The 487,587-nt window shown below is 47.3% G+C and overlaps 30 protein-coding genes, 4 long non-coding RNA genes and 2 gene segments (V, D, J or C); 12 read left to right on the forward strand and 24 right to left on the reverse strand.

Annotated features, from left to right (window-relative positions):
* LOC121079877 (T-box-containing protein TBX6L) overlaps positions 1-5,151 on the reverse strand; it is a 14,667-nt gene extending 9,516 nt beyond the window's left edge. The window contains exons 1-2 of the mRNA XM_040577709.1: positions 5,012-5,151; positions 427-571 (exon numbers count right to left, since the gene is read on the reverse strand). Coding sequence (XP_040433643.1) covers positions 427-571; positions 5,012-5,027 — 161 coding nt within the window. The 5' untranslated portion in view covers positions 5,028-5,151. The remainder of the gene's footprint in view (positions 1-426; positions 572-5,011) is intronic.
* Positions 5,152-28,239: 23,088 nt separating this feature from the next.
* CABIN1 (calcineurin binding protein 1) lies at positions 28,240-138,380 on the reverse strand. Of its 6 annotated transcripts, none has more exons than XM_040577705.1 (39): positions 138,230-138,380; positions 137,030-137,163; positions 136,004-136,069; positions 135,463-135,527; positions 134,945-135,037; positions 134,465-134,578; positions 134,158-134,292; positions 133,724-133,904; positions 132,404-132,533; positions 131,344-131,493; positions 129,974-130,257; positions 128,789-128,957; positions 128,193-128,329; positions 127,586-127,803; positions 126,301-126,379; positions 125,877-126,064; positions 125,095-125,241; positions 124,171-124,365; positions 122,895-123,131; positions 122,048-122,201; positions 121,695-121,810; positions 117,804-117,965; positions 116,263-116,469; positions 115,751-115,896; positions 113,785-114,046; positions 111,999-112,259; positions 111,210-111,361; positions 110,594-110,685; positions 101,070-101,252; positions 98,321-98,658; positions 91,587-91,700; positions 60,885-61,048; positions 58,767-58,863; positions 56,975-57,613; positions 56,430-56,504; positions 43,485-43,779; positions 32,398-32,562; positions 30,265-30,491; positions 28,240-29,621 (listed from the first exon to the last, which is right to left on the reverse strand). In XM_040577705.1, exons 4-39 carry the CDS (start codon positions 135,463-135,465, stop codon positions 29,478-29,480), a joined length of 6,453 nt encoding a protein of 2,150 aa, XP_040433639.1. In that variant the 5' UTR covers positions 135,466-135,527; positions 136,004-136,069; positions 137,030-137,163; positions 138,230-138,380; the 3' UTR covers positions 28,240-29,477. The 6 variants fall into 6 exon arrangements, with proteins under 6 accessions (XP_040433639.1, XP_040433637.1, XP_040433638.1 ...); XM_040577703.1 differs by having other exon boundaries at positions 110,507-110,685; XM_040577704.1 differs by having other exon boundaries at positions 129,965-130,257.
* On the forward strand, positions 32,577-48,220 carry LOC121079881. The gene is made up of 3 exons (XR_005825202.1): positions 32,577-34,723; positions 37,645-37,739; positions 47,691-48,220. It is a non-coding gene; the product is annotated as an uncharacterized LOC121079881 (long non-coding RNA).
* Positions 138,381-142,256: 3,876 nt separating the features above from the next.
* DDT (D-dopachrome tautomerase) lies at positions 142,257-144,763 on the reverse strand. Of its 7 annotated transcripts, none has more exons than XM_040577711.1 (5): positions 144,531-144,763; positions 143,668-143,789; positions 142,946-143,042; positions 142,635-142,674; positions 142,257-142,524 (listed from the first exon to the last, which is right to left on the reverse strand). In XM_040577711.1, exons 1-5 carry the CDS (start codon positions 144,636-144,638, stop codon positions 142,463-142,465), a joined length of 429 nt encoding a protein of 142 aa, XP_040433645.1. In that variant the 5' UTR covers positions 144,639-144,763; the 3' UTR covers positions 142,257-142,462. The 7 variants fall into 7 exon arrangements, 5 of the variants coding, with proteins under 5 accessions (XP_040433645.1, XP_040433649.1, XP_040433647.1 ...); XR_005825199.1 differs by lacking the exon at positions 142,635-142,674 and adding an exon at positions 144,248-144,423 and having other exon boundaries at positions 142,480-142,524; positions 144,531-144,734; XR_005825200.1 differs by lacking the exon at positions 142,946-143,042 and adding an exon at positions 144,248-144,423 and having other exon boundaries at positions 142,509-142,524; positions 144,531-144,734.
* A 53-nt stretch (positions 144,764-144,816) lies between these two features.
* Positions 144,817-148,018, forward strand: LOC121079880. Its single transcript, XR_005825201.1, has 2 exons — positions 144,817-144,901; positions 145,053-148,018. It is a non-coding gene; the product is annotated as an uncharacterized LOC121079880 (long non-coding RNA).
* On the reverse strand, positions 145,924-158,249 carry LOC121079878 (glutathione S-transferase theta-1). The gene is made up of 6 exons (XM_040577710.1): positions 158,049-158,249; positions 157,879-157,935; positions 153,559-153,646; positions 151,822-151,972; positions 149,271-149,447; positions 145,924-148,263 (listed from the first exon to the last, which is right to left on the reverse strand). Exons 1-6 carry the CDS (start codon positions 158,158-158,160, stop codon positions 148,063-148,065), a joined length of 786 nt encoding a protein of 261 aa, XP_040433644.1. The 5' UTR covers positions 158,161-158,249; the 3' UTR covers positions 145,924-148,062.
* Positions 158,250-158,342: 93 nt separating this feature from the next.
* LOC121079883 lies at positions 158,343-160,420 on the forward strand. The gene is made up of 2 exons (XR_005825203.1): positions 158,343-158,884; positions 159,033-160,420. It is a non-coding gene; the product is annotated as an uncharacterized LOC121079883 (long non-coding RNA).
* Positions 160,421-162,211: 1,791 nt separating this feature from the next.
* Positions 162,212-168,291, reverse strand: GSTT2B (glutathione S-transferase theta 2B). The gene is made up of 5 exons (XM_040577717.1): positions 168,075-168,291; positions 165,819-165,906; positions 165,048-165,198; positions 164,263-164,439; positions 162,212-163,389 (listed from the first exon to the last, which is right to left on the reverse strand). The coding sequence occupies exons 1-5, from the start codon at positions 168,184-168,186 to the stop codon at positions 163,189-163,191; spliced, it is 729 nt and encodes a 242-aa protein (XP_040433651.1). The 5' UTR covers positions 168,187-168,291; the 3' UTR covers positions 162,212-163,188.
* Positions 168,292-169,185: 894 nt separating this feature from the next.
* On the reverse strand, positions 169,186-178,884 carry DDX51 (DEAD-box helicase 51). Its single transcript, XM_040577173.1, has 16 exons — positions 178,795-178,884; positions 178,392-178,711; positions 177,803-178,041; positions 177,522-177,672; positions 176,486-176,631; positions 176,066-176,137; positions 175,771-175,877; positions 175,128-175,236; positions 174,362-174,507; positions 173,491-173,689; positions 172,687-172,802; positions 172,470-172,586; positions 171,449-171,550; positions 170,848-170,911; positions 170,458-170,592; positions 169,186-169,715 (listed from the first exon to the last, which is right to left on the reverse strand). Exons 1-16 carry the CDS (start codon positions 178,815-178,817, stop codon positions 169,689-169,691), a joined length of 2,073 nt encoding a protein of 690 aa, XP_040433107.1. The 5' UTR covers positions 178,818-178,884; the 3' UTR covers positions 169,186-169,688.
* Positions 178,885-179,202: 318 nt separating this feature from the next.
* Positions 179,203-181,198, reverse strand: LOC121079633 (macrophage migration inhibitory factor). Its single transcript, XM_040577174.1, has 3 exons — positions 180,968-181,198; positions 180,180-180,352; positions 179,203-179,458 (listed from the first exon to the last, which is right to left on the reverse strand). Exons 1-3 carry the CDS (start codon positions 181,073-181,075, stop codon positions 179,392-179,394), a joined length of 348 nt encoding a protein of 115 aa, XP_040433108.1. The 5' UTR covers positions 181,076-181,198; the 3' UTR covers positions 179,203-179,391.
* A 3,033-nt stretch (positions 181,199-184,231) lies between these two features.
* LOC121079846 (macrophage migration inhibitory factor-like) lies at positions 184,232-187,835 on the reverse strand. The gene is made up of 3 exons (XM_040577593.1): positions 187,664-187,835; positions 184,988-185,160; positions 184,232-184,298 (listed from the first exon to the last, which is right to left on the reverse strand). Exons 1-3 carry the CDS (start codon positions 187,769-187,771, stop codon positions 184,232-184,234), a joined length of 348 nt encoding a protein of 115 aa, XP_040433527.1. The 5' UTR covers positions 187,772-187,835.
* A 1,865-nt stretch (positions 187,836-189,700) lies between these two features.
* Positions 189,701-198,026, reverse strand: LOC121079736 (solute carrier family 2, facilitated glucose transporter member 11-like). The gene is made up of 12 exons (XM_040577365.1): positions 198,003-198,026; positions 196,339-196,437; positions 195,368-195,528; positions 193,660-193,784; positions 193,295-193,424; positions 192,579-192,727; positions 191,839-192,026; positions 191,561-191,671; positions 190,880-190,981; positions 190,641-190,716; positions 190,220-190,347; positions 189,701-189,907 (listed from the first exon to the last, which is right to left on the reverse strand). The coding sequence occupies exons 1-12, from the start codon at positions 198,024-198,026 to the stop codon at positions 189,701-189,703; spliced, it is 1,500 nt and encodes a 499-aa protein (XP_040433299.1).
* A 4,661-nt stretch (positions 198,027-202,687) lies between these two features.
* Positions 202,688-213,068, reverse strand: LOC121079735 (solute carrier family 2, facilitated glucose transporter member 11-like). The gene is made up of 12 exons (XM_040577364.1): positions 213,045-213,068; positions 211,701-211,799; positions 210,674-210,834; positions 209,676-209,800; positions 208,046-208,175; positions 207,749-207,897; positions 206,946-207,133; positions 205,743-205,853; positions 205,565-205,666; positions 204,341-204,416; positions 203,289-203,416; positions 202,688-202,981 (listed from the first exon to the last, which is right to left on the reverse strand). Exons 1-12 carry the CDS (start codon positions 213,066-213,068, stop codon positions 202,775-202,777), a joined length of 1,500 nt encoding a protein of 499 aa, XP_040433298.1. The 3' UTR covers positions 202,688-202,774.
* A 5,081-nt stretch (positions 213,069-218,149) lies between these two features.
* On the reverse strand, positions 218,150-226,672 carry LOC121079822 (solute carrier family 2, facilitated glucose transporter member 11-like). Its single transcript, XM_040577573.1, has 12 exons — positions 226,649-226,672; positions 225,601-225,699; positions 225,115-225,275; positions 224,128-224,252; positions 223,562-223,691; positions 222,769-222,917; positions 222,212-222,399; positions 221,605-221,715; positions 220,954-221,055; positions 219,959-220,034; positions 218,819-218,946; positions 218,150-218,518 (listed from the first exon to the last, which is right to left on the reverse strand). The coding sequence occupies exons 1-12, from the start codon at positions 226,670-226,672 to the stop codon at positions 218,312-218,314; spliced, it is 1,500 nt and encodes a 499-aa protein (XP_040433507.1). The 3' UTR covers positions 218,150-218,311.
* A 2,568-nt stretch (positions 226,673-229,240) lies between these two features.
* LOC121079823 (solute carrier family 2, facilitated glucose transporter member 11-like) lies at positions 229,241-241,275 on the reverse strand. Its single transcript, XM_040577574.1, has 12 exons — positions 241,112-241,275; positions 238,250-238,526; positions 237,101-237,261; positions 236,473-236,597; positions 235,450-235,579; positions 234,389-234,537; positions 233,422-233,609; positions 232,489-232,599; positions 231,979-232,080; positions 231,554-231,629; positions 231,093-231,220; positions 229,241-230,352 (listed from the first exon to the last, which is right to left on the reverse strand). Exons 1-12 carry the CDS (start codon positions 241,273-241,275, stop codon positions 230,146-230,148), a joined length of 1,818 nt encoding a protein of 605 aa, XP_040433508.1. The 3' UTR covers positions 229,241-230,145.
* A 1,589-nt stretch (positions 241,276-242,864) lies between these two features.
* On the reverse strand, positions 242,865-254,223 carry LOC121079705 (solute carrier family 2, facilitated glucose transporter member 11-like). The gene is made up of 12 exons (XM_040577304.1): positions 254,010-254,223; positions 251,486-251,584; positions 250,879-251,039; positions 249,721-249,845; positions 248,997-249,126; positions 248,669-248,817; positions 247,364-247,551; positions 246,499-246,609; positions 245,377-245,478; positions 245,171-245,246; positions 244,397-244,524; positions 242,865-243,760 (listed from the first exon to the last, which is right to left on the reverse strand). Exons 1-12 carry the CDS (start codon positions 254,028-254,030, stop codon positions 243,560-243,562), a joined length of 1,491 nt encoding a protein of 496 aa, XP_040433238.1. The 5' UTR covers positions 254,031-254,223; the 3' UTR covers positions 242,865-243,559.
* An 8,286-nt stretch (positions 254,224-262,509) lies between these two features.
* LOC121079553 (derlin-2-like) lies at positions 262,510-266,643 on the forward strand. Of its 5 annotated transcripts, none has more exons than XM_040576999.1 (8): positions 262,510-262,707; positions 262,814-262,879; positions 263,069-263,142; positions 263,459-263,467; positions 263,629-263,722; positions 264,691-264,886; positions 265,305-265,395; positions 265,995-266,643. In XM_040576999.1, the coding sequence occupies exons 1-8, from the start codon at positions 262,615-262,617 to the stop codon at positions 266,104-266,106; spliced, it is 735 nt and encodes a 244-aa protein (XP_040432933.1). In that variant the 5' UTR covers positions 262,510-262,614; the 3' UTR covers positions 266,107-266,643. The 5 variants fall into 5 exon arrangements, with proteins under 5 accessions (XP_040432933.1, XP_040432934.1, XP_040432936.1 ...); XM_040577000.1 differs by having other exon boundaries at positions 263,462-263,467; XM_040577001.1 differs by having other exon boundaries at positions 262,511-262,707; positions 262,817-262,879.
* A 2,538-nt stretch (positions 266,644-269,181) lies between these two features.
* Positions 269,182-280,868, reverse strand: SMARCB1 (SWI/SNF related, matrix associated, actin dependent regulator of chromatin, subfamily b, member 1). The gene is made up of 10 exons (XM_040576998.1): positions 280,641-280,868; positions 279,305-279,416; positions 278,613-278,642; positions 277,454-277,583; positions 276,736-276,873; positions 275,986-276,113; positions 275,255-275,421; positions 274,619-274,809; positions 270,478-270,609; positions 269,182-269,552 (listed from the first exon to the last, which is right to left on the reverse strand). The coding sequence occupies exons 1-10, from the start codon at positions 280,731-280,733 to the stop codon at positions 269,513-269,515; spliced, it is 1,161 nt and encodes a 386-aa protein (XP_040432932.1). The 5' UTR covers positions 280,734-280,868; the 3' UTR covers positions 269,182-269,512.
* Positions 280,869-281,068: 200 nt separating this feature from the next.
* Positions 281,069-301,773, reverse strand: MMP11 (matrix metallopeptidase 11). The gene is made up of 9 exons (XM_040577575.1): positions 301,708-301,773; positions 299,422-299,607; positions 290,635-290,885; positions 289,282-289,425; positions 288,154-288,287; positions 285,287-285,534; positions 284,916-285,129; positions 282,909-283,166; positions 281,069-281,993 (listed from the first exon to the last, which is right to left on the reverse strand). Exons 1-9 carry the CDS (start codon positions 301,771-301,773, stop codon positions 281,860-281,862), a joined length of 1,635 nt encoding a protein of 544 aa, XP_040433509.1. The 3' UTR covers positions 281,069-281,859.
* Positions 301,774-311,404: 9,631 nt separating this feature from the next.
* On the forward strand, positions 311,405-312,725 carry CHCHD10 (coiled-coil-helix-coiled-coil-helix domain containing 10). The gene is made up of 4 exons (XM_040576878.1): positions 311,405-311,479; positions 311,571-311,748; positions 311,874-312,027; positions 312,467-312,725. The coding sequence occupies exons 1-4, from the start codon at positions 311,424-311,426 to the stop codon at positions 312,484-312,486; spliced, it is 408 nt and encodes a 135-aa protein (XP_040432812.1). The 5' UTR covers positions 311,405-311,423; the 3' UTR covers positions 312,487-312,725.
* Positions 312,726-312,860: 135 nt separating this feature from the next.
* On the reverse strand, positions 312,861-319,884 carry C17H22orf15 (chromosome 17 C22orf15 homolog). 4 transcript variants are annotated; one of them, XR_005825046.1, is made up of 7 exons: positions 319,524-319,884; positions 318,778-319,401; positions 316,568-316,784; positions 315,378-315,464; positions 315,004-315,129; positions 314,573-314,647; positions 312,861-314,088 (listed from the first exon to the last, which is right to left on the reverse strand). XR_005825046.1 is itself a non-coding variant. In XM_040576875.1 (5 exons), the coding sequence occupies exons 1-5, from the start codon at positions 316,590-316,592 to the stop codon at positions 313,973-313,975; spliced, it is 429 nt and encodes a 142-aa protein (XP_040432809.1). In that variant the 5' UTR covers positions 316,593-316,650; the 3' UTR covers positions 312,861-313,972. The 4 variants fall into 4 exon arrangements, 2 of the variants coding, with proteins under 2 accessions (XP_040432809.1, XP_040432810.1); XR_005825045.1 differs by lacking the exon at positions 319,524-319,884 and having other exon boundaries at positions 318,778-318,961; positions 319,090-319,241; XM_040576875.1 differs by lacking the exons at positions 318,778-319,401; positions 319,524-319,884 and having other exon boundaries at positions 316,568-316,650.
* LOC121079497 lies at positions 316,728-322,344 on the forward strand. Of its 3 annotated transcripts, XM_040576874.1 has the most exons (6): positions 316,728-318,373; positions 319,183-319,536; positions 319,878-320,234; positions 321,269-321,343; positions 321,852-321,994; positions 322,127-322,344. In XM_040576874.1, exons 1-6 carry the CDS (start codon positions 318,328-318,330, stop codon positions 322,178-322,180), a joined length of 1,029 nt encoding a protein of 342 aa, XP_040432808.1. In that variant the 5' UTR covers positions 316,728-318,327; the 3' UTR covers positions 322,181-322,344. The 3 variants fall into 3 exon arrangements, with proteins under 3 accessions (XP_040432808.1, XP_040432806.1, XP_040432807.1); XM_040576872.1 differs by having other exon boundaries at positions 321,852-322,344; XM_040576873.1 differs by lacking the exon at positions 321,269-321,343 and having other exon boundaries at positions 321,852-322,344.
* Positions 322,345-323,075: 731 nt separating this feature from the next.
* VPREB3 (V-set pre-B cell surrogate light chain 3) lies at positions 323,076-324,677 on the forward strand. Its single transcript, XM_040576879.1, has 2 exons — positions 323,076-323,745; positions 323,969-324,677. The coding sequence occupies exons 1-2, from the start codon at positions 323,697-323,699 to the stop codon at positions 324,295-324,297; spliced, it is 378 nt and encodes a 125-aa protein (XP_040432813.1). The 5' UTR covers positions 323,076-323,696; the 3' UTR covers positions 324,298-324,677.
* A 360-nt stretch (positions 324,678-325,037) lies between these two features.
* Positions 325,038-327,503, forward strand: LOC121079506 (vacuolar protein sorting-associated protein 29-like). The gene is made up of 4 exons (XM_040576889.1): positions 325,038-325,146; positions 325,502-325,690; positions 326,260-326,495; positions 327,062-327,503. The coding sequence occupies exons 1-4, from the start codon at positions 325,144-325,146 to the stop codon at positions 327,177-327,179; spliced, it is 546 nt and encodes a 181-aa protein (XP_040432823.1). The 5' UTR covers positions 325,038-325,143; the 3' UTR covers positions 327,180-327,503.
* Positions 327,504-329,100: 1,597 nt separating this feature from the next.
* Positions 329,101-349,811, reverse strand: LOC121079507. The segment is given in 3 exon segments: positions 329,101-329,498; positions 339,905-339,911; positions 349,570-349,811. Coding segments are annotated over 3 exon segments (420 nt in total).
* Positions 341,534-371,591, forward strand: LOC121079502. The segment is given in 5 exon segments: positions 341,534-341,632; positions 345,587-345,877; positions 349,683-349,685; positions 369,322-369,357; positions 371,076-371,591. Coding segments are annotated over 5 exon segments (699 nt in total).
* Positions 371,592-375,544: 3,953 nt separating this feature from the next.
* Positions 375,545-383,185, reverse strand: LOC121079505 (carbonic anhydrase 15-like). 3 transcript variants are annotated; one of them, XR_005825047.1, is made up of 9 exons: positions 383,004-383,185; positions 381,614-381,649; positions 380,815-380,985; positions 380,538-380,698; positions 380,105-380,197; positions 379,767-379,833; positions 379,444-379,610; positions 378,704-379,170; positions 375,545-375,822 (listed from the first exon to the last, which is right to left on the reverse strand). XR_005825047.1 is itself a non-coding variant. In XM_040576887.1 (8 exons), the coding sequence occupies exons 1-8, from the start codon at positions 383,068-383,070 to the stop codon at positions 378,964-378,966; spliced, it is 969 nt and encodes a 322-aa protein (XP_040432821.1). In that variant the 5' UTR covers positions 383,071-383,185; the 3' UTR covers positions 377,073-378,963. The 3 variants fall into 3 exon arrangements, 2 of the variants coding, with proteins under 2 accessions (XP_040432821.1, XP_040432822.1); XM_040576887.1 differs by lacking the exon at positions 375,545-375,822 and having other exon boundaries at positions 377,073-379,170; XM_040576888.1 differs by lacking the exons at positions 375,545-375,822; positions 381,614-381,649; positions 383,004-383,185 and adding an exon at positions 381,184-381,604 and having other exon boundaries at positions 377,073-379,170.
* A 3,528-nt stretch (positions 383,186-386,713) lies between these two features.
* Positions 386,714-435,875, reverse strand: DGCR2 (DiGeorge syndrome critical region gene 2). Of its 2 annotated transcripts, none has more exons than XM_040576880.1 (10): positions 435,625-435,875; positions 415,980-416,102; positions 406,129-406,254; positions 403,667-403,886; positions 402,606-402,682; positions 399,813-399,989; positions 397,671-397,874; positions 393,546-393,698; positions 392,648-392,884; positions 386,714-391,880 (listed from the first exon to the last, which is right to left on the reverse strand). In XM_040576880.1, the coding sequence occupies exons 1-10, from the start codon at positions 435,701-435,703 to the stop codon at positions 391,639-391,641; spliced, it is 1,638 nt and encodes a 545-aa protein (XP_040432814.1). In that variant the 5' UTR covers positions 435,704-435,875; the 3' UTR covers positions 386,714-391,638. The 2 variants fall into 2 exon arrangements, with proteins under 2 accessions (XP_040432814.1, XP_040432815.1); XM_040576881.1 differs by having other exon boundaries at positions 403,667-403,877; positions 435,625-435,874.
* A 1,402-nt stretch (positions 435,876-437,277) lies between these two features.
* On the forward strand, positions 437,278-441,708 carry TSSK2 (testis specific serine kinase 2). Its single transcript, XM_040576895.1, has 2 exons — positions 437,278-441,554; positions 441,645-441,708. The coding sequence occupies exon 1, from the start codon at positions 440,301-440,303 to the stop codon at positions 441,267-441,269; it is 969 nt and encodes a 322-aa protein (XP_040432829.1). The 5' UTR covers positions 437,278-440,300; the 3' UTR covers positions 441,270-441,554; positions 441,645-441,708.
* Positions 441,709-441,795: 87 nt separating this feature from the next.
* Positions 441,796-451,008, reverse strand: ESS2 (ess-2 splicing factor homolog). 2 transcript variants are annotated; one of them, XM_040576893.1, is made up of 10 exons: positions 450,849-451,008; positions 450,528-450,696; positions 449,326-449,421; positions 448,569-448,735; positions 446,565-446,682; positions 445,812-445,945; positions 445,559-445,661; positions 444,109-444,218; positions 443,062-443,177; positions 441,796-442,508 (listed from the first exon to the last, which is right to left on the reverse strand). In XM_040576893.1, exons 1-10 carry the CDS (start codon positions 450,966-450,968, stop codon positions 442,223-442,225), a joined length of 1,419 nt encoding a protein of 472 aa, XP_040432827.1. In that variant the 5' UTR covers positions 450,969-451,008; the 3' UTR covers positions 441,796-442,222. The 2 variants fall into 2 exon arrangements, with proteins under 2 accessions (XP_040432827.1, XP_040432828.1); XM_040576894.1 differs by lacking the exon at positions 450,849-451,008 and having other exon boundaries at positions 448,569-448,757; positions 450,528-450,597.
* A 74-nt stretch (positions 451,009-451,082) lies between these two features.
* Positions 451,083-453,081, reverse strand: GSC2 (goosecoid homeobox 2). Its single transcript, XM_040577576.1, has 3 exons — positions 452,856-453,081; positions 451,715-451,962; positions 451,083-451,277 (listed from the first exon to the last, which is right to left on the reverse strand). Exons 1-3 carry the CDS (start codon positions 453,079-453,081, stop codon positions 451,083-451,085), a joined length of 669 nt encoding a protein of 222 aa, XP_040433510.1.
* A 2,643-nt stretch (positions 453,082-455,724) lies between these two features.
* Positions 455,725-457,314, reverse strand: LOC121079511. The gene is made up of 2 exons (XR_005825049.1): positions 457,266-457,314; positions 455,725-457,044 (listed from the first exon to the last, which is right to left on the reverse strand). It is a non-coding gene; the product is annotated as an uncharacterized LOC121079511 (long non-coding RNA).
* LOC121079508 (thyroid adenoma-associated protein homolog) lies at positions 457,311-469,146 on the forward strand. 3 transcript variants are annotated; one of them, XM_040576890.1, is made up of 31 exons: positions 457,312-457,469; positions 457,818-457,995; positions 458,129-458,215; positions 458,552-458,579; positions 458,674-458,822; positions 458,940-459,062; positions 459,272-459,392; positions 459,653-459,804; positions 460,046-460,169; positions 460,375-460,511; positions 460,890-461,087; positions 461,199-461,880; positions 461,963-462,115; positions 462,208-462,317; positions 462,395-462,555; positions 462,756-462,922; positions 463,066-463,242; positions 463,434-463,576; positions 464,123-464,266; positions 464,405-464,509; positions 464,666-464,866; positions 465,143-465,293; positions 465,533-465,758; positions 465,859-466,095; positions 466,178-466,403; positions 466,551-466,757; positions 466,996-467,234; positions 467,420-467,602; positions 467,722-467,988; positions 468,128-468,333; positions 468,460-469,146. In XM_040576890.1, the coding sequence occupies exons 1-31, from the start codon at positions 457,357-457,359 to the stop codon at positions 468,729-468,731; spliced, it is 5,667 nt and encodes a 1,888-aa protein (XP_040432824.1). In that variant the 5' UTR covers positions 457,312-457,356; the 3' UTR covers positions 468,732-469,146. The 3 variants fall into 3 exon arrangements, 2 of the variants coding, with proteins under 2 accessions (XP_040432824.1, XP_040432825.1); XM_040576891.1 differs by having other exon boundaries at positions 460,085-460,169; XR_005825048.1 differs by lacking the exons at positions 467,722-467,988; positions 468,128-468,333; positions 468,460-469,146 and having other exon boundaries at positions 457,311-457,469; positions 467,079-467,234; positions 467,420-467,560.
* Positions 469,147-469,520: 374 nt separating this feature from the next.
* Positions 469,521-471,610, forward strand: LOC121079594 (vegetative cell wall protein gp1-like). The gene is made up of 2 exons (XM_040577094.1): positions 469,521-470,487; positions 471,122-471,610. Exons 1-2 carry the CDS (start codon positions 469,668-469,670, stop codon positions 471,328-471,330), a joined length of 1,029 nt encoding a protein of 342 aa, XP_040433028.1. The 5' UTR covers positions 469,521-469,667; the 3' UTR covers positions 471,331-471,610.
* A 136-nt stretch (positions 471,611-471,746) lies between these two features.
* On the reverse strand, positions 471,747-474,939 carry LOC121079596 (somatomedin-B and thrombospondin type-1 domain-containing protein-like). Of its 2 annotated transcripts, XM_040577096.1 has the most exons (5): positions 474,103-474,939; positions 473,169-473,351; positions 472,986-473,076; positions 472,449-472,622; positions 471,747-472,331 (listed from the first exon to the last, which is right to left on the reverse strand). In XM_040577096.1, the coding sequence occupies exons 1-5, from the start codon at positions 474,299-474,301 to the stop codon at positions 472,226-472,228; spliced, it is 753 nt and encodes a 250-aa protein (XP_040433030.1). In that variant the 5' UTR covers positions 474,302-474,939; the 3' UTR covers positions 471,747-472,225. The 2 variants fall into 2 exon arrangements, 1 of the variants encoding a protein (XP_040433030.1); XR_005825104.1 differs by lacking the exon at positions 474,103-474,939 and having other exon boundaries at positions 471,990-472,579; positions 473,169-473,185.
* A 137-nt stretch (positions 474,940-475,076) lies between these two features.
* SLC25A1 (solute carrier family 25 member 1) lies at positions 475,077-486,562 on the reverse strand. Its single transcript, XM_040577095.1, has 9 exons — positions 486,408-486,562; positions 478,085-478,192; positions 477,869-477,968; positions 477,577-477,715; positions 477,397-477,481; positions 477,089-477,193; positions 476,762-476,877; positions 476,544-476,617; positions 475,077-476,362 (listed from the first exon to the last, which is right to left on the reverse strand). Exons 1-9 carry the CDS (start codon positions 486,496-486,498, stop codon positions 476,248-476,250), a joined length of 933 nt encoding a protein of 310 aa, XP_040433029.1. The 5' UTR covers positions 486,499-486,562; the 3' UTR covers positions 475,077-476,247.
* Positions 486,563-487,587: the final 1,025 nt, after the last annotated feature.

A 487,587-nucleotide genomic window follows, 5' to 3' on the forward strand; every position in this document is an offset into this window, starting at 1 on the left:
CGACTCAAATTTGAATTTTAGAGTAGCCTGCCTGCACAGATCATTACCATTCTATGCCACGTTCTCATCTGCACTTGCAGAATCAAACCCAGGTATTTACTGCTCATCTGCTCCTGCCCGCAATGGAGGCGAAGGAAGTTCAGGGCACTTTCCAGAGCAACCTCCCAGCAACAGGAAGAACATCAGTGTTAAGTACTGAGATAAGAGCAGAGAAGATTTCACAACACATCAGTCCCACAGTGACCTTTTGCACTTTGCAGCTTGGCCCTCTAGGACATCCTGAAAACACAAGCCTTCTGCCAGAGGCAGGGAGATGTGCATAACTGGCTAACAGTTTAAGAGCCACCATGACAAAAAAAAGAGTGCTCAGAGTTTTGCAAACAGATTGGAAGGGTGTGGTGCAGGCAGCTGTCCTGCTCCCCTCACCTGCCAGATTTGGTGATGATCATCTCAGTTCCTATCTGATGAAACTTCATCCAGAGCCCCATGTCCTCCAGGGTGACCACAATGGAGCTCTGCGGGTAGGGCTCCAGGCTGGGGGAAGGAAGTGCGTCACATGGCGCTTTCACGTCTAGGAGGGAGAGAAAACAGTAACTTCAGACAGGCAGGAGGGGAGCTGGCACAAAGCAGCCTCTCCTGCTCCGAGGCAGGACTCCTGAGAAGCAGCACCCAAGTCAGCCTCCCAGTACCTGTACTCACAGCTACCAAATTTCACATGCTGTTGTAACAGATGGGCTCTACATCTGGCCATTCACTCCTCCTGCCTAGCCCAAAAACTTCTCAGCCCCAAATCAGTGCACAGTGCACAGCCCTGGTTTAGCTCAGGTAGCTGAATGTTGTGATTTTATCCAGGAAAGGTCCAGGTGCTGCCAAGAGCTAGGTAGTCTGTGCCACAATAAACCTCTTAAAGAAAATCCATTATCTTCCTTCCAAGGTTTTTTTTTTTGTTGTTGTTGTTACTTAGTAGACTCAGAAGGCATAAAGGCTTATTCAACAGGTTTGATTTTAGCTGATAAGTCCTTTTGTAAAGATCTGTGTGTTGAACAAATTGAACTTGATATCCTTTATTCCACAACTCTGACTGCTAGGTAGCCACAATCTACTTTTATTCCTGTTCTGGACAAAACACTTTACCAAGAGAATAAAAAAGGATTGGAAATATTTTAACTGTAGCAGTGGGAGAAAACAACGGATATTCGGTAGTAGAGGTGAAAAATGACTCCAGAGGACTACAAAGGGATAGACAGGAGACCGACATGTAAGTGGAGACAAGAAAGGGAGGAGACGGAGCTGGACCAGGGAATATTCCCAAAAAAAGGATGGCTGGTCTGAACTGGACATGGAGATGGAGACCACTGAGATGCCTGTGACGGCAGCAGAAGGTGCTCTCTTCAGTAGCATACCCTGGCATGTCAGGAGAGCTGTTGGCAACAAGACTGCACTTTCTTTTACAGGCAGAGGACTAATCATGCTCCTGGGGAAGGGAAAACTACCCCAGAGAAACTTCAGTGCTGCCGTACCTACCTCCTCTGCAATGCTGTTTGGATTAAAAACCTTCCATAGGAGCTCTTAACATAAAGCTAATGTAACACACACAAGATCACTGCTGCCATGCTGAAAAGCTTGGGCAGAAAAAGATTTAGTTTGTGTGGCCTGGTGTAGCTGCTGGTGGACTGATTTCAAAGCCAGCAAGGCTTTGCTAACACTGCTCTGTGTACGAAGAACGTATCAGTAAGTCTGCTTGACTCAGAGGGTGCTCACAGCCGCAGCACTGTCCTCGGTTTAACGAGGGCAGGCCACCCTTTCTGGGTGTTGTGTTACCAGCCGTGGCTATTTGTTTAGAAGGGAGATTTTTCTGCCTCTTAACCTCGATTAGATTTTATTCAGAGCATATCAGAAATAAGGGATTTTATCACCTTGTTACAGTTTTCCTGGGTAATATCTTTAAAAGAATAAGCATGAAAATTAGGCAACTACCTCCAGAAAAAACAGCTTCTTTCACAAAGTGACATATTTCCACAAAAACAACCCGATGCAAGCCTAAGGGCTTCTTCCCACTATATTAGGAATTAAGAAACGTTTAAACATAATTCTGCCAGTTTGTAAAGGTCTTTAGACATTAAAAAAAAAAAAAACATAAAAACTTTACCCTTTTTTCTGCTTTGATCCAACATTAATGAACTGGCTAAGAAGTGACACCTAGTTTGCTCACTAAGATTAGCCTGTTAACATCTTCCTACTAAAGCTTCCCTCATATCCTCTTGCAGAGACATGAAAGCTGCCATGAGACTATGCATTCGGTAGCTCAGTGCAGCACATGTATCAAAAGGAGTTACAATAAAATTGGGCTGATTTCCCACAGGAGTCATCCAGTCACAAATACATGCAAACAGATTTTGATTAGCTCGACAGATGCTCACTCCTTCCCCCAAATGAATTTTACAATTAACATTTTTGTAAGCAAATTCCAATGCCATTAAATGAGACTACAACAAGGGAGATCTCAGGAGTCCTTACTGAGAGACTTCCAACACTGAAATCAAAAAGAATGAAAGTAAAAGGAGTTCAGTACTGAATTAAAAATCAAAGACAGATGTTATAATCTGTTTTTACCAAAATGATTCCACAACACACCTGTATGAGTGACAGGGAGAAAGAGCTGCACATACAATAAACATTGCAGCAAAGACTTTAAAATGTCATTAATGTCCTTCTTGTCACAGCTTTTGTGTGCCCAGTCAGAGGCTGAGAAACAGGATATTTACAGCTTCAATGTGGATCTGGACCACGGCAATAATTGAGCCTTCTAATAGACCCTCACTGCTGACAACAAAGTCATGTACAATCAGCTTCACAGGGATTCTGCAGTGGTGGATCCATTTGTAGGATCTATTTCAGATGTGTTTTGCAGAGCCAAAGGCTGGCTTGCAAATTCACTCCTAGTTTGTGCCCATCCAACTAGTGTCAAGACTCACGCTCACGTCTTCCCCACAAAGATGCCTGTGTGTTGGAACTACACCACAAGGAGCTTTGTGGCAGGGCATCCAAGCACTGCACTGGATTTGTTAGGTCTGTACTTCTGACGTTTCCTCTTCTGCATAAGTTAGGTTTTAAGGATTACTTGAAAGAGACTTAAACATCTTCCAAGAATTTTAGTTCCAAGCTACTTTAAAACTATTCATTACTATTACCGTATTATTACCACACAGTGCTTTTTGAAACATATGCCAATATGAAGGTGTAGAGCTGCTATGATAAAGGCCAGCACTGAAAATTAAGAGATCTTCATTCTATTCCATGCTTGATTTTAAAGCCCTTATACAAACAAGACCAGTTTGTGCTTTGGTTTGTGTCTAGATTAGGCCGTACGTATCTTTTTCCTATCTTGGAGATGGAAAGGAGAGAAAGGGAAATGAGAGTAAATTCTGTAATGCTTGGAGGGAAAGGAACAAAGATCTTTGAATAGAAGATGCTGGAGATTAATCCACTCACTGAAAGCAGCCCCTTAATTAATTGTCAATTACTGAGACAATTATATGATTTCAGAAAATCTGTTGCAGACTTCCCATAAATACAGGCTAGGGTTTGCAATAGTGGGAAACTCCAACAAGGCAAAAGGTGCGTTTCTTATCTTTATCAAAAGTGGTTATTATTACATTTGTTTCTGTTTTATTCTCAGCAAAGTCTCATGCTAACAGCTATCTAGCGTTCACAGGGAAGAGACACACATCAGTATAAAAAGCTATCTGATAAATTAATTTTGCCAATAACCCATGAAACCCATGTTTTCTGACCTTATATATGCCAGTAGGAACACCTGGAAGAAACCTCACTTCTTGGAGCCACAAAGCTTTTTTGGCACTAACGAAAGGACTGTGTTTCTACAAGTGCAATGGCTTCACCTCTCAAATGCATGCAGTCATATTTCTGCTGTGTAGGGTCATACATCATAAACAATGCAATAAGAAAATAAGATGACTTCTGAAAGAGTTGAAATCCTTAACATAATAAAATACTGAAATGGGTGATTTTCATTTTCGCGCTTTTGCATAAGCCAAAGTTCTCTTGATGTGGCAGAAATCAGTATGAATCAGATCAGCACCCTATGGATGGCTTTATAAAAACCCCAAAACAATGGTGAAGTTGGAAGTCATCATAAATGTATTTTCCTTATGAAACAACACATTACAGCGGTAGAGAAAAGAAGGTGAGAATACCCAGCCACCTCTAACGGGTAGGTGAACTGCATACCTAAACTAGGTAAAGAGTCATTTCCTACCAATGCAGAGGAAAACATGGGACTAAAGCTGGGTTTCAGTTATACTGACACATGCAGTGCCCCTGGACTGGTCGTTAGTTTCCCAATGCATTATCTGCCATTGTGTCCAACTGATCACGCCCCACACAGAGGTTAATAAAGAGGTTAATAACTTGCTGTAAGAAGGACTGATGAAGAAAACCATAAATAAAACCCTATGGAAATGAAAAAAAAAAAAACACCGCTGTGTTTGGGCATAAAACGCTGGTAGAAGTTGGGGGGTATGTCTGCTTGGAGTTTATATTTTCAAAGGGCAGAAAAAAGACAGGGGCAGGCAAAACAGACAGTTTGCATCTGAACTATCAGCAATATATGAAATATTTCCAAACCTTCTATGGCCTTCAAACCCAAAGGAACTCATCATGCTACTTTTCAGACAACATGCAAATAACACCTTCAGTGAATGATCACATTGCACAAGGTGATCCAGATAAGGGAGTTTGGGGCAAAACCAGGAGTGAAGCTCTGCTACCTTTGCAAAAGATCTTCCACAGCTCACAGAGAACACTCAAAACTGCAATTGCTCATCTGTTCCTACAACAAAATTTAGAAATTATCTCTAGCCACACACATACTATAAACACTGGTATCCCTTCAGGTTGGCTTGTTCTCTTTCTAAAATTATTGTGCATTCTTGGCATATCTCTAGGATCTTTCTGCGCAATAGGGAATAGGAGGGAGTCCTTTACCTACCTGATAAAACTTGCATTTTTCCATGTACTGTGGAGTCTATGAAGTTGCTCAGCCACCAGAGTCCTTAAAAAGGGAGCCCAAATAGTCCAGTTCAAAAGCAGGTCTGATTTCCTGCAGCACGCAAAAGCCCTTCCATCTGAGATCCAGTGTCAAGAGTGACTGAGATGAAGATGGGACTCCAAGCACAGCTAGCCAAGGTGAGTTCCTGTTTTATGGAGGCTAATGAGCAGGGAGGAGCTTCTCGCCAGGGCTGTCCCCTTGCAATCCTTTGATGTCCAAAGGGACAAAGAGAGGAAGGATCTGCAGCAATGGCTGGGGCTAAGGGAAGAAAATCAAAGAGAATTAACATGGCTTTGACATACAGGAAACCCTACAGGGGAAATGCACCTTGATTTACTGCTAACGCACTTTTAAACAAATAGAGACAAAACCAAAAATATTAGTTAAAGACTTACCTACAAAATAAAACCTTAAATATTTTAAGGCTATTCCAATGATTTGATATAATTTTCCTGGCCATTCCAAGGATTTGATATAATTTTCATCTCCAAGCACAGAATCACTTTACTGTTGATTTCTGGTATCAGAATCAGGACTGTATTGAGCTGTTTATTCCCCAAGCGAGTGATTAACAGTCCGTGGAAAACTTGAGTTTTGAGAGTTTTATCCCAGCTCAAATCTGGGATACTGCGATAACGTATACGTTTACCAAAAGATATCTTCTCCACTCACAGAAATGCAGTTGATGGTACAGTGTTACCTACCTAACCAACCTCTCCATTCACAGACTTTAACTGCACAGTTCATTTTCCTGTTGTATTGTGGTTTTTTTTGGCATGGTCCTCACCGCTGCATCAGACGTTCTCAGGTTCATAGCTGAGGCTGCTCTGCACATGATACCTTTACAGCTGAGCTTCGTGACTGAAAGCTGCAGTTGCTTTAATGACACAGCTATGCTAGCACATCGTTTTCCTGGCAGCAAACTCCTTCAGCTGGCACCTTCCAGCACTAGTGGAAGTGATCTAAAAGTCTCAGGCGTGGAACAGGCACTGGTTTTATTTAGGCCTGCTCGTACTGAAGGAAAGGCTGTGCACAAGCTGAAGGACTTCAGTGTTTTCCCTTAATTAGTTTATTCTGCAAGTGTGACCATTAGCTTTTGTACTTACAAGTGCTTACAAGTGCTAAGAGACAGCAATCAAGCCTCATGCTTCAGGTCACAAACCAGTAGCTACACCTCAGTGAAGAAGGGAATTCTATGCATTCATGTACAGAAACAGCTATACTAACATTTACAGGTCAGAGATGGTGTTCAAAAAGAGGAGGTCAAAAGCAGGACATCAGTCTAGATGGGCCAGAGGTGGATCCTGCACAACAAATTTAGGAGTTCTTCATTTCAAAGAGCATTGCTGGAAGGCTGCAGCTGATTCATGGTCTAGTTTTGCTCCCAATAAAACAAACACTTTTTATTTTGTCAATGACATTATCGGGATATGGATTTTTAGTCTGACAGGCAAAACATTCTGAATTTATTTACAGTCAGTTCCTATAGAAGAACATGCCTTTAGTTCTGCTTTTACTGCCTTTTGGAGCAGGCAATGCAACACCATGCAAAGAGGACAAAGGAATTTAATCAGAGGAGGGACCGGCTCTTTTTCACTATTACTTTGAATTTTAGGCATTCTGGTACTGCGGGGGATGGGGGCAAGAAAGGCCAGTGTTTATTGTGGCAAGGAAGAACATCTAAAAGAAAGGGGTTAGAGAGTTTGATAAGTCCTGAGGAGGATTTTATAGCAGGAGATGATCCACTGGCTCCTGGCAACTTTGAAGGACACATCCAGCCTTCCTGACAACCCTTTAAAACTACTGGATAACACAGCAGACCACCCTCAGCTAACTCGGGGGCATCCAGAACTAGGGGCTCAGTACCACTGAGGAAGAGGCTATCATGTAGTGGGGTAACATCAACTTGTAGTTCAGCTGGAGATTATTTATTACACGTGTGGAAAAATATATTGGAAGGAAAAAGATCAGCTGTAAACGGTATCAAGGTCAAATCTCCTCTGCTTGTACTTGCAGAGCCACTACCAGACACAAATGGACCAGGATGCAGAAATGCTTTTCTGCTCTGCTACAAAAGGGAAGCCAGCATCAAATCTGCTCCGTGTCCTGCTTTTGTAATGCTAGTAGTTTAACTGCAAAAAGCAAAAAAAGACGACCATAATGAGAATCTGAAAAAGGAAAATGGAACAAAAATTGGGTCATATTCAAGCTAGCAGTGAGATGGATCAACATCCCACACAGTTAGAATCTGCACAACAGCAGCAGCAGCACTGGGAATTTCAGACTCTTCACCTGACAATAGCGTGGGATGTGTATCATGACTTACTGCTTCTTCCACGAAAGGGGATCAGATGGTCTCCTGCTGCCACTTCATTTGCACACTGCGAATCAGCATGTCTAGAGAACACACATTTGCTACAAGTACTCAGATCCTTTTGGCTTTTCCCAGCTGATTGATGGGGAAGGTGGAGTCATTAATTACGCATGACTAGTTAACAACTAGCTTTCTCCCAGCCATTCCAGTTGCACTGGAGAGGTTTTAAAAGTGAAAAAAAATAAAGTGAATTTGTTACTATTCCTGGCAAGCGTGGCTAACAGGAGCAATCCTCATGAAATTCATCACTAGAAAAGGGGGATGTAGCAGATTACCCTCCTGTCTGTCTGCCCACAGAGCCCCCTGGGCAGTTCGCTGGGAAATCAGAGGTGAACGTGCTGGTGTCTAACAATTCACTGGCAAATCAGAGGATAGGGGGAGGAAAGGGACGGGAGAGAGAGTGGATCTGATATGTGTAAGTCAGTGACATACACAGCTCTGCTCCAAGCTCATTTACAAGCAGCAGGTAAAAATCCTGCTTTGCCTAGCTCTAACAGTAGGCTCTCCTGCTACGCTGAAGGGGATGAGCTAGGGCAGCACAGAAGGGAGGGGTCGTATGATGACAAAAGCAGAAGTCAAGAGCTTTTTGCTTTGCAACTCTTTGAGGAGGTGATTAGAAAGAAACATTCCCCTCTGTGTTTTGTAGTAAGGCAAATGTTTTCTGGCACTTCTCCCGCACGTGAAGCTTTAACCCTTCACACTCAACAGGCCCCGCAGGGAACTGGCCAGCACACACACCCTCCCCCACTCCTACCTTCTGAACTGAGAGCTCTTTGAGACAGGGTGATCACTTTGCCATCTCTGGCTGATGATGAGGGCTCTCAGACCACAGAAGAGCAGATAACGTGTGTCAGCTGGAGGCTTTGGCTATCAGGATCTGAGTCTGCAAGTGGCTGCACAGGATGCACCACCTCCATCCAAGCAACATTTCCAGACACCATTCTGCCCTAAGAACAAGCTCAAGCACAAGGCATGGAAGTTACTCTCAGGGAGAAGACTGCTGAAATGCAACAGAAACCAGATTAGTAATAACGATCTTTTGAATGAGCCAGCCTTGGATCATTTGCTGATCTGTATGAGCACCCCGGTATGGCAGACAGCAATGCAGCCACCTCAGGCTTCCCTCTGTGCACATTGTTGTGAGAAAGCATTATCACAACAGCTTTAATAAAGGTGGGCTTAAGTGAAACAGTGGTGTCTGCCTGAGTTTGTAAAGCCAGATAAAGTAACATGAAGACGTGTAAACTGCATTTAAGAAATACTCCCCTCTAAAACATGAAGATTGCCTTTCTGCCATTTAAATGCAACTCACTTAGGAGATTCCTGCTAGGTGCATGTAGGCCACGGTCTCAGAGCATCTTGGCAACTCTTTACGAAGGGTACTCTGCCATCTGCATAGGATGAGTACTGAAAATATGGGAAGATAGTGTGTCATTAACAGGACTCAAAATCAAAAAAAATAGTCAGCTACATATTTTCATACTTAATTAAAAACATGAAGCAGCCTCAGACTCTCCAGTCAACTTTAAAGCCCACCAATCTGTCCCTTAACTACAGGCTCAGCCTGCTGCAGATCAAATGGGGCCTGACCACGCACACCCAGGGCAGTAGGGAAAAGAAATGTTCTTCCAGACTGAAAAAAAAAAAAAAAAAAAAAAAAACTATTACTCCTACAGCTGTGTTAGCCTTGAAGCATGCTTCTCCCTGTCCTTGTTAGTGACCAATATCCCATACAGAAAATAAGGAAATAAGAGTGCAACTTCAGCCAGACACTGAGCTGACTAAGTGAACTGAGCAGGGTCCGTCAGGATAGAGAGGTCTGGCTCTGACAGCATGGGCAGTCTGAAGTCAGGCAGGTTTATAAGCCAGTCTCTGTATGGGGAGGCTACAGGAACAGTAAAAGCCTGCAAAGTGTTTTAAGATCCTCTGGTAAAGTATTAATTAAAATTTCCTGTTGTGGTAGGCATAAGGAACAGTGTCTTCCTGGTTCCTTACAGCAGTTCCGATAGCACAGTATTTTCTTCTTATGGTGTGAAATGGTACTTTTTTTTTTTCTTTAAGCAGCTGGGTTGGATGGCTTTTTCCTGGTAAAAGCTGTCTGCTGTCTTCAAGGCATGTTACACGTGCATTTGCATTCAGCCATTCCTACACTGGAACCCATGCAAAGGCCCCAGCGAAGGCAGCCCTTTGTAGGGCTGAAAGCCCCGTGCTGAGTCCCAAATTGTGTTACCCTCAAAATTTTCCTGGCACTCTCAGCAAGCAAAATCACATTTGGTAAAACAAAACAGTTGGTTGGAGAGGGCCTGTTGGTAACAGCTCGATGCTAAATTCACAACAGGGTCTCTGGACTGAGGTGCAGTGTGCTGGGGAGGTTGGCCACATATCTGCGCCCACCCTGAGAAAGGCTGCATTTAGCAGGGACAGGGACCTTTTGGGGAAGGGAACATGTGAAAGTTGCCCATGCAAATGAAAAGCAGTACATTAGAAGTTTAACAGAGGCTTTTCCTCTCGCAGGTTTCTGGATTGAGGTATCTGACCACAAAGCTGTGGCTCCTGAACTAAAAAGCACACGGTCTTCTGTCTCCCCTTTATCACATCCGCCCTCCCCAGCTCTCCTGGAATATGCACCCACTTCTCCCAGCAGTTAGTTAGCATTGAGACAAGAAGGGAAATACTTAACAGCCACTTAACACTGAAGGCTGATTTTGGCCTCAAAGGCTACAGTCCAGAGTCAAATGCAAAATATTTCTGTCTAGAGCTCTTTCAAGTTTTCACAGACTCCTGATGTTAGGTGCACTGTTTTCCTGTCAACCCATTGTGTCTCCCAGACGCGGCTCAGCACTCTGTCCCACTCTAATCCACAAAAGTTACCTTTTTTGAAGGACTTTACAGCTCAGAGGCAACAAGAACAGCTTTGCCACACAGCAGAGGAAAGTGTCAAAAGCACAACGCGGCATAGTGCTGTCTGTCCTCCCCTGCACTGGGGAAGGCTCTCTGCCCCTGCACACCTGGGTCCCTGCAAGGAAGCATAAAGGACCAGCCTTAGAAAACAGGCAGCAAACAGCTCTGGGTTAACACCCATGCAGAAATATTTTTGTACAGATACACACGCACACACAGGAAAACACAAAGAGAAGCATTAGGCAAAGCTTAAAAATTGCTGGCGGTTCAATTTAACCATGAACTGAGATCAGGAAAAAATCCTGAGCAGAATGGATTGTGCTGAATGGAAGGCCAGCTGACAATGCTTCAGCAGTCTGCTAAAAAGCTGATCTTTACAGGAAAAAGCGGCAGGCCAAGCCCAGAAGCTTGTATCTGAACTTTTTCGACTTCTGAGATTGCAGATACACTGTAATACTGCTTTGGCTTCTGCAAACGATTCTTTCTGTTGGTGTGCAACTGTTCATCAAGGGAAGAAACTAACAGATAAAAAGCCAGACTTGAATGATTCAAGTCAGTTTGCAAACCATTTTGGTTTGCCAACACAAATTTGTTCTATCAGATTCCTAAGAAAGTTTTCATACACTTTTTATCATAGCAAGGTTCTAATCAAAACATGAAGTCAGTAAACAGAGTATAATTCCCTATCAAAGGGACTGTCTTCAAAGAGCTTATGAAAATGAAGATTTAAAGGTTTTAGAATTTAAAAATAAAGACTTGTGAGCTCTACAGAGCTGAGTAGAGAACTTTGAGAAAGATAATGAACAGCACCTGAAAGCATTAGAGAACAGAACAATTAAACTGTATGTAGAAGATTTTGATTCACAGCATTTTACAACAAACCACGTTTCACTTTACTAAGGTATTTTATGAATGCATTTTTTATTTTTTCCCTTTTATATTATTATTTATCTATTCTTAAAAAATAACAACAATTTATATGGCCACAGGTTACACACTACTCTGCCCACACTTCACAGGAAGAAGGGGACTGAGCCCACAGGATGTCTAACCAACCTGTAGAGCCTGAGCTGAGCTATTTATAGGATCTCCCATAAAAACAAAGTGAATGCCAAGACAGATTCACACAGTACATCCCGCAAAACTGTTTTTGAAAGCTGATATAGAGCATTATGATGGAACACATATAACCTGTAGGAAAGTCTGAAGCCAGCAACAAAAAGCTGGAAATATCTACTCATTTTAAGCAGAAAGTCCTTGGATAAAATCCGAACCATACTTTTTCTCACTTAACTTGTTCATCCCCTGGTAGCAAAATGATACTGGTGTCCACAATAGCAAGATTCAGGTAAGAAACCTTCTACATCACCAATAACAGAAAAAAGCACCTGTCAGATTTCACGGATTCCTCAAGTCTGCAAGGGGATGAGGCTGTCATAAACGTACATTAAGTTACATGATCAAACACAGCTTCCGCTTAGCCATTTTTCTGCAGTCCCTAACTCGTCTAGAATTTTCCTCCGTTCTTTTAGTATTAACAAATTCCTCATACTCAGTCTTCGTTGCTGCCAAGGGCCAGGGTACAAACTCCAGGCAGGATCACAGACCCCCAGTTCCCTCCCCCTCCCCAGCAGATTGTGAAACATTTATGACCTGGCTCTTATGGCTCTAGAGGTGCCGAACGGCCTCCCCCCCCCAAGTCTCAGCTCCTGATGGACAGCTACAGACCAACTTTTAGCCGGTTTGGTCCGTAGTTGTGGATTTTATTGCCCAGTTTGTCTCTTCAACTCACATTTGCAAGCTCCAGAGTAGATTTTTCCCTGGGTAACACTCTGTAGCTCAAAGAAACCTTCTTGTTTTTATTACATCCTTAGTGATTAAAGGGATATTTAAACCTCACAATGCTCCCTGCTGTGAATATAAAAGCCTGGCATCATTTTGGATAGATGTGTTTAAAAAAAATAAATTAAAAATTAGCCCTCCTATAGCGGACAAATGCTTTTAAGTTGTTAAGAACATCAGGCACTTGAATGATTTAAATACATTGTTTGCAGTTCCTTGAGAGACCAAGGGACAACCCATGGCTTTGAGCTATCTGAACAATTAGACAGAGAGTTCCACTTGGAGTGAGGACAATGGAGGTGTGTAATGGTTATATTATACTGAAAATACTCCATTTCATCTACTGATGAACAAATGACTTAGAATTATTTTCCTCTCTAACCTGGCAATCACTAATGCACACATAACAGGTTCCATTCCTAAAAACACAATCCTTGCTTTTGTGATGAAAAACTGTTTTTAAATGACTGGCATTTTACAAGCTAATCTGTGCCTGTCAACCAAACATAGATACAAACAACAGTATAATGTAAACTCTATAGAAATATCAAAGTTCTGCTAAAAAGAGTGCTGGGGAATATGCAGGAGGAAATGAAGTCATATTTGAGAGCAAGCATTCCTTCAGAGCACAGATTAGATGGTTATCAATAATGGCCTTACTGGTTTTGCCACCTCCTAATACTGTAGTTGCTAGTTTAAGCTTCTCCAGGGAGCTACTGCTGGAGTTAGATTTGGTGAGAGTTAAACATGCCTGCAATGCAGGTTTGCACTCACCGCTAAGGAGCTCAGAGAATTCCTCCTCACTGCTAGCTTGCTTTACTGGTTGGTGCTGCTCAGTTTCTTCCTCCTAATACAAAGTTTAAAAAAAAAAAAAAAAGAAAGAGAGAGAGAGAGAGAGAGAGAGATTATCACAAGGTGCAAGGAATATTCACACTTGTGCATGCACGAGCGTGCACCTTGTGGCCCATCTTGAGCTTTTACTGATACTTTTCTCATGACCAAGGTATTTAAAAAGGAGCTTTCCTGTTTGGATTCTCTGCTGTCTATGATGTTAACTCACATTGCAGCCATTCCTTCAGACACAGCATCTTCAAGAAACCTGTAGGACTTAACTCATCTGTGTAACTGCTACACTCCTGTCAAGTTGGGCTGCAACCTGGTTAAAAAAAAGTTATTATGGGGGAAAAAAGGCAGTAAGACCACACAAGTCTAACTTCTGCAGAAGGTAAGGCCATTGAGGGGGCAGAGAAATACTCTTCAAAAGATTAATCTGGTCACTGTTTCATGAGATTAAGTCCACACTGTTTTGCCTAGCTACAATGAATAATTGGTATATTCATAAAGATGGTTCTAACCTCAGTCTTCAGCAGTTTGAATGGCAGTTCCAACAAGCCTGCCTAATAAAATTAGGCCTGACTCATTTATATACAACTCCTTAGATATGTTTCACATATACCTGTTAAAGGCTAATTAAGACAGGACTAATCAGTATCTAATTTTTCTGCCACTCCATGATGCTCCTGTCACATGAATTCTGGGCCATGAAAAGCTAATCCTAAGAAATCTCAGAAGAAAGTGTTAAGAATACTCCTGCACTTCTGGGGAATATCCTGTTGTTTCACCACTCCTGGTGACCTACTGGTATTTCATTGGTTTACTAATTAGTCAGTTTTAGCAATAAAAGAAATCCAAACACAAAAAAGGAACCATCATTCTTATCATGCTGTAACTCAAATCTGCCCTACGGATTTCTTGCTGACTATGGTCTTAAAACACTCTTGACTGCCTCTGTCTCCCATCCCTAACAGTGCTCCTACCACCACTGATGGAACTGTTGCTGGGAAAGTAAAATGGCGGGTGGTTTCCAGTGAAGTGAGAAGCAGAAGGAGCCCAGATGTTTGATATAACTGGAACTTGTAGTTAAAAAACTACTTACTGATACCTTCTTGCAGCTGCATCTGTTTTCCTGGAAGCCTTTTTACATCTGCATTGTTGTTGATCTTCAGTTGGGTAACCTGTGATAGCAAAAATAAAAAAACACAAGGACAAAAAGAAAGAAAAAACGGTTAGATCTGTAGAGTCAGAGAAATGAATGATGAAAAGGAAAGGTGAAAAATGTAAATAAAAGAAACAATATAGGGGAAGAGAGAGCATAAGGGTAAGGACCATATTTAATCATGCTAATGTTCTCTGATCTTTCAGAAATGGATGGTATTAGGCAGCGCATAGAAACTGCTGTTGACAATGTAAAAAGATCAACTGCTGAAATCAAGGAACATTACTGCCCAAACACTGATAGATAAGGTAACCTCTTTATCAAATCCATCATTTTAAACAAATACACCGGCTTATGAGATAATAAAAAATTATATTTACCCTTATGAACCTTACTGGCTTTCTTATTTTTGTAACTATGCTTTACCATGGAATAAAACAGAGCATCTTTTAAGAGATGTAATTACAGCATGCAGCATATATTTTAGTCTTACTTTCAGAAGGAATCTCCACATTTCATAAAAAGGAATGGATGACAGCACATGCTAGAAACACCTGTAAAGTCACCATGTGTTATACAATTTTCCCAGCACTATTTCATCAGTATGCCCGCAGATACTGTGGGGTGACACGTCTGGTTCCTATATGCTGTGCAGAGAGCGAGGATAAAAATTACTGCCAAGCCTGGTGATAATCGGATGGGATTCTGCCTGCCCTATTCTTTACCCAGCTCACCTAATTCCAGCCTATACCACTTTGAAAGGAGGTACACATTAACAGCACCTCATATTCTCCTGAGCTTTGTCAGTAATGCAGAGTTTTAATCCCCTGATGATTTCAACACGTTATTCTAACTCAAGCTACTGGGCTCCCTGGAAGGCAATTTAGTGGTGTGTGATTAGCAGAAGGCCAGACTGGATGCTCTGGTGCTTCTCCCCTTGCAGCCGTTGCTGTTAAAGCCAGCTACTGAGTTCTGAGGTTTCAAAGGCTTCCACCGGGCAAAGCCATGGCATAATTCTACTGTAGGATTTTAGTTTTTTTTTTTTTTTTATTATTATATCTGAAGTAGGAAAAATTATCAATTTTATTAATGAACAAAAGCAAACTCGGAGTCCAAACTTCTGTCCATCTCTCTCCTCCTACATACACATGCTCTGCATTGAGAGATGTTCCTTTGTCTCATGCAATGTTAAAGACAGATGGATCGAAAAGGAGATGAAAACAGTCACCTTGGAACTGTGCTCGGCTGTCATGGCCACAGAGATCATTTCAGGGAATACAAAGGCAGTTATTGCACTTCAGGGTAGGGTGCAGGCATGCATGCTGGCCAGCACCACATGAACCTGAGCTGATATTTCTGTACCAAATGCAAAATGATCTGAAGCCAAAGACAACATAAGCAATCAGGATAATGGACAATGTCATCAAACCTGCTTGCATTCCTGCAGCCCACTGTGGTTTTATAGAAGCTGCTAGTATCCTGCTTCATTTTTAAATAACAGCTCATGGGCCAGAGGGAGCCTATAAAATTTATAGAGCAGTTGTGCTCTAAGGGACAGGGTAGAGGGTTATGGTTAGCAGCTTGGAAGGACTGGTTTAGAAACCTGGAGGCAAAAATTTGATATCAAAACCCATCTATGGTCACAACTTACTTCCACTATGGCTTTCTGACCTCTTTGCCTTGTATATCCTCTCCAGGATGGAAATACACCTTCTCCTCCCTTCAAATCATGTTGTCGAGGAGTTGTTCAAGGGAGGAATTGCTGACTTGAATTACTCTCTCTCTCCTGACTTTCCCCTAAGAGTTGTTTAATATCACTTAAACTTTTCTTTTGAACACCATGGTGTTCAGCCACCTCTACCTATAAAAACTTGTTAATATTAAGGAGGCTACCATATAGAGATAATTTATATAGTTTTCTGCAGTAAATGCAATGCTTTTGTTTCCTTGTTGGATGCATAACCACGTGTGTGAAAAGAGCATAGAGCTGAGCAGGGAAGTGGCAGGGCTTCTTTCTGATAGTCTGCTGTAAAGTAAACTGGTAAAACCCCATTTAATTCTTATCGCCTCACTATCAAAGCTACAGCTGAACTGGAGGGAGAATGGATGGACTGAACATGGCAGAAGCTTTGAACAGTTAAACACAGCTTCATTGACTGATAGCTCTGTGGTACAACATTCATTGGCATCAAGGAGACCCAATAAGGGTCCAGGCCTGAAGCTAGTAGCTGCCAGGAGGGAAATGATGTCTGTATGGAGGGAGAGAGCAGAACTGAGTGCTGTCACTGAAGGGTTGACACTAGATTACCTAGTGCTCTAGTAGAAGCAAAAGAAGTGCAGCTGCCAACAGAACATGCCAGACAGCTGACACAACACACAAAGCCTTCCTCTTTACCTACTCCCTTCATCTTCATCTTGGGACCACAGCTCTGCCTCTCCTTTGACATTTGTTCACTCTGTACATTGATATATTTCAAATCTGCCCAAGTTATTTAAGAGGGCCTGTGAGATGAAACATTGATCATCCAGAAGGGAATCAGTGCAAACTGAGTGAAATGCAAAAAGCAGGGATCTTCCACACTCAAGTTTGAATCTCAACAACAACCCTCAATAGGGCTGTCTTTGTCTCAGGCCTGTCTTTTGTTCAGAAACTTAACAACAGGGACCTTGTGTCAATTAACAGGAAATAAACTATAGCAATAATGCTGAATTTTCCCTTATCTGCTACATGTTTAGGTCTCACAGTATATATAAAACTACATTGCTGCTATCTAAGGTGACAAAAATCATGAGTGTATTGGGCGACTCAGATGACTGACCACTTTCTCCTACCTGGCATTGGCACCAGTGTTCTTTGCCATTGGCCAAAGCTGCAGTTATCGCAAGGCTGGTGCCTGCTTTGACACTGGTGCTGTGAGCCATCTGTGGACAGGTTTCCTGAAGACCCCTAGAGAGGAAGGGAAGAAGGGCTCCATAACTCCTGTTCTCCAGAAGAGCTGTCTTTTCACTTCTTCAGGAGATCCTGTGTTTGCAGAAAAAAAAAAAAAGAAGACTGGGGGTAGGTGGGGGAAAAACATATGGAAAAGTAAAAGTAGAAAGAAAAAAAGAAGGGGAAAAACAAAAGGCAAGATGCCGAGGAGATATCCTCTTGCTGGGCTCAGGGGTCCTGCCATCAGCTTTTGTACCTACATGAGAATTTACAAAAATAAAAACCTGCATTTCCACACATCATGTTTCATAAACCATCAGCCATTTTCTCCCAAGAGAGGTGTGACTGCAATCTGAATGTTGCTGAGCCTGGTAGAGCAGTCCATTTCCCTGCTTGTAGACCTATGCTAGAGTGATTGGAAAGGTGACAATATTGAGCCTCTGGGTTTCATTTCCCAAGAAGTGCCTTTTGGTGACAGTGGAGATACACTAAAGCCATCAGCCATTGTGTCAGGGCTGACAAAAGATTGATCCATGGATGAAAGCAGTTTCACTGTAATTACAAAGCACGAAGTTTACTAGCTGCTTTCCTCTCTGCTTTTAGAGAGCTTCAAACAGCCCTCAAGGGAGAAAAGAGTTTTCAGTTTACACAAATCATGTCCACTTAATATATTTAACTCATGCACAGTATTCATGACTCACTAAGTCATTTTCCATGTCTTGACAAATTCCTGCAATGGGCAACTCTTCCCTGCTTCCACCACAATTTTCTTTCTATCCCTTGTTACCCAAGAGCAGTCTAGAAGCAGAACATCAGCTGTGCCAAAAAGTCTTGTCCTTTGAGTAGCACAACCCAGGGCTGTTCTTATGACAAACAGCTGAGACTGACAACACCTCCCTGTCTTCTGTTTCAGTCCTCATCTTCACAGAAGCACCAGATTCAGTTTTGGCAACTGCAGTCCTTTTTTCCAGGACTGATTTTACTCTGGCAGAGGGAGGGATTGTGTCACATCAGTGCTGGAAAGGGATGTGTTTCTCTTTGCCTAGTAAACGGGGGTGATTTGAGATGGACTTCCCGTGTTCCAATACCTGAGTTATGGGCTCTGAGTAGCAGACATGCAGCACACCTGGTGACTCATTGATTGAAGGTGACTACAGAGAAGTAAAACTCACATAATAAAGGGTTTTTCAGAAGGGAACGTGTTAGGTTAAAGGTTCTGGCTTAGCACTTTCTGACTGAATTTTTTTCTTACCCGAAGACAAATGAGAATAGACTTGCAGAAATACAAGTTTTTATTATTTGTAAGCAGCTGTTTATAAAAGCACTTTCTGTGTAACATCAACTTTTAGTTATTTCTTTCTTGCATTAGGTGAGATGGTTACAGTGAGCCTACAGCAGGATTATCACAGTTAAAAATTTATCTGACTAGCTTGGTCTCACGATTTGTTTGCCATCCTCAAAGTTAAAACTGAAACTTACATCTTGCCAACATTTTACCCAGCAACATACCAAAGGTATTTAAGCCTCAATCCATTTCTGTTCACAGAGATGAAAGTTGTGCTAATCGATGAAGCTACTAGCAATTATTCTCTAGCAAACTCTCCAGCAAACTCTCCCCATGCTGAAGAACCCTAGGTTTCCTGGAGGCAGATCTGCTCCAGCTTTTTTCAGGTCTATTTCAGAAATGGAATTAGTCCCTTAAGAGAGCTGTCAGTTAAATATATTTGCCAATAAAAGGTCATCTTAAATAAACCTCAAAATACTTGTGTTTTCACAGATAAATCCATTCCATGTCTAGCCAATGTAAATTCTTCAGCAAATAAACTTGTTAGCAAAAATTAAGTAAAATAAGCAAAATGAACTCTTTTTGCAGATTTTTTTTAACATCATCCTCCACCACACAAGATATTAAACCTACGTTGACATTTAGGCGTTAAGAAATATTCCCAAAACAGGATCACAACACTAATGTCTTCTGATTTGGAAATGCGTTACCTTGATGTCTGTACAGCCGCAGGAGGCCATTCAACAATAGCAATGCACTAATTCCATTGAGATGATCTCTCAAATTCAGTCATAGGGACTAGAGGATTCTATTTTATTTTTTTAACATGTCTTTCATCTAAAAGAGAATAAGGCAGGATATAATGGATGGTTAGTAACACAGTTAAATAGTTACAGAAGACACAGGAAATTTCAACCGGGGAGCAGAGAACAGAAAAATCCAAGTAAGTCCTGATTTAGAAAAAGACTTGTAATTGCTGCACTGAAGTATCCCAAAATCTCAGCAATCAGAGCTAAGGGCTCTCCAAAAAAAAAAGAGCACGTTCTACTTAGAGGAGTGGATACTTGTTATTCTTCTCCAGAATTCTACTTACGGAATTCTGTGTTCTCTAGTATGACAAAGCTCAGGTGGGTTTTTTGTATTCCTCTTGTTTAAGTCAACTGTGGGAACAGCTCCTAGGCAAATTTATATTCACTCAAAATAAAAATAAAAAAAACCACCACCACATAGTTTTAACTATATTTTATTAGAAAATAAAATTGTAAACTACTTAAGACATGTAAAAATGTCCTAGTCTCACATTCAGTGGCTTTTTTTGTTGTTTTGACAAATAGTTTCCATTTTATGGAATTGGAAAATGGATGATAAAAGGGTTTGTTGAAAAATTCGCCAGCTGGTGGAAAAACTCTGATACCTGATTCAGTTTTTTTTTGACCCTGAAGATTTAGCCAATGAATCAATGGTGTTGTTAATGAATTAGGTGTGGAAAGTGAGTATCGACAGAGCCCAGCTACAGAACACACCAAGAATGAGCCAGCTTCTAGTCTGTCGTATTCAGTAAATATCATCAGTTCTGCTGGCTGCTGCTTGGAAAGCCACCAGGATTTCCTTGCAGGAACAGTATCAACCACTGAGAATGGGGGAGACAGCTGTCAAAGAAAATGATATTCCCAATAAACACCGCCTCAGGGATCACACAAAGACAGGTATTGCTAAATGGAGCTTTATTTTATGATTTCCCTTTCTGGAACTTACGTAGATGATGCCACTATCTCCAAAGTTAATCTATATGCTGTAGCCATGAAAATTTCAGGGAAAATTAATTGAGGCATTTTAAGTTTCTTAATACTTCTCTCAATTAATGCAGAACAATTTTAAAATTATAGTTTGTTCCTGTTTACTCTGTTTGTTATCAAAACCTCAGATTACATCAACATTTTTATTTATACACCTTACCACACCCAGACCTATTCTTTGTAATCACTCACTTGCCCACAAATTTTATACTTGAATTTCTTATTAGCAAATGAATTTCCATTTTTGTTTGGCCTTTTGCATTTTTCAGTGGTTAACTGTAAACTTTTGAGCTTGCAAATACTAAGGAAGCTAAGTATTTATCCTAAAGCATCTGTTTTCAATGGAAATTTTAGTTGTAGAAATACTTCTGTTGAGCTTTAGAGCTTACAACGTAAGCCTATGACCAAATAGAAGCTGATGATGCTATTGTCATTGAAAGCAACAGCAATAATATACTTAAGTATTTTGTTGAATCAGACACACATTGTTGGAGAAATATTGTCTTCCTCCTCTCCTCCTTTTCCCCAGCAGGCTCTTTGAACTCAGAAACAACTCTTCCATGTTTTCATATTCTTTACACCTACTTTTCTATTTGTCTTCATGGTTCCAGATAACATGACAGTTACCTCTCTGCGCTGTCTTTGTCTCCACATTATTACTGAAACATGCATGCACTCAAACTGGGCATTTTAATAATATTGTAAGTATTATTGAGTTCCATTGAAATTGCAGGTTCTTTTTATTACAAGTGTAAATGCAGGGTGTTATAGGAGTGCATATTAGCACATAATATTTACTCTCTCATTTCAGTTCAATTATCATTGTCTGAAAGTGAACTCATTAATTTAGACAGTAACATTTCCAGAGCAGTCATCTGAATTATGTGCAGTTGTTAAAGGACCTTGTGTATGCCTCTTAACAGCTGCCAATACACATGTCCATGGAGCTCAGCCTCAGGAACTGCTCTGTGTCCTGCAGAGGGAGAGCTCCAGTGCTCAGACGAAGCTAAGCACCTGTTATCCCAGCTGAATAGGAACATATTTGTAGCCATGGGGGAGACAGTGAAAGACATCGAGGGATTAAAACAAGGTTGTAGTCTTTCAAGCAACTCCGCGCTGCTTGTTTTTTTTGCTTGCATTGAGAAAACCCGCTATATTAATTTCCAAAGAAATGTACAGGCCTGATAAAACTTGACATTTTAAGAGAATCTTTGCTCAGTTTATTTAGAAGATTGATTTCAGAGCCAATGAATCCACCATCCTGGTGGATCCAAGAGTATACTAGTAAAGGCACTTGGCTTATTTGGCTTCTATAGAAAGCAAGTCTGTTTCTTCTCCCATTTAAAATGAGAACAGTCCAACAGCACTACCTAAATGCCCATGGCTAGTTCTAATTGCATTGGTAAAATTTTAAATTAAATGGCTTCTTTTTGCTAGCAAAGCAAAGGCAATTGCACCCACATTATCAAAGAGAAACTCTTGAACATATTTTTCAAACAATACTTTAACATGTGCACTCCCAAGCTGTTATTATGCTCACAAAAGCCGAAGTGAAAAATCATCTTGTAGCACAGCTACTTGCTGTGAGACAAATGTGTCAGACGCTTTGTTATGGTCCCAGGAAAGCCCATTTACTTATTAAGTATAGGAAGTGTTTCCAGCAGTGCTGTCTATTGGGAAAGTCATAGCAGCACTGTTATTTGTTTGAACTTGCGTTGACTACTTGAGGGCATAGCATTGTAAATTGATGTTGCGAGCTCAATAACTTCCACTGTGAATTTCTAAACCTTAATATTTTTTCTAACCCACTCTAACTTAAAGTAAATCTAATGTACAGTCTAGACAATCCTAAGAGACAAATTTCCATATTTAAACTACTGCTTTTTGACATTCATATGGCATAGTGTTTTTACATGTTGGTTCAATTAACAAGTTACCTGTTCTTTGAGAATTCATCTAGTGCCATATCTAAAGGGAAAAAGAAAATGATCACTGCAATCTTATTGAAGGAGTTACATTTGATATATATGCACACATTTAAAATAGAAAATATGACTGTTCATACATTTGGGTGTGCAACTTAAGGAAATTATATCTCCAGTGTGACTTACATTAGAAGTGTTCTCTGATTCTCTGGCAAAGTATGAAGCTTTTCTGCTCGTGTATCACCCTTTCTAATTATTGCTTGAACAGTATGTGTTCACTGCTGTATTAGATAATGCTCCATGCAATGTCTATTTGCAAATAAAATTCACTTGCCAATTGTTTCTTGTGAACAGCCCTCCATATGTGGCAAACACCTTTAAGAAGTAAAAAGAAAAAAAGGTGAACGCATAGACAGGTTCCTAAGCTAACTGGAGCTATACATTAGAAGAATAACAATTAAGCATTCACACATGAAGCACTATGTCTAAAATACTGATCCTTGGCCTTTCAATTGTAGCCAGGATAATATCACTAACTAAAATAAAATTAATCCCAATCTGATTCTCGTATGCTTTTACCATATACGAACTTTGTTTATATTCCACTTATACTGGAATTTGCTGTTGTTTGAAAGGTCTTTGAAAAGGAAAGGAGAGAAATAATAGGCTGAGAAAAACTGAAAGGGGGATATATCACTGTCTGATCTCATAGCAAAAACTACTTTTTAACACATATGTTGACTTAGTTTAGACAGGCAGTTTCCTTTAATATGACAACGTACTTAGACATTGTGAAGTGTTCCTCCCACTGGGATTATATAATTGAACGCTTTTGTACTAAGCTATATACACAATCATTTAATTGCATAGATAAATCCTAAATGCAGGCAGAAGTGCGATTTTACTTTTTCCCTTGGTAGAAGAGACTTTGGTTTTCTGATTTTGCAATCAGTTCACAGCCTCAGCTACATCTCACTACCCCATTTGATGTGCATTTCTGCAAGATAACTACAGTACTTGATCTTAGTTCCTGGCTACTTTAGATAACACAGAGAATATACCAGATTTTTTTTCGGGCTTGAAAGCTACATATTTCTTTCCTCATTCTCACACACATTTTTCATCCCTAATTAAAATTTGTCTTAATGAAACTAACTCAAAACAGTTTACAGACCCACGAGTTACACATTTATCACTTACCCTGGACTCAGGTTACACTGACACAAACCCCACGCCACTGCAATGAACCAGATGGAATTAATCAGGATTTACACTGATGAAGCTGAAAACACTATTTGAGCCCTTTGACACAAGACTGTCAAAAGATATTATTTCCCTCACCCATTATAATATGCTGCATATCAAGATAATGAAAAACACCCAGTAGGCTTTTTACAGCGGGGAGCGGGAAGGAAAAAAATAGCTGTAAGAAAAGGAAGCATAGAATATGTCTGGTTTTATGCTAGAGCTGTCAGATTAATAATGGAGTAAGCGCGTATCTTTGTGCGTTTGTTGCTGCTGTATTATTGTTTTGTGGGTTGTTTTGTTTGTTTTGCTATGTGGGAGTTAGTAAACTGACTATGAGAATTCTCTCCTCATTCCCTTTGCTTTGATTCAGACTATAAATGACTACAGAAATATGAAAAGGTCATACAGTACAGTAAGAATGCAGAAGCCCCTTAGAAGTGAGATTAAAAGCAGCAGTGTAGTTCAGTCTTTCAGAAATTTAAAGATAGAGCCTGGTCATCCATTTTATTTTTTTCCTGTCCTAGGGCACCCTCTAGCGCTAATACAGCAGCTAGTGTAACTTCCAAACAGCATGGGATGAATGAACTCTGAGCATTGCTATATAGAGGTACTCTCACAAACTTGAGACAGCCTTCCAGCCAGGCCTGCCATTTGCCTTGTTCCTAGTTCTACATAACATTTTATTACGGATAAATCCATCCATAGGATAGAAAACATTTTGGAGCTAACATACAGCAAAGCTCCTTGAGGAGCTCCTGCTTACTGTGCTGTGAGGCTGCATCTGAACCTCTGCAGACACTGAACTCCTTTAAGACACGGCAAACAGCTCATGTGCTTGACATATAGAAGGCTTGTGGGCAGTACAGAAGAAAAATCAAGCAAGCACGAGTGTTCCATATATATATAGGTTTATATATATATATATATATATACACACACACACACACACACACATATATTCTCTAAGACTGACCCTTTTTATGGGTCAGTTGTGGCCAAATGTAATCCAGAGCAGCAAGATTCCCACATTGCAGTAACAAAGCAGCACAGATGTTGGTGACAACATGCTGCTCTAAGACTGGAATAGGGGTTCTGGAACTGGCTAACAAACATTTGCTGATAAGGTGACCCCATACATGCATTAAATAATCAGCAGCAGGTGCAAAAATGTCTATCCAAGGAGAGATGTGTCTTTAAATCTCTGGTGAGATTTGCCTGGAGTCTCTAAGTATTAACATTAAAGAGCCATTCAAATGAAGATGAATGGTCATCCACCAGAAGCCAACAAACCCCCAGGTGCTGGCCTGTTACCCTTCTCAGTGCTACCTGTTGTACTGTATCCTGCAACAGCAGCTGAGAGTCACACAGGGCAGACCTCACAAACTTGGGCTCATACAGCTTGTGGTACATTACCCCAAGGTTACTCCCAAAATACTAACAGACCAATGGTTGGACTTGATGATCTTAAGGGTCTTTCACAACCTAAATGATTCTATGATTTTTAGACAGACTTTGAAGCTTAGCATTAGTGGCTTCCTAGTCATCAGCTAGAAGAGAGGAAAAGAAGGGAAAGGTGTCAATTAGCACTCAACATCTACACTAACATTCTTACCATCATCTTCAGAGGCAAGAGCAAAGCTCCTTCATTCCAGCTTTATATAACTAAGAAATCATAGTAATTATGCCTGTTGCTTTTTCTTCTGAGAACTCGAACTTTTTTACTCTGCCACCTTTTTCCTTAAAGTATACGACAGGTACCTGAATGAGCTATGTGCTGTGTGTACAACTGCATGCAAGCTACATACACCACAGGTTTTTCCACCTTCCCCAGGAACGTTATCGCCACTACCCAAACTAGAACACTGAATTTAACAACAGTGTGATCCCACCCTGGATGATAAGACTTAGTCTATTCTCACCTGGCCCCTCTGCTGCCAGTCAGTCCATTTTGTCTCCTAATCAGCTTCAGCTGCCATTCCTTCCTCATCTTTTCCTGGTCCCTTTCTCCCTGACCATATGGTGTTTATTTGGGCTGCAAAAGACATTAATTTCATTATTTATGAGGAAGTCTCATTCTAATAGAGAGTGAGGAGAGAGAGTGAGAAGAGAACGAGAAGGGAGAGAGAGAAGAGAGAAAGAACAAGTACTGAACCCTAGTATTTGATAAAATTAAGGAAGATACTTGCTGTCTTCCTTGATTTGGTAATGTTTCATTCCATAACCAAAATATTAGCTTTTGAAGAACAGTATTTCTGAGGCAGTGGGGAGAAGTCACTAACAACAGCTGTTGTTACAATAAAATTAACTCTTCACAACACACTAGCCCCTACCTCAGACACAAATTCTCGATAGTGTCAATCCTATGGATTATACAATCTTTATGCCAGACAATGAAACTTCATTAAACACAGACAAATCCAGTACTACATACCTGAACAATGGTGATCAGTGGAAGATACCTTACAATGTGTAAAACCAATGCCCAATAAGAGAAGAGCTATACACATGTTATTCCCAACATCTGAGTCAAAGTAATTTCTTTTTCCATTTGCCTGGATGTCTCAACTGTTTGGGTTTTCAGTAGCCAAAAATATTTTTAATAAAATCCAGTTTTCTAGCTCTAAGTATTCTGGATAAAAATGACATTTGAGTTGGACAATGTACTTTAGTTGGCAAATTGTTTTCTATTTTCAAAGCTCTTCCTACGTTAGAGCAGTAAGGATGGCACAAAATACCGTCTTTCAATACATTTTTGTCTGCACATGATAAAGATAGCTTCTTAATCCACAAGCTGACTAAACACAGACCTTACCTTTAAGTTTACTTTAGGTACCAGACATTCTTCTCCCTATAGCCTCACAGGGAAAAACAACAACAACAGCGTATATACAGGAGCAGTATACTTCAGCAGCAGCCATTTATTCTACTGGCACAACATTACAGAGATATCTGGGAACAGAGATTGCAAAACCAATGGTTATCCAGTATATCCTGAAGACAGATGCCATGTTTACATTTGATATTCAACTCTGAAAGGAGGGAGTTGGTAAGTTTGACCTTGCCTATACTTGGATGTCAAGCTAGTACAACTGGAATTAGACTGAAATCAAAGAAATTATTCAAAGTAAACTCATCGCTAAGTGCAGTTTTACCATAAGGCTTTTTTTTTTCTCCTTGAAAAATCCCACAAAACTACACTGTTAGGCTTCGGAAGATGCCGTATTAAGTGAATGCTTCTGTTTGTACAGGATTTGAAGTTCTTGCTCCAAAATACCTTTAGGCAGGATGCTTCAGACAAACATTCTTGGCACCTTCTTCAGTTCAAGGAACCGTATTCTGGACGGGACTATATAAACTGTACTTACAGAGAGAGGACTTCACACATACAGAATGGCTCCATTAGCCTAAGTCAGCAGCAATGCCCGTTATGGAAGATGGCCCACAGTCAAACAGCGCACCATTTAGCCATTAGCAGAACAGGATTTGAAGGAGGTGGCCTACATTAATCTCAGCAACTTCTTGAGATTGACAAAAAGCCCTTGAGCTACCCAACAACATAACGGGAATGTAAGATTATAGATTTAAAAAAAAAGAAACAAGGGGAAAAGAGATAAGAGTTTTGAATATAGGACTAAAAAAATTATGCAGTTCTGTAGTTTGAAGATTAAAACAAGCTTAGTGTAGATCAGCAATGTTCAGCTCTCTTTGCTGACAGAAACAGTTGTGCTTACTGTTCTTACTTTCCTTCACCAGCAAAAAAGGTCTAGAAATCAAAGAAAGTTCAAGATCAGGTATTTTAACAAGCTCTGGAAGTTGGAAAGAAAGCCCAATTACAAAGAATTCTTAAGAAGAATAAAGAAAAACATTTTCAATGGCCAAATTCAATTAAGATAATCAAATGCTCAGTCATCATACCTCAAACTCAAGCTAGAAGTCATTCAACCTATGAACTTAAATGTGGTCATAAAGTTAGCCATACATTGAAAACATACATCAGCCAAAAAGCTTATGAAATCTATTCGAGTGAAAGACCACTATTTAGAACTAGCTACTCTGAGCTGTCTTCCATTTCTCATAAAATTTTTTTTTTACCATGCTATTTTTTGCAAAAACAAAGCTTTCTAAAGCTACCTTAGCCAGTCAATGACGAGAAAGTATACTATACATTGTATTTACAAGAACTTACACCAAGTTAAAGAACAAATGAACACTGAAAATGTATTATTACTATTGAAAATATCCACATACTTTTACTAGTCAGTTACCCTGATCTTTTTCACATCATTTGCATCCAGCTCACCTATCACTTGTAGAAAGTGAACTAGTTACATGAACAATTGCTAATATGTCCAAGACGGACATCCTCACTTCCTTACAAATTACATTTTGTTCAAAACAAAGAACCCAGAGTATGGGAATAAACTTGCAATACTAAGTTCGATGCTGCTTCTTTTTATTCAGGGTCCATTCATTATTTTTATACTGAATGAATGACCACTGTACCAGCAGATTAACTGTTACTTTGTTCAGCCAAATATTCTTTCCATGTGGTCATGTTTACTACATGTTGTCTCCTCCTTTATGTTGTTCATCAGTATTTAAAGACACTCAGGTGAAAAAACTCAGATCATGTCTCAGTGGGGGAAGTGAAACCACTGCGTGCAATCTTGGTAATGCTGACTGACCTGGCTCTGGGTCACACAAGACCAAATCCATCCTAAGAGATCTGACATTCTTCAGAAAAAGAAGAGGCTTCCTCCCACCCCCTTCCTTCACTACCTCCTTATCCAAGAAATAAAAGAAAGGGAGGAGTACTACTTCTTCTAGGACCATGGCACCTTGTCCTCTCAGAAGAACAGAGGCAACAATAGGTACATTTCAGCTTTATTAGAAAAAAAAAACAACAAAAGTTTATACAAAGCTCTGCATTTTACAGAAAATCACCTCCCTCAAACACAAAGAAATCCAACATGGCAAGCTGTATGCATTTTTTCATATACATACATATATATGTACATACACATATATATGTGTGAACGCACGCGTATATATATAGTGTGACTTTTTTTTTGCATGGTTTGCATTCATTATTTTACAAAGTTAACATTCAGTAGAAAAAAAAGGTCTTTGTTACCATTATTTTCTCATATAAATAACTGTGAGCAGTCCCTCTGCAGATAGATAAAAAACACCTTTTCGTGTCATTCTGTAAAAAACAGACATTACTGAAATGGCATTGAAATCTCAAGTGTTTTTTTTTTTTTCAATACCACCATAAAAATATCATCTAGCCCCCAATTCAAAATGCTTGTCCAAGGCATTAGAAGAGAAAGGACTGTAAGACAATTCTGGAAAGATCAGTTCGTTAAGCCAACATTCAGGTAGGTAATTTTTGCTGGACCTCATACATTGGTGTGAAATGAGTACAAACAGGAGGCCAACCTCTCCGTCTGCCTAGAAAAGCTGTTTCTTTGCCTATTGTCACTGAGTCAAATTCCAACAAAGCATGCAGCTGTGCCAAGTAGCTCACACTCTCCGCTCACCCTTCTCACCACGCAACAAAGCCGTAGACTTTCTTGATGCAATTAAAACCTCTACCAGCTCAGCAAACTTTTCCTAATCCATTCACCTTAATAGGAGCTGGACTAACATGGCATGACTAGACAGAGATTAGGTTGCTGAATTATTGGGAGAAAAACTTAACCAATGGCAAAAATACAAAGACAATTAAAAAGAAGAAAACACTATAGAAAAGAGCTATCAGACTGAATCCCAAGGCTCTGGTTTGAAGAAGCAGAAACAGTAGAGAGATGCAAGTTGCAGCTCAAAACATCCTTTTGTTTACTGAAGTTAAAGGTGACGTCGTGGTCCAAATGAATTAACTGCCTGGTAAACAATCATGTTTTCCATCAAGCACCATGATGGAGAGAATGGCAAAGATTTTGAAGGCAATACAAGTGGTAGTGGTGATAACAAAGGTAATGAAAGTGAAGAACACAATGATGCAGATTAAATGGTGAGTAATGCCAACGAAGATGTTTGGACTGCCAGAGATGCTGGCAACAAGAAGAATGGTTATATGGTTGGTGTTGATGATGGCCAGAATTCATTCATATGTCCATGTAGTCATCATCTTCATCAGTATCACTTTCCAGTGAGGACTCCTGGCTTGAGGTCTCTAAGATTTCCAAAGCTGGCTGACAAAGGCTCTCCTTCTTTACATTCGCTGCAGACTGAGCAGACAAAATAGCAGACTGATCCCAAAAAGAGAGAGAGAGAATATATTGCTAAATAGTCAGGATAAACCCATGATCACAGGGATAAAAGCCAACTGGTTGCTATTTCTTCACCTTCAAAAGCCCTCTTACTTTTATAAAAGATATGGCATCCTAATGTGAAACAACATAACATTAACCAGTAGGCTTCCCCACAGTTAATATTCTAGTAGCTTCCACTAATGTAAGAATTGCAATTGCTGCACTAACTCTCTCACCCATTTCTGTAATTCCTTCTAATTCCCTCAAAAAAAAAAAAAGGACAAGGACTAGAATAGCTGTGATGTCACCCATGGCCAATATTTCACCAGTTCTTAAAAACTGACTCCTGCCGACAGCAGCTCGTATCTTAGAACAGAATAGAATAGTTCAGTTGGAAGGGACCTACAAGGATCATCAAGTCCAATTGCCTGACCACTTCTGGGCCGATGAAAATTTAAAGCATATTAAGGGCATTATTCAAATGCCTCTTGAACACTGACAGGCATGGGTCTTCCACTATTTATGCTACCTCTGGTTATGAACTGGAGACAGGAACTATTGTTCCTTATGCACAAGTATTTGATTGAGGGGACAATTAAGATGAAAACAATCTAAATAATTACTTTTTCCCTTTTATTACCTTTAATTTTTGCTTGGTCTCTTCTGAAATGCTGCCCTTTGGAGAAAGGAGGGTGGGAGTGGGTGGAGTGACAGTGATCTCAGGTGGAAATTTGGTGACAGATGAAGGTATGAAAAGCTTTGGCATGTTGGGCAGAACACGAGTTTTTACTCGGGTGCCATCTGTCTTGTTCTGCTGACTTCCCAGAGTCTGTGAACTGGAGCTGAGTTCAGGCTTGGAACCGGAGGCTAAACAGAAAATAATAAGAAAAAACATGTTAGGAAGTTATCAAGGTTTTCACATGTCAAAGAAGAGGGAACAGAAGACTGTTAGACATATGGCTGGCTCAAAAGGCCTTTCTTCAAGCCTTAATTAGGGTTCAGAAACAGAAGAAGAAAGTGCCTCAAGATTCTAAAATGGCAACTAGGAATAATTAAAAAAAATATTTCTAGACAGTAGAAACTCAGCCTGTCTGCACCAATCATGACAGTAGCAGCATTGCACTGGCCCATTGACATCTAGTTAGAAGGCTACCACAAACATCTTCCTACTTGTTTCAGAAAAAATCACCTAACGTTTGCATTCTCTAACTGGATCTCCCTTCCATAATGCAGCAAAAAGATACTTAATCTTACTTATGAGTCTTTTTTAAACTTCCTCCACTATAGTGCTGTCCCTTTAGTAACTGAAGCATCAGCTCCTACTTCCTGTCAATTCATACTGTCGAGATCTACCATCCACTTGCTACATTTTCAAACAGGAATTTTGTAATTTCCACTAAATTGTCCTCACGAGTTAAGAAAAGTACATAGTAATACCTGTCATCACTTCCTCATTACTCCCTTCAAATCCTTCCATTAAAAAAAAAAAAATTATTTCGGTGTAATGTCCAAAAAAGCAACAAGATCCTTGGTATGCTCATGCTATTGTCTGCCACACGGGCTAGCACCATCACATCATGTCCACATACCCCCCAAGTATACTTTTAGCCTGTACAATGCAAACTTGCTCATACATGGCTCATCTCATGAAGTAAAGAGGGATCTGGCCCTTCCTTACGCTCTATCACAGTACAAAACAATATATATGCAACAATAGTCAGTAGAAGACAATGCTTTCACATTCAAAACTGAGAACAGAGATTTCTTGATATCTTACTAATAATGATGCTTCACGTGGAATCAAATTTAAAAAAAAAGTTATACAAGCAAAACCACCAGAGTATCTCAGATGCATAATAATGACAGATGTCTTTATATACGCTTTTGTTCATATTTAGTCTTAGTCAAATCCATCTCTTGCAGGTGTCTGGAACCGACAGGGCTACTTTAACACAGCAAAACAAAATGCCAGCTCCCTGATGCTATCCTGAAAAACAAACAACAGCAGACTGACTACTAAGGGATGTAAAATTGAATTGTATGTTCTCAGCAGTATACAAGAATGTAAGAACTGCCACAACAGATGAGGCTTTCCATCATGGTCAGTGACCCATCTCCGTTTGCACGCAATCAGTTCAGAGTTGAGTACCAGAAATGTTGCAGTAATCAGACATGGGATAATGTGACTCATAAATAAGGGAAAAAAAGATACCTTCAACATGAATATCTACATTATGCCTGCCTGAAAAAACAAGTTTTACATTTTTCCAGTTAAAACACCTTCTCTTGGGAAGAGGGCAGAGGAGGGATAGACAACATTAACTGTTGTAATGCTGGGTTTTATGTTAACTTCACTCAGTCTGGATATTGTAAAAAATCGTTTCCTTCTGCTAAATATTCCAGTAGTGTAATCCAAAGTGTAGTCATATTGCCCTGTGTAAGATTACAATTAAAAGAAAAATTCTGCTTCCAAAGAAACACAGACTATATAGCATGATAACCTAGTACTAGAATGTTTTTTTATTTGGCTTTGCTGCCATAGTATTTTGTATGTGAGTCATGCACCAAAAAGAATAACCATTAAGGGACTACAAGGCACTTCTCCAGGAAGCTGTGACATTGCCAAGAATGCCTCTAAACTCTGGAATACTCTACTGGAAGGCAAGCAGCAGAGAAGCCGGGGAATACGTATTGCAACTATCCAGTAAATCAATCTCTACAGATTGATACTCAGATAACCACTTACTTCCACTGAAGCACAAAAAGCTCCTACCTTGGGTACAAACATGTCCCGAATTTGTGCTTGTCACTGATTCCACTTGCCAGCAAACAGGCTCTGGTGATGGTGCAACAGTAGCCATTTTCATCTGCTGACAAAGCCGTGACTCCTGCTGCTGAAATCCAAGCCCCTCCAAAGGCACTTCAAGCTCTTCTTCCTCTTTATTAATGAAACATAATTCACAGATTAACAGACATCCTGCTCTCTTTCCTAAGCCTCAGTCCTTCTGCTGTCTACCCAACTGGTAGAAGCTTTTTAAAAAAAAAATATTTTATTTTAATATTTCTTCTATTTCTAAATCATAACATGACTGTGTAAAATGAAACACTGGCAAGCTAAGATGGCAATCACAACTTTTTCATACTTGGTGCCATCAATTCAAACTCATAAAAAATTGCTCTTTAAAAAAATTGAAGAAAAATATCAGGTGTGTGGCATTTTGTCATCTCTGCATATCTACAAGAAACAAATACATGCAACTGACCATTACCCTTTGGAGATGTGAGGGGTAAATCACCTGCCATATATGCAAAGCAAAATCCATCACCCTTAATGATGAGCCAGCTGTGATCGATGAGTCCCTCTCTGATCCGCAACCACAGGTACAAGCTACATTGAACTGCAACTTACTGGTAAGTAAGATTAATTACTGTGAACATCCAGCAACAAGGAATTTTTTTTTTTTTAATGTAATCAATATGAAGCTATGCTAAATGCCCAGTTTTCAGTGATATGCCTACTGAACCTTTATAAATGCATCAGTCTAGTATCCCCAACTTCTGCTATTCCAGAATTTGGGATGTTTGAAACTCAGAATCCTACCATGTGTGAGCACAATCTCTTAATTACAAATCAGCGGTATCTGATTTTAAATTAATGCAGTGTTAAACCAGTTTTCTTGCACACTGGACTGCATATTGTACTTAACAGGAGTAATTTTCACTGAACTACTGAGAACTATTAATGACAACCCTTTCTGGGAAGGACAGACTGAAACAGCAGCTAGCATTTCAATGCTACAGGCACACAAACAAGGTCTTATTTTCTGATGAAGTTGAAGATATCTTTCAAAAACAAAGGGCTGTTGAGGCAAATTTGAATTATCTTCTACTTACAAAGGGTAAGGTGTGCACAGGCAGCTATTGCAGACAAGCAGATGCAATGTATATTTACAGCTTAACTTGCTCTAAAATTCTTTCTATGTCCATGCTCTAAATCAATGTAGGATTTTGACAGCATAGTGTCTTAAGAAGGAATACATTTTTCAACTTTTCCTTATTGGAAAAGCACTCTTTCCATCCCCCGCCTCACTGTATGTTGAAAACACTTCTCCATCTTCATCATTGTTGATAAGAACTTGAAATTTGCCATAGTAATATTTTCCTGTCCAACAGCTCCCCTTGCAGAAAATGCCTGAGACAATGCCTCAGCTTAACAGCTGGGTAAAATCCACATCGATGCAGTTTGAAAGACGCAACTTTTTAAATGAATTAGATTCCTAGGGTCCTTGAATAATTTTGTATAGAAAAAGCTTACCAAAGCAGGCTATAAGTTCCTTCATCCGCTGATTTTCCTTGGTAAAATAAAATAACCCATTATCTAAACCGGTAGTTGATAGCCAACACAAGCCTCAGGATAAATGAGTCTGCTTGCAGAGAATTCTCCAAGCTACCAAAAAGGAAAGGTCGCACACTACAGCACAAATCACAGGCAGCTTCTGTTCTGTGATGTTCCACTCACTATCAAGCACAAAATGGGAAGGTCTAACGCAGAAGAATAGTTCTCTTCCTCAGCGCTTTCTTGCACGTTTTTGTATGGATACTTCAAAAACTAGCATTGGAAGTAGGAAAAAAAAATAGTTGCATCTGACCAAATCAGCTTAAAAACAACACAGAAGGAAGTGGTTATACAACAGGAATCTGAACTAGGAAAATCACAATTCATTGTTTCCCTGTTTGAGAAACAGAAGATAGCTGAAAGATCGTTTTGTGTATTTGCCTGCTCTTTACATCAGATACGTGTATGATTTAACCGCATGCTGACAAGTACAAGGGACCATACGAAGAAGGATCAGCCCTAATGTGGCCTGAAGCCAATACACACACATCCCATTACACTGCAAGCATCTGACAATAAACTGTACTCTAAACCCAGAAGACTCCCATGCTGAAATGTCTACAAGGATCAAAGATAGAAAGAAATATTACATCAACATTTGAAGAAAAGCAAGATGAAAATTACGATTTCCAATTACCCTGCAAGGCAACAACTCCCTTTAGCTTACTCCAACGCGCCAGACCCCGAGTCTTAAACATCCAGGGTAAGTACTAACAGAACCTTATTTATCCACTTATTAACCAAGGATACAAAACACTAATTAATTTAGCAGATACAATACTACATAAACTGGAAATCCTATAGCTCTAACTATGCTGCTAGCTGAGAACAGTTTTGTATGTACTTAACTGCTAAATTACATTGGGGACTTAATAGTTCACCATTCAGAACAAAAGCTCTGATTTGCATTATTGCTTAATGACTAAACCCTACCTCTTTTGTTGGTTATAATCTTTGCTTAATTATAAGATATATCATTGCTTAAGCTGATTTGCTGTGCTTTGCTTTAACTAAATTATGCCCCACTGACAAAGCTCTTTTGAGCAGCATATTTCTAGCCAGATGCTACAAGACAGATGTAAGTCTGCATTCTTTCATGAGGAATCAGCTTACTCGCATGCATTTCCATCTTCCACATCACATTTGTTTTTCTTACTTTTGAAGATGCAGATTTGTAGCGTAGTAAAATTAGATTTAATTTTAATAAAATTGTGTGTCAGCCCTTTTTCAAAGAAGTGACTGTAAACGCAATGGCAGGAGCTTGGCACAGTAAGTGTGTATTTCTATTACTACACTTCTGGAAACAACACCTGTTAATATTCAATCAGGCTGCTTCTTTCACTATGTGACATCAAGAGCCCCTGTCCATTAATCAATCCTTTGCCGTCAGGTGTTAAACACACAGTGACTGAATTTTATTCCCTGATTGGGTCACACACTTTATTCTTTTATGACTAAGCAATATTTTTTTTGGTGATAGTCACCCGAGTGATATTATTTCTAAGTTAAAAATTAAGTTAATGAGCAAAATATTTTTATTTCTTGATAAAGAACTGGTTATTTCAGGTGTATATATCATAATTTGTATTATCAATACTTTAATACAGTGCACAGATATATCTGTTTTCATTACAGACAGAAAGGGCAAAAGACAGAAGGATAATCATGAAGATTATAATAATAATAATCAGAAGGATTATCAGAAGATAATCAGAAGATTATCAGAAGATAATCAGAAGGAATCAATTCAACACAGTTGAATTGCTATTATTTGTCTAAAACACATTTCTGAAGAGAGTATCTCAATATTAGTCTTGTGGACGATGCTGTTATAGCCCTGAACATAATGTCCTAGTTTTTCTAATAAAAACTTTCCCCAGGGAGGTAAAGACTCCACTAACTCATGAGCCACAATATTCTGCACAAGTGCAAGAGCACAAGAATACAACTAACAGCACATCCTGAAGGTGTTCAGGAAGCGCAGATTTAATCTCAGTTAACAAATCGTTTGGTAATATGCAGTACTTGTACGGTTCTTGCAGGCTTTCAAACATTAGCTGTACAAACCCAGTTTAAAATAAAATCAGTCTGTGAAGACGTAATATGCAACAGTCGCTTGTCTCCAGGCTGAAGATGGGACGGCTACTGTACTCTGGAGATCTGTTTAGCACTCTCACCTCACAACATAGCACAAAAAAAATAAGCATATAGAAAAAGCACAGATTTGCAATGCATCTTATTAATATTGGTATCGAAAAGTTCCTCTCCGATTGAGCTGAATTCTAAGTATCCTTTTCAGCCTTCCCTCTCCCAACTACTGGCTAAATATATATAAAATAGCAGACACAGAGAAAGAGGGACATCATACCTTTCAACATCTCCCTGCTTTAGTGAGGAAGAAACAAGCTGAAAACAATTCAATGCAACAACCTACTCCAGCTTTCCTCTCCAACCTCTTTCCACTTGTTGCCAGGGAAACCAGTGTTTGCAGATGCCTATAGCGGGCGCCGGGGTTCATGACTTCATCACAGCTAATATTCTCCCTCACCGTCTCCCTTTATACAAGGAAAACACTATATACACATATCCACACACCAGAAACAGATTATACAACTCCTGCACCCATTTTTACACCGGTAAGACAGTTATTTGCTATTCTGATGCGGCTACGTCAAAAATATTCCCTTGGCAATTTGCAGATGTGGAGAAAGTTTCAAAGCAGTAGCAGTGTAACAGTGAGCAGCTGCTCCGGTCCCTGTGCAGTGCACCGTGTGCTTATCACCGAGTTTCTTTGTGCTGTCAGGTAGAAGGAGACATCAACATTAGAGTTCTAAGACATTTTAGCTGGAATTTCAAAAGAATCCTTTAGTCATGCACTAAACCTATTACGTTACGTGGCGAGTGAAAGACAAGCCCAGAAAATGTGACTGGCACCTGGAAAAAATGTTTTCCACTTGCTGAGGGAGGTGGTTTGAAGTATTAAAGCACAGATATGCTAAAGGCTACAAGCAACTTGCAGTGCAAGCACAAAACATCATTTCATTAGAGGAAAAATGAAGAAACTGAGCTTTGAACTCCAGAACAGATGCTAACATGATTTCAAAAGTGTATGCTTAGAGAAATGAACAGATAACAGCTACAAGTGCTTCACTGAAGCAGTTGCACCGCTTGCCTTCATCCGTCTGCAAAGCACCTTCCCCAGCAGTTCTGTGTCAGACAAAAAGCCTGAAAATACATTACTGTGATTTGGCAAATCTGCACCACCAAGCCTTCCAAACACTTCAAAAGAGTAAGGGCTACATCCTGTGTGCCTGAGGACACTAGGAAATACCTATGTTATTTGTTCCAGCAACAACTGGTTTACTTTGTATTTTAATGGCCACACAGAGTACATACAAGTTTTCACAGCATTGTTACTTATTTACCATACAAGGTAGATACTATTCTTTTTTTCCCCATGTTGATGGAAATGGGTCTGATCCATTGCTCCCTGACACAATGGAGTAAATATCTTGCTGCATTTCCAAAGAATAGTGGCTAATGTGTAAACAAATAATTTTCTGTATTCCATCTGCCTCACCCTCTGGCGTGCTGGGAATTAATACAGCTTTTTTTCCCATACAGCAGCTGCAAAGGCCATGGAAAGCTTGAATTTGAAGGAGCTCAGAGTTTCCTCATACACTGCTACAAGTCAACGGAAAGACTGGGCTGGAACACAGGTTGGTTCAGCTGAACACAGGCTGGTTAAGGATGCTGACCCACAGAAATAACAGCAGCATCCAGCCCCAAACTGTATGCTCTGTTTGCCATGAGGTACTTACACCACAGCAGGCAGCGAGACCAGGTGTATTTAGTTCATCAAGGGATGCAGGAGGTGTCCTTGGTACCCTTTCCTTACACATTTTCTTTCTCTACATTCATTCCATTCTAGCATGGAATTTATTTCTAAAAGTAAAACAACAAAAAAACACTACCAAAGTCATAGCTCTAGAAATACGGATTTGCCTTGAAATGCCAAATTCAGGAAATTACATTCAAAGCTGACACAAAGCCATGTGTTAAAAATTAAGCGTCAGTAATTTTGGAGGCGAAAAGCTGCAGAACACAAGTTCTGCGGCCCCCTGAAATGAAGAAATTCAAGCAGTCTGCTGAACAGAAGTTCGCACTGTAGTAACGTGGCATAGTGCTATATTTATCGCTAGAGTCCCGAACAGAGTCTTCTGTACAATTACGTGAGACATACCCCGAACTCTTTCCTAATGCTGAGGTCAGCTGTCACAGAACCACATTCATGCTAGGAAAGCTTAAAACAGGTGGCTGCTCGGAAAAGCGCTTCCTGGAAATAGTCCCTGGCCCATCCTAATTCCCAAACTCCTGGGTCCCTGAAGGAACCAGTCTGCAGCCCAGCCAGCAGAGCTCCTGGGTCCCACACCACCTCCTGCCCCTGCCAGGTTTTCTAGAGATGCTTTCTAGAGATGCAGCCAGCTCACAGGTACCTTGGTAAAGAAAAACCCTGAAGCACAATACTAACTTTCTCTCTTTTAAAACAAACAAACAAAAAAAACCAACCAGCCAAATGAAAACAAAAATAAAAAAACAAACACAAACTGAAAACCCACGCCCTTCAATAAGAAATTTATGGGCCTAGATCAAAAAAGCCCAACAAACTTTCAAATGGCATTATAAAAATTCATCTAATTAGTAGTTGTTTTTTAGTATTCAATTTAGCAAGAGCACACCATTTGAAGAACATCACCTAGTAATAACCGTAGATAGCAAATCTCTCATTTGCAGTCTACTCCCTGTGAATTTTATATACTAGTTACCTAATGAAAGCCATGAGACCCTTCCTTACCCATCAGTATCTCATCCTTCTTTGACCTGACAGCCAATTAAGCCCAAAACAAATTAGCAAAAGCAGCTAAGGGTAACATTGTATTCTTTAAAGAGATTTTTCCAAGAACTTTGGAAACAATGCAATACCTGTGCAGTAGGCTTACAACAAGATCTCTCTTCAGTCTGCATTTGTGCAGCAGTATATAAAATATTCTGCTGGCAGCAAGCTAAGGCCAGTGAAACAAACATACTGAAACAATATAGCATCATTATCATGCTCTTCTACAGATCTCTGTGGTCTCTGGAAGATGTGTTGTTAATGCAAGATATCCATAGGGCAATGCTTACCTGGGATTTTCAGGGGTATCTAGAGAGCCTCTTTGGCCCCACAGCCTGCCCAGCCCACGCTATGCCCCTGGCTCTTACCACCACCACCTCACAGGGCACAGTTTGGAAGCTGCTGTTCCTGTCCTATTTGTTCTTACTGATTGAGCTTGAGCACATATAAACAACAGCTTGAATTTCAAAGGATTTTCCGCACAGTGTTGGATTGAATAAATAAAACTTAAAAAAAAAAAAAAAAGTAAAGATTAGAAATAGATATTAAGTGTACTGAAAAACTTTTCTGGAATGAGTTTGTTGCAATAGAAACTAAATCAGTGTACTTCCAAAGGGAAGAGGAAAAGACACAGCTGACTGGTACTGCCTGAGCATCAGGCAAAAGGGAATTAAGAAGTCATTCACAAACAGGAAACCCCCTGCTGGCAGTCAGCAGTGAAGTTGTTTTCAGAGTGCACCCATTGTGAAAAATAAAAAGCTTCATGAAAAGGAAGGATCAGACAGGTGGAAGTGAGAATACCAATGCCAACACAGGAGGCAGATGCAGAAAGAGATTAGAGCGAACAAACGGGGAGTTAGTCGAAGGCTGCCTGGTTGATTTCTATCAGCAACTTCGCAGCCACTAACAAGTGGAAAGGAGCTTCCACCCCAGGGTGGTACAAAAAGCATGGGGTTACAGGTATTTAAACAGAGCTTTTAAAGCCTTGGAGGAATTCAGCCTTGGGAACTGAGGAAGAAAGCTGTCAAAAACCAGGATAAGTCATATCGTGCATATAGGAAAGAAACCTCACAGCGGGTAACTGCTGGAGGAACAACCCGATACAAACACTCACATGAGGCCACAGGTCCATGGCCAGGCTAAACTTCTGCGTTTCAGATTTTTTGAGCCATCTGTCGAGACCAACTCTGAACACTACAGCACAATTTTGAATTCAGCAAGAAACCACGAGATGAGACTGATAATTGTTAGGAGGGCTGAACTGCTACTTCGGGTCCTTTAAAAAGGAAACTGAACATTTGAACTGAATTCCACAGTTAAAATAAGGTTAAATAAAGTTAAAACAATTTAGCCTCATTACTCACTCTAACCGTGCTACTGTTTACCTTTCCATGCAACCTTCTTCACTGGTATTTATTTCTTCTGCTTCTCGAAGTCTGAAAGTTCTAGAGGTTGAAGTACACTTACACCTCTACCTGCCCTGTTGTGCCTAGATAACAAACGTCTGAAATCATAGCAGGATTATTTATTTATGGCTCATAGTCTGCAATTTCCCTGCACACTAGAGAAAGACCTGATTGACTTCCTCATCTCTGAATTTCTAAGTTTGGACAGCTGTATCACGACCTTCTTGTTTTTGTATTGAAATGCACAGGGCTTGAATGGATGTAAATTTCATGGAGGGGGGGGGAAATACTTATTCTTCCACCTTTAAGTTATATTCCAATTAACTGAATAGCTGATTTTAAGCAAAACACATAATATTAAATAATTCCAACTGTACAAGCCTTGGTATGAAAAAGTCAGATGTCAGATGTGAATGTTTTCCTGTCCATTCCTTATAAGAATCATTATTTGGATAAGGACACTGAAGTTAAAGAAAACGTCAAGATTTTTCAGCAATTTAGAACAGTATAAAAACAGAGCAGTGGGACACATTGCAGAGGGTTTATCTTAATTGTCCTATTTTAGTTTCCCCACAGAAAATTATAGGTTGAGCCAAAAAGGCTAATAGTTCCATATACATTCATGCCTACATGTAGGAAGCTCTCATGTTGAAACTACCACTACCATTACTTTGCTGCTGGATTTCATCATGTTGTATTCTATACTAGTTAGTCATATTAGACAAAATCTCTTGAAAACATTCACACAAGAAATGAGTGGCAACTTTGCTTTTAAAGCCATTCTTTTTTCTGAGTGAAGCCACAGAAAACAATAGCAGCTAATCCTCTGTGACACTGAATACTCTCATATGAACAAACAGATATAGGAGGAGGTTACAAAACATGATGAGAGATGAGAAAGATGAAAACAGATTACTCTGAAAATAGGAGGACTGATTTTATTATTTATTTATTTTTTAAACAGAAACAGAGCTAATGAGAGGCAGATGAAAAAAGTGGTAAACCAGATTATAAATAATACTTTTTGAAGGAGGTGGGTGCAAAGATAGGAGAATCAAAAAGAATAGAAAAGGAAAGGAAAGGACACAGCAGTAATTGGTGTCTCTCTCAGCTAGAAAAATGATCTGTCAGGTACGTCTGAGAGCCAGAAAGCCAGATACAACACACACACACTCAGCACTGAAACGAGAGCTTTGCAGAGCAAGCCTCTTGATCTTCACACACACGGATCCAGGGTTATAATTTTGGCAGCTAGCCCTTCCATCTCCCTCAACCAAGATGAGGTATAGAAAGCATAAAAGACCAATGAACAATAAGAAACTTCACCACCCTAACAAAGCCTAGGAAGTCAAAAGATTAAAATAAATGTTCTAATCACTGCAAGGCAGCCCAGGAAATCGTTGAGAGGAAAGCATGTCAGAAATGCTCGTGAGTTTGTTTGAAAACTGAAAGAATCCGGGACCTCTTATCTGCATTGTCATTCCTGCCAGTCTCCTTAGTAAATGCACAGCAACTGCATAAACTAGAGGATTTTTTCCCATGTTGTCTAGGCACAAACCTGAATTACTCCCTGTTGAATAAGCCTGCCAAGATATCTTATGACACTGTGCAACTCCATTCTTTAGCTTCATAAGGACAATAACAACTGTGGTTTACACATTGACTCAGCCATTCCCTTCCTTATCATTCCCCTTCCCCTCCTTCCCTTCCCAAGACAATCGTTCCCTACTTCTGTGAAAAAGGAAAATGATATGATTATAACGCAACTCCTAACACTGGATGTTGAATCTCAATTTTGTCCTGTACTCAGAGATTAGCAAATTGGGAAAACTGATTTCTCCCCAGAGTTGTCAATGAATTCAGAAGACTGTGTGTGTTTAGATGCCAAGGCTGATTACATAAGGCAGTATACGGACAGAAGTCACAGTATGAGCTTACTTTAACAAAACATCTAGATGATACATAATATTCATTAATGAGTAGGCTATCATTAGTCTCACAAATCTAGGCACTATTTCCACTGTACCCTCATCTGTCACTTTCCCCCAAAGCTGTATGTTTGTGGTTCATTCATAACTTTATCTGGGTTCCTATTAATTCGGCTATAGCATTTTATGAGTAGCTCTAAAGTTCAAGTTTGTGAGCAGATGGAGCGAGTGCAAGCAGCAACAGAAGCTTCTTCAGACAGTGTTCCTGCTAAGGTTGCAAGAAAGTACACGCCATAACAGGTGCTCTACCACTGTAACATGCATAGCGTCCCACAAATAAGCACATCCATGTCTTTGGGCACCCAAGTCTGAAACTGGGTCTAATCCTACTTCATTCCCAAAGTGGACCAGTGATTTTTTTTTACTACTGCTAACAGCACCAGCCTGCCAGGACAGCAGGAAAGCAAAAGACAGCACTCTCATTTAACTCTTTCCTCATCTAGGCAATCTGTACAGGATCAAGTATGTAACATGGTCCTAAACAAATTACACGCTCTTGCTACAGAATAAGTAACATTTGTTTTGCCTCTTCAACCCTTTTCTGTACTCCAACTTTGCACATAACCATACTAGGACTATAAATATATTTCCAACATTCCAGTCCTGCCAGATGCTTCTTTTCTCAAATGTGAAGCATAATGGTGATGATACACTAACTTTATAAGCCATGCAGAAGCTTGGAATTTTCACAGTATCATGTATCTCCACACACATATACATGGCTGTGATATCTATGCATCTAATTATGTTAATCAGGCACTTACAAGTCAGATGTAGGCTATCCATCAGTTTATTGCAATTTCAATCACTTCCAACTTTTTAAAAGCATTTGAGGTATTTTAAAGAACTGTATCTTTACTTTCTTGAAGAAAAACAAATGCCACTTCAGACTTAAATGATCTATTTAAAACGTTATGTTATTTTTAGGCTGCTATTCCATGATTTCACATGCAAGTTACATGCAGTGCATACTAGAAGCTCTTTACTCTATCCTAGCAATTAAAATATGTATAATTTTGTACATGTCCCAAAACAAAACCTCTGTTTGTGTAACCTTTTGAGTATGGTCTAGTGATCAGAAAGAGGGACAGAATCAGAACTCAGGCACTGACTCACCATGTGGCCTTGGCAAACTGATTAGAGAGGGCCATGATGTTCTATCTCCCTGAGACTTACCACGTACAAGATCACTCATGCTGGGAGCAGTCTCTGCATTCTGACTCCGGAGATGCTCAGTGTCCCTGTGTGACTCCTGGGAGGGAGGCACTGAAGAAGATGCTGAGGAGGAAGAGGATGAATAGGAAGAGGCTGGTTTTGATTTGGAATGAAGATCATTCAGTCTCAGGAGATTTTCAGGAGTCACAGTGTCTGGATTCACTGGGGCAGGATGCAGCGTGGCTGGTGTTACTGGGAAGAAGCTCTCTCTGTTGTCCTTCGTATGCTTTGGGGTTGTGGGCGTTTCTGCTGTGGACTGCATAAAACACAAAAGTGAAGGCAGAGACAGTGAAAAATACATGCCAGTAATTCTGCATCTGCTACCTGCTTCAGTTACAACTGCAGGCAGTACAACTTCTTGTAGACAGAAAACACTAATACGAATACCAAATCAAACATTATTATAAAGAAATCTTTCTCCTTTACAAATTATTTTCCTGTTCCTTACAATCTACTTATCAAACTAGCACTTGAACACTTTTTCATATTCACATTTACAATGCTTTATTTAACAAGCCCCTCACAACATAACATACTTTCCTGAACTCAGTCATTAAGCCTGAGTTACAAACTCTTATGAACAGAAATGAATTTATTTCATTCAAAAGTATGTTGACAAACTTCGCCTAAATGAACAGATCCACAGTGCTTTAAGAGAATTTGCAAATTATTAAAATAAATGATTTTTAGTGGATGATATGAGAAGAAATAGAGAAAACAGAAACACGTCTTTGCTTGCAAAATAAATCATCAGCCTAGCCCCAGATCATAAATCCCCAGTAACTGCAGAACTGAATAACATTGGTGTCCAATTTGGAACAACACTCTGGGAATTCATTGCCTTTGCAGAAGTCAAAAATGGCACCAAGAACAACACTTTTCTCCAAAGCCAGAGCTAAGAATTTAATGCAGTGCTGTTACTTATGTAGATAGAAGAGCGACAAAAATTCACCAAAGAAGGGGATAAAAGCACCCATAAAATGAGCATCTTCGCTATAATTTTTATCAGTAATTAAATAAAATATTCTTGCCTGTGAGGCCACAGGATGTTTTTATTTCATGTTCTTTACAGTCTTCATTTAATGGAGACTTACTGTACCATAAAAGACACGGTTGAGTGGAATCTCAGTTGTTTAATTGCCTGTCTCATTCCTCTACCTCTCATACCTCTGCCAGGAATGAAGAAAAAGTCATTTTAACCATGGTGATTGAGTATGAGTGTTTGGAATAGAAATAAAGAATTCTGCTGTCAGATGTAAAATCAAATTGGTCCCTAATGTCCTAAATGACCAAAGATTTATTATGACGCCTTAAGACTCGGCAGAATTTCACTGAGAGAATAAAGTAAGCTTCAGCTGGAGAAATTACATCTTTAAAATTCAAAGGTGGAAAGCATACAAACACATTTCTGAAAATAAATGGTGGAATGTATTTTAAAGTTCCTGAACTTGTTTAATCAATTGCTAAAACATGATTAAAATCTGCAAGATTTTATGTGCACACAAGAAAAAAAACATAGCAGCTGTATTCAAAACAATTGCCCTGTTGGATCAGATGAGGTCTACTCTACCTCTGAAAACAGCAAGTTTCTGATGTGCAAAGCATCAGTTCCAAAACTAAAGGTCTCAGGATGCACAAATAGGATCATATAAACCTGAGGGAAATTAAGCTGCAGAAGAAAGCCTCATGCCAGAAGTGAGATCACTAGAGGAAATGTCCTCAGCTGTGATTTAGTGGGAAAACCCTTCACACCCATGCACTTCATTAACTCACATAACACATTATGTAGAACCTGAAATTTCTGTGCTTATATTGTATCTATTTTTTTCTGCAGAAATATATGAGGATACTACTAGTTAGTTACTCATTTGTTAAAAATACATCTGCATCTCAAACGGCATTTCTATAAAAACGCACAGCTATTACCAGAGACAGAAAGAGGACATCTGGAAAGTAACTCAGCAAGATTGGGATGGCACTCTGAAGAAAAATGATTACTGAGAGAAGGAACACAGCATCATGGAGTAATTCCTGCTGGAAGGGATCTCTGGTCCAACTCTCTGCTCAAAGCAAAGCTGACTTCAAAGTTAGATCAGGTTACTCAGGGCCAGTGTCCAACCCAGTTCCACGTACCTCCAAGGATGGAGGTTCCATAACCTCTCTGGGCCCTGTTCCAGTGCTCTGCCACCTTCACACTGAACGCTTCTTTTCCTATCACTTCAGCCAACTTTCTCTTGCTCCAACTTGTAACTGGTGCTTCTCATCCAGCTCTTTCTTCTCTACTGAAGATAGCAATTCAATACTCCCCAACCCTCCAGTAGTCTTCTCCTCTCCAAGATGAAGCAACCCATCTCTCTCTCACCTCATTGCTGTAAGGGCACATCGGTGACCCGAGATCAACTTCTTGTCCACCAGGACCCTGAGACTGTTTTGGGAAAGCCGTTCCCCGCCAGATACTTCGCACCGGGGCCATTCTGCTCCAGGTGCAGGACTTTGCATTTCTCTTTGCTGAGCCTTCAGGTAGTTCTTGTCGATGTTATCCTTCAGCCTACTGAAGGTCCTCTGAACAGTAATTTCCATTCTCCATCTTCTTGACCATGCCCTCCAAGTTGGTGGTATTCATGAACTCCCTAAGGTTTCACTCCATCCCATCATCCGGGGCCTTAGAGAGGATGCTGCCCCAAAACAAGCCCCTGAGGAACGCCACCAGGAACTGGCTGCCAGGTGGAAGCCCAGTGGTTGGCTACCACACAGGAACACAGCAAACGGTGAAGAGAACGAGGCCTTCTTGCAAGTTGTGGATGACCAGGCACACAAGGAAGAAAGCTTGAGACTGAAATAACCCTTATTGGTGTACATAGATGGAACAAATTCATATTTAATTTCTCTCAAAATAAGGATGTTCTATTAGTGGAAAATAATTTTTTTTTAATTTGTTCCTCCAGGTGAAGCTGCAGTTTGAACAAGTTTGTTTTTCTTTTTTCCCCCCGTATAAAATTAACCTGCCTTATCCAAATCTTAACTACACAAAAGAGTAAAGTCAAAACTAATATGTTTCTGTCTCAGTAAAACCATGACTAAGATTCCTAATGCACAGTCAAAAACTACAGCCTCATACCAAAGCCTGGCAACCAAACATTTTTATATTTATGGCTTTAAAGGGAACGTCCCAGATGTGACCTGGTAAAGAGCTGTGGAAGGATTCTGGAATTATGTTCTTTTCAACCCAGTGAAACAGACAGACCTTGACAGGAGGAAAAAAAAAACAACAACAACTCTCAATGACTTTCTTTTCTCAAAACGGTGTGTGGGGGTGGGAGAAAAAGGAGGAAAAAGCTATCTTTAAATAAAAGATGAAGCATTAAAAAAAACAAAAAACCAAAGCTACTGTGTATTCTGTCATTCACATGGCCCTAACAAAAGGGATTTAAGCCTGGCTTGTAGGTTTTACTGGCCCCAGAATCTGGAGAAAATCCAAAAGCTGTGAGCAGAAAGCTAGGAGGACTTCTTCTGTAAGACATTTGTTTTTTAATTTAAGGGCAAGAATTCCAGCACCTCTGATCAGTAAGTGTTGCCACTCCCAAACTCCAGGTTAGTGCAGTATCACTAACTATGCTGTTCATCAACAGTTATGGGGCCACGTTATCATCATCTTGCAGGTGACTGCCTCGAGAAGAACACCTTGTAACACTACATTTGAAAAATAAACCCAGAAAAACTCATTACAGGAAGTCTTGCATTTGCCAAAACCACTTGATGTTCATCTATTTCTACTGCTCTATCAGCAGTAAGGCACAATAAAGATTATCCTCCACGAATGTGAAGTAGGAAACAGAGTAGCAGTGATAATCCTTTAACAGTGTTTTATGTTTCCTCATTGAGACTGTTCTCATAGAGTGGAGATTCTTCTTAATGTCTGCTTTGCTGTGGCACTTTAAAATTACAAAAATTCTCCTTCCCTCACCCCTCCAACCCATCTCACCCTGCTGAGCTTCTCTATTATCACTGCTGCTTTTGATCTACAGTAGCTTTATCATAAAGTGGCTTTAGTTACTGAGGGGAATCTTCTGTTTTCCAGGCATGATGCTCACAGAACAAGTGCATATAACTGAAATAAGATGAAAACTTATTTATCTGCCTTCCTTATATCTTCTGTTGAAATTACAGGTTCATCCAGTCAAGATTGGATTTTCTTCTGGATTTTTACTGAAGAGCATGTAGTTCTACTTTTGTCTTGACTACTATACTATCAAAGTGGATGGAAGAAACATTTAAGACATTAATATCCAAACAATGTGTCACAGACTGAGAAAAATAGTTCATTACTTCCATAAATATCTACTATCTTATCTCCTGTTCTTTAAAACATCTAGTAAAAATGTTCTTTGTTATGAAGTTTGTATAAAGCCAAAATTCAAATGAGTAATTAGCGTGCATGTCTGTATGGATTATGACTATTTCTAACTTAAACACATGAAGGGGTCCAAATCATCTCCTTATTTGCTCAAACCTTGACTATTTCAACATGTTTCTCTGAGAGATGATTCAGCTTCAGGGAGGCCATGGACAAACGCGCCTCATGTTGAAAAATGATGTAAACAAAGTAAATAAAATGCAGGAAAACAGGCACAGGAGCAGCCTTCCACTAGGAAAAGCAGTAGTGAAAAATAAAGAACTTTTTCAGAGATGTTACTGGAAAAAATAGCTCCCTATTATTTCCCAGTGAAGCAGTTCAGTAATGAAACAACAGCACACAAAAAAATAAAATTGGGCATTAAGATTAAGTTATGAGAAAATTGTACTTTATAGACTATCTGCAAAGTCATGAGCTGACAACCTCAGCAAGGTTATATTTCTGCCTTGTTGTTTTCAACACATGTTCTGAAAAACAAATAAATCCTACAGGAACCTTACTATATTGCCTCTGGAACAGTTCACTGCTTTGTGGCTGTGGGAAAAAATAACATTAAAATGTTCCATAAAATGGGAAGGCAAGAGGCTTCCCAACAGGAGTTTCCTAATGAAAGATGCTGGCACTGCAACTGTTACATAACGTTTGGTGGTGGTGGTGGTTTTTAAATTAGTCTCATGTCGGAGTGTGGCATCCTGGCGGGACTGAAGTCAGAATCCCCCAAAGAACAGGTACGCCTTTTCAGAAGGACATCTGCCTGGAAGCCATAACATGAACTGGCTGACTGATATGCCAGCCATGTTCTACAGCATTACCACTCCAGCTTCTCTTCAACACTCTTTTAATTATACCATGTCTTTTCATATTTTTTTCCTCCTAATTTCGCTATGGCAATATTTTGAAACAAATCTCCTTTGGAAGTTTTCTCCAAAGTGTATTAGAACAGCGATATCCATTATCCATAACCTAGATTCTGAGGAACCTTCTATTTCCTAAGATTACTGTTTTATATACGGAGCACAATGAACTTTATATATGTTGAACTGAACTGCATTCCAGCCTAACAAAATCTCCAATTTACACAAATGCATCTGGGACTTAATGTCCTGTTTTACCCAGGCAGCAATATTCTGGCAATACTTTCATACACAAAAAGCAACGTTATTATGCACCAAGAAAGATAAGGTAGTAGGATGAAAAACATGAATAGACAAACTAAAAGATAAAAAGTGACTTTTCTTTCCTTCATGTTCACTTAATGATTGCTTTCTGCAGCAGACAGAAGGAGGAGAGCTGTTAATTATATCAAGAATACACCTCCAGGATAGAGTGAGAGGGGGATGCCATGGCAACTGGCAAATGCAACAGTGAACAAAATGGTCACCCTTTGGTAGGAGTGAGACCATGAAAAAGCTCGTCCTCTCGTCCCCTCGATCCTCACCTCCGCCTTCCTCCTCCTTTGTCATCTTTGCTGCATTAATAAAGCATGCAGACAACTCAGGAAAAACAACTTTCTCTGTAAGCAGTCTCTGACGTCTTGATGTGCAGGAAGAAAAGATGAAAATTAGCAGCATGTGGGTGGAACAAAAGGGGGGAAACACATGAGGTAGAACTAGAGATTATTATTTCCTAATTATTTAATATTTGACTTATCTCCACCCATCCCCAGCAAAGCACCTTTATAGAAGGCTTTTAGCTCTGTTTCTTGAAGAGAACAGCTTGCTATGGCTTTTTTTTTTTTTTTTTTAAGTGAGAATTCGAGAAGAAAATGCTCTAGACATTCAAGGCAGTTCAAACAAGTCACTCGCAAGTTTTCTCCCTGAAGAAAAACGCCTAAAAGACTGTAGCTGCAATGCTGGCTGCATTCCACAGCAGAAGGGGAAAAATCCACTGAAGTGCCCTCTACCTTCATGCACAGAAGACAATCTTTATTCTGTTCCAAACAAAACGTCACACTCACTGTAAGGTCTAACGCAGAGACTGGAACTTCACTAGGCTGGTGCTCAGGAGTCAATCTAAGCACTTTGCTGCTGAGGTTGTGTGCGGTTCCAGCTACAGGCTCCATACACCAAGCTCATTCCCTGCATTTCCCTAAAATCCTTCACTGAGAGGGAGCAGTTGAAAACTAGCCATTGCCAGCACCAGGGAGGGTCACACAGGTGAAAGAAGAAACCAAGACCTCTGATACCTGTTTTGGAACTAGAGAAGGGTGGAAGCAGCAGCACTAAATCGCTGCCTTTCTTCCACAAATACTGCTTTTCTATTACAGAGGTGGCAAAATTTTGTAAAAGCAAAGATCACACTGGCAGCCTGCCAGGAGCCTGAAGACATGGCTGATTTGCATAACCCGATTGTGCCTTTGTGTTTATAATAAATTTACTTGTTTTGATTCTAGTGGCAGCTTCTTCATGAAGCGTCATGTTTAATTAGATCTGATATTAAAAATTGCTGAAGAGTTTTGACTGCAGGTTTAGAAAGGGGAGGCAAGGAGAGTGCTCAGAGGTTGGCACCAAGAAGAGGGAGAAGGTGGTCACAGATGTGGTACTTAGGAAGAGGAGAGCAGAGCTATGGGCAAAAAGCAAGATTTTATCTGTAAGAACAGTGCAGGGAGAGCTCGAGGTTTTGCAGCTGGAGCAGGAAAGGGGGGGCTGAAAATTTCTTTTCTCTCTTGCTCTTCAGGGATTGAGTTGGTCCCAGAACAAGGATTTTTTGGCTAAGACAGCAGTGAGTCTTAAATAACTCAGCAACATTGAAACAGTCCCTTCTCATGACATTTAGATGATATACTATATGGTGAGGAGCCAATAGAAACGCTCAGCTGCTACAACGCTATCTTTTCCTAGGACTTTCTACATTCAGTTCCATATTCTCAAGGGTCACAGCACAGGACTAGAGACTTAGTGGCATTTTGGAACTTTGCCTTTGAACACTACTGTATTTTTAGATGTTAAAAACATGTGCAATGTTGATGTCTGCAATGTTTTAAAGCTGTTCCACATAAATTCAGTTCTCAGGACTGATGATGCACAGTATACCCTAATGCATGACCACAGAAGTTTCACTTGTTTCACTCTTCTCTTCAAACTACCTGTCATGACAGTTTCAACACCGAGGAAAGCTGTAATTTTTGTATTAAAGCACTCAATATTAAGCTTGCAGTAATAGAAATACTTTGTCAAATTGCAAGACAAGAAAAAAAAGGTATTCTTACACTGAAGTATCTCCACTTGCACTAGTGGAATATGTTGTGTATTATGAATCTTCATCCTAGCTTGTGCTGCAATAACTTTCCCACGCAGACTTGTCTTCAATGGCATCGGACATCATCATTATACATAAAACGAAGAATTTAATATGACCGACTTCAGGCAGTCAGTGAAAAGGCTTATTAGAAATTCCCTAATTATCTGGAAGCTTCAAAACTGTTTTCTGCTGGCCCTCCTCAGTCCTCAGGACAACACATTTAAGCATAATGCTACATCAAGGTCAACCTAGTCTGCCTCAATCTTTCATTCTCCCTCACCAAGGCCTCCTAGGTATTCAGTTTCCAGGGACCATTAATTTCATATGAAAATCATAGTTGGCAAGACTAAAAATATATCTCATAACTCAGAGCAATAGCTGACTGCTTTCAGGATCTCTGCAAATCTTTTTAATAACTTTCTCAGACCGAGAAAATAATAAAAAAAAGAACAAGCATCCTTCAAAATGCTGTTTGACCGTGAACTGGTCAAATAATTTCTCAGGTAACTTCAGTAAGTTAAATACTAATGACACAGTGACCGCTACTGGGCAGCAGTTTCAATCCATTTGATACTCATCTGTCAAAGATCTTGCTCTCAATAAGAACTTAAAAGAAAATGCACGAAGAGAAGAAAGACTTTCAGTCACACCTGCTCTCCAGCCCAGCGTGCTGCACAGCCTCACAGAGGCCTGTGCCAGCACAGAGGAACACGTATATACACACCATGGCACAGGAAGCAGCAGCCACCGAGGAATCAGGCTTACTTCTAGCAGCAGTTCTTGTTTAGAAGTGCTGATTTAACTATGCTGTGTTCTTACAATGTGATTCACTGCCATGTCTCCTGGAGGTATTATTTTAAACAACAACAAATCCAGAAAACCCCAACATCACCACAACCTGTAAGTTCAGCCAGAACTACTACTCTTCTTCCCTCAGATAAAAACAGCCCAGCAGGCAAGACTAGAAAAAAAATTTCAGCAAGTGGACAAAACCCATTTCCCCTCTAACAAAATGAAATTCTGGCCACCCCCTGTCAACCAAAGAAACTTTTGAAACTGCAAAATGAAATTGGCTCAGTAACTGTTCACAGTCTATACAATATGCAAAGTAAAACAAAAACGTGGAATGGAGCATTTCATGTTTTCTCTATTCTTCCTCTCATTCAACTCCTACTCAAGGATGCAGTTGCACATCACTATGGCATCCCTGCTGCTGCTCCTCTTTCACATCAAGATCTGCACAGTGCACAGCTTCAAAAGAACAGCTAGGCACTGTACAAACACAGCCTATGCTACCACAGTCCAAACGTTCCCAGTTGCATGACTGCTCCCTCCATGACTTTACTAGCATAAAAAATTAAATGTCTTTGGGATTACAATTCACTCCTGACAGGTTGCTATTTAGGGTTGTACACCCTCTGCTGGAAGTTGCCACAGTCTGAACTAAATTTAAGCAGTCTCTGGAACTTTACTTTCTTATTTTTAAAAATAGTGCAGTAGGCTAGAGTACTAGGTCAACACTACAAAATGGGATTGTTTGAGAATACATTTGGTTAAATCCTCAGCATACATTCGTTTAGTCACACAAAGTCTCAGTGACTTCAAGAAGAGCAGTTAAATACACAACAAGCAGCAAAACTGAATTCTCTGAAGGGCTGAAATGGAGTCTTCTGTCCCTGACGTGAGAAGGGTACGCTGCCACACCATGCATGATCTCATGACAGAATATCTAAATTCTCTGTTGAAATGTCAAGTTTCAATAGAGAATACTTCCATTCTAACATGTCTCCAGGAGCATATGAACTTATCGTGGCAAGCTTTGTACTACCTTCCTTTTCTGCCTTCTTCAAAGCTGGGAGCCAACCTTTATAAGCCACTTCCCTATGTATTAGGTTGACTCTGTAGAAGAGGATGCTTGAGTCCCATTGGCCTAAAACATGTTAACATTACCTCAGTCACGAAGACCACAGAGGATTTCTGAAATGAATTGAAAGTGTCACAGTATTGTCAAGCTATTAAAAGGATTAGATCTCACCACAGGATTATAATAACCCACTTCATCAAATTCCGTTTACTGATTGCCGTATTGTTTCCTGCTTGTGCCTGAAGAGGCATATAAAAAGATATCAAAAGAGTTGTTAAATATTTAGGTTAAAAACTTTTACTGGTCTGGAAGAGAGCTAAAATGCCGTAATTCAAATATCTCCTAATTTAGTAGGAAATGAAAACTTTCATAAAGAAACCATATACTGTCTGGAACTGTAAAATACAACAACTAGCAGAGGAAGACATATATCAAGATGGGTTTTGTGCTCGCTTTTTGTTTTTTTGGCCGGCAATTCCATGGGATAAGAGACTGAAGAACCACAGGCCCTGTAAACCTATTCAAACCATCCAATAACAAAGCACTTTTCTGGCCTGCGGCAGCTTTATGCATGACATCATTTATTTACAGGAGGCGAATACTTGCCAATTTTAAATAAAACAGGATCCAGTCTGTTGAAAACAGACAGATGTCTGCAAGAGCAGCTATTCCTGTGTCTCCACACTGATTCAGTGTGTTATACTAGCAACAGTAGGACAGCCTCACACCGCTAACAAGATCTGCTAGAAATAGACGAAAATGAGACTGCAGAACGTGATAATCTCATTAGTTGGGACTGCTTCCTAAAAGGGACTGCTTACAGGCTTCAAAGTGCATCACATTAAGAAGTATGTTTTATTTCTAGTGATTTAACAGGAAATTTCATTGCCTCCAGCACAGCTAAATACTAGCTCACCTACTGCATCTATTTCCAGATTAATTTGTGCGCAGGTTTTTCACCATTCTAACATTTTGCTACATGCCTGAGGAACCGTGGACTTTGCTGGAAGAGCTGGCACAGCAATCACATACCCAGAACCTTCACAAAGGCCCAGCAAAGAACTTGGCTGATACACGCAGCTTTGCACAGTTTTTGAAAAGGTGAATACATCCAAAAAGCAAATAGTAACGTTACTTCTTAAACAAGCTTATTGGCAAATTCCTTTTTAAAATCATAAATCACAGTGCAATGTCTCCTATTTTTCCGCAAGATAAATTATTAAGACTAAAAAACATCTTAACATTCTGAGTCAATATTTATTTGTTAGCAAACCACTGTTAAATACCAGAAGACAAGCAAAGAAAGATTTTCACTACAATACCTCTTCTGACATTTCTGTTCATTTCTACAGTTCGATGGAAAAATGTTACTGGTTTCCTGAGGGGCAAAAACTGGAGAAAAATGTTACCTCCATGAAAATCTTTTCTTCATCCTCTTATGTTATTCTGCTAGGAGATGCACTGTCTGAATGCACATTTTAATTAGATGCACTCTAAGGTAATTTTTACTTCAGTATTAAAAACTGGAGACCTTTATGGATACTCAAGACCTAGACTTTCTACAGAGTACAGAGAAAAACACAGGTTGGCACATCTCCTAACAAATAAAATTGACACCATTTCAGGAAGAAATTTAGTATGCGGGTAATCTTGTACAGAACAAATGCTGTATAATAGAGTCTGCTCTGAGAGCCTGAACCTTCTGTACCCTCCTCGATAAGGCAATAATAACCAGTAAAACAATATTCATCAGAATGAGATGAGGAGAACAAGTACCTAGAGGTTCAAGAGAATGGTGCATGAAAATACAAGGTTCAAGCTCCAGTAGAAGGCAAATATTAAATGGAGACAAACAACAACAACAACAGATTCTGAAGGGTTTCAGATATTTCACAGAAGACATAGAAATATCTGATTTTCCCAGAGTTGCAGAATAGACAAGTCTAAACCTTGCTGCTGCAGGAGCTGACCTACAGCCTCAATTTCCTGCAGCTCTAATAGGTAGAAAAACCTAAAAGGAAGGCTTTAACTCTATATAGCATAGGAGGTTCACCTTGCAAGTTTTGCCTCCTATTAACTAGCCATTAACTAATTAACTATTAACTAATTAACTATTAACTAATTAACTATTAACTAATTAACTATTAACTAATTAACTATTAACTAATTAACTATTAACTAATGCCATTGTGCTTTAGCTGGTGTATATGACAAATGCATCTCCAGAACACACCAAAGGAAGGACCAAATGGCATACATTATCTGAGGCTAGGTTGAATAGATTTAAAGAACAGAGGCAGTGTCTGGTGATGGATATCAGATTTACTTCATAAAGTAGAAGAATTATCTGAAAGTTTAAGAAAAGTATTTGTTTTGAAAGACAGGTGAATTAGGTATTGAAATCCATGTCACATTAAGACAATATTTAAATTGCTAGCGTGAGATGTGCCTCCTCAAAAGGTTATGTTTTAGCAAAGCAGAGACAGCTGTATTTTACAGAAGAAAGGCCTCAGTCAAATTTCAAAAATTGAGAGAAATTCTCAAAGACACTTGTTGTGCTTCAATTGTTATGAAAATTAGCACATAGGCAAGTGATGGGGAAGCAGGCAGTTCTCCCCTCTCTGCAACCATAATACTTTTTTTGGTAGCTGACAATCTGCAATGCATTACGTTGCTATCTCTAGAGCAGTTAGAGCCATGTACTTCTCATACACTTCTACTGCATAAAACACACAATGTGAAGAGGAAGTTACGGGAGATGATGGCAAAATGAAATATTAGACAAAACGAGCCACTAAACACACTATTGATCCATTTCAGTTTTCTTCTTGGCTTAATTTCCCATTAAAGACTGATAATCATCATCCCTTTAAAGCTCTATAGTTGTTTGCTGGAGAAACCCAGACGCTACAAGCTAATACAAATTGAGTAATGTAAAAGAGTTAAAATCAGAGCTATTGATGCAAGCTGAAAGAAAAGATATTTGGTACCTCTGCAGCAGGGTGCAATGTCAGCAAGGGAAGAGCTGATGAGGTTGTTAGCCCTTACGGGATCAGAGAGAAGTAATTACCATCCATGAAATGCTGAGGAATGATGTGGACATTCAGAAGATTGTAGTGTGCCATAAGTATTTCAATTTGAAGATTATTTCATGCTTTCAAAAAAAAGCTTCTGGACATATATATTCACCTTCAAGCAAGACAAACTGTAGTAATGACCCTAACAAAAGGGATGAGCTTCCTCCAGTAATGTGGCCCCACTTATCCTTAGACAACAGTACAAGAAAAGTAGGTATTTCTAATTTCTGCAAGCACTCAGCCACAGACTTGACTTTACAGACAATATAATAAAAGCATGTTACAAGTAACAAGGACTTCACAGAGCTTACCTGTTTCTGTGCTGATGCTCCCATATGCACCTGGCAAAACTTGACTGCCTGTTCAAGTGCTGCTTCTTCATCCACCTGAACAGAGAATCACAATTAATGAAGTCATAATTACTTAGATCATTTACAAATCCAATTACGTTCAGATGAAATGGGGATGTGGAACATGGTAAGTGGGAGAAGCAGCACTCCTACGGCAGAAAAGTGATCTTTAAATGTATAATCCTGAGTAACTAAAGATATACAACTCTTTCTAAACTCAAACTAACATTTCGTATGAACAAACTCTACGGAACTGGTAGTAGGGCTCTTAACTGATTTCAGCAATTCAGAACTGGGTTTTTGAGTTCCAAAACACAGAGGGGCTTACTCCCCCCTTCCCAGCAGCGCTCTTGTCAAGAGAGTGGTTCTGTGGGAGACACTTATCTCTTCAACTTTTGAACAGATACAGGGCCAACCTTATACTGCTTGGTTTGGTGATTACTGTTACTCTCTAATAATCTCTAAGGTCACCAACAGAAATTACGATGAACAACAGAATGCTTTACCTGTTTAATCAGCATGTATGTTTCAGACATGATCTTCTCAATTTTACCCAGGTCATAGGCCATAACTTTCTGACCTTGCTGCCATACCCGGTAAGCATCAAGTAGAAGTGTTTTCCCAGAATCTACATCCTCAAGTAATTTCCTCTTCCTGCTGGATCTCTGGACAGGTTCTTCTGTAGGTAGTGCTTGAACCGTTCCTTTAGTTGCCTGCTGCTGCTTTGAGCTGATGCTTAGCTCTTCCAAAGAAAGTTCTGCAGTCCGGCTCTCTTGAGCTCTCTCTTTTGAGTTCCTGCCAGACTGAAGACGGTCTGGCTCACCGCGTTTACATGAAGAATCAATTTTTTCAGGGTCATTAGAATATCCATCGAAATCCATAGGCTCAACCGAACCAGGCCTAGGGAGCTCTTTAATTTCCTTGTCATTCTTGTCATCATGTTCCAATATGTCCATAGCATTAGGAATTTGTCCCTGGGTCACTTCTTTTACTCCATTTTCAGTACTATGTACTACTCCATCCGATAAAGCTTGCTTTTTGGGAAGGACATCTTTGCCCTCTTCAGCACTGGTTTTATTAGAAACGTCTGTTGTCATCCTTCCTGAAGCAAGGTTGGAAGACTTGGAACTCTGATCTTCTGAAACCTTAATAAAAGAAGTCATTCTTCTCTGTTATTATTGAAATCAAAAAGCATTTCAGCACAGCTATACTACCTTGAATACTGACATGAAGAACCTTCACATTACTGCCTCTGCTGAAGAAAATACATTATTCCATATTAATTCTTGTTTGTTCCTGAGAATTAATTAATCCAAGCCACAAGTCTTATAATTAAAGTATTTTAATCAGTTAAACACCACAGAGGAATCAACAGCACAGGCTGAACCAAATCTGCAATGATTTTTTTTTTTAAACTGAAGTCTACACTATGGAATCCCATTAAATGAAATGCAAGGTTTTAGTAGCACAAATTTTATTTTTAATGTATTAAAATCAAAACTGCATCTGTTCCTTTGGCAGCTGCAGATCAACCTCAAATATCAGAATCTTTCCTTTGGTTGCTCTTGCATAACTTTCTTATTGTTACTAGATGAAGTATGCTAAACTCTGCTATAGTATTTCAGTTTTATACCTTTACTTTTGTAATGGACCAAAGATAGAAAACCTCAGTACCTCATCCCTTTGTTCAAATATTGCTAATGATACAATTATTCCACCCTGATTTATGAACTAACTGTATTTCATACAGACTTCCCCTTTTCTTACAGACATTTTCATTAAGTTCCTTAAGACGCTGCTAACTTCGAAAACCCATAGGAACAAGTTCTTCCTTGAATGTATTTACAAAAAAAAACCTTCCAAGTTCCAGTTATCTTACTCTGTAAACTGATTAGTTTCTAAATGACATTTAGAAATTGTCAGGCATGCAAAATCCAGTTGTCTAGTTTTGTTTTGTAAGAGGAATTGTAGATCATTTTAAATGAAAGTTGCAATAGACTCCACCTGAAAACGCAGTAGTTCTTATATCCCATGTAATTACTATTATTCAAAATTTAAGGTAGAGTCAAATCAAACTTACTGCAATCCATTCTCAACCATTATATTTATTACTGAATTTCAAAATCAAAAAAGAACAATGCTGGAAGAAAGTTTTCTGTGTAACTGCATATAAACAAAAGGTATTAAAAGTGATAGTAATGTAGCCCTTCAGCCTCAGTAGATATTAGGAACAAGTAAACTGAATCTAGGAAAACCTAATTATTAAATCAATGAGCATCACACACGCTGCTGCCTTACTTGCGTCAGATCGTTGAGCGTGTCCTCCAACACTTTCACTGTAAGCACGAAGGCTTGCTGGGCCAGAACCTGGCGATCTGCATCACGCAAGTACTTCCTGCATCACAGTAAAAGAGCACAAATGAAGCTAACTGCCAAAAGTTTATGTGACGTTAAAAGCAAGTACCGGGATTTAAACCAAAAATTATTTTAAATATGCTAGTAGAAAGCAAAGAAAACATATTATATATGAAAATTGTGTACAGAAATGTGTACATGTAAACTCATGAAACATAACATTTTAACCATGTTTCCCCTCACCTCTCCTCTCCCCATAATAATCAAAGAAGACTGCATGAAGTAAAAGGTGGATAGCACTATCTACAAGTGTAGGTGAGGGAAGGGGAGAAATGCAAAAACTGCAGAGTGAAAGAGACAACCAGGATTACAGTTTTCTTTTATCAAGCCATTTGTGCTCCTCAAATACTAACTTTCTATTCAAAACTTTCATAAAAAGAGAATTAGTCACACAATGCTATCTCGAACCGTCAGGCGATTTTCATGTTCTAGATAAACTGGGCATGTGATATTAAGGATATTAGCAAATCCCTCTTCTTGCTGGTCATATTGGTTACTTTCAAATCTAGGTTTTTAGAGCTAAAACACTGATGTGCTAATACCTTTTTTCTATTTAGTACTGTAAAAACCTGACATTCTGTCTGTAGAACTTACTCACTCTACGGCTTCATTTAATTTACTAGAACATGGCAACTTCACAGCATTATGATGCTTTAGACCACTTTCAAGGAAAATATTTCCAGCAATCAATGCTACCCAATTGAGTGTGATAGAAAAATGGTTTTCTATTTCAGAATGAGATAGTTTTAATGAGAGGGCTAAAATCAAGTAAATAATTTTGAAGGATACTCTTTAGTCAGCAAGATGACATTTTTAATACACATTTTCTCTCTACAGTATTACATTAAGTTAGAAATTTTTCTTTCTCTTTCAGACAAAAGATAGAAAAACTTGACTCATCATTAGTTCTGATTTTTGTTGTTGTTGTTTAGGTAGGCTTGCTAAAGGCGCATACCAGGCACACCCAGAACATTTGTAAGTTCCTGTAATGACTGCAGTTCACCATGGCTGGCATTGGCTGATCCAAAACATCAAATTACTTGTTTGTTAAATTCAGTCTAGACTTATAAATAACATAATATTTTTAGTACAACTGTGGGCTTGCTTAGAGCAGAATTTAAGCCTTCTATGGTCCAGTTCTTCTGATATGTTAAAAGTCAAATATTTTTGGCTTCGAGTTTGCTGAACATGTGGCGACATATTCCCAGATATACTATGATCTATGCAAATTCACATGCACTCGCACGAGAAAAATACATCAAGAAACCTTCAATGCCTCCAACTTATTGCCATCAATCATTCAGGTCAATTTCTCAAGCATTTGCCAGAGACTAATTTCAACATTTCCCGCTCAGCGAACAACTAGAATTTTACCTCGATTGCTTCAGTATTTTCTGTAGATGTTTATTTTTGTCTTCCTATTGATATAAATCTGTATACAGTTCATGTTAAATGGCTTTTTTTTTTCTTAATTAGGGTTAATACAATTAAAATTAGATCACCCCTGAATAGGATAAGCTTTTTAAATAGCATCAGCTGCCCGTAGCCACATAACCATCGTTCAGTCAGTCAGGGATTACAGGAAGGCAGGATGCCTGGGCCGTGACCTCTCACTGGACAAGGCTCTTGTGCAAGAGGCCATCACAGGGGTGCAGAAGTCACGATGCTCTGTTCCACCAGAGAATCCCTTCACAGTACAGAAAGCATCTGGAAGTCTGGTTAAGGCAGATGCATTTCTCTTGAAACTCAGAGCAGACATGCAGAGAAACTCCAGGCTCTATTCTGGAATCATAACCCTGAAAAAATTTAACCATCATTCCACTATATTCCCATGGAAGTCTGTCTATAGACTGTTTCCTAAAGTAAGAATGTCTTTAAATAAAATAGGATATCCTGAGTTGGAAGGGACCCACAAGGACCATCAACTCCAAAATACTTACACAAAGAACAAAATATAGGCAAAACTTTACAGAGTAACAGATTAAAAGAAATATCTCATACTTTCCCTGATCAGGGGTCCTCTGTAGCATAGATGAGACTTTCAGCAAGGTGTTGTAATCCTTCAGCTGTGACAGCACGTTTAGCAGTAAGACTATAGAGCGGTTCATATGAGACGCAAAACTGCCCGGGCGGTCAATTTCATCCACGGGTATGCGCCAGATTCCCTGCAAAGAGAGGAAAAGAGGAAAACCCTAAAGAAGGATCCAGATGAAAAGGACAAAAAGCTTAAAATATGCACCTGGTTTCTCAGCATACAGATTTTCAGAGGGTCAGGGGAATAAAGGACAAGCTCTGCAGTCTTTCAAATAGGGAGATATGGACTTAGTCAACTAATCAGTCAACTGATTAATTCCTGTCAGTAGCAAAAGAGGGAGTCTTGTAGAAGCCTCAACACACCTTTTAAATATGACTCTGAACTATTCCCAGAAAAAAAAAAAGCAAGCAAAGCCTAAATTATATTGTTTTTTTGTTGAGTGTCTGTGAACATACAACCTAAGCTAAAACTCAGCTACCGTTAAAAAAAAAAAAGTAACTTAAGGCAAATTTTCCATGCCTGAAACCTGCAACTCTTGCCCAGCCAAAAATCTGTAACTAAATGTGTTAGGAGCTTGGTTACTGCCTTGATACCATCAGTGTTCACCTTGCCATTAACCAGCCTGATAGGAAGAATCAGACTCCTTGGCTGTATCCAGTTTCCAGTGGGAGATTCAAATACTTGTGCATACATCCCGAGCCTCCTAATTACATTTCTGGGACAAGGGAATCTTTGGGGAGCAAGGCTGGAGATGGATAGAAAACACAATTTAATTATGGTCAGTCAGCTCAGGTTTTGCAATGTCTAATAGGTTTAAGGAGTTTTTTTTTTTCCAGGCGTTTAATAAGAATGCTGCCAACAGCTAGTCAACCATATTTGAAGAATACAATTTAAGTAATATTATATTTGCATTTTGGCATGTACTTCGTATTTTGTATTATGGCCATGCACAAAAAAACTGCTGTTATATCAGTGCTCACTTTGCTCAGTTCTGAAACTTTTCCTGTAGCAGCTCTTTAAGATGAAAATCCTCTGGTCATATATATACCACTTTGCGACACTGCAGGAAAGAATCGCCTCCTTGATAAGAGTATTGGACTGAAAATGAGTTCTGCTTTCCAAGCCTGGTCAGAGAGCAGGATATACAAATATTTACTCTTTTATCCTTGTTTAAAGGTCTTGCTTTGGTATTTTTAGCTTTACTTTGTGTGAGCAGAACTCTTCAGAACTTAATACAATGTGGAAACAAAGAAAACGAATACTGCAATCACAAGTGACATTCGACCACAAAAGAAGCAGGTACATAAATGGCCTGCCTGCAAACCCCCCTCTGTCTTCAGAGAATCTGTAGTTCTGCTCCATAGCCTGTATAGGAATGTGGGGAGGTGGGACACCACAAAAAAAAAAAAAAAAAAAGTACAAATATCAGGAAAAACAGGAAACAATAGGAAACAATTACTTCAACTCAATATAACACAGACTGTTCTGCCAACTTTTTTTTACTCTTGCTTTTCCTCCTGCTCTCGACTCTTACTCCCTAGTGATCAGAGACACCCATTTTTCCTCTTTGTTCCCTGGAGCTCTCTTTACAATTTAGTTGCAGCTTTCTTTTTCCATGAAGTTCCTAAAACCTTGAAGTGGTTGACCCCTGAGGCACAACTTTCACTTCCCATCCCCAACTGCTAACACCCACAAGTACCTTCCATGGCTTGCTGTCAAAGATTTTATCTGCTCAAGCAGCTTATTGGCTCTCACCTAGGTACAGACCTCGGAGGAAACAGCTCTGTAAAACAGCACAAACTTTAGAGAGCCTTTTTCTCCCCCAAAACTACACGATGATTTTACTTTTAGGCTACAGATGAACACTCACATTCTAGAGCAGATTTTTTTTTGCTTGTCTGCACATATGTAAACTGGGTTTCCGCCAAATCCTAAAACAACCGAATGCTTCATAATGGCACCATATGCAACAACTTACTTAGCCAATTTGACTATACTAAACAATTTACGGTCGACTTAGATGCATACTGAAGGAATGGAAAACAGCCAGCGTGTAGGTTCCTGGTCTTTCTCAGCATTATCTCATCCTTTATTTGAATTAGGCAGATCATTTGGAGTGAGTTTCAGGATATCGTTTCTGGAATCAGTTGAAAATAATTCTGCAGATCCCACTTACACGTTCCATGTATACATTTTAGTAACTCACCACATACCAAAGATTATTGATTTAGAAGTCTCCATGCACCACTTTTCTTTGTTTAAATTGAAAATATGAGGGAGAAAATGAAGAGAAACTGCTCTGAAATAACAGATTTAGTCCAACCAAAAACTTTCAGAAAGGACTAACCCCATGTGAAAAAGATGAACCTCCTCACACTTCAAGCCTTCAGGCTCTTCATGTAAACTTAGCACAATTCACATTATTTAATTTGCACCAACAATATTAGCTATGATTATAGCAATCACAAAAAACCCTTCCCTTTAACTCAAAGGTGTATTTTGTGTGTGTTCATGAGGCGATTTTGGTAGACCTGGATATACATTGTTACATGAGAAATTCTCAAACAGTAGGACATATCCCACCTCTGCTACCACAGAAACTGTAACAATGCAAGAACACCATTTGCAATGATGGAATATACAAATTGCAGCCAGAAAGCCCAGCAAGTGACCAAGTTCATCTGCTACAGAGAAAGCAAGTTGCTTATTTTGGGGACCACTGCTCTTCCATCCTTCTACAACGCCAGGCGCACTGGAAAAGTTTTAAATAAAACTCACATTTTAAATTTACTTTAACATTGTCGTACAACAGACAGTCTGATTTTAAAAGGAGAGTCACTAACTTGTCACGTATTGACTTGCAGTTTTACAAATGCAAAACAGCAATACATAAGATTTCTGTCCTATGTTACATATCTGCCCATTTCATGTGCAGCCTCAAGCCAAAAGCAGAAAGAAACCTGCCATTAGGAGCTGGAACAACATTCATTCCACCCACTGTGATTTTATTAAACAATATGCAAAACAATTATGGCGAAGTGAGTTTTTCAGAATCTACTTCATAAGCGATATTGAATTCTTTTCAAGAATTCAGTTTGAGCCAGAGGCTAAAGAAACATTCTCATCTAAACCTTTGCCAAAGAGAGGTTTAGCTAATCCCACCAGGCATATATTCTTCCTTACCAAGTATCAAAAGCCTTCACGAAGAATATTTTTGAATTAAGATGAAATTCTGCAACTTTTTATTTTGTAATGGCTTAGGCCATTTAAAAACATTCAGCTTTTAAAACAGAACTTCAGAAATAGATGCAAATGCAAAGCTTGAAATGAAATAACTGGGGAGGAGCCTGGAAAAAGTTGTTCAGCTTGACTGAAGTTTTCATATCATCGTTTGAAAATTCAGATTTGCTAGCAAAGTATCTCCCTTGAAAGTACAAAAGGCACAGGAGTGCAGATCCTTGTGACAAACATTTGCAGTTCCTTAGGGAGCTTTTATTACTGATTGTTACCACTCAGGCCTCTTGACAAAACATCTTCAACCCTAGCCACCAAATGGATTTTACGTCCAACGCAGCGCAGCTCCTGTTTGCTGGCCGCCATTCCTGCAGCTGAAAGGTTCTCCTCCCTTCTGCAACAGCCAGCAAGGCTGTTTACATGAAACTAGAGGAAGGAGTGAGAGAGACGCTTCCAACAACTCCAAATGCCTCTCAAGATCCAAAACGTCAAACTGCTTTCCATGCCTCCCTGGCTAAGCAAACATTCTGTAAGAGCTGGGGGGCGGGGAAGCAAGCCTGATGCGCGCTGCGAGAAAAAATACATCTGGGAGTAAGAGAAAATACTGCAGATGACTTCACATTGAACTTTACATTAAATCCGAAGCTGAACAATGAATGACCCTGTACAGGATATTCCTCATGACATTTGTTTCAGTTTTTACAGCTTGAAACTTACTGCACAACTTCCACTTGCAGAATTCCAGACCTGGGGAGGAGGGTAACAAGAGGACCATGCTGCACAGAGTCTTGTGAGCATGAACCATGGCAATAGTGGATACTTTCTAGTTCAGTCACTGAAAATAGAAAGGAAGGAAGTTCTTATTATTCCTCTACACTGCTAACTTCAGAACTTTAAGGGAGGGGATTCCCTAGGGTTTAGGAATGCCTCTCCGAAGAGGAAAAGCTGACAGCTCTTAGGAAAACCCAAACTTCTCTGGAGAGGGCTGCCGCTGCCACTGCAGAGTTTTCGAGTAAGCCATTTTCTAAGCAGAGAGAAACTTTCTCAACATTGCACGATTTCTCTCAATGAAATGGAGCAATGCTAGTCATAACTCAGATGATCCAATTCCCATGTAACAGGCAAACACATGAAACAACTACTGCCGCAAATAAAGACCTCCCATTACTTAGGACTCAACTCCGAATTTATTAAAAGGCTCCCAGAAGTGCAAGTTGCACTGGTTACACCAAACAATTCCACTGCTGCCTTCTTTAAGTGACCAAAGCAAATTCAAACACTTCTTTGACCCAGTATTTGTCAGTCTGAGTAACGTCCTAATGTACCAGTTAATAACGCAATAACCTACACGATATTTTAAAATCAGAAGTTGAATTAAGCACAGTTGTATAATCCCTCGAAAGCTCACTTTCCTAAACATAAATATTTTTAAAAATCTGTTTTAACAGAGGGTTAAACACAACATACTGGAGCACTACAAGCCTTCCATCTAGGTCAATATAAGATCTTGCCCTGGGGACCTGAAAGGGGAAGGAACATGGCTCAAGATGAACAGTTTTAACACACAGGAGTCTAAACCTGGCTCTTTCCAGCCAAGAAAGCAGAGCACAGACCCTCAATTAAGAAAATCCCCACTCCCCTCTGTAAGCACTGCTTTATTTAGTGCTCAGCTTGGTACAAGTGTGTTTGCTTGACAGCCCATGACTTCCTGCTAGTGCTGAGTGCTACCATTGAAAGCTCCTCCCCACCCCCCTGTTTAGCAAGTTACTAAACCACCTTTTCTCATCCAACCTTAGCATGCTCCATCTCTCTTATTATTTTACTTTGTCACCTGATCTGGGCTTTTCTTCTTTTCCACAGACAATTCTATTATTTGTCTTCTTCAATTCTCCTCTTCAATACTATTCAGAATGTAGTGGAACAATTCCACTTCTGTGAGCAGGAATGCAGGTGGATACAAAAAACTAAGAAATTAAAGCAGTTGTATTCACAATATTAAAATTATTATTAGCTGCAGGGACTTGTATTATCAAGGAAAAAGAGAAGCCTTCTGTGAGTAACTTACAGAGCCAATGTCAGAAAACCTTACAAACCTTCACAGCATTTAAGGAGCATTCTTCTTGTCTGCTGTTAGTCCTGTCCACATTGCACAGTAACAAGCTAACAAAAATAATATAACGATAAATAAATGACATTTTATCAGCCTGAAAAGGTAAGAGAAACAAAGCAAAATTGCAGCAACTTCCTTTTAAGAAGCAGAACAAGATTACAATTCCTAGGCTACATGGTGTGTATATATATATATATATATATCTGTTTTTAAAAACCACACACACAAAGAAGTGAATAAGGTGTATATATATATATATATCTGTATTTAAAAACCACACACACAAAGAAGTGAATAAACAAGATGTATGCTTTCTGGCAGAACTGTGGAACTCTGCAGCATGATTTTAGCAAGACAGCAGCATGAAAAATGGTGACATGAAAATGCTCCGCACGCTCCAATTATCATATGCTGATAAAGAAATGCAATAGACAATTTTCGCCCCTCATTTCTCTCTACAAACTATAACATTTTCACAGCCTCAAATTTAAGGCTTTTCAATTTCTAGAACAATCATTCTACAATTGACATGACATTGAATTGGTTTTAACCCTATGAAAAGAACACCTGAGTTGTACCTACTTTGAGAGACTATTATGGGTGAACATGAGTCAGGGACGCGCACAGATGAGGTAGGGAAAGGGATTCATTTCCTCGCTGAATAAGCAGTCATCTAAAACCAGAAGTGCCTTGTTAAGATGATAAGTTACAAGTTCAGGCAGAATCAGTGAAACAGAAACCGAGGTCTACAGATAGCCTCTGCAAAACATTGGGTTTGGCCGTTTGCCAGGCAGCATCTAGAGGTTTTCGTTCGTTTGTTCAAGAGGCTTGAGGAGTTTTTTACTCACATTTCCCATGTACCACCTGACTGCACAATGATGGCAACAGAAAGACAGACAGACACAGAGACACAAAAAGAAATAAAGCATCCATTCCACTCCCTGGCTACAACAGAAGGAAATACAGAGAAGAAAGTGAGAAGGAGCAACAGGCCACTGTCTTCACAACCCCTGCTTTGAAGGTGCAATCCTGTTCAAGAAGCTACACAGCTGTGATGCCTCAGGAGCTCTGCAAAGCGTGCCTCAGGCAGACATCACCCACCTGAAAATCCAGGGAACACAGGAGGAGTGCGCATCGTGCATCACCATCTAGATAATAAAGCCTGCTCCCCCCGCTACTTCTCCACGTTAATGTCGACAGTGCTAGTGGAGCATGTTTCCCCAGAGTACTTCAAGAGACAATCCTTCGATTCTTTGGTTTAGCACTTCTCTACTTCGCAAATCTGGGGTTGCTAAAGCAAAGGTGGATTTCAAGATACAGCTGCAGAACAATTTTTTTTTTCTGGTACCTACATTAAAAAAGGTTCCCTTTAGTATAGCAGGGCAACTCCTCAAGCTGAAACATCAGTTATTGATAAAAGACTTTTGGACAAATGAGCTATGTACATTTATCACCTTTTCTTCAGCTTTGCTCCAGAAATTGCTTCCTTTTTACCAGGTGTATTTTAGGAATGAGGGAAAGAAGGGCTGGTTAGGAAAGGACTGAAATCAGCAGCAGTAAGGATCATCCACTGGGTCCTGCAGCCAATCCAGGGTTTTCAAAGGAGAGAAAGAGGTTTGTTAAAGGGATGCAGACGAGCAGAAGTCATCCGAAGATGTAGTCAGGCATTTCCATCCTAAAGAAGACACCAATGAAGGAGTCTGGTCACCTGCTTTGGAATTTCTGATTCTGCCTCTGTTAATTCAGTATCTTTTTTGGGGTACATTTTGGTTTATTTCCTGTCCCTGTTTAAAGGAGTCCGGAATTTTTTTTCTTTGGGAGGACATAGAGCATTGAAACCCAAAATAAATGTTTCTAGGTCTTCTAATAAGCAAATAGCTTGATGCAGAAACCTAATGAGAAGATATGAAACCCTTGATAAGAAAGCTCCTTACCAGGATTTTGCATTTCTTTAGGCATTCTCAGGGGCCAGACGCAGGAGGATTTCTTTACCACCAAAATAAACAGTTAGCAGAGTGCATCTCAAGAGTGACAGGGGTTCTGGTTCTGCCTAACAGACAATCTGTCATTTTAAGAGGATTTTTCTGCTTAGATCTTTCCTGCATATCTGCTACAACGAGACTGCCTGGCATCAGATGCAAATGGTACTCTAATGAACAAAGCTTGGTACAGTCTGTCCATCTCCCTGGAAGGGGGCAGGCTCCTGCATTAGTCCCCTGCAGACATTATCAAACTCTAATTTTTCAACAGCACATGGGATTAAATTAATCTAACTTCAGATGTTTATGATATTGTCAAATGTACATGACTATATCGCCTTGAAACCTTTTACAGAGACAAAAAGGCATTTGGGGGTGTGTGGCTCACCTGAGCTGTTATAGGCTCTAGCTTAGGATGAGACGAGCTACGCTCTAGGAACAACCGTCTTCACTGTTTGTAAAGGATGTCTGGAGGAACAAGTCATAAAAGACAAATATTAGGGAAGACAAACCCCAACTGACAAGTCTACAGGAGGTTCTGGTCTCTATCAGTAGCATGGTGAGGTCAAGTCCCCATTCATTCTTTTTCCTAAAGGAGCTTCTGCAGAACCAGAAGAAAACTGGGGCTGACACAAGGCTGAGAGAAGCTGGCAGTTCCCCAGTTCCAAACAGGGAGATGGGAAGTTTCAAGACTGTGAGGTTATCACCTAGACCTGTACACTTCTGTCACTAGAGTGACCGTCCCCATCTCCCCAGAGGTTACAAAGTAAATAGCTATTAGTGGACACGCACTTTAACTGGCATTAGATTCTAACTGGGGAAAGGAGAGTTACCTCAAACTAATTTTAAGAGCCCTTATCTGTACCTCAAAAATGGCTTCAGACCACAGAATGACCAACTTTGCTACCTCTGGTAACACCCTGAGTCTGTGAATCTGGTGCATTATATTGCATTGTTCTGACAACATTCGGCCTTAAATGAATGCAAGAGTAGCACAGTGTAACCAAGTCTAGGAATGAAGAGAGATTAGAAATACCCAGCAATATAATCCAGGGACAGAAGAGTAAAAGTCTGGAGCTAAGTCTCAAATGCCTCTCCAAAAGGTAGCCTCTCCACTCCCCTGAGAATAACAACAGGATAATGCTTACATGCAAAAGAAAGTTAAACATTGGACAGATGTTCAAAAGGATGTGAAGAATGATGCAATCTGTGGAATCGACCAAGAGCAAGGCAGCTGCTACAGGCAAAAGACAACAGATTTTTCATAAGAACATCAGCTGATTTTCAAGGTGAGTGGATGTGTACAGCAAAGGAAAAATGCTAAATCTCACCCACTAGCGTTACACGTAGGTACCTAACGGTGTCTTTCTCTCAGCAGCCTGGACTGATTCACTTGCATCGTCTAGTGAGCTACACATGATACTACAAGCAAAAGAGGACACAAACTTCGTAACATTGAGTGGTACGCTCATCACTGAGACTCAGCACATTGTTAATGTAGAATTATGAGTTCCTCAGAGATTCTTAATGCTGAAGCACTGCAGTGAGGGTCTCCTTGTACAGGATGATGCCTTTAGTATTTCACGAGGCTTGAAGGATTTCACAGGATTTGAAGAAACACATATTCACCTACTCACTCACTTAAACATCCAAGTTCTAGACATGACTGTTACTGGTTACCCAGGACACAAAACATAAGTGACAATTCTTTTAATAGTCTAGTGAGTCTTTAATACAAGACTCAATGGATACTGAGAGTTTTAAACTATGTTGTCAGAGTGCTAAAAAGTTCACCTACCAGGACATTCATATTTTTATGCCAACAAAAATTGCTCTTCCTTCCCACATCCCTTCCTTGCGAGCAAACAAAATGCCTAACTCCCGCCCCACAGCTGACATCCAGAATCTCTGCACTGACAGCACAATGTCTCTCAGCTTTTAGACTCTCTTCTGTGTAATGACACACACTGAAATATCAAGATGAGAAGCTACAAAATTCCAGTGTATGAAAAATACTTCAGCATATTCATACAATGCTTAGAAAAAGTAGCAACATCCATCTGTACGTTTTACAAATATATTGACAAGTTAGACTCAAAAACCTCAAGTAATACCAAAAACTAGAGCGTATCAGGTTAGCTCAGTACCACAGAGGAAAACACAAGCACTTCAGAAAACAGTACTGGTCAGGCACCTGACCTGCTCCTCCTTGTCAGCACCAAACCATGGGAATACATGGCGTTACGGGATCCCGCTGAAAGAGATCTTTGAGTCTGAAGGAACATAAATCGAAAGGTCCAGAGGAAACTTGCTACTAGTTTCCATCACAGTTTTTGAAAAGAGAAAACCCTCTAAAGCAGTACTATGTGGCAGCCCACAGAATACAGATCAAGTCATAATTACTTACCTACTACAGAATAGCCTTCAGCTTAATTTCACTTTCACTAACATTAAATTACCTAGAAACGTTCTCCTTATTCGTACCTTTCGACTAAGATGCATTGTTTCAGACACAAGTATCTCTTATCTCAGACCACATCAGCCAAGTCATCTAACTATGGGGGGACATTTCTCCTCCGTAATCTGTTAGGCATAGCTTTTCACAACTGACCTGGTGAGTATGAAAAAGGTGGTTACTCCACCTCTCAAGAACATTTTGAGGTGATGCAACACAAACCCAGGCAGATCTGGTGTATGGTACATCCCGCAACCTGGTCAAGCAAGAGCCGTGCCGTCATTAAGAGGTGGCATAACAAAATATAGTAATGACTGCCCGTGGTTTGGTACTGGTGATGTTATATCAAATTTTTGTTATAGAGTAGTTATGACCAGACTTGTGTAGTAGCTTACAAGCTACAGCCTTCAAAATATACATAGGTGGGAGTTTTGTAGCTTATTTAGGAACAAGTTGAGATTACAGAAAATGTTAGTAAGTTTCACTGAACAGGCTGTGAAATAATTTACAAGAGATAGAGAACTGCATATTGGAATGTAATGAACTGTCAATATTTTTTTAATACTGTGAATATAAATAAGTGCTATCAACCAGAAGAAAATACCAAATGCCAAACATATCTGTAATTGTATTAATAAAATTATACTCAACTGTTTACTATTAGCTTTTAAACTCTAAAAGGCTTGCTGGAAAACAACAAGAATGGCATGTTCCATCACCAGGTGGCATTTTGGTATATCCACACAATCTGGAAGCACAGAGAAATACTCGCACCTTTCATCTATGTTAAAAAAAAAAAAGAGCTGAACAAAAATTTAAACACTTCAAATGTTCTCACAGAGGTAAAATGACATTAGTAACTAGTGAAAAAGCCTTTAAATCTCAAATAAAAATCCCCTAAGATCTGACTAGAGTTCCGTACCCCTTTTCCTTAAATGCCAGTTTTATAAAGATATGTATTTGCAAATACTTGGCTTGGTTCATATTTGAATGTCACAGTTCTGCCTAAGGTTTCATACTGGCACTGGAGTGACAGAAGTACACATCCTGGATTTCAGACTGTGAGCTGAAGTTGAGGACAGGAAGCAGCTTATTTAAACCAGGTAACAGAAAACAAACACCCTGTGTGAGTGATTAGGAACTGGAAAGAGACATAGGCAGTGGTAAAAGGGTGTCAGCTCTTGGGGAATGCATACTCCTCTCAAACAATGTAAGCTCTACGGGAGCTTGCACATTTCATCCTCACCAATTAAGAGCTTCAAATGAAGTTATTAGGAGCTGACAGATAACTCACATTTCACCATCTCTTCTCCCCCCACTACAGCAGCGTCCCTAGAACACTTCCCTTCTCTGTCCAGCAAGTGGAGGCTCTGAACAAGTCCTGACTGCTATAAAAGGCAAAAAATTCTCTTACTGTTAAGCACCCCAGAGCTAACCTCAGAATATCTTTTCTCCTCCTCTGTATGAGGAATTCATACAGCAAAAGAGAATTTCATTAACTCTGTTATCAGGTTTTTACCTTTTTTTTTTTTTTTTTTTTTAAGGTTAACATATAATGTTGTTGTGCTTTCAAAGACTCCCAGGGCTCCCTTGGCCTTTTATTTTTTTTTTTTTTAAGAAAAGTAAACAAGTTCCTTATCCAATTGCAAGAGTTGGTGGAAATGTCTAATTCAAGTAAACATTTAGGCAGCCATCTGCCTAGCACCCCAACTAAAGTTGACTGATCCCTGATAACACCAGAGGAACATGACATCGCAGAGAGGCAGTAATTCAATTACCCTATTTACAATAATGCAAATCACAGTATACACGAGGGATCCTCAATATTCAACCAGCAGCATTATTACAACAGCTTAGTCCAGCACAAGGCATAGCAGTGACTCAGTTAGCTAGGCAGAAGAGAGGGTAGAGTCCACTGGGGTTTGATTTCAGGGATATTGTGAGATAGGAATTATTTGTTTGAGAACAACCTGATTAATTACTCAGGAAGAGGAGAGAGGACTCAATATTTATTTAGAGTATTTCAGGCTCTGATACAGATACTAAAAACACACAAAAGTCATGTTACTGAAACCAACTATGTTTCTGGGGATTCAAGATGTCAACCTGAATATGCTCCAATACAAAAGACATATCCTGCAGCTTCCAGGGAAATAAAAACCTCCACAGCATATGCTTTAATTCCTAGATCTGCTTCATGCAAATTACCCATGGCACACACAAAAATCTGCCATTGCACAAATAAACACATACTGCAGTAAATTGAAAAAACAAAACAAAAAAAAAAAACACACAGAAACATGAAGCTGCCACAGCCAATGCCGCAAACAGCGCGTGGCACTGGCTTATGCACATCAGAATTTACTGCAATTAAGACATACGTTCTCAAATTATAAACATGTGACTAGACAAAGCTGACTGGTTTTAACAAACTGCTAATTAAATTGGAACCCTCTTATCCCCTCCGTTTAGCTGAATGAAGCAGCGAGTGCTACAGCATAGTAGCTCATGCAAAATAGATCCTGAACAACAGGCTCTCGTTAGGTCACCGGTAAGAAGGGGAATCTCCAGCGTGAGCCTGGCTGGCGGAGGCTGCCCAGCAGAGTGCACAGCACGGATCACAGCTGGCTCGCTCTGTGCCAGACACGATTCCTACTGACCTACCACCTCTTTAGTCTTCCAGACGCGAAAGCGTCCCTTTCCGAGCTGAGGGCTGCACCGAAAGTGAGGATGCGAAATAATTCACCCCAGTAAGGGGGGTAGAAGGGAGACCGCGAAACCCCAAGAAGGCAAGCAGACCACACCAGGAATCCCTCAGCCATTCACGCCCCGGCCAAACTTCTCTCGGTTCCCCGTTTCCCATTTCTCCGGCGTTTTTCCCCCCGGCCCCTCCTGCAGCACGGCAGCCCCGGGGCGGCGAGGGATTCCCCTCCTCTCGCTGCCGGCCACGGCTCGCCGCCCTCGGGGGAGCGAAGGCGAGCGACGCCCCGCGGCTTGGAGAAAGCAGCGAGCCTTCGGGCGGCGGGGAGAAAGCGAACTTACTGCGGCTGCCGGGCCGAGGCGGGGGAGAGGGCCGCGGTCCCACCGCCTGCCCGCCGGCCCCCGGGGCATCACCGGGGCCGGCCCCGCCGCGGTCCCCGGCTGCCCGGGGAGGAGGAGGAGGAGGAAGCCGCCCCCGCACTCACCATTCCCGAGGCTGCGGGCTGGCTCCGCCGAACTTCCCCGGCCCGGCCCCCCCCGGCCGCGCCGCCCCCGCGCCCCCACCTGACTGCGCGGCCCCCGCCCCGCGCGTCCTCTCGCACCGGAGCGAGGCCAGCCTCTGGAAACCGCCGACCTCAGATTTCCTGCTGCCGCCTCTTTTTTTTCTTTTCTTTTTTTTTTCCTCCCCTTTCTCTGCAGCCCGCCTTGCGGCCGGGGCGGGGGGGGGGCACGAACAGCTGCTGCCGGCGCTTGGAGGGCGAAGCCACCGCCCCTCGCCCACCTGCACGGCCCTGCTGGGGCCGCCTCGGCCCCCCCCTCAGCCCCTGGTGGGCCCCTTTTTACCCCCCCCTCCATAGCCCCTTTCCCCTCGCTCCGCCCGCAGGAGCCGGGCCCAGGCGCAGGCCGCGGCCCCTCGCACCGTCCCGGCGGCCCCTTCCCTCCCCAGCCCTTTCCCCCCCGGTTCAGCTCCCTCTGCTCTCGCAGGCCGCCCCCCAGGGCACGCCGAGGGCTGCCCCCCCGGCCCCACTTTTCCCTCAGGCTCCCCCTCAGACTCCCGCCGCCAGCCCGGCCCCGCGCCCCCTCCTCAGCCCCGGCCGCTTCCCTCAGCCGCGGCTCCTCAGCTCCAGCCTGGGCTGCGCGGCCCGGCCAGGCTCTGCTCCCCCCTGCCTTCATCGCAAAAGCCGAAACGGGGCATCTTTATCCTCCCCTCGCTTCTGGGACACCTGCTTTGACTTCCTCATCACCTTGCTAAACTCGGTCCTGTTTACTAACAGCCCAGGTCTAATAACCTGCTCCACGACTGCAAAAGTCCGGGCATGCTATGCAGCAGGCAATTGCTAAGATCATCCCTTTCTTATCATTTCAGCCACTTTTTAGTGAATTTCTTGTGTTTTTCTTTTCTCATGGCATCAATTCTAAGCTTCTCACACTGAAAACCCCATATACCTTGCCCCTTCTCATTTATATAATACACATTTATGCTTAACAGAATCCTTAAGGAAGGTAAAGAGTCATTTACTTATCTAATTTATCTTTCATAAATTCCATTAATGAACTACACCCTCTCTCTCCACTTAAACGGTAAGAGCCAGCGTTTTTGTTTTGATGCTAAAATTCCACTGTGGACAATACCACACTTTACGAATAACCCATGTCTTCACTACCTCTTACATCTTGCCACCACAGGCAATAACCCATTCCGTACTTACTAACAATGCAGTTTTGGCACTACCACTTCAAAAATCCATTAACCTTTCATCTTTTGACTGCATAATGTTTTAAATACAGAATTTACAGAATTGAAATGAATACTTACTTTCTATGTATTAATGCAAAGAGGCTTTTTTTTGACCTGCATTTTTTAATCTGCTCAGTTAGTCAGTGTTAGCAACAGAGCTCCTATCTCCTCTATTGCACTGGAGTTTTTTTCCTATGTATTTATGTAGATTAAGTAGTTATTGTACCTGGAATTAAATGCATCTTAAAGTGTTTAAAGTTAATAGCTCAAGGACTGGGTGTTCACTAGGTTGGAAATTATGTCATATAACAACCCTGAACAGCTAAATGCCTTTAAGCCATAAGCACAGCAGTGTAAGAATTTTGTTTTCTAATTAGTACTGTAGCTGTTCAAATGAACAGTCATGGTACCATAAAAAGCAGCAAGAACACAAACATCTTTAAGTGATGATAAAAGGTAAACATGAATACTTAACTCCTAGATTTCAAACTGCTTTACAAACTAGCAAAACTTTTAAAAAATCATTAAGTGGAATATTCATTATATGTCTGATTTATTGTTGCTTTTGTATAGAAAAATTATTTGGTAAAGGTCTACCCCCAACTTCAATTAAAGAAACAAGTTTGCCTCTCAGAAGTTTAGAAAGATACATTTTTCACCACAGATTATCTTAAATTCTGTCCAATTCCCAAAGTTTCCTATCTGCTTCCCCCTCAATCAGCATTTTTATCAATCACCATGAAATCTAGGTTTGCCTTGTGCACTCCCACATCACACATCCAGCTGTCTGAACCATCACAAGCAGAATAAATTTTGCACTATTTGCACACATAGGTGTCTGTAACTTACGGAGCTATTAAGAAAGAGCATTCAAATTCAGTTACCTAACATTAAAAATTAGAGGCTCAGTGAAGCATAAGTGGCAGTATTGGTCCCTTGTACAAATGGGAACCAGCAACATACAGTGGGACTTCCACCCTCTAGATCTCAGGGATACATTACAGAGATGCTATAAATCCAGTAGTCATGTGGCAAAAAGTGGATGAAATGATTTACTTGGCGTTCACCAAAAGGGAGCTAATGTTGGGCGCTCAGGCCAGCAATAACCTGGAGTCATTCAGGTCTACCTGTGAGCACACCTCTTAGCTCCATCTCTTGCTTACACAGCTCTACTCCCACCGCAGCCTGCTCTGGGCTCGCTGGTGAAATGGCTGCTGCAGAAGATGGCTGGCACCATTACGCCCACATTCCTGGTTCAGACTTCGAACTATGTAATATCAAAGGCCTTTTCATTAATTATTTTTACACAGCACAGTATTTGGGACATGCTATTCAAGACTTCTGGCTGATTAGGGGTGAAAGATGATATGGTATTTTCTTAATTTATGACTTTTCTTAATTAATGACTTGGGAGACACTGCAAATGAGGGCTGCATGAACAGCTGACAGTTCCTGCTTTTTATGCTTAATTTGGGTGATGGAGGAACAAAACAGCATGGCTTTATGCATTTTGGCAAGAAAGATGGATGGGGAAAAAGAATGACAGAGCAATTACAGGGAACTTGAAACATGCCCAGAGTCAACAAGATGACTTAACATTTGTCCTTTTAAAAATAAATGCTCATAATGAATACTTTCAGTTCAGCAAACAGTCTACAAGAAAGAACAATCGTTCTAGGTGCAATTGTTAATCCTCAGCGACCATGTCTTAAACTCATTTTAGTTATTTACAAGGAGAAAGGAAAAGAGCAGAGAACTATTCCAGACCATTACAAGTGACCAAGTTATATTTAAATATATTTCCTTCTTTAAGAGTCTCATTTCATCAAATGTTTTTTGTTTGTTTTAAAATCTTCTATATCTTTAAATCAGTAACAATCAAAGCAAGTTTGAGAAACATCTCAGCCTGAATCACCTACTGGGATATGAACGCTAGCATGTGCTTTCCAGTGCCACAATACTACAAGCTAGAGCAAAGTGATTTTCAACTTTTAAGCATTTTTAACTCTTGTACACTGGTATTTCTTGATGAAGTGTTCTGGGGTGAATAATAAATGTCCAGAAACATTGCAGACCTCTCTGCACTGTAGAGACAAAGATGCTAGCTTTCCATGCAAACACAGTATACAGGTTTTTTAAGGTGTGTGTATATTTGAAATTCTGTTCTACTTTTAAGTGTTTTTCTTCAGAGGATATGCATTGCATATCCTTGCATGAACTCTATTTCCACTTAGGAAGACTACATTTCATCTTTTGTTTTAAAGGAAATAGGATATTGTTTTGACTCAGAAATGGCATTTTTTTTTCTTGCAGAGAGAAAGGTAATCTCCAGCTTTCAGGGCAACAAGTCCTGCAGGAACTATAAAACATTCTTCCTTCAGCAGCAGTATTTGCTTCCTTTAAACAGATTTTTTTAACCTTCTTGCAAACAGTCGGGTAACAATAGCTACCAGATCAGAATATTTGCCTAAAAACCAGTCTAATCCAAAGCAGTGACTGTTAAGGTATTATATAATTATTTTCTAGGCCAATTTCTCTTTAACAACAGTGCTGGAACTACTATAGAGAGGCCACTACTGCAGAGCAACAGAACTGGCTGCTGTCACTGAAAACAACAATACACCTGCACTGAAATTAAACCTGCACAGTGATCAGCAGGTAGCAGAAAGGCAGAGGTGAAGGGAGGGAAGAAAAATGTATTTCACTTTTCCTTGAAAATACACCAACTTTGTTATCCAAAGATTATCTCCTGTTTGTACACAGGTTTATATTTCTTCGTTAAGAACTCATTTTACTTCCCTTTGAATCTAAGAGAAACTTAGACCAGCAAGTGCCAAACCTGGGCCTTCAGAGGACTTGTATCTTTCCAAAAGCTGTGCCTTTTTGATATTCAATGAGTAAGGGTGATTTGATCCTTTTTTTGACAATTACTACTGCTACTTGAAAATGAGAGCTTTGTAAAAGAATATTTTAACCAATTCTATATCATTTTATACCTCATCTGACAAACTTAAAAAGCCCCTAGAATCTCCTCTAACAAATAGGAACTTCTATCGATGAAGGTTTAATTTGGGGAATTTCACATGGACCACATGTTGTTTTGCCCAGAGACAAAGAAAACAGTAAAAAAACACTCAGCTACCTGATTATTTGTCCACACGCTACATTTAAACTGCTGTTAAAAGGGCAAATATAAGAAAGAAAAAATGCAAATGGAAAAATAAGAGAGGAATATGTCAAAAGGTAGCAACAGGAATAAGAGAAACTGAAAGGAGTTTTATAACAGAAATCTGTGGCGCGTCATCTTGCTGTCTTCACCTTGCTGTCCGCATGCTTCAAAGACTTCAGATTCAGACTCATCTCCTGGTGGGCCTTTCATTTTGTTAGCTCCAGGCTGCCATTGGAGACAGCTCTCAGATGGAAGTGTGCAGGAAGAAAGACACTTTGCTTTGCTTTACCGTATTGATCTGAGAACATACAGAGGCAGGAAATTTTATTCTGGCTCAATTATTCACAAAAAGCAAGCAGAGACTTGTCAGATTTTGAAGGAAGAAGAGTGACATATTGAAAAGACAGTGACAAAATAACCCAGAAAATAGGCCTACATGTGAATGGTTTACCTACCCACATTGTCACAGTAATGCTGTGCCCAGAATATACTAATTTCTAGCAAAGATTTTAGGCAAGCAATACTCACTGATTCCTAATTTACAAAGAAGAATCCCTCCCTCCTTTTTAAAATGATTCTCCCCTTTCCTCCCACAGTTTCTCGGCAGTGTCATATCAACTGTGACTGCCCAAATCCTAGGCTGAGAACTCTCTGGACATGATGCATATAAGGCAGTTAAGTCCTTTCTGTCTGGTCTTCTCCTTTCTTCCCTAATTCAAACCTGTTTGCTTCCCAAGTGCCTGGGTGTCAGGTGGCGCAAGCTGAAATCATGGCTTTTTATGATAACGTTGCTAATTCTGAATTTCAGCATGGGAATGGACTTTCCAAAATTATTCAGCCAGATACCGATGATCTCAAAAGCAGTCAAGACTCTTTTGGAAATTTCTTGACATGAAATTCTGTATCCCAGCCCTACCAATGCTGAAAATCCAAACACATTTTCTAATCAAGAGCCATTAGACTCCTCCACGTCAAACACACTCACTGTGCAGCCCCTCATCAGTGGAGAAGTATAGCAAATGAGTCTTGAAGCTATTTCCACTCCTTTCTCTGTGATCGGAAATAGCTGTAACTGGACTTCAGAAGTATTATTTCATTCTCCTTAGCTTTGATACTTCTATAAGACATTTGAATAAACTAACAGTACACTTAAAGTACATTATAATCTCATTATGTTACTATCTTCCCACTAAAATCTTAGTTTTGAAATTCAGTCAGTCACAGGAGTAGGATTAAGTCCTTTAGACAGCTAACTATTACTCAAGATAACACTTCTTTCCTATTAAGATTAGCTTTACTGCCTAGTATCTTTCAGAATAGTTTTTCTTTCTTCCTTTAGAAAGTCTATTTGTTCTTCCACATTATAGCTGTTCTTTCCCCTAAAATACAGGTAAACATGCATACACATGCAGAGTAAAATTCAAGAAGTCTTTTTACAGTTGTTCCTGTTTAATCCCTGCAAGACAAGAATTCACTGCCTGCAGAAACCCTGTTTGATGTTGATGACAAAGCATTTTTCTGGTTTGGGGTTTTTTCCCCCAGTGGAGAAAGATATATTTCCTTTCTGGGATACAAATAGGGATCCACTGTGCTCAAGGACTGCAGAGCAGTTATGAAAAGGTGAAACACTTCTTGATTCTTTCTATACGATTATTTTAGGTTAATATTGTTAAAAGGTTAAGATGTAAGGAAATCTTCATACAACAATGACCACAAGAACTATGAGGGCAAAGTCTAGAGAGTAACTCTTGTATGTGGCACTAACTGATGAATATTCATTTACTTCAAATGAAGAAAAAAAGCAAAGCTGCAAGAACATCTCATTACAGAAGATACGACAGAGATGCAGTATGTTTACTTCAAGATTTGTGCGAAGAAAGAATGAACATGGAATGAATGTGCCAAACAAACATTTAATGCTTCTAAAATTAATTTGACATCGATTTTCGATAGTGAAGCTAATCATTGAAAGCTTCAGAGTTTAAGTGCAAGTGCTTCCTGGGGGAACCCCAAACTGAAATTAGAAGGTAATCGATCACAGGAAGTGTTGAACACTAATATACATCTCAAGTTAGATGTGCATACACACACAAAAGAATCAAAAAGAAAACCCTCTTTCGAAAATCCTGGTTTTAAACACTGTTCCTTGGTTTATCTTTAGAAATAAGATGGCTGTTACTGCAGCCATGACTTAGGAGCAGGCTACCTTAAAGGTATGCTTGGGAATCAATCCACCTGGTTTAAAAGGAACATGTCCTTACCTGAGTTACACGCAATATAATATTAGAACTGCAACTGTTTCTAAATCTCTCTTTTTTTTTTGAGCCAGAATTGCTTAGTTTTCCACTCCTATCAACTCTGATACAAAAAAAGAAAGTTACTATTGTTAATTTCAATTTTCATCAGTTTCTAAAACTTTTATACCTTAATGTTTTCTTTACACTCCTATTATGAGTACTTTCTCTTACATGACAAAGAAAGTGCTTTTGAAATCACTGCACTGCATTCACATGGAAAGCCCCATCTTTGTTATACCAGAAGAATAGCCTTAAAGTGTCACAGAGTTTGGGAGAGCTACACACTTCTCCATAGATGAGCTAAACAGACACTAAAGGTGACAGCACACTGGCCTATCTTCAAATTTGACCAAATATTTTCCATTGGAAATAATTAGTTACTTAAGAATCAGTATCACTAGAATAAGTGGAGCTCAGTGACCCTGAAATATTGTATTAGATAGTTATACAGTGAATGCAAAAACAAACAAGAAAAACCACCACATCCTCTTAAACCGTTTGAGCAGTCTGACAGGAGGAACAAACTAGGTATGCGTAAAGAGAAATCATTTTAGCTGTTATAACAAGCTCATAATTTAATCTCAAACATCTGAATACTTAAGAAAATGCCATTAATTTAATGACTCACACTAGTTCCAGTCTACTAAGCAGTACATCATGGTGTAAGTGCTGGTATACTTTGAATATACACACAGGGAGTGGCTACAAAGCGATAAAGATTTAAATTGAAAATGACCTGGTACGAGTTTTCAATTTTTTATTTTTATTCTCTGTCAAACCAAATAGACAGCAAATTCTGTAATTCATTCTGAATAGCTTTTAGGAAGTGCTTCAACTGAAAGGTTCATGTTTTTTTTTGAGTTTGCTTCCTTTAAGCTAAAAAAAAAAGAATGAACACCAAAACCAAACAACTTCATAAAAGCCAAATTTGTGAAACTGTTTCTTGACAGGAGGCGAGTAATCAAATGTGTGGAGGTGAAGTCAACTGAAATGAACAAAGGTCACAAAGCTCCTGGAAATAAGTTATTTTTCACTCAAGCTCTTACAGGAGCTTGTTGGATCACAGCCATACCTTTGGGTGCTCAGAGGAGCAAGCTAAAACACTCGCCACCATGGACATCGTTACTTTCAGTCACCCATCCAATCACATTTTCTTTTAACGCCTTTAGGAGAGTGAGACACAACTCGTTTAAGTGCTCAACCCTTGCAGTTTTACATATTAGCTATCGTGCAAACACCAAAAAGTGTTCACGTTATGCCAGGAAATCCCACCTCCTCCACAGGAGCCAAAGAGTCTGGAATAATAATACACTACACAATATTCAACATTTTTACTCCTCTAACTTCAGGAATTTTGCCAAAGACAGAATACTGTTACTCAGATAACTCCTGCTTCAAACTCTTCATCTCAGCTCTGCACAGTGGTACTGCAGTCAGCTCGCGAACAGTTCATCATGCACCAGCTACCACAGAATGACAAAACATATCCTTACCTATCATAATCTGCCATCTTACTTCTTCGCCTCCATCTTAACCTTTTTCATTTGGCCAGTTTTATCCTGCTGTATCCATTAAATTTAAAATATTTATCTATAAATACTTTCCACTTGCAGAGATGTACACACAGACTTGTATCACTGCTGTCATCCCACACTCTCCTGTTTTCATTTTTACACTGAGGCAATGTGTAGCCATGAAAACCACTCAGATCCTTCTGCCGAGAGCTTTAATTCCAGGAATATTTCTCATGACATATGCTGCTTTAATAAAAAAAAATTACTTTCACTATTAGTGTGTAATGAAAGTTGTAATAAATCACCGTAAGTTTTAGAACGGTAGTGAGCTGTACATCTCGTTGTGGCTGGTTTTGCATTCACTTACTGCCATTTGGCTCCTTTCACCTTCAGAGTAAGGTTGGTCTTTTTATACAGGTAAGATATAGGAATGAAAAAACCTCACTGCAATATCTGGAATATGGAACAGGCAAGTGCTGTACTGAGCAAGATCAGATACAGAGCTGACATCTACCGCAACAGCAGCCCCAGGAACATCTTCAAAATGAAAGATACAGAAGTAGTAGAGAAAATTGCATTGATTAATGCCACAGAATTCTCTTAACGTACAACTGGCAGAAAGAGCTCATCAAAAACATACAGTGGAAAAACACACTTCATCTTGGATATGTCATACAGAGCTTCACCTAAGAAAGCAGTGTTTTAGAAAATTGCTCTGTTTGAGAAGGTTTTGATTCTGGCAATACATTTAATGTATCTATCTGTTTTAGTACAAAAGGAAAGAGTTTTTAAAAAACTGAGGTGTGACTTCAGACACATACACACTACTTTCAGCACTGTTGTGTGAACTTTACGCTTTGATAGTAACAGGACTTACAAGAAAGCTTTCAATAACAGGCTATAAGAATTTGGGAAAAGTGAAACACCAATGCCAGCTAACTAAAATTAAAATTCTGTGTCTTAGGTTTGCTTCTAAAATTCCAAATTTACTGTTTTCTGTTTTTGTTTGCTTTGTTTTGTTTATGCAGCGGTCTACACTGGAATAACAGTTCTTGCCATTTATTTCTATGATAAAAATAGGATAAATAACTGATAGTAAGAAGCCACAAGAACTAGTCTAATAAGCAGGTAGTAGACATATAAAACCATGTATTTTAAAGACCTTTCATGGTTCATCACCTTAAAACTCTTTTTTACATGTCCTACTGTATTTAAAAATCATAAATAGATTTTTTAATACATACATGTATATATTTCCTTTAAGGGAAAGAATCTAGCACTACTTTAAAACAAACCCTGTTAAGCGTCTAAAGGTCACTCTCCCATCCATATCTGATACAAAGCTGACAGATGGCAAAATCAAATTATGGATTTATTCGTTGCACATATGTAAAAGGACACTCATCACACATTATTCAAGCAAACCAGCACCCACCCTTCAAATGCTGTTTAGACAGGGTAAAATGGTTGCTGTTAAACTTTTAAGACTCAGCTTTAAAACTAACTGCTTTATGTCCTGTAACACACTACAACCTCCACGACAACTGCTCTGCTATAAAGCCATATCTTCACTTTTCCAGGGTTGTTTGTTCCCCAGCTCACCTTCATCTAAAAATTCATCTATTCAATAAAAGAAGAAACTTTTCCTAGGGAAACAAAATAGGAAAAAAAACAAAAAGAAACCCACCCTGTTTAATATCCACTGGCACAAACGACAGTTTAAAACCCCGTGCCTGTATCTCCAGGGATTAGATTTATTGGCATCTTTACTAGTGAGGTCTTGGAAGCCTGCAAAGCTAGCCAGAAAGAACAGTGTGTATATATTGAGACAGAAAACCTTGTGAACGACGGACATTTTTCACTGATGAGTTCTGTTTTTCCAAGAGGATGGAGTGAAGAACTGTAAATAACATGTTGGGCAGAGGTTGAAAATGTTATCTAGCTTTTTATAGGCAACTTTAAGACTTCTTTGCTTACTGGCTTTCTGGTCTTAATCCAATCACTACGAAAGTTTCACTTGCACAGTTAACTCCTTGCTTACCTCTGTTTGCAGCGTTGGTATTAAGATTGCACAAGAGAGCATGCAGAAGAGCAAGCAAGAGAGAACAAGAGAAAATACTCCTTCGCACCCACTAAAAGCATTCTTCTGATTAAAACGTTAGAAAATCTGGGCAGGAGGCGTATGAGTAGAATTACATTAACTTTCCAACTGAAAAAAAAACATGGGGGAAAGAAGGAAAATGGCTAGCTACTGGCAGAAGAGCAACTGTCAGAAAAGAAATTGTGAAATCTTAACTCTTGTTATGGGGGCAACTAGTATCAGTTTTCCACTCTCCCCTTCCCCAGTAGAACCCATCTGTCATGCTAGACAAAAAAAAAAAAAAAAGGAAATTAATATGCTTATTTGACTAAAACGTGGATTTTCTAAAAGGTACCTTTTTTACATAGAAAAGGTCTGCCCACTTCAGATATAGACAATAATAACAGTAAGTTTAACAAAGAGTCAGAGAAAACTGATTTTCTTCCACACAGCCACTTTATAAAGTTGACTTTCAGTCCTAGTTTCAGAGAAGGGTAGGCTGTCACCTCATTATGCATTTTAATTAACTAAATTATATGAAATCTAAGCTTTCATTAAAAAAAGTTTATAGACTTGATGCAAAAATAACCTCACAAATATGAATTATATTTAACTGATGCAAACATGCCTTCCTGCACCTGCACACTGATTTGTTAGCACAAGTTCCTCTACCTTGTGATTCAGTGGACATTCAAACAACTGGTGCTCAGAACTGAGCGTCCACATCTGTGCCACAGTACTGCTCCTCATAGGGTGCATTGAAGGAAAACTGAGGAAACTAACAAAGACCAAAAAGGAAGAAAATCAAGGAACAAAGGATGGGAAAACACCGATTTGGTTTCACTCTTCAATCTTTCACACTTCAGCTTCTACCATAATGACAAAACAACTGCCATTTATATAGCTGATTTCATTTTAGTCATAGGATTATGGAATCGTTTGCTTCAGAAGGGACTCCTGGAGGGTTTATTTATTTACTCCATGGAAGCTTTCTATACAAATATCTCTTCACCCACACCAGAAATGGTTTTCTCACGCAGCTGAAGAACAATAGCTTTGTAATGACATTAGGCAGGAATGCAGGCAAAGCAATGAAGTACTTGTTAAAATTTCAGAGGAAGCAAGCTGGGCAGGCAGCATGGTGGCTCATCCGCATCCCCAGTGTGGTACAGCAAGGCCACCAGTTGTCTCGCCTTAGGGAGGGGTGCTGGCTGAGCCCAGCAGCCCTGGCTCACACGAGCACCTTCGCAGCAAAGCTTCCCTGCAGCACTGTGTCTGCTAACAGCACTCCAGGGCACTGCTGACAGTCCTCATTTCTAACTTGTCAACCATTTCATCAAGTAGCTGGCTCTCCTAGCAGAGGAAGAAAATGTGTGTCTTCTACTGAACTTAACATCTGAATACTTCATAATCAGCAGAAAGCTGGCATTAAGAAATTGCATTTACTGAATGGCACTTGTACAGAGTAGAAAAACTCTCCCTTAGGGTGTGTTAGGGACTGCAGAGTGAAAACAGATATCTCACAGATAGAATATGGCCATCTCCTGGAAAGATTAAAAACAGTTCTGTCTTTTAAAGTACGTAGGGACTTAGCCATCCTCTAAGCAGATATCTCTATCTGCCCACCCCGTTAAGAAGAATAAATATATTGAACTATTAATATCTGTTGTTGTTACGCTATCATTATTTTGTTTTATCCAGCTGTATAGAAGGTCAGTGTTAATGGTGAAGGTCATCTTTTCTAGACACTTTTCCTGTATAGCACCTATTAAATGCTACTAACTCTAATTAGAGTGCTAGCTAGCTGCTGGAATCAAAAGTTTTTTAAAATTAAACCTAAGAATATCTTGATTCCTTTATGATTTCTGTTTCCTTGTGGTTGCATAAAAATGACATCCAAAACACTAAAAATGGCATCTAAAACACTCAGAAGCAAGACATGCAAAATCAAGTTAACTAAGACCTTGTGATTTCTGGGATGTCACTTGTGACTTTTAAAAAAAATGAACTAGCATCCTCTCATACTCACATAAAGTGTTAGAAGTGCTAAAAAGACCAACATTTTTTTCAAAAAAATTGCAAGCAATCACGAATAAGCTCAAATATAACGATGAATTCTCCTAGAGCCCCCATACATAACTGGACACAAAATCCCACCAGGCTGAGGCACAATCTCAACTCACATGGATACACAGTACATTTCTTAAAGTTCTTTCCCTTTCCTCCCAATCTAATTCAAATGGTACTAGTTCTCTTAAGGAGACCCATTTTTCACATAGCAGATGTCTAGGAGCTGGAAGCACACTTGCCAACTGAAAAGACACACACAACTGATGAGCAGGAAAAGAGTAACCCAGATCTATCACCAGCCAAGGACAGGAAGGAAAGCAGAGCAGCTATAGTTCTAGGGCAGTGATTTTAGTCAGCTGTTGCCTCCAGTTTCAGGCTTTTCCAGTGCACAGTAAGAAACAAGCAACCTGAGGCTTCAGTCAAGCTGCCACAATCAGCCTTGAAGAGCTGCCCTTGGCCCTTTGGTGTCCTTCAGGTCAACACCAGAAGCAAACTCAGGCTGGATAGAACAATGCCTGGGAGACCTAACAGATTTCATTTCGTAATGGAGACCACCCTAACAGATTTCATTCTTCCCTTGGTTGATATACACCCAGTTATCTCTATCACATCACACGGCCAACAGACATTAAATTCTGTAGCAAATGTTGCATTTTAATTCAAGTCATGGGAATATAAATTAATGCTGAGGTCATACTTCAGGAGCTAGGTGGAAAAACAAATGAAGGTCTGTATCAGATCAAAAGAAAAGCCCATATTGCCTTCCCCCCCCCACACTCCAATAATCCTGATCAACTTTTCCTCCATGATTTTATATTAGAGACCTCATAATAGCCTTCATTTCCTAAGTCTCAAAATCACCCATATGGCTCGAGTTGTACAGAATCCCAAAGCAGAGTCAGTCCTTGCAGGTTGCTCAACTTTGCAGAATCAATTTTCTTCTGGAAAGACAGAGATGTTACTCTCAGAATCTGAAACACAGCCTGGGAAAGAACCTGCTATAAGGAGTTAACAAAGTGCCCACTGGTTATTGCCCTGCCCCTAGAAACTTGCAGTACCAAACTTTAAGACTTCATTCTTCAGCTGCTTAGCATCCAGATCTTGCAGCTCTGTACAGCACAAGTCTACTGCAGTGCCTGCTCACACGTAGTATGACAATGGCAATTAAAGTGAAACCACTGCTCTCTCTCAGCTTCTGGCTCCCAGTGGATGCTACCTGACTTTGACCCTGCTCACTCAGACCACAGAACAAAGAGCTTTGGGGATACAGCAGCGAATAAAAACACTGTATTTCTTTTGGAATTAAAAATAGAGCAATTAGCCTTAACAATTTGCAGCCTTGCAAGACTTAACACACATGAATGTTGCATTATAGTAAAATTGTGCACATGCACGGTTTACATATATCTTCTTACGTGGGGACCAGTTACCGAAGATGGACATCAAGACCTTTATAACAGGAAAACGTGCCAGGAAAATACAAATACTGTACATTAAGCCATATGGAGAAGTTACTGATATACCGAGCTCAACCATCAAAACGCTTCTTCCACAATCAGCACCCACCCACAGACTGATGAATACCCATCATCAGTGCACAAAGTTTAACTTTGTTTTATTAATAGTGGTATGAAATCTGAATAAATAAAGAAGTACCCTACTATATAAAGCAATGTTATGTTTGTTTTTTTCCCCGGTGAATTAATTTCTAATTTAGTTACTATAGAAACCATTCTGGAGCCCTCTAAATTAAAAAAAGAAGAGTCCCTCTATATATTTACACACATACACATACATAAAAGAGGTAAGCTGGAGCAAACCTTTATACACAAGTTCCAGAGAAAAGTACAACTGGCCAAAGAAAAAAATACTTGGACATTCACATATAGAAACACTGCTAATACTCTTGCCAGTCTAACTGCAATAATCACTGCACCGACCCTAGAACATCAGGGCTGTTCTCTTCTGTTTGGGAAGCAACGAAGTACAATAATGCAGTGAGCATGCTTTACCTAAAACATAGAAAGGCAAGTTCTCTGCATCCTGATATTCTCCTAATATGCCAAACGAGGAAATCAGGGCTAAGCAAACGTGCCTTTTTTGCTCATTCTGAAGACAGCAAAAAATAAATTCAAAGAGATTTCAGACACAGCTGAATGACAGTTAACAAATTAGCCAACAGACTGTGACACACAGATTCAGACCTGCAATCCCACAGTAAAATTTAACGGGAGACAACTTTACCCAGGTTTCTTTCTTTTCATACAGTGCTCTCATAAACATTTCATAAATAATTCTACTAGGAGTATGCATGATTTATAAAATGTCTGGGAGGAGCCGGCTGGCACAGTCCCTACTTGTCTTTGAGCTGCTCAGCTTTCTCCCTTGCACGCTGTTGTTTGTACTTGTAAAACTGAGTCAGCTATAATTTCAACAACCCTGAATCTTCTGTACAAAAGATTAAAAACTCTATCGCTACTTGCTCCAAAGGAAAAAGGTATTTCAGTAGTAAAATATATACAGAAAGCCACTCAGACATTAATTCTTTTATACCATAGGCTAAAGAGTTCTCAAAAATAAAACCAAATATGTTACATGGAAGCAAACAAACACCCTAAGCAAAGCGTTTTTGTTGAAAATACCCCAGAGGGCATTAATAAGCTTAGGAAATCTTAAGGCTGGCCATTTAATTTCTAAGATTACATGTAGTTGCTTACTTGCATAGAGCTCCATAGAGTTCTGCTTTATCACCTGACTCTCTGTGAAGACACTAGCTGGGACAGTGGGCTGCAACACCATCTGTACGCAACGGATGACACACAAGTCTGTATTCTGAGCGCTGACCCAGATGGTGCAGCCTATGTGCTTACCCGCTGCCTGGCTAGGAGCTCTGCATGAGAACAAGCTAGTTAGCTGAGGTTTAACCCAGACAAAAATCAATGCAGTGGCAGAGAGGTTTTTTCCAAGCTGTTCACAGATTTAGGTTTGTCCAATTCTGGAACGTTAGAGGCACTAACAGTTTTTTTTTTTTCATGGGTACTTGTAGCCATTTCTCTCTTGGATCTGGATTTTCTCACCATGCTATGTTTGTGTCATCTGTACTGGATCACTGCCACACGTTCTACACAGAGTGCTACTTGAAGAGAGTTTTGAAAATATAGCTGGTAGAAAATTACATCATCAAATATTTAATCATGCTTAGCTTATAATGTATATTGTACCTGTTAGCAGCGAGACTAACCTACATGCCCGCAGGAATGTCAGGATGTTAGCACTGATTCACAAAGGCCTCCACAAGTAGTTTGGGCCATCTGAGGCACTCCATGGTTACACTGTCATCACAGCTGAGATGTACTGGAACGTTCGAGACCCAAACTGAAATGTGTCCAGCCTGGAGGCAGTGTTCTACCTGGACAACTGCAGACTAACATTGTCCTCCTCTGTTGGCAAACCTAAATCCAAGCTGAGGTCACTATTTTCACACATGTGCTCACTGTTCTAATAGTATCGCTGGGATATTACAAGCATATACTTTTCATTGAAGATTACCTTTTATTTCAAAGTGTTTAATTTCTTATTAAATAAAATTAATAACATGGAATTATGCAAATTAAGTTTTTGTTGATTTACAGAACAGAACTATTACACAGCTATCTAGTATCTATACAAGCACTTTCCATCCTTCAGCGTACAAAAGGATCAATACGCAGAGTAAGGAATGATTGTTGTATAAAATAACACTGGAGAACATGCACCTAGGGATACAATGGAATCTATCTTTCAGTTAAATTATCTGGCATTAGCATTCAAAAACTAGACATGATTTAGGTCAACCAGTGATCTCTCTTAATGTGGTAATTCACATTTTCAAGTAAAAACATTCCCTTATCCATGCTGCTCAGTTGCCCACTGCTCATCTCCATACATGAAAACACAGGATACTCTTGACGCTTAACCCTGCGATGATGAACAAGTCGGCTTTGATCATGCAAAGTGCACACTTGACTTTGAGCATGCTGAATAATTTCATTAACATCTATGAGAATACTTGGTTAGCTGGACCACAGCCAAGGTATTCACCAGCTTGAAGAGTTAATCACACTGCAGGATTCTTAAGGGAGAAAGCAGACAAATATTGAAGGGAAATAACCAGAACAAAGCCATGTAATCTATCAACCAGGTCACAAGTTTTTGGCCTACACCCTGTCAGGCTGGTGGTATTTGTTAATCAAAACTTCTTTCCAGAAAGATGGAAAAACATCACTCTTTTTGCAAACAGATCCATGACACAATTTTGAACCAGTCAGTATTCCTTAGCTGTTCAGCCCAGCTGAGGGATTATAATCGGAGGAAAGCACTTACCATATACTTACCGAGAAGTATGCACAGAGGTGCTAATTAACACAACATACAACAAAGATGAAGACAGACATTAACAGATATAAAGTTAAAAAAAATCAGAAGAATTATGATATTAAAACAGAGCTAGGACATAGTACTGGATGGGGAAGCAGAGACGTAAAATTATGTCACAGTAGTCACAGGCAACCATATCACATATACATCATCCAGAAATAAACAAAACTTCTCTAGGTCCTTCTCACATCATAAGCCACAAAACTGCTACAGAATCCTTTCATGAAAGAGAAGGCACAAAAAACTAGAACATATCACAGAGAAGCCAGATATACTGAAGACAACAGCAATGCACTTAAGTCTCAATTACAGCAGGGAATTTAGTAACTGCTCATCTAAGGATCAAAAGTATTGTGTCCCATGTTACTGAGAGGGGCACAGACAATCCTGTGGACTAAAAGATATCACAAAGTCTATAAGACAGTGTTGCTACTACTGTGTGACTTGGAAATACTCTTTCTGCTGAACCATACTACAAAAGCTGAATACAAGGAAGCTCCTTCCAAATCCTGAGATTTCTTAGAGCAACTAGTTTGTTAAGAGAACTACTAGTCCAGCTGAGAAAGACTGAAGAGGAACATAATTTAGATGAACAGAATTATAATTTTTATAGAGGTCTCAACCACCAATTATATGGTAAATGATGTGTAACTGGGAAGCATTGATGCCTCCCCATGTTTTCAAGCTCATTAGAGGGTTTATTTCTGATGTGTTTCCCTCCAAGAGGAGAAAACCCAAGCAAGTATCTCCATAATACAATTCTAGTTTTCCTTTTGCTAATTGTGTGGCTCATTTAATGTGCCTTTGCTGAATTTTACAGCCTTTTGCAAGCCTTTCAAATGAGAAACAGGTGTTAAAACAATGGCTGAGAAAGTAAGGATGTGTTTATCAACGGTATAAACTTACATTGAAGAAATTCGTCTTGTTCCTCTCACAGAAGAGGCCCTGTGCAGGCATGTGCTTCAGCTGCTGCCAGGGGACACTGCTGCCCAGCAGCACGTCGCGGGCCCACTGCAGGTTCTGTGGAAGAAACGGGACAGACAACGTCCTTATGGGTATAAGTACAAAAAGTGCTCACTTGCTTTTATTGAATACCCTGTATTGTGATTTCTCATTTCCCAGAGAGCTGCTGTTCCAGCAGTATTTGTAGAGACATGGGCTTTGGGGATGACAACCCTTGGGAGAGAGAAGCCAGTTTGCTTCTCAGAGCAAGCACTGAGGACTGATCAGCCCCAGCAGAGGATTAGTCAGTTCCCTACAGCTGCTGAATCCAGCTTCATACCAACAAGTTTTGTTTTCCTTTTTTTTTTTTTTTTTTAAAACTGTCTTCATTTATTGAGATCCACTTGCTATCTCCTGTCACCTATAGAAACCTGCACTATAAGCATATTTAAAACACCTACAATTTTGTTAAAAGATGAATTAAAGCACAATATTAAATAATTTATACATAAAATACAGTTTCTCACCAAACTGTGGACCTCAGTGTCCTGGGTACCCCACAGCCTTCCTCCAGCCCCCTTTGTGCCCACCCCACCACCCCTGCCATTCTTCTCTGGCCCTCAGACCCTCCAGTTTGCCCAACTTCATTGCCCCACCACACTCTCAAAGTCATCTCCCTCAGCCCTTCCCCAGGGCTAGCCACCAGCGAAGAGTACACGCCAGCTCTACAGCCAAACAGAAGAGGTAACCAGTAAGCCCAAACTTGCAGCCTTCTTTTACTGAGGTGGTTAATTCAGGCCTTTTATCTCTCTACTCAGCCATTGCCCTCCGTGTAATTTTAATCTCTCTGAAAAATTCCATGCCTGTTATCAAATTTAGTTAATAGTGCTCAAGGAGTTCACAAAGAAAGCATTGGTAGGAGAATAAATGATAGACGACAATCAAAAATTCATAAAAGCACTACCCCTCTACAAGTTCAATGCATGAACATCTCTTGTGTAGTGGAAAACTAGGGAACAGCTGTTGGCTCCAGGCAAAACATGGTATTTAGAATTACTAACAGAAGAGAATTATTTATCGTAAGGTTTTACTGACAGAGGTTTGTTTTACTTCATTTTATTTCTTTCAGTATCAGAAAGTAGCATTAGGCTGTTTTTTTGGTGGTGATTTTTTTTCCTGGAGACTTACAACTTAACAGAGCAAACAAACGAAAGAGGAAGCCATTGGTTCTACAGAGGCAAGTTACAATGCTGAATTCTGATTTGTTTTTGGTGGGCTGGAGATATGTTTCTGTGAATCATAAATTTGATTTAGTCATGTCTATCCAACAAGTATATTCCACTTGTAATATCACCTCAATACTTTCTTGTTGTTGTTAACAAAAATCTTAGCTTGTTTTCCAGATGATTTTCTTTGTAAGATTCTGGCGAAAGAGTAAAAGCTGTGCCTAATCATAAGCACTTCGTCCTAATGACAGTAGTCATGCAGAAACCTCCAACGTCTTACAGAACTGGAGCATCCCTTTTAGCAAAATGCTAAAGGGATTGTTATGGATTCATGTGCAAGAGAGCTGAACACTGGAAATATTAACCAGATATTTACGGATGTCAAAAATACTTCATTCAGAGAATGGATACAGAGTACTTATACAGGACCTTCATAATTACAACGTACAACAGTCAAGGGTTTGTGTAGCTTTCCCTCTGGTAAGGGACAAATACACATTCACTCACAAATATCACAAGGTACTTCCTGGCTAGTCAGGGTGACCACTGAATTTAATAATTATCAAAGAGTGTCAAATTTAAGATTGAAGAAGGAGAAGTATATAAACTTAACCTTTTTTTTTTTTAACCACACTGCTTTTGTACTATGTCTTTCTGTAATTCTATTAACCTATGCCCGTAAAATACTCCGAGATACATACAGAAGAAAATACAACACAAAAAAGAACCTACAAAAGCCTGGTCTTCCATGAAAGCCAACCTGTTTTGAGTAAAATCAAAATCCAGCAAAAATAATAAGCCTAGCACAACTCTCACAAGCCAGGCATATAAATGCTTTATTTTATGTCAATCATAGTCATCATAAACATAAGGATATTCAAATTGTGAAAACAAAGGAAAACATTGCCTAATATATAGCCATGTGAATCTTACCGTTAAAACCATTGCATAAAAATATAAAGGAAAACAAAACCCAAATCCCAGTCTGAACACATTTTAGCTATAGATGTATTCCTGAATCTTAGTTTTATACTGAAAATGGAAAGAGATCATTAAGTGTAGTGTCATGCCCTGGTGATCTGCTCTGCACATTATACTGACCATTCACAGGCATGTATATGGGACATATAATTCACAGGCTTTTATTGAATATGATGACAGTAACCTAGCAAGGAGCAAAAAAGATCATTCAGACAAATGGTGCAATTATATGGTAACTTCACACAATCAAAACTAATGGGAATAAAAGATGTAGTTACAGACTTTCCACTACCCTTCTTCTTAAATCAGCATGATCAGTGATTCCCAGCAAATATGCCTGAACAGGTCTTAACTCATTAGATTTCACAGAGTCTGCTCTGCTTTGTTTTTGGCTGATGAAGTTATTAGGAGTGGGTGAAGGGATTCAGGACGTAGCAAAAGAGATTTATTCCTCCTGGCACACTGCTTGCCAGTCTGAAATACTGGATTTAGCTTTCTGACTCAGGGCAATTACAAAGCACTCTTTCCGGTTCAGCTGTTGCCCCCCACATCTTCAACACCTCAAGATTCAAAGCCAAGATGACTGACGGGGTACAAGAACTTGCAGAAAAGTTTACTGCATTGTTCAAGAGGGAAAGAAAAATCTGTTACGGTCAACCAACTGGAAATCTGAGTCGCTTCAGAGATAGATACCCTTTAGCTCAAGGGTGTCAAAAGCCACTAATACCTAATTTGGAAACTCCATGAAGTGCTGCTGAGAGGTGTACAGAACATCCTACTACACTTTAATCCTTCCCTCTGTTTAAGAAAAAAACAAACCACCACCACACACAAACACACACCATAGTGTTACTGCATCAAATAGAAGAAAAATAAAAAGACTATTGACCTTGCAGGGTAGCATTTTAAACAAACTATTACCAAACTGTTGCTACTTGAAAGGCTTAGATATATTAAAAACTTACAGATTATGCCTGTCTGTATGTTAAACCTACATATAATCTTGTAATTTTTACATGCATGTATTCTGCCTGTTTTGACTATCATATTGGTAACATATGACAATATCTGACATTAATTTCTTCAATTGACATCTAAATCACAAAGACACTCAAACGATTCTAATTATTAGCACATCCACTGTTACCTTCCCAAAAACGACATAAAACACAACTCATCAGTACATTCAGGCAGACCATGTTGTCTCTGTTGTGAAATGGATCATGGTTATTGGATCTCAGCATGGACTCAGTATTACTAGCCTTAGAGTACAGAAATTACTATGTCTCTACCCAGCTGATGGATGAGTAATATTATAAAATCTATGGGACAGAACAATATGACAGTGAATTCATAGTCTTCCTGAACAAAAATTCATAACCTCATCCTGAAAATGTAGCGGAGGACATTTCACTAGAAATAATCTAAGCCAGCTGTAAATGCATACCATGACACTGGAGCCATGCTAATATTTTTAAAAAAAAGTATCTTTCACAAAACAAGTTGACTTTCACACTTACTCAGTGAATATACGGAGGACCAGGTACTGAACTGCAACAGTTTGTCAAGTATCCCAGCCTTAAATTACTAATACTTTTATATATGGTGTCCATCATGATGGTAGCAAACGTTTGTTAAAAAACATTACAAGGTCTGTTAATAAGGGACATAATAGAAGATAAAAAATCTAAATTATACAAACAATATCTATGAGCAGACCGAGGATTTTTTATTGCAGTATAAAAAAGCATGTAAGTATTTTTATTTCCTGACAATCTACCAGTTGAAGAATACCACTTCTACATACTGAACCCTGACACCATAAGGCAACTACTCACTATCCACAAAGTGTTTTAGTTATAGCGATGAACGATCTCTTGCCAAGTTCTGTCTTCCTGCCCTTCCAAACTGTGCCAACAGCCATGTTGGAGGTAAAATCCTAACATCACAAAGGATGAAAACTTCACTTCAAGAGAGAGACAATGCAAATGGGAAACTAAACTATTGCCCAAACTGGAAATAAAGTAACTTTTGAAAATTCACCCTTACTTTCCTGTCTATTTGTTCCAATAAAAAACAGCTATGTAAAAATTTGCTGTGATAACATAATAAAATATATAGCCTCCAAAGAGTAAACAGGATTTTGCAGAGGAAAAAAAATAGACTATGTAGCCAAACAATGTTGAAAGATTTTGAAAAGGATGTTAAAAAAAAAAGCACTCAACTATTTTTACTAATCTCGCAACAGCAAAGCCGGTAATACTGTAAAATGGGAGAAAACAGATTGCATACGGAAAATTTGTTTTTCTGTGCACTATGGAGACCTGCCAATCTGCTCCCTTCCTGGCCAAACATGAATTTTGGCCATCAGTCTAAATTTTCATACATATTTCTGGCACTGGCACACAAATGCTGAATTTTCCAAGATGGTTATATACTTAAAATTAACCTCAGGTTTCTAAAATCTACCAGTAACCTAGTCTGCCCCCACAACAACTCAACCTGATCTAATTTACCTATTTTTTTTTTAAATCAGGCTCGTCACCAGGATATCTAAGCATACTTCTTACTCCAATTGCTGCTGCAAATGCGTAGATGCATTTTGTGTTTTACATTTGTTCAGGAGTAAAACTTCCACTAGAAATGCAGTAGTGTACCATTAAAACACAGATATTTGACATTGTTCTACAGAAGAATTCACACGAGGTGTCTAAGAAAAAATTACAATCTCATGAAAGTATGTAGACTAAATATACTAGTAGGAAGATTTTTTCTTCCAGTGTTGAGTAGTTGTTTGTTAAAAAAATAATAAATACAGATAGTAAAACCCAACAATACTAGCTGAAACCAATCTGATACCTACTAGGCTCAAACAGGCAAGATTCAATTTTTCTGAGTTCCAAGACAAGATAAATTTAGACAACAATGTGCATTTCATACAGAAAAACATCAAAAATCACTGAGCTGTTATTTTATATAGAGAGAGATACAAAGAGCAAAAGAGGAGGCATCATCACTGGGAAAAAAAAAGATATTTTGGCAAGTAGCTCCTCAGGCAAGGACATGCTACTAGAACCAATGAATTGAAAACAGACAGCCTTTCTCTGTTGAATGTTGATATAAAATCCTTTGTCAGCAACAGTAATGACAGATTGCATGAATCTGCAGCTCCTCTTAATGATTAACTCCATAAAAAAATTAACAACTGTCACATACAAACAGCATAAGAATGTTTTCAAAACATATTATCTTTAAAAAACGGTCATATTTTTCTGGATAATCACTCTACAGCCAAATGAAATATTCATCACCTTTCAATAGACTGCTAATACATGCTACTGCTCAATTTGCAGTAGTACTGTAAATGGGTGTTCTGCTATGAAGAAAGCGGTATTAGTTGTTTCCATTACCTTCCTGCCCCTATTAGAGGACACACTGGAAATTCAATTCACAAAAGCTTCAGTGGTGGGAAAGATAATTTGGGAAGTGATACACTGCAGCATATGCACAAGTTTTCCAAATACAAAATTTGTGAGTTCAAACCTTCATTATGACAATTAGTGAAACAGCTCTCATGATTTCTGCTTACTTTTCATGCATGTTTTACTAGCATACTTCAGAAAGACAAAGGATTATAATAACAAAAGTATGTAATAACAGAAACATGCAGAAGAAAGATAATAAAATTTTAAATCAAAATAATGGTGACTTGTAGCTCAAGGCTTTCGAAATTAATTTTATTATGAAGAACATGCAAGGATAATATTGGAAGGAAGTTATTTTACCCTCACTTCAAGCTGAAACTGGTAATACTACAGTGACCAAGACATTGTTATGCCTGTTTAATCCAAAATCATCAGCTAATGATCAGTAGGATCTCCAGCTGAATTTCATTCAATGATTTCTAAACAGCAAATAATTTTGTTGTACTAAACGGGATGTAAATATGAAGTACAGGAGCTGGAGAAAAAAAAATATACATATGCTGTTTAGAACATGGACCCAAACTGCTAGTGATCTCCATGCTCTGACACTGGGAAAACTTTCATTCTACAAAGACCTAAGATACCCAGAAAGTTTATCTTTGTCACGTGATGTGTTTACACCAATACTGATGAATTTCTGCTTCCAAGTAACTTTTCAGTCCAGTTACTCAGTAAAAGCAGCAAGTATCTTCAATTTTAAAAGAACACCTTCATTTATGTGACATATCTAAAAGGTAATTTTCTGGTGAACGACAAAAAGTAACTTAGTTCATCAATGAAAAAGGCATTTTGTACTCATATGGCCTCACACACATGAATAAGACAATCTAGGAATCAAAGACTTCCAGAAGTATAGTTCCAGTCCAAACTGAACTAAACTTACCTGCTACATTAAAATGTACGCTGACTTCTGAATCAGTACAAACAGCAACACAGATTATTTACAGTATTTACAAATTTTACAACAAACACAGCTAGTCAGCTATTCTATCAGTGGTCTGCTCACCTTGTGTGTTTTGCTGTATGTGTACAGATAAGCCAATCTGTAGAGGCTCTTGTAGTGCTGAGGAAAGCGGCTGAGGCACAAACAGAAGGAGGCGATGCACTGCTCTGTCAGGAACTTCCGCTGCTCCTCAAGGTCTGCTGGAAGACCCTGAGGAAATTCAGATGAATCTCCACAAGGTTCAGCTTTCTTCTTGCAGTCCCACTGTGAGGGTAGGAGGACTGCAGCTTTGGTGGGATTGCCAGAAGCAGGCTGAGGATCCAACAGAATTTTCTGGCCAGTAGGCTCAGCAGGATGGTAAGATTCTGAGCTTTCCAGCAGCTCTTCTGACTTTCCTGCCACTGAAATATTAAAAGAAGAAAAAATGACAATGAAAATAATAAAATGGCAAATGACATATGCAAAATGACAAAAATGAATTACAACAAATGACAATCCTTTTCTTCATTACAGCATAGACAGAATTAACAAGTGAAAAAAGAAGATGTCTATTCTTGATGTTTAATAAGTCATCTTCAGCTTGTTAACAGAGCTACACACTGATCTCTCAATAGTCTTTAGCTGGGCCTTCTACCTGCGCAGTAGTAAGAATTCAGCATACCTTACACAGTGCAGTGTATACCGTGTTGGAAGGTAACTGGGGAGGGAGGGGTGGTGGCAAAGGAAGGCAATAAGACTAAATTCGATGAAATTCTATTGCAAAGAAAGGAACAGAAAATTAAAGCCACCCTGCCAAGTGAAACATATTATTCTTAACAAACTATCTAGAAGAACACAATTCCAAAACACAAAAAGAATGATCAGCAGCAGCTAACCTGGCCTTTTGGATAACGCAGGACCTACAGTTCTATCCAAATATTTTTGCAGTCAACTTGATAACTCATAGTTCAATTGGTCCATCTTTTCATGAAGGATATCAAATCGTACTTCAGAAAAGATCTGTGACAGCAGGAGCTTGCACATTTCCTGTTAGCTAGTCAGTATTGCTGAAAATACCCATGCTACATGCAGTTCAAGTTTTTTTCAGCTTTGATTTTGTCATGGAATTTTACTGTCTTACCTTTCCTAAGATAAAGAGCCTCTTGCATTAGATTTCATCTCCAGTCTAGAGATATACTAAAGTATACTTCGTACTCAAGTATGAAGCTGCTCCTTAACATTTTCTACAATAGAGCTAAACTTCAAGTCAAGTCTGTTTTCCAGAACAGAAATTTTTCAAAATTTATTTGGATAACATATGTATCCATCATGATTTTCACTTAAAGACAGCTTTATGGTACAATTTTTCGAGCATTTCTTAGCAGTGTTTTTTTTCAAATACCTTTTACATGGCAAGTCTATGGATCTTTCACTTAAAAAGAGCTTGCTTTGGTTTTGTATTTTGTTTAATTAAGCTGATGACGATTCAAATGACTGGAAAAATCTTAGCTCATACAGCAGAGGGAATGAAAACATGTGAAACTGTTTTCCATCTAGTACAAGTAAAACACACATTAGGAATAAAAACCATAGAAGTATCATTTAAGTTTAGAAAGCCTTAATAAACCTTGACACTGAATAGGACTTGGGAGTAAGTCAGGAAGCTACTTTACAGTTACAATATTTGTTCTAATAAATGTCAGTAATGCAAGAATTGATTCATGCAAGAATTGATTCAATACAGTTATCCTGAAAGACAACTGATGACAATAACACAACTAACTCACTGCAAGCCTGAAGAAGAGTCATGGTTTTAGTCCGACACCCAAAAGGTTACTGGATTTAGTGATTGCGTAAGCGTTATTTTACAAAATCAGGAACTGACATCTACTTTATATTCATGCAAGCATCACCACAGACTTCCCTAGCTCAAGCAAGACTGAAGTAAAATATTATTAAAAACAAGGAAGCAAGATATCAAAGTTTGTGAACATAAAGATGGCTTGAGGGCACCTGTTCCTAGTGAGATCAGTGAAGCAAATTAGGGATATCCACATCCCACGCTTTGTGGTTCTATGAAACTGGAAGAGAGTACAGCACGGTCTGAACTGGCAGACTTCACACACAAAGGGCCTACAACCCGGAAAGGTGGGCAAAATTAATACATCCGTTTTGTTTCTCTTTCCCTAGTGAAGTCCAGCCTCTCTACTGCCATATCCAACTGTGCAAAACAACAGAGAAGGAAATTCCAGCTTCTGGATAAAGTCTAAAAAAAATTCTGAAACAGTTTTTCCAGTGGAATACAAAAGACTTAGTTCTATTTTATATGGAAAAGCGTGGTAGAAAGCAATTCCACTCTCCACCAAAATAAAGTGTCCAATGGATTAAAACATCTAATTCCACTACTTGTGTCCTTTTAAGTACTGAATATCAAGCTGTTACTGGGCCAGAATAAAAAGGGCATCTACATCTGGGGAAAAGAGAAAATACTGTGATCGAGGTTATCTTAAAATAACTCACAACTACCTAGTCTTTCTTCAGTGTTTCATATCTCTAAGTAATAACCTAAAAGAAGGCAAGCCAGTCACAGGGCCACCACAGATAGCAGTTTATCATGATTCTCTGATTTATGAAGTTTAACAGGCATTACGAATTGGGATGATGGCCACATGAGCAAAGCACAATTCTAATTTTAAACTACACACGTATATGCAGCAATAATGCCTAGTTAACATTCTCAGCCCAATGCAGCATATTTCAGTGCTTCTGCATGCCAGAAGAAACATTTTAATGAGAATGTACCAGCTGACATTATCTATTAAAATGAGCATACTCTTTTCCTCTGTAGATCCCAGGGTCTCTTTGCTGGGCATCAGTGCATCAGCACAGGCAGTAGAAATCCTCTTCTCTGTGTAAGTCTTCCTCAGGCTGTCTTGAGAACTGGCAGGCTCATTAAACATATCCTGTGTGGAACTGGAATCAGACAGCACTGCTGCAGTGCTATCCTGACTCCTCTCTGCAAAACAGATAAAGAAGGAATTTAGTATTTCATACCCATCAAGCTGCTACTTGCATGTTAGTAACAGTAACATAAAACTGCAGCCACTCTGCAAACCTCTTTCAAATGCAACACAGAATCCTTAACAACCATCAATTCTGTTGTCTAGAAGGTATTTATTTTCTTTTAACTTGTCTACTTCAACTTATCATTTTCATCTCACCTCTTTGTGCAAAGAAATGAAAACCCCAGCGTTCTTTCACTAGGTATTATTAAACACTAATGTAATAGAGAGCTCCCTGCCCCACCAAATTTCTTCCTAGAATATAACCCTGGAATTTGGTTCAAAAGAAATTATGCTTAATTGTGACAAGCAGTTAGTTTGAACAAAAGATTTAAATTGCTGTATGGTCCCACAAAATCTTACAGTTTTACTGTGCTATGTACCTTGAGAAGCACCCAGTAGGATTTAGTCTGACACAACCAAACCCAGTTGATAAAAGAAAACTATGAACAACAATAACGATAAAAATCACTTGTGAAGGACAAAAATTCAGTACACCATCAGAGTGGGCAAAGACTTACAGGAATGATCAGTGGTGCCATCTATCCTGCAGGTGTTAGATGCTGTTCACCAAACGCTCTGAAAGGTGATTTGATATGGCACATAAACAACCCATCAAAGAGCTAGGTCTCAGACAGGAAAACGCTTAGACTTCAAGGCAGCAGACAAACTTCTTCAAGAAGTTTCTTCAAGACTTCAAGAACAGAAGCGACTTTGCCTTGACAGATTACACCTGAGTGGAGTAGTGTATGGTGACTACTGACTACATTAGAGTCAGAATTAAGTTGTTAATCTGCTTATAGCTGTTACAGCACAAGACAAGTTATAAAACATCGCAACTGTGGGGGATAAAATTCACACCTCAGAACGAGCAGGCAAGAGAAAACCTTCCACCCATGTCTGAAACCAGCCTGATACAATCCAAGTTCTTGTACATCAGGGGTTATCAGAGACGACCCTGCGTGACTGAAAAAAGGCAACTTACTATCTCTGGCAGAAAGACAGAAAGATGCATACATGTTTCTACTGAGATGGGAAACTGGCATTTTTCTGTAAAATTGTGTCCCACGCAAAATTCTGATACAGGCGATTCTCTTTAAATCTATAGCCCAAAAGATTAATTTCCTGCCTAAGATAAAGGGATAGCTTAACCAAGAGGCAAGTTATATACATTATCTAGGTAGTTCCACTGCATTCTTATTCATTAAGTTTCTTGATATAATCAAGAAAGAAAAAAAAAAAGGCCCTTGAGATGAGCTGATTATTTAATTAAATTTCTTCTGTTCCATCCAACTTGCACGTGTTCAGGAGAGAGCGAAGGGCCTCCTATGAATATACTTTATCAACATAAATCCCTCTGCAGACCTTTAGCTTGTAGATCAGGTTCTGCTTATTAGGATTCCAACAAATTTAAACCATATTTGATGCAATCCTCAGTCTTTTCACTAAAACACAAAGAAACCCTTCCCTTTCAATTAAGGGATATTAATAAAACTGTATCTTGAAAAAGAATGGGGGAAGTGTATTTGCTTCTTAATTGGAAGCTTTATGGTTGGTTGATGATGACAAGTTTTATACAGAAAAGATATAATTAGGAAGAATAGGAAAAGAATGATTCTGAGGAGAGGTCACTCAAGCCTTCAATGACTCATTTATAAAGCTTTAATAACATTCTGTGGCACTATTGAACTCCCAGCTGGTATCAGACAAACATTTACAGTAGATAATGTTGATTTCTTTTTTTTTTTTTTTTTTAAAAAAGGAAGTTTCTGCATCTATGGCAAAGAGGCTTAATTACTCATTAGGGAAGGAAAAAATAATTGCAATTTCCAAATACTGCCATAAGCATGTAGGTCAGTTCTAATGTGCGGATTGTGACAAATGAAGCATCAGAATGTAAACCAAGAACTGCTAGACGAATACTCAAGAGCGGTATCAGATCGCTAGGAGATTATGCTAACTTTTCAGCATGCAAAGATGGACTATGATTTTGATTTAGCACGGTATATTTCTAACGTATGCACGACAGGGAAATTTTTCTCTGTGTGAAGAGAATTGGGGGAGAATTTTCAAATACATAAAATTAGCCAAAATCAAAATAATTGCTCTTCCTATTCACTGAGTACAGAGAAAAAGGCAATAGGTAACAAGAAAGTTATATTTTTCCCTAATCTCAAACTTAACTGTTACATACAGTTAAAAAATAGCATAGGGAACCTACAGAATTGCTAGAGGTTTTCAAGGACAGGTGGACAAAGAGCCAGGTTACCCAAGATGCACCTTCTTATAATATGAAAAAAAAAGCTCTGACGATAACCTAAACTTTACAGTTTATAATGCAGAACTCACAGCAATTGCACCAAGTAGCAACTGCCTTAAAAAAAAAACTAACAAAAAACCCACTATTTTTCATACATCAGTGCTTCTAAGATAACTCAAAACTCTCATATATGCTGCATGTCTGTCTAGCATATATAGTTTTAAAACCATTGCGTTATAAACCTTTTCCTTCATCTTGTAAAAGTTGACTGTAGTTGAGAGAGATTCACTAGTGTTATTCAACCTACAAGCCAAAAGCCATTACAGTCATAGATTCATTTAGGTTGAAAAAGACCCTTGAGATCATCAAGTCCAACCATCAGTCTTTGAGACATGACAAGTAATTGCTAATTCCCAACTGCTGCTATCTGTCCATTTGAAAGATGCACATTCAAGAAGAGCATTATTACTTTTTAATAATTATTGCTATAATTAAAGACAACTTAATGAAACACTGAGTTGCATTAAAATATGTCCTGATACCAGATTCTCTCTTTGGTATTAATATATTTTGTTTTATTACTTTGTTTGAAATCTTTCTAAAACTTACGTGTGATCCAACAATCTGACCAACTGAATTACCTATTTCATGTAACCTTAAGTATTGTATGCTTATTTCTAAAGACTAAGAATATATTGTTCTCAGGAGCTCAACTTGTGACATTTCAGTGATTTCTATCTCAGACTACAGCACCCAATGTGTCAACAGGTAAAAGAGAGCAGTACTGGACAGAAGATGTGAAAAGGTCAAAAGGAAGAGAAGGGACTTTCTGGTAACTTTCCAAGAGATTACTGTATGTTTAAATTAGGAAGATGTTACTGGGAAAAAAGAGTTTGTATTTTCACCTGCACTGTCAAGAACTTCATTGTATCACAGTGAAATCCTTTTAGTCACTTGGCTAACCAAGTAGTTATAACTACTGAAACACAGCCAAGGTATTTGAATGAAAAAATATTTTTCTCTCATTTGACTTAGTTCTGTTCTTAAGAGCATTTTAAGGCTAATCTTATCCTGCACGAAACAGGGTTACCAGGTTGACTTCAAAGTCCCTATTCCATGCCATTCCTCCATACCAGAAAAAAATGTTCATCACTTTGCACCATTAACATTCAGGCACAGCATCTGCATGCCTACCAAACAACAATAGAAAGTTGTGTTAAACTTTGGGGAATCCCAAGGGGTTGCAGCCTATTGGTGGTGGTGGTTTTTTGTTGTTTTTGTCAACTGTTTTGGTTTTAAATTAAAAATACAATAGGAAAAAGGCTCAGTACTTTGCTAGCCATTACCCTGTGCCAGCATTCTCCCACATGTATCATTAGCCCAACGGATTACACACCACACACCTTGTTACCTGTGTCCACTCACATGACGGAGAGAATGAAAAGAGGCAGCAATGTGTTAAAGTGCGTGACCTGAACTGGTAGACATACAGTCCTAATGACACAGCTCTTCTAAGTATGCTAACCAGATAAAATCTGCTCATGGTACAAACTTACATAATTTATTCTCAGGAGCTGAAGCTTTATTGTGCAAATATAAATAAGGTATTCCACCTTTGCTGATTAATTACTATGCAGCTCTGTACTTGTGTTGCCTGTCCTCCATCCCTTGAAACTTCTCTGAAATTAAAAGCAGCAGGGAGAGGACCTCTGAAGCACCTGTATGTGGGGGAAGGTAACAGGCTTAGAAAGCCAAGAGGGTATAACTCACTTTTTCTGAATAACATTGTCTGAAATATCTGAAGGAATAAGTATGCCCACTTATTATAAAAAGGTATGCAAAATGTCAGCTGCAAGTCAAAAATCAGAAACAAGTGGCAGAGAATTTTTTTAAAAAGCTACATATATATATATAACCTAACTCAGTTTACAGTAAAGAAAAATACTGCAGCAGAATTCATAGTGTATAGATAATTGACTATATATTAAAAACATATCTATTTTCTCATGAAAAAAAAAAAAGGTGGGTTCTTCAAAGGCTGTGGCTCTACATACTTTCCTTATCCTGCCTGCCTATGGATATCCTGACACCATATCTCCCATGCTCCCTTCACTTGTATGCATGAACATTTTTCCTTATCAGTCTGTGGTCAGAAACGTGATGTATCATATACCATTTTCATTCTTGACACAGTTTCCACGCATATGGAAGACAACACTGAGCTCTGTAGCAAAGGCATTTGCACATTACTAAAAACAAAAGACTTGCAAAGATTTGCATGACAGCAGGTAAATTTCTTGAGGACAGCAAGTCCTCTGAATTTTTAAAGGGAGTTCTCTTATAAAATGAGTCAAAGATGAGAGTATGTTCTTTTCATCCATCTACACTGATCACTGAATGTGTTGCAGTAACTTGCATTCTATATTGCTGTTTCCTCTTCAAGTGCAGAGCAAAACATCAATGTCCCATTCCTTCGGTCAAATTCTCTTTACACAGTCTCACACAATGCCAGTGCCCTACTTGTACTCATCAGAGAGAGGTCACATTGGAGAAAAGTAAAAATGGAGCATACTGCAATAAACTGGATCTGATTCATTATTCATGTAGTCCAGTATGCAGTGTCCATGAACATTCAGTACCATGTGCCAGAATAGGGTACGTGCTGCCGACCTGAAGATTTCATTTTGAGTTGTAGGAGAAACTGAATTAAGGGTTAGATTTTAATTTTCCAAAATGTAACATTATGTACGTTCTTTTTTGCACAGAAATAACCACTCCATCTTTGAAGGTCATTTTACTTTGACATGAGTGACAACCTGGTGCAAAATGTTTCTCAGATCACCTTTGTCTCATCAGGATGTTGAGAAGCCCCGTTTACAAAAAACTGCATCTTCATAACATTCGCAGAATTAAAGGACCAACGAACTATGAAGGGAGACTTCTCCCACAGCATGAAGCAAGTAGCCTTTCCCAGTGAGTTTATCATGCAGGATTTGCCAATTATTAAAAGCAAGCCGTGACAGGTAAAAGCAGGAAGAGAATGCCTGGGGAACAGAGATTTGTATAAAGGTTAGAGGCAGCACGGGCAATATTGGTTGCAAAAGCAATCAGGCAAAGACAAACACAAAAAAGGATGATTACATCTAACTACACAAAACATACTACGTGGCATGGATGAAGACTTAAACAATAAGACATTTTAACACTGCAGTAGCAATGGGTACTGAATACATCATCTGCATAGCACCACAATTATTTGTAACTTAATATCAACACCATAACGGCATATTACAGCAAGACAGACCACACGATCTCTAGTGCACATTTTGGAACCTGAGTTTTTTTTTTTTATTGTTTTCATAACTAACTTATGTTTAACACAAAATCTAGCTAAACTGTTTCAAGTCTGTACTGTGACAGGTCTTTAATGACTGCACACATCCAGCCCACATAAATGAGGACAATGAGCATGTCTGTTTTGGTATATAACACTGGCCTTTTAGCTCTGTAAACACACTGATCCTAGGCCCTTGCTGAGTTCCTGATTCTTCTTGCTTCCTAGTTTGCTCTTGGATAATTAAAAGAAGTCTAAATCTCAGGCTTCTACTATCCAATGTAAGTTTTCATTCTGGAGAGTTATAAAACAGCAACAGGCAGGGGTGACAACAGAAAAGACAGGATTAACAGATGGAAGGAAAAGATGCTCCTGAATGGAGCAAGAAAAGAGAGACAAGAAAGGAGAAAGGAAGCTGCCTGCTTTACACACATGACAGCAGCTAGTCAGCCAGCAAATAAAAGCTGCAACTGAAAAATACTTGTCTCTGAAGATCTGTGCTAGCAGCTGCCATGAGGAAAAAAGTTCAGTTACTTCACAAGCTGTACTTACTGGTTCCTTTCTCCCATTTCTATTAAATCTACCTTTAAGCCATTATCACCAACATTCATCGGATGTAAAGCACTTCAATGCACTCAACTGTAACAGCGATTTCTGCATATCCTGATCATCTTTTTCCACCATCACATTGTGCTGGAGAGCTTCAGAAGTATACTGACACATTTAAATATCATGCATCTAAAACAAGCCTGCCCTCACAACTTCACCTATCTACAGATAAATGCTTGGAGATCTGAGTCCCAACATTTTCAAGAAAGGATGTCTGGCTGTACAGTAATTCTGCCATGCTTGTAATGAGAATTTGCTGCACTAGAAGGCATGTTGTTGGATCTATCATTTAAGAAAAAAACAAACCCACAAACAAAATTCATAGAAAAATACGGCTTGGAAGGAACCTCAAGAATTCAGCTAGTCCATTCCTTTTTCCCTCAGGATAAATTGAGCCATCATTCCTGGCAGATGGCTCTATCACCACTTTTTCAAGATGTCCAGTGTTGAAGTGCTGCAATGTTACATGATCCCCAGGAACATATAGCGTTTCAATTTTATTTGCTAAATAGTATTTCCAAATATTATTTTAACTCTTTTTTTTAAGTATCCAGATTCATTTTTTCTTAAAACAGTTTAAGTCTAATACTTTCTGTTCTGTTTCCCATGGACAGGGAGAAAAACTGGTGTGGTATCATTTTGTTGGTAGTGTGTTTTTTTTTCCTTCCCCTCTTTGCACAGCCTTGAACACTATTTAGTTAACGCTACTATTTAGTCTTCTCATCCCAAGACTAACCGTCCCAATTCTTCCTCTTTCCTCACGGCTCATGTGTAGCACCCAAAAATGGTAAAGGGAGGTCTCACAGGATCTCTGTCATCGCTGAACCAAGAAGTATGTTTGCTCGTAACGTATGAAGAGAACTTTGTAGGTAAGAATCCCCATAACGCTCCCACTGTTTGTCAAATATGATCAACAATACCAATAGAGGAATAAAAGTAAACAAGATTATTGTGAAGCCTCAGAAAGAACAAATATCTGGGCTGAGTTTAGGCCAAATTATCCAATGTGTGAACAATAATAAAGACAGTTTCATTTGCTGTCAGAACAGGCAAAAAAATTCTATAAGTAGTCAAATGATGGATATTTTCTTGCTATTTTTAGGAATAGTACAATGGAAATGCTGGCACCAGTTTTCTTCAGTGATGTGATTACGTGTAAGCTGTCAAGAGCATTTTACTTCATAAGTATGTATTTTAATATAAGTAAAATGCAAATGCATGCAGAGGAGCACAGCACATGTAATAATATAAGAGTAGAAGACTTCCAAGCACTGCTCAGTCTGTTAGCTCTCCTTCCATCTGCAACAGCCCCAAGGCAAATATTTCAGTTTCCTGGGACTCTTCAACATGCTGTATCCAGAGTTTAGTTTTGTCAGCAACTTACAAAACAGTATGAATGATGCCATACTTCCCAATTCTACTTGTCATAAATGTACACCGCCTTCCTAAAGATCACCCTAACTCTGCTTCTTTCAGAAGATAACATTATGAATTTTTGTGACAGCAGCAAAGCTAAGTCCTAGCTAGGTTAAGCTGGCAGACCCTAGAAGTGCTGCTTCAGCCCTGACAGGTGCAGCCATTCCTTAGTTTGCACTTCCAGGCTTTGCTAAGCAGCCAGCTTTGCCCCTATTGGGCAATTAGCCTGCCAAAGTTCATAATATCTTACTCTGAGTGAACGTACTAATGACATGTACTGGAAGATTCATTTAACTTGTCTGTCTTCTGGGAACATTTCAACAGCCTGCAGAAACTAGTCTTAGGCAGAACTGCTGCTCACAGGGAATACTGTTAGGAAATATTTGCACCCTTCTGTTATTACCGTTTCAAAAAGACATCAAATGCTAGTTGACCAGTATACTAACACATTACATATGAGATCAAAACAGTCAAACGAATTACTTCACATTTAAATGTAAGCTTGGATAAAATTATCATTTCTATATTCAATTTAGCGGAAGAAATGAAGGAACTTTTGTCAGTTTCACCAAGAATTATTCTGTGGGAAAAGAAAGAAATTCACCTTGCAGAGTTTCCAGGCAGGTGAACATTTGTTTCAAAATTGTGTCAAAGATATTTACAAATTACTGTTCTTCAGAAATTGACAACAGGAAGCAGCCCACTCTCCACAAACAAATTCATATCAAGCAGAGCACTTCTATGGGGCCCTGCCACATTCTACCAACACTAAGCTATACATTGAGGTTATTTTACACCTTTTTGAGAGCTACGGATAAACAAATGGCCAGAAGAGTAGAATAAGAATAAAATTTCTAGTCCAATAATAGTGTCAAGTTACCTGAACAGTAATTCCATTTCTATTACATTCTACACATTTCAAAATCTTCAGGTATGCCGTGATACCACCCTACCTTCTACTGTTATAAGCCAATTATTTATATCACTCTAGAGCCTATAAAGATGAGCTCATAGTCAGTCATTGTAAATGATAAAGAAAAATCAAAAGATGAAGTCTACTGGACTGTCATGCAAATCACTTCGTGCTGATACACAATATATTCAAAATAGTTGCCACCTGCCTCCTTCTAAAATGAATAACACTTTTGTTTTGCCTTTTTAACAATTCGTTTTGTTTCAGCCACAGTTCAAATTTTCACCTGGTCAGTTCACACAGGCACTGAAACAGTGTCCGGTGTTCTGAAGTCTGAATCCACATCTTTCCTAATAAGCTCAGACATTTAGCTTTGAAGAAAATAAAAAAGCTCTCTGAAAGTCCAATTAGCTGCATATTTTTTCCCCTCAATATCCCCATTTTGATTAAGTGACAGGTGCCAACGGTGGCAGGTGACAACTCTGAATTTTGTATTTAAAGCACCAACTGTACATTGAATCTATTTAAAGCACTGAAATTTATAAAGCATCAATATTGCCCGTGTTACCACAGACCCATCACCCTCCTTGAAATGAGCAGTTTGATCATTCCTGGTCAAACCCCCCATGATTAGAGCACCTCCCTGTGCTGCCAGTATTGAGAACAGGGACTGTACCATCCGGCGTTGCCTGCTGACGGGGTTTTTTACATTTGACGTAATCGTGGTCAACTGGAGTGGCTGTGTAAGGTGGGGATGTCAGACCTGGACCGGAGGAGGAGGGGAGGGAAGTCCCAGGGCCTGGCACTGTTCCAGCTGAAGAGTGAGAGTCTTCATCAATCATGCAAGCTTTTTCTCTGGGAGGGGAGAAGAAAAAGTCATGTTAATATGCTAGTAACATATAGAAAGAATGAAAAGAAATTACATGTTCTTATGATTTCCAATACAGTAATCAAATCTTACTAACAAATTCTAAATGATGGACTTTGAGCACATGACCACCACCACTGTTCTGGAGTAAAACATTCTTCATCTTACAGTTGTTAAGAAGACAAATTATGAGGACTAAAGTCTCTTAACCTTCCAAATAAAAGCATTTACTTTTGCGTTTCTGATAGTTGATAAAAACAACAACTTTATTAATAAAGTAAAATAGCTGTTTCAAAATAGATCATAAGAACAAAATTGTTCCATTTTTCCCTTCCCATCCATATTGTGCCAATTATTGAGCTTTAACTGTACGTAGTAGCTGAAAATTGCAAACACTAGAATTAATTTTAGCCACTTTGGTTTATATTTCATTCAAACCCATTTTAACAGGTTATTATTCAGTAGTTTGGAAGTTTGCTTTCAGATGGTATTCCTGGAAATCAGCACTCACTTTTCTGCAGCTTTTGGGGTGTTCTTCTCCTCACCCCTGGCAAATGGTCCCTCAGAAGCTTCTTTCATGAAACTAACTAGTATCTCTGCATCTACTCCAGAGTCTGGTTTCCCCACAAGTTTCAAAATAGAAGCATGAAGTCGAAAGTACACCTAAGAAACACCGAAGTCCATTTAGTCAACAGAGAACACATAGCTCTGCAAATAATTACAAATAGACCATTCTCTGTAGAAACTGCATGAGTTAGTATAAACAGGCATCTGGTACCTAAACTTACCTCAACAGGACTTTTCTTGCCTTTTTAAGTTGTTTGCAAATGACAGAATCTGAAAACTAAAAAATTTATAACTGCAACCTATGGAATACAACAGTGAAAGCAGACATGGACTAGTCAACACTGGGTGTGATCCAGATAAACTTTTTTTTTTTTAAACCAGACAACGCAGTAAAAACTAAGGTGTTATGACTACTGATCTAATTCTCATACATAAACTTAAACTTGTGAAACCTATCCACACTCGATTTCGGTAAAAACTGACTAAGGAGCTGTATGCAGGAAAATCCAGAAGTGGAAATTCTGTCCAATATATACATAAGCTGTCTTGAAAACAGAAACAACCCGAGTAACAGACATCACTTAATTCTCCAAGTTGGTCTTGTAAATGTTGCCAAATGCAGAGCACCATATATGCTCTGCATGCTTCATGATATAAATTAATAATAACTGGTATTCCACTATCTGTAGAGAACAATGCTTTCAAGTCTAGGTATTTCACTTTCTTCTTTTACCTCCAATGCTTCCATGGCAAGTTCTGGTGGATTATGGTAGTGAATCTTCTTTGGATATCGGGCAGCCTCCTCATGAAGGTAATGACCTGCCTGTTTGTAATGAAGCAGGTAGACAACAGGAGGCTGTTTCTGTTTCTCCGCAATCTTTCCCAGCATATAGTGAATAAGCCACTCTTCTTCATCGCCATCGCCCTCACAGCGAGATGCTGACGTAAAGCACAGTTTGGCTGTCTCCAGCATACTGTCTCGACGTTCTTCCATCTGTGATGGAATGAAGTGTTGAGAATACATGAGTTCACTGTGGCTGAGAGAAAAATGCTAAAAATACATTCCTGCACATAAAAGCACAGAAATGAGGTACATCATTTAAAATGTTTTCAGTCTTTTGTGCATGAGGAACACATTCCCAAATAGATATTTTCCCAGGAGGAAGATTATATTGTTCAAATTTATCTTTTAATATAACAGAGCTTTTGTTAACAAATTATGCCTTTTTAATATATTCACTTGATAAAAGCAGATTCAAGAAGTCCTAAATAACAATTCTGATTTAATCCACAACTTAAGATGAAGCCTGTATTGTACTTTTTATCTGACAATGTGAAATAACTTCAGCATTATCCCTGGAATTCTTCAGCAAGTCCCCCATAGCCAAGAGGCAACAAGACAGTAAGACCAAACTTTGGATAGAATGAAGACAAAATGTAGTAACCTCATTTTCTCAGTAATTAGTTTTTGAGTTCTTGGGATGTTATTAGCAAATAACCCTTAAAGAAAATGGTATCTTAGTTATCATTTCACACATACTATTAACAACAAAAAAAAAGTTTTTTCCCCTTTAATACACATGCTTACATCACCTTTTTGTTTAGGGAATCAAATGCCATGTAAGCATCTACCCAGAGTGCAATGTTAATACAGTTACATAGGCAGCTCAGATGCAAGACCCATCACCCTGCTGTAAATACACTCTCCTAAAAACAAAAGATGCTCCCATTACCATTGTCTACAGTTTGAACACTTGTAAGTTTTATAAATCACAAGTCACTCACTAGCAGTACTTTTTTTTTTTTTCATTCTGCTTCCAGTTCTGCACTACATAACTATTCTGACTCGGAAATATTGTCAGAACTTGAGTTTACTGGTCAAAAAAGACAAATGAAACATTTCTCCCAGCAACTCTAAGGTCAGAGAAAATATCAGGAATTGCTCGTTTTGGCTCAGCAATAAATTTCATAATATTTTTTAAAAAAAGTGATAGCTATTATGTATAAAAGACCAAATTTATAACAACTTTTGTCTAAAGTGTATTAAGCTTCTTATTTTGATATTTTGTTTAAGTAAGTAGCCAAAAAACATAGAAAACAGATACCTTTAGAAACAAGAAATGACTGATGAACACACATACCAGAGTAATTCTTAATCTTTTCACTACTTAAACATGTATACATTTCACCTTTTCCCGGAAACACTGTATGACATTTACAGAAAGGTAAGGTAAAAAATAGTTCCCCTTTCCAAAAGGTTATCATCATTTTGTATAATCTTTCAAAGATTATTCAAAGATCAGGCTCAAATTAATTTTACGCAGAAAAACAAATCCCTTTAAACAGTGTTTGATGCCAGACGCTTATATGAATGAAAATTAGAATTTCCAATATTACTAAGTAGCTATACAGTCTAATAGGTGGTGTACAGCATTTAAATATTTAATTTTAAGAAGTTATGTTAGGAAAGGCCATTTAAAACATTTTAAAAGTTCACACTGCTCTAAGTTATTTCCCACCTGCTGCACAACTTCAGGGGGGAGTTCTGTTTTCCACTGCTTAAGCTGTCGGGATGCAAAAGAATGCAAGGCATAGGAAATGGTGCCATATTCTATCCACAAGGAGAGATTAGAGCTGTCAATCTCTAGGGCTCGCTTAAAGCAATTCAAGACAGGAGTGGAGTGCTTCCAGATGGGTCCATCACTTTTCAGTTCATTAGAGTTCAATTTGTCCTGAATACGACTTGCTCGAGCCAGAGCCATGCCAGCCCATGAATCAAACCTATGCAAGCAAGAAAATAACACATCAGTGATCTCCCCCCCACACATTACACTGAACGGCCAAGACAAGATCCACTTTGTTATATTCACAACTTTTTCTTCCTTTCGTCATGTGCTCTCTCAAAACAGATTTCTGCATCTCCTCCTCTCATAGCCAAAAAGACACAGTATAAGCCTAAATCATACCAATTCAATCAAAAATGGTTTCCTCATAAAAACACCACCCCCAATAATTCTCTCACTTGAAAAAATGGGAAATATCTGGATTTATTTGCTATGCAAAAGTACAATATCTAATGGCAGCATTTGCACTGATTTCTCTTCTCAATAGCCATCACATCCTGTCCAAACACTGTCACCCTTGACTTCTGTAGACCAGCAGCTATTGTGCCATTTTGTATTATTGAGCTGAACTGTGAATGGTCTTTATCGTCACTATTATTTTCCAACATAAAAATAACAAAAAACAAAGTACATTCATATAAGAAAATTCTGATAAACAAAAAAAGACTGCTTTCTGAGGGAAATGTTCAGCATCCAGTTAGATCATTGACAATACAGTCTGAAGAGCGGCTTCCCTATTTCATAATTTCATACTAACATCTGAAGTCAATGGTTCTGGATTTTTTTTTAAACCACGATTATAACTCCAAAGGAATAATAATGTCCTCACAGTTTCGCTTGTTAATTTCTTGCTAATTTCAACTGAAACCTCATTTCTGGGTCAAGTGAAATAGAAAGATTCCCTAAGGGAACCATAATACAGACATTTGAAGAAATAATATCTAAGATGACTAGGCTAAAAATACTATGCTACCACACAAAGTATATTCTTCAGAACAACAGAACTTCACATAATAAATTCAAAACGCACTATCATTTATGATATCTATAAAACTCTAGAGAATTTTTATTTTATTTTTTGTAATTTATCAAGCTCCAAACTAAAGTTCTAGCAATCTGCTAATCAGTTCCCAGGCTAGAAGATTCAATAACATGAAAATATGTCTATTTCCTCTGTAGATTTCACATGCTAAATTGCTCTGTGCCTTCACCTTCCATTTTGTCTGTTATGTGACTTGATTTAGAAATAGCTTTCTCTCTCAAGACATTTAAACTAGGGTTTTTGTCATTGACATTGGTCTATCAACTTCAGTGAGAATTGAAATGATTGCTAACATCCAATATGCAAGCCCTAAATTTAATCCATAAGCTTAAAGATTGCTTCAGTTCATTTTAGAAAAGTTATTCAAAACATACTTAGAATCATAGAATCATAGAATATCCCAAGTTGGAAGGGACCCATAAGGATCATCAAGTCCAACTCCTGGCGCCGCACAGGTCTGCCCAAAAGTTTAGACCATGCGACTAAGTGCACAGTCCAATCTCTTCTTAAATTCAGACAGGCTTGGTGCAGTGACTACTTCACTGGGCTATTTAAGTAAGATAAACAATTTCCGGAAGAGGTCAGCCTAAACAGCTAATCCAGTAGAGACTGCTATTTGTATCCCTTACACTTCTGAACAGTGAGGTCTTTTATTCTTTGACATGTATGAACACACCAAAAACAAAGAACAAAAGGTGCAAAAGAGCACTAATGATTCAGTCCCCACCTCTCCTAGTCAATCTTGATTTTAACTTCGCTTTCCACTCTCCTCACCTCGCTCTTTCATTTTTTGGTTTTAGTTTCAAAACAATCACTGACCTGTTTGGGCAAATACAAATGTCATGCATGTAAAATTTGATGGCCTTGGACTGTTCTTTGTTCTTGAAATGATAATCTGCCAAAAGGTAATACAACTCAGTCACCACTGGTGGAGAATAGTCTGCCCCATCTGGGAGAGACGGTGCCTGGAAATAAATAAAATGTACGTATTAAATGAGATGAATATTTGCTTCTTCCTTGTAGTGAAAGTAGTCTTTTTTATCACAGAATATGAAGGATTGAATATGAAGATAGTGAAAGTATTTCACAGATTTACAGAGCACTGAGAAACACTAATGAACATCTCACACTGACTGTATGTTAATCAATATCACAACTTGCCATTTCAATACCAGAAGCTTTGGTGGTATCATTCTTATTTCATTTAAATGCAATTATCTGAGGAAATCTAGTATTATTGAATAAATCATTCCCTTAACTATCTGAAAGTCAACAAAAAACACAGTAATTTTTTATCCTTTTTTTTTTTTTTTTAAAGCAACTACTTATACCTTGCTGCATGTTCCTTCAATATAGGCAGAAACAGTATCTAGGCTCAGCATAGGCTTGTCCGTTCGAGGAACAATTGTAGCAGTCTTCTTTAAAAGGTTGGCCAAGTCAGCAGAAACAGTACTGGTTTTGTAACTATCAAATTCTGGAAGAGTTTTAGGCTTAAAATACTCAAACATGAACAAAGCATCTTCCCACGTTAGATCCACCTGAAGAGGGAGGCAGACGAAAGGGGAAAAAATTAGCTCAAATTCCAAAACTAAAGTACCTACTAGAAGTGAGTTTCTATGACCTTTATATACTGCCCTAGCAGGAAACAGATTAAACCTCTCAAGAAAAAGAGCAATTAAAGGCACCATTAGTATATGGTGTTCCCAAATGCAGCATACTGCTCAGTGATTAAAAGACTACCATACAGGGCTGTAACTTTGTGCATGTTACTGAGAAGTGAAGTCATTCTACCTACTTAGACTATTTATTTATTTATTTTACTTTTCCCCATTTTCTTCTTGTTAGACCAAGTTTTTCTTTTCTTTTATTGTTCAACTTATTCCTACAGTAAATTTTGCTTCTCTACTGTAAACAGGTAAGTTGCATTACTAAAAAAGACAATTTTAAAAATAATTTCAGTAAGAACTTTTTCATCCTGAATTGCACAAATGTAACGTGGTTTTGGGAAAGGGTACTCTCCTTACCCTTTTTTTCCTTTTTCTTAATTATTCCCATCTTCTCATTACCTCAATTTTCTAACGGGTACATTTGAGAGAGAACATTCACAAATAATAACTAACAAAATAACAGTATTTGCGTATTTTAAAAGGTCTTTTCAAAGCAGCAAGACAACTTTTTGCTTGTATGAAACTTTTTCATTTATGATTTAATATCACTTGCATTTGGTAAATGCAAATTCATCTGAGGTTTGTAAACAAAAATCAGTCTTTCAGGTGGAGGATTGCTGACCTGACTTTTCTGTCCCTTAATACTACAGCCCTCTTTCCCATGGCAGTTAGTAGTTTTTCTCCTCCCAAACTCAACTGAATCTCACACATTTCTAATAAACAGCTACTATTCATTGTGAATTTAACAAAATAAGCTATAGTGTAATTTACTTGCATCATTTTTAACAGTGCCTCTTTTCATATTCATAAACTGCAAAACTGGCAGCTAAATCTTTTCTTCTTACAAGCTGACATTCTCCTCTCTATTGTTCTCACCCTCGACATACTCCTCCTCTGTTAAAAACAGGAAAGTCATGGCTCAATAAAAAACAATTTGTAGATAGTTTCAAAGTGACAGACTACTATGCATAAGACTATACTAACACTTCATTTCAAACATTTGACTCTCTATATTCATAAAAAAGGGGAAACCTTATACTTTTTTTTTTTTTTTTTTTACAATATGTAAAATACGTAAAATTTACAGGGAAAACGAAACAAAACAACCTTCCTCATAAATATCTTAAGGTCCATTAAAACCAGACAAGGGTACATCGTTCATCACCTCAGAATATTTTACTAACAATAAACAATACAGATCTTACCTGTTGTACTGAATGTTCTTCTAGGTACCTCGCTTTGCTTTTTTTGCTAGGAAAACCATACAAACAATAAAAACATTGTTCCAAGGCTGTTTCCAGCTCTTCTTTGTATGGATGAGTATCTTCAGAAGTGGATGCTGCAAGTTCTTTTTCTAGAACCTGAACCTACACCACCACAAATATAAAAAAAAAAAAAGTAATCTGAGAGTTGAAGCTTGTATGAAGTTAACCTAGTTGTCTGGAGTTCATATGATGAAAACAGCATACAGTACTACACATTTTTCCCAAATTATAACCAGATTTTCCCCATATTTCTGTAAACTGGTCTTACAAGTCATTTAAGTAGCCCTAACTGCAATAAAGTGTTTTTATTTTTTCGTCATTAACTCATGAACTCTTGTTAATCAACTTCAAGTTTCAGACTTAAGACTGATCAAAGTTTCCAACTACACACCAAGTTAATTCTGTAAATATAATCGTTACAGTTTGTCAGTCCTTTGAATAAGCCACTACCACAAGGAGAATGCATGGAAGAACATCTGCACTAATCCACAAAAATCAGTTTTCTCTGTATGGAAAAAGGTGGAATGGTGAGGCCTTTACAGAAAAAGAAGTATCAGCTAATGAAGATCAGCCTACAAGGGACACCATTGCAGAGTATGAACAATATACAGATGGCTAAACCTAAACAAGAGTGGCTGAATTAATTGCAAATGACTAAACACAGTAACAAGTTGCTACTTTAACTTCAACATTACAAGAAAAAGTACCCATCAGTGGCACGCTTTGTTAGATGCTGTTACTCTAAGACATTCATTAAAAAAAATTACCATTGAACTTCAAAAGACAAAAGTTAATTACTGAATTTTTTTCACAAAGCTTCCTTAAAAAGCAAAACAAAAAGGAAGACATTCCAAAAGAATCTTGATATTTCAACGTTAATAGAAACATGTTCATCAAGAGTAATTTGTACACCAGGATTCTGAATCTTTGCTTCAAAAACAAAAGAAAAAAACACAATCAGAGGTTTAAAAATCAATTCCACTAATGTTATACTGTGAAATTTAAATTCAAAAATGAAACGTGTAAGTGGAAATTACATTTGTAACACCTTATACATTCAACAGCAATCTGAGGTGTTTTTCTTTTTTTTTTTTGTCAGAAAAATTAGATCTGTGCCAGAGACAAGGTACCATTTTTTGTTTTAAGAGCCAGAACCCTGAAAAATAAGAGTAGAGCAAGGACGATTGTTAGAAGGCACTTCAATGAAATTTCAAGTGACAGCAATCATCTTTGAATCACAGCAGTCCTTATTTCCACTATTTTTCCTGTGGAAGTTGTGAACAGCTTCTGAAGTTTAATAAAGTGGAGTTAAATAAGTTGAAAGGAAGACGCAAACCTCACAGATCACCAACAGAAGCATGATAATCCTACTGCTGCAAGCAAAATCAGATCTAACACCTGTAACAGAATTATCGCCTGATCAGAGTTCAAAACGACCTTATTGGCTTTCAAATTGTTAAGCAGCAACCCGGAACTGATTTTAATAGTTCAGACTTAGACTACCACCAAAGGAGTTAATTATGTATCAACGTTTTTTCTTGCACTCCTTGAGCTACAAGCAATAAAAGGAACTTCAACAGACAGTTCACCTATACAAGGCGATCATTTAATACCAGTCTACAAAAAACATTTTTGTTAAACATTCTTGAAGGTGCCTTCAACTAATTTATTCCATTTTATCTTTATCATTCCTTACCTTTCTGACACCCTCTTGTCTCTGAAAACTAAATAGCTGTGCTAAATAATACCGTATCCTATTTTAGCTATAGAAGCGGGCGATTCTGAGACTGAAATTTGAAGTTTTCATTCAGTGTACCTGACGACATTTGCAAAAATCTACCTGTAAATACATTCACAACTCTCCATGAATTATCTGTAGTTTACCCAGGCTGACAGGGTGTACTATCAGATTCATCAGGCTATGGATACAGGCACACCATTCAGACATGATTTAGATTCAGCACCTAGGAGCACTGCATCTGTACTACACTCAGGGCAAGGCTGAGTCTGGAAATAGGTTATCTATTTTCATGAAGCACAGTGCCTGAGCTAACAAGCCCCCTGGACCCAGAGGCAAATCCATGCACAGGCAACTCAGGTGTATCAGCATTATGCTCCTAATACCAGGAAGACTGAGGAGAGTAGGATGCAGAGATAATCGAATAGTCCTACACTGAATCAGCCTCAGCTCAAACACTGTTCATTAGCTCCAGCCCTGCTGGGGTGAGCTGACTCCTGCAGAACCCCTCAGGCTCTCCACACCATCCTTCCTAGCTGTCTAAATTACTGGCCTGGCCACAGCGCTGCTCAGACACAGAGGTAGATGGAGTGTGGCACTAGGCTGCAGCTAATAAGCTCCAGGGAGTGCTGAGAAGGGAAACAAAGAGATTCCAGAGTAGCTCTATGCAGAACTAATAATCATCTTCTCTTGGCTGAAGGTAATAAGGCTCAGTGAAGTCAAGCTGAATCTGTGAAGTGCAACTGAAATATCCCTGTAGAGCACTATTCAATGAATGCCACAGTATTGTATTATCTGGGTTTTGCCAACAGCCAGGGTATCCCAGACTGCTACTCTGGATGGTGAAAAGCTGACTGCGATTCAGTTTCTAAGCTAAGGGAAAAAGTAAGAAAATAGCAATACACGTAGAAATATTCTGCTTCAACCATGGGAAACTTCTCAAGGATTTATCTTGAAAAAGTCAATGAGTGGGTAACTCCTTTCATCTAATAATGCTACAGCACTACTTCCCAGACACACGTTTCTGAAGCACCTTAGATTTTATAATGTGCTCATCTGAACAACAGAGCAAAGAATAGCCTTCAGACACAAGGAGGACTGAATTAGCTCTTCATTCCATCATCTTTGTTCAAGAGATTAGATCTATTTGTATAAGCTGAATTTATATTTACCTCATAACATGAAGACAACAGAATTACTGCTTTTCCCTGTCTGCAGTACAAAACCAAAGCAGGTATAATCAAAATACTCAAATTTATCAACAGCAAAACAGCCAAAACATCATAGCTCCAGGACCAAATTCAGTAACACCTCTGCCTTAAAGTAATCAATAGCATTCCAGAAGTGTAACTGGGGATAGACCACACCCTACAAATCTTTACTCTTGTGATTTAGAAGAAACAAATAACCAAATAACCAAGTAAGAAGAAACAAATAACTGCAAAATTCAAAACTGAATTTTCATTTAAGACACTCTTTTAAATACTAAAGAGTATTTACCCATATTGAAAAGCGTGCAGACTTTACATAACATTTGGCAAACTTGGTTCTGTGATGTGAGCAACTGTAAATTTAGTAAAAACTTTTTAAGATCACTATGATGAATACAGAATCCCACTTTTTTTTTTTTAGCAGTGTCTTTAAAGTAACACTGCAGGTGTTACTTTACTGAGTTTACACAAATTGAGTTGCTCAGCTTTGCTGACAGCTATCCAGATCCCTTCCACCAGGTATCCACATCCATTTTAACATCTTTGATAACACATATAAGGTATGTCAGACCTTAGACCATTTACTAATTCTCATTTAAGATGGTTTTTATAGTACAAAGGTGGTTATCCAAAGCCCTCTCTTGTCTTGGGGGTTGGGAAAGCGAGCCTTAGCTATTCAGATTAAACCTACTAAAATGTTACATGTTTGGCAGCTAGAAGAAGTAGTGGACTCTAAAGTGTATTTTTAACATGAAGACACTAGCAAGGAAAAAAAAAACAATCTCAAGCTTTGAAGTTGTTCCCTGTTTTGAGATGGGTGTTGGCCAGATGATTTTCAAAGGTTCTTTCCAACCTAAAGTATCCTACAATGCTACCACTTACATAGAACTTGAGGAGAGCACCATCTGAGTTGCAACACCAGGATCTTCTTCCCAAATACTCATGAGCCGTGTTCAGCAGCATGAGCGAAGAAGGCAGCATAGGTGTATCAGGACTCGCTGGAAGAGAGGAGTTGGTAAATATTTTAGTAGAACAGAACTGAGTTAAATCCAACTAGCCAAGGCTTCATCTGGCAAAAAAAGAAAGTTTCCTCTGAGATAAGTGACATTTGTATATCCCTCTACTCCCTTCAGTCAGCAAGGTAAGATGACAAACTTAAGGATTTTCTATTTATACTCCAGAGCTAGATGGTGAGGAGCTCAGCTCCAATATGTAAAAGTGAATAACTAAATTACCTTCTTCTCCCTGGTTCTGCTGCTGCTGTTGGCAAAGAGACCGAAAAGCATCTTCTTCATGCTGGATGATCCTGTGTAGGATAATCCACGGAAGCACCGAAGAGACATATGGCTCTTTTGGTTCTTCCTGGACTGCCATGCTGCAGTCGATGATCTAATAAAGAAGCATGCATTTCACACACAAAATGATACACATTAAGAGTCAGGTGTGAATCCTTCTCAAACAACCCAAAGCTGGTAATGTATTCTATCCTGATGAAATAATCTAAAATTAAGTCTCCGCTTTTTGTGGTGAATAGGAGTAAAAAGTCCTATTAGACCAGCCGGCATGGGGAAGGGTAGAATATGATTCCCTCTGCCATGACATTCTCTTGCATCATTTTTTTTTTTTTTTTTTTTTTCATTAAAAACCCTTAGCTTGGCCAGCACTTGCAAGCAACTCTACCATGTTCCTAAGGCTCATGAGATCTTGTCTTCTAGCCCAAAACATGTACAGCCAAGATAACACCATAACTTACAAACTGCATCCAGACAGCTAAATCACCATTACAAACAGAGCATAAGAAAATTGTTCCTTGGGTTATTCTACTACCATTTGCTGATTACTTTAGTCAGCTTTGCATTTGAAAGTACCTACTGCTACAGATTCTAGAACAGGTGTGCTCAGTGCCTAACATACTGAAATGAAAATGAAGACTGAAGATAATGTTCATCTTCCTTTCCTCCCCAACAAAAACGTAACCCAAAATGTCACTGCGAACAGGTGGCAATTCAGACAGAAGCTACAATCACATCTAAAGGGCTGTATCACACAGCACCTCTTTCCAAGTACAGGTGAACAGGTTACCTGAATCAGGTTGGTTGTTAATCGAACGAGGCTTGGTGTTATAGAAGGATCTTTCAGGATGCTGCTGTCTGACGATAATGAACCATCTATTCCTGTGAGCAGTTGTGTTACCGTAGCAACCCACTCTTCTTTAGCAGAGGCTGCTGTCATATTCATCATCTGCTGAATTGCTTCATTCAAGGCAACTTCTGAGCATTCAAAACATTGCTTGTAATCTTTCAGCTTGAGTAGGGAGTCCTAGGGAATGTAAATAAGAAAAAATCTATTGTAAAGATGAAGGGTTTATTTTAAAACATGAGCACACAGCAGACGAAGGCAATACACTATATACAGGTAAGGTGGTTACTAAGTGTAAGAAAACACCTTCACATATGACATTAAAGGACAACAGGAGGTGCATGGGCCCTGGACAATAAATATACAAGCAGGATCTAAATTTCTGAATATCATCACTGAATCTTTCTGCTAGAATAAGAGAGGCATGAAATACAAATTTTCAAGAAAGCGATGTCTACAGGCTTAATGAATTCTAACCACATGCAGTTTATGACCTTGTGCAACCATTTTACTATAATTTCATAAATATCAAAATGGCAACTACAAGGCCAGCACTGTATCAACATCCTCCTGCTTCTTTATACTCTGCCAAGTTTGGGTAAATGAGATGGCATGAAAACTGTCAGATTTGGCTCAGTCCAGCTAAACATCAGTCCTTTTTTTGTGTGTGCAGCCTTTTTTTCCCCCGTGAAAACCTGACAGGCTCAAACTATTCCAATAGCTGAGGTCACTCATATACTTATTTTCAGTGTCACATGGACTAAATCTATAGCCATTATACTGGATATATGTATCAACACTTTGTCATTCATGCAGGACAGGTACACTAGATCATAAAAATCATTTATATGCTACATAGCTTTTTAAGTTTCAGGTTCAGAGTGGTTGTAAATCGCCAACAGTCAACAACAACAAAAGCTGCAAGTATTCACAGCAGATGCAGATAACATAAATCCAGACACTAGATGTTTCTGCAAATGATTCAAGTTTATTTGAATTTAGAATTTTTCTGGCCATTTCATATAGACATCAGACATCTTGTATCTTTAGTCACATCCTCAGTTAGCAAAAACTGACATACTTCTAATGACGTTGAAAAAACTATGCTGTTCTGACCATTTACAGATTTGGTTCCATGTTTTGCCTTGTAAATAAGGCTCATTAACCATTAACATCCACTCTAGAAATCCTTTCATCCTGTTCCCTGGACAAAACAAACCTGTAGGAGAAGCAGCTGTGCTGGTCTCTCTGGTATGGATGTTACAAATTCCAGATGTTTTGCTCTTCCAAAACCATTAAAACATAAAGTTGGATGAAGCAGATGCACCACTGCATTATAATCCCCTGCCTCATACAGTCGCTGGATCTCTTCCAAAGACTGGCATCTCTCCAGAGATTTTAGGTTCTTATCAATCTGTAAACATCACAGATAGCACAATCCAACCTTTGTCTTCACATACATTTGACTAGTGGCATTTCACCTAGCAGTTCAGCTGTAAAGCTGTTAACTCTACAGTTACATCCAGGAACATAAAACAGTAAGAAAACACCTACTATGTAACACTTAAGCTGTTCCATATACTTTTAATTATTATCTAGTACATGACTATAGTGCTATAACGACTTTATAGTTTTTTGTCTCAAATTCCCAAATCACGCATTTCTATATACATCCACCAGATGGACTTCAAAGTGAACTTGGCATAAGCTGGGTTGGAGTTTATCTCCCAAAACAGCAACAGAAAGAATGGAAGATGGACAACCCTTTATTTAAATATACATGCAAATTATTATGTGGAAAAAATTGACTGCTGAAGTAAGAAGCTCATTTAGCCATCAGTGAAAGTTATGTTCATAGAACAGAAAATAAAACACTGGTTTAATAATTTTTTGCTGCACATAACAGTTGCTCTAATAGTAATATTTTGCATAAAATCAGTCTTAAGTGGTACAGGATAAACAGCTCCAAAAGGCATCTGCTTGAAAAGATGTTGGCCACAACATCATCATCAAACTATGAACCTGTTCCTTCACTCTTAGAAAAATTCTAGAACAGATATGGTAAAATTTCCAAGACAAAAGAGCTAATTCATATATGACCTTTGAAACTGGAAGGGGTGGAACACTGCAAGTCAATTCTTACCTCTTCTAAAGAAACAACAGAATCGACATGTAGATTAGGTAACCGTATTGTGATGCATTCATTGTCAGCTTTAGCTTGCATTGCAGTGGAGCTCTGTAGCATTTCAGTGCAGATATCATAGTTTTCAAGTGCCTGTTCCATGTCTCCCTACAGAAGCAGTACAGTGGGGAGAAAAAAAGAAATGAGAAAACACACAATGAACCTCAAGAGTTTTGTCTGCAGCAAGGTTTTCCAACCACATACAAAATGTTTAAATTCAGTGCAGGCGCTGCCATTTTGATTATTGCACATTCTCCCATATGAAAACAAATCCAATTGACAGTCACCAATTAAAACCAAACCAAACCGAAAAAAAATGCATCTTAGCAGTGACTTTTATAAGAGTTAAAACAAATCAAAGAAACAGAATTCAAGTTGCATGAATGTGAAAGATTAATTTGGATTGACTAAAATATCATTCCTTTAAGAACACAGAAGCATAAAATGGTGGAAATAATCCTTCCATTTGTACAAATCAAAACACTGAGTCAAGAAATATTCTTGTATTCTGCAAAGTGAATGCACTCTATTTGCTCTGTCCAACTGAAGTACATACTGAAGTTGAGTGGTCACAAATGAAATGCAAGCTGCACAAGCAAAATATAACTCAGTATATCTGAAGAAAAGATGGTAATAGCCCTAAAATAACTCTCATTTTCCAAATCAACTGCAGTGTCTCTGGACAACATTACTTTTTAATTGCTGGGAAAAGTTTTATTTGTTAAATCACAAGTAAAACAAACCTGAAGTGCTAGAAAGCGAGCTTTCAGCCAATACACCCGAGTGACAAACTCCATCCAGCCTTCCTCAAACAAATCTCGCTGTGAGGATGCGAATGACAACTGCAGCAGATCTCCCAAGAAATGAATTCCTGGGAAGTCAGGACCAAACTTTCCATTGACAGAGGCAGCAGGGCAATTTCGTGGAGCAACTGCAAATCAATTGTTTTATGATAAAGTTACTAGCATCCCATGAAAAGAGTCCCACATACAAATATTTCAAAAGTACTGATCTACTTGAAGGCAAACAATTGATAGACCAATAATAAGCATCTTTCAGTTCTGTATTTTAAGAAAAGATAACTCCCAAATCCAGTGAATTCCTATAAAAGTTTCTTCATTTACCTATAGTATTTTTATTCTGAGGTAAGAAACACCTGACTCTCACCTGTAGAGCTCTTTCCTTTTGTCAATAGCCACTGATCTAATTGCAGTTCCATGCAGGAAAGGCTCATCAACATCATATCCTGCAAAAGAAGTGTGAAGATATTAAACAAATATTTCAGAATATGGTAACAGCACTGACATTTGAGAAATAAAAAGTCATCATCTCCATGAGACTGAATGTGTATTCTAGTCTTACCAGCTTATTAATGCTTGATGGATAAAGTTCAGAAGTACATTAAAAATCATGTCACCATGGATATCCACCAGGTAATTTTGTGAAGAATATACTATTTGCTGATTACATTCACAGGGCTACAGATCTATCTGTAAAATCTAGGTGCTTATGAAAAGGTTCAAAGGTCCATAGCACATGTTACCAGAATAGCCCTCTGTAGTCTTAAAAACCCCGAATTAATTACACTCAGGATAGTTTGTATATTGAGTTTAAAATAAATTCAAGGATTAAAGTCACTGTCCTCATGCTTGTCTCTTCTTTTTAATGGTGTAACATGAAGTGTTACATACTAGCAAGAAGTTATGCAATCATAGTGACAACCCAGTAAACACATTTATAAACATATTTAAATTTGTTCAGAAAAAGGGTATGTATACATGAAAATACACAGAAATACAATAGTTACATACCAGATGTATAAAAATTTTAACATCTACTACATAATACTATGTTTTTGCTTGTTTTTTTAAACTAAATCAGTGGAGCATAGTTTTCAGAAAAATCAGTAGAAACACTTGATATTAAATATATATTTATTTTACTTCTATTTTTTGCTGTAAATTGCAGGCTATATTAGAAGCAAGCTATTTACTGTATTTAGAGCAGAAATGCTGACCCTCGAACAACCAATGTGAACAAAGCAGCATCTCTACTCGCCTGGTAACAAAACAAAATTCTGTCATATCAGAAGCAAAGGGGGGGAAGGAAAAGCAAAAGCAACAACAGAATAAAGGAATAAAAACTATTTAAGAATCTAACATATAAATTGCATCTATATGCATATATATACACATGCTGTCTATATACAGAGTATTCTTGCATACAGTATCACATAGATACGTTCAGGAGCTCAGGAACAAACAGTTACATGAGCTGCAGTATGTGTACCACAGTTTATGGAAGATGCAACAGCTAGCACAAGCAGCTCCCCAGGAAGAGCTAAGGAAAGCCTGCAGCTAATTGCTGGATTTTGGTTAGATACTTTCAGTGCACAGAGAGAAACATAGTGGCAACGAAACAGAAAACGTAATACAGAAAAATGTTTCATTACCTTGATATGCTGATTACTTGAGTCCCTCAGTAATGGATTGGGAAGACTACTACTGTGCTTTCTCCAGCTATTATAGATGCTAAGGACCACCTCAGACAAGCCAGGAGGCCACTTCACCAGGAACTTTTGGCTGATGACTTTCAAATATCTCATCATGAGTTCCAAGATCCCACCATTGTTTAGGTTATCCAGCAAGAATTCATGAACATCCTGTTTCTCTAGAAAGCAGATAAACACAAAGCCAAACATGATTAAGGTCAAGACAAACCATGACTTGAAACAAATTAGTTTCAACAGCGTTTTATGCACTAAGCTTACAGAAAGGCCACAGCAGTCCTCCTGCACTGCATAAATGCAAAATTAAGTATCCTAATATGCTTAAATGGGAAACTCCATGCAATACAGCTCTTGTACACAGTAAATAAACAGTCCCCAAGACTTCAATAAAGTCACATTACCAAGCAAGATAGTTCCACATCATGAAGTTATTCTTTTAAAATAACATATTCATTTGCATCTTCTAGATGTAAGACAGGAAAATACAGAAAATAAAGCACACAAAATGGAAGAAACAACAGAGAAAGGGTCATCATAATGAAAACCTTACCAGATTCCATAAATGTTGTAGAATCAAATGACATTCTATGTGGTCCAACATGCTGGAAATTCTCTTCTTTGATCTCTGACTGTACCTCGTAGTTATTGAAAGGGTCTTCCTCTTCCTCTGGATCTAATTTTCTTAATCTATATTGGGGGGGGGGGGGGCAGGGGGCAAAAAACACTATATCAACAAAGTCATCATTCTTTATTTCATGAATAAATCAAACATAAGCATGGCACATTGTGCATATTTTAAAAGTGAAAGCACAGTAACTGAAGCACACTCAGATTTACATCCAGTTCCCAAATTTTGTCCAAACAAAGAATACCTTGTTTGTCGATCTTGCCCAATTTGACATCTGCATTGTCTTCTAATTGTTTCACATTAACAAAAGCTTTCTAGTTTGTAAATTAGGTTGTAGTAGTTTTCACTAAAAACAGTTTTATTAAATTTATGAGAAGACACTGCATCGCATGTCCTTCAAAAAATAGCATGGATATAGTGGTTTTAAGGTTGAGCCGTATCAACCAACCTGAAGCCCAAACAGCTTCCTCTAATTAGCTCTCAATATTCCCAAGATGTAAATTATTTCTGTACCCTACCTGGAAGGAAGGAATTTCACCAATAGTTCCTGAAAGTCAACCTTCTCCTCTTTTTTACACTTAGTGTTCCGGACTCTAGCAGATCTCCGTTTTGCTGTTTCACCGCTGTCTTCTGTAATTCTCCTTCTCTTCACCCCTTTCTTGGATTTATCTCCTGCAGATGTATCACCTAAAAACAGAATTCAAAAAATAAATACTGACAGATTAAACTGACAAAGAAGTGGATAACCTTTTTAGAAAAAAATAATAAGAAGGTGATTTGTGGCTGACACTTATTTTACAGCAATACTCTATTTTCCTTCTGAAGACAGTGTAAAATTTTTTTTAAAAACAACCAAATATAAACTGGCTATGGTATTTTGCTTAAAAATGCTGTTCTGAAGCAAAAAGCAGACTTCTTACTGGAAACTCTGCATTTCATTATTCATTAGAAATCATTATTTTAGTTCTCAAGAAACTTCTACAATGAGAATCAGAGGAGTCTGCCTTTACATCCAACATCACTTGTAAATTCCCATTAATATCAATACTGGTAACTCCTTGATAGTTTTAGATATGTAAATACATATACGACTACACAATAAAATATTCAAACCTCTTGCTACAAGTTTCAAATAAATATAGCTGACAGCTTGGTTCTCTCAGGTCCTTAAAGTTACACATGAAAGCAGAAGAATAACCAAGTCTTATCTTTTTCTGTAACTGCTTATTCATTTCTATGGAGTTCAAGACTCCACACCATTAACAGTTTGATATGCAACACTGCTGGAAAGGAAATATGATTCTTCCTTTTTTCAGTCTGAGATTAGAAGCATAAGTCAACAGCACAAAAACAGGAGTGGTTAGAAACTCCTGCACTGGTGCAACAATTAAAAACAAACCAACCTGACTCCCAGATCCATTAGATAGGAAAGTAAGTCCACTGTCCTGAACACTTGTCCCATGTCTGAGTTGCTAGTCAAAGACTTTCAGGCAGTTTAGGTGGCTTACCATTTTCGGTGCAAACAGTTAACTTTATATGGTAGAAAAAGTGAAGTTGTGTTCTATGTTATACATATGCTAAAAAGGTTCTGAATCCACCAACAAGCAGTTTGGAGACAGCATTTCCCAGTGTATTCTGTAGTGCTTTTAGTACCCAGATAAGTAGGAAAAATCATGAATCTTAAACTGAAGTACCTTGCTCACCTACAGTAGCTCCTGGTTCCAATACATTCTGGCTGTGGCTTGGAAAATTGGTTGTTGCTGGAGTATAAGATAACACGGGATCTGCAATTGTCACCACTGCATTAGTGCTGACTGGAGTTGGCTGGATAACACTGACAGGAGTAGAGGTAGGAGAAACAACCAAATGTTGAACTGGGTCTCGGTACTCTGAGAGATCGATTCTCTTTCCCAGACTTGGTCGAGGAGGATCACATGTTGTGAGGTGGTGATACATGGCCAGTAAAGCTTCTCCTAAACACTTCCATCTGCACATGAAAACACAACGGTATCATAACTTCATTAGTTCTTGTCACATTATTTGCTAAATTATATTTATAAACCTAATAGCATTCAGCATTGTTTTTCTCTAATACTTAGAGGTAGCAAGAGCAGCTTTTTCAGCAGAAGAATACATGTAATCTGAGAGTCATAACCTGTTACACATCTACAGAAGCTGGAGAATATCTTCCAGTATTCCTGTCATATGGGCGATTGACTATTCCAGGCCTGGAACAGAGGTCCTTAATATCTTTCCTTCTTGAATACACTACTTAAAAACCAAGAACAAAATATGGCAATGAGAAAAGTTTTCAGAGGAAACTGATGCATCAGCTGAAGTAGGAAGGAAATGGCAGTCAGTGTGCCTAGTCTCAGAAAATGTCTTTCATGAATAAAACATCTACGCAGTAGTTGCTGAGGAAATTAAATTACTCTGTACTGAACTGTAAAAAAAAAAAAGTGTCAAAAGGAACCATTTTCAGATTCTGCATTTAACCAACAACAATAAAAAAATCACCCTTATCTACAAGTAGACGTAACTTCTCTGCAAGATAACCTACATGCAGAGTCCATCAATATTCCAGGAAAACGTTCAATAAAAACCAACCCTTTATACCTTAATAAAGACGTATTTAACAATATAAAATAGTATCCTTATATCTTGCTGCAAATAAAGAACAGCAATTTGTTTACGAGTTTCCAACATACCAATTGTAAAAAACATTTTTTTTTAAAACCTAAACTTACTTAGAAGTTCTTGTACAAACTAGTCAAACAAAAAATCCAATAATACAGCTAGAATGGTTGCAAAATCATTCTTAGTTAAGGTTTTTTAACATCAGTCTGAAGTTCTAATTCAAAGATTGAAAATTGATAGATATGTGGCTTAAAATAAAATTGTAAGCAGAGCAAAACAACCTATAGACTCATAAAATATGGAAGTATTGTTCTTTTCTTTTTTTTTTTTTTTTTTAAGCAAGAAAAGCCTCCTGGATAAGCTTAAAGTGGAACATAGTTGTCAGCATAAGTAGCTTCTGATAAACCTATTACAAACAGAAAATATGAAGACCTACGTGAAGAATGGAATTGGCTGGACCAGTTTGAGTTCCGGTTCTCTGTCTCGCACTAGCAAAGCCTGTCTTTTCTTACGTAGCTCCAGTGCTTCATCTATGATTCTTCCTGTTTCAGCTGTACTCACATTTACATTATGGATAGACATGTCACTAGGAAATATTAAGAAATGAAGAAAAGGGTTTGATTTTTTAAAAGGCACAGGGAGATTCATTTTATATTTTCCTATAATGTAACAAAAATAAAGTGTTAAAACATGCATTAAAGAAACGTTATTTTGCAAACTTTATAGCATGCACGTAGAAGTGTTCACCATCAGAAATCTTTGCTCTTTTAAAAATTAAGAAATAAGTTTAGGTTGTCCTACTCTGTTTTCCAAATACTGAGAAATGAAAGGAAAGCAGTAGATTGTGTTTTCTTTCTTGAACAGTGATAACTTCGAAATTCATGGTTCAGAAAATAAATGTACAGCTGAGAAATTCCTTTCATTCCATAGTGCTACTCTGAACAATTCATGTAATCACAAAAAATTTGGAGTTGAAAATCATCTTGTATATTCCAAGTCTAGGAATGAATTTGTGAAGGCTAAAAATAGTCCACTCTCTCAGAGATATCACAGTCCAGAAACAAAAGCCAAGTGGCTGAAAGCCTTGGCTTAATTCAACATGCAATTCATTTTAATAGCCAGACCTAAGATAGCTTAATAAATCAGGTTCTCTTTAAGTAAACAGAACTTTCTGTGAAGTTATCCATTCTCTTCTAAATCTTCACTCTAAATACTCTTTATTTTCACATTTCAGATGTTAGAACATAAAAGTTCAGTTACCTTGGGCAGATCCCATAAATTTTATGGGCCTCTACTTTCTCCCCGACATTCTGTCAGTAGCTGCAACATTTAGCTTTTTTTGTTGTTGTTGCTGTTGTTGCTTTTTGTTTAATTTAGAAGATATGTCAGCAAGATGTTGTTATAGCTTAAAGCATTATATCACACCAGCTTTTCTGAACTACCCAAGCCTAAAATTCACACTCCAAACACAGCACACACTATAAGATAACACCCACCATTTGAGGAACATCCTTAAAGAATCTTTCCGGAGGCAAGGTTGCTCCTCAAAGATCTTCTCCTTCAGAACCAATCCTTTGCTGTACAGACAATCTTTTTCCAAGGCTTTGCAGATAAAGTACAAACATGCTGACAGAGAAATGAAAATTGAATGGTCAATTGCTACTTTGGCTCACGCAAACAATCCCATTTCTGGGCTTCATATACACCACTAAACTCCAGCTGAACGTGACATTTACAGAAACCAATAGCTTTGTAACGTGTCAGATAACTACATGCATGAAAATACAGTTAAAACAACCTATTACCTCTTCTCGAGTATTACATCTAGTAAAAAACACATTAATTTTGTTTAAACACTTTTGCTGTACATTTTTTATTTACTTTTAAGACTCCCAATCACAAAGGGTATTAGAATTTTGTAAAGCGGAATCACAATTGTTTACCATTTTCATGGTTATCAAATGTCTTCCACTGCTGCAATAAGCAGTGAATCCCACCCAGGCTTTTGCTCACATGGGCAACTACATAAAGAGAATTCGGCTTTGCAGCTTCCAGACTGACAGACGGCTCTCCTGGAGCAAAAGTGAATTTATATTACAGTTACTCTGAAAATAGTGAAGTGATTCTTTCTAAGAACTGAAACACTATTTCTTGACTGGTCTGGGCTACAGAAGACACAGTCCAAAGCTCAAAGTCAAAACATGACTTGCACGTCACGGAAGACCTAACAGCTGACGGACTCTGGAGTAGAAAATTCAAATACCCTTAATTCAGACCTCATTTATCATTGACAATACGTTCTGCAGTACATTTCAAACACTTAACATGTCAACAGCACATCCTTTGGTGAAAAATAACCCACTTGACACCTGACAGAACACAGAGGTCTGACAGTTTTCATTCCCCTTCTCCTTCCTCTTATACACCACTTGTGACTTTCTCTACTGAACTAACAAATATGCTAGTTAGGTATTTGTTGCTGTTGGTTTTCATTTGTTTGTTTTTCTTGTTTTTTGGTGGTGGTGTTTGTTTTTGTTTTAAAGAAAGATATTTTAGCACCAAAAGCAGAGATCCAACACCAAAATGTAGATCTACTCATATTTCTTGATAAACACCATACCGGGCATTTATTTTTAGGATAAGCAGAATTCATAAAAATCATAACTTATCACGAGGTAAAAATCTCCATCACATCCTAACACACTGCATGCTTATGAGAGATATACTTTCTCCTTTACAATTGCATTGTGTTACAATTTTTAACATGAAATTATACATTTCTTCAGATTCTTTTAAAGGACTACTATTGTACTTACTTGTGTAGTCACTGAGTGTGTACAAGACTGTGATAAGGTTATCTAAACAAGGCCAGTGATCAGGATTACATCTGAGACCTTCTTCAAAAGCATGACGAGCCAAAGGTAGGCGGATGAGTTTTATTGCCACACGACCAATTTTATACCATAGGTTGACATCAGTAGAGTCTAGCATTACTGCCTAGAAAGCATAACAGACAACATTGGTCACATTTCAGACATGCACATCTGCTTGTTTACAGAGACTATCCCTGCTTTAGCTTTTCACTGGGACACTACTGGCTTGGGGACTGAATGGTGGGCATATAAAGTCAGAAAGCACACAGAACTCAGACATACATATAAACAAGGTATACTGAAACGTGTACATCTGTATTTTGGTAAGTTGTTGCAAACATCCAGGCACCAGTATTTTATTTCAGCTGTTACTGTACCTCCAAATAAAACTCCATGGCTGTCTCTAAGTCATCCCTCTGTGCTGCCAGTTGTGCTAGGTTTTTATAGGTGGAATATTTTAACATCAAGCCTGGATGTTTCAGCCCTTCTTTCTCATCACCAGAAAGAACTGCCTAGAAACAGTAAAATAAACGTAACATAGGCATTAGGAATTAGACAAATTAAAAATAGCAACAAAAAAGTTGCCAAGTGAGAACACTGACATTTGTAATTAGCCAATAAGAAGTTAAGGCATACAAAATATAATAACAGTTTATAGAGTTTCATTCTCTAAAAGTCACTGACCTCTCGCAAAAGACGAATCTCAAGCAGCTCATGATAAGCTTTAGCAGACTCTTCAAATCGGTCATGTTTCTGAAGGTCCAAAGCTTTGTGGTACAAAGCAAAAGCTTCTGCTTCCTGTAGTTTAAAAAGTTAGAACATATTCTGTAGGGTAATTTTATCAAATATAACAACATAATAATTTTTAAGCAAAATTGGATTATTTTGTGCTTTTATTTCACCATTTTTCAGACTAGCTTCTGAAAAGATAGGGTGCCTTTAATAGTACTTACTGCTGCGTATCAAGTCTTCACACAGAAGAACACTAGCTTTACTAACCCAGTACATCTCAACTGAATTTAGGTTGTTAAAGGAAGGTTCAAAAGGTAAGATATTAACAAAACTTTCTCATGAACAAAAAATAATGGATAACCAATCTCTGCAACAAGAGAGGACAAAATTCCCACCCATTATGTCCCTTTGTAAAATTGTGGGTTTACTTACTTGTGCTTCCTTTGTCTGTGTTTTATGACTTTTGAAGCTACCTTCATAGTCATCCTCAATTGTGGAGCTTGCGTTCAATGCTGCAATTCGAATCTAGAATGACAGTTGAGATGCCACAAGAACTGTTACATCTACACAAGTCTCAGTTTCTCTTGCAAACTTTTTTAAAAAAACAATCAAACTTTACTTGGCAAACACACTCTGCATAATGCTACAAGAGCTGCAACAAATTTAGGCATCACTAATATAATATATGCAAATAATAATACATCAAAATCTCTTCCCTAAAGTCAACTGAAAACAAAGTTAAAATTTCAAACGTCTTTCAAGTAATAGCTTTCCTAGAAAGTACAAAATACATTACAGTGAGGCTTTTCAATTTCTTAAATTTACCAATAGCTACAATCACTCCAAATCCAACATTCTCATTATATCAATTTATTCTTTCTTACTTTTGGGGAAAGAGAAAGTTTTCAATTTGCAAAACATCTTGAAAACCATGTCAAATAAGCCCTTACCATGTTTGTAAATATTCACACTGTCGTTCTCCAGGATTAGCAGGGAGTGCTAAACACCAGCAAATCTGGAAAGCAAATTGGATTAGAATATTTATTCGATAAATAAAGAAAGCATTCAGAAGTAAAAGACAGGATGGATTTACTTTAAGTGATAACCAATTAACTGTCCTATGTCACCACCACCCCTCATGCCAAGAGACAAATTGCCCTACCAGGTATGAACAACAACATTAAAGTTAATTTTAACTAAGAACCGAGAATAAAATACAAAGTTAAGCACACATTACTTCAGGATGGCTTTCCTAGTGGTGATGGGATAGTGGAAGTATTGGCAACGTAGTTACAGCTGTAAGGTTATTTTGTTACTGTATATTTAATGAACGACATTATAGTAACATTTAAACATGAATCCCTGGAATGACAAAAGCTTGCAAAGGAAAAACTTCCTGTGTACAATGGCATTACATGAGCGTGAATCATTACAACTTATGAAATTTCTTTCCCATTACTTAAAAAAAAAAAAGTGGAACTTCTCCTGTACCCTTCATCTGCAGCACAAAGCAGGGTGCTCTCTCAAGCCTCTAAGAATCAGCAACTGCCATGGTTTCTAGAAGAGGAAATGAAAAAATGGAAAAGCCACCCAAGTCCCATTGACTTTGCAGCAGATCACAGTGGCTACTCATTACTCAAAATACTGTCTGCACCTAGAAATTCTTCTGATTTAAAATGTTTTTATTACTGCTTGTTATTATTTATATTATTAAAATGCTTTTATTACTGTTACAAGTTCACTGCGCGAACTTTTACTAACTAGTATTTCTTCATTCTGCAGGAGAGTTACTAATATTTTCAGTCTTTTTACCGTTGATAAAAAGCTTGAAAGGGGATATACAGGTTATAAGCGTGAAAGTCATTTTTCCAGAGAATTAAACCCAAATTTAAACTGCTTGAAACATGTTAGTAAAAGCAAAACACTAAGGAGTTTTGTGCGGCTTTTTTTTAAAAAAAAAAAAAAAACAAAAAACACTTCACTTATGTATAAAACCTTCCCATCAACTGAAACAGAGATGACACATGCAGAACAGGCTAAAAATTGTCTTTAATATTGGAAACCACATTAATAGAAGAATAATTCCAAAATTAGCCGCAGCAGGAAGTAGTGGGAGTTTTGAAGTATAAATTGAATTCATATGTTATCATGATTAGTCCTGCTTGTAGAAAAAATAGTGCTTTTACATGAATTTCATCAGTTCAGCAGATACTTTGTTTGCCCACACACTATTTACTTTACCTGCAGCTAAATGAGACTGACAACTACACACCAATAAAGCATTTTTCCTTTTAAGTCACTCACTGAACATTAATAAAACATCAAAGACAAGAATTCCTTATCTATATTGCAAATGTACAAAATATATACAGAGAGACTAACGGTTTCTCTTTTCAAAAGTACTGAACGCCCCAGGTTTTGACAGAAAGTGCAGACACTTATGACGTCTAAACAAATCAGGCTGTATGATCCCAAATCAATTAGATATTTAAACTGAGGATTTTTAAGTTCACTTACAAATACGCCCATATGCAGAAACGCATTCAGTGCTTTTGCTGAATCACATAGTCTTGTTAAAGGCTGTACCAAAGTCAACAGGAGACTACAATCAGTAGTTTACTTCCACAGCTGGACTGCCAATGAGACTGCAACTACAGAAAAGGCAGGGAAACGATTTTAATTCTACTTTAATTTAAATGAGAAGTCTGTGACAAATATTTAGCAACTCTCCTCTCTGGTGGTCACAAATTGAGAGCGCAAAACCAAATTGAGCACAATGCTGCTGGAAACAGGACGAAGATGCAACCTTCACACAGCTTTTACACTGCTATGCTAGGCAAGTGTTTTTTTGTTTGTTTGTTCGTTTTTAAGCCAGGCACTGTATGTGCATGTTATCCTGATTGTGGACTGAGTTACAACAGTCTCAGAATATCTCAGAATAAACTAAGTCACAATAAGAACTTTCAGAGCAACATAGTGACATCAGTTAGGTGGGGGAAAAACAATCAGTCTAAACCACAAAACATTACAATCAGTTTGAAATCTTTCAGTTAGAAGAGCGTCTTTGCTTGAACTGTGGTTATTACAGGTGAACACATTATCAAAAGGCAACAATAGCCATTAAGGCCCCTTGACTTTAAAATCTTCTCTCCTTTTTCCCTTAATAGGTTAAAACTTAGGTAAAAATTCCAAGCGACTCTCATTCCCAGTTATCGTAACATCCTCTGGGTGACTCTCAACTTCAAAACCAGAAACAAAGGGAGTGACTGGTGTTTCCTGGCATCTTTTATTGGTGCTGTACATAGAATTGCACACTGTAAATACGTGTTTGTTTAAAGAATACTTGGGGTTTGGGGATTTTTTTGTTTTCTGTTTGTTTAAACACCGCAAAGCTCACCTCCACCGCATTTTAGCGACAGCCGCTTTCAATGAAACGCGGTAACTCTCCGCAAAGCGGAGGGGGGGACACCTCTCCCACTGCTCGCCAGACTCCCCTGCCCGCAGGGTGGCCCAAAAAGGGCTGGGAGGCGGCCGGGGGAGGGAAGGAGCCCCCGTTTACCTTCAGGATGCCCTCAGGGAGCGGGGCAGGAGAGGCCCCGCCGCGCCAGGCCAGGCCAGGCTCGGCTCACCCGCCCTCAGCGACGGGCTGGGCAGGGCAGGGCACGGCAGGGCAGCCCCTCACGACCCTTCGGGGGCTGTGGCGGAGGTGACACTCACCTGGCAGGGCCGCCCCGCTGCCCCGAGCAGCCGTCGGGCCGCAGCCGCCGGGGGGCTCCCGGAGCGGCTCCCTCAGGAGACCGGCGGCCACCGCCTCCTCACCGATCTCCACAGCAACCGCCCCGGAACCCGTCGGCAACAAAGCGGCTGCTCATTGGGCCAGGGAGCTTTTCCTCAGCCAACCAATGGGAAGGGGGGGAGAAGGCAGGCGGGAAGGGGCTGAGGTGAACAGGGGGCGGGAAAGCGCTGCCCCGCCGTGAGGGGTGCGGCGGGGGTTAGCGGTGGCATCTCACCGGGCTTGGAAACTGCCCAAAGTGCCGGGTTTTGTCTCAGATTCCCTGTGGGGATAGCTAGGGATGGAAACGTGCTTTTACGTGGCTGAGATAGGGGAGGTTTTACTGTACGATGGCATGACTTCAGGCAAACAATTAGCAAAGACAACTACTTGTGGAAAAAAAATATTTAAAAGTAATATTATGATATTGCTATCAGTCTCAAAGAGCAGGTGTATTACCTGCAGCACTCATGAAGGCTCCTTGTGAGGAAAGCACCTGAGCACGCACAGGCTGTGAAGAACACACTCAAGCCTTTACCCAATTTGTGGCATATAATCACGTCTAAAGTCACTGATTGTTAAAATGAGTCCACACCACACTGCTGAAGTTAAGCATGAGCTCAAGCATTTCGCTGAATTAGCACCTCCCTTGGTTTTCATTACACATCTGACAGGGCAGTTAGCATCATTAATTTTAGCTTCATCTGTGCCAATAATTTTAGCTATAAACTGCACATGCAGGAAAATCAGTTTGGGGAAGCCCATAATATGCACATAACATATACAAGTGCTGTGGCAGTATATCTTAGCAGTTATGTGTTTATGTAAATCATTACCAGACAAATAAACTTCGTGTCTTATTTTCAATCTGGCTTAGTGAATCACTGTTATGTGGAATAATTTACAAAAGTTACTGACGTGGCCATGGTGGGGAACACCAAACATCGGAGCGTGTTTCTCAGTAGCACCCTGTAGGCAAGAGCCTCACCTGAGAGTGACGGTTTGGAACATGGGAAATGCCTAAACAGTTTTTTATTTTTATTTTTAAATCTGATTATCAAGTTATAATCAATAAACTTAATTATAGCAACTTTTATGTTAGAAGCTTGTCACAAATGACGACTAGGGAACGCCAACATGCACTTAGAGGGAGAATTAGGAGAGTCAATGAGCAGCAGAACATCAGGAATATAAATGAAACAAATTGTTGCTTGTAGGAATAAGCCTAGTATAATCAGAGAGGTGCTTGCTGGACTCTAAGTTGATTTTTCAGTTCTGATACTCAAATCAATATAAAATTATTTAAACTGTAATCCATGTGATTCGTGGAATAACTCTATAACTCAAAGCAAGTAAGTTATAAAGTAGGTATGTGGTTTATTTCGGCGCCGGGCACGTGCGTGATAGCTCCCAAAGGCATGCGCACCTTAACACGGCAACTTGCTTTGGTTATATGCAGTAAAAAGTTACATATGCATGAAGTTTCCCAATACGCCTATACATATTCATAACCTATCCCTGCTTTGTATTAAAATTAGCTCCAAGAAGTCATTTCCATAAACTCCTCCCATCTGCGCCTGCGCAGTGTGTTCTGGTGGTGGTCGTCGGGGGGTCGTGGGGATGAAGTCCAATAACTCCTCTTCATCACCACTAGTTGACCCCCTGCCTTTGTACAGACTCAGCTGCTCCTTGGCTCTTGTCCAAACCACAAGGTCGGTCTCAGCTGGTTTTTGAGACAGGTTCCCCATTTTTGTCAGGAAACGTCCTCTGTGAGGGGCCCCAAGACTCCTTGTTTCGGTTAATTTGCACAGCAGTAAACAAAGACACTCAGCAATATCTATTTTAAAGCGATTAAGCAAGCCCCCATTCTTTCATTCCTTGCTTTAATAATTACGATTGTTTTATTTAGAAATCATTAATACAATTAAGCAAGCCCCCATTCTTCTATCCCTGGCTTCACATGCAGCTCACCTTAGAGATCACAGTTCTGAAGACAAATTGATCTGTTCACACAAGTGGTCTGTGCTGAAGAAAATGGAGGGAGCTACACTGGAAGCTCACTGGAAGTGTTCCCTAACTGGGAAGAGGTCACAAGAGGGAAAAAGTATTATGTTTGTTTTGAAAAAAAGTCTGGATGGCTATTTATTTACACAGAGGAGAAAGCTGAAGGTGGAGAAGCTGTGTGTTGGCTTGACACAGTTCAGACTGAAGCATTTCACAAGTTTTTATACTATAATCTCCCTTTTTTGTAAAGAAACACTTCAGGGCTGGGGTGAAATTTTATATACGGGAGTATGTAAATATATTTGAAATATATATTGTGTGAGAAAATACTACCCATCTTTCCATCCACATACACTGCAGTACCACTCCGTTGTGCTTGCAGAGTAATTTCCACAGCTATCATGATTTTGTAATACTTTTCTGCCAGTAGTGCCCTTCAGGGTGTCACTGGTCCTCTGTCTTGTGTAAATACACAGAAAGGTTGTCCTTGCTTCAAAGGCCTTGAGGCTAAGAAATAGTTACACAGTCTTCAAAATCAGGTCATTACCTTTGAATATGCAAACATGCCTATACAGTGATCTCAAACAAACCAACAGAGGCCATTTCTGGGAGCAGAGATATTTATTAATTTTAGAAGGTTAAGCCTGGGAAGTTACAGATGTCAGTAAAACAGTAAAAGAAACAACTTACTATAGCTGGGAGATTAAATCCAGATGACAGGCAGACTCAATACCATGGAAGCAGAACAATCTGCACATAGCATTCAAAGGAAGGGGATTTTATAACACTATTTTTGAGTGCTAGATAAGAGTGGTGTATCTAATTTACTCTAACCAGCAAACATAAGCAACAGAGATGTAAGAAAATGTTTCCTGCTTCTGGAGGCTTGTTTGCATACTCCAGGCCCACATAACCCCCTTCAGCATATCTTTAAAGCCCTAAAATAATACACTAAGCTAATCTAAAATTAGCTCAGTGTAAGAAAAATAGCCTATCTATTTAGATCAACAAGAACATAAGTATGCTCAGTACCAACAGTTCATGAAAGAAAGCAGCCAGCAGCGAGTTTATATACTATCAGCATCTCATTCTGCACTGACAGGCCCCAGCACCAAAAAAGTATTAAATTGGCTCAGTCCAAGACAAAAAAAAAAAAAAAGTTGTTCCCTTGATCAATATTTTAACTGCTCTCATAAAAAAAATCTCAAAGTCCATGAACCATAAAGTTCTCAAGATGGTTTTTACCCAGCACTTTCACTGCGATCTTACATTATTCCTGGATGTTTTGTCAGACTACTGCTAGAATGCAGCTATGACATGGAAACGGGTTGGAAAGTCACATTTAATCTCTGAGGATCCTTTTATTGAGACATCTTTGCGTGGTGTATTCCTCCAAGCTTTCCCTCTCCTTCTTTATCTCTGGCTGCTCAGTTCCACAATGCTGGGAAAGACAAGTCCCAGGGCAAAAGCTAACGTGGGGCATAGCGGAAGGTGAAAGGAAGGAACAAAGCCTGTGGTAATGCCCAGCAGTGGTCAACACTGCCCAAACAAGCCAAGCTGGGGCACAGGTCAGAACAGGTTTCTGTAGTGGAAACGAAGGCTTTGGCAAGAATTTCTGCTTGATCCTTCAAGGCACAGAAGTACCTCCAGGAAATGAGCAGTTTGCGGATCAGGATTAAAGCTGCATTATTTTCTGCATTTCAGAGTATTCACTTGAAGTTGGTCAGCTCTTTTACACCTCAATAGCAAAGCAAGGGCTGCCCACCTTCTTCCCTGCAACAAAGTACATTTGAGTTACATGTGCATCTCACATTCAGTTCACCTGTTTATTACCTTGTTTCAAAAACATTTAGTTGAAGAGACCTGAGAAAGTGTAGAGACCTGGGCAGCCAAGGCATCTATCTCTAAGCACAGAGAGCTAAGAAAACAAAAGCCACTTTGTAAGCCAATAACTGACACTTATCAAAAGAGGTTCTGATAAATTTTATTAATCAGATGTGTGGGCCCCCCAGTGGCCCTGAATGAGATTTTGCAAACATAGAAGATACTTAAGCTGCATAGGGAATAGCTAACTTCTAATGGTAATTAGAGAGGATATCTTTAACTATCTTGAGACCTCAAGACATAAACAAATAAAATCTAATCGGAATTATGAAGGAATGCAGAAGTACTCTTCAGCCTTGTGTCTCCACGGACCTCCATGCTCTTAGCTCCTCTGTGCCTCCATGTCTGGTACCTGACAAAGTCACAAAGCGGAAGGGAAACTGGTTAAAGTTTTCATTATCAGTGGAAGGCCGAGATAACATTATACATGAAAAGTATAGTGCTTTTGTTTTAATAAAATACCATATATATTCCAGTTATAAAGCAATGGAGCATGCAGGTCCTAAAAAACAAAACACTTCCATTCAGAATGAAGCGTAACAACAGCTGAAGTTGTAAGGGCCCAGGTCCAATAGGCAGAGTGCTGTCACTGTGCTAAGTCACTTGTGTACAGCTGCAGCAGCCCCTCCACAGAGGACAGCGAGCTGAAAACCTCAGCCACAGGGCACAGCAAGGTACTGTATCTTTCCAAAACTCCCTGTAACAGTGGGGTAAGGAAAAGTATTTTGAACAGCTGGGTAAATGACAGGGATTAAAGCTAGCAGTAGCAGAACCTTCAAAATATTTTCCCGTGGCACAATGCAATTCTTCACAAGCAGCTGCCTCCTCTGCACACTGCCATCGCCACACAAACATTCAGCCACGAAAATTCTGTGGACAAATAAAACTTTGTGGGAGCAGTCACTGGCAGCTGGCAATAGTAGACCACAGAGCACAAAATTTGACGTGAGCCTTAAATAAACAATGAAATAAATGCATAAACCTCCCTCCCAGTGATCACATCTCTTTCTAGAAAGGGCTTCTGGGAAGCCCAAAAATAGAAGAACTTGAAGGGATATCCCAGGTCTCCTCAGCCAGCCTGAGAGCCTTCTGCTGCCACAGGGAAACAGAAAGTAGAATCTTTCTGCATTGCAAAGTATGAGGAAATCTGGATAAACTGGAGAACCTCTGCGATTCTCAACACAAGCAGATGTGTTCTGGATTTAAACAAGCTTTGCACTGCTACAAGGAGCTTTGTCTAGGCCTGGTAAGCATGGCTATCACCAGACTGCTAACAGCAAAACCACGGGGTTAGCAACAGGCAGCTGGAGAGCCTTTGGGCTACAAGACAGGCTTGAGATAAAGACCTCAAACTATTCTAATAAAATCACTACAGCTGATTGCACCAGTCTTCAGCTTTGTAGGCATATGCTGCAAAGGCAGGAATGAAAGATGCAGGTGAAAGTGCAGGACTATTAGAGCAATAAGAGGAAACAAGATAGATGGAGCTGGTCACCTCTGGGTTGTCTTCATCATTGCTTCGTTCCCACGGACTGCTTGAGGGATCACAGGAAAGTCATCACTGTCCTGTTCTTGCCGATCTGCCAGGGCTCCAGTGGGTAAAAGCGAATGACAATCCTTATTGGATATAAGAGCAAAAACACATCGGACAAAAAAAATATTATTTTACAGCAAGTTGTTATCCCTGCCCAGATTGCAGCAAGCTAGCAAATCTTCACTAAGCTCCAGCAGGCTCACACTGCAGGGCGTTAATTTAACAGAAGCACAGACAGGCTGCGCGCGGGCAGAGTACAAACAGGTGCCAGAGTTCATCTGCACAAACCCAATTGCAGACTGAACTTCAATGCCGCCTGTACGAGAGACTCGTCCATTTCAGAAGCACCCAAGCATCTCCTAATCCTGCCGGGTGTTTATCCTGACGGAACCCCAGGGGCAGGGGAATATCATTACTCTCCTTGTGGGGACGGGGCAGAGGGGCCGAGCCTCCAGCCCGGCCGGCCGCGGGCCCCGGGGCCCAGAGCGGTCCCCCTGGGCCGGGAAAGCCCGGGGACAGCCCGGGGACAGCCCGCACTCACCTCTCGGTGCTGAGGCCCAGCTCCGCCGTCAGGAAGTCGAAGAAGCGGGCGCTGTGCGCCTGGTTCTGCTGCGCCGAGCCCACCACGCCGATGGAGGAGACGAGCAGCTGGGCGCAGGGCTCGGCCGAGCCCGACACCACCATGGGCAGCCCGCTGCGCACCGTCACGTTCACCCGCTGCCGGCACACGCACGGTCACGGCCACGGTCCTGATCCCGGTGCCGGTCCCGGTGCCAGTCCCGGTGCCGGTCCCGCTCTCGGCCGCCCCCCAGCCCCGCACTCACCTCAGCGGGCTTGCTTAAGATGGCGGCGGTGGCGGCGCACAGCTTCTGCGGCAGCTCCGGCGGCAGCCGCTCAGCCGCCAGGTTGGTGTCCAGCTCCACGAACGGCATGGCCACCGACCGACCCCACAGCGCCGGGAGCCGGGCAAGGGGAACCGGGAACCGGGCACCGGCTCCTCCCCGCCCCCGTCCCGCTCCACCCCGTCCCGCCCCCGGCACTGCAAGAAGTGAGACATGCAGGGAGGTTTCTTGTCTTGTCCCGTATAAATAATCATCGCCCCCACATTCTGCAGTCGGGATTTGAGCTCCGAAGTTGGCAGAAGTGCCCCTGGCAGCAGCATCCCAGCTGCAGCTCAGGCTTCTCACAAGCTGAGGTGCTGTGCGGGGAGGTTCCTTGTGCTGATTTACGGCAAAAAGTTACGAACCACCTTGGCTACAAAGTCATCGTGTGTAAGGTACAGCACTGTGGTGAAGGTTGGCCCTGTATGATGTGATTTTTTATTTTTATTTTTTAATTTTCCACAGTTATTGACGAACCTAATGAAAACTGGTAGAGCTGCTCGCCTTGCTGGGGGAATTGTTTGGCCTTCAGTGCTGCCAGCGAGGACAATACTGGCACGGGGAGCAGTGTGTAAAGCAGCCAGCAGGAAGGCTGGAATCGGATTTCCAGGAGAGACTGACTGCAAAAAGAGACAGGACGGAGAGGGGGCATGGCAGCTGGCAGGGGATGGCTGCTGGCTGCGCTGAGCGGTGGCACAGAAGCTCCCCTCAAACCCAGAAGAAATAACCCAGAAAAGCTGTTAGATTTCAGGGTAAATTTACAGAAAGATATAATCTTGTAATTAAGGGATGATCTTGAGCTGCAATAACCATGAATTCACACAGTGTTACTGCCTACATGGTATTTTTCCACACAGTAATTACTTTTCTGTAATAATTCTGTTTTCTGCCAGGGGTAAGGAAACCACTGCTGTCATTGCTGCATAGCAGAGATGCAGTGAGGAAGATTTTACGACTTGCCCACTCAGAAGCCCTAGGAGACTGTACTGAACTCTCTCCAGGGCACTCACTATCACCATCAGGGCAAGACAAACGAATTTGTCACCAAAACCAAGACACTGGGGGTGTCCAGGCACCTTGCAAACCCCAGGCCCAAGCCCACTGCCTGGCTGCAGGGAATCATTGACCCATTGTAAGATGCCCTTTAGGATCCATTTTTCTATTTCTCATTCCTTTAAATATTAAAAAAAATCTCTTCCAAATAAATTCCAAGGCCAAAAAAAAACCCACCACTACACCACCAAAACAAAAGCAAGAGACCAGCATGTCAGAAGGCCTCCCAAGAAAAAACAAGCAAAAGAAATTTAAGTATCAGAAGTCAGCAACTACAACAGGATGAGGGTCTGCTACAACCATTTTTAATGATATGCTTTGTCCTTTGCTCTTGATGAGCAATGTGAGTGGCAAATTGTCCGTGGCCTCAGGGCACAACCCAGAATCCCAGAGTTTTTATTAAACTAAAGACATTTGTTTTATTGTTTCTGTCTTGGAGCAGATGACTGAAAAGTTTGCAGGGTGATAAACCAAGAGGGATGACAGCACAGCAGCAAGTAGTCTCCATCCTGCTCAGCCTTTGGAAAATCCTGTTGTTTTTCTTTCCACTTGTAGACATCTGTATGTGTCATCACTTAGAAATTCCACTCTCAAAGTTCAAAAGTCAACCACTTCCCATTTAAAATTTAACTCAGTTATAGACAATATTTGTGAATAAAACATAAGTTAAAACATATTATTCAGCCAATGTTTGGGAAAGTGAGAATAAATGCATGCCTGTTTCTAATGTTTTTGGTTCATGAAAAGAGAGACTTCAGTCAGTTCTCTTGTTCTTATAGAGAACATCATCACAAAATGAAATTTTCTGCTAGTGAAAGCTCAAATATGTAACAGAATTCTCTTTCCAGTTGGAAATTTGAAGATGTCCCTCGGCTCTGGACTAAATCCATATAATCCAGAACTGAAACCTTATAGAAAAACATCACCAAAACATATCAGGTTGTAGAGAACTCAGCAGATATGTGACTAGCCAAGACATGTTAGTATTGGAAAGAAAAGAAGCTATTCTGTTACTGAGAGAAGCAGTTCCCAAATTATTTACTCATTTTGTCTTCATTCCTTCCAGAAAGAGCTCTTGGGCAAAGATTTCAGGGTAAGGTTCAAGAGCAGCAGCTATTTGTGAATGGAAGTATGCGGAGATATTCCACCAGTTTTTGCATCCTTCACTACTTGTTACTTTCAACTGAAGACACTAGAAATTGTTATTTTACTTAAATTGTGCTGCAATACAAAAGATTTTTATATTTGAGCTACAACTAATCTGAAGTAAACGCAGCCAAGAAAAAGAGCCCTGAAGCTCCAAAACAACTCTCTGCCCTATATTATTGTGATGCATACGTTGCTCAATGCCACAAAATCTTATTACTTCAGCTTGCACAGGGTGACTTGGTGAACTTCCATCCAAAACAATCTCAGAAGAGCATGTCTGGATTTATTCCTCCTCTCCATTTTCTAGGAGGAATGTGGATTGCTATTGCACTATTACCACAGGAAAAGACAAACAACAACAAACAACAAAACAAACAAAAATTGATTGCAGTCATGTTCTCTTTCAAAAAATGAAAGAATGTGAATGCATTCTTTCAGTGTATTTCCTATATAATACCAACAGAGTATTTAGGTAGGCAGTTATTTGAAGGCTGTGGCCACCCTCAGCTTTTTGAGGTTGCTTGGTCTTTACTATACAGATCTCCCAAGAATTGCCCTGCCACACATGTACTGACAGACCTAGCACCTACAAAACCCAACTTTCAGAATTGGAGATTTGTGGTTAAACTAAAGAATTACAAAGATTCACAGTTATAGATGAATATGAATAAACTTCTCATAGGATCCTAAAGGCAAACAGAAGTATGGAATGTACATGGGTGGCCAAGCAACATGCTCCAGCAATAAGAAACTTTCCAAGAAAAATTTGATGTCTTTTTTCATTTTTGTGACTACCTGTAGTTTTGTCCAGGCAGAGACACACGCTGGGAAAGCGAGGATCAGGTACGCTTTGCAGTGCTTGCCACTTAGCTGCAAATGTTACAAATACATGAAAACAATGATCCTCATCCTGTACAGTTCTCTGATGCTCCAGTTTGCAGGCTGGCTTAAATTTTGTCAGAAAACACCATTCATATCTCCACCATCTCTGAGAAGACTGACACTAAAATACAACCTAGATGCACATACTAAGTGACCCATAGGGCCTCAGCCTTTTGTACAAATTTAATGTTTCACGTCTTAAAACTTCCCCAGCCACCACCCCCAAAGATGCAGGGAAGTCTTGGTGAAGTAGCAGAGGACACCCTGCAATTTCTGTGTAAGAATTACAGTGCTCTTTCCAGTTACATGTAGAGCTGGATATCAGAGAAGTTTGCTTTTTTTTTTTTTTTTTTAAAAAAAAGGGGCAGGAAAAATGGTAACATAGGTTAATTCATTTCAACATCTTCATCAACATCGGCGCCAGATGCTCTTTCAGCTGTGGATCAATTTGAATGTTGCTCAGTTCTTTGATATTCAGGATCATCTCATGGGCTTGGAAGAAAAGCTCTTTCCCCACAGCTTCCTCCACCCGCCTGCGCCACTCCATCAGTCTAGGTCTGTCTTCAAAGACGTCACAACCAACACCAACAGGCTGCAGAAAGTGAGAGAGAACAACGGTGAGGCACTGGGCAACCCCCTCTTTGCCAAGACAACAGGCACCAAAAATGTACCTGCAGGTACAGGCAGGGGAAAAACAGGGGAGGAGCTCATGGAAGAGCATGAACAAGGAGGGAAATCTCCACTAGTCCAGTGAATCTATCTAGGGGGCACAGACGCAAGTCTGTATTTTAAAGGCCGTTCATAAATCAATTCTTGAGTGCAGGAACAGCTGTTAGAGAGTAACAGAGAAAACTACCACATACTGCCACTTACTGAGATTAAGCTACAGAATCAAGGATGTGGTGGCCTGACAGTTCCAGGGACGACCGCAGTCTACTGTAAGGTCTGCTGTATTACTAATTGAACAGATGTCTTAGCTGACATAATCTACTGCCTTCCATTTTCTGCCTGTGCCACATGCAGAAACACAGTGTTGTAGAGAAGCAGAACGTGTTATTTTTCAGTCTCTGGGATACAGAACTAGGAGAAGGAATTGCCTCTGGATTGCAGGACACAAGCCGTGATGGCCTGGGAAAGAACAAGGAGTTTGTAACAGACTTAATTTGATTGCCTCTGTCTGAGGTTCAGTCTTGCATCTTCCAGACATGGCATGGGCAAGTACCATTAAAAGGATATTTTTGTATGATAAAAATATTTTAAAATAATTTTCTTACTCATCAGACCTGCCTGCTATTGCTTCTTACTTGCTTTATTTATTATCTTTTTCTCTGGGGGTTAAAAATAAAATCAGGATAAAGGATGAAGTATTGCTAGAGAACAGAAACAAAAGAGATCAGTTGCAGCCAGCTTTTTAAATAAAAAAATAAAAAGCAACTGATTTTCTGAACCCACTCCTGTCTTCTCTTCATTGTCTTGGTTCTGCTGAGATATGCCCTTACTCCTCTTTCTAATGAAGTGTTACCACATGCTGCATCCCTCCCTGCCCAGCAGCATGCTCTCCCTTGTGCTGAGACTTCATTACCACAGTCCAGAACTCACTTGCATCAACTCCACAATGGCCACAAGATCTGCCAGAGAGATCTCATTCCCGATGATAAAAGCCTTGTCCTGCAGAAACCTCTCCTCAAATTGCTTCAGGGAAGTGGAGAGCCCCTCCATAACCTCCTGGAGCTTCTCTGAGGGCAGTGGCTGCCCTGTGAAGAGAGGAATCAGCACCTGAGGAAAGAATGCATGTAGAGTACAGTCGTCTGTCTTCTCACGGATTTAGTGGTAGTCATTTAAGTTACACCCTGTGAGGTACTCATGACTGTCAGTGATCTTAGGGAGGATGATTTTAGAGCTTCATATACTGCTGTAGTTTCAAGTAGCTCACAGGCAGGGAGCACAGAGTCTAAAGTGACTGATCTGCAGTGAGAGTGACCTCCAGCTAACAAGCACCAAGACACAGAAAGAAACCAAGGATTCCGTGTTTTGTGCCTGGCATTGTGCCTTCCCACTCCCCCTGAGTGGGTACAAAAGAAAAATGGGCAACAGCTTCCAGGAAGACAGATCTCTGCAGCAGTCACCGCTGCTAAGTCCCCGGTTTCAACAGTCTAAGACTGGTGAGCAGGCTGCAGGCCCATCAGCCACCCCTGGTGTCCACCCTGCCATGTAACTGCCCGCTGGAGGCAGGCAGCTGCCAGTCCTGTCAGGTCACCACAGGAAGGCACAGCTGTGGCTGTGGCAGGGAGCATAGGGGGCAGTGGAACGCATCAGCCCTGGCTGGAGAGGCAGGAAATGTTTTCCTCTGCGTGACAGCAACGAGCAAGGCGGAGAGTGAGTAAATGTCATTATTACGCCACCCTTTCTGTGGTCTTCCAAGCACCATTCCTTAGACCACTAGAAATGTTTCCATAGAAATCATAAGTGTGGTCCTTGTCTTCATGGGCTTGCTGGCACAGGGTGCAGTAGCCTTTCAATGAGGTTTGTCACCGTTCACAGAGGTGTACGCACCATCAGAACCCGCAGTATTTCACAATGATGCTGCCTCCACCTACCATGGCTAAAGAGATATAGTTTACTTAGAGAAAAAATTAAAGATGTAAATTTCCACCAGTGGGAGTGGATTGACTTTCTACTTACTGCTAGTATATTCAACAACTCATGTTGTGATTGCTTAATCCAAGCCAGGATTTTTGCCAAATACATTTAGAATCTATTTCATCAGAAAATTCAGGGCCAGTTCTCTTCCTAAGTGTTTCCAATTATGAATGATGGGATCTCTGGGTACAGTCGTTTGAAACGGCTTTTCCTTTTCTGTATCTTAGGGCAGTTTATCTTCTCACACAACTAGCTAATGTATCTTCTGTTAGACAGTGGCTTAATATGTTTCCCTCTTTTCATTTATTCTGAGGACTTTTCTGGGTTACCTAATCATCAGCAACGAGCTGGATTTCTTTCTCTTGGAGCAGCGCAATAACAGCCTGTAGAGACCAGAAGAAACTGCTCTTTGTACAAATCTGACTCATATTCGTGTTGCTTCTCTGGTCTCTCTAGCCAAAAATTCAAATGTCAATAAATCAAAAAGCTAACTGAGTCCTGACATGCTTCGTTAGGCATAAACAAGGGCAAAACTTTACACAGGAAGAGTGAAGTTCTTACCTGTTTACTGGCAACTTTTACGTCATCTGAAATTCCCTATTATAGCTGTACTTGTAGGGCTATATTTGTATCTGGGCTTCTATAAAGAGTTGCATTAGTTTTTTGGTGAGTTGATTGGAAACAGGTGAACAGCCTCAGTGTAATTATTTTTTTTTTGCCTCAAGGTGATTCTGTTAATTTTGCCTAAATGTAAATTGATTTGACCACACTGAATAAAGAAATACTCTCTGTATCTCTATTCTACCTGTTGCTGAACTTATTTCAGGGTAGTATGTAAGTGTGCTGGAAGGAGAAGTCTCCTGGATTTCCACCCTCATGGGGCTGCAGGGACTCAATGTGTGAAGAATGCAAGCCTTTCAGTTTCCAGCAACAACGCATGTACTTGCCAAAGAAGCAAAACTTGTGTGTGCGTACTCTGCACAGCTGCATAGGGAGGGGAAGGCCCTTAGAGGCAATACCCAATCTGTTATATATTTGTTCATAAATCCAGGCAATAAAAGTCTGTTGGCCTTCAAGACCTTCTGTATCAGTACTACTTTTAGGCATTGGAATGGGCTGCCCAGGGAAGTGGTTGAGTCACCATCCCTGGACGTCTTTAAAAGATGTTTAGATTTAGAGCTTAGTGATATGGTTTAGTGGAGGACTTGTTAGTCAGAGGTTGGACTCGGTGATCTTGGAGGTCTCTTCCGACCTAGATGATTCTGTGATTCTGTGATACTTTAAGGAAAAAAACAAAAAAAAAAAAGAAAACAACAAATCGACCAGAGCTGCTTTTGCCAGATCCTGATGTCAAGCAACTAGGCACAGCTCCCTGTCTGCCAGCTCCTTTCAGCTAGGAATGGCCTGGGTTTGTTATTTGATTCTGACAAACTCCCTCCATATTGGGCCTCTTCAGTATTTGGCCAGGAAAACATTGCTTTACTCTAATTTTAATACTCAGTCTCCTTACCTTGATCCACATGGTCTTAGGAGCATTAGCCCGGATGTTAGCATGATGCCATGAGAGGTATTCATCTACCTGGGCCCGTTTTTGTATGTCTGATGGGTACCAGTGGTCAGGAGTGTTGTACTTTCGACTTAGATACAGCAGAATGGCAGTGCTGCTCAGACATTAACAAGAGACAAGAAAGGGGTCAGGGAGTTAAGATGCAGAATGCTTTCACTTCAGTTCCCTCTCCTACCCCTTCTGAACTTCCTGAACACTAAAAAGCATTCAGATCCAGGGTTCTGACAGAGCCTAGGGGCCATATATAGGCACCTAATTCATGTTGACATTAGAGATGGAACTTAATCACCTTAGTCCCCCTGAAAACTTTAACCTGCTGGAAAATCACAGCACTGATAGAAGTGCATTGTACTGCTGGACAGTAGTGGGGTAAACAGACAAAAAACCTCCATAATCATCTATCAGCAATGTTAACCCCATTTCTCTGACTTTTGCTCAATGTTTATGTGCCTGTGTACTAAACGAAACCTTCTAATGAATTATGTCGCCTTTTGATCAGATCTATGTCTTTCTAGCCTGCACCTTTCATTGAAGCCAGTGGAAGTCCTAGTAGGGAGAGCCTACAGAATTTTCTTGTGTTTGTCCACATGTTTATACTTCCACTAATTAGCAGGAAAAGTCAGATGGAAAAAAAATATTAGTCATCTGCAACGAGTAGGCTGTTACTACAAAGAGATGCCATAGATAACCCTGTGCTGACAAAAAGAAAGAAAATGCAGACCCTCTGACTATGCTGATACTACCATAATTGAATTATTATAGTGTTATGACACTATTAACAAGTCTCATTAACTTTACATTATGAAAGCTAAATTTCATCTCTGTAGGTGTTAATTTGTTGTTATGACTAAATGAGGTAAACAAAAGTAGCTCCTTAGTTTTTTTTCTAGTGTAAAAGGGATTTCATTCAATTTCAAACAATTCTCAGAAATGTTTATGATCCTATTTTGAGATAAGTGCATTCAGAAGATCAACAAGTTAAGTCAACTGATTTGTTTACACTATGAAAGGTAATTCAAACAGAAAATGGAAACAGAGTAAATGAGGTTATAGTATTACAAATGACTAAGATGTTATAAGGTATGAAACTTTGCAGAGACTTTTTCAATCTTTGCAGTTCTCTTTTGAAGGCAAATACATTTGAAATATAAAAATATCATCATAATTATATTTTCATCACTTTTTGGAACTAGATGTGAGTTCATAACATATTAACCTCTTCAGATTGAGAAGCAAGGCATGTGATGGAGGAAAGGAGCACTTATAATGTCATCTTAGGCAGAAAATGCTTGATTCTTCATAAAAAGACTTAAAGACATAAAGGCTAGTTGATAATCTATAATTACAGAAGTTCCTGCTAAAGGAGCACCTTTCTAATGACTCCAAGTTGTTTATCTCCAAGTACGGATCATGTCTACCTGAAATAATGCATAGCTTTAACTGTTTAGCTTAACACTGCATATTGATATATATATATATATACACATATATATATATACATATAAATATAATTTATTTTCTCTTCAGGAACAAAGGACCTAAAATGCCAAAGCAGATCAATAATCTGTCCCATTCATAAATGGCCAGTTTTGTGATCCTTAGTCATTCAGAGGGAATGACACCTCCTGAACACCGTATGTCTTACTGGTGCCCAGGGAGGTCTGAGGACTGAGCTCTTACCATTCTGCTAGGGTGAAATCTCCATCCTTTAGTGCTGGTACTTTCTTCAAGAGGCTGATTTTGCTAGCCCCTTCACTATTTGATGGCCCTAAGAACACGAACAGACAAGTCAGAGGTTAGAAGAGTAACAGCCAGTGAATGATTAATGAAATACGTGTATCCAGCTGGAAAATTAGTGAACTCTGCTAGGTTTTTCCTATATGAGCATATTAAGCAATTAAAAGGTAATGGAAATGAAGAGTGACTGTAAAAGCCATCTACAGCCTGCAGTCTGCTCAGGCCTGTCACATGGCATGGAGCAGTTCACATTTTTATACAGGAATTAAGTTGCTTGACTCTGGTACCAGCATCTCCTGCCAAAGATACTGAAAAAATCATTCCCTAAGAGGCATTTAAATACCATGATGACGATACTGGTTTTGAAAACACTAACTTGACTTGAGAACAGTGTCCTATGGTTAGAGATAGGGGGAAAAAGATGTAAGGTAGGATGTAAGTTAGACAAGTGAGCAGCTGAAAAACACTTAATATTTGCAAACAAAGCAGGGACTGGAAAAGTTGAGTTTGCACGCAGAGCATCCTGACGAGGTTAGATGGTTTCTACTCCTGCTCCTCTTCCAGCAGACAACACCAAACCAAGTTTGTTTTCTTCCAGATTGTAACGTGGCTGACTCAAGCTAGGATGTAGTCATGATGGAAAGCAACTTAAGAGCTTTGGGCCCACAGAGATCACTGCAGTGGTTAATTAATCAAAGAGAACCCGGGTAGCTTATAAGACACACAGAGCAAAATCTTTCCCTTGTTTGTTTGTGGCTCAAGAGCAGGGGGAACTGAGCGTTTCCAAAGAAAGCAAATGTTGATCCCTCAGCACACACACAGCAGAGGATGTTTCCAGGGTTCTTGCTGAAATGGGAAAAACATGAATGTCAGCAGTACAACAGTGGATTCACAAAGCAACTCATTCTGCCACAGTGGACATTCACTAGGGGCAGGGCAACTCAAACACCTCTGTCCTGCATCACTCGCAGCTCTGGGTCAGCATTTCAACCTACCTTTGTCAGGAAAACATAAGTGGAAGAAGCTATCCCATAAAAGAGTTTAAACTCCACAGTTACTTGGAGTTTGGAGGCATTAATCGCTGGCTAATATCTAATCAAGTTTTCAATTTCTCACTGAAGGCGCTGAACTTGCAAGTCAGCAGTTAAATGCCAGGGAATTGTACAAAAGTCCAGGAAAGAGTACAAAATAAAAGGTTTGAGAAGTTTGTTTACTTTGCTTGGTTTAAATGCTCTCTATAAGGAGACATGATATTCCAGGGTGCGAAGCCTGATCAAATCAAATCAGCACGACCAGCAGGAAGTCTTATACAAAAATACCTTTGTTAAAAAAAAAAAAAAGTACTGTTAACTAACAGACAATGATCTACATCTCCAAGAACTATTTGCTGCCATACAGGAGGTGGCGGCAGTGTCTGCTTTAATGGACGAAAGTGCAGCACGGAATAGTCTCCAAGCAATAAAAACAGTCTTTGGACTATCAAATTTATTTACAGTTGGCTGTGGGAAGGCATTGGAGAAAGCAAAGTTGCTGCATTACAAAATACAGAATGCACAAAGGTCTCTGACTACTTTCCCAATATTGATTTCACACGAGAAAATTCAAGCAGAGCAAACATTACCACCCTATTCTTGTTTCTAGCTGACCAGCCTCTACCTTGTTTCTTCTTTGGGAAGCGTGTCTTTAAATTCCAGCGTAAGTAGCTTCATTGGAGACTGAGGTTCACACCCATCCACTGTCTGAGGGGATACAGATGCCCATCTCCTGTCTCACTGGGAAGTGTCTCTAACCACCTACAGTGACCATGCCCTCCCGCTTTTCTAGGCAAGATGCAGAGCAGAACCAGGCAGCAGCGTCAGGAAAGGCAGGAAGAAAGGGTTTCTTAAGAATTAGAGACAAATGGAAAGTGTGAGGTAACAAGCCTATTATCTGAGAAACCTGAACATCCAAAACCAAAAAAACAAAAAACCACCCTTAACAGAACATCAAGCCAGCAGACAAAGTACAAGTACAAGGTGCCTTATTTCTATGATTTATATTAAAAAGACTGCAAGGCAGATTTGTGTAAACCTCTTGCCAGCCAAGGAGTTGCTCTGGGAAAGTGTTTGGACCCGTGCATTTAGAGGGCTCCAGAGGCCAGTGGTCATCACACTCAGCTTGGGCTAGATCTGTAGAATTCAGGTGGTCTTTGGAAAAAATGCAGCAGAAAGTTGCAAGTCAATAACACCTGCAGCTAATGAGCAGCCTATTCTTAGACCTAGCTGCTTGGTTGTTACAACCTACTGCATGTGTTTATCATCTAAGGTATTGAACAACTGAAAAGCAAGGATATGAGAAGTAAGCAGTGGGTAAAGGCAGCCTGAATCAGATTTCAGCCTGCTTTCATAGTGTATCAGTCTCAGCAGGAATACTGAATACACATTCCTCATGGGACTGACATGTCACTACAGCAGGCTGGACTGTAGGTCAGTGTCTGTTACACAGACTGCACCAGAGCCCAGAGACAGCATCGTATTTGTTTTGGCTCATCCAGACACAAAAGACCTGTGCCAAGACTCTGACACTGAGCTGCAAACTGATAAAGGCCTTGGTATGAACACTAATTCCAGGTTGCTTCAGTGGGACTGGCTGTTTATTGCATTAGAATAGAGACCAGTATTTGTATTTGCAGTTTAGCGGAGTTTAAGACTGTGCCTCTCTCCCAGCAAGCAGAGTTAGACTTATTGTTCAGTTACTATGTAGCCCATCTTTATCAGTCCTGTGATGTTCACTTGACTTATGGTGCTGTTTAGCATCGGTTGCATCCGTCGTAATTAGTTCTCGATGTCCCACAAGGGTGCGGGACACTCACTGTGTGTACTGCTGGGCTTTGAGGAATTTAATAAGCAGATTGTACACTGTCAAAAAGCAGGGCAGGCTGCACACAAGAAAGATTCTTAGTGTAGGGAAGATTCACTGGTGGTAAAAAGAGAAATGGACACGGCTCTACAAAAGAAATAAGAAAACACACAAACAAACAAAAAACATTGGTTGATTTGCCAATTGTGTCCCTGCCAAATCATCTCCTCAGCCAAGGATTTCCAAGTACTATGCTTTGCCTTAGGCAAAGAAGTAGGAAACAATTTACTCAGAAAATACAATATGCAAATGTTCAATAGTCATCTTATACAGCTGGACGAGTCTGAACAGCTGAAAATTTCTGCTAAGTACACCATACCCAGAGCAGTCCTCGGCTGTCACTGTGACTAATTTGCTAGAAATGGCTGGAGGAACATTCCTCGGGGATCCACAAAAATAGACGCAGCATGGCTATGAGACAGCTCTGGGAATAAGAGCTCCATGGTCAAACCACTGTATTCAGGTGGGTCTGCAGGGCGCGTGTTGGAAATCTCCCAGTTACCTGATGAGCTAGTCCTTCCCCTGCAGTGGGCAAAGCTGAGCTTCCAGGGGCTGGGAGCAGGTTCAGCTCTGCTGCGGTCTTGCCAGGCTCGACCCTGCTTTATAGCTCCCGAAGCAGGATGGGACCCTGTCTCGAAAGGCCACCAGGGTACGACCCCATGGAAGTCTCTGAGCTCTGCATCCCCACGCTCCTCTCATAAGCAGGTGATCTCCTGCTCCCACTAGCTCCAGCATTTTGCTCGCTTCCAGATTTCAAGCGTTTCCTCCTGCTGCTGTTGAATGTCCCCAAGCAAACACTGACAGTGCCGTACCCCCTTAGCAGGGAGAGGACTGTTGCATTTCCATCTGGAGCAGACTAAACGCCCCTATGGGAACAGCTCAAAACGATTCAATCCCTGGGCAAGTCCCAGCAAAGCAGCAGCTCGGGATGTAGCTGTGACAGGAGGTCAGCGTGGCGCTGATCCCACAGCTGAGTGGTTCAGGGTGAAACCCTCGTGCCTCCTCACTCAGAGAGGTGAAAGATCTCCTCGAACAGCAGCGAGACGAAGGCACCCGCTGCTCACAGTGATGTGTGACGGGGCAGCGGCCCTTCTTGCTCTGGTGGCCGCACGCTGGGCCCGGAGCCGGGGGGCTGCCAGCACCCGTCCCCCACCGCCCCAGGGTGCCCCCACCGCCTGGGGCCTGCTGTCAGGAGATTGTGTTACGGCCTGGGCTGCTGCCAGCCGGGCCAGGGCACAGCCTGTTCCTACCAGGCAGGCAGGCCAGGCAGCACCGCCGGGACCCCTCCAGCCTCGAGCCCTCCGGCCAGGCAGGAGAGCTGTGACAGGAATAACGGCCCCTGGGGGAGCAGTGGGGGAGCCTCACCTGTGCGGGGCTGCTCCGCGCTGCTCGCCGCCGCCGGCTTCTTCCCCAGCACCGAGTCTGCCAAAGAGCCGAGAGAGGGGCGCTGAGTTTCGGGGGGGGACAGACCCCTCGCACCCCGGCCCCGCCGCCCGCCCACCATCCCCCGGGCAGCTCCCCTGTGCCCGTCCCACCTTTGAAGAGCTCCACGTGCTTGAACTCGAAGGGGATGTTGTTGGTGCGGGCGAAGATGTAGATGGAGCGGCAGGGCTGCGACAGCAGGTCCAGGTACAGCTCCAGCCCCATGCTGCCGCCGCTGTTTGCCGCTGCTGCCACCGCCGCCGGCTCTGGCGACGGCTGCCCAGAGCCGCCCCGCTCGGGCAGGCGGGGGTTGAACCGTGCCTGGGCGGGCGGTGCCCTCCCCGTGGGCCCGGCCGGGCGGGGACGCGCCCTCCGCGGGCGGCGGCGGCGCTGAGGGGAGCCCTGAGGCGCCGGGCCCCGGCTGAGGGCCGGGGGTTCCCGCGGGCCCCCCCGGGGTGGAGAAGGGGAAATGCCGCGGGGTGTCCCCGGGAACCGTCCCAGGCCGCAGAGGGTGGCAGGTGGAGGTGCTGGGGGTGCTCCGTGCCCCACAAAATGTCGGGTTGGGAAAGCAGAAGGCTGCTGGCACCGTGCGTGTAGGGCTGCTGGGGGGAAAGGATGGTAGGGACGGGGAGCGGTGCACGCACTCAGAGCAGGGCTGGGTGCCAAGCACCGTGCAGCGGGGCTGTGGCACCCCACGGGTTTGGGGTTCAGCTCCCCCGTCACGCACCCTGCACAGTGTGGTGAGGTGACACCCTGACGCGGAGGGTGGCAGTGGAGCGTGGAAGGCTTCTCTGCAGGCACTTCACAGGCCAGTGGCCCTCCTTTCTCCATGTTACTTGTCATTTAAGATCTCCAAGTGAGCAGAGAACTAAAGTTGAGGCTGAATTTGAGTCCTTACATGCACCCGCAGTGTTTCTCAGCTCTGCGATTCGGGGACAGCGACGTGCTGGTAAGTACAGGGACGTCATTGACTCTCACAGCAGCTGAACCACTCAAAGCAAAGTCACCCCCAGTCAAACCCACCTCAGCTCAGCGACACCTTGTTATCAGTGCTGTGCCAGAGAGTTCACACGTCACACACAAATCCTTTGAAACAGCCATGAGAACCTCAAAGAGAGGGAGCTGGAGGACCAGTTGCTGTTCTACCTGTACAAAGGATCGTTACAAAGGGTGGTGAAGAGGTTCAGATGCTGAGCAGTGAGCTCATTGACTGCATAAATTAAAAACTGGAATGCTCTCAGGTGCTTCATTTAATATCGCTTTGCCAAGGCTTCTGCTCTGACAGTTTCTTAAGAACGGGGATTGCTGTTAGACTGGTCATTCTATGAATCTTTTGAACAACCTGAGTCTCAACATAAAGTATTGAGTTCACTGCACCACACACCTATTTTCTGGAAGAATTTTTCAGTTTTAGAACTGCGCAATATATTTTTTTCCAGTTTCTTGGCCTGAATAGCTTGAGAGGGGCTGTGTACACGCTTTAGTTCCTGTTATGCTCTAGAGCACCTGCACGCAGCACCAACATGCCAGAGACAAAAGCTTGTAGAGTATTGTGGTAGGTGCTTAAGCTCACGTCAAACTCCTTCAGTGCAAGGAAATCTTAAATAGTAAGGGAATGGGGAAAAGGAGCACGAATGTGGTTCTGCACAGGTAACAATAGGCAGAAAAGTCATTTGTGCTTCAAAATGGTCAGAAGTCCTTCTAAAATATCACTGAAGAGAGTTCGTTGATCCCAGTGGTGGGTGGCAAGATCAGTAGTGTGGGTTCACTTTGATCCTTGATTCATGGTTCAGTGGAGCCATTAGTCCTATCTGGATTTTCAAGGTCTTTTTCCATGGGTCCTGGAAAAGTTCCTTCTGTAAGTCTTTCTCCAGTTTGCTGACTGCACTGCACAACCCACACAACCAAAGAGATATTTTTAATCTGGTCACATTATATGACATTTTATTGCATTATTTTTGACCAGAGTTCTAGCACAGTATTTTAATTTAGTTCCATCACTTCAAAGGAAGTTTTTCCTCCCTGTACTTGTAGCCACTGTCAATAAAAAATGCAGTAGGCTTTGCATTGTATTTCTTAATCATTTAGAAAATGTCTTGGGGTATGTATCTGTTTTTTAAACTTTCTTTTGATTTTGTGTATCACAGTTTTGTTTTATTCTAGAAAGCACAGGCTCTCACCTCTTTACAAATAGTCCCTGGCAAAAATTAAAGAAAATGATTCAGAACAGCAAGTTAAACTGTCATGGGAAGTGTAACGTCTCTCCTTATTCAGGGGAGTGGATACCGAACGGTGTACTGAGGCATTCAAAACTCTTGCACAACCTGTTGGGTTTTGGCAGGTAAAGAGGGCTGCTCTTGGGGCTCTTAGCCTAGGGCCTGAAACCAGCCAAGATCAAATGACACAAATGAACCAAATGAGGGAGGTGGAGGGAAAGCAGAAGGCAAAGTACAAGGATGAGATACTCTATCTCCATGATTTAGAGGGGAAAAAAAAAACCAAACACCAGCAAGGCAGATTTATCTGTTGTACAACTCTATTGCCGTGCGAGGAGTAACTGTGGGGAGGTGTTTTGTCCTGCATGCACAGGTGGGCCTGAAATGCCAGTGGTCACTGTGCACGCAGCTTCATTGAACAAGAACCTGTAACTCAGATGGTCTTTGAGCAGATGGATAATACTATGGGGAAAAAATTGAAATCTCCTGTCGTCATGACCATGCTGGAGAGAGGCAGTAGCTGATCTGTGTGTTCATCCTCTGTGACACTGGCAACAGAGGAGCACGAGACAAAAGGGCTCTGAACATAGTTCTAACTTGTTTTTGAAGGCAGCGTCCTTGCAAGAGCACACAATGGGTGACCTTTAGGGAAATTGTGCTTTATTCAAACAAGCAGAAAATTGGCTCAAGACTTTCTTACACAGAGCTTTTGTGCTGTAGGTATCATAAATAAGAAAAAAAAAAAGACACTATTTGCTTTGGCTCATGCAATAGTTTTGTATGCACAACAGCCCTATCTAGAGATTCTGCAAGGAAACGTATATCAAGAAAGGCACTGCTAACATTTGAGGTCTCTGCCAAGATTAGCACTCTGTACATTTCGCTCTTGGTTTTGATTGTCTCTACTCTGTTTATAGTTGAACTGAAGCTGAGGAATTTACTGTGCTGGTAATTGGAAGTTTACTCTCTACAAAAAAGGGAGAAGTTGGAGGTCAGGAGTCTGAAGTTACACAAGTACAAAAGGTGCCAACAGGAGAGGGTGCAGTAAGGTGGGATGGCTTTGGTGAGGTAGCAAGGAAGGCACTATTTTATTCCGATGGTGCACTGAGGCCCAGCCAGGTGGATGTGGTAAGCTGCAAGTTATAGAAGAAAGGAAGTGGTTGGCAGTATGGCATAAACAGGCCATTTTCTTTGGGTTTAGCACTGCAGGCAAACTGCTACAGCAGAGGACCAGTGCAGCACTTAGAGAGGTTACTGGTCAGGTAGCAGTCATGCAAGCACTCTCAGGGCCAGAAGAAAGCTGCTGTCACTGAGTTTTCTGGCTGGAGTGCAACAGGCTGTCCTCAACAAACATACCAATAAAAATCATGTGAGAAGACAAGTATCCTCTGCCTGTGTCAGCACAGAAACCGAAAGAGTTTGGGGGTAAATCTGTTTTTTTCACCACTGACGTTTAGGATTTCCTGCAGGTTGGAAGAATGAAAAGGGGACCAGCCTGCTTGGCTGGTGTATCTCGGCCCTGAGGGACGTGCATTGCAAGCTCTGGTTCATGGTGCCCTTTTGAACTAGAGGGCAGGTTTACTCAGGAAACTCAAACACAGAAGAGACAGCTGGCTTACCCCTCCAAAACAGCAGGTCCTGGTGAGAGTGTGAGACTGGTTTGAGCAGCTATTTTCACCTTTTCTGAGCACTGAGTCACTTAACCTGCTGTGGTATGCTGGGGGTGGCTGAGGTGGCCGACATCACACCCCCAGCATACCACGCTGCCACCAGTGTGGGTGGTGTAACCATCTAGCAGACCACAGCGCAGAGACAGACAGACTTCCAGCTGCAATTGGTGCTTAATAAGGAGGAAAAAAACAGTCCTGGAAACTAGAACCCTCGTCATGGCTCTTACCTGGAAATGGAAGGTTACAGAGACAGGAAGAGGACAGGAAGGCAAGAGGGGTACAAAAGGACACAGCCAAGAGGCTATGAAGGCAGCTACGCAAGTGTGTGTAATGAATCCATGGCCGCTCCCTTCCAAATCCTGTTTACAAATCCAAACAAAACTACACATGGCAAGTGTAACCATTAACTTTACTGGAGAATCTGACACAACAGAAGAGTAGTGGAACATTGACAGTATTGAGGCACTGGTCGGTTCGCCAGCTCGGCACTCCACTCGCCCTGGGGCTGGCCACCACAGCTCCCTCTGCCACAGGTACTGGCCCAGCCACAGCAGCGTTCAGCAGTAGAGAACCTGGCTTAAATGTCTTCCATCGAGCTGACAGGGCAGCTCGGGGGAAAGGACAGAGCACCAATATGGCTTGAGGAGGGGGGTTGTGTGGTTGGCAGTGGTTTCACCTAGAAAAGCAGCTTTTCTCAACTGTGCAGTCTGTTCTTTGTAGATTATGGCAGAAGTCTACAGTTGAGGACCTTTATTCATGGGACTCACCCCATCCTTCCCAGACCTCACTCGAAAACCTGCATGGCCTCCTTGCTCCTCGGGTGCTGTGTCCCTTTATTCCGACACGTAATGCAGCAGCCTCTAGTGGCCAGGTGCTCCCATACCTTCCTGGGCAGGGTCCCCCAGCCAAGGGCTGGTTCTTGGCCATTCTCTTTACCAAGTGAGCAAAAATCTTCCAACTGGGCTTGCTGCAAAGTGAATGTCTTTTTCTACAACTAAAATGCCTTGTTTCAGGTAGCTCTGTTCTGCCACCCTTTCAGGAAACCTCTGCCAAAAAGGGCAGTTCTGACTAGCCCTGTTCCCACATGGACTGAATTGCCTCTGTCCTGAAGCAGATCCAGTGGTGTTAGAGCAAGAAAGAAAAGCCTATAGGGCTACAGCTCATATATCTGTAGTGGACGAGAGAGAAAAGCAGCTCACTGCAGTCTGTTTAAGACTTAGTTTTCTTCCCTTTTAAGTTGCAGAAAGGCTGTAATTGAAGTGCATTTTGTGGAATGGTGTTTTCATATGATTTTTAAAGGAAATGCAGAAATATTAGAAAAGCCTGCACAAAATAATTCATTTTAATTTGAGTGGAATTAGCTAATTCTAGCTAGACTGCTTTAGGAGCTGGTGCTTGAAGTGCTCCAGCAGTTCAGGTGCAATTTTATCAGCGGTCAAATTCTTGGCGTTCAAGATCCCTTCGTGCGCCTCCTGGCAGAGCTGCTTCCCCACCGCTTCTTCCACCCGACTGCGCCACTCCGCTAACTTTGGCCTCTCCTCAAAGAGGTTGTAGCCAGCACCGACAGGCTGCAGAGAGAGAGCAAGAGAACCTGGGCGTGAGGCTTCCTGCCAGCAGTCAGCCGAGGTGTTTGCCAGGGCTGGGACCAGAACGGAGCACAGATGTGCCTCTAGCTCAAGGCAGCAGAAAGTCATGGAGTTTATTAGGCGGAGATCATCTCTGGCTCTCAGCTTGCAGGAAGCAAGAGCTGTCATCCTCAGCAGTTGCTGTCCCCTGTGACCTGCAGCAAAAGCGCAGCCACGGCTAACCCAGGAACTGCCTGATGTGGAACACAGAGGTCCATGCACACCAATGTCTCATTTAAATACCCGTACTTTCTGTGGCTCATTTTATGACACTGATCCTGCTACTTTGAGAAAATCTAATAGATCTATTCTCACCTAAAATAGAAGGTGATTCTCTTCCTAGACAGCATGGGCAGTGCTTCAGTACTTCTGTGTAGGAATTAGGGTGAGGAGTCCCTATTCTGCCACTTAAAAGACAAAGCAGTGGTTAACAAGGACCAGACATTCAGCTCCCTCAAGACAAACGCAGAGTTTACTTTCTCTCCTCCTGAATTCCTGACCTAAGGGAGCTGTTCTTCCAATCCCTCCTTCATTCTTCTCTGCCTACTTTGTAATTTATCTTTTTTTTTTTTCCAGAAGAAATACAAGAAAATGGGAATTTTATCCAAACTTCTATAGAGAGAAGTGTCCCATCAAAGTAGGTGTTTCCTGGAAAACTCAGTTCTGATCAAAGTCAAAACGGAACAAGTTTTAACTCCACTAAAGAGTAAACTGTGGAAAGGTCTGGCACGAAGGAAGTGGTGCTGCAGCCAGCCCTTGGCCTGGCCTGCCCACAACCCAACTCGCGTATCCAACAGCATTGCAGCTGATGCTCACCTGCATGAGCTCCACCAGCGCTACGAGGTCTGCCAGGGAGATCTCATTGCCCACGATGAAGGGCTTGTCCTGCAAGAACTTCTCCTCAAACTGCTTCAGAACAATGTTCAGCTCTTCAGTAACACCTTCCAGTTTCTCCGGAGACAGTGGCTGGCCCGTAAGGAGAGGCAGCAGCACCTGACAAAGAGAAGAAAAAAGTTGCTTTTTTCATGTTTCCCTCCAAATTTAGTCCAGGCCTCCACCTGCCTTCTTCTGAGGATCGTCCAGCAGCCATGCACAAGAACAGCTGGTACTGCTCCTCTCCCATGACAGATTAACATTAGTGTCCATTGCTTCCTGTCTGTCTGTGTCTCCTCCCTAGAAAGTTTGAAATTTCAACCACAAGTGTCTTCTCTCAGGGGAAGGCTGCATCATCTCCAAGCAGCTGCATTTTGTTTTCCAGTGGGAGGTTCATTCTTTCCACGAAGCTGGGCAGAAGCCAGCGAGCTGTATCTGCTGTTTGCTGCTCACCCAGGACACACACATGGGACGTGCCGCTCCAGACTGCATCTATAAGGGACAAGTCCCACAGACCTCAGGGTGTGCATGGAGCTGTGGCTATGGCGTGAAGGATACGGACCACTTCAGTTAGGCAGAGACCTGGCTCCGCTGGTCAGCCACATCAATCCCAGATCCAGTTTTGTTCCCATCTGTCACCTTGCCTGTACATTTGCTTAGAAACGCCTGACACACGGGGCTACTTCCTGGGCTGTAACACTCAGTTTTTAAGTGTATAATGATCTTACCTTAGTTAAGAACAGCTTGCTCCCTTTCCCACGAATGTTGACATGCTGCCATGACAGGTACTCATCCACCTTAGCCCGTTTCTGCAGGTCAGCGGGGTACCAGTGATCAGGAGTCTTGAATTTCCGGGCCAGGTACAGGAGGATCGCGATGCTGCCAGCGAGCAAGACACAGCAGTGATCAGGCAATCTGAGATGAAAGCACCTTGCCTTTTCTCCCTCCCCCGAATTTTGCATTTGCATTAACTGTCGGGTAGTCACAGCACATGGCAGAGTTTGTGCTGGCTTGACCAGCTGCTCGTGGACAGCAATTATCTGATATATCAGCACACTGAGGCAGACATGGCCTGCTGTACAGTTAGCCCATGGACATTTTTGAGCAAATATGAACCGCAGAACGAGTTCACACCAAATCAGAGCTTTGCATTGCCTGTCCATCCTTCAGCAGGTGCCTTCTGTCAGATGTAGTGCATTGAACTACAGCCTGACAGCAGAGAGCTGGAGAACATGTGGACAGGTATTTTAGCTCAGAAACATTGCCTATATGCAAGGTGGCTCCAAGCAGCAGCTCACGGATTTTTCCTACTCAATGCTGGTTGAGTTGCTTACAAGAGAAAGCTTCCCGTAAAACACAAGTTTATTTTATGTACAAGGAAGAGGCAAGCAACTGTCTGCGCTGGAGTCTCCCAGTAGAGATGCAGCAGCACACTGGCAGAATCCAAGTGTTAGGACAACCAATACTTCAGTAGAGGGTTGAGCTTATTCGAGCCTTACCTCTCTGCTAAGGTGAAAGAACCGTCCTTTAGTGCGGGCACTTTCATCAGCATATTCACCTTCCTGAACTCCTCGGTCCTGTGCTGCCCTGAGGAGGGGAACAAGACATTTTACTCGCCAGTGATGCTCAGCACCCATCTGGGAACACCTGAGGAGTCCATGCGGACCATCTGGCCTCACATTTCCAGCTTTGACTGTAGAAGTACAGTCCTGTTTAAATTTATAAGCAATCAAAAAGTGCTGCAGGGTGAATACTGGCTTTGCCCTATGATGTCAGCTTATTGCCTACATACCAGAACTGTTCTGACCTTTGTCAAGAGGTTGTTAAGAGTCCTTTCATACCAGCAGTGCTTGTCAAATCAGGACTGTATCAGCACAAAGTCTGTGCTTGGAGGTTACCTGTCAGGGTACAAACCTAGAGCGAACACCAAACCTAGAGCTTGGAAGAAAGGGAAAGAGATCTCAGTATCACAAAGATGATGGGTTAACCACAAGGACAGTGAGAAAGCTGGTTTTTTTTTTTTTTTGGTCTGGAATATAAGGTAATTTACATTCAACTATCTTTTTAGCCCTCAGACTATATAGATATTTTCCTGCAGAAAGTAGGCAGAGAGCGAACCTGACTGGAGATGTTTTGTTCATTTGAAGTCTCAGTGTGCTTCACTACATCTGGACCCAATCCCACACACCTTTGTTCATGCCAGCCTTTTCCAGTCCCCTGGCTTCAGTCATACTTGTGTATCTGTATTCAGGTTTCTCTAATATCTAACCCTCTGCCATGTCCCCGCTGCATGAGTCAACTGAGAATCTTTGTGCCTGGGGAGATGCTCTGGAAAAGGTCTTAGTTTTCCTAGCACTTGGCAAACCTGATTTGTGAGTATTCCCCTTGTTATTTGGCTTGCAGCCTGTCTCCTCCACCCCTTTTCAAAAAGACACTGTCATTTCCTACACGCAGGTCACAGATTCCGGTCCTCGGGTGTCTCTGGAGTGTTGTGTGATTTTTATCCCCTTCTCACTCTTTCCCTGTTTCCTTGAGACCTACCCTGCTGGAACCAACAGTTTTTCAGGTGGGCCACAATTGAACCAGCTGCCAGCACAAATCACAGCGTCCGTCCCCTCACTTGGTCCTTACGTACTGAGACACTGGCACTACTGAGACACTGGCACGTCACAGCACAGTGCATCCCCCAGGGAGGGCTCATTCTGGGGCCAGTGTGCCCATTCCGCTCTGTCCAGCACCCAGATCCTGGGGTAACTGAGCCCAGCTCTCAGGAGCCCCCCAGAGGAAAGGGAGGTGTGCCAGGAGTGGGATGCACCTGTAGCATTCCTGTAAGCCAAACTGCCCCTCTAAAATCCATTGACCAAATACAAACACTGTCACCACAGGGCACAGAGCACTGGAAAGCTGTGACTGATTTCACTTCTCTTCCTCTCAGTTCCCTGACATCTCTTAATTTCAGTTTCTCCGTTCCCGTGATGCTCTCACAGCTTGCCCACCAGTCTCCTCTCTGGCAGCTCTGCATCTCGCCACAAGAGCTCATTGAGAAAGAAGGGAAAGGATGGGCTTACCCCCAGCTGCAAGGAACAGCAAAATCTGTTCCTACCGAGATGAGTGAGTGAAGACAGAAGCAGCGAGGTGTGTTCAATGAACAGCCAAGGCATGAAGGGGAACACCCAGAGCCTCAACCACAACACGCCTGAGTTTTGTTTTTTTAGTTACGAGCTGGAGCCTCTTTTGTTTCTTTATCAGTTTCAGCCCCAGAAGCCTTCTCACCTTACTTGGTTCTTCAGGCCAATACGTTAACTCAATTTCAAATCCCACAGAGCTCTGAAAAGGCTGAAGGACAGTTTTCACCAGCTTTTCTTGCAAAGAAAGGAGATGCAGATCTTTAGGCATCCTTTAGCAGAAAGATAGCCTACCTCTCGGGCAGGTGCCTACCGTCTCTTGGTTGGCTTCCAAACAATCTGAAACGCTTCCCTTCCGGAGCTCACAGCTTTCAGATCCCCGGCCACCGGGCTGTCCCCCTGCGCCTTCACCATCCTTGTGAGCCTCTGCTCAGCCCCGTCAGGATGAGTGCCACGGGCAGCAGGACCTGATGCAGCACCCAGGGGTGCCAGCTGCCCCGGGTGGGCAGGTCAAGCCCCCACCTGCACAGTTCCCGTTCCCGTTTACGCGAGGCACAGACCTGGGCCCAGCACCCCCCGAGGGGCTCCGGGGGGGGTTCCTGGGGGGCTCCCCCCGCCGCCACCACTCACCCTTCATCAGCTCCACGTGCTTGAACTCGAAGGGGATGTTGTTGGTGCGGGCGAAGATGTAGAGCGCCCGGCAGGGCTGCGACAGCAGGTCCAGGTACAGCTCCAGCCCCATGCTGCTGCTGCTGCCGTTCCCTCCGCCAGCACGGCTCGGATGGGCTCGGCCCGGCACGGCCCTGCTCGGCCCCGGAGCCCCCGCCCCGTTAGCGCCCGGCCCCGCCCCGCAGGGCCGAGCCGAGCCGAGCCAAGGGGCGGGCTCTCGCCCCCTGCCATTAGAACCCGCTCTGGCTGTAGTGTCAGCGGAAGTCCATCCTAAGTGGTACAAGTGGACGTGGTCTGGTGGGTGGTATTGGCGGTAGGGGGGCGGTTGGAGCAGATGATCTCGGAGGTCTTTTCCAACCTTTACGATTCTGTGATTCTATGATTGTCCATCATCGTGTAAGGCTGAGGAAACAACGCCAGGAGCGAGCAGGATCGGCACACCAGCAGCAAAGCTCCAGGTGTGTGCCCAGAGGAGCTCACAGCTCTGGTTTTACTCTCCTGCTCCACCATCCGTGCTAAGCAAAACCAGCCTGACAGCGCAGAGGACGCTCAGGCAGCAGGAAGGCAGATGCTGGCTTCACTGCTACAATCCCCCCTTTACAGTATGCAGCCACCTCTCTTGCCATCCATCCCCCCAAGCTTTCCAGCACCTTCCCCTTCCTTTTTCTCCATTAATGTATTGCTAACACTGGTGTACAATTATTTTGTTTTACAAAATAACAAGGCAGTGCCAGGGCACTTCCTGCTGAAGGTCTTCAAGGGTGGTAGGAGGCTACAGCTACATGGTAGTTCTAAGCCTTCTGCCTGGGGCAGCTAAAAATATCAGTGGCATGTGTCAAATACAGACTTATGGCTCATACTGTTACTAGTTGACTGCAGACATTAGACATTTTACCCTGCATTAATACTAGCCTCATATGTAACAGTATCTGCTGCTACCACTGCCCCTGAATGAAACAATGCAGGCAAAGAAACACCAAAGGCACAAGACTGTGCCACCAAAAATCCACTCAGCGCTATCTCCATCCCTGTACCCAGGAATCTTTAACAGACACTGAATGTTTTAAAAAAGATTTATATATAGTATTTATTTAAAAGTTCCAGGCCCTTCAGCCTAGAACAGCTCTTCAAACGGTATTCTGTTATAGACACTGCACAGGTTTTTATGCTTTTATGCACTTGCAGATACCGCTCCTTGCACAGTACAGCAGAACCATGACCTGGCCCAGTTCAGAGGCAAGAAGGGCACAGCCCAGACCTTTGGTGACGAGCAGTTCCCTCAGGCACAAGCTTCCGAACAGTGTCGAGCTCTTCGCTGGTTTTACATATGCCAGTAGGGTATGATGCAAAGTCCTTTTTAATGCATTTTTTTCTTTTTTGAAAACCAGTAAATGAACTGTGTTACCTGTGTCCTTGAAAGGGAAACAAGGACTGTAATAGCTGACTTAAGATATGATAAACTAGAGGAGACAACCCTTGAGCTCAGGAACTGTATCTCTGTGTTACGGTGCTATGTAGTATAGTCCAGCTCAGCAGCTTCAGCGCGATGAAACAACCTCCTCTGCTTGCATTCATTCAGGCTCGTTTCTGTGCTTGCTCACCCTATTCAAAATTAAAGTTGAGAAGGTGACTGAAGATGCTCCTGTCTCAGGGTCACACAGAAGGGACTTCAGGGAGCAAAGGGACAATTTAATGATCTTTTCTGCCCAGTTCTCTGACATTCCTAATCTGCAACTCAAAATCATAGTTTTTCAAGGACAGATGTTTATCAAGAGTCCTCGAAGTAGAAAGCAGAACACTTCCCCACACTGTACAGCACAAGAATGTCCATTATGGATCCCTAGTCCACCAATCTGACAAGTTAAATGCTACCCTGCTTCTGTCTGAAAGCTCTCAACCTTCCTAATGGTTTGTAAGGGAGGGACTGTGGATAAGGCTTTCCTGGCTTGATATACCCAACTTGAGCATGGTTGTAAATCAACATGGTTGTAAATTACTATCTTAAAACTCTGGAATGACAAAAGGCAACTCAATCTCTGCATTTTGTTTGCTTGCCTCTGGATAGCTGCCAAAACCCAAGCTCAAGAGATAAAGAGAAAGCCAGTAGAGTAAAGGGAACACCATAAATACTGTCTACCCTTCTAACAGAAAACCCTCCTCCCCTCCCAACCCTCTTCAAGTACTTCATAATGATGCACCCAAAAAAGCTTCCTTCATACTGATACAGAAACAGCTCAGTTAAAGAGAAGGTTTCTGGACTCTGATACTTGTGATTGTCATGAGTTGCAATGAACCGTGTAAGCTGTAGTTTGATTTTTAAAAATTTATTTTCTGTTGCAGTTACCTTGACTGCCTTCTCAAGCTTAGACAGAGCTTCCTCATATTGCTGCACCAACGGCTTTAATAACTTGCCCTTCACCAAGTGCTTCTTTATGTCCAGGATGCCAGCATCTTTCAACATCCGCAGAAACCTGCGTTCCTGTGTAACAAAACAGATACAATAGAAGAAGAAATGAAAGTACCTCCCCTTCACTGGAGTTGAGACACCCCACTGCCTATCAGCTAGAAAATGTGCACATTTTGGAATGTGCTGTCTAGTCAGGGAATAACTGAATAGAAATTTCCAAGTACAAAACTCATCTGACTGGAGAAGATGGAAAGTTGTATAACCCTTATCTTCCTTACTCTCCTCTCTATGCTTCCTCTTCAAATGAATTTTACACCAATGACATACCTGAATTCTAAGGACCATGCTGAAAGCTAAGCCAACTTTTCCTGCACGAGCTGTTCTTCCAACCCTGAAATCAGAAAAAGGAGCATCAAGTCAATTTAGCCATGTAGTTGCTGCCACTATCAGCTTCACAAGTCCCATTATGAAATTCTCCAGATGTAAGGAAAGTATGATTCTAAGTTTCTGAGTCTAGCACAGCAGGACTAGCCATATGTTACAAAGGATGAACATTTCCAGGGCTCATTTACAGCTGCAGAGCCTCTGCAGTCTTCTAAGCATCTGGAAACTCAACTTGATGCTGTCCAGGACAGTATTTCTAACTCCTGTAAAATACATTTTGTATAACAGGGTTATACAAAAGTTCTAGTTCTATATTCTAGTTCTATTCTATTTCTCTATTCTAGTTCTCTATTTTAATACTACATTGCTCTGGTGATGCTAGGGATTAAATTCTGATTAAAAAAGCTATTTGCATATTGAAGTTAAAAAAATAAATAAATTGAAAGCTAATAAAACACCTTTTAAGTGCATGTTACTTATGCTAAATATTTCAAAGAAAACCAAGCTCAAATATCTTCCATTTGTTCCTGGTCATCTTACCTACCGGTGAATGTATGTCCTGATGAACTGAGGTGCATCATAGTTTATCACACAATTCACTCCTTTAATGTCAATCCCTCGAGCAGTGGCATCTGTGCTGATTAACCTGGTTTTAAATACATAGTCGTTTTTAGGTAATTCCTCTTGCACTACACACACGAAAAACAACTGAACACAGCACAACTCTTGCTAATCTCTGCTCAAACTGGGTAGCCAGCTTCTGACCTCTGAGCAGGAAAACAGCACTATAAATCACTCCCTTATGTAAATGGCGTTATTAGCTGTCTGTTCTAAGTTCCACTGCAGCTGTACATGAAAAACTGCTTGGTGTTTCCAGGTTCTCCAAACACATGACACTGATCCAGACAGCTCCCAGCACACCAGAGGTTACGAACATGTAAACCATCTGAAAACTTCTTAAATGTACTGAATGCACACAGCAAGGTGTGAAATTCCAGTAGTAAAGGAAAAATTTAAACACATAGGGTCTGGACAAAAAGAAAATCCAGAAAATAATATTTACCTTCTTCTCAGGGACATTTTATAGCTGCAATCCCAAATAGTTACCAAAATCACAAAGTAAATCAAGAAAATGAATAGAAGTAAAACTGTCTGACAGTCTGATTGGGGGTTTCTTTGGTAGGAAGCACTAGTACTGTATGTAGTTCTAGCAGCAACATCTATTTTCTTCCAGTAAGCATCAGATTCCCCTAACCACAGACAGTAAAGCTAAGATTTTTCAGAACTGCATATACATTTTGGGCAACAACAACAACATGAATAAGCAGATACTTCTACTGCTTGTTATAAAATAACATAACAGGCCAGTTCACGTGCAGGTGTAAACACAGTTCATAAGTCAAAAGACCAAGTCCCACACCCATTTTTTAAATTGTTTCCCACATGCTCTGTTTTACAGAGCTCCGTTTTACTCTGTTTAAGTATCTTCTTGATTCTAACTACCTTTTCATGCTAGAAATAACCTATATTGGAAGACATGCAGGAAACTTATTTAAGATACTCACAGTTGTATCTTTCCTTGTTCAAATTCTTTCATGGTTCTCTGTCTCTCATTGGGGGGTAACCGGGAAGAAAATTCAGCCACAGTGATTCCACCGAAGGCCTGAACCAGCAGGAACAATCTGTAGGCAAATGGGATAGAAATGGTCACTTCATTACCTAACTCTGTAACATCACTACAGTAGGTATGTGCCAAGTGATCTAATTAAAGTGTTCATTCACCTGTGGGACGCCTCCCTGGAGTTGGTAAAACACAACACCCGGGTAAACTTCATTGTCAGCATGAAGTGCAAGAGGAGCAAAGGCTTGGAATTCAGGTCACAAGGCACGTAACATTGCTGCAGTCAGCAGGGAAGAAATTCAGAGACAAAAATTATTTCTTGCCAGGCTACCTTCACTGAAACCCACCACCTGTCTGTGACCTACATAGACTTGGATGTTTTGCAACTAATAGCAACAAAACCAGACCCCACAATGTCACTGCCCTTAGAACAAGTCACAGCAACGCGCTGGGAGAACACAACACAAGGTAGAGGTGGGAGAACTATGTTGTTCGAGTGATCTCACTTCTCCATGGCAAGTAACAACATGCGCTGCTTTCTTGTCTACTGGGTGACCTGTAACCACATGCCTTGAAATGCATGTTATACGTACGTATGTAAAGCACAGTTGAAAACTACTACTATATTATTACTTCATATCTCCACTCCCTATTGATAGCAATTTTCATTCTGCATGAAGACAGTTGAATTCTAAAGAATTCTAATCCTAACCAAATGAATGCTTATCCATTTGCTCATTACTCAGCAAAGGCAGAGCTCTCTGGGTCATAAATACTGCCAAAGCCACTTTCTCCCAGTACCTCTGTATCACAAGGCATCATATGAAAGCTGTATTAATAGACAGGCTACAAACATTATTCCAAAGTTAAACTAATCTTCTAGTATAACTTATTCAAGCACCTTGTTTTTTTAACAGCTACCAAATAAAGTTACTTTAATGATTGCAAGAGAATTAATGTTATACCGATAGCCCCTCAGGGAGTGTGTATTTCTCTTCAGCATCTTGTTCAGTCTCTGTTCCATCTCTGAGTGTTTTTTTCTCAGAATATACAGATGTGAAGAGGCGAGGCTGGAACAAGCCCAACTGCTGCAGTTTCTCTGGGTCCTGGGTCAGCGTGGCTGAAAACAGCAGTTTCTGTAAAGGTATCTGAGGATAGCAGCAGCTGAAATAAATAGTACAGGGAAACTGAGCTTTGAGGTTAGGGCAAAGGACTTCCTCCAGAAGTACTTTCAGGTGATGTTACAAGGGAAGCAATTAACTCTTTTTGATGCTCTTCTCCTGCTCTGGGCCTTTCCAGTGGGTTCTTTTCTACCCTTGTTTTACAGAGTTCACAGGTGGAACTGGATCAGCATTCTCAACTCAGCTGCACAACACACATCGGTCACCCTTGCCCCCATCCTAGTTCCTTCCTTCCTTGGTTGCTGATCTCAGTTTCTGACACATCTCTATCCTGCTATTTGAAAACAGCAGCTGCAGACACATAGTTCTAGCATTTTCCTTCAAATTCATTACTTAGCTTGCCAGAGAGCATTGCTATAGATAATGTGCAAATGATTCAAACACTTGCAATATTTGAGGATTCTTTTGATGCTGCTTTAGTCCAGTTAAGGAAAGCTTGAAGAATGCAATACATAGATTTCAGTCTAAAAGATATCCTTTAACACCAGCTGTTTACCGCCTGCTTTTTCGAGCTCTGAAGAAGTAGCTGCCTTAATTTGGCAGACATTTCTCTGAATAAGTAAGCTTTGGGAGTGCCTGTGAGTGTGCTATGAAGCAGGCATCTAAGTGCTGGCATCCATGCAAATGGTTCAAAGAAACACATTTTGCAACTTACCTTGCTGCTGTTACAGGCCCTGGTTTGGTCCTCTGGAAAAGCCTATTAGAGCCAGAGTCATTTTCTACTTGGAATGCAGCTTTGACAACTTGGTTCAGCCAATTCTGGTGCATGTCATCAATCATACGGTCAGCTTCATCTATGATCTGGATTCATAAAGACAAAAAACATTGCTTGTTAAATACTGTCTTGTGCTTAGGTGGCTTGTATTTCTCTTTTGTAACTGTATGCAAGATGTATAGAAGCTTCTATTCCACACAATTTCTTTCCTTGCCTGCTGTTCCTCAAATGAAGGCAGAAATTTCTACCTCCAAACTTTTCCTTTTGTTTCAGTTGCTCAGTAGCCAACCCGACACTCAAACTACACAAATTCATTTGCATTTAAATACAATCAATGTCTTTGCATAAAAGATAAAAATCACCTTTATCCAAAATAGGATGGCAGCTATGTCTCTGCACAGACTCCAATATGGTGGAAGCTACTACAGTCTGATAATTTACCCTGAAACTGTTTTTTGACTGATATGGCTTCACTCCAAATTTGTGTCTGCAAGAAGATAAGACAGAAGGGGAAGTATGTGGATGCCTGGGTGTCACGAGTTGGAATAAAACTTCTCATCTTGACACAGCTGCCTGAGCAATCTAAAGCAAGGACCAAGACCACAAAACAGTTCCAACAGAGACGTGTTTATGCACCATGAAAGAACAAAGCAGGAAGATCCAACGGACCTCACACTAAGGTTGGACACCTGCGGAGTTGACTCACCAGGAAGCGAAGCTGCGTCAGGTTGAACCCCGGGGTCTTGCTAATGTGATCTGCGAGCCGCCCCGGCGTAGCCACAATGATATCAGCAAGGCTGCAGTAGCCTGTCACTCTGAAAGAACAAGCAGCTCATCACTAAGTTTCTCCCTATGCTGTAAGGCATATAAAAGAGATCCTTGGTCAAAAGACCTTAAGATTTTCCCATTGTTCTTTTAATTTAACTGAGAAATAATAAAATTCAAACACAAAATTTACCAGCACACAATAACAACGCTGGACACTAAGCCCTATTCTCCATTGTACTACCTGTTTAAGCAGAAAGTGACATTATTCATTGCCCTGAAGAAAAAGCATAATAATTGCAGCAAAATCCTCTAACAGTCGTTTGTACCTGTGGGCACAAGGTAAATGTTTGCATTCTACTCAGCTGGTGAACAGCCCCAAAAATCTAAAAACACAACAACCACAAAGAGGGGTAGTAGCAGGCACTTGGTCAAAAACAGAACAGTGTCTACCACATAAACCTACTATCAAAAATCATTACTGCATGATGGTGTGATGCAATAAGCTCCATTTTGACCTCTGCTCACAGAGATTAAATAGCTTACAATCCCCACAAACCTTATCAAAAGAGCATTTAACCTACTTTTTCTGGATGAGCATCTCCTGTTCCTTTGCAAAAGATTTCTGGCCAGTAATCAAAACGACCTTCAGACCTGTCCCATCAGTGTAAATGTTGAACACTTTACTCACCTGCAAAGAGATGTGCTTTGTTAGCCACAACAAAATCACTGAAAGTAATACTTCCCATTAATAACATCAAACCCACTGACAGTGTCTTCAAACTGCATCCCAGAACAGCCAGACAGAATATTCCCTGCACCAGCCCTTCCCTCAGCCCAGTTCTGCTCAGTGAAAAGCTGAGGAGCTAAATTATGTACCTGTTGTGCCAGTTCCTTGGTGGGCAGAACAACCAGAGCTCGTACTTGGCAAACTACTCGATCTAGCAGAACCTGCCAAAACAAACGCCAAGTAAGTCTCTGAAAGCAATGGGGTGAAAAGAAGCTTCTTGTATCTAAGCTGGTGAGAAGAGATGGGTGTGACACCTTCCAGAGTTTTATGCTTCCATTTTACTCCCCTCCATCTTCCCAACTCCTCACGCTATGCCTCTTGTCTGCAAAAATGAGTAGGATGCTGAGGTGAAGAGGACTCATACAGCTCCTTCAGACAGCTCTGAGCAAAAAGTCTGTCGATTTGCATCCACAAATTCCTTGGCTTTCTAACCTACTTCTAAGTTCAGGATGGGGTTGATTTTGTTCAAGCAAAACATTTGCCCTATGTTTTGCTGGGGGTAAACTCACCTGTATTATTGGTATGACAAAAGACAGGGTTTTACCACTGCCAGTAGGTGCCGAGACACAGATGTCTTTGGGGCGGTATCCTCCCTGCCCCATCAAATACCCATTGGACGCACTCTGCAGAATAGCAGGAATCACCTCTGCCTGAACTGAACAAAAATGGGAATAAACATTATCTACAGAGTTAATGAACTGGACTAAGACTCACCTAGGAAAGCAGTGTTTTATACAACGAATCTATTTCCCTATCTGTGCTGTTGCTCCTACAGATGTTTTTGAGTCTTCCTCTCTTACATCTTAGTATAGATGTTATCTGTTTTTTCCCTGGTTCTTTTTCATTCGTGAGCTTAGCACTGAATACGGAGATTTCCCGCTCCAAGAATTCAGCTATTTCTAGTGCTCAGCATAGATGTTACTGTGTTAAATATTGTTTTCAACTCATACGTGTCTTGTCTTTCTGTTAGGGTGACACTGGGCAGATTTAAAGTCTGTGAATGCTTGTCTGTGAGCATCCTTTTTTTGAAGTACAAACTACACCTATAAAAACACACATCATGCAACAGAGCAATGTAGCAACATCTGCCAAGGAGCAAAATGAACACCTCCTATAGGCTTTGAACTCACTCAAGTTTGCTGCTCCTTTTAACAGCTTTTTGCTGCTTTAATGAGTTGAACGGGCTCCCAGACTGGTCCAGTTAGTACAAAAGATGGTGGAAGGCAAGGAAATAAAGCACATGCACGGAACTAAGTGGAAAAAATGTGAGGATACAGGCGAGATCACTCTCCCTTGGGTGCTGTGAGCTACTACTTCAAAACACATCTTTTGTGACGCTGCATTTATGACTAGATATACCAATTTTGATTACTCAGCCTACCTAAGTCTTTGAAAGTAAAGTGTTAAAACTAGTATCATCTTTTCAGTGCATTAAGTTTGCTTTTGTTCTATATTTTATTTCATTGACCCCATAAAACATACAGCAACAGATTCAGGAATTAGGTAAGTGAATTCAGAAAGAAAGAAAGAGCACTATCAAGGTACCTGGAAAAAAGGACTCTATCCCATTCATTTGCAGCTTTTTCAATAGCTTGGGATGAATTCCTGGGACATCCCCGACTGGGATCAGGTTCTCTTTGATACGTTTTTGCAGTAATTTCGGTTGAGCAAGCCACTGTGGTAAAAAGGGCTGAACCTGAAGTGGGGGAAAAAGAGAGAGTCACAAAGTGTTTCTGCCATCAAATGAGCAATACCATACATTAAAACAAGTTGGTAAGATGCCTGTTCATACCCAACCATCATCAAAATTCAGTCAAGCTAGTTACCTTCTGCATGGGCTTTCTGTCATAATCTCCGAGAACCACCAAGCTGGAAGGTGGCGGAGTTGCTTCTTCCCTTGAGGCTGCTAAGGGCAGCTCCTCCTTTGTGCTTTGGTTTCCTTCAGCTCCTTCACTGCGCGCTTTCTTTTTTTCAGCTCCCTTAGTCTCCTCATCCCTCTTCTTCCTTTTAGATTTGTTTTTAAGATTTCTTTTGTCTTCCTGTTGTTTAACGTCTTCCTCAGAATCTAGACAACAGGAATACAAAGCTGCAGGTCAGAAGGTGTTACAAAAACACGATACAGGGAACATTTTACATCACAGAATGTAATCAACAATTTGCAAGCTCATCCTTCCTCTTAAATCCAAGTACAAGAGTCAAACATTGTGGTGGTGATATGGAGGCAAGCGAAGACTATGTTGACACACATCCCTCTTTCCCTTACACTAAATTCACCCCCGAAGCTTGCAATAAGGGGCTTTAGAAAGCAAACTACTCTCAGATAAATTCAGCGAGGTACTCAAAGGGCACCTCGCGAGTACCCCTCTGCCCAAAACCGCCGACCCCATCACGCCAGGCCCCCCCAGCCCCGCTCACCACTGCCTGCTCCATGTCCCTCGGCGGGCGCTGCTCCTCCGTCCTCCTCCTCCTCCCCGCCGCCCGGCGCAGCGCTGCCGCCTGCTGCCCGCTCCGCGGCCGCCCGTCGCTCCCCCCGCGGTCTTCCCCGCTCCTCGCTCCCCGGGCTCGGCGCCTCGCCGCCCGCTGCGGGCTCCCCGCCGGCTCCCCGGGGCCTCTCCTCCCGCTGCCGCCTCAGCTGCCGGGCCCTCGCCTGCTCGCGCAGCCGCTCCAGCAGGACCCGGGCCCGCTCCTGCGCCTCGGCCCCGGCCTCCTCCTCTTCCTCCTCCTCCGCGGCGTACCTGAAACAGCCGAGAACGAACGCGTCAGGCCCGGCCCCCGACCGACAAATCCCCGCTCTCACCCTCCCGCCGGCCCCGGGCACCTGGTGATGGAGAACAGCGCCATGGCGGCGCGGCGAGACGGCGTCACCGAGCGCCACAAGATGGCGTCACGGGCCGCGACAAAATGGCGTCACGGGGCTCGCGCGGCGACCGAAGGCACCAGAAGGGGCGCGCGGCGGGGCTTCCCTGAGGTGAGGGAGGCGGCCCTGGCCCCACTACTGCGTTGGCAGCGACACAGAGAAGGCAACGAGGCGGCCTGAAGGCGTCCCCAGAGCCCAGCAAGGTAGAAATCATCCCAGAGCACTGCCACACACCATGCCCTCAGTGAAATACCCAGCCTTATGAGCAGCACAGACCCTCAAGCATTTATTCCTCACAGCTCTCAGACCCCACACATACCTCATCCCATCGTGCTCCCAACCCACCACAGCTCACACCAGACTATTTTATTTCTAAATCTTTATTCGTTTCCTACACGGAGAAAACAGAGGAATGTTGAAGCAGCAATATCCAAACACACGAGCAAGGAGCCATTGCTCCGTGAGGGCACAAAAAGCAGCCCAGGGCCCCTTGTGCTGTGGTCTCTATGGGCAGCGTGAGGGTAGGTCCAGGAGCAGCCTCTTCGTACGGGGGGTGCTCTACGCAAAGGTGGAACCGTTCCAGCCCACGTTGGCAGCGTTCATGTCGAAGTAGTTGATGTACACCCTGCAGAAGAAGCACAGGAATACAGTGACATTTATGTAAGTGATGAGTGAGAGAAGGCAACAGGATATTGGGAGTGTGCTTCCTGTTCTCCAGAAAGAAAAAAAAGTGAAGTTTCGTTTCGACCAAAATCTAGCTAATCTGTCTGACAGAACCCCTAACAGCCAATATTCCTTAGAACCCCTGGAACTGTACTTTCTTTTAAATATAAACCCTTCTTCAGTCAGGGACTGTTCAGACTCCAGAGATGTTTTGGCTCTTCCCTCCAGCCCTGGGATGCAGGGGGCAGCAGGTTCCTCCTGGCCTTCACCACTCCCTGTGGATATTCCCCAAAGCCCTGCCAGTCCGTGAGGGAGCTGTTCACAGCCTGATAGTTCATTTGTACCCAGTCTTTCAGCTCTGGCCTGTAACTCCTACTCCCTTGAGCTTCCAGCCTCCCACTATGAGAAGACATCACACCTCAGAGGCAAAAGACTCTGCAACTTGTTAATACCCTGGTATTCCTCCCTACTCTGAGGGCAGGAAGTCATTTAACAGCAGAGGCCTGAAGGGAAACTTTGTAGGCAAACTCTTAGATGGATGCAAGAATGCTGCAAGTGCTCACTTTGTATTCTTTCAAACACATGGACTTATTACTGGCTTTTTATGCTTCCAAATTAAGCTATCAAAGCAGTTTCAGAGCACCGAAGGAACGAGGTTAGCATCACTCACATCCCAGCCTTACCTATCTGCAGATACGTGCAAGTGCTTAGAGATCAGATCGCACAAGAGCTTGGTGTAGGTCTTGTTCTGCTGCCCTCCTATTTTGCCAATGCTGTAGAGGCTGCAGAGAGCACAGGGATCCGTGGAGCCCCCAAAGGACATCATCTGATCAGGTATGATGTGCACAGCAATGTACTGCGATAAGAAAACAAACAGGGAGTAATTCATTTTCCTTCTCCTCACACAGACTTGTTTAAGGTACCAAACTCAGCATCAAGCATTGTGCAGCTGTGTGCCATTCTGGAGGCCAAGAACAGCCCCCAGCCTCCTTACGGGGCCTTGGACCACTAGAGGCTGCTAGGATCATCCCAGATGGTGGGATCCCCCCAGGTGCCGGGATCCCCCCTGGAGCCTGGCTCTGAACTCCAGGTCCAAAGGCTGAGTTTGGGCAAACCCGCAGGCAAGGCAGGCGCTTCTCCCCGCCGCTGCTGGAGGCGTGGGACACGCGGTCGACGATAAGGGCCGAACGCCGCGTCCCCGTGCCAGAAATCACAGCCCAAATCACACCCCAAATCACCGAAACCCACGGCTCCGCCCGTCCGGGACGCGGCCCCGTCGGGCTGGCACCCCCGGGCCGTACCCGCGGGCGGCGTGGAGAGGAGGAGGAGGAGGAGGAAGCGGCCATGGGCCCCCAGGCACCCGCTGCTCCGCTTGGGCCGGCGTTTCCCCAGCCCCGCATCCCCCACGATCCCTGCCCGGCCCCATCCCGGGGCGACCCCGGTTCCCCGTTCCCCCGCCGCCCCCCCCGACCTGCGCGGGCTTGCCGGTGGCCTTGGCCAGCTGTTGGGTGAGCTCGCCCAGCAGGCTGTCGGGCACGGCGTCCTTGCAGACGTTGGTCTGGATGGCGAACATCGGCATGGTGCCGGCGGGGCTGGGGCTGCTGGCGGCGGAGACGAGCGGGACCGGGACCGGGAGCGGCGGCGGCGGCGGCGGCGCAGTGGGACGAGGGGGTGGCGGCGGCGGCGCTTTTAGGGCGAGCGGGGCCGCGCCGAGCCGGCCTTAAAGGGGCCGCACCGCGGGGGGGGGGAGGCGCTGGACCCCCTCCACCCCACCCCACTGCAGGGACCCGCCACAACGCCCCCCCTAAAAAAAACAAAACAGAGGGGCAGCCGCAAAAGGGGGATATTGGCCCTGGATCGGAAGAGGGTTGTGTCCTTTTGCAAAATAAAGGCATATTTGTGTATTTTTTGTTTTAACCGTGTGCATAGCTGTTACACAATGTGAGCGGAAATGTGTCTGGCTGGTGGGCATATTAATTATTCTCTGATCTTCTTTGCTCATATTGCAAGTTATATATTACTCCTCAGCATCCTCATTTTCATACCAGATTTGTGGGGAAAAAAAGGCAGAATTGCTTTTTTTTTTTTTTCTTTTTTCTTTTGTCTTATCTTTCTTTTGCTTAGAAATGAAACGGTGTGAGCCCATTCCTTGGGGAAAGGGATCTTGAGAGATGGGCCTTCTGCTGGCTATGTGATGTGGTGCACGTAGACTGCAGAGGGCACGACTCGACTCGCCGCCCTGCTTCACGCTGCAGCTTGGCGCTGCTTGAAATGACTCACGGGAAGGCAAAAGAGAATCAGGCCCAGAGCCTTCTCTGTGCAGACATTTTCCAGACAGGAATCAAGCACATTAATTTTTAACAAAGTCCCAGTACTGCAGCTGCTAGAAAGCTTGTCCATACATCTGCATTACACATGTGACTACACATAGCCCTGAACAAAGAGCAGAAGGTGATTTGAAGAGGCACAGGCTGTCACACAGAACCGGCAGGACTTGAAGTGCTTACTTTCATTTTTGTGATTAACAGTGCTATTGAGACCTGAAGACGTTTCCCTCTGAGCAGTGCCACTTATTCCCCACACCTTTCTCTCTCCCTGAGTTGTTGCATAGGTGTGGGGTGGCAGTTCCAGCACTGCAGGCTGAAAAACTTGGGAGAGCAACGGGACCACGGGGGTGATGCTCTGCAGCCTGCCAGCCCAAGGCACCAGACCCTTGCCATGCTGCTCACATCATGGAGAGACACCTGCAATTTCCTCCTTGTGTCCCCTTGACTAAGGAAGTAGCAGAGCATACATTTTCATGGCTTCTAAAGATGCATTTTTAAAAGTTAGATAAGTACTAGCACGCATCTGTGCACCTTTCCCTCAAGTGATTACTCCACGTGCTTGCAATCATGTTTTCTGGATGAATCTGTTTTAAAACAACTGCTTGTGATTAAAATAAGAACAATGAAGTGTGTCTAAAACAGAAAGAAGCTGAAAGGTAAAATGTTTTACAGAAATACATCTAACAGCATTCTAATGATGAACTAAGGCCAAAAAAAACAAAAAAAGCCTTCATATTACCTATTAGAGAGCATAAAGCGTGTTTGTTAACAAGTAGAGGTGGTCTTGACTGTACTTGGTCTCAGAGTTACCTTAGGAACGTGCGGTTCAGTGTTTGGATGCTCTGAGAATAACTCAGAAAGCATCTAGCACAGAAAGGCTTCAGCAGAAATGGGGAGTAGGCTGGAGCCTAGGGTTATCCTGGAGCCTGACTGTAAACAGCAGGGTTGGGGCATTTGCTGGTTGTGGTTGCACATACTTGACTTAATTGCAATCAGAACCGGAGCACCGAGCCATTGGGCCAGGGAGAAGGAGCCAGGAGAACATCAGAAGATGCTGGTGCTGTGCCTCCAAGAGCAGACAGAGGAGGCGCTCTTTTAGCTGCTGGCTCTGTGAGGAAGGCAGACTGATTTATGGAGAAGGGAACGGCCTCCTCAGCTAAGGTCCTGCTGTGTTGAGGGGCTTCGTAGCCATTGTCTATGAGCAATTCTGCCAAAAGAATACCTGCCTTGTGTCATGCCTTCCTTCCTCGGTGGGCAACTCTGCAAGGCTTTAAGTAGGGATGAAGTCATAACTAGGGATGATGTCTCATAAGATATACGGTATTCAGATCTAAAGTAGCACCTTGCTGCTTTGATTCACCAGACCAGTTTCCACGTTATCCCCTCAAAGTATTTGTGCAGGTTGAGATGCAGACTTGTATTTAAAGATTGTGGCTGCAAAGGCAAAGCTACGATAGGGGCAAAAATGGGATGTTTACAATAGAGCTTGGAACAGAGATGAGATGGGGGCTATTCTTCCAGAAAAAAAAAAAAAAAAAAAAAGTTTCTTTTTCCTTTAAAGCAAAAACAAAAAAATGTACACCTGATCTCAGACCTTCAGGAAATAGTTCTGTATTCAATCTTTCTATTTTCCTTTGGAAGCAAATTGTATTATCTGACCCAGGGCTTGAATGATAAGTATTTATGTGGAAGTCTTCCTTTCATAATTCACCACTTTGACATCTGGGAATAGCTCACTGTGTCTCCCTCATTTTGAGCTGTGCTCTAATCTTCATTGTCATTGCAGGTTGCTGAGGGGATGAAAGGGGAGGGCAGGACAGCAGACACTGGGTTTTTTCCACTTACTCCCTCTGTCTGCTGTGAACCCTGGGAGACTCCTGCAGCACGAGTGTCTCTGCTAAGCAGCTAGATGTCTGCCTAGTGTTAGATCTAAGGAGGACCTGGACTGCAATCCAGCCCGTTTCAATAAAACACAACCCCGTGTTCCCCCTTTTGAAGTGAGGTCCATGTACCACATCAATGGCCACATCCTGACGTACATTTACACGTATTTTGAAAACAGAACTATCTTGACCTGATTAAATCTGTTCAGGCTGCCCAGCATGAACCCAAATGGAGTGTTCATCTTCAAAGGAAGAAACTGTTTTAAAGAAAAGCTTCTATTAGGAATATTTTGAGAAAGCACCCTCCCATCTCAGCCATAGGCTCTTCCAGAATAAGGAGAATCTCAGTTGTAAAGGTTCCTGCTGTTCTACTTTTATTGAGGCAGCAGACAAGATGTTAGGACAGCAGTGGGTAGCACCGCTGGCTTTTACACTTGTGGCCTATGCAGATAACACGCCTAGAGCTGCAGCACTCAAAAATCATGGTGAGTGTTCAGGAATAAGCTCTCACCACCTCAGAGCACCTCAAGCAAAGGTGGTGTTGTTCCAGCCCACGTTGGCAGCACTGATCTCAAAGAAGCTGACATAAATTCTGAAAGAGAAGACAGGTGCTGTTAGCTGCCAAGAGGAGACCGCCGCAGCTGGCCAGGGTGGTCCTGCAGAAGGACACGGTCCTGCTGCAGTCTGGCCCCAGAGCTCTGCACATCGCAGGACCACACCACCTCTCTGCAAGTTGCACATTTGCTCCTGCAGTTTCTGGCAGGTATTGTCAAGTGTTGCAACGCAAGATGCCTTGTCTACTTGCATCCTGGAGCTGGTAGTGGTTTCCTACTTCTTGTTTTAAGGCAATCTCAGGATACTCTATTTAAAGTAACTGACACAAAGTCAGTTCTGGGGCAGATTGGTGTACGTTCAGGAGAAGCACTAGAAATGCTTCTATCTAAATCAAAGCTCTTACAAGAGACCTCCACCTGTACCCCACAGACAGTGGGGAGGTGTTGGCAGATATTACTCAAATTATCAAATGCATCTGTACCTGGGCTTGTGCACGTGTGGTACCTGAGCCTCCATCATTTTAACTAAGAGATTTTACAGCTTTTGGGCTCTGCAGCTCATGCAATTGCTCCTTTCCTCTTTTTAACTGAAGAGTTGCTCTATTGACTTGGCATTTAGCATCTTCAAGAAGAATGTTAACAGAAGAACATCAGAGGACAAGTTTGGGATTAAGAGCTTTGACAATCTGTGCAAAGTCGCATCAGACATGTTTCTGTATGAGCTCACCTGTCAGATGGTATTTTCAGCTGTTTATTCAGCAGGTCACAGAGCAATTTGGAGTAGACCTTGTTCTCCTGCTCTCCTATCTTCCCAATGCTGTAAAGAAAGCACATAGCACAGGGGTCTGTGGAGCCGCCGAAGGACATCACCTGATCAGGAGAGATCTGTATTGCTAGATACTGTTGGGGGAAAAAAAAGAAGGAAGAAAAAAAAGAAGAAAAGAAGAAGAGGAGTATTATCTTCCTTTGCCACGTTAGGAAAAGTTTTGAAAATTGCAAAATCCCGGATGACATTACTTAGGTTTTTGAATGTTTCCTGTATGTACTTCATTGCACTCTCAGATCTCCTAAATGTTTTTCTGCAAGTCACAGAGATGAGAAGGTAAAAAGTGCTCCCATAATATACCGTTTGGGGATAGAACTGATGGCAGTGCCTATCTATTATGGAAAGGCTACTTTCCTAGCTAAAACTACTAGCAACACATGAAGTAACTGAAAAGAACAGTCCCAGGCACTTACAGATATTTTTTTTTAATACTTACTACAATGCAAATAGTTTTACTTGTGTGCTTATGAAGTACAGTGGAGCACCGATCTTTCCCAACCTTCCGTCTTACCCTTGGAAGACTTTGTCCTCCAAGCCTTGCTTGCCACATCCAAGGCTTTTGTGTCTCGGTACCTAACTGTACAAGTTTGCATTCTTCTGAGATATTCCCTGCTGTGTTAAGGGCCAGAACAAGGCATCATGACAGTTAGGCTTGGGAGTCTCAGTTCCTAATGATTACTCTGTTCGGGTAAAGATAATCGAGGCAGGGAGGCAGTTGGATACACTGCACCTCATGTGCAGGACAGCCCCTTCCCTGGCTTGAGCAACTGGTCTGCTCCTTCTGTGGTCAGGAGTGAAGCCAGGACGCAAAGAAACAAAGGCAGAACTGAAGCAGTGGGTGGTCCAGAGTCTGCGGTGTAAGCAGACCCTGCTGAAGCATTCAAAATGGGACAGGAGGCACACCTAGGTATTTACTCCAGAGGAGGGGATCCTAGCAGTGCCCGGTGTCTGACAAATGCCGCTATCTTGCAGTGAACACTGTAGGTAATTGCAGGCTTCAACCCCAGAGTGTTACTCCAGTTCCATACTGGAAGATGGGCTCTGGATGCTCTGCCCAAGTACACTGTTGGGAGGAGGACCCTGTAATATCATTGTCTTTACTGCCTGTGAGATTTGGGTGGAAAGTTCAGGTGCTGAGAACTCAGTGACGTGCAAAAAGAATCTGCTCCAAGCCACCAGGCTCTCCCTGACTGTGCAGGATGTGTGAATGCCGCTGGGGTTTGCAACCGCATTGCTCCAACCCCACGTTCCAGAGAGATTTTGCACCTCACTGGACCAGCTGCAGTCTTCCCTGCTGAGGTAAATGTGAACTGACACAGCTGAGGTCTAGACCAACATCCCCCTCGTTAAACAAAATACAGCTTAATCCTGCTTTTGTTCTTGATAGCAGGACAACTGGAAGAAAGTATCCATGTTAACATTAATGAGCAGCCTGCAGTTTTCCCTGCTGCTAATGCATAGTGTCACATCCACACACTGGGGAATCCAGGGATCAGTTCCTTTGGCACCCATTTGGCTTCTGTTCTTACCCACGTTTATTAGTAGCACATCATTGGAATTCAGCAGCAATTAACCCCCTCGTAAAAAAAGCAAGCCTGAGTACCAGGAAGCATCTGGGTAATTAGCCTTGGCTGCCATTTACAGCTTGTTTGGGTGCAAGGTGCATCCAGCCACAGCAGCGCAGGATGAACCAAGGAGATCCTGCTGAGGTACCACTTTTCCAGCACTGTTCTCCCCAGCTGGACAACCTGCGCTCTAAGCTAGCTGTATGCCACTTGTAGGTATGCACACACCTTTAAACATCTATCCCAGAAGCAGGTTAGTATTAAAAAATACCAGGCTGAAATATTAATCACCATTATTTTCACCTTAAATGGTTTGAGAATATTTATTGAAGTATTTTTTTTTCCAGGAGAAAACAAAACACTGATAAAAAATCAGGATTTTTCTTCAAATGGTACCATTTCCTGCGAGAGGAAAGCTCTGCATTCCTGCCCACACTAATCCTTTCCTTCTCTCTGATATATCCAGGAGACTCTCTCTCTCTTTCCTATTGCCTCCTTTGTCACGAAGAGTTTGCCTGTCCTAAAAAAAGACTTTGTTGTTCCCTGTGTATTTCTAAGTAACATTACATGTCCCTTCCACAGGGCTGCACAAGCCTGTCCCAGCTGCATCCCAGCCCTGCCCTCTAGCTTTATATTCAGAGCTGTTATGCAAGAACTGGCAGAGGACAACCTCTGCTCCCCCAAACAGGAAGCACTTGTTTGCTAGATTGATGAAAATTTTTTTTGAAGAGGGGTAGAGCACATCAGTCTCACAGAAGTAGTCAATTATCTTCCTGCATGGGTTGAAAAAAAATAATCTTACTCCCATTTTTGATTTAACCTGTTTTCTGGGGAGACAAGGCTTATACAAGCCTAAAACCTGCTTCAGAAATAACTAGCTTCAGCCAGATATAACAGAGATTGATTTCCTACATGTTTGATGAGACTGGCTGACTGCGCAGCTCTTTCCTGAGAAATGGCTCATTGCACAAGCACGCTTGGCTAAATGGAAAAAGTGAGCATCCCGACTTACCTGTGCTGGTTTTCCCATTGCCTTTGATAACTGCTGGGTGAGCTCTCCTGTGAAAGACTCGGGAACTTTGTCCTTGCTTATATTTGTGTTAACAATGAATTTAGGCATCTTTGGGTCGCAAGAGGGTTTTCTTTCAGCTCGCCTTGTTCACAGCACAGCTTTACTCCCAACACACCTGCTAGATTGCTTATCCCACTGAGAAGGAAAGCATGCCGGGAGCCTTTAAATAGCCAGCAGTTATGTGCCCTGGTGCTCCTGGGGGACCAGGAGTCCCTTGGGAGAGAAGGGGCTGCGTGTGCTGCTGGCTGCTGTTGCAGACAGTCCAGGTAAAGCTTCTGCAGGAGGGGGAGCTGGCTGCTCGCACTCTGGAAATCAAAGCGGCCAAAAAGACACTTCATGTTTGGATTACTGCAAAAAACAGTGAAGAAGCAAGGGTTTCAGAGAATTTTTGAGGATGAAATGAATATAATGTGCTTTTCCTCACTATTCTTATAATTATTTTAAAATGTAGATGGACACCTCAGCTGTGAGTTTGGGGACTCTCTCTGTGGCATAGACCATAACAGAAAATCCCCAACAGCTCATGTCATGGAGACTTCCCCTGAACTGTGACAAGGTTGTCACAAAGATGCCTTTAATTCATCCACCGTCCATGTTAGTGGATTGGCTCTCCTGCATCAGAAATGTTCTGAAAATAATGAAAATCCTGAAAAAAAAATCCCAAAATAACTTTTCAGGGCATGTACCCTGTGTGAAAGCATTAAAAACGAACTCAAATGACAGCTCCATCCATAAGGAGGGGAACTGCTATTTGCAATATTGATGAATCTCTTCTTCAGTGATTTGTTGAAAGCAGGTGGTGTAATCCAAAGCACTTGGTCATAAATCATACTACAGTTGTTAGTGGTCACCTGGAAAATCTTATACTGTGTTTGTAATGAACTTCACAACCTGTTTTTTCTACTGGTACAACAATCTCTAGTTATTTGCAGCTTACTTATGTAACAAGAAAAACATTTCCAAAACAAACTCTTTCTTTTCTGAAAACATCTGATGTAATTCCCAGAAGCTGATGTACCAGCTCGGAAACCAGATCCTTTGACACCGCAAGGGCTCTTGAGAGCGTGCTTTCTTTCACAGGAACCATTTCACCTCTTTTACATACACTGGGAACCTTTCAGCCGGTCCTTCTCCCTGCCTGGAGTTACCAGGACGTTCTCCACTGAGACTCCCACCCCATCTCCAGAAGAACTGTCTGACACTACAATTTCACTTTCAATGTTTTTTTTTCTGTTTCCATAGCTGGAACCTTTTTCCTAAGTTCCTCTGCTAAGTTTTGAATCTGTGTTCCCTGGGGCCGCACTAAACCACGCGCCCAGCTTTTCCTCTATCAGCCTGACAGTCAGATATTTTAGACTTCTCTTTTATCCCTGTCTCATGACTGATGAACGTTAATTCTTCCTTCCCTCCATTTGCCTCTTTAAATTATTCTGCTTGGTCTTACATATTTCTGAACACTCTTCTCTGAACTGTTTGTCAGCAGTTTCCTGATTCTGAGGTGCTCAGAACTAGTGAGTCTCACTCAGGCAAGTTCAATAACAAACTCTTTGTTCAGATGTCTGTGGCATCAGACAGGGCTCCTGGGAACAAGGGAGACCAACTGAGACCCAGGGCTCAGATCCAGAGCTGAGAGGCAGCCTTTATATATGGTCTCAGGGCAGGATTAGGCCCTACGGATTATTAACAAGACGTTTTACAACTTCACAAAGTACACTAGGATAAAAGATGTATTTATTTAGGAAAAAAATCTATTTGCATCCAGTAGATCTTAAAGCTGATAGACTAAATTTCCTGTTAAAATGTTTAGAGACCAGCAAGAAATAAAACTCCAGCATAATGAATTTCATATCTGTATTTAAAAAAAAAACACAGAAGACACAGAAGTGCTTGCAGTCTGTTTTTAATGTTTCTTTTTTAGTTCTATTCCAACACCGTTTCCTGTCTTTTCTAAGAGATGCAAATTTCTCCTCTGGACATTCAGAGTTTGGTGCAGAACAACTGTTCCTTAGGAAAATTATTTTCTGTAACCGAGATTTCCTTTTTTCCAAAATTCAGCTTGTTGAACTCTGCTTTTATTTCCATGATTGACTTTCCCTTGGTCTCAGGGAGGTACAGGTAGATGAAAATTGCTGATAAAACAAGGATTCCCAAAAAGATAAGGAAGCAGAAGGGACCAAGGTTATCCTGCAAGCAAGTGAGAGACACTGTAAGGAAAATAAGAATCTTTGCCCCTCTTTGCCCTTAGGGACAGGTCTGTGTCTTAGTAATGAAAATTCAAAGGTTTGCTCAATACACAAACCAGGGCAAGCATTAAACCAAGAGTTTCCACTGGCCATGTTTGATCTGAGTCCAACTGCTGCTTCTCTGAGCAGGCCTGGTGTTCGGACAGAGCTCTAAGCTTTGCATGTCTGTGCAATTTATTGCTGTTATTTATCTCCCTGTCAGCTTTCAGAAGGAGATTAGCCTGGAGTGAGGGATCCAGTCAGAGTCACTTACAACAATCAATGGAAAAATCATCCCAAGTACAAAGAGCCCCATCCAGTTGATGCAGCCAACAATCAGAAAGGCTGATGGTCTGAATGACTGGCTGAAGATTTCAACCATGATAGATACAGTGGCTCCAGCTGAAAAAGAAGAGCAAAATACAAACAAGGTGGACTTGTTTCTTTAGTTCCCCAGCACACCTTGCTCCTGCCAAAAATCCTTACGGTGGCAGTGGTAGGAAATGACAGACAGAGAGAAGAGGTGGCCTGCTGGCAAGTGGCTTCTGCTATGAGGCTGAAAGACCTTTTTCCCACTTGCAACTATCTGCCTTTTCCTCCTTATTTTCTAGAATTTTATCATGGGACTGCTCAGTTCCTCCTCTGCCAGTTGTGCTGCCAACCAACATGATACAAAAATTTCCTCTTGTACTCACATGGTCCAATTCCATAGAAGAAAACAAATAGGAAGATCAAGATAACACTGAAGTAGTGCAGCCAGAAGAACTGATGCTAAAAGTGAAAAAACAGTGATACCAAGCTGTTAGATACATGACAGAATAGCAGAGCTCTTTATTTTCTGTCACTGACTTGAGTTTTTGTACACGTTCTGTGAGGCAGGACCAGGAAGGGGGCTGGTGCTGGGTAAGCAGCCAGAAGGCTGCTGCCTTGTTACCTGCAGCGACAGCGTCATGGTGAGGAGTGCTAGCACAGAGCACATCAGTGTATATCCTCCGCATAGCAGCACCTTCCTCCCAAATCGCTCTATAAGGGTGCTCTGAAAAGCAGAAAACGTGTCAAATGAAAAAGTTCCTGCCTTTGCCCTGTGTTCTTGTAAGACTTATCTGAATAACTTGGTCAGAAATCTGTGCCATCCGAGAGACTCTTAACTCCTAGCAAATTTTCTTAGCTTCAAAGCTGTATTTATTTGTCTTCCTTTGGCTGTTTTTAGACACTTCCCTTTCTTGCATGCTGCTATATATCAAATTGTGCGTGCACGCATACACACATCTAATCCTGACCATCAGCTGATGCAGCTCATCTAGGCTCCTGTTCCCTTGGAGCTGTGCCCCCGACTCTTCTGATCTGCTTGTCTTCTCACATAGCAGTTACTCTAGGAGTTGTTTGCAACAGAATGAAAAAATATTTTATCAGAATAAAAATGAGTCTAAAGGCATCCAGTCATGCAAATACTGTGGGAAAAGAGCTGCCTTTGGTTCTGCATATGGTTTATAGAAGCAGGGAGATATGTCTTAGGTTGTGCAAATGTTCCCCAAGCCCAGTTATGAGAAAGGAGAAGTACAATTGTTTGACCACATTAATTTTTTCCTTCAAACTCCAGTCTGAAAAGACTTACACACAATATAGAAGATAAGCATTCGCACAACCCAATGCCCAGGGACACGTATGGGATAAGGTATTCTTCAAACTTGGCTGTATGGAATACTTCGAAAGAATAGAAGTATATCTGAAAAAAAGGCAGAGGAAATGCACCTGTGAAAAAAGACCACCTCCAAAGGTCACGCCCAATGTAAATTATACTGAGTCTCTCATTCTAAGCTGTTTTTTTTTTCTAAGAGGGTTTTGCAACGCTGCCTAGTGTGTCTTGTTCTAGGGATAAAGAGAGCACTCAACTGCATTGATTCCACAGAGCTGCAGGGTGGTCATGACAGTCACCAGGATGTAAAGCTGCCAGCGCAGAGATCGCTCTTTTATTACTTCAAGGACGCGCAGGGTTTTAGTGCTCGTCACTGCAACCTTCTCCTTCATAATGTCATCAATTTCTGCTTGATGGTCTCCTTCCCCCCAGAGCTTCCTAATGGCTGTTGGGGAGAGAGAGGGGAGGGCATTATGCTACCAGAACAGCTCATCATGAGTGAGTACATTAAATCCTTTAGTCTGCCTCGCCATTGGTGTAGGTGGTGGTGGTGGTTTTGTTAGCTGCCTCTGTCATCTGGTTGGTTCTAGGCCAGCAGGCAGGTGGAAGAGTTTTGTCTCTCTGGTTGTCAGTATAGCATATCTTTTGACTGTTGAGTTGGCTTGATTGTAAACAAAGTAAACTTTTAAGTTAATTTTATTTAGTAATAAATGAACTGTCTGAACCATTTCCTTTAAAGAAATATTACCACCAAAGTGAGACTTACTAGACATGGTGTTATATATCTTTCTTTTCTTAACTGATTAACTTTGCGTGAGTGAGCTCCCAGGTTAACACAGATGTATTGCTTTAGGTACCCTAACTGTTTTATTTAGAAGTTAGTATTTATGGTGCAGTGCTGTGCTGTACAGCTCTGCCCTGTTTTCTTGACTTCTATACTTCTTGGCACTCTGACATATCAAATGAAGTGAATGAGGTGGCAAATTAGACACTCTACCTTTCCTGAAGGCTTCCTCATTACCCTTCTGGATCAGGAGGTAAGATGGTGAATCAGGGAAAAATGGGAGAGTAACCAGTTGAACCAATGCTGAAAGTCCACTAGATGCTAACAACCAGGGCCACAAAGCTTCGCTTCCTAAAATCTCCCTGAAAAGTGTATGTGAAACAAAATTATGCTGAAATAATAGAATGAATGTTCAGGAACTTTTTTTTTTCTGAGTGGTGAGGATTGCTCGAATTCCACTTAAGGGTGCAGTGGAGCAAACACCTGAATTGATGATTTGGCAAATTTCACATATTTGGCTATTTTTATTTCTGTCAATTTTTAAGAATTTCTTTTGGCATCTTGAAATACTTTCTAAAGATCATTAGGATCCAACATGATGTCTAAAGAGCTGATGAGACTGATTTGACCATTGTTTGACCAAAGGACCAAAACATCTTGCTAAGACTTTTCATGTAAATATATTAAATTTCTAAGAAATCCCATAGTAGAAAGGGAGTAGATGGGAGAAGAAATTAGGAAATTATTCCTCCTATATTTAAAACAATGTCTGCCTCAAATTTGATCAAAATTTTTCTTCTGGCATAAGATAAGGCCTGTTCTGGGGAAGATGGAAAGGTTTCTCAGACACTGACTAGGTGAGAGCATAGGTATGCAGAAAGATCTCCACTACTTTTAGTGTACCCTGATAGAAAGATTGGAGAATTTACCTTAGTCCAACAACCTGTCCAGTGAGTTTTCCCAGTGTCAGAAAAACAGCAACTGTGGAGTTCGTAAATCCGCGCAGCTTCTTAGGTGAAATCTCTCCTACATACTGAGGATGTATATTGAGAGAAAAACCTTTAAGATGGAAGAGGATAAATGACTATTAAAATACTGAGGAAAGCTAAACTTTCTGACTCCATCCTCTCTTCCACTGTTTCCATTCCCTCTGTTATTTGGATTAAAATTTCTTCCAAAAGGCCTATTATATTTTCTGGGTACTTTAAAATCTTTATCCAAGAATGGCAATAGGAGTAGAGACAATCCTGGGACAGCAAGGGTGCTCGCCCTCCACAGTGTCACGAGTGCATACCTGTACCAACACCATAGAGAAAGCGTCCAGCCAGGATCATCTCAAAGGACTTGGCTGTTTTACTGAAGGCCATGAGGAGTGCAGCTACCAGCATGATTAGGTTGGTGAACATTTGGCATTTTTTTCTGAAACAAACAAGCAAATCCAAAACACGAGAATTTAGGGTGAAATGAGAATCTCTTGTACTCTTTGGATTAATTTTGCTGTGACAGGAAGCATGGTACAACCATTCTTGCATTTTTTGAGGAATGGCTGAAATGATTTTGACTTTGAATAGCAAAAGCGGTTCTTTAAAATTCTGGGATCCTTTGTGTTTGATTTTGTTAATATTTCTTAGCTTAGATTTTAAACTTCATCAGCATTTCCACAGTCTAAGTGGGAAAGAGATGAAAGAACTGGCCCAGGTTGTCACCAGGATTTTTAAATGACTGGAACTCCTCATAAAACATTAGATTGTTCCCCAGAAATAATGTGAGTTTATGGCTCCCATTTTCGAATGGCTCGTATTAAAGGCACTTTTGGCCAAATGGATGTGACCAGAGGTGATGGGAGATGGCAGAAAGCATTATTCAGAGGCATGACACTCCGTGCAGATTGTGGGCTGCTGTGGTCATGACCATGATGTCTCAGGCTCAAATCAGTCTTTTGCACTCAGTTGTTTTGCTGTGATGCTTGCTAGACAAGAGTCCACTTACACACATTAAGAAGTCACAGAGATCCTCTCTTTAGAAGACACTCATTCAGCAATTAGGTTATCACATGCTGAATAATCCATGGGAGAGGAATGTGATTTTGTTTTCTGTCTTGGGAGAGACCCTCGGAGTGTGGGATGAGGCAGTGTCCCACAAGAAGTTTCTTGGGGGCACTTACCTGATAGGAAAGAACACAATTGCAGGCAGGCTAAGATGGTTTGTTGAGACCCATATGAGGGGCCTCTGGACCAGTGGGTTGTGGAGCAGATCTTTAAGTGGGTCACACCAAGCAGATAAGTTTGCCAATTTCTCTGCAAATGAAATTAGTGGTGTTACACACAGGCACTGAGAACATACCAGACTGCGGAGGAATCTTTTCTCCATCCATAGAGAAAGAGAGTTTGGGACTGATGTCCAGAGCAGAGATGTCTCTTGGAGAATTTGTGTTGGTGCTAACTGTATCTTTACAGTGTAGTTACAGGCAGATTAATTTTTCCAATTCTGTTCACGGATATGTTCACGGATCAATAGATCAGATATTAATATTTGATATAATGTCATCACCCCAAAATGAGTGTATTTAAGCAGAAATCTGGCTCTTCGGCACTTGAGAGTGCCTTCTGCACACTGTTTTCCAGGTGGTTAGAGGAACTACACGTAACGTTACAACACGTGACACAGCTCCTTTTTGGGCATTTGTAGAGCTTGGAAGATCTTTAAGAGAGTCATAGGGGATCTTGAAGAGAACATGAGACAGTTACACTGTCCTGGTACTCCCAGAAGCTCTTATCAGGTGATGTGTTGACAAGTGCATCCTTTACAGAAATACAGTTTAGTGGAGGGCAGATAAACAAGATAAAATACTGCTTGCTACTAGAAGGAGATGGATGTGCTGGCACAGAATACTAGTTTAGTCTGCAGTCAAGCTGCTTGAATCAAGAAGAAAAGGTTTACCCATTCACTTTGATACTTCTCTGTACTTCATGTACTCTGACTATCAAGCAAGAAACACTTACTTTCTGTATTTTGTAGTCAGGTAGCCACAGCAGAGGCTCCCCAGGAACCCTCCTATTCCATAAACAGACACAATGAAGGACCACAACAGCATGATTGTCTCAGGATGGAGGGGAGAGCCATGGCGCTCCATCCAGGTTTCATTAATAAACTTCCTGATGTGCTGAAAAATAAAATGGTGTTTGACTAGATAGTGGGTGGTGTCAGATTCCTTCATATTCTTTGGCTGTTGTACTTCAGTTCTAGCCTTTGGTTCTAATACTGGACTTCTTCTGAGACTAACTTCCTTAGGAAAATAGGTTAGCTGAGATCACATTGCAAAATCTTCAAATTAGTGTCAGTCAGTAAGCTCGAAAGACAAAAATTGTGCTTTTAGCATTCTTCCCCCTGTTTCAGAAAGTCATATTTGATGAAATTCAGGAATCGTAGGAAGGCTTTGGAGGTGTATTAGCAGAATGGCTTATCTTTTACAATTAAATAAGAAGAAAAAGTGCTGAGGAAGGAGAACTAAAATCACAAATCAAATTCAGAGAGGTTAATGCAAGATGCCTCTCTCACTTACGGGCTCTAGCAATGAGACACGTCTTGTATTTACACCTGGAATCAGTAACAGTAGTGAAAGTGTAGAGCTATGACTTTGAAGTCCATGTATTTGGCCATGTTTTGCCTGTAAGTAGCATACAGGAGCATGGCTCACATGTAGGGCAGGCCAGACAGACTGAAACACCAGAAAGCAAGACCCCATAACCTTAAAATTGGCTTAGAAAGCATGATATCTTGGGGAAATGACCTGTACAGTTTTAGCTAATGTTCTTCCAGTCATGACCTATATTTTAATAGTTTGAACTTAGAATTCTCCACAAGTATCAGAGTAAGAAACTTTTATAACAGAAGCTGAAACTTTAATATATCAAATGTTTTGAGCTCAGGCTCTCCATTTGGGGATTTCAGCCTCAGGAAGATGGCTACTTACCACAGAAGGATAGTTGATGACAGAAATATGGAATCCATATGGGAAACTACCACCAATTCCCAGCACTAGAATCATTTGAAATAGTCCTTGGAACTGAACCTGCAAAGTGAAAAAAAAAGCTCAATCAATTTCACGTTAATGCACTACTTTTGTTTCTGCCTATGTTGTATCTTCAAGCATAATAAAGAAAAGATCCTTTTAATACTCACCTCTTTCAGAAAGGCATGGGCTAAAAAGAGAAGATAATAATTTGGAATAGCCCCTGTAATTGCACTAACACAAAACTCTTCCTGACTGTGATTTGTGATTTCATTTCTTTCTAAATATTTTCCTTTTTCTACATATTTAACCTGAAAGTAGATGCTTGTGTATTGAAGGGTTGGGTGTCTTTGAGGCTAGGGAGATACTCTCTGTCTATAATTGCCTTGGTCAAGAATAAGGGACTGAGATAGGCTGGCTACTTTGATGAATGAAATAATTTGCTTGTAAATAAGGAAAAACATAACACGTAACTACTTAGACCTTTCTGAGGTAGGTGATACTGCTGATCTTCTGTCCAGTTTCCAAGCACCTGCAAGTCTTGGTGGAGTTATCCTCCAACAGCCTAGACTGTACCTACCAGACTGAACTTAGGACAACTGTTATTTTAGCCCCATCAGGAGCTGTGCAGGGTCCCCTGAGGTTTAGTTGCCCTTCCTTTTTTTATTCAGCACATCACAGACTAGGACAGTGACACCATCTCTACGTAGAGGACACTGTGCTCTGTACTGTTTTCATGTCAGACACGAGCTTCAGGAGCTCACATCTTTATGGAGATCAGCGTGTGGATGAAGAGAAGCTGGTAGAAAATGCAATCAGACAGGAACAAAGTAAAGCACATGTGACTAACACTGGATTGGAAGGCATGTAGAAGAACTCCCCTTTTTCTGGTTCTTAGGTCCATCTTTCAAGGCCTTGTTACTTAATTGGCCCACAGCTGGATTTCCCAAGTTACCACAATACAAGAACCAAGAAGCTAATGGACCAGAAGATTCTAAATTTCCTTCAAAATCCTGTCTCAGATTCAATGGATTTCTAATCAGCAAAAGCATTCAAACAAGTTAATTCACCTTCTCTCTCCTTCTATTTATTTTTTGCAATAGGCTTAGAAATTGACAGTTTTAATACTTACAAAGGCAAGCAAAATAGCTTCTTGCTGTCTGTTGGGAACTATCATTTTTTCCTTGTTTCAGGGTATGGTAGCTCTGGATGGATGATATTAAATGGGTGGATGAAATGAGGAGGCTCATTTCTTTTAAAGCTTGTCACGTATTTTGTAGCCTTTTGGAGTACAGTTAATCCATTCATTTATTTAGAAATAGCCACAGAAAATAATAAGAGTATCTACTAGTTAGTATTATTTTCAGTAATTCAGAAGAGTACAATAGCATTGTCAGTGGTGGAACTGTAAAGACTTTTGGTAGTTTTTATTTTATCTTTTTGCAAGGAAAAGACCTTTTCATGGCCCCAGGTCCCATTCCTCTTGGTGATGTTTAAACACAGAAGAAAAGGATGGCCTCTGTCCCAAAACAGCTCACAATCTTTAAGCAATCTAGATATTTAGTATTATGTTAATTTTGTCCTTTAAAAGTCCAAAACATGAGAAAAAGTGACCAGCTACTCACCAGGTCAGAGAAGAAGGTAGCCATCTCCTACGAAAGAGCTGATTCCTGTTGCTTACTGACTAGTACCTGCCAAAAGAAGCAAATGCTCACATTATGCAATTAGCAACGTCAGTGAACTAGTCCCATGTTACTGAAGTTAAAGTTTACTTCAAAGGTTTTTGAGTTAATTACACATATTTCAGCTGTTGTACAAAGTTTAGAATTGCTGGATTAAATATTTCAACCAATGGTTATGGGTTATCTAGCCCAAGTAACCAAGACGGTCTCCCTTGCAAGGAACCCATTTATTTTGTGAATTACATCCAGACACAACCGTTGGTAGAAGTATTTATTATATCAGGATCAGAGACATAGATTCTAAACAGGATTCCAATAGCTTTAACTTGCTTAGTTTTCAGTATTAGCTGAGAAACCTAGAGGCAATGTTATTTGTTGGGAATTTTAGATGGGAAACCGACAGTAAACTACAGGACTTTGGCATATAGTGGGAAAGAGCTTAACAATTCTACAGCAGCACAGCAGGCCTGAGCAACTAAATATTTAGGAGCAGCTGATTTTCCTTTGCTGGGAGAGGAAGATTCAACATCAGTTTTGTAACCTCCATAGTTGGAGTGCTGTCTCTTACTTCAAACAGAACATTTGCAGGGTTTAATTTGATTTATTTCATGGTTAAGAGGGTTTTGTATGTATCAAATTGGTAAATGGCTTAGATATCATTTACCCTTTACACTTCAGTTAAAGAAGATCAGAAAAGAAATCAGAAAAGGCTTATTGGATGCAAGTAGTCATAATAGAAAATACATCACCTGCAAAGAATATTCACAAATTCTCTAGCTAATGCCTGAAATGTAGCATGTAGTGCCACCTGGCCCTTTGTCCTATCTTCATGTGGTCCTCATAATGAAGTTGACTTTGTTTTTGTTGCGAGTTGAGAGTTCATGTGTTTTTTTATTCCAGTTTGGGTTCTCTAGCAGAGAAGCCCTTGTTAGAAGTCAAGTGAGACCATCCCTTTGATACTAAGAATTAATTTCTGTTTCCATAAAGTCATGTAAAGTTGAAACAACATACTGTGCATCTGCCAAAGGAAAGACGTGCCATGCTAATTCTAGTACCAGCCTTGCTTAGATGGCACAGGGGGAAGACACAAACAGGCAATAGTAGGCAGCTGACAGCTTGGGATGTTCCTTCTCAAACACTGCTGTTGCACTTGTTTTCTTATGTTCTCTTTCCCCGACTTCTACTTATTTTGCATTATATATATTGTGACTTTTACTCTTTGCTTTTGTACTTTAATTTTATGATTCCCATTTGGAGCTGGTTAATAGTCTTCCTCCTGTAATGCACTTCTGCATTTATGTTGATTAGGTACTGTACTGCTGCTGTGCTTAGGCCCCCTTTATTACATGTGCAGTTTCATAATTACTGCTAACTAGGTTCTTACAGATACCCTTTAGTAATATTGCGATTGGAACAGTAGATCAGGCCATTTTGTTACTTATCTTGCAACCTTCTGGTCATTCAAGACACATGTATGCAAAGCTATCCTAAGCCTTCCTTAATATAGTCCAGCTAACCCAGATTTGGTTTTGTGTGTGTGTATGTCTAATCGGAGTTCTCTGATCCAGTTTTAAAGTGTTTATATCCACCTCAGTTACAGGCAGTATTTGAGACGTGCCTTACCTATCAGCTGATGTCTCTGATAGAAAGTGCGTGTCATGCTCCCGAAGCTTCTCAACAGCTGACCTCTGTATCTGCCACCTCCCGGAGTGCAGACAGCACTCTGATTTTCTGAATGGGTCTTACGCAGTTCTCCGAAGTATCACTGATATGCTGTAATCGTTCCTTTTCAGATGACTCTGGGCTTTTGACAACTTTTATTCCTTCTGACACCGAAACATGAAAGAAGGCCTGGATTGCTAAGACTTAAATGGGTGAGCAGAAGTGCCAATATATCTAGCCAATATGTTGTGTGGTATCAAGTATTGCAGATACTCTAGCTCTGTGTATTTGAACCATACATTTTTGCTTTTTCATCCCTCCACCAGGCTGTTACCGGAATAGTTTGCTCCACTGAGCACAGACGAAGGTTGACCTGTGCTCCAAATAGCTGTTCCACTTCGTTGTCACGTTAATGTTCCATAGGGCATCTGCTAGCTTTCTGGTGAGGAGCTGATGGAGAAGGCTTCCTAACAGCCTCTAATGAATAACTGAGATCAGAGAAGTGGCTCACCAGCAATGCTACATGGTGCCACTCTGCCTATATTTCCAAAGATTTCAGGTATTGTGGTAATGGAATGAAGGATTTTCTTCAGAATGATTGGTTAGGAAAAGAGAATTCTGTTTTGCAAAATTAAAGGTTTCCTTTCTGCAAGGAAAGATTTCCTTTCTATATTGTATGTCATCTCCAAATGACGGGTAGTTTTTGATTATATTGTTACATATATAGAACACTGCAAAAATTTTGGGGCTATTCTGAGTTTATGGACTCTCCATGTTTCAAAGATTACCTTTTAGTGTGAGGTCTTAAGCTTCCCTCAATACGAAAGACAGAAGTAATGAAAAATCCCAGTCATGGAAGGTTTGTACACCTGTAACTTTTTTCTAGTCAGCTGTTCCTGAGGGACATCCTGATGTTGGGGAAGAAACACTTGTGGAGGCCAGAAGTCTTATTCAAGTTCATCTGCCATTTTTATTATGTTTAACATTTCCAATGAAAAATAAGTAACAGTTAAAATGAACAATTAAATTCATATTTTGAATAGTGTCATCTTAGTTGAAGTAAATATGCCAGTCAAAGCAATATCAGAGATACAAACACTTTTTTTACTATTTAAGGCTAGTGCGTTTAGATTTGAATTGGTATATTTTGCACCACTGTAAACCTTAGCCTTTTTCATGTTCTTGCTAATGGTATTGCTTTGCTACTAGGATCATGTGAGCTTCCCACTAATAGAGGAAAATGTGCAGAAAATTAGACAATTTCTGGAGAAAGGGAAAATCCCATAAACTTGCATATTTCAAAAAAATGTCTCTTGTGAAATTAATCCCTCCAGTACTTTATAAGATTGTGTCCTATAAGGCTCACAAATCTCTTGATATTTAACTATATACAGAAGGAAGAAGAATTAGGAACTCAATTCATATGGCCTTGAACATCTTTCACAGTTTGAAGGCCTGCAGTATGTGAACTTGGTTATAGATCAATGTGGGAAATGACATTTCATCCATTTCTGCAACAGTGATCATTGGGAATGGCATATGACACTAAATTTGGAAGTTAGAAAACATGCATATGATACATTTAACATACTCTCTCACTTTGTTTCCTTTTCTCTGTGCAGACTACTGTCTTGTAAAAATTGGCAAAAATCCTATGAGACTGTCAATTAATCATAAATTGTTGTTGGAAATGCTTAAATGAATGTCTTACATGTTTTGAGTTACAGTTCTCACTGTTGCTGTAAAACTTACCTAGCTGTATGAGTCTGACAAAATATTCAAGGTATATAACATTTCCAGTCATCCCTCCAGCTGTCAGTATCTACGCTTGCAAGAGCAATAACTGAAGAGTCTGTGCTGATTGCACGTCCCTGAAATAGGAGGCTATGTGATCACTTCCCAGTCATGGTAGAGAGGAGCCCTGCACATATCCGAGAGCTGGACGATGTCTTAGCTTTTGCTGACAGCCTACTGTACATACAGCAAGGTATTTACAGCTGTTTTTAAGAGAAACTGTAAAGCCACAGATATTCTTTTACTGCCAAGAGTTCCCGTTAAGGGTGGTTCTTCTGGGGTAAACTGTGTGCCAAAAGTTACACAAAGCAACTGCGGAAAGTGGCAGCTAAATTGCTGTGGGATTCACTGCCCACAAGGTAGACGTGGGAGCTCAGAGGTGATGATGCTGATGGACAAGCTAGCCAAGAGTGCCCAAAACGACTCTAGGTGCCTGTGTTTTCTGGCAACTGGATTCCATCCATGACTCCTTTAGCTGTATTGCCACTGAAACAAGCCCAGAGAAGAGTTGCATAAGAAATTTTTACCCATACTTTTTCATGAACAATTCTGAGCTTAGAATCAAATGGTTGATTTTTATTTTTTTCTTTAAGCAAAAATAATTATATTAAATTTAAGCTAAACCAAGGAGGGCTGCTGATATGAAAAACTTCATTCCAAAAGGGTTGAAGAATGAAACAAACAAACTAGAATGAAAGTCTGACAACAGAAGAAAAACATGGCATTTAAGCATGGGAACCTGGGAAGGTTTGATTATTCAGTTGAATCTAAAGAAACAAAGAATTTCTCTCTTATTCCATTATTCTTTTTCTTTAATCTGTCACGGACTGAAATCTAGCCAGAGGTAGCAAGCCAAGAACTTTGCTATTCCCATTTCAGGGTTGTAAAAACACACTCATAAATCATAGAGAGAGGGGAGATCACAGGTCTTCCCTTTTTGTGTGTTCAGCAGAGTATTTATAAATTCTGCATGTACTTTCAGTGTGTATTAATTGCTCTGTTATAAAAGAGATTTATACATCAGCAGGTTAGGCCAAGATGCTCATGAGTCACCCAAGTCTATCCTGCTAATATCAGCCATCATCCCTTTTCTAAGCTGCCAGAGCGGAGTGCTTTTGAAATGTGATATTTTGGCAAGAGGAAAACCTTGTAGGTGACAGATTGAAAGCTGACCATCCATTTGGACCGGCTTGCTAGTCAGAAAACGATGAATGTCTTTTCTTTCTTCCTTTTAAGAAAGCCTGGCTCCTGCCCTGCAGTCAAAGCCTGGTGCAGAAGGTGTAATCCTCCATGACATGGTTTGGAGTTGCTGGAACACACTTCTTCTTAAAGTTTAGCTTATTAAATTCTTCTGTGATTTCCACGATTGACTTCCCTTTTGTTTCTGGAAGGAACAGGTGGACAATTATCCCTGAAGTGAAAAGTACTCCCATAAAGATGAGGAAACAGAATTGCTTGAGTCTTTCCTGCAGGGAAGAGCAGAGCGAGAAAGAGAGCAAGATGAGCAAATCTCTTCACTTGTCACTTTCTTGGGACAGATTTTGTATTTGGGTCCCAAAGCACTTTCAATTTGATAAAGGATTCTTTGCATTTTGGCCTTTGACAAGCATTTGAGTTTGAATCAGTCTCCTGAGCAAATCTGGGCCTGTCAGTTGCAAAAGTGGTCTTGGGAGAGCAGGTGCCAAAACAGTTCCAGGCTGCCACTGTCATCTCCTGCTGCTCTCCTTCCCATCCCATGGCCGGCTTTGGAGCCTAGACTCCACAGTGACTCACCACAATGAATGGGAAGGCTGTTCCGATCACAAAGATGCCCAGCCAGTTGAGAACTGCACCGATCACAAAGGCGGGTGGTCTGCACGACATCTGGAAAATTTCAACCCTGATGGAAATTGTGGCACCAGCTGAAAGGAGAGCGGAGTAAGAATTACTTGTTGATGTGTTTGATTTGGATGTTCGGATTGCATGTTACCATTACACAGCCAGCAAATAGGTGCCGCTGTCGTGAACTGGCATTCAAAAGGCTTGAGTATGTTGCTGTCTTTTAGAAAAGAAAGCGTTTGTGGCATCTTATAAATAGTTAGACATCACTTTATTTAAATATTGATTTATTCAAATTAATTAATTGGAGAGATTCTAGAATTAGCAGTCAACACTTGCAAACATCTAACATCTTCTCATGAAAAAAGTATGGAATAATAATTCTCATTATAAAGAAGAATTCCCAGTATGATATTGCTAGATCACCAAAAAGTGATCTTCCCAAATTCACTTCCTGGGCATTCCAGTTCTGTTTTGAACTCACAGAACTTTGCCAGCTTTGAGTTAGGAAAATAACTCCACCTGCCATGTGGGAAGGCAAATATTTTGAAAACAGGCTTTTTAAGTTAAAGAAGAGTAGGTAGTATGTGTTAGGAAAAGAGCTCCTCCAAAGTAGGGCTTCTACACTGCTGTTCATTTGCAAAAAGAAGTAACATTATAGGACACTGAATTTGAAAGAATTCTTGCTTTTCTTTTTCTCTTTCTTATTTATTAGTATTTCTAAGAAATCTTTTACCCTTCAGCTTGTGTTCTCTATTTTCTGTTTTTCTGGTGAGCTCTTTTTGCTCTCTTCCTTCATTGGTCTCTCAGTTTCTCATTAGAAAAACCCAAACCTGATGACACTGAAGTTTCTGGCCAGTGACTGAACAACGTTTAAATGACTACAAGGTTAGGTTAAATGAATTTGCTTATGCTAAATGTTATGCAACATTATGCAGTATTTTTCCCAGCCATATTAATTAGTTCACATGACTTGATTCCTTTATTTTTTTGAATGAAGTACTTACCTGGCCCAATTCCAAAGACAACTACAAACAAGATAATCAGACAAAGGCTGCAGTATGGCATCCAGAAATACCAATCCTGGGGAAAAAAAATCACAATTATTATTATTAATAATAATAATAATAATAATAAACCAACCACAACTTCTGGGTGAAATCTGTTAATTACGATAGGTGAGAGAAGCTTACTGTTTTCCAACATTGTCACTGCAAGAAGCAATAAACAGAGTGAGGGAACTGGCAGAGAAATGTGAGTAATTCTTCCTATGGATGGAGCAGGGAGGTTTCTGTTAGGTGTGCAGAGAAGCAGGTTTGCTGTTGGGGAGCAGCTGTCAAGCTTAGAAGCCTTCAATTAAAAGTTGTCAGAATAGCTCTTTTCCACCCTGTCCTTCTTTCTCCTTGACCCCACAGTGCTTTGCCTAACCCTTAGAGATACAGGAAGGCCAAATCAGATCTTTCTTTGCTTTTGACAGGTGATAGCTATCTACTAAAAAGGAAATTTCCTATATCTTCTTTCCAAGAGATATAAGACAAAATGCTTTAGGAAAAGATTTCTCTCTCCTGTGTCTGAGATCCATCATGAATGCAACAGAAATGGAAGTTTGCTGCCACCTTGCTTCCAGGGCAATTTTGCAGTAGTCTCTATGGGAGAGCTCCTGGATCAATACTGGTGACCCAGGGGACTTGTTTCTAAAGTTACAGCAATGACAGCATTACAGAGGTGAACTGCTCTGCAGTATGTGAACAAACATGTGCATTCCCAGTGTCTTCTGCAGCAGTTAAATTTCAAGTTAACCAATAACCAAGAGTCTTTTTTGGTCTTTGTTTGTTTGTTTGTTTTTCACTGACTTGTTAAGAGCTGCATACAGAGAAAGGCCATTTACCTATGACTGTGTTTTAGTCTATGCTGGTCAGTGGTTGGTGCTTGCAGCCTGATGAAATCAGGACTCACAGCTAGTATCTCAGCGTTTTCTGTGGTCCTCACTGAGCGCATGTGATCTTGGGGAGGCAGGAGTATAGAGAGTGCTGGCTAAAAGAGGGTTTAATCCTATGTACAGACAAATTTGATCTTTAGACTATTCCCTTCATCTGTTCCAGAGTCTAAGCCGTTAACACAGATATTACTTTGGCACTTCTAAGCCTCACTTTTCTTTCTCAGTAGCATGTTGAGCAGATGTTAAAATAGAATAGATAACGGAAAGAGACCTGCCAGAAGAATATCCTTACCTGTAGTGAGAGAGTCACTGTGATACCAGCTAGCAGTGAACCCATGATACAATAACCTCCTCTTACAAGCGTTTTCCTACCCAGACGCTCAATGATGGAGCTCTGAGGGACAGAAATCACACTGGTGTCAGTGCTAGAAAAGCAGATTATGACCCATTCCCACAGTAATGTGACTTACACAGACTACAGCAGCTAAAAGTTCTGAGAGTCCAACAGAGAGGGTCATATAGGAGATCATTCTTTCATCAAAGCCAGCTGCCTGGAGGACTTCAAAAGTATAAAAATAAATCTAGGAAAAAACAAACAAACAAACATAAAACAGTAAGACAAGAACGCAATGATTTCTTACCCAGGCCTGTGTGCCACTGCCCTGGATGCAAGCTAGTAGCCAAGGAGGATGCAGCTCAGCTTTGGAGTAAGCTAGGTTTCTGCACTCTTTTAGGTAGTATTCACTTTTTTGGCAGACAAAAACATTGTAAAACAATATTAATTAATTAATTTTATGAAAGATAAAATTCTGTGATAAAAGGTCCTCCAGCTGCTGCAATGTAATTAGGTTTGCATAGACCTGATTTAGGGGCTTTCAGAAACAGCCAGGTATATCATCATTTCTGGAGCCCATCCAAGAACATCACTGTAGTGTATACCCTTCTTTCCCAAGAAAGAAGAACATGGGCTATGGAATTATGAGGGAGCAGGACAAACATCTTTTCAAGTATCTTTGCTCTATTTGGAGATTTGCTGAGAAGATAAAGATTCCAGTTTAAGCTGTGGCAGACTCGGTTATGTATTTCCTTCATAGATGTTGCTGCACCGTGAAGCTACACATGGAAGAATGACGCAGACGATTGCAAAGCTGTGGCTTCCAAATGGTCCCAGAGAAGTTCTGATCTGAGGAAGAGGTGGAGAACTGAAGAAGTCGCCAGAACTGTGAGTCTGCTCCTTGGTTAGTTTTAAAGGTGGAGTGTGTACTGCTGTCCCAACACACGTGTGCTCCTTAGGTTGCTAAGGGACAAGGGCCAAATAGCAGCAGCTACAGGCTGCAGTAACATAAAATTACACTGATTTTGCCAAGATAAGGTGGGCTTATTTATAGAAGCAGGTTCTGGGGTCTTGTAGCAGCTTTCCCAAATGGCTGTTAAATAAGCCTAACAACAGAGGATGTTAACTCCAGCAAGTACCAAGAGCTGGGCAAAAGGATGTCACACAGAGAGCCTGGCCAAGCTCTGCAAACTGCTGCTGCTGCTGTGTAGGAGGGTTGGCAGACAACAAACTGTGGCTGAGAAACCTGAGGAAAATGAGGAGAGCTCCTGAGAGCCATGAGATGTCTCTAAGGTTGTCAGCAAATGTTTTGAGACTTTAAGGGGGAAATGCACTCAACTGCACTGATGCCACTTAGCTGAACTGTGGCAGTCAGAACAATTATCATGTACAGCTGCCAACGGAAAGCTGGTTCTTTCATTAGCTCCAGGACACTCAAGATCTTGGTGTTTTTCATTGTTGCCTTCTCTTTCATGATGTCATCAATCTCTGCTTGGTGATGGCCTTCACCCCAAAGTTGCCTTATGGCTGTGGAGGAGAAGGAGAGTGAGACCTGCCATGTTAATTCGTTGCTGTTGTTTGATGACTGAGGAGTTTGTTAAGTAGGTGATGCACATCTGTGTCAGAACAGCATGCGTGGGCTGTGTCTGTGGTGTGAGGCGCTGATGTCCTATGGTGTGTTCCAGAGCCCTGGTCCCCTCTTGTAGAGAGGAGCCTGTTCTGACAGGGGACCTACTAGGGTGAACAATGACTCCCTCCCTGCCCGCGGGTCCACATTTGTCCCTTCCGCCTTCTCTCAGGGTATAACCATGGTACAAAGCCAACAACCAGAGCTGAGTGGTGCCTTGTGGAGCCCCTGCAGTACAAACAGCCATTTATCATTTATCATGTATCATTATTTATCATTTATCATTAGACTGCTCAGGGGGTGTCAGCTGAATATAAAAGGTTTTGTTATACAGAATGGTAAAGAGATGTAGTTTCATGTTCTAAGTGGGAACCACAACAAAAATATACTTGGTGGATATTGACAGAGTCATCCTAGAAATGAGCAGGGAGAAACTTTTTTTGGCATGGGGAAAGCAAACATCACAAACCAATTGAAAGCCAAGTGAGGAACAGGAACCTGAAGCCCTCAGTTACCTTTCTTGCATCCTTCCTGGTCTCCTTTGTGCATGAGGAGATAAGGTGGGGATTCAGGGAAGAAGGGCAGAGTGAGCAGCTGGACCAGTGCAGGAATTCCGCAGGAGGCCATCAGCACGGGCCACAGGGACTGACTGCCCAGCAGCTCCCTGGAGGGGATAAAACACACATGTGTAGAATAAAAGTTCATTGCATTGGTTTTTGAGAAGAGAAAGGAGTGGATGGAGAAGCAGAGGAGGAAGCAAAAGGTAGAGGAGGTCCAGATATGAATTGGGTGGTAAATCAGTTGTACTATACCTTTGTCCTGCAATTTGCCCTGCGGCTTTTCCCAGTGACCAAAAGAAAGAGGCAGTGGAGTTTGCAAATCCACGTAGCTTCCTAGGGGAAATTTCCCCAACATATTGATGATGTAAAGGAACGCAAAGGCCTTGAGGTGAGGAGGGAATTATGGGAGAGAAGCAAGAAGACATTCATAACCATGGGAAATAAAACTGAATGTAAAAAATTAAGTAGTACAGAATATAGCTGCTTCATGCACCAAATCTCAACCCAGGTATGAGATTTTTCAGTACCAGATTTTCTAACCCTTTCTGCAAAACTGTTCGGTTCCTGCCCTATTTGCACAGTGCAGTTTTCTGATCTTAGGAAATGCACATCTCTGGGATGTTGCCTCATCACAGTGTCCCTTTTGAATCTTAGCAGATTTTAGAGGAAATAGAGCATGCAAGTGCTGAATAACTAAACACCCTGTAGTAATATCTAATTTGCATGTAGTCAACCTGCGTAATCTCAGCCCTTTTTGACATGATGTTATGGAAGAGCTGGTATGGTCAACCCATAGCAGATTAAAGTAAGTGGTGTTATATTCAATGTTGATTTGTAGATGATCTGGGGGGAGACATGAGTATTTCTTTTTTACTGTACAGCAATAATTTTGTTGGCTTCAGGCAGAGTTGACGTTTCCAGCTACCAGTGAAGTACTTAATAACTCAGAAATTCTGAAATCTAGTCTGGGAACAAGAGGTTTTTCCTGATATGATGGTCACAGGCCATTTTATCTGATTTGAAAACAACATTTTCTTCTGCTGGCTTTATGTGATGGCAAAGTGATGGAGATATGCAATCTCTTTAACAAAAATTAGGTCTTTGCATGAGGCAAGATACAGGTTTTAGATCATAGCAGGGCCACTGTGGATGAGTAATTCTCAAAAGAATGCTGTTCTTCAATGTGGCTATATGTCAGAGAAGCAATTTACAAAATTTGGTTATTTGAAACAAAGACATTAATTTCTAATGAAATAAGTTAAAATAGGCATTCCTGTGAATATCCAAAACTGAGTGGAAGAGCACCCTTTTGTGCAGGAGACAAATACAAGGCATACTGATCCTAGCACAGGATGATTTCTCTGTATATGGACTACCTACTATGACTGATTTTACTTGATTATGCCCAGCTCTTTGTACTAACCCCAAGGACTTACAGCTTAAAAACAGGTTCAATGTAGAACATTCCTGAAATATGTACAGAGTCAAAATGAAATGGCCATGACTTTGAACAGCCTGGTTTTCTGGAGTCTTATAAGAATACTAGATTTCTAGATTTAAACCATATCTCATACAATTTCAAGTACTGTTTGTCAAAATTAAAGTAATACTGCATCTATTTTTCCAATAGAAAAAAAAAGTTTTAAATAGTATCAAAACATTTCTGACAGCTTTGAATATTCATGTACTTGGCAAAGCTGAATTTCATTTGGTATCAGCAGAATTAGTAATAATTATGCTCTTTATTGCCAATTGTTACAGAAGATCTTCTGACAAGGGATCACTGACTTTAAGATTTTATTTTCTTAGTGAAGGGTTATATACTTTGAATAAAGATGTAACATTTTGGGAGGGGTGCTGACCCGTGGGAGCAATCACCTACCTGCACTTACGCCACACAGGAAGCGCCCAATTAGGATCATCTCGAAGGACCGGGCCATTTTACTGCAGCCCATGACAGACGCTGCAGTTATCATAAGGAGATTGTTGAACAGGAGACATTTTTTTCTGTAAGTGCAAGAAAGTAAAAAGAATTTTTGTAGATCAGGAGGGAAATGGCATTTATGCTCCTGGCACATACGATGTCCTGGGTGAAATTATCATGCTAGCTTTGTCAAGTTATGCATATGTGGTCCAGGACAAAATAAGCCCTTCCACACTGTTGACACTGGATGCTCTGCGTCCCTAGTACACAGAATTATATTGTCGTCCAGCTAGCTCAGGATATGAACAGGGAGAATTCACTACAGCCAAGGTTGTTCTTTGTATGGTCAGCAGAGAAAGGCCCTTGCAAAAAAAAGGCTTCTTCCAGATTCCCTGGCAAACGTATGAGCGCCATGATTTCTATGAGATGACTGCCAGACAATGCTGCCTCCCTTCTGGATCATACGTTGAAGTTTCTTTCCCATGTAAACCAGGGAGTGGGAGATGAGGAAAGGTTAACGGCATGTGTACAAGGACTCATGGCTAGACCTGGGAGTTTGGGAACATTTCTGGGTTTTGTAGCAGAGAAAAGTCTTCTTGCTTTTCTGCACTTGAAAATCTACCATGGAACACATTGATGTAGCACTTCAGAGCATCTCGATGCTGCTGTGTTATGAGTAGCACCTCCAAGAAACACACTCTGCCTTCAGCCAGGAGGCTGCCTTTCCTCCTTGCCAGTAGTAACCCAGCCTCCCTAACTGCATCTGGTGTGACCGGGTGGTAGCACAAGGGATTAGCAGTGCTGCAGGACAAGGGTAGCAGAATTTGTGGACACCACTGCCAAGCTGGCTGTATTACAGCTATTACTAAGCCTAAAAATCTATCTCACATTTTAAAACGCCAACTGTCATTTCTTTAGGTTAAGATTTGATTGACAAATTCCTTAAATATACATACTTGCCATACTTGACAGTGAGGTATCTGCTTCCTGAGGATCCCACGAGACCTCCGATGCCAAAGATGGACACAGTGATGGACCACAGAAACAGGAGGTTATCCTGGTGGATGGGGTAGCCGTATCGCTCCAGCCACGTTTCATTAATGAAAGCCTTAACATGCTGAGACAGAAAAAAGGATTCATTAACAGTAACCGTGACTCCACTGCATGTATTTTATTACATTTAGAACACAATTTTGTTGCTTCAGCTGAAGCCACTATTCCATACAGACTCTAAAAGTTTGCATTAGCTAATAGCCATAGTGTAGTAGAGTACACTACGTTGATTTTGCCAGTAGGAGGAGTTTGTTCTTTGTTTTGTTGCTCTTGAAATCTGAGGAACCAAGGCCCGGACCTGTGGTGAGGAGCAGTGTGAACTGCCCTGTAGAGTTCTGCGGATGCGTTGTTTTTTCTCTCACAAACAAGCCAACAATGCCAGATCACACAGCACCTGGTGAATGCAGTTCCTCCATACTTCTCCACTCAGAACTTAATGCTCTGAAGCCTGAAAACAACACTCTTAATAACTTGCCATAAGGTGATTTCTACTAAATAAGAAGGTCTTCCCTTAAGCCTCAGCATCTTGAATGGCAGTTTTACCTGTGGTCTGTGGAGGGAAGCAGACATTTTCTTACAGCATGCTTCACTTGCCTTGCTCTGTTTGTCTACCCTGCGGATAGGCTGTAAGCGTGCCAAGTGGTACCACCAGAGCAGACGTGCTGCAAGTTTACGGGCAGACAGAGGCCACACCTGTTGGTGCTTCTTTGAGGAACAGCTCTATAAACAACAACTCGCACATCTCTCTCTTTTCTACTGTTTTCAACACTTTGACATGTTCTGCTTTACACAGTATCACAGTAATGGGAATGAAACATGAGAGGAGAATAGGGTGACGAAGCCCCTGCTGACTGTCAGAGGAGCATCCTCAGACAAGAATGCAGACTCAGTGATACCATTAACTAGCGTGCTGTGTGAATCTTTACCTACCCGAGACATGTAGGTGATTGTAGAAACCTGAAAGCCATTTTGGAACGTTCCACCGATCCCCAGGACAGCGATCATTTGAAAGAGCCCCTGGTACTGTACCTGCAGAGGTAGAACAAAATCTTCTTAAGCTTGTAGCCACATCAGTCTGTTCCTTAAATGTGTCTTTCATTCTCTAGGAACATTTGCTCAAGGAACTTGCAAAGAGGCTTGTTACCTCCATGTGCTCTGCTGTGAGGGGAACATCCTGCTAGGATTTCCCTACATCCAGCTGGGGGAAATGCAGACTTCAGCATTACATTTCCCTCTCCTCCTGATCATCTGTTAACAGAGTAACAAGCAGAAGGTTGTTCCACTCTCCAGCGCTAATACATGTAAGAGTGGTTTCGGGGTGGGAGGTCTTACCTTCCTCTCTGCTACCTGGGCAGTGCCCGGGCTATTTGCAGCTCGGACCCCTGCCCACTGTATTCCCAAAGCCTAGAGGATCTTTCCTACGTTAACTGAGAGTAGCTGCTGGGCTAGCTGCCCTTCAGGCCCCTGCAGAGTGCACAGTGATCCCTCAATTTGAGGGTTGTGGCAAAGCGCCCAGAAATTGCCCAAAGCAGCTAAAAATTAAACAAACACATCTGAAATGGACAGAAAACCAGACTAATGCTTGTAGCATGTTTTTCCATTCAGGTTTCTGTCAGTGTGACAGAATCCATGTTTTTTACCTACATGGAGAGGAGGAAACAGCAAGGAAAAGTTTTGTGACAGCTGATCCATTCTGCGCTGATTCTGCTCGAGCTGTGCTCCAGGAGGAAGGTCTCTTCTCTAGCTGTTATTACCACGGTCAGTTCTGAACTCCTGTCCTGCCTGTCTGTCTCAAGCAGCACAGTCATCTTAATCTCCCGGGAGCTTTGGAAAATAGGCATTGCACTTCGATGCTTTTCTGGTTGCTTACAGATCCAAAAATGCACAATCAGCGCTGCTGTTACATTTGCACTGCAGCAACCTTTGCAAAAGGACATAGTGAATATGCTGAGAATGAATGAAGAATTGCCATTCAGAGGTGCCCTGCCATATTCTCTTTCCTAGAAGGGAGGCTCATTGTGCCCAGCTGAAGCTGGGAGCTCTTTCTTGAACAAGGATCGTGCTAATTGATGGTGTTACGCCGAAATGCAAGGCAGCAGCTCTGAGTTCAACTCAGCCATAGCCAGAATATGAATGCTGCAGGCTCCCATAAACATCCCTGTCTGTGGTTACAGCTGGCAACATCCAGTCTGTTCCCTGCCTTTCAAAAACTCTGCCTGCCAACTGACAGCAGACAAAAATATCACAGATGTAAATACCTCACCAAGTACTTACCAGGTCTGATAGGAAGCCGGTCATCTCTGGCTAAGGGGCTGGTTGTCCTGCGTGCGATGTCTTTGTCATCCCAGGCTTCTGTGTCTCCTGCCTGCTGGGGTTGCAGTGGGTATCTGGCTTCAGGGAACAGAGTTAAATTTTTACTACTGTGTCTTCACTCACTTACGTTTACTTCAACTGGCCAAAGTTAACACTGCCAGATTAAATATTTCAGGAAATAATTGCATCTGGTCCAGTCCGCAGGGGGAAAGTTTCAAGGCAGAGGAAGTTTGCACCTGGGGGGATTGAGAGGAAAAAGAGAACAGCTCAGGAAAAAAAATCTAAACAATTTTCAGGAACAGTAAAATACTTTATTTCTCTGATACAAACTGAGCAGTATCTTTGCCATAATCTGCACAAAGCAAAAAGCAGTTGGTAAGACGTTTAGATACTGGTGTTTATTATTAAGTAAAGATGTGGTGTTCTGTTTCAGATACACTGGTATAGTAAATACCTTTTATTAGATGAAAAATGGGCAAAGTCTCAAACACAGCTATTCAATAGGCATGAGATACAAGTAGCAAATTTCAAAGCTTAATTCAGCTGCTCTGACTTTAAGTATTGGTTAGACTGTACCGAGGAAGGGTGTTTCTTGTCTGGTGGTTATGAGGGCTTTGTTGGCCAGGAGAGGTGAGAAGGCTCCAGTTGATAACTGTGCCCTGGCAGCGGCTTTTGGAGCAGAGCTCGGTGCTGAAGCAGGCAGTAACTGTGTGATCCACTTCCTCATGAGAGTCAGCAAAGTAAGTAAATACCTCTTAGCGAGTTAGGATGGTGCAGCTAGGCCCCTAGTCCCTTCACTTCAGCTTTGAGCATTACAGACACAGAACAACTCCAAAACTGGTGTTGCAGCCACTGAAAATTCACCTTTGGTCTCCAGAGGCTCCTCAATTGTGAAGTGAAGCCCAAACTGTGGCTCTGCATGGCTCTGGCTAGAGACGGCATTTAGAAGAGAGGTGTGCCTGGGGCTCTCGCGTGAGTTTGATGCCGTGTGCTATTCCTGCTTTCAAAGCCTTCTGCTTTCTCTTGGTTATGCCAGGGGACTTTTCCCCAGCCCCAAGGCTTGGTGTGGGGGCAGATGTGACAATGGGGTTATGCCGGAGCCCTCAGTAAATGCCTAAGCTTGTCCTCAGGACTTGTACTTTTAGTTCATAAAACAGAATGCAATTATTTACAGAGGGTTTTTCTGCAAATACTGAGAGTCTAAAGAAATGAGAAAAAATACATGTTAATAATAAAACCTTGGTTACTGTTGTAATTCCAACTATTGCCTATATAACTGCACAGCAAATGCTGTTTTTTCTGGCTTGTGATAGTGGTCAGAATGATTTGGCATTTCTGTAATTTCTCTTGATGCCAACAATTGTAACATTCTGGTTGTACAAAAATGCAAATCATGTAGCTATTGACTGATTCTTTTATTGTTTTAAAATGTAAAAGTTTCATTTGTATCACATAATGATTTTTCTCAATTTGTATCAAAGCATAGGTTTTTTATGTTACAATGATTCCTACACTCCTTGCAAAATAATTGCTGAGGATCTCAAATAGCAGCAATTCCACTAGCTCACAATCAAATTTCTCTTACATGTTTGCATCTTTCTGGTGATCCTGAGCTGCATAGCTCAGACTTTATAGCATGGTACTGGTTCACCTTAGCAGCAATTTTAGGAGTGAGCTCAGGAGACTTTTGCTGTTCCTTTCTCTCTAAAGAATCAAGCAGTGAGGACAGGCTCTTGGCTTCTCCTTGTGCCTGATGTCCTGCTTCAAAAGCCAGCTACCATGTATCACCCCTGCTGCATTCTGCTGTGGTCCTTTATGTTCGTACTTCTTTGTAGTTCTCCAGTATTGCAGTTCTCCACAGGGAATTAATAGTACTCGGAAATCAGCAAGCCTTAACGAACTTATAAATGGCCCCAATATCCTGCCAGTACCCTCCTCCTGCTCTCTCCACGCATTGTGCCTCCTGTGGTGGTTGTGCCACACCGCACGTTTCTCCAGGTCCTGGGGAAGGTCACAGTGGTAGGAAAGAGGCTAAAAGTCAGAACACCAAATGAGTAACCGAGGCTGCGACAATTGCATACCCTGCGACACAAGAAAACTGCTCTGTTGAATCTGGAATGCAACACTGACTGGGGAAAAGGAGACACTCAGTTCTCTCCTCATTTCTGCTTTCCCCTAAATAATCAGACCTGATTTTTTTTTTTCTCCACACAGAAGTCCTATTTACAATACATTCTCCTCCCATTCCCCTTTGGACTCTACTATTGCTCTCGCTTTACTTATGTAATGTCAGCAAGACAGACAGCACCGAGGCCACACAGCCCTTCCACAGCAGTGTCTTCCTGCCACACCGCTCGGTGGTAAAGGCCTGGGAGGGCCTTTTGGGCCTTTGGGGACACTCTGATGTAGTGCAACTTACACACAGCACAGGGTGGAGAGGAATGCACAGGCCAACCCCTAGTGATGAGGATGGAATAAGGCCCTCTTCAAACCCAGCTGCCTCAAGAGTGTAGAAGTAGGACTAGAAAACACAACAGAAAAAAACCTTGCACTGGGAACAATGAACTGCATGTGTGATATCACCTCCAATACAAGGACTGCAAGCAGGCCAATGGGCTATATTTCCACCAGTGACCTGTCCTTTCTGCTGCCTGCTGAGAAAATACTTCTCTTCAAGAATGAGTTAGAAGTAGAAAGTATCTTTTAAGAAGTTTTCACATGCTTTTTACAGAAAGAAATTGCTTTCATTTTAAAGTTTCAGTGCTGGTCACCATCTCATGCAAGTCAGCTGTGGTCCAGAAAAAACAAGAAAAACACCTGTCATTGTCATTTGCTGATGGACCTACAGAAGTGAAAATAGAAGTGTTAATGATGGGTGAATTTCCTCAATGGAAAATTGGGAAATGAGGGAAATCGCATGAATCATTTTTCTTTCTCCTTTTGCTGTTGCTGCTGCTATTCTAGCCCCACTGTGTCAAGGCAAAACCAAGAAAAGAAGCAAAAATACAGGATAAGAAGGCTGACAACAGCAGCTACTGAAGCCATAATATTTACAGAATGTAATCTCTGAAAAATACAAGCATAACCCTGACCCACTGTCATGCCTCTTCTTGTATTCAGTTTCATTGGATGCAGGCTTGTAACAGTGATGTTGGCTCCGATGCATGAGCCTGCACTGAAATAAGGAAGGCTGGATGGCACCTGAATTGCCAGCTTCTTCTTGGAGGTGGTGGCCACGGCAGTGACACTGAAGCAGTAGTACAAAAGAGAAAGACAAGAGAAAAAAATACTAGGTTTCTCGCTTTATCTCTCCTTTTGGGTAAAAGACGGGCAGAGTGAGTAGTTAACAGCCATTTAAGATGTTGCTTGCAGAGGTATGAGAAAGCAAGAGGCCTTGGCATGGGGTTAAAACAACTTGCAAACATTAATATTGGTGAGTTAATCATGTACGATCTGGTTTATCAGTAACTGCAAGAGATGCAGCAATAGCGAGCTTTGGGGAGAACAGGCTTCAGTTTGGCATATTGGATTGGCAGATCCTGGGAGGATGAATGCTTGAAATGGGGAGGATCCTTCAGCTGGGCGGTGAAGGTGCCCAGCAAGACTGCCCACGAAAGACTGGCTTCTTACAGGAGACAGTGGAGCTAAATCAGAGTGAGCTTGGCTGGAGCTCCTAAGAGAGGAAGAAAGGACTTCAAGGCTCCCGCTTCTGCGCGCTGCGTGGCACAGATGAGCGGTCCCTCTGCAGTGGTCCGGCTGTGCTGCTGCTGGCACTGGGTCCTGTGAAAGGACCAGCAAAGCCGAAGTGGCACTGACCAAGGTGACAACAGAGGATTCTCTCTTCTTTATGTGCTGAAGGCCTGGCAGATTTCATTTAGCCAGAAGAATATAAAATCTAAATCAGGTTTTAGTTGCTGGAACATGCACTGGTGCTTTATTATCAGAGTTTCTTCTGCAGCTATTCCTTTAGAAGTAGAAAGTACATTGTTTGAAATTTTTAAATAGAAAATTCTCCAAAATTCGACACTGATTCAGAGCTCCAGCACAATAACAATTAATGTGAATGGTTAAACTGCGGACAGACAGGACTTATGGTCCTACTAAACATGAGGCATTTGTTGGTATGCCATTTGTATCTGTGACAGAAAATGGAAAACTAATTGATAGTCTTATACGAAGGTAGAAGAGTCTGGGGAGGGAAGGGATTAAATGCTGCGGTGGTCAGCAGGATTAACAGCGCCGGGCCAGCAGCAGTGCCGGGGGTTGTGGAGCACAGCAGTGAAGTGCAGCACTGCCTGCTGACGGGCACTAGTGAAGTGTGGTGTGTCCTCATCCAGAACCCAGCTAGCAGACGTTTGCCACTGCAGCTTCTGCTTCTTGTCTTGAGCAGTTAATTGTTTATAAAGTGGGCTGAGTTTTCAAAGGGCCTGCTCTCGCGGTACTCTCGCAAAGTGTCTCATTCCCTGTCTCGCTCCAAGTCTCTGGTCCTCAGCTCTCAGCACTGCCTTGTATCCTTGTGGCTAAACAGTGACCTCCTTGCTCACACTACAAAAACTTGCTCCAGGTTTTGCTACAACTGCTACACATGGAGGGTGCAGCCAGTTTGCTCCAGAGGATGCAGGTGAGGGTTCTATGCCAATTAGTCATTTATCAGGGCTGAGCCCTGACAGTCATTACAGAAACAAACAGGACATATAGCTTGAATATTTCTGGTAAATAAAATAGAACAAAATTGAGTTCCTTTTGTTTTTCTACCTGGCATTTGTTCATTTGCAGTGTTCATCCTCAGCACTGGGTCCTTTACAGGTATCATAAATAGATGACTTGAAAATTGTCTGCAGGAGTTATGTTTGTGTTTCATCCTGCTGTTAATCCTGAGCAGAGCTTTCTTACAAAGCAAGAAGCATTGAGATAAATCTTACTTCTTTAAAATGATAGCAAATGAGAAAGACTTGAAATAAAATCAGTGTGGTATGCCTGAAAATGTTTTCCCCGTGCCAGTTCTGAAAAGTGTACGTGGTTATGAATATCTTCCTGCCACAGAGCTGTTATAGGAAGGAGGCATTGAAAAGCAAAACCAAAAATAGGACTACTTGGACTAATAACAAGCTATCTGTGGATTACTTTTTATGTTATATTTTATTGAGAAAAGTTCATGTTAAAGGTTAGCTTTCAGTACGCTTCTGAGACACAGCTTTTTGTCAGTGGAAGTTGTTTATGGTGGCCTATCAGAGCTTGGTGCAGAATGTCCTTTCTTCAGTAGCATTCTTCTCCACCGTCCAATGATTTTTCTTCTTAAATTGGCGTGTTTTGAATTCTTCTGTGATTTCGGGGATTGACCTCCCTTTTGTTTCTGGGAGGAACAGATAGATGAGAACTGCTGCAGTGACCAGGACAGCAATAAAGATGAGGAAGCAAAAAGGACCAAGAACCATCTGGAGACAAAAACAGAGTAAGATGAGTGATTTCCCTGACAACACTTACCCCTACAGATTCTTGTAAATTCTGTTTGCCCTATGAAATGAGGAATAAGTTTATCTTCTCAGTCTGTTCTCAAGGGATGTCTGATATCTTGGGAAGTGTTTTATATGAATGGCCTCCACGTGCCAGTAATAATAAGGAATTCACAGCTTTGATCATCTACAAGGATTTCATCTCGCTTCCTGTCCAGACCAGCCTAGAAAACCAGTTTAAATTGAGAGAGTCAAAGAGAAGATTTGAATCAAATTACATACAACAGCAAAGGGGAAAAGCATTCCAGTGAAAGTGAGGCCTAGCCAAATGACGATTCCACCAATTACAAAAGCAGAAGACCTTGTTGAGAGGGTGAAGATTTCATTCATGACAGATGCAACGGCTCCAGCTGAGGAAAAAACATAAAAGCAATCAAAAACACTGCTGTGTAGTTTGTGTTCTCCTGTGGACATTTAGCTAACCACTTTACTCAAATGGAATAAACTGAAGTCACTGGTCAAACAGTGCCCCAGTAAAGTCAGGCTGCTTTGAGATCATGTAAATTTGGGCAGTACAGCCACCCCTATCTGAATTCACCCACCAACCTCTCTAACGGTCCATGGAGAGAGATGGACACCCCAGAAATGCACTTTATATCCACCTAAGACGTATCAAATATGGGGATGAATGGCCCTAAGGGTCTATCTCTCTCCACTGCCCATGGGAATTCTGTTACCATGGGAATTCTGTTAGGTTTTCAAGACATTCATAGTCCTCATATTCAGCCCTTAAAATAGTAAAGACTGGCATTTGATTTTGGAGATTGCATACCTAAAATTCATGTTTAGACATGGAAATTTCAATATTGCTTTCAAGTGAGTGAAATCATAACAGGGAGCTGTAAATTTGGTTCTGGCATTACTGATGTAGGTGATTAAGAGAAGACGAGAAAAGACAAAGAACTGCTAAGAGACAGACTGTGTAAGCTATCAAGTATTCTTTAATGGAATTGAATTTTATAGGTGAATTGAGAAAACTCTGAAATTTTAGAGGGGGCTACCTCTGCATTTGGGCAGACACAGAGATAGACCAGATGAGCCTGCATGCACTGAACAGCATTCACACCTTCCAAATCAAGTCTTAGTGATTTTTAACAAGTATTTCTTTGCCTTGAACCTGCAATTCAGTGTGAGGCTATAGAGTCCTGATACATCAGGGCCTGAAATGTTTGAAGTAATTTGTAAAAAAAATCGTTCCTCAAGTTATTAATTCACCAGAAGTTGGAGCTCCCCCATCAGTCCAAACTAAGCTGCTGCTTTACGAAGATGTCTACACAGTCTAGTTTTTTCCCACACATCCATGGCCTGTGCATTCCCTCGTGGTCCAAGGTTTACTGTTGCTACCTGTGTTGTTATACTCACCCGGTCCTATTCCATAGGCGATGATGAATAAAAAGATAAGAATAACACTGCAGTAACGCATCCAGAGGAACCGATCCTAGACAAGGGCAGAAGGAGGGATGAGAATGACAATTAATTTTATAGCTATAGCACAGCTGATCTAAACATACAGGAGAAGTGATGTTGATGAAAAAGCCCATGATGCTGGGCTCTGTAATGGGTGCTCACTACAACTACTTATCTCTCTGTACTGAATACAGTGGAAGGCCAAAAGTAGCCTGCAGTGTCCTATCTACAGAGGTGAGTTAAACTGCACCCTGGTCTGAAAAACAGGTAACAAATTCCAAGATAATTACAGCATGGGGAAAAGTGTAACTGATTCAACCTTATCTGATTCACTTAGACAACTTCAGAGAAAGGTTTAAATCATGTGAATCAGAAGATACCTGTGAAACAGAAGTTAGTTTGTGGGCTGAGACAAAGATTGCAATGCAGTACGAAACACTGGAAATATGGAAGGCATGACACTGGGTTCCTCACTCCTTTCCACCATCCAGGCTGGAAGGAGTTAGAGAGCTGCACGCTGTGTATCCAGCTGGATCACATGCATCGAGGGTGGAAATTGGTGGTGGGAAGGGGCAGTGCACACTGCTTCTGTTGCAGGGGGCATGGGATAGCAAATGGGAATGGTGACAACAGAGATGCTCATCTAGGGGTTCGAAGGGCAGCAAACAACACAAGAGAGGTTCAGAGAGATCAGGCAGGCAGAGAGCTGGAGGAAAGCTATGCCATGCTGATGGTTTTACAAAATGTTTTTCACTGACTGTTTGAAAGATTGACTAAAAAGATGAAATACAAGACAGGACAAAAATAAAGGCCTTGCAAGGTGGGCTGTGAATTTGTGTTTAGAAGATATTCTGACCTGCTCTTTTGGATGTCAGAACTAAGGCTGACTATCTGCTGTCCTGCACAAAGATTTCAGATGCAGGTCCACCCCTAGAGAGACATTTGCTTACGCTCAGTAGAAGGCTTGTTTCAAGCAACACCAGTATCAGTGCCATCAACAAATAACCACCCCACAGCAGAATCCGGCGTCCAAAACGATCGATAATGGAGCTCTGAGGGGTAGGAAAAAAACCAAACATATCACTGGAAGCATGGCCAAGTCCAGCTGTGAGCCTTGCAGCAGATCAAGCTTTCTTCTTCGGTTCTTCTTACATTAGAGAACAGAAACCTTGTTAGTACCAAGTTTGTTATTCATGGAGTTCCTTCTAGCCTCTCTAATGCTATGAATGACCATCGCTGCCTGAGCATTGCAGCTACTTTTTCATGAAAGCTGTAGTCAATAGAAACATGTTATGATTCCATTCAAAAAATATATATATACAAATATATGGAAATAAGCAAAAATATTTATCTTTGAATGATATTTATATATGTATGAGTAAGACATATTTTTATAAGAAAGTATGAAGATTGAAGATAGGAAGAAAGATTTAAAAGATGGAAAGAAATTTGGCAGGGACAGTATCAACCACTTTACAGACTTATGTAGTGCAACAGAAAAATCCTTTGGCTCACCAAGTGAAGATTCATTTACTTTAAAGGAGAATAGACTCTAATCACATGTACTTGAACTCTTAAAGCCCCAGCAGGGTCTGACTTACACAGAAGATGATGGAGATGAGCTCAGAGATCGCAACTCCTAGAGCTACATATGGGATTATGCTTTCCTGGAGGTTTGCTGTCTGAAAAATTTCTGAGGTGTAGAAGGTGATCTGATAAATAAGAAACATTTTTAAAATGAAGTATAGTCAATAGATGTAATATGTGCTTATCCAGCATCACTTGAAACTATATTTGTCACCACTGTAATAGCAACAGTATATTATTGGGGCTTAGCAGAGGTGATATACCTGCTTGAGATGTGAAAAAATGAAAGGCTAATGGAGATGGAGAAAAGGGATTTGAAAGTCCAGGGGAAAAAAAAAAAAAAGAAGAAGAAGAAGAAAATAAAAGAAGAGTTGAAAGGATCATAATGCCTGTAAGGCATGGGAGAAAGACGTTATGGCAAAGAGGAAAAGGGAAGGGACAAGACAGGGAAGACAGGGAGTGAAGAAAAGAAAAGCAGATTTCAGTCATAGCAGACCATACATAATTATTCCAACAGTTCGCTTGGTAGGCCTTTTACAATTGTTACACAGAAGCTGCTCATCTGCAAAGCCCCTGAGCACTTAACAGTGGATATAAGCATGGATATTGGGAATACCCAACTGCACTCAGGCCACAGAGCTGCAGACTCAGTAAAAGCAGGAGCATGGTACACAGCTGCGGATACACGGATGGCTCTCTCAGCACCTCTAGGACATTCATTATTTTGGTGCCTTTTGTTACAGCCTTTTCCTTCATCATGTCATCAAATTCTGTGTGATAATTCTCTTCTCCCCAGAGTTGCTTCATGGCTACAGAAGAGACAGAACAAAGTATATTCTTCCATCTTCTGATCCACTAGTCATTTGCAGTTGAGTCTATTCCTTGATTCATCAGTCACTGAGCAAAGAACCAAAACACAGTTTACTGGAACATGCTGAGACTGTCCTGGAAAACAGCTTTGAACTTGTTGTAGTATTTAAAGGGAGATTGTAAATATTTCTGATGACTTCTCTTTTTCTAGAGTAATACAATTTTATGCTATGATCTTTGCAAAATCTCTCATCATGTAATTATTAGGAAATCTGTAGTTGTACAATACAAAAGCTAATTCCCTCTATTAGGTTCACTTTCCCAAGAGTTACAGTCTAACAAATTAGGGATCTAAAATTTTCTCTTACCTTTCAAGCAACCATCCTTGTCTCCTTTTTGAAGCAAGAGATAGGGAGGTGACTCAGGAAAGAATGGCAAAAAGAGCAGTTGAATCAATGCCACCAACCCAGAGAAGGACAACAGCACATTCCACATGTCTTCAGTTCCTAAAAGATCTCTATGAAGGCACACAAGAGTGCATGTATAGGCCAATACAGTTATGTTATACAACTAGTTTGGTATTTTCTGGATCCTAAACTACCAAAATGGAAACTATATCTATATATGTATATATATTATCTATATATGTATATATAGATAGATATACCTGTAAAGAATAAATTGAAATAAAAGATGTTTAGATTATGAAAAGGAAAACAGACTGATACCTTAGTTCTACTGCGAGATTGAGATTTTTCTGTTAATTTGAGTATTTTCTAAATACCAGTGGAGTTTGGATATTCCCACAACAGCTGTCTGAACCAAAATAGTAATTCTGCATGAGATTATCAAGAAATTGGCAGAGCTATCAGGTCTCAGAGGTTTATTAAGAGTGTATATACATATTTTTTTCTTATTAACTTCAGCAGAGACTGCACCTCCAGAGAGGGACTCTTCCTTTCTCAAGAGAAGGGTCTTTCCCCAGAGACTGACAAGGGAACCTCAGTGACTGGCATGGAGCAGACGTTTCCTTTCTGACCGCTGTAGCTAAGCAAAGTAAAAGCCCACCTTCAGCGTCTGTTTCTAGAACTGGGAGGACAGCACTTTCCTGCCATAAAGAAGACAAATAGAAGACAGGACCAGAAGGAGCAGCACAAGTACCGTAATCCAAGAATTCTTGCTACAGCTTTTCCTAGTGCAAGAAACACAGAGGAGGTCACATTTACAAATCCACGCAACTTCTTAGGTGAGATCTCTCCTGCATACTGAACATGGGCATTCATATGTATTCCTAAAGAGAAGACAAAAGAGAACTAAAGCTATAGAAAATAAGAGAGAGGGTCCCTTTCCATTTCACCTTCAGCCAAAGGTAGCTCTCTCATCTCCCTCCTGAACTGTTTGCTGTATGTCCTCCACAGTAAGTAGGCTGAAAATGTACATCTACTCTAAGTGAGATGTTTAGCTAATCCACCAGATATCCCTCTCAGCAAGACCTCTTGAAGGCAAAGGACAGCTCATCATTATATTGTCCCTGCCCAGGGAACAAACTGGACTATGCGATGGGTTTGTTGCCTGCTGCCTCGCCACGAGCCATGATCTTCTTACCTTTTCCCAATCTGCTCCTTGTTCCACTGGGGTTACTGTGCATGCCCAGGTACTCCCAGCAGGAAGATTTCTGTATCCACCCCAAACAAGTCACATTAACATGGAGTAGTGGGAAGTCCTACCAGCACCAATGCCCTCGAGGAAGCGCCCGATCAGGATCATCTCAAAGGATTTGGCTCTCCTACTGAAGCCAGTGTTCAGTGTGGCTACTATTAGGACCACATCATTGAACAGCAGACATTTCTTCCTGCAACAGCAAACAACATGTGGGTATGATCCATGTTTCACTTTGTCATAGTTAACTAATGTCTGCATGTTCTCCTCTGGATTTATGGACTAAACCATGGACATTTTAAAATCCATTGCTTATAGAGAAACGATATCTGATTAGGAAAAGGCATGATGTCTTCCCAGGAAAGTGGAAAGGGAGAAGTTAGACTCCTCTTTTCTATGCTAATACCATGTGAGCACGCTGTGAGGCTGAAGAATTCCTGTAAGGTAGATACTGATAAGGAACGGTCTTTTTCACTTCTTTCCTTTGGGCCAGGCTCCCATCTCCAACACTGCAGTTGTCCCCTGAACAAGGCAAATCCAGTGTTATGGAGAGATAGGTTCACTATCCACCTTGAGATCAAAAAGAGGATTCTGAACATGGTGTGAGAGATTCTGCTAATCTTTGCTGAAATTCTGACTGTTCTTGCAGAGGAATGAACCTGCGCACCTTTTTAAAGAGCTGCAATCAATTGAAAAAATAAAAATAAACAGTTTTTGCCTACAGAATATCTATTACCTTCTGCACACCTGCAGTGTTGTTGGGCTCCCTAGGTATTATTGCTCAATGAAGAAATTTCAGAGAGTGATTCTTTACTAAAATTTCAGCAAATGTATAGGAATTGTATGGCACCAAAAACCATGAAAAGGGAATCAGAAACAGGTGCATGTTCTTGTCTCTCTAATGTACCTAGGTGTAGTTATACATGGTGAGTAGAGTTAATTCTGCACCAAGATGGGGAAGTGAAAATTCCAACATCTATTATATTAGGTGAGTAATAGTTAATTGCTTCCCTTGTGCCATCCCTAATTAGTTAATCGTTGGGAAATATACTTACTTTCCATACTTTGCAGTCAGGTACCCACTACACAGACATCCTATCATTCCCCCCACACAGTACATAGACACGATGAAGGACCATAGTAATGTGAGCGTCTCCTGATGCAGCGCTGAACCGTATCGTTCCAGCCAGGTTTCGTTGATAAACTTCTGAATGTACTTGGACAGAAAAAGAGATATTTATTCCTCTGAGGCACTAATCACAAGAGTTCTTCATTATGTTTATAATTTTAAAAAGATAGATTAATAGTCGTTATGTTGAGATGTTTTATAAAAGAAAAAGAAATAGTATAAGGAACCACCATGGCTTCCATAGTCCCTCCATTCAACTGGGTAATAGTTACTATGACGGTAAGGGATGGGAAAAAGCTGGGGATAAACTCACATAGTACTATGGAAGAGGTTTTTTAGAGCGTCTTCGAGGTGTAAGGCCTAGCCCCTCGAAAAGCAGTTACAGATTTGCTTTTGTGAGAGCTTTACTTACTGGAGAAGTATAATTGATCACAGACATTTGAAAACCAGACAGGTGGGTTCCACCAATTCCTAGTACCAAAATCATTAGCAATAGCTTCCGGTATTGAACCTGCCAAAGATGATGAAAGACATGCTAAGTTCCTGACACCAGCAGGGCTTTCAGAACCATGAGGTAATTTATAAGATATTACATCTTAACATTTCCATGATTAAAAAGCCTTTATAAAGAAAAAAATAAACAAACAAAAACAACAACAAATTATATTTTTCAATAATGAAACAAAATTGCTGGGAAATTGTTAAGATGCAAATCCACACATCCCTTTATGTTCCTCTCCTTGTTACTAACAGCCTGAAAGGATGCAGTCTTTAATTCTTTTCATTTTGCCAGCCACAGAAATTTTAAAAAATCATAAAAGCCTTGTTGAGACAGTTTGTGTTTGCTTTTGTACTAGTAAGAAGCCACACCTTTCTTGAATCCCTTTTTCCCTTCAATTTTAACTTCTTGGAGACTTCGTTCACCAGCTTCCAGGGAATAATCAAGTCTGTCTTAAGCCTTTTTTTTTTTTAATTTCCCTTTTATATTCCTATAGGAATCTGCATCTTCAGAGCCCCTACTTGAACAACTCCTATTTGAAATGCTGCGTTCCCGTGATGTACACTGAATTTTAGAGCACCCTTCACAAGCACATATGTTTTCCAGCATTTAGTCAGGTCACAATGTAAACAGATGAGTATCCTCAAATGTCCTCAAGAGTGCAGGGCAGTACAGTGGGAGATTTTTTCCTGTTTGTCTCTTCCATACTACTCTTTTATCCATTTTCCTCAAAATGCCTATTCTTTCCTGTTTTCCGAGGTCCTCTCTTAAACCTCTCTCTTTTGTATTTCCAATATATTTTATGGAGATGGTGTATAGTCAGTCTTATTGCTGAATCAGTGTTGCCCCCAGCATGTGCTCTGTTCATTTTTATTACTGCATGATTCCCTTTTTCCGTAATCTTTAAAGATTATGCTGCTATCGGTGACTAGGGCTAGAAGACAAGAAGTTGGATACTCACCAGGTCTGAGAGGAAACCAGCCATTTCCCCCTGAAAACCTGCCTGCTCTGAGAGCCCTTGTCAAGTCTGTCAGATTGAGTGATACATTTCCTATGCTTAGATTATAAGAAGTTGGGATCATAGCACAGAAGTTAAATTCTAACTAAGTGCCTTTTAGTGAATTATGTCCTCCTCCATCACTGGCCAGGGTCTCTTTTTGCCGGTTTAATTATTCCAAGACTCGGATATGCCAAGCTGATTACAACATTGGTAAATGTTTGTCCTTGTATTTGGAGTGCTCCCCCTTATTTGCACTGCTAAAGCGACTGAGTGTTCCTGTTTTGTGGGGATCGGACGGTGTTAGCAGCTTTCCTTCAGGACAGCAGACTCTGCCTTCCCTCTCTGACAGCAGCGTAGACAGTGCGTTTCTTCCTCCCAGCCCACCACAGAGATACACCACTGAGTATGGTCACTGAGCTGTGCTGCCTGCTTTTCTGCACACCACAAGATTTTCAATCAGTTGAAGTATTTGAGCAATTTCCCAGTTGCAGGACATGAAGTATTTGAATACTGGCATGGGGAAGGAGCCTTGGTCCTTGCTAACACCCAGTTCTTTCTCGAGGCTCACACTGTTTCCAGAACTACTCAGACCAATTGCTAACCACTATTACTTATTTACAACAGCAGAGATAGCTGTGCCTGTGCCAGAGCAGGGAGCTCATTCTGCTCTGGCTTGAGGGTTGACTTTAAGAAGTACTTTCCATCTTGAAAAAAAAACTATTTTGACTCAAAAGAAGACTTGACTATTTACAAAGAGTGCAAATTCCTTCTTTATTCCTTCAGGCTTCTACAAAGAACATTTCATACTACATTAAGTACAACATAGCATCCTACAACGATGTAGCCGCCTGTGGTTAGTGCCGAAGGGGTGGCGGCTCTGAGGACAACAGAAGCCTTGCTGAGCAGTGCTTGTCGCATCACAGTGACCAGCAGCTCAGCGCGCGCGTCCCCGTGCCCGGCAGCCCCAGCGAGCTTGCTGAGTCACGCCTCGACCTTTCTCCAGCTGGGCGGCCCCGTCACACTCTCTCCAAAGCCTCTGCCTGGGCGCCTTGTGGCACATCAGTGCAGTGAAGTAGTTCCTCTGCCCACCCGCTCCATTCGCATCCTCCCTGAAATCAGCATCACCTCCACATCAGCTGTAGCAGCATGTTTCATTCCTTCCCCTCAAGCGCAGACTCTTCAAATGTTCTCACTTCCAAAACACCTCAGAATCCACCTTTCTCTTCAATTACTACTGCAGAAATCCCTATCTTTATTTAGGTTTTGTCTCGCTTCTTACAAACTCCTCCTTTCCTTTTAACTTCTTTTGTTTCTTGTGTCAAAGTTGATGTTGTGTCTGTTTCCGGACCTTTTCATGCTGGCGCCTTGCAGGTCTTTTCTTATTTTTCCTTTCCCTCTCAAAGGGGTCTGCCAGGCTAACAGCAAACCATTTGGGGATAAGGTCAGACACCTTGGAATGGAGTCCCCTTAGAAGGGATGTCTTTTCACCTAAGATTAGAGCATTACAAGGAACGTGCTTATTCCATACCGAGGAAGTAGCTCACCTGATACCCTTGTCACCAAGGGATTTATTTCCAAAGATGCCATATGTTGCACGTTTGTGATCCTGGAAATCAAATGGATACACTGCAAATTCCACAAGTGCTCATTTAACCTTTATTCCCAATACATGCTGGTTTATGGCAGCATTAATGATTTACTATGATTTCCTTCTTGCAGACAGTACTTACTAGTAGGGGGGAAGAAGGGAAGAAGTCAGGCATGCTGAGCAAGATGACACTGTAGAAAGACGGGTATAAGGAAATGAGCTTTTAGTGTCTTAAAGGACACTTAAAAGACACAAAACCACTCCTCACTGTAAACCAGTAAGGTTGAGAAAGACCAGGCCAAGTTAAGACTTTTTTTTTAATGATAGAAGTCTTACCTAATCCTTTCTTTTCAAAGGCACAGGCAGCAGCTCCCCCCAGCTCTCTGCTCCTGCGTAGGCTCCTCTCCACGGGCTGCACCTCCAGCCCGGGGCCTGCTCCTGTGGGGGCTCTCCATGGGCCACAGCCTCCTCCAGGCCACATCCACCTGCTCCACTGGGGGCTCCTCCACGGGCTGCAGTGTGGAGATCTGCTCCGTGTGGGACCCATGGGCTGCAGGGGGACAGCCTGCTCCCACTCCTGGAGCACCTCCTGCTGCACTGATCTTGGTGTCTGCAGGGTTGTTTCTCTCACATTTTCTCACCCTTGTCTCCCAGCTGCTGTTGTGCAGTGTTTTCACCCTTCCTTAAATCTGCCTTCACTGGCTTGGCTCTGACCAGCAGCGGGTCCCTTTTGGAACCTGCTGGAAATGGCCTTTGTCTGACACGGGGCAGCTGCTGGGCTCTGCTCACAGAAGCCACCCCTGCAGCCCCCCACTACCAAACCCTTGTCACGTAAACCCAGCACATCGGGGGAAGGCCACTGCTTTTGTTATCAGCTCTTGGCACTGCCACAAATCTTGTTAGAGGGTGGTGTGACGATCAAAAAGCAGGAGGATAAGGGTGCAAAAGAAACTGCCACTCGACATTCGGGTCCTTTTGCGAATTTTATTGCATTTTATTGCAGCATCTGCAACAGCCAGTAGTGAAGGTCTCATTTCCAGAAGAGACACAGGATACCTTGACCCTGACGACACAGTCCCAGAGATGGGCTCTCCTCTGTCCCTGACTCTTCAATCACTGAAAGCCAAATGCAGGCACGATCAGTGGGATGTGTTTTCCAAGTCTCTGTTTTTTTATTTCCTTATCAGTAAACTGCAAAGCACTACAAGCACGGGTGTGTCACATTGTATAGCAATGAATACAAAAAGTGAGGCCCTTTTCCTGAATTTTGTAATGGGAATGTGGAGTACTTGGAGACCTGGAGAGACAAGCAAATACTCAGACACACACAGGTTGGGTTCTCTGGGAGAGGCACCACACTTCTTTGTCTCATCGGTATCAGAAACTCTTAGGAACTGAATCCCATTGAAACTGTGTTCCTCCTCTCTGACATGCAGTAAGTCCAGGCTGAAGACATGCTTCATTGCCATTGCTGATGAAGGAGAACAGACCCACTGTGGATTAGCCTACTCGTGCTTGTCTGCAGCTCTGCTTTCTTCGTCATGCTTTCTTGCAGTACTGGTACTTGCTGTATGTCCGAACAGAAGAATCTCAGAAACAACGTACAAAGCAGTAACTTTGGCTAGAGATGGCAGGTTATGTTTGGATGCTTCTCTAACATAGTGTCTCCTTCTCCCCAGGAATTTAATGTCCTTTATACCTTTCTCCTTCAAATGTGGCAATGAATATCCTCCAAAAAGAAATATATATATATATATAAAGACCATGCTGCAGGTCACAAAAACATGGTCACGAGCAGCTCAAGAAAGCTGTAGTTTCACAATATGAACAAAATAGTCCTCAAACAAAATATGGACTGGAGAGTTCGGTATTAAAGTCTAGTAACAATCATCAGTGAGCAGTTATTCTGTGGTACAGCCAGCTGTCCCTTCTTCCCACGGTGGTTCAGGCGGTTGAACTCCTCCATGATCTGCAGCATCGTCTTTCCTTTGGTCTCTGGCACCACCAGGAAAACGAAGATAGCCATGGACAGACAGTATGCCAGGAAAATGATGAAACAGAAACTACCAAGGCCTTCCTATTGGAAAAGAAAGGAGAAAATAAGTTCATATAAATTGATTTAGATATCTTTCTCTTATGATATGCATTTCTGGTTTTGTATTCGCTAAAACACTTGGTGTAAGTCCTGCTTGCAGCCACCTTGGGAACAGCACTGTGTGTTAAGGCAAGCTAATTCTCCTTTCCTGCCATAGGGAGGGAAGCTGTATGCTCAGCAGGCATTGAATGTCATTGCTTGACAATTCAGAGAGGTGCTGAGCTACATTTCAGTTACTGTTCCTCTTTACTCCTTCTCAGTCAGTGCTAGACTGGGGAAGGTACGTTGTGTGTTAGTGCTGTCCCTCCTTGCACAGTCCCCAGATGTTAGGGGCTTCTGTTTCCCTGCAACTTATTAGTGCTGGGTGAGACCCCTGGGACAAATACAGGCATGGCCATTTTCCACATCAACCCCAAAGGACACACAGGACAAGGAGGGAAAAGCAGGGAGCCCCTCATGACATTCAGATGACTTCTGGCTGTGTCGATGCCTGTCACCCCTTCCGTGTTTGCCAGTGTTACTCTCAGGGTGCACAGTTAGCAACATTTTGTGGGTTTGCTACACTTCAGCTACATATCTAGGTAAAAAGCAAGAGACCATCAGAACTGCAGTTAGTGTGGGCTCTGTCCATTAAGTGTTGAAAAGGAGAAGCAGGCTCTGGGTTCAAGAAGGGCCGTACCTCTTCCTCCAAACAGAGTTTTAACACACCATGCTTTGCTTACCACAATGAAAGGGAACACAAGGCCGAGGAAGAAGAGTTGGATCCAGTTTGAAGCACCATTAAAAACATAAGCAGCTGGTCTGTATGACTGAATAAATATTTCTGTGGGCAGGAGGCATAATACTCCAGCTGAAAAAACATTGGAGAAAAAAGGAAAAATCAAAAATTTTGCAAGATGCTACTGTAACTCATAGTTCATATCACCATGGAAGTTGATGGCTTTATCTGACCTGGATGTGTTTGAGCTGCTGCTTGCTCCTTCAGGAGAAAGGCATGCAGGAATGCGGTAGGAAATGAAATTTTAACTCCTACCACACGATGGAGTGCTCCAGGACCTGGAACATCTCCCCCCACTGAATCAGGAGCATAGACTCATGCTGGCTGTGGAGCAGCTATACCTCTCTTAAAGGCTGTGTGAGGAAGGCAGGAGTATATGAAAACATTCCAGTATGAAATACCAACCTGGCCCAATGCCAAAGCTCATGATGTAGATAAAGATGAGTACAACAGAGCAATGTGGTACCCAGGAGAAAGAATCCTGTGATGGGAAACAAAAAAGCAAATTAAACCTGAAGGTAAAATTTTATTCGTCCAGCTCCCTTAGAAACAGGGTCAATCTTCATCACTGTTTGGTATCATAAACATCTGTGTCCTCAGTTTCCACACACTTCACAAGGAGATAGTCTTGGCAGCGGTCAGGGCTGTATAAACCTATTGCCTTGAATCTGTGTGTACGTGGCTGGGAACTGTCAGTATGATGGTTAGCCCCCAGAATAATTCTGCTACAGCTAAAGAGTGATTTGGAGGATGGGAAATAGTAATGATGTCTGCCATAGAATAAAATGGAAGATGTGATGCTCAACTCAAATGCACAAGTGAGGCCTTACCTGTAGTGTGAGCGTGACTGTGAGAAGCCCTAAAGCCACTGCCATCACTGTGTAGCTTTTCCACAGCAGTGTCTTCCTCCCCGCCCGCTCTACGAGGTAGCCCTGGAACCAGGAGGACACACTGTCAGCTCCAGGGGCAGGCACGAGGAGGAGCCTTCAGCAGCCAGATCGGGGGGCTCTGGGGAGCTGGACCGGGAGCAGGTGCTGGGGCAAGCTGGGGAGATGCAGGGCTGTGGGGAGCATTGCATGGGCAGGGCAGGGCTGGGGCAGCACTCTGCAGGCACAGAATAGCTGGGAGGACAGCAAAGTGGAAATGTTTGCACTGTTCATTGCCATGAATCTACATCCGAGAGTCCTGCTGAGAAAGGAGTTGGTTTTGCAGGTTCAGTACAAAGTACTGCTGATTTGTTGCAGGACTTTCGTTCCCGGAGCTCAATTTGCAGTAGTTTCTAAAGATTGAAATGAAACAGTCATTACAGCAGGATGAAATTGAGCTGAAGATCCACTTACACACAGAACCGTGGTGAGGATCTCAGTGACCCCAACTCCCAGGGAGACGTAGCGGGTTTGAGCAGGGGAGATTCCGACTTGTAGGAAGACATTGTATGCATAAAAGTAAACCTGGAAAGTACAGAAACATGTGAAGGTTGTTCCTAGGTGGTTATATTTACACTAGTTTTGCCTTTTTTGACAGATAATAACTAATCAGGCCTTAGGAAAAGAAAATCTTGATTTCAGTAATTAATCCTCAATGTTTTCATGAGAGTCATTTGTGTAGAAGAGGTTTTTCTAGCAGCTCTGTTTCTAACTCAGTAACACATGGTCTTTTTTTCTTTTTTTGGCTTGCTTTTAGCACTGGCCTTTGTTTTATATTACAGGTTACATAATTCCTTATCCTTTAGTGTCTCGTGCAGGACATGGAGCACACATCCTGTTTTAGTGTCTCATGTGCAGGACACGGAGCACTTAGAAATATTGACAGTACTTGCTAAGCAAATGGTTTAAATTATCTTTCTATTGAATCTTTAAATCTCTGCCATGATTTCAATAGTTACTGTTTTTCCAGATGTAAGTCCTCCTAATGCAGAAGAAATTCCACCATGAATATGCTAAATTTATACTGACCCTTCCTGATATATTTACTGCTGCAAGAAAGGGGTAGAAATTGGTTTTATGAATATCAAGTCTTTCTGAATTTGCAAAATTAATCTGATTTTTGAAATGTGTTATCATAATAGAGATGCCTTCAGATGACACTTGCTAAACACAGGTCTCACCTTATCCCAGCTCCCAAGCTTCCATGGGAATAGATTATAATAAACACTGACAGATCCCCTCCTTACAGCCCCTGTTGCAATCAGCATTTTACTACTCATTGCAGAACTTACTTTTTGCCAAGGAACCGTGAACAGTCTAAAAAGCAGAGAGAAGTAGCACACGTACCACATTGACTCCAATTAACTGCGTGCATGCGGAGACAAGGAAGAGAGTGATGAGCTGCCAGCGGACAGCTTTGTCACGAAAAAGATCACAGACGTGCTTAGCCTTCTCCCCACGTATGGCTTCTTGCTCTGCAGTCATGTCATCTATTTCGGCCATGTGGTCACCGTCTCCCCAGAGCTGCTTCACAGCTGGATGGATGGGAAGAGAAGGTGACTCCTGGTCCACGCTCCCCAGCACAGACGTGGACTCAGGGAGTACGTCCTGCCTTGCAGAGTTTTATTTCAGCTTCAGGCTCTTTGCCTGTGTGAACTTCCTAGAGATCTGGGTTCAGCCTAGACGCTGACCCAGTTCATTGTGAACTGATTTTACTCATAAATCTTAATCATGACCTCACCACTGGCCAGTAGCTGTTTACAGGGTTTCAGTGTAAATTGAGCCTAAATTCTCACCGATCCTTCCCCAACTCCACTCCTGCTACACGTACAGCTCTCAGGCACACACCAAAACAAGGAAAAACAGTTCCTATGATAAAAAATAAATTACATCCAGAGTTCTCCCTCTTCATATTCCAAAAAGCCATAGTGGCTCTTTCTCTGTTCATGTCAGTGGCTGCTGTTAGGCTTGCTGAAGACCTGGAATGCTTGTGGATATGGCATGCTGGTAGGGAGCATCCATTTCTTACACAGAGCCAGGGTGTGCTGGATCCGTGCCCTGATTGCTCAGGGCACAAGCTCCCTGTGCTTGTGTCCCCCAGAGGATCCTGGCAGAGGACAAGGCAAATACTAGTGCCAAGACAGCTCTAACACCAGAGCAGAAGGGGCTGTCTTTTGTTAAAACTGCAGATGGTTTCAGAGCCAAAAGGCCAAGAGTCTCTTTCCCAAGTGAACATCTCTTCCAGGCTTCTGTGGGGCTTTACTGAATTTTACACTTTTTGCTAAAATGAATACTTTGCGGCCCATTTCCTTACCTTTGATGCACCCCTCCTTGTCCTTTTTGTCGATGAGCAGGTAGCGGGGTGAGTCTGGGAAGAAAGGCAGGGTGAAAAGCTGAACGAGGGCAGGAAGCGCGTTTGCTGCCATGAGAATTGGCCAGAGAGCATCCACCCCGAGGACTTCTCTGAAACAAAACCAGTAGATTGAGGGGAGCTGAGCATCGCTGTGCACTGGCCATGTGAGCACATGGGACACGGGCTGGTCCCTCGGCTCCGCTGCGTGTGTCCCGGCAGCTGTCACCAAGGGGTCTCCAGCATTTCTCAGTCCAGAAAAATGAAATCTCGAAGGGAGGAGGAAGGGGAGAGCACAATGCCGCTGCCTGCAGCACAAAAATTACACAGCGTTGCCACCTGTTGCTCAGCAGAGAGTGCAGCACCCTAACTGCATCCTGCAAGTCCCCAGAGAGGAGCACTGGCATGGCAGAGCACCCAGAAAGAACCTGCAGTGGCTGATCCCTCTGCTTCTGCTGCAAAGAGTTACCACCAAGTTACAACAAAGACAGGATCTGCGGGTTCCCGGCCTGGGACTGGCTTTCCCAAAAAGCAGCTCTGAGTACACTGTGGGCAGAACGACCTGTGACCGGGGACAGGACAGACTGCCTTTGGCACAGGACAGGCAGACAGGGCCTGGGCTGAGGGGCAGGAATCCACCATAGCTTTCTGGTTTTGCATGAGTGCCTGATGAGTGGGTGTGCTGCTTCTTGTGTGTTTTCAGGAAGGTTTGGGTTGATCTGACGCTCCCTGTTCCTTCTTAAAAAAGTAAAAAGTAAAACTCATCTGTTAAAGGTTTTCATTTCTGTATTTTGATCTGTGTTTGCCAGGAAGCAACATCATTCTTCAGTATTAAATATTTGTATGATTTCTGTTTTCCATTTACTTAAGTTTGGAATTCATGCTGAGCCAATTTGGTCTGGCTACCTAAGGTACCCTGAAAACATGTCTAAAAAACTTACTGACTTGCCTATCTGTAGGTTTGCATTGACATATGCACATATTTTAATAACAGAAGAAATTAAGTAGCTCTCAGACCCCCTTACCTGAGACCCAGAGCAAATCCTATAAACTTTCCGATGGCGAAGGCAGTGGAAGCTGTTATGGCAATCACCCCACGCAGCTTCTGCGGGGCACATTCCCCAGCATACATGATGTGGATATTCAGACCCAAACCTGCAGCGACAAATGACTGTGAGATGGGGCAGTACAAACTCGTGTCGGTCTGGTGTTTTGGAGGGGCAAGGTATATAGGGTTAGGCTCTCAGATGTATTTTTACAGGGCTGAGTATGGGTCTGCCTCACATGAAATGTATTCCCAACACCTTGGCATTGAGTCTTTGCTAAGTATTTCACTAAGCAAGTACGTTCTCCTGGGAAGTCGGTACTTCATCAGGCTGGCCTTCTCTTACCATGGCTCCTCCAGGCACAGAAACAGGATTGCTGTTGCTCCCTTTAATCCCAGATTAGATATGTCACTGTATACTCAGGATCTCTTGTGTTTTATTTTATGCTTGAAACAAACAAGTTAACATAATCACACCATATATTCCATTTACTCAGTGAATTAATACTTATCCTCACTAAAATTTATTTATTTATTCATTTGCTGGTTAGTATTTTCTTTATCCAGCTGCTCAGGGATCAAAACACTGATAGAGTGTAACCTTCTGGGGCATCTGGAAATTACAATTGCCTGGCTTGAAAACCATTCCCTTGTCTGTAATGTGGAAGGCAGTGTCAGCCACAACAGCAGCAACAGAAAAAACTGAGGTTAGCTTTCTGTTGAATGAGTATTCTCCTTGAAATATCATGTGCTTTGGCTTTTTCACAAGTTGGTAGTACTTTTTATATGGATTGGATGTGAAGGTAAAAAAAATGAGAAACGGAGCTGTCACACATGATTAATTATGTTTGTGTTTTCTTAGCAAAAAGTGCATTCAGTAATCAGGCACTCTTCAGAGTTTAGTGAAAATCTGTAATTTATGTAGTCAGACTGGTAAAACCTTGTGACCCTCAGCCACTGCTCTCCCAGGTATTTAATCCCATATGTAGAAATGAAAATTTACCTCCACAAACTCCAGCTAATAATCTCCCAATGATGATCATCTCAAAGGATCCAGACAGCCGGCTGAGTCCCATCAGAGCTGCGCTCAACAGAACGGGGATGTTGGTGAGCAGCATGACCTTCTTCCTGGAATTCATTTAAATTAATATGAGCATGAATACTGCCCGTGTGTCATTCACAGCTGGACAGAAGAGATAAATTATATCATGGTTAGACTGAGATCAGCTGCTGTGAAGTAAATGAGAAATGGGAAAATTTTGTCGTAGACTGAAAAGCTAGCTGGAGCTTTTCATGCCTACAGCACCACTTGCATGTATTCTTCTGGAGCCAGTACCTACACTGAGGAACAGCCTTTGTGAGAAGGTGTCTGGGAAATTCATGTTTAAAAGGTATGCACTCCCCAAGTGGTTTCTCTGAATTAGATTGGCTTTTGACTTTACAAGGACCATGGCATGATTTTCCTTGATCATTGGCAGTTTTTACCATTCTCTTTTTTCACTGAACTGATCTGAAGTGGCACTGGGCTACTCACAGCACCACTTTACAAGCAGCGTTTCTACCAAGAGACAAGCACTTGTTTTTGCAGGTGTTGGCATAAACAGAAAGACCAGTATAATCATTATTCCTACCTTCCAAATCTAACAGACAAATATCCGGCAGACAAGGAGCCCAGGAGCCCACCGATGCTGTAAATGGATACAACGGAGGACCACATCAAAGTAATTATCTCTTCACTGGGAGAAAATCCATATCTCTTCAGCCAGGCCTCCCGGATGAAACTTTTGATGTACTTTAAAAGAAAAACAGAAATTGACTCAATCAACATGTTTCCTAATAATTGCACCTCTTTTTTGCTTCTCTTACCTACTTACTTGTCTTGTTTGATACATTTCTATCAACACCTGGGCTGAAACCTTAGCCCCAGTGAAATGAAAGGGAATTTTGCCAGTAACATTACTGGAGTCCATGTTTTAGCAACACAGTGCAATGAATCACAGTAACTATCAATATTAAATATCAGTAGTGGGTGCCACTAAGAGAAGGACAAGTTGGTCTTCTGTTTATATGCTAGACCCTGACTGTTTTGTTACCCAGCTTTCCCCTCCATTCCCACTTGTTCCTCTTGTCCAACTTCTGCATCCTGCTTGATGCCTCGGGTGGAATTCACATTTGACTTCAGTTGACCTCAGTGAGGTCAGGATTTGTCCCTTGATGTGTACCATTCTGGGGTCTCTCTGACCTGCTCTAGATAACTTCAAGGTGTCCTCATTCAGGATGAGGCTTCACAATGTGGTGATACTACGAGCTCAATGTCCTCAGCACCACTGAAGATGACAAACACCCTGCCTAATTCTCCTTTTTCAGCTGTGGTGTCAGTGCTGACCTCAGCTCCAGAGCTACAGTTCTTTGCTGCCCTGTTTCGCCTTAGAGGCATTCACATAGACCTAGTGTGCATAGCCAAGGACCTGCTACAAAGCAGTCCCTGAGCACTGGAAAGAGCAAAATGTCCTGTGAACAACACAACTCGGTCATGGAAACATGGCTGACTTCATAGACATGGCTGACCTCATCCTCCCCTTTCCCAGTTTCGTGATACCAGACAGAAGTTAAAAAGCAATGAAACACAAGAGCGATGGCAGCTACTCTGAGAACCAGGAAGCCACAAGTCTAGTTTTGAGAGCAGAACGGAAAAACTAGTGACTGGAAATAGAGAGAGGAGTGCACGAGGACACTGAAATCCATGCTGAGAGCTCAGTTGTTGAGCTGTCTGTGCTTACCTCGGCAGGAGAATTGATAATGGAGACCTGCAACCCACACTGGAAAGTTCCACCAATGCCCAGGACAAAAGCCAGGAGGATGAGGTTGTAGCTCATTTTCTGGCAGGAAGAAAAACAGCAAAGCAAGCTAGTGCAGCTATTCAGACATGCCCCGGGTGTCCTGTTTTGCCTGTGGGAACTCTTACAGCTAGCACAGTGGAAGACCACAGCAGCGAAAGCACAGGGCAGTAAGAAATTTGTGGAAAGGAGAGAACTTCTCCCAGCACCCAGATTCACACTTCAGTGCTCCTGGCTCCAGCTTTGGGCAACTTAATCGGCAGTAGCATGGGATCGCTAGTCCCTCCCACTCCCCATGCTCCGTTACGGAGAGTCCTAGCGGGGATGTGTCCAGCAATGATGGCATGATGCTGCACTTTTATCTCTAGAACAAATCGTATCCAAAAGCAATGCTGAGCAATAACTGCTAAACATTTACAAGCTGATTTCTAATCAGATGAATGTTATTGTTTCAATGGGCATCAAATTTATCCATGTTGTAAAACTGTTGGCTTTAGAGAACTCGGTTCTGAATAAATCTGGTATTTGGTGCGTTCATAAATCAAATGATGGCATGCTACTAAAGATGCCACACGTCAGCATGAGACAGACCATCAGCAACAAAATCAGTAAGCCCTGTTCTACGTGCAAAATGTATATTGCACCCGCAGCAAATTTCTTAGTCTTATCTTCATTCTGTATCATAACACCGTTGCTTGATTTTTGTGTTGCATCTCTTGGGTGGCTTTGCCACTCTAATAGATTTTAAAATCAGGAAGACTTTAAAAAATATATTTATTTAATATTCATCCTAAAATTGCTTTTTAAAAACATCCTTTTTTTTTACCTTTTCTGTGTGTTTTTTCCTATACCTCCTTGACAGGAAAAGATTGATTTCCATCCTTTGGTGTTTTAATCTTTCAGATACTTAGTTATTGATAACTCCTTTATTGTGGAGGACTTTTTCAGTCCTCTGGTCCTCCTCCATCTGTCAAATCACGCAGCCTTGTTTTTTTGCTCTGCTCTGAACTCCCTTGGTTTATCTTCCTCTATCATGTATCAGGCATTAAATGTATAAAAGAAGTGTTCTCAAATCCAGTTTTCTTTGCTTTTTAAAAATCATTCCTTGCAAGATATTTGATATCTCTCAATTATGTCTTCGTACTATTATTTTAACCACATTTGATTCAGATTTATTTTTCTTTCTGTACTTAATTTATGCAATAGGTCTTTTAGAATAGCAGAAAGGAAAAAAAATCTGTACTGAAAAAATCTATTTGGGGGAAAAAAAAAAAAGAAACATATTCTATTTGGGGGAAAAAAAAGAGAAACATATACCAACTTGCATGCAAAGGTAGTCATCTCAGCTTGCAGGCTAGGTCTTTCCTGACGCTTTCTTTGGATACTTTGGAAAAAGTCAGTCTATATATAGAGAAAGAGGAGCCCGAGATAATATTTCAACACATCGTTTCATTCTCTTTCAGTGTTTACACTCTCTTTGGTTTGTCATGAAGTTCTTGCTATTGGTTTGTCATTATTGAGTTGGTTACTGATGAAACTGCCGGTCATTTTGGTCAGTTGTGCATTCATGCCAGGTCAGTTGGGAAGAGAAGCTCAAGCAACAGCTGACACAGAGCTGCAGGAGATGAGTAAAGGACAACGAAAAGCCACTAATGGAAACCAAAGTCCAGGGGCCGGCACAAACCAGAGCGGACTGGCCTGGCCTCCCCGAGACATAGGTTGGGTAATCACTCATCACACCGAAGAAAAAGGTCCTGTTACTTTGAGCCTCACCATGGTAAAGCCTTCTGAAGCCTGACTGTGAAACATGACTAAGCCTGACTAAGCCTGTGCACTCAACACTTGGATTGTGGGGTCAGTTGACTCTTCAAGGGTAATAGTCACTGCCTGAAAGTTCAAGTCTGTGTCCCTGTAACAGCGTAGATGCTAGGGAAGTTGAATTTCAGCTTTGCATCCTGACTGTAAAATAAAAAAATGACATCTTTACTTTTATCCATAATTCTCAAATAACCTCTTTATCTAGTAGTCTCCAATGTTTTTCTGTTAAAAGGTTTTTACGAGCAAAGTCTAGGGGGAAAGTCCTTCTGCTGGTGAGTGGCTGCACTTGGCAGTGCCCCAGGTGGGAAATCTGTGTGTCTTCGGGGTCTGGAAGAATCCCAGCCAGACAGACTGGGACCAAGCTGCACAGGGAGTGCGGGGTGGCTTGTGCAGAGGAGCGGGCTGAGGACTGCAGCGGTAACTATTTTTCTCTGCTGCAATGGTTATCAATCGGTCCAACAGGCCTTGGTGATTTGTTTTTTAAACAACAATATGAACCATGAGTCTCTGAGAATCACTTTTCAAGATGCGTTTCTGCCTAATGCTTCGCATAAGAAAATTGACCTAAATGATTGACATACATTTTTCCAGTTTATGAAGGTGTGTTAATTCAGTAACAACCAACTTGTTAAGTGCGTCAATTAAAATGTAACCAATCAGACCAATTAAAATGTAACCACTGATTGTCTTTGCTTAGTCAGTCTGAGGACACCTGATTTCAGGCCATAGTCAGAAAAAATGCAAGGAGTTGGAATTAGTGTTTTCTGACGTGTACTCGCAGGATGGGGTCCCTAACTCTGGAAGTATTAAATGCGTGTCATTCCTCACCAGGCGTGTGGCATATGGCCAGCTGCAGAAGGTGCCCATCCTTCCAGGGATCTGGGGAAAGCAGAAAAATGCTGACTTGGGGATTAGCCACAAAGGTGGCTGAGTTGAGGACCTCTAGATGTCGGAGGACTTCTCCGTTTTGCCCAGTTCTCCTCTGACCTGCACTTCCTGGCAGTTTGTGCCGGGCTCTCCCTCACCCAGGCAGTCTCTTCAGTCCATCCCCAGCTTTCACCCTGCATCTTCTCTGCTGCCTTGTCTTCCCTCCTGTCTCCTGTCCTCTCTCTGATCCTCACCAAAGGAATGTCAGAGTATTTTGGTACCATTGTGACGCTACCTGCACTTTTTGCTTCGACCGTTTTACTCTTTCCACCTGCCCCTCCCTGCTCTCTCCAGACTGCACAAATGAAAAGTATTTCTGCATTTCCTAGCTTGCAGGTGTCTTGCTCTTGGTTGTCTTGTCTCAAAATCCTGTTCATTCCCAAATCTCGGTGTCACCCAAAAGCAGAGAGAAGTGCTGTTGCCCATGTGTGTGTGTGAATGACTTCTAGCACCAAACACAAGTGAACAAAAGTTTAGATATATTTTTCCTATGTTGTAAACTGCAGACAGTGAAAGATAGCTCTTGCACAGACTTCTCGTCTGAGAAATACATCTGCCTCTCCACTCGTGTCCAGCATGACTGTAATACGCTCTGGAAATGTTATGTTTACATTCATGCCATTTAAAAATGCTGTACTTCTATTAACTTAGTTATAAATATACAGGAAGAAACTTCAACTACTTATTTTGCCAATGTATACATTCTTCTTTGCTGCAACCATCAGCAGAAAACCATCACCAGTCAACATGATGCCTGGGAAAACCACATTAAATGAGAAGCTTTGCCCTGTTCTCTACCAGGCTACCTACAGAGGATCAGGATCACATCCGGGTCTTTTCCAATACGCTCTGTGGAGACAAGTGAGAACATGCTGCGGGGAATCTTCTCCACATCCAGAAGAAGCAGCTGCCATAGGAGCTCCTCAACTCACCCTAGCCTCAGCAGAACGCAGGTGTAAAATGGAGTGGGAGCCCCACAGGGTGCATCAGCAGTGTCTGTGCTCACAGTGTGCACATGGGACCAGAGAATTAGCTGTGCTTCACAGCAGAGGACTGGATGGCAAGAAACAAGCCATGAAGAAAACCAGCCCAGAATAAATTGTCTGCAAACAATGCCCAAAAGTCAGTTGTATAATAAGCCACTTAGCAAGTACTAGAAGCTTTCTTCCTAATGCACCTGTCACATGTTTTTATAGCTGAAAATAATTAACTCTCACTATTGCTCAACAAGTAGGGGGCAATTTGAAATCACTTAATAACAGAAACAACAGGAGCACTGGGCAAGGTACTGAGGATTTCATCTGGTGTCTGAAAACAGAACTTAATCATATTAATTTTTGTGTTTGAGAACCCAGATTTAGAAGCAAAAAAAGGCTTCTGAGGTGTAAGTTACTGTCTGGGTGGAGAAGAAATACAGAAGATACTTAGAAGAAATTTGCTGAAGCATTGCATGGTGGTAATTGATGATAAGAGAATAAGGCAGCAGTCTGTCCCTATTTAATATGAATTCTAAAATATAGATGTGTTATCTACTAGTAAAAACCTAGAACAGATTTTTAAACATTTGGGGAGATTTATTAGTTGATGTACATTATAAATCTGCTTTCCATAAGCAGCAACATAACTTATTTCCATAAGCACAAAGTTCTGTATAAGCAAAGATCTGGTGGTGTGTGGCAGGCTGATATGCTTCGGGTGCTAACTGTGGACCATTCAGTTGGTGTATGCATTTATCCAAGAACACCTGTGAACTTGGGAAAGGAGGGAATCTATTTTTCATTCCTTTTTTTTCTTTTTTTTTCTTTTATTTCTTTTAATCAAGACCAATCTTAAACTCAGCCTTTGGGGCCAAATTTCAGATTTCAATACCTAAACACAGTATCCTCATTCAGTATTTAGGTACCTGGCAGTGTGGCCTGAGTCTCAGTGTTGGTTGGAAGCAAATACTTCGCATTTCAACTCATGGAAGTGAGCAGCAGGACAATTTTTTAAGCTGTGTAGCAAGAAAATAGTTTATCAAGTGTTAGAGCATTCAGCAGGTGGAGAGGCGGCTCACTACAGTTTGTAGCATCTACCAACAACCTAGAGAGAAATGATCAGATCCCTTGCCTATCTGTATTATGTTGCTGTCAGGCATTTCTCTGATTTACCTGTTTGAAAGTATTTAAGTGGAACTATCGTGTCACCCATGACCTATTTTTAACAAGAAACTTCCAGATGGTTTGTCAGGAAACCAGTCACTGAGAATGTCCCCAGGGCTGACAAAGGACAAGTCCATGTTAGTGTTTCAGGCAGGAAGGGAAAGCAAATGGTGGCTTAGGAGGAGTTTACAAACGAAGTAAATAAGTAATGTGGACCTAACGGCTGCATTTTCTGCATCGCCCTAAAATTTTTTCAAGGTGAACCTAAGAGTAATATATTATCCCTAACCCTCCTCCTCTCTCTGTGTCCCTGCAAGAGAACATAGCCACTGCTGAATTTGCCCAGGTGCCATTCTCCTTCCCTCTGCTACAACACGGTGGATTTGATCTCCTCAGGGCCTTTATACAAAGCTGTGTGGCTCTGAGCTTTGAAGTTCCGTTTCCTGAACTCCTCCGAGATTTCCAGGAAGGACTTCCCCTTTGTCTCAGGGAGGAAGAGCCTGATGTAGAGAGCAGTGCAGATGCAGACCACAAGGAACGGGACGTAGCAGAAATGTGCTAGACTTTTCTGAGGAGGAGGAAAAGAACAAGACAGTGTTAGAGACACTCTGTGTGATGGTGAACAGGTCACTAAAGTCCTTTCCTACATGGACTAACTTCAGCCAGGGAGCATTTTCTGTGTTGCCTAGGTGCAAGAGCTCCCCACCACAGTTTGGGAGATTTGACACAGCAGAAGGAGTATCTCAAAATGTCTTTTTCTGTCTTTCTGTCTCTACATAAGCGTACAGAATGGGGACCCACAGTAGGAAACAAGACAGGATTGCATATGGAGGATTTCTGCTCCCTTTTGCATCAGGAACCACCTTAGGGAATGGTGCCAGGGCCTGGAGGGGGAGTTACATCACGCCTCTAGTCCCAGCCATTCCCAGCTGAGGACAGAGCAGGATATAGACCATCTGTGACCCAGATTAATGCATTTCCAGCCTCACATCACAAATCACCTTATGGAACACATGGGAAGTTTAGTTTAAAGGAGTTCTGATCGCTTTCCTGATAAAGGCAATTTTCATGGCAGTGCTGGCTTACTGCATGTCTGCAGCTTGTGATGTTCCAGGCCCTGCCTTGTCTCATGGTCAGTAGAGAGCCTCTGCCTCGCACAGAACACTAAAGGGCCACAGGGGATGGCATCGCTGTGGGAACCCACCACAATGAACGGGAAGGCTGTTCCGACCAGAAAGAGGTTGAACCAGAGCAGGGAGCCACAGATCATGTAAGCAGCTGGCCGGGACATCTGGTCAAAAACCTCGGTGGGCAGAACTCCTGTTACACCAGCTGGAAAAAGAAATGGCAGGAAAGTTAAAAACACTGTACGTAATACTGTTGACCAAAAACAGGAGAACACATACTAGCAAGCAAAAACAACATGAAGTTTATGAGAACAGTAGTAGATTATTATTCAGTAAATTATTCTCACTAGTCAACAGTGCCAGAACAAGTGGTAATAGAGATAAACTGCAGCGGGGAAGTTTTGGGTTAAATATTAAGGGCTGGCTAATTATTCAGACTCTCATGTTAGAATGAACTGCTGGGAAAGGTTTTGTAATCCACATTATTGTCACCAGAATCTGACTGTGAGAACAGCTTATAATTAATTCAACCCTATGACACTGTAGAGACTGGGACAAGAAATTACTTCCAAGCCACGTGGTATGTGACACTGGCAGTTTGGTTCTTACCTGCCCTTCCTTCAAATTCATGTCAGCAAACAGAGCCTCACATCTACTCATACTGAGCAAACACACACACATAACCCGTGTACCCTGCCCCCAGGCACAGAAAGTAATGAGTTCTGCCAAGAAAATAAGTGTTATTAGGCTAACAGACATGGAAATTGTGCTTCCAGGCATCTGCTGCTTGCACACATCGCTAAAAGTCTGCAGTACCCAAAAGTTTCAGTGCAAACACTCAGGGAACTGACCTGGTCCAATTCCAAAGCTCAGGATGTAGGCGAAAATGCAGGCCATGCTGAGATAGGGCATCCAGCTGATCCGAGTCTCCAGCCGCAGGGAACAATGGAAAACCAGTAAGGACACTTACTGTTATTTGCCACCACTAAACACCCCAATCACATAAAAGGCACAGCCCAGCTCCATTTCCCTTAAATATGGAAGTTAAGTTTGTCACCTGCTGGCTTAGGGCGACCATGAAGACAACGGCCCATCCTGCCATGAAGATATAGCCCCCCAGCAGCAGTGGCCTCCGACCAGCATAGTCTATAATCAAGTTCTGCACAGCGTAACACAGTGAAATAAAGCAACATATTTAACATCTACTTACAGATTCCTGCCTGCCCCCTTCTGTCCCATTTCAATTCTCTGTGCCTGTCTCACTCTACAGCTGCTTCAAGGATGTTGTCCACTTCTCAGCAGAAAGAGAAAGGTCTTTCAGAGGAAAGGGTCTGCTGGCAGGAGCCAGGCAAGACGGGCGTTCAGGGGAGACAAGAATGTCCCAGCTGCACCTAAACCCTGCCACCATCTGTAGTGACATGCAGCAAAAGATATATATATATATATTTTTTTAATCTAAAGCTTTAAGGATATTTGGTGCCAAGAAGTGGCAAGCTAAGGGGCTAGAAGATTTATTTCTCTATCATGTTAAGCTTGCTTCTTGTTCTTGATGTATATTTTTGAGAGAATGATAAAAATCCAGGATGGCTGGCCCAGTATGTCCCTGGAACGGTTGAGGTGCATGGGTCAGTGTGGTAATTTATTATCACAAACTGCCAGGGTCTGAAGGCTTCAGTGTCCCTCAGATAAACTGAGGACAGATTGCAGGGCACAGACTGCTAGCCACAGCTTGTGGCAGGAACACTTGCCTCTGCTGCCGGAAAGAAAACTGAATGGAGCAGCCAGAAGGCAGAGAAGAGGCGCTTTGCTATGGACTCCTCTGCTGCTGTTCTCCTCATCAGCCTCTGAGGTTGCATCTGCAGTTGTCTGGATAAACAGTCGCTCTGGTTGTAATCATAGATGTTCAACCACAGAGGCTGAGGATACACGAAAATGCCAATGAGCACAGATCAAAAGCACAGCTTCCATTTAGAGTCTTCCAGACATTTTTCAGATGATGCAGTGTCTTACAAAACACTGCCCCATTAACCCCTCTGGACACAAAAGCTGAGAACTGCCTGACTGCTGTGTTGCAAAGTGCTTCCCTGGGATGAGAGGCAATGTAAATCTGAAGCTTGTAATTAACGGGCTCCTCCCCATCAGCATGGCCTGCATGTCAGCGGTGCATTAAGAGTCTCACACAAGTAACGGATGTGATCAGTTCACAGCTCCCCGTGCCGATGACAACATACGGGATTTTATCCTGAGGAATCCCAGCCTCCTGGAACACGTAAGCTGCATAAAAATACATCTGGGAAGAGAACAGAGGAAAGAGCAGTAAGGGAAGGTGTCTGAAGATGCATCCCATTGTTTTTTCCTGAAGGACCATGCAGAGCACCACAAAGGTGCTGTGTCACACAGGCTATTTCGACAGCATCCCTCTGAAGCTCACCATAGTGCAGAGGTGTACTTTGGGAATCAAGCATCTGAGATTTGAACCCTGATGTTGATGAGAAAGCCTTTCAAAGCAAGTGGTCTGTAAAAGCGAACACCCATATGACCTTAATAGTGCAGAGCAATTGGAAGTCAGACTGCTAAATCCAGACTGCTCCCTAGAACAAGAGGTCTTCTCCATGACTGCCCATGTACTAGATGCGAGAGGAAGCACTTACAGGAAGAGAAGGCTCTCATCAGCAGTGGAAGGCTGTTTCCTCAGCTCTCAGAAGGCTGCTGTTGTACATAGATTTTATCTTGTTTTCCATGGTTTATTGGCTTTTTCATTTAACTTTCCTCATTTCATCCAGGGCTGGATGCCAAAGGGGTTTTTCCTGCATACTGAATGGGCATTGTAACACAGACCTAGCATCTGTACCCAGTTACCTTTTTATGCCACCTTTTTTTATACTCCAATTCAACTTTTCACTACTCTGTTCATGGCTTCTTCAGCAGGAAGATCTCCACAGGCAGAGCAGAGCACTATTCCTTCTTGTCCTGCAGAAGGAACGTTAAACCCAACAGCTCATATCCATGGCTCACGCTAGTGCAGCAGCTGCCAGGCTGCTTACCGAATCATTCCCGCAGAGCTGCATGGCGCTGCTCAGCACGATGATGCTCATCAGCTGCCACCTCACAGCTGGGTTTTGGAACAGCTCCCAAGGCTTCTTCGCCCTCTGACCTTTAGCGGCGGCCTGTTCAGCCAGCATCTCTTCCAGCTCTGCTCCCAGGTCGCTGTTGCCTCTGAGCTTCTGCAGGGCTGCAAGGACAAGGGAATCAAGTCTCATCCCCTGGACTTTACCTTCAGATCACCTGCCTTTGCAGGCTGAAGGGTTGAACAGTAAGTCATGGCTGCAGGAAGCTGTAGAACAGAGCTGTGATCATGGTGCTGCCTTCACAGATGTGGCAAGTTGCCATGCAGCCCCTTGAAGGGCTGGGGGAAAGGGACTGCAAATCCGTGTTGTTTGACAAGAGAGTATTTCCAAACAGTGCCATTTCGGTAGCCATGCCTCAGGCTCATATCTCAAGTGACTTCCCTGGGAAATGCAGACGATTAAGATCTTCTTGGTACATGTTTCCTGGAAACTAATTCCAGCTGCTATGTATATGGGGATTTGTATGCTACAAATCTAAGCAAATCCTTTAATATGAATTTGCTGCAGATTTGGTCATGAGCTCCCCAGGCAGCATTTATTTCACTTCACGGTTACAAAACATATACCCCGCTGTGAACTCAAGTTCCACCTTTTAACCCTACCTTTGTATCAAAAAAATATTTTGTAGGAGGATGCCTTTCAATTATCTTAATAGATCAAACATATTTGAGATTATAGAATGTTCTTCAGCTTGGAAGGAGAAGTGCTCATAAAAGGAACTTGATACTGTTCACGTGTAAAAGTCATGACACCAATCTCAAGAGGTCGCAGCCTAAGTCTGTGTACAAAAGCGGAATGCAAAGAAGTGTACATTAATCTGTGTTCAGAATTACTTTAGATATTCATACAAATACATAACCAACCACCACCTGGGCAGTGTTTAAGGATGCAGCAGCTAATGCAGTCACAAACATTGACAGCACCACATATCTTGTGTAGACCAATATGGTCTTCTGGTTTGTTATCCAAATATTGAGGTGTATTGTGAGACTAGTGACATAGCCATGGTATTGGGCTTAAAGTTTTTATGTGCATCTGAGGAGGCTGGTAGAGTCACCAACAGGATGTTTGTGTTGGAAGGAAACCTACATTTCAATTTGCCTTGGACTGAACCCGCTGGGCAGTATGTTACAAGTATGCAACCAGCCTTCTTACTGTGCATCTGCCCAGTCAGCAGATCTCGGGTGCTCAGCAGGAGGCTGACAGTCACCCTAAACTCACCAGAGATGCAGGATTCTCTATCTCCACGGTCAATCAAGAGGTATCTGGGACTTTCAGGAAACCAAGGCAGAGCCATGAGCTGGATTAGGGCAGGCACTGCATTGCTAGCTAAAAGGAACGGCCAGCTCTCCTCCCCTCCTAGGAGCTCTCTGGAGAAAAATAAAATAAAACATAATTGCTCAGGAAATTTTACAACATGGCAAGAGCCCAGCATCCTCTGTGGCGTGTGGGCACTGAAAAAGAAAGAAAAGAGAGGGGGAGTAAAGCAAAAAGGGAAAAAAAAAAGGAGAAGAAAGAAGTATAAACTGGGCTTCTAGCTCTACATTACCTGAGTCCAACAACCTGCCCCAGCACCAACCCCAGGGCTGTAAAAGATGCGGAGGTCAAGGCCACAGCTCCTCGGAGCTTCTTTGGGGCACTTTCCGCCAGATACATGGGCTGAATGTTCATGCTTACACCTGGGCAAGGCAGACAAATGCTGGCCTCAGCTTGGAGACAGAGGAAACGAGGACAAGTGCAGTCAGCCACCTCTCCAGGTTGCCAGCTGGACCCTTTTGCTGGAGGCCATGTGATACTGATCTACCAGTGCTTATTATTTACCCAAACCTTTAATTTCCCTCTTACTCATTGCATAAGCTGCTAAACATACATTTGCATACTCATAAGTAGTAGTGGATGAAACTGAAATGTGGCTGGGCCTCAGTCCTATGGTCTTCTCAGCACCAAATCTGAGGTTATAAACGATGTTCCACTCTAGTCCCCCATTCTGGGGGTAAGGTCATATTTTAAGTCACTTGTATCAATCATTATTCCCTGGGAAGAGCTTCTATAAAAAATGTAACGTGGTACATGACCGATAACCTTCTTACAAGCAGATAGGGACTGATTTTCACTCAGTTTCTGCCAGGGCTTCCCTCCCAGCATGCAGACTGCACGAGATACTAGAAGTTGAATTATTTTAATGCCTTGGGTCATTCCTATTTGAGTATCTTCCATTTCTAATTGATACCTGTTATCATGTTTGTTCCGTTGCGTTTCTCACGTTGCCATACCTGCATTCACGCCAGTAAAGAATCTGCTGAGCATTATCATTTCAAAGGATTTGGCCATTTGGCTGAATCCTGACAAGACAGCAGCTGTGATCACAAAGACGTTGTTAACCAGCAGGGACGTCTTCCTTCAGAGAGAAGAGACACAGTTGTGAGCTCAGATGGGTGCCAGGTTTGGCTCTGGGATCAAACCTTTCACGTGGCAGATCCAACCTGCCCTGCCTGCAAGCTCGGTGGAGTGCTCAGCTCCACCACAGCACATCCTGCTCACCCGCAGCCCTCCTGGGGTGCCCATGCACAGGTCAGCACTTTGGGGTGTTGTTAGCAAAACAGGAATCTGCATTAACAGAAAATCCACAGGGCTCACACAATTAGGGCCATCGCCAACTACCAGCACGACCATGGGGTGTCCCTGCAGAGCTGGCTTTAGACACATGGAAGGCACCCTGGGGTCCTCACCCAGGCTCACTGCTCTTGCACTCCCCATTTGAATGGGGAAGAATAGTTCAATTTTTTCATCTGAAAAAGCCAATTTGTTGAAACAGGCACTTTTCATGTGATAGTATTCTTAGGAAACTTCTGTCAGAATATTTTCAAGTGTCACAGGTGAAATTTCTGTCCAAAAACAGGAAAAAATGAAGTTATCTTGACCTGTATCAGCCAGCAATTCTCTCCAGTCCCAGCGGGCTGCCCTACCTACTCTTAGGAATCTTTCTCTTATTCACAAATGGAATGATTTTATTGCTAAGTAGTACAAGGTGAAACTTTTCATTGGATAAGAAAGCCATGTCCTTTCCAGATCTTCACAACCATGGAAAAAGTAGCTGTGGGAGACAGTCCTCTGATCCCACCCCAAAGCATAGAGGTGCCTGCGTCAGCACGTAAGAGGAGCACAAAGGGATAGCACATAGAGGGAAATTCTTGGGGTGAGGAGGAAAGCAGGTAAAATCCAACTTCCTACTGGTTTACGTTGGTAACACCAAGGGTGTTTTTCTCTAGAGAACTGGGGACAGAGCTGGGTTTGAAAGACAGGAGAGGAGAGGCAAATGTTTTTCAGGTACACAAGCACAAAGGAAAAAAAAAAAAGTGCCACGGGGCTCGTAATTCCTCTTCGACTAATGGAAGTTGCAAAGCATAAGGTAAAATCCATCACCCTCTTACCTTCCCAACATGATGGCCATGGGACCAGCAACAACAGCCCCGGCGAGTCCCCCCAGAGGGTACGCAGAAACAGTGAGAGACCAGAGCAGCAGGATCATGTTGTCCTCTAGGGGAACTCCCATGCGCTCCTGCCAGGTTTTGTTCATGAACACCTGGATGTACTGCGAGGGAAGGACAGTGCTGCATAACCACAACACAGAGAGAAAGGACGCTGGGAGGTGTAAGGGCTTCCTTATTCATATATCTGCTTATACTGTGCTCGTGCCTCTAAACCTCTGGCTGAAAATGGCCTCCAGTTCTTAGATGTGTTTTTAACAGCGGGCTGAGGGTGTAAAACTGTAGCTGTTCAAAAGGTGTACTTGGTTTATACCTCTGTGTAGCTGTCTTGGGTAATTTAAAAACATTTTAATGGGTCTGATTTCGAGTTTAAGGGCAAAATTCAATTTCATAGGATGCAGGATGGAAAATTTTAGAATTAGATTTGCTAAAACAATTGAAATGAGGCTTTTGAATAAATTCTTCTGGCGCTAAATCCTGCACGAGGGTGGCTTAGGACAGCAAAGTCTCAGGAAGAGCCTCAGGGACCAGCAGGACTAGCAGTACTTACTGAAGTTGGAGCATTGATAATGGATATGTTGTAACCGTATTGGAAAGTGCCTCCAATCCCAGCAGCACATACTGTCAGGATCAGGATCCTGTTCTGAAGCTGAAGAAGATGGACAGAAAACGGATGGCTTTCTTGCACAGAACAAAATGGCTCAGCAGACATTTGGCCCGGTCACGCTTTGAGTAGCGTGTAGTGAAGATTAGAGCAGGCTACAAATGATGTTGTGTAATGGGAGGTACCAAAGACAGAAAGAAAAAAAATAGATTTTTAAAATCTATGGCTCTCTGTACAGCAGTGATATTAATAATCCATTGGATTAATAATCCAAAGAATCTGGGACTGCTTTGGGGCCAAGATCTCTGAGTATCTTTCATATAATATTTAATATATATGCTTACAAGAGGTCAGTGTAACAACAGTAAATACTGGTACAGGCTGGTGTTACTCCTTCAGTTAATTCAATTTGTTACAAAAACCTGTACTCACATGATTAATTATTCAAGAAGCATTGCCAAAGCATAACTACTTCTGAATCATTTCTAGCTAAGCCTGGATGGAGCTTCCCTGGAGTATAAGAGATTTTCTTATGGCTATTTATACCCGATGCACTTCTGGTTCATTGGCATGCTATTTCTTGTACCTTTTTGTTGCAATTATACATCCTTTGTCCTTTTGTTTTAGTTTAAAATAGAGTGCCTTTTCTATGCTGCTTCACATTTTGTACAGAGCAGGCAATGTCTTTCTGCCAAAATTTCTCATCACACAGTTTGTTCTTACAGGTTTTTGTGTTTAGCAGGCTACAGTTGAGTATTCAGCAAGAATATTTTCTACACTTTCAGTGTTATGATGTGGGTGAAATATGTGGCAGATGTGGTCCTGTGTCATGTGCTGTGTCTCCTTGAGGTCACCATTGGTGTTGCCCATTGCTTATACTGCCTTTTAATGGAGCTGCTTCATGGAGCATCACAGGATCAGGGCGTTGGGGAAGTCTCTTGCCTTTTGCAGGGTGTAGACAAGCTGTCCCAGCTGGCACAGCATGGGAACTGAGAGCTCACTGGCAGGCTTGTGAGCAAAAGACTTTCATTTCCCCCCCGCCTCGTAGCAGGATGCCCCGAAATTATAGCACAGCTGGGTGTTCCACATCACAACAACACTGGGGCTAACTGTGACAGGGACACTGCATAGAAACTTTCTAAACATTTTTGTTGATCTCTCCTCCTCTGTTGCATTTGTAAGTCTCGTGTCACTCTTGCCACCGTTGCCTGGACACTTCTGTGTGTCTGACTGCCCCCAGATGGACCGACTGCCTCTGTAGAGGAGCACAGCCAAGTGTCAGCAGTATCGTGCCTCCACACTAAACACCTCCATCCTTACTGCTGCCCCACCACCAGTCCTTGTCAGTTCACACCTATTTCATGCCTGCGCCCACCTGTATATGAGATGTCCCATGTCTCAAGACCACTCTGAGCCTGCTGGGGACACCTGGCCCTTAGCCACGCACCTCCTGCCAGGAGGGCCTCTGCCAGCCCCCTGCTTGCAAACCCCTCCCAGTGGGACAGCTCTGCAGGGTGACATGAGGAGCCCATGCTCAGGCTTGGCTGTTTGCTACCAGTGCGGGTCACCTCAGGCTAGATTTTGTTTTGCTACGTGAATATGACTCCACTGGCCCTGGGAAGAACTTAGATAAGCCAGTTCAGGGAAGCCCTCTCTGCTCTGCCTGCTCGTTTTCCTTTCAGAGAGCCATCTACCAAAGAGAGGATTTTGCCTAGTGTCCCAATAGTTTTTTTAAAATGCAAATTCAAATAATCGTAGATTTTTCCTTTCCTCAAAGCCTTTGCATGTAAATAACTTCCATAGCAGCCTGAGACAGAATGTTCTCCCTGACAGAGGAGAAGCCAGACTGTTCCAGCCCTGCAGCAAGAAGAGGCTGAGCTCTCTCTTGTCCCAGTTAGAAGTGGGTACGTTTCACTTGCTCGCACTTCCCTTAGCCACGCCACTTCCCTGTCTCATTACTGAAACTAGAGCTAAGAATTGTGCACCTGATTCTGCTTCTGCTTTTCCCAGTTATTCCAGTTCTCCAAGTAAGAGAGATTTCCTCTCCCCCCAACAGCACATTTCTTCTTTTTTAATCGCAGTATTTAAGGATAAAATGCTCCTGCTAATTTCCCTGTTTTTGTTGTAGAGTAAATCACCTATGAGGTCCCATATCACAGCCTTCTTTCACAGCTATCAGCTAAGGGAAGATGGTTTGCTGCTCCTTGAGGAGCCACCAAACACTTCTGAGCTCAGAGCTGAGCTGTATTACAGGTTTACCTTCCCAAACCTTCCTTAAAACCTGCCTTCTGCACTATTGTCCTGGCATGCAGCTGCCAGGAGAGCCATGAGTCTGTCAGCTTTATCCCAAGGACTGTGATGAGCTGGACAAATAATTCTACAGTAACCTGTTAGTACTTGCACAGCCATATAAAAACTGGGGAAAAAAGAAAAATCTGTCAACAATAATAGTAAAATAGATGGTTTTTACCAGTCTCTGCAGCTTGTTCATCCTCTTTGGTAGGTTTTCGTCTGTCTGCCAAAGCCTCTGGTGCTCTCAGCAGCGCTCTAAGGGATTATTTAAATCTCCAGCATAGGAATGTGTATTGAGTCACCCATTACATTAGGATAACACACTTGACTTGGCAGGTGTCTTGCCAGCTGATTTACATTCTCTAAACGGGGCTGCATGTTCATTAGCAAGACAGCTCAATTAATTTTGTTGAAAATACAGGGTAGTTCGGGGAAATGTTTCTGCAAGATCCAGAGCTGCCTAAATTCCTGTTGAAGGCCAGTATGGTTTACAGCATGAATTCCCTCTCAAAGCGTCTGACATGGCTGCCCAGTAATGTTTGTCTAATTATATGTGATCGAAGAAGTAAGCCTGAGCTATTTTTATGACCACAGTTGTCCCAGAACTCAATCTAGCATCTGCAGGACAAACTAGATCATTTCCCTTGGTCCTGACAGTGGCAGGAACCAGCCCCAGGCCTTTGAAATCCCCTGTTAGGCCCTGTTAGGCCCTTCGCTGTGTTCCTGCCTGCGTCCTGTAATGCAGGGGTGAGGTGCGTATGGGAGAGGAGGCTGCTGGGGGACGAATGACTCCTGAGTATCGGATCAAAATGTTCTCAGTTCCTTTTGAGCTGTCACAGCCTCTCACATCGTGCTGTTCTGCCATTCTTTAAGCATCTCTCTGCCACTTGTGAGGGCAACTGGGGCTGCTTGTACCACAGAGTATGGGTGTTTCTGTGCTTTGGGAGATATCAATCATGGAATCAACAGAGTTTTACGTGAGTATGGCCATGTAACATGCTTCACATATAACATATAACATGCTTTACATGAACAGAGCTGTTCATGGAGGCATGGTGGAGGAGTCTTCGTACAGTGGATTTATGTCACACCTCGGGAGTACAGAATTGAAACTCAGCTCTGTTTGAAAACCTTGGTTAAAAATTAAAGAGCTGTATGCAGTGGAGGCACTCCTTTCACCTCTGAGAGGCTCCAGCTAAATTCTAATGAGTAGAAAAGGCTTCATTGCATGGCTATTGTGGCGTTTTCTGTGACCTTTCATCTTTGTCTATTGGCTTATCTTTCACTAGGGTGAGAGTTTTACACTCTTCCCTTGTTAACTACCCATCATTTCAGCAGGCCGGGGTAGCTGATAGGCCCCAGTAATGGCTCTGGCAGATGTGGTGCTGGTTATTGCTCCAGAAATGGCTCCCTGTGCCGTGTGAGGGCCACAGTAACAGCAATGCTTGCTTCTTCCTGTAAGACACCTCCCAGGCAGTGAGAAATGGTGTATCCTGATCAGTGCCACAGACAGGGCCCAGTGGAGGCAGAGGCATACTGCGTTGCCAGCACTAATAGCAGAAGGGCTGCTTCACATAATATCTATATCTATATGTTACATCTATATCTATATCTATATATCATAATTTCTATATCTGTATGTTAGGTGTAATCATGTGTTTTAACATCCTTTCATCGTGCAGAGTGCAATTCATGTGGGGCCTGACAGATTTCAAAGTATGCAGAATAAGTATAACTTATTTTAAGCACTTCTTTGTCCCTAGCCAGGTTTTACTACACTGAGCAGAAGCACAAACCTGTTCCACAGCAGGGCTGGTTCCCTCCAGGGAGATGTTAGCACTGGGTGCTGCATCAGCTTCAGCCACTAAGCGGCAGGAGAAGCACAAGGTTTTCTACTTCAGGCTCTGAATCCAAGTGCCAGCAGCTGGCCGCCTGTGGTTTGTGTCAGAGGTGACACAGCAACTTACACAGGTTTGTGGTTTGTGTCAGAGGTGACAGAGCAACTGACAGGTTCCCAAATGATAACTTGTTCACTGAGGAAACAGGATATGTAACTGTAAAAGTCAGCAGCCACTGCCCCGTGGTAAAGGCAGCACGTGTCGATAACGGTAACGCGTTCATTCATAAAGGAAGGAGCTCGTTTCTTTCTGCTGTCCATTCAGAATAAGACCAGGTTTGGGTACATCTTTTCCAGGAAGAAAAACACATAGTCTGTATTAGCCATGAGCTTCCTCCTTTTTCCTAGCATCTTATAAGCAGCAATCACCTTGTGTGTGTCTTTGTCCCCTCGGGTGATGGCATACAGGAGTTCCAGCCTGTGGCTTGCAGGTGGCACATCCCTGGTTGTTGTGGACACTGAGAGGTGTCCTGGGAGCCTTTGAGGCAGGTGGGGATCGCTCCATTTCTAGCTCCCTAGATGGAAGCCAACACGTCAAAGCATGTCTCTAGTTGGATAGGAGGCAAAGGAATGCAGCTCACCCAGGCAGTGTGGTCTCCATCCATACCCTTGGGCCCTTACACCATGAAGCTGATACATCCTTCTCATTCCTGCTGCATTCAAATAAAAATACGTCTTTCTGCAATGGCCTGGTCAAGGGCTGCCTGTTTAGAACAGCGCTTTGTCTTGTTTTTCCAAGGCAGATACGTGCACATTCTTCTATTTAACAGAAGATAAAGGCCGTATTGGTCACAGTCCAAAGGAAATCCTAGAGGTATGTTTGCAGCTTCTGCTGGGCATCCCAAAGGGCTTTCTTCAAACCCCTGCTTATTTCACCTCTGCACCTGAGCTGTGCAGAGCCACTCTCTCCAAAACAGATTCCTCTCCAGATGCTGGTGGAGGCACCTCCTGCAGTCACTCAAACTCCTGACTTCGCAGGGGGCCAGCAGGTCTCCAGCACTACCGCAGGGACCTACCACCCTCTTCCCTCAAATACGTTCTCACTGAACTCAAACCTGTCATAATTAGGGGAAATCTGATGCCATGAGCACGGGAGATCAGCTATTTGGAGAATGTGACGGCAGTCTCTGTGCCTGTAATTACCTGGCTGCAGCAGTAAGTAGTAACCCTGCCAATAGGAAAGCCTATCAACATGTACTCTTTGATCTGCCGTGTGTGGAAAGGCTCCTGGACTTCACTGGTTTCACCCAGGATCCTCTGGACCAACCGCAAGAGGAAGAAAGGGGCCCCGTTTCCATCTGCGGGGCTTGGCTCCATGGGATGAATTCACCCTACAAACACTGCACTCACAGGACAGTCGGAGCTGTTCCCTGGCTGGGTGTTGGCCGTCTCCCAGGCTGTAGCCGGGCTGTTTCTGCAAGGCATTCTCTCTTTCCTGTAAGGGCTGTCACAGTGAAATACAAAATACCTCCGTCTGCTTGTCCTGACTCTTGCAGGTGTCACTCAGAACGCAGGAGCAGACAGGTAACATCATCCACAAACAAGCTGTTTTCTCGGGGCAACAGCCAGCAGCTCTGCTGGTTTATGGTGAAAGCAATGCTTATAAAACTTAGCTGTTAAAAGGGATTTTCTGCGTAGGAAGCAAATGCCCCGCTGTGACACCATTATTCCATTTCCAGCAGTTCCGTAATGTTCCTTAGAAAAAAAACTGCAATCTGTGTAAGGTCAAGACACTGTGTGACAACTTCAGGAAATGGGCTGCATTGCCGAGGCTTCTCAGGGCAGGGACCCAATGCTGACAGAGCCTCTGCTACCACACAGCCACTGGGATGCTCTCCAGCCCCGAGGAGACGCATGGGAGCTGAGTCCTGTGAGGACATGAGGGCTGATGCGGCCAAGGTAGCTAGCTGCTTTCACTTGCCAGCTAGGATTTGGGATGTCAGAAGAATGGCTCGGTCTCCTGTGCAGTTGACATTTTCATCCTCCTGATAAGCAATGGAGGTTCTCTGGGTAAACCAAGAAAGCCCAAAAGACTACTAATAATTGAAGAACCCTTTTCTCGGTCCATTTTGAGCTGTAGGTCAAGCTGTAGCTGAACTATTCCCTTTCCTTCATCCTTTGTACCATACTCTGATACAGGGGCCTGGTTGAAACTGGGTGACCTGAAGGCTGGGGAGAGCAAACCGGCTGAACAAAACCTCTGTGTGCAAGGGACGAGTGCTTACCTCTGCCACATGGCAGTAAGTGGTGCTGGATGTGCCTGTCAGAGGAGAGGGAAATGTGTGCAGGCGTGTCACAGCGTCAGACTCATCCTGACATCTTATTTAACACCCTCCTCAGACAGAACCTTTTCTTAGAGCTGTTCCCAGCTTATTGAGAGACACCTGGGCTGGGACACATACATCGTCCTGCCTCCCTGAGAACCAAAGTGCCAACGCTGCTTCTGATGCCTTGATATCCTTCTGATACCTCTTCACCAGCTGACAGCGTGCTCGCTTGTACGTGCTGCTGTTGTGCAGCTGAGCACAGACCTTCTTTTGTAGGAAACGAGCATTGTTTGTCGTTCTCGTGGTGATCTGGCCACAGTGGTTATGAAATGAGCGTTACAAAATGAATGCCCTTGAATGATATTCCCCACTGACAGCTGTGGGAGGTGACCTGGGGTGCAGAGAGCAGATCACAAGGCAGAAGAATGTAACAAGAGATTAAGCACTGGGGAAAACAAAACAAAACAAAACAAAACAAAGAACCAACAACTATGCTAAAAGACAGAGCTTTTCTTTTTTGATGTTCGTGATCAGAAGCTGTTTGGAAGAGGTGCTGTATTTGGATGTGTGACCAGGCTCTGCTCAAGGAGATTGAGGCTACATCTTCTTTCTCGTGATATGCCAGAAGCAAAGCTGTATTTTTGAACTAAAAAGCCATAAGAAATAAAAACAACACAAACTTTGATTTACCACAAACCCTGTGCAACCCACATGTCCTTGGAGGACTGAGCAATAAATGCTATTTTTAGTTTCTTTCTAATAAACAAGCAAATAATAAAAAAACAACATCCAGTTCTGTATGATTCATCTTCCCCTGACTTCAGCCATCAAACTAGAGAGTTAGCTGATGTGTGATAGGAAATCCTCCAGTGAAGGAATTTATATATGGCCATTAAACACGGAAAAGTAAATACTCCAAGTGCCTCGGGCGGTTATGATTACACGGCTTATCTATGCACCGCGGGTTCATGGAGCTGAGTTTCCAAAACTGGAGGAGAGACACTTCGTGACTGCTTTGTGGTGGATCTGGGGCTCTTGGCACTTGTCAGCCATGCTGCCAAGGACAGTCTGAGAGCAGAAACAAGCCCCCCAGGAGGATTCCTCTGGCCGTTGTGCCTTTCCGAGTGTGCTCCTCATGCAAGGCAGCTCCACTGATGTGGTGACCGCTCCTACACACGGGCTGGCAGTGACCTGAGGCACGGCAGCTCCTGGGGACCTTGTGCACGGCCTCACACCCTGCCCCTCAAACAGGCAGGGGGCTTGTTGTGGTGTTCAGGGGAAGCGAAGAACTGGGGCTCTACTGCTGGGGATGGAGCCTTAGTGAGGCCAAGGGACTCAGTGCTGGGTGGCCTGGGGATGAGCTGATGGCATGAAAGAGCAGAGGGCACATGTCACCAGATGGACACTCATTGAGATTGTGGCTGGGGGCTGGTTTCGGGCCCCACCAGCCTCTGACGGACCTGAGGCTCCTGCTGGAGGGCGCCGAGTGCTCGTTAGGGCTGTGCTGACACGGCGCACGGCTCCTCTCATCCACGACCCCACAGACTGCTGCCTGGGCGAAAGGGGAGCTGCTGCCTTTAAACAGAGCATCTGTTTATTCTTGAAACAATTAGTGAGGGCAGTTAGATCTTGAACTCGTTACTGAGCCCAAAACAATTATGATAAAAACAAGTTCCAGATGGGCTTTAGAGGAATTGTTTTTGTCTTTACTAAATTAGAAAGGATTCCATGTCTTCAAGTTCCTCTGGCATTTATGGACAGGAAACATGAATTACACACAATAATTTACTACAAACAAAGGAGATGAACTGTGCGACAGCCCATTTATCTTTGCTCATGTGCCTCCTTGAGGTTTGTGAGCTGCTTAACTCATGGGGAGAGTTTGAGCTTTCTTCTTTGTTTGCTAACTCTTTGCTGGTTTGGTTTGCAGAAATTGAGACGGGAAGCTGTTGAGTTTCTGTCGTGGGACGAAGCTCACCTGCCACCCCAGGCAAATGCTTGCGTGTTCGAATGCTTCTGCCCCATCCCTGGCAGTGCCCATGGCCAGGCTGGATGGAGCTTTGAGCAACCTGGTGCGGTGGGAGGTGTCCCTGCCCAGGGCAGGGGGCTTGGAGCAGATGACCTCTAAGGTCCCATCCATCCCAAACCATTCTGTGAGTCTGTGATTCCTTAAAATCACCCCAGAACTGGAGAAAACAAAATGAGAGGTAACAGTAGTGGCCTGTCACTATGTATTCACAAAACCATTCCCCTCAGGAAATATAAACATATGTTTTAATCAAAGGCCAAATGAATCCACAGCAAACAGTGCACAAGACCCACTCTCTCCTCCTGAATGCCCGGCGATGAGTGTGCAGCACACACCAGCTCTTCCTGCCCAGGAACATTGTCTTGTGAGCTGGTCTGTAGACTGCAAAAGCTCACAGTGCAACGGGTTACTGTCACTAAACCCGCACATGCACAGCTGGTAAACACTGCATGGAGGAGTTGCCTCTGGTGCCGTTGCGTTTCAGTTCTTCCCATGCCTGACTTGAACACAGACTGTGGGGTTGTGGCGATCAGCTCCCCAGGCAGGTCCCTGCTGCCAGTGCTGTGTTCGCATCAGCTTTGGGGCCCAGGCCAGGGAAAGGATGACAGGAGACAGGGCGGCAAAGCAGCTCCTGGGCAGCATTTCTGTTCTGGCAGTCCCTTGTACTGCCTTGCAGCTGAGACAAAGAGATTGGTTTGGCTTTTGGGGGGGTTTAATTGGATTCCGGGGTTTTACAGAAGGAACCATGTCAGCATCACTAGAGAGGGGCATAATGAGAGCCCAGCCATGCGGCTGGGCTGATGCGAGGTGGCGGGAGGACCATAAAATGTGACAAGGATTGTAATAAAGACTGAAGCTGCCCCGGGTGCCGTAATGCATGAAGTCAGCTTGGCTGGGCTCCGAAGGGAGTGAGATCACGGGCAGAAAGCAGCCTGGGAACCGGAGGTGTCACGGGGTTGTTTGGCCTCCTCCTGTGCGGGATGGGAGCTTCCTGATGCGTTTCATCACCTTCCCACTCTCCCCTCTTGGCTCATAGAAAAGAAGGCCTTAAGCAAAACCCTGGAGTAGAGCTCTCTAGTTCTGGCTGTTAAACAAAGGAAAAGAAGGAAAATGATAAACTGATGACATTTCTTTTACATTTCACGTAATGTCTGATTTGCACACAGTCCTCCACGTGGAGTAAGTGGGGTCGGTCATTTGGGTTCTCATCTCCGTGGAGCCAGTGAGGCTGAGCTCCAGGATGCCGACCTTCCAGCTGAGGCTCCAAATGTTTGTCTCCAGCCTTGGCTCAAGCAAGGTAGGGGCAGGAATCACAGGGCTTGGACTCTGCTTCTGCCTGTCCCCCTGCCTGCTTGCAGTGAGAGCAGATAGGAAATCTCTAATCCCCTATCCAGAGGAGCAGATCCTTGTTCATTCATTTCATTCATCATCCATTTGTTCGCTCTCTGTTCTTGCACTCGGTTGCAGTTGCCCCATCTGCTGGGGCTGTGCACCACCAGGGCGCAAAGCTGCGGCCGTGGGACATGTGGGCTGAAATAGCCACACGAATCCAGGCAGCGCTTTGAGAGCTCCTGGCCCTGATCAGCAGCTCTCCTTCCCCATAAGCTTGGCCCTTCTCACCTGCTGGAGCTCCCACCAAAAGGCTGTACCAGCACAGCCCAGCGCATCCCCCCGGCTGCAGTTCAAGCCCACGCTCCCCCTGGGCTCCGTTCCCAGCACCCCCAGCGCAGCTCGGACCTGCAGCGCCCTTCTGGGCACCGCAGCACCGGGGTGCTCAGCGACCCGCCCCTGCCTCGTGTGCCACCTGGCTCCTCTGCTCCTCCTCCCCAGTGTAAAGAGCAGCCAGGCGTTGGGACGGGCTGCCCGGGGAGGTGGTGGCATCACCATCCCTGGGGGCGTTCAGGGGGAGGCTGGACGTGGTGCTGGGGGACGCGGGTCAGCGGTGACAGCGGTGGTAGGGGGTGGTGGGACCAGGTGAGCTTGGGGGGCTTTGCCAGCCGTGATGACCCTGTGACTCTGCGCTGCTTTAACCTCGTGGTACCACCGTCCTGCTGGGTTTTGTTCACCGAGCAGCGGTCAGGGGGAGGTGGTGGCAAACACGAGGGCTCCCTCCCCTGCTGACACCGTGCTGGCGGCTTCTTGCAGGCACCCTGCGCTGCGCTGCCCGGCCCGGCCCGGCCCGGCCCGGCCCGCTTCCCCCCGGTCCCCGGCGGCGCCAGGCGCGCCACCACGTGCAGCGCGCGCTCTGAGGCCACGCCCCCGCCACGCCCCCGCCACGCCCCCGCCACGCCCCCGCCACGCCCCCGCCACGCCCCCGCCACGCCCCCGCCACGCCCCCCGTCCCCCCGCTGATTGGCCGCCCCCTCGGCCGCACGTGATCCCCCAGCCCCTCCCTCCTCCAGCCTCCCGCTCCCCTCCCACCCCATCCCCTCTCCAGCGGACCCAGCCGGCACGAGGCGCCCTCCCATTGGCCTTCCCGCTCCTCCTGCCGCGCCGCGATTGGCCGAGGCGGGGGCGTGCGCACGGTGACGGGAGGGGAGGGGGGGGCGTTAAAGGCCCCGCGGCGGGGCCGGGTGCGGGCCGTGCGGCCATGGCCTACGCGGGGTTGGCGCAGGAGTACCTGGGGGTGCCGGCCGTGACCAGGGCCTACACCACGGCCTGCGTGCTCACCACCGCCGCCGTGGTGAGGGGGAAGGGGGCGGGCGGGGGGTGGTGGGGGCGGCGGCGGCCCGGGGCGGCGGTGCCAACTCCGTCTGTGTCCGTGTCCGTGTGTGTCCGTGTCCCCGCAGCAGCTGGAGCTCCTCACCCCCTTCCAGCTGTACTTCAACCCCGACCTCATCTTCAGGAAGCTCCAGGTGAGGCCCTTGGGGGGCTCCGGGGGGGGGGGGGTGCCTCGCGGCCTCCCTGCCCCGCTCGGCCTCTGCCTCGGAGGCTGCGGGGAGGCCCCGGGGGTGCCCATGGGGCTGGGTGCCGGCTGCCGGGCCCGCACAGCCCCCCCCCGGCCTGGACCCCTCCTCCTCCTCCCCCTCTCTCTTCTGTTCCAGGTCTGGAGGCTGGTCACCAACTTCCTCTTTTTCGGGCCCCTGGGATTCAGTTTCTTTTTCAACATGATATTTCTGTATCCTTTGGTCGCAGTGAAGCTCCCTGCTCTCCTGGCCTAGGTGTAATCCCCCCACCCTCTTCCTCTCCGGGCTGATCTGGCTCGGCAGCCTGCTGGGGATGGGGACTTCCCTCAGCCCCCTGGGTCTGAGCTGAAGCCATTCCCCAGGCTGCCATGGGCGTGCCTGCAGCCACCCCAGCCAGAAGGCAGAAGAAGCCAGTGGGTGGCTGCAGCTCGTGCTGGGGAGCAGCACCCAGTCCTGGGGCTGAACCCTGGCCAGCTGCAGCAGGCTGGCAGCAGCACGGCAGCTGCTGTTTTCTTCCCCTGCGGTCAGCAGCGCGAGGTGGAGTTTGCTGTGTTGTGCTCCGGGGCTCGGACAGCTGGCTGGTGGCTTCCTGTGACGAGAGCTTGCAGCTGGCTGATTCCCTAAGTCGTGCTGGGGACACGGGGTGGCCAGCTGTTAATTTCCTATACTGCAACCCCTCCCTTCTCTCCTGCCCTCAGGTACAGGTACTGCCGTATGCTAGAAGAAGGCTCCTTCCGTGGAAGGACAGCTGACTTTGTCTTCATGTTCCTCTTCGGAGGGTTTCTTATGACAGTATCCTTTTGAGTTGGCTGAGGCCCTTTGGGCTCTTCTGAGGCACTGTGAATAGTGTTATATGCTATGATGGGCATGAGGTGGGTGTAGAAAACTGAACCATAGCTGCAATGGAGAACGTGGAGCTGCAAGTGTAGAGAGCAGGGTGCTCATGTGCCATCTGCCTTCAGCATGCTGATCATCATAAGCCCAGCCGTCTGTCCTGGCAACCTGTCGCTGGCTGGAGAGGCCATCACATGTCCCTGTTGTAAGACAAAATAGTCTGGATAGAGGAAAATATCTCCCTCCCAAGCATACAACCTCTTCTGAATGTCTTGCTGCTGTCTTACGCAGATGTCTTGAAGTCCTGCTCTCCCTCCAGAGCTCTGTGTGGAGCTGTGTGAGCTCTCAGTGCTGCTGGCCATCCTTGGCTGTTGCCTGCTCAGTGTCCAGCTGCCTGCAGCAGCCATGTGCTTGGCCTTAGCTGGATTTGGAGCCCAACTACAATGGGGATTTTCTGGCTCTGATTACCACCTTGTGTCCAGGATAAGAGGGCTGTGAATGGCAAGAGCCATTTCTCCTAAAATTCTTCCACAGAAGGGTGGTGCTGGATGGGATCCCACCCACTTGTGGCTTGTATTCAGAGCCAGCTCACAGGTGCTGTAACAGAGTGAAGGCCTGTCCCTGAAGGCCGCTCATGGTGGTCACTTTGTATGGTCACTTTGTAGAGTCACTGAGCTCCCTGGCCTCCGATGGCCCTAGTAAGCAGCTTAAGGAGTGAGCAATGTGGACATGCCACTGCTGAGTGTCTTGTTCTGGGGTGCAGGGAGGGAAGTGGGGTGTGAGGGGGGGATTGGTACATCTCAGCCAGCCCAGGAAAGGTTTGGGCAATGTCCTGCACACTGACTTGCTGGCTTAGCTGTGGCTTTCCTAGTCACGTGCATCCTGCGCCTGGAGGGTAGGTTTTTCCTTGACTCGGTAGTTCCTAGCTATTTGGTCTCTTTGCCAGCCTGTTTTTCCTGGGTCAGGCTTTCACCATCATGCTGGTGTACGTGTGGAGTCGCAGGAACCCCTATATTCGCATGAACTTCTTCGGGCTCCTTAACTTCCAGGCCCCCTTCTTGCCCTGGGTCCTGATGGGCTTCTCTCTGCTCCTGGGCAATTCCATCATCATTGACTTGCTGGGTAAGTCAGAGCGGGTGGGAGCTGGGGATGAGGGCACTCCACAGTGCTGCCAGTTCTGCTCTTGGTTTCATCTTATTTGAGATGTGGGCTTTTTCAAGTGAGCTGGCTGAGCTCTGTGACCTGCGTCTTGTTGTGTCCTACCCAGGACGGAAGCTGGGTGCGGGGAGCTCAGCCCAACTCTGGGGCTGTCTGGTTCTGCCCCACCTGCCTCTGCACCCATGTAAAGCACCATCACAGCAAACAGCCAGGCTGCTGGTGCTGCAGCGCAGGTGGGTCTGGAGGGAGCTGGGGCGTGGGTACCCAGCCGAGGGGTTCCTGGAGCTCTGTCTCATGTAGGCTCCCAGCAGCTCCAGTTCCACAGGGCAGGGAGGTGTGGCTGGGCCTAACCTGGGTGGCATCTCTCCGCATCTCTCCCCAGGGATTGCAGTGGGTCACATCTATTACTTCTTGGAAGATGTCTTCCCCAACCAGCCTGGAGGAAAGAAGTTGCTTTTAACTCCCAGCTTTCTGTAAGTAAAGCTGTCCTTTGTTTTGTTTTCTTGGGTTTGCTGCATTGCTTCAATAGCAAACTTGTTTGTTGCATTGTGGAATAACCTTGTTTTGGCTGTTACTCTTCCTGCTGCTGCCTTGTGCTAAGCCATAGGACCCAAATGCATGCCAGTAGCAGTCCAGCTCAACAGCGTATGCCTTTGCTGCAGCAAGCCCTGGCACTCTGCATGCTACACGTGTGTACACAGGGCACATAAAGCAGCTGCTGGTACTGGAAGTGTTGCTAGCTGAACTGGAGCCTTCTTACTGCTTGTGGAAATGCTGGACGCAGGCAGTTCTGCTTTATTTTTTTCTAAAGTTTCTAAAGCACTCCTGTGGTTTAAGAAAGCAGAACATGTTCCCCTGCATGCTAGGTATCACAGCTGTCCTTGAGGTTGAGGTACCGTTGCTGTTGCATGTTTTGCTGAGAAGCTGGTGCTTGTGCAGCAGGCCAGGGGCTGCTGGGTGCAGCCAGGCTGTGTGGGGGCTGGGATGTTCCTTGGGGGGCTGGGGGTTCTGTTTGTCCTCAGCTCCCTTTCCTAACCTGCCTGCTTGGTGGGATGGGCATGTCCCTTGCCAGGAAGATGGTATTTGACACACCCGAAGAGGATCCCAACTATAACCCCCTCCCTGAGGATCGTCTGGAAAACCAGCCTGGAGACCAGGACCTGAACCAGCAGCCCCCCCAGTAACACAGAGGATGCCTCTATGTGGCCAGATTCCTCTCTCCTAGCTGGGCTTACGCTGTGCCCCAGATCCCACTGGAATAATACTCGTTGCTGCCATTCTGCTGTGTCCTGTTTCACTGTCTGTGTGGGTAACCCATCTTCCTCTTGTACCAAGCGGCTCTGCAGAGCTCTGCACACGAGAACTGATGAACGCTTGTGGAGGTGTCCTAGGGACAAGGGCTGGAATTTATGCCATGGCTCCTGTTACCTGGTGGGGCATAAGTATCAAGCGGGGCGTTAAACCAGTTACTCATTGACTTGCTGTGTGCCAAGTCACTTCTGTCCTCTGTACAAAGACTGATCTCTGCTCTCACTGCTGTGAGACATCTGTGTGGGCTTCTGACCAAGTAGTACTTCTCACCGCAGTGTAAGCAGAACCTGGTCCCCAAAGGAAAACCTGCCGTAGTGGAATGCAGCTCAGCCTCTTCCATCTCTCTAAGTCCCCCACCCTCTTTCACTGTTTTTTCCAAAAAGTCTTTACATTAAAGTCTTTATTTTTCAGTTGTGTGTCCATTTCTGCCAGGGATGGAGGTAGCTAGGTCCCAGTACTCATCAGGACTTAGCTCAAAACTGCCAGGCTGCTTGCTCAAATGCTTCTTACTTATTTTTGATTCTTGTGGGCAAGATTCAGTCTAGCTGTAAGATGTTCTTCCCCTCTGCTGTAAGCATTACTGCAGAGTATTAGAAGGGCAGTGAGGTCTGGTTGGAGAAAGGGATGCCTGGAAAAAAGGGACAGGGAACAGAGCTGGAAGCTCGTTCTAGTCAGTGACTGGAAGTAGCACTTGACACCAGTAATAAAGGCTGCCTGAACATGCCCGTAATTCCACTCTTGTTGCATTTCTTAGTTCTGGAATGAAGCCTCTGAATTTTAGAAGAAACTAAACAAATTAGTCTGTAACATAACAGCTGGACTAAATGGATTTTGATCATTCTTGCTAGGTTAGTGCATGTGTGCTGCTACCCCACCTCAGAAGCTTGAGTAAATCTGCGGAGTATCTTACGATAGCTGTTAGCCGTGCTCTCTGCTCAGCTGCCTGCTTGCAAGCCACTGCTAAAGCTACAGAAATGTGAGTAACCAGCATCCAGGTAAACACGATACAGGAGCCCTGTGGCAAAGGATTAAATCACAGCCACCCCACTCTCACCTCCTTTGTGGGCTTCCCGTCAAAACAGCTTGTTTGTGAAAAAATTGAACAAGCTATTTTGCTGCACTTACGTTTCCCTCTAGGAAGAGGATGAAAGCAGCATACAGATGGTGATTTTTTTTTTCTAGGGGGCAGAGAGGTACCAGGGGCTAAGTGGTCTCAGACTAGACAAGTGCTTGCTGTGTGCTTTGCACATGACCTAATGCACAGCTGGTGTTTCAGTCCCTGGAAAAGTTTTGTCTGTAAGGTCTGCAGAACTGCAGCTGTGAGATGTAGAAGCTGGACTGTGCTTGGTGGGGGCTAGGATTAAACTAAGGAGCTGTAATTACAGGGTGGGAAAGCTGCTCCCAGCTGTTTCCTGGTAGCTGTGATACTTGGACAAAGCAGGCTGTTCTCATCTTTCTGGGACTTGGCCCCCTGGACTTTCCTGTCTTGTCTCTGGCTGCTTGGAGGGGAAATTCCCACAGCTTCTCTGGGTCTTGAGAAGCAGAGGGAGGTGCTCATAAGCCTCGACAGAAGCTCTCATCCTTGTGTGTCTTTGTCCATACTGCATTGTGAAGTTTAGGGTTACTTAACCGCAAGTTTCACAGCAATTCAAAAAATGCACGCCTGATGCTAGGTTTAAGGCTACGGCAGTTTTGTACTTGTTTTGATCACATTCCCTGAAGAGGCTCTTTGCAGAAGAGGCACCTGATCATAACAAAAAGAGGCTGAAGTGTTCTCAGGAAGAACTCAAGTTCTTCATGTCCACAAGGCAAAACACATTCTGCAAGGGAGGCAGCAGGAATTCCAGGTTTTGTTTCATGCACTGAACTATCTTTCACCCTCTGCAATAAGGAATAAGGGATAGCATACCACTCTGGCCCAGAAGTCTAGGCTAAGGCTGCAATAATATTAATTGTTAAACTACAAGTTCTTGGTTTCTGCAGGCTAATATCTGGAAGAAGTTCCCTCCCACCCAGGAATCAGAACTGGCTCTGCATTACTTGAGTCTAAACATGATAAATTAAAGCCAGAAAACAGATTTTGACTGTGCTAGCAGTGTGGGTGGACAAGCAAGTATCGTAAAACTGATTGGCTTTATCATAAAGACCTGAATGAAGCTGTCAGGCTGCCAGCAAGATCTGCCCTGCTTGCAATGCTTGTCAGTTCCTTGGAGTGAAGGGTAGGAACTCCATCAAAGAACTGGTGTACTGCAGCAGCAACATAGATTCTTAGTTTTTTAAGCAAGCTTGATTTTTTTTTAAAGTTCAATGAATTTTGTTTTAAGCTCTCCAGGGAAACAGGCTGTTCCTAGGGTTGCAAAATCCTGACACTGCAGTGCTAAGGGTATTCAAGACCATGCACTTTGTTTTGGATACTGTGTGCTGTAACTGGCAGCTATGTGGGTTGCTAGTGACCACAGCAAAGCCACTTGTTGAAGAGAAGCTGCAGTCTCAATTGGTGAGTGCAGACTTTAACTTCTGTACCAGTTCAGAGACATGGTCTTCCAGCTGCAGTTTTCACAGAAAAAAGGGTTGGAAACATCACACTTCACCAGGCTAATGGCTGACAGAAATTAATGTTACCTTAACTGAGTCACAAACTGTTCTATCACTGTCAATTAAGGCAGCTGGTGCTTGTGTTCACTGCAGGCTGTACCAAGTAGGGCAACAGCTTAGACCCATCCTTTAGAGTCAGTTGCATCTTCCAAGCCTCATTATCACTTTATCCCTGCAGCAAAAACATTTCAGACTGTTTTACCTGTTGAAGAAAAAGTTTCCTTCATGCTTTAGGAAAACTGAATGCATGTGGGTGTTCAGCATTATTATTAGGCCCTGGGACTGCTCAGTTGCTGTAACAGGACAAAACCAGTGTGAGATCACCACTCATTTAAAACTTACTGAACTCAACCTAGCAGTATGCATTCCTTTTATTTAAAAAGTTGTCCTAATAGTGCATGTTGCACCTATACAAAAGAATCTTTACACTGTCCACACACAGGTATATAAGGGCTCCAACAGCTGCCACAGGTCTCAGCTAGATCATGTGCTAATGCAGCGTTCCTGGTACGTGGCATTTAGGTGGAGGGGATGGGGGCAGAAGTCAGCAGTACTGGGAACTCTTGGCAAGTGGAATGTGTGTCCCCATCAGGGACAGAAAGACCCCTGCCAATCCTAGATCCATCTGGGGAGAGGAATACGGATAAAGTCTGTAGGAAGAGCACCAGTGTCACAACAGGAGGTTTACCAGGCTGGAGCAGTATTGGCCAAACGTCTCATGCGCCTAGGAAGAGAGAAAGAGGTGCAGTAAGTGTTGTGTTAGTCATGTGTAGTCGTGTGAAGTCTTACTAAAACTGATGCTTTTGGGGAGGTTACCACAGCTTTGTCATCTCCTTAGATTTATTGCCCAGATGGAATTCCTTGGTCACTTAAGAGTGCCCCTTCTACGACACTATTCAGCAACAGCTTTTAGGGCAATTTTGCTCATTAAGTGGGATAAAACCAACTGCTACTGAGAACTATTCAGCCATAGCTGAGAAGCAAAACCATTCTGAATGTGTTCATCAGCAGAAAAATACTCCTGAGAAAGAGCTGAGACAGCACATTTACTGTTCCCATAACGTATCTTTTGGAGAGATTCTAGCAGTTCACTTATACCTGCCAAAAGCAATTTAACTAAGTAGGAGCAAGTGCTCTTGACTTCCTGTTGAACACTGCTTAGTGGGTCTCTACAGCAAGCAGAGCTCCTCCTGGAACCATGGAAGTGCTCCCATGCTGACAAACAGGTCAACATCAATCAGGCCGGAGCTGGGACCTTGCCCATTCCTACATCAAACAGCACTTTATCCTACATAAAAGGAAGCCTTGTGGCAGGATGCTAGTTAGCATGAGAGTGCACGAAACTCCAGTGTTTTTGATGAATGCCTTCCTACAGAGACGAATCCCCCTCACAAGCAGAGAGCTCAAGGGAAAAAAAAAAAAGAAACTTTCCTTCAAGCAGGAGATAGTTGAAATAGATGCTAAATATTTGTGGAGTGAGGTGATAACAGTTTAATATCCTGAAGCAAAAAGGCTATGAGTTTCTGTTGTGGTGTGCGAGTTTGAAATCCTGCCAGTTGGCTCTCAGAAGAGAGAGACAAACATCAAAGCTTTTAACTTCTGTCTTAAAGACAGGCCAGAATGAGAACTGTCTGAACGAGTGGCAGCACCTTGTATTTCTGTCCTGGTCTCTGATCTTCTTCTCCATCTCAGCATCTGTGAGGGTTTCCAGAAGAGGGCACCACTGGTCAGCATCCCCCGTGTTGCGAATCGCGATTTCCACAGTTGGCAAAGGGTTCTCGCTGCAGCGGCAGGGCAGAAGGCAACAAAGCAAGATCTGTCAGTGGTCACAGTTACCTCTGGGTTATCAGTCCAGATCCAAGACACAAGCACAACAGAGCATTAAAAGTTTTTCAGGCTTCAGCGTTCGCTTTTAGCCCCACTTAGCCCAGTCTGGTTCTCAGAAGTACCCCAGGGACAGACAGTTACCATATGGTGGAGCCTGAAGTTTCTGGGAGACCAATTATTACCTCTCTATAACCACAAGAGAGGGGGTACATCAAAGCTACTGTGGCTGAAGCACTTCACTCCCATTAAGGCCATTATGTACCTTGCTCAGTGTTCAAACACAGCACAGGCAATGTTCCTATCTGTTTATTGATGCGGGGAGCACTTTTCCCAGAGCAGTAGCTGAGCAGGTACTGTCAAGGGGGCTCTTCCACCTAGTTCTGCTATTCTTAACTCTCACTTCCTAGCTGCAGTTTGCCTAGTACACCTCTAACAGCTCTTCCCTGGCACGTCTGGCTTTCTGGAAGCCTGGCAGAATGGAAACCTGACAGCAGAACAAGGATTGTTCTCCCAGTTGCCATGGAAGGGGTTGTCTTTTAGGACCTGCTGTTGCAACCAGAGACTGTGGTTACACCCAGCACGACCGATGAAGCACAAAGCTCAGTCCCAGATCACAAGATTGCTCCTCAGAGATCTGTCTGCCCTGAACAGCTGTATTATCACATGCACAAAAATGTTTACTGCTTCATTAGCCACTTTTCAGTAAAAGTCAACAGGAACTGACCAGGAGTAGCTTCCCAAATATTGACAGTGGAGCTGGAAGCCCAGCATAAATACAGAGGAGCCTCAGAATGTAAATGTTTGCTTTGAATTCTAGAAAGCAACTCAGCCTGAGCTGCGCAAGTGTGCGTGTACGAGGAGCCCTCCCGCAGGTGTGTGCAAGATCCAGATCCTTCCCCAGGGACATGCCTCCATGCAGGATTTCAGCACTCACACATGGCTGTCTCAGCCACAGGAAGGAATTCAAATGCTGATCGCCACAGGAACAGACAATCTATATCAAAGCTATTAAACAAAAAATTAATCCAAAGCTTTTGGTATCTGCTTCTGGAAGGAAACTTTAGTCAGATCTACCTCCAGGATTGTGGATGTCCACCAAGCAACAATCAAATCCAGGAAATTCATCGTAGCCACAACATGCTACAAATTCCAGACTAACTGCTAGATCTTGACTTGGTAATATGGTCTCTACCTCTTTTACTGTGCTCAGCGCTGAGCACCCACTAGAATTAAATAGGGGCTGTAAAGCTAGCCTTGTGAGCATTGCTTATGTGCAAGCCATCCACGTTTCTGTAGCATAGAATCAGACATAAAATGAAAAATCCTCCCTCAGCTCCTAACCTCTAAAGAAACAGAGCTACACCCCCCCCATTGGTTTTTTAAACAAGAGGTGCTGGCAGAATGACTGCAATGCCCTGTCAGCTGCAGGATTTCCACTGGAGAGTGGAGTCCAAGTGGCAGTAGCGTCACAGGCACACCAATACCCAGGTTTCCTTTGGAAGGGCAGCTCCTCAGGAAAGTGGGCTTGGTGTGTGAGGGAGCATCACTCTGGCCTGGAAGGCAAAGCCCTGGCTATGAAGCACTGTGTGCTGCCCCTAGGAACAAGTCAGCAACGAGGCAGGAAGCACTGCAGCACACCATCCCCCTGAAAATCCCACCTGCATCATTACCTGCCTGCTTCCTGTCCTGCCACTTCCGCCGGGCTCTCAAGTTCTTTGTTTTGCACAGAGCAGGCCAGCTGAAAGGACAGCCCTGGAGTTCATCAACTAAACAAGAGTTTCACCTCTTCCCTCAGATGATTAAGAGGCTCATGACTTCACAAACCCCCAATCCCTGGAGATATTAAGGTTCTTTTGATATATCTGAAGCAGACCCTTTCCTTACATCGGTGGAATGACTTCGGAACAACCCCCACTCCTGTGGTTTGGGAATTCAGGAACTAACCAACCACAAAACCCAAATATCATTAATCAACAGGAAGGTTTCAGAAGTACTCCTTTGCAGGAAAAAAAGAGGGAATAAGAGGGCATGTTTGTACTATGACACAAAACAAGGCTTAAATTAAGTGTTTTTCCCTCTGAACAGTTCACGGCTATGTATGTTGTTCTTTTGGGGTTCCTCTTCCTGTTTTTGATTCTCGCCCTTTACAATACTGCAACAAGCTAAAGAAGGCCTGAAATCTACCTATTTCAACTACCCCTAAATTGAAGCACTCCTTAGCAACTAGAGATGGATATATGTTTTTAGAGGGCATAATGTAAAGTTGGCATTAATCTGATACACCTGCGAGAGCCTGGATAGCGTTGAATAAAACCTTACTTGCCGTGAGTTAGAAAGATCGATACAAAGGGAGAAATGAGCCCCCCCAACAATTAAGTATGTACACAGATTAATTTTGGGATTCAGGTATCTGCAATAGGAGAAAAAGCACAGGAAAGTGGCACAGGAAAGGCATCACGTTGCCATCTATTACCTCATCAGTTCTCTGGAGCACATACCCATTGCTCTTACAGGTGATGTGATCCCACACGGGATCTGCAAATATCAATCAGCTGTCATGGATGGCAACGTAGAAGTCACCTCCCCACCTCTATGCTAAGAGTTCAGTTTCCATGTGGTCAAGAGCCCCTCTCCACTGTCTCATATGAACCACGTTGGGGATCATTTTAGAAGCAAGTTTCCTTAAATCGACCTCTTCAGAACTGGTGTCAACAGCACCTTTCCCCCACCTCTGCAAATACATCATTTGCTGAACTCTCAAACTTCCTCAAGTAACACCATGGCGCGAGGTCAAAAAAAACCCGCCAGCACGCATTAAGGGATATTTACAGACTGCAGACTCAGCAACATATGGAGGATAACATCAGTACAGTAACTTGCCACAGAAGACGGCACGGCACAACTGGAAATGATTATTATTAGGAGACAAGTTACAAAGCTGACTAATCAAACCTGACACTGCTGCATTCCAGCTATGAGAACAGCCTCTGATCAAGCCAACTTTAACTTCAGTCACGGTAGAGAGCTGCAGTGTCAGTCTGCCCTAGCTCAAAATACCAAGGCTTGAGAGAGCATATGGCCCAAGTCAGGCAGAGCTCATGAAACAGAAAAGCACTGGTCATTCACATACATTAGAAGAAGGAGGTACAAGGTGTTCTGTCACTGTTAATTACAACAGCCTTTCTCTCTGTGGCAAAAGCTGATGTTTCACTGACATGCCCCACCAAAAGATACTTGAGCAGAAGCAGAGGCTGGTTGAGCTGCACCAGGCTCTACTTTAGAACAAAACACAGCAGGTGCTAGATCAAACTGCTTCATTTGTTCACCAGTTAGGCAGCCAGTGACAACCAGAGAGAGGACTGTGTCTGAGATGTGACTACACAAGTGTCACTAATGTTCCGAGCGCTTTGGTTAGATCCACCACTAGCATTCCTGTTATCCAGAAGAGTCCACCTATTTCATACAAACAGTACACGATGCTCTAACGTGCCTCTTGTACCTCACCAGTAACATCTAACCACCCTGTGATGTGTGACACAGTCACTTCAAGGCAGACAGCCACCCAAAACACTGAGGAAAAAAGGAAACTGTCTACACTGCTAACTTTGCACAAGCAGTGGTCTTTAAATGATACTGTCTCTATGGAGATCTCTAGATAATGAAATATACAAAATGATGCCCAAGAAAGAAAAGGGCTTTAGTTGCACCCTACATTTCTCATCTGATAAACTTGTTTAAAAAGCACGTGGTTTTATGAGCCAGTGGGCACATGAATGTGAGAAGCCAAACACTGTTGCCATGGAAAAAAAAAAAGTAGAGGAGGATAGAGTGGGCGTAAGCCCTAAGGACCAATTTCAAATTTAACTTTCTGCATCAGGTTGGCTGTTCAAGATTCATTGATACTAACAGCCACGAGTAAGAACACACATCCACACTCCTGCTAGGAAGGTGACAGTTCTGTACCTGAAGGCGTATGTCTTCTGATGCCAACTCAGCTGTCCTCGGATGCTGTAGGCAATAGTAGTGACAAACTCCCCGCCCAGACCAAGCTCTGAGCACAGCTTCAAGGCAAACTTCTCTGGTGAATTCTCCTTCTCTGACATATCCCATTCGAACTGGTCTACAAGGGAGATGTTCCCTACATGGATGTTTAGCTGGAGACAAGGAAAGAACAAGTCATTTGTTTCCATCTCTTGCAATAGTTTGTCAAAGGTAATTTAACTTAGGAGGTGGAGGCTGGAGAAGTGGAGAAGTAAATCCTAGTTCATTACATCATTACATCTACAGAGCTCCTTAATTGAATTCTTAAGTTCAGTAACAAAGACAACTCAGCTTTGGTCACCAAGGTTCAGTTCTTACAAAGGAAACCACAATGCTTTAAATGAACTCTTTCATCATCTCAGGGGTTGGCACATGAATGTTTAGTAATCTGCTACCGTGGTCTTGTTCTCAATACAAAGGACAAAATCTAATCTGGACACAGGACTGGAATTAAGAGCTCCTTGGCTTTGAGGGAAGCCTTTGTACTCCTCCTCCCCTGTAACATAACCAGAGAAATGCAATTGGTTCGGTTCTCATTCTACTGCTTTCCTGTATTACCTTAATAATAACTCGTTGGTCTGACTGATCTTCTAGAATACTGTCCGTTGGGTATGACTCGATCTGTTGTCGGATGGCAGAGGCAATAGCAGGGACAAACGTCAGAGGATTCAAATCCAGGTCATCGCAAAGAATCTCAGAGAACATTTCTGGGGTCATTAGCTTTTCTGATACAGAACAAGAACAAACAGACACTTAACTTTCTCAGCCACCAATGCCTGCCATTTACAGAATACACAAAATTAAGCTTATAGTGTGAAGAGCGGAATTCTAAACGCATCACGTTTTGCTGATGAAAGGGGCTTTTGTCCCAGGGTTGTACACGTGCACACCGACACTGGGATTTGACCTGTATCAGCTTTCTTTACTTGCCCCATGGAGATAACACAGCTACGGTCTAATAATCCACATATGTAAAGGAGCCATACATATTAATTGTTTGGTATTTAAGTATAGCAGCTGACAGAATAGTTCCATTAGGCTGCTGAGCTGATGAACCGGGTCAGGAGAACAAGCCAGTTAAACTCTTCAGACTACATGCATCCAGGAACAACTGGAACTCATGGAAGTGGCAGGGCATCTGCTACGAGACACGAGAGCTGACCACAACCCACCAAGTGACAGGGCTTTAAAGCTTTGTGTGTATGGGGCTCATGCTTGTTCTCTCTTCATACTCAGTGATGAATGCAACAGTATCTCTCCAGCCTCAGGAAACCCTCCTTCCTACATACCATTCATGTTCCATGTAAACGCATCTCTGAGTTTCTGCCCATCAATTTCCATATCGAGCCTGATAGGAACCAGAACCTCCGGCTGGGATGCATTCTCATGGATGACTGCTGGGTCATGGTCATCGAAGCTAATACAAAGAGCAACAATACAGTATTTGCGCTAGAAAATGATACATCTGGCATCCTCCATAGAAAGAAGGAGCTGTTTGTTGGAAACCATCCCCATACTCCAACTCCCCAGTCTTTAGACAGACTCCTCAGGACGGGTACAAAGCTATGGCAACCAATAGCGAGTTTATCACCTTTTATGCACCTATCTTAATACATTTCTGCAAATAAAACAAGGATGCCTTTCTAAGACAATGTTTTATCCTGTTTTCCTCAACTTTTACATGGGAAATGAAAGCAGCCTTTTTCAACGAATAAATTAAAGTTACAGGAATATGTCAATGAGAGGCAGTCTCAGTCCTTTGCAGAGAGGGTTTTGCAGGCTCCTCAAATGACAAATGCTTAGCAAATCAGCAGAAAGTACAAGGAACTGATCAGGAAACGTATCGACCATTTTCCTGACAGAAGGAGAGCCTCCTCTCTGAGCCACAGATGGCTGCTGTAAAGAAGAGCCTCACAGCATACAGTTGAACTAAGAACCTCCAATTTAGGGAACTATAGGCCTCATCTATTAGAGAAGAAATGCAGACCCTGGCAGTACGTCATGTTGGTGACTATGCTTTTCAGAAGAAGGAAGCTTACCACAGGGGGAAAGTCCTCTTCTTATCCCTGCCCATGCGATTTCTGTTAATCGTTGTTGAGCACGGCACCGCATCCAGGTGATGAGAGCTGTTGGGCAAAGTCGGTACCCACTGGTTGTTCCTCTTTGCCTTCTGTTCTCTGAAGAAGAAGAATGGATGTTAACCTGCAGACCCTGAACACCACTGCTGTTATTTAAGGAATAGTATAATTTTAAATTACGAGCTCCTGCCTAATGATAGTTCGACTGAGAACTCATATTCCACGCTAGCCTCCAGGAAGCCCATTCTCCAGATCATAACTATTCCTCATATATGAGCCCAGGTGTGCCATTATAAATACTAGGTTCATATTTGGATTTTCTATCTGTATTTACAGAGGGGCTGCTGAGAAATATGACGTCTCCAGCAGACGGTACGTGTACGAAGTGTTCTGCAAAACATCTGTTACAGTTGGAATGGAGCAATCGCAAAATGAGCTGCATCATCAAACACTAATGTTTTTCTTCCTGTTGTACGTGGGCAGTAACCTAATCCTTACATTCTGAAGATCTTCATTTGCCCAACTCTGTAAATGTATGCTAGCACAGACGGGCAAGCATCCTCCTGGGCAAGGCCCTGGGTTTATGTGATTTCTAACGGGACAGGACAGCACTTCTTATCCACGCCAACGCCTTCCAAGCAGCTCTGTTCTGATGTTGGCCCTCACCAATGCTGGTTACCTGAGGTAGGTGGGAGGTTCTGTGCTGATAGACACTGCCTTGTACTTCTCATCATTTCCATCCAAGATCTCTTCCACTTCAGAGGCCTTTAACAGTGTCACACTAGTGGCTAATGTTGTATAGCCGTGATCTATTACCAAGAAAGATACCAGTAATTAACATGGAAAAGTACTACATAGCAATATGGCATTAATAAGCTGAAGAGTGAAAAGCCCTTCCTGCCAGGTGGGACAACAACAGGTTACCAAATGGTGTGAGTGTGTGACACAAAAGTGCTTTGGGCTTCATTTGTCTTCTTGCAGAAGGAGTCCGGACACAAGAGAGTTAGAATTGCATGGGCTTCTCTCAATTATTATCACTGTACTTCACAATAGCATCCTAAACCTACTTTGCAGACTGGATTTACCAGGAGACCCTGGGAACTGTACTGGGCTTCTAGAGTAGGGAGACATTCGACCAGAGAACTAAGATGTGGCTTTTATCAACCATGGATGAACCTAGTTCTTCCAGGGTGCAACTTATTTACAGAACATACTCGTTTCTTCTAGGAGATTTACTTGAGATGGAAAAGAATGTTAGCAAAAAAAAAAAATCCAAAACACCTGGAAAAAAGTCCTTAAATCCTCATAAACATTAGTTTTAAAGCTTATCTAATGTGCTTTTATTTAAGGGGAGAAAAACATTTTTTTCCTACCCTGAGTTGCCTTCTGCAATCACATGGTTTAGCTCTGCACATCTACAATGATGTAAAATCTCTTTCACAACCTTCTGAGGGGAAAAGCCCAGAAAACTATAAATCCTCAGTGGATTTAAGGTTGGAAATGGAGAGTTAACGGTCAATACAAAAGCAAGTCACTGGACAGACACATTGGACATCAATGAAAGCTAAGCCAGGGGAGCACAAACCAGCAAGACTTGGAAAAGGGGGAGAACCTCAGGACAGATCTTGCTGAATTGCACAAACCATCTGTGTCTGAGAGTCCCTTAATGTTCTGAGAAAGAAAAGTTCAGCATGTGATGAGGATGCACAATTAGGACGACCACAGGGAGAGATCAGAGGAAGACGATGAGACATTAATGTATACTGTAACAGCACCAAAGGTCACAGTGGAGATTCCTACTCTAGCACAGCTAATAACAACACACAGATAAGACTTACATCTCCTGGGACTGTGAGACCGCTGATTTTCTGTTGGGAAAAAAAAAAAAAAAGAGAGCAACAGGTCACCAGGACACTTGGAGGAAGGAGACATAAGTCTAGAATGAACTATTTATTTTATTATGCCTTAGCCTGAAGAGTGCATGACAAGTTCTATTGCTAAGAAATATAACTGCTTTTTATTAGTCTCCCATCAACTATAACACCAAGACAGCTGTATTCTTACTGTAGCAGTTACATCAGTAGCAACATACCACCACAAATTCCGGGAGCCATAAACTTTCAGTCCTTGCAAGAACAGAATTTAAGTAAAGATGCACATTTTCAATGGGACATCCTTGCAACATTCCTGCCTGTTTGACAAAAGGGACAAAAATGGCCTTCTCTGCCAACAAAAGTCTCTTCTAAAATGGTATTTATTTTGAGACGTGGCTTTTGCATTTTGATGAATGCAGCCAACCCCAGGAAAGCCACAAGGCTCATTTTGATTTCAGATCATGTTTGATCAGTTCACATTCTCTGCAAGGTAGAACCAGGAGCTAATGTGCCATTGCTGCAGGCTGCTCCATCACCGAGGTGATGAAGCCCTCTGCAGCGTGAATCTAAAGCAATGTTCACAGTTGCAGAAGCTTCTGAACCTCAGAGAAAGTTTTTCAAGGCAATCTTTCAGACTTCAGTACTCATCTTCTCACCATGTGAAGATGCCACTATCTTCTTCCTTTCTTCCACAGTGGCTAGTCGTCTCCAGAGTGAGGGGTATCTCTTGTACAGGGAACCCCGAAACATACGCAGGTAATTCCCCACCTACAGGAAGAAAAGCAGAAGCATAGCCTGGAAATGTATTCCATTCAGAGAAATTCTGAGCAGAAGCTGAAATGAATTCAGCTCTTTGTAATGATGCCAGACCTCAGGAGAAGATTTTTTTAAACGTTTTTTGCAATTGACTGTGTTGGGTTTAGCATTATAACACACAATTTTTGCAGCAATACAGAAAACAGCTTTTATGAGCTCTTATTTCACTAGCCTGATAACAAAGTCCTATCTATTGACAAAAATCAATTTAATAGGAAAAAAAAAAACACATTTGTTTACATGTATTTTTGAACAATTTTAACTTTACTTCAATTGCTGTTTCAATGCACAATGCTCTGTAGGAATTTAATCAAACCAGATACCCAGCTCTCTGACAGTGTCACTTTCACATTGAACCTCTGTGTCATCCAGACATTGCTTGGATAGAGCAAACACCCCAAGACTGCCTTTGGTTTTATTTTAAAACCTCTGAACATGCAAAATATGATCACTGCCAGAAGTCCCGTTCCAAACTTACTTAACACCTGTACAGCAGCTCTGCTCTTCCTGGCACAACGTCCTCACTTGTGCTGAAGGCTACAGCAAGCCTTGCTGAACAACAGCAGGATTTATAGACTCTGAAACCAATTTTTCAGATGGGTGCTACGCTCACAGCGTGCCACAAAGGGCTTTTATTCCTTAACAAGAGTCTTTTTGATCTTAACGTCCACATTCAGATAATTTTTAATTGTCTCTGTTGCTCATCAAGAGATGAATTAGTGGCAGGCAGAAAAGGCAACCCCTCTTCCTCTTCCACGTGCGTGGCACGGCGATTTCACCGATGTGCTGCCTGCAGCGCCGGCTCTTTCAACCCTCGCACTTCTCGGCTCTTACAACCCTCACACTTGTCACAGGAGGCCCCCGAGCCCCGCTGCAGAGGCCCAGCAGCCACCCAGCGCTCCAGGACCCCCCTTTCTCCACCGGGTGGGGCCGGAACACGCTTGTTTTCCCCCCCGCTTCCACCCGTGGCGGTTTCTGCGGTGCTGAAGCGGCCTTGTCCCGGCTCCCCGCGGCCAGAGCGGGCCGAGCACCGTGCCGGGAGCGGGGCGAGCCGCCGTGCGGCGGCGGGGCTCAGCCCCCGGAGCCCCCGTCCCGCTCCGTGCAGCCGGGCGGCCCCGCAGCCCCCCCCCCCCCGGCCCCGCTCCCCCCGCCGCCGCCCGGCCCCATTGTCCGCACCTCGGAGCCGATCATGTAGAACTCGCCGTCCTCCTCCAGCTGGAACTTGACGGGCTTCTGCCCGAACGTTTTGCTCAGCGCCATCATCATCATCGCGGCGGCGGGGGCGGCCCCGGCGGCCTGGCGGGGGCTGAGGGGCCGGCGGCGGAGCGCAGCGAGCGGGGGCAGCGCCGCGGCCTACTCGGGCTCGGCTCCGCGCATGCTCCCGCTCGGCGGCCCCCAGCGGCGGCAGCGCCCGGAGCGGGGCGGGCTCGGCCTGGCCCGGCCCTTCCCGGCCCCCCCCACGCCCTGCCCGGCCGCTGCCCGGCCCCTTCCCGGCCCGGTGCCCCGCGCCCTGCCCGCCTTCAGCCGGCCCTGCCCGCCCCTTGGCGCCTCGCGGTTCGCCGAGGCCGTTAACGGCCGCGCTGAGGCGAAGGCAAGGCGGCACGTAGAAAAGAGGCGGTTTATTGGTACATAAATATATACACAGTATATATAAGGAGGGTTTATACACGTCGTACAAACATTTACACCCGCGGAGGGAGGGAGGCGGCCCGGTGCTGCCGCCTCTTCTCTGCCTGCATGAGCGCCAGGAGCCGCCGCCAAGCGCGGGGCACCAGGGCAGCGTCCAGCGCTGGGACCTGGCGTCACGCGTTGTCCACACACAAGTTCGTAGGGAACTCTCATGCATGCTACTGATAGCGTAAAGCCCGGAGCTGGGCCATCCACAGCCGCAGCCCGGAGAAGCGTCCGAGCTCCTCCACGGGTACTCGGTGTCTTCAAAGCTCCCCAGCTCACGCTGGGGATGCTGCCTCAGCGGAAGGCGTCCTCTGAGGCCAATGGCTGGAACAGCCAAAGGGCTGCCCTCGTGAGCTACGTAAACATAGGAAATGCCATCAAGTCAGTTCTGCGTGATGGGGTCCGGGTTAAGTAGAAGAGTGTGATCCCCTTCCAGGCTGGCTTGATGGCTTTTGGGATGCTATTGCTGGAAGACCCTGGCCGCGTTAAGGGTTCAGGGCTCTCGTCTGTGAAGAACACGGCAGACACTTTTGTATTGATAGCAACTGAAGCTGGGGCTGCTGGAAGGGGAGAGGAGCAAACTTTGCCACTTGCTATGACAGACACCTGCTGCGTCAGACACTGGGCCTGCAAGGAAGCCACGAATGGCAGAGGGAGCCCTCTGTGTGGCTGCAGGAGGTCAGGGTGATGGAAGGGAAATGGGGGGACACAAGCACCCCCCTCATCTGAAGGAGTTGGAGGAGGGTGTACAGCTGAAGAAGTCCTGGCTGATGTGGCGCGGGTAGCCCTCCAGCACCTTCACCTGGACGGGATCGAACTTCCAGTAGTCTCGGCCTCTCAGGAAATAGGCAAAACCTGGGAATGAGAGAGGAAAGGTTAGAAGAGACAGGGTTTGCACAGCTCAGCTCTTTCCTAGCATTTTGTCTTGTTGACTCCCCACAGCATGTTTAATACCTAAAGAGAGCCTGGAGAAGGCAGGAAATGCTGCTGGATTCATTTCACCTGAATCCAGGTTTGTGGCTTACACTCTTCTTTCACACTGTTTTAGTTCTGACGGGAGTGTAGACAGGATGGAGTTTATTTTATATAGCTGGTGGTTTTAAATATGCTGTACCCATGCAGTGGCCTGGCCTTACGAGAGCAGAGGGTGCCTAGGACCTGATCAGGGCCTGTGGCAGGGAGCTTGTGAAGAACTGCTGTGGAACATCCTTTACTGCGAGGAAACTGCTCTGGGATGCAGGCTCTGGAAGCACTGGGGAGCCACTCCACGCCCGGAGGGAGCAGAGAGGGAGTCGCTACACCCATCGTCCCCAGCACCCAGCTGTCCCAGGTATTTCTGCGGCACCGCAACGCTGTGTGCAGCGTGGGGCACATCTGGGGGGACGGTGATACTGAAAGCAGCCTGTTCATTAGCACAGCTGCCTCGGCTGAATTGTGGGCACAGTTTCTGCTGTCCTCCCATCACTGCCTGTGTTGGGAGTGGTAACAGCTAGGTAGGACTCTGACCGTTTCTTTGTCAGAAGTTTGAGTTTTCTGTATTAGATGCTTAAATGTTGATTGTTCCAATTAATAATTATAAAGGTTCTCACTTTCATGAAAAGCTTCAGTTCCCTACCTACAGGAAGGAGCTGCCTTGCTCTCTATGCACTACACGGCATGTGCTAGGCTGGGAAGTGTCCCCAGCTACCGAATGTCTAAACCTTCCAGCTGGGAGGTGGCGTCAGGCCGAGCGCCCACCCCAGAGCAGGCCCTGTCCCTGCTGGCACTGACCAAACTCATCCTGAAAAGCAGCATCGATCTCCTGAGGGACCCCGCGCCAGTCGGCCATGGTCCGCGGGTAGATGTTGTCCACCTGGCGGGTGTGAGGGTTGAAGCGCCAGTAGTTGCCTCCACTGAAGATGTAGATCTTGTTCTTCTCAGCCCCCCACACCAGAGCTGCCTGCACGGGGGAAGCAGGGAGGCCCAGCTCCACGATCGAGGTGGGACCAGAGACCCGTCTCTCACCATCGTAAATCCAGTACTGAGAATCTGGTGAGGAGGCAGAAAAGGGGAGAGACAGGTTCAGAAGCTCTTTGATGTCAGATAATTTGGCAGTGAATTGCAGAAGTGGAGCTGATGCCTTGGCAGAGCTCCCAGGGAGAGCTGTTGGTGAGTGGCACACTGTCGCTGACAGTGCCCACAGTGCCAGGAGGGCAAAGTGTAGAATTCCCCCCTCAGTCCAACTCAGAGCTGTCAATGGTGGGATGAGGAGGGCTCTTTTAGCAGCTGCCTCGTCTGTATTTGTGGAAGTTATAATGAAAGATTTGGCTTTCCTTCTGAGCTGCCAGGCTGCCCTGCCTGGCTTCTCAGAGACTCATTGTCGTGGTGTTGGAGAGCCCTGTGTGCGTGCGGAAGGATGTTTCTCTCTGGCTGCTCCACTCCGATGGGACTGGCTGCAGTCCTTTGGGGAGATGAATCAGCCCTGGGCTTTGAGTTTGCTCTGGTCATGTTGAAGGAAGAGCAGAACCCATTGCTGGATAAAGAAACGTACAAAGCTGTGGAGTTTGACAGGACAAAGGCTGATTCCTGCAACACCTCTGTGGTGAAGCCTGGGGCTGCCAAGTGGGGGCAGAGAAGCAAAATGGGTCATGGCCTGACTGGGGGGGACACGTTCCTTGTGTGCCACATTTCTGTGTGGGACAGAGCGCAGGGACCTGCCCCTACCCTGCCAGCTCAGCTCTTGGAGATCGTACCTGGGCATGCACGGGCACAAGGGGGGCATGCGGTGTAAAGAAGGAAGCTACAGAAACCAGGAAGAAGTTGCCAAGCTGAAGCAGACTGGGAGCATATTTCCAGTTTAGATTAAAACGGGAATCTCTAATTACCCTACGGCATGTAATACTTTCCCCTTATCTCATTTTAACTCATGGTGGGAGCCTGCCAATTTTCACACTGTAAACCCTCGTCTGCAGGTGAGGCGCTGAGCAATCTGTTTATGCAGGAACACTGCCTGCAGAGCCACTCCGTTCTCTGGTGCTCGTCTCATGGTGTGCAGACAGGGCACGCACACCCAGGGCAGCTGGGTAGCTACATTCTGCATCCCTGCTGTTAATTTCATGCTTGGAAAGAGCATTAGAGAAAACAGCGGAGCTGAAACTGGGTTCGTTGCAGGTCTTGAACTACAGAGATGGCCACGAGGAGGTCTGGCCCCACCGTGGGTGACTGGTTTTTAATCCCTGCAGTAGCTGGAGGTTGCCTGGATGTGGGCTCGCTCAGTCTTGGGGTACTCCAGGAGCTCTGCATCCAGGACAGCTGGTGGGAGGTTTTAGAGTGTCTAATAGTGGCGCTTGCTCCCATTCCCATCTTCCCTCAACTGGGGCTGCTGGAAGCACAATGGCCTCCACTTATCTTGCAGAGGGCTCTGTTGCAGGGAAGACTTTTTGTTTCTTTCTCTCCTCCTGTTTCTATCCCCAAGGAAGATGGAGCAAGTGTTTCTTTCCTCCTGTTCTGCCAGCAGCATTGCCAGGGCAGAATATCAAAACAAACATTTGTGTTTCAGAGGAGGAGAATGGGATACTTTGGCTGTGTCTAAACTAAATACGACCCTTCCTTCTCTCTTTCCCCCTCAATATCTGCTAAAAAGTTTGAACTAAACAGAGAAAGGAACAAACAGCAAGGATCACTGATTTACTGAGGACGTCTGGAAGGTTTCTCTTCCCAGGGACTTGTTGGGTCCTGAATACCCCTCAGTAAAGAAGACGCACCTTCTGAGCCGTCTGATCCCAGTCCAGCTCTTACCTTGGAAAAACCAGATATTGCCCAGAGGGTCCTCGAAGGTGGCATCCACAGAGCTTGGGATCCCCTGCCAGTGACGAGAGGCCAGAGCTGGGTAGCCAGCCTGCAGCTTTCCAGCTCGGAGCCGCCACACGTAGCGGGATGTGAAGAAGAACAGCTCGCCCCGGATGGTGGCCGCGGCATCAAAAGCCGTGTCGCAGGCATCGGGCTGCACAGACTGCCAAAGCACGGCCTGGTCAGTGGCTTGGACCCGCGGGAGCCCCCCTCACCCAGCCTGGGTTCAGCTGACAGGACATCCGTCCTGGGGAAGACAGTCCCAGCAGCTGGGAACAAGCCCCGGTGTTAGAGGAGGCAGAGACGAGCTGTTCACTCACCTCCACATTGGTGATCTCGTTCGTTTCAAGGTCTGGCTGGGGCAGCTCTGCTGGCTGCGTTGGGGTTGGCTCGGGATCCAGCTTGCGTTTCCCATAGAGGTACTGGATACCTTGCTTGTCATCCTCGCTCAGGCTCAGCGGATAGCGGAAGATGTAGAAAGGAGACATCAGAGACTTGGAGACAGCTGTGTGCTGCAAGCCCAGGACGTGGCCGAACTCGTGAGCAGCCACCTGGAGGAGGTCAGTGCCTGCAAAGGGAGGAGACGGGAGACGCTTTTGCCTACCTGAGGGAGATGGGCAAGCTGTGCCCGCAGAGAGGGTTCCTGCCCCTTAGGCTCATTTCTGCTGCTCATCAGCTCCTGGCAATGCAGAGGTATGCTGCAGGAGTCTAACGTGTGGCGAGAGAAATCTGCCTTGGCTACTGGGTTCTCAGGTTGTTCTGGCATTTTCCCATGTAGCTCTACATCTTGTTTGTATTTTTAAGGAATCAAAGGGCATAATTAAAGGGATCCACTAATTCTGGAGTGCTGCGAGTGAATTCAGACACTCAGGTATTAGCCTGGGCATGTTGGTAATTTGTAACTGTCTCTGGGGACTTCTGCACTCCTTGACTATCAGGAAGGAAAATGTTTTCCATGTGCTTTTGGACAGGAGAATTTAGCAGAGAGAAGGAATCTGGCCCATACAAGTAGGTGGTGAGGTGGGAGGGCTGGTTTTTGTCCACCCAGGCTTGTAGTGTAATGCAACAAGTTGTGTTTAGATCATGTCTGTGTCTGCTGTGGCAGCTGCCGGTGTCAGTGGGGAAGCCTGCGGGATTAGAGCCCATGAGTGGCAGCTGCCACACAGGCAGCAGAGGGAGCTCACTTATTGCTTGGCTGTGGGCTGTGGCAAGAAGGTGACATTTAAAAACCAGCACATAAAAATTCCTCCAGTGCCAAGGCCTGGCCCTTCTTTGCCAGGCTCAGGTGGATGTAAGGGAGATTGTATTTTAGGAATACAACTTCACAGCATCTACAAAAGGAGAGGGGGGAAAGCAGATTTCAGTATGCAAAAACACGTCATTTGGCTGGCAGGTGTTATTTCCAATGGATCCTTTTTGAAGTAGATAAATTGTACAGAAAGTTGTAAGAGAGGCATTAGGCAGCAAAGCTGGTGAGCACAGGCCGTTTGTTGACAAGTCCCAGCGCATTCATTCACTTGCCTTCAGCCAGAAATCCTCCGAGCTGCAGCCCAAGTGATGGGAAAGGCAGGGCTGTGAGTCAGCTGGTCTCGCTGCTCCAAGTGGGATTTCCCTGCTGGCCCAGGGGAGCAGGGCACCGGGACCGGGGATGCAGCTGGGAGGACGCCTGGGAAGGGCAGAGGGGAAGGTGAGTCCCTGCCTTCCTTGCTGGTCAGCTTTGTGTTGAAGCCATGGATTTATGTAGCACTGACACAATTAAATCGACACATCTAGGGCAGCTGAGAAAGTGGGATCTCTGCGTCAGTGATTAATTACAAACTTTCAGACATTTCTGTTTAGCTTGGCAGGCTCCTTGCTTGATGCTTTCCAGTGTTGGCAGATCTGCTGCGCCACTGTCAGATTCTCCAGGGGAGGTGAACGACAGCACGCCTGCAGGAGCTGTGCTGGGAGCATCACTGTCCCTCGCAGAAGGTCCTCGGCGTGGACTTCTGCCTCCCGCATGGCTCCGGGCTGACCCCAGAGCACACCTTCCCCTCCTTGTAGTCCTGCTCTCCCATCTGTATCATGAGGCGAAGGATTTCCCCATCTCCGAGAGCTCAGGCAAGGATTAAACCATGTTTATATCATAAAGCTCTTTTCGGCATATTAAATGGCAATTAGCTGCAAAGAGCTTCTACAACATTTATTTATGGAAGGCATAGAGGGAAAAAGGCCACGGAACAGGGCTGGATTCTGATAGGAACTGGCATCTCTTCTGACAGTTTCTGGTTTGCCTCCAACACCGTCTGTGGGAGAATGTAGGCAATTCTTCAACAACACAGGCAGCCCCGACAGAGGGTGCAAAGCAGCAGAGCCCACCCACACCTAGGTAGCAGAAGGGCTTCTGCAGGAAGACCTGGTGCTCTGTCTTTCTTGTTTTGGGGCAGCATGGACCAAATAGGCGATGTGAGGGTCCTGACCCCCCTCAGAGCCGATCTGCTGAGAGCCCTGAACACTGGTGTGGACAAAATATTTGGGAAACCCCAGGGAGGCAGGGGTTGAACTCAGGCTTTGTGATTGTTCCTTTGTCCCTGCACTAATTTTGGTGGGTCTTGCAGAAATGGATGCTCTGGGCGTTGCTCCAGCAGGCCCCAGGCAGCACTGCGGTATCTCATGGATCCTGACGCCAGGCCCCGAGTGCCCGAGCAGGGAGCTACCAGTGTGGATCTATTAATAGCAAAAAAAAAAAAAAAAAGTCTTGACTTGCTGTGGCGTTGTTTATGGTCAGAACATTCCCAGGCCACGGGGATAGAGCTGGAGCCTGGGTGGCTTCCCTTTATGGACTTGTTCAAAGAGAAAACACTCTGTGGGCAGGCAGGACTGGCTCCTATGCTGTCCTCTGGAGGACGGCGTTGTTTTTGTGTCAGCTGCTGTGTCACCCGGTGCCGGGTGTCACCCGGTGCTGGAGCCTCTGTCCTCACTGGGACCACAGCGTCCTTGTGCTGGGCTCGGGCTTTGATGTGGCTGGAAGGTGACGAGAAAAGACCTGAACACTACGGGCCAGGAGGCTTGTACGTGGTGGGAGGTGACAATACCACAAAAAAGATGGCTGCCTCTCAGTTTTACAGGGCCCTGCTCGCAGCACAATTAAATCACTTCTTTGGGGGCATCCTGGAGCCCCCAGGGCCCCCTTAGAGCAGTGCCGTACCCAGGTTGTTCCCAATCGTCCAGGTCTCATCGTAGTCAAAGTGGACGTCTCCCTCCCGGTGCGTCTTGGGGAAGAACGCGTGCGCCAGGATCCCGCCGGGCCCGTCGAAGGGCAAGTTGTCTCCGTGCCAGTACCTGGGGGGAAAGCACGGCACATCTCAGGCAAACGGCCGTGTAGCTCAGGTGCACAGCACCGCACAGCCAGAGGTGGGCAGCGGCTGCGAAGGGACAGCAGCTCTCACCGCCACCGCAGGCATCCCGCGATCCACCGGCAGCCCTCCGGGTTCCAAACTGGGTTCTGCGTCAGGGCACCGAGGAGGCAGAGCCCAGTCACACCAAGCCCTGGGGAATTCTTAATGGGTTTCTCAGGATGTTTCTCTCCTCCCCCTGCTCAGCTTTCAGCACAAAGCTGAGGATGGAGCCTAAAGAATTAAGGAGGTGGCTGCCAGAACTGAGATCAAGCCGACGCAGCTCAGTGGCGGGGGATGCGGAGGGGCCGCCTGCAGAGAACCCAGCCAAACCCTCGGGTCCTCGCTCAAGCCAAGCCCACTGGTGACAAATGAAGGAAACCCACGAGAGATGTGACCACTTTAGAGAGCTGAGGGAGGCATAGGCAAATACACAGAACGTGAATCACATCACCGCTTGGACAGTCTCCACCGCTGTTACTAGTTTTGTGCAAACAGGCAGCAGAGGGAAGTCTTTGCCCCCATGCGTCTTTTGCCAAAAGTGAATTTCAGGCCAAGAGCCAAGGTTCTTTTAACCAAGGAGCTATATTTGTCTTTGGGCAGACAGTTACGTTTTCAGTCAAGGGACAGGATGGAGGACCTGAAGATGTAACGTCAAAACAAACACTTGGGAAAACAGCCTGTGGGCAGAGGAACGTAAATGTACCCGGAAAATTAATGAAGGATCGGGGACAGTACTGCGCACAGCCAGCACGGAACAGCTGCGCTTACACCAAGCAGCCCACATCTGACAGCAAACAAAAACATCCCCGCGTCTGGAGGCAGAAATGTGAGTGTTTAAGTGCCTGTGCTGAGTGCTGGCAGCTCTGCACCCCGGCTGCAGCCTGGGGTCTCACACAGGGTGCTGCTCCGGCTGCCCACCGCGCTCACCTCACGCTCACCTCGTGAAATCGATGACGATGTCAGCCCGGCCCTCCTGCACCTCGGTGAAGGTCAGCGGCGTCACATCGCTCCAGACTTTCAGAGCTTCCTCGATGGTCCTTCTCACCTTGGCTTTTACAAGTTGCCACGGGAACCTGATAATTCTGAAAGGCAACAGACAGCAGGTGAAGAGAGCATCAGCTGCTGTCCCATGGGCGCTGCTGTCATGAAGACACTATTTGTAGGATCAGTGGCGTTAGGGCTGCCACTCCCTCCTCTCTGCCACACCAGAGCATCTCCAATCCGCAGAGGCACTGCTCTAGCACCCTCTTCCAAGCAACAAATCCCATCAGTGCCAAAACCCTTGGGCTGTGGGCCCAGAGGTGAGCTCTCTGCAGAGCTTCGCAGAGCTATGTTTTTCTGGAGCGAAGGGCTGCAGCGTTTTCCAGGTCTGTCCTCTGTGAGTCCACCCCCACAGAGGTGCCTGGGAGTGGTGGGATGGGATGTCAGCTCCTCAACCTCTGCGTTTTTTGCCCCTGGAAACCTGGGCTTGCTCAGAGCAGCTGGTGCCTCTTCTGCCCCCCTACAACATAACAGAGTGTCAGGTCTGCCGCAGAGGGAGCTTTCTTTCCCTTCCATTAACAGTGTTGGTGTGCGTTCATCTCAGCTGTGTTTCTTTCTTTAACACTGTTGACCAAAGAAAAAAAGGAAGAAGCCTTTCTGTTATCTGTACCCTCCTAACACCATAAGGAACAGAGTCTCCCGCACTCAATTAAACACAATATGATGTACACGCTGTCAAAGTCCATATGACTGTGCTCACTCCTTCACTTGTGCCCCTGTGGGCAGCTGGGCAGGAAGCACAACCCTCCCTGAAGCCTGCTCAGCAGATCTGCAATTGAGAAGGTGCGGGCTGATTTGGGCAAAACTTTACGCTGAAGTCCTGTTTACGGGAACATCAATAATAGCAGCATAAAAGGGTCTTTTTAAAATAAACTGTGAGCTGATCCCACAGAAAGGTGGCCGGGGGCGGGGAGGGGGGGACAAAAGCACAGCAGGAGCGGGCTGGTGGCGGAGGCTCCGCTCGGCGTGAGGTGGGGTTTGATGTTGGGAAGCGAACGCACGTGCGGGGGATGATGCTGGGGCTGCACAGAAGATGTTTGGACAGGAGTGGGTGAGCAGCTGCGTTTAGGGAAGCATGTGTGTGAGGGGATGGGGAGGCGCTGGCTACGATCCCGCTGGTGGTTCTTGGTGTGTGGCTGCCCTGCCAGGCTGGCTGTACCCTGTGTGAGCTGCAGACAGGGAACATCAGACGGAGAGGTTTGGGGAGGGAGAAGCAAACTGTCCTCACTCCCATTTTGCATCTTCCTTACTTGTAGGTGAGGTCGGTCTTATCCCAGCGTCCCCCCGAGAGGACGAACCGCTTCTGCCGGTTGCGCCCGTTCTGGCCGTCCGGCAGCGCCGGCAGGTCGGGCACGCCGCACCGGGGCGGGTTCCAGCGAGCCGCCTGCTCACCCGCGCCCATGGGGAAGCCCTTGGTGGGCACGCCGGTCCCCACGGCGTTCACCAGAGACAGCAGCCAGGGACTCTGCTCCTTCCAGGTGTGATGTTTTCGAGCCACGTCCTAGAAGAGAAAAGCAAAGCCGTGACTTGTGTCTGGGAACAGAGGTCCCGATGCAGTGATGGCCGTCTGCCCACAGCAGTCCTGCAGTGGTGAGTTCCACCTCTCCCTCGGCTGTTCCCCTGCTGCTAGGGCACGTCCTGCTCCCCACAAATATCCCCCGTTCATTCCCTGGGCTCCTGCTCCCAGGCTGGGTCACACCTGGGAGCAGCCTGATGCCATGGCACCCCCTAAGCACCGGCCTATTTTTGGTCCACTCTTCCTTGGCAGCTGGCCTGCAGGAAATGCTTTTGCAAACTGTGGATGAGAACCAGACCCTCCAAAAACGAAACAAATCACTAGGGAGTAAATTCTCCCCCTTTGCCCCACATCCTTTTAGCCTGTATTCCCTCCTGGGCCTGGTAGGGGTGATGTGAATGGGAGGAAGCCTTGAGTCCAACAGCAGGCAGTTGTGCTCCCTGTTCTCCCCGCTGTGGTGTCCTGGCGTGGTGAGCAGCCCTCACGGCTGGGGGACAGCACAAGCTGGAGGGAGAGCAGGACACGTGGATCTGGGGTGCCTCGGAGCCCAGCACAGAGCAGCAGTGACTGTCCCTCCAGCTCCTGTCACTGCCTGAGGTCACTGACTCTGGAGAGGGATGGACAGGACCATCTCCCCTTGCCTCACTGTGCCTGTGGCACTGCTTGGGGATAAGGTCACCTCCACAGCATTAATTAGTGCTAATTAGCTGACTCACATTGGTTTCTCACCTAACGGTAGGATTATGGGGCACAAGCCGCCTCGATACACAACCCAAGGTTAATCTCCAATGTGGTGTGAGGCCTGTGGGGTGAGGGGGTGCTTGGTCCCTGCGTATCCACACTGCGCAAGCCCCAGATCCAAATGCAGATTTTTTTGCCTGGTTTTGTGCAGCCAAATTTAAAGGTGTTTGAACACCAGGAGGGCTCAAGGTGCAGCAGTGACACATCTCTGCTCAGGCAGGCTCTGTGCCACAGGGCTCAGGTAGGTTTAGGGGTCCCCTCCTTCCCCTGCAGAGCGCTGCCTTCTTCCAGCCCAGCTCTCCTTCTGCTCAGCTGGGGACACGAGGGCCGGGCTGGCGTGAGGCCAGCACTGCCACGATGCCGTGTAATCAGCGTGCTGCCGTCGCTCTGCTCCCCTACAATGAGCCCATTCATGCGGGCAGACATGAAGTGTGAAGCCCTTGGCATTAATTCCGCTACTGGGCTCCGACTCTGCAATGGCCCCGTGCCTCGGAGTGATGCACAGACGGGCGCAGGAGCCAGGGAGGTCACACGAGGTGCAGTTCAGGTGTCCTGCTCTTGGTGTTTCTGTAACCACTCCAGCCTCTGCTTTGTCCTCCCCTGCAGCCAGCCTGGGGCTCAGCACCTGCCACCCTGCACTGACCCTGTCCTGGTGTCCCTCTGCACTTTGACACACCAGGAACTGCTCACTAAAAAGTGCAAAAAAAGCCATTTTACGTCCCATACAGCAAAGCCTGCCCAGCCCACCAGCTGTGGCACGGGGCATCCATCTAATGCTTAGTGAAAGGAGGACGCGTGGGGTGGCCGGTCCAAGGGAGGCTGCACCAGGCTGCTCTCACTGAATGCTGGAGCCCTGCCAGGCGGGAGATAGATACCTGTCCTTCCAAGAGGAACTCTTGAGAGCTGCCTGGCACCCTGTCTGGGTGGGCAGCTGATGTCAGGACAGCTGGCAGAAGGCACTCATAAGGTTCATGTCCTGGCCAACACCTTGCTCTCAGCCCCCATGAGACCCTCTGCTAAGCACATGATGGCAGCTGTGTCTGCTGGTGCTTTTCACCTAAGCCCAGCCTGAAAGGTTCTCAGCTCCTCGTGCTGCTCACACTGCTCAGGCTCACTCTGCTGCCATGGGGTGATGAATATGCCTGCGTTCCCAGGGACCAGGAGGCGCAGGGCAGCTGCTCTGAGGCACGTGGGGAGCAGGAGTGGAGATGGACCCTGGGGAAAGCCCTCGCTGTGGAGCTGGGACAGGAGTCGTGCAGGTAGGCAAGTTGTCTGAAGCTGATCCAGATGGGCTTTTTTTGTCTTGGCTATGCTAACGAGATCCACTCAGACTGCTGGGGGCCTGATGGGTGGAGGGAAAGTTGGTTGCCGGGGCTTCCTGGCTGGGAGCACCGGCGTAAACTGGAGATTTATCACCCTCCTCCGAGCAGGGGCATAGAGGAGGAATTGCCTGGTTCCTTCTTGCCCTGAGGGAGCCCCTGTGCAGGGGCAGAGGGGAGGTTGGTTTTGTCTCTCTGGTTAACTTAAGGCCACTGGCTCCAGCTCCAGCTTCCAGCCACCCAGAGCTGCCTGCAGCTGCGTGACCGGGCCGGGGAGGGGACACCAGGCCAGGGAGGGGACGCCGTGGGTGCCCTGGCCGGAGGCAGGAGGTCAGACCTGCCCTGCTGCCCCCTCGCCCCCAGACAAACAGAGGCAGGGCAGCGAGTTGCTCTCTGCCGTCACTGCACCGACATTAACACGATGGCAGGAAAGGGCTGGAAAATGCCACTGCAGGCGCAGTCGGCAAGGGGAAATGTTACGGGCAGAAACCACTTGCCAAACAATGCTCAGGAGACGTGTCAGGCTGGAGATCTCAGCCTCCTTGTCGGGACACACCTCGCTGCAGTCACTTCCCAGGACTTCGATAACACATCCTCTCGCTTGAGACTGCATCCTTCCCACCTAGCGCGGCAGCCACCCCTCTCTGGGATGGGTGGGAATTTCAGGGAGCTCCTGCTTTGTTCTCCCAGGCTGTGGCATGCCCCAGCTGTATGCCTGGGGGTTTGTTTTGGGCTGTGCTGCTGCTGAAGTGAGTACAAATCTGTGGAGAGGCTGAGAAAGGCGCCGGCTGCTGGGTAACCATCAGGGCACCCCCACTTCTCCCATCCCAGCACAGGAGGGGAAGGGATTACTGGAGACCAGAAGTAAAGGGAGGTCCCTGCGAGCCAGGGAAGGCATTCAGAGTGCAGAGCTGGATCAGAGCACAGGGACAACGCCTGCAGGGAAGACGGGAAACCAGACAGGACGAGAGCCTGCCTCACCCTCCAGCAATCCTCCTTCACCAGCTGGGGGGAGCTGAGCGCTGCAGGGAAGGGAGCCTGCCAGCTTCCCCAGGGATGGCTGCCCCCCAGCCCCCCAAAACCCTCCCATGCACGGGCCTGCCTCTGAGCCTCCAGCTCAGGCTGTGTGCAGCCACTTGCGCTGCCCTTCACGGGACAGCCCACAGTCAGGGATGGCTGCTGTGCTTGGGAACAGGCAGCTTGCAGCCAGGGGAAGGGGCCAGGGCTTTGCAGTAGACACTGAGCAGCAAAATGTCTGCACAACAGAAGCACTGAGGGGCTGCCAGGCCCAAAACCAAGGGAAGAAGGCAGTGAGGACAGCAGAAGAACAGAGCTGTGGGCAAAGAGGGCTGCGCAAAGAAAGCGCCTCTTCCTGGCAGCCTTGTGACCAAAAGGCTGAGGGGGAACAGGAGGGAAAGGACAGATCCCACGGGAGAGCAGAAACCACTGTGGAGGTGCAGACTGCCCACTCGGCTCCTTCCAGCTGTATCAGCCCTTGAGTGCTGTGACACAACAGACATCACTCTGGCTCTGCTGGGGCCAGATGAACACCAGCCAAGCTTCCCAGGAAGTGTCCCAGCCATCCCGAGGAGCCAGGAGCATCTTTAACCTCAGTATGTTGGGCAGCACTCGCCCCCCAGAGCCTCCCAGGAGAAGCAGCTGGAGCAGCACAGCTAAAATGGGTATATAAAAAACTCAAGAGCGAGACTGCTGTCTGACACTGCCAGTCTCGGTGCTCTCCCCCGCCTGGGTCCATCCTCTGCCGCCTGCCCTGTATGCAGACTTGTCTTCTGTCGTGCAGCTAATTACCTCCCTGACTGGGCTCCTGCCTGCTCCTGCAGCATGGACATGAAAGGAGACCCCCTCCCGTCACATCGGGGGGACTGGACAAGTTACAGCACGAATCCCATCAGTCTCGGATACTTCCCCTGTCGCTGGGGGCTATTTCCTCTTCTGCTGGGAGATGAGCTGATGGGTTTTCTCCCCACCTCCCTGTCCCTTCTGCTGCTGCTTTTCCATTTCTCCCTGCTTTCTCCTGTTACACAGACTGTTTGGCAGGGCCCTGGTACCTGCTGCCCCTTTGGCTAGTAGGATTATCCTCCTCCCACCTATGAGTCTGCACCTTGGAGCACTCCATCCCTTAGCTCAGTGTGTGGGGAAGGAGAACAGAGATGTTTTCTCCTGCGACTCTCATGCAGGAGAGACCAGCACCCTGCTTCTGACCGCTGTTGGGTGGCTGTGCCCCCCAGAGGCTCTGCACCCCCTGAGCAGCCTGCAGTAATGTTCTTGCCTGACATCAGCACTGTTTTCCTCATGCACAGAGTACCAGTATTTTGGCCAGCCTGCCCCTCAGCCCAGCATGGATTTGCAGGGGTTGGATTTGAAAGTGTGGCTACAGCTGCTAATTAGCAGTAAAGCTGGAGCTACTCCACTCCGGAGTGGAGAACGGGGACAGGCTGTGTCCCAGAAGTGTGGTGCTGGATGTCTGCAAAGGTGTGAATGCCACAGCTGAAAGTTCATGGCAAAGACAGATTTTTTTGTGGTCTGGTCAGCCCCTGAGCCGAGTGTGCTCCTGGTCAAGAGGCACTGTTTACGGAAACAATGGAAACTCCTGGAAATAATGCGTAGGCAAAGCCACAGGTTTATTGATCCTGCCCCCAGAAAGAGGCAGTCTCCCAATGCCTCTAACTGGGAATTCTTTGCTTGCACGAAATACGCCTGTAACAGGACTGGCTCCTTTGTGCTGGGCTGCAGCCCTGTCCTACTGCAGGCAGAGCAGAGGGAACACAAAGGGCAAGGCCAAACTTTGGCCAAACGGGAGGTGCTGCAGTGCCTGGCCTCGTGCACACAGTTGGAGGTTCCTCTCCACTCGCTCCCATACTCCGTGGCACCACCAAGCATGACCTCCTGGGGCCTGACAGTTTGTTTCCGGATTATTTGGTGATAGTTGTTGTTGGCAACGAAAAAGGGAAAATGTTTATTTTTCCTAAGCAACGTGGAACATGAAACATTATAGACTGCAAATGTTTATGCCCACAGTCACAATGAAAAGGCCCGGGCTCCAATGTAACAAGAGAAAGCAAATGAATAAACGCTGCAGGACTATTTTTATTATCAGACACTTTAATTACGTGACAGTTTGTGAGTCTACTCCATCAGTAACACCGTGACCACACTGCTGGTGTCACCCAAGCAACAGTTTGCCAGAAACAGGAGTACTTACAAGGAAACGAGCCCCAGGATGTGCCAGGACAGCAAAAGGTTTCAGGAGCCCTTAGGCTGATGACCTAGAAATACCCTTGAAACCAAGGAACTGCTCTAGGATGCTGCACGCTCCAGCCAGAGGAGGAACAGGGTTGAGATATTTTGTTCATTGTGCATTTACACCCAAGTTAAGGTGAGCAACAAGCTACTGGTGCTCAGCCCAAGGACAGCAGCCAGGACATCTCCCACTGGTACAGCCACTGGGCACAGTGCAGCCCTCTCCCGAGCTATGGGAAATGTTCTGCCCTCAGGGAGCGTGTCCTGCTCGGGTGTGCAGGCTGGGAAACCTCCAAACCCACAAACACTGTCTCCCTGCCAAATCTGCTGAAGATATCTGGTGGGTTTTTCCCCTCTGCTAATTTTCAGAGCCACTTATGTGAGATGACGATGGCTCCGCTGCTTAAATCCCACGGTGAGAACAGCTAGAAGCAGATTCAGCAGTGCTTCCATTTGTGGTACAGGCTGCATATCAGTACAGTGTAAGAATATCCAGGAACCCTCCAGTTACCCGTCTGCCATACTTGGGATTACTATGAACGAGCTGTCTCTGGTGTGAAAAGTCACCGCAGGACAGTTTTGCCACAGAAGACCCTTTTTAAACAACAGACCTGCACCTGCACCCTGCCGCCACAAGCCCCCGGAGATATGCTGCTGGGCAGGATGTGCACAGGGGAGCGAGTAAAGTGCATGGGGGTCTGCCCCAAAGTGCTCCTCTCCTCACTGCCCTTTTCTCCCTTTCCAGCCCGCTTGGTCAGCACCGCCTGAGTCTGCCACACTGCAGGGTGTGCGTGTGTTGCATGTGAAAGCACAAACACAACAAGCCCGCTGGAGAATAACTGCTTACATGTGTCTTGAGTCTCTCCCAGAGCAGAGGATAAACATGCCTAAAATTACCCCAACACTCACCGCAGTATTTAAATAGCCAAACCAAACAGTGCAAATCAAACCCTTCCTGCAGGAGCTGCCTCGCCGGCTCGCTCCCCCCCAGCGCCTGCAGGGAGGGCAGCACAAGGCACCCCGGGGACCTGCAGGCTGCTGGGGACAGCCACAGGGTACGGCTCCGAGTGACGATGCTGGCAGCTGGGGAGGTGCCACCGCTTCTCCACCGAGAGAGAGTTTCCCAGCGAAGGGACTGACTTGGATTTCCCAGGGGAGACAGAAGCAATGCAGGAATTCAGCGTGCACGCGTGCACTGCCCCGAGGACTGCAGCTCTTTTGTTCTCAAGTTTTACAGTGGACAGCAGGCACCGCCTGTGTTTTGCTCTCAGTTTTCTCTTTCTTTAGGTGTTAATGTAAACCTGAAGGAGGACTGTGAAGTTTGCTACAAAGAAGCTACAGCTTCTTCTGCAATTTGCGCTGTGCAGCCGGGTCTTAAAATGAATCTTAACCCTTGTTCCCCCTCCATCCCCAAACTACTGCTGTTGTGACTTGGTGCTGGAGCACCTAACAGCCCCAGTCGTGGTGCGAGGTGCTGGCAGCATGGTCCTTGCCCACCCCTTCTACTAGCACAGCTCGAGGAGGTCACCAACTTCTGTCTCCTAGGAGCGAGTCTCTTCCCAGCTCAGCCCTTTCGCTCCTTTCTCATTCATCACCCGCCAGCGCAAGGTGCACAGGGAGGAAGATAGCTGCAGTTAGACATGGGGAAACATCTCCTTGTGCAGAGGGAGTGAAAGCAGCCAGGAGAACATGTGATGGCATGGCAGAGCTCTCTTATGAGAGGGCAGAGAAGGGGTGAGGCCAGAAACTTGTGTACAGGCTACTGCCAACCCAGCAGTCCCCCTTCAGCCATTCCACGTTGATGTGTGCCCTGGCTCGGGTGCTGGGAGAGGGACAAGGTGTGTTGCTGTCACCTTACTTGTATGTGAAAGCAACCACTGGCTGTACCTCAGAGGCACCAGAATGACCTTCAGAAGCCTTGACACCAGCTAAGGAATATGTACCCAAAGAGTAATCTATTTGGGATGGAGAGGACATCTATATGAAAGGATTGGAAAACATCTGTCCATTTCAAACCCCAAAGCAGTGCAGCCACCATCTCCACAAAGACTGAATGAAACATCAATTTACAACCCCGAACTCCACATGGCTGGTCAAACACATCAGCACGAGACGTTCCCTAACAAAACATATTTGTAGGAGCATCACATGGAGTTACTGCAGCCAAGACACAAGTATGAGCACTCAGGACAGAGAGCACTGTCCCAGGGCGAGGAGGAAACCATCTCGGGGCAGCCGGCTCCCAACTGGGGGGCCCTAACCAACCTCTGCAAGCAGTCAGCGCTGCACACACATCGAAAGGACACGAAAGTGAGAGCTGCAGACGGACAAGACCGCGGGTGTGAAACCCACGGCTGGCTTCCCTGTCCCCTGGGATCCCCACGGGTCCTTGGTGGCAACAGGAGCAGGACCAGAGGCTGCCGGGTCCCTCTAGGAGCAGCAGCTTCTCGGCGTGCGCACGGCCGAGCACGAGGCACCCCGCCAGCCCAGCACACGTCCCGCACGAACCAGCCGTCGGCGGCCGTACGCCGGCGGAGCCCTGCCCTCCCCACACACCACCCAGCCCGCTGCTTGCTGCGCTCGGGTCTGGGTGAAACAAGTGTGGAGAGCGGTGCCATCGCTGCGGGGGCACCTGGCTCACCTTCCTCAGGGGCAGAGCCGAGCGCGGTGACATTTTGTTGTGAATACCACCAGCACGTTGGGGGCCAAGGCTGCGCTGTGCCAAGTCCCAGCCCACAGCCTATTTAGCAGCCAAGTTAGAAAGCGCTCGGATGACAGAGCTGATAACAAACCCCCGCAGAACCTGAGCTAATCCCCCGGGCTGCTACCGGGCGCTCGCTGTCACCGCTTTATGGCACACCAGCGGCGCGCGGATCCGATAACCCAACTCCCGGCACAAGGAGCCCTCTGTCTGCTCCCATCCGTGCCCCTCACAGACAGCTGCTCGTGGCTCGGGTGCCTGGCAGGAGCAAGAAGAAACCCTAGAGCCCCCCCCAAAACCACAGAGCCCCCCCCCAAGCCCACCAGGGCCCCCCGAAAGCCCCCCAGAGCCCCCCAAAGTCCCAGAGCCCCCCTCCCGCCAGCTCTCCTCACTCACCCCTTCTCTCCCGTCCCCAGCGAGCTCTCCTCTGCCTACAACCCCTGCTGGACCCCCAACCCCCGTGGGACCCCCAACCCCCGTGGGACCCCCCCAAACTCACCGGCTTGTGCGGGCGGCGGGCGGGCGCGGCGGGCGCGCAGTGCAGCAGGGCGGCGGCGAGCAGGGCGGCGGCGGGCAGCGGCGGCCGGGCCATGCCGGGCGGCGGCCGGGCTCGGACATGGGCCGGGGCTGAGGGGCGGGTTAGGGGTGTGCGTGTGGCGGTGGCGATGGGGGTGTCCCGCAGCGCCTTTTATCCCCCCCTGAGCCCCCGCCCGCCCGCCCTTTTGTTCTCCCCTCGCCGGGCCGCGGCGCTGCGGGGCTGAGGGGACGCGGCCGCCGGCCCCCGGGCGGAGCCGGGCCGGGAGGGGGCCGCCCCGCCGCCCCCCTTCTCCTCCTCCTCCTCTTCCTCCCCGAGGTGTGGGGGGGGGCCGGTAACTTCCCACAGCCTCCGCAGCCTCCCTTATTTCCAGCCCCGGCCCCAGGAGCCGGCGCTGCCGAGGAAGGAGGCCCCCGGGGGGCTCCCACAAGCGGGGCCGACATCCCCCAGGCACGCAGCGCCCTCGGTCCCCTCAGTTCTGTGGTGGCACAGCTCCTCCAGCCGTCCCGAGGCGGGTTGGAAGGGGCTCGGACGCTGCTGGCTGTGGGGATTCACAAAAGCACTGACTCAAAGGACGATTCCCCAAAGGTTCCGCACCCAGAGGTGGTCGCGCACTGGGGCAGGCTCCCCAGGGACTGGTCACGGCACCCAGCCTCCGGCGTTTAGGAAGCGTTTGGACTGTGCTCTCCGCCAGATGGTCTGGATTGTGGGGTGGACCTGTGTGGTGCCAGGAGTTGGACTCGATGGTCCTTGTGGGTCCCTCCCAGCTCGGGATATTCTCTGATTCTGCTGCTGCAAGCAGGGGGTGGATGGGAGGACAGTGAAGGTGTTTTCCAGCTCCCCCATCCCTTGGGACCTCCCAGGGACAAAACCCAATCCATCTACATCCTTAGTGCCTGCCTAGGCCTCTCAGTGCCCACGGGGAAGATGTGACCTCTGGATTTAATGCAGGAAACGTGTCTGCATCACTGCTCTGCCTGTAAAGGGCTCGGCTGGAGCCATACGTGTGCACCCAGCCCTTCGCTCCACACCTGCAGGAAGGCTTTCCCTGTACAGGGTGCTGAGGAAGGGGAAGGAAGGGTGCACCCTATTTTGGAGATGCCAAAGCCCCTATCCGCTCAGCCTGGAGATGGAGGCAGGCAGTGCACAGCTCTGGTTTCTTGGTTCCTGTTTCTGTGGGAGAAGCCCTGGACTGTGTCAGCATCCCCTCAGCAGACAGAGTTTAACTGCAAATTGGTTCAAGAAATGTATGTAAATAAGGAGACTTTGATCTCCAGCTGCCTGGGCTGGTGCACAGGGAGTTGGTAAGGCTTCCTGACATCCCAGACCGTGTGACGGTTTTATTTGTCTGCGATCAATTGTTCGTGTTTTGCTTTATGGGAACCATATTTAGGGTGTAAATACTGAGTACGATAAGCAGATGCAGGAAGAACGAGCCTGGCGGTGGCCATGCTTGCATGGGAGAGGAGGCAGAAAAGCGAAATCCTGGCCAGCAGTCGCATGGCATCGCGTGGCGGGCAGTCGGGAGCTGTGCCCTGACCTGGCCCCACCAGCAGCAGGGCACAGATCAAATGTGGGGGCACCCCCAGCTGCAGAGCTCCGTGCCTGGTCGCAGCCCCAGCCCCACCAGCGCTCCCACTAGCGCAAGCACTGGGACTGCCAGGAGTCGTCCCTGTGTCGGAGCAGCATGTCAGGAGTGTCCCAGAGGCTTGTGAGAGCAGCCAGGAGGGAAGAAGCAGGGAGGCAGTGCTCGCAGGGCTCAGGCTGCACGCTGTGCAGTGTGCGCTCCTGCTGGTCCATCTGTGCACGGGAACGCGGAGCAGTTCCCACTTTCTTGCCTTGCTCTGAGCCAGACAGCTGGGTCTTAGCAAGGAAAGCTTTGTGTCTCTTTTCTTTAGTGTCTTTCATTTGAATGGCTGGTGTCTCCGGGAGCTCGGTGCCTTCAGCCCATGCCAGTGGAGTCTGTCGGTGCCCTGGGGAAGCAGGGAGAGGCATGGGAGCAGCCTGCGAGGCAGCGACAGGCAGTTTGGCTCTTGTTAAAAAAGGGAGACTTTCGAAGGGGGTGTTCTGGGAAACACAGCCCTTGCAGAGACGGGACTGTGCGTGAGAACGGCCAGCTCCTGCCAAGACACTGAACACAAAAGAAAGTGCATGGTGTGTTTGGGTTTCCCAACATTTCCCAGCAGAACAGGGATGTGGTTAGCAGCAGAAAGATGGCCCATTGGGTGGGTTGGGAGCGTGTGTGCTCACCTTCTGCACGGGGCCAGCCCGGGCCCTTTTGCTAACCCTCCTCTGCTGGGAGCTCTCTGTGTTCATGCGTCGTCCCTACCTCAGTTTGCCACTTGCTGGCTGTACCGGGGCTGCTGGCAGATGAGCACAGGCTTCCACCCCAACCCCAGAGCGCCGACAGCCTGACATCTCTCAGTGCAGGCGCTGCCTGCTTGCTTTCCTGTAGCCTCTGCCAGGCCGGAGCCAAATCTGGGGTTCAGTGAGCTTGTGGTGGCTGCAGGAGATCTGTGGAAGCCTTCGTGATCAGGAGGTCCTGCCAGTCGCTGCTGGTGCTGATAAAGCATCCCCACGCACGGCTCTTCGTGCCCGACAGCTGCCCCTCCTATCTCGCACCAGTGGGATGTATGTCTTAACGTGGTCCAGCATGTTTTCTTTTACTCCTAGATTTTGAGAAAAGTGCGGGGGCCTCCCTGCACCTCTGGAAGGTGCCAATGGGACCAGGGATGAGGAAAGAAGCCAATGGGACCGGGGATGACAGCACACGGGGAAACCTCTCCTCAAACCTGTTGTGCTGTGTCACACGCGCAATGAGCTCTGTGGTCTCAGAAACAGTGTGCATGGGTGGCTGGAGGGTCCCCTGACATTTTGCTCACAACTAGCATCCTCTGCTCACTTTTCCCAGCTCTCTGGGGAATCCCCATTTGGCTGGATTTGGGGGACAGTTTGCAGGGTTTTAGCTTTTGGCTGGATGTAGTCCCTGAGCATTTTGTTCCTTTGGTGCTGATCACAACATGAGCCTCGAAATGCTCCAAGGCAACGACCTGTGTACAAGAGGAAGGAAAGCAAGGGCAGGTCCGACTCTTCTCTGTTGAGAGCAGCAAAGAGGTGGCATAACTCTCCTGGTCAATGGGGCCATTTCACTGTGAAACTGCTGTGAGACACTGCTGTGGCACTTTGGACTGAGAGCAGCGGGGGGAAGAGGGCTCTGAGCGAAGGGGAAGGGGGAGGTGAGAGAGAAACTGAATTTAAATGGATTAAGGCTGTCTGTCCAAAGTCCTTTTGTTTCCTGCCACCTCCCTGGTGTGACTTTCACAGCTGTGTTCTGTGTGGCTCAGGGCCTGGCTTCAGGCTCCCTGCAAAGTCAGCACAGAGCTTTACACCTCCGGGGCATTTCCCAGAGCAGCTGGAGGAGGGCCCTGGAGCCAGTGCCCCAGGACAGAGAAACCCTTTTGATTTTTCTAACATCTTTCCTGTTCGCTCTGTAGGTGACGGCCTCATGAATTGATGTCTCCAGCATCACAGTCCCGTGGGTGTCAAATGGGAACGCATCCCCATCAGGCAAGTCTCTGTTCTCACCCTTGTGCTTTCAGGGCTTCCCCTTTGCTTTGGCCCTGGCATCGTGTTTTCCCCAGGGGCAGCCAAAGTGGGTGTTTGTACAGGTCATGGTAGGTGCAAACAAGGCTGGGGGCCATGTGCAGTGAGCTACCCTTGTAAGCACCAGGGCTGGGGAGGATTTCCCACCTGAACAGGCCTTGAATTACAGGGTTCTCTTCCTCAGCTGGCAGCCCAAAGCATGGGGAAGGGGCAAGAAGAAGGCTTGGGGTCACTGGAAATTTGGCCTTCGGGCCTGGACTCACAAGTGTAAAAGTAGTATCTAAAGTAATAAGCAAAAATGTCTGTTGGTTGGCAAAATCCTTTGCTTCAAAGCTCTTTTTAGATTATAATTTTTGTAATGTAATGACTTGTGCAGGCTGTCCTGAATCCAAACCATGCACCTTCAAAATTCCAAAATAAAACGTTTGATTTTTTTTTTTCTGCATTTCAGCTTAACTGGGCTGATACAGCAGCCTCGGTATGAATTTCCAGAAAGTTTTGCTTGGGCCACAAAGCTTTGCTTGGGCCACTACTACTTGTTTGGTATTTATTTGGTTTTGTCTTTTTAAAAAAAAACTTTGACTTTCATTCTGGGTTGGCCATGGAGTCTGTTGAGTTTAGGATCTGCTGTGCATACAGCCCTTGTTAAATCAAGGGGCACGCTTGGAGCACAGTCCCTGGGCTGGGTGCAGGCTAACGGGGATGAGCTGCTCTGCAGGCACTGCCTCCCCCAAGCCAGGAACAAGCAGGAGGGTAGCAGGACTGTCCTGCACCCCACCTTCCAGAGCCTGCCTTCCCTCGCCTGCGCAGCTGTAAAATGGAGCATGTTTGACCAGGCTGCTGTGCCCTGTAGGTCCTTACCCAGCCCTGTGCACGCAGCCCCTGTGCTCCAAAAGCACGTTCTTCATGTCGGGGGCTCGGCCCATGAGCAGGTCCATGGGGGAGCAGCTATGGCAGCTGCAGCCCCCTCGTTTCCCTGTTAACTCCCTCTGTGTAGCACACCCGGCAGCTCACGCGGAGCTGGAGCAGCAGCAGGGCCGTGCAGCTCTTCCTCCCCCTCTCCTCCCGCAGCCCTGTTGCAGCTGCATCCAGCCCTGGGATTCGCCCCCACCAAGGAGCTCCCTGCTCCGCCGTGGTCGGCGCGGGCACCGGCGGGCTCCAGGCTCGGGGAGAGGTAGGGCATGGTGTTTGTTGTCTAATCAGCTCCTAGCCCGTGCCAGGAGCGGAGCGCACACAAACAGCATGGGGCTCCGGTGAGAAGTGCTGCCTGCGAGATAAGCCGGGCAAGGAAAACACATCCATCTTCGTGTCTCTTGGCCTGAGATGGAGTTTCATCTGCTGGCATTTTCCTGGCGTAGGCTCAGTGCACAACACAATTCACCTCTGGAGCCAGACGCCTGGGAGCCAGCTCCCATTTCGGGCAAGAGGTGTCAGCCCCGGCTTGCACAGAGGGCGAATGCGGTGAGAAGCTGGCGGTTGAGGCGCACTGCACAGGAGAAGGGTGCTGGCCCAGCCAAGCCCCCGTGGCAGCAGGGGCCTGCCTGCATGCTGTGCCCAGCAGCGCTCATCCCTGAGCGAAAGGGCAAGCCCTGGTAGCAGAGCCTGAGCAGCCCCCGGCCCAGGTTTTGAACTTTGAGCCCGCAGTGTGGGCACGGCACAAACAACCGGCCCTTGGGAGGCACCGACGCGCAGCGTGAGCGTGGAGCAGAGCTGGCTCCAGCCCGCGGCTCAGCGTCTGATAAGGAGGTTGCTAGTGCCGTCTTGCAGCACACTCGATCTGCCAGATTTCCGCAAATGAGACGTCCTAGTGAAACACCCCCACCTTTGCCTCCCTCTGATCCCCTCCGAAGCGGAGCCGAGATTGGAATGTCTCCTGGGATATGATTCCCTCTAGCCTAAGGGGGACTGCGTTAATAAAATGCAGTGTGAGATGTGAAGGCAATGGGGGAGGGAGGGAGGCAGGGCTGCGGGGATGAGGCTGCTATGAACACGCCGTGGGTCTGCTGGAAATGTCCCGTCCTGTCCTCCCTCCCCTTGTCCCCGGCACTGAGCTGTGGAATTCAGGGTGTGGGTTGAGGCATTCTTCACACTCGTTTCTGCTCAGAAAAGTCAAACTCACAATCTCCCTCCTGCTCCCCCCCTCCTCAGCAAACCCCACTGAACTAATAAGCATCGCTCCTGCCCCCCTGCATTGCTTGGGCATCGCCCCAGCCTGTGCTTTTGTTTGTGGTAAGCAGAAAGCACCTGTCCCTGGGATGTGCAGGCCAGCTTGGCAAGCCAGGACCGTCACTACCCAGGAGAGAGCACACCCCTCGTGCCTGCAGGACCGGGCACTGGGGACACAGCTGGACTGGCCAGGTGTTAATCCTCTACACAAAGCGAAGACACCGTCAGCTTCTTCTAAAGAGGATAGGGAAGGGAAGGGAAGGGAAGGGAAGGGAAGGGAAGGGAAGGGAAGGGAAGGGAAGGGAAGGGAAGGGAAGGGAAGGGAAGGGAAGGGAAGGGAAGGGAAGGGAAGGGAAGGGAAGGGAAGGGAAGGGAAGGGAAGGGAAGGGAAGGGAAGGGAAGGGAAGGGAAGGGAAGGGAAGGGAAGGGAAGGGAAGGGAAGGGAAGGGAAGGGAAGGGAAGGGAGAAATTTCCAACTGAGAACAGATGTTGGGAGCTGCTGGACTGGACAGTGTCAGTAGGGCAGAGGAGCGCGATGTGGTCCTGAGACATTTTGGAGAGCTGAGACAAAGGGCCCTGAGCCGCAGGTGGCTGTGGACTGTTTGTTTAGAGCCTGCACCATTGCACAGGATCTTTCAGGCTGCTATACAGCCATTATACCCTTGCTTGGGAAGAAGGAAAGGGGGGCAGGCAGCTGCTAATGTAATATTTTAGTTCAAAGCAGTAGCTGTTCGTGAGTTGGTGCTAACAGCCTCCTAAAAGGTCACAGATGCCTCTGCCTGACACACAGCCTCCATCCTCGCTTCTGAATTCGCTCACGTGTTGTTTTACTGCAGACTCCTCTGAGCCGTAAGTCCCCACGCAGCACTCTGCTTGGGAAAACAGCCGAGAGCAGCTCCCTGGAGACGTTTGCTGTGTCTGCAACAGAGGGGAGGGAAGTGAGACCAGCCAGGGACCAGAACGGAGGGAAATGGCCTCTGAGTAGACATGTGGACGAGGAGGAAATGCCAAGCCCCAAGCCCATCAGCCAGGGCAGCACAGGTAAAACAGGGAGCCCTGTGAAGGTGTGAGATCGCTCCAGGGCTGCTCAGCACTGGTATCTTCTGCGAGGGCGTGTGAGCTCGCTGCTTTGGACTCCGTGGAAGAGCCTGGCAGACCCCATCTGGAGAAAAGGCAGCAAACTGCAGCCCAGATCCTTCAGCTACACACGAAACAAACGTGCCCTGACTTTTTCGTTGTACTGCTTATGGGTACTCTGCTGTGGTGAAGGAAACAAAACAGGGCTCAGGTTTGCCATCTTGTCTCAGCAGGTGAATTCACATTGCTCCCAGTGATTGCTGTCCTCCTGGTCTGAGTATATGCTGAGGGTGATTTGGAAGAGTTGATTTCTTGACTAGGACTAATGGAGGAATTTTGGGACATGCAGGCCCTTTTTAAGTTGCAACTAACGACATCAGCCCTTGACTGGGATCAGCACATGGCTCCTCTTTCCGCACCAGGAGACCAGGGGAATCCCTCGTACAAGGTTTGGTGCTCACGACTCAGCAGTCTGTGCAGCAGCTGGGAGGCAACAGCCCCCAGGAAAAATGAATCCAGCTTCCCTGCTTGGTACCTTCCTGCACAAGCAGGTTACTGGGCGGGGTTGGGGGAACAGGCAAATGCAGAAATGTACTTACACCTCCCAGGATCCATGGGCATGGCTGAGAGAAACCTCTTTTGATGGGGAAGGGCTCTCTGAAAACCATGAGCAGAGCAATCTAGCTGGTAGCTCAGGTGTGCTGCAGCAGCCTGGCCCTGGGTTTCAAATGGGGAACACTCATGACATGAATGGATTCAAGTCAGGAAGAGCCTTCGCACCGACAGTGGGCTTACAGGAATGAGTTAAAATCATTTTGTTTGCTTTGTGAAATTTATTAAAAACTACATTGTTCATCTGCTGAAACTTCACAGCTGTTGAGATTGCCCTCAGGGCAAACCACATCCAAGAAATGGCATGTAGATCTTGGGAGCACAAGACTTGAAAGCTGAAATTGCGCTCTGCAGCGCTGCCTTCGCTTCCCGTGCAGTCACGTCGAGCCATCTGTGGCTCCTCCAGTTAGACACTACACTTCTTAATTCCTACTTTTTCTCATCTCTGACTCTCGCAGTGGAATCAGCCCTGCAGTGCAAGTACTTCATTTCAAAGCCTTGTGTTTTGGCTAAAAAGGGACAGAGGTAGGATGCAGGCGGCAAGAGATCTGTGTGGGAAGTGGGTGCTCAGAGCCCATGGCGTTCAGTGTCAGATACAGCCACGCACCGTGCTGCAGCAGATGTGCCATCGGGTATCACCTCCCTCTGACGTTACTGCTTCATTGTCCCTTGGAGGAGCCAGCGGTGAGGCAGCACTGCAGAAAACAAGCCCATGTGCTCATGAAAAATCTGTGAATTCCTTCTAGTGGCAGCAGCTTGCTCGATTTTGTACTGTCAGTTGCTACTTGTTTGCAAAAAACTTCACAGGATAAAAAAGTGGGGCTTGCATATTTAGGTCTGACTAGAAAGCTCTGTAGGGACTTGGGAGACTGAAATCAACCACTCAGCACAGGCAAAATTAGGACCAGACAGGGCTCAAAGATACAAATACAAACAGGACATGAGAAACCCACTGACTGCAATCTATTCGGTCATAAATGATTCATGGAGTAATTTTGAGTACCAAACACATTGGTAAGAACTGGAGGTTTTGTTTCTTTTTTTTTTGGGATGGCCCACAAACAAAAACATTGGCTAATTCATCAGACGCTTTCTTTTTTCTTTGAATAGTTTGCCCAGATCCCCGAGCAACCATCCCGTGCAATTTGCTGTTAACCTAAATAACTTGAATTCAGGTACACCCATAGCACTGCCCAGATCTGCCCATGCATGCAGTAATTAGGGCACTCCAAGCGCAAACCTGTAGCTGGGGAGGCAGGAGGCTCTGTAGGCATCTCCCGGTGGCTACCTGCTGGCTGCGGCACGGGGCAGGGATGGGGAAGGGATGCGCCGCGCCGCCGCGTCCCTCCCTGCAGCCGCCTGGAGAAGGCTTTGTGGGAACCTGGGGGTGGCACCGTGCCCCTCAGCAAACACCCTGCGAAACTGGTAAAGAAAGGGCGGCTGTCTGTCGCCCTGATGGAGGGGAAGGAGACGTGTAAGAGACCCGTGGAGGCAGAGCGTTGCATTCCTTACCTGTGAAATAACCCCGTGAAATCCAAATGCTCGGGGAATTCCTAGATCTCTGTAACAACATTTCAGCGGTGACAGTGTGAGGATTTAAGTGAGGCAGGCTCCGAAGGGGGAGATTATTATCTGCTTTCAGACCAAGAGAGAAAGCAGTAGGAAAAAATAGACCCACTTTTTACAAACCTTGTCTTACTTGATCCTGCTGCTAACTGGAGGGGGCCTGTCAGTGCGCTGAATTACTCAGAAAGGACCATTTTTGACTAAATCGTTCCAGAACTATTCAGGAATTAAGTTAACTGCTGACTTCCAGATTTATGGGTCCCTTAATCCAAAATTACCTTGTAAGTGTAAGCAAGCCCTAATACTTGGGTTATGCGAGGAGGGATCTTCTGGAGCAGGAGAGAGAGGCAGAAACAAGTTACCCGATAGAACCAAAGATGGCATTTAGGCTGAAAAATAGAGGGAATTAGGAAGTTTGGCCCCTGTTGTGGGGATACTCAGCTGCAGACGGGCTGCGTTAAACCAGCCCTGGTGCAGAGAAGCGCTGCTAGCAGGGCTCTGTGCAGGGGGACGTGGTGCAGCGCTCGCAGCGCCAGTGCTGCCGACTGCCGGAGCGGGACCTGAGCGCAGGGGCTGGGGGCACACGGCTGCGAGTGGGGCTGTGCATGTGGAGCCTTGTCAGGCAGACACACAGAATTACCTCATTAGTAAAGCATCAGTAGCCAGGTTCCTCAACACATACCCTTCCTCCCACAGCATGGAACAACTTTGTGTCTAATTAACCAAATCAAAGGGTCCCAGAGAGGCAGCTTGAAGGGACGCCCTCAGCTTGAAGCCCAGGAGCCTTCAGCAAGTTGTGTGCATGGTGGAACGAAGGAGCCTTCATTTCCTATGGCTGGATGTCTTGCATTCCCTACACCCCCCAAAATCCCTGTTTCTTCCCCTCTAGCACATGCCCAGCTTCTTTTTGGGGCTGTGGATGCTGGAGCAGGGAAGAGGATGTGGTGCAGTACCTCCACACTGATGTGGAGAGCTGGGTCTTTTCCTGGGGGCTTCCACACAGCAGGGTCCTCTTTGAGTTTGTCCTTTTCTCCCCTCCTGCCCTTTTGTTCTCAACTCCTGTTCCCCCCTCTGCAGGAGTGGGTCTGCCTGGCAGGGGCAGACTGGGTGCAGGAGGAATGAGTGTCCTTCCCTCAGGAATTGGGGCTAGGAGATGGAACTGGGGCAGGTGCTGCCACACAGGGGCTTGTCACTTACATTTTGCCAGTTTGGCAACTGCTCTCTCCTGTTCGTTAGTGGGAGAAAGGCAGATGCTGAATGTAAAATGTTGCTGCTCCCTCTGAGATGAGACATGTTGTGCTCTGCCTGGGGCACAGCACCACTGCCAGGGCAGGAGAGCTCCCCAGCGCTGCGGGAGGAAGGAATTTGGGGTGCTGTCTCCCCAGAAGAAACCAATCTAATTTTCAGGCAAAATCCCTCTCCGTAGAAGCATGGGAGCTGCATCCGTCCTTCTGCAAGCCCCATCTGCCCAGCTCCTGCAGCCCGGGGCTGGCTTGCTTTACAAACACTTTTCTCATCCCCTCACGCTAGAAACTTGATTCTACAAAACACTTTCACAGCAGCTAATTACCAACCCTGCAGTGACTTAGCTCTCTAATTCCTGCCAGTCAATGAACCGGCCCAAAGAGCTGCTTTTTGGAAGTTGCTGATTGTATGAACACAGCCCTGGAGCCAGAATGTAGCATAGATTTTTTTTTTTTCCCCTGGACAATTTCCGCATCCTTGTCAATTTTGGAAATTTCTTTAACTCCCCAGGACAGAAGGAACATCCCAAGATGGAGGTAACCAGGCCTGGGACACACCGAGCAGCCACGGACCTGCAGCGCCCCAGGAGCCCAGCTGCGGTGCCCGGGAAGGGGCGATGGTCAGGAGATTGGTTTGAAGGGAAAGCTGGCGTCTGCCAGCCTGTCTGTCGGTGATTTGAGGGCTCAGCTGGGACGTCTCCACGTGTTCCTGCCTCCCAACAACGTCCACGCCTTGCACAGGTTTCCTTGATCTTCTGGTTTGTATCCAGAGGGCTGCTGCAAAAACTGTTGTGCTGGCCAATGGCTTAGACCACACCATTGCTCCCCGCACTCCTCCCCGCTCCCTCTGCCCCACGTGCAGACCGCTCACCCTCCCTTCCCCAGCCCTTCATTATCCACCCCTTCTCTTCCAACAAGCCCCTTCACGCTCTCCTGCTGCGCTCCTCACCCCTGGGAGAAGCGGCCCCTGAGCACGTTTAGCCCCTGAGCGCTGGGAAGCAGCCCCACAGCCACCCCCGGCCCTCCTCGCGGCTCGTCCTCGCCCCAGCACCTGCAGAGCCCCTCGCGCGGGCTGTGCCGGGCCGGCTGCCGGCCGGCGGTGCCTCGGTGCTCCCGGCCGCGCGCACCCAGCGGTTATTTGTGATTCTTCGCTCCTGCCCGGACTGCCCGGGGCTTTGACCTTCGCGATGCAGACACCGAGCCCCGATTAGCTGAGTGGGGACTGGGGGGCAGCGCCACGGTGCGGGTGCGGGCACAGCGGGACGCCCCGCTTCGCTCAGCCCCTCAAGGGGTGGCTGTGGCACAACGGGACCGGCCGAGGCGCGGAGCCAGCCCCAGGCACGGCACAGGGAGACCCGCCGCCGGTGCCCCCTGCAGGCAGGCGCCCGCAGCCGGTATTTATTTATTCCTTCTTTAAGCTGCTCCCATCCTGCGGCGCCCCCTCCCGGTACCGCGGCGGGCCCTGAGGTGAGGCGAGGCCCCGCCCCGCGCGCCCCCTGGCGGACACGAGCGTGCGCGGGCACGGGGCCGCCCCCCTCCATCGCGCACGCGCCCAGCAGGAAGCCCCGCCTTCCCTCAGAAGGGCGAGGGCGGGAGCGGCTTCGGGAGCGGCGAGCGCGCGTGCGCGCATTGCGTCACGTGGCGGCGGGGCCCGCTCTTAAGGCGGCGCGCGGGGCGGGCGCGAGGCATTCTGAGGCGATGGCGCGCGGCGGTAGGAGTGTGGCGCGGCCCGCGGCGGCACCGGCACCGGCCAGGTACGGGACGGGACGGGCTGAGGGGGCCGGGGCGGGCTGAGGGGGGCCTGGCGGGGCTTCCCCCCGCTCCTGACCCGCTCCTCTCCCGCAGCCCGGCCCCAGCCGCCCCGGTGCCGGCGGCGCAGCCGGCGCAGCCCGGGCTGATGGCGCAGATGGCCAGCACGGCGGCCGGCGTGGCCGTGGGGTCCGCCGTGGGGCACGTCGTGGGCAGCGCCCTCACCGGAGCCTTCAGCGGCTCCTCCGAGCCCACCAAGGCGGCCCCGGCGCAGGTAGGAGCCCGCGTGTCCTTGTGCCGCCCTTGCGGGGCCGGGCTGTGGTGCCCAGGCCGTGTGGATCGGCCCCAGCGGCGCGGAGCCTGCCCGAGCTGCGCCCCTAACCCCGTCCTCGCCTCCAGGAGCCTCGCCAGCAGCCTGTGTACCAGCAGCAGTCGCCCTATGGGCCCTGCCACTACGAGATGAAGCAGTTCCTGGAGTGTGCTACTAACCAGAGAGACCTGACCTTGTGTGAGGGCTTCAACGAGGCGTTGAAGCAGTGCAAATATAGTAATGGTGAGTCTAAGTCCCAGCGGCGGGGCTGGGTGGTGAGGGAGCTGCGGCTGGGAGAATGCCGGAGGGTTTGAAGGTTGTGCAAACAAGCTGCCGAGCGAGCGGTGCCCTTCAAGGTTCTAAGTAGGAAGTGGTTTTGCCTGTGTGAGTGCCTTTTCTGTCACCTGGAATGCTGAAGGGAACCAGAAAGGGCAGGAGAGGTGGCTCTGACCACGTCCCTGAAAGTGACAAGATTGTAGATAACTTCACAGAGCTTCCTTTTTGTTGCTTTGAGAAGCCTGCTGCTTTTACCACCTGCTTTCCTAGCTCCTGCTGCACCTATTAATAGTAGATTTCAGTCCTTATGTCTTAAGGTAATCACCTTAGGCAGGAGAGTTTTTATTTAACTGCAGCTGCTGGAATGTGCACACCTAATGCTGACCTTGTGTTTTCTCCCATGTAGGTGTTTCCTCTCTCCTGTGAGGAATCTGCACACTTGTAGGGAGAAGAAGAGCCTGGTGTAGAGCCCTGATGGCTGCAAGGAGTGGAAGGAAGGATGGACAGGTGATGAGCTGGAGGGAACAGGCTGACCAGATCGGAGTCTTCTGGGGTAACTTACTTCTGGAGTAATAGGGAAGTAAAGGAACGGTTGGATTTGTGATTCTGGAGTTCAGATAGTGCTGTATTTATTATGGAGAAATAAAGAAGTTTATTTGGAACTATCACCTATGCATTTTCTTTATTTAATATTTGAGCTAAAACTAAGCTACCCAGATATTACCCATATTATCCCCTTTCAGGACAAGGCATGTCTGTTTGTGTGTTTCTGCAAGCAGGAGGTACAGCCCAGCAGCAAGAACTGTGCCTGCATGGCAAAAGTAGATGCACAACTGAGCTGAGATCAGATTGGCAACACTCCAGACAGAGAGTAATCTGTCTCCAGACTGGAGAGAGGTAATCTGAGATATCCGACAGTATTTTCAGTAACATTCTTCTTGCATTGATAACCTCTTCCTGAAGAGCCGTGTTCTGACCCAGGAGCTAGGAAAGCGTGACCTGTCTGGCTGCATGACTCAGATACAGCCAGCTGATCTTCCTTAGTGACTTATGCAATGTTCTCAAGGTCAACAGCTAAAGGTGAAGCTCAGGGCTGCTTTCTATTTCTGCCATTATGGCAGAACAGCCTCATTACGGCTGCCTGCAGGCTCTTCTCAGGAGACCCTACTTGGCAGCAGATCATAGGGACTGCTGCTGAAGGTCCTGTCCCTTTCAAATATCAGAACTTAAATGCTTGATGGAAGTCAGTGTTCTGAGCTGTGCCTGTCCTTAACCGGGGTGCCTTGCGCTCTCCTGAGAGGCGGCCAAGTTAGAAAGGTGCCAGAGACTCAAAGGCTGAGTGCTGTTGTGTGCTGAGCTGCTCCAGTGCGAGCAGGAGGAACCACTGTAAGTGGAACCACTGAGTCTCATCTTGCTGCCTTCAAGAAATATTTAACTTGGTGTGTGCTGGTCTGCATGGAGAGGCTGCTAGGGAAAGCTATCTAGCATACCTGCAGCGAGTGTGTGCTGTCTTCTGACCCATCCTGGCAAGTTCCAGCAATGGTTCTGCAGTTGACACTGTGGGTGTCTCTTGAATGACTTTTCCTGCTGACTGCAGGGGATGGTGAGTCTCCAGGAGGCCCCTGCCAGTGCGGTGGAGGTGTTCAGGGCAGACTTACCCAATGAGCCGAGGCAGGAGGCGCGGTTCCTTGTTGCTCAGTGCAGGTCATGCTGTGGGGATGTGAATGACACCTTGAAGCAGGAGGCAGCTGCTTGTGCCTGGCTGGGGTGCTGTTTGCATGTTGGTGCAGCTTTAGTTGCAGAGCATCAGAGGAGAGTGGGGGGTCCTGGTGGGGTCGGGGGCTCAGGCAGCACTGTGGCGAGTCCTGGAGGCGGTCACTGCACTTGTGCTTGTTCCCATCAGGCCCTTTCCTCATCTAGGGGTGCTCTTTGGCTCTGAGCTCTTCTTGGGCTGAGCCCTCCTCTGCAAGGAGCCTTTCCTCCACTGGTCTCTCATTGGGGCGTTTGCTGAGAGCTTCTGCAGCCGATCTGTGGAGCAATCCCCAAAGAGTTTGGTCCTTTCCTGCTGTGTCAGTTGCCCACTGGTGTGTTAAGTGAGGAGATGCTGAGCTGTGAGACTGCAGCCCGGGAGGTGGACATCTGAGCCTCCCCAGCTCATGTCCCTCCCTGCCTGCCCCGGGAGCTGACTCCTTGCCTTGCACCCCTCCCAGCTGTGGGGCTGGTGCTGTACTCTGTACAGCTTGGTGTGGGGAGGGTGGGCAGCAGTGCCTGCTGTTGTGATAGGCAGGAGGGGCTCTGCAAAGCAGCTCTGCCTGCTGATTGTCCCCTCTTGCTGCCTGAATTCACCTGCTGATACCCACAGGTGACAATGCTCTCACAGCAGTACCAGTCCTGAAGCTGTGCTGAGGGGGCACTGCGATGCAGAGGAGCGCTGTCCCCTGGATGGTGTGCAAGGGGAGTCACGCCTGCACCCTCGTCTCCTCTGGAGACCAGGTGGGTGCCTGACTCTTACCTGCGAGGTCAGGGTGGTGTTTCCCCAGGTTCTCCAGTAAGGATTCGTAGCAGGTAGCTTCAGTGCTTTGTTCTCCTACCAGCAGAATGGGAAAAGTGGGTTAATCCCTATCTTGGCTGAAAATTGGGATCAAGACTTGGAATTGGGGCAGGTGGCTCTGTCATGAAACTCCTCCTCCCTCAGAGCTGCTACCTTGGACTCAGGATACAGCTCTAGTTTCTTTGTGAGCTGGCTTTTCTTTCTCCTGAGAGCTACTGTGTGGTGTCCAAACAACTGCTGGACAGAGACCCTGTCCAAAGGCACATCTGTGTTGGTAGGCTGTGACAAGGTGTCACTGGTGTGCGGGGCAGTTCCTTGCAGTGCTACCCACCCCTGCAGCAGACCCGTCCTGGCCCAGAGGCTGAGCTGTGCTGCCTTGCTGAGGAACTTACTGATGGCTCTGACGAGGATGTAGCGTTGCCTTTCCCGTAGGTATTTACTGGCAAACTCAGATGCAGGATTTTCCACTTTGCTTAGGTTCATCAAGGCCCCTGCTTCATCCACAAGATCGATGCAGTCTGGAGGGGAAGAGATGTGTAAAGATCCCGTGTCTCCCTTCAACCTCTACAAGCTGGTACGGGCTTAGAGGTACTTCCCTTGGCAAGCTACGCTATGAAGAGAACGTACTGAGGTCTGCAGGGGAGGGTGTTTGCTACCCCTGTGTTTTTGGGATGACCCGCAACTCCCACACAACCCTTTTGATACCCTCTGCTGCTTCTCTAAGGCTCTGCCCCCGGGGCGATGGCTGCTCGCGAGCACTCGGTACCTTCTGTCCCGCACTGACACTTCCTCTTCAGGTGGGCGGTGAGGATCAGGACGCGGCACTGCAGGTTCACCAGCTCCTGGCAGTTGGCTGTGGGCAGGGAATGAGAAGTGGGTAAGCGAGGTCACCCTGGATCCAGGGGCCCCGCTGACATCAAAGGGGGGTGCTTGTCATGGGCAGCAGAGCTGGGGGCCCTGCGTGGCCTTTCAGCAGGGCTTTGAGCTTGTGGTATTATGGGCTGTGTCTGCTGTGCTGGGAATGTGCCAGGCTAGGAGCTGGGATGAGCATTCTGATTTGGGGAAAGCTGTTCTGCTTCATGAAGCATCTGTCCTTTAACTTAGGTTCCTCAAATAGGAGTAGGAAAAATCCACGAGCCCTGGCCCAGATGTTCCCCTTCCATGAACTTGTCCAGGTCACAAGGGGAAGGAGCTGGACATCTCAGCTGAGTCACCGGGGGATGTTTTGGCCATGAACTCTCACCGAGTGTGTCACGATGGAGAAATCTCCAGGGCTGACAAACGTCAGCAGTCAGAGCTGGGGAGGCAATTGAAATAGCAGAGGGAGCAAAGGTGTAGGCCCACGTGTGTCTGGCAGCTTCAGCACTGAGTGTTTGGGGTCAGGTGAAGGCTCCTAGCCAAGTGGGGGCAAGGCCAGGGCAGAGTCTGCCTGTTTCCTCATTCCCTGCTGTGGGTGCTTGCACTCCGAAGCCAACGGCTGGGGTTAGAGCGAGGGGAACCCTTCCCACAAAGCGGGGAGCAGAGGAACTGCTGGCAGCTGTCATTGCCTGGTGACTTTCTGTCTAGACAAGCAAAGCCCCCTCCAGCGATTTCCTCAGAGCTGCAAAGCTGGGAACACGCAGCAAGGACAACCTGGAGGGAGTTTACCCTGCAGGTGGTGCTGGCTGCAGCCCAGTAATCCACCCCTTGCCTGGCCTCCCTTCCTGTGGGTAACCGAGCCCTGCTGACGTGGTTTTCCTCTGTGAGTCAGCGTGCAGGGATTAAATATCTCCATCAGGTAATTTTATAAAATAAATAGATGGAGCAGAGGCTGCTGATGTGCTCTGGTAGAGTTCTCCTGCCCTGTTTCCTGGCCACAGGGCGTTGCTGTGCATCAAGGCGCTGTGTCCCTGCCTCCCCGTGGGGCCACCGCCTGGCACCGAGAGCGGCCTCGAAGCCAGCGCTTTCCCCACGTACCTCCGTATCTCACCGTGACGAACATTGTGCTTCCTGGCGGGGGCTGGAGGCGAGGGGCTGCGATGTCCTGCGCGCAGTGGGGGTGACAAAGTGCCTGGGTGTTGTGCGCCGAGAGGAGGGGCAGCGTTTCCAGCCGACACTGTCGTGGTTTCAATAGCAGATTTCCCAGCAACGGGGAATGGCCCCCGTAGATTCCTGAGCCTCCTGTGGCTGGGCACTGGGAGAGGAGGGGTAGAGCAGGGCTTTGTTAACAACAGCCTTTCAGGAGGCTGCTCCGAGTCTGTCTCTTCACAGTGCTGGTGATTCCTGACCCTTGTTTGCCCTGCAGCCCCTCTGAGTGCCAGACCGTGCCTGCCCGGCTGTGCCCAGCATCAATGCTGGTTCATGTTTGCTCTTGGGCTTTGCACAGGCAGTTGCTTTTCTGCCCCTCTGTGCCACCAGAGCAATCTGCGTTGCTCGTGCAGCAGCTGCTTAGTGCCCAGATGTTGCCATACACATTCAGCAGTGCTTACAGGGTACTGTAGCACCATCCCCTGTAGCATCATCCCCTTTTCTTGCAGAGATGCCAAGACACACAGGTGAAATTCTGTCCGGAGGACCTGAATGGTGGGACCTAGTACTGACACTGAGGCACAAGGAGTAATCTGCGGAGAGCTGTGCCATGTAGCTGGTACTCACAGCTCTGTGGACAAATCTCCTCCCTCCAAATCTCCTTGCATGGAGAAAGGGCCCTATGGCTGTGCACGATGCAGCAGGGTATGTGTGGGCAGAGCTGTGCTCACAGCACTGCTCTTCTGATTTTTCTCCTGAGAAGCTGTGAAACCACAGAGCAGAGCAGAAGTCTGGTTCCCAGCCTCTCAGAGCTGGGGCTGGTTGTGCTGCAGCTATCGCTGCTGGGTCAGCCTAAAAGCAGCCTGTTGCCCTGTGACCCTGGTTTCCATATCTAACACCTCTGAGGGCTCGCTATGCTGCAGGGCACAGCTGCTGTTGTACCAGGCTGTGGAGGACCCATTTTTCCCTTACAGGTGCTGTGGTGTGGTATCACAGCTCTCTCTAGTCCTCACATGTGAGCCAAGAGATGACCACAGCAGGAGGGTTGTGTTCTGAGGCACTGGGAGAGTTTGTGCACCACCGCTTGGTATTTCTGCTCTCAGGGTGGTGATAGAGCCCACCCTCTATCGGGAGAGTCCCTGGAGCAAGCAGAATGGGCATGGAGAGCATGTTTCTGTGATTAAAAACAGTTCTTACATGGAGGAAATTGCTCCCTCACCCCAGCCTGAGTGTTCACGCACTGTGTCCTGCCCCGGGGGCTCAGCCTCATGCTGGGGCAGCTCAGTGGGAAGGCGCGGGGAGCAGGTGGAGCAGCGTCAGTGCAGCGATTTGCCCCCTGCCCCACAGGGGCTGTGGCCTCCAGCGGGTGGGCTCCTCTCCTGCCTCCAAACACAGCAGGGGATGGACCTGGGGGGCTGCCTTGGGCAGCCGGAAGGCTCGGAGTGACCCTGTGCCGTTGGTTTGAGCAGACCCCAGCACGGCGGGTGCCTGGGGCCTCCCCGTGCCCCGGACTTGGTCCAAAATAGATGTGACCTGGTGGGACAAAGCCACCCTGAGGGACAGCCTGTGCTGAGGGTTGTTAGCGGAGCTGTTTCGCACCGTCCTGCGCACACGTAGCGCGCGGGCAGCTCCTCCCTGTGAGGTGAGAGATCGGGTGCTGCTGAGAGGCCTCCTCCTGCCTTGGCTGCTGGAGACCGCCGGGGCTGGGCATGGCGCTCGCCCTCGCCCTCCTGCCACTGCTGCTCCTGCCCTGGGGTAAGTGCCTGCTCCGTCCCTTCGCCCTGTTGGGAGGCACTGGGACTGTCCTGCCTCAGCCTCGCCCTGCTTTGGGTTTTTTTGTGTGGGTGTGCTTTGAAAGCCTTACTCCCTCACACTGCTTGTTATCCCCCGCCATGCTGGGCCTCTTTGGAGCCCCCCTGAAATTGAGAGAAACGAGCAAACAGCTCCTGATGTATTTTGCAAAAGTATCTGGATGCTGAATTGGAGACAGAAATACTAGCTCAGAGGCACAGTGTAAGGAACTTGAGTGCATCCGTTTGTTGATCAAGATCTAGTGTGCTGATAACCAAAAATAATAAGTCTGCAAGGTTTTTACAGTTGCTCGGGTGAAACCTTCGCTGCCACCTCCCCATCGCTTATTTCAGTTGATGAAATCTTACCTTCTGCAGGGTTGTTGTTGTCTAGGCACCCTTCATGGTACTGGGTAGGAAGCTGTTCCTGGCAGAGTTCTGTGCTGTGTCTCTGAGCAGGGATGCGCAGGCTGCAGTAACTGGGGACTCCCGTGGCTTTAGGGGCCGCTGGGCATGCAGATGAGCCCCAGGCTCCCTGCAGCTCTGTCTGGAGCTAGGGAGAGGTTTAGGGAGGGAGAATTTGGTTGGGGCATCTGTGTGCTCTGTGAACCCCCCGAAGAGATGAAATTGGTGGGGCAGCTGTCGGGCCCTCACCTGGGGCGTTTGCTCTGTGCTCAATACCTGAATCGAGCGCAGTGCTGCAGGATGGAGTCAGTGTGCCTGCTCCTTGCCTGGGAGCAGGAATCAGGGCTCTCCTCCAATTCTCGCTTTCAGGTTCAGGGACTCTTGGATGTCTTGAGAGTCAAGTGGTTCTTGTGACTGAAGGGGAGCCTGTGGTTATGGAGTGTCCTTTCCGCAAGCAAACTGGCAGTGGTAAGCCCTTCTATGAGTTCATCTGGAGCCACAGGAACGAGTTAAGAAGGATCCTGCAGTTTAGGATGACACGGTCCAATGCCTCCTGTGCGCATCGCAGCGAAGGTCACTTCAGCGGCACTGTGGATTTTGAAAGGAGCGTGAGCTTTCTCAACATCTCAGAAGTGCTTATGAATGACACTGGCCCTTACCTCTGCTATGTGAAGACAGGGAGCAGCAACCCCACCAAAAAGGTGACTCACCTGCTCGTTAGAGGTGAGTCCATGTCTCGTGTTTTCCCCTTTCTTTCCTTCCAGCATTACGCCTGTGCATCCCTGAGAAAGCGTAGTCCTCTCTTGTCAGAGTGGCTTCCCAAAGCCTTTGGGAAGTGTTAGCCTTGTTGGACTGAGCTCAGGCAAGGGACCTGCCCCCGTGTTGGGAAAAGGAGCATGGTTTGCATTTTAACACCTAGCCTTACAGAGTTTTGTTTTACATTCCCACTGGCTTGTGCAGCCCCCAGTAACTTTTGTGGGCACAGTGCTTTGCCTGAGCTGGCATTATGCAGGCATCAAAGCAGCTCTGACATGACCACCCACGTGAACCTCTCTTCTTTGCAGGTCGGCAGCCGTGGGCAGCCTCTGGGGGCCTCAGCTTCTCTGTACCTCAAGGAGGCGAAGTCACCTTGGACTGTGATTTCCCTGCCAACCTGACCAGGAACTTCACCAACCTCTTTTGGCTGCACGAGCAAGACCAGAGCCCACCCCGACTCGTAGCATGGCACCTCACATCCAGTTTCCAGAACAATAGTGGCAGCATTGGGAGTCGTTTCCAGAGCATATTTGACCTGGAAAATCACCAGAGCCGTCTCACCATTACTGGGCTGGAAGAGGAGGACGGTGGCTGGTACCAGTGTGAGGGCCTGGGAGAGCTTTCAGGCAGGCAGAGAGGGACGAGAACCAACCTTGCTGTGAAAGGTGAGCTTGTTTTCTGGGACCTTGTGGGGCAAGCGAAATCCTTCTGCTCTGGTAAGTCTTTGCATTTCACAGTCAGTCTAATCCATGGGCTTGATCTGCTCGGGGCTTGATGACAGGGTGCATGTGACACTTCTCAGCTGGGACACATCTTAACGTGCGGGGTGCCTCTCGTTCACCTTGCACTGCCCTGCAGAGCGTGGGGAGTGCAGGCAGGCAACAGCTGGAGCTGTGTCTGCAGCACGCTCGTACCTGCAACAGGCTGAGAGGGCTGGCTGCCCAAAGTGTGAGCTGCTGTTGTGCTGCAATGGAAAAGCTTTGCAAGGTCAGAAAACATGAAAGCGAGATGCACAGATAAATGTGAAGTGTCTACAAAACCACAGAATGTTATCTGTGAAGAGATACAGGTTACGTGCCCCTTGCTGCAGGTGGTCAACTGTAAAAGATATTGATCACCTTGATGTGGTTCTTTCAGGAACCGATTTTCATCTCTACCTAACAATGACATGGATTTTTAATGCATTTAGTTTAATGTGTACAAGTGCCTTTTATCCAGTGTTACTCAGTAACAAATCCCAGCAGAATTGTTCGCTGTGTTTGCAGCCTGGCCAATTAATCCAGAACATGTTTAGTTGAAATTATGCAGTAATTTGGACTCACCATGACTCAAGTGGGAAATACACGATGTGAGGATAAAGCAGGACCCTGTTTTGAAGTGTAGGACATGCCATGTCCCTGCTGATTTGGTGCCAAAAAGATGTGATTCGTATTTCAGAAGAAACTCTTAAAATTTGCTGGTTCTTGTGTTCTTGTTCCCACATCCTCATGCCCGTGGTGGGGTGGGCATGGCCTGCCTCCTCAATGCTGTTAGCCTTTTTTCACAGGTTTTCTTCGATGTCTTACCCACGGCCCCTAGCTGCAGAGGTCGGAGTCTTCCATGTTTTCACTGAAACCACCAACCCACTTGCAGGTTTGTGTGTCCCAGTATATATGACAATATGAACTCTAGGAGTACAAGCCTGCATTCTCCTTTCCAGGCTCCTCGGCTGTCCTGCTGGTTGCTTTGGGGAGTGTTGCGTTTGCCGTCATGGCTCTGTGCTTGTACTTTCTGTGTAAGTAATACTGGCCAAGGAACACGGCTTCACCCAGACATCACCTCACACCTTATCACAGCAGCGGCCTGATCTGTCTCCTGCGTCTCTGTGAGGACACTGGCTCTTCAGCAACATGGCCAGGCCCTCACCTGCACTGCGCTGTGTCCTCTGCTGACACCTTGCTGCATCCCTTGTGGTCTCAGCCGAGTGTGGGGCACCGGGAGCAGATGGGACTCACGTGGGTGGCACTGCATCAGGCCGCTGCTGTCACGTGGAGGAGCGTGACAGGAGGCCAAAACTCCTCCATGCCCTGGTAGAATGTCTTTCAGCAGTTAGTGTGATACGGGGTTCAGCCTTTGGACTGTAAGGAGGTGTAGAGCAGGCCATTATAGTGGGGAACAACCGTCAGGAAAAATCCTTCCGATAGCGACTGGTCCCGGTCTGTGAGCAGGGAGGCTGTGTTAGAGCCGTGCTATTTCAGCGTGTGCTGCTCCAGCAGAGCTGTGTCCCCTCTGCTCTGTTTCAGACAAGCATCGCATCCAGCTGAGGAGACGGCGCACCTTGCAGGATGCATCGGATCCCTGCTGCAGGCCCGCAGAGGACGGCGTGAGGCAGCCCGCAGGCAGGGAAGCTGTCAGTGTCAGCACTGGCAGCATGGCAGAGTACAGCGTGAGTGCAGTGCCGGGCAGAGCCCAGCCATTGCTGACTCCTGCAGCAGTGCAGGGGCTGGCGACGGAGCCCTGGGGAGGAAGCCACGGATGGGGCTGCTGGGCGGTAACTGAGGCTGTTGTTTGTTCACAGCTCCTCACTTTCCCGGGAAGGAACGCCGCTGCAGGGGTCCAGGGACAACGATGACAGCCCAGGAGAGCCCAGTGGGACGGAGGGAGCTGTGCTGTGCTTCCGGTATTCATGGCACTGTGGATAATTTCCCTTCACTGTGTATCATGCAAAGGTCCCTAGCAAAACCTTCTCTCCCTTGATGGTTGTTTTTTGTATTCAATTAAAGCCTCTCGAGGACAGACTGTGTGTACATTCAGTCTCTGCTGTACCTGGCTGTTCTGGCTCCTTGTGGAGCTGGCTTACAGCTGCTCTGTATCCAGCCTGGCTCAGATCAACCCTTGCACCATCCCCAGGGGCTGATGCTACCCACCAGACACAGCCACATCCTCCTCCCGTGGAGGAAAAGCCTGGCAGCTCTGCAGGATGAAGCAAGGCCTGCATGGGGGACTTCCCTAACCCAGGGTAGGAGAGAGGTGCTGATGTCTCTGTTCCTATTGCTGTCCCATCAAAACAGCACTCCAACACTCCACAGCCTCAGGGGAAGCACAGACAGCAAATCCCTGCCCAACCCCAAGCAGGGCCAGTGTGTTTCAGCCTCCTCGTGGGGCTGTACGACCATGGCAGCTGTGTGCCCAGCCACACGCAGGGCCATGCAGTCCCACCAGGCACAACCCAAACCTTGCTGCCTCCTGTGCTGCAAACACGCAGCCCACTCCCAAGCGATGGTGGCTCTGAGGAGCCTCAGCCACCACCTTTTGCTCTCATTTTGCTCTCACTGCTCCCTGGGGAGGCTGTGTCACAGTAAATTGGTCAAGGTTGCGTAGGGGGAAGTAATTGCTTTTGTTAGACCAGCTGATAGAGAAGAGGGGAAAAAATAGCTGAGCCGTTGGGCACGTGAGCCCTTGTTGAGACCACTGCAGCGTGTCGAAGCAGAGCGAACATCCGTCTTGCTGGCGGGCCATAGCACTCAGTCTTTGGGACCAGAGTTGCAGTGTTGGGGTGGTGTAACGAGGCAGGACCCTGTCCCGGAGCTCGTGGCTCCATTTTCCCTCAAACACAGAGCATGCTCAACCACTCACAAAAATCTTGGGCTTGGAGATGCCTTGGGAGCTGGGCTGCAGAGGTGTGCGTGCTCAGTGGTGGTGTTACAGACAGGAGGGCCTTCACACCCACTGATTCTGGAAGCTCTTTGCTTTACCGGTCTGCAGTCCTTCCTCACCAGACACCACCTGCGCTGCAGCCACAGCCCCCCGCACTGTGTCCCTCAGTAAATGTCTTCTGGAAGGTCAACTTGTTTTTGGTGGTGTCCCCACCATTGTACCCCAGTACCAAGGGCAGTGGAGCAGGCTGACATGCGCAAGGCTGTGCCTGGAGGCGAAGGTGTTGATGCTGGGCTCTCGCCCCACTGACTCGAGCCCCCTTGCTGAAGCCCAGTTGCAGCAAATGGAGCGACACGGGCAGCTGAAGTCCCCCAGCCCCCTGTGTGATTTACATACACCTCACTAGCAGCACATCAGCCCGGGCTTGCGCAGTACCACAGCCCATCTCCAAAACAGCCTCCCTTCCTCTGCTCCCCATCCTGGCCCCTGCCATGGCCCTGGGCTTCGTGGTCCTGCTGCTGGTGGGGACAGCAGGGACAGGTAAGGGCAGCGTGGCTACGCTAGTTGATGCTGGGGAAGGTGGGCAGGACTGAGGTGTGTACAGGCAATGTTCAGCCGAGCTGGGAGGTGTGCTCCAAGGCTATGTGGTGCAATGAGTGGGGCTGCGCAGTGGGGGACACCTAAAGAGGGTAAGGGAATGTTTTGGGGCTGGGGTTGGTTGGGCACGGCTCCCCATCAGTAACCGCATACCTGGTATGTGCAGCCTGCAAGGCTCAGCAGGTGCTGACCCAGCCGACCACCGTGTTGGTGCTGCCCGGGCAGACCGCCCGGCTGTCCTGCACCCTCAGCCCCCAGTACAACATCACCGACTTCGGCATCACCTGGTACCAGCAGCGCCCGGGGCAGGCCCTCAGGTACCTGCTCTACTACAACTCGGAGCACGACAACCACAAACCCGCCAGGATTCCTGACCGCTTCTTCGCTACCAAAGACCTTGCCCGCAACGCCTGCATCCTCACCATCACGGACGCCCAGGAGGAAGACAACGGCAGATATTACTGCTCGCTGTCCTCCACCAACAGCTGGCTGTAGCAGCAGGGAGCGGAACCGGCTTGCCCCGTGCACCGTGATGTGATGCAGGGCTGGAGGGAAGGGGCACAGACCTCCTGCTGCCCGGGGCCAGCCCAGCGCAGTGCCGCAGCCGCCTCACTTCCCTTCCCTCACCTTCCTTCCCTCACCTTCCCTCCCTCACCTTCCTTCCCTCCCCTCCCCTCCCTTCATCCCCCCTCACAGCCCCGCTCTCCCCACATCCCAGCGGCGGTGGGAGCACGGGGCCATGCCGCGGGGTGCCTGGGCTGGTGGCCGGCAGGGGTTGCGGTTTGGTAAAGGCAATAAAAATGTTCGCCCCCCCCAGCGCCGCGCTTCTGGCTTCGTCTCTGTGTGCCCTGCCCCCGCCGCCATCTTGTCGCCCCCCGCCGCCATTTTGTGCCGCCCCCCGCGCCCCCCGCTGCCATTTTGTGTCGCCCCCCAGCGCTACCCCGGCTCCTGAGGGGGGACAGGGGGCGCGGGGCGGCACGGGCGCTGCTGGGCGCTCCGCACGAGCATGGGCACGCAGGGGGGGCGAGGCGTTTTCCCGTTAAATTCTCGCAGATTACGTAAAAACGCTATGGGAAAAAGGGGGGGATGCTTGGGGGGGGGGGACACAACGCCTCAACGTCCCGCTCGCAGCAGGGACCGCACCATAGCGCATGCGCAGCACAGCCGCGCACCCCTGGGGAGGGGGTGCTAGGGGGCGTGGCAGGGGAGAGTGGGGCGTCACGTGGGGCGGAGCGGGCGCTGCCATTGGCTTGTGGGAGGGGAAAAGGAGGCGCGTTACTTCCTGGTTACCGCAGTCCGCGTCGGGGTAACGGGGCGGGCGGAGCTCTGTGGCGCAGCACGATGGTGAGCGGCCGCCTCAGATCGCCTCCCACCGCGGGGCTGCGGCGGTGCCTGCGGGCCCCGAGGCTCGATTTTCTGCCGTGCTCTCTGCACCCCTGCTGTCGCTGGGTGATGAATTCCCTCCGCGGGGGAGCGAGAGCCTGGAGCCCGCCGTGCTGCCCGGGGGGAGGAGCGTGGGCCTGCCCTGCTGGCCCCTCGGGCACTGAGGGGCTGATCCCGGGAGGCTGAACCCAAAAGAAATCCCTGCCGGGCCTGTAAAGGCTGCTGGAATTAGCAAGCGCCCCGGAGCTGCTAACTGGCTTTGTACTGCTGAGTAAGGTGGCTTAAAACTCTTTCTTTCCTCCTGCTGTGTGTGAAGCTGGTGTTAGTACTCGGGGACCTTCACATCCCGCACCGATGCAGCGGTCTGCCCGTGAAGTTCAAGAACCTGCTGGTTCCAGGAAAAATCCAGCACATCTTGTGCACGGGAAACCTCTGCACCAAGGAGAGCTATGACTACCTCAGAACTTTGGCTGGGGACATTCATGTTGTTAGGGGGGACTCTGAGGTAATGTTCTTGCTGCTCTTAATTCCCCCGTTCACTGTCCTGCATGCTGTGGCTGTCTCAGTGAAACCTGGGAGGTCCTTCAGTGTTAGCAATTACTGAGTGGTAAGGTGCTGGGATAGGAAATAGGAATAAGTAAGACTGAAGAAACAAAATACCTTTCTAGATGTTTCTCATTGCATTTGCAACAAGGGAGGACTTGGTGTGCAGTGGTAAAACATGCACTTAATTTGTACGAAGGCCTGTACAAGTCTTCTTGTGACTGTTGTGAAGCCACTGCAGCTTGCTTGGGAGTCACAGGCACGGGGGATGCGTGCGTATTTAGTTACTGCTGAGTAGCCCTGAAGCTCCTAATGCCCACACAGTTCCTGTCGAGCATGAGATCCCAGTTCTTTGCTCTGCAGTTGCTCTTTGCTGACAAATGGTGCAGGCATCCCAGGGTGTGTGCACTGAGAGAGACATTGGGAGCTTAGGTGGTGACGGGTGGGTTTGTGTCTTGGGTCACGTGACCCTGCACGGTGTTGATGAGGGGTCTTTGGCCGATTTCTAACCCTTGTGTTTTGCCTTCTCAGAGTCTGAATTATCCTGAACAGAAGGTTGTAACTGTTGGGCGGTTCAGAATTGGGTTGATTCACGGCCATCAGGTTATTCCCTGGGGTGATGTGGCCAGCCTGGCACTGCTACAGAGGCAGCTGGATGTGGACATTCTCATCTCAGGACACACACACAAATTTGAAGCATTTGAACACGAAAATAAGTTCTACATCAACCCAGGATCAGCTACAGGAGCCTACAGTGCTTTAGAAACGTGAGTGAAATGAGCTTGAACTTCCCAGTGCAGCACAGCTCATGCACGTTACCCCAAATGTGTGTGTGTTGAGCCCCCATGTTGCAGAGCAGTGCTGAGCAGCTGTGACATGCAGGCCATCTCTCCTCTTCCCAGAGAATGCAGCCTGACACTCCCCCTGTTAACAAGATTTTTAGTTCATGAATTGGGCCTGATGGCCTAGCACTGGTGTGTCTGGTGCAGGCTGCTTCCTGGGCCTGCAGAGGGGTGAGCTGCTGCAGCTTCTCGGAGTTGTCTTGCCTTCTGGTGTCTTCCAGGAGCTGCATGCTGACCTCTTGTAGGAAATGAGGCCTTTCGAGGCACTTCCAGGGTCTGAGAGACACAGCAGCTGGCACATCCAGTTGTGAGAGCTGTTCTTGGGAATTGCAACTCTGAGCTGCTGCTGTCAGTGCCTCTGAGCTGTGGTACTACCCAGATCCCTGCAGCCCTTTGCAATCAATTGTTTTAGAACACATTCACATAAGATAGGTTAATAACAAGAATTATAAGCTAATCAGGGTGATTGACAAAGTATGTTTTCATTCCAGGAACATTATCCCTTCATTTGTACTGATGGATATCCAGGCTTCCACGGTTGTGACCTATGTATACCAACTAATTGAGGATGATGTGAAAGTGGAAAGGATTGAGTTCAAGAAATACTGATGCATCTTTAAACCTGCTTGCTAACTTCATGCTGCCTCTGCCCTTCTCTTTCCGGTTTAAATGGGGACAGGCCACGGGGGGGTGCTGTTGCAGCAGCATGTTTGGTTGTAAATGGACTGCAACATTAATGATGGTGAGCTCCCAAAGCGTAGTCTTGGTTCGTGATCGAGGTTTGAAGCAGAAGAAACTTGATTAGCTCGTCAAAAACATGCTGTGTCCAAGAAGCAGGTGCTGTGCTCCTGGCCTGGAGAGGTAGAAAGGGTGGTGGTAGCTGGGACAGAACATATGTAAAATAAGCATAAATAAACCTATATTTTCATGTGACTGGGTCCTATTTATTATTCCTTAACTGAGAATGGGGGCAGGAACTGAGTCCAAGGGGCCTCTCTGGGGCCTGAAAGGGAGCCTCTGTTTGCTTCCCGAGGAATACCATGAAACCTTTCTGCAGTGGTTGGAGCTGTCTGAGGACTTGTAACAGCCCTGATGGCCCCGGGGTTCCCTCGCAGTGCCTGTGCAAGGCCTGTGGTGGGCAGGAGGCACTGCTGCAGCATGGGGCTGTTGGTGTTTCTATAGATCACAGTGACAGGGCCAGTGCTGGGGGTCTTCTGCTGGTACCAGCCATAGCCACCGCTACTCCCAGAGCAGGTGATCTGCACGGTGTGTCCTAGGTTTGCCAACTTCAAAAATGGCTGAGTCAGTGCTACCTGGACAGGGAGAGGAGAGAGGGGAGAAAATTGGGCTCAGCGAGTGCCCCACCCGCACAGCCCTCACCGTGCTCCGGCAGGACGGGGTTCGCCACCATCCAAGGAGCAGGGACTGCAGCCATGGGCATGTTGGAGCATCAGAGCCCAGCCCAGGGTGTCCCAGCACAGAGGCAGCTCCAGCAGTAGCAGAAGGACTGGGCTGCCAGCACCAACAGGTGGCAGGGCTGGGGGTAATGCAGTGCTGTGCCTCTGAGAGGAAAGGGATGGTGAGAGCCCTGTCCCCGGAATCACCTCCCATGCAGCAAAGTACGACAGGAAAGATACTCACAGCCATGGCCACGCATGGGGACAGAAACCTGCCTCAGCCCCATAGTCCTGCTCAGCCATCGGGGAGAAGGGCAGAAAGCCTCCATTTGTAACTCTGGTCTGTACCTCTGAGGTGCTTTTACCTCCCTGGGCAGCTGAACTCCATCACAACTGTGCTCTCACTCCCCCTCCTCAGAAGGAGAGGGGAAGAAGAAAGTATGCTGGAAAGAAAAAAGGAAAAGCTCATGGCTTGAGCTACGGAGGATGTAGTTAAAAGGAAAGGAAGAGGGAAAAAAAAACAAACTAACAAACAGCAAAGGCCATGTAGAAGCACAGAAAGAGAAAAAGTTATTCTCTCATTCGCATCACCAAGTGATGCTGGGCCACATCCTGCAAAGCAGGACCACAATACAGACAGTGGTTGTTTGGGAAGACAGGCAGCTTCGTAACGAGAGCCCCACCTCTCTGTCCCTTTCCCACCTTTATTGCTGAGTATGACCTTGTATGGCGTGGAATATCCCTTTGGTCGGCTTAGGCCTGCTGCCTGGCGATGTCCCTTCCCCACCTCATGCCCACCCCAGCCTCCTGGCTCCTGGGGGGCCTGGGTGGAGTCCTGGTGCTGTGCCAGCACTGCTCAGCACCAGACACAGCACTGGTGTCATAGCAGTGGTGTTCTAGCGACAAGCGCAGGGCACAGCACTGTATGGGCTGCTACAGGGAAATCTAACTCCATCCCAGGCAGACCCAGCACAACCCCACCCGTTATTCCATGCCATCTGTGTCACACTCAGACTCTACATACATCAGCACATCGTTCTTCTCATCAGCACCATTCCCTGTCCTTTAACAGATACACAGACAGGTACTTCTTTTCACTTGACAATCCTCTCCCAAAATGTACATAAGAACTGCTGAAGGTTAAGACTTCATCTGCCAAAGTGGTCACCCAGGAAAAGCGGAGTAGGATAACTGGAGGCCACCACCAGCTTCCGGACCACATCTCCCTGCGCCACTGAAACACCACCACTGCTGTCGGAGCTCCCACAGTAATAGACGGCCTCGTCCTCGGCTTGGACACCAGTGATGGTTAACGTGGCTGTGGAGCCAGATGTAGAACCAGAGAATCGTGAAGGGATGCCCGAGGGTCTGTTGCTGCTGGCATAGATCACGGTGACAGGGGCACTGCCAGGGGTCTTCTGCTGGTGCCAGCCATAACCATCTTCACTCCCGGAGCAGGTGATCTGCACGGTGTCTCCTGGGTTCGCCGACTTCGAGGCCGGCTGAGTAATCGCTGCCTGGACCAGAGAACCTGGAGAGGGAGAGGAGAGAGGGGAGAAAACGGGGCTCAGTGAGTGCCCCACATGCACAGACCTCACTGCGCAGGAACGGGATGGGGATGGTCCCAGTGCCAAAAGATCTTGGTCCCACCCAGGGACCCACAGCCCCACACACAGACAACGGACAGAGTCCCAGGGCCCCTGCAAGGAGAGATAGAAGCAGCAGCAAGAGAGGCACCAACAGGAGCAGGCAATGGGGCTGGGGACAATATAAATCCGTGCCTGTTTTAGGGACAGGAACAAGGCACACCAGCCCAGTGGTGCTGGTTAAGTGACGCAGGGAGATGTGGAAGTGAGGGAGAGACGGGAGCTAAAGATGAAGGTTTTCTGCCCTTCTCCGTCATGGCTGCAGCTGAGGTCTCGTCTCTTCCAGTGGTGGTGTTCCCTTTCCCAGTTCATGGGGAGGTCTGTGGGGGGCACTCGCTGAGGCCGTTTTCTCCCCTCTCTCCTCTCCCTCTCCAGGTTCCCTGGTCCAGTCTGCGACAACTCAGCTGGCCTCGGTGTCAGCAAACCTGGGAGAAACTGTTTGGATCACTTGCTCCAGGGGTACTGGCAACTACTTTGGCTGGTACCAGCAGAAGACGCCTGGCACTGCCCCTGTCACTGTGATCTATAGTGACAGCAAGAGACCCTCGGGCATCCCTTCGCGATTCTCTGGTTCCAAATCTGGCTCCACAGCCACGTTAACCATCACTGGGGTCCAAGCCGAGGACGAGGCCGTCTATTACTGTGGGAGCTACGACTACAAAGTTGGTGAATCCGGGAGACACCGTGCAGATCACCTGCTCCAGGGGTAGCAGTGCCAGTGATGGCAACTATTGGTATGCCTGGTACCAGCAGAAGACCCCTGGCACTGGCCCTGTCACCGTGAGCTATGGCAACACCAACAGACCCTCAGGAATCCCTTTGCGATTCTCTGGTTCCAAATCTGGCTCCACGGGCACGTTAACCATCACTGGGGTCCAAGCCGAGGACGAGGCTGTCTATTACTGTGGTGCCTGGGGTGGCAGCGCTGGTCACGGCGAGTCTCAGCAATGGGGAAGTGAGAGGCCAAGCTGCTGTGGTACCAGGGCCCCTCGGGTGCCTGCTGCTGCAGCTTGGGCCTGGTCTAGGATCAGGAAATGCCCCCGTGAGGTGGGTCCTGCTGTGTGGCACATCCCTTCTGTGTATCCCGCAGGGATACAGCCCCCGGGATTGCTGCTGTTCCTCTGCCCATCGGCCTGTATTTTGGACACGGTGCTGTGGCCCAGACTCTGTGCTGTGCAGCTGCAGCTGTGCAGGGACGTGGAGGCATGGGTCAGAGCAGAGGCACTGAGGAGATGGGGCTGGGTACTGGGTGCAGGAGCCAGGGCAGAAGAGCAGCAGAGTAAGGGGAAAGTGCAGGTGCTAGGGCTGGGGAAAGCCTCAAATGCATGGGGCTGGCACTGATCTGGAGATCGTCTCCCCCAGCCTGCTCCACGCTGGGGCACTTGCTGGGCCCTGTTTTCTCTCCTCTCTTCTCTCCCTCTCCAGGTTCCCTGGTCCAGGCAGCGATTACTCAGCCGGCCTCAAAGTTGGCGAACCTGGGAGACACCGTGCAGATCACCTGCTCTGGGAGTAGCTACGCTTATGGCTGGTACCAGCAGAAGACCCCTGGCACTGTCCCTGTCACCGTGATCTATGACAACACCAAGAGACCCTCGGGCAGCCTTTCGTGATTCTCTGGTTCTACATCTGGCTACACGGCCACCTTAACCATCACTGGGGTCCAAGCTGAGGATGAGGCTGTCTATTACTGTGGGAGCTCCGACAGCAGCAGTGGTTATGACAAGATGATGCTGACTGGGCAGAGAGATCCTGCATGTCAGAGAGGTCGGTTTAGTCTCCCCCTTCCTCTCAGCTAGGCAGGGCAATATCACTGAATGACCTGCTGCCCTTCCCCTTGTCCACCATGTCCCGGGGCTTCGCTGCATTTCAGCTACCCCAGGCTGAGTGTTGCCCAGGGCTCTGCAGCTGCACAGCTGCCTGCAGTGCACGTGGCTGGGTGCATGCGCGTTGGGCACCTGGGGAGTCCTGGGCATGCCCTGGGCAGACAAGGAGCGCTCCTGCCTCAGCCCTTTGGTTGCCCAGTGGTCTGGTTCAGGCACCGGTGATGTCTGTGTCCATGCGACAAGCTGCAGAGATGTGTGGTTCTGGGGGTAGCTTTCGGTACAGCTGATACCAGCAGAAGACCCCTGGCAGTGCCCCTGTTACAGTGATCTATAGAAACTCCAACAGACCTTCGGGCATCCCTTTGCGATTCTCTGGTTCCAAATCTGGCTCCACGGCCATATTAACCATCACTGGTGTCCAAGCCGAGGATGAGGCTGTCTATTACTGTGGGAGCAGGGACGGCAGTGCTTGCCAGGGTCACAGTGAGTCCCAGCAGTTAGGAAGTGAGTCACTTTACTGGTGTGGCCCAGGGCCCCTTGAGTGCCTGCTGCTGCTGCTTGAACATGGTGAAGAAGCTGCCAATGTGCCCAGTGGGATGGAACCCATCACGTGGCAAGTGCCCTGTTCCAGCACATCCCCTCTGTGCTGCTTGCAGGAATGGAGCCCCCGGCAATGATGCCCTTTCCCCTGCCCATCGGCTGCTCGAGTCCTGGGCACCTTGGGGTGGGCATTGCGGGGCCAGGGAGTGTTGCAGGTGGGGGCATTTCCCATGTGTGTGGTGGCTCCCGGACACGAGGGGCTGCCAGGTACAAATCAGAGCTGAGAGTGGGGCTGCTCCTGACTGGGGGGCATGAATCCAGGTGGCCTCTGGAGTGGGACTCACGAGTGCCCACCACCGTCAGCTCATGGGCAGCCTTGTGGAGCCATAGGTCCTGCTGCCTGATGGGTGCCTGTAGGCAGAGTGGCCTCATCCCACTGCTGCAGCCTGGTGAGGTCTGTGCATATGGGGCACTCGCTGAGCCCCGTTTTCTCCACTCTCTCCTCTCCCTCTCCAGGTTCCCTGGTCCAGGCAGCGATTACTCAGCCGGCCTCGAAGTCCGTGAACCCAGGAGACACCGTGCAGATCACCTGCTCAGGGGCTAGCAGCAGCTACTTTGGCTGGTTCCAGCAGAAGACCCCTGGCACTGGCCCTGTCACTGTGATCTACCAGAACGACTAGAGACCCTCGGGCATCCATTCACGATTCTCTGGTTCCAAATCTGGCTCCACAGCCACGTTAACCATCACTGGGGTCCAATCCGAGGATGGGGCCGTCTATTACTGTGGTGGCTGGGACAGCAGTGCTAGTGCTGGTATAGTGACACAGGGCAATGGGGAAGTGATACAAAAACCTCCTGCCATCGCAGGAGCAGTTGTCTCCCTGCTGTCCCCTCTGATGGTGGCACAGGACCCCAACTCAGCCCTGCCCACCCCACCCCGTAGTGCAGGGTCTGTGCCCGTCACCTGGGCAGGGGATGGCCCAAAGGAGCCCTGCGCTGCACCAGCAACCCCAGGTCCTCAGGCTCCCATTTGTCAGGGACTGTGGATTCCTTCCTGGGCCTGCAGCCTTTGGGTGCCTGGGCCCTGTCCCGCAGCTGCACAGTGAGGTCTGTGCATGTGGGGCACACGCTGAGCCCCATTTTCTCCTCTCTCTCCTCTCCCTCTCCAGGTTCCCTGGTCCAGGCTGTGACAACTCAGATGACCTCGAAGTTGGTGAACCCAGGACACACCGTGCAGATCATCTGCTCTGGGGGTAGCACCACCAGTGATGGCAAATATTATTATGGCTGCGACCAGCAGAAGACCCTTGCCACTGGCCTCGTCACCATGATCTATGAGAGCATAAAGAGACCCTCGGTCATCCCTTGACGATTCTCTAGTTCTGCATCTGGCTCCACGAGCACGTTTATCATCACTGGGGTCCAAGCCAAGGACGAGGCTGTCTACTGCTGTGGTGCCTACGACGGCAGCAGTGAGGGCTGTGCGTGTGGGGCACTCACTGAGACCCGTTTTCTCCCCTCTCTCCTCTCCCTCTCCAGGTTCCCTGGTCCAGGCAGCGCTGACTCAGCCGGCCTCGAATTCAGTGAACCCGGGGGACACCGTGCAGATCACCTGCTCAGGGGCTAGCAGCAGCTACTATGGCTGGTTCCAGCAGAAGACCCCTGGCACTGGCCCTGTCACTGTGATCTACTACAACGACAAGAGACCCTCGGGCATCCCTTCACGATTCTCTGGTTCCACATCTGGCTCCACGTCCACGTTAACCATCACTGGGGTCCAATCCGAGGACGGGGCCGTCTATTACTGTGGTGGCTGGGACAGCAGTGCTAGTGCTGGTATAGAGACACAGGGGCAATGGGGAAGTGATACAAAAACCTCCTGCCATCGCAGGAGCAGTTGTCTCCCTGCTGTCCCCTCTGATGGTGGCACAGGACCCCAACTCAGCCCTGCCCACCCCACCCCGTAGTGCAGGGTCTGTGCCCGTCACCTGGGCAGGGGATGGCCCAAAGGAGCCCTGCGCTGCACCAGCAACCCCAGGTCCTCAGGCTCCCATTTGTCAGGGGCTGTGGATTCCTTCCTGGGCCTGGAGCCTTTGGGTGCCTGGGCCCTGTCCCGCTGCTGCGCGGTGAGGTCTGAGCGTGTGGGGCACTCGCTGAGCTCCGATTTCTCCCCTCTCTCCTCTCCTTCTCCAGGTTCCCTGGTCCAGGCAGCGATTACTCAGCCGGCCTCAAAATCGGTGAATCTGGGAGACACCGTGCAGATCACCTGCTCCGGGAGCAGCTACGGTTATGGCTGGTTCCAGCAGAAGACCCCTGGCAGTGCCCCTGTCACCGTGATCTATGAGGACACCAAGAGACCCTCAGGCATCCCTTCATGATTCTCTGGTTCTACATCTGGCTCCACGGGCACGTTAACCATCACTGGGGTCCAAGCCGAGGATGAGGCTGTCTACTACTGTGGTGCCTACGACGGCAGCAGTGAGGTCTGTGCATGTGGGGCACTCGCTGAGCCCTGTTTTCTCCCCTCTCTCTTCTCCCTCTCCAGGTTCCCTGGTCCAGGCAGCGCTGACTCAGCTGGCCTCAAAATCGGTGAACCCGGGAGACACCGTGCAGATCACCTGCTCCGGGAGCAGCTACAGTTATGGCTGGTTCCAGCAGAAGACCCCTGGCACTGGCCCTGTCACTGTGATCTATAGAGACACCAACAGACCCTCGGGCATCCCTTCGCGATTCTCTGCTTCTACATCTGGCTCCACGGGCACGTTAACCATCACTGGGGTTCAAGCCGAGGACGAGGCTGTCTATTACTGTGGAAGCAACAATGGTAGCAGTGGTGCTGGTTTAGTGACGCAGGGAGATGTGGAGGTGAGGGAGAGAGGGGAGCTAAAGATGAAGGTTTTCTGCCCTTCTCCGTCATGGCTGCAGCCGAGGTCTCTTCTCTTCCAGTGGTGGTGTTTCCTTTCCCAGTTCTTGGGGAGGTCTGTGTGGGTTTTCTCCCCTTTCTCCTCTCCCTCTCCAGGTTCCCTGGTCCAGGCAGTGCTGACTCAGCTGGCCTCGAAGATGGCCAACCCAAGAGACACCGTTGTAGTGGGTTTACGTGGCAAGGTTTTGGTAGCAGGGGGCATAGGTGTAGCTTCTGTGAGAAGAATCTAGAAGCTGCCCAATGTTAGGTATGGGCCCCGCTGCTGACCAGAGGTGAGCCAATAAGCAATGTTGTTTGCACCTCTGTGAGACCATATTTAAGACGGGAAATTAAAAAAAAAAAAAAAGCTGCACCATACAGCAGCTGGGAGGGTGAGAGGAGTGAGGAACAGCCTTGCAGGCACCAAGGTCAGTGAAGAAGGAGGGGGAGAGGTGCTGCAGGCACCAGAGCAGAAGTCCCCTGCGGCCTGTGGTGACGACCATGGTGAGGCAGGCCGTCCCCCTGCAGCCCATGGAATACCATGGTGGAGCAGGTTCCACGCTGCAGCCCATGGAGGAGACCACTGTGGAGCAGGTGGACCTGCACCGACGGAGGCTGCAGCCTGTAGAAGACCCCTGCTGGAGCAGATTCCAGGCTGGACCTGTAGCCCATGGAGAGGAGACCGCGCAGGAGCAGGTGACCTGGCAGGAGCTGCTGCCCGTGGGGAACCCAGGTTGGAGCAGTTTGCTCCTGAGGGATGGACCCCGTGGTACGGATCCATATCTGGAGCAGTTCTTGAAGAGCTGCTGCCTGTGGGAAGCCCACACTGGATCAGTTCACCAAGGGCTGCATCCCGTGGGAGGGGCCCCACAGCACAGAGGACAAGAGTGACTAAGAAGGAGCGGCAGAGAAGAAGCGCTATAGACTGACCATAACCCCCATTCCCCGATTCCCCTGCGCCGCTCAGTGGAAGAGGGCGGATGGGGGGAAGGTGCTTTTGGTTTCTTTCCTTTGTTTCTCACTTCTCTAGCTTGTTAGTAATAGGCAATAAACCTTACTATCTCCCTATGCTGAGTCTGTTTTACCTGTCATGATAATTGTTGAGTGATCTCCCAGTCCTTATCTCAACACTTGAGCCCTTTGCATTGTATTTTTCTCCGCCTTTCCCTTTGAGGAGGGGGAGTGAGAGAGCGGTTGTGGTGGAGCTCGACCGCCCACCCGAGTAAAAGCACCACAACCGTGCAGATCACCTGATCCGGGGGTAGCAGCAGCTACTATGGCTGGTACCAGCAGAAGATCCCTGGCAGTGCCCCTGTCACCGTGATCTATCTCAATGACAAGAGACCCTCGGGCATCCCTTCACAATTCTCTGGTTCCACATCTGGCTCCACGTCCACATTAACCATCACTGGTGTCCAAGCCGAGGACGAGGCCGTCTATTTCTGTGGTAACTGGGACAGCAGTGCTGATGCTTTTATAGTGACACAGAGAAATATGGAAGTGAAGGACAGACCACAGGTAAAAATGGAGGCTTTTTGCCCTTGAACCTCAGGCCTAAGCAGGACTGAGAAGTGATATTCAGCATCCCTGGTTCATGCAAGTGTCCTTGCAAGACTGTGGGGCTCTGGCCACGGAATCTGTGTTGAGGGCTGTCGGTCGAATGGTGTCATCAGAGTCTCCAGGCTCAGGGGCCCTGTCTCACTGATGTGTGGTGAGGGCTGTGCGTGTGGGGCACTCACTGAGCCCCGATTTCTCCCCTCTCTCCTCTCCTTCTCCAGGTTCCCTGGTTCAGGCAGCACTGACTCAGCTGGCCTCAAAGTTGGCGAACCTGGGAGAAACCGTGCAGATCACCTGCTCCGGGGGTAGCTACAACTACTATGGCTGGTACCAGCAGAAGACGCCTGGCACTGGCCCTGTCACTGTGATCTACAACAACAACCAGAGACCCTCGGGCATCCCTTCGCGATTCTCTGGTTCTACATCTGGCTCCACAAACACATTAACCATCACTGGGGTCAAAGCCGACGATGAGGCCGTCTATTACTGTGGGAGCAACGACAGCAGCTATATTGGCTTCAGGGTGACAGAAAGCAATGGGGATGTGCTCTAAGGCCCTTGGCCCTGTCTCACTGCTGTGGGGGGAGTGCTGTGCATGTGGGGTACTCGCTGAGCCCCGTTTTCTCCCCTCTCTCCTCTCCCTCTCCAGGTTCCCTGGTCCAGGCAGCGCTGACTCAGCCGGCATCGAAGTCAACGAACCCGGGAGACACCGTGCAGATCACCTGCTCCGGGGGTAGCAGCATCTATGGTTATGGCTGGTACCAGCAGAAGGCCCCTGGCAGTGCCCCTGTCACTGTGATCTATGAGAACAGCAAGAGACCTTCGGGCATCCCTTCGCGATTCTCTGCTTCTACATCTGTCTCCACAGCCACGTTAACCATCACTGGTGTCCAAGCCGAGGACAAGGCTGTCTATTACTCTGGTAACTGGGACAGCAGTGCTGATGCTGGTATAGTGGCACAGAGAAATGTGGAAGTGAAGGACAGACCACAGGTAAAAATGGAGGCTTTTTGCCCTTGTCCCTCAGGGCTGAGCAGGACTGAGCAGTGATATTCAGAATCCCTGGTTCTGGCAGGTGTCCTTGCAAGGCCGTGGGGCTCTGGCCATGGGCTCTGTGTTCAGGGCTGTCGGTCCTTCAGTGCCATCAGAGCCTCCAGGCCTCCAGTCTATTCCTGTGGGAGCTTCGACAGCAGTACTAGTGCTGGTATAGAGACACAGGGGCAATGGGGAAGTGATAGAAAAACCTCCTGCCATCGCAGGAGCAGTTGTCTCCCTGCTGTCCCCTCTGATGGTGGCACAGGACCCCAACTCAGCCCTGCCCGCCCCACCCCATAGTGCAGGGTCTGTGCCCATCACCTGGGCAGGGGATGGCCCAAAGGAGCCCTGCGCTGCACCAGCAACCCCAGGTCCTCAGGCTCCCATTTGTCAGGGGCTGTGGATTCCTTCCTGGGCCTGCAGCCTTTGGGTGCCTGGGCCCTGTCCTGCTGCTGCGCAGTGAGGTCTGTGCGTGTGGGGCACTCACTGAGCCCCATTTTCTCCCCTCTCTCCTCTCCCTCTCCAGGTTCCCTGGTCCAGGCAGCGCTGACTCAGCCAGCCTCGAAGTCGGCGAACCCGGGAGACACCGTGCAGATCACCTGCTCCGGGGGTGGTAGCTACTATGGCAGTTACTATTACGGCTGGTACCAGCAGAAGACTCTTGGCAGTGCCCCTGTAACTGTGGTCTACAACAATGACAAGAGGCCCTTGGGCATCCCTTCAAGATTCTCCGGTTCCAAATCTGGCTCCACATCCACATTAACCATCACTGGTGTCCAAGCCGAGGACGAGGCCGTCTATTTCTGTGGTAACTGGGACAGCAGTGCTGATGCTTTTATAGTGACACAGAGAAATGTGGAAGTGAAGGACAGACCACAGGTAAAAATGGAGGCTTATTGCCCTTTCCTGTTAGACCTAAGCAGGACTGAGAAGTGATATTCAGCATCCCTGGTTCTGGCAGGTGTCCTTGCAAGGCCGTGGGGCTCTGGCCATGGGCTCTGTGTTCAGGCCTGTCAGTCCCTCAGTGTCATCAGAGTCTCCAGGCTCAGGGGCCCTATCCCGCTGTTGCGTGGTGAGGTCTGTGCGTGTGGGGCACTTGCTGAGCCCCATTTTCTCCCCTCTCTTCTCTCCCTCTCCAGGTTCCCTGGTCCAGGAAGCACTGACTCAGCCAGCCTCGAAATTGGCGAACCTGGGAGACACCGTGCAGATCACCTGCTCTGGGAGCAGCTACAACTACTATGGCTGGTACCAGCAGAAGACGCCTGGCACTGGCCCTGTCACCGTGATCTATGAGGACACCAAGAGACCCTCGGGCATCCCTTCACGATTCTCTGGTTCTACATCTGGCTCCACAGCCACATTAACCATCACTGGTGTCCAAGCTGAGGACGAGGCTGTCTATTACTGTGGGAGCTCCGACAGCAGCTACATTGGCTTCAGGGTGACAGAACGCAATGGGGATGAGCTCCAAGGCCCTTGGCCCTGTCTCGTTAATGCGCGGTGTGGTCTGTGTGTGTGGGGTACTCGCTGAGCCCCATTTTCTCCCCTCTCTCCTCTCCCTGTCCAGGTTCCCTGGTCCAGGCAGCGCTGACTCAGCCGGCCTCAAAGTCCGTGAACCCAGGAGACACCGTGCAGATCACCTGCTCTGGGGATAGCGGCTACTATGGCTGGTTCCAGCAGAAGACCCCTGGCAGTGCGCTGGTTACCATGATCTATAGCAACACCAACAGACCCTCGGGCATTCCTTCGCGATTCTCTGCTTCTACATCTGGCTCCACAGCCACGTTAACCATCACTGGTGTCCAAGCCGAGGACGAGGCTGTCTATTACTGTGGGAACTACGAGGACAGCAGTGGTGCTGGTTTAGTGACACAGGGAGATGTGGAAGTGAGGGAGACACAGGAGCTAAAGATGAAGGTTTTCTGCCCTTCTCTATCATGGCTGCAGGTCTCTTCTCTTCCAGTAGTGGCGTTACTTTTCCCAGTTCATGGGGAGGTCTGTGTGTGTGGGGCACTCGCTGGGCCCTGTTTTCTCCCCTCTCTCCTCTCCATCTCCAGGTTCTCTAGTTCAAGCAGCGCTGACTCAGCCAGCCTCAAAGTCAGTGAACCTGGGACACACCGTGCAGATCACCTGTTCTGGGGGTAGCAGCTGGTATGGCTGGTACCAGCAGAAGACGCCTGGCACTGGCCCTGTCACTGTGATCTATGCCAATGACAAGAGACCCTCGGGCATCCCTTCACGATTCTCTGGTTCCTTGTCTGGCTCCACGGGCACATTAACCATCACTGGGGTCCAAGCCGAGGACGAGGCCGTCTATTACTGTGGGAGCTGGGACAGCAGTGTTGCTGGTTTAGTGATGCAGAGAGATGTGGAAGTGCGGGAGAGCATAGAGCTAAAGACAAAGGTTTTCTGCCCTCCTCCCACAAGGGGGCACCTGAGGTCTCTTCTCTTCCAGTGATGTTGATCCCTTTCACAGTACATGAAGATGGTTTTGTGTGCAGGGCACTCGCTGAGGCCCTATTTCTCCCCTCTCTCCTCTCCCTCTCCAGGTTCCCTGGTCCAGGCAGCGCTGACTCAGCCGGCCTCGAAGTCAGTGAACCTGGGAGACACCGTGCAGATCACCTGCTCCGGGGGTAGCAGCTACTATGCCTGGTTCCAGCAGAAGACCCCTGGCAGTGCCCCTGTCACCATGATCTACAACAACAACCAGAGACCCTCGGGCATCCCTTCGCGATTCTCTGGTTCCTTGTCTGGCTCCACAGCCACATTAACCATCACTGGGGTCCAAGCCGGGGACGAGGCTGTCTATTACTGTGGGAGCTTAGGCCGCAGGGTTGCCAGTATCCATCTGCCCTGGGTGCCTGTTGATGGGTGCTACAGGCTCATGGGTTCCCTGCTGTGTGTGGGTGTCAGTGCTCCCGCTGCTGGCACTGGGCGATGTTGGGATTGGGACAGTGTCCCTTTTGGAGCCTGCTGTGGCCCTCGCTGTGAGTGGGTGACAGTGGGGTTGCCTCTGGCTGGACGAGTTTGTGGATGATGCATGCTACTGAGTTCATGTGAACTTGTGCAGCCGTCTGGTCTTGATTGCTGTGAGGCTGCTGCAGTCCCTCAGCTTGCTTGGGAGTCACAGGCACAGGGGATGTGTGCATGTTTACTTACTGCTGAGTAGCCCTGAAGCTCCTGATGCCCACACAGTTCCTGTCGAGCATGAGATCCCAGTTCTTTGCTCTGCAGTTGCTCTTTGCTGACAAATGGTGCAGGCATCCCAGGGTGTGTGCACTGAGAGAGACATTGGGAGCTTGGGTGGTGACGGGTGGGTTTGTGTCTTGGATCGCGTGACCCTGCACGGTGTTGGTGAGGAGTCTTTGGCTGATTTCTAACCCTTGTGTTTCTCCTTCTCAGTCTCCTGCAGCTGCCGCCAGGGGCCGAGGGCCCCGGGATCCCCTCGTGGTGCTGTGCGAGGCCTGCGGCGGGCAGGAGGCGCTGCTGCAGCGCGGGGCCAGGGCCTGGCCGGCTGCGGAGCCCCGCGGGGAGCGCCGGGGAGGAGAAGGCAGCTCCTGCGGCCAGGCGGGGGGCAAAGCGTCGCTGCCAGCCCTCAGCCCTGCCGGGTGGCTCGGCTGGGGCTCAGCGAGGGCAGATGTGCAGAGAATCACCGAGTGGTTGGGGGTGGAAAGCATCTCAGCAGCATCCAATCCCCCCTGTCCCCATACCACCGATGTCACCCACTGAACTATGTCCCTAAGGACCACATCCAGCCTTCCCTTGAATACCCCCAGGGGTGGTGAGCCCAGCACCTCCTTGGGCAGGCTGTTCCAAGGCAGAACCACTCTTTCTGAGAAGAAATTTCTCCCAGTTTCCAACCACGTGCTGAGCACGACCTGGTTTGGCTGCCAAGCGGCCCCGTGGAGCGTGCATGGCTGCGGGCTGTTTGTGGTTTGGAGGCTGGGAACATGAGTGCTGTGGGCAGGGGGAGCGCTGGGGCAGGGGCTGCCAGAGACCGTGGGGCCGAGTGTGTGGGGAGGGGCCGTGCTGCAGCCAGGCAGGGGTTTAAGAGGGAGTCGGGGTCCGCGGCACAGCCCCGTTGGCGTGGGGACGCACAGCTGGTGGGATCTCGCCATGGCCTGGGCCCCTCTCCTCCTCGCGGTGCTCGCCCACACCTCAGGTGCCCTGGACACACTCGCTGCACCTGGCCAGGCCCTTTGGGCAACGGGGTCCTGTCCTCGTCCCGCTGCTGCGCGGTGAGGTCTGTGCATGTGGGGCACTCGCTGAGCCCCGTTTTCTTCCCTCTCTCTTCTCCCTCTCCAGGTTCCCTGGTCCAGGCAGCAGTGTCTCAGCCGTTCTCGAAGTCGGTGAACCCAGGAGACACCGTGCAGATCACCTGCTCTGGGAGTAGCAACAGCTATGGCTGGTACCAGCAGAAGACGCCTGGCACTGGCCCTGTCACCGTGATCTACCAGAACGACAAGAGACCCTCGGGCATCCCTTCGCGATTCTCTGGTTCCTTGTCTGGCTCCACGTCCACATTAACCATCACTGGTGTCCAAGCCAAGGACGAGGCTGTCTATTACTGTGGGAGCAGGGACAGCACTGATGCTGGTATAGTGACACAGAGCGATGGGGACATGAGGGACAGACCACAGCTAGAAATGGAGGCTTTCTGCCCTTCTCCGTAAGGGCTGAGCAGTCTGTAGAGCCGAGGCAGGTTCCTGGATCCTCTGTATGACCACAGCTGCAAGTTTCCTGGCTCTCTGAGCCCCGTTTTCTCCCCTCTCTCCTCTCCCTCTCCAGGTTCCATGGTCCAGGCAGTGCTGACTCAGCCGGCCTCGAAGCTGGCGAACCCAGGAGACACCGTGCAGATCACCTGCTCCGGGAGTAGCAGTGGCTATGGCTGGTTCCAGCAGAAGGCCCCTGGCAGTGACCCTGTCACCGTGATCTACAACAACAACCAGAGACCCTCGGGCATCCCTTCGCGATTCTCTGGTTCCAAATCTGGCTCCACAGCCACGTTAACCATCACTGGTGTCCAAGCCGAGGACGAGGCCGTCTATTACTGTGGTGGCTATGACAGCAGCTGGAGTGCTGTACAGTAACAACGAGTTACAAGATGTGGGAGAATCCAAAGCCTTAGGAAGGTTTTCTCTCCTTCCTGTTGGCCGTGCAGAGCTGTGGCTGTAGGCAGGTTCTTATCCCCTCTCTACGACCATGACTGTGAACGTCCTCCCCATTGTTCCTTGTGGTATGGAAGGTGTCTTTGGGGCTTGAGTGCCTTGTTCCTGTCCCTAAAACAGGCACGGATTTATATTGTCCCCAGCCCCATTGCCTGCTCCCGTTGGTGCCTCTCTTGCTGCTGCTTCCATCTCTCCTTGCAGGGGCCCTGGGACTCTGTCCGTTGTCTGTGTGTGGGGCTGTGGGTCCCTGGGTGGGACCAAGATCTTTTGCCAGTTGGACCATCCCTGTCCTGCTGCTAATGGGGGAGGTCTGTGTATGTGGGGCACTCGCTGAGCCCGATTTTCTCTCCTCCTCTCCCTCTCCAGGTTCCCTGGTCCAGGCAGCAGTGTCTCAGCCGGCCTCGAAGTTGGCGAACCCAGGAGACACCGTGCAGATCACCTGCTCCGGGGGTAGCGCTGCCAGTAGTGGCAAATATTGGTACAGCTGGTACCAGCAGAAGGCCCCTGGCAGTGCCTCTGTCACCGTGATCTATGACAACACCAAGAGACCCTCGGGCATCCCTTCACGATTCTCTGGTTCCACATCTGGCTCCACAAACACATTAACCATCACCGGTGTCCAAGCTGAAGACGAGGCTGTCTATTACTCTGGTAACTGGGACAGCAGCACTGATGCTGTTATAGTGACACAGAGAAATGTGGAAGTGAAGGACAGACCACATCTAGAAATGGTGGCTTCGTGCCCTTGTGCCTCAGAGCTGAGCAGGGCTGTGGGGCTGAGGCAGGTTCCTGGCCCCTCTGCATGACCGTAGCTGTGAGTTTCCTCCCTTTCATGCTCCAGTGTCCAGGGGAGATGTCTGAGGCTGGGCTGGGCTCTACTAACCAAACATGGCCAGAGCCTGGTCCCTTCTCCACCGTTTGTGATATTCAGCATCCCTGGTTCTGGCAGGTGTCCTTGCGAGGCTCTGGGGCTCTGGTCATGGGCTCTATGTTCAGGGCTGTCAGTCCCTCAGTGTCAGCAGAGCCTCTAGGCTCAGGGGCCCCGCCCCGTTGCTGCACGGTGAGGTCTGTGCGTGTGGGGCACTTGCTGAGCCCTGTTTTCTCCCCTCTCTCCTCTCCCTCTCCAGGTTCCCCGGTCCAGGCAGCGATTACTCAGCCAGCCTCGAAGTCGGTGAACCTGGGAGACACCGTGCAGATCACCTGCTCCGGGAGCAGCGGTAGCTATGCCTGGTACCAGCAGAAGACCCCTGGCACTGGCCCTGTCACCGTGATCTATGACAACACCAAGAGACCCTCGGGCATCCCTTCGTGATTCTCTGGTTCTACATCTGGCTACACGGCCACCTTAACCATCACTGGGGTCCAAGCTGAGGATGAGGCTGTCTATTACTGTGGGAGCTCCGACAGCAGCAGTGGTTATGACAAGATGATGCTGACTGGGCAGAGAGATCCTGCATGTCAGAGAGGTCGGTTTAGTCTCCCCCTTCCTCTCAGCTAGGCAGGACAATGTCACCGAATGACCTGCTGCCCTTCCCCTTGTCCACCATGTCCCGGGGCTTCGCTGCATTTCAGCTACCCCAGGCTGAGTGTTGCCCAGGGCTCTGCAGCTGCACAGCTGCCTGCAGTGCACGTGGCTGGGTGCGTGCGCGTTGGGCACCTGGGGAGTCCTGGGCATGCCCTGGGCAGACAAGGAGCGCTCCTGCCTCAGCCCTTTGGTTGCCCAGTGGTCTGGTTCAAGCACCGGTGATGTCTGTGTCCATGCGACAAGCTGCAGAGATGTGTGGTTCTGGGGGTAGCTTTCGGTACAGCTGATACCAGCAGAAGACCCCTGGCAGTGCCCCTGTCACGGTGATCTATAGAAACTCCAACAGACCTTCGGGCATCCCTTTGCGATTCTCTGGTTCCAAATCTGGCTCCACGGCCATATTAACCATCACTGGTGTCCAAGCCGAGGATGAGGCCGTCTATTACTGTGGTGGCTACGACAGCAGCTGGAGTGCCGTATGGTGACAACGAGTTACAAGATGTGGGAGAATCCAAAGCCTTAGGAAGGTTTTCTCTCCTTCCTGTTGTCCGTGCAGAGCTGTGGCTGTAGGCAGGTTCTTATCCCCTCTCTACGACCATGGCTGTGAACGTCCTCCCCATTGTTCCTTGTGGTATGGGAGGTATCATTGGGGCTGGTGTGCCTTGTTCCTGTCCCTAAAACAGGCACGGATTTATATTGTCCCCAGCCCCATTGCCTGCTCTCATTGGTGCCTCTCTTGCTGCTGCTTCCATCTCTCCTTGCAGGGGCCCTGGGACTCTGTCCGTTGTCTGTGTGTGGGGCTGTGGGTCCCTGGGTGGGACCAAGATCTTTTGGCACTGGGACCATCCCCATCCCGTTCCTGCGCAGTGAGGTCTGTGCATGTGGGGCACTCGCTGAGCCCGTTTTCTCCCCTCTCTCCTCTCCCTCTCCAGGTTCCCTGGTCCAGGCAGCGATTACTCAGCCAGCCTCAAAGTCCGTGAACCCAGGAGACACCGTGCAGATCACCTGCTCCGGGGGTAGCGGCTACTATGGCTGGTACCAGCAGAAGACCCCTGGCAGTGCCCCTGTCACCGTGATCTACAACAACAACCAGAGACCCTCGGGCATCCCTTCACGATTCTCTGGTTCCAAATCTGGCTCCACGGGCACCTTAACCATCACTGGTGTCTAAACCGAGGACAAGGCCGTCTATTACTGTGGGTACTACGAGGACAGCAGTGGTGCTGGCTTAGTGACGCAGGGAGATGTGGAAGTGAGGGAGAGACGGGAGCTAAAGATGAAGGTTTTCTGCCCTTCTCTGTCATGGCTGCAGCTGAGATCTCTTCTCTTCCAGCGGTGGTGTTCCTTTTTCCAGTTCATGGGTAGGTCTGTGTGGGGCACTCGCTGAGCCCCGTTTTCTCCCCTCTCTCCTCTCCCTCTCCAGGTTCCCTGGTCCAGGCAGCACTGACTCAGCCGGCCTCGAAGTCGGTGAACCTGGGAAACACCGTGCAGATCACCTGCTCCGGGAGCAGCTACGGCTACTATGGCTGGTTCCAGCAGAAGACCCCTGGCACTGGCCCTGTCACTGTGATCTACTACAACGACAAGAGACCCTCGGGCATCCCTTCACGATTCTCTGGTTCCAAATCTGGCTCCACAGCCACGTTAACCATCACTGGGGTCCAATCCGAGGACGAGGCCGTCTATTACTGTGGGAGCTTCGACAGCAGTGCTAGTGCTGCTATAGAGACACAGGGCAATGGGGAAGTGATAGAAAAACCTCCTGCCATCGCAGGAGCAGTTGTCTCCCTGCTGTCCCCTCTGATGGTGGCACAGGACCCCAACTCAGCCCTGCCCACCCCACCCCGTAGTGCAGGGTCTGTGCCCGTCACCTGGGCAGGGGATGGCCCAAAGGAGCCCTGCGCTGCACCAGCAACCCCAGGTCCTCAGGCTCCCATTTGTCAGGGACTGTGGATTCCTTCCTGGGCCTGGAGCCTTTGGGTGCCTGGGCCCTGTCCTGCTGCTGCGCAGTGAGGTCTGTGCGTGTGGGGCACTCACTGAGCCCCATTTTCTCCCCTCTCTCCTCTCCCTCTCCAGGTTCCCTGGTCCAGGCAGCGCTGACTCAGCCAGCCTCGAAGTCGGCGAACCCGGGAGACACCGTGCAGATCACCTGCTCTGGCAGTAGCAGCAACTATGGCTGGTACCAGCAGAAGACCTCTGGCACTGGCCCTGTCACCGTGATCTATGACAACACCAACAGACCCTCGGGCATCCCTTCGTGATTCTCTGGTTCTACATCTGGCTCCACGTCCACATTAACCATCACTGGGTCCAATCCAAGGACGAGGCTGTCTATTACTGTGGGAGCTACGACAGCAGTGCTGGTGCTGATATAGTGACACAGAGCAATGAGGGCATGAGGGACAGCTAGAAGTGGAGGCTTTCTACCCTTGTGCCTCAGAGCTGAGCAGGTCTGTGGGCCTGAGGCAGGTTCCTGGCCCCTCTGCATGACCATAGCTCTGAGTTTCCTCCCTTTTATGCCCTAGTGCCCAGGGGAGATGTCTGGGGCTGGGCTGGGCTCTACTCATCAAGCATGGCCAAGGCCCAGTCCCTTCTCCACCGTTTATGGTATTAAGCATCCGTGGTTCTGGCAGGTGTCCTTGCAAGGCTCTGGGGCTCTGTCCATGGGAGCTATGTTCAGGGCTGTCAGTCCCTCGGTGTCATCAGAGCCTCCAGGCTCATTTCTTGTACCGATACTGCACGGTGAGGTCTGTGCGTGTGGGGCACTCGCTGAGCCCCGTTTTCTCCCCTCTCTCCTCTCCCTCTCCAGGTTCCCTGGTCCTAGTAGCGGTGACTCAGCCTGCCTCGAAGTTGGTGAACAACCAGAGACCCTCGGGCATCCCTTCGCAATTCTCTGGTTCCGCATCTGGCTCCACAGCCACGTTAACCATCACTGGAGTCCAAGCTGAGGACGAGGCCGTCTATTACTGTGCGAGCTACGACAGCAGTACTACTGGTGTCACAGCAGCACAGAGCAATGGGGAAGTGATAGAAAAACCTCCTGCCATCACAGGAGCAGCTGGCTCCCTGCCGTCCCTCAGATGGTGGCGCAGGTCCCCATCTAGTGCTGCATTTGCAGCCCAGTGCTGCAGGTGGCTGTGCCTGGTGTCCCTGCTCTGCCCCCCGCAGAGCCCCAGGGCTGTGTCCATCCCTCAGGGACAGGATGGCCCCAGCAGCCCCGTCCCTGCCCCATGCTGAAGGACCCAGCTGCTGGGAGTAGCAACAGCTATGGCTGGTAATAGCAGAAGACCCCTGGCACTGGCCCTGTCACCGTGATCTACTACGACAACAAGAGACCCTCAGGAATCTCTACACGATTCTCTGCTTCTACATCTGGCTCCACGGGCACGTTAACCATCACTGGGGTCCAAGCCAAGGATGAGGTGTCTATTACTCTGGAAACTATGATGGCAGCAGTGGTGTGGGTTTAGTGACGCAGGGAGATGTGGAAGTGAGGGAGACACAGGAGCTAATGATGAAGGTTTTCTGCCCTTCTCTGTCATGGCTGCAGGTCTTTTCTCTTCCAGTGGTGGTATTCCTTTTCCCAGTTCATGGTGAGGTCTGGGGGGGCGGGGGGGGGCACTCGCTGAGCCCCGTTTTCTCCCCTCTCTCCTCTCTGTCTCCAAGTACGCTGGTCCACGTAGCGCTGACTCAGCTGGCCTCGAAGTTGGCGAACCCGGGAGACACCGTGCAGATCACCTGCTCCAGGGGTACTGGCGACTACTTTGGCTGCTACCAGCAGAAGACCCCTGGCACTGGCCCTGTCACCGTGATCTATGGCAACGACAAGAGACCCTCAGGCATCCCTTCGTGATTCTCTGGTTCCTTTTCTGGCTCCATGGCCATGTTAACCATCACTGGGGTCAAAGCCGAGGACGAGGACATCTATTACAGTGCTAGTTGGGACAGCAGGACTAATTTATAACAGTGACACAGAGCAATGGGGAAGTGATACAAAAACCTCCTGCCATCGCAGGAGCAGTTTGCTCCCTGCTGTCCCCTCTGTTGGTGGCGCAGGTCCCCGTCTCAGTGTTGCCCTTGCAGCCCAGTGCTGCAGGTGGCTGTGCCTGGTGTCCCTGCTCTGCCCTCCCGCAGAGCCCCAGGGCTGTCCCCATCCCTCAGGGATGGGATGGCCCCAGCAGCTCCGTCCCTGCCCCAAGCTGCAGGGCCCAGGTACCCCTGTGCTCCCAGGCTGCTCCCTGGGCCCTGATGGCTGCCTCCCTGCCTGGCTACAGCCGCTGCCCTGGGGCATCGTTGCAGGGGGTCAGCCTGCAGAAAGCACCAAGAGACCACAATGTGTGGATCGCTAAAGAGCCAGGTCAAAGCTTCACCTTCAAACCGTGAGAGGGGATGTTTTGTGTGGATGCTGTGGCTACAGGCCGCTGTACGAGGCTGCAGGGGCAGCTCAGGGCTGACCGTGGACGGCTCCATCATGCCGCAGGAGGACGTACCCCTGTGCTGCTGCAGCACTGGCTGTGTTTGCCCAGTGCCAGTGCTTTGGGCTCATCCTGGGTCTGTGCAGAATTTTCCCAGCCTGTCGCTGGGGAACCTGGGAGCCCCTGGCCCTGGTCCCTGCCCCAGCCACGTCCCCAGGACCACAAAGGGCTGCCCAGGACCCTGACCCTGTCCTCATCCTGCTCCCTAACCCCAGCACCAGGGCTACTGCTGGGTGTGAGGGCGAGGGCTTCTGCACATCACCTGGTGCCGAATGTCCTGTGTAGGGACATTTGCTGCATTCCTGTGAGCATGCTGGGGCAGAGGGATAAGGCATGTGCGGGGGAAGTTAGAGGGGCACGGGTGCAGCCCCGTCCCTAGTTCTGTCCCCAGGACCTTGGTACACAGTGGGAGGGATGGGCAGAGCAGCACCGAGCACCCCGCAGCCCTGGGGAAGGTCTGCACTTTGCTAACAGCCCCACTCCCTGCCCCACGTGCTGCTGCCCTTGCCTTCTCCATGTCAAGCTGCCCAGTGCTCTGGGGTGGCAGATAACAATCAGATGAGGAGCTAGGAAGGAAGCAACCAGGGGCTCTGCTGCGGCCCTTTCTCAGCCCCCTGGGACAGGCTTTCCCCATGGCAGATCCCAGTTTAGTTCCGCAAGACCCTGAGAATTCCTCCCATGGCAATTCCCTGGCAAGGATTAGTCCTTCCAGCCCAGCACAGGCACCAACTCCTCCGCAGTGTGGTCCCCGCCAGCCCCAGCTCTCCCCGGCTGTTTGGCCACGTAGCTACAGGGGCTGGGGTGGGGGCTCCGTGTGCGCCACTTTTGGGCCTGGGTGCTGCCACGTGTCCCCACCACGAGGCCGGGGACAACCCCCCCTGTGCCTGCAGTGGAGGGGCCGGGCGGGGAGGTGGGGAGCGAGGCGTGGGACGTGGCCGAGAGCGCGGGGCCGCATTTGCATGGAGGGGCCGTGCTGCGGCCGGGCAGGGGTTTAAGAGGGAGTCGGGGTCCGCGGCACAGCCCCGTCGGCGTGGGGACGCGCAGCTGGTGGGATCTCGCCATGGCCTGGGCCCCTCTCCTCCTCGCGGTGCTCGCCCACACCTCAGGTGCCCTGGACACACTCGCTGCGCCCGGCCGGGGCATTTGGGCAACGGGGCCCTGTCCTCGTTCTGCTGCTGCGTGGTGAGGTCTGTGCATGTGGGGCACTCACTGAGCCCCGATTTCTTCCCTCTCTTCTCTCCCTCTCCAGGTTCCCTGGTCCAGGCAGCAATTACTCAGCCGGCCTCAAAGTCAGCGAACCCGGGAGACACCGTGCAGATCACCTGCTCTGGGGGTGGTAGCTACTATGGCTGGTACCAGCAGAAGACCCCTGGCAGTGCCCCTGTCACCGTGATCTATGACAATACCAACAGACCCTCGGGCATCCCTTCACGATTCTCTGGTTCCAAATCTGGCTCCACAGCCACGTTAACCATCACTGGGGTCCAAGCCGAGGACGAGGCCGTCTATTATTGTGGTGGCTACGACAGCAGTGCTACTAGTGTCACAGCAGCACAGAGCAATGGGGAAGTGATACAAAAACCTCCTGCCATCGCAGGAGCAGCTGGCTCCCTACCGTTCCCTCCAGTGGTGCAGGTCCCGGTCTCGTTGCTGCCCTTGCAGCCCAGTGATGCAGGTGGCTGTGCCTGGCGTCCCTGCTCTGCCCTCCCGCAGAGCCCCAGGGCTGTGTCCATCCCTCAGGGAAGTGATGGCCCCAGCAGCCCCGTCCCTGCCCCATGCTGAAGGACCCAGCTGCTGGGAGTAGCAACAGCTATGGCTGGTACCAGCGGAATACCCCTGGCACTGGCCCTGTCACCGTGATCTACCACGACAACAAAAGACCCTCAGGAATCCCTTCGCGGTTCTCTGGTTCTATATCTCGCACCAAGAACACGTTAACCATCACTGGGGTCCAAGCTGAGGATGAGGCTGTCTATTACTGTGGTGCCTGGGATGGCAGCGCTGGTCACGGCGAGTCGCAGCAATGGGGAAGTGAGAAGCCAAGCTGCTGTGGTACCAGGGCCCCTCGGGTGCCTGCTGCTGCAGCTTGGGCCTGGTCTAGGACCAGGAAATGCCCCCGTGAGGTGGGTCCTGCTGTGTGGCACGTGCCCTGTTCCTGCACGTCCCCTCTGTGCTGCCTGCAGGAGCCAGGGCAGAAGAGCAGCAGAGTAAGGGGGAAGCACAGGTGCTGGGGCTGGGGAAAGCCCCAGACGGCTGGGGCTGGCGCTGACCTGGAGATTGTCTCCTCCCACCGTGCTCCACGCTGGGCCGGCTGCTGCCGCTTGCCCAGGGCCTGTCCCGTTTTGGTGTGAAGGCCTCCAAGATGGAGGCTCAGCGGCTCTCCAGGACACGCGTTGCAAGCGTTTCACAGGCCTTGCAGCAGAGACGCGTTTTGCTCTATTGAACAGAGTACGACCAAAATGATCAGCGGGCTGGAGCACCTCTCCTGCAAAGAAAGGCTGAGGGAACTGGGCTCGTTTAGCCTGGAGAAGAGAAAGCTCTGGGGAGCCCGTGTTGCAGCCTTTCAGCATTTGGGGGCAGCTTATAGGAAAGATGGAGAGAGACTTTTTACAGGGGCACGTAGTGATAGGACAAGGGGTGATGGTTTTAAACTGATAGCAGGTAGATTTAGGTTAGATATCAGGAAGGAATTGTTCACTTAATGGCAGTAAGGCTCTGCAACAGGCTGCCCAGAGAAGCTGTGGCTGCCCCACCCCTGAAGAGCCCAAGGCCAGGCTGGACGGGCCTTTGGGACACCTGGTGTGGTGGGAGGCAGCGTGCCCATGGAGGGGGCTGGGGCCAGGTGGTTGTTAAGGTCACTTTCAGCCCAAACCATGCGGTGATTTGTGATTCCCGGTTCGTCAGCCTGTGCCCGTTGCCTCTCGTGCCAGTGCTGGTTGCCTCTGAGAAGCGCCTGGCTCCATTTCCTTCGTGCCCCTGCAGGAGCTCTCCCATGGCTAAGACAGCCCCGGGCCTCTTGCTCTCAGGGCTCAGAAACGCCAGCCGTCCCCGTGCGAGCGGCGTTCTGAGCCCTTCGCCATCCTCAGGACTCCTGCTAACGCAGCCGCGCCTGCTGGTGGCCTCCTTTGCCCCAAGGCACTTTGCTGGCCCCAGTGTGCTGGGGGTCCTGCCAGTCCCTGGGGCCTCTTCTGTCAAACCGCTGCCAGCCACTCGGCTCCTGTGTGCCTGGGCAGGCAGCGGTTGTGTTGGGGAAAAGCAGCAGCAGCGGCCATGGACATGGAAAGCTCTGTGAGGGGAAGATGGAGCAATGGGGTGCTGAGGCCGGGGGTGTCCGCACCTCACAGCTGGGCTGTGGGAGCTGCGAGTGCTGCTTGGTGCCCACCAGCCCCTGTGTCCCGGCACTCCCTGGCTGCTTGGTTACATGCCTGCAGGGCCCCGTCTGAGGCAAGCGGTTCTGTGTGCGCCACTTTTGGGCCTGGGTGCTGCCACGTGTCCCCACCACGAGGCCGGGGACAACCCCCCTGTGCCTGCAGTGGAGGGGCCGGGCGGGGAGGTGGGGAGTGAGGCGCGGGACGTGGCTGAGAGTGCGGGGCCGCATTTGCATGGAGGGGCCGTGCTGCGGCCGGGCAGGGGTTTAAGAGGGAGTCGGGGTCCGCGGCACAGCCCCGTCGGCGTGGGGACGCGCAGCTGGTGGGATCTCGCCATGGCCTGGGCCCCTCTCCTCCTCGCGGTGCTCGCCCACACCTCAGGTGCCCTGGACACACTCGCTGCGCCCGGCCGGGGCATTTGGGCATCGGGGCCCTGTCCTCGTTCTGCTGCTGCGCAGTGAGGTCTGTGCATATGGGGCACTCACTGAGCCCCAATTTCTTCCCTCTCTTCTCTCCCTCTCCAGGTTCCCTGGTCCAGGCAGCAGTGTCTCAGCCGTTCTCGAAGTCGGTGAACTCAGGAGACACCGTGCAGATCACCTGCTCCGGGGGTAACGCTGACAGTAATGGCAAATATTGGCTGGTACCAGCAGAAGACCCCTGGCACTGGCCCTGTCACCGTGATCTATGGCAACGACAAGAGACCCTCGGGCATCGCTTCGCGATTCTGTGGTTCCTCATCTGGCTCCATGAACACGCTAACCATCACTGGTGTCCAAGCCGAGGACGAGGCCGTCTATTACTGTGGGAGCTGGGACAGCAATACCAAATTGACACAGTGACACAGAGCAATGGGGAAGTGATACAAAAACCTCCTGCCATCGCAGGAGCAGTTTGCTCCCTGCTGTCCCCTCTGTTGGTGGCGCAGGTCCCCGTCTCAGTGCTGCCCTTGCAGCCCAGTGCTGCAGGTGGCTGTGCCTGGTGTCCCTGCTCTGCCCTCCCGCAGAGCCCCAGGGCTGTGCCCATCCCTCAGGGATGGGATGGCCCCAGCAGCTCCGTCCCTGCCCCAAGCTGCAGGGCCCAGGTACCCCTGTGCTCCCAGGCTGCTCCCTGGGCCCTGATGGCTGCCTCCCTGCCTGGCTACAGCCGCTGCCCTGGGGCATCGTTGCAGGGGGTCAGCCTGTAGAAAGCACCAAGAGACCACAATGTGTGGATCGCTAAAGAGCCAGGTCAAAGCTTCACCTTCAAACCGTGAGAGGGGATGTTTTGTGTGGATGCTGTGGCTACAGGCCGCTGTACGAGGCTGCAGGGGCAGCTCAGGGCTGACTGTGGACGGCTCCATCATGCCGCAGGAGGACGGACCCCTGTGCTGCTGCAGCACTGGCTGTGTTTGCCCAGTGCCAGTGCTTTGGGCTCATGCTGGGTCTGTGCAGAATTTTCCCAGCCTGTCGCTGGGGAACCTGGGAGCCCCTGGCCCTGGTCCCTGCCCCAGCCACGTCCCCAGGACCACAAAGGGCTGCCCAGGACCCTGACCCTGTCCTCATCCTGCTCCCTAACCGCAGCACCAGGGCTACTGCTGGGTGTGAGGGCGAGGGCTTCTGCACATCACCTGGTGCCAAATGTCCTGTGTAGGGACATTTGCTGCATTCCTGTGAGCATGCTGGGGCAGAGGGATAAGGCATGTGTGGGGGAAGTTACAGGGTCACGGGTGCAGCCCTGTCCCTAGTTCTGTCCCCAGGACCTTGGTACACAGTGGGAGGGATGGGCAGAGCAGCACCGAGCACCCCGCAGCCCTGGGGGAGGTCTGCACTTTGCTAACAGCCCCACTCCCTGCCCCACGTGCTGCTGCCCTTGCCTTCTCCATGTCAAGCTGCCCGGTGCTCTGGGGTGGCAGATAACAATCAGATGAGGAGCTAGGAAGGAAGCAACCAGGGGCTCTGCTGCGGCCCTTTCTCAGCCCCCTGGGACAGGCTTTCCCCATGGCAGATCCCAGTTTAGTTCCGCAAGACCCTGAGAATTCCTCCCATGGCAATTCCCTGGCAAGGATTTGTCCTTCCAGCCCAGCACAGGCACCAACTCCTCCGCGGTGTGGTCCCCGCCAGCCCCAGCTCTCCCCGGCTGTTTGGCCACGTAGCTACAGGGGCTGGGGTGGGGGCTCCGTGTGCGCCACTTTTGGGCCTGGGTGCTGCCACGTGTCCCCACCACGAGGCCGGGGACAACCCCCCTGTGCCTGCAGTGGAGGGGCCGGGCGGGGAGGTGGGGAGCGAGGCGCCGGACGTGGCTGAGAGCGCGGGGCCGCATTTGCATGGAGGGGCCGTGCTGCGGCCGGGCAGGGGTTTAAGAGGGAGTCGGGGTCCGCAGCACAGCCCCGTCGGCGTGGGGACGCGCAGCTGGTGGGATCTCGCCATGGCCTGGGCCCCTCTCCTCCTCGCGGTGCTCGCCCACACCTCAGGTGCCCTGGACGCACTCGCTGCGCCCGGCCGGGGCCTTTGGGCAACGGGGCCCTGTCCTCGTCCCGCTGCTGCGTGGTGAGGGCTGTGCATGTGGGGCACTCACTGAGACCCCCTTTCTTCCTTCTCTCCTCTCCCTCTCCAGGTTCCCTGGTCCAGGCAGCGCTGACTCAGCCGGCCTCGAAGTCGGCGAACCCGGGAGACACAGTGCAGATCACCTGCTCTGGGGGTGGTAGCTACTATGGCTGGTACCAGCAGAAGACCCCTGGCACTGGCCCTGTCACCGTGATCTATAGCAACGACAAGAGACCGTCGGGCATCGCTTCACGATTCTCTGGTTCCAAATCTGGCTCCACGGCCACATTAACCATCACTGGGGTCCAAGCCGAGGACGAGGCCGTCTATTACTGTGCGAGCAGTACTACTGGTGTCACAGCAGCACAGAGCAATGGGGAAGTGATACAAAAACCTCCTGCCATCGCAGGAGCAGCTGGCTCCCTACCGTTCCCTCCAGTGGTGCAGGTCCCGGTCTCGTTGCTGCCCTTGCAGCCCAGTGATGCAGGTGGCTGTGCCTGGCGTCCCTGCTCTGCCCTCCCGCAGAGCCCCAGGGCTGTGTCCATCCCTCAGGGAAGTGATGGCCCCAGCAGCCCCGTCCCTGCCCCATGCTGAAGGACCCAGCTGCTGGGAGTAGCAACAGCTATGGCTGGTACCAGCGGAATACCCCTGGCACTGGCCCTGTCACCGTGATCTACCACGACAACAAAAGACCCTCAGGAATCCCTTCGCGGTTCTCTGGTTCTATATCTCGCACCAAGAACACGTTAACCATCACTGGGGTCCAAGCTGAGGATGAGGCTGTCTATTACTGTGGTGCCTGGGATGGCAGCGCTGGTCACGGCGAGTCGCAGCAATGGGGAAGTGAGAAGCCAAGCTGCTGTGGTACCAGGGCCCCTCGGGTGCCTGCTGCTGCAGCTTGGGCCTGGTCTAGGACCAGGAAATGCCCCCGTGAGGTGGGTCCTGCTGTGTGGCACGTGCCCTGTTCCTGCACGTCCCCTCTGTGCTGCCTGCAGGAGCCAGGGCAGAAGAGCAGCAGAGTAAGGGGGAAGCACAGGTGCTGGGGCTGGGGAAAGCCCCAGACGGCTGGGGCTGGCGCTGACCTGGAGATTGTCTCCTCCCACCGTGCTCCACGCTGGGCCGGCTGCTGCCGCTTGCCCAGGGCCTGTCCCGTTTTGGTGTGAAGGCCTCCAAGATGGAGGCTCAGCGGCTCTCCAGGACACGCGTTGCAAGCGTTTCACAGGCCTTGCAGCAGAGACGCGTTTTGCTCTATTGAACAGAGTACGACCAAAATGATCAGCGGGCTGGAGCACCTCTCCTGCAAAGAAAGGCTGAGGGAACTGGGCTCGTTTAGCCTGGAGAAGAGAAAGCTCTGGGGAGCCCGTGTTGCAGCCTTTCAGCATTTGGGGGCAGCTTATAGGAAAGATGGAGAGAGACTTTTTACAGGGGCACGTAGTGATAGGACAAGGGGTGATGGTTTTAAACTGATAGCAGGTAGATTTAGGTTAGATATCAGGAAGGAATTGTTCACTTAATGGCAGTAAGGCTCTGCAACAGGCTGCCCAGAGAAGCTGTGGCTGCCCCACCCCTGAAGAGCCCAAGGCCAGGCTGGACGGGCCTTTGGGACACCTGGTGTGGTGGGAGGCAGCGTGCCCATGGAGGGGGCTGGGGCCAGGTGGTTGTTAAGGTCACTTTAGCCCAAACCATGCGGTGATTTGTGATTCCCGGTTCGTCAGCCTGTGCCCGTTGCCTCTCGTGCCAGTGCTGGTTGCCTCTGAGAAGCGCCTGGCTCCATTTCCTTCGTGCCCCTGCAGGAGCTCTCCCATGGCTAAGACAGCCCCGGGCCTCTTGCTCTCAGGGCTCAGAAACGCCAGCCGTCCCCGTGCGAGCGGCGTTCTGAGCCCTTCGCCATCCTCAGGACTCCTGCTAACGCAGCCGCGCCTGCTGGTGGCCTCCTTTGCCCCAAGGCACTTTGCTGGCCCCAGTGTGCTGGGGGTCCTGCCAGTCCCTGGGGCCTCTTCTGTCAAACCGCTGCCAGCCACTCGGCTCCTGTGTGCCTGGGCAGGCAGCGGTTGTGTTGGGGAAAAGCAGCAGCAGCGGCCATGGACATGGAAAGCTCTGTGAGGGGAAGATGGAGCAATGGGGTGCTGAGGCCGGGGGTGTCCGCACCTCACAGCTGGGCTGTGGGAGCTGCGAGTGCTGCTTGGTGCCCACCAGCCCCTGTGTCCCGGCACTCCCTGGCTGCTTGGTTACATGCCTGCAGGGCCCCGTCTGAGGCAAGCGGTTCTGTGTGCGCCACTTTTGGGCCTGGGTGCTGCCACGTGTCCCCACCACGAGGCCGGGGACAACCCCCCTGTGCCTGCAGTGGAGGGGCCGGGCGGGGAGGTGGGGAGTGAGGCGCGGGACGTGGCTGAGAGCGCGGGGCCGCATTTGCATGGAGGGGCCGTGCTGCAGCCGGGCAGGGGTTTAAGAGGGAGTCGGGGTCCGCGGCACAGCCCCGTCGGCGTGGGGACGCGCAGCTGGTGGGATCTCGCCATGGCCTGGGCCCCTCTCCTCCTCGCGGTGCTCGCCCACACCTCAGGTGCCCTGGACACACTCGCTGCGCCCGGCCGGGGCATTTGGGCAACGGGGCCCTGTCCTCGTCCCGCTGTTGCGCAGTGAGGTCTGTGCATGTGGGGCACTCACTGAGCCCCGATTTCTTCCCTCTCTCCTCTCCCTCTCCAGGTTCCCTGGTCCAGGCAGCGCTGACTCAGCCGTTCTCGAAGTCGGTGAACCCAGGAGACACCGTGCAGATCACCTGCTCCGGGGGTAGCGCTGACAGTAATGGCAAATATTGGTATGGCTGGTACCAGCAGAAGACTCCTGGCACTGGCCCTGTCACCGTGATCTATAGCAACGACAAGAGACCCTCAGGCATCCCTTCGCGATTCTCTGGTTCCTTGTCTGGCTCCACGGCCACGTTAACCATCACTGGTGTCCAAGCCGAGGACGAGGCCGTCTATTACTGTGGGAGCTGGGACAGCAATACCAAATTGACACAGTGACACAGGGCAATGGGGAAGTGATACAAAAACCTCCTGCCATCGCAGGAGCAGCTGGCTCCCTACTGTCCCCTCCGGTGGTGCAGGTCCCCATCTCAGTGCTGCACTTGGGGCCCACTGCTGCTAGTGCCTGGTGTCCCTGCTCTGCCCTCCCGCAGAGCCCCAGGGCTGTGCCCATCCCTCAGGGATGGGATGGCCGCAGCAGCTCCGTCCCTGCCCCAAGCTGCAGGGCCCAGGTACCCCTGTGCTCCCAGGCTGCTCCCTGGGCCCTGATGGCTGCCTCCCTGCCCGGCTACAGCCGCTGCCCTGGGGCATCGCTGCAGGGGGTCAGCCTGTAGAAAGCACCAAGAGACCACAATGTGTGGATCGCTAAAGAGCCAGGTCAAAGCTTCACCTTCAAACCGTGAGAGGGGATGTTTTGTGTGGATGCTGTGGCTACAGGCCGCTGTACGAGGCTGCAGGGGCAGCTCAGGGCTGACTGTGGACGGCTCCATCATGCCGCAGGAGGACGGACCCCTGTGCTGCTGCAGCACTGGCTGTGTTTGCCCAGTGCCAGTGCTTTGGGCTCATGCTGGGTCTGTGCAGAATTTTCCCAGCCTGTCGCTGGGGAACCTGGGCAGCCCCCGGCCCTGGTCCCTGCCCCAGCCACGTCCCCAGGACCACAAAGGGCTGCCCAGGACCCTGACCCTGTCCTCATCCTGCTCCCTAACCCCAGCACCAGGGCTACCGCTGGGTGTGAGGGCGAGGGCTTCTGCACATCACCTGGTGCCGAATGTCCTGTGTAGGGACATTTGCTGCATTCCTGTGAGCATGCTGGGGCAGAGGGATAAGGCATGTGTGGGGGAAGTTAGAGGGGCACGGGTGCAGCCCTGTCCCTAGTTCTGTCCCCAGGACCTTGGTACACAGTGGGAGGGATGGGCAGAGCAGCACCGAGCACCCCGCAGCCCTGGGGGAGGTCTGCACTTTGCTAACAGTCCCACTCCCTGCCCCACGTGCTGCTGCCCTTGCCTTCTCCATGTCAAGCTGCCCGGTGCTCTGGGGTGGCAGATAACAATCAGATGAGGAGCTAGGAAGGAAGCAACCAGGGGCTCTGCTGCGGCCCTTTCTCAGCCCCCTGGGACAGGCTTTTCCCATGGCAGATCCCAGTTTAGTGCCACCAGACCCTGAGAATTCCTCCCATGGCAATTCCCTGGCAAGGATTTGTCCTTCCAGCCCAGCACAGGCACCAACTCCTCCGCGGTGTGGTCCCCGCCAGCCCCAGCTCTCCCCGGCTGTTTGGCCACGTAGCTACAGGGGCTGGGGTGGGGGCTCCGTGTGCGCCACTTTTGGGCCTGGGTGCTGCCACGTGTCCCCACCACAAGGCCGGGGACAACCCCCCTGTGCCTGCAGTGGAGGGGCCGGGCGGGGAGGTGGGAGCGAAGTATGGGACGTGGCTGAGAGCGCGGGGCCGCATTTGCATGGAGGGGCCGTGCTGCGGCCGGGCAGGGGTTTAAGAGGGAGTCGGGGTCCGCGGCACAGCCCCGTCGGCGTGGGGACGCGCAGCTGGTGGGATCTCGCCATGGCCTGGGCCCCTCTCCTCCTCGCGGTGCTCGCCCACACCTCAGGTGCCCTGGACGCACTCGCTGCGCCCGGCCGGGGCCTTTGGGCAACGGGGCCCTGTCCTCGTCCCGCTGCTGCGTGGTGAGGGCTGTGCATGTGGGGCACTCACTGAGACCCCCTTTCTTCCTTCTCTCCTCTCCCTCTCCAGGTTCCCTGGTCCAGGCAGCGCTGACTCAGCCGGCCTCGAAGTCGGCGAACCCGGGAGACACAGTGCAGATCACCTGCTCTGGGGGTGGTAGCTACTATGGCTGGTACCAGCAGAAGACCCCTGGCACTGGCCCTGTCACCGTGATCTATAGCAACGACAAGAGACCGTCGGGCATCGCTTCACGATTCTCTGGTTCCAAATCTGGCTCCACGGCCACATTAACCATCACTGGGGTCCAAGCCGAGGACGAGGCCGTCTATTACTGTGCGAGCAGTACTACTGGTGTCACAGCAGCACAGAGCAATGGGGAAGTGATACAAAAACCTCCTGCCATCGCAGGAGCAGCTGGCTCCCTACCGTTCCCTCCAGTGGTGCAGGTCCCGGTCTCGTTGCTGCCCTTGCAGCCCAGTGATGCAGGTGGCTGTGCCTGGCGTCCCTGCTCTGCCCTCCCGCAGAGCCCCAGGGCTGTGTCCATCCCTCAGGGAAGTGATGGCCCCAGCAGCCCCGTCCCTGCCCCATGCTGAAGGACCCAGCTGCTGGGAGTAGCAACAGCTATGGCTGGTACCAGCGGAATACCCCTGGCACTGGCCCTGTCACCGTGATCTACCACGACAACAAAAGACCCTCAGGAATCCCTTCGCGGTTCTCTGGTTCTATATCTCGCACCAAGAACACGTTAACCATCACTGGGGTCCAAGCTGAGGATGAGGCTGTCTATTACTGTGGTGCCTGGGATGGCAGCGCTGGTCACGGCGAGTCGCAGCAATGGGGAAGTGAGAAGCCAAGCTGCTGTGGTACCAGGGCCCCTCGGGTGCCTGCTGCTGCAGCTTGGGCCTGGTCTAGGACCAGGAAATGCCCCCGTGAGGTGGGTCCTGCTGTGTGGCACGTGCCCTGTTCCTGCACGTCCCCTCTGTGCTGCCTGCAGGAGCCAGGGCAGAAGAGCAGCAGAGTAAGGGGGAAGCACAGGTGCTGGGGCTGGGGAAAGCCCCAGACGGCTGGGGCTGGCGCTGACCTGGAGATTGTCTCCTCCCACCGTGCTCCACGCTGGGCCGGCTGCTGCCGCTTGCCCAGGGCCTGTCCCGTTTTGGTGTGAAGGCCTCCAAGATGGAGGCTCAGCGGCTCTCCAGGACACGCGTTGCAAGCGTTTCACAGGCCTTGCAGCAGAGACGCGTTTTGCTCTATTGAACAGAGTACGACCAAAATGATCAGCGGGCTGGAGCACCTCTCCTGCAAAGAAAGGCTGAGGGAACTGGGCTCGTTTAGCCTGGAGAAGAGAAAGCTCTGGGGAGCCCGTGTTGCAGCCTTTCAGCATTTGGGGGCAGCTTATAGGAAAGATGGAGAGAGACTTTTTACAGGGGCACGTAGTGATAGGACAAGGGGTGATGGTTTTAAACTGATAGCAGGTAGATTTAGGTTAGATATCAGGAAGGAATTGTTCACTTAATGGCAGTAAGGCTCTGCAACAGGCTGCCCAGAGAAGCTGTGGCTGCCCCACCCCTGAAGAGCCCAAGGCCAGGCTGGACGGGCCTTTGGGACACCTGGTGTGGTGGGAGGCAGCGTGCCCATGGAGGGGGCTGGGGCCAGGTGGTTGTTAAGGTCACTTTAGCCCAAACCATGCGGTGATTTGTGATTCCCGGTTCGTCAGCCTGTGCCCGTTGCCTCTCGTGCCAGTGCTGGTTGCCTCTGAGAAGCGCCTGGCTCCATTTCCTTCGTGCCCCTGCAGGAGCTCTCCCATGGCTAAGACAGCCCCGGGCCTCTTGCTCTCAGGGCTCAGAAACGCCAGCCGTCCCCGTGCGAGCGGCGTTCTGAGCCCTTCGCCATCCTCAGGACTCCTGCTAACGCAGCCGCGCCTGCTGGTGGCCTCCTTTGCCCCAAGGCACTTTGCTGGCCCCAGTGTGCTGGGGGTCCTGCCAGTCCCTGGGGCCTCTTCTGTCAAACCGCTGCCAGCCACTCGGCTCCTGTGTGCCTGGGCAGGCAGCGGTTGTGTTGGGGAAAAGCAGCAGCAGCGGCCATGGACATGGAAAGCTCTGTGAGGGGAAGATGGAGCAATGGGGTGCTGAGGCCGGGGGTGTCCGCACCTCACAGCTGGGCTGTGGGAGCTGCGAGTGCTGCTTGGTGCCCACCAGCCCCTGTGTCCCGGCACTCCCTGGCTGCTTGGTTACATGCCTGCAGGGCCCCGTCTGAGGCAAGCGGTTCTGTGTGCGCCACTTTTGGGCCTGGGTGCTGCCACGTGTCCCCACCACGAGGCCGGGGACAACCCCCCTGTGCCTGCAGTGGAGGGGCCGGGCGGGGAGGTGGGGAGTGAGGCGCGGGACGTGGCTGAGAGCGCGGGGCCGCATTTGCATGGAGGGGCCGTGCTGCAGCCGGGCAGGGGTTTAAGAGGGAGTCGGGGTCCGCGGCACAGCCCCGTCGGCGTGGGGACGCGCAGCTGGTGGGATCTCGCCATGGCCTGGGCCCCTCTCCTCCTCGCGGTGCTCGCCCACACCTCAGGTGCCCTGGACACACTCGCTGCGCCCGGCCGGGGCATTTGGGCAACGGGGCCCTGTCCTCGTCCCGCTGTTGCGCAGTGAGGTCTGTGCATGTGGGGCACTCACTGAGCCCCGATTTCTTCCCTCTCTCCTCTCCCTCTCCAGGTTCCCTGGTCCAGGCAGCGCTGACTCAGCCGTTCTCGAAGTCGGTGAACCCAGGAGACACCGTGCAGATCACCTGCTCCGGGGGTAGCGCTGACAGTAATGGCAAATATTGGTATGGCTGGTACCAGCAGAAGACTCCTGGCACTGGCCCTGTCACCGTGATCTATAGCAACGACAAGAGACCCTCAGGCATCCCTTCGCGATTCTCTGGTTCCTTGTCTGGCTCCACGGCCACGTTAACCATCACTGGTGTCCAAGCCGAGGACGAGGCCGTCTATTACTGTGGGAGCTGGGACAGCAATACCAAATTGACACAGTGACACAGGGCAATGGGGAAGTGATACAAAAACCTCCTGCCATCGCAGGAGCAGCTGGCTCCCTACTGTCCCCTCCGGTGGTGCAGGTCCCCATCTCAGTGCTGCACTTGGGGCCCACTGCTGCTAGTGCCTGGTGTCCCTGCTCTGCCCTCCCGCAGAGCCCCAGGGCTGTGCCCATCCCTCAGGGATGGGATGGCCGCAGCAGCTCCGTCCCTGCCCCAAGCTGCAGGGCCCAGGTACCCCTGTGCTCCCAGGCTGCTCCCTGGGCCCTGATGGCTGCCTCCCTGCCCGGCTACAGCCGCTGCCCTGGGGCATCGCTGCAGGGGGTCAGCCTGTAGAAAGCACCAAGAGACCACAATGTGTGGATCGCTAAAGAGCCAGGTCAAAGCTTCACCTTCAAACCGTGAGAGGGGATGTTTTGTGTGGATGCTGTGGCTACAGGCCGCTGTACGAGGCTGCAGGGGCAGCTCAGGGCTGACTGTGGACGGCTCCATCATGCCGCAGGAGGACGGACCCCTGTGCTGCTGCAGCACTGGCTGTGTTTGCCCAGTGCCAGTGCTTTGGGCTCATGCTGGGTCTGTGCAGAATTTTCCCAGCCTGTCGCTGGGGAACCTGGGCAGCCCCCGGCCCTGGTCCCTGCCCCAGCCACGTCCCCAGGACCACAAAGGGCTGCCCAGGACCCTGACCCTGTCCTCATCCTGCTCCCTAACCCCAGCACCAGGGCTACCGCTGGGTGTGAGGGCGAGGGCTTCTGCACATCACCTGGTGCCGAATGTCCTGTGTAGGGACATTTGCTGCATTCCTGTGAGCATGCTGGGGCAGAGGGATAAGGCATGTGTGGGGGAAGTTAGAGGGGCACGGGTGCAGCCCTGTCCCTAGTTCTGTCCCCAGGACCTTGGTACACAGTGGGAGGGATGGGCAGAGCAGCACCGAGCACCCCGCAGCCCTGGGGGAGGTCTGCACTTTGCTAACAGTCCCACTCCCTGCCCCACGTGCTGCTGCCCTTGCCTTCTCCATGTCAAGCTGCCCGGTGCTCTGGGGTGGCAGATAACAATCAGATGAGGAGCTAGGAAGGAAGCAACCAGGGGCTCTGCTGCGGCCCTTTCTCAGCCCCCTGGGACAGGCTTTTCCCATGGCAGATCCCAGTTTAGTGCCACCAGACCCTGAGAATTCCTCCCATGGCAATTCCCTGGCAAGGATTTGTCCTTCCAGCCCAGCACAGGCACCAACTCCTCCGCGGTGTGGTCCCCGCCAGCCCCAGCTCTCCCCGGCTGTTTGGCCACGTAGCTACAGGGGCTGGGGTGGGGGCTCCGTGTGCGCCACTTTTGGGCCTGGGTGCTGCCACGTGTCCCCACCACAAGGCCGGGGACAACCCCCCTGTGCCTGCAGTGGAGGGGCCGGGCGGGGAGGTGGGAGCGAAGTATGGGACGTGGCTGAGAGCGCGGGGCCGCATTTGCATGGAGGGGCCGTGCTGCGGCCGGGCAGGGGTTTAAGAGGGAGTCGGGGTCCGCGGCACAGCCCCGTCGGCGTGGGGACGCGCAGCTGGTGGGATCTCGCCATGGCCTGGGCCCCTCTCCTCCTCGCGGTGCTCGCCCACACCTCAGGTGCCCTGGACACACTCGCTGCGCCCGGCCGGGGCATTTGGGCAACGGGGCCCTGTCCTCGTTCTGCTGCTGCGCAGTGAGGTCTGTGCATATGGGGCACTCACTGAGCCCCGATTTCTTCCCTCTCTCCTCTCCCTCTCCAGGTTCCCTGGTCCAGGCAGCGCTGACTCAGCCGGCCTCGAAGTCGGCGAACCCAGGAGACACCGTGCAGATCACCTGCTCTGGGGGTAGCAGCAGCTACAGTTATGGCTGGTACCAGCAGAAGACCCCCGGCAGTGCCCCTGTCACTGTGATCTATGGCAGCAGCAACAGACCCTCGGGCATCCCTTCACGATTCTCTGGTTCCTTGTCTGGCTCCACAGCCACGTTAACCATCACTGGGGTTCAAGCCGAGGACGAGGCCGTCTACTACTGTGGGAGCTACGACAGCAGTGCTAGTGCTGACACAGTGACACAGAGCAATGGGGAAGTGATACAAAAACCTCCTGCCATCGCAGGAGCAGTTTGCTCCCTGCTGTCCCCTCTGTTGGTGGCGCAGGTCCCCGTCTCAGTGTTGCCCTTGCAGCCCAGTGCTGCAGGTGGCTGTGCCTGGTGTCCCTGCTCTGCCCTCCCGCAGAGCCCCAGGGCTGTGCCCATCCCTCAGGGATGGGATGGCCCCAGCAGCTCCGTCCCTGCCCCAAGCTGCAGGGCCCAGGTACCCCTGTGCTCCCAGGCTGCTCCCTGGGCCCTGATGGCTGCCTCCCTGCCTGGCTACAGCCGCTGCCCTGGGGCATCGCTGCAGGGGGTCAGCCTGTAGAAAGCACCAAGAGACCACAATGTGTGGATCGCTAAAGAGCCAGGTCAAAGCTTCACCTTCAAACCGTGAGAGGGGATGTTTTGTGTGGATGCTGTGGCTACAGGCCGCTGTACGAGGCTGCAGGGGCAGCTCAGGGCTGACTGTGGACGGCTCCATCATGCCGCAGGAGGACGGACCCCTGTGCTGCTGCAGCACTGGCTGTGTTTGCCCAGTGCCAGTGCTTTGGGCTCATGCTGGGTCTGTGCAGAATTTTCCCAGCCTGTCGCTGGGGAACCTGGGAGCCCCTGGCCCTGGTCCCTACCCCAGCCACGTCCCCAGGACCACAAAGGGCTGCCCAGGACCCTGACCCTGTCCTCATCCTGCTCCCTAACCCCAGCACCAGGGCTACCGCTGGGTGTGAGGGCGAGGGCTCCTGCACATCACCTGGTGCCGAATGTCCTGTGTAGGGACATTTGCTGCATTCCTGTGAGCATGCTGGGGCAGAGGGATAAGGCATGTGTGGGGGAAGTTAGAGGGGCACGGGTGCAGCCCTGTCCCTAGTTCTGTCCCCAGGACCTTGGTACACAGTGGGAGGGATGGGCAGAGCAGCACCGAGCACCCCGCAGCCCTGGGGGAGGTCTGCACTTTGCTAACAGCCCCACTCCCTGCCCCACGTGCTGCTGCCCTTGCCTTCTCCATGTCAAGCTTCCCGGTGCTCTGGGGTGGCAGATAACAATCAGATGAGGAGCTAGGAAGGAAGCAACCAGGGGCTCTGCTGTGGCCCTTTCTCAGCCCCCTGGGACAGGCTTTCCCCATGGCAGATCCCAGTTTAGTGCCACCAGACCCTGAGAATTCCTCCCATGGCAATTCCCTGGCAAGGATTTGTCCTTCCAGCCCAGCACAGGCACCAACTCCTCCGCGGTGTGGTCCCCGCCAGCCCCAGCTCTCCCCGGCTGTTTGGCCACGTAGCTACAGGGGCTGGGGTGGGGGCTCCGTGTGCGCCACTTTTGGGCCTGGGTGCTGCCACGTGTCCCCACCACGAGGCCGGGGACAACCCCCCTGTGCCTGCAGTGGAGGGGCCGGGCGGGGAGGTGGGGAGCGAGGCGCGGGACGTGGCCGAGAGCGCGGGGCCGCATTTGCATGGAGGGGCCGTGCTGCGGCCGGGCAGGGGTTTAAGAGGGAGTCGGGGTCCGCGGCACAGCCCCGTCGGCGTGGGGACGCGCAGCTGGTGGGATCTCGCCATGGCCTGGGCCCCTCTCCTCCTCGCGGTGCTCGCCCACACCTCAGGTGCCCTGGACACACTCGCTGCGCCCGGCCGGGGCATTTGGGCAAAGGGGCCCTGTCCTCGTTCTGCTGCTGCGCAGTGAGGTCTGTGCATATGGGGCACTCACTGAGCCCCGATTTCTTCCCTCTCTCCTCTCCCTCTCCAGGTTCCCTGGTCCAGGCTGCAACGACTCAGCCGTTCTCGAAGTTGGTGAACCCAGGAGACACCGTGCAGATCACCTGCTCCGGGGGTAGCGCTGACAGTAATGGCAAATATTGGTATGGCTGGTACCAGCAGAAGACTCCTGGCACTGGCCCTGTCACCATGATCTATGGCAACGACAAGAGACCCTCAGGCATCCCTTCACGATTCTCTGGTTCCACATCTGGCTCCACAGCCACGTTAACCATCACTGGTGTCCAAGCCGAGGACGAGGCCGTCTATTATTGTGGGAGCTACGGCAGTGGTTTTAAATTGACACAGTGACACAGAGCAATGGGGAAGTGATACAAAAACCTCCTGCCATCGCAGGAGCAGTTTGCTCCCTGCTGTCCCCTCTGTTGGTGGCGCATGTCCCAGTCTTAGTGTTGCCCTTGAGGCCCAGTGCTGCAGGTGGCTGTGCCTGGTGTCCCTGCTCTGCCCTCCCGCAGAGCCCCAGGGCTGTGCCCATCCCTCAGGGACGGGATGGCCCCAGCAGCCCCATCCCTGCCCCAAGCTGCAGGGCCCAGGTACCCCTGTGCTCCCAGGCTGCTCCCTGGGCCCTGATGGCTGCCTCCCTGCCTGGCTACAGCCACCAACTGCAGCCTTCCCTGTGTGCAGCAGTGCTGGCACCCCCTTGCCTGTCCCTTCCCCTGCTGAGGCCCTGTGCCTGGTCCATGCTGAAGGACCACCTCCCCTGGGATGGCACGTCAGTACAGTGCCTGCTGTCCCCCATACAACCCACCGAGAAGGAGAGATGGACTTCCAAGATGCATTTTGTTGTCCTTCATTGCTGTCCAGTAAAATGGAACTGAAATCCCATTGACACCTCAGAAATGCTTAGAAACTACTCATCCAAAATAGGTGGTGTCAGCTTCAACTAAATGTTTTGCATAGACAGTTTTCATGACTTTTTGTCATTTGCACCAGTGCCTAAGCTTTAGCAGAGGTAAAAGAAACCTCTGAAACAGAAAGTATTTCCAACCACAAAGTCCTCGATGTATCATTTATTTTCTAATGACTCAGGAGATTCACCAGCTATGTCTCTTTCTATAACCACTTGCACAAACCACAGCATTTGAATATTTCTGAGTTCATTTTAAGTCAGTGCCTTGGTTCTGGCTGCTCTGGCTGGGCATCCACATCCCCTGCACGTTTTCTTTTCCTCTATGGAATGATGCCGGCAGCTGGGAGAGGGCAGTGTTGCTCCAGCGGGGTAAAGCTGGGCCCATTGAGCTCCCACCACACCACAGTAATAGATGGGGTGGGAGGGATGGTGTACAGCCACCAAAGGCAGGCTGGCCAGGACCAGGGGGGCTGCATTAAAACTGGCCAACAAGCAAGCACAGTATTTGGGAGGTATCTGGGCGGGGGTCTGACGCATAAGTTCAGCCAAGACCTTGGCCAACGGTGGCACAGCTGCTGGATATCCCCTGGGAGAGATGGGGAGGATGCACAAATACCGTCCCCGCTCCATGACCCGCAGCAGGCGGCTGGGCTTGGCCGCACACAGGGCTGGGGCCCGCTTGGGCTACATCGGTGCAGCCGTGCATCACTGCGGATGCTTCCTTGGTGGTGGGACCCAGCTAATCGCCCTCCACAAGTCACTCCATGTTCATTGACAGTCTTTCCCAGCAGAGGGTGAGTGCCCAGGTTCTTCCTCGGCTTTTTTCATTTGTTTTCGGTTGGTTTTGTTTTCGTTCTCCAACTTCTCTATTTGGTTGTGGTAGCGCATCCTCGGTCTCTTGAGCCACACTGAAATGTGCTCAGGTACCTTTCCCTGATGGGCAGGAAGGTTGTACAGGCTGACTGCTCTGTGCTGCTTGCACTACCGTTTTGGTCCTTTGAAATCTGCAGCGTCCCTGCTGGTCACATCCTTGGCTGCATTATTTGGGTCTTGTTCAGCTTGTCTGAGTGCAGGAGTTCCTTGGTAAAGATATGTCTGTATGTTTGCTGGGCGGTGTGGTTATTTAGTTATGAAACAGAGCTCTTTCTCCTAAAGAAAGCTCCAGGTGTGCATTATGATTTGATGAGGGAATATACAGGGGGCTGAAATGGAAGGCTTCGTGTCTGAGCGGACTGGCTGGTCTGGCTGGCCGAGGACAGGAGTGCCTTGGCCAGTGGGGTGCTGGTGACTGGGAGTCCTGCAGACAAGGACATCACGTTTCCTCTGGACCTCCTACCTCCAGGGAAGCTTTTTTATTTTGGCAAGTAATCTGTCCACAGAGACTTTGAGTTACTGCCTGAGGTGATAGGGGCAGCACTGGAAGGCTCCAGCAAGGTCCAAAACCCTGCTGGTACAGCCTTGACCACGCTCTGAGGGCTTTCCTCCTAACTCCATGGGGGCAGAACAGCCCTGGCCCTGGAGCATCACGTTCCCTGGCATGGCACCTCCCTGCCTGCCCTGTCCCATCCCTCCTGGGCAAGTCTCTGCTGTCCTTGTGCCCTTCCTTCTCCCTGTGCCCAAATCCCTCCTCTCTGCCCTGCCCTGGGCATCATCCAAATAAACACTGGGCTAGTGCTGCCCCTGCAAACGTGTCTCCGAGTCCTTCCTCCTTGGTCAAATATGACCACGCCACTGCCATGAGCCAAGGCTCTGATCAGCTCAGAGCTGAACTGCTCACTGCCGTGTCCTGAGCTCGCTGGGTTGGTGAATGTTTCCTTTTCTTATGCGAGGAGATTCCCCCACACTGCAGCGCTCTGTCCAGGGGCTGTCCCTGTGCACAGGGGGCCAGGAGCCCTGCAGGAATGCTCTGGCAGCGGGGATGCTCTGGCAGAGTCAGGGAGCGGAGCAGGAGCCCTCTCGGGTGCTGGGGCTTGCTCCACGGGGGCCGGTTCCATCTCCTGCAGCAAACACAGGAGCACTGAGCATGGCTGCTGCGGTTCCCTGGTGCAGTGGGGGCAAGGGAGCAGCCCTGGAGGGGACAAGGGGACACATCTCCTGTCCTGGCCCCAAGCAGCACCAGCGGCTGGGCTCCAGCACCACCACGGGGACAGCGTGACAACAACTGGGGACATGGGGAACCTCCGTTCCATCACCACCATCCCATCGTGTCCATCCTGTCACCTCCATCCCATTGTGTCCATTGAGGCACCTCCATCCCATCACCTTCCATCCTGCTGCGTCCATCAGGACACCTCCATCCCATCACCTCCATCCTAACATCTCCATGGGACCCAAGACTGCCCCTGCCATGGAGTGGGAGGTTTTTGCATTGCCCTGTATCACTGTGAGGTGCATTTGGGGCCGGGACCACCTTGACCGTCCTGGGTAAGTCGCTGACCTCGCCTCGGTCTTTCATGGTCTGCCATGGAATTGTGACATTTTGTCGATTTTTGGTGATTTGGGGGTTTTTCTTGGACTTGGCGGTGGGCTGGGGTCTGTCACCGGTACAGGGACGGGCTCTCAGCGTGCTGCCGCGGGCTGTGTCTCGTCCCGGCGGACTCTGGTGTGCGCCACGGAGGACTTGGGGTTATTTTGACGATTGAAAGATCTTAAAATTCGGCCAGAAAATGTGCCTGAGTTCTGTCTCTGCCATGCGATTTCAGAAAATCAGACTTAGGTTGATAAGAAAGTCAATTTTTGTCTTTGTCAAGAAATTAGTTGATAGTCTTTATTGTTAGACCTCTCCTCTTGTCCTAAGGACTTAGTCTAAGTCCTCTTAGTCTAAGTACTTAGTCCTGAGGACTAAGTCCTGAGGAGTAAATTCTTTGTCCCCGGTCCCTTCTCTTGCCGGGGACCCTGAACTGGCCCTGGCACTGTTGGTGAGTCTGGGTGACACTGAAATTACATGTCCTTGGAAGCTGAAATTAAATTTTTCAGAGGTATTGAGCGTGCTGTTCAGGTAAGTGCTGTCAAAAAAATGGTTATTTTCCTAAAAAGCTGACAGGAATATCTTTATTGCGTCTGTGTTTGCAATTTTTAGAAGAAATTAGCCAAAAAAAAATATCTGACACAAATCCCTCGGCATAAGTCCAAGAAAAGTGTAGTTTACCAGTTTCGTCAGCAGAAAAATTTTTAATTGCAGGTTTCTCGTGTAGATAAAGATATAGATTTAGATATAGATACAGATTAGATGTGGCTAACGTACATTTCATGAGGTAGCCATCTCAGAAAGTGCAAATCTCCTTTACCAGCCTTTCCCATAGTGATTTTTAATTGTACTTATTTCTGAAATGAGTCTGAACATTCCTTGAAGCAGAGCTGGCCAGAAAATTGGCTGCTTTGTCTTTAAAATTTTAATTAAGATTAAAAAAATAGCCACGCAACAGGAAAGAAATGGCATTATGGCAACTAACCAGAGTTCCAAAACTGAATCAGATTCAACCAAATATATATGGTTGAAATTATGTTTGTGTGTGTGTGTATATATATACATATATATATGTATATACATATATATATGTATATATATGTATATACATACATATATAGGTGTATATATGTATATACACATATATATGTGTATATATATGTATATATGTGTGTATATATACACATATATATGTATATAAAAGATAATGCTTATATACATAAATATATATTATATACATTTATCATAGATCATGTACATAATATATAATACTTGTGTATGTATATAGGTAATATATTGCATAATTTATATATATTTCATATATTAATATATAGTTATATATTTATATATTAATATATCTATGTATGTAATATATATGTATATATATGTATATCTATGGATAATATCTCTTTAATGCATTTTATTTGTACACACATCTATAATAGATGTGTATACATATACACATAGAGCGTATATATGTAACATAGAAGGGTTTATGGATGTGTGTGCGTGTTTATACACACGTACACATATGTAGGTGAATGTGTGCCCTAACTCTGCCTCCATCAGGCCTGTCAGTGACGCGCTGTGGGTCGGGGACAATGCCAGCCGGGGTGGAAACGCACGGCGGGGCTGCTGTGTTGGGGTCTCACGGCCTTCTTCCCCTCTCTTGCAGGCCAGCCCAAGGCGTCTCCCAGCATCTACGTCTTCCCGCCATCCTCCGAGGAGATCGACTCGCAGAACAAGGCCACCCTGGTGTGCCTGATGAGCGACTTCTACCCCAGCCCGGTGCAGGTGACCTGGAAAGTCGACGGTTCCGCCCGCACCAGCGGCGTGGAGACTTCTGCGTCCCAGAGGCAGAGCAACAACCAGTACATGGCCAGCAGCTACCTGACACTGAGCGCTGCAGAGTGGAAGAGCCACCAATCCTTCAGCTGCCAGGTCACGCACGAAGGCGCTGTCACCGAGAAGACCCTGAACAAATCCGAGTGCTTGTAACCCCGACGGGGCACAGCCACAAAGACAGTGGCTCCTCACACTTCCTGTCCCTCTTGGCCGCTGCTGGTGACAGCAGCCCCCCCTCCTCACCCGGATGTCCCCCCTCATGCCCCTGCCATCCCCCTGTGCCTGTCCCCTGCTCCTGTCCCCCTCCGCCGGGTGTCACACAAATAAACACCAACACTGAACTAGCGCTGGCTCTGCATCCGTGTCTCTGTGTCCTTGTGCGCGCCAACCGCCCCGCACGGAGCGGGCTTGGCCCCAGTGTGGGGAAGGGTTGGTGGGGGGGGGGAATGCACATACTGGTAGTGCTGGGGGTGCTCGGGGTTCCCGGCTGAGCGCTGAGGACACCGATGCACCCCCACCCGGCACCTCCAACACCCAAGGCAGGGTGCTCCAAGGCAGTTTGGGGCAGTCTAAGCGCTGTGCTGGCACTGAGTGCTTGGCCATGGCCGTACTGTCCTTGCCCCTCACCCACTGGTGTCTGGGCACCGGGTCCCTCACAGGGACTCGCTGCCCTTGCTGTGTGTGCTGGGGACGTGGCCACTGCTGGCTCTGTCCTGTGTGCTCAGTCACCCCGGTGTCCCATGGGTGGGGATGCCAGAGTGGCCGCTCACACGTTATGCTGTCCCCATGCCTCATGCCTACAGCAACCTGGTCCCCACACCATATGCCCCTGTGTATGTCCCATCCCCATCATGGCCTCAGGGAGGTTTTCCTGTGGCCCCCACAGGGCAACTCTGGGCAGAGACCCCGCAGCCAGCAAGCAGAATGCTCTGTGCGGCTGTCGGCTCTGTATGCTCCCACCAAGTCTGTCTGTCTTGTTTGCCTCAATGTCTCCATCCATCTGGCCCACCCCAGCACATCTACCCATCCATCCCATTTATACCAACGTCTCCACCCATCCAGTCCGTGAAAACAACTCCATCTATCATGTCCACCACAACACCTCCACACATTCATCCATTCATCCTTCTATCCCATCTACACCAACACCTCCATCCATCCATCCATCCATCCATCCATCCATCCATCCACTCATCCATCCACCCATCCATCCCACCTACACTAACACCTCCATCTGTCCCACCACCCTGTTCTCCAGCCACCCAGCCCACCCCATGTCTCCATCCAGCTGTTTGTGGGTGCAGGAGCAGGGGCCAGCCACGCTCTCAGGACAGAGATTTTTGTATGGCCTTAAACTGATGCTGGAGGAGGGACGCAGCCACCTGCACTTGGTGCAGCACTGAAGCCATGTCTGGCTGTTTTCTTCACTGTGGAGTTGTGGTATTTCAGTGATGTGGGGGACTTTTCTCCAGTTTGGGGAGGGCCTGATGTCTCCCAGCCCTATCGATGTGCACTCACAGCACTGAGGACAGTGTTTGATGGATGGGATCAGGCTGAATTTCATTTTCTTCCTCCAGCAATTAAGTTTTGTCAGTTGAAGGTGAAATCCTGCTTTGTGCCCCATGCCTCTTTGTTAGGATTTCCCCTGGGACCAGCAGTTCCCCCCTGGCATGTGCTGGACTTGTGGCCTGCAGTCACCACATCCCTGAGATGAGAGCTGGGACCCGCCGAGGGGGAGCAGAGCTCCTGCTGCTCCTACGTGAGGATTTCTCAGGAGATTAAGCCAAAACTACACTGCAAATATCCTGCCAAATACAAACTCTTACAAGATCCGAGGGGGCAAAGCGTCTGCTCCCTGCCCTGCTCTTTGCCTGGCCAAACCTCCAAGGGTGCAGAGCCTGCTGGAGCAGCAACCCCAGACGTGCCAGGAAAGGAAGGGCCACAGACAGCCCCTCCGTGGCACCGGGGCTCTCTCAGGCAGCAGCTCCCTGCCACGCAGGTCCCTGCCATCCCCATGTCCCTGCCCAAATCGCTGCCCTCTGCCCATGGCCACAAAGCAAAGCCCTGAGGCAAACTGCTGCAGGCTGCCCGGCCGCAGTGACATGAGTGCCAAGATGGGCGCAGGGAGGGTGGCTTCCCTTTTCCTTCCCCTCTCGGGAATCTGAAGGCTCAGCACTCCTGACGGATCTGGCAAATGGTGCCCTGAGGCTCTGGCTGGAAAATACCATGCAGGGGCTCCCAGCTGTGAGCTGGGCTCTGGCTTCACAAATCAGACTTTGGAGGGGGGAACTCACTAATTATTGATTAAAAGATTTTGCTAAACCATTTCCGTAAGCAACAGCCCACTGAGGAAAGTGTGCTGAATTATACATCACAGCACTGTGCTCCCCTGCCTCCTGCAACAGGGCTGGTTTGCACCCAAAACGGGGCCTTGGCATGGGGCAAGGTGGTGCCACCAGCGGGGGCACGGCAGCGCCCTGGCTGACCCGCCCCAGGCTGGCCCCCCCAAAGCAAATGAGCCCCCCAAATTGCAAAACGAACAAATGTGCTGATGGAAAACAATCCAGGGGCTCCGCGCCCAGCTGCAGCTCTCGCTCTCGTTCTGCGGTGTCCTTTGGTGAAATTTTAAACAGTCGCTTTTTTTTTTTTTTTTCCAGCTTGCCATTAATTTCAAATCAAGGGGGACCTAATTTAGTAAATGACATGCTTCAGGAAGGCTTTAATTAGCTGCAGACAGAGGCAGCTGGTGCTCCCGCAGGGTCTGGATCTCACAGGGGGCTGCACACCCGGGCTGGGGGTCGTGGTGCTGGCTCAGCAGGGGCTCCGGGTGGGGGGGCTGATAAATGGGGGTGGTTTCTCTCTACCAAAAGGCCAGATCCCCTCCACATCTGTGCCCCCAACCAGCCAGGGCGTGCTCTCATTTCCCACCCATCACCCCAAATCTCACTGCCGGTGAGCCCGGGCATCCCCACCAGCCCGCGGGGGCTCGGCGGGTCGGGGCGACGTGGCAGCAGCTCCTGCCATGCAGCAGCAGCGGGGCTGGGGCACAGCAGGGTGGGGGCATCCCCAGCCCTGTCTCAGCAGCTGTGAGCCACGCAAATAGCTGGGTTTCCTGGAGGCAGCAGGGCTGAAACTCGAAAGCAAGAGCCGGGCGCTCAGAATAGCCCCCGCTGGCCGGTGGGAGTGGGCAGAGGGGCAGCTCGGCTTGGGGTGCAGGGTGAGTGCAAGGCCCTGGAGGCTGCCCAGCCCCCCCCAGCTTTTTCAGGAAGGTGTGGGGCAGTGTCTCCAGCTGCGGGGGGTCTCCAGCTGCAGGGGTGCACAGGGCCCGTGCCCCCCTGGCTCCACCAGCCCCACCGTGCAGCTGTGCGGGGTCGGGGCATCCCCGAGCTAAATTTACTCCCCGATCTCCAATCAAAACTTGAGCTGGGGGGCCCAAGCTGGCAGAAAAAAGGAAGTGAAACGGTCTCCAGCAAGCGCTGACGTGTGAAGCAGAGCGAGTGCCGCGCCAAGCAGCTGCCGTGCCGCGCGCCTCGGTCCGGGCTGAGCCAGCCTGGGCTGGGTCGAGCTTGGCTGCTGCTTGGGTACGGCGGTACCATGCCAGGGCGGGTGCCCAGCATGGTGCATGGCATGGGGTGACCTGGCTGCAGCACATGTACACACACATGTGCACACACATGTGCACACACATTTGCACACCCTGCCCCACCAAGCACAGCGCGCCCCCAGGATGCGGCACCGCCAACCCCCCACACGCGGGGCTGGGACCAGGCTGGCCCCGCACTGCTCTGCCCATGGCCTTGTCTCCATGTGCCACCCCCTGCCCATGCTGGGCCCCCTGTTCCCTCTCCACCACCAGGTCACCCCAAATCCTTAATGATGGACGGAATTAAACCATTAATTCCTGCCTGCCTCCAGGCAGCGTCATGGCTGAGCTTGTCCACACCACTGCAACCTGCCATGAAATGCGCGTGGCAGATTCAAGATTCCCAAAATACGGAGCAGATTTCCCAGAATGTGTGAAATAAAATACATTAGGAATGTTCCCCCTGCAGCAGAGCCCTGGCTGCGGGCAGCTCAGAGAGCGCAGCTCCCATCGCACCACGATTAAAGGGGAATTAAATGAAATTAATAAATGCTTCAGGCGGGCTCAGCTGCAAGTACCACCTGACCGAAATCGCCCGCTCGCAGAGAAGAGAAAATTTGCATGGCAGTGGCAAAACAGCAACCGCCCGCTGCGCAGCTGGGCAGCCCGAGCAGCCCTGCCGGTGGGATGGGTTTTTTCTGGAGCCACGCACGCAGCCCGCGCGGAGGTAAATAGCAACAAATAGAAACTGCATGGCTTGTCCAGGTCATAAACAAGCTGAGCCAACTCAAAAATAAACACCTCTGAGCTGCTTAAAAATATTTGTCATTTCAAGTTTAGCGTGTTAATAAAGTAAAACTCCCAACAGAGCTATGCACCTGCTCTGGAAAGGAAGCAAACACTTGTTTTCTGTCGGCATTTACTGTAAAAAGCCGTGTTTCCTGATGCAGGTGCGCCATCGAAGCCATCTCTTGATGTCTTGAAAACAGCTTGTCTGAAAAATGAACGTGAGTTGAGCTTCATCCCTGTTTAAGACTCCCATGAGCAGGTTTGTAGCTCGCTGTTGGGAAACATCGGGAGCAGGCACGGTGCTGTGGCTGGGGAGGTGGCAGCGGGGAGGCAGGAGCAGGGCCGGGCCCAGAGGGTGGGCAATGTGTACAGTGATGTGCTCCACCAGCCGCTGTGTCCCTGTCCCAGGCCCTCAAGCACGAGCAAGGTGCTTGTTTCACTGAGCCGTTTGGGGAAGTTTTTAAGCCAAATGCTGATTTTTCTCCCTGCTTTGACAGCCTGCCAGTGCCAGAGCTGTGGCATGGGGGGGGCTCACAGGAGGTGATGGAGACGTGGTGTGCACCCCGGGGCCGGATCCTGCACCTCAGACAGCGCTGCCCCTGGCAGCAGCCACCGTGCTCTGAGCACACCCCATCCCCAGACAGAGAGACGGCCTTTCCCCATCCCTCTGCAGCCTTCATGGGGCAAGTATCAGTTTTTGAGTGTTTCTGCCATGTTTTTAGGCATTTTTGGAAGGGCACCGTGTGCCGGCCATCGCATGTATGTGCAGCTGCACTTCACCAGCCCCACAGCTGGGCCCGTGCTCCCCCTGGGCCAGATGTGCTGACCACAGCCACGGGGCTCAGGGGCAGCACTTAGTCTTGCTAAAAATTGCATCCCGGCCGAAAACATACGTCCACTTTGGCCAAACACCAGCTGGTGGCCAGGAATAGCTGCGGCCACGGCACGCTCGGCTTCCTCGGCACAAACTTTCCAGCACGTGGCACCGAGAGTGCCGCTGCCTGGCATGGCAGCCAGCAGGGCCAGGAGCAGGAGAAGCTGATTTTTGGCCCCATTTTGGCAATGGCTCAGAGAGGGGGTTTCCAGGCAGCACCCCAGTGATGGTGGCTGGGGTTTGGGAAAATGGGGGGTGAATATCTTCTGCCCCCCAACTCCAGAGCAGGCTCTGGACTCAGAGTAGACTTTCACTGCAGGACATGGGGGGCACGTCAGTGCAGCAGTTCATAGAAACACCTCAAATGCTCCAAATGCTGCAAAGTGCAGTGATAAGACAAGGGGTAATGGACTTAAATTAAAAGACAGTAGGTTTAGGTTAGATATCAGGAAGAAATTGTTTGCTCCAAGGGTGGTGAGGCTTTCCAACAGGCTGCCCAGAGAAGCTGTGGCTGCCCCATCCCTGAAGAGACCAAGGCCAGGCTGGACGGGCCTTTGGGACACCTCGTGCGGTGGGAGGCGGCGAGCCCATGGCAGGGGGCTGGGGAAGGTGGGCATTAAGGTCCCTTCCCACCCAAACCATGCGGTGATTCTAAAACTGAGCCATGAAAGTGCCCATCCTGCAGCCGTGTTGAACACTGAGGCTGAGCCATGGACACAGTGAAATTGTGTGTGTGTGTGTGTGTGAGGGGGGCTCACATGGCCAGACAGCTTTGTGCCTCACTCCCCAGTGCCGCCCAGTGCCACTGTGGCCACAGAGACTGGTCCCCCCAAGCTACAGACCACCAGTGCTCCTGCTGGGCCCTGGGCCGCTCTGTGCCAAGGTACTGCACGGTGCCTGAGAGTTTCTTGGGGCCGCCGCCGTCCCCTTCCACACATGATGGGCTTATTGCGCTGCTCCTGGACAGGCCCCAGCCTTGCCCCTGGCCCCGTCCTCCCCCTGGGCTCACCCACGTGTGTGTTCAAAGCCCCCAAGTGCAGGGACACTGCAGGGCACAGGGGACACAGCCCTGGGGCAAGGTGGCAGGGACCAGCCTGCAGCCTCCACACCGGCCGTGGCTTGCCAGGGGCAGGCACGTGGGGACAAGAGTGGCCCCATGTGTGCTGGCTGGCCCCGGCCCCAGCCGCACTCTCACCCCCCTGCACAGCACTCACGGAGCCCTTGAGGGCAGGTCAGTGCTCATGGCCCCGAGCATGGCCGCTGCTCCAGAGTGGTGACAGCTGGAGCTTGGCTGCAGTGACCAAGCCAGACCATGCCGGTGCAGCACCAGCACCCCCGGGGTCCAACAAACTGCTCCTCCATGAAGGTCTCAGGCCAGACCCAGCTTGGGCTCAGCCTTCGCTCTGGTCTGCAGTCAGTGCACGGGGTCATTGCCAGACACCATCCAGGCCACCTGCTCAAGACGCCTCTTCCCATCTGCGGCCCTCAGTGGGAGCCCAAGGCCCACACATGGGGGATGTTCAGACACCCTCCTGCACCCATGGCTGCTGCAGCCCCCCAGGAAGCTCCCTCTCACCAGGGGTTCCCATCAGCCCTGCCAGGGCCCTCTCCCAGGGGCTGTCCTGAAGGATCCATGCTCAGGCAGTGGCTGTGGGGTCCACAAATGCTCTGTGGCTGCTGGGGGTCCCCTGGGCTCCCTGGATCTGCAGCGCACCCACACCTTGGCCCTGGCTGGCTCCGCACAGGGCTGCAGCACCGTTTTCCCCCCAGAAATGAAGAAAAGCCCAAGCAGCTCCCCTCTGCTGCTGGCCGAGGACCTGTGCTCTTACTCCCATAACTTTGGAAGAGGCTGGAAGTGCCTGGAGCATCAGCACCATAACGATGGGCCACCACTCTGCGTGGCTCTGCCCTGAGGCGCGGGGCCGGGCAGCACAGGCACAGCTGCAGCAGTTTCTGCTGGCCTAAAATTAGCTCCTGGGAATGGGCCACAAATTCCCCGTGCTGCACCCCGTGGGGCTGAAATGTGCCACGTCCCCATGACAGGGCCCGGGGGAAGGCAACGTGGCCACGTCAGCACACACAGCAACCACAGGGACACGTGCTGGGTCAGGATTTGGCCCCTGGGGCTCACGGGAGAGCTGTGCACCATTACAGAGCCAGCCTGGCCCCATCCTGCCACCCCCAGCTCGCCGCTGCCCCCCATGCCACTTACCCAGCGCTGTCACTGCTGAAGGGACACGGAGCCGGAGGCAGCGATGGGGCCAGGAGCTCTCCTTTATTCCAGCCCCGACAGACCCTATAGCCGAGCCCCACGTCCACACCAGCCAGGGCTGCAGCACCCTGGCCCAGCTGCTGTCCTGACGTGCTTTTTTTTTTTAACCATTTTTCCCCATTTCCCATGAATCAGACGTCGCCTCAAATCTGTGCAATGATGCTGGGGGCTAGGAGGCGACAGGCAGGGGATGCTGGACCCTATGGGGATGGCGAGAGGGGGCTGAGCAGGGCCAGCAGGAGCAGGGGGGACAGGAGGTGGCAGGGGCAGCCGCGGCTCGAGGTGGCGTCCCTGGAGGCGAAGACCTTGCGGCTGCGGAGTGGCTGTGGCGGGCGGAAGTTGTCGGTCATCTTCAGGGGCATGGGGCCCGAGGCCGGGAAGTAGACGGTGTTCACGAATGCCCGCAGCTGCCGGGGGGAGAGGCATGGGGTTGGGAGCTGTGCTGCTAGGTGTCCCAGCCCTGGGGCACGCGTGGCTCAAACACGGGGCCAAGCGATTCATCCACCCACCCCGCCTCAGCTCCCCCATCCCCACAGCCCAGCCCGGTGCCCCAGGAGCAGACAGCCCCTTTACCTCCCCCATGTTCAGGTGTAAGGAAATGCACAAGGACTGGGATGCTCACAGCACAGCTTTTGGCCATCTGAGGCTCTCCAGCCCCACAGCAGGGCCGACCACGCTACCTGCGCCCAGCCAATGTCCACGGGCTCCTCGAACATGGTCCAGACAACGGCCTCGCTGCAGTCAGGGGTGGTGAGGGAGCCCTGGTAGCGGTAGTACCTGGAGAGCCGGCTGGCATGTGGCAGCAGCGTGCCCAGGCGGAAGGTGGAGGCCAGGTCCACAGACTGCCCTGCGTGGTGAGATGTGGGCACTCAGCCTGTGCCAGGACAGGGGACAGCGGGGGCACCCCCATCCGCTGCCCTCCAACCCGCCCACTGCCCCCAGCCCACCCCTAGGCCTCTCCCGCCTGCTCGTGCCCCAGGGAAGGAGCACGAGGATGCCTCACCAGCGTGGGAGATGTTCCTCAGGCCGCTGACGATGGTGTTGTAGTTGGGGTTTGGGGCTTCAGAGACCTGCAAGGCGAGAGTGAGCAGCTCAGGCAGGCAGAGCCTGTCCCACAGCCCAGCGGTGGGGTGGAGGAGTTTGCAGCAGGGCCCCTGCTTTGCATGATGCTGGGGGGCTCTCAGACAGAGGATCTCCCAGAGCCGGCATTTCCCAAGGAGCCTTTGGGAACACACACAGGTCCTCCAGGGACACTTTCCCCCCAGGTCAGACCACAGGGGTGCTCTGCTCAAACCCACGCGTGCTGGCAGGCACCAACCCCATGAGCCACCACCAGCCTACCTGGAAGAAGCAGCCCAGGACGGCCAGCCCGCTCGGGTGCCCCTTGGCCTCCCCCAGGGTGCGGTACTTGACGTTGATGTGGACGATGTGCAGCTGGGGAAAGACAGAGGGGCTGAGCGTGGGCACCCAGCCGAGCCCCCACCATGCCCTGACCTCACCAGGGGCCGGGCACTGGGAAAGCAGCGTGCCCAGGGGGAGAGGTGGGAAAGGGGGAAAGGGGATGCACAGCCCATGTGTGCTTGAGCATCTGCTCCAGCCACAGTGAGTCAGTTTTGCTCTACTCTGACAGATCATAAATATTTTACAGGCGCAGAGGCTCGTTTGTCCAGAAGGATCCCAAGGTGCTCGGTGGAGCCGCGCTCACAACCGCCCTCCCTCCCTTCCCCAACTCAAGGCACGATCCCTGCGGGTACAGGGGCTGCTCCCTGCCTACCTCCATGGGGAGCTGGTGCCCGTCCAGGGTGTGCTCGGAGCCATTCCCGGCCAGGCTGCCCCAGTGGAAGTGGAGCTGCAGCGCGCGGTACCGGCCGGGGAGGCCCCCGCCGCTGATGGCGATGTGCTCGGAGGCCGGCTCACCCTCCAGGCTCAGCATCACTGCAAGGGATGGGATAGGGACGGGGCTGGTGGCAGTAGGGCAGCCCCATGGGGACAGCAGAGAGCTGCAGCACCAGCATGGGGGCTGAGCCCCATCGTGGGGGCAGAGCACCCACCCGTGTGCCCATTGTTCACCAGCGTCCACTTGCCCGGGGGGGCCTGGTCGTAGCCCTCAAAGACGATGTCCCCAAGGCCGCTGTCCCTCTGCAGCCGGCGCCTGTCGATGTTAACTGGGGACTGCTTGCTGCCGCCGCACGTGGCCTTCAGCTCCTTCCAGTGGCTGGGGCCTGCAGGGGGGCACAGCCATATGAGCCATCGCCACCCCCAGGGGGACACAAGGACAAAGGTGGCCAGGTCCCCAGCTGGCCCCACAGTCCCTGCACTGTCTCCATCCCTTCTCTCATCACTCTGAGGAGGTTTTTGGCTGGAAACCTGGGGAGCTGCAGCCCCACCCCGTGCTGCCCACCCCGCAGGCTCCACGTTACCCGCTGCCTTCATTAAGGGGTAGTCCCCACAGCCCTGCCAGGGCATGTGGCCGGCTTTGTGCAGCCCTGGCTGCCCCCTGCCAGCCCCGCTCCTCAGCCAAAACCAGCCCTGGCTGCTGCCCGGTTTGGTTGAACTGTTGTGAAGTCAAATCTCTGCGGGGCAGCAATAAGCAGAGCCCAGCCACTCACGCTCCTGGACACGGCTGACCTGCTGTGGTGGCCGGGCACGGTGCACGTGCACCCGAGGGCTATAAAGCAGCTGGGCTGTAACAGCTGATTAAATGCTCCTTGAGCCTTAATTAACCTTTTACAAGCTATTTGTGTGCTTCCAAACAATGTGCCCCTAGGCGTACCGAGGGCAGGTGCCTCTCAAGGCAGGGAGGGCACCGAAACAGAGCCGTGCCCTTGTGCCGGGGCTGTCCCCACTCACCGCACTTGGGGTCCTGCGAGTCGTAGCACCACTGCCCTGCGGGAGAGAGCACGGGTCAGGGGGGCCGTGGGGGCACCCCAAACCCCTCTTGTTGCAGAGAAACCCCCCTCAGCCACCTGAGCCCCACTTGGTGTTGGCATTACCGCACGCTCACCCCCTCTCTGCCTTCCTGGGCAGCTCTGTGCAATTTGGGTCACCTCCTGGGGGTGGCCGGGCCCCATCTCTGCAGCCCCGACCTGCCCAGCACCCCCGGCCCGAGGGGGGATGCAGCCGGAGGGGGCTGCGGCACCCTCGGTGCCCCCACGGCTGGTCGGGCAGCAGGAGGCGGCTGCAGCACGCAGGGGTGGCTGTGGGCAGGTCTGCACCCACGCCGCGGGGACGACGCTCGCCCCGTCGCCCAGAGCATCCTCATCTGAAGCCGTTTCCCTCCCACCAGCGCTGCTGTCAGTGCCGGGAGCTGCTCAGAGGCAGGCGGCATGGGGACAGCTTGCTCCACGCCGAGCTTCGGTGCGGCAGGGAAGCGGGAACACCAGGGAGATGGAGCTCCCAGGGCTGTGGGCTTTGCTCCCATCGCAGTCCCACCGACTGGCCCCAAATCCCTGCGTGGGAGCACGGCCCCCCCCGGCATTGCACGTGCCCCCAGGGACCGGCTGCAGGGTGCGGATGCTGTGGCCGGGGGAGCAGTGGCACAGAGCAGCCCCCAGCCTCGGCCCTTCACGCAGCCACCCGTGGGGATGGGCAATGCAAGTGGCCCCCGCTGAGCCCTTCCTGCACCACCTGTGCTGCTGACAGCCCTGGCCCACAGCCCCGCATCCAAATCCTCGCTGCACAGGAGGCTCAGAGGGTTGGGAGCGGGATGGTGCTGGACTCAGGCTGTCCCCATGGCAGGGATCTTGGGCTTTCCTCCCCATCCAGTGGGAGCTGAGCTCCTTGGGAACCCTCAGAGCCGCAGCATGCTGCCCTTGCCCCACCACGAGTATCCCCTGGCAGGAGTCAGATGAGTGCCTGCTGCTGCCAGTCTTGCCCCAAAGCAGGGTGTCTGCATGCCCCAGCCCAGCACAGCAGCCCCAAACTGCTTGGAGGTTTCACCCACAGAGACTTTCCCTGGGTTGCAGCCCAAATCCTGAGTTCCTGAATGCCCACCCCACCCAAGGGCACCCACCCGACCACCTCCTGCCAGGGCCGACACCTCCCCAAGTCCGATGGCACAGCGGGGACAGGGATGTCCTGCGGGGATGGGGCAGGACCAGGACCCCAGTCTGAGCAGTCTCAACCCATATCCGCTCCCCGACAGGCGGAAGGGGAACAAACCTCTGGCACCCGCGCCCCACGCCCGTCCCTCCGGCCACCCCAGGCACCAGCAGCGCAGCGGGCAGGCAGCGCATCTCACCTCCCGCGGCCGCTCGGATGACAAGAGGCAAAGTCACAAAAGTTATCCCCAGCCCCTGAGGCCCCATGCCAGCAGCAGGGCCGTGCCGGCCACCCCGCCGTGATGCCCCGTCCTCCTCCGCAGTGCGCCCAGGCGGGCGGCAGGGCTTGGGCGGGATGCAACGCTGCCAGCCCGGGAGAAATCCTCAGCTCCAGCCTGAGCACTGCTGTTAAATATTCATCACAAGGGCTGAGTTTTTAACTCCTCGCCTGCTAGGAGGGAGCAGGGAGCGCCCGGCCCCCAGCCAGCCCCTGTGCACAGCGCCAGGCCCTGCCCGGGCTGGCACGCGTGGGCAGCCAGGAGCAGCGGGGCAGCGGCAGCCTCCCAAAGCCCTGGGGCTGCACCGAGCTGCCTGGCCTGCTCCCCTCCTGGGGGCCAAGGGGGTGGCAGGGGTGCCACAGGCATCCCATCCCCTTAAGGATGCTCTCCATCCCTAAAGCAGGGGCTTGCAGCAATCCCACTGTGCCCCCACCTCGGCACAGGGCCACGGACAGGTTCCTGCAGGACCATTGGTATTCAGAGAATACTGGGGCTGCCCCATCCCCTCCCCACTCCTTGTACGCACACACACTTGTGCAAAGGAGTGTGCAACAGCCTTTACCCCCAGCACGGCTCTGGAAGCCACCAGGACCTGCCTGAGATGCTGCCCCCTTGGGGTGTTGCCCATGGGGGGGGGGGGGGGGGTCCATGTCCCAGGGGAGCTCTCATCCCATCGAAAGAGTTATTCTCCTGCAGAGGGTAGGTAGGAAGGGGAGTGAACGTGCAGGATTGTGGTGTTGTCACATTATCCTAAAATATCCCAGCTTTCTTCAGGCAGCAGTGAAAAAGGAGGCCACAGGGCTCATCCCTCATCTCTCGCAGGTACTCACGTCCTGGCTCAGAGCTCGGTGGTGCTGCCAGGATAAATAAACCTCGGCACCGACACAAGGGCCGCAGGAACAAGCGTCCTGCTGGCGGCTTGGCCAGGGACGCGCTGCGGCTCAGCTCTGCCACTTACTGCAGGGACAACGCCAAGGACTGGGCTCACCTCCGTGGGGCTCTTTGGGGCACATTTGTCCCCCTCCCCAGGCAGAGCCACTGCCCCAGCCACGCCCGATGTCCCTCTGCCCCTGGATGTCACCATGCCCACAGCAGGGGGTGGCCACCCTGCATGCCCGCTCCCCTCCCTGCACCCACCCCACCAACAGGCCCAAGTCTATTTCCCACCCTGGGGCATTCACCAGGGCACGGGAGACTCCTGGGACATGGAGTTTCTCTGGTGGTTATTTTTGGCAAGGCAGGCAGGGGCAGAGATGCTACCACAGAGGACACATAGCCAGGAGCACCACGCGGAGATGCCCAGCTGGCACCCAGCAGAGACGAGCCCCCTGTCCCACGACGGCCCCGCAAGAAGAGGCCGTACCTGCTCCCACCCATCCCAGTGCCCTCCCGCTGCACCAGGCTGGAGCAGCCTGCAGTTTCTATAGGAACCAGATCAAACCTTCCAGGAGCTGCTCTGTGCTTCCCGGTCTGCTGCTGCTGCTGCGATGGTGGCAGGGGGCTCACAGCTGAACTCTGCAGCTCCGCGCTGTCCTCACAGGGAAACCACATCCATCTCCCTGCCGCACCGGAGCCAGCAGGAGGTGAGCTACCTCTGGCATGCGTGCGCACCAGCATTAAGGGAGAGAGCCATTATAGGGAAAAAAAAATAGACTGAAAAATAAAAATAGTTTCTGAAGCTGCAGCCATCGATCAGACGTGGGCACGGTGCCACCCTGCTGGGAACCCCCGCCACAGGCACTGTCAGCGAGCGTTGCACCAACACACGCGGCAGTGCCAAGAGCAGCTCCCAGAGGTGAATCCTGCGCTTAGCCTGGCACAGGGACCTGGGGTGAGCAGGACAGCAGCAAGACAAGGACTGGAGCACCCAGAGCAGTGCTGTGTGGGTCAGGCAGCCCAGGGACGGGCACACGGAGTGTTGTGGGAAAGCAGCAGGGAGATGGAGCCTGAGCAGAATGAATACCCTGGCTGCTCCTGACTTTGCTCTGCTCCTGGCAGTAAGCTGGCATGGCCGAAGAGCCGGGGCAGGGAGCGCAGCAGTGCCCGGTACCCGCACAAAGGCGGCAGTGTGGGCAGCAGCTGCGTGCAGCCCTATCGCCCCCCTGCGCCGCCTGGCACCCCGGAGCCAAGCACTACGTCTGCCTGCGGCACCAGCAGTGAATGACACCTCGCCTCCTGTCACCCCAAAACTCTGCGGGCAGGGGATAGTGAGCGGTGGAACGGTGGCGGCAGTGACATGGTGGCGGCAGTGACATGTGTGCTGGCCGGCGTTCAGCGATGAGCACATCCTGCGGCCACCGAGCCACCAGCAGAGCTCGGGCACAGCCCGGCGCATCCCGCAGACCTCTCAGCAGGCACCAAGCCCCGCAGCTCGCTGAGTAACGGAGCAGTTCCATGAGCTCAGCCCCCAGCCCGGAGCCACATCACCATCCCCTCGGCCAGGGCTGGACCACGCGCTAAGGATCCACAGCTCCTTCCCCAGCCCCGAGAGCAGCTCTCCAGGGCCACGCTGGGAGTGTAGCTCAGTTCTCAGTTTTTTGATTACCTCCCCCAGCTAAAGGGGGTTTGACCCCACACAGCCTTAGGAATGGAGCCCAGTTTGTGTTCCCAGCCCCATCCCACCAGCCCTGAGGAGGCCAGAAGGTCGCAGAGCGCTGCCACAAGGATAAGGGCACGCAGGCACCGGGGGGGCTGCAGGGCCGGGGGTGGATCCTGGGCAGCAGCTCAGGGGATGGCAGCGGAAAACCGTGCTGCAGCTGCAGGCTCGAATCCCTAAACCCGCACAACAGCTTAAAGAGATTTATTTGTCCAGCAAGGCCTCCCGGGCACAGCCCTGCCGCCAGGCGGCCCCGTGAGGGCGGTGAGCGGCCTGCAGGGCCCGGGGACAGGGCCCAGCCCGCTCGGCGGCTCGCTCCTGCCCCCTGCTGCCCACACGAACCCCACGCCAAAGGCTGCTCCGGGTCCCCCAAAGCATCCTCTGCACAGGATCAACGCCAGAGCTTGCCCTGCAGCAGGTCCAGGCCTGGGGCACAGCCCCAAACGTCCCTCTGGAAACGAGAAAAAAGGGGCGCTTTGGAATAGCTCGAGGTTAGGACAGGTGGAGCTCCTGTCAGGCTTTTCCACCAGTGACACGCAACTTGTGATGACACATCAGTGCTGATGACAAGGGGCTCTAGAGGCCCTGGGCACGCAGTTGTGATCCCTGCTGGTTAAATGTCAGTCCCCAGGCAGGATCAGGCACCGAGTGCTGCCCGAGAGCCCGGCTGCTCTGTGCAGGCCATGGCAAGCTGTGGGGCTCAGCTCCCTCCTCTCCCACCTACCGCTGCCTTGTGCAGCTCCTGCCCCGCTTCTGCTCCTTCCCCAGGTTCACAGAAACTCCATCAGGGCAAGAGGAAAGGGCTGCACTTCACCCCCAGGGGTATCAACACAAGATTTTCTTCAAGTTACATATTACAAGTAAATTCCATTGATATTTGTACACACAGGCACTCCTACAGCCGTATGTTTGAAACCAAACACATCTACTGATCTTTTGGCAAGATCATGGTCTGGAAGTGCACCTAACAAGGCTTCCTTCACAATGCTAAAGAACCACACCAGTGCGAGAAATCAGGAGACACTGAAACAGACCATTTGTCTTACAGAACACAATTTATTTGGCATTTGGATGAAATGTTTCTCACAGCATCTTGAGAAAAAGAAAGATTAGTGCCAACCCCAAAGAAAGAAGTTAAAACAAAAAACAGTGTCACAGGGACTGAATTATTATAGTATCAAATTTAAATTCTACATGGTATTTCACAGAATATCAAAATCTTTTATACACTGCCACAGTTAAATCCAGTCACAAACCAACTACACAGGAGAAGCCTGCAAATGCAGCGTTGGCTAAAATTATTTTCCAAGAGAAGGTAAAAAGCAGTGTCTCATTCTCTCTCTCAGCCTCCCAGGCATACACAAGTCTGACATTCAGATTACAGTGCAGCATAGACATGCACGCAGGCTGCAAGTGCAGCATCTCTGCTGGCATCAACTCCAACCCACTCAACGTTCAAGGTGCACAATACTGGAAAATTAAAGCTATGTCGTACCGTAGCAGGCAGCTAATGCAGAATATTGTTAGGGGAAGCAGATCCTCACTGCTGAATGCATCTATTCCAAAGAAACAGATTTCGTTTGGAACTGGGTAACGGTGGAAGCAGAATGTATGAACTTTGATTGATTTGCCTCCTCTACACTGATCTGTTCTAATTTTAGGGTCCAGTTCCCAACTTGCAAGGGATATTTAAAAGAAATTTCTGTATATTTCATGTTCTTTAGCTAAGCAGAGAGGAAAAAATACATTTCAGCAACTGAAAAAAAAAGATGTTATGGATCGTATGAGAAAACATCAAAACTTCAGAGCTTTATCACTGAAAAAAAAAGACTTCTGAAAGATAAAAACAGTTTTTAAAACAGCTTCAAATTCATTTAACATTAGATGGGAAAAGAACAGTAAGTTACTGGTCACAAAAACAATTTCTTCCCAGGTGAAACTTCAGAGACGCGTAAGTCGGCCAGCCCTGTGCCACTGGCTCAGGCAGAGCCCAGCAACCGCCAGGAATGCTGGCTGTGCACAGACCATAAGATTAAGCCTTCAGGAAAAAAGTTCACCTGCTTCTTTTTTTCTTCTCGACCAGCGCCCTGTCACAAATGGATAAAGGAATCGTATGAGACTCAGGACTAGACACAACCGAACATTACGCAGACAAGTTCTTTGTACATCTGAATGACAATTTTGATCTTCTAGCACAGAACTAAACCCACTGTCTTTCTAACATTACAATATTCTACAACTCACCTAGTAAAAAAAGAGAGGCTGCTGTGAGACTGTGTACATGTATCACTGATAACATCGATACAAGTGAGTATCTATGACTGCCCGTAAAGGAACAGCAGAGACCTCAATATGGCACCACAGTACGTAGTAAGGAAGGGGAAACTGAGGAACGGTTTTGTTAGAGGCCACAATGGGATGCTTGAGCCCTGCACAGGACAGAGTACTGACACCTGACAAGATAGATTGTGGTCAGGAACATTCAAAGAGAAATGCCCTCTTTGCTCATTTGTGCTGCAAGGAATGATAAGGTAATGGAACCTCCCCTGCTGTATCTGCAGGAAGATTGGGGATGCACCAGTGGATAAGAAAAACATCCAGAGAAGTGAATGGTGATGGGGAGAAAAAAATAAAAAAAAAAAAATCAATGCACAAAATAACTCTAAAAGATCTCATCAATCTAATGGCAATCAAAACAGTAAGGTCTTCCTCAGGCAAGCATCAAGCTTCAACCCCTTTAACTGGTGCTCAGAACAAAGTTATGTACCAGTCACCTTGCCAAGGGCAAGGAAGTTTTGCTGAGGAGTCAACTGCTGTCAAGAAAACTAACCCTTCCCCAGTTGGTCCAGAAGTCTTAGCAGTTGTGACGTTCTCTGCTCCAAGAGAGAATGCTCAATGTGAAAAAGCTATGTTAAAATGGGAAAGAAATGACAATTTTATTGCCAAATTAGAAGCTCACTGAGAGGTAAACAAGAGCTGTACTTAGTGAGCTGCTCCATTCAAGGCAAGATCTCCCTCGTTTACAGTTAAGATGAAGAAGGATAGGGAAAAAGAGAGAAAGTTGCAGCCTCTGTGCCAACATACAAGTGGGAAAGGCTCAGAAGCTATAGGAAAATATTACACTGAGGCTTCTACAAAGAAGCCCGCATTTGGAACAACTATAGCCGGGAGCTATCATGAAGTTACGAATTGTAACAGAGCTTATTTTCAATAAATTCACCACAGAACCAAAAGTAAAATAAAAAAATATATATATTGAACAGATTCCTGCAGTGTTATGAGATGTGTGAGGTAAGGTATCTGTTCACCTCAACCACAAAACACAGCTTCAGAGACTAAACCAAGCCAAAAGGCCTTTTGTTATTGCGCTAGGATACTACAGAGAATGAATGTTCCATCTGGCTTCAAAAGGAATTAGAAGTTTTCTAATTTGCACTGCTAACAAAATACTTTCAGGAACAGATTGTAGTAGCATAGACTTTGCATCCTACTTAAGTGTACACTATCACATCCTGTCCTACAACAGAGTGTAGCCAGCTTCAGAGAAGTATTAACCCTAAGAGCCTAGTTTATATCCCAGTGCTTAGCTTCACCTAGCTGGACGCAGCACAAAGGGTACCATCTACAGTATATATATATTTTTTTATATATATCGCCACCCAGAAACACACACACGCACACACACACATTCGTACCTATAAAACTAAAGAAAAATCAGTACATACAATGTATAAAACGTATGAATGTGCTCAAAAATGCACAAAACCCGCTTTATTTTCATACTTCAGAAATGCTCAATTTGTATGCATGGTTCTCACTACTGCTATCCATCCACTTTGTTAGACCAGGACTTGAACTCAGAGGAGGAGACGGTAACAGATCCCCCAGGGTGGAGAATTGCTCCTCTCACTTCGTGCTGCTCATGTTAGAGCCAGTCAAACCAGAGAACAGGACGCGCCGTGGTGGTACGACTCCAGGCGAAGAGGCTTCCTAACAGTGCTTCCTCCTACTCGCGCAGCAGCAGCGCACACGAGAACTGTGATTCACTCTCCAGTGGATTCAAGATTGTTAGCAAGTGCCTGAATGTCAAGACTCCAGATATGATCTCAATAATGAAACTCACAGTTTTCTGTGCAAAAGGAGTTGAATTGTCAAGACCAATCCTCAAGTACAGTATAAGCCTATAGGCAAGACACAGAATAGAAAGTAGCAGCATATTCAATAGGGAAAAGTCAGCTGCACTGGGAAACCACAATAGTGGGTTAGGATTTGTCATACAAGTATGATTTCTCATCATTACTAGAAAAATAATTCACATATACACCCCCATGCAGTGTTTTCTTCCTGTCCCTCTAGGCTTGTACCCTTCATAAGGTAATAGGAGAACACTCACAAGGGGCATTCTTTACATATTCCTTATAATTTATCTCATCTGCTGACTGCTACAGTAAGTCAAGGAGAAGCAGAGGCAAGAGGAGGATGGAGGGTAGGGGCAAATTATTTGTACACTAAAATCCCACTTAAATTTAAAACCACCTGTAAAGATTGTTTTGCACTCATTATCAAAACCAACAGTGCTTGACTTTGGGATTAGTGAGGGAGTGAATTAATCTCTTTTTGCAATGTTCAAATTAGCTTAAAGAATTCAATCTGAGGGAAAAATTGAAGATCGCATATCAGAGTGAAGCAGACTGCTTTACTGATTTAAGTACACTAACCTCATTATAACCCCTTGTGGAACCTGGATAAATGGTTTGGGGTGTGGGTGGGGAGAATTCCTAGAATAGGGTTGGCATTTATAGGATTAGGATAAGAAACAAGTGTCCAATTAAACATTATGTACAGTGTGTTGATCAGTGTTTTTAAATGTTATTTGTAGAAACTGTAAAGAAGTGAAACGGAAGAGAGGGAACACACTTACATGCTAAATATAGCATGCAATAAGAAAAGCAAGAACAATGGTCTTTTATCCAGGCCAGTTTTGTGCAACTGTTCATTGTAAAGGAGTTAAACTACAAAGAAAAACACTTCAATCTTCCTTATGGGATTATAACAAACAGGGGGCTTCGTATAGTGAAGTTAGACTGCATCAATCAAAGTTAACTGCTCCCCCTCTCTTTCCTTAAGTACTACCTGACACATACGAGGATTCTACTGAAGGGATGCCAGCACTGCGCAGACCCAATTTGCTTTATAGCACAGAAGTTTACCTTACAACATTAATTTTTGCAGCTACCAACAACAAATAATTGTAATTGCAAATCCTAGTTTTCTTAGTACCCACTTCCATAAACAGACAAAGTTGCACATTGCGTAGATCATTTATCCTCCGGTCCCTAGGGTGTTTTGAAACAGCAAGGCAGATCAAAACACACAAACGTTTCGTACTGTGTAACTCTTACGTGGTAGCATGTTTTAGCTCCTCAGTGTTCCTGCTCTGTGTAACAGACACCTAGCCCCTTCCCCTGCAGTTCAGTCTTCTCTGTCTTTTCCAAGTGTAGCACTGAAGCAAGAGAGAAAGCAACTGATTGAACAATGACTGCCCCCACCCTCCTTTTCCATTGTCTGTTCCCTGGGTCCAGTGGTATCCAGCCAAATCCAAGCAGCTTTTTCTGATGTAGATTTTGTTTCCTCTCAGTTAAAAAACAAACAAAAAACAAAACAAAAAAACACTACCCATACTTTTCCTCTCCTTAGAAGTCAAAGGAATTCTCTGCATTCTTTTCCATAGCCAATGGAAAAAAAAAAAGAGCAGTTATACAGTCCATATTTACAGGACAAACCGATTAGTGAACGAGTAACGACAGCCAAAAACAAGAGGCACAACCCTAATCTAGAACATAAAAGCAGTGTTCAAAACAAAGTGGAGATTCCTTCTGAAGTTCAAACCATGGATTAGTGTTTGTCTGTGCAAACAGTTGCTAAAACTATTTCTGACCGGCAGTCGGCTTTTTAATTCCTTTATACAATGGTATTGAGAGAACAGTGGCTGTGACGGCTGCTCGTAAGAGTTTCTGCCGGTGTGTTTTCATTTAGCGGTGTGTCGGGAGGGACAAGAAAGGTGCTGCTGTCAGCAGAGTCTTCCAGCTCCACTGGAGAAGGACCAACTGAGGGAGGAAGTGATCCCTCTGTAAGCTGTGGGGATACATCACAGTTTCCTAGCGATGGAGGACTGCTCTGCACAGTCTGAGAAAGAACTCCATCTGGAAAAGAGGAAGAAAGGAAGAATCAGAAGGTGAAGTATGTCATTTCACATTCTCAAATAGATTTACTATCTGTGGTTTCTGGAAGCTCTGAGCTTTTCCCATCTTTGTATTAATGCACATGACACAGCAAAGGAGGAAAATTATGTAGCAAAAATATAACATTGATATATATAAATAAGACTGATTAGTGCAAGCATCTTACTTATCTTGTGAGATATGCTGCTATGAAATCTGAAATTGGAATCAGTTCTACAGTATGCTAATATCGCAGCTGCAAAACTGAAGAGCGCTGGGTGAATCATTAAAAAGTGGTATTTTTGGTCAAATTTTTTGGCTGTGGGTGGGGGGAGTGGGGAGTGAAGAAGAGGCTGGTTATGTTTTGTTTAAAATCTCTTGTACTTGGCATTTATTCTACTCTTTAATACCAGTTTCTACAGACCTAGCTCCAAAAGACCAGAAAAGGTACCAGCATGATGGTAACCCATCCAAGGTAAGATTTTAAAATCAGTAAAGACTAAGAGTTAAGCTGCTTGCAGCATGGACTCCACTTTAATTTCAGTGACTTTTCCAGAAAACAAACAAAACCACACCACAACCCCCAAGCTGAATGATACTTTTAACAGAAATCTTTTCCATACAGAAATAGATTTGTATTGAGAAATACATTTTCCCACCACAATCACTAAAATACACGACTATATTTTTTGTTTGTTTTAAATAAAAAATAAAAACAAGAAGGAAAAGAAAAGTTACTGCCTGCATACCTGGAGTGGAACAAAGGATGCTGTCTGGATTGACAGAAGCCTCATAAGGAGGAGGTGGGTCATCTGGATGTTGAATGTCTGGATACTTGTAAGCAGTATAGGGTGGAGGTGGATCATGGAAATGAAATGCTCCCCCTTCCCCATCATCTGAAAGATGCAGTGGAGTAAGGCCAGTTCCAAAACCATCAGGACCATAATCAAAACCAGGCATCCTGCGGCCCAAGTTAAAGTGGTGCACTATTTCAAGATAAGAGAAAGAAAGGAGTTTATACCACGTTTTCTTTTTCAGGTTAAGGCAGATCTCAACACCTTCTTCCACTTTTCACAGCCAAGGAACTCATGTCTCCTGAACACCTAGAAAAGCCTAAACAACCTATACAGGTCAACTCGCTGCAGTTACACAACAAAACCCAAGGCCACCTGCTTCCAGCCTGTTTGTCCTGCACCACAGCTAAATTTGTATCTAAGCTCTTCAAACTAAAGACATCATTCACACACAGAAGATATTTCAGATTTGGACCACATACAAACAAACAAGTATTCTTTGATTATTGGCTAAAAAGTTTGAAGAACATTCAGGTTTGAAGAAACTATACACACAGAGGCAGAGATGAGCAAGACCATGACACTTCTCATTTCCACACATCAACAATAAGCATTAAGTGCAAGAGAAGTACGTACTTATTTTTTTTTAAATGAGTGGTTCACAGAAAAAACTTGTACAAATCATAACCCATTCAGGCAGCCAGTACATAGCTACATTTGGGTACAGTACTGACCAGACTTCCACTGATGTTCTCCATATAGATTTGTATCTCTTCTGCTCTTTTCATCCTGAAGTACATTTACACTACACACGTTTACAGACCAAGACTCACTACAAATACAGGCTACTTACAATTTGCTCCAATCAAAGACTCTATGCGCTCTCTCCGCCTCTGGCGTAGACGGTGGACCATGAAGAGCAGCAAAGAGAGGATGAGGAAGGATGAAATGCAGCTAACTATCAGACGCATTCCACCAGCCATTGAGTCAAACAAGCTGTTCCCATCTGTTACATAAAATATAGAAAAGAAGCCTGTTACTAATGTTCAAGACTCATTTTTCCTTGATGTTCTTTTGTCAGTAATGGAGAGAAATGCAGAGTGGAGATTCATTAGCCTGGTTTAACAGTTCTCCAGATTTCAGAAGTGTAGAAAAAATGAATCATTAGATGACTTATCTATTTACTGCAAGGAGACCTAAATGCTTCTAAATATGTTACTCAGCAAAAGGCACAAAACGCTGAAGGCTTCAGGTCTCTGAAAAAGGGAAAAACAAAGGTTAAGAGTATTTTGCGCATCAACCTGTCTCCCTGGCATGGCTGATGGTCTTGTAATAAAGAGAACAGCAAGCCTGGAAGCTATGGGAAAGGCCCAAGAACTGGCATATCTACACAGTATTTCTACATGACTTCACGGCATCTTACCTTGCCTATTTCAAACAATAAAATCGCTAAACATTTTCATTATCACCAAGATGCAGTCATCCAAATTCCATGTGTCGTAGGTAGCATGGTTATCAACATTAAATGATAGGAAATAAAAATACCTTAAAAAGATGTATCAACGTGATAACAATCTTTCAAAAAAATTAAGAGAGATTAAGATAAGAGATTAAGATAAACAGGAATTAAGTATTTTCCTAAAATCACAGAAAGCAAGTGGCACAACACAGATCAGACCCAGGAGCTTAGGGTTTCTAGAGCTGTATACCATAACTAACCAGATCCACGTTGGAAGGCTGCTGAGAGCAAATTATCACTGTTCTGTCAGTGCCAGGCACAAGAGGTATTTTTCACAATTCAACTAATCGGGCTTAAAGTAGCCTGCAAACAGACAGACACTCTTCACAAAAACAGACAGAAGTGACTGTGCTGTTCTCTTTGCCCAAATTTCCTGTTAAAGAGCTCCGATCAAGAAAGGAACTGAGGTTAGATGTGGCTAAGCAGATGAAGCAGCTGCACAACCTGGTCATGATGGTTACACGATGCTAGAGAACACAAGCAGCACCAAGTATGAACCCCGTGCCCAGCCAGTACAGCACCATGCCAGCACACTTGACAGAGCAGCCAGCCCCTGGCCCCTCTCCTTCCTTTCCTGCACCCACCACAGCTGCAAGTGCTCTCAGTACCTTCCTCTCCACCGAGCAGCAAAAGCTGTACCAAAGATTCCTTACAGAACACAAGAACCCTCACAAAAACTGTAAATACCGATTTGCTACAAATGCTAGGAATAGAAAAAGCCACTTTATTTAGGTATTGTTAGAATGGCTAACACGGCTAATTTATTACCTAACCCATTCCCGAGTAATTCATTTAATAGTGCACTACACGTAGAACTCCAACATAACACCCTCTCAAATCTGGCTGTGCAGTACAAAAGCCTCTATGCTGTCAAATCTTTTAGCAGCTCTCCCTGTCAGAGCTCAAACTGATGCAGTCACACAGCAGCGGTAACCAACCAACACCCCCTCCCCAACAGCACAGACCTGCCAGCGTTCCTCCTCCGTGTTACGGCAACACTGACTTTGTGGCCACCATAAATTAGTTCTAACAGTTGCCTTAAATAAAAGGACTTCAGTAAAACACACACACAGTGAAGTATGATGCAAACTTGTAGTCAGAATTCCTGACACTGCCTCTTCCACATATTCTCTTCAGACCAGCTAAAAGTGCAAATCTTGGGCCTGCTGGGGAGGCTGGGCCGCTTTCTTACTGCTCCCAGCCTCTGACAGCTCCTACCACTCAACCTGTTCAGCTGGATAAACTATTGTCAAGTCCTAGATTAAAGTAAAATAAAGAGACAGAGACCCAGCTTGTACAGAACAAGACGAGCCATCACAGATTTTCAATCTACATAAACAGGAACGGATTATTTCAGAAAGGCTGTTTTACACTCAGGGCAGTAGTAATATCCTGTAATTGTCCCAGTTTAGCCAAAAGAGAAGCTTCTCTATCACCAGCTCTTTCAAATATTTTGTTTCTTTTAACTCCATTTCACAAGTGAGAGCTCCAGATCTGTACAAACAAGAGCCCCACAAAACAACAGGAGTCCCACATCCATGAAGAGGCAATTGACAAATGACTTCAGTTTCAGCATTAGTACACAAAAGATTTTCATGTGCTATTTATCTTCAACTAAATGAGAAGCATCTTTCAAGATAGTACAGCTGGGATTGCTCAGCTTAGTCCTACCACTGAAAAATTCCCCTGCTACCAAGTCCTTGAGTAATATTCTTTATCCACTTGTAATCGTTGCTCACCCACTCACACAACACGAGCTGATTACCTGCCAACCCAACAGTGGGATTTATTTCCCTCCAGTCTCTCCTTGGGTGATGAATTCACTTACCCTTGATTAGTAAAACAGTTTTCTTTCCTTTGCAACAAAGCTTAGGGAAGATATATGTAAGAATTGGACAAAGATAAATGCATGCTGATTAAAGAAAGTAATTCATTAATTTTGTCAGCTGGAATAGTCATTTATCAACACCCAGAAGGAAAACTAAAATGTGTCATCTCAAAATTTCAGTGTTTATCGTTAGCTGAAGTAACTTTATTAAGTTAGGCAACTGCTTGATGATTCTTCTCTCAAAAACCGAGTTACTAAAAAACCAGAACACTTCAGACGAGAGTGTAATGAAACAGTCTTATATAGCATCAGTACAGGAAGAAGAGCTTAGGGATCAGAAAGGATGTGATAAAATACAGTCTTCAAATCAGTATTCATGAAATAGTTAAGACCCACAGTATAAGCAAGGATTAAAGAACATTTTGTGAGGTTATCCCAGGTCGTCTTATCCTGTCTGTTGGATGATGCCTTGCTGACACTGTTCCTGAAGATTAAAAAAAAAAAGCGAAGAGTCTTAACTTTGCTGATAAGAGTAGGAGGAAGACTTCTGCTTTTTCACCCCCGACTCTCCCCAACCAACCTGCAACACCAGTTACAAACATCTGTTAAGCTTAGCCGTCAGAATGGATGTAAGTGACAGCAAGGAAGGATCGGGGCCTTTAATCATTAACTTGTGCAGGTAAGACACGAAAAAGAACGACCACAAGTTTGGATGCCAATAAGCACCCCTTTTTTGTAATAGGCTGAAATGGAAGCCTCTGATGGGAAGACTTGACCTGTGTTTTCCATATTGGAAGAATCTGAACAATAGTTTCTTGGTGCACTCAGATAAGATCAGGTTCTTTTAAAATATCATGAAATCACAGAATGGTTGGGGTTGGAAGGGACCTCTTGAGACCATCTAGTCCAAACCTTGCTCAGGCAGTGTCAATTTGAGCACGTTGTTCAGGACCGTGTCCAGTCAGACTTCAAATATCCCCCCAGATGAAGACTCTGCAACCTATCTGTTCCAGTATTTGACCACCCTCATGGCAAATGCTAAATAAATTTCTTTTTGCAAGTCTCTTTACACAAGAAACAACATCCCCAAAAGGCCACTGACCAAACAGTATACGGAAGAGTCCTAAGACTTCACTGATCCAAAAAAAGAAGCTGGACTGAGATGCCAAATTCAATATCAAGGTTGCATGCCCTGATGATTAAAATTCCATATAATTTGAAAACAGTGCTTTCTATCTGATCCCTGCATGCAAACTTCCACACATAAATGCTCACGTCCAGAAAAAGATACTTAATTAGTGCTCAAGAGAAATGTCTTTTCCTTTTTATGACAGCTAAACATCACAAAGAAACCACGCAAGATGCTCTATTAGAAATCAACGATGCTGTCAACCTCCGTAGAGGAGACAAGTTACTGCTCTTCACTAAGTAGCACCAAGGAAGACTAATTATTTCTAGCAACAGACTGAAGTTTTTCATTTCCTGTGATGTGGGATTTTTCCCCAGATGGGGTTAGTACCCAGCAGTGTCAACGCACTAAAAGGATGCACCACTTCAAACAAAGTTATACCCCAAAACAACCGAGCTCTGCAGTAATTTTGCTGCATGAAACTGCAACAGTCAAGTCTTACCTGGGTCTAAACAAGTAAATTTGCAGCACTCCTTTGGATCTTTGCGGTACTGCTGACATCCCTGTGGCCGTTCACACAGAGCAGCCACACACATCTCAGGTTCACCGTTATGACACGTGCAGCTCAGACAGGGATCATCCCCTTTTGGAGTGAAATAGTAGCCTTCATCAACAATGTTGTCTTTGATATCGACGCAAGTCTGGCCTAGAACAGAAATGCACATCAATATCCAAGTGTCTATGAGCCTGCCAGACAAGCCCGGTTTGATCTATTACAAAACATGATTTGAAAACATAAGCAGATGACCAGTTAAAAGTCACGCTTCTACATGAAAATAGCTTTTAGAAGGGATCTCCAAGGAGCGGGGAAGATAAATGGATAGTCTGGAGATGTGCGGGGATGATTTACTGCTCAAACTTGACAAAGCGAATGTTAAGTATTTAATGGAATTGACGTGCTTTCAGGTGTCCTCTCCAGGACTCAAGAGAAAAACAAGCAGCCTGAGAAGGACAGCCTTCAGCATCATGCCTGCTGCACCTCCCTCCCTGTCTCCCGGTACTTAGGAAAAGCTGGGACTTCTCTGAACCAAGTCGCAGGATACTCTCTCAAGAGGTCAGGCCCAAAAAAGAGAGCCAGGCAATAGCAATTCCACTGCCCTAGCTGCATCTTAATCCCTGCACAGTGGATGAAGCTTAGATGTCTTCAGCTCACCATCCTTTCCTCCCACAGACCTGAAAGGGAGGTACCAAACCAGAGAGGGCACAGACAGCTGGGGGACCTACCAGCCTGCAGTGACTGCTCAGAGAGGGTGATGAGTCCCCTCCACCCTAAGCAGAGCCCAGCTGCGAGGGTATACAGGAAGATTCAGACTAGAAGAGACCTTAGGAGGTCTCTAGTTCGATGCAGGATCACCTATGAGGGAGGTCCCACTTTGTTGCTCAGTATTTTATCCAGTGTGGTCATTTTCCCTGACATCAGTTCAAACCTTGTTTTAACTTTTGTTCCTTGTCTCCTTCCACACACCCATGCAAAGAGCCTGGCTCTACCTCCTTGATAACCTCCTTGCAGCTACTGGCTGGCTGCCAGCAGGTCCCCTAGAAGCATTCCCTTCTGCAGGCTGGGGGCGCCTCATTTCCTCCACCTCTCCTCAAAGCACTGGTGCACCAGCCCCCTCAGCACCATCTTGGTGGCCCTCACTGAACTCACCTCAATTTGGCAAGGTCCTGTCAGTGCCTTTCTCGTACTGGGGGTCCCTGAAACTGTACACAGAATTCTTCTGCTCAACTTACACATCTTATCTTTTTCCCCCTTACCCTTTGGTTAACAATCTAGCAGAGCTACTGCTTTCCTTACAACACCACTCTGAAGAAATGGCCAAAAAGGTCATGTTTTGACTACATAAATGGCCTTCAATTCACATTCCAGAAGTTTATCACATCAAAATAGACATCACAATAGCCTGTCTTACTAATTTTCAATATTTCTAGTGAAAAAGCAGGCAGAAAAAGGCTGAATTTTCCTCCCTTAACACTCTTGTAAATCTTTATCCTGCTTTCAAGAAAAAGCAAACACAAAGCACTTCAAGAACCGCAGTAAAAGTTCAACACCACATGTGTTAATTTATATATATATATATTTTATTATTGTTATTTTTTACAAGCAATTATCATTTATATCAGGCATCTTGAATGTTACCTGAAAATACTGCTAAAAAGTATTTCCCTTCTCTTAGTTTAATGCCTTTTGGCATAAGGGCATGCATGATACAGAATGGGAGCCATTTTTTCCGCTTTAAGTCAGAAGCTACACTTGCTTTTTTCCCCCATGCCCTACAGTTCTAAGAATTGGTTGGAAAGAATTTAATTGAAGTTGCTTTATTCAAAATAAACCAGCAATAAACATTTGCTTCATGTAAAATGAGGAAACAACTTGAGTGATATTTACTAGTAAGGTTTAACTGTATCGTGGCTGAGAACCACCCATCGCAATGCTCCTATTTAAACAAAGCCAAACTCTTCCTTCTTTTTCCTCCTTTTTTAATTTACTGGGAAAAAGTAGAAAGATAGCTATCAGATTTCCAATATTTGTTATAAGCTTATTTAAACTTGCAAGACAGTTAACACCAAACTAAAACCAACTTACTCCTTTTGCAGAGGAATGACGACTTCTCGTAGCAGTTTTCAGCATACCAGCTGTGTAAACCATGGTGTCGAAGGGTAGGAAAATGGAAACACTGAAGCTGGGCACAAAGAACGTTTTCATTTTCAGACATAGCCGTACCAAAGATAGGGTCAGGGGGTAAAAATACTTCTGAAGAGCCTAGAACAAGATGCATTGGTGTAAGCAGCCTGTGGGTATACAGAGCTTTAGAGAGGCTCTAATGTCTCTCATTGCACGCACACCAGATCTCCTACAAGGCTACTGTCCTCTAGCTTTAGCTTCCATTAGCAGCACTCCTCCGGGGGAAGGCGAGGAGTGGGGAGGGAGGGGGTGAGTCACAGAGAGAAGAGGCTGCTGTTGTCAGAGAACCGTGTAATTCTGACATTCTGCTACGGTAGGAACGTGTTCTGCTATCTCTACAAATGCTTCTTTCCAGGGTCCCATGGGGTTTGCCTGCCAATTCTTATGCACCTCTTCAAACAGTGAAGAGTTTGAACATGCTAAGGAGAAATGAAGCAGTAACCAGTACACTTGAAGGTCTGGCCAAACGCTAGTGAAGCAGGAACCTACACAAATCTCAAACCTGGTACTCCAAGCACCTACCAGTGCTTCCAGTACATCATCTATCCTGTGCAGCACGCTGCAGAGCTGCTCCCCCACAGCCCACGTTGCTGGCTTGGAGTGCAGTGCAGAACAGGGCTATGCTGCAATGCCCCTCCTGCTCCTGCAGTGGGGATACATCTACTCTTTGGTCCTCCATCGAACTGTTAACAGACTGCATGTCATGGGTTCCAAAGAGCGGGGACTTAACATCGAGTTATTTTTCCCATTGCAGGGCATGGGAAAGGTATTAAGGGTATTGTATAACTAAAAATTTTGCTTCTGACCAGCACCTTAGTGTTAAATTAGTCAGTATTCAAAATTGCAGAGATTAACAAGAAGCCAAAATACAACAATTGTGAAAATTAGATTATTTGATACGTCTTTAGAAGCCTGCTTTCTAAATCTGTGCTTAAACATTGACTTCAACAGCTCCTGCAGTTAGCATATTAAGCAGCCTAGTCACACGATGGTCCTTTCAAACACATCAGACTGAAGTCTGATAATTAACGCAATTAAGCTCTCCTATCATTTTTTTGAGGGTTTAACTTCCACATCTCCCAATGATAGATTAAAATTTTCAAGCTATAGGACCCTAAATCACTTTTCAAACAGATACTAGGAATTCACAGTCTACCTCACTACATGTCAGTGGAACTTGAATAAAATCTTTCAGAAGCTACTGAACGCTAATATGTACTTTACTTCATACAGGTATGTTTTTATTAAATAAAAGACTTGCAAGCAAAAGACTATATAGCATTGAAAAGGCTTACATTCATATAATGAATCAAGTTGAAGACAACTTATGATATAAACAGACATCACAATTCTCTGTAATTTATGCCTCCCTAGTTATAACACTTGATCAGCAGATGGCAGTGCAGTCAACTTTCTGAAGAGCAAAGAAAGGTTCTTTTAAGGATAATTGTTTTTTTTCCCTTGGAGTTCATAGGAGAAGCCTACCTGTATAAAGAGTTTTGTCCAGATGAGGAATAGCTAACCCTTACGAGGGAAAAGTTTGAACTTCCTCCCTGCCCTTTTCCTATTGTCAGAAGGCATCTTTAGGTGCCTTACTTTAAGGAACTAATGGAAACGTTCCTGTCTCCACAAGAAGGAGCAATTTCCTCTGAATACTCAGCCAAATCTGCTTACTTAAATGACAAAAGAAATCAATACTTTTGCACATGGCAGCAAGGTAAAACAAGTCCCATCTCTGGAAACCTACTCAGGTTCAATCCCTTCTCATGCATCAAAAGTAGTATTTTTTTTTTTAAGATCCAACTGTTTCACAAAATTCTGCTCATAATTATATGTCCGTACATAATGGACAGTTACCCTTGCAAATTTCCCATTACTGAAAGCTGTATATGAGAAGAAAACTACCCTGGATTCGTTTTCAAACGCTACACTGGAATTCACAGTGCTGATGTGTAAAAACCTGTTTTTTTTTTCCTTGACCTATATCAGCACAGAATTTAGACATTTAATTCTACACATATGACTTCATATAATGACTGAGACAAACTAATCACTCACCTGAATTAGTTAAAAATAAAAAGAATAAAACCGTGTCTCTGCATTTGCAGCATAGGGAGCTGCTTCTTTTGCCATTGAAAAAGTTCAGCCGGAGATGCCTATCAGATTAATGCTTGATTCTCCATAAAAATAGTTATTAATTCTGGGCTAAGGTAAACTTTCTCTTGGTTTAAGTAAACTGCCTGCATTATTTCAAGGTGCAAAAAACTCTGGGTAATTCTGCAAAATAAGGTAACTGAAAAGCATATAAAAACCTACCAACATTAAAAAACAAGTCCTACACTAGTTTGCACAAATACTAGAATTGGGAATCAGCTGTTAATCTAGACATTCACCAGAAGCAATGAGAAACGACAGAGTAGTTTCTTTTGCTCAGCTTAATCATGGGGAAATCCCAAACAAACTTAAAAAACACATTCCTTCCACAATACATCACTGAAAACTCATGAAATTTCTTGCACTTGAAAATTAGGCATGTGTATTAAAATACTTCTGTTTTGATACTGTAAAGCAAAGCAGTTCCCCCACAGCATTTCAACACCATCAGTGAAAGAAATGATGTTCTTGCAGATAACATCGATGTTTTAAGATAGTTAAACGGACCACGGAAACCAAGTAATAATTTCAGAGGCCTACCTTTATAAGCTACTTCCCAGTGGCCTTCTAGGGAGTGATTTCGATTTGTGATCACATATTGATATCCAACCCAGAACCTATAAAAAAAATCAAGTTAGATTCTAAAAATACAAGCCCAAAACATACTAAGAAATTAGAATACCTTACAAATTAAAATAAGAACCTTACAATATCTTTAAAATTAACTTTGAAAACATTCTGATGACCTTTTTTTAAAAAAAATTTAGTGCATATGTTGGACAAAGTAAAAAGAGACTACAGTTGAGGAATAAAGGAAAATACTTGATAGTTTTCTATGTTTACAAATAACTCACTATGCCTTTTATTTCCATGCATAAGCAGCACCTTATTCTGTTGTTATAACAGCACTACAGTATCTTGAACTCAAAAACCACACAAAAGTATCCAGAACTCAAATATTTCATAAACATACACAACTGATGTCAGACACTGTTCAGGATCAAAACATCTAAGTCTCCGGAGACAGAGATACATGACTACTGAACCACTGCTGGTGGGTGATCTATCAGCATGGCAGCCCATGAGACTGACGAAAAACCCACAGGCAAAAAAACCCAAGGAATTGTTTGCTGTGAACTCACAGAATGAAATATCTCAAGTCACCAAAACACAGTTCTTACAATTCTTTTTGTTTTTTTTTTTTTCCACTTTGTTCTTGTCTCAAACTTGCAGTCTTTGTCAAAGCTACTGGTGCTTAATGGAAACAAAAACTGCGTCGAAAATTTTAAAGAAATATTATTTCTATACAATGTAGTGCAGTGGTAAGTCACTTTAAAATTTATCTTCCCTGTTGCAGTTCAAGAATACGTATGTTGCCGAGACAGCCTGAAAACAAAGACTACATTGTAGCCTGTTAATTTACTAATGTTAATTAAAACACAAAATATAGAGATGGCCGCTCTTACATGCTTTTACAAGGTTATCAACCTATAGTAAATTTTACCACTAGATTTTCTATACAAACTGAACTACCAGCAATTATATCATGCAGAAACCATTCTCATGTAATAGGAGATCTCTGTCCTTTCCTTCCTACTCACCTACGTTGGTCCTTCCTTACAAATGTCTTTTCTTCCAAGTCCCACTCCTGTGCCAGGATAAATCTTAGCTCCTGGTCTGCAGTGAAGGTGGCAAGGGATCCATTCACCCGCTGACATGTCTGCACAGCGTCCCAGTAGTTCTCCCCGTTTAAATACACTCTGTAACAGCTGGCTGTGCCCTCGTAGTGGTGCCACCCTGTTGGGCACTTTCCTAGGAAACATGAAGAATAGAAGGGAAACCATTCCCCCCAAATTAGGACCTTCCAGGTAACACATCCTAATCAGCTTATGACAATGCAACGTGTAATCACTTAGATGCATATACACAACATACCATGTATAATTTACCTCACCAATAGGAGATGCATGCATTACAGACCACAGGAGACTTCCTTTACTAATGCTTTTGACAAAGGATTTTTTTTCAATACCCTGAAAAACTCTTAGCGATGTTTCCCTGCACTGTGACAGCCTTTAAATTCTTTAATTAAGACTGATGATCTACAGTGGAAGGTTTTCCCTGAACAGCATTATAAATCCAATCAGTTTGATCAATCCAAGTCACAACAAGCTGTAAGAAGCAGGAAGGATAAACCATAGGTGGCCAACTTAACGATCACATCTTTCTATTAGGTGGTTAGCAATATGCCCAACTTGCTGTGAGGATTTCAACCTTATTTTACAAACAAGCTCAGTAGTATTCATACTCCTGCGCATGGCCAATCACTAAAGGTGATGGGGATTTTGGGGCAATGGCTGTTTGCTCTGGAAAAATGTCATTGCACAGGACATCTTTACAAATTAGGAAGGTGATGGTATGAACTGTAGTCTCTGCTTTCTCAATTAATTAAACTGAAGAAATATGCAAAAAAAAAAGCCTCGAGGCATTTCTGGATGAAACAGACCCATGGGCTTTTGATGACTGGCATTCTTGGAGGTGATAGGTAACTAATAGAATCACAGACATAGGCTGATGAAATTTAAAACAGACATGAAATATGATTTTAGCACCTGCATTTGCAGAATTAATTTTGCATGACACCTAAGAAAGGAACTTTAAATTCACAAACTGTTTTATGTTTGTTGCACGCATTCAAAGAGATCTTGTTCTCAAGCCTAGGAACTCCCTTCAGAAACAGTGATCTTTATCATAAAATAGTGACACACTTAAATTTGAATTCCTTTACGTATCTTCCTTAGTCTCCATTTCTATTTAAAAAGCAATGGGATCTTCTAAGGTCTACTGGTCACATCACTGGGATGGGACAGAATACAACATGAGTATTATAGATATCTCTGAATCAATTTCTAAATTGTTTTATTGTCCTCTACAAATTTGTTTAACAAGTTAGCTACTGGAATCCATACTGGAATCAAAATACCTATTTTAATAAGCCCCCCCCCCCAAAAAAAAAGAGCTAATTTTTTACTTGTGCTAATCACTTGACTTTTTCAGAATCCTGCCGTATCTTCTTCTCTGCATGTCCCCTTCCTAGTCTGCCCCATCCCTCCCTCCAAGCATGATCAGTGCTGTCTCATTCCCAAATCATTGGATGATCCAAGGAGCAAAAAAGAGAACAAGACCAGAAAGAGGAGGCAGGGGAGACTTTGATGCATTGGACCTAAAGAAATTCAAAGGCAGCAGTCACTATGAGCTACAATCAGTAAGAAGGACAGTTGCAGAACATTTATCATTTAGATAAGGCTGGTACCAGGATGCAGAAAGCATCGCCAGCAGTGATGCAGGTAAAAGAGCAGGGTGATATTGGAGAGGTATTTTTGAAGATTCCCAACTAACACTTGGAAGTAACAAGGAAAAAAAACAAAACATACAGGTCCTACACTCTTCCTTGATAGTTCCTTCATAGACTTTTTCCTTCTGAGAAGCAAGAAGGGAAGAATTTCCTTAAGTTCCCCACTTCCTAAAGAACATTATTCTCTCTTAAAAAGGGTACAAAAGTCACAACATCAGATATGTACTTAGTTTACTAAGGATACTGCAACTTCTTCTAAGATCATCTTCAAAATGACTTCAATCAAAAGCAATCAATTTTGTTTTTCCCCACTTTCCAGGGGAAAACTGCAAGCTCACATCAAGAGACAGCTGACAGACTATCATGCCTGATGAAGGATGAAACCATCACTTAACGCATCACAATTACAGAAAACTAGGCCCACAGTCCGTAAAAGAAAATCACAATTTCAGTTGCACAAAAGTAGCGTTACAAAGGAAGCTGCTGGATTCTTCGTATGTATCAGCCTGCTATATAAACTGTGCAACATCACAGCACACACATAAAGGAAGTGTCCAAAAACCTTAAGGAGTACTTCACTTGAGCAAAGACTGGTCTAAAAGCCACGCAAGAGAAAAATCTATTAATTTCTCCTTAAGAGAACAATTAATCTAAATTGCTAAACTAATTAGTAGAAAGATGGGCCAGATTTCCCAGGCTGCAACTTACTGCTAAATCGGACAGGCTGTGCCACATTGACAGTGTGAAAGCGGGTCGTCTCTCCTCCCCTCCCTCGATTATGCCTGGAGTCCACATTCTCCTTCCCATGGTAAGTTCGCTGGTCCCCTGTCAAGCCTGAGGAGAAGAAGGAATAGTGAGTACCAGTGAAAATGCAAGAAAAAGCAGATTTGATTTTACTAAGCTTTCTATGGGCTTTAATTCAATACAAATCTATGATACATAATACAGGCAGGTAAATTAACATGGTAGATCCCTGCAGTAACAGCCTGGCCATTTTACATGGGTCATAACAAAAATAATTGCAGTTGAAAAGAATCAACAAGCCATTACATTAATCTTGCAAAGTAAGATAAATATTTTGGCAGATTTTCAACAACTGCAGTTGTGCACAGAACTCGACACTTGTCATTTCAGTTGCTGCAGCAAATGCATCACTCCCAGTGCATTTTGTCTGTTCTTGTTTACAGAACTACCCACTCTCCAGCTGCTCAGTTTCTCAGTTGTGTGTTCAAAGATATAAGACAACTTCTCCAATATATTTTCCAACACGTTCTCTGAGATCTAGGACAAAATTAAAACCAGGAAAGAAAATCCATCCTCAGCCAGAAGAATCAGGCTTTTCATTCCTTTCCAGACTTTCTAAAGGAAACGTTTCATCATTATTTCTGAAACAAAAAACATACACACCCTAATCTGGGTGTCGGGGCTTCTCAATGGATGCATGAGACAAGTGGATTCAAGAGGTTATGAAAACACAATGCAAAATGTAATCCGCAAAAGGGGCACAGGTTAGGTGCAGACACTGCCAGCAAAACTAGCAAAACCATAAGCAGGAAGCCTGGAAGGGTGGTGGGCAGAAACCCTTGAGAAAGGCAGATAAATACCAGAGCTCCATCTGGAAACAATGAATTAACCTAAAAACAGAAAAAAGAAGAACCCAACAATGCAAGTATCAGAAATACCTACTTGTATGTCACGTAATACCACCAGCTGCTATTTGAGCTAATAGACTTGCACAGCACAAAGAGCTACGTAGACATATATTTCTGTATATAAAAAAAATCAGCTTATTTCCCTTTAAAGCTGATTAGCTCTATTTACACTAGCTAAACCAAATACACCAGCCATGGTCCAAAATAGAGAGCAGCTACATAGACTTCTTCAACAGCTTTAATTGCATCTGTTTGAAATATATTCAAAATAATGTGAATCAAGCTTTCTCCACTAACTTGAAAAATCAAGACATCCAGAGCAATTTCATGATTATTTAAACCCCCAGCTGGAGGCTGCCTGGTGTGTTACCTGGGGGAAAGACCTCCAAAAGACCCACCACCAAACAAGGTACTCCTTGGGACCAACTGCACCAATGACCAAAACCAAAAAATCTCAAGTAGGAGCCTAGGAACAGCAGAGCAGCTCTGCATTCATCTGGCTCTAGCATACTGAGTTTGTCCCAAGTTAATGGAATTAGCAAGGATATTTAATTACCAGGTTACCCTAGGAATTACATGCCTATAGAGATCGCCCATTAAGAAATGGCTATGTATAATACACTCACATGGCCTTACAGGAACGAGGCAGTAATTCCAATATTCCATATTAGAATGCGCCACGTATCAAAGGAAAGAAGTTAGTGCCAAGAAATTCAGTGAGCGTACATTTCAAAGGACACAAAATGGTAAAATAATTTGACAATGAAGATCATGGATTATTTTTATTCCTTTAAAGGCCAAACTATTTTTAGTTTTAGAATTTGCCTGCTGTTAATCCTAATGTTGCATTAGCATTATTTACACTATGATCATCAGAGTGATACTAACACATTAAAAAAGCAAATCTTTAAAAAGTGTTATTTTTTAAAGTCTTAATATAATTAATGTAGAATACTTTATCCAAGAGGAACTGAGTTCAGCACCGGGAAGCCCTATTTTCCCATGGCATTAAATGGTAACATCTAAAGAGAAAGAACCGGTTGGAACCAAACAGAAGAATTAGTTCCCTTTGAGAAGTGAGAGCAGATGCAGCACCATATGGCTGACCCTCCACGGCTAAACAGAACGCCCACGAGTACTTAACAATTTAACTCCCCTGGGAATAAAAGAGAAGTTCGCGGGTTTTAATACACAAGGGTTAAGAACGGGTTACTCACGCTAACGTCAAATTGACAGAATTTATACCAAATGCTTTGAGAAAAAGCTACACGGATCACACAAAGGGAGCTCAGTCAATCACCACCCAGAAGAAGGACATCCCCTCCTTCCTTCCCCGGCATCAGTGGACCTGCCACCGAAACGAGAAGGGCTCAAGAGGCAAAAAGCAGCCACCACAAGTTCTCCTTCAAGCCCAACGCTGTCAGTTGCTTAATAAATCGGAGCTCTTCAAATAGAAAATTGCTTCTATTTGACCTGAATTTTCTGTCTCTGAGAAAAGCAAAGATGACAAGTTGTTCCAGGGCAATAAAGAAAGAGCATGCTAACGAGCCTGTAAATTACTTGACTATCATGAAAAGCAGTTGCAGATTCTGGTGGCAAAGGTGTAATTGGGCTGGTTTTCCTATTGTACAGTTCCAATACTTTGCAGAAGAATTTTCTGTGTATCCTGCTATTCTGCTTTCCTTTATTAAAAATATTTATATCTTTAAATACAAATTAATAGTGCCATGGACTTAGCTTTAAGATAACAACTTGAGCCAGAAGATCAAAACCTATGTTTCAGTATCTCAAGAAGGCAAAACAATGATTTTTCGTGCCAATGTGCACATTTAATATTCTGAAAGCTATCCAGTTGGGGAAGATAAGCTATTTCCCACACCCTTTATTTTCTAGATCCTACCACCACAAGAAATAACAGCAACAGCAGTATTCTTACTAGCCAAGACAAACAGCTTTAAATTTTCTTTGGTTCCATACAATTATGCTAGAAATGTGATTTGCTTGTTGGTTAGTGGGGAAAGGGGAAAAACAGGTTCAAGGGAAGATTCATGGGGTGCAATTTCTCTTTTCCCCTTGTAAACTATAGTACGCCTGACAGGAACATCCTCCAAACTGCTTCCAAATGGATCAAGCCACGATTAGTATTCATGCAGCTCCTTCCAATTTACAAACAGTTGCTAATTCACTCTAGCATGTTTACAGACTGAGTAATAGTAGCACACATCAGGAAAGTCACCCAACACGTCTGATTACATGACTCTCTTCAGTTGTTTAAAACTTCAAGCTACCAATTTAGAATTAGAGTTTGCCAGGCTGAATGGCTCCTGCTGAATTTTATATGGGTAAACTTTTTCAGGTCTGAGTCAATACTGTTCAAAAATTTTTCAGAACAGAAGTGAAGAGTCTGGAAGGGGGAGATATTTTGCTTACACTTCCAACCGCCTTTTAGTTGAACAAGTTCTGATGGCAAAAACACAGCCCTGACAACTCACAGAAAGTTTTCTCGTGCACACAAGTTTTGCTGTTCCTCTTGGAGAGAACGGAAAAAAATGAAGGTGACAAATGCTGTCAGGTCTAGGTCAGAAACAAATAAAATAATTTGCCCATTATTCACAGAAGCTGAAAATAATTCAGTTAAATTGCCCGCAGTCTTTACCATACATCCACAGAGACCACTCTGCAGCATTATCCACAGGATCTCCTTTCCGTACTTTGCCTGTGGTGTCTCGTTAGCAGAAGGAAGCACACAAGCAGTACAGAAAGCTCCTTTTTGTACCCCTCGGTGCATCTATCGTTCAGACCAAGGGAAAGGAAGCAAAAAGCCGAGTGGTGCAAATGGCACATGACCCGAGGAGCTGAGAGCACACAAAAGCGAGAGCTGGCACCAGCTGAGACAGGAGCAGGCTTGACCATGAGCGTGCTGAGCCGCGCTGCATGGGGGAACAAACATGACGCCGAGTGGAAAACTGCTCCGAGGAGCTTGAAGAGAAGCTGCAATCTGCCACAGGGACCAGTCTGCTTTGCATCGAAGAAACGAGCAGACACAACAGACTGAGTGTCAGGGGCTTAAAGAGGCGCTTGCAAGGTCAGGATTCACACAGGGGGTGAACGCTGGGATTTGGGGAGTTGAATAAGTTCCCAGAGTTACTGTGCCACAGCAAACAAGTCACGCAAGCCAAACACTTCACAGGGATGGATGCAGTGTGAAGACTGGCTGGTTTGTGGAAGTGCTAAGCTATGACACCTGCAACTAAATTCAATAGGAGCACTTGAAGCACAGGACATGCTCCCTGGCACCGAGCACTCAGGAAGTCAGACTCCTGACATCTCATCTGGGACACTCAAAACACTTGGCCCCAAATCTTTCCATTTCCATCATAAATGGGGAATCCTACCGCATTTCTTTATTCAAATTATGTCAAAATGAAATTGTTTATGAGGCTACCAGGTCTTGTGATACCTTATTTGTTCTAAGATTTGAGTTACTCCTGTATAAACACAGATTCTCAAAACGTACATACGAAAGCTGCCTTGTCCCCTAAGCCTTAAATTTTCTGTCTAGCATATTACCCACTAAACCTTCAGAAAGCTTTTAATTCAATCTGGTAATTTGAGAGGCGATAGAGTTTCTGGATTAAATCCAGTTTCATGTCTAAAGATTTGGAAATATAGTTCTGACGTCCCCAGGGAGGGGTGATTGTTGTCAGGTCTGGCAGCTCCACGCTTTGCATTACCCACTGTGTTAGGCTAGGAAATTGATGCTAACCAAGACCAGCATCCTGCTGTGCTGAGCACCCGTCAAACCAATAGATCGCCTGGCAGTGAAGAGCTCAGCACGTAAACACCTCAAAGTAGGGTAAAAACAACGCATCACCTCGGAGTTCGGTAAGGGTTCAGAAAAGGTGTGCAATTGATCGGAGGCATTTTGTCATTTAGCTTTGAAAAAGGAAAAAAAGGAGATGTACTAAAAAGTACACAAAGGTCAACAGTTTAAAGACTGCAAATCTCTGTATGTAGTAGTTCATAAAGTATGCACAAACAGTCAAATTAAAGGAAATGCAAGACTAATCAACGGAAATGCTTTTCCCAACATATCATTAAGCAAGGAAGAATAGGGTTGAAACCATTTTGAAAGGAATATTTAAGCTTCCTGTCACACAAGGCAAAATGACAATTAGGTGATAGTGGAAGATGAACACATTATATCAACCACCTACGCTGGAGCTGTCTTCGTTCCTCTAAAACTTTTGGCTGTAGAGACTGCCCAGAACTGGAAGAAACTTGTCCTCATCCAGTCTGAAAGGTCTTGAGGGTAAAGCAAAAGAAAATGGTAAATAGGAAGAACAAGAGAGAGGACGAAGTAGGCATATGGCTGGGGAAGTGATAGTGCAATCACTTCACATCACACACAAAATACCCTTGACAAAATGAAAAAGAAAGCTGATAATGATCACTGCAAGAGTGTGTCACAGCTGCTGCTTCATCAGTTACTGGCCATACCTTCAGCTGGCTCCACAAAGGGGACTTTCCAGATCCAAAAATGATACAACATGCAAGCGCTAGCACAACCAACCTCCAAGTCAACACATTTCTTCCTGTGTCTGGAGAAGTCCTTCAGAACAGTATGAAGGATGACATTGCTTGAGATCAGCGTTTACAGTTAAATTTCCTAAAAAGATTGGTTCTGTATGAAATCAGGCTCCCGGTCTCAACCCAAAACATGTAAAATCTTAGTGTTGAACATGGGACTGCAGAGCAGCAGCTCGTGCTACTTTCTCTAGAAACTACAGCTCCAGCCCTGCAGCCTGTCCAGCTGGGTTTGTAGCCTCAGGCTCTGGGGAAACAAAGAATTCAGCTCACTGAAACTTTGCTGCATTTGGGCTCCTGACCAAGCAGGTCCAGAAAACAGCACCGAGAAATACCTATTAAAGGAAAAAGTACAGCATGAGGCAAGGCTCTGTGCTACGGAGCTAGCGGAAAGGAAAAGCCTAAGGACAGCTGACAGCACAGTCTTATCACTTATTCCTGGGAACAATTCTATTTAAAAATACAAAGGAAATGGAACAATCACCAATATAATTGCAAGATGAAAAATTGCTGTGGACGGGATTTGCGAAAAGCACAAGAATTTATGACATCAATTTTCTGTTCATACGCAACAGATACAAGCACCTAGCCTGTAATATAAAAATAAAACAGGTGAACAGCCAGAGCTCTACTAAACCCTGCTCTACGTGGGCTGCTGACAGTGAGTTTTGTTTAACCAGAAAGCTTACACAGAGGGCAGGATATTTAGAGAAGTTGATCTGATATTTTGGCAGAAGCAAAGCTGGAAATCCAATGAGCAGTAAAAAGGCAAACTGCAGAGCCCTTCCTTCTTGTGGGTTCAAACATGGAACTTCTGTAAAGGTAGAAGAAGTTATGTTACTACTTCGATTTCTTGTGTAGAACTGTAAATAGGAAATGAGTAGGAATAATAAAACCCCATTTGTAAGAAATGCCTGTTTCTACCATTTCACAGAATACACCACCTTGGGATAAATTATTTTTAGGAACAATTACTGTTGATATGGAACAGTACACAGATTTCATTAGTCTCCACTGTTCAAGTAGGATACAGTTACAGACACATGCAGCATAAATCCTCCCAACAATTTTTAGTACACTAACAAGAGCAAGCAGGAAAAAGTTTTAGTCTACCAGATAGATGAATTGAGGGTAATCACTGATGCAGATTCCACTAAAAATTGCATGCCTCCTGGGAAGGGCAAGGGGGACAGCACTTTACACTTTGCAAGTCTGGAGCTGAAGGGAATTCCATGTTTAAAAGAAAATAGTCATTCTGAAAAGAGACCATAAGAACAGCTACGATAACAGTCTTTTGTAAATATGTATATTTTGTATACGTGTGGTCTGACAAAAATAGGCATGTGACACACTTACTCAGACTGTCAATGAATTAATGCCTTACCTAATTGTGTTCCGAAAAAGATGCTAAAAGAAATGATCCTAACAGGAAAGTCTTAGGTTTTGGGGGTGTTTCTTGTACTTTGGACAACACAATCACCAAACGATTTTATTACAGAACGATCCTCCTAGTTCAATAGGAAGTTTGTTATTAACTCGAATGAAATCAGGCTGAAAAAAAGGTGAATGGTGCCAAAGAACTTACAATGGCTTTGTATTAAGTTCTTGCAAATAGCAAAATGACAAAGCAGTCATTGAAACACACCTTCATCAACACCACAAAAACCTATTTCACCACCACTGATGTTTTCTGACTTATGTTACAGGGTGCCAATAGTAGCTCAAAGGCCGAAAAGTACAGGCTGCACAACTAGACTCATAGCCCTTCCTTTGCAAGCTTTCTCTTAATGCTTCAGAGAGACTTCATCCCTTTTAATTTGAAGATACTTTAATGATCCAAGTTTCACAAGTCCAGGTGGCTTCACTAGCTAGTTCTTTTAGTGTTGTCTGCCTTTACTGAAATTAAGGACCTTAATTATGAAGTATTTAAGTTTAGCTGAATCATCTTACAATTACTCATCTAAATCTGAAGGTATTTTCTAAATTTAAAGCTGCATCATTTCTTCTTAATTCAGTGGTCAAAGAAGAAAGTTATCACTCTCGATTATGACTGTGCGCTACTATTATTAGTTGCTTTAGTTCCCCAGTCAATGTCTCAGCAGTCAGCCGGTCCTATGACTGCTCCCAGATTTAATACTCTCCCCAGCATAAGAAAACCATGCTCCTCCAAACTTATTGTGGCCTCAGCAGAGTTACTTTTATTCATGCCATCCCTTTTCATACTCCAAGACACCATTCATATGCACGCCAGCAGACCAACTCGCCCTTATTCCTGACAGTTCTGAATAACGCATACCCTTCAACGCCCATTTCAGGTCACAATGCTATCCCACCAAATTTTCGTTACAGGTATAATAGAGTTTTACGTCCTACACCAGTAGTTCTCGTTCCTCTGGTTTGCTGGCTACACTCCTTGCATTACTGTGCAAATATCTCAGTCCTTGCCACACCCAGCTTTCTGGCTGTTTTAGCTCCGTACAGCCTTTTCACCAATTACTTATCCGATTAATGTTCTCATCAAGTGGAGCACTTTCCTCCTCTATGCTATCCATCACTTCCCCCTCTAAGATTCTTTATGTTGCTCTGTTGTTCTCCTCTGCCCGTGTACAGACATGGGGATGAATCAAGTCTCTCCCACATGCTTTTAATTCCTTGAAGTTCTCCTCATGGTGTCAGGCCAGGCAGTCCAATGAGACCTGCACCCCAAACGCAGGTGCAGAGCCTATCTACTGAGAAATGTTATGTTTGTGAAAATCCTTCTCCTAGCTACATACCAAATATTCTTCAGAAACATTGAGTTGTCATCATCATCCTATTACATCCTTCACGCAACACCTTAAGATTGCTGACTGATATTGTAGGTTAAGAAGATAAAAACCTTGTTTTGCACTAATGGGATATTTCGATATCCCCACAAGTCAAGCCTTCAGGGCATTTTGAATAAATTCAAGTATTAACGTGACTTTTACCTAGCTATTCACTTTCATTAACCTCCTTTATTAGATCCCTCTAGTTCTTCACATTTGGTTAAAATTAGCTCGAAAGGAAGAAGAATAACAGCACAACTATAAAAGCAACTTTCTTTAAGGACATCCGCATCCTTGATAACAACTTTAAACACAAGTTGCATCAATGACATGGCTTAATTTTTGGTGTCAGAAGAAACTACCAACAGATTTTTGCCCGCCTCCCCCACTGCAAATACACAGTCACAGAAACTAGCCAAAAGCCTTCTAAAAAGAGCACCAAGCATGTTCTTTCACTTGTCTGTGTGCAGCACAGTGGGGAGAGGGTTAGCTAAAGCAGTTTCAAAGTTTGAGTGTTAGATTTACTGTATTATTTCCACTCAAAAATATATTTAGAACAGCTTGTTCCTGTAAAATACTGATGCTACTATTTTGTAGCACCTCTAACTAAAATAGCTTAAAACTCAGAATGACGACAGACTTAACGCTGTGATGACAATGCTGCGAAGTTCGTGTGATTCTCTACCAAGCAAATTACGTAGATCAATGGCAAAGAGCTTCTTAAAACAGTTTTTGGGCACAGCTTAGTCATGCTGTAGAGATAGGAGTTTTGAACTGCGCCATGCTTTCACATTCCTGCTGCATTGTTGTTAGAAAAAAAACTACAGGTCCCTCCTCTTTTAAGGTACCCAGAAAAAGAATTGCACCGGCCAGGTTGTCAAGAACACAAACGTGAATGCTCATATTTGTGATTCTGCGTTCACAAAAAAAATTTAAAAAATAAGACAGCTCAGTATCCAGCAGCTGTAACAGAAAACCACTGCTGGTAGGTAATAGGCCCCTGAAAACATACATGAGCTTGTGAAGAGTAAATACACCAGCTTGCTTGGCAGATCAAAGTTCTCCACGTAAGCACATGCAGCATAATCAGAGCAGGTAGCAATAAACCAAGCTCTCTACCTAGTCCAGCAGTGTCACCCAGCACAGTTTGAGTGATACACTCATACAACCAAAACTGTAATTCAGAATTTAACCTCAGGCCTACGTGTCATTTTGACTTAATTGCAACATAATTTTTCCCTGCCATGAAAGTCTCTTAGACAACAAACTCTCCTCACCTCCAGCATACCTACTCGGGCTGTTAAATTGAAGTGCAACTCTGACAACTGAAAAAAGTGTTTGTAGCATTAGCCCCACAAATTGAAAAAGTTTATTAATAAAGGGGTGCGTTTCTATGGAACAATGTCTACTTCCAAATAAGAATAAGCAAATGATCTTAGGAAAAAAAAAAAAGGAGTTAAAGTACTGATGAAAAACAAGGTGATATTGGGATAAGTGGTCTTCTTAGCATTACCTGGACAGTCAACTTCATCACTCTCGTCCTCACAGGTGGGCCATCCATCACACTGCCAATTTGAAGGGATGCACTGGATGGTACCACTCCGACACGCAAACTGCCCTGGGGTGCAACGGAGCTCTAGGAAAGAAGAAAGTTATGTTTTGTTTAAAGTGTTATTTATTCCTCTGAGTCTAAATACATATAGAGTAAGTGTAATGGACAAAAGCTCTGGATAACTCAGCCTGCTAAAATCTGCTGAGCTCCAGATCACTTCCGTATTTCAAACTGGACGTTTACAGCTTTAATAGACAGGAGGGCCTGCATACAGCATTTATGAAAGAACTCTATCAGACATCTGTAGTAAAAACTTCCTCATAAAAACACCACGCAAGATCTATCTGGCAGATTTTTGGTTCACGCAATCATGCACACTTCAGTTCAGCTTTCTGCATGGGAAATAGTGTTCTGATCTGACCACGGTAGACTCTACTCCTACATTATCGTCATCTACAAAGAATAAGGATATCATTTAGCAGTAGGTTTCCCACTTACGAAATACTAACAGGAATACAAGTTGATAACATGAGAATCAAGTATTTTCTCAGATTTCTAAATTGGATTTTCAAAACCAATTCCAAAAAAAGTGACAACGTAGTTTCTCTTAAGTTTGCTCCTTTCACATATCTGAAAATAAGTTGGTGTCCTTAAGAGAAGAGGTCCACATTTGCACAATGTTCCCAAGCCCAGTTCTAGCTGGAGAAGTTGCGAGCTTGGGGAGCCAGCAGCAGCCATCACCACAGTGCTCCCCTTTTACTTCTTGTCATGCACTTAAGACAACTTGCTCACTTGCCTCAGAAGCGAAGTTTAACAAAAACATGCTCTGGTAGCTTTTACATGCTAGATTATGCAATGAATTCAGAATGCAATTCCCACTCTAAGCAGTACGTATGCCAGGCCCCACCCAGACTTGCACAATTGTCCAGCCCAATTTCAAGATATTTCGCAGAACTATTTGTAAAACAATTTCCATACTGATGAACCTGTTTTCACTTTCCAGCTTAAACTCTGTTGTAGAATTCCTATGTATCAGCAAATCCTTTAAAAGAAACTGCCAGTATCTGCAAACTTGAAGTGCCTGCTGCTACAGCATTACTACCTACTTGCCATCATCACACTGTCAGTCCTAATTAGCATCATAAAAAGTACAATTTTTGTCAATGCTTTTTTATTTTCTTTTAAGTATCAATTCCATCCATCAAATGCCAGAACCTAATAATTCAGCTTAATTTTGTGTTCCTCACTATATTTTGCAGGGAAAATCTGTCTATACAAACGGTGAACAACTCCAAGCTTGTTTGCAGACTGCAGATCTGCGAATCACTACGAGCATCGATGCGCTCACCTTCGCACCAGACCATCACCGTGCAACTGCCTTCACGATGGTGGTTCTCAATACTCCACTGCTCTTGGTAATGTCAGTTAAGCCATGACTAGAGAACTAGCACATCTTATTAAAAATAAAAATCAAAGAAGGGTTTATAAAGTAATGCACACCCAGCCCTGGTTTTGAACGAATGAAGTAGGTAACTGTTTTTATCGATGGGGGAAAAGGAACCTCTAAGAAATTTACAATATAGATGCACGTTCTCTCATCCACAGTTTACAGCTTAAGAGAAGAAGCTCTATTGCAATTGTTACCTTCCCAAAACGCACGTCTAAACTAAATCAAGGCAGAAGTTACATTTAAGTTTCTGGCCAACACAGCCATGCAAAGTAAGATAAGTGATCACCCGCTGTCAACCAAAGCCATACCCACGTACCTGATAATTAGTATAGGATATTGCTAACAGGCTTATTGTTTGATAGTAGACTCAAATCCACTTCTTTTGAAGACACCCATACATTAAAACAGCATTTAACAGTACCTGTTTCTCTCCAAATCCCAGACCTGCTCTTCTAGAAGAATAGAAGCGGACACATGCTCTTAGTACACCACCTACTCAGAGCAAACACGCAGGTCACCAAAGCACAAAGAGCCCAAGCAGACCTGCCTGACTGCTCCCGGAAGCAGCACGCGACAGCAGAAACAGGAGCGCTCTGACCCAGTTAAGAGTTTTATTCAATCCAAACAGCTGATAGCAAAGAGCACAGTGGAAATATTAAAAACAAGCAAAATAAATAAAAAAATAAAACCAAGAAACCGCCAACACCCCACACACCAGCAGCTTAGGTCACACATGATGACTTTTTTCCCCCAAATAAAACCCAAAGTAATTTATTTAGCCCAAAGAAGGGAAGAAAGTTTGTGATTATGGGAATAAAAGGTCCGCTTGCCCAATGTAGCAAGAAAAAAATAAAACTAAAGCTATAAAAAATACAGCTAAAGTTGAAAATTAAACTCAAATTTCCAGTTCACAGGAAAGCATCAACTCAATAAATCATCGCAGCTTGTTTTTTTTTTTTAAACCACATTTGCAAAGCATCAGCGTGAAGCATAAAGTTCCTTAAGAATTTTATGCCATTCCAAGTACAGAATTTACACCGGAGCCTCTGGTAGATGCTTTCACAGACGAGAGGCTGCTTTCAGCCCAGCTACAGGTTTCCATTACACCTTCCTCCAACAACGGCAAAATGCAATTCAATACTTCAAATGAACCCTTTTAATTTGCTTGTTGCCCGATTTCGATGGAAGTCACACACAGCTGAGAAGAAAGCTGCTCTGCAGCCCCACCTTTCGCAGACAGCACCCAGGAAAGCATGTGGGAAAGCCTGCGAAGTGTACTTCATGTCTGTCTTCAGTTCCATATGCACTATTTTAGGTACGATTACATACAACAGGTTCAAATAAGCAAATAGCCCCATCCCCGTATTACTGTCACTAAAAACTGCCAGTTATGTGCCATAATGTGGCTGCTCCCTGCATTACAGGCACTCCTCTATGAAGAAGGTGTATACACGGGGGGACACAAAACACATTTATTAAACACTGCTCGGGTTAACCAGCTGTGCACTTGGTCCCGACGGAAACCACGCCACGTCAGGTTCACATGTTATTCAGCAGTGAGGAGCAGGAGCTGCTGGGCGATTCTGCTGCAGAGAGAACAGTGACACTAAAAGGCATGGTGCAAAACCCAGTCTCCAGATGCTGAAAACACCGCCAGTAATGCTTCCTGAGCTATCCTAGCCCTGAGCCCACACCTCCCTGCATTATCGAACTGCTTTATTCATTGTGCAGTGTCTGGAAGAGTTTCAGCTTAATTGTTCTGCTTCTATTTGCTGCCCATCGTGTTTTAGCATGAAAGACAAACAACACACAACCACCTGAGGAAACCTACCCACCTCTCCCACCTGAACTCCCCAGAGGGGGCTGCACTCAGATGGGACGTCCCCGGTGACCTGCTTCTGTGCCCACATCCATATTCTTGCCCACACTGATGGTAACTTGCAGCAAGAGGATGAGGAAGAAAAGCATCTCAAACTACCAGCTCCTCTCCCCCGCTCCAAAACAGCAACAAAGCAGCACTGCACACACCTATTTGCTGCCAGCTATTAAAGCAGAAAGATTTTTGGTTAGGAAATACGCAATGCAGTAAGTTTGGCTACCATCAGGCACCTGTTGCAGCACAGGCACAAACACATCACGCAGTGGTCAACGACTGGCCACAAGTCAAAAACTGGAAATACAACCACCTCCTGTGCTCACATACGACATGGTGAGTTAAATCAGCAGAATTAGGATCCACATAGGAGCTTCTAGCATAAAAGGGTACTTTTTCTTGTAAGGATCAAACAGTCTTTTCTACAGTGCAGCACAAAATTTAGTATACAAGTCTCACTTTACAGCAAATGTATCTATTTATTGGGATGAAGGGAAGCAAGCAAACAATAGAAACAGCAACAGTTGTAGCTCTTTACCTGGCATAAATTTACAAAACATTACAAAGTTCAAGGGTGCGAGAATGCGAAAACACTTCAAGCAGCGAGGTGTTGTTGTAAGTCTTCTTCACCACCTCAAAGCACTTCTAGAATGCTAACCCTCAATCTTGCCAACTACTGCATCCTTCTGTCAGTGCTTAAAACAAAGTGCAGGAAAATGACACAGCTGGCCAAAGGCTGCCACCTAAGAGATGAGCCTCAGAGCAGGGGCCAGCTCTCCTGGATGCTGCTCCCCCTCCAGCACCCCGCACCCTGCCAGCCCACCAGCATGCTCCTACCTGAACACACATCTGCCTTTCAGAAATATCATCCACTAACCATGTATTCTCTGGCAACAGTTCCCCTGTTCTCTCTAGCAGCACCTAAGAGCTACAAATTGGCCAACGGGAGCAAGAAACAAAGAACTCCTTAGCTTTATAAAAAGAGAAAAAGTAAAATCAGTCAGACTTTGTACCAGTTCTACAAGCTTAACATATAGCACAATATTAAGCTTACTGTCGAGTAAAAGCCAAAAAAACAATATTGATTTCATGGGACGCATCATTAGATAACATAATCCACCCACAGGAGTCGCTCACCTGAAAGCAGCTTTGCCAAAGCTAGTGGCAGATCTGTAATCTGAAATTTAAAACAAAACTTACAACACAGTTGGAAACTTAATCAAACACCAGAAATGCCAAGCAAGATTATAAATAAATTTAAACAGTGCCAGATAAACAAGTCTCCATCTCCTTTAGCTGCCAAGTATTTTTTCTAAGTTAGGCACTAACAAAATCAACAAGATTTTTGACTAATATAAGAATCCAGGTTTTATAGGGGGAAAAAAGTTTTCAAAGTGGTTGTTTACACTGCCACAGAAAGCTTTTGTTCCAGCGAAGATTTCCACAATGCCATGTCTAATGCCAGATGTTTCACTGCACCCATCATGTAGTTCAACACAGGGTTCAATGAGCTTCCTTCCCCCTGCTTTTATGGCACACTAATTTCCAGATTTTCTGCTACGCACTCAAAATGGTCATTTACACATTATCTTCAACCAGGAAGACTGCATGACAGATGGATAAAACAGCCACCCGCACGTTTTAACTTCCAGCAGTTTCGCAGGTTTCATAAAACAAACACCTTGCCTCCATTACAAAATGATCCAGGAAGCCCTCCTAGGTTTAATCATCTCATTTAATCTTTCTGAATAATTGAGAATGCTTCACTTCTGAGGCCCGTACACGTGCAAGTCACAGCACAGTGATCCTGCAGCAGACGCACACGTGGAGTTGGTAAGCGTGCTGCCCTGGGTGCTACACTAAGTGCAACCTCTATTTCCTATATATTCCTATATATATTTCATTGTATTTCATTTCAAGCCTTTCAGAGGTGAGTTTGGAAAAGGACACCACTTATTTTCTTTGAAACTGGAACTAATTTCCTGCTTATCTTTCCCCTTTTTCATGCAAAGGGCACAGGGATAATTAGTTCCTCAAAAGAAATGTTGTAATTGAAAGCAAGGCTGAGAGGATCCATATCCAGTACCTGTGACCACTTCTCAGCACAGTAAATCTCATTTAGAGCTTCCAATATCAAATCAAGACTGTAACAGCCACAAGAAACAAAGTGTTGATTCAATACAAGTCCACCTTGCTAGGGCAGTTTTCTGAATGAATTTGATGAGCTCGCTTTGAAAGAGCAAGCTTCTGACCAAATCAGATGTCTGTCCACGTTACCGTTAAGCCAGACCAACTACGGGTTGCTCCCTGGAACCAGAAAAAAAAACACGTACTCCAATGAATGCAGCAGAAATACAGTTGTACAGCTCTAGCATCAGTTAACGTGGGGGCATCTGCCCACCAAGCTCATACACTTCGTTTACTTCGCTCCTACAGAAGACTCCTTCTGATCACACTTGGATTGCAGGTGCTTTGTCGGCAGCAGCAGAACTACTTTCAGCCCCATGCTAGCAGAGGCTGCCAGGCTGCCCTGACAACAGGGCTGGGACCCTCACCAGACTGCTGTAAGAAAAGCCTTTGTCACTGAGATCACTGCTCTGCCCCACGACGAGCTGCGCCAGGGCATGGCGCGGAGGTATCAGAAGCAACAGAGGTGGCAGTAGGTCTTTGCAAGGGGCAAAGCCCACCAAGCTCTGAAAACTTCTGCCAAGTGACACAAGCCAGTTACCCACAGACCTTTCTGGTCTACAAGCACTATTTACCCATCAAAACACTTCTGAGAAAACAAGCTAGGGTGACAGAGCGTTCAATACTGCCTTACAGGTTTATTTACTCTTCCTCAACTGAAGACAAAGATATAAAAGGAACTCAGCCCAATGAAATTCTACATCCAATAAAAGTGCCAGAGGCTCCATCTCAGGTGTATATATAATAAACATCTCCCATAAAGCACTATGTGAACACATCAAAGTTCTCAAAATCCACATTTCAACCTTGTATTTCCAAGACCCTGATGTTTACCATCTACAGGACCCAGTGAAAAAACAGAACACTTGAAAGCAAAATCTCCTAAGCCAGAAAGGTATCACTGACACATGTCCCTTACTTTTGGACCACACATTCCTAACTCCAGTACATAAACAAGTGGGACAGCACGCTGAGTTTGCGATTTAAGTCAATATATGCATGAAACCCTAGAGCTGGGGAGCTACAGCTCTGAACCAAAGCCTATAAAATACAAGACCCATTCCAGGAGAGAGCTTTGATACAGAGATTAAATTCAGTGACTGCAGTCACTGACAATGGAGGTCTGAGTTCTTCTAGTCACAATGACTTAACTTCTCTTTAACAAAGAGATTCATCAGTCAGTGAAGTCTGATACATTAAGATACTCTTGGTAGCTAACATTACTGATGCGTGTTAGCTTTTAGTGTTTACACAGCTAGCCTAGATTTGAATCTATTTCTGTTTTTAAGACAAATAAATGGCACTTTTCATCTCCTATGTTAATTATTTGTTCTTGTCTGCTGAGCCTCATTTGTATGGAAATCGAAATTTGATTAAATGCACAAAACCAGCATTTAATGTTATTTCAATTATAAACTATTACTGTAACTGAAATGCATGAAATGGAAAAGAAACTTCCGCACAAAGCCACGTACTTCCAACTTTTAATGAACACTGCAAGTTGTGTGCGTACCTTGTTTACTTCGCTTATTTCGTTCAGATTTCTCAAGACAGGATCTGGTAGATCCTCTGGCATAGCATTTATTTACAAACTGAAGGAAAACAAAAACAATTCCTGCTTTCGCAATGTAAGAGTTGCTCATCATATCGAACTGGATGAATCAACCTGTAAGAGAATATTCTGTTCAGATGTGAAGAGGCAATTACTGTTATCAAAAGCTGATTAAGCGTTAACAAAAACACCAACTACAAGTGCTCAGGCCAGTAAACTCTTCTTATTCAGATTGTGTTTTGCCCATCAGGTCGTGCTTATATTTTTATTACAATAAACCTACACGCTTAGGTTAAGACCTGTACCTACATGTTCCACTATGGTTTCAATTCTAACACATTTAAGAATGAATGTATTGAAAGTTAAAAAGGTTTTTTTCTTAAATCACTGATTCTATGTATCCTGACCCACAGTACACCGTATGAGCGTGATTAGATCCTAGTATCTTCAGCAAGGAGCCTAACCCCCTGAGTCCTGAACCCCTGGAGATTTTACCCAACACCAGTGCTCAATAAACGCCTGCAAACAAGCATCAGAAACAAACAAAAGCACACTCCCTAAGCATCTTCATCACAACAACACATACAGCCCCAGAGCTAATATTTATGCTCAGGAGGAAGCATAATATAACCAGTACTTCTCTAGATTGGTATTTACTGAAGCAAGAGAAACCTAAAATATTCTTGACAATTCCAGCACAATACCAGAACGGTTCTCTTCATTTAATCCTCACTGGAGGCATAAAGCAAACAAAAAACCCCTCTCCTTAAACCAGTCCGCTGCACTTGAAAAGCAGTTTTCTTGAATGGGGCTTCTCTTGGACCCACACCTGAAGTTCACTGGAGCAGGTACCGAATCTGGTACAAAAATGCTTGCTGAAAGCGTGCCAGCACATAAAGAGCCCGACAGCAGCCTGGATGCGATGGCTTGTGGCGGTGAGAAGTCACTCGCTGAAGGAGAGCTTTTAATGACAGAAGCAAGGCAAACTGCACTTGAGGATGCTCCGACATGCAATCCCTGAACAGTTTTGCTCATTTTTTTAACTTGTCTTTGAGGTACTGAGCACCCACAATCCCATGCAGACTGCTCTCAGAAAATGAAGTTGTACCTAAATGGTATTTCCTCTCAGCTACAGATCAGAGAAATTTTCCCTACCCATTCATCCCATGGCAGGTTTCTTAATGTCACCTGGCAAATCTTACTTCCATTACTTGTCTTTAAATTCACCCCTACACTACCCCTCAGCGTGGCAGGGTACATACAGGACTTTATAAAAAAGCTGCAGTAGGAAAAAGCAAAGTATGATAACAGAGTATGATAACAGCACCTTATTTTCAGAGAAGAAAATTGTTTGTGAAGCTCACAAGTCACCATCAGACAATTATTCATGCCATAGATGAAACTATAGAACAAAGTTTCTCAGTAAAATTATTTCTGTTGACTGTTTTTCAAATTAAAAGCCTACAGAAGCACAGAGTGCTGCACCTCTATCAGCTCCACAGAAGATGCAATGCTCACCCATTCACCCATGCTACTGAAATTGTGCCTCGGCATGACCATCGGGTCACGCAGCTTTGGTTTGTCATGGCCTAAGTGTGTTCAGGAGTACGAACACCCAACTGGGCGCAGCACAGAGCCCAGGGAACCAACAGTGCCCTGTGCTATACATACAGAGCCAAACACAGCTAGTACCTCCTCTCAGTTCCAGCACCCCAAAATTAGAGACTATACCCTTATTTGTCCCTACAAAATGGTATTATAAATTCAAAAGTAAGTATATGTTATAGGCATTTGATTTTTCTGCATGACCTCAGCATGCAGTTTCATGAACTAAAACTGTGACAGCACTCCAGCTGAAAACCGTGAAACCTGATGAATAACCCTAATGACCATTCTGTACTACTCAGTGCTCTGTCATAGTAAGTTATGCTGAATGACCCTAAAGATCCATTAAAAGATTTTATATCACGTTCAGGCACATTAGCAGGCTACTTCCCCTCGTCCCCCCCAACTCTCTTTGATAACATACCTACACCCTGCATGAGCTTGGAACTGACCCAGTTTCTTCTTGCTCACAAGTGTCATTCACTCCGATTCATTGTCTGCAGGGTAGATTCAATGCCAGAAAGGATTTTAAAAAAAGAAGAAAAAAAAAAAAACACACACACACACACCACAAAAGGCAGTGTGAGAGACCCGGCACTCAGCCAAAGCAACAACATCAGAGCTTCTTGAATGGGAACCCTGGCTGTGATTTCCTAGCTCTTAGAAAATACAGACTTTGTGTTTCATCACTGTGGCCACTTACTTATTCCTAAGATTGAAAAAGAAAAAAAAAAAAAATCTAGTTCCCAATTCCCCAGTACTGCTAAAACCAAACAGCAAAACCAAATTTGCTATTTGAACTGAGCTGAAAGACGGAACTATGCAATGCAGCACTATCGACTGAAAAACATTTTATTTTCCTAACAGTGAGGGTAGCAGCTAAGCAACAGGTTGGCTTGCTTTTTTTCCCTAAAAAACTGCAATATTATGATAATAAGTAGATAGGCAGAAGGGAAGAGCAAAATGCAGCACTGACACAAGAAAGCTTTCAATACAAAGCCAAAGCCACAGGTACTCAAGAAACCTTTCATATGGCCCAGAATTAAAGCCTACATTTCCACTACGCTAACAACCTTGTTCAGGACTTGTGATGTGTATGTAAAACCTGAGGTGGGACTTTAGGTTTTAGTACAAAAGAGACCTAAACCCATGCAGCCCCAAATTTTTGCCCCTTTCCACTGCGGTGGCAGGTGAGTTTCCTACAGCAGAGGAAGTTTAGGGACGTGGGAAATGAGCCCACTGGAGTCCAGCTTTCTTGAGCCCCCATTACTTAGGAACCATGCTCATGTACATTCAGAACACAGCGCTATGCCTCACACAAAACTTAAATACAGTCACATACGACACATTAATTTGCCTGACAAATGCAGCAACAGACAAAAAATCCATTAGAAAGATACCAGTAGTGAAATGCTCAACAATTCATCAATTCTGTTAAAGAAAAAAGCACCATAAAAAACTGACTTTGCCCCTTACAGTCCACACCCTCAGGTCAGGACAGATTATCCCACGTACACCACAAATACTTAAACCGACGTGGCTATTTGGGTGCCTTGGCTTAGCTACGTCCTGGTTCCATCCCCAGTCCTCACACCTCAAAGCCTCAACTTCTGAAAACAGATTTTATGCCAAGATCCTCATATTGCCATGCATCTAAATACTTTAAAATCTTGTATTTATGTACATGGACCCTTCTTGGACATTTTCATTTTTTTTTTCCCACAAAGCTGGGGTTATTCTGAACAAGGAAAAAGCATCATGTCCCCAGCTTTGCCTTCAAAAGCTTGGCAGCATTACCCGCACCTCTTTCCTCACAGAAGACGTCCGGACTGCTCCTCCACCGGTGCGACCTCCAGCATGCCCAGAGCCACCTGGGACTGGAAAACCACACAGCAGAGCCAGCAGCCCCCGAAGGAGCAGGCTGGTGATCAGAGGTATTTGCATACAAGCACCATTCTTTGACAGTCTGTGCAGATGATGCTTGCTGGAACGCCCCTCAAAAGAGATCTAGGAAATCTCCTGACAAAAGCAATCCAGACAGCACTGCTATATCTTATAACCTGGTAGGTGCCCACCTAAAACTACCCAAAAAAATTCTAAACATGTTAGAGTAGCTCCTCTCCTCCTCCAAACAACCATATCCTCAGGGTTAGAAAAGTACACATGCTATCATGCCATTCTGGAGTAACAGCTAAGGTACAATATTTGTTCTTACGCAAAGCTTTGTTTCCACTTATGAAGGATCACCAGGGAAAGAGTATTCCCCATGACCAAATAAACTGTAGGCCTAAAAAAAATAGTAAGAAAACAACAGTTACTCTACAGAGACAAGTTTTCCATAGAGGAGAGGAAAACTTAAATCCAAAGTTTTACATGAACTACATGAGTATTTTCTTTACGTCAGGTTTCAACAAGAAGAGTACTCAGTTCTTGAATTGCTGTTATCGTGTTTCATCTATCAGAGCAATCAAGGCTAATTTGTAGCCACCATTAAACTGAAAGTAGGAATTGCCAGATTTCAGGAGTATTAGGAAGCAGTCCCGTTTACTTCCAACAAGACAACACGTTTCTACTTTGCAGGAAAACAGAAGAGCTAATGTCACAACATCTTTTTTCAGTACAGGATTCAGAAGGTTTTAAACATATCCTTCAACTTTCAATCCAAACATATTCAATGAAAGTGCACAATTTAAGGTCAAGCGTGTACTTAGAATACCTTGCTGCGATAGTCTTTAATGCCAAGCAAATAGGTAACAAAATTCTACCTATGAAGTCAGGTATTTTTAATCACACTGTTCTCCAAAAACTAACCCCATTTCTTAATTTTAAAACCAAATGATCATGGAAAAAGCTCCTTCCAGGGCCCTAAAGGTCACGGTCTTAAACAAGAATTTAAGAATTAAGGGAGACAGGAAACTGCCCAGCAGGGTAAGTGCACCACAGAAGCATTTGGACAATGCTCTCAGACACACGGTCTGATTTTTGGGTGGTCCTGTGCGCAGCCAGGAGTTGGACTCGATGGTCCTCGAGGGTCCCTTCCAACACGGGATATTCTATGATCCTATGATCTATATGCACGAGCACTATTCAAATGCAGCCCACACTAAAAAAGCTTTTGCTCCTGCTTTATTTTTTCCCTTCACATCTTGCACCAGACTTGAGGAGCAAGTGCCCAGAACACTTGAAAGCAAAAATTTGATACACAGAAACATTCTGATCTCAGATACTGAAAACACATTTTATCCTTTGCAAAGTAGCTGGTGCAGAAGCTGTCATGTACTGGAGCAAATGGCTCGTGCCTTGAATAGCATTCCAGCGCTCTGGCAGAGCCGAACACGACAGGAATGCAGCCAGTGCTAGCCCCTGGTGCGTGTCCGCGGTGTGAAAGACCGCGTGCTGCTTTACTCCGCAGTCAAAGTACCTGGAGAAGAGTTTCATATATCAAAACCCTCAGCATCCATCAGAAGTCAGCAAACAGAAGTGCAATGCGTTCACAAAGAGCCGCCTGACCCGTTCAGAGCAGCGGATCGCTCCCCACGCCTTCTGCCTGCTGTCGCACTGCCAGCGTCCCACAGCTCCTCGACCTGCTTCCATTATGCAAACGTGTCAGGTACCACAGCACAGAACTTCGGCTTTGCCATTTTTTAGCTGCCACATCAACAGAGAAATTACTCACATCCCATCCTCTTATGCTTAGAAAGCCACAGATGAGCACTTACACAATGCAGCATCCTTGGGCGATTTCTCTCTGCTCTACCACCAGAACTGGGGGGTGCTTCTGAATAAGTCTTTGCACTTGGCTGCCACTGCTGCAAGATTCCCAGTTTATCCAGCTTTTCATCATTCATTCCGAGATCTCAGTAATGCAGTACCTTTGTGTTACTGCACTATAGTCCGTAAAGAACAATTTAGGCGTAACAATTTTAAAAATTCAGAAATAAAACAACTGCAGTTTTAACTAGTCCTAGAATAAAAAAAGTTGTAACGTGTTTTACAAGTGTGGCATACACGAGGCAAAGTGCACAAACTCAAACCAAGCAGGCATCAGAGGCTGGACGATTTGTTTTTTTGTTTGTTTTTAAAATGTACAGAACAAAACACGTCGCTCTTAAGGCAGAAGAAATCCTTTCTACTCAAATCGCTAACAAAATATGAGCACAGACAAAGCAAATCCATACATATAAACGCTGCAGGACAACACTCACCCAGAGCTGCATAAAATCCCTCCCTGCTGCCCGTGCCAAGGCCGTGCTCAGCTCCAGCCCCCCGGCTGCCCGCTCCCACGCGCAGACCCGAGTCAAAACGCAGCCCTGGGGACACTTTGGCACTTCAATCACAGCACCCAGGCTGCCGCAGGGAAACACAGCTGCGGCCAGGACAGAGACTGCTCATCCCTCTGCAAGAAATGGCACTTCATGCCTTTTTTTTTTTTAAACCAGCTTTGGTCCCCACATAGCCTCACCGTGCACCCCAAGTAATTTGGCCCAAAGAGGGAGAGGTACAAAGAAGCATAGCCCAGGAGGAACATATGAAGGAGAGTATACAACACAGGAAATAGAGCTAATAAATTAAAGTACAACAAGAAGAAAATTGGTAAGTTAAAGCACAAAAAAGCAGGGAAAACCTAAGTGCAGTTGAAGAGTCACATAACTCACCCAGAGCTGAACCCACCTTTCTGTGCACAAAGCTGGCTGACGGCTGTCAGGCTCCAATCAATAAACAGTGGAAACTAAATTTACAGTTAGATCAACCAAGTTTAATTTTAATTAACTAGGAAGCTGAACATTATGCTGTTTAGCTACTGTTAATGAGGCAACTATCAATTCCCATTAAGCTTAAGAAAATTTGTATTTCTCAATAACCTAATCAGCAGGCAAACGCTGACAACAACCTCCTTAGGAGCTCCGTATAACCAACATCATTAAGATGCTGTTATCAAACACAGCACCAGCAGGCTGACCCTCTAGCACAAAGATAACACTGAAAGTTTCATGGGAAACCACACCGTGCCAGAGGGTTTGACAGTTTGGGGAACACAGATTAAAGGTTAATCCTGAACTCGCGTTTTCAAGCAACTCAGTCGCTGAGTTGTTTGAAAACTCACTCGCTACAGCTCATCAGTGACTTAACCAAATGATGCAGATTTCTCCTCGATTCTCGGCAGGTTGTCCACAAACCGTACCATCAGTGCAACCATGCCAGGGGTTGTGTCTGACCCGCGGTGGTACCTAAACCCTCTGCGGAGAGGCAGGCAGGCAGGAGCAAGGACAGGAAGGACCATCACTGATTAAACACCGGTGGCCCTGGCACCAGGATGGGCTTGGGAAACTGGCAAACTGTTCTTTAAAACTGCCGCGCATCAGAGATACGTGTGCAGTACTGTATTTAGACAGGGATAATATGCTGCGACTGCAGGATGAGCAACAGATTGGCACGTAGCTTTACCAAAGGAATCTGCTGTTCAGACTCTGTCACAGGAAATCATTAAAAATGTGCTAGACAGTTAGTTATCCTTTGGGAACTGCCTGTGCCGAGATTTTGTGTTGGGACGGTCATGGGGACTGCCTCATCTCTCAGCACCCCTCCTGGCCACGAGGCTCTAGCAGCCTGCGCTACCACCCTCACTCACTGCGGGACACCAGGACACAAAGGAAGGCGTGCGGTTATCGCCACCCCCTCCGTTCCGTGCTCTATTGCGTGACACTCGGGAACAGAATGGGAACTCCTGCTAGTCATGGCACAAGTTATTTATGTGCACCCCACAGAGTGAAATGAAACTTTATAAAAGTTGCAAGAAATCACATCTTAAAAAAAAACCAACAGCAGAGACTTGGGCATTACCCAAAGACCAATTCTAGAGACAGCTACCACTCTTGCATTACAATTCAACATCAAAACCAGCCCTAAATTAATTCCAGGAGATGGAATAGTTCACTGAAGCCTCAGTGGGTTTTCTGACATTCACTGGGGGATTTCACATCTTTTGTTCTTAGTACCTGAAGCCCTTAACTCTTGGATGGAGCTGTGCCATTCCCCTGGCACTAGAGGAACACAGGGCACTCTGACAACCAGAGAGGCTGCAGCAGCGGTCTGTGCTCTGCCACTCCTGTGCTCTGGCCTCATCTTTGTCTACTCCCGAATCTACCATGGGGACACAGAAGCCACATCTGTCAAAGTTCCCTTTCTGCCCCTGAGAACCCAACCCACACACACAAACTGCCCTCTCTCTACAAACTCCTTTCTCCTCCTTTACTCTGCAGCCACAGCTAGCAGCAAGCCCACTTGTGCCCCAAAGTTTGCTCAACCATTAACACCAGGAATTACCAGTCCTAAAACATCAGACCTGCTAACGAGGCCTGGTACTGCCTGCCTTGTCCCCACTACAATGGTAGCAGCTGCCAAGGAAGGGTTGTCAAATCCATCACCCTCGCTTTGTAGCTCGTAACAACAGCAAACAGCAGAGCCCTGAAACACCAGGAAAAGAGAACGCTGATACATAACAGGAGGAGGGAAAAAACAATAACTGGCAGGCTGAAAAACAGAGGGCTTGGTGAGGGGGCAGGCCTACTTCCAGCAACACCGACTGAGGAGCAATAAAAAAAAAATAGCTGTCTCACATCACGGAGCCCTCACCTGGGAATCCAGCTGAACACAGAGACAGGGACTACAAGAACCTGAAACAGAATAAATACCACTCACCACGGCTTTCTCTAAGGTCGAGGCAGTGAACAGAAAGCAAAATGAGGGCTTCCATTTGCTTGCTGATGAAATCTCTTCAGAGCAGAGGAAGGCTGTGCCTAGGTCACATTTAATGACTGAGTCCTCCGCTGAATTAACTAATGCAATATAATTAGTAAAAACCAGACAAATTCCAGCAGAGCGTACCAGTTTTATTGCGGGTGTGTCCGGACTTCTATCCCCAGGAGCCGCGCTGTGTTTCAGCCCCACACCTACGGACCGAGCAGCAGCACCAGCACCGTGCTGGCGAGCCCCTGCGCACCGCCAGCCCCGCACGAGCCCCATGGCACATGAGATGTGCCAGCTTAAAGCCAAGGTTTTGGGGCTGTGTAATGAGACGTCTCGCTCCAGCAAATTGTTCTGTACGTTGCCCATCAGATAAGTTGCGCCAAATTTTTTAGAAACAAAACTTAGGTCATGGAATTACTTCCTCCAGCCAGCTTTGAAGTGGAGAAAAAAAGCTGCAAGAAGGAGAACTCAATTGGCTTTTAGCTGCCTGGTAAATGCTCTAACAAGAGAGCCCAATGACCTACATTCACAAGCCTCTGTACTAAACCACTATTACAAAATCCAATATAAAGCCTGACCACGTTTAAGTGTTTTCTATTAGCAAGCAGCAGTATCTTGTTAGAGAAACATGAAAACAAGTTATTGTCATTAGCGATGATGATCTTAATTAATCCTCTAAACACTATTCTAAAATGTGCCGTCTGGATCATCTCAGACTGTTTAAGCTCCTAAGATTACACAAAGACCCCCAAACCTTTGCTTTTCAGTTGTGTGATGGGATGTTGACAGGAACTTCTTACACATCCTCAAACTGTACTACAGAACTGAATTCTTAATGATTTCAACCTCTGATGCTTTTTAGACAACTGACAGAAACGCACGAATGTCTAAATCCAGTCTGGCACGGGTACAGTTCACTGCAATTCAGTTAAAACATCCCTGAAATACTTCTTTACCTAAAAGCAACAGCTCTCAGTTCAATAACCTGAAGCAGATGTTTTGAGGTGTCCTGGAAAAGATACTAAGCCAAACCCTACCATGGTGAAGAGCTCAAACAAGCGTCTGAACACCAGATACAGTCAATTTAGTCAGTGTTTAAAAGAAACATTACGGCAGTCTTTCCCTGTACACCCATATAGTTGCAAAGGTCTGACACATTCAACTCCACATTAGCTACTTCCAAAGATAATGAGTAACGCCAGCTAAGGAGAAATGCTCTACTAAAAAACAAAAAAGAACTTGCAGCAACGCATTATAAAGCAGACCAGTAGCCAAAATGGACAGTTGGTGGTCAAAACAGAAAGGGAAAGAAAAGGGAAAGAGAGACTCTGGGACAAACACGTCCAAGCTGAGATTCTCAAAGGCACAGAATTACCATTAAAAGCCCATGGGCTCAGAAAAATATAACTGCCCATGGTACCTTTAGGAATCCGCATCTCCACAGCTAGTGCTGATGATATACCTGATGTTAGTGATGGTAACAGTGCAAAACTGACTTTTGTAACCAAGACAGAAAAATCCACAAAGAAAGGAAATATAAATTAGTTTTTAATAAATTAGGAGAGAAACTATCTCACCCTAAACGCAGAAAAAATAGGTTCCTGTAAACTCACTGCCTTTCAACTCGCCTGAAAAGATACTACAGTTGAGGAGGCTTAAAAGAAGGTTTTATTTATCTGAAGAGCACAGCAAGAACACGGATACAAAGCTAGTGTCAAATTAACATGGAAGTACAAAGAGGTGCCTGATTCGCCGGGACTGAATTGTGAAGGGACTACACATTCATCTCCAAGTACATAAAACCTCCCATCACTCTGCAGCACTCATTTGATAGCTCCAAGTACAGATTTAAGTTAAGCAAGCTGCAGGCATCCTTTGTAAACCAGTAAGACAGTTGCTACAATACACAGGTTTAAAGAAGCAGGAAGAAAAACGAACACCACTAGGAAAAATAAATTCCAAGCGCTGTTCTAACTCTTTGTGAAGAAGTCCATGCACTTGCCCAGAAGAGACAAGGGAGACTTCACTACCATTACCGTTGTTTAAAATCGGAAATTTGGTTCTGCGCATCCTTGCATGAACCAGATTTTCCCTATTTGCACCTTTTATCTCAGGATAAACCCCAACACTATTTAATCTGCTAAACAGGTGATCTATTTGAGGTGGTAAGCAAAGCAAGTTAAAAGCAAACCTTGGCAGAGGGACACGAGGGTCACCTCAGAGAGATGACCCGAGCTCACGGCAGTCCCCAGGAGGAGGACAGGCATCACCACGGACAGCTCAAGCAGGGCGCTCCAGTAAACAGGATGGGCGAGGGCATCCCAGAAGGAATTTGGAAATTCCTCCAACAGCACAGAGTTCCAGATGCCATGCTGCACGTGGCTGCATTACTTCACACGAAGGTGAATTGAGGTTCGTACCTGACATACGGTTCCGCGCGTAACCGTGCGCGTACATATGGGACGACACATATGGCTCGAGCAAGGTTCAAGTGATGCATATGGAGAGGAATCCTAATGCTACAGGTTTCAAAGCTACTGTTGTACAACCTGAGAGGATGACAGTTGGGGTATGTTTACAAGCAGGATGCTTGTAACTGCCAGTGTAGCTACAAGACCACAGATCTCCAAAGCAGATATATTAGAGCAACAGTGAAAAAAAACCATTCACCTTGAAGGAGCAAAATTCAATGAAAAACTTGTCTTCCTCCACCAAGCATCAGCTGCTAACTGACATTTGATACCATACTGGAGCAACAACCGTTCTGACGCAGCACGGAAAGTACCATTTTCTAGGAGGCTACAATGCCCAAATCCATACCTCGGGGGTCAGGGCCAAACCTACCCACCTGTGAAAAGACACAAAACCATGAATCTCTGCTGAACGTTTACAGCTAGAAGTTCGGCTCTCCGTAGCACTTAGTGTCAGCTATAAAGAAATTTGCCTGAAATCAGTTTCACGTAGTATCTTCTCCCACATATAAGCCTCTAGCTGTAACAATACTAGCTAGGTTGGCAACTTTTTTTTTTGGCTACTGAAGTGCACATCATAAGCCCTATATATACACACTGCACTGCCAACGGTGCCAAAAAAACAAGATAAAACAAAGCAAGTCACACACGCAGCAGTTTCAACACCGAAGTTAGTTATTTCAGCGAGGCTGCCTACACTGACCCAATTGTGTTTCAGCCGTACCAAGAACGTGCTGGAGCACACTTCACCAACACTGTTACGTTTTATTGGTTTGGGTCATAAAAGTTATTTTGAAGAGAAAGGACGAGGGAATTTCAAAGCTACCAGAGGAACGCCACCGCTCTTACTTTCCTGTTTACCAAGGGTGAGGATCACCCAGGAGTAATCTCGCTTTGCAATGGGAGGACAGCTTCCAAACCTGCAAAGCCGCCCCACGCTCTGGCTATCGATTCTCTTTGGCAGGAGCAGCCGGAGACGGGCGAGAGCTCTGCCAAACTTCGAGGGAGCTCAGCACCCAAGGAGAAACTTGAACCGAGCGACGGAGCTGGAAAAGTAGTTCTCAGCCAACAAACACCAATCATTTCTGGAAAGTTAATAGTCTTAACGTTTCAAACCACCATGCCTGCCACATGAATTTCACCATCAAATTGGAAGAATGAAAGAAGTGAAGAAGTGAAAAGAGAAGTGGGAAGATGACACGAAAACCGAGATGCCACAAGGTTTTTCTTTTTAGAATAGTCAAATGTCACTTGGAAAGCGGGGCAGTTTGGGGGTTATCGCTGGTTCCCCCTTGAAGTGTTACTCCAGGACGCGTTACTCACAAAGGCGAGCTGGGGTCTCAGCGTGGCACACACCCAGGGCCCGCAGCACAGCGGCGGGTAAGCAAGGAGCACCTGACAACTTAAATCACGCCGCATCTCCCCTGCTAATTAACTGCAGGGCCATACAGCGCTCCACCTGAGCTTTCCAACTTCCCAACTCCTACCCAAATAAAAAGAAGCCACCTTCAGCCAGCACGGGCACTGCCGCTCCCCCAAGCATCTCACCTACACGCTTTGAGGGGCACGGAGCTCGGCAGGAGCCCAGCTCGGGGCACAACTCCCCGGCTGCGGCCAGCTCCGTGCCCGGCTCCGCCGAGCCCCCTAGAGCCGCACCGGGGGCAGCAACAGAGGAGGAGGAGGAGGGAGGAAGGAGGAAGGCCCGGCCCCGCCGCCCCTACCTGGCCGCAGCGGCTCGGTGATGCTCAGCACCAGCAGGAAGAGCAGGAGGAAGGTGCCGCTGTCCGCTTTGGGCACCATTTATCCTCCGTTCATCCTCCCCCGGCGCAGCGCCACAAAGCCGCGGGGCGACGAGAGGCGGGAGGAAGGGCAGGAGGAGGAGGAAGAGGAGAAGGAGGAGGAGCCGCCGCCACCACCACCGTCGCCACCGCGGGCCCCCGGGCCGCACCGAGCTCTTCCCCGCCCCGTCCGCCGCCGCCCCCGGGCGGGAGCGGGCGGCCCTGGCTGCGGCGGCGGGGAGCGCGGAGGTCGGGGCGGCGCCGCGCCGCGGGCCGCTCGCCTGGCTCCGGCGACGCACAAGATGGCGGCCGCGCCTCCCCGCCGCCTTACCCCCCCTCCGCCGCCTCCCGCCCCGCTCCGCCGCCGCCGCCACGCCCCCTCCCGGCCAATCGGCGGCGCGGAGGGGCGGGACGTGCGCGGGGCCACGCCCACTGAGGGGTGGGAGGGGGCTCGGGGGTGGGGGGGGGCTGCGGGGCGCGGAACGGCACCGGGAGGGGGGGGGGCGGGAGGGGGCCAAAACCGGGGGTAGCGGGGGGTGGGGGGCACCCAAAACCGGGGGTGATGGCCGGGGGGGGGGGGGGGGGGGGGGGGCACCCGACCCTGTGATGGTGCCTGGGGGGGGGTTGCGGCCAAAAGCAGGGCTGGCAGCTGAGGTGCTTTTTAAAATTATTTATTTATTTTTAATTAAGATTTAATTATAAGTAGGCGCAGACGAGGGTTAAATGAAATACACCGCGGCGCCTGTGCCGGGTGAAGCCGAGGCCCCAGCCACTTCTCGCCCTGCACCCCTTGGAAGCTGAGCCCCAGCCCAGGCCTGGCAGCGCTGTCCCGGGGGGGCAGCAGCCGGAGCGCCCCCGGGCCCAATGGGGCTGAGGGCACACAGCGGGAGGCTTTAGGCCAGGAGCCCTTCTGAAGCTCCGTGCGCTGTCAGGCCCTGCCGTGAGCTGAGCATCCATGGGGAGCCGAGGCGTGAGCACATCCTCCCCTTGGAGGCACACATGCCCTGTGATGCCGTGGGTAGAGGCAGCTCCAAGCCCACCAGGTTGGCAAATTCGTCCCCAAAGACACCTGGAACCCCCAAGCCCACCTCACCTGGAGCCTGGGCATGGCCCTGGGGTGAGCATCGTGTGGGAGCAGCGATCCAGGAGATGCAGGGGCTGCTCTGCCCTGGCTTTGCACCCAGGGACTACAGAACAGCCCAAGGTGCCCCAGCAGAAATGGGGCCAGGGGCTGCAGGTCAGCTGCTGCGGGGCCAGGGCCAGCCGGCAGCAGAGGCTGGGGCCCGATAACCGAAGGACAGGGAATGCAAATAGGAGGAAGCAGTCATGGCATCATCTCCCCCTCTCCTGACCAACTGGATTCGTTTCCCTTATTATTGCAGAGAAACAGCCCAGTCCTCCAAAATAACCAAGTATTTCCAACCGCAGCTTCCCGTCTGTGCTAAACCTCCAGGGCAGGAGGAAGCAGCGCAGAGCCCCAACCACACCATGGCAGGAGCAGAGCTGTGGCCCCTGTCAGCCCCGTGCCACCCCTGTGCTGCTCTAAGGCACCGGGCCTGCCTCCTGCCTCCAGCAAGTCATCCTGATCCTCGCTGGCTCTTCAGTAATGGTTCTCTTAACTTTCTCTAACAATTACAACCTGCCCTTGCCAAAACCAACACTGCTGAAGAGCCAGAATGCCCCAGTTTTTCTTCCCACTTATGCAAACAAGAAGCCCTTGTGCAGGGATCCCTCACCGGCTCCTTCCCGGCAAGGAGCCGAGCCCTGAGCTGCCCCTTCCCACACAGACCCTGTAACGTCGGCACTGACATTACAGCCCCACCTCTGGCCACGGCCCCAGCTCCACGGGGGCCACCACGATTCCTTGCACACCAGCGGTGGCCCCTCGCAGCATCGCTCACTGCTGACGGCCTCCGTAGCTCTGCAAGTGCTCTGCCTCTTATTTCGGCCGAGGGAGGAAGCATGCTTGGGCCTCACACGTAAGAAGAAAAATAACGCTCAGAAAAAAAGAAGTAAGAAGTCATCAACAACAAGCTGTTTTTTTCACTTTTGATTTGGCCATGTAAAGCACATTATCTGCTAGTGCTACAGTACCAAAAAAATCCGGCAACAAAGAGCCCACTGATTCCTTAATTACAGATAACGGGGTGCTTGCGACTGCAGCAGGAAGCGGAGACAAGACATCAAAGTGAGTGTTACAGGAATAGCCCATCTCAAGAGCACTCCATAGCCTTCAAGAGATCCAGTTTTATAGCCTTTCACTGAAAATAAATTATAGTTCTAGCAAATACATAAAGGCCCTTCAATCTGGCAGAATCAAGACTAGGATGTTAGTAAGGTTGTGTAGGTTAATTCACTCCAGGGACGACAGAACCAACACTGTCCCACAAGATATTTACTGCAATCTGCTTTTAAGCATGAATTGCACGATACAAAACTAACAATTCTTGGATACCCCATTTGTCTACATGTTATTCTGTGAGCTGGCCACATCCTGGTATGAGCACAACTAGCCTGAAATGCTAGGAAGCATTCAGCCAAGGCATTTCTGAGCAAAGAAATCCTTCTGCATGGGAGCATCAACTAGGGACACTGATTGTCAGAACACTGAAATAAATAAATAGAAATGTTACCTAAGAACTTCATAGTTATTTACCCAGTTTGGTCCTTAAGGGTCACTGAAAACATGGACACATTAGTAAACAGATGCTCTTTACATTCCTTTCTGAACATCTGAGAATAGTTTTTGTTTGTTTACCTCAAGAAAAACTCAGCCCTCCAGCCCTCAGTTATTTCCAAATTAAAGAAACCAAGAACTGTTCACTTCATACAGTCACAAACCCTAGTAAAAAGGAACTGATCAATACGGCTTTGCAAGGTGCACTATAAAAAGTCTATTCACTTGGAAGGGTTTCCTGCTCAGGGACGTTAGTTTTGGAAGTGGCAGCGGAAACCGCGCGAGAGGAAGCTCTCCACCAGGACAAGCAAGGCAAACATCCCGCACCTTACACAGGTCTGCAGGCACTGCTCAAAGAGCTGCCTAAAAATTTCCATGGATATTCCCTGGGTAAAACGTCACCCGATTATAGCAAACATCAAGACTGCCAAGTGTTACACAGGCTGTCCTGTACTCAGGCGTGGTGCAAGAAGGGCACACACGTGGCTATGCCTGCTTCCTGCTCAAAAGGTGCTCGGTGCTTCTCCAGCAAAAGTGCTGGTCTCACAGAGATCAGCTCTTACTGGAACATGCACGGCTCCGAATGGTTAAAACTGCTCTTCATCCTTCTGGTTAATTATAATGATTAATCAGAAGTTTCAAAGAAAGGGAAGAAAAAAGTTTTTAAAAGCCCCAGTCTGGCTGTCAGAGGTACTGCTTCAGTTCTTCAGAATGCTGTTGTTATCCATGCTGGGGGACTGCACGATTGTCCCTAGCCCTGTGCTGTTCCCATCACCACCAAGTCTTTGAAGTCAGACACATGGAAGCTGAAAAATCAAGTTTGAAAAAGCTGAAATCAACACAAAGCACAAAGCCCCAGAGGCTGATGACAATGAAGCAATCAACACACAAAACAACAGGAATCCTCCGATCAGCTCTGAAGAAGGTGCTGTCATGAGCCTTTCTCAAGAATAGCAGAAGCTGGAAGTCAGAACTTCCCAAAGAGTGAAGGTTTAAGAAAAAGCCAGATGCAAAGCCCACAACGGAATGGAGGGGCTGAATGAAAACTAAGGAAATGAAGTTAAGGGATGGCACATCCTGCCCTTCCAAGCCCCAAGCAAACAAACAAAAAACCCACCACAATTCTCGAACACAGCCATTGCAAAGACAAAAACTGGTCTGTTGTGGAATGAAAGCATTTAAGAAACTTAACAACAAATCTTTTGTAAACTCAAGATAACCAAAAGAATTGCTAAGACTAGACTTCAATCTGTTAAGTAAAAAAGGAAACCTTCAGCAGCAGAAATATTTTAAGAGTTCTACTTCACTAAATTAAGTTACTCAAGACATTTTTCCAATAGTTTTAAGCTTTCAGGAAGGAGCTTTTTTCTGAACATCATTATGAAAAATTCCTTCATATTACCCTGGGGAGGAGAAAGCTGGCAGACCGAAGACTGAAGAGGAGGATACCCCCCAAAATTTACCCTGTGTGATTACATTCATTTCCTTTTTCATATGCCACAGGTAATTCCCCACACCCAAATCAAATATGTCTACCAAATTATTTACTGCACAGCTGAGCATCTGGTTAACACAGCATTAGATATAAAAGATGTAGGTACATTTCAGAAAAAAGAAAAACTTTTAAGCTGCTTCCACCCTATCAGCAAAACTAAACACAAAGACTGTTTTATGAAGATGGTAGAGCACGACCACCATCTCTCAGACTTGCCACCACATTTTACCTCGGATGAGGTCACCCGGGGCTCTGCAGGACTGGAAGCACCTTTCCAACCATGGGCGCTGTCTGTGACATCACACAGTGCCCAGTGCCGGGCCGGCCGGCCGCTCACCCGCGGTTCCAGCAGCTCGGGCAGCCACCATGGTGCGTGGCCACACCACCTGCCACCACGCATGATGCACACCAGCACCAGCTCACACAGCTCCCCAAAGCTCTCCCACCATGGACGATGCTGCGGTGCTTGAAAGGAAAGGTTACAGCCTGAGTGTCACGCTGGGAGAAGGCTCGTACGGCAAGGTGAAGTCAGCCTACTGCAACAAGTTGAAATGCAACGTGGCCATAAAGATAATCGACAAGAGGAAAACTCCCCAGGACTTCCTGGAGAGATTTCTTCCCAGGGAAATAGCTGCTTTGAAACGCTTGCACCACCCATCGATCATCAAAACCTATGAGATCTTTGAAACATCAAGTGGGAAAGTGTACATCATCATGGAGCTGGGGGTAAAGGGAGACCTCCTGGACTACATCAAGATCACAGGAGCCATGAAGGAGGACTTTGCTCGTTTAAAGTTCCAGCAGCTGGCTTCTGCCATCAAGCACTGCCATGACTCAGACCTTGCTCACAGGGACCTGAAATGTGAGAACATCCTTCTTGACAAAGACCTAAATGTCAAGTTGTCAGACTTCGGCTTTTCCAAATCCTTGTCTCGGGATGAAAATGGGAGAACTATTCTCAGTAAAACCTTCTGTGGGTCTGCTGCATATGCAGCCCCTGAAGTGCTGCAGGGCATTCCTTGCGACCCCAAGATTTCTGACATATGGAGCCTGGGTGTCATCCTGTATACAATGGTTTACGCATTAATGCCCTTTGATGATTCTAATGTTAGAAAAATGATCTGTATTCAGAAACAACACAGGATTCCCTTCCCCAAGTCAAAATACCTGACTACAGAGTGCAAGGACCTTATTTACCACTTGCTCCAGCCCGATGTATCTCAGAGGCTGTGTATAGATGAAGTTTTGAGACACTCGTGGTTGCAGACTTCAAAATCCCAAATCCCTACCTCTCCATCAGCTGCGGAAATTGGTGAGTGTTCCCAAAACCTGCACGACGAAAAGCCTGAGCACAACCAGGAAGCCAAAACCCACTCTGCAGAACAGGAAGGAGAGAAGGAAAATGGATCCTCTTAAAAATCGGTCCAACTTATGAACTGCTGGTTTTCGACTTGAGCTTCTCTGAACCCTTTAAGAAACAGTCCTCGTCTTTTGCTTTACAAAGTATAGAAACATAAAATACCGTGCATCTGCTAAGCTGAATGAACACTGCTGTTCTAAAAGACCCGTCTCTGATACGGTTTGCAGGGACCAGAAGTTACGGTCAAAAGTACATCAGAAAACTTTCAGGTCACAGTGCTGCTGACTGACACATTTCTCACACGTTTCTCAAGTTTCTGATTATACCAGCTGCAGAATTCAGTAAGTAACAGTGCAGGTTATTAGGAAGCGTGAATTGATGTCTGGAACTGCATGCATACTTTTTTCACAACATAACAATTCTCTTGACAGGTCCACTGTACACTCAGGAGCATCAGTTTGAACTCCACTTACATTAAACAGAAGCCCTCTAAAATTCTGGGTCATGTCTCACTATATACACAGTTAAATCCTCTCTTCTGCAAAGCACAAGACCAAAGAAGTTTGACAAGCAGGAGGAAAGTCCAGTCCAGCCTTTTAGGAAGGCTTACCACATTTTATAAATAGATATATCTGTACAGAAATGTATTTAAACGCATGGCCATCTTAAAAAAGAGAAATATATCTTTAAAAAATTATCGCTGTTTTCTAAGAGTCCAGACTCTTCTCTGCCATTGCAGGAAGCATCCTTACGATACAGCAGCCCCGTGTAACACATCCGTGCAGTTCAGAGGGAAGTTATACCACAGCAGGAGATATTTTGCCTTCAAAAGCACATCACGAAGCTACTTCAGCCAAATAGTCTAGACCTGGTCCCAGATCTAGTGACTGCTGCTTTCTGCTCTGGCAGCTGTACCTAGATACCCCTTACTACTGGTGGCTCACAACATCCAGCTTGCAGCAAGCTGAGCACAGACAGTTCGCTACTGCCTTGCTGATGACTGGAAAATTTAGAAGAAATCAGATGCCTTCCTTCTTTTAGGAAGCTGCAGTAAATTGTCTGTGATTGATGTAGTGTCTTGAGATACTGGTGTCTGAGATACTGTCCTAGACTGTGGGGTGCCTGTGGGTGTCTGAGGCCCGCTTGCTGGGGTCTTGTAACCAGGCGTTCCCGTGTGGGCTGGGGAAGGAGTATAGCTGGCTCGCAGGGCTTTGTCAGTGTATTTACTTGCAGTCCTGTTTACTAGTCGCTGCAAAGCCGGTGACATTGCTGGGCTTAGTCCTTTTGGAGTGAGGCTGGAATAGAAAAGACAGTTTTAAAAGATTTTACAGTAAAAATTTGCCATTTATCAGGAGTACTATCGATGCTTCCACAGGAGAGCTTGGTGTCCACTCCCTCCACTGACCTGACCAACTGGCTGCAGAAGTCCTTCTGCCTGCAGGTAAATGCAGCCTGTCTCTCTAGAGAGAGAAGTAATGGAGAAACATCTAACACCCCTCCTAAACGTGAGCAGCTCAGCCTGCCTTTTTCCTTTGAGCCTGTACTGTCCTTCCTTGACCCAGTCAAGCAAACTGTACCGCGTCTCCTCTTACTGCGGTGAGGCGAGACACTGATCAGGTGCACTGCCTGGGTGGTGCGGGGCAGAACAGTAACGCTCACCAGAGGGAGTACCACGAACAACCACCACACACCTTCCCTTGGGAATTAAGTTCCTTCTTAATGCTTTTGGCTTGACTGCACCTCTTCTGCTTCCAGCACTCTTCTCATTCCTCCCTTTCTGCGTATGCTGATTTAAATCTCATAGGAAAATACTCTTTCCCAATTCTGCTGTCAGAACAGAAGTCTCACCTGGCCAAGTTTTCCGTGACTTTTCGAAGAGCCTCTTGCTTCTTTGCTCGGTTTTTAGCTGCCACTTCATTGGCCATCTTGAGTCCCAACCTCTCACGACGCCCAGGCTCCAGGATCTATAAATACATCACACAGCTTATTTGCCAAGGCGCTAGTATGAGCGCTGTGTAGTGAGACAAAGCACCTCCACGGTTGGATTGCAGCTGACAAGAACCTAAACCGGGGAGGAGTGGGATCAGCCCACTCTTCTCTGCTGCTACATAAAAGCCAGAGAGGACACAGAGACCTTCAACCTGCCTTTGCAAGTAACAAAAATGGTAGAACCAGTTCAGTCAAGGAAGCAGCCATTACCTCTGGCATTTCCTCCCTCCTGCTGTCTCTGGTAGACAAACAATTCACCTGTGTCTTGCCTAGCCTGGCCCACAGCCAGCCGGCTCTCAGGCAAACACAGCCATAGCTAAACACAGCAGGAAAACTAGTCAAGGACTTTGACGTCTGACAAAACGGAGGTGCACACAGAAAATTACACCTTTCTTAAACTAAGAATCTCAGACAACTCACATTCAATGACACCAGCAGGAGACAGGTGGCATGCAGGGTCAGGTGCCTTTAGCAAAGCCAGAGTACCTTCCCTACCCTCAAATGATACAGCTGCCTCAGTCTGTGACAGACAGAAGATCAAGACAGAATAAAATCTTATGATTTCTGCCTATTCGTACATTAAAATCAGAGAAACCAGGCACCTCTCCAGGTTCCTCCAAAAGCCCCTTCATCTGGGCCCATCACTGAACTTTGAGTTTCACTCTCTTGCCAACTGTGTGTTCCACCTCAGGTACCTTCACTAACTAGCTTTCAAGTGGATCCATGTCCACCTCCACCCTCCAAGCAGAACCTAGATTATTAGTCTCAAGGACTGGAACGCAGCCCCGCGATGTGTCACACATCCCACAACAACGTTAATCTATTAGTTACTTGCTTGTCTTTCTCTTCTTAGTCCACCCCCCCCCAAAAAAAAAGAAGGACATCTTGACTCCTGACATGAAATACCTTGAAAGCTGGTCCAGGTGTTCGGTCCACATACGGCGTTTCCGACCCATCCAGACGCAAAGGGGTGGTTTCGATTTCACCCCATGTCATGAAAGGAGACTCATTCACACCTAAAAACAAATTTGTTAAGTCATATTCACGCAGGACATTTGACTATTTTACCAGTACACACACACACGCAAAAAAAAAAAACATCCGGAGAGCCAAATTATGAAATGCAGCAAATTTATCAAGACACAAATGAGTCCTTCTACTGCAGAGGAAATCACAGCCCATTTGAACAGTGACATGCTGTTCCCATTAAAAAGGCATGACCTTAAACTTCCAGGACTGCTTGTGGCTGTGACACCCTCTAGGTTACAACACCCAAGCTGTCCTTTCCATGTGTTTATTTTTCTATTTGGTATGCTTTTGCTTAGTGAAACATTTTTTTTTATGGTATGAAAGCTCCTTCAACATGGGGAACTATTTAAAAATACGGAAATGAGTAATGTATGTAATAAGCCCAATGTACTCACAATTCACCTTGAGGTTAGCCTGTGCCAACCAGTGACAACATCTTGCCTAACAGAACCTATTCTGTAGTTGTAGCTACGAGCCCAGCTAAGTCACCGGCTAGAAAATCCGGCTGTCCAGCATTTAGGAAAGGCATTTACACTGAGGAAAGGAAGCGCGTTCCATATGCCACCTACAGGCTTCTCAGAGGAAAACCCTTACTGTGCTCACCTTTTAGCACAGTGATAAAAGACAGGGAAACCCACACTGGTGAAGAACAGCTCAAAATTTGGATACCATATCTGAAGTAGTTAGAATATACTGGTTGTTTTCTTCTAAAAGTATCCCAAAGCTAATACATCTGAACAAAATCAATCTGTTACACGCAAGTGTATTAAGATGAAAAGAAGAAATAGGAAGGAGGAAAATACTATGTTACACTGTGAAGCCAGTGAGATAAAATATATCCCTATGAGCTGGGCTGAACCATCACACAACAAACTACAGGACACATGAACAGGAACGCTCCCCACTTTGTAAAAGGAACAACTGAACTTGTTGGAAGGTTGTTTGAATTTCTGTCTTTAAGCAATAGAGAAGCCTCACCCGTGGATTAAAAGAAAATAATAGCAGCCACTGAACGCCAGGTGCAGGTTGCCTAGGATGGCTCACCCCTTTAGAGGATTCCTGTGCAATGGCAGAGCAGCTTGCTCAGAGCCTCTGGTACTGCGTGACTTTTAATCACTGCATCAAACTGGCACACATGGTACACAAGTCACCAGCGCATGAGACACATACAGCCTTACCTCCTCATCTAAACCAAAAACAATACTCCAGTGCTGAACAAACAGCACATCAACAAGTGCAGCAGCAGTCCTCTTATACCAAGGGGAGAAAAAAACAAAAAATAAAAGCCCACCACCACCAAAGACCCGACAACAACAAAAATTCTTACCAGGGGCGGGAGAGGGGGTAGCCACAAATCCGTATCCATTCACTTTTGGAGACTCCTGGGGTATCAGCTCTTTCCCATCTGGTCCCACTTTGCCCTGTTTGTACTAAAATAATAAAAGACAACGTCATTCATCTGTCTTTAGAGAAAGGTGCCAGTCAGCTGTATCAAGCACACACAGAGTTCTCCTGGCTGACAAACAACATCAGAGAGCAGTTTTAAAAGGCTTAGGCCAGAAGCAGTGAAATTATCCAACCTGAGCATTGAGGGCTGCAGCTTGCTGGAGCTGGGATTTGCTCACGGCTTGGCTAAAAGGGTCCTTCACAAAACGAGTGTTTCGATGGACAACTTCCCTGGGCTTCTTAAATGTATCCTCCTCATCAGGTACACCTGGAAAAGCAGAAAGTCTTTCATGGAAGGGCTCAGGTACCACCAGGATATGATTTGTAACACAAAAAAAAGATAAATTAAGATCAGGGTTTTTTTTGTTTGGTTGGTTGTGTTTTTTTGTTTGTTTTGTTTTTATTAAAGGAAACAGTCAACTATACTTTCTTTTCTCTACTTCACTTTTTTTGCAGAAATTATCAATTGTATATTTACAGACGGAAAGGAAGCTACAAAACGATGTAGTTTTCTACAGTAACCAAGGGACCAAGAAACAAAACGAGCATTCTTTGAGAAGCAATGAATGAATAAAGATGACAAAAAAAATGCTTATAAATAAGATAAACCAAACTGGCTCCTGTAAACAAGCACTTCTGTAATATGTTCGGTGATCATGTTCAGTGACAGAACATGCTCAAGCTTTGCAATCAGAGGCAATGAAGCAAGATCCCAAGAACGGGGCGGGGCGCAGAAGACTAACAACTGCACATCTCTGAGCTCCACAGAATAAATAGTGCAGTATCACCAGAAAGAGCTCCTCTGTCATCTACAGAAGTGCTGTAAGCACTGTTTGGAGTCAACCCACCTAGACCAATGCATCTCCTGAGAGACTTGCATGCCTCACCTGTTGGATAATACATGAGGGTGTTTCGAGCAGTGTACTCCCAGGTCTCCAGCCCAGCTTTCACATTCTCCAGGGCTTGCTGCTCCGCTGAAGGAAGTGCCAGGTTTTCATTTCGTCGCTGAAAGGATGTAAAAAAAACATTTAAAAAAACCAAAACAGATATGAAACAGACTCCTGCTATCTTTTAATCAGGCATATACACCACTTGGAGAGCTCAATCACCAGCTCAGCTACGTGCCCTAACGCACTTCACACCTGCATAGCATGAGCTCCCTCTTTCTAGCAACTGGCACTTGAGAAAACATCCTGTCCCCCAGGTGAGCTTTGCAAACAAAAACTCCATATAAAATTCTGGTATAAAATCAAGTGAAGACTAAAGACTTCTCAGAAAGATTATGACAATTATATCTTGCAACAACACCTGTAATGGTTCAAGCTTTTCCTCTAATCTAGTAATCAAAATTAAAATGAAGCCTTCATCACTAAAAAAGGGAACAGCAAGACATGCTATGTGTCTAATATAAAGGCAGTCTACAAGGCCAAAGAGAGTAACCCTGGGAGAATCTTTGTACCATCCCAGTCTCACACAAAACTTATTAGCTGACACAAGCAGTAAGAAAAGAGCAGGAACTGCTTCAATACTCAGAAAGTTGGAAAACTTTTCCATAGGAATACAGCTATGGAGGTATTTACCATACTCACACAATTACCTGCATGCCGGTACCAGCATAGTAGCATCACTAATACTTACAAGAAATTAGCAGAATACAATCAGCCACTGATAAGTTACTAAACTTTTTATTTTTTCACACTAAAATTAGACAATTACTACCAGAACAGATTAACTGATGTCATCCATAGGTATCATCCATATACATTTACAAAGCAGCATCGCTGCTGAACACGTCAAATGAGGCCAAGGCATCTGCTCCACAAGCAGGCGTGCTGTGCGAGGAAGAGCAATGTCTGAACACACAGCAGTGCCTGACAGGAAGACACAAAGCATCAGCTCCAGGCTGGCTCTGACAACCTTGCCTTGACCCAAAACAATCCCTTTGGGGATGTTCTGCTGCCTGCCTTTTAATTCTGACTTAAAGCATTCTAGCCAAGAAGATGCATAAGGGTCCACAGAGGGCACTTGTACTGTAACAGGCTCTGAGGCTTCATATTAGCTGGGATTAAAAAAAAAACAAAACACAACGACAAACTTCACTTATGTGTTAGTGCCAAACTTCATTAAAAAGGCACTGCAGCTCACATCCACATTGACACATCTGGCAACAGTGTGAGCTGCTCACTACTGATCTAGAAAGACTGACATGGCAGCCCCACAACAGCTCCTGTATCTCCCATTAAGCTAACTGAGGAAGACAGCACAGCCAGTCCCACTGCGTGCAGTATTTTACATCCGCAGTTGAGCAGATTAATACTGACAATAGACACAGAAAACTGAAATAAGAAAAACGATCTATCTGCAAATGATAAATGGCTGATGGACAAACACAAGGGACTGTACTTCAGCTGCTCGCTTTGATATTGCTGCTTCTGGAAGAGACTGCCAAGAACACTCATGCGTGTACCTAGTGCTGTGCTTCACAGGCTCAGAGCCCCAGACAGAGAGAGATCTTCAGTGACTTATGTCACTTATGTCACCGAAGACTATCCTTGTATTACAGATGGGGAAAACAGGACTTCAAAACGAAGCAGTCAGCTATCACAGAAGCCAGAAAACTCAGGCTTAGTTCAGCTGTAGATGGGATCACTCCATGCACCTGCTATTCAAAATCAAGTCCTTTCTGTTCTTATTCAATAATGATTAATTCAACAGCCTAGTTCAACAGCCCTATACTCAAAACCAATGAATTCTCCTCTGGATTTACAGCAGGTTTTGAAAACAGAAGGTAAGATAATATACTATTTAATCAAACAAGAAATACAGCAAAATGGTGTTTCTGTGTTGTGTCACTTTGGAAGAGCAGAGCTACACTTGAGCCATTTCCTTACCTGGGTGTACTCCTCTTCTGCATTGTACAGCCAAGCATGCTTGACTTTCTCCTTCTCTTTGGCCACTTCCATGATCTGCTCAAATGAAGCATTATCTTCACTTGTGTGTTTTGCTAAGAAGCTGTCCAAATTGGGAAGTGCATCTTTATCACCTTTTTCTGCTTCTCCTAACAAGAGGAGGGAAAAAGCCTGAGAAAGGTTAATACCTCCCTTTCTATAAGAGACCTACACATAACTTGTAATCCCTTCTGAGAGCTAGCCTTCTACTGACCCACTAATAATTAAACCTAGTGAAAAAAGTATATACATGCAGAGTGGTACAATATTAATTTTTTAGAAGACAACTAATTTTCACACAAAGGCTTTTATGGCATTTATAGCCATTTGTGTTAAAGGGAAAATGTGGACAGCTGCTAGCAGACCTCTGTAGTACACTATACAAATCTCTCTACCCCTGCCATCCATTGCTTATTGACCCTAATTTCAGGTGACACAGGAAAAAATTACTGCTTTCAAAGCAATCAACTGAATTAAGAATTTGCACTGCCCTAAAGAGACCCATAACTGAGAATTCACACACCTGATATGAAACATTACATCAGGTCCAACTTCCAAGTCGTCATTTTCACTTACTTAGAAGGTTAATAGAAACTGCTTAAACATCGGCTAAATACCCGAAACCTTTCCAGGAGACAGAGCTCACAAACATATTTTACTGCTGCTGAAGAATTCAGCTACAGGAACAGCATTCTCCTACCTTCCTCTGCAGCTTTGACGCCAGCTTTGGATTTATTCCCCAGTGGAAGACCGCCTGGATGCACTTCTGGGGTTTCAAATGTGGCCGGAGTAACATCTGAGACAGAAACAAGAAGGTTCACATGGTTACCAGAGCACAGAACAGGACATTTGCTGTGGTATCTTGCATCACAGTATGGGTCACGTACCAAATATGAGTCACAGAAGATGTATCACAAGAAGAATAGTTTAATTAAAAAGTTGTGAAAAGACTATAAAATAGTCTTTTCAATACTGTGCTAATCACTGAACAAGATTTTGCTCTAAGACATTTTTCTCCTGCTGAGAAAAATATACAGGAGAGCTGAGGCCCCATGTATTTGCCATCCTATGTTCAGCTTTAACCAACAGAAGCAGCAGTGTGAGCTTGTTAACAATCTTAACCCAGGTGAGTGCTAGCACCTATGGTAGGGATGGAAAGGAAGCCACTTGGTGACACGTGTTCTTTTGCCATGACAAAGCTAGTTACCTAAACTGCGCAGCTAGAGCTCATCCAGGCACTGGGCTTTAGTATAAAACATAAAAAGCAAACATACAACAGGGCATCAGATGCCTGCTACACAAACCTCTGACAGTCATGAACTTTCAACAACTTCCATCCTAAATATATGAAAATCTTCTTTACATACATTTGCAACAAAAAACCCTAAAAATATAATAATGACTGAGAACATAGCCTAGAGCTTCTGATACTGTAATATTGCAAGAGAGAACATGTAACTTTCCCTAGAGCACACGAGCTTGGCAAAATGTGGCTCTGAGTTATGGTTACATTGCAGCTGTTTCCGTCCCCACTCCCCCAACAGCACTCCTCCTAAAAAGCATTATTAAACACCATCAGGGAGCAATTCAGCACCTGTCATCAGATACTAGCTACCGCTGACCGTGGTATGCTAAAGAATCAAGACTGACGTTACATGGGACTTAAGATAACCACCGCCGCCAGCACAAAGTTTGGTGAAAGAGTAATAATATTAAACATAAAACCTTTCACCTTAAATAAAGCTAATAGAAAAAAAAAGTTACAAACAGTTAAGACAGCCTTTTTTCTTTCTTGCATAGCCCACGGCATAAAAATAGAAAGCACAAGGTGGTTTTTTTTTTGTAGAAGCCACCTATGCTCTCAGCTTAAACATTAGGGCAGCCCCAGTGAGCGGTTCTTACACGGCACAGGGGTGTCCCTCGACGATTTGCCCAGCGAGGAGCCAAACTTAATAGCGATTTGCCTCATCTTCTCCAAGTCACCGTTTTCCTCAGCCTCCAGATATTCCTTCTGCGCTCGCAGCTTCTCCACGTCCGGAAAGAAGTCCCGCTGAATGATCTTCTCTAAACTCTAAGAGCAGGGAGAAAAACACATGAATAAAATCGCTGGGACACCGCGGGGACCCCCGGGGGCGGCCGCGCACGGGCGCTGGGGCCGGGCCCAGGCTAGGCCGCGAGCACCCGTGGAGGCAGAGCGCGGGGCCGGCCGCGCCCGCCGCCCACCTCGATGTACGCCTCCTCGTCCAGGATCTTCTTGGGGGCCGGCCGGGCCGCCGCTGCCTCCCTCTCGGCCGCCACGGGCACCAAGGCCCCGGCGGAGGCCGCGGGAGCCGCCGCCATCATGGCGCCTCCTCAGCCGCCGTAGCCGCCGCGCGGTGACGTCACGGCGCCCCCTGGCGGCCCGTTGCCATGGCAACGGCACGGCCTGATCCTAACCCGCACCCCTCAGCCCGCGGCCTACCCGGGGCGTCCCCCGAGCGCCGTGCCCCGAGCCGGGGCCGGGAAGGGCCGTGCCGCCTCGCCGCCGTCCTCCCGGCTGCCCCGACCGCAGGGGGCTCCGGCTGGGGGCTCCTTGGTGCCCTGCAGGCCCAGCGCCGCGGCGGACGCCCTCTTCTGGTGCCGCCACTTGGCCCGGCGGTTCTTAAACCAGACCTGGAAGTGTAAAACAAGAAGTGAACGCCCGCTGCGATCGATGCGATTCCCCACATAAACTTTCCCCCACAATAAATGTAATACAGAGTGTAATCAGCCCTCCCCGAGTGATGGCATACATAAGGGATACGGGCTCACGAGCGGGGCAGGAGCAGGACCGGCCACGTCCATGTTTGTACAGGTGGTTCAGTGACAGGGTGCGTTCATGGCACCAGAAGCCAGAATAAATAACCCAGCCGAGCAGTTTTATACTCTTCCATTACTTGCCGAACCTAAACTGTGTTTTGTCAAATACCCAAGAAAGGTTTCACACTGAAGCCCCGCGTCTGCAGCTCCCAAAAAAGACAGCACAATGCCTCAGTCTGTGTTCCCCTGGGGTGACAGCAAGCAGAGGCACAATGCTCCTCCTGGCACCTCACGGGGCTGCAGGACCTCACCTCTACCCTCTCCTCCTTCAGGTGGATGCGGTTCGCCAGGTGCTCTCTGGTGATGACGTCCGGGTACTGGTTCTGGTGGAAAAGTGTTTCCAGGGCCTGCAGCTGGTCCTCGGTGAATATGGTGCGATGGCGGCGTGTCCGGCGCTGGATCTGCTGGAAAGCCTGCAGCTCGCTCGGGCTGCCCTGGGGACTCCTGCAGGTTCTGGCTGCTGAGTGAAGCAGCCGCATGGGCCAGGGGAACCTGGCATCTGCAAGGAGAGGGACAGTCAGCGCCATGGGGATAAGGGGATAAAACACAGCCCTGGCTCAAGGCAGGTCAGGCACAGACTGCATACACACCTGTGAGGTGGAAGGAGCACAGCCGGCCAGCTGGCACGGATGAAAAGCTGCATAATCATGATGCCAAGTGTGAGAAGGGCTTAGGGCATCACTCAGGGAAAAGTGTGCAGGCAGGGAGCACTGGTGGTGCTTTCCTTGTTTACTTGCCAATTACACAGTGGCCAGATCCAGAAAATGGCCAGAAACTTATAGAGCAGATAGAAGTTGTGACTCCATCATGACATGGGGGATTTCTGAACTTTCAGGATACTTTTGAACCACATGCCTGAGGTTTTCTACTTTTTTTTTTTTTTTTCCAGATGCAGCAGTTTTACTAGATGTAACCAAAAATATCTTTCTCTTAAAGGACAAGTGAGGTTTCCAAGGGTGGGTTGTGTCATGAAGCTCAGGCACAGCTCTGTGTACTGGCAGCATGACCATGGGGCCCCACACTCCCTGAAGAACTTCCACCCCTGGAAGGATCAGCCTCTGTGTGTTTTACAATAAAGCAGCCATACCTGGTGATAAATAGCACCTGTTGTTTTTAAAACCCTGGCAACATTGCAGGTAAGGTGCCTGCTCTCACCAGCCACACTGAAAACGGATCCAGCAGTCGGAGGAAGCCAAGCTAGAGCTGTGGCAGGCCACGTAGTGCCACATCATCACACAATGCCCAGCATTTCCCCTCTACCCAGTGTCAGCACCAGCCCCTCCACAAGCCACGTGCAGCGCATCAACCCCAACCACTCACCCAGCCAACTCGGAGAGTGCTGCAGGGGCCGGGCACTCGTGTGGGAGCAGCAGCAGCAGTTGCAACCCGCACCTTCCAGCTCTTCCTCCTCCTCCTCCTCTTCCTGCAGGTTGCTGGCTGTGATGGCCTCCAGCTGGCGCAGTCCCTTGGGCGTGCGGTCCAAGATGCCCCGCAGGCAGAGCGGGACCAGGACCTGGGAGCTCCTCTCTGCTGGGCTGGAGAGGATGTTCTCGATGCTGAACGAGCACTGCAGACCTTTCCTGCCTGAGCCGGTGTCTGGTGCTGGCTCTGCAGACATCCTCGGCCAGGAGCAGCGGCCGTGGGAACAGGAGCTCACGCTGAGCCGGGTCTGCTCTCTGTGCACTGACTTTGGAGTGGGGTCTTGCAAGGACAAAAGGCAGCTTACATAGCCTACAAAGCAGACCAGTGAGGCTATCCAGAATCGCTGCTTTGTCCCGGAATTTCAAGTGACTGTCATTCTTGCAGCAGTTTTTATTTTATACACACGTGTGCTTCTTCTCCCTCTAACCTAACTGCTTTATGGCTGAAGCCACCCTAAATATATATGGAGAGATATAATCCTTTTGGAAAGAAAACCGTAAACCCCCTTGTGAATAAAATAAATTCTAACTAATCTTGGTGGCTTTGTGAAGAGTTAGTGTGGATCTAAGATTTAGCTAATCCCACAAAAATGACTCCAGAAGGAAATCTGATTTCTCCATCTCCGGTGTAGATTTGAGGCGGTTATGATCTCCATTGTGCCGGAGCCTCCAATTCAGGGCAGGGGGAGGACGGCCGTTCCCAGCCCAGAAATGGACCGAAGGATTAACTCCTTAAAAGAAGCAAATTATCCCTTTCTCTGGCCAAATGAAAGCTTTCCCATCAAAAGAGAGCTGTCATATCATACAATATGAGAGAGAATAGAGTTCAGCTTAATAAAAAGTCATTTTTAATGATAGCATGGCCTTGGCTGCACCAGAACTCTCTGCAAAAGTTGATTTATTTTCTGCTGAGAGCAGAGAAATTGTATTTTCCCTCCTTCTCCTTTCCCCCACCTCCATTGCCCTAATCAGAGTAATACTAATGCTTTACATATATCTAACATGCTCTTTGTCAGGATTCAAATCCCTTAATAAATTAGATACATGGCAGCTCACGGCAGCTCGATGGCATACAGCCACCTCCATACAGCTGCCTGTGAGGGGACAGGCAGGCCGTGTACCCGCTCGGCATTTGGAGGTGATGGAAGGGAAGGGCACTGTCTCTTCACGCACGTAGGTGGCCCTGCCACAGCTTTTGGGGAAATGTGGCCATGATACCACAGCTGACATTGCAGGATACCAAGGGCAAGCCCAAAACAGCCAGAGCCAGGCTGGCCAAGGTCAAGTGCTTACAGAAACAGACTGGCCAAGCAGGATGTGCGAAATGTCATCTGGGGCATCCCTCTTACTGAAAACCTTCCTGAGGGTCAGGCCAGACACAGCTAAATACTTCTAAAACCTGGTGGCCCAGAATTTAACCACTGGTTTTATGACTGTAGTGGGGCAACCAGGCTTCTGCAAACTTTGTTGGTTCAGTTATCAACTTCTGCCAGAAACGGGACCTCTGGGGAGGTGATATCCAAGAGTGGTCTGGGACTCATCACAGATGAGGTTCTCGTGCTGGGCCTTGTAAGAAAAACCAGCCAGGACTGGTGGGCATTAGCCTAGTCTGAGACACTTCAGCATTAGAAATGTCCTGTTTCTTACAAGGGCTCAGTCTCAGGCACAGCATTTTTGTCAGAGCTGCCACAGCGTAGATCACGGGGGAAAGAAGGGGCTTTGTAACCACGAACAGCATATTCTCTATGGAGGTGGAACAGCACCTGTAGAGGTGGAACAGCACCTCTAATTAAACTGGTGGTGATGACAAAGTGCTTGGGCTCATGACTAAAATAAGTAGCTGGAGCTAAAACAGGGAACCTGTGGTTGAGCTCAGGTTGCTTTGGAAAGTTTAAACCTGAGTTTTCTTGCCCTCAGTGCTGCTTAAGCCAAGAGCTAGCGAGGCTTTGGGAACTCACCAGGGGAGCACTCCTGCTCAGTATTTCTTGGTAGGGGAGGTAAGGCACCAGTCACACTCATGGTACAATGAGGAGACATATGAGTGAGAGCTGTGAAACTCCTGCACATCAAATGTCCATGTGGCACCTCATGGAAATGGGAGCCTGTCCTTGGGTGGTCCCCATCTCTGGCCCCCTTCTTTTCTCTTTTTTTTGTCTTCCACCGCCAAGAAGGGATGCCAAATTGCTTTTCTACCCTCAAATCTCTTTAAAAATCTCGCTTAAAACAGTATTTTTTCTTCCATCCCCCTATTTTGCTTCTCCTTCAGCTGGCACAGGGGATGGCATGAGGACGGGTCCTGCTCCCCACACCATGCCACTGCAGGGCAGGCAAGCGTGGCCTGGGCAGGTGCAGGATGCGACCCGTCCCGCTCTCAGCTGTGATAATCATACGGCCGAAGCAGATTAATTCTCATTCCCCACCCTGCACAAAGGACGTCTTTCCCTGGCCTCCTCGGCCTGGCCCTGCCTTCCCACCACACATGCACTTAGCCTATTAGTATCTCCACTGATTGCTTTCTTTCATTTCTCCCGTACCTTTCACTTCAGAAAATGGACTGGTAATACTTCTTTTATCAAAGAATTATGGGATTCAGGACCCAGATCTTACAAAGAGACTTTTGATAGCTGCTGGTAATCAAATCCCAATCGGCAGACACTTCTCTGCACCCTGTTACCGGAGAGGAATAAAGGAAAGGGATTACTGATGTTCTGTTTACTGAGCCTCTGAGAGATAGGATCGCTGGGCTATTTCGTATTAGAAAAGGGAAGGAAAATAAAACAAGAAAGAAAAAAAATGCAGACAAGGGAGGACAATATAGTTATAGATAAAAAGAAAAGAAACAGGCTCTTATCATTTTCTTATTGGTTAAGGAGATTCCAAAGCCATTATAGAGGATTAGCAAAAAGGTTAATCTGCTTTAGCCGTTTGCTTGTCAAAAGTGAATTTACAGGGGTTGAAAATCCTTCCTATGGCAAAACCTGAAAAATTCTCCTCTTCCTCTCTGACCCCTGCCTTCTGCAGGCAGCACAACGGGAAATGGAACCAGAGCCTCAGGGACCCTGAAACATGGGAGCCCCTTCCCTTGCCTGGGTGCAGGCATCATGGGCATGGGGGCTCTGCTTGGGCAACGCATTCCCCACTTCTTCACTGCAGTGATGGAGTGACGAAGGAGGTGGTCTGCGGGCGCAAGCATCCTCCTGTGCCGCCCTGATTTACTGGGGTGAAATCCAGGGATGTTTCACTGGTTTGTAATAGCAGCAGTGAGGGCAAACCTGGCCCTGTGGCTGGCTTTGGACTTCCAGCTTAATGTCTAAAGCTGAGCAGAGCTGGCAAACATTGCTGAAAACTATGGTCTGTTGGTTTCCTAGAAGCCACATCTTGGCGTCCTCCAAGCCATGCTCTCCTGGGTGGCCAACACAGCCATCACTCTCCTTAGTGCCTCTGCAGAAAGCAGAGCAGGAAAAATCACTCCTGCAGGGTCAAAACCAGCAAAGAGCATCCTGGGGAAGCAAGCAGATGAGCTCACCCCATTCCTTGTGAAGGAAACTTCCTTCGCTGGTGACAAGAGGGTGGCGTGGGGACCAGGTTAGATCTGGCATACATATCTACCGGTGATTTGGGAACCGTGGTGAGCAGGCAGGAGGCAAAATCTACGGATGATGTTAAACGACCTGCTTATACTCTGAGAACCTGCTTCCACTGACATGATATCCTCTGTCGGTCTGGTGCAGTGTGGTGCGATGGGAGAGGTGGCTGTGCCAAGCAGAGGCATTGGGCTTGATGTGCGGGACACCTCAGTGCCTCCTCTGGCAGCACCTCAGCCTTGCCCAGCTCCTCTCCAGTCCTTCCAGGGCTTGCTCCTCCACCGACTATGAAAACGGCTCCAGATGTTGTTGTTTTAAGGCCGAAAACTTGCAGGCAGGTGAAGTGAGATCACGCTTACCCTTCTGTCTCACCTCTATTTTTAAAGCAAACACACCGCTTTTTGCATGATGAAGGCGTGGCTGTGGCTAAGGGACAGAGCAAGCGAGAAGGCGGATTTCAGCAGGAATCGCTCCAGGAAAGCCCAGGACTGGCAGCAGGGGTCTGGGAGCAGCCACAGCACCGGCCCCACTCAGCGCTCACCCACGGGGCAACCACAGGGCTAGCTCCTTGCGGACCTGGGGAAAAATAACAAAATAACAAACAAAACAAAACAAAACAAAACCCAAAGGGCAAGCCAAGCCACAAACAACCAAAAGGTAACAAACAAGAAGGCGACACCCAACAAAAAAAACAAACCCAGCAGAGGAGAAGCACGGGACAAACACGACACCGAAGCGCCCGACTTGTGCCACCCCGAACCTCCCAACCCCAAAGCTCCCAACCCCAAAGCTCCCACCCCAGCCCGGGGAAGCCGCGGGCCCCCAGGCGGGCGCTAGAGGGGGCTGCGGCGCGGCCGAGCGGGGCCTGCTCGGTGCCGGGGCCGCGCCATGGGGGCCGAGCGGGAGGCGCGGGCCTGCGCCGCCTTCTACGGGGCGCTGGGGCACGGCGGGCCGGGCCGGGCCGCGCTCTGCTGCCTGCGCAGCCTCCGGCTCTTCGCCGGGTAAGGGGCTTCGGGGGGACACGGGGGGACACGGGGAACCGGGGGGCTGCGGGGCCGGTTCGGGCAGCGGGGTTGGGCCGTGCAATGCGGAGTGCGCCGCTCCAAATCAAGGCCACCCCCACCAAACCCCCACCCCACAAGGAGACAGGGTACCCCCACCCCAACCTCCCATAGCATCAGGGCATCCCCACCCCAACCCCCCATCACATCAAGGTACCCCCACCACACCCCCCATGGAGCAGCCGTAACCCCCAGCAAGCTGGGGTGCCCCCCACGCTCCCCCCTGTTGCACCCCAGCCCAAGCGGAGCCAGCCCGGGGCGCCCCAACTTGTCCCCGTACCGTCGCAGGAGCACCGCCAAGAGATGCCGGGACAAGCACCTGGAGGAGGCCCTGCTGCTGGCGCGGGCGCTGAGCGAGGAGCTGCGGGTGCTGGGCGAGGCGGAGGCACGGCCGCTGCTGCGCTGCGTGCTGGCTTTCCAGCTGGAGGCGAGCGGCAGCTCCAGCGCCTTCCACAAACTGGAGCAGGTCTGTAACGCAGCGCTGGGCAGAGAAGCGCCGGGCTGCAGATCCAGAGCAGCCAAAGCTGCCCTAAAAGCACGTCAAAGCTCGAATTTCTCAGGGGTCCGTGTGGGTGGCTGACTCAGGGGTCTCTCTGCAGATCGTGACCCAGCTGGCGGTGGGCCAGGAGGCCCTGCTGTCCCGGGAGGTGGGCGCGCTGCTGGCCGGCCTGGCGCCACACGGAGAGGTGAGAGCACCCGGCACGTGGGGTGGCGCTGGTGCTGTGACACCCCAGATTTGGGGGCATCACACATGGGGATCAGCTACAGGAGCATTTGGGGTGTGAGGCAGCTGGGCAGGGAGTGCCCGCAGCCAGGAATCAGCCGTACTCTGCAGCACATCCAGCCATGCTGACTCGGGGTTCAGCTCCAGAGCCTGCTGCTGGCTGGTCTCCTGCAGGGGAGGGACTGGAAGCTGTGGGGGAGCTTTGCTTGGAGGCTTCTCCCCGAAACACCCACATGGTGTACCGCAGCTGCTGCCATTGTGCTGGGTGTGAAGGGTGCCTGTCCTTCTGTCCCCACAGGTGCTGTCTCCTGAGGACCTCCAGGCAGGTCAGTCTCTGCTCCTTGTCCCCAGGGGCTTCTTCCAGCCCCTGTGCCACAGTGCCAGGAGGGACAGGGACTGATGCTGTCCCCTCACCCGCAGTGTGCATGTTCATCGAGGAGAGCAGTCTGGGCCGGGACCACTGGCGGCAGAACCTGGCCCCGCTGCTGCAGCGCCTGGCCACCACCTTGTGCTGGGTGCTGCAGAGCCAGCCAGCACCGAGCAGCACCTGGGGCTACCTGGCTGTCAAGGTAAGAGCCATGTTGGGGGGAGAAGGAGTGGTCAGGGAAGTCAGGGCTTGCGCGTTCTTCGGAGACAAGGGATGCTTGAGGCCATCCCTGCAGATCCACTCCCTTCTGGTCCTCCAGGCCTGCCTCCAGCTCTTCCAGGCGCTGCCGAAGGATGTAGCCCCTCTGGCGTGGAATGCAGCGACAAAGAGTGAAACCCTGCAGAGCATCCTGGGGCTGCTGCTGGAGGTGGTGGCAGGGAAGGTGTGTGTGAGCCTGGTGGCACTGGGGGACGGTGCTGTACCCCTATGGTTATTTCCCTGTACCTGCCCCTGAGGAGACACTACAGTGTCTGGGGATGCTCTGTAGTTGGCCACGTGTGTTACATGGGCATGGAGGCAGGGGTTGTGCTTGTTGGTTTTTTTTTCATGTGGTGTTTTGATCTGTGCCTTTGCCTCCCCTCACGAGCCCAGGCACCGAACAAGGACACGCAGCTGCTGGCGGGCACTGCGCTGAGCATGCTGGTGAACACAGCCCTGCAGCCCCAGAGCGGGGCTAGCGCTGCACTGGCCCTCTTCCAGCTAACTGACCAAGGTGTGTGCTCATCCCTGAGCTGGGAACCACCTCACCAGGGGGGCAGCAGGGACAGGCGTGCTGGGCAAGAGGGGATGGAGGGGACAATGCCACTCACTGGCAGTCAAAGCCAGACTGCTGCTGTGTCCCCCTCCTGTGGTGCAGGAGCCCCATATGCCACGGTCACTCTGGGATGAGGCAGGCCAGCCAGGGCAGTTTGGTCGTGGATAAATAATTGGGTTTGGGTCTTTCTCCCAGTTAACACAGCCATTTCCAAGCAGGTGCGGGGGAGCTGAGGTTTGGGGAGTTGGTGGTAGAAAACCCCAGCATCTTGGATCCAGCCAGGCTGGAGAGGCTGGTGCTGAGCAGAGGCCTGCTGACTTGCTGCAAGGGGGACATCCTCAGCTGCCAGCTGGAAAGCCTCACACAACAGGTAGGAGAGCTCGCACCCAGCACCCCGGGGTTCAGAGCGCCTCGCCTGGCTCTGCTTTGGCAGCCACCAGTGGGTGTTTGGGGTAAACCCCCTCCCGATGTAGCCAGCCCGCACCACCTCACACAGCCTGAACCTGGGGCTGATCTCCCAAACCAGCACAGAAAGCTCACACTGAGCTGTTGGAACAGCAGAGCAGTGCCGCAGTCTTCTGTCCTGTGACGGAGTTTTCTTAGCCCAAAAGCCTGCACCTACCCACTCGCTGATGGGCTGTGTTCTGCAGGCGTGCCTGCTGGTGGACGTGCTCTTCCCCGCTGTGCATGCCCTGAACAAGGAGCAGAAGGACTGCCACTACTACTGCTTCCAAGGTAAAGGACGGTGACCCTGCCATGGCAGAAGACTGCTGCTAAGGCTGTTAACACCTGCTCCAGCCCACCAAATACGAACCTCCCTGGCTGCTGTACATCTGCGTGGGCTGGTGGGGAAGTGCTCCCCTTGTGCCTGGCTCCCCAGCCTGGGTGGGCTCTGGCACACATGGCAGCTGCATCAGTGTGTCTGCTTTTCTGCTTTCAGTCCTGGCGCTGTGGCTGCGGCGCCTGCAGGAGAACCTGCCTGAGCTCTGGCGCCTGCGGGGGGGCCGCATCCTGGCAGAGGACACCGAGCTGCTCCAGCAGCTCACCCAGCTCCTGTGGGACAACGCCGAGACCCCGGTAAGGCTGGAGCGTGCACCCCCAGCAGCACCATGACCAGAAACAGCCCTTTCCTCGACTAGCTCAGCTTGTCCTGCTGCACATACACAGCCCTGCCCTGTCCAGGCAGGGACAGGGGTACCCCCACTGCAGCAGGGCTCTGTCCCTGGGCATCGCCCTCCCCATGCAGCAGGGCAACCCCAGCTGACCAAAGAGCCTGGGCCACATTTGCTGGCTCATCTCCTGCTGTCCCCACCTGGACGAAGCGATGCCCACCTGCTTAACCCATGGTTGCCAGCTAGTACTGAAAGTCCGTGGCCACAGGAAAGCAGAGTCTTCTAAAGCAGAAAGAAGGGGGGAATCACACTGACCTCTCTTGGTTGCTGTCCTTCCTCCCAGGTGGAAGGGGTGTCTGAGTTCATTCAGAGCTCCTTTCGACTGCTCCTGGAGATCTATGACCTTGAGTGCCAACACTTCAAGAACCAGGAGAGACCCCTCTACCAAGGGATGCTGCAGAGGGCGGTCTCAATGCCGTGGCAGATCAAGGCCAGATACGTGCCCCTGTGTGCCATCGTCCCCTACATGGGCAGCCAGCAGGTAGGGAAGGTGGAGGTCCCTGCTGTATGGAGCCTTTAGGCTGGCAGGGCAGGGTGTGGAGGTGGCAGACGGGACATCCCTCAGCACAGTCATCACCGGCCTTTCCCCCAGGTGCTGGACACATACCCGGACCTACCACAGCACCTCCTGAGCTGCTTGGCCACCAACCACCTGTGCCCTGTGGCCACCGAGCTCTACAGGGTGCTGGTGCGGCAGCAGCGCTCCGAGGGACCAGTGGGCACAGAGGAGGCCCTGGCTGAGCGGTGGGCACAGCGCTGGCTGCCCCTGCTGTGCCAGGCACTGCGCTCGCCCCTGCCCATCCTGCAGAGCAACGCTGCCAACCACCTCCTTGTCTGGACACTGCGGCAGCTCCCAGCCACCCATGCACTGCTGGCTGCCCAATTTGATGGCCAGGATGCGGCCGCGCTCCGGGCCTGGGTGTCGCTGCTGCGGGCGCAGAAAAGCATCGCGAGGACCCTGCCCCTGCAGGGCAAGGCGCTGGCACGGCTCCGCACCTGCCTGAGGGCCCGTGAGGAGGGCGTGCGGCTGGCAGCGCTGGGCCTCCTGTGCTGCAGCCCCAGCAGCGGGCAGGCCCTGTCGGGCACCGAGGAGCAGCTGCTGCGGGAGTTCCTGCCCCTCAACCTCACCGGGGACACCTCTGCCTTCCGGCAGCTGCTGCAGGCGGCCGTGAGGAAGGCGCTGGTGCGGCTGCGGGACAGCGCGCTGGCCCGGCTGCGAGGGAAGGCGCCTGTGGAGTGGGGCGAGGAAGCGGGGCAGCCGGACCAGGCTGTAGGTGAGGAGGCTGCTGCAGCACCTCTAAGTGACCCCCAGGGCTTCACAGGCAGCTGCCACAGCACTGCATGCTCTCCCCGCAGGCTTTGTGGAGTGGCTGCTGCAGCTCAGCATCTCCTCACTGACCCCTGGGGCCAACTACCAGAGGAAGAAGACGGCTCTGCTCCTCCTGGCTGCCATTCTGGAGACCTGCACAGACACCTGGAGCCCCGAGAGGAAGAAGGGCCAGCCCCCGCGTGAGTAGGGGCAGCCTGTTCAGAGCATCCCTGCAGATATCGGGGCACTCCAAGCCATCCCCATCCCATCCCACCACCCGCTGTCCCCGCAGGGACCATGGCTGCGCTGCTGAGCCACGCCAGGCAGAGCGGCTGCTGGGACTTCTTCTCTCGGCCCAAATTGCTGGCGCTGCTGAGCTGTTTGCAGGACAGCACCAACGAAGTGGGTGTCAGCAGCCCCCTCTCCTGCCCTGCTCCTGCCACCCATGTCCCCACTCCCTGCCTCTTCTGCCTCGGCAGATCAGAGACCTGGCCTCGGAGCTGCTCGTCCGCTACTTCCCTGCGGCGTTCCCCTCCTCTCTCGCCCCGGCACTGCTCCAGCTGGCCCAGGACACCCTCAGCAGCCCCCGTGTGCAGGAGGCTGAGGCCGGAGCCGTGCTGATGAAGACGATCCTACAGAAGTATGAGCTCGGGGTGGGCAATGGCATGGCAGCCCCCTGGCAGTGCCAGGGTCTCCTCTGGGCTGACCACAGCCAGCAGTGGCTTGGGTTTGAGATAGCCTTGCAGTGGTGGAGCTGAGGAGGGATGGGGTCTGCACAGCACAAGTTGGGCAGAAAACTCTTGTACTCACAGCACCATCAGCATCTGCCTCTTCCTGCAGGTCAGATGGCAGCACCATGAAGATCCTGGCCCTGGAGACTGAAGCAGCCCAGACACCACCAAACCACGGCCTGTGCTTTGCCCAGCACCTCCTGCGGATGCTGCAGGCCCAGCACTCCACGGCTCAGCAGGACCTGCTGCGGGCAGCAGCCGTGGCACCAATGCACGGTGCGTGCCCGGGGTGCTGGAGGAGAGAGGCCGCAGCTCGGTGTGTGCCCTCCATCCACGCATCCAATTTTGGGAAGATATTTCAGCAGGGGGGCTGGGATGGTGCTGAGCAGTGCTGTAACATGGGTTGGGCATTTGTGCAGGTGTGATCGCAGCCCTGCGGAGGTGCCTGCTGCAGGTGCCGGAGGTGGCTGCCTCCATGCGGGCGGCAGAGTCGGCGCAGAGCTGGCAGGAGTTCCTCACCAGCCTTGTGACCACCGTGAGGGACATCACCTCCTTCCTCCTGGGTGCTCTGCAGAGCCCTGGTGCTGACGAGCAAGGTAAGCAGGTCCCAGGGGAAGCAGCCCTGGGAGCCACCCACTCCTTCATCACAGCAGCCTTGGTCCAGCCGCAAGCTCCAGAAGCTCCCACGAAAGCTCTGGCCCCAGCAGCCCTCCACACTGCAGGGGACACCCTTGCTTTGGACTCGCTGCCCCTTCCTCACCCTGCTCGCTGCTTCTCCTCTTCGCAGCAGCCGCCCCATCGTTTGCGGACATGGGGAATGCGATCGGCTCCCTCATCACGCTGGGGAAGGGGCAGCAGGAGGAGGAGGACTCAGTCCTGCTGTCAGAGGAGCACAGCCTGATCCTGACCTGCTGCTGGGTGTCGGTGAAGGTAGGAGCACCTCCGCGTGGCAGCACCCGCTGCACAGCCCGACCCAGCAGCTTGGTTTGTCCCCTCCCTGGGGGCAGGCAGGGCAAGCACTGTCCTTACCTGGGGGCCGTTGTAGCCCCCCCACTCCAAAAGGACCCTCCTCCCCTCCTGCCCTTTTGTAACCCAGCTGCTTTCCCAGTGCTGATGGACCCCAGCTGTGCGGGAGCTGGGCTGCCCCTGCTCGCAGCCGGGCTGCTCTGACAGCTGCCCATCACAGCTCCTTTCCGACAGCCGCCCATCACAGCCTCTCCCCCAGAGCCTGCCTGTTGGCTGGCTGCAAAAAGGACATCTCTGCCACGCAGGGCTTGCAGCAGGCTGAGGAAACGCCGTGCTGCAGAGGCTGCGTGCTCAAAGTCAGCTCAGCAGTTGTGGGCTGAGCTGACAGCACCGTGAGCCCTGGCGCGACAGCAGCGCTTGCCAGGCACCCCTGCCACAGTGAATGTGGGGCAGGACAGCCGTGCGGGGCAGCACCACTGCCTTTCCTCTAACCTCTCACCTCTTTCCCAGGAAATTGGGCTGCTGCTGGGAGGCCTGGCTGAGCTGCTGCTGTTGCCGGTGCTGCCTGCAGGAGCGGGGCCCCTCCTAACACTTGCCAGCTTACAGACGGCCGCGAGGGTCTTCCAGGAGATCCTGCTGAGGTGCCGGCACTGGGTAAGAGCGTGTCCCGCCTGGGGGGGGTCTCGGCCCCTCTCCTGCCCCTCCAGACCCATCCATCAGCCCCAAGCAGAGGTTTCAGTGGGGCTGTGGGAGGGTGGGAGCACAGGGAGCCCTGACACCGCTCTGCCCTAGGGAGCAGTGGAGGGCTGCAGCATGGGCTTCACCAAGTTTTGTGCTGCTCTGCTGAACCACCCCGACACGGAGCTGCAGGCGATCCCACAGACCATGCTGGACCAGGTGCTGTGCTTGTTCTTCCCCATGTTCCCTCGTCCCCAGGGCTGTGTCTGTGTCCCTGCAGTCCTGGTGTTGGCTGCTGGTCCTCTCCCCTGCAGGGCAACTGCAGGCTCCAGCTTGCAGGTTTCCAGCGGGGTCTGGATGCATTTTGTTTCTCAGGGGTTAGAAGCACTGAGCGGACCCCGGAGCAGCTCGATAACGCGCCGTGCTGCCGGCTTCCCCATGCTCTTCCTGTGCATCGTCAGTGGGGAAAACCCAGCCCAGGCCCGGCCGCTCCTGACCCGCTGCATCCAGACCCTGCTGGCCTTGGCCTCCATGGCCCTGCCACAGGACTGGGACCAGACCCTCGACCTCCCGCAGGTAAGGGCAGCAGGCACCAAACCTCACTGTTACAGCTGGCTTGGGGACAGGGTGATCTGCAGGAGGCTCCCCAAAAGGATCTGTGTTGGGTACCCCACACAAGGCTGTGTTAGCACAGAGACCTCAGGGTGAGCCAACGCCACAGCCTTGGCTGTGCTGCTCATCCCGGGAGCCCAGGAGCTGATGGCCTCTTGGCTCCCTGCTCTCTTCTGAGCATCTTTGGTTTGCATCCTGGTGCCCGGCACAGCACAGCTGAGCTCTGCATGCTCTCCACAGGTGTGTGCCCTGCACGTGCTGCAGACGCTGGTCCGTGGAGCAGGGCTGGGTAGTGCGCTGCTGCGGCATGCCACGCCGATGGTGGCCCTGGCACTGCAGGGCCTGGGTTCACCTTGCTGGGCCATGAGGAACGCAGCCATCCAGCTCTTCAGTGAGTACCTGAGCCTGTACTGTGCGCCCTCTGTCCCTGCTAGCTAAAAGGGCAGTGCTGGGGGAACAGGGGCCGGATTTGCACCCCACAGCACAGTGGGGACATGCTGGTATCCAGCAAGTCCCAGTGCTGCATCTTGGCACAGCCCTTGAGGGATGTTTAATCAGCCCCCAGGGGTCCAGTGCTGAGGGCAGGCAGGGGGATGGGGCCTGACTCTGCTTTCTGCCCCATCCCCGCAGGTGCTCTCACCAGCCGGCTGCTGGGCCAGAAGCGGAGCCGCACCGAGGGCTGCCCCGCGGAGGGGCTGAGCCTCCCCGCCTTCCTCGGGCAGCACCCGCAGCTGGGCGCCGTGCTGCTGGCCGAGCTGGGGGCGGCCACAACGGGGGGGCCCTGCCTGCGCCCCGCACTCCACGCCGTCCTCACACTCCTGGCCCAGCTGCAGCCTGGCCCCGATGGCCCTGACAGGTAGGACGGAGCGGACGGGGTGGCAGTGGGGATGCTCTGCCCCAGAGCGAGGGCTCGCCATGAGGGTGCATCGCCACGCTGTGCCCTTTTTGCTTCACAGCCCCTCTGCTCGCTTCCTGGAGCCGCTGCTGGGGCTGGCGGCGAGCCCCATCTACGCCGTGCGAGCCATGGCTGCCAAGGCACTGGTGCCCGTTGTCCCACCGCCCCGGCGCCCGGCGCTCCTCCTGCGGCTGGCCCGGCAGCTCCCCGCGCCCGGAGGGGTCCGCTCACACAACGCCCTGCACGGGCACCTGCTGCAGATGCAGGCGCTGCTGGCCCCCGCCCCAGGATCCGATGGGTGAGTGGCTCTGCACCATCCCTACAGCTCCAGCACCTTTTTGGCTGGACGCTGCGTTGAGGCATGCTTGTCCCCCCCGCAGGCTGCCAGCCGAGGTGCTGCGCCCTGTGGCTCTGCAGCTGGAGGCCCGGGGCTGGCTGCTCACCCCCGCCCAGCGCTGCCCGCTCGTCCGCGCTGCCTTCCTGCAGGTCCTCGCCCTCCTGCCCACCTCCCTCAGCCCTGGCTTTGCACAGAGCATCCGAGAAGCCATCAGCACTGAGCTGGGCAGCCTCACGCTGGGGAAGGAGCCGCAGTGTGCTGAGCTGCAGGTACTGCTCCCTGCCGGGGACGTCACAGCTGTGCCCTTCTGTGAAGCTGGGGCATGGGAGTGGGGACCCATCCTGCTCTCTCCATGCCCACAAATATGCACCCCACTCGAGGCTGAGCGCTGGAAGTGGATCCTGGTTTCCCTGCAGGTGGGCTCAGCTGTCCTCCACCAAACCATGGCCCGCTTTGCATGCAGCGAGGCCGCCCGGCTGGCCAACAGTGAGAGGATCGGCGCTGTTTGCTCACTTCTCCGGCAGCCAAATCCCGATGTCCAGCTTGCCATCCTCAGCTGGGTGATTGAAGGGGAGGGAGAAGAGTGCAAGGAGCTGGAGAAGGCTCTCCAGCTGACGCTGCTGGTAAGATGAGGCTCAAAAGTCGCAAAGTGGGGCACTGATGCACAGCACCACACAGATGGGTGCTCACTGGGTGGTCCCCGGTGCTCCTGTCCCCCGGTGCCATCTCTGGGAGGAGGCACAGGTCCAGAGCATGTTGCTCAGGCTGACGTGCAGCCTTTCTGATGGATTTGCAGATGGCTGCATGGTCCCGTGCTCCCAGGGGCACTAACCGTGTACCTTCTTTCCCGTTGTTGACTAGGAGAACTTACAGTCTGTGCTGCGAGACAGAAGGAACAAAGAGTTCCTGAAATTGTACCTTGAGGCTTTGATGCATCTTTGCAGAAACCTCTCGTCTTGGTCCCCGGAAGCTTCCCCTAAGCTCCAGGGCTCCTCCTCAGCATGCGTGGAAATGCTGCTCCTCATGATGGAGACGGAGCATCCTGGACCAGACCTCCTCTTCCAGGCTCTGTGTGCCGCCAGCCTGCTGCTCACCCTCGGGTAGGTCTGTGCCACAACCAGGGCTGAATCTTCAAGGACATTTTTCTTAGCCCTTGGTGGAAACAGAGCCATGGCTCACGACTGCTTTGTGCCTGGATCCTGCAATCTCGAGGCAGTCGGCAGCCTTTGGTGCCCCCGATGGGGCTGGGAAGTGTGCTTGACCTCACTCCCCTGCCCTCTGACAGGTTTGGGGACGAGGACAGCCCTCTGGTGTGGCGGTGGTGCACGGCGCTGGAGGCGTGCAGCCAGTCGGTGTCAGCCGAGGTGCTGCGGCTGGCGGCCGCGCGCTCCCTGCAGACGGCAGGCATGGAAGTGCTGCAGCGGTCCCTGGGGGCTGCCCACCCCTGGCTCGTCCCTGTGGCGCTGCGGTAGGTCCTGAGCTGTGCTGGATGGCCAGGCTCACGGGAATGCCACTGCCTGCAGGTGCTGTGCCTTCCCCGCAGCATGGGCTGGTTGTGCAGGGACATTTATTTCCCTCCCTCCCCAGGGTGATAAACGTGGGCATTCACCTCCTGCAAGATGAGGAGCAAGAAGTCCGGCATGAGGCCTCAGCTTTTGCCAGCCTCGTGCAGCACAGTGCAGGGGAGCCGGGTGGAGATGGCTGCGTCTTCGTGCAGGGCAACGTGGGGCTGTTGGGCCTCCTGCAGCTCCTCCCGCGGGAGTTTGGGCATCACCCAGAGACCTTCAGCTCTCTGCTGCAGCACCTGCCCGTCCTCGACCTCAGGGGCATCGTGGAGGAGCTGGAGGCCAACAAGTGAGTGCACAGATGAAAGGCCAAAAGGGTGGTGGGCAGAGCCACCCCAAGGGTCAGGGAGAGGCAGCGTGGGTGCCTGAGCGTTGGGGAGCATTAGGTAGCCCCCAAGGCTTCCCTTGTGTCTCGGCTTCCCTCCCAGAGCCCCCAGCCTGTACAAGGAGGATGAACCCAATGTTTTTGCGGAGCCGGCCGTCCTGGCACAGCAGCTGCTCCCCTTCCTGCTGCAGCTCCTGGAGAAGGTGCCTGATGCCAGTCTGCTCCGCGCCTCAACACTGCACTGGCTGGAGGCCGCAGGCCCTGGAGTCCTGCGGGGCCTGCAGTACTGCAAGCACCTCTGGAGCCAAGGTACAGCAGGGCTGGGGAGTGTTGAGATGTCCTCGGGATAGGAAACCCGGTGTCCTCAGCCCCAGTGCCACCCTGCCTGGTGGAGCCTGGCTGTGCTCACCATGCCTTTACCTGTTCCCTCCGCAGAGGCCGTCGCACGCTGGTGGATGAAGGCTCTGGGCTGTGCCAAGCTGCGGGCGGCCCTGGTCGCGCTGCTGGTGAGGGCCAGGCTGGTGGCCCACGCGCTGCGAGTGCTGGGCGAGAGCCACGGGGCCATGCTGGGGCTGGGCTGCGGCGCCCAGGAGCTGGAGCAGGAGCTGGTGCTGGTGCAGGGGCTGCTGGCACAGCACGGGCTGGCCCCCGCACCCAGCCAGGGCGACGTACCGAGGGAGCTGGGGTCGCCGCCCGGGAACAACTGATGGCTCCAGACACGGAGTGGCATCACACTGAGCTTCTGGCTGTCACTGCTGTGTCCCTGTGTTTTTTGGGTGCTCGCTGCAGCCAGGCAGCAGGTTTGGTGGTGGAACTCGGGGAACCCCACTTGCCATGCGGGATGTGCTCACTTCGGATGCAGCAGCACGTGCCCGTGGTGGGAGCGAGCAGGTCTTTGCTCTTTGGTTCACACGGGATGGTGGTAGCTCTGCATCCCGGTGGCACCAGCACAGCATCACCTCGCCGTGCCTGCGCCCTGCAGCATTCCCTGCCCCCGGGTCCGGCAGGGAGGACAGGACACACACCCCGGTCCCCTGCTGGGACATCCACCGCCTGTTGTCAACCAGGCTTTTAGCTCTTTTTTTGGGTGCCTTTTATCCCAAATAAAGAAGCCCGAAACCACCCCGGTGTCAAAGCCTTTCCGTGGCCCTATTCGGGGGAGACCAAGGCGGGATCCGGGATGGGGCTGGGGGCCACCGGAGGGCAGCAGCCACCGGGGGAAGAGCGGCGGGGAGCCGCGGGTGCGGCCCGAGGACGGAGCGGAGGTGCCGGTGCCGGTGCCGGTGCCCAGCCCCGCGACCCCCGGGGGCAGCGCGCAGCGGGGGCGGCCCCGGGCTCTGCGGGGCTCCCGCTGCCGCCGCTCCGCCCCGGTACCGGCCCCGCCCCGGCGCGGAACAGGATGCGGCCACATCCGCTTCCCGCGGCGCTCGGCGCGGCCCCGGAGGAAGGTGAGCGGCGGGGGCGGCCGGGGGCGGCCCCGGGCACGGCCACGGCCGCGGCTCCGGCCGGGTGACTGGGCGGCCCCGCTGGGTGCCCCCCGGCGGCTGCCGGCAGCGGGGGGGCCGGAGTCGGGGTCAGCGCGGCCCCCCCGAGCCCCCCGCAGCCCCCCGAGCCGCCCCCTTCTCGGCCGCCGCGGGGGCAGCATGAGCGCGGCCAAGCCCAAGCGCATCAAGTTCTCCGAGGAGGAGAAATTCCTCATCCTGGAGGAGTTCAGCCTGCGCAAGGACATCCTGATCCCCAAGAGCGGCCGCTACAAGAACACGCTGGACCGGCAGCGGGCCTGGGAGGAGATCGCGGCCGCCGTCAACTCGCTGAGCCCCCTGGTGCAGCGCACGCCCGACGAGATCCGCAAGAAGTGGCACAACATGGTCATCGACGCCCGCAAGGAGCTGGCCATGGAGAAGCACCCGCTGCTCCGCCAGCGGCCCCAGGAGAAGCTCTTCCACAACATCTTTGCCCTCTTCAACAAGCCCAGCCCGCAGCTGCCGGACCCGCTGCTCTCGGGGTCGTCCTTCAGGGTGACGGCGGCCGGGGTCCCGCCGGGGCCGCCCGCGCCCCTCTGCGTGGCCGGGGGGATGCTGGAGGTCGCCCCGGACTTGCTGCTGCACGGCCAGAGCGGTGCCGCTGCCCCAGCCCGCAGGATGCTCGGCGCCGTGGGCACCCCCGGCCCCGCTCCCGATGGCTTCCTCGGCGCCCCCGGCGCAGAGCCAGACTCCAAGGAGAGCTTGCTGCCGGCGAGCCCGCAGCCCGGCGTGGAGAAGAGACTGCTGCCCCCCGGCATGGCAGCCCCCGGTCCTGCCTCGCCGCAGGGCACGGCGCCGGTGCTGCCGTCCAGCTCCCCCGACCCCCCCCGGATCAAGTGCCCACTGAGCCCGGCGCTGGCGTGGCCGTGCCTCGGCGTGACGGCGAGCCCAGCAGTGCAGAGCGGGGACAGCCCCGGCCCCCCGCCCTCCCAGGAGAACGGTGAGGTGCCCATCTTTCTGCCTAACCTTCTGCCTCTTCCCCCGTGCCCACCCGGTCCTACACGGGGTCAGCCAGCCCCATGCTGAGGCTCCCGGCCCCGTTTCTGAAGCCGCTGCGATGCTCGGCCCCAGCACCATCAGGGTGAGCTCCCCAAACTCACCTGAACTGCAGGGCTGTTCTGCAGCCAGGCTGGCTGCCAGCTCAGGTGGCTGTGCTGGTGAGTAATGCTGCAGCTGTTTGTTGGGGTCTCCTCCTCTGCCATGGCCAATCTGTCCAAAATCTGCCTTTTCCCAAGAGAGGGGCCCAGTCTCTCCCCCTGCCAGTGCCACGTCTGTGCAGACACAGGGGTCACATCCTGCCCTGCTCCCCCCCGGACCCGTCACTGCAGCATGCAGAGGTAGCCCGGGACAGGCTGAATCCTGCAGGTTTGAGCTTTTGGAGGCCCACGGTGGCTGCATACAGCACCCCTGACCTGTCCCCAGCCCACGGCTGTGTCTCCATCCCCACTGCAGACAGCCCAGCTCACCTCAGCGATGGAAAGGGCACTGCAGGAGGGAGAGAAAGCACAGGAGGCGGCGATTGCTGTGGCTCTGCATCCCTCTCCTGCTCTAACTCCTTCCTTTGCTCTGTGCAGGCAGCTCGACGGCACCGGCCGAGCCCCTGCTGGGGCCGCAGGGCTGCAGCCACACAGCCCGGGAGGTGTCGGAGAAGCAGAGCCGGCTGCACACGGAGATCCTGGAGCTGCAGAAGGAGACCCTGCAGCTGCAGAAGGAGAAGATCCTGCTGGAGAAGGAGAAGCTCCTCCTGGAAATCATCAAACTCCGCAGGGAGCTGGGCACGTGAGGGTGCTGTGGGCACTGGGGCGGTGCGGGGCAGCTGCCCCCACATTGGGGACGGGGACGGGGACAAGCTGCTCATCCGGCAATGGGCACTGGGATACCTTTAGCCCCTGCCTGCTACGGGGTGGGGATGGTTCCTCTGGGAGCATTGTCCCACGGCCACGATCCGCCAGCCCGTTCTTCCGGGGGATACGGGACATTTCGGTGCACCCTGGGCGTTGGCATGGGGCCCACCGGTCCCTGCAGACACCTGTGGCTGAATAAAGGTGAGCTCTGCGGGATGAGCACCCGGTGCCGTGTGTAGGGCAGGGATGTGGTGGGGGTCCTGCAGGTAGGGGGACGGGAAGGGGAACGGCTGCAGGCCGGCACGTGGCGGGCGGTGAGCGTGGGCAGCCCCGCGGGGACAGCGTCCTGTGCAAACAGCATCGCCAGAGCCTCGCCTTGCTTTCCACGCCTAGCTTTAATTTCGCTCCACAAACCACACTCAGCAGCCGAGATGCCCTTGACGTTTCGCTGCAGTCATGTTAACGATGCCCCGAAACCGCGGTGGTCCAGGTGGAAGCACGCTGCCTTCCTCCCTGTGTGCCACCAAACGCCTGCTCGGGGGCTTGTTTCTGCTGCTGGTGTCACAGCGGAGCAGGACAGCGCTGCTTTGTCCTCCCACCTCCTGCTGGATTCAGCCTCCGTTCTTCCAGTGTTAGTCACTCGGCTGAGGACTGAGCAGTTCCCTCGTTTTTTAGTAGTGGAAATCACAAAGGAGCTGCCTCCCGTCACCGCAGGCAGGCAGCAAGCTTGCGGAGGGCTGAAATTAAAGCAGGACGGGGACGTTTCTATTTCATTTCCCCGCTTTTTCAAATCAGAAGGGAGGGGAATTTCAGCTCACCTTCCCGGGGGATGGGCTACACAAAGACGAGTGCTGGCGAGGGGCAGGTGCAGCCGTCCTCCAGCGCCTCCCGCACCCAGGAGCCCTGACACCCCGCCACGGAGGCAGCCACCCAGAACATCCTGGAAGGCAAATCGGGCACACGTTGCCGTGCTGTGAAAACCAAAGCGAGGTGCTGTGGGAGCTGCTCTCAGGTTTTTAGGGTGGGCTGCCCCTCGGGGAGGCATAGTGCCACCTACCTGGCTCCTTGCAGCCCGTGCCCATCGCAGCGGGGGTGCCCGTGGAGCGCGTCCCCCCAGCACTGGACGCACACCCGCCTGTCCCGCTGCAGCCGGCGGCTCCAGGGCTGCCCCCGGCAGGCGGCCGCCACCTGCGTCAGGCGGAAAACGCCGCAGGAGCTGGGAAGGGGGGAGCTGGCAGGGAGGGGGAAGATGGGAGAAATAACGTTGGTTGGAGGGCAGGGGGGGATGCTGCAGGGTTTTCTCGGTGTTGAGGTGGGGGGTGTATAGGTGTCGTGGTTGTGCAGGGGGTGGGAAGGGCAGTGGGGTTTTGGGAGGGCTTTTTGCAAAGGGGCTATAGGTTTTGGGGGCTGTAAAGGGGACGTGGGGTTTTGGGTGCTGCAAAGGGGGCCAAGTTTTGGATGCAGGGAGCGTGCACAGAGGTCACAGCTCCAAGCAGGATGCACAGGGTCCGTAGCTTTGGAGGGGTTGTGGAAAGGGGCCATGGTTTGGGGAGGGGGGTGCTAAGGGTCCACCAGGACGCTGCTCTGCACCTACCTGGGTGGCTCCTCTGGCCTCTGCAGCCCAGCTCTTCTCCAGGGATCCCTGAAGTCCAGGCTGAAGGAGTCAGGGAGCACCTTGGCCACCCCTGGCACAGAAGCAGCAGTGGGGTCACAGCCACTTCACGGGCAGTGGGGACAAGCAAAATGGCACGTGGGTCTGGGGGGGGGGACTCGTTACCTTTGGCGGCCCCACAGGCCGGGTCATCCCCCAGGCACCCGCGGCGCTGCTTGAGGTCGGGACAGGGCTCCCCGCCGTGCCGGGGCGGAACGGTGACCTGGCGGCTGCGGTCCTTGCTGCCGACCCCGCACAGGGAGCTGCAGCTGCTCCAGGGCCCCCAGGGTCCCACCACGCAGCCCACCGCTGCAGGGCATGGTGGAGGAGCAGAGGGGAGGGAAAAGAGGGGAAAAAGAGCTTAAATAGTATAAAGGACAAAGGGGAGAAGCTGTGCACAGGGGAGAGCCGGGATCCCCCCCCCCCGAGGCTCATCCCCCAACCCAGCAGCATTGTGCGCCGCTTCCGGAGGCTTTTATTCTCATGCCGCTGCATCGAGCTGAGCTGGGACCCTGCTAATCTCCGCGGAGATTAGGGAGGGCTGACGGGTGCGATTGTCCCGGGGCTGCGTCCCTCAGCTCTGTGCATCCCCAACACAGCCCCAGCCCCGGGTCCTGTGTCCCCGTGCAGCGGTGGCAGGCATGCTGCTCCCACCGGTGCTGGTGTCCCAAAGGGTCACTGTGAGCGTTGTGAGGGCAGTGCTGCCATCGTCCTGTTATTTTCGGCTGCAGACTGCAGGCTCTGTCACTGCACGGGGAGCATCCAGAATGCCACAGTGGGGAAAAAGTGGAAAACAGGATGCTGCTCCAATAGCAAAAACCTGCCAGCACGCACAGCTGCCGGGGCTGGGGGCTCCTTGCCGCTGTCCCCACCAAGGGCTACCTGCTGGCAGCTGCTCTGCTTTCAGCCATCGTTACCAGCTGTGCTAACGAGAGGCATCACCCATCCCCTGCCAGCCTGGGGCCAGCCCGAGCTGCACCCGAGACTCCCGAAGGACCAGCCTCACGAGCCTGCTGCCAAGGGGCCGATCCTGACCCGCTCTCCCCATCCCGACACTCACCGGCGCGGCGGCACGAGGCCTGGTAGTCCTGGCAGCAGTCGCCCGTCCTCTCGCAGTAGGAGTCGCAGTAGCAGCGAGCCCGGTGGGCACCTGGAGCCCAGCAGGCGTTGTTCCTGCCTGGGCAGCAGCGGTGCCGGCAGCCGCCCAGCACGTAGCTGGCGGCCAGCAGCCACCCCCCGCACAGCAGCAGCCCTCGCATGCCGCCCCGCAGTGTCCCTGTCCCCAGCGTGGGGCTGCCTGTCCCCCCCGGGGCGGGGGAGCTGGGCTGCACCGCCCCTCGGCTGGATGCAGGGATCAAGCACGTTTCGTTCTGCTCCAGCGCCCCGGCTCCGAACTGAACGGGCGGGTGCGAGGATGCCACAGCACAAGCCCCAGCCCCAACAGGGGTAATGCAAAGCAAAGGGAAGGAAGGGCTTGCTACAGCTCCGCTCCCCTCCCGCAGCCCCCAACCCAGCACCGATGAAGCCCCCAGCCACGCTGAGGTGCTGGCACAGCCCCGTGACCATCACGCTGCCACCCTGCTGGGCTCCCTGCCACCCCTGGGATCTCGGGTACCTGCACACCCTGGGCAAAAGCAGCACCAACATCCCCAGGCATCGCCCCCTCGCTTGCAGAAAGCTCCCCGCAGGGTTTGGGGCTTTCCTTGGCTGGGGGAGGCAGAGCAGCGATGCCCTGGGGATTTATCTCACAGCCCAGTACAAGACCCAGGAGATTTGGGGTGCAGCACAGCACCTACTCCACCCAGTGCCCCAGGTACCCCCAGTGTGGCTAGGACCCGAACAACGATGCCAACAAGCCCCATCTGTGCGGTGAGGGGCAGCCGGACTCCACAGGAAGCAGCCCAAAAGGGTTGGCAGCAGCCCCCACGTACCGCAGCACCACGGGGACAGCACGGCACGCATCCTGCATGCACCCACGGACCCGCAGCGCCAGGGCTGCCCCACGCAGCGCCGCCTGCACACCATCGCAGCCACTAAAGCCAGACTGATTTTATTCAAATTGCGAATGTAAAACAGAATAATAATAATAATAATAAAAAAAACAAAACTCACTGGCTTCAAAGCAGAAAGCCCTGGGGGAATTGCTCCCAGGCTTTCCTCTTTCCTCCTTGGCCCTCCCGCGCTAGTGTTAAGGCTGTGCTCGGTGCTGACAATACGACGAGGGGAGAGCAGCTCGAGCCCCACGCCCGCTCCCCCAGGGGAAAGTTTTGGCACAAACGCGGAGGGGCTGAGCCCCAGCGCGGGGCAGGGCAAGGCTGCGGCGCGGGTGTTAGTAACGCGTTGGGGTGAAGCTCCGAAAGCTACGGGGTCACCTAAGGGGCCGCCTCGGGGAGCGGAACGGGAGGCGGCGGGAGGGCAGGGGGGGAATGTGGAAGAAGGGTTTTGCATCGGAGGTCACCCCTGGCCGAGGGGATGTGCCAAGGGGCCAAGTCTGAGACAGGGGCTGCGCCTCCTCGCCCCGTCTCTCGCACGCGTCTCAACTGTAAACCGCAAGTGGAGGGGGTACCCGGCTTGCCCCGGTCCTGTCCCCTGGGTAAGGGAAATTAAGGGCCTGGGTGACTTTGGGTGTTGCCTGCTCAACATCCCAGGATGAGGGGTACACCTGGGGTGGGATGCTGCACCCTGAGCCACCTGGGAGCCTGGTGCATTCCAAGGGCAGCACTGGGGCATTGCACCGGCATGGCTCTCAGCAGCCCCAAAAAGAGCTGGTCCCAAGCAGCCAGCAGCTTGAGGGGCTGCAGCTGCTGGCCGCTGGGGCACTGTGAGGTGCAGAACCAGTGGCCAGAAGGAAGAGGCACCAGGCTCATCCCAGCTGGGGAATGGGGCTGGCGCATCCCACTGGGACACAAAGCCACCGTGCTCCAGGCGAGTACAGCCTGGGGCGCGGGAGGACAGCTTCCCCAGCCTCCCCAGCCATGTTCACGCACAACTAATAATTTAAACTGCTCCACAGCTTGTTCCTATAAATAAAGGCTGCCGGGTTGACGGAGGAGGGGGGACAGGAGGGCCAGGTGGTGATCCCGGCCCGCAGACACGCGCAGGAGACTTGGGCCCTTGGCAGCAGCAGCTCCGGCCTTGGTCATCGCTCTCCAGCTGCAGCCTCGTGGTGGCAGTGGAGGCGCACTGCCACCCCGGCCCGCGCTGCTCAGTCTGTTTTCCACACCTTGTTGAGGAACTTGACCACCTCGTCGTAGATGACGAAGACGATGGCCACATCGAGGCAGACGCGGCCCAGGCGAGGCACCGTGCCCTTGTAGAACCTGCCGGGGACAGAGAGGGCGCTGGGTGCGGGTGGGAGCCAAGGGGATGCCCCACAAGTGCCCCCATCACCCTTCTCCTCCTGCAGCTGGGTCCTGCCTCACCCAGGCCTGTCCCCCAGCTCGGGCTGACCCCGCTCCCACCCATCTCCAGCCCCAATCCCACACCCGCAGGAGGGCTTACGCCAGGGGTCCCTCGTATTTCATGATCTGGTAGGCACAGTCCCAGGTGCTCTTGTACTTGTGCGCTTCCAGCCCCTGCGGGGAGGAAAAAGAAGGGTCAGATACTGGAGTCAGGGCATCCAGGAGGGATTTAGGGGCGATGCAGAGCTGGAGTGAGTCAGGAGGAACTGACTGGTGGGAACAGTGAGCGCAGGGCATCTTTGTGCCGTGGTGCCATACCTGCATCCTGGTCTTCACCACGTCCAAGGGGGTGTTGCCGAAGACGCTCGCAGCTCCTGCGAGGGCCCCGAACACCCCTGTGACGAAGGGGTTGATGACTTTGTTGGGATCATCCCCTGGAGAGGAGGAGAGGTTGAGAGGTGGTGACAAAGCCCAGCTCACGGAGAAGGCCGCCAGGTTTGGCTGCCAGCAGGCAGGTGAGGCCGTGCTTCGGCACCAGGACCCTTCAGCCCCTGACAGCCAGGACGCCCTTCCCCTGTTTTTTATCGTGCCCCATCATGAAAGGCTGAGCCGGGGTGGCACTGCGTGGGTACGGGGATGCATTACCTTTGTACCAGTTCTTGAGGGACGTCATGACGAAGAAGCGGATGGCCTGGTTGGATCCTTGCTTGAGGACGGTCGCGGTTAAGCCCTGGTAGGTCCCCTTCAGCCCTGTGGTGAGGGAAGGTGTTAGTGGGGAGTCCCAGCCTTGTCCCAAACCCATCCACCCCGAGGGGGTCCCATGCAGCTCTGCAGCCTCGGGTAGAGACCAGACCTTCCCACTGACCTCCTCCAAGCCACGGCTCCCAGCCTCTGCCCATTCCCACAGCACGGGGGTGGCCAGGCCCCCCTGTGACTGCTTCCCCGTGACTCACCCTGTTCCCGAACGATCTCCCTGACGCCGTGGAAGAAGCCGCGGTATTTCGGCTTGGGGGAGCACTGGTCGTGGATAAACTTCACCTGCGGGGAGATGGCGCATTGGTGTCAGCCAAGGCGAGGAGGACAGGGGCTCCTCTGGGGAGGAGACAGAAGCCAGGGCCCCTGTCTGTCCCCACCTTGATGGTCTCCATGGGGCACACCACCACCACCGCCTCGGCCACGCCGGCGCCCAGCCCGCAGACGAGGCCCCGCGTGCTGTCCAGCCGGCCCTTCTCGTCTCTCATCTGGTTGCTGAGGAACTCGAACATGCCGAACCTGCGGAGAGGCCGCGGTGACAACCCCGGGGGTGCCCACACACCCTGCCAAGGGATGGGGGGACGCTGAGCCCAAAGCCACCCCTGCTTTGCTGCTGTGAAAATGCCACTGAGCACAGCCCGGGGACCCCCATGCTGCACAGGGGACACCTACCTCACGGCGGCCTTGGGGATGGAGCCGTACACCAGCGAGCTGAGGCCCCGGTACAGCCCCCGGATGCCATGGTCACGGACGGTCTGCTTCACGCAGTCCCCTGGGGCAGAGCACAGTGGTGTCACCGTCACCCAACGCGCCAAGGGCCACCATGCTCGCCCCCCCCAAGACCTGCTCGCTGTCCCCCCAGGAAGCCTCCAGGCCCGCCAGCCTCACCGATGCCCTTGTAGCGGGGCGGGTTGGCCTTCTCGTCCAGCTGCAGCTGCGTCTTCACATACTCGGTGGGGAATGTAATGCAGATCTCGATCCCTCCGGCGAGGCCACCTGGAAGACAGGAGGGGAAATTTGGGCTGCAGCAGTGCCCTGCCGGCCCCGTACCTCGTGGACATGGTGACTGTCTGTCCAGGAAGGGCCAGGTTACCAAAAGCACAAAGCGAGTGAGCATTTTCCTTTGGAAACCGCCTGTTTTGGTGCTCTGTGAAACTACTGCTCCCTCACCAACTGGCTGCAGCCCGGAGGCGAGGAGGTGCCATTTATAAACCCAACACAGACAAATGGCATCATGCATGCCCCATCCAAACCCCTGCTCCTATCGCGAGGCACGGAGCTCGCCCAGGACCTCCTCACGTCCCTCCAGCAGCTCAGCACCAGCGGGAGCCCACTCGCAGACGGCGCGGTGCCAGCACAGAGGCACAATTATAATCAACCCCCTCCGGCTGCCCTGCCAGGACCCATGCGGAGGAGGCTGCCGCGTGCTGATTACAGGGGCTGAGGATGTCCCTGCTGCACAGCGCTGCCCAAGGCCACGCCAGCACCACGGGCATCGTCACCATCCTGTGCACTCTGAGCTTTGGGAGCAGCAGCACCGACCCCGGGTGTTTGCACAGGCTGAGGGGGTTTAACCCCAGTTTCGCTGCATGCTGGTGCCTGCTCCTGGCAAAACGCTCTTGCATCTTGGCTCCTCCAGCAGCACTTCGGCTCCCCAGCATGCAGCCCCGCTGGCATGGCCCTGGTTAATGCCACAGGGTGTCCCCAGTAGGGACTGTCCCCTGGGACAGGAGCAGGGTGAGGCAGGCAGTGGGTTATTCTGGTCTGCAGCAAAATGTGCAGCCCCCACGCTGCACAGCAGAGCACAGCTCAACTTATCAGCACTCCAACGTGCCCAGCAAGGCGATGCTGATAGGGGACAGCGGCTGCTCCTTGGCTGCAGCAGCGCCCGGGGATGCTGGGAAGCCCAAGCTGGCAGGATGGGAGCTCGGCACCAGCACCAGGAGGGTGCCAAAGTGCAGGGCACATGCTGGTCATGCCGTGCCAGCTCCCAGGGTGGGAGCCAAAGCAGAGCACATTTCCAAAAGCACGGCCCTGCGGTGTCTCAGGCACCGAAGCCAGCAGCTGCCACCACTGCAGGGCGAAACCTGCGGGGCCCTGGCACCCACAGCCCCCTCTCATCCAGCACAAACACCTCTTATCAGCCCCCGGCATCCCAGCAGGCAACACCCGCAGAGGCACTGATGTATCTCCTGAAGGGAGAGGGAAACGGCCCCGCTGGGGGCCATCCAAAAGGACTTTCTGAGTGACGCAAGGGGCCAGGAGCATCGTCCCTCACAGGGGACGCGGGGCCAGCCCCAGCACACACAGGGGCCTCTTGTTCTCCTCCTGAGCTCCAGCTCTGTGCGAGCAGCGATATGAGAGCAGCGGCCCCCGCCATGCCGAGCACCGCGCCGCTCCCCACCGCTGCCACGCCGTGGCTGCGGACGCTTCACGAGCTGTCAATATTTGCTCCCACTTGTTCCCCCGGCGCCAGCTGCTGCCCTGGCAGCTCCCAGGGCAGGGAAGCGCCCAAAACAAACCACAGCCCAGGGAACAGCAGTGCCCACAGGCAGGGCAGACAAAGCAACTAGAGGCAGGGAAGGGATGCTGCTGGGAGGCCCAGGCACTGCAGAGCCTCTGCAGCACCCCGGCTGTTTTGGGACAGGACACACATGCCAGGACAGCGTGGGAACTCTGGGGTTTGGGCAGCCTTTTCCGCCTTTCCTCTGCCTGCAGAGTGGCAGAGCAACACGAGCCAGGCAGGCAGGCAAGCCAAGCAGAGGTCCTGCCCTGCTGTCTCAGCCTCGTCTCCCCACGCTCTTTTATTCCAGCAGAAACCTTATTCTATGCAAATAAATCACCCCATCCCCTGCAAACCAGCCCAGCACCGGGTTCTTCCAACACGCCCTCCCTCGCCGGGGGTGCAGAGGGCCCTGCAACCTGTTTACCCGGACTTTAACCGGCCGCTTCAGCTCTTGCAACACTGCGGAGTCAGCACCAACAGCAGTGACCGCTCAGGGGGTGAAAGAGCAAGCAGGCCAGCAACAGCCAAGGCTCTCAGCCATTAGCAAGATGAGATGGAGAGAGGACAAGGACATCCTTCACGGATGCATCAGGGGGGACTCTGCTGGCGCCGGGGCTTGCTCCCTGCCTGCCCTGAGCCTGCAGGCGCTGCCAGCACACCCAGACCCAGTGGAAAGGCAAAGGGGGGCACCCGCTGTCAAAATCACGCTTGGCATTACTTCCCTGGAATAAATGTAATTCACTTTTTGGATGGGCCAGGACAGTGTTGGGCCACAGCTCCTGGACACTGCCACCGGGACTTGGCAGGAAGGAAAAAAAGGTTTTTTGGGGACAGCAGGAGGGCACTGCCCTGCGGCTCGGGCATGAGCATGCACAGCTCATGACGACGCCGGGGCCCCTGTGCACCATTAGCAAGCAGCTCCTCGGGGGCTCTGGGGACACCAGCAGCACTGTCACCAGCCTGTCCCACAGGATGGGTGCTGGGGGCAGGAGGACACAGCCAGCTGTGTCCTGGGGCCTTGAGGGAAGACCCCCAGCACTGTCAGACCCCGCAAAGCCCCAGCTGGCATCCACTGCCCTTTCTGGGAGTGAGGCAGGCACCAGGGGCTGTGGTGACGTGCTTTGCTCCTTGGTGCCTGCATGGCTCTGATGAGAAGTAGGCACCTGGAGAGCAATCCCAGCCTCTCCGTTTTAAGGGCAGTTTCCCACGAAAACACACAAGCACCTGATTTCCATACAAGAAGCTCCTCCTGACTTCAGCTTTCACAAGATCCTTTCAGGATGTTACTCCTGAGGCCCTGGCAGCACAGGGCTGACCCACGCCTGGTGCAGGCGGTGCAGCATGTGGGGAACAGCCAGATTTCAGCCCTGCACAGGCCCTGGTACATCAGGGAAGCTGAGTCCCATGGTCCCTCCACGGGAGGCACAGGTCTATGCCGTGAGCCAAGGGTCACGGCCCAGGCCACACACCTGGTGCATGCCGTGCCCATGGCTCCTTCCTTCATGAGGGGACTTTGTGCCCTTCCCCGTGAGCCTGGTTACACTTCAGAACTGGGATAAAACAACAACAACAAAAAAATCAAAGTCCAACAGGGTGCTATAGATCAGGAATCATGACCACGGCCTGGCAGCTCGTTGTGGCTCCCCACAGCCCTGGCAGCAGCGAAGCCCCCTGCAATGCCCCGCTGTGCCAGCCCCTCCGCGCCGTCCGATTTACACAACCGGGCTAAACTGGGTGGTGGAGAAACCCTCCGATGTGTGCAGCAGGGAAACTGGTTCAACGGGCTCCACCCTCCGCTGCTGTGAGCCACGTTGTGCAACGGACTTGGGAAAGCTGGGCCCCGAGAGCCAGGCCCCAAAATCTGGGCCCCAAAAACAAGGCTTGGGCCAGCTCCCTCCGAGGCGATGGCTTTGGCTGGGGCACCCAGCACCTTGCAGACCTCACAGTCCACGTTGGGCCACCTCCTCCTGCAGCACACCCCATAAAGCAACACCTCCACATCCTCCCCTTCGGAGCCCCGTCCTCGGGAAAGGCCGAGGCTGGGCTGCTCCGCGGGTCTCAGCGGTGGCGAGAAGAGGCAGGACCGCGCTCACAGCATGGCCGCTTCCTCGAAACCAGGTTACCTGAGGACTACCCATGGTGTTTTTTGAATGGGGAAAGTGTCCTGCAACAGGTCAGCCCTTCTCAGAAAACATCCATCGGCTGCCCCAGGGGCCGGGGCCCTGGAAGGTCTCCCATCTGATATGGGCAAGGCCAGTGGGGCGCGCTGGGTTTCATCATCAGCATTGGTAAATACACACGTGGGCACTTTCGTCACCGTGACAGGCTATGGACAGGCTGGAGAAAGCCTTATAGCCCTGGGGGCACGCACAGCAGCACAAACACGAAGTGCCTCTGTACCCCGTGTCAGCAAACATGCCCACACCAACAGCGCTGCAGGCAGTCCTGGGGACTGGGATGGGGGAACCTGTCCCCAGTCTTACTGAAGCCGTCTTGTTTCAACAAGCCGGCCTTTCACAACTTGCTCATTCGGCTCAGTTGCTTCTGAATGGGCCAATATTGTAATAAAACATTTTATAGTGCATCTTAAACTCCTCGGCTGTGAGTATAATGACAAAAGCTGTTTCCCCCTGCTGACAGTCACAGCATTATCTGACTTGGCCCCTGGCTCAACCAGCCCTTGCACCATCCCCCTTGTGCAGCCTGAGGTCCCAGCTCCATGCTGGTGTCACCAGTGCTGTGAGTAGAGGGGTGACAGCAGCACAGGGTAAACGCTGGCTCCCTGCTCCACCGCCCCTCTCCAGATGCTACCTTTAAGTGTCCAAAATCTTTCTGAAGACAGGCAGCAGGGAGCTGACATCAGAGCTGGGGGCTGCTGGATGATTGCCCCCACAAGCTCCAGCTGGGCACGGATGATGGAGCACTGCTGGGACCTGGGGACAGTCCCTGCTCCCCAGCTGCCAGCACAGGGGAGCTGTGCTGTACCAGGCACTGGAGCATGGCGATACAACAGAGACAGCAAAATATCAACTCCTGCTGACAGGGGGGCGACCCAGAGACCCCAGAGGCCAAGCATGGGGTCACCGCTCCCTGCCTGGGCAGGAGCAGGGCCTCGCATTGGCATGCACCGCACGAGGCCGCCAGCGACGGGAGACACTGCAACATCCCCGAGCTGTCAGCTCGCGCTGCTGAGTGCCGCTGGGAAGACGGACGGCTCTTTCCCACCATTTACGTCAGCCCACAGAAAATGGTGCCCTGCAGAACGGCAAGCAGAGCATCGGGCAGGCGGATAGCTCGGCGATGCACGCTCCAAAGGCCTGGGCTGAGCCCCAGCTCACATGCAGCTCACTCAAACCACAGCTGCTGAGCACCTCAGGGTGGGTTCACAGCCCGGGGGCTTGCGGCCTCCTCCCCACCATGGCCTTGGGGCTGCTTGCAGCTCCCGCAGCAGCTGCACGAGCAGAGGAGCTGGGAGCGAGCAGGACCTGGGCAGGATGACTGCTGCCCTCCAGGGGCGCCCTGGTAGACTGAGGACACTCGGGAAGGAGCCTCCTGTAAGGAGCAGCTTTCACACCCAGACCTGGACTCCTCTTCGGCAGGTATAGCACTTCCTAAGAAAGATTGTATCAAGAGATAAACAAAGAAGAGGAAACTAAAGCTCTAGTTGCTACCTTGCTCTTTACCTGCCCCTGGACTCCCTGCTGAAGGTGCAGCTTTGTGCCCTTCCCTTCCTGCCCGCAGGAGCCCCTCTCCCTCCTGCCCCACTCCAAGGACACGTCGCTGCCGTTCCCAGCGGCACTTGATGTTTGCAGCAAACAACAGAGCAGCAGCCGCGACCACTGCCAGCTCCTTCCAAAACAAGCGCCGCGTAGGACAGCATCCAGCAGCGCTGCCTCCCCGGCGAGGCAGGATTACACAGAGGCAGGGACGGCGAGCAGAGGCACCGTGCAGGCAGCGGGCGGCTTCTCTGGGGGAGGGAACAGACCCCAGGCTTCAAAGCCAGCTAAAAACGGAGTCAGTCTGTACTTAACTCTGGGCAGGGCAGGCAAAGCCTTTCATCAGGCAGCCACTGCTAACTGGGAGCAAAGTTCTCACGAGCAGCGCAGGGGTGCGGGGCTTTGCCTGCTACCTGGGGGCTCTGACAAACCTCCTGCAGGCTGACCTCGAGCACTGCGGTGCCCAAAAAATGAGCTTGGAGAGCTCTGGGTCTGGCTCCTGCCGGCTCTGCAGCCAGCTCTCAGTGAGGGGAACGGCAGCGCCTGGCGCCACGGGAGGAGCTAGCAGCCCCATGGGCTAAGGCTTTGCTTGGAAGCTGGCAGTGAGGAAAACAAAAGCTTGCTGTGAGGAGGGAGACCCGGCTGGACTCCCTGCTAGCAGCTCACCCAGCAGTGCAGTGCAAGCTGGCCATCAGATCAGCCACAGCGCATGAGAAAGCCATGCCAGCTTCATACCAGATAACAGCCAGCACGTGAGTTAGAAAGAAACACATCATGCCTACTCAGCACAAAGCCTGCACAGTTACCCATCTTTTAACCAAGTTTCAGCATGACAAAATCACACAAAAGCTGTATGTCACACTTCTGATCCGGTTCCAGGACCCCAGAACAGCTCTGCAATATGGGTTCAGGGCCAGGTGGCGAGGCAGCGGCAGGGATCCGCGCCCCTCTCTGACTGCATGTGCTGATGCCCGCAGCACCTCTAAGGCCAAATCCAAGCTGCACCACGCAGGACGGCCAGGCTGCCTTCGTGCGTCCCGGCCACGTGGCGCCAGCAGCGCTCTCAGCAGAGGCGCAGGCGCTGTGGCCACAGCGAGGTGAACGGCTGCCCTGGCACACAGCAACTGCTTGGACACAGGAGGGCCCATTTGCAAATTAATTTTTAACTTTTTATTTGTCTGCAGTGACAATGAAGAAGAACTGGCAGCGAGAACTTCGTTGGCATCCTTTAAGAAGTGCCAGACCCACGCTGCTCGGGTCCGGGCGGCGTGAGGGAGCAGAGGGACCCATGGCAGAGGGTCTGGGCTGCACAGGGTGCGGTAGCAGATGTGCACCCGGAGCAGGATACTTAACACAGCCAGTGCAAGGCAGATGAAGCACAGCGCAGTAGGTATGGTCTCGCCTGAGCGCCTCCAGCTCTCCAAAAAGCAGAGCTCTGGAGGTCACAGGCACACATCGCACTGGCAGGGGTCAGGGAACGCCCTCGGGTCAGCGCGGGCACCCCCTGACTGCACCATGCCCCCGAGCAGCCCGGGGCACAGCGAGTTAACAGCGGCGCTCCACCACTGCTGTGGTTCTGTAACACAATTAGATGCCACAGAGGCAAGGCTGGACTTCTGCCCATTAACCAATTACTCTGATTTGCTGCCTGCAAGGAGAGGACTAGCATCTCAATAGGGCCCTTCTTCCACCTCCGCAGCCTCACGTGGACCCATGAGGGCTCCTCCAAGTGCAGGCATGTGCAGCGTTGTGCTGGGCTGCACAGCCCAGCGCCTGGCCGAGCCCCTGGGCCCCTTGGTTCAGAGCAGAACAGCTTCCAGGCATCATGGCCGGGAAGGGAAGGGCAGGCCCGCTGCAGCCTCCTCCAGCGCACACCACTAAGCCACCTACAGCTGATGATCCCCGATTAGGGACCCACACAGAAGCTGTGGAAGCCTCCTGATGCATGGGTCCAGGCAGCAGTAACCCGACACACTGTGTGTGGGCAGCAAGCTGGGAAAGACTGGGGTTTTTGGGTGGGAGCAAGCACCCTGTCCTTCTCCATCCTAAACTTGGGTTAAACCCTATTTTAAAGGCCTCTAAATAAAAGGTGTAAGAGCAAGGCTGAGCTAACTCTCCACTTCAAGGGGGGCGGTAGCACAGATCCGGAGCCCAAGCATGCAGCTTGTACCCTCACTGGGATTTTTGCTGGATGAGGCTCCCTTGGCCATGGTTGCACCCCAGTCCTCCAGCCGGGCAGGATGTGACCCGGGGAGGCTCTGGCACCCTTTGCACGCCCCAGTGCCCGCATCCACTTGGGGCAGGGGGCAGCAGGAGGGGAGCAGCCAGGGCTGGGCTCCCGGCACCCAGCCACAGCCTCCCCGGCCAAGCCTCTGCTGGGGGAGGCCAGGGCTCGGCCTCGGCGGGGAGCTGACAGTTGGGCAGAGGAACAAAGGCACGATCGCAGGAGGGGGGGAACTCGGCTGGAAAACACAAAAGCGTTACGCCTGCGGATCGGGCGAAGGCTGCGATGGCTCGTTTCAGAGAGAAGGCGCTCGCCTGCTCTCTGGGCACCGTCCCGCAAGAAGACGCCTGGCAGGGGAAGGAGGGAGCCGCGGAGCAGCCCGCAGGCAGCACACCCAGCCTGCCGCCGCCTCGGGCTCCGTCCAGCCCCGGGCTGGGACCGGCCCCAGCGGGAGGCAGCGCCTTGGCTCCCGCCGCGCACCGAGCCCGCCCGGACCCCCGGGGAAGGGCAGGAGAACGGGGATCAGCGCCGGGGGCACCCAGACACCGGGAGGGCGGCTCCGGCGGCGTGCGAGCCGCCGGGGAGGCGCAGGGGGAGGCTCCCGGGGGCTGCCCCCGGCCCCGCACCTCCGGGCGCCGCCCCGGCCCCGCGGCGGGGCGCGGATGCCCACGCTGGCACCGGCGGCTGCGGGCACGCCCCCGGCCTCTTCCCACCGCCCTTTTTCTTCCACCTGCGGCCACCGGGGATCCCCCCTCGCCCCCTTACCCGCCAGGATGGCCTTGCCGGGGTGCGTGAGCTTGGCCTTGCCGGCGGGGGCGGCGGCGGCCAGGCTGCGGGGCGCGGCGAGGGCGGGCATGGCCGCGCTGCTCCGCGGCTCCTGCGCTGCCCGGCGGCGGCCGGGGCCGGGTTTTAGGGCCTCGCCCGCCGAGGGGGCGGCCCCGGCGGCGTCACATCCTCACGGGGCGGGCTGAGCCGAGCCAGAGCCAGGGCCGGCCCCGCAGCCCGCGGGTGAGTCACTGGGGCGCAGCCTCGGTCCCCCCCGCCGGTGCCGCAGACACCTCCCCCGGGGGTGTGTAGGACGGGGCTGGATGTGAAAAGCACCCTGAGCTGTAATTGCTGGGGGTTCGCAGCGGTACAAGGTGAACGTGGCCCCTGCTGGCCCGGGGGGTGCTGCTCTACACCCCGCTTTGCCCCCCCGGGCGGGGAGGAGAAGGCCAGGCAGTGACCGCAGGGAACGCCCAGCGCTCGGAGTCGGAAGAGAAACCCGACAGGCTGCTCGTCGGGGTGTTCCAGATAAATCCCCAAAGTGAAAAGCTAAACCACTCCTAACAAGCAGCTTGCACGAGTTTGGTTCGGCTGTAGGCCCGGGCAGACAGCCTTCCCCACTCCGTAGCTGAAAGTTGGGTGTACAGAAGTACCAGGGAGAGAAGCCAGGGCGCTTTCCTTCCCGCCTTGGATTTTACAGAAAGGTGGGCCGTTGCAGTGAGGCTCTGGAGGCAGGGAAAGCGCACTGTCCCGCTCCACCGAGGGAACATTTTGTGTAAGAAACCTCCCCCGGCCATGCAAAGTGTGAACTCCTGTTGAGACTTGCTGCCTGTGTGTTTTGTGAAATGAGTTTTGCCTCAGCAAGGCTCCACAATCAGGTGGCAGGACCCTGGCTGGGCCTCGGGTGAAGGCTAAGGCCACATCTCCTGAGCACTGCGGCCGTGGCCTTGTGGGCAAACCGCCTGCAGAAAGGCCGTTCGGGAAACTGAAGCACCTTTATTCTGCTAGGATTCAGGCATGCACATGAATGCATGCTGGCACTGCAGAACTCATTCCCAGACGTGGCCAGAGGTGTGTGTGGCCTCAGAACAGCTCCGGCAGTCAGAGGCAAGTCCAGTGGGGCGGCCTTGTGGCGATGGCCGTGATGCAGCCTCTGCCCGGCTGGTTTGTGGGACAGCAG

This window comes from Cygnus olor, chromosome 17, assembly GCF_009769625.2.
Source record: "Cygnus olor isolate bCygOlo1 chromosome 17, bCygOlo1.pri.v2, whole genome shotgun sequence".
Lineage (NCBI taxonomy): Eukaryota > Metazoa > Chordata > Aves > Anseriformes > Anatidae > Cygnus > Cygnus olor.

Bases quoted from the DNA above. Each gene is read 5' to 3' on its own strand.
- CABIN1 (XM_040577701.1), bottom strand. The intron at 128,330-128,788 runs GTAGGGTACAGA...CCCCCAATATAG, and splicing joins GTGAAATTCCTTCCTTCCAG to ATTAAGAAAATTAGATCCAG. The intron at 121,811-122,047 runs GTAATTTAGTTA...CCTCTCTTCCAG, and splicing joins GCAGAACCAGGGAGAAGAAG to CGAGTCCTGATACACCTATG.
- DDT (XM_040577711.1), bottom strand. From the start codon at position 144,638: ATGCCGTTCGTGGAGCTGGACACCAACCTGGCGGCTGAGCGGCTGCCG. The intron at 143,790-144,530 runs GTGAGTGCGGGG...ATATCCAATAAG, and splicing joins TCTTAAGCAAGCCCGCTGAG to GATTGTCATTCGCTTTTACC. The intron at 142,675-142,945 runs GTTCTGCTACTG...TTTGTTTTTTAG, and splicing joins CACGGGAAAATATTTTGAAG to GACCTGCATGCTCCATTGCT.
- LOC121079878 (XM_040577710.1), bottom strand. From the start codon at position 158,160: ATGGGGCTGGAGCTGTACCTGGACCTGCTGTCGCAGCCCTGCCGCTCC. The intron at 157,936-158,048 runs GTGGGACGGGCA...GCTCTTTGGCAG, and splicing joins GCACGTGGAGCTCTTCAAAG to ACTCGGTGCTGGGGAAGAAG. The intron at 153,647-157,878 runs GTGAGGCTCCCC...TCGTGTTCTTAG, and splicing joins CGCGGAGCAGCCCCGCACAG to GGCCATCAAATAGTGAAGGG.
- GSTT2B (XM_040577717.1), bottom strand. From the start codon at position 168,186: ATGGGGCTGGAGCTGTACCTGGACCTGCTGTCGCAGCCCTGCCGGGCG. The intron at 165,907-168,074 runs GTGAGTGGTGGC...TCCCCTCCTCAG, and splicing joins GCACGTGGAGCTGATGAAGG to GGCAGCACAGGACCGAGGAG. The intron at 165,199-165,818 runs GTAAGGCTCGAA...GCTCGCTGGCAG, and splicing joins TCTTTCACCTTAGCAGAGAG to CATCGCGATCCTCCTGTACC.
- DDX51 (XM_040577173.1), bottom strand. From the start codon at position 178,817: ATGGCGCTGTTCTCCATCACCAG. The intron at 178,712-178,794 runs GTGCCCGGGGCC...CGGCTGTTTCAG, and splicing joins GCGCTGTTCTCCATCACCAG to GTACGCCGCGGAGGAGGAGG. The intron at 172,803-173,490 runs GTATAACATTAA...TGCTGACTGCAG, and splicing joins CACTCCCTGAGGGGCTATCG to CAATGTTACGTGCCTTGTGA.
- LOC121079633 (XM_040577174.1), bottom strand. From the start codon at position 181,075: ATGCCGATGTTCGCCATCCAGACCAACGTCTGCAAGGACGCCGTGCCC. The intron at 180,353-180,967 runs GTCGGGGGGGGC...TTCTTATCGCAG, and splicing joins CCACCGGCAAGCCCGCGCAG to TACATTGCTGTGCACATCAT. The intron at 179,459-180,179 runs GTAAGGCTGGGA...CTTCTTCTGCAG, and splicing joins TTGCACGTATCTGCAGATAG to GGTGTACATCAACTACTTCG.
- LOC121079846 (XM_040577593.1), bottom strand. From the start codon at position 187,771: ATGCCTAAATTCATTGTTAACACAAATATAAGCAAGGACAAAGTTCCC. The intron at 185,161-187,663 runs GTAAGTCGGGAT...TTCCCCCAACAG, and splicing joins CAATGGGAAAACCAGCACAG to TATCTAGCAATACAGATCTC. The intron at 184,299-184,987 runs GTGAGCTCATAC...CTTCTCTTTCAG, and splicing joins CTGAAAATACCATCTGACAG to AATTTATGTCAGCTTCTTTG.
- LOC121079736 (XM_040577365.1), bottom strand. From the start codon at position 198,026: ATGGCTACCTTCTTCTCTGACCTG. The intron at 196,438-198,002 runs GTGAGTAGCTGG...TTCACTTTGCAG, and splicing joins CTACCTTCTTCTCTGACCTG to GTTCAGTTCCAAGGACTATT. The intron at 195,529-196,338 runs GTAAGTAGCCAT...TTTATTTTTCAG, and splicing joins TCATCAACTATCCTTCTGTG to CACATCAGGAAGTTTATTAA.
- LOC121079735 (XM_040577364.1), bottom strand. From the start codon at position 213,068: ATGACCGGCTTCCTATCAGACCTG. The intron at 210,835-211,700 runs GTAGGTAAAGAT...TTTCTGTCTCAG, and splicing joins CAATCACCTACATGTCTCGG to CATGTTAAGGCTTTCATTAA. The intron at 209,801-210,673 runs GTATGTATATTT...TTGCACTTACAG, and splicing joins CTCACTGTCAAGTATGGCAA to AAAAAAATGTCTCCTGTTCA.
- LOC121079822 (XM_040577573.1), bottom strand. From the start codon at position 226,672: ATGGCTGGTTTCCTCTCAGACCTG. The intron at 224,253-225,114 runs GTAAGTATATTT...TTGCTGTTGCAG, and splicing joins CTGACTGCAAAGTATGGAAA to GAAGAAATGTCTGCTGTTCA. The intron at 221,056-221,604 runs GTAAGTCAGACC...CCTACCCCTCAG, and splicing joins TCATCTCCATCATCTTCTGT to AGCTCCATTATCGATCGTTT.
- LOC121079823 (XM_040577574.1), bottom strand. From the start codon at position 241,275: ATGGTACCAAAATACTCTGACATTCCTTTGGTGAGGATCAGAGAGAGG. The intron at 232,081-232,488 runs GTAAGTGGATCT...TCCTGGTTCCAG, and splicing joins TCCTCACCACGGTTCTGTGT to GGCTACCTCGTAGAGCGGGC. The intron at 230,353-231,092 runs GTAAGCAAAGCA...CTTTTCCAATAG, and splicing joins TTGTGTTCCCTTTCATTGTG to GAAGGCCTTGGTAGTTTCTG.
- LOC121079705 (XM_040577304.1), bottom strand. From the start codon at position 254,030: ATGAACAAGCTGCAGAGACTG. The intron at 246,610-247,363 runs GTAAGCAGCCTG...TTCTCTTCCCAG, and splicing joins AGCTCTGCGGGAATGATTCG to ATGTATTTTTATGCAGCTTA. The intron at 245,247-245,376 runs GTGACAAACTTA...CTGCGGCTGGAG, and splicing joins TGGTCGCCCTAAGCCAGCAG to ACTCGGATCAGCTGGATGCC.
- LOC121079553 (XM_040576999.1), top strand. From the start codon at position 262,615: ATGGCCTACGCGGGGTTGGCGCAGGAGTACCTGGGGGTGCCGGCCGTG. The intron at 262,708-262,813 runs GTGAGGGGGAAG...GTGTCCCCGCAG, and splicing joins TGCTCACCACCGCCGCCGTG to CAGCTGGAGCTCCTCACCCC. The intron at 263,723-264,690 runs GTATCCTTTTGA...GGTAGTTCCTAG, and splicing joins TCGGAGGGTTTCTTATGACA to CTATTTGGTCTCTTTGCCAG.
- SMARCB1 (XM_040576998.1), bottom strand. From the start codon at position 280,733: ATGATGATGATGGCGCTGAGCAAAACGTTCGGGCAGAAGCCCGTCAAG. The intron at 278,643-279,304 runs GTGAGAAGATGA...TTTTCCCAACAG, and splicing joins GATAGTGGCATCTTCACATG to AAAATCAGCGGTCTCACAGT. The intron at 270,610-274,618 runs GTACAGAACTGT...CTGCCGCTGCAG, and splicing joins CAGAAGACATACGCCTTCAG to CGAGAACCCTTTGCCAACTG.
- MMP11 (XM_040577575.1), bottom strand. From the start codon at position 301,773: ATGAACACAGAGAGCTCCCAGCAGAGGAGGGTTAGCAAAAGGGCCCGG. The intron at 288,288-289,281 runs GTGAGCGTGAGG...CTTTCCCCCCAG, and splicing joins ATCGTCATCGATTTCACGAG to GTACTGGCACGGAGACAACT. The intron at 281,994-282,908 runs GTCAGTGCCAGC...TCTCATTCCCAG, and splicing joins TGCTTTTCAGGATGAGTTTG to GTTTTGCCTATTTCCTGAGA.
- CHCHD10 (XM_040576878.1), top strand. From the start codon at position 311,424: ATGGCGCGCGGCGGTAGGAGTGTGGCGCGGCCCGCGGCGGCACCGGCA. The intron at 311,749-311,873 runs GTAGGAGCCCGC...CCTCGCCTCCAG, and splicing joins CCAAGGCGGCCCCGGCGCAG to GAGCCTCGCCAGCAGCCTGT. The intron at 312,028-312,466 runs GTGAGTCTAAGT...TCTCCCATGTAG, and splicing joins GCAGTGCAAATATAGTAATG to GTGTTTCCTCTCTCCTGTGA.
- C17H22orf15 (XM_040576876.1), bottom strand. From the start codon at position 316,592: ATGTTCGTCACGGTGAGATACGGAG. The intron at 315,465-316,567 runs GTACGTGGGGAA...CCCTGCCCACAG, and splicing joins CGTCACGGTGAGATACGGAG to CCAACTGCCAGGAGCTGGTG. The intron at 315,130-315,377 runs GTACCGAGTGCT...CTTCCCCTCCAG, and splicing joins GTGTCAGTGCGGGACAGAAG to ACTGCATCGATCTTGTGGAT.
- LOC121079497 (XM_040576872.1), top strand. From the start codon at position 318,328: ATGGCGCTCGCCCTCGCCCTCCTGCCACTGCTGCTCCTGCCCTGGG. The intron at 318,374-319,182 runs GTAAGTGCCTGC...TCTCGCTTTCAG, and splicing joins ACTGCTGCTCCTGCCCTGGG to GTTCAGGGACTCTTGGATGT. The intron at 319,537-319,877 runs GTGAGTCCATGT...TCTTCTTTGCAG, and splicing joins GACTCACCTGCTCGTTAGAG to GTCGGCAGCCGTGGGCAGCC.
- VPREB3 (XM_040576879.1), top strand. From the start codon at position 323,697: ATGGCCCTGGGCTTCGTGGTCCTGCTGCTGGTGGGGACAGCAGGGACA. The intron at 323,746-323,968 runs GTAAGGGCAGCG...TGGTATGTGCAG, and splicing joins GGTGGGGACAGCAGGGACAG to CCTGCAAGGCTCAGCAGGTG.
- LOC121079506 (XM_040576889.1), top strand. The intron at 325,691-326,259 runs GTAATGTTCTTG...TTGCCTTCTCAG, and splicing joins TTGTTAGGGGGGACTCTGAG to AGTCTGAATTATCCTGAACA. The intron at 326,496-327,061 runs GTGAGTGAAATG...TTTTCATTCCAG, and splicing joins GCCTACAGTGCTTTAGAAAC to GAACATTATCCCTTCATTTG.
- LOC121079505 (XM_040576887.1), bottom strand. From the start codon at position 383,070: ATGGGGCCTCAGGGGCTGGGGATAACTTTTGTGACTTTGCCTCTTGTC. The intron at 381,650-383,003 runs GTGAGATGCGCT...TCTCTCCCGCAG, and splicing joins CATCCGAGCGGCCGCGGGAG to GGCAGTGGTGCTACGACTCG. The intron at 379,171-379,443 runs GTAGCGTGGTCG...TCCCCCCGGCAG, and splicing joins TGGACATTGGCTGGGCGCAG to CTGCGGGCATTCGTGAACAC.
- DGCR2 (XM_040576880.1), bottom strand. From the start codon at position 435,703: ATGGTGCCCAAAGCGGACAGCGGCACCTTCCTCCTGCTCTTCCTGCTG. The intron at 406,255-415,979 runs GTAATGCTAAGA...TCTTCTCCTCAG, and splicing joins TGATGAAGTTGACTGTCCAG to GCTTGACAGGGGACCAGCGA. The intron at 403,887-406,128 runs GTAAGTTGCAGC...TCTATTCTTCAT, and splicing joins ACAGCCTGTCCGATTTAGCA to GTTTCCTAGGAAAGTGCCCA.
- TSSK2 (XM_040576895.1), top strand. From the start codon at position 440,301: ATGGACGATGCTGCGGTGCTTGAAAGGAAAGGTTACAGCCTGAGTGTC.
- ESS2 (XM_040576893.1), bottom strand. From the start codon at position 450,968: ATGATGGCGGCGGCTCCCGCGGCCTCCGCCGGGGCCTTGGTGCCCGTG. The intron at 445,946-446,564 runs GTGAGGCATGCA...CTGCTTTTCCAG, and splicing joins CCTCATGTATTATCCAACAG to GTGTACCTGATGAGGAGGAT. The intron at 443,178-444,108 runs GTATTTCATGTC...ATGTATTTATAG, and splicing joins CACCTGGACCAGCTTTCAAG to ATCCTGGAGCCTGGGCGTCG.
- GSC2 (XM_040577576.1), bottom strand. From the start codon at position 453,081: ATGTCTGCAGAGCCAGCACCAGACACCGGCTCAGGCAGGAAAGGTCTG. The intron at 451,963-452,855 runs GTGCGGGTTGCA...CTCTCCTTGCAG, and splicing joins GGAGGAGGAAGAGCTGGAAG to ATGCCAGGTTCCCCTGGCCC. The intron at 451,278-451,714 runs GTGAGGTCCTGC...TTACACTTCCAG, and splicing joins TGAAGGAGGAGAGGGTAGAG to GTCTGGTTTAAGAACCGCCG.
- LOC121079508 (XM_040576890.1), top strand. From the start codon at position 457,357: ATGGGGGCCGAGCGGGAGGCGCGGGCCTGCGCCGCCTTCTACGGGGCG. The intron at 460,170-460,374 runs GTAAAGGACGGT...TTCTGCTTTCAG, and splicing joins CCACTACTACTGCTTCCAAG to TCCTGGCGCTGTGGCTGCGG. The intron at 462,556-462,755 runs GTATGAGCTCGG...CTCTTCCTGCAG, and splicing joins ATGAAGACGATCCTACAGAA to GTCAGATGGCAGCACCATGA.
- LOC121079594 (XM_040577094.1), top strand. From the start codon at position 469,668: ATGAGCGCGGCCAAGCCCAAGCGCATCAAGTTCTCCGAGGAGGAGAAA. The intron at 470,488-471,121 runs GTGAGGTGCCCA...TGCTCTGTGCAG, and splicing joins CCCGCCCTCCCAGGAGAACG to GCAGCTCGACGGCACCGGCC.
- LOC121079596 (XM_040577096.1), bottom strand. From the start codon at position 474,301: ATGCGAGGGCTGCTGCTGTGCGGGGGGTGGCTGCTGGCCGCCAGCTAC. The intron at 473,352-474,102 runs GTGAGTGTCGGG...CATGCCCTGCAG, and splicing joins GGCCTCGTGCCGCCGCGCCG to CGGTGGGCTGCGTGGTGGGA. The intron at 472,623-472,985 runs GTAGGTGCAGAG...CCTCCCTGCCAG, and splicing joins AGGCCAGAGGAGCCACCCAG to CTCCCCCCTTCCCAGCTCCT.
- SLC25A1 (XM_040577095.1), bottom strand. From the start codon at position 486,498: ATGCCCGCCCTCGCCGCGCCCCGCAGCCTGGCCGCCGCCGCCCCCGCC. The intron at 477,482-477,576 runs GTGGGGACAGAC...ATCTCCCCGCAG, and splicing joins GCCCCATGGAGACCATCAAG to GTGAAGTTTATCCACGACCA. The intron at 476,878-477,088 runs GTAATGCATCCC...CCTCCTCTCCAG, and splicing joins CCTCAAGAACTGGTACAAAG to GGGATGATCCCAACAAAGTC.